The following is a 576,716-nucleotide window of genomic DNA, read 5'->3' on the forward strand; positions in this document are numbered from 1 at the left end:
GAATTTATCATCTAGTTATTGTCAGTCATTGGCTAAGGACTGTCCTGGAAGCATCTTCTCCCCAGCTTTTCCAACCATTGCCACAGGCAGAGTCAGATGCTTGCAGCAGGACTTCATCACCAGGTACTGGCAAGTGAGCTCTTGGGTGATCGGGACAAGGCATAAAGCCCCATACTAAAGAATCAGAATGAATGGCTGCTAAGAGAAAACATGGACAGAGGTTAAAGGCACTCTCTCTTTTTTTTTTTTTTTTTGCAATTTGTTTAAAGAGTCAGACATTTTTTTCCTAAACAAAAAGTAAATATTACATTGCTTTTAGGAAAGTTAAAAATGTACCCCCTAAGTTGAAAAAAATGGGCTTCCCTGGTGGCTCAGATGGTAAAGAATCTGCTTGCATTGCAGGAGACCCCAGTTCAATCCCTGGGGTGGGAAGATCCCCTGGAGGAGGGCATGGCAACCCACTCCAGTATTCTTGCCTGGAGAATCTCCATGGACAGACGATCCTCATGGGCTACCATCCATGGGGTCACAAGGAGTCTGTGACTAAGCACACATACACCCATAAGCTGAAAAAAGAAAGCAGTAATGTAACTGCCCTAAATCAAAAGACATGAGTGTAGGAGAGATGGGAGGTGGTAAAATTGTACTTTCCTCATCTTGCCTACCATGGAAAAAACAGCAGAAGATGATTTACCATGAAATATAAAGATGTTTATGATTTGCATTTGAGCTTTCTTTAAAGAAGAGTAGGTGGATGCCAGTAGATGGTTTTATGTTTCCTACCATCACTTGCAGCTCTGCTAAACTCAATCCTTCTTTCTTGTCCCTTAATTATATCTTGGGAGGATTCTGCAACTTTCTGGCCACTTCGAGTTACTAAAGTCTAATTTAATTTAAAGCAGCAATCCCAAACTCAATTTAAATCTTAGCTCTTCTTTTCCTATTCCATGTCCATTTTCTAAAACAGATTTGAGCTGCACATTCAGTTGCTCATCGTGATGGAGGAAAATGGAATCCTCTCAGACTTTTGTCTCTCCATTTTCTCTGTTTAGATCTTTTTAGAGGAAGACTTGCAGAAGCAGACAGTGTAGTGATGAAGCTCATCTAAGATAGTTAACTGAATGCTGATGGTGACCACCAGACTTAGCTTGAGTTCATTGTCCTTGCTTCAGGTGACCACCACTGTGGAAGCAGTCCACAAGGGGGTAGTATGAGTGTTTTTCATAAAGCAGGGTTCACCTGATACACAGTTCTCTGTGTCAGCGACACTGCATTCACAGATAGCAGTATGTCTCCTGTTAGCTATGACAGTGGTTCGTGCCCAGAATCAGTTCTCTGGAAGGGACAAAACCTTGCTAGGCTTATCAGTCACCTGAGCTCATACTCCCTCATCAGATCTCTATGCCACTCCCCATGGAGCCACAGAAATTGCACACATCCTGCTTTGTAGCCCTCCCAAGGTTACAGAGAACTGAGATGGTTTGGGGAACTGTTGCTCCCACCTTCTTCCCATAATTCACCACAATCTTGTCTCACACTATTATCACAGATTACTTGAAGAAGCCTCCCATAGTACAAAATCAGAAGGCCATAAATGGGCACAGTCTCTGTGTATTGCATATGTCCCTAAACTCTGGGGGGAAATTGACGAACTCATCCAAGAACTCACATGCTTCCTTGCACTCCAAGGGCAGGACCAGTGTGGCTGTGTAGAGCATGCAAATCAACAAATATCCAGCCTTGGATTGAGCTGAGGGTGTTCCTTTATTGTCAATATACATATCTATCACAGAGTCTCTTGGAGCCTCTCTTACTTCCTTAGAAAGGAGAAAGCCTCTCACTGTAAACACCACTTCTCAATGTCTCTCATGATGATCGATTTAGACCCACCCTCCTCTCTTGTTCTCTCTCTGTATGAGCTAAGGATAAGGGCACTGAATATAGTTAGACCATTTCAGCAGCTCTCTTGTGGAGTTGCAAGAGAAAGGACTTGCCCTTAGTAGTTCTATCTTTGGAATCTGGAGCAGAGTCTTTCAGACTTCACGGTGCACATATATCACTTGAGGATGTTGTTAAATTGCATATCTTGATCCATTAAGTCTGTGAGGAGACATGAGATTCTGCATTTCTAACAAGCTCCCAGGTGATGATGATGCAGCTAATTGACAGGCCACACAGTACACAGCAGAAATAGACCACTTAGTAACTTTTTGACCATGATTGTTCATGCTCTTAGCTATTAATTCTATGAAAAAATGGGAGAAGGATGTACACAGACAAGGCAGGAAAGGATACTTTTCCATTTAAAATCCTTTTTATATTGAGAAATAGAGTATTTCCTCCCATATCAGTAAACACTTGATGAAAGTGAAAGAGGAGAGTGAAAGTGAAAGAGGAGAGTGAAAAATTAGGTCTAAAACTCAATATTCAGAAAACTAAGATCATGGCATCTGGTCCCATCACTTCATGGCAAATAGGTGGAGAAGCAATGGAAACAATGGCTGACTTTATTTTGAGGGTCTCCAAAATTACTGCATATGGTGACTGTACCCATCAAATTAAAAGAAGCTTGCTCCTTGGAAGAAAAGCTATGACCAACCTAGACAGCATATTGAAAAGCAGAGACATTACTTTGCCATCAAAGGTCCGTCTAGTCAAGGCTATGGTTTTTCCAGTAGTCATGTATGGATATGAAAGTTGGACTATAAAGAAAGCTGAGGGCTGAAGATGCTTTTGAACTGTGGTGTTGGAGAAGACTCTTAAGAGTCCCTTGGACTGCAAGGAGATCCAACCAGTCCATCGTAAAGGAGATCAGTCCTGAGCGTTCATTGGTAGGACTGATTTTGAAGCTGAAACTCCAACACTTTGGCAGCCTGATGCGAAGAGGTGACTCACTGGAAAAGACCCTCATGCTGAGAAAGATTGAAGACAGGAAGAGAAGGGGATGATGGAGGATGAGATGGCTGGATGGCATCACTGACTCAATGGACATGAGTTTGAGCAAACTCCAGGAGTTGGTGATGGACAGGAAGCCTGGTGTGCTGCAGTTCATGTGGTCGCAAAGAGTCAGACATGACTGAATGACTGAACTGAACTGAACTGACCAGTAAACAAGGATGTCACAGTCATCAGTGATTCTGGCCCTCCAGTGTGAGCTGGTAAGTCCTAAGGACACTCAGGAAGGAGAGGAATACCTGTGATTGGCAGCATCAGGAGTGCAGCCACTCCCTATGGTGAGCTCCAGGGAAGTTCAGGATGGACAAAACATAGGATACTGGCACCAGATAGCCGAGATGAAAGGAATGATTTTAGTGAGTCCACAGTCTTGTATCTTCCCATACATAGAAAAGCACTAAATTCCTTAGCTTGAGAAAACTGCCTTCTTTAATTAACAATAATCTTTTGATGTTCTGACTACCAGCCCTTGTAAGAGTTTTATAATATACAACAGCAACATATTCCCTTGCTTTCTCAGAGAAGTTTTTTCAGGGCTATTGAGATGCTGCCTCTTGGACTTGAAGCCCTAAAAATTACCACCAAATAAAACATAACTCCCAACTTTTAGGTTGTGGATACTTTTTAAGTTGCTAGTATTAACTAAAAGCAATTTTTTTCACTCTCTTTAAAAAAATTTTTTTAGAAAGTACAGGGTTAAGCAATAGAAGGGCGAGTGCCAAAGAATTGATGCTTTTGAACTGTGGCACTGGAGAAGACTCTTGAGAGTCCCTTGGACTGCAAGGAGATCAAACCAATCAATCCTAAAGGAAATCAACCTTGAATATTCATTGGAAGGACTGATGCTGAAGCTGAAGCTCCAATGCTTTGGCCACCTAATGTAAAGAGCCAACTCATTAGAAAAGACCCTGATGCTGGGAAAGGTCGAGGGGAGGAGGAGAAGGAGGTGACAGAGAATGAGATGGTTGAATGGCATCATCGACTCAATGGACATGAGTTTGAACAAACTCTGGGAGATAGTGAAGGACAGGTAAGCCTGGTATGCTGCAGTCCATGGAGTCATAAAGAGTTGTCCATGATTTAGTGACTGAACAAGAACAAAGCAATACAAAAGCTTGAAAATACAAACAGTTTTAAAAGGTTGCTGCACTTATTGGTAGACCCCTGAGTAACTTTTTCTCTTCACTTTTATTTGGAATCTTCAATTCTATTTTTTCAAATACAAGTGAAGGGACATAAAGAGCAGTTCAACCTGGTGCTGAAAGGAAGTAGTTTAAGCCTTTCTCACTTAAGATGGATATCTTTGTTTACCAAACATTTGTTAACCAGAAGGAAATGTAAAATACATTAAGCTAGACTCTGGGGGGAGTACTCTATGACTACATCAAACTGCTTTTGAATTCCTTTTTAATAAAAACAGAAAAAGTACAACCTGTCCATATGTCTTTAGAATATAAAGGCGTGAACACTTCTATAGTCTTTCTGTTAAATAAAAATTTATTAAACTTTAGAAAAACTTATCTAACGGGTTATTCAACCCAAGAAAATGGAGCTCATATCTCAATTCTCTGAGTGTTTTGATCTGTATTCCGGCGTCAAATGGTTCATCCCACATTAAGCTGTCAGGATTTTCATTCCTAGCTCCTTTCTAAGATGTGACTCCTCTAACACAAGTTATTTGTTCTTCATACTTTTCAGTCCCTTGCTCCAGAGTCACTATCTTGGATGTGCTGTCGAGGTGAAATAAAGATTCCTGCTCACGGACTTCAGTCCCGTTTCCAATTTTCGATTGGGATTGGCCTTTCGTTCCCTGTACACTCAGCGCCATCTCTGGTCATGATCTGGAACTGCAAGCCAGAAAAAAATCAGATGTCATTCTTAAGCCCAGCAGTGCTCTCAAATGCGTTCTGGGCTGTATTTTTATCCCCATATCTGCTGAAGAACTTGGCAATGGCTTGCTGCCACACTGTCTAATCTTAGAGTATCCAAAGCCAAGCTAATTAATTTATAACCTAACAAAGTGCCAAGTTTTAACTAAGAACCAGTTCAATGAGTTGGGGGCTAGGCTGCATACAGTACAAGGTGAAACCCTGAAATAGGTTTTGTTTTTATACCCCCAGAAAATATCCTCAATTATTGGGATGTTTTAAGTATACTCACTTTGCAGGGCTTCAGTAAATATGCAGTTATGGAAATTGTTGCCTCAAGTTTTCATTTTGTGTGTTTCAGACATGCATTTTAATTTTATCTGACATCATGTTCAGTCTTTCTCGAGTTCTTTCTCCCCATCTTTCTATCTTTCCCCTTTCTCCACAGTCCTTTTTTCCTTCCTCTTGTGTGGGTAAACCATGACTACACATTTTAAAGACAGGTACTTCATTTTGATTCCTTTTCTGACTGATTATAACTTGTTTATCCCAATATCTTTATTTTCAGGGTCTGACTGCATAAGATAGCTTGATTTTCAAGCTAAGCTGTTATTATTCAATACAGTGAATCACTATATTTTGCCATTTAAAAGCTATGAAATTTTCACTAAGTCTTTTATGGTCTTATGTAAAGAAGTGTGTCTTCTGAAACCATTTACCACCATTTCAGGTGGTAAAGAAAATATTTGGGGGCTAGAAAAGATTGTAGAATTGTCACTCCATATTATAAAAGATCATCTTTTTGCATTGTTATTTTGGCTGCAAAAAAGTTTAGTCAATTGGATATAGCTATGATATTTAATTTTTCTGTAGCTATAAAATGCAAAGTCAGAGCTATGCTAACATAAGTTGAGTTGATATACAGACATTCCAAATAGTTATTAAATAATTTCTAAGTTAGGAAACATCAATTAGAACTGGACGTGGAACAACAGACTGGTTCCAAACAGGAAAAGGAGTACTTCAAGGCTGTATATTGTCACCCTGCTTATTTAACTTCTATGCAGAGTACATCATGAGAAACGCTGGTCTGGAAGAAGCACAAGCTGGAATCAAGATTGCTGGGAGAAATATCAATCACCTCAGATACGCAGATGACACCACCCTTATGGCAGAGAGTGAAGAGGATCTAAAAAGCCTCTTGATGAAAGTGAAAGAGGAGAGTGAAAAAGTTGGTTTAAAGCTCAACATTCAGGAAATGAAGATCATGGCAACTGGTCCTATCACTTCATGGCAAATAGATGGGGAAACAGTGGAAACTGTGTCAGACTTTATTTTGGGGGGCTCCAAAATCACTGCAGATGGTGATTGCAGCCATGAAATTAAAAGATGCTTACTCCTTGGAAGAAAAGTTATGACCAACCTAGATAGCATATTAAAAAGCAGAGACATTACTTTGCCAACAAAGGTCCATCTAGTCAAGGCTATGGTTTTCCAGTGGTCATGTACGGATGTGAGAGTTGGAGTGTGAAGAAAGCTGAGCGCCAAAGAATTGATGCGTTTGAACTGTGGTGTTGGAGAAGACTCTTGAGAGTCCCTTGGACTGCAAGGAGGTCCAACCAGTCCATTCTGAAGGAGATCAGGCCTGGGATTTCTTTGGAAGGAATGATGCTAAAGCTGAAACTCCAGTACTTTGGCCACCTCATGCGAAGAGTTGACTCATTGGAAAAGATTCTGATGCTTGGAGGGATTAGGGGCAGGAGGAGAAGGGGATGACAGAGGATGAAATGGCTGGATGGCATCACTGCCTCGATGGACATGAGTTTGAGTGAACTCTGGGAATTGGTGATGGACAGGGAGGCCTGGCGTGCTGCAATTCATGGGGTCTCAAAAGAGTTGGATACAACTTAGCAACTGAACTGACTGACTGACTGAAGTTAAAATAATCATCAAGGCTGTATAATGTCACCCTGCTTATTTAACTTATGTGCAGAGTACATCACGAGAAAGCCGGGCTGGATAAAGCCACAAGCTAGAATCAAGACTGCCAGGAGAAATATCAATAACCTCAAATATGCAGATGACACCATCCTTATGGCAGAAAGTGAAGAAGAACTAAAGGGTCTCTTGATGAAAGTGAGAGAGGAATGAAAAAGTAGGCTTAAAACTCAACATTCAAAAAACTAAGATCATGGTATCTCATCCCATCACTCCATAGTGAATCGATAGGGAAACAATGGAAACAGTGACAGACTTTATTTTCTTGGGCTCCAAAATCACTGCAGATGGTGATTTCAGCCATGAAATTAAAAGACACTTGCTCCTTGGAAGAAAAGCTATGACCAACCTAGACAGCATATTAAAAAGCAGAGAAATTACTTTGACAACAAAGGTCCACCTAGTCAAAGCTATGGTTTTTCCAGTAGTCATGTATGAATGTGGGAGTTGGACCATAAAGAAAGCTGAGCATCAAACAGTTGATGCTTTTGAACAGTGGTGTTGAAGAAGACTTTTGAGAGTCCCTTGGACTGCAAGGAGATTAAACCAGTCAATCCTAAAGGAAATTGGCCCTGAATATTCATTGGAACGACTGATGCTGAAGCTGAAGCTCCAATCCTTTGGTCACCTGATGGATGCAAAGAACTGACTTATTGGAAAAGATCCTGATGCTGAGAAAGACTGAAGGCAGGAGGAAAAGAGGATGACAGAGGATGAGAATGTTTAATGGCATCAGCAACTCTATGGACATGAATTTGAGCAGGTTCTGCGAGCTGGTGATAGACAAGACTGGCATGCTGCAGTCCATGGGGTCGCAGAGTCAGACACAACTGAGTGACTGAACTGAACTGAACAGATGGTAGAGATAATGTCTGCACAATCACTTTTGAAAATTTTAGGAATTTAATTTTTTAACACTTTCCTAATTATTTGTGCTTTTCCCGAATTTTTTTTTAATCCAGAGGGATACTGATTATCCAAATCATCTATCTGGAATATGGTCTGTCATTGTCTATTAAAGAACTTGATGACTACTTCCATGATATAACTGTAGGTTATATTTTATCAATCAAGGTTCTGACATCTAGAAAGCTGACCAAAAAAAAAAATTCTCATGCTAAGCAATGGCATAAATTCTAAGCAGAAATATGCTTGATCAGTATAAAAATGTATTAAGAACAAAAATAAATTGTAGATATGTTTTCATAACATAAAATGATGAAGCCTATTTCTCTGTACCAGGTTAAGGATCCAGGAAATAAGGAATTTGCAAGAATATGCCCTCTACTTCAATGGTCAATGAATGAAATTAGAAATTAGCAGAATTTTTGATTTACAAATTTATTTTTCAGAATTTAATTTAAAAATACAACAAAAAGACTCAGAATTTCGAGACAGATCAGCATTGTCATAGCTCCATGCTTAAAACTGGAAGAAAGTTAATAACTGACACCTGTCTAGCCAGTCAGGTTAAAGACACCCACCAGTGACTGTAAAACCTAAGACAATCCTGAAGAACTTAAGAAGAGGGAGGGAAAGAACTAACCTCACCAGATATTAAAATGATTCCATCTATAAAGCACCTATCTTAAAACTCTGTGTGATTCATGTGTTTTCAGACAGAACCATTACAAAAGATAAATACTCTGAAATATATACCTAAATAGAATGTGATAAAACAACTATTTTAGATTTTTGGTTGTGGCTTTTTTAATATGTGATGTTGGGATAGCTGGATAGTATATAAGTAAAAATTTCCATTACTCACACCATATAATAAGATGTTTCAAGTGGATTATATATTTAAATTAAGTGAAATCATACGAGTATTAGAAGAAAATTAGATGAAGTACTCAATAATTTGCAATGAAAATAACCTACCCATTTAAGATTCAAAGTATTAGAAAATGTTACTTATGATATTGTGTCCAACTGTTTGTGACCCTATGGACTGTAGCCTTCCAGGCTCTTCTGACTATGGGATTCTCCAGGCAAGAATACTGGAGTGGGTTGCCACTTCCTTCTCCAAGGGCTCTTCCCAACCCAGCAATCAAGCTTGGGTCTCCAGCTTGCAGGCAGTTTCTTCACCATCTGAGCCACCAAGGTGAGTTTTAAGATTCAAAATCCAGAGGTAAGAAAAAGTACACCAAAATTTGATTCAAAATTTTTGAATGGTTAAAAACACCATAAGCAAAGTAATGTTACTAGTTTTCAACTTAAACCATAGAGAAATAATTAATATCACTCATATATTATGTGCTTCTAAAAGAAAAGATGGACAATGAGCCTATAAAATGGGTTGTAAAATTACCAGTCAATTCACAAAAATAAGAAATTCAAATGGCTTCACCCATGTGAATAAGTATTCAATTTTGCTCAGAATAAGAAAATATGCACGTTAAAACTACACCAAAAGAGCCTTTTTCACTTATTCCTTTGGTTCAAAATCAAAATACATACTCTGTTAGCAAGACTGTAGAAAAAGAGGCACTTTCATTTCTCTCCAGAGAGAATGCAACATGGAACAATCTCTATGGAAAATGATGGGGAAATATTTGGCAAAATTACATAGTAATTATCTTTTGACCCAGCAATATCTCACTTGTTCACTTGCTTGAATCTGTCTTACAGATAGATATACTGCAAAAACAAAAAATGTCTTCTGCATTAGATGATGCATTGCAGGAGTATCTGTAGAGAAATCTAGATGTACATCACTGGGGATCTGACTGAATTACATGATACTGCCACTCAATGGATTACTATGAAGCTATAAAAATTAATGTGAAATGTATATTTTAAGAATAGATTTCAGGGAAATATTTTTCAATGAAAAAAGCCAGGGGAAAAAAAGTTGGTATAATATGCTACAATTTATCTTTAAAAAACCTAAGGTACTTATATATTCATGCACATGTTTAATAGTAAAAACTGAAAGAAAATGAACACATAGTGGTGGACAATAGATTTTTAAAATATATTTTGCTTTGATTATTAAATTGTGAAAACATTTTATAATTTTTAAAATTTAAATTCTCAAAATATTTTAAAGAAATTTAAGAAAATAAAATAAATAAACCTTAACTATATGTGCAGTTGGTGGTGATATATTCACACAGAAAGAAACTGAACTAAGAGGCTTTAACGTATATTAGGAATTTACTATCAATACATGTACCCTAAGGACAAAAATAAAAGAACTAGAAAAATAAGCTATTTCAAGAAATCACATTGTTGGTAGTAGTGTTTATACTGTAATTCTAATACAATTTTCATCTATGAGATAAATAAATAGCAGTTATTCTAACATAGTCATATCCTTTAGAACCAGGATTGTCAGTGCAGGAATAATAACATACAGAGAGAAGATGGAAGAACTAAGCACAATCTCTGTGGTCATAAATTTGATTTGGAAGTATAAACGTGGCAAATGATATTCCTTATCTTTTATTCAGAGAAGTAAAATAGCTCATTAAGCAGCTCTGGGTAGGAAATGAATGAAGCTGAGCCTGAAACATTTTGTTATACCAGATATAAAGAGAAAGACTTGTATGTTAATCAAAAGAGCTCATAACCCAACTTAAGGAAATGCCCATTGACCAATGTAAACATCAATAAGAAAAATAACTAAAGTGGATTGAAAAGCATAAACTATGTGTCCAGTCATTAGTTAATAAAGATTCCAAACAAAAATGTTTTTAAATTGTTGGTCAATTATTGCTTTGTGTTTGGTCACTTAGTCATGTCTGACTCTTTGCGACCCCATGGCTGTAGCCCAACAGGCTCCTCAGTCCATATATTTTTCAAGCAAGAGTACTGGAGTGGGTTGCCATTTCCTTCTCCAGGGGATCTTCCTGACTCAGGGATCAAAACTGTGTCTCCTGCACTGCAGGGGGATTCTTTAATCACTGAGCCATCAGGGAAGCTTAATTATTTTTTGAAAAATGGTAAATAATTGAAACTTGTCATAAAGGTCCATAAGCTGTATCTCACTGATAGCCAAATTGTAGATGAAGAGGCACTTCTATTTATCAAAGTAATCTATTAAATAAGGAAGCATTGATAAAGTTGTGGCAGCACCATTTGGCAGCCCCTAATGGATTAATGAATCAAGATTGTAAACAGGTCCTTGCATGATAAAAGAGGTAACCAAACAGTAAGTGCTACTATGAGCCCTAGAGATTTGGTTTTGTGACATGTAATGGATGGGGATATCATCAAATTAAAATAAAGTAGAACCAATTTTTCAGGGTTTTGGAGACTTCCAGTGTATCTTGAGCTAATCAGTTATCTGGGTATTACAAAGTAAGAGCTGCAAATCACAGCTAAGAGGCAATTCTGACACCTGTCCACTGAATATGAAAAATGACAGATACGTGACACGGTTCTTTGAATCATGCAAATGATCCTCTCAGTCAGTTCAGTTCAGTCGCTCAGTCGTGTCCGACTCTTAGCAACCCCATGAATCGCAGCACGCAAGGCCTCCCTGTCCATCACCAACTCCTGGAGTTCACTCAGATTCACATCCATCGAGTCAGTGATGCCATCTAGCCATCTCATCCTCGGTCGTCTCCTTCTAATGCCCCTAATCCCTCCCAGCATCAAAGTCTTTTCCAATGAGTCCACTCTTCACATGAGGTGGCCAAAGTACTGGAGTTTCAGCTTTAGCATCATTCCTTCCAAAGAAATCCCAGGCCTGATCTCCTTCAGAATGGACTGGTTGGATCTCCTTGCAGTCAAAGGGACTCTCAAGAGTCTTCTCCAGCATAACAGTTTAAAAGCATCAATTCTTCGGTGCTCGGCCTTCTTCACAGTCCAACTCTCACATCCACACATGACCACAGGAAAAACCATAGCCTTGACTAGACGGACCTTAGTCGGCAAAGTAATGTCTCTACTTTTGAATATGCTATCTAGGTTGGTCATAACTTTCCTTCCAAGGAGTAAGCGTCTTTTAATTTCATGGCTGCAGTCACCATCTGCAGTGATTTTGGAGCCCCCCAAAATAAAGTCTGACACAGTTTCCACTGTTTCCCCATCTATTTGCCATGAAGTGATGGGACCGAATGCCATGATCTTTGTTTTCTGAATGTTGAGCTTTAAGCCAAGTTTTTCACTCTCCTCTTTCACTTTCATCAAGAGGCTTTTTAGTTCCTCTTCACTTTCTGCCATAAGGGTGGTGTCATCTGCATATCTGAGGTGATTGATATTTCTCCCAGCAATCTTGATTCCAGCTTGTGCTTCTTCCAGCCCAGCGTTTCTCATGATGTCCTCTGCATATGATCCTCTACATGATGGCAAATAGACATTTAAGTGTTCTGAGCCACAGTTTGGCAATTTTCACAGTGCAGCTAAAGATTATTTGCTTCCATAGAGAGGCAGATGAAGGGAACGGACTTGTGGATACAGCAAAGGAAGAAGAGCGGGGAGGAATTTAGAGATTTGCACTGACATATATACACTTCCATGTGTAAAATAGATAGCTAGCAGGGAGCTTCTGTGTAACACAGGAAACACAGCTCAGTGCTCAGTGATGACCTAGAGGTGTGAGATGCGGTGGGAGGGAGGGAGACTCAACAGGGAGGGAATATATGTATACTTAGAGCTGATTCACATTGTCATACAGCAGAAATCAACAACATTGTAAAGCAATTATCCTCCAAAAATAAATTTTAAAAAATAATATATGCTTCCCAATCATCTAGCAAAGACATACAAAAAAAAGTTTAGGTTCTTTTGTATTAAAAATTTTTCACCCATTTACTATATTTTCTGAGTTGCTCTCTGTAAAAGATAGGTTTTAAATAGCTGTCCTCTGGTCTGTTCCTTTGAGATTAATATGAAAGTATATTTTAAATATTAAAATTATGACTCTGGAAGTTACAAGAGATAAGTGAGACAGTAAAACAGCATAAGTTTCTGCAAAAGGCGATAGCAATGGGGTTGATTCCCCAGGGCAGGGGCAGTGTTGGGGGGGGTGGTCTCTAACACTGATGGCCCCAGACACCAGAGAAGAGGAAGTCCAGAGGAGGACATACCTGGAAGTTACGGTCAGGTATAAAGTGTGATGCTTGTATTTGATGTTCATTTGCAGTTGTTTAGGAACTGGTGGTAACTGAGAGAACTTAAAACCCACTTCACATTTGCTTCTGTCACTGGTCACCAGGGAAGGTCTTCAAGTTCAAGGTGCCCATTTGCCTCAATTCACTAAAGCCAAGGAGGCAGAGAGCTGACACTCTTGCTAGGCAGTTTCCAACCAAGGTGTCATAGCTTGTGCGCAACCCCAGTGCGCATGACTGCAAGCCTGGGAGGCATGAGGCCCCCTGGTCAGAGTTAGCTGCATCCACCCCTGAAGGGTCAGTGCAGTTCAAAGTAGTGGATTAATCTGAAGCTTTAAAGTTAGTTTAGTGAATTGATTGATATTCTTTTTTTCCTTAGAGGCATATGTAATATAAACGCTGCAATAAACTCCTATTTCTCTCCATTGGTATCTATTACGTGGAAGAAAATTTTTGCAGAGGGCAAAAAGTATTTGACACCTTCTCCGGTTCCCTCTTACAGATAGTACAAAGAACAGAAAATATTCTTGATTAAATGACACAATGCAAATCAAAGACTTTCACAAACCTTCATGGCTCATGACCAGATACCTAAAATGACTCATGCTCCCAGTTATTTTACCCTTAATTAAGAGATCTTAAGAGCAATAAACGTATCTTAATGGGAAGGCCTCAAAGCTTCCTTTTTCTTACAGTTTATGTATAAACTATCTTTCTCCCACTCTTTTTGAGGTGTTGACTTTAGCAAGTGATTAATCCTAAGGGGATTCTTTGCTTTATAATTACGCTTGATGAGAATTTGACATAAGAATCTTTGAAAGTACAGTCCAACATCTAGGGAGGGAGGAAGTATTATATTTCCTTTGGAAAAGAAAAACTACAGCAGAAAGTGTTAGCTATGCACTAAACATGTTCACCACTCCCCTCCTGAGAATTGACTTCCTTCAGAATAAGAATTTGATCTACTCTAGGTGTAACTTGTGATCCAGGAAATTTGATAGTACAGCTTTAAAAGTCCCTTAATTAATGTTAACTTCATTACCTTTTACATCATGAGTCAAAGTTACACAAAAATATTCTCTATTTCCTAAAAACTATTAACTATAGACACATGCACATAGACAAACATACCACTTATACAAAGTGATATGAAATTATGATAAATATATTTGGTTATTTTCATTTTATACAAATAAAAATTTATTTAAACAGGTAAAATGAACAATTGAAGCACTTACCCAGATGCTTAAAGCATAAAAATCTATTGTGTTCACTAAAATAAGAGAGATACAATTATGTTTTTCAAGCTTTAATAAAACCCTAAGTTATTTTCTGAATTTTCTCCTTCTACAGAGGGAGGTTTCCAAATGTTTTACACTGATGATATTCTAAGAATTGTTGAGAACAAAGAATGCATACTAAAGTATGGTTGCATATTATCTTCCAAACTTACCAAAAGATGTTCAGTTAGTACCAGTTATCTGATAGGTGGCATTTTTGTCTTGCAATCAGGCTAATAGTATCTGTTACAATGTGTTAAGTAATATTCTGGATTCTATGATGGAAGGGAAGTAAAATTGGATTCTGTAACTTTATTTTTTGACATATTTATGTATGAATTTTCCACTATCCCTTTCAAACCTTTAAAAGCATAAATGCTATAGATACTAGAGATTTCTTCATGATTCATTTTGCTCTTGTTTAAGGGTTTAAGCTCTGCATGTCAGCTACGTACATAGCAGCTGTTGCTAGGATATTTCTGTTTCCATAGCAATAGATGACTCTTCAGAGGAATCTAGAATTCCTCCTCTTCTTCTTTGTTATCCTTGTCTCCCTTGTCATATGTAAATCAGTGTCCAGATCTCTGACTGAAACAGAATCACTTGAAATGGTAATATCCTACATATAATGCCCATGTATGTGGGACACAGTACTGTACAGTATCGACATCCCTTCTTTAAGCTCTGCATGCTTTTCCCAAGCTGTTCAGATGGAGAAATTGCTATGACATGGAGATTAACACTGTGCCCATTTAATGAAACTCAGAAAAACTTTCTGCTAACACACTTTTCAGGAACAGCAATTATTAGGAGAAAACAACTAGATGCAAATTGACTCCTTTCTTCTTCAGAGGAAAAAAAAATGTAACGTGGAACCAATAATGTATTACAAAAGTAACAAGCATTATTCCCCACGTGGATTTGAGCCAGTTCATTTTCGACTCTCTCAAATTGCACATAGCAGTTGAGGTCGACCCTTTAAAGGGTTTCCAAAGTTCTCAAGTTCTTGGCATGTGATGTCACCATAGTTTCTCTGGCTCTCCAGAAGACTGTCATGTGATAACTCTTGCTGGATCTAAAATTGTCACTACAGGTCATACTTTCTGATGTGTTGTACAGGAGCTTCAAAAATCAGCAGATGCAATACTTCACTCAACCAATTTATTCAGACAGGTTCCTGAATAAATAAGCAGTAGAGTTATCGCTAGAGACATTTCGTTAGGTGTTACAAGTGTGCCAAGTGCTTAACGGACTGAGAACTTTGCAATGTCTGAGAGAAATGGAAATAGTAAAAAAGATAGGAGAGATAGAAATTCCTGCAAATAATATTTGAGTGGACTCTGGAACAAAGCCTTGATCTGGGAACATAAACTTGACACCTGGTTCTTTACATAACTTCATATACTCAGAGGGTGAAAAATATTACTTTTTCTTTCATATTGCTGTTTAGACACAGACAGTCTCTTCTATGCAAGAAGCATTACTGCTTCTGTACCCATCTGTCCCCCTAGAGGGGAACACGATGTTCTTAACCAAACAGTGCACACTTGTGCTCCAATTGTCTATGACAAAAGAACATATATTGACTAAGTCATATTCATTGACATTTACTTATTTCATTATATTCTCCAATGAAAATACAGTGACTTTTGTAATAAAACAAATGTCTCTGGCATCACTATTACCTGAAGAGAAAAGAGATAGTAACTATGAAAATTATCTTCCTAATATATTATCTTTTATAAAATCCATTTAAAGATCAAAGTGATACTGTATCCCCTCTATGTAAATATCTTAGGAAAGAAGATGGAAACTTGAAGCAATATGTTATGTGATGTAATGTCTTCAATGTTAGTTTCATAAAAGGAAGTAAAAACCAAGTTGTATTAGAAAAAAAAAAAAAACTACTTAACTAGCTACTTTGTAATTCCCCAGAGTAATTTCCCCAGATTGGTATTAGGCATGTTAGAAACAGCATCCTCATCCAATTGTGGATTTGAATTTCTTTTAATTGAAGTATAGTTGCTATACAATATTATGTAAGTTTTTGCTGTTGTTCCATCACTAAGTCATATCTGACTCTTTGCAACCTCATGGACTGTAGCACACCAGACTCCTCTGTCCTCCACAATCTCCTAGAGTTTCCTCAAACTTATATCCATTGAATCAGTGATACTATCTAACCATCTCATCTTCTGTTGCCCCTTCACCTTTCACCTTCAGTCTTTCCCAGCATCAGGGTCTTTTCCAATGGGTCGGCTCTTCGCAGCAGGTGGCCAAAGTGTTGGAGCTACAGCTTCACATCAGTCCTTCCAATGAATATTCAGGTTTTATGTCTTTTAGGATTGACTGGTTTGATCTCCTTGCAGTCCAAGGAACTGTAGAGTCTTCTCCAGCCCCAGAATTCAAAAACATTAATCCTTTAGCACTTAGCCTTCTTTGTGGCGGTCCACAATTTTTAAATGTTATACCCCATTTGCAGTTATTATAAAATATTGACTATATTCCCCATGTTTGACTTTTGTGATGCGAATGGAGGAGAACTAGTAAGTGTCTCCTCAGAATGATAATGAGCTACAACTCTTAAAAACAGCTGGGGATTGTTTTTGCTAGCTTTTCAGCATCGTGATGATATCATGTGCCATGCCCATTTCTCTTCTGTCCTCATCATGAGAAAATAGCAGAAGATAATTTTCAACACTGATTACATTCCTCACTATGAAGTCAGTTAGGAAAAAAATGATCTCAAATAAATTCCACTTCAATAAATGCTACTGATAATTTTCCATTGTATAGTTTTTATGATATAGAATCAGTGATTTAGAAATTCTAATTTCAGCTTATTTTCCCAAATTTAAGCTTTCATTCATTCATGTTCAATCATTAAGCAAAAAAGTAGATCTGCCACTCTTCAGACTTTGGCTGAGCACTTAGGCCACAAAATTGAGTCATACATAGTTTCTGCCTTTGAGAAGTTTGTTTAGCATTTTTTTTTTTTGCAACAGTAATTATTAGTATGCTGCAATATCAAATAATAATTAACGACTATAATGAACATAAGCTTTTCAACGTTGTATTGTAATATGTTATATATATATAATGAAAAGGAAAAATATGAAAGAATTATATAGGTTATTTAGAATAAATTTCACAAAGTCTTAACAAGGTCTTATTTCTTGAAAATTGCTCTAATAAAACCATAAGAGTTTTATGCAAATATATATGTAAAATAGTGACAATTGGTTAAAATGCTGATGAAATATCCTTACAGTGGACATAATTCAGCCTTAATGCCATAATACAGAAGTGCATTTGGCAACTTATAAATATACTTAGAAAATATGTTAAGCAAATGAAAGGTGATTATACCACAATCGAACCACAATCCACTTTTTAGAATACATCAGAATGATAACTATAGATATCTCTGATGACGGTATTGTAAATAATTATTTATTTTATTTTTTAATATTTTTATAATGATTACATACAACATTTAAAAATTATATGAAAAATAAGTGCCTTATACCAGCACCAGATATTCTGGGAATAGAGCAAGAAGTAAAGACCTAACAATGTTTCAACTGATAAATTACAAAAAAAAAAATTGCACCTCAGTCTGATGAGCCAGATACCAAAGATTCCCATGTTTTCAAATCCACAAAACCATGTCTGAATCCTAAGTAAAGTAAAAATAATAGGAGTATTAACATGAGCTATCTTTTCAAACCAGTTACCATATAATCCTGCAATCCCACTCCTGGGCATATATCCAGAGAAAACCATAATTCAAAAAGATACATGTGCCTCAATGTTCACTGCAGCACTATTTACAATAGCCAACACCTAGAAGTAACCTAAATGTCCATTGACAGAGAATGGATAAAGAAGATTCAAGACACACACACACACACACACACACACACACACACACACACTCACACACAATGGAACACTGCTCAGCCATAAAAAGAATGAAATCATGCCATTTGTAGCAACATGGATGGACCTAGACATTATCATACTAAGTGAAGTAAGTCAGACACAGAAAGACAAATATTATATGATATCATTTATATGTGGAATCTAAAAATATGATACAAAGGAACTTATTTACAAAATAGAAACATTCTCACAGATATAGAAAACAAATTTTCTGAAGAGGAAAGATGGGGGAAGGGATAAATGAGGAATTTGAAAGTAATGTCGTCATACTGCTGCTACTGCTTCTAAGTCGCTTCAGTCGTGTCCGACTCTGTGCGACCCCATAGACGGCAGCCCACCAGGCTCCGCTGTCCCTGGGATTCTCGAGGCAAGAACACCGGAGTGGGTTGCCATTTCCTTCTCCAATGCATGAAAGTGAAAAGTGAAAGTGAAGTTGAAGAGTCGTGTCCGACTCTTCGCGACCCCATGGACTGCAGCCCTCCAGGCTCCTCCATCCATGGGATTTTCCAGGCAAGAGTGCTGGAGTGGGGTGCCATTGCCTTCTCCAGTAGTCATACTACTATATATAAAATAAAAAAACAAGGTCCTACTGTATAGCACAGGGACTATACTCAATATTTTGTGATAGCCTATATGGGAAAGAATCTGAAAAAGAATATATATACATGCAAAACTGAATCACTTTGTTATACGCTGAAACTGACACAACATTGTAAATGAACAATAATAATAAATAAAAATAAATAAATATCCATCAAAACCATAATACAAACTTTTCTACTATGAGTTTGATGAGAACTAGCCAACATGGAAGCTACTGATCAACATAAGTCATGCAGAGAAGTCAAGATAGAGTTGTATGAGTACAGATGTATTTGTAAAGACACTTTGCTATCTTACCTAATAGAAATGAAATTTATGAATGGTCATCCAGTTGAACATCAGAATTGCATTTCTTTTGGTGATTTGTCTTAAGAAGTACTCCATACGAACTGTTGTTACAAAACACCTTCATTATTGCATTTGAGAATGACATAGATCTCCATCCACTCCAAGACCAGGATTTTCTGCCTTTACGTCTTTTGTTCTTGCTGATCATTTTACCAGAAATAACCCTGCTCCAAGTTTTGCCTACAGATAATCTTTCTGTTCTTCAAACTCAAGTCCATTTTGTTCATTTCTGTTATTCTCTGGTGTATGACCAAGCCTGGTACATAGTAAAAGCTAGATAAATATTTGATGAATGAATGAGTAATTGAAATCTTAAATCTCTATGATTTTCACTTCACTGAAGTGGGCTTGGAATAAAGTATAAACAAAATATTTATTAAATATGTTGATGAAGAGAAATGACAGAAGTGTGAATCAGTTGAAGAAAATAATTCATATCAAAAAAGAAGTTATCAAGGCTGAAGTAATTGACAAATGTCTAACATGCTTGAATTTAACTGATGTAGTTATATAGGACTGTATTCATATCCAAATAGAACAACTATTTAAATTCTAGTTTTGACCTATCTTGACTTGGCAGTAGCTTACATGAAACCAATTCAGTTTATTTTTTCCTACATTAAAATGAATATGTGCCAAAAATATGAGAATAATCAAAAAACAAATATAATCCTATAATAAATGCATAAGATTTATGAAGAAGATATCACATTTACTATGTACTGATGGGACTAACCTGAATAATTATATTCCATCTTTAGAGCACGCTTACAAAAGCTACAGCAACCTGGAGAGCAAACAGATGGGTGGTGGGCCTGAAAATCAAGTCACACAGAATTCTTGAATGAGTTTAGAGCATTCACACTAGAGAAAAGAGTCAAGAGGACCTGATGGCTTCAGTTATTAAAGGAATTATTATGAAAGAGTGAAGGTCACAGAAATAGAAGTTAGGATCCAAGTTTAAGTGGGACCATAAATGGTCAGAGTTGGCAGGTGGTAGACTGATCCTCCAGTGATTAGGGTTTCCTGAGGCTGAATGTGCCCACATCTGTGATGAAAGAACATGTGGTGTACATTGCAGTAATAAGAACATGATATAAAAGATTTAAATAGACATTCTTAAAGTGATTTCCCTTACAAAGCTGCAATTCTAATTTAAGGTCTTAACCGTGACATTTGCAGTGAGCTGCTACAAAGACTGTCTTGTTTTGTTCTTTAGTTGCTCAATCGTGTCTGACTCTTTGCGACTCCATGGACTGTAGCCCGCCAGGCTCCTCTGTCCATGGGATTGCCCAGGCAAGAATGTTGGAGTGAGTTGCCATTTCCTTCTCCAATTATATGGATGAGATCCCTCCAAGATCAGGGACCTTTCTTCTTCAAGTTCTCTCTCTCCAAGTTCCCTTCTCATAACAGGAAGCCTTGCTGTGTGTGTTCAGTCACTTCGGTCATGTTCGACTCTGAGACCGAATGAACTGCAGCTCACCAGGCTCCTCTGTCTATGGGATTTCCAGGCAAGAATACTGGAGTCCGTTGTCATGCCCTCCTCCAAGGGATCCTACCAACCCAGGGACTGAACCCGTGTCTCTTACCTCTCCTGCATTGGCAGGTGGGTTCTTTACCACTAGCGCCACCTGGGAGGCCCACTCAGAAGAGCTAACATACTAGAAATACTGTTAAGATTTTCTTTGCAGTTTATCTTTGTGCTATAATGTGGTAGCAAATGAAAAAGCTTCCCACAATTCTTAGTTGACAGAAAGCCTCAAACAGTTAGTTAGGCTGACAGAAACAGACTTAAGAATTAGATATGTCATATAAAGAACGAAAAAAGATAGCAATACAGGACACCAAAATTTGATCGTTAAATCATGAAGAGCAATAAGCTTAGCAAAGCTGTGTACTGAAAACCAGGCACAAGTGAAAACTGAGTTGATGTTTATCAAATAAATGGGCAAGAAAAGATGAAATTCTGAATGAATAGTTCCCTTCTAGCTACTGGTACATGACATGACAATCTCATTCTTTCTGGACTTGGGATTCCTAGTAAATATTATTTCCTATCTATCTCTCAAGAACAAACTAGACAACTCATTGGCACCAGCTTTCCTGAAGCTAATTAATTAATTCCTCAATACAACTTTTAGCTGGAGCCTTCAGATGGATGGGAAAAAGCAGTGATAACACAGAAGATATGAAACATCAGGCTTTAATATGTTTAATAAACTCTTGAACACTAAGTTATCCCTGAATTTGAATCTTTTCTATCTCTTATTTATCATTCTATTATGAAAAAAAAAACTTAAGTTTTGAATTCAGATAAACTGAGACTGAGTCCTAGAAATTCTGTTAGCTAGATAGATGAATGACATTTCTCAAATTATGTGCTTATTTATAAGAGTAGGTTTGAAATGATCTTATAAGGGAACGTTTTGATTTTATTTTTTTAAGTTTATGTGTTTACACTCTAAGAGGGCAACTTGGAAGCAGACCAGTAAGCTCAAGTTTGTAATACTTAACTTTAATTACTACTTTAAAAAATTACAAGATATATAATCAGCAAAATTTGGTTACCATAAATCCTTAAATTGCATTTCAAAGCTCTCTTTTAAACGTTCTCTTAATGTGCCTAAAGAAATAACACAGTATAAAGCACCTTAATTAGCGGCTATACCTATTGACATGGCTGGATTCCATAGTATTTTCTATTTTCATCTGTTTTATGAAAATTTTTGCCTTTTATTGATTCTTGAATAACCTTTCTTCACAGACACCTAAGCAATAAAGTATACACCTCTAGCTTGAGATTAGTCCTTGAGAATCAATATTATTTTCAATAGTATTTGGGGTACTATTTTTTTTACCCTTCTATTTCATATATATTATGCGCACTGGAGAGGTCTTTCCATATTTTGTCAATGTACTGCAATTTATCATTTTTAATTTCACTTAATAACATGTATCAAACATTCATCATGTACCTGGAATCAGGTTTAACAATTTTGCTCTGGAGAAACCACTTTAATATTGGTATTGTGCACAGAGTTATCAGATTTAGCAAATCAAAATATAGGGGGCCTCATCAAACTTGAATTTCAGATGAACAACAAATAGTTTCTTCATATATGTATATTCCATGCAATATTTAGCATCCTGTATCTTATCTGACAGCCCCTAATTATATTTCAGATTGTATTATACAACATTCCTCATGAGTACATTGCTGGGTCAGGCCTAAAAGATATTCAGATCAATGTAATATTCAGATTAATATTACAATATTAATACTAACATAATATTGCCTTTCTCAGGTAAACTAGAAAATACAGCCATAGCATTAATTCATGATGTTTCCTGAATTTGTTCAAAGCCACTGTATATGTACAATTAAACCTAAAGCATTCTTAATTTTAACTATAGAACTTTATTATCGTGCACTCTGCATTATGTTCTAAAAACAATAAGTCAAATACAGACTAAACTAGATTATGGGTTTAAAGAAAGAATGCAGACCAACTCAAGAAAGTAAACTTTTTGAAAGCACCTAAACCTACATTAGCAAGATCCATGTGGCTAGAAATATTGAATTAGTTTTTCTTTGCTTATTCTATTTCTTTTTCATTTTTGTATTTATTTATCTCTGAGAGATTACCCAGCAAAAATAAATTCTGATATTATGTATAAGAAACTAGATAAAATTATACTTATTTTTATTATCATGTAATTCAAAGTTCTATAATTCCCAAATTTTATTTACCTTTAAAGAAGTTGCTCTATAATTTATTTCCAGGAATACTAGATGCTTTATATTTATATCAGGTAATTTCACCACTGGATTATCTGATGTTTTGCTGATGTAAAGTGCTTATGGATTACTGTTTTCCAAAACAAGAATGAATTACTCCTCAAATAATGGTTGGCAAATGAGTCAAAATAACCATATCCCATAAATTCACATAAAAATACTTGCTTGTCTGTCTTTAGAAATTGTCATATTACACGAGGAGGACTCAAAGAGGAAGTCAAGAGAGCTTTAAAAATAATTCACGATGAAATAATAATAACAATTAGCAACTGGAGAATGAACAGCGGAGTTTGTCTTATCCTTTATCATCTAATAGGAATGCATTCCAAACTCTTCATCACTTATATAGATAGATTGATACTAGAGAGAAAGGTAGATGATTAATAGATAGCTATCTGGAGCAAGCTATTTTGAAGCTCTAATTTAATCCATAAAACGAACCAGAGCAATGATTGGAAACTGCTAGAAATATTTCCTTGATCATGATTTTTTTCCCTTTTATTTCACTTTATTCATTTTCGTGGTTAACACTAAAAGAAACTGTGAATTAGAATTCTATGTATTCTTGGGAAATGTGACTCCTTTTCTCACGAGACTGTGTTTTTCAGTCTCTCACTCCTGTCTGACTCTGTCACCCCATGGACTGCAGCACACCAGCCTTCCCTGTCCTTCACCATCTCCCAGAGTTTGGTCAAACTCATGTCCGTTGAGTCAGTGATGCCATCCAACCATCTCATCCTCTGTCATCCACTTCTCCTCCTGCCTTCAATCTTTCCCAGCATCAGGATCTTTTCTCATGAGTCAGTTCTTCACATCAGGTGACCAAAGGATTGGAGCTTCAGCTTCAGCATCAGTCCTTCCAATGAATATTCAATGAATGCTCATGAACCTTGGCTTTCCTTAAATGGAAACTTCATTTCACTGTAAATCCTGAAGTGGTGTGAGTTTTCCTACTTTGGTAATTGGTTCATAAAATAAATCTCTTATATTCCCACGAAATTTAATTTTCTGTGTGTCAACTTTTGTCATAATCATGCTGAAACCTCTGATGTCACTTGTTTTGTGCGTTCATTCACTTCAGTCGTGTTCAACTCTTTGTGACCCCATGGACTGTAGCATACCAGGCTACTCTGTCCATGGGATTTTCCAGGCAAGAGTACTGGAGTGGGTTGCCATGCCCTCCTCCAGGGGATCTTCCTGACCCAGGGATTGAACTATTGTTCTCCTGCATTGGCAGGTGGGTCTTTAATACTAGTGCCACCGGGGAAGCCCCTCATTCAAGAAATCAAGGGCCCAGATGGAACTGGATATCAATATATCCTCTTTATGCTTGAGATTTTTATTGAATGTTTCATTAATCAAACTCAGGCAATAGATTTGAATATTAGGATATATATACCCAAAAGCAAATGAACATAAAAATTTCTATGATGAAAGAAAGCTACCCTAAATATGCATTAAGACTACCTGTTGAGAAGAGAAATTTCCAAATCCCCATCATAAAAAAATATCCAACTAGACATCTAGACTGAATGATAATTATTTGATAGCAATACAGTTCTATTCATAATTACCTTGTTTCCATAGCACATAATAATACATTAAAATAGTAATTGTAATAACTAAGCATTAGAATTATTATAGTTCTAAAAAGCAATGGGTGCCTTTTATTTTTAAGTATTTTTGTTAATTACAAAAAGCTTTCAGTCTAAAAATATACACATTCATGTATAACCTAGCACAAACACTCCCCAGGCTGGTTGTTCCTTCCCAACCTAACTGAAATGACAGATAAAGACTCACTTTTTCTAGCCCACTACTAAGGTAGAAACATTTGGAAACTCGACAATATAAATGAATATTATTAATATTTCTTCCAAAGAATTGAAAATTGTGAGTCTTACCTTACAAAAAAAAAGATGTAGTTTTACCAATGCAAAGATACTTTTTAAAGGTTTAAATAATAATGCAAGCAGGTAATGTTCTCTGTAAAGCAACAATCATAAGGAAAAAATGAATGTATTCAGTTCAGTTCAGTTCAGTCACTCAGTTATATCCAAACTTTGCCACCCTATGAATTGCAGCATGCCAGGCCTCCCTGTCCATCACCAACTCCCGGAGTTCACTCAAACTCATGTCCATCAAGGCGGTGATGTCATCCAGCCATCTCATCCTCTGTCATCCCATTCTCCTCCTGCCCCTAATCCCTCCCCAGCATCAGAGTCTTTTCCAATGAGTCAACTCTTCGCATGAGGTGGCCAAAGTACTGGAGTTTCAGCTTCAACATCAGTCCTTCCAATGAACACCCAGGACTGATCTCCGTTAGGATGGACTGGTTGGATCTCCTTGCAGTCCAAGGGACTCTCAAGAGTCTTCTCCAACACCACAGTCCAAAGGCATCAATTCTTCGGTGCTCAGTTTCCTTCACAGTGAAACTCTCACATCCATACATGACCATAGGAAAAACCATAGCCTTGACTAGACAAACCTTTGTTGGCAAAGTAATGTCTTCTTTTTAATATTCCGTCTAGGTTGGTCATAACTTAATTTCACGGCTGCAATCACCATCTGCAGTGATTTTGGAGCCCCCAAAAATAAAGTATGACACTGTTTCCACTCTTTCCCCATCTATCTGCCATGAAGTGATGGGACTGGATGCCATGATCTTAGTTTTCTGAATGTTGAGCTTTAAGCCAATTTTTTCACATTCCTCTTTCACTTTCATCAAAAGCCTTTTCAATTCCTCTTCACTTTCTGCCATAAGGGTGGTGCCATCTGCATATCTGAGGTTACTGATATTTCTCCCAGCAATCTTGATTCCAGCTTGTGCATCTTCCAGCCCAGCATTTCTCATGATGTACTCTGCAGAGAAATTAAATAAGCAGGGTGACAATATACAGCCTTGATATTCTCCTTTTCCTATTTGGAACCAGTCTGTTGTCCCATGTCCAGTTCTAACTGTTGCTTCCTGACCTGCAATATAGGTTTCTCAAGAGGCAGGTCAGGTTGTCTGGTATTCCCATCTCTTTCAGAATTTTCCACAGTTTATTGTGATCCACACAGTCAAAGGCTTTGGCATAGTCAAGAAAGCAGAAATAGATGTTTTTCTGGAACTCTCTTGCTTTTTCGATGATCCAGCTGATGTTGGCAATTTGATCTCTGGTTCCTCTGCCTTTTCTGAAACCAGCTTGAACATCTATCTGGAAGTTCACGGTTCACGTATTGCTGAAGCCTGGCTTGGAGAATTTTGAGCATTACTTTACTAGCATGTGAGATGAGTGCAATTGTGTGATAGTTTGAGCATTCTTTGACATTACCTTTCTTTGGAATTGGAATAAAAACTGACCTTTTCCAGTCCTGTGGCCACTACTGAGTTTTCCAAATTTGCTGTCATATTGAGTTCAGCACTTTCACAGCATCATCTTTCAAGACTTGAAATAGCTCAACTGGAATTCCATCACCTCCTCTAGCTTTGCTCTTAGTGATGCTTCTTAAGGCCCACTTGAATTCACATTACAGCATATCTGGCTCTAGGTGAGTGATCACACCATCATGATTACCATGGTCATGAAGATCTTTTTGGTACAGTTCTTCGGTGTATTCTTGCACCCTCTTCTTAATATCTTCTGCTTCTATTAGGTCCATACCATTTCTCTCCTTTATTGAGCCCATCTTTGCATGAAATGTTCTCTTGATATCTCTAATTTTCTTGAAGAAATCTCTAGTCTTTCCCATTGTGTTTTCTCTAGACAAGGGGTATCTCTGGACAAGGGACACCTTGGAGGAGGGGTATCTCTGCCCTGAGGAGATAACCCTCGTCCAAGGTAAGGAGCAGCAGCTGCGCTTTGCTGGAGCAGCCTTTTAGAGATATCCCATGTCCAAGATAAGAGAAACCCAAGTAAGACGGTAGGTTTTGTGAGAGGGCATCAGAGGGCAAACATACTGAAACCATAATCACAGAAAACTAGTGAATCTGATCACATGGACCACAGCTTTGTATAACTCAGTGAAACTAAGCCATGCCATGTGGGGCAACCCATGGTGGAGAGGTCTGACAGAATGTGGTCCACTGGAGAAGGGAATGGCAAAATACTTCAGTATTCTTGCCTTGAGAACCCTATGAACAGTATGAAAAGGCAAAATGATAGGATGCTGAAGGAGGAACTCCCTGGGTTGGTAGGTGCCCAATATGCTACTGGAGATCAGTGGAGAAATAACTCCAGAAAGAATGAAGGGATGCAGCCAAAGCAAAAACAATACCCAGTTGTGGATGTGACTGGTGATAGAAGCAAGGTCCGATGCTGTAAAGAGCAATATTGCATAGTAATCTGGAATGTCAGGTCCATGAATCAAGCAAATTGGAAGTGGTCAAACAGGAGATGGCAAGAGTGAATGTTGACATTCTAGGAATCAGCAAACTAAAATGGACTGGAATGGGTGAAATTAAGTCAGATGACCATATATCTACTACTGTGGGCAGGAAGCCCTTAGAAAAGATGGAGTAGCCATTATGGTCAACAAAAGAGTCCGAAATGCAGTACTTGGATGCAATCTCAAAAATGACAGAATAGTCTCTGTTCGTTTCCAAGGGAAATCATTCAATATCACAGTAATCCAAGCTTATGCCCCAACCAGTAACGATGACGAAGCTGAAGTGGAACAGTACTATGAAGGCCTACAAGACCTTTTAGAACTAACACCCAAAAAAGATGTCCTTTTCATTATAGGGGACTGGAACGCAAAAGTATGAAGTCAAGAAACACCTGGAGTAACAAGGCAAATTTGGCCTTGGAGTAGGGAATGAAGCAGGGTAAAGTCTAATAGAGTTTTGCCAAGAGAACGCACTGGTCATAAAAAACACTCTCTTCCAAAAACACAAAGGACTCTACACATGGACATCACCAGATGATCAACCCGAAATCAGATTGATTATAGTCTTTGCAGCCAAAGTTGGAGAAGCTCTATACAGTCGGCAAAAAAAAGACTGGGAGCTGACTGTGGCTCAGATCATGAACTCCTTATTGCTAAATTCAGACTTAAATTGAAGAAAGTAGGGAAAACTGCTAGACCATTCAGGCATGACCTAAATCAAATCCCTTATGATTATACAGTGGAAGTGAGAAATAGATTTAAGGGACTAGATCTGATAGACAGAGTGCCTGATGAACTATGGACAGAGGTTCATAACATTGTACAGAAGACAGGAATCAAGACCATCCCCATGGGAAAGAAATGCAAAAAAAGCAAAATGGCTGTCTGAGGAGACCTTACAAATAGCTGTGAAAAGAAGAGAATTGAAAAACAAAGGAGAAAAGGGAAAACATAAGCATCTGAATGCAGAGTTCCAAAGAATAGCAAGGAGAAATAAGAAAGCCTTTCTCAGCAATCAATGCAAAGAAATAGAGGAAAACAAAAGAATGAAAAAGACTAGAAATCTCATTATCAGAGAAATGCAAATCAAAACCACAATGAAGTACCATTTCACTTCATGGCTGCTATCCAAAAGTCTATAAGCAATAAGTGCTGGAGAGGGTGTGGAGGAAAGGGAACCCTCTTACACTGTTGGTGGGAATGCAAACTAGTATAGCCACTATGGAGAACAGTGTAGAGATTCCTTAAAAAGCTGGAAATAGAACTGCCTTATGACCCAGCAATCCCACTGCTGGGCATACACACCGAGGAAACCAGAATTGAAAGAGACACGTGTACCCCAATGTTCACTGCAGCACTGTTTATAATAGCCAGGACATGGAAAAAATCTAGATGTCCATCAGCAGATGAATGGCTAAGAAAGCTGTAGTACATATACACAATGGAGTATTACTCAGCCATTAAAAAGAATACATTTGAATCAGTTCTAATAAGGTGGATGAAACTGGAGCCTATTATACAGAGTGAAGTAAGTGAGAAAGAAAAACACCAATACAATATACTAACGCATATATATGAAATTTAGAAAGATGGTAATGATAACCCTGTGCGCGAGACAGCAAAAGAGACACAGATGTATAGAACAGTCTTTTGGACTCTGCGGGAGAGGGAGAGGGTGGGATGACTTGGGAGAATGGCATTGAAACATGTATAATATCATATATGAAATGAATCACTAGTCCAGGTTCAATGCATGATACAGGATGCTTGGGGCTGGTGTACTGGGATGACCCAGAGAGGGGCTCAGGATGGGGAACACATGTACACCTGTGGCAGATTCATGTTGATGTACGGCAAAACCAATACAATATTGTAAAGTAATTAGCCTCCAATTAAAATAAATAAATTTATATTTTAAAAAAGATTTTCAACTCAACTATTCCAAATGTCTGATGAAGGTCTAATTTGCAAAATACTCATGCATTGTTAGAGCAATATTCTATAGCTACATAAACATTGTAAAAGAGACACAACAGCCACAAAGGGATAAAAGTGGCCAATATAAGTAAAAACATAAATTCAGAGACTAGGCCAGTGAGAGTCAATCCATAAAGAAGTCTGAGCACTGAAAGACTGATGTTTTTGAATTGTGGTGCTGGAGAAGACTCTTGAGAGTCACTTGGACTGCAAGGAGATCAAACCAGTCAAACCTAAAGGAAATCAATCCTGAATATTCACTGGAAGGACCGATGCTGAAACAGAAGCTCCAATCCTTTGGCCACCTGATGCGTAGAGCCGACTCATTAGAAAAGACCCTGATGCTGGGAAAGATTGAGGACGGGAGGAGAAGGGAACGACAGAGGACAAGATGGTTGGATGGCATCACAGGTTCAATGGACTTGAGTTTGAGCAAACTCCAGGAGATGGTGAAGGACAGAGAAGCCTGTCTCAAAGAGTTGGACACAGCTTAATGACTACAAAACAACAAGAACCCACAACCCACCAAGAGCCCCTGGCTAGCTCGGTACAGCCCACCAACAGCATGCATTAACACTTGGACTCCCAATGCAACACTCCTGCTAGCAGTTCCTAGACCCCTGGATCCTGATGGGCAGCAGCATACTCTGCAGCTGGCCACTAATGAACCTGTCAAGGTGGTGGATGCTGGCAGTGTGTGGCGGTGAAGTCATTAGTGCCAGATGTTGCTCATCAACTGCAGAGAACTTGAGTGTCTCACCTGCCGGCTCCAAGGAGTTCTGCAGGAGCTTCATCCAAAGGCAGAGGCCACTGGCAGTAAGATATGTTTGGCTAAGCTCCATATGGTTGGAATCTACAACTCTTTTCAGCATGTCTTAGGCACCAGTTAACTAGACTGAAACAGGAGGTCACAATGACATTCACTCAGTTTAATCCACAAGAAATCTGAGGCACAGAAAGATGAAATGACTTATGCACAGTGACACAGATTGCTAAGTGAGGGGTTAGGATTTGAAACCAGTGCATCTGGCTCCATAGTTGGCACTCCACATTCTAGAGATACGCATTGATTTTTCTCAAGGCGAAACAAAAATGGCACAAATGAAAAGAATGGATGTGTTGTGTTGATAATAATGATCCTGTAGTTTATCTGCAGATGGTAAGCATCTGCAGTTTGCTGCAGTTTGCACTAAAAAAATTTTAAATCTCCTTTTGTAACACATCATTATTCTGGATCTTCCTTGATGAACAAAATGAACTGAGGAGACTAGATGCCTACTAGTTTAATATCTCAGAATGACACCATGAAAATGGTGATGGTTAAAGTTGTAGTTTGGAGGAAACTTTTAAATTTTCAGTGTTTGAATATGGCATTAATTATAACAATAAAACTGTGTTGGATAGCTTTTTTTTTTTTTTCAGGGTGAGGCAAGTAGAATTTTAGTTGCCAGAATTGGTCATTCATTAAATTGGAACTTGACTAGGTATGTTATTTTAGCAATACTATTTCCCTATTTTCTTGTAACAATAAAAAAACCACATCTATACTAAGGAAATCACAGATCACGTAAAGCAATGCCTTTCTAAGAACTATTATTCAAGCACATTCTCAAGTGTCTTATCAAGATTTGGCTAGTTAATATGATTACATAAACTCTGTTGAAAGGAGTATTACTGTTATTATTGCTGTTCAGTCACAAAGTCATGTCCAACTCCTTTCAACCCATGGATTGCATCATATCAGGCCCCTCTGTTTCTCACCATCACCCAGAGTTTGCCCAAGTTCACGTCCATTGTATTGGTGATGCCGTCCAGCCATCTCATCCTCTGACACCCTCTTCTACTTCTGCCCTCAATCTTTCCCAACCTCAGGGACTTTTCCAATGAGTCACCTGTTCACATCAGATGACCAAAATACTGGAACTTCAGCTTCAGCACCAGGACTTCCAATGAGTATTTGGGGTTGATTTCCATTATGATTGACTGATTTGATCTCCTTGCTGTCCAAGGGACTCTCAGAAGTCTTCCCTAGCACAGTTCGAAGGCATTAATTCTTCAGTGCTATGCCTTCTTTGTGGTTCAGCTCTCACAACTGCATGTGACCACTGGGAAGACCATAGCCTTGACTATACGACCTTTGTCAGCAGAGTAATGTCTCTGCTTTCCAACACACTGTCTAGGTTTGTCATAGCTTTCCTGCCAAAAAGCAAGCATCTGATTTCATGGGTAACTGTAGATTTCCTTAAAATCCATAATTACTCACTAGCAAATTTAGATTAGTAAAAATATATCTAGTAAACTTTTCTGACACCTACTGTTGTTGTTCAGCCACGAAATAATGTCTGATTCTTTGTGACTCTATGGACTACAGCACTCGAGGCTTCCCTGTCCTCCACCATCTCCTGGAGTTTGCTCAAACTCAGGTCCATCAAGTCGGTGATGCTTTCAAACCATCTCATCCTCTGTTGCCCCCTTCTCCTCCTGCCCTCAATCTTTCCCAGAATCAGGATCTTTCCTAATGAGTTGCCTCTTCTCAGGTGCCCATCAGCTTCAGCATCAGTCCTCCCAATGAATATTCGTTTCCTTTAGGTACTTTAGAAATCAGAGAATCCACATGGCATTATCTTTCTAACTGAAGCAGATGTAACATGTTAATTTCAGTCCAACACCCCAAAACTAAGAAAATATTACATAAGTTAAGCATAGATAGAGCTTCAACAAGATCCTGCAGGAAAATGTGTTACAAGCAATATTATTCTGATGTAATTCTTGCCTTGTCTAGTTTGTTCATTTTTGATATGATTTAGCTGCATAAATTGCAACTTAAAGGAAAGAGGAAATGGCTAATATTTTGTTGTGTTTTCTGGGAGGTTATTTTATTCTTTTGGACCTCAAGTGCATAGAGTGTGGGCAATCAGCTGTGGTTTATGGCACACTATCATACTTGCTTTTTAAATTATTTTTATATTTATTTACATCTGCCTAAATTTTCTTTACCATTATCCCCTTGTATCATCTCTAGTAGCACCTCATCTTCATCCTAACCCACCTTATCACCATAAATTATGTAAATACAATTTACCAAATGGCTTGGGTTTATTCAACAATTTTTTTAAACTTTTTTATATTTTGGCTGTGTGACATGGCATGTGGGATCTTAGTTCCCTGACCAGGGATTGAACCCCTGCCCCCTTCGGTGAGAGTATAGACTCTTAACCACTGGGCCACCAGGGAAGTACCTATTCAACTCTTCATGTTACTTCAAAATTTTCATTCAAAATACTCTTGTGAGTCTCTATCCTGTGCCCTGCAGACACAGTAGTTTCCTTTTCACTGCAGCTTAGTATTCCACCCTTGGCGATACCACAGTTCACCTATCCAATTCCTGTGAGTGGACATCTAGATTGTTTCCCACTCTTCAATTTTACCAGCAATGATGCAAATGCCTTTGTGTATGTATAGAATAATTTTTCTCAAGATCACTTCTCAAGAAATAGAGTTGATGAGTTATGACATTGTACATACACACATGCATGGAATGCAAATTGCCCTGGTGAGTAGTTGACCTAGAAGTGGGGAGAGTCAGTTCTCCAAGCTGACATCCCATCTTAATTTTGACAGTAACGGTTGACAGTTCACTGTTTTTTTTTTTAATATAAATTTATTTATTTTAATTGAAGGTTAATTACTTTACAATATTGTATTGGTTTTGCCATACATCACTGTTTTGTTTTGTTTTTTTTAACTTTGAAAATTATCCTCACTAGTGAGATTGAAAAATCTTCGCAATCTTTTAGCTTTTCATGTTTCTTTCTCCAAATGTAATTTATCTAGTACCTCCTTGTTTGGCTAATTAGCAGTTTTCCTGTTTTACTTTTTCTAAATTGAAATAATTTCTTGTATGCTTAAGATTTTAATCCTTTTTAGTGGTATATTGTGCCAAGATCATCTCCAAGTCTATGCATATCCTTTGTTTGTCCCCGATGCTATGTATAACAGAAATATTTGTGTTGTATTCAAAGACTGCAAATTTTCCCTTTATATTTATTCTTTCTGCACATTTTATTTTTAAAGGTTTTATTGAGATCAACTTCCCTGGTGGCTCAGAAGGTAAAGAATCTGCCTTCAATGCAGGAGATTCAGGATAGGTCAGGAAGATCCACCGGAAAAGGAAATGACAACCCCCTCCAGTATTCTTGCCTGGAGAATTTCATGGACAGACAGGATACAGTCCATGGGGTCTCAGAGTCCGATATGACTGAGTAAATAACACAACAAGCATTCAAATACCCTGAACTTTGCCTTTATATTTATTCACTTTGTACATGTTATTTTTTAAGGTTTTATTGAGATCAAATATACATAAAGAACACAAATTCTGAGTGTACAGTATGATGATGTTTATGAATGCTTATACATGTGTAAACCCATTGTTTCTTTTCCCAGACAAAACCTACTCCTCTACCTCATATACCATATAGGAAACGTTCCATAACCAGATATTAGTTTTGTTTGCTCAACTTCATACAAATAGAATCATACATTTCATACTCGTTTTGTCTAGTTTTGTTCATTCCTCATTATGACAGTGAGATTCATCCATGTTGTTGTGGGTGGCAGAAGTTATATTTAGCACATGTGATTATATATAAATATATCTTAATGTGTTTATACATTCTACTGCTAATAAGCATTTAGGTTGTTTCCAGTTTGGGACTATTATAAACAAACTGCTACATATTATGCAAAGAATTTTGTACACATCTTCAAGTGGACATATAAACTTATTTTTCTTGAATATCTTTATGCAACCTATATTGTGTGTGTGCTTAATTGCCTATATTACCTACATCCATAAGTATATATAAAATTTGTGGCTCAAGGGTTGTGTATATATTTAGTATTAGCAGATACTGCAAAACCAATTTCCAGAGTGGTTGTCCCAATTTACACTCCAAAGAGCAGTATTCTTGTTGTTTGGTCGCTAAGTCATGTTCAACTCTTTTGTGACCCCATGGACTGTAGCCCACCAGGCTCATCTGTCCATGGGATTTCCCAGGCAAGAATACTGGAGTAGGTTGCCAGTTCCTTCTGCAAGGAATCTTCCCAAACTGGTGGTTAAATCTATGTCTCCTACATTGCAGGTGAATTGTTTTACCACTGAGCCATGAGGAAAGCTCACAGAGCAATATATGAGAGTTCTAATTCCACCACATATCTACCCAGATTTTATATTGTTGGTTTGTTTAATTATAGGCATTTTTATGAGTGAGATGCAATCACATTGTATTCATTCTTTTTTTTCTGTAATATTTGACTTAATTTCTCTGACTTCTATATCAGTTCTTTTGAGGAGAACATTGCCTTGAGTATCACAACTAAGATTATTGCATATGGACTATTATTGCATACAGTATGGATAAATCAATTTCCTCATTGTTTAACAAGTAAAATGTCCAAACAAAGATAATAATATTACCTATATTATTTCAGCATTTCTGGATATGTAAAATTACTAATTCATGTATTCATTGGTGAATTATATCACTAGATTTCCTAGTGCTGAACCTTTGTTATGTAACTAGAATGCTGCTGCTGCTGCTAAGTCACTTCAGTCGTGTCCGACTCTGTGTGACCCCATAGGCGGCAGCCCATCAGGCTCCCCTGTCCCTGGGATTCTTCAGGCAAGAACACTGGAGTGGGTTGCCATTTCCTTCTCCAATGCATGAAAGTGGAAAGTGAAAGTGAAGTCGCTCAGTCGTGTCCGACTCTTCACGACCTCATGGACTGCAGCCTACCAGGCACCTCCATCCATGGGATTTTCCAGGCAAGAGCACTGGAGTGGGGTGCCATCACCTTCTCCGTGTAACTAGAATAAAAGGCAGTTTATTGCACCGTTAATGTTTCCCTAGAATCTGTTAACTTAAGAGTATTTTTATCAGTCTACATATGTGAGCTTGAGTTACTTTTTTGTGCTATATTTTGTGGGCATTAAGATCAAGGTTGGGCTTCCCAGGTGGTTAAGTGGTAAAGAAACTGCCTACCAATGGAGGAAACACAGGATTCGATCCTTTGGCTCAGAAGAGCCCCCAGAGAAGGTAATGACAACCCTCTTCTGTATTCTTGCTTGGGAAATCCCATGCACAGAGGAACCTGATAGGCTACAGTCCAAGAAGTCTCAAACAGTCAGGCACGACTGAGCACACACACACAACACACAAGATCAAGATTATGTTTGTTTCATATAATAAATTGGAAATACTTTGTTGCTCTTCTTTAGAACTGGTCAAATAATACTCATTAGATCATTCAAAGCAAAATAGAATTCTCTTTGCCTCTCTTTAGCCTGATGCTCTCTTCTGTAAGCAATATTTTGAAAGCAATTTCTGTTTCCTCTGTGGCATTTGGATTGCTCATGTTTTCTTAGAAGAGATGTAGTAAACGCTGAAATCATGAACTCTGATGCCAGAAGCCCACAGTTAGAATACTGGTTTCACTACTTCCCACCTGTGTGCCCTTAGGCAAAGCATTTATCCTTCTGTGCCTCTATTTCTTCATTGAAGAATAAGAATGATTAAAAAAATAGTGATAATTCTTACCTCATATGGTTGTTGTGAAAATTAAAAGAATTAAGGTATGTAAAGCTCTCAGAACAGTGCTTGGCGCAGGATAAACAACACTTAGTAGTATTATTTCCTCTCTTTTGGGGGCATTTGGTTAGTATACATTCTTGTAGAAAATGTATTTCATCAAATTAAACTGGACCATATTGGCATCTCTTTTGCATCTGTAAATTTCCTTTGTAGTTTTTGTTATTTCCTCATCATTTTTTTTTTATTCTTTACTGTCAAATTCTCCTCTCTTATCCTTTATTGGTTTTGCTAACAATTACAGCAATCTTACGTCTTGTTTCATTCCCTAAAAACCAACAACGAAATCTACTCAGTATTTTCAATGATTTTCATTTTCAATTCATTATTTTTTGCTTTTACTCATATTTGATTCTTCCTTGTTTTCTTTATATTTATTTTATTTTTTCTACATTTTTATGTTCCATTCTTAATTTTTTTCTTTTTACCTTTCTTGATTATCTACTTAAAGCTATTTTCTTCCATCTATATAACAGATATGTAGTCTTTTCTTTTTTTTTTTTTAGGTGTGTAAGTTCAGGTATGTATTCTTTTCACTATATTTATTTTTCAAATATAGACTTTCTCTTTTACCAAAAAATTATTTGAGAGATTTATTTGTTGATTCTGTTTATCTATTGTTTCAATTTTATTTTTGAATATTGTCATATTCTTTAATTCTCTATGAGTAAATTAATTTTTATTGAATTTTGATCAGAAAATGTTCAAATGTCTTCTCTGTCTCTATAACTTGTTTTTTACTAGAAGTGTCTTTTAATGAACAGAGTGCTTAAACTTAATTTGGGGAAATTTTTAAATTGTTTTGTTTATTATTTTTATTTTTATTTTACTTTACAATACTGTATTGGTTTTGCCATACATTGACATGAATCCGCCACAGGTATACATGAGTTCCCAATCCTGAACCCCCCTCCCACCTCTCTCCCCATATCATCTCTCTGGGTCATCCCAGTGCACCAGCCCCAAGCATCCTGTATCCTGTATCCTGTATCCAACATAGACTGGCGATTCGTTTCTTAGATGATAGTATACATCTTTCAATGCCATTAATATCATTTTTTAAAATTTTTGCTCAAAAGTCATACAGGTTCAGCCTTCATTTCTCTCTACTTTTATTTTGCTTTTTACACTTAATGTTTGAATATACCTAAAATCAATTCTTGTGTGTGATATGAGGTCCAATTTGAATTTTTCCCATTTCTAATCTATTTTCACAACATAGTCAATTAAATTTTTCCTATTCTACAATTCCATTTCTCATATCTCTGTTTATATGTTTATCATGTCTTTCCTAAGTACAATGCTACACAAATCTAACTATCATATCTATATAAAGGTTGGTAGGGCAATTTTCTAACTATCATCTTAAATACCTTGCTAAATTTCACACACACTCACACACAGACAAACACACACATAAACATTTAATCCCTACTGAAATTTGTATTTCAATTATATTCAACTGGCTGATCAATTTGGGGAGAATCAACATGTTATAGACTAATAGTATAATACTTTTCTCCATTTATTTTCTTGATAGTGTGCCAGAAAATGTTTACTTTTTTAATATAAGCTTTGTATATCCTTGTTAGACTTAAATGTAGGTAACTTTTATGTTAGTTTTAAATGGCATACTAATTTATTTGCTGATGCCTGGAAATGCAGTGATTTTTTTAATATATATTAGCATTACATTCAGCTATGTTAATGAATCCCTGTTTCTTCTAATGGTTTCTGAGTATAATCTTTAAGTTTTACATGGGAATAATAGAATATTTACAAAGAAGTACATTTTTATTTCTTCCTTTTAAATCTTCATACTTTAATTTTGTAATATTCTCTTGCCTTACAGTAGTAATAGTGATTTTGTCTTATTCCTGAAATAAAACAAGTTTTAAAAATGTTACATCATTAAAAATGTTTGCTTTTGGTTTATCTTAGAAATCATTTATCAAGTAAAGGAAGTTATATTTTCTATTTTGATAATTATAAGTAGATGTTGAATATCATCAAATGCTTTTCCTCTGTGTATGAGTATGACCATACATCTTTTCCTTTTTAATATGTTAATATCAGTTCAGTTCAGTCACTCAGTCAGCTTTCTTCACAGTCCAACTCTCACATCCATACATGACCACCAGAAAAACCATAGCCTGCCAGAACTTACACAGTACTGGGAAAGAGACTCTTGTAGGGCACAAAAGAAACTTGTGAGCACCAGGACCCAGGAGAAAGGAGCAGTGACCCCACAAGAGACTGACCGAGACTTGCCCAGGAGTGTCCAGGAATCTCCAGTGGAAGCATGGGTTGGTGGTGGCCTGCTGCAGTATTGGGGACACTGAAGGTAGCAGTGTTTCCATGGGATCTCTTGAAAGAGGTCACCGTTATCTTCATTATGTCCTCTATAGTTTGGTCCCAGGTAAATATGCAGATGACACCACCCTTATGGCAGAAACTGAAGAAGCACTAAAGAGTCTCTAGATGTAAGTGAAAGAGGAGAGTGAAAAAGCTGGCTTAAAGCTCAACATTCAGAAAACAAAGATCATGGCATCTGGTCCATCACTTCATGGCAAATAGATGGAGAAACAATGGAAACAGTGGCAGACTTTAATTCTTTCGGCTCCAAAATTATTGCACATGGTGACTACAGCCATGAAATAAAAAGACGTTTACTCCTTTGAAGAAAAGTTATGACCAACCTAGACAGCATATTAAAAGCAGAGACATTAATTTGCCAACAAAGGTCCGTCTAGTCAAGGCTATGGTTTTTCTAGTAGTCATGCATGGTTGTGAGAGTTGGACTATAAAGAAAGCTGAGCACCAAAGAATTGATGCTTTTGAACTGTGGCATTGGAGAAGATTTTTGAGAGTCCCTCGGACAGCAAGGAGATCCAACCAGTCCATCCGAAAGGAAATCAGTCCTGAATATTCATTGGAAGGACTGATGCTGAAGCTGAAACCCCAATACTATGGCCACCTGATGCAAAGAACTGACTCAATGGAAAAGACCCTGATGCTGGGAAAGACTGAAGACAGCAGGAGAAGGGGACGACAGAGGATGAGATGGTTGGATGGCATCACTGACTCAATGGAGATGAGTTTGAGTAAACTCTGGGAGTTGGTGATGGACAGGGAAGCCTGGCTTGCTGCTGTCCATATGGTTGCAAAGAGTTGGACACAACTGAGCAACTGAACTGAATTGAACTAACTGAAATAGCAGGGAGGGAACGCAGCTCCACCTATTAACATAAAATTGGACTAAGCATGGCCCCGCCCATTAGAACAAGACCCAGTTTCCCCCTCGGTCAGTCTCTCCCATCAGGAAGCTTCCATAATCCTCTTATCCTTCTCCATCAAACAGCAGACAGACTGAAAACTACAGTCACAGAAAACTAAACAATCTGATCACATGGACCACAGTCTTTTCTAACTCAATAAAAGTATAAGCCACGCACTGTAGGGCCATCCAAGACAGGCGGGGCATGATGGAGAGTTCTGACAAAATGCGGTCCACTAGAGAAGGGAATGGCAAACCACTTCAGTATTCTTGCTTTGAGAATCCCATGAATAGTATGAAAAGGCAAAAAGTTAAGACACTGAAAGATGAACTCCCCAGGTTGGTAGGTGCCCAGGCTACTGGAGATCAGTGGAGAAATAACTCCAGAAAGTATGAAGAAATGGAACCAAAGCAAAAACAACATCCAGTTTTGGATGTGACTGGTGATGGAAGCAAGGTCTGATGCCTGAAAGAGCAATATTGCATAGGAACCTGGAATGTTAGGTCCATGAATCAAGGCAAACTGGAAGTGGTCGAACGAGATGGCAAGAGTGAATGTCAACATTTTAGGAATCAAAGAACTAAAATGGTCTGGAATGGGTGAATGTAATTCAGTTCAGGTCAGTTCAGTTCAGTCCAGTTCAGTTCAGTCGCTCAGTCGTGTCCGACTCTGTGACCCCATGTATCACAGCACGCCAGGCCTCCCTGTCCATCACCATCTCCTAGAGTTCACTCAGACTCACGTCCATCAAGTCCGTGATGCCATCCAGCCTTCTCATCCTGGGTCATCCCCTTCTCCTCCTGCCGCCAATCTCTCCCAGCATCAGAGTCTTTTCCAATGAGTCAACTCTTCGCATGAGGTGGCCAAAGTACTGGAGTTTCAGCTTTAGCATCATTCCTTCCAAAGAAATCCCAGGCCTGATCTCCTTCAGAATGGACTGGTTGGATCTCCTTGCAGTCCAAGGGACCCTCAAGAGTCTTCTCCAACACCACAGTTCAAAAGCATCAATTCTTCGGTGCTCGGCCTTCTTCACAGTCCAACTCTCACATCCATACATGACCACAGGAAAAACCATAGCCTTGACTAGGCGGACCTTAGTCAGCAAAGTAATATCTCTGCTTTTGAATATGCTATCTAGGTTGGTCATAACTTTTCTTCCAAGGAGTAAGCGTCTTTTAATTTCATGGCTGCAGTCACCATCTGCAGTGATTTTGGAGCCCCCAAAAATAAAGTCTGACACTGTTTCCACTGTTTCCCTATCTATTTCCCATGAAGTGATGGGACCAGATGCCATGATCTTCGTTTTCTGAATGTTGAGCTTTAAGCCAACTTTTTCACATTCCTCTTTCACTTTCATCAAGAGGCTTTTTAGTTCCTCTTCACTTTCTGCCATAAGGGTGGTGTCATCTGCATATCTGAGGTTATTAATATTTCTCCCAGCAATCTTGATTCCAGCTTGTGTTTCTTCCAGCCCAGCATTTCTCATGATATACTCTGCATATAAGTTAAATAAGCAGAGTGACAATATACAGCCTTGATGTACTCCTTTTCCTATTTGGAACCAGTCTGTTGTTCCATGTCCAGTTCTAACTGTTGCTTCCTGACCTGCATACAGATTTCTCAAGAGGCAGGTCAGGTGGTCTGGTATTCCCATCTCTTTCAGAATTTTCCACAGTTTCTTGTGATCCACACAGGCAAAGGCTTTGGCATAGTCAAGAAAGCAGAAATAGATGTTTTTCTGGAACTCTCTTGCTTTTTCCATGATCAATGGATGTAGGCAATTTGATCTCTGGTTCCTCTGCCTTTTCTAAAACCAGCTTGAACATCAGGGAGTTCGTCTCCAAGGCAAATCATTCAATATCACAGTTATCCAAGTCTATGCCCCAACCAGTAATGCTGAAGAAACTGAAGTTGAACGGTTTTATGAAGACCTACAAGACCTTTTAGGACTAACACCCAAAAAAGATGTCCTTTTCCTTCTAGGGGACTGGAATGCAAAAGTAGGAAGTCAAGAAACACCTGGAGTAACAGGCAAATTTGGCCTTGGAATGCAGAATGAAGCAGGGGAAAGACTAATAGAGTTTTGCCAAGAAAATGCACTGGTCATAGCAAACACCCTCTTCCAACAACACAAGAGAAGACTCTACACATGGACATCACCAGATGGTCAACACTGAAATCAGATTGATTGTATTCTTTGCAGCCAAAGATGGAGAAGCTCTATACAGTCGGCAAAAAAAAAGACTGGGAGCTGACTGTGGCTCAGATCATGAACTCCTTATTACCAAATTCAGACTTAAATTGAAGAAAGTAGGGAAAACCGCTAGACCATTCAGGTATGACCTAAATCAAATCCCTTATGATTATACAGTGGAAGTGAGAAATAGATTTAAGGGCTTAGATCTGATAGACAGAGTGCCTGATGAACTATGGAATGAGGTTCGTGACATTGTACAGGAGACAGGGATCAAGACCATCCCCATGGAAAAGAAATGCAAAAAGCAAAATGGCTGTCTGGGGAGGCCTTACAAATAGCTGTGAAAAGAAGAGAGGGGAAAAGCAAAGGAGAAAAGGAAAGATATAAGCATCTGAATGCAGAGTTCCAAAGAATAGCAAGAAGAGATAAGAAAGCCTTCTTCAGCGATCAATGCAAAGAAATAGAGGGAAACAACAGAATGTGAAAGACTAGAGATCTCTTCAAGAAAATTAGAGATACCAAGGGAACATTTCATGCAAAGATGGGCTCGATAAAGGACAGAAATGGTATGGATGCAACAGAAGCAGAAGATATTAAGAAGAGGTGGCAAGAATACATGGAAGAATTGTACAAAAAAGATCTTCATGACCCAGATAATCATGATGATGTGATCACTAATCTAGAGCCAGACATCTTGGAATGTGAAGTCAAGTGGGCCTTAGAAAGCATCACTACAAACAAAGCTGGTGGAGGTGATGGAATTCCAGTTGAAATGTTTCAAATCCTGAAAGATGATGCTGTGAAAGTGCTGCACTCAGTATGCCAGCAAATTTGGAAAACTCAGCAGTGGCCACAGGACTGGAAAAGGTCAGTTTTCATTCCAATTCCAAAGAAAGGCAATGCCAAAGAATGTAATTCAGATGACCGTTCTATCTACTACTGTGGGCAAGAATCCTTTAGAAGAAATGGAGTAGCCATCATAGTCAACAGAAGATTCCAAAATGCAGTGCTTGGATGCAGTCTCAAAAATGACAGAATGATCTCTGTTCGATTCCAAGGCAAACCATTCAATATCACGGTAATCCAGGTCTATGCCCCAACCAGTAATTTGAAGAAGCTGAAGTTGAACGGTTCTATGAAGACCTACAAGACCTTTTAGAACTAACACTCAGCAAAGATGTCTTTTTCATTAGAGGGGTCTGGAACGCAAAAGTAGGAAGTCAAGAAACACCTGGAGTAACAGGCAAATTTGGCCTTGGAGTACAGAATGGAGCAAGGCAAAGGCTAATAGAGTTTTGCCAAGAGAATGCACTGGTCAGTGCAAACACCCTCTTCCAACAACACAAGAGAAGATTCTACACGTGGACATCACCAGATAGTCAACACTGAAATCAGATTGGTTATATTCTCTGCAGCCAAAAATGGAGAAGTCAGCAAAACAGTCAGCAAAAACAAGACTGGGAGCTGACTGTGGCTCAGATCATGAACTCCTTATTGCCAAATTCAGACTTAAATTGAAGAAGTGGGGAAACCCACTAGACCATTCAGGTATGACCTAAATCAAAAGAAAGTGAAGTTGCTCAGTCATGTCTGACTCTTTGCAATCTCATGGAATGCAGCCTACCAGGCTCCTCCATCCATGAATTTTCCAGGCAAGAGTACTGGGGTGGGTTGCCATTTCCTTCTCCAGGAGATCTTCCTGACTCAGGGATCAAACCCATGTCTCCCGCATTGCAGGTAGATGCTTTACCATCTGAGCCACCAGGGAAATCCATCAATTAAATCCCTTACAATTATGTTAATATAGTGAAATATATTTCTAGAGACTTATGTCTTCCTAGGATAAATTCAATTTGTTTTTGATTTTATTTGCTAATATTTCGCTGAGGAATTTGTATCTTGTTGAGTCATATAGGTCTGTAATTTTGTCTGATGTGAAAATCAAGTTTCTATTGGATTCAAATACTGAGTTAGTAGATATTTTCTCTTATTTTGCTCTTTAGAATAGTTTAAGATTACAATACTCTCTTCCTCAAGAATTTATTACAGTCAGCTTGTAAGGCCATCTGGTGCAAGTGTTTACCTTGGGAGAAAATTTTTAACTATAACATCAATTTTATGAAGGTTGTAGAAGTATTCATGTTATTTCTTTTCAATAAATTACAGTAAATTACATTTATGCCCGTTTTATCTCCCTTATTTTACTCTATTTTTCCTAGCAGTTTTCTTGCTAAAACTCTACAAAAATTTTCCTTTTTTTCCAAAAGAGCCAACTTTAGGTTTTGTTGAGACTATATCATCTTTGGTTTCTAGTTTTATTAAGTTCCTACCGTTACATTTTTATCCTACTTTCACTTTTTAAAATTTTCATTCTGTTGTGTGTGTGTGTGTGCATGTGTATGAAGTTCTATTCTGTTGACACATTTCATTTGTATAATACAGTGTCATCAACTATAGTCACTGTGTTATACTTTAAATCTTCAGCCTTATTTATCACACACCTGAGAGCAGTTCTGTTCTTTTTCTAATTTCTTAGGTTGACTGCTTAGTTCGTTCATTTTCAATCTTTCTTTTCTTCTAATACAAAATTTTTTAAACTGTCAATTTCCCTTTGAATAGTGCTTTTGTTACATTTAACTATTTTGCTAGGTAGAATTTTTATTCTTTTTAAATTTCTGCTTTATTTTCCTTTTGTTCTTTCACTCAAGTTTATAAATATATATAAATATGTATATAGAGAACAGACATTGATAGCTGTTCTGTTGTTGTTTTGTCACTAAGTCTTGTCAATTCTTTGCAACCCCATGGACTGTAGCCCACCAGGCTCCTCTGTCCATGGGATTTCCCAGGCAGGACTACCAGAGTAGGTTGCTATTTTCTTCTCCAGATGATCTTCCCAACCCAGGGACTGAACCCATGTTTAATGCAGGTGTCGCCTTCATTGGCAGGCAGATTCTTTACCACTAAGCTACAGAGAAAGACCCATAACATAACGTGTGTGTGTGTGTGTATGTGTGTGTGTACACATTTGATTGTGCTTTGTTGTGATTGTTCTTATTCTGTTTTAATATAATTACACTATTGTCAAGGAACATTGTATGTTTCAATGTCATTTACTGAGACAGACTTTAAGGTATGTATAGAATCAATTTCCGTAAAGGTCCTGTGTATATTTAGAAGACTGTGCATTCTCTAATAGCCAGGTCTAGTTTTATAACTGTACTTTTCAAATCTTAGACCTGTTTTCTAAATGTTTCATTTTCTTAGCTTCTCAAAAATTGAAAAAAATGCCAAAATCCAGTATGATAGTAAATTTGTATCCCCCAATAGGTCTTCAAATTCTTGCTTTCAAGACTATTTTATTTGACACATTCTGTATTAGAATTACTCTGTCATTTTAGTGCAGTGAGCTTTTTATCCTTAATTACTATTCCTTTTGTCTTCAATAATATGTTTTTTCTTAATGTGTATTTTTCTTTGATAGCAGCATAGCTATGTTAGCTTTCTTTTGGATAGCACTTGTACAAATTTTCTATATCTTTGAACTCCACCCATGTCCTTCCTGGAGACGAAGTGGCAACCCACTCCAGGATTCTTGCCTGGAGAATCCCATGGACAGAAGAGCCTGGCAGGGTCGCAAAGAGTCAGACATGACTGAAGCAGCTTAGCATACACATGTCCTTAAGTTTTAGAGTGTCTCTTGTAAACCACATATAGCTAATTTTTTAAACTTATTGTGTTTCATTTTATTCAAATTCACATTATTTTTAATCAACAAGCTAATTCATGGCTTATTAATATGATTACTAACTTACCTTAACTCACTACTGCCATAATATATTTAGCTATTTTTGCTATTTCTTCCTCTTCTTTTTTCTCTGTTTTATTGTATTTTCTTCCTTGTTTCTCATATACAATTTTACTTTCTCTTATATAATGAGGACATATATTCTTTCTTATATATTGATTATTGTAACTACTAAGCTTAACATTGTCTAAATTGTAGTTTTTTTAACCCTCAAAAATACAACAGGAACTTGGACTTCTTAAGTGTAGATCAATCTCCCCCACCTTACATGTGACTGTTGTTCCACATTCTAGGGCTCTCATATTGGTCCTAACAAGTTAGATATCATCATTGCTACTATTTTTTTTAATGTATTTCTTTGCACACTATTCTTTCTTACATCAGAAGTTCCTTCCAAAATCGTTTCTCTACTTCTGCATATTCAACCTTTGTAATTTAATTTAGTCTCTCTTGCTAGTAGATATTACTAATATTCAGCAATGTCATTCCTTTCTGTGATACCACAGGGTCCCTTTGCAATTTGGAAATTCCTTTAACACTTCTTTGCTAAGGAAATGAAAAGCTCTTTCTATCCCCTCACATGTGCAAGTTCTGTGCCAACATGGAGTCAGAAGATGTAGTATATAAATTCCTAAGTAAAACATTTGGAAAGAACTACCCTGGAAAACCCTTGAAGCACAGCAAAATTTGTGTGATCAAGAAATAAATTTTTAATGCTTTCAGCCACAAAGATTTAAGATGAATTTGAACTGGATCCTAACCTAGAGTTACTTTATCTGATGAAATGTATTTTGTGCTGAACCAAATTTTTGTTTATTTGAAAAATCCTTAAAATCAATTTTGTTGGGTTCGTAAAGCGAAGTTGTCAAATATTGTTTCTCTGAACTTCAGTATACTACTAATCTCTAGCTTAATTTTGTTTTCCTGTTGAGAAATCTACTAACTGTCCAAAGTTTATTATTTGTGGGTGATTTGCTTTTTCTCTAATGGCTTTTAAGATTTTTCTCTTTATCTTTTATCTTCTGCAGTTTCATCAAAAATTTATAGAAGTGTAAATTTCACTGGGTTTTTCCATACTGATGGGAGTTTTGCTTTCTTGGAAATCTGTGGGTTTGTTTCTTTAATCTATCAAATACTCAGAGATTATTTCATCAAGCAGTTCTTTTCACATATTTTTTTCTATGCTCTTTTTCTGGAAGTCCACTTAAATAGGTTAAATTTTCTCATTTCTTTTAAAACCCTATGTCTTAAACTTTCTCACATTTTCCATCTACTTATCTCCCTGGGATACAGTCTAGTTAATTACCTCAGTAATACCTTTGAGTTAATGGGCATTAATTTGAGCAAACTCCAGGAGATGGTGAAGGACAGGGAAGCTTGGTGATCTGCAGCCCACGGGGTGGCCAAGAGTCAAATGTGACTGAACGACTAAACGGTAACAACAACAGGCTTTGAGCACATTTATTCTGCGCTAATGTCTTTGAATTATTTCAGCATTTTCTATTTCCAGAAATTTTATTTGATTCTTTTTTTTAATTTTTATTTTTTATTTTATTTTGCTTTACAATACTGTATTGGTTTTGCCATACATTGACATGAATCCGCCGCAGGTATACGTGAGTTCCCAACCCTGAACCCCCCTCCCACCTCCCACCCCATATCGTCTCTCTGGATCATCCCCGTGCACCATCCCCAAGCATCCTGTATCCTGTATCGAACACAGACTGGCGATTCATTTCTTACGTGATAGTATACATGTTTTTTCATATCTTTCTATTTATTTTTCTGGTGTTTTTCGCTTGTTCATTTTTATGTCATTATCTATTTCTTTGAACATTCCATCCACAATTACATTGTCTTTTCTCTTCCAAGGATTTTTACTCTAAGAGAGCTTGTCTGAATTCTTCTATACTGACAGTTCTATAATTTCTGGAGTCACAATTCTTTTCTCTCAGGAGATGGTTTAAAACTGACTTAGTCCCTAGTGTTACAAATGAATAGTCAACTGTCAAACTATTTTTTTCCTTTGCAGAAAACTTTTTCTCTTTTGACTCGTATAAGATTTTTCTGTATCCTTAGAGTTAATAAATATCAGAATATGTTTGGAACAGTTCATTTTTCATCTTCCTACCAGGAATTCGATAAACTCTTTTCAGTCTACAAATGCAACTTTATCTTCAGCTAAGGTGTTTTTTTTTTAAGTAACGCATATTTTCATCTGTCTTTGTCTTTCCTTTCACAATTATTCCCATAATAGTTTCCTGGATCTTTCAAGCAAATATTTCATCTTTTCCATCATAATTATTATCTCCTTCTCTTTATTTTGACTTTGAGATAATTTATGCTCTCTGACTTCAAAGACTTTTAATTCTGGTCTCAACAGTGACAATATATTCTGTTAGTTCATCTACTGAATGGGTTTATTTAGATAAATGTAGTTTCTAACTCCAGAAAAATCTTATACATGCTAGGGCGGAGGGGTTGGTGGTGGTGGCTCCTAAAATTTTTTGTTGTTCTGTCACTAAGTCACGTCGGACTCTTTGCGACCCATGGACTGCAGCACACCAGGCTTCCCTGTCCTTCACTATCTCCCAGAGCTTGCTCAAACTCATGTCCATTGAGTCAGTGATGCCATCCAATCATCCCAACCTCCGTAGCCTTCTTCTCCACCTGCCCTCAATCTTCCCTAGCATCAGTGTCTTTTGCAATATACTCTCATATGCCAAATGCCCCATTTGTTTTCACTGATAGCCATTTTTCCAGTTGTTGGGTCCCCTTAGACGAGATATATTATCTTGGCCCAATCATCACAGAAGCTGAGCCGCAATGTGCCTGTAATGCAGAATGAGGCATGCTTCCTGCCAATGCAGCTGGAAGAGGCCTTCCTTCTCCATAGGCTCTTGAACTCTATGGCCTCAAGGACAGGAATGGCTGAGTCCTCTTGCTGTTCCTCTGACCCTGTTAGTCACGGAGAGACCAAGCTCTACAGTGGGAATTATGTCCATTCTGCTGCTGCCCAGGACACATCCCAGAACTCCAGGCAAAGCATTGAAAGCTATGTACAATTCTCTCTACAGAGACCCCCAAGAGAGCCCTATTGTTTGTACCTAATTGCCCATAGGCGCACTGTTTCTGTATTTTTGCTTTGTTTTCTACTATTTGTCCCTCATTTAGCTATTTTGGGGAGAGAGAGGAATATTTTAATTGCCAGACTTATTCAACCATCTAAAAATGATATTTTTTCCCCCTAGAAGCAGGTTTATTGTTCTGTTTTGTTTTGTTTTCCCTATAAAGATTTTTTTCCCCACGGCCCCCCAGATTGAAATTATTTTAGTGTCCAAATCCTCAGATATAGCTTCTCTAAGCACCTCAAGTGAGAGTTCTTAAAATTGCCAGCATCATCATTTAGTACTTGTGGCCCTTATTAAGTGTTATTCACTCAGTCATATCCCTGAGTAGCCCACAAGGCTACTCTTTCATAGCCCACATTCTTTCATAGCCCTGTGGCCCACAGGGCTCCTCTGTCCATGGAATTCTCCAGGCAAGAATACAGGAGTGGGTTGCCATTTTCTACTGCAGGGGATCTTCCCCCAGGGATCAAACTTGGGTCTCCTGCATTGCAGACAGATTCTTTACCATCTGAACCACCAGGGAAGCCCCTTATGGTTTTATGTATATAGACTGCTTTCCTTTTCCAACTCTTAGGAAGTCTTTGTTTATGTCCTGTGACAGACAAAATGGAATTAAAGCCAGATACCTCATGTCTTCTGAAGAGAAAGAGAAGAAATACTTTCTCCTTCATTACAAATACTGCCTTGACTCTGTATGAGGTTGTTCATTCTGAGTATCTTCTTCCTCTGTCTCCTGATCTCTAAACATCCTGGAAGAACTCTCCTCACAGTGAGAAGTCTATTGTTACTGTTATATGGTACACGAGGTCCTCATCCATGTGAAACATCAATAGATCAGAAAAATACCCCCAAAGTCCACCAATCCTATATTTCAGGAGAAAGGTGAAACATTCTAAGAAAATGGAAGGGCAAGTTAATATCATGTGGTTTTGTTTCACAGACAAGGAAATGCAAAGTAGGAGTCTTTACCATTGTTTAATTCAGCTATAATTATAATTCCAATCCCCAGTATTTATGTTGAGAACCCAGGATATTCCTCTCCTTTTCTATTTCATCTTAAAAAAGACAGGCATCCTCAGACACCCACTCGGGGCTTCCTTCTAGGGTAAGAACACATTCTTTCAGCTATCCTCCCAATAACTGGTGCCTGGCCAGGACCAGCCACACCGACTTATTACATACCTGAATAACATCTGGTCTAAGTTTAACCCCAGCCTGTGGACATCCACCAGTCCTATTTCCAAAAGTTCAATTAGTTGGACTAAGAACTTTCTCTAGAAACACAGGGCTGAGAATATTCTGGGTGTTCTCACCGTTATGTCAAACGCTTCATCCACAGAATGAAATATTTATCCCCCCAGGGGAACCCGAGAAGGAAAGAACATGTCGAAATCAGTCTGCCCATTATCACTTCTGAATGCTTTGGCTGCTCATTCCATTAGACAAACTAGTAACTCAAAGCCAGATGTTGTTTTATCCTCAAGTGATAAGTCCTACATTTGATCTAAAATTACAAATACATGGCAGTGCAGAAAACGACAATTGGAAATAGGACAGAGGATTTTATTTAACATCAGAGCACTTAGAGCATTTCTGAACTAGCCCCAGAAATCTATCTTCTATAAATATATTCTTTGTATCAGTATGTGTTTGATGACATACCAATACTTATATTCTGACTAATAAGACCGCTTTCATACAGCTCTGGCGTAATATAAAGGAAGTTATGGCTCAAAAATAAATTGTGACCATTTTTTTTTTTTTTTGGCTCTGGGGGAGACAAATCACATCACCCTGCTACTTCTCCATGGCTTTCATCACCAAGTCTTTTCTCTTTCTCCACTGGGTCTCAGGGTTTGTCTTTGTTGAGGCCCAGAGAAGGCTGCCCCAAAATGTGCCTCCATGGTGTATTGATTATTCTGAGCTATAGGTTTTTAAGAAATGGCCAATGCAAGAAGGACACTCTGACCCTCCTTTCTGCCTCTCTGAAAGCAGGAAATAAGTATCCTGTACCTAGAAGTAGAAGGACATCCTAAGCCAAAGATAGGAAATTCAGGCTAAAAAACCTATATAAACGAACCTTGTGTCTTCTTTATTTTACTACCCTAAGCCAAACTCTGTTAAGGTTCTTCACTAATTGGGCACCTAAAACCTAAGTTCTGTTGTCCTCTCAACCACTCCAGTACTCTTGCCTGGAAAATCCCATGGATGGAGGAGCCTGGTGGGCTGTGGTCCATGGGGTCACGAAGAGTCGGACATGACTGAGCGACTTCACTTTCACTTTTCACTTTCATGCATTGGAGAAGGAAATGGCAGCCCACTCCAGTGTTCTTGCCTGGAGAATCCCAGGGACTGGGGGGCCTGGTGGGCTGCAGTCTATGGGGTCGCACAGAGTCGGACACGACTGAAGTGACTTAGCGGCAGCAGCAATTCTTCAGAAAAATCTTCCTTCTTTGCCTAAAGAGTATAAAAACTACCTTCTTTGGCCACTTCCTAGGTTTCATTTCTATGGGGCATCCATGTGCATGAATTAAAATCTGTTTCTCTCTTATTCACCTGGTTTGTGTCAATGTTATTATTAGTCAAGCCACAAAAACTCAAGAGGGGTGGAGAGGGAGATTTCTCCCTGCCCAGCATCTTCTCAATGTGATCTCTTCAGTCTGGTAACCAAGCTAATCACATGGTAAGGAAAGCTCCCAGAGTAAGTGACAGTCCTCTTAAAACCATACCTGGAACTGTACAGCATCACTTCTGTACATTTTATTCAACATAAGTCAAAGGCCAGGCCATATTCATTATGGTGGGAGAGGACTACACAAGAGTGAAAATTCTGAGAAATGTGGCCCATTTTGAGCCATCTTTGGAGACTACCTTCCACATTCTCCAAAGTGACCCTTTTAAAAGATAAATCATATCCTGTATCTCTGCTCTCAATGCTGCAAAAATTCTCCATGACTCTCATAATAGATTTCAAAGTCCTTCACAGGGTCTACCCGATTCTCCATAACCTTGCTCCTGGGTACCTTTCTAATGTTGTTTACTTCCACTTTCTGGAAATGCCAAACACAAGTGGACCAGTGTTCTAAATTATCTGCACAATTGCTTCCACGTTTTCATTCATCGTATATTTTTAGTCTCTGAAATACACATCCAGACAGGTGAAAGACGAAGTGGAACAGAACTTAGCATTGTTCCTACAGAACCAAGATTCTCAAAGAACACCATTTCTGTTACCTTCTCGGGTTTTGCTGTTTCTAAAGGCCATCACATTTAGCACATTTCCTGCACACTGCACTACCAGGCAAAGGGAGAATTATTTTCCTCGTTTTCAATTTAAGAACCTGTAGTGACTTGTCTAATGTTAAAGACATAGTAAGTGGTAGGGCCAGAACACAAACTCAACTACTCTAATTACTTGCTCAGTATTCTGCTGACTTTCTCATAATAAAATTCAGTTAGGAGAAACTCTGAGATATCAGACTATCAGAAAAGAACAGATAAACTGCATTAATTTATACTTACAGTGCTATCTTATCTCTTCAATTCAGTTAGTGGATAAAAATTGTATTGCAAGGTTCTCCTTGGCATTTTATGTTTTTATTACAGACAATAACCAGAGACACATGGGCACAATTATAGTCTTCACTGAGCTACTCTTTTTGCCATGTGCTAGAGTGAGTTGCAGAGAAGGCAATGGCACCCCACTCCAGTGCTCTTGCCTGGAAAATCCCATGGACGGAGGAGCCTGGTAGGCTGCAGTCCATGGAGTCACTTTCACTTTTCACCTTCATGCATTGGAGAAAGAAATGGCAACCCACTCCAGTGTTCTTGCCTGGAGAATCCCAGGGATGGGGGAGCCTGGTGGGCTGCCGTCTATGGGGTTGCAGAGAGTCAGACACGACTGAAGTGACTTAGCAGCAGCAGCAGCAGCAGAGTGAGTTGAGGGCTTCCCTGGTGGCTCAGATGGTAAAGAATCTGTCTGCAATGCGGGAGACCTCGGTTCCATCCCTGGGTGAGTTGGAGTTCTCCTGATTTGGGTGTTCATTAATTTCTCCATACATTCCCACCAGCTCTCTTTCTTTTGCACATTCAGCAATATCCTTAAGTGCTAGGCAATCCCTGTTTATACAGTGCTTTTGTAACTGGCGCCAGCACTGTCAAATAAGCAAAAGATGAAAAGTAAAGGGAAAGTATTAGTCACTCAGCCCTGTCTGACTCTTTGCAACACTATGGACGGTAGCCCACCAGGTTCCTCTGTCCATGAGATTCTCCAGGCAAGAATACTTGAGTGGGTTACCATTTCTTACTCCAGGGAATCATTCCTCAGGATCAAACCTGGGTCTCCTGCATTGCAAGTAGATTTTTTACCATCTGAGCTGCCAGGGAAGCCCCAAATTAAAGATGAACTCTCCAAAAAGAATTTGAAGTCCAGCTTAAAGAATGAGAAATACATACATATAATAATGTAAGAACAAAACAGGAAATTTAGCCATAATGCAAAATATCAAAAATAAAAGTGGGTGTGTGAAAGACTTTAAAAGTTCATTACCTCCTATAGGAAGGTGTCAAATTATTACCAGTCCCAGGCATAGGCTACTTCTCACACTATACCCAGGAACTGATGCTTCTCGCCTATTGTTGGGAAAGCTGTTCCCTATGAAGATTAGAGGGACTTTGAATGTACGTACCTTGAAGTATATTTCAGAATATATACCTTTTGGATAATTTCTCAACAACTTACTTTATCTAAATATTTGCAGTATGTTATCAATCTGGCTCACACTGGTGAAGTCTAGTTACAAGATAAACTTCAAACCTTGCCTCATTCTGCAAGACAACATCATGCTCATGGTGTTCAACATTAAAGGTGAGTGAGAACAGTCCATGTATTTTTATTGTTAGCTTCAGAAATCTAACAAGCCATGCTGATTCACAGACAACCAGAGCAACCTCTCCCTAGAATTTCAACCTCAAAGCAGGTGGGGATGTGTCTAAATATAAATGGAAGTTTCAAGAACAGAGTGGAGCATATTTCCAAAGCAGTACACTCATAGATGTCTCGGTCCATGAAGAGTCATGTGAATTGTCTATCCATTTTATGAGAAACATCAGGGAAAAGTAGCCCTGGTCTCGGTAGCAGGAAGAATTGTGCTTCTACAGAAGAACTAGTTACTGAACTTTGTGAAACTCGTAGCAGCTTATGGTCCTTTTTTGCAAGTATATACATTTCATGATTGTAATGATGAATTTTGTGCCATCTGGGCTGGGATACCATGCACAGTTTTGTGGTCAAACCCTATTCTAATTCTGATTATTCTTTCACAGTTACGATTCAGAAGACTCTGAGTAAAGCAGATTGTCCTCAATAATGTGGTTTGGCCTCATTCAATCAGCTGAGGGACTAAGTAGAAGGAAAATCAGACCTCCCCTGAGCAAGAACGAATTCTGCCTGCACATGGTCTTCAGACTTGAGCAACAGCATTTCTTCTTCCTTGGTCTCCAGTTTTCCAAGACCCCACAACAGATTTTGGATTCACCAGCCTCCGTAAGTATCTTGGCCAATCTTTAAACTAAATATTAATTGCTTATTATAAATCTTTATTATATTTATTTACTGAGTATATACTACATGTCAGGCTCTGTACAAAGCAGTGAGCAAAATAGACAAGGTCTCTTCCTTCACAAAATGATAGTTTAGACCTGTTTTTGTGTCCTGTAGCTAACTAATAATACAGTAGCTGCTATACACATGTGGCTAGGGGCCACTTAAAATGTAGCGATTCCAAACTGAAATGTGATGTAACTACAAAATATTTCAGTTCAGTTCAGTCACTCAGTCATGTCCAGCTCTTTGCGACCTCATGAACCGCAGCATGCCAGGCCTCCATGTCCAACGCCTGGAGTCCACCCAAACCCTTGTCCATCGAGTCAATGATGCCATCCAACCATTTCATCCTCTGTCGTTCCCTTCTCCTCCCACCTTCAGTCTTTCCAAGCATCAGGGTCTTTCCATTGAGTCAATTCTTCACATCAGGTGGCCAAAGGATTTGAGTTTCAGCTTCTATATCAGTCCTTCCAATGAACACTCAGGACTGATCTCCTTTAGGATGGACTGGTTGGATCTCCTTGCAGTCTTCTTGCAGAACTTCTCCAACACCACAGTTCAAAAGCATCAATTCTTCGGCACTCAGCTTTCTCACATCCATACATGACCACTGGAAAAACCATAGCCTTGACTAGACGGAACTTTGTTGACAAAGTAATGTCTCTGCTTTTTAATATGCTGTCTAGGCGGTCATAACTTTTCTCCCAAGGAGCAAATGTCCTTTAATTTTATGGCTGCACTGATTTAATTTCATCTGCACTGATTTTGGAGCCCCCAAAAATAAGTCTGCCAATATTTCCATTGTCTCCCCATCTATTTGCCATGAAGTGATGGGACCAGATGCCAAGATCTTCGTTTTCTGAGTGTCGAGCTTTACCAATTTTTTCACTCTCCTCTTTCACTTTCATCAAGAGACTCTTTAGTTCTTCTTCACTTTCTGCTATGAGGGTGGTATCATCTGCATATCTGAGGTTATTGATATTTCTCCTGGCAATCTTGATTCCAGCTTGTGCTTCATTCTGCCCAGCATTTCTTATGATGTACTCTGCATATAAGTTAAATAGCAGGGTGACAATATACAGCCTTGACGTACTCCTTTTCCTATTTGGAACCAGTCTGTTGTTCCATGTCCAGTTCTCACTGTTGCTTCCTGACCTGCATACAGGTTTCTCAAGAGGCAGGTCAGGTGGTCTGGTATTCCCATCTCTTTCAGAATTTTCCACAGTTTATTGTGATCTACACAGTCAAAGGCTTTGGCACAGTCAATAAAGCAGAAATAGATGTTTTTCTGGAACTCTCTTGCTTTTTTGATGATGCAGTAGATATTGGCAAGTTGATCTCTAGTTCTCCGCCTTTTCTGAAACCAGCTTGAACATCTGGAAGTTCACAGTTCACATATTGTTGAAGCTTGGCTTGGAGAAATTTGAACATTACTTTGCTACCATGTGAGATGAGTGCAATTATGCGGTAGTTTGAGCATTCTTTGGCATTGCCTTTCTTTGGAATTGGAATGAAAACTGACCTTTTCCAGTCCTGTGGCCACTGCTGAATTTTCCAAATTTGCTGGCATATTGAGTGCAGCACTTTCACAGCATCATCTTTTAGGATTTGAAATAGCTCAACTGGAATTCTATCACCTCCACTAGCTTTGTTCGTAGTGATGCTTCCTAAGGCCCACTTGACTTCACATTCCAGGATGTCTGGCTCTAGGTGAGTGATTACACTGTCATGATTATCCAGATCATGAAGATCTTTTTTGTATAGTTCTTCTGTGTATTCTTGCCACCTGTTCCTAATATCTTCTGCTTCTGTTAGGTCCCTACCATTTCTGACCTTTATCGAGCCCATCTTTGCATGAAATGTTCCGTTGGTATCTCTAATTTTCTTGAAGACATCTCTAGTCTTTCCCATTATATTGTTTCCTCTATTTCTTTGCACTGATCTCTGAGGAAGGCTTTCTTATCTCTCCTTGCTATTCTTTGGAACTCTGCATTTAAATGGGTATATCTTTCCTTTTCTCCTTTGCTTTTCACTTCTCTTCTTTTCTCAGCTATTTTGATTTTTTGCATTTCTTTTTCTTGGGGATGGTCTTGATTCCTGTCTTCTGTACAATGTTACAAACCTCCAACCATAGTTCATCAGGCACTTTCTATCAGATCTAGTTCCTTAAATCTGTTTCTCACTTTCACTGTATAATCATGAGGGATTTGATTTAGGTCATGCCCGAATGGTCTAGTGGTTTTCCCTACTTTCTTCAATTTAAGTCTGAATTTGGCAATAAGGAGTTCATGATCTGAGCCACAGTCAGCTCCTGCTCTTGTTTTTGCTGACTGTATAGAGCTTCTCCATCTTTGGCTGCAAAGAATACAATCAATCTGATTTCGGTGTTGATCATCTGGTGATGTCCATGTGTAGTGTCTTCTCTTGTGTTGTTGGAAGAGGGTGTTTGTCATGACCAGTGCATTCTCTTGGCAAAACTCTATTAACCTTTGCCTTGCTTCATTCTGCATTCCAAGGCCAAATTTGCCTGTTACTCCAGGTGTTCCTTGACTTCGTACTTTTGCATTCCAGCCCCCTATAATGAAAAGGACATCTTTGGTGGGTGTTAGTTCTAAAAGGTCTTGTAGGTCTTCAAAGAACCGTTCAGTGTCAGCTTCTTCAGCATTACTGGTCAGGGCATAGACTTGGATTACCATGATATTGAATGGTTTGCCTTGGAAACAGAGATCATGCTGTCATTTTTGAGATAGCATCCAAGTACTGCATTTTGGACTCTTGTTGACTGTGAGTGCTACTCCATTTCTTCTAAGGGATTCTTGACCACAGTATTAGAAATAATGGTCATCATTCCAGTCCATTTTAGTTCTGATTCCTAAAATGTCACTGTTCATTCTTACCATACTTATTTGACCACTTCCAATTTGCTTTGATTCATGGACCTAACATTCCAGGTTCCTATACAATATTGCTCTTTACAGCATCAAACCTTGCTTCCATCACCACCCACATACACAACTGGATGTTGTTTTTGCTTTTCCTCTGTCTCTTCATACTTTCTGGAGTTAGTTCTCTACTGATCTCCAGTAGCATATTGGGCACCTACTGACCTGGGGAGTACCTCTTTCAGTGTCCTAACTTTTCGCCTTTTCCTACTGTTCCGGGGGTTCTCAAGGCAAGAATACTGAAGTGGTTTGCCATTCCCTTCTCCAGTGGACCCCGTTTTGTCAGAACTCTCCACCATGACCTAACTCAATGAAACTATGAGCCAGGCCAAGTAGGGCCACTCAAGATGGACAGATCACGGTGGAGAGTTCTGACAAAATACTTACTGAATTTCAAATACTTAGTATGAAAACAGGGAGAAGGCAATGGCACCCCACTCCAGTACTCTTGCCTGGAAAATCCCATGGACGGAGGAGCCTGGTAGGCTGCAGTCCATGGGGTCGCGAAGAGTTGGACACGACTGAATGACTTCACTTTCCCTTTTACTTTCATGCATTGGAGAAGGAAATGGCAACCCACTCCAGTGTTCTTGCCTGGAGAATCCCAGGGACGGGGGAGCCTGGTGGGCTGCCATCTATGGAGTCGCACAGAGTCGGACACGACTGAAGCGACTTAGCAGTAGCAGCAGTATGAAAACAAAGCTAAATATCTCAAAATGTTACATTGATTGTATGTTGAAATGATAATAGTTTGGAGGTATTGGAGGAAACAAAACATAGTTGAAATTTTAAATAAACCACCTTGTATAATCATTTATACGCAGCTACACAGAGAAGGGCAACCCTGGCAGAAAGAGAGCAAGCAAAGGAAGAGACAAACTATCCTGAGGTGTGGTCTCCACAAGTGAGACAGTAGATAAAAAAGAATCCTGGTACCAGTGCATGCTGGGAATTGTAACTTTATGTTCTATAATAATTGATAGCATAAAAAAAGTTAAGAACCCAAGAACAAGAAAATTATGATGAGCATTAAACCAGCTAAAACAGAACAACTTCTGAATAAAATATAATGTAAATATTAGCTTTCCTAAAGAGAATCTATACTTGGGAAATACATACATTCTGCTGCTACTGCTAAGTCGCTTCAGTCCTGTCCGACTCTGTGCGACCCCATAGACGGCAGCCCATCAGGCTCCCCCGTCCCAGGGATTCTCCAGGCAAGAACACTGGAGTGGGTTGTCATTTCCTTCTCTAATGCATGAAAGTAAAAGGGAAAGTGAAGTCGCTCATGTGTCCAACTCTTCGCAACCCCATGGACTGCAGCCTACCAGGCTCCTCCATCCATGGGATTTTCCAGGCAAGAGTACTAGAGTGGGGTGCCATTGCCTTCTATATGTGTGTATACATACATGCATATATACATGTATGTATGTATGTATATATATATTTATATTCATGTATATATTAATATTTTTATATTTATATTTATAAATATATAACATATTTATATTTATAAATACTAAATATTATATTAAATATAAATATGTATATATTAATATTTAATATTTATTAACATATTATTTGTTAATAAATATTTATAAGTATAATATATAAATATAAATTTTTGTATATAACTTTTATATATTTTATATAAAATATAAATTATGTATATTATTTATATAATATATAATATATTTTAATAATATATATAATTGTATATTACATAAATATAATATATAATATAATATATTTATATAATTTATAATATTACTTAAAATATAATATAATATATTCATAATATATTATAAAATATATGATATAATATATAACATATATAATTATATAATATATATAAATATATAACATATAATAATATTGTATAATAATATTATAATATATATAATTTATATACTAATATATATCACATATAATATATATAATATTATAATATATATAATATACATACAAATATATACCATTTATAATATATATATTATATAATATGTAATATAATAAATATGCTTATATAATGCATTTATATAATGCATTATTATATAATATATAATAGTAAGATATATATAATATATTTTAATATATAATTGATAAATATTATATATAATGTAATACAATATAATATATAATATATGAATATTATAAATTGCAATATATAATATTATATATTAAAATATATATAACATATAATCATAATTATATAATACTATATAATATAATAATTTTATATGATATTATATATATTATATATTATTGATATTATAAATATATTGCATACTATATATATACTATATATAATATACCTATACTATAATATTTAATATATAATATATTTACACTATTAATATTATGTAGTGTTTGATTATTAATTATTATATAATATATGATTATTACTGTTAATAATATTAATACTAATAATAGTTTTAATATTGCAGTTTCTATATTATACAATATATTACATTATATATATTTATATTTCATATTTTTATATGTTTATATTAAATATATATTTATTATATGCTAAAAATAAATATAATATATTATTATAAAATAATAAATATATTTTATTTACTTTATTATATATAACAAATATATTTATAATGTATATTTATATTTACAAATATAAATATTTATATCATAAATATATATTTATAATATATTATAATATAATATTATATATCATTGTATATATTATATATATATATACCCTCTATACATGTCTTATTTGTGCTGTTTCTCTGGAGACCCCTAATACGTACAACAGTGCACATTTTGTAGACTCTACATTCTTTCAGCTTTCACAGACTTTCCTATCATTTGATGTTTCTTTGACTGATTTCTCATACCAAGTCTCAGTTTATCTAGAGAGAGAAACAGTCCCTGACAGCCAGGAGCCCATCTGGCATTCATAGGTAGGCCTTGGTGCTCTCTTTTTTGTTGTTGTTCCGTCCTGTCCAACTCTATGACCCCATGGCCTGCAGCACACCAGACTTCCCTGTCCTTAACCCTCCTGGAGTTTGCTCAAATTCATATCCATTGAGTCAGTGATGTTATCCAACCATCTCATCCTCTGTCACCCCTTTCTCCTCTTGCCTTTAATCTTTCCCAGCATCAGAGTGTTTCCTAATGGTCTTCGCATCAGATGGCCAAACTTTTGGAGCCTCAGCTTTAACATCAGTCCCTTTAAAGAACATTCTGGGTTGATTTCCTTTAGGATTGGCTGGTGTGATCTACTTGCAGTCCAAGGGACTCTCAAGAGTCTTCTCCAGCACCATAATCCAGAGGATCATTTCTTCAGAGCTCAGTCTTCTTTATGGTCAAACTCTCGCATCTATACATGACTATTAGAAAAACCATAGCTTTGACTACATGGACCTTTATCAGCAAAGTGATGCCTCCACTTTTCAATACACTGTCTAGGTTTGTTTGGTGCTCTCTTATGAGATGTCATTTTCAGAGAACGTCAACATCTCGCAAGGTCAATTGTGGCTCTAATGGATCAAAACAAGGACAAGACCATAATCATGTCTGAATACAAACAAAGATATTAACATTATCCAAACCACAAAAATCTAAATATCCCCCTATCTTGGCTGATAGAAATGACTGCAATTTAGCCTCAGTGTAGTCTTTCCTCTTTTTAGATAAGATTTATTAGGATAGAATTACTCCCACACTCTAACAGCATCCAATTCAGAACAAAGTCTGCTTCCTTAGTCCTACTAAAACTGGTAGACCTAAGCCCTTTAAAAAACTATTTCTAAAACTCTTCTCCTGAGATGACTCAGAGTTCTTAATGGTATGCATTTTTTTTTTTTTTGCAGAAACAAACAATAAACTTAACTTTTTCAACCATATGTCCAGCCATCTTTGAATAGAGAGCACTGACAACTTATTATAGATCATTCGTTGCCTTATATTATTTCTGTATCAAATTTAGTTGGCTGCAATCTTTAAGAAACAGCAAATACAAATTGTGAAAATTTAAAAGACTGATAATATTCTATTCTGAACACTCTCCCAATGCTACCTTGGCTGATTTCAATGTTTGTTTTAGTATCTTCTGGTTATAATCTAATACTGAATATCTAAAGCACTCTACAAATTGTTGTCTCAGAGTATAAAATTAATCCAAAGTAACTACATTGTTTCTTTTTTCTGAAGAAAACTATGGATTTATAATGATTGTAATTCTAAGTCTTATGACTGTTCTGTTGCAAATACTTTTTTAACTGCCACTGTTAATGCAGTCACCAAAATTAAAAATGTAGATTTAAAAATTGCATTCCAATTTAGGAGATAGTGGAATGACACAGTTAAAAATTCAAATGATAAAAAAAAGACCAAACAAATTAGGGCACAGAAAAGAAGTGCAAAGAGAAAGCAGTAAATAATATGACAAACAAACCCAAGTGTGTATGTGTGTGTGTGTATTAAGGTTCTTCTACTACCCAAAACGGAGTTATGTGCATGCTCAGTCATGTCCGACTCTGGGATCCCAGGAACTGTAGTCACCAGGCTCCTCTGTCCATGGAATTTTCCAGGCAAGAAAACTGGAACGGGTGCACTTCCTTCTCCAGGGGATCTTCCCAAGCCAGGAATTGAACCTGCAGCTTTTGCATCTTGTGCATTGGCAGGTGGGTTCTTTACCAGCTGAGCCATAGGAGAAGCCCATAGAGACTTAAGGCTACTACTGAGGCCATCAAAAATAGAACGAAATATGTGAAACAAAAGTCTTCAAGTCACTGAACAATGGCAAGAAAGGACAGTCAAAAATGCAAATGAAGTGAGCCCTAACATTGCCCCAGAAAACTGCCTTAACAAGTTTCTAGGCCATTGACACAGAAAGGGGAACCTAGGCAGAGCATTTGAATCAAAAGAGATGGAGCTAAGAGGCCAGGTAAGGCAAGGCAACTAGAGTTTACTAAACAGAATTCTGAAGAAGAGAGGGACACACAAAGAAAGAACTCTTAAATCTGCTGAAGACCCCTCTTGAGTATGCAACATAGTGCTGAACATTGCATATATGGGAAGAAAATATCAGACATCAGGGAATAAAACCATCCAGAAGGATTACCTGACACACAGGGCTGAAAGCAATGCCCGTTCCTGCCAACCAAGTGAGAAAGCATTGCATTTTCTGGAGCATTGGGCAGAGTATCAAGAAAGTCCTTTATTCTAATATTCAAAAAACACACAAAAGTACATGGATGAGGAAGGGAAATGATGTTCCTGCAATTTTATTTATTTTCTTAAAAATCAGTCTTTATTTTTATTATTTTCTCTATTGATTTTCTGTTTTTCATTTCATTGATTTCTTCCCTAACCTGTATCATTTCCTTTTTTTTTTTTTTTTTGCTTACTTTGGGATTACTCTCCTGTCTCTAATGTCTTAAAGTTAGAAAATGAGGTCATCAGTTTGAGACTTTTTTTTCTAATGTAGAACTGTAGTGTTATAAATTTCCCTCCAAGGACTGTTTTAGCTGCATCAGTCAAATTTTCATATGTTGTATTCTCATTTTCATTCACTTCAAGGTACTTCCTAACTTCTTTTTTGAATTATCTGTCCTATGGGTTATTTAGAAGACCTTTAAAATTCCAGAGGTTCTTTATTCATTATTAAGGCTTCTAGTTTAATTCCATTTTGCTCAGAGAACATGCATTCTATGAATTGAATCTTTGAAACTTTATTGAGACTCATTTTATGTTCCAGAATATGATTCATCCTGTTTAATTTCAGTGTGCATTTTAAAAATTGTGTACTTTAGTCTTATTTGGGGAAATATTCTATAAATGTAATCTAGTTCAAATTGATTGAGAGTGTTAAACTTCTCTATGACCTTCCTGGTTTTCCATCTACTTGTGCTATTAATATTGAGAGCAGATGAGAAATATTCAAATATAGCTGTGGATTTATGGATTTCTTTATTTTTTCTCTGCAGTTCTTTTAGATTTTACTTGATGTATGTTGAGGTTCTATTATTAAATGCATAAATAATTAGGACTGCTAAGTCCTCTTAATAAATTTCTCCCCCTTATCATTCATTATGATTCTATTGCTGATACTCTGAATACTGAATACAGAATGTTGAAATCTACGGTGATATCAATATAGTCACAGATTTATTTTGATTATTATTACCATGGCATATTTTCTTTTTACTTTTAATCTACTTCTATAATTTAAAAAATACTTCTTTATACTATTTGTTTACTTCCTTCTCCTCTGGGGACTCCATTTTACAGGCACTAAGCTGAAGTTTTCTCACAGCTCTCTGATGTTCTTCATTTTATCATTCTCTTCATCTATTTCAGTTGGAAAATTCTCATTATTCTATCTGTAATTCTCTGCTGTCTAATTAACTGTTAATCTTATCCAGAGTATTTATCATCTTGGACATCATAATAGTTTTCATCTTAAGAAGTTTGATATGAGGATATATATTTGCTTCATGTCTCTACTTAATATGGTCAATCTTTCCCCAGCTTCTTGAACACATAGATTACAATCACAATAACTCTTTCAACATTGTCATTTACTAATTTTGCCATGTGTGTCGTTTTAGGGTTGTTTTAGTTGATTTTTAAGTTTTCCTCAATATTGATCATATTTTCTGCTTCTGTGGCATGCCTGGTAATTTTTTACTGTATGCCAATATTATAAATTTTACTTCATAATATTGTTGGATATTTTTGCTTTCTACAAATACTTTTTGCCTTTACTCTAGAACAGAGATAAGTTTCATTAAAACAATATGACTATTTTGGCTCTTGCTTTTAAACTTTGTCAGGCAGGACCAGAGCAGTATTCAATCCATGATGAATTTTCCCTACTACTGAGATGAAGGGGCTTCCCTGGTGGCTCAGATGGTAAAGAATCTGCCTTAAATGCAAGAGACCCACATTCAATCCCTGGGTCAGAGAGATTCCCTGGAGAAGGAAATGGCTACCCACTCCAGTATTCTTGCCTGGAGGATCCCATGGACAGAGGAGCCTGAAGGGCTACAGTTCATGGGGTCACAGAGAGTCCCACAGGACTCTTTGTCTGACTGAGCAAATAACACTTTCACTTTCACTGAGATGAAAGCCTTGTGAGTACTTTTCTTGATGTCCTATGAATTAAGAGGTTTACCACTCTGGCTGATGGAAGTAGAAATGATTCTCAGCCCTAGTTAAAGTATTGCTTTCTCTAATGCTTCAGGTTATTTTTCCTCTGGTTTCGGATAGTTCCTTCACATGCATATTCTTAATCATGCTAAGTCGCTTCAGTCGTATCCATCTCTGCAACCCCATGGACTGTACCCTCCTAGGCTCCTCTCTCCATGGAATTCTCCAGGCAAGAATACTAGAGTAAGTTGCCATGCCCTCCTCCAGGGGACCTTCTTGACCCAGAGGTTGAACCTGCGTCTCTTCATTCTCCTGCGTAGGCAGGTGGATTCTTCACCACTAGCACCAGCTGGGAAGCCCATGTACTTAATGTATACCTAAAGAAAGATTTGGGAAGTTCTGCGGCTCTCTCTATGGGCAGCTCTCTCTTTTCTGCTGCTTTTCTGTGTCAACTCAAGCCCCGCTGGCCTCCACAAACTCACAACATATTCTTCTCAGTTAAAGGAGACCACTGGATGCTGTCTGGGTTTTCTCTCTCTCAGCCTCAGAGCTTTCTCCAGGCATAATACCGGGGCAATGCTCAAGCTCATTTGGTTTGTTTATAATCTCCCAGATTTCATTGTCCCTTATTGCCTGATGTCCAGTATCTTTAAAACTACTTTTGTGTATTTTTAGTTATTTCAGAGACTATTTCAAACCCCTGGTATTCATCCCCACTGGAAACAGAACCCAGAATTGAGGCTTTAAATTTACAAAATACTGATATCAAATAGGAAAAGAATCCAAGTTTGACATAGTATACCGTGATTCTGCTCAAGTATGTAATTATTGGTCCAAGGTATGAGTGATTACTAAGAATGATAGGGATTGATATTTCCTTAATATGGTTTATTTCATACACAATAAAGAGAATAAGGAAGATGTCTCCCATTAAAGGCATCTGAGTCTACCCTCTACTTTTATTTTCTCAAGTGTTATGGTTTATTAATCTTCCCATCAGCTACATCAAAGGAGTGACTGGATAGCTCTCATTTGTTGTGGACACCTTTTTCTGCATTTAAAACAATACCAAGAATCATACTGGGAATCATTTGGGAAAGCAGAGACTATGAACAGTACTCATGGTATTTCCTCTTTTACTGCTGCTTTATGGACTTCATATTGTACTTGGGCTGAAGTTCATAGAAGTTTCAATAAATGTAAACCCAGGGAGTTCATAAGCCATGTCCCAAACTCTACAACTGTAGTTATTCTTTATTTTTCTCTGCTATAAGAAATGCTTATTCATATCCATATCTCAAAGCAATTTTCCATTCCATTTAGCTTATATATTTATTTAGAAAATGCTTATTGAGTGCCTGTCATATCAAGGCCCTCTGTGAGACCCCAAGTTTATAATATATGAAACAACAAATAATCTCCATACTAATGAAGTATATAATCTAGTGATGACATGGAGAATAAAAGTAACCAAACAAATAAATATTTAAATATAAATTATATTCATTGCTATGGAAGAAATTGATAAGTGGCTAAGCTAGAGAATTTTTAAAAGTCAATTCTAATAATACAGGGAAGTCCTATCTAATACAATAACATAAAAAGTGTCCCACTAAAGGAAAAGAACCAATCATAGCAATAGCTCAAAAGTAAGCTGACAGAGAGACATGTTTGTACTGAGATATTTGGAAAAGAAAGACAAAGTTAGTGTGTTCAAGGATATGAAATAAAGCTACAGTGACTGAAGTATAGTAGGGAGACAGCAGAACCAGATGAGGCTGGAGGATAAACAGATGCCACACCACAGAGGATCCTAAGTGCAATAGTCACTCAAGTGTTCAAACCATGAAATGTCAGAATCATCTTTATCTTCTTGAAATATTACTCAACCATAAAAAAAAGAACAAAATAATGCCATTTGAAGCAACATGGATGGACCTAGAGATTATCATAATAAGTAAAGTAAGTCAAACAAAGACAAATAACTTATCACTCAAATGTGAAATCTAATTTATAAAAATGATACAAATAAACTTATTTACAAAACAGAAGCAAATTTACAGATACAGAAAACAAACATGGATACCAAAGGGGAACTGTGGTGGGGGAGGAATAAATCAGGAGCTTGGGATTAACAAATGCACACTATTATATATAAGTTGATAACTCATATTATTATATTATACTTACATTTTGTTATATATAACTATTATATATAAGGTTGATAACCAACAAGGGCCTACTGTACAACACAAGGAACTCTACTCAATATTCTGTGATAACCTATATGAGAAAAGAATCTGAAACACAATGAATATATGTACATGTATAAGTGAATCACTTTGCTGTACACCTGAAACTAACACAACATTGTAAATCAGCTATACTCCAATAAAATTGTTTTAAAATTTAAAAAAAAATAATAATCTTTACATTCTTGAAAGATCACTCTAACTTGCATATGTATAATAGATTGGAGGAAGGCAAAATTAGAAGCAAAGATACCAAGTAGGGAACTAATGCAAGAGTCCGGATGAGAAAGGGAAATACCCTGAGGTGGTGGTGGTGGTGGAGATTCAGAGAGTGAGTGACTATATGTTAGGACAGAAATTTTGTTCATGGATGGATATTTTGGGATAGTGAAGTTCAGTTCAGTCGCTCATTCGTGTCTGACTCTTTGCAATCCCATGAACCTCAGCACACCAGCCCTCCCTGTCCATCACCAACTGCCGGAGTCTACCCAAAAGGGAAAGGAAAAATAAACTTCATCTTGTTTCTGATTTAACAATTAAGTTAACTTCATCTCAAGTTTCTGATTTAACAATTAAGTTCATGATGTCAATACCTGAGGCGGGAAAAGACTAACTGAGAAAAAGTACTGGAGGTAAAGTTAAGAGTTTATTTTCAGGCCATCAAGTTTAGAATACTGGGGAAGGGAATGGCAACCAACTCCAGCATTCTGACTGTGTGGGTCACAACAAACTGTGAAAAATTCGGAAAGAGGTGGGAATACCAGACCACCTGGCCTGCCTCTTGAGAAACCTGTATGCAGGTCAGGAAGCAACAGTTACTACTGGACATGGAACAACAGACTGGTTCCAAATCAGGAAAGAGTACATCAAGGCTGTATATTGTCACCCTGCTTATTTAACTTATATGCAGAGTATATCCTGAGAAACGCTTGGGCTGGATGAAGCACACGCTGGAATCAAGATTGCCAGGAGAAATACCAGTAACCTCATATATGCAGATGACATCGCCCTTATGGCAGAAAGTGAAGAAGAACTAAAGAGCCTATTGATGAAAGTGAAAGAGGAGAGCGGAAAACGTTGGCTTAAAACTCAACATTCAGAAAACGAAGATCATGGCATCTGGTCCCATCACTTCATGGGAAATAGACGGGGAAGCAATGGATAGAGTGACAGCCTTTATTTTGGGGGGCTTCAAAATCACTGCAGATGGTGACTGCAGCCATGAAATTAAAAGACACTTACTCTTTGGAAGGAAAGTTATGACCAACCTAGATAGCATATTAAAAAGCAGAGACATTATTTTGCCAACAAAGGTCCGTCTAGTCAAGGCTATGGTTTTTCCAGTAGTCATGTATGGTTGTGAGAGTTGGACTATAAAGAAAGCTGAGCAAAACCAATACAGTATTATAAAGTAAAATAAAATAAAAATAAAAATTAAAAAAATAAAGATGTAAAAAAAAACAAAAAAGAAAAATAAATTGAACACATTTTAAATTTTTATCTAAATTAAATTATACAAAATTAATGAAGCAATATAGAAATGTATTATCAAAACAAAATATACTGCACATAACTTGATAAATCTTTACTATGATTAATTGCATTGAGTTCAAAATAAATAAATATATACTTGAATAAATATAAAAAAAAAAAAAAGAAAGCTGAGCACCAAAGAATTGATGCTTTTGAACTGTGGTGTTGGAGAAGACTTTTGAGAGTCCCTTAGCCTGCAAGGAGATCCAACCAGTTCATTCTAAAGGAAATCAGTCCTGAATATTCATTGGAAGGACTGATGCTGAAGCTGAAACTCCAATATTTTGGCCACCTGATGAGAAGAACTGACTCATGTGAAAAAACCCTGATGCTGGGAAAGATTGAAGGCAGGAGAAGGGGACAACTGAGGATGAAATGGTTGGATGGCAACACTGACTCAACGGACATGAGTTTGAGTAAGCTCCAGGAGTTGGTGATGGACAGGGAGGCCTGGCATGCTTCAGTCCATTTGGCTCACAAAGAGTCGGACATGACTGAGGACTGAACTGAACTGAACTAATGTTTAGAATGTCCAGGTTTATCAAAATAGAGACATTAAGTAGCCAGTTGAAAAACCAATTCTGGGGAGGAGATTGAAATGAAGATATAAACTTGGTAGTTGTTAGAATTAGGTCATATGTAAAGGCATGAGATCAGATAAATTAGCTGAGGAGAAAATGTAATCAAGCAAATTAAGATTTATCTTCAAGTGTGATAGCTCATATTATAGGTCAACATGGTTGACTGAATCATGGGATGCTCAGATATCTGGTTAAACATTATTTCTGGATGTGATTGTGAGGCAGTTTCCAGAAGAGATTAGCATTTGAATTGGTAGACTAAGTACATTGTCCTTCCCCATCCACTGAGGGCCTGAACAGAACAAAATCAAGGAAGAAGGGTATATTTGCCTTCTCCCTCTGTCTGACTATTTAGCTGGAACATCTCCTGCCATTAACTCTTCTGAGGCCTTCTGACTCAGACTGGAATCTACACCACTGACTCTCTGGTTCTCAGGCCTCTCTGGTTCTCAGGCCACTGGTCTTCTTCGGTCTCCAGATTGTAGATGGTAGACCATGGGACTTTTCAGTTTCTCCATAATCACTTGAACCAATAACCTTGTATGTTTGTTTGTTTCATGCAAAAAATGTTTGATCTCACTAGTAATGAAAGGTAATTTTATAAAATTGTGCTAGATTTGTAAAGAATTTTTAAAATTGCAATTAAAAAATAATTATAAAGGATCTCAACAAAGGTTCAGAGATTGCACACTATAATGACCACACCTGGTCTGATGTGACTGTTACAACTTCCAATAACTTTTTGATAAATAGATGATAGATACAGAGATAGATTCAGAAATACATACTGTTTCTCTGGAGAAGGCTAATTCACCAATGGACTCTAACAACTCGATTTCAGACAGAAGAAGAGAATCATAGATGGGGAAGAAAAGAGAGTGGAATGATATCATGAAAGCCAAGAGAGGAAAATGTTTTAAGGATGATAATGGAAGTAGATTGAGGAAAGGCATGTGTCAATTAGATGTAACTGTCAATAGCAATCTTGTGAAGAACACTTCTCTATGAAACACTAGAAATGACAGTAAGATGAAGTAGGTTAAAATGAGAAAGTGTCACAAATAACTTGAAAAGAGTATTTCTGAAGGAAATCAATGAACTGGGTGGTAAATGGAGGTATGGTGTCAAGAAAGCAATTTATAAACATCTAGATGATAGATAGATATCTTTTCTCACTTTTCTTACTGAAGTAGATCCTGAATATTTGCCCTGATACAAATTTGAAGCACACAAATAATTTAGGGAAAGAAATCAAAGTTACCTACCATTATCAAGGGTGGTAGGGTTCATGGCAGTTCAGGTACGTGGAAAGTCAGTCTATCAATATTTGTGCAAGCCAATGTATTTCAGAAACTTATTAGTATCAACACAGTTTTACAATATAACTATCCAACCAAAAATATCTTTTCTATCTAACAAGAAGAAATGGTTTTGACACAGATTCTTGTAAAATTGAAGCAATTTATATGATACATGTAGCTATGGAAAGCTTTCCTTCTCTGACTGTAAAAACTAAGTACTACCAGGCCAAAAACAGAGTGTTTGTCCTTCAATGAAACGTCAAGATTTGCTGTTCCTGCAATTTTACTGCTAAACAGAGCCAAACTCACAGAATATTTCCAGCAAATATGAGAATGCTTCAGGTCTTTCCCCACAAATGAATGAGTTATGGATAGGTGAAGAGTAGGTAAATAAGCATAGATGATGAAATGAACAAAGCCCTGAGTTCCAAGAGAAATTTAGAGACAAGTCTATTTAATATAAAAAGATGTACAGTTTAGGGTAAGAGACTATTTTTTAATTTATCAGTTTCTATCCAGTAATATCAGGCATATTATATTCATTCTTACTGAACACAATGAATTTGACCTTATAATTTAAATTTACAGATGAAGAAACTATATTTTATGAAAGTTAAACATCTTACCAAAGCACATCCAACCAGTAAGTATCAGAGCTAGGGTTTAGGTCCAGCTTTTCCAAGGCCAAAGCTAATGTTTCCAAAGATACAGCATAATGATCAGCAGTAGAAGGAAGTGGTTAGGAATGCAGGATAGGAATCAGATGGCCTGATTCCAACATCTTGTTCCACTCCATATTAACCTGTGAATTTGGGCAAGTTATTTCTCCTGCTCTATCTCAGTTTTCTCATTGATAAAATGGGAATAACAGTAATATTTACCTCATAGGATTGTTATGAGAATTAAATGAGTTTAAACGGTGTTAGGACCATATACCTCAGTAAGCAACAAAAATTAGTACACTAATCTTAACAAGACCAGTTCTTCTCTATTTGGTAAGGTTACACTTTTGGGGGGCTTCCCTTGTAGCTCAGACAGTACAGAAGCTGCTTGCAGTGCAGGAGATCTGGGTTCGATCCCTGGGTTGGGAAGATCCCCTGGAGAAGGGAATGGCAACCTTCTCCAGTATTCTTGCCTAGGGAATTCCATGGACGTGAAGAAAGGAGACCAATGGGATCATAAGGAGTCGAACACAACTGAGCAACTAACACACTAGCCCTTTTGTTCAGAGTGTTCTTAGTAACTAGTGAGCAAAGATGCTACACAACCAAATCACCCTAAACTACTTTTAATCTTTTATCTGAACTCAGACCACCAGAATTTTTATTTCAAAATTCTGAAAAAACCATCTTTGGTCCATCATTTCTTTACTTATTTGCTCTTTGTTCAAGCTTTCCCTAACCCATCCTCCAATAAGCCTTTGTTTACCTTTCTGTATGTAAAAAGAAAGACAGTGGCTAAATCCAGCAGCACCAAAGCTGGGAAAGCTTCCAGGTTCATTTGCAGAGCACTCCACAGAGCGTGGAGAAGTGTAATCTTTCACGGTATTGTTAAGTCTGCACCAAGTCTGCATTCTAAAAACTCACTGGGAGAAGGGAACGCCAACAGGAGGAAGCAGCTGGGTCAGCACGCTTCTCCATTCATTGCACAGTAATGACTTTGCTCACACTAATTGCCCATTTCTCCTACAAATAAGAGAATTCAGATGAGTAGATGCCGGCAGAACTGGTTGCTCTAAGATGATAGAAAAGGACTCTTTTATTTTATATAATCATAACCCTTTGTCCTTGGGATTGTTACCTGCAATAAATGTCATTCTAGGAGCAGGACTAGCCCTTAACTCCCATCAAAATCTTTCCCGGAAAGTTGGAGCACAGAACTCTCGTATTCTTTCATATTGTGGCAGAACAGCAGCAGAACAAGGCACATTACTGAAAAAGCGTAGTCCTATGGAGGTAAAGCTGATCTGTTTTGTTGTGAAAAGCTTTTCCACTGAATTTGCTGGAAAGGCAGGAGGAAGGGCTACTTAACACTCATCTTTTGACTATTATGCATTCTGCCTTGTTTCTATAATGGAAGAGGAACTGCAAACACAAAAAAGTAATCAACAACATGAGGACAGAATGATGCTGGCATGTATGTGTGCATGTCCATGTTTCCCTGGAGTGGCTAGGGAAAATAAATGAGATCTATGCCAGAGTTAGCACTTTATAGAAATCATTTCAGAGTTCTTATAATTATTGTGGTTGTGGTTAAATTTTATACTATATTTGGAAGTTTGATAAATGGAGGGAAATCCAAAGCTCCTAGCTATGGGAATTAATTTGGAAAAATGAAATTAAAGCAAAGGAGATGAGAGAAAAACGTCAACAGATGAAAAGTTTGACAAAGTGTTGTTTTCAATATAATTATAAATTACCTCATAACGACCTGTGTGTTTACCCATGTGTGTGTGCATTCACACATGGTCACACACACACACACAAATTAAGGCAAAGCAATTTGAATTAAAATAATCCATGTTTCAATTATCTGCATGCTACAAGAAAAAGTAAAAATGATTGTGACCACAATAACTTTTACAATTGTTTTAGTTTCCATTTCCATCACATGTAGATTATTTTAGAACAGTTTTTCTTTTTAAGAAAAACCGTTGACATTGGAATGGAGAACAAAATAAGCCCATTTATTTTTTCACAGATGGACTACTATTACAGATGGTGCTATTAAAATTATGTCAAAACAATGTTCACAAAGAAGTAGGATTTAACTTCAAATATTTTTAAAAGTTCATCAAGAAAGAAAAATAGTAATACTCTGAGAATCAAGATAAGATAAACTTCCAAATAATTTATGCAATACTTCAACTACCAACAAAATAATTTAACTTATTGAACTTGTTTTTCAAAATGGAAAAACTTAAGTACCTCCTTCAATTCTTTTCATTATGCCATGGAATCTTCATCTCAAGAACACAGGTAAATGAGAGGAAAATTGTATCTTTAGAACTTATGGGATGGGAACTACTCAAAAATACCAATGGAACTGACTATTTATGATTATTGCTTCAGTAAATGGTTTAATATGGGATACATAATAAAAATATAAGAAGTTAAGACTTTTAAAGATGAGCTTGAATATTTGACAAACTTCTGAAATGATCTCAAGCAAGTAAAAGTCAACAGAAATAAACATTTGTCTTCTAACTGCTGTTATGATAAGAATTTTCCATAACTTATAAATTGTCAAATTATAGTACTCAAATGGACACAGTAGATAGATAACCAAACTTTGGTATAGTTCAGCAGTCCCAAAACTTTTTGGCATGCGTTTTATTTCTACTACTAACATTGTTACATCAGCTCCATCTCAGATCATCAGGTATTAAATCCTGGAGGTTGAGGACCCTTTGTTTAGATATCACAGGCTACATTGCTTTCCTTCCTCTGAGTTGCTGGATGGATTAAGACTGAAATACAATTTACAGAGTTTCCACTGTTGACAGAAAGGCATATGTGATGACATCTGTTCTCAGAGTGCTTCTTGGATATCATACTTCCAAACAGTTAAAGCAGCAAATAATGGCACATTCTAGCACCTACGAGCCAAGCTGGAAACTTATTAATACATTCAAAATCAGATGTTTAGTCATAGTGGGTCTATGTTTTTAATTTCATTTTAATCAACTAATTTTTTGCCCTTAAACTTACTCATCCTCAGCAATGTTTAAAAATAAAAATAGGTTCTTTGAAATATTTTCCAGAAATACCTGAAATGTGAGTAAATTTGTTTAGTAATATTTATTGCTCAATATCTTCAATTATTTAGACCTTCAAAAGAGGGGAGGAGAGTTTTCAAGTGGGCTTATCCTTGGACTCTAAACATTTACCCCATAGAAGCCTCATCGTGTCTGACTCTTTGCAACCCCATGGACTGTAGCCTACCAGGCTCCTCTGTCCATGGGATTTTCCAGGCAATAGTACTGGAGTGGACTGCCATTTCCTTCTCCAGGGGATCTTCCCGACCTAGGGATCAAATCCGGGTCTCCCACATTGTAGACAGACGCTTAACTGTCTGAGCCACCAGGGAAGTCCCCTAAACATTTTGATTCCTGCTATTTAAAGGCAGTCAAAAGTCCAGAGAAAATAAGAATAATGAAGAAAGTTATGTAACGAGTAACAACCAGTTGCAGTCAGAATACTTTCAAAGAATAGTGTATGAAATTCTAGGGAGAACTGAGAGATAGTTATGTAGATTTAATTTAAATCTCCAGTACAAGTATGTGAGAAAAAATAACTAGTTTGAAAAATTCTATTAGCAATGCCATTCAAGCACCTAAAACAATCAATGCATATTGGTAAAACATAAAAATAAGTTTTGTGAATTTATCCATATAACAAATGTTTATGGAGAACTTACTTTATGCCAGAAAAATTCATTTATGCCTTCATGGAATTAATATTAAATAGTGAAGGACAGGGAAGCCTGGCGTGCTACAGTCCATGGGGTTGCAAGGAGTCAGACATGACTTAGTGACTGAACAACAACAAAGTCAAAAACACTACCTGCCCAAGTAAAATACATACATTAGTGAGGATGGTGAGAAGTGCTAAATAAAGCTTGATGCTGTGCAGTAAGAAATGAAGTTGCAATGCTGTGTCTGTTAGTTAACTGCTGCTGCTGCTAAGTCACTTCAGTTGTGTCTGACTCTGGGCGACCCCATAGACGGCAGCCCACCAGGCTCTGCCATCCCTGGGATTCTCCAGGCAAGAACACTGGAGTGGGTTGCCATTGCCTTCTCCAATGCATGAAAGTGAAAAGTGAAAGTGAAGTCGCCCAATCGTGTCCGACTCTTCGTGACCTCATGGACTGCAGCCTACCAGGCATCTCCGTCCATGGGATTTTCCAGGCAAGAGTACTGGAGCGGGGTGCCATTGCCTTCTCCGGTTGGTTAGTTAACTATTACCACAATATTGCCACATTCAACAATAAGCGTTAGTTGCACATGTGTCAACTATGCCGATCTCTGCTTTGGTTGGCTGGCTGCAGGATGATCAAGGTTGACCTCAGCTGAGATGATTGAGCCAACTCAGCTCTAACCCATGTGTTTCTCAACCTACGGCAGACCAGTCCTAGCAGATTCTCAAGGCGTTGGAAGGCATGTGAGGAGCAAGTGCAGACAGCCAAGGTTTCCTGAAACCTAGACTCGAAACTGGCACATTGTCACTTCTAATTCATTCTACTGGCTAACGAGAGTCATATTACAGGGCCTGGACTCAAAGAACAGTGTAGGTGACCCCACCTACTGAGAGAGAGAGCTGGAGAGTCAAGAGTAATAGACACAGGGAGGGGTAAAAATGGGGCCAATGACGCATCAACAGGATGGAGGCTGCTTGAAAAGAGTGGTCAAGAACGGGGTTATTGATCTCTATGATCTAATTGATCAGATACCTTAAGGAGGTGAAGGGATGAGCCATTGGGACATTTATTAATAGAAAAAATATTTCAAGTGAAATGTCCATGAGGCAAGATGGAGAAATGGAGAGAAAGTGGTAGAGTGTGGAGTTACAGAGATGGTGGAGGGAGGTGATTGGGACACAGATCCTTCAGGGCTTTGTAGGCCCTTGAAAGAACTTTGATTTTGCTCTAAGTAAGATGAGAAGCCATTTAAGGATTATAAGAAAGGCAAAACATAACCTAATATTTAAAGAGTTTATTACAATTAACAAAATGCTGGGCAGGCTAGTGAATGTCAGGAAAATTGAAAGATTAATTGAAAGCCATATAAAAATATGCACTTACAGAAAATAAGATTTGATAAATGCTACATGTGGGATCCTATATACAAAACTGTGTGCATAATACTTTAAAGGAAATTTAATGGTTATTCAAGGTAAAGTGATTTACAACCTGCTTATGCTGAATTTAGAAAACAGCCCAGCTCAGCAGAGACTTCACTGTAAGGTATGACCTTGGATGTATTACTGATAGGCTCATTGAGCATAAAGGTCCTTTATGTACTGTGCATTTCTGAAAAGTTTTCTGGAGTTTTGAATTTTGAAAGTGAAGTAATTTTCCTATTACTATAACTTAAAATATGTAACCACATGCAAAAATGAGTTGAAATTACCCCCCCCCCAAAAAATTGTCATGAACAAGAAGAGAGTTTAACAAAGTTGCAGGTGAAAGAGTTAACATACAAATAGCAATATCATATGTATATATAAATATAATCAAACAGAAGATTTAATGAAAAAAGATCAAACTTATAGCACCCAAAATAATAATAACAATAATACCTAGCCTAAACTTTAAGAAGACTATCCACACCTTTCTGAGGAAATCTATAAAATATCCTTAAATGTTGCAAAAGTAAATGCAAACAAGTGAAAAGATATAACCTGTAATTAGATAGGAAAAATCAACATCATAAGTAGATCAGTTTTCCCTGAGGTAATTTAATAACTCAATACAATACCACCAATAAAAACCATCATGTTTTTCTTTTCTCAAACTTGACAAGTTAAGCTGTAAAGTTCATTTGAAAAGACAAACTGGAAAAAAATGGGGGACTGACTAGTTTTATCCTTTATTAAAATACACTATGAATTCCCATAACAGTGTCGCATAAAAAGACTGACAAATGGAATAGAATAAAACGTTCAGGAAAAAAACCCAATTACGTATATATACACATGTAAAATATAGAAAACAATAAAGGTGACATCTCAAGTCTGAGAAGAAAATAAACTTTTTAGTAAGTGGAATTATAATAACTGGATAGCCATATGGAAAAAAAGATTAAAATTACATCCATTCCTTATACTATAAATGAGAATAAATTTAAGAAGTAAATTATATAAATAAAACATGTTACACTAGAAATAAATATGGTTAAATTCCTCTGTACTCTGGGAATCAGAAACTTTGACTACCTGCTAGTCAAAGTCCAGAAGTAATCTAGGAAAATATGAATAAACTTGAATATGGAAGATAAAAGGTACTTTATGCATAGCAAAAGATACCATGAGCAAATAAAAAAGACAAATGACAAACAAGTGGAAATATTAACTAACCTGTTAATATTCTTAATATGTAAAGAGCTCCTAAAACAAACAAGGGAAAAGAGTAATGGTCCCATTTTTTTTTCATAAATAGAAACTGAACAGAAAACCCAAAGAAAACTAAAGGCAAATGTTCCAACTCTAAGGAAAGATGTTCAATCTCATTGAGAAGAGATATAAAAATTCAAACTACACGGGAATACTGTTTCTCCTCTGCTATACGGACAAAAGTCACAAAAGTTAAAACCATGTATTGTTAAATCAGTAAAGAATCAGGCACCCTTATATATTTCTATTAGAGCTAGAAAATGTAAAATAGCACACATTTACCTTTTGACCAAGCAATAACTCTAGGAATCTATCTAAGACACACTGGCAAAAAGTGTGAAAACCTCAGGAATATTTATTGCACCAATATTTGTGATAGCATAAGTCTTAAAGGGTGCCCACTTTCACCGCTACAATTCAACATAGTTCTGGAGAGCAGAAAAAGAAATAAAAGGAATCCAAACGGGAAAAGAAGAAGTAAAACTCTCACTGTTTGCCAATGACATGATCCTCTACATAGAAAACCCTAAAGACTCCACCAGAAAATTATGAGAGCTAATCAATGAATATAGTAAAGTTGCAGGATATAAAATCAACACGCAGAAATCCCTTGCATTCCTATACACTAATAATGAGAAGGTAGAAAAAGAAATTAAGGAAACAATTCCATTCATCATTGCAACGAAAAGAATAAAATACTTAGGAATATATCTACCTAAAGAAACAAAAGACCTATATATAGAAAACTATAAAACACTGGTGAAATAAATCAAAGAGGACACTAATAGATGGAGAAATATACCATGTTCAGGGATTGGAAGAATCAATATAGTGAAAATGAGTATACTACCCAAAGCAATCTATAGATTCAATGTACTCCCTATCAAGCTACCAGCGGTATTTTTCACAGAACTAGAACAAATAATTTCAAGATTTGTATGGAAATAAAAAAAACCTCGAATAGCCAAAGCAATCTTGAGAAAGAAGATTGGAACTGGAGGAGTCAACCTGCCTGACTTCAGGCTCTACTACAAATCCACAGTCATCAAGATAGTATGGTACTGGCACAAAGACAGAAATACAGATCAATGGAACAAAATAGAAAGCCCAGAAATAAATCCACACACATATGGACACCTTATCTTTGACAAAGAAGGCAAGAATATACAATGGAGTAAAGACAATCTCTTTAACAAGTGGTGCTGGGAAAACTGGTCAACCACTTGTAAAAGAATGAAACTAGATCACTTTCTAACAGCATACACAAAAATAAACTCAAAATGGATTAAAGATCTAAACATAAGACCAGAAACTATAAAACTCCTAGAGGAGAACGTAGGCAAAACGCTCTCAGACATAAATCACAGCAGGATCCTCTATAACCCACCTCCCAGAATACTGGAAATAAAAGCAAAAATAAACAAATGGGATCTAATTAAAATTAAAAGCTTCTGCACAACAAAGGAAAATATAAGCAAGGTAAAAAGACAGCCTTCTGAATGGGAGAAAATAATAGCAAATGAAGCAACTGACAAACAACTAATCTCAAAAATATACAAGCAACTTATGCAGCTCAATCCCAGAAAAATAAACGACCCAATCAAAAAATGGACCAAATAACTAAATAGACATTTCTCCAAAGAAGACATACAGATGGCTAACAAACACATGAAAATATGCTCAACATCACTCATTATCAGAGAAATGCAAATCAAGACCACAATGAGCTCCCATTTCACACCAGTCAGAATGGCTGCAATCCGAAAGTCTGCAAGCAATAAATGCTGGAGAGGGTGTGGAGAAAAGGGAACCCTCTTACACTGTTGGTGGGAATGCAAACTAGTACAGCCACTATGGAGAACAGTGTGGAGATTCCTTAAAAAATTGCAAATAGAACTGCCTTATGACTCAGCAATCCCACTACTGGGCATACACACCGAGGAAACCAGAATTGAAAGAGACACATGTACCCCAATGTTCATCACAGCACTGCTTATAATAGCCAGGTCATGGAAACAACCTAGATGTCCATCAGCAGATGAATGGATAAGAAAGCTGTGGTACATATACACAATGGAGTATTACTCAGCTATTAAAAAGAATACATTTGAATCAGTTCTAATGAGATGGATGAAACTGGAGCCGATTATACAGAGTGAAGTAAGCCAGAAAGAAAAACACCAATACAGTATACTAACACATATATATGGAATTTAGAAAGATGGTAATGATGACCCTGTATGCAAGACAGCAAAAGAGACACAGATGTGTAGAGCGGACTTTTGGACTCTGAGGGAGAGGGAGAGGGTGGGTTGATTTGGGAGAATGGCATTGAAACATGTATACTATCATGTAAGAAATGAATCGCCAGTCTATGTTCTATGCAGGATGCAGGATGCTTGGGGCTGGTGCATGGGGATGATCTGGAGGGATGATGTGGGGTGAGAGGTGGGAGGGGGGTTCATGTTTGGGAGTTCATGTACACCCGTAGTGGATTCATGTCAATGTATGCCACAACCAATACAGTATTCTAAAGTAAAATAAAGTAAAAATTAAAAATTAAATTAAAAAAAAAAACTCAATGGACTTAATGGACTCAAACGTTCAGTCAGTCAGTTCAGTCGCTCAATCGTGGCTGACTCTTTGCAACCCCATGGACTGCAGCACGCCAGGCGTCCCTGTCTATCACCAACTCCCGGAGTTCACTCAGACTCACATCCATTGAGTCCGTGATGCCATCCAGCCATCTCATCCTCTGTCATCCCCTTCTCCTCCTGCCCGCATTCCCTCCCAGCATCAGGGTCTTTTCCAATGAGTCAGCTCTTCGCATGAGGTAGCCAAAGTATTGGACTTTCAGTTTCAGCATCAGTCCTTCCAATAAACACCCAGGACTGATCTCCTTTAGGATGGACTGATTGGATCTCCTTGCAGTCCAAGGGACTCTCAAGAGTCTTCACCAGCACCACAGTTCAAAAGCATCGATTCTTCAGTGCTCAGCTTTCTTCACAGTCCAACTCTCACATCCGTATATGACAGCTTTATATATAAAACTGTTTATAATTTTTAAAATGTAAGGAAAAGAAAATTTTTAAAAATTTATGGAGAAAACATTTTTTAAGTGATTGTCTCTAAGTCAGGGAGGAAGAGAAAGGGGTGGTGGGTAGAAAGTAGTTAAACTTCTGTAGAAAGCATATGATTTTGTATACTTCACTTTAAAATTTTTAATTGTTAATAAAACATTTTTTTTTAATTTTTATTTTTACTTTATTTTACTTTACAATACTGTATTGTTTTTGCCATACATTGACATGAATCCACCATGGGTATACATGCAATCCCAAACATGAACCCCCCTCCCACCTCTCTCCCCACAACATCCCTCTGGGTCATCCCCGTGCACCAGCCCCAAGCATGCTGTATCCTGCATTGGACATAGGCTGGTGATTTGATTCTTACATGATAGTATACATGTTTCAATGCCATTCTCCAAAATCATCCCACCCTCTCCCTCTCCCTCTGAGTCCAAAAGTCTGCTATACATATCTGTGTCTCTTTTGCTGTCTTGCATACAGGGTCATCACTGCCATCTTTCTAAATTCCATATATATGTGTTAGTATACTGTATTGGTGTTTTTCTTTCTGGCTTACTTCACTCTGTATAATCGGCTCCAATTTTATCCATCTCATCAGAACTGATTCAAATGTATTCTTTTTAACGGCTGAGTAATACTCCATTGTGTATATGTACCACAGCTTTCTTATCCATTCATCTGCTGATGGACATCTAGGTTGTTTCCGTGTCCTGGCTATTACAAAGAATGCTGCGATGAACATTGGGGTACATGTGTCTCTTTCAATTCTGGTTTCCTTGGTGTGTATGCGCAGCAGTGGGATTGCATATTTTAATATTTTAGAACTGAACTGAAAGAATTTATACAGAAATTCATTCTCAAGTCTGTAGATTTAAACTCAACTTCTGTAACAGAACATTAAATTCTATTCTGCAGTCAATCATACCTAACAGATAATCAGGCATGTGTGAAAGCAAACTTCATGTGGACTGTACTGTCACTGTGAGAGGAACTCCATTGTACAGCAGGGAAGACTGAGTCTGGGGGAGAGTCTCTCCATTGGAAACCAGGTTACCAGATAAAATTTTAAAAATACCTAAGAAATAAAAGCCTCAATAGTTAATAACTGTATGAGAAAATAAAATTATTGCTGGAGTCTGTTCTCTTAGTGGCCATGATCTCAAGATTCAAATAGAATTGAAATTCCTTCATATTTTAAGAAAGATATTTAGGCTTATAGATCATTTAAACTAGATGCTTGGATGAATTGAAAGAGCATTGAGCTGGACCCACAGACACCCATCTTCAGTCTCTTAAAAGAATCAGATTTTTTATGGTTAATTCTATGATATTAAATATCACATAATAATTTCAATAACTCTTCTTGCTAGTCTCCAAGCCACATATAACAACATCTAAAAAGCCAAAAGGCAAACGACAAATTCATATGCAAGCAGTTCTGCAAAAAACCCTTTGGAGTTGATTCTTATATATAAATATATATATATATGATTCCCTGCTGGCTCAGACCATAAAGAATCTGCCTGCAATGCAGGAGACCTGAGTTCAACCCCTGGGTCAGGAAGGTCCCTTGAAGAAGGGAATGGTTATCCACTACAGTATTCTTGCCTGGAGAAATCAGTGCAGAGAAGACACTGACAGACTACAGTCCATGGGGTCACAAAGAGTCAGACGCAACTGAGGAATTTATATGTGTGTGTGTGTGTGTGTGTGTGTGTGTGTGTGTGTGTGTATAATTTACCAGAGGAGGAAATCCAGTATCAGGAAGCATGAGAAACTTTACTAAGTTTCTAAGTAAGTAACAAAGTCACTTCCTTAACTAAGGAAGTAAATACCAGACCCTAGATTTTGAGCTGTTTTCTGATTTATCCCAGATGTCTCTATCTCAGAGGTCTCTCTCAGGTTATCAAGTTAAGGTAGCTGTAAAATTTTTATTTGTTTTATTTTTGCCATGCAAGTAAGGATATCTGTTACATTTCTCTGGATGTTTATGCATCAATACAGAGATCAAAAATAATATTATGATAAAATGCTTTTAGAATATCATTAGTTTCAATACTAAATAACAAAAAAATCTGTAAGCAAATACATAAAATGTTCTTCTGATGTAACCTTGAATGTCCTTTTTCACTTGAACTTCAAACCACTGTAATAGCTTCATGTGTAGTATTTACACCTGTATTTCTCATTAATAGTTCTTAATCATGTGTTTCATTAACAACCATGCTCCAAAAAAATCAGGATCAAGATATTCAAATAAGTGTGGGATGATGGTAATTATATTAAAAACTAAAGTGAAAGTCGCTCAGTCATGTCCAACTCTTTGTGATCCCATGGATTACACAGCCCATGGAATTCTCCAGGCCAGAATACTGGAGAGGGTAGCCTTTCCATTCTCCAAGGCATCTTCCCAACCTAGGGATCTAACCCAGTTCTCCCGCATTGCAAATGGATTCTTTACCAGATGAGCTACAAGAGAAGCCTTAGAATACTGGAGTAGGTAGCCTATCCCTTCCGTAGGGGATCTTCCAGACCCAGGAATAGAACCAGAGTCTACTGCATTGCAGGCGGATTCTTTACCAATGGAGCTGTTAGGGAAGCCAATGAATAACTAAAACTGATATATATTTGAAATTCTAGGAAGAGGGGAAACATTTTATATTTGCCTATGATCTAACCTAGCTATTACTGAATGTGTTTCTTTGAAGCAAACATTTTTATGAAAAAAAATGTATGATATGAATTTTATAGCAATGGTAAATCTTGACTGATATGATAAATTTTTCTTTCTTTAAATAGAAAGTGTAGGCTAAGGAGAAATATCAACAAAATTATAAATATTCCTCATATACAAAAAACATGTGTGTGTACATATATATATGCATGTGTGTATATCTTTTGCACACAGACAAAGCAAAAGGGAGACATTCTACTATGCAGTGATTGAGCTTGTCTTGAGGAACCTATATTAAGCTGGGAGAGTAAATAAGGTATACAAAATAGGAAGCATGCATAAAAAAGATGATAGAATCATCACTTTAAAGGATCTTGCTGGATTTGAATTATGAACTAGCTCTAATTAAATGTAATTTTAAAATAAAACAATTTACAGTGTTGTACTTTGATCTTTCTATAACGTATTAATTTATACAATAGGAAAAATATGATTTACCAAGGATAAGAGGTAAACTTCTGTGGTCAAAAATAATCATATCTATCTTTTTCAGTTCCAACACCTGGTCCAAAGTAGATCATTAAATATTTGTTGAACTAAATTGGATTATGTTTAAGAAATTTTGCCTATACTAGACCTAGAAGGAGATGAGAGTAATGTAACTTCAAAAATAAAAAGTGAATGGAGCTCCAAAACCTGTGATGGTAGAAAAAGGAAGTTTATAATATTGTTCAGTGTTTATTGGGGAGGTTATCCTTAGAACACTGTTTTAAGAGCAGATCTACAAACTATAATGTAACTAGAAAAGGGGCCAATTTCCTGAAAGAACTCAAAGCTACATCTTTTAAAACCCAGTCTAAGGAAACTAAAGTTTAATTTGCAGAAGAGACTACTCAATTATTTTCAAATATATGAAGTATAATCACAATGACTTATTTATTAAATCACTCAATTGCATTATGTATTTCATTTAATCCTGGTAAAAGACATATGAAGTATTATACATTTTTTCCACTGATGAGAATGCTGTCACTCAGTCAGGTAAAGTAACGTATGCAAATTCCTACAGCTAAAAAGTTTAAGTTACAAATCTAAGGTTCACAAAGTGATCTGGGTTTAAGGCAAGGACTTTTTATACTGTGCTAATTTGTCTTTCACATAAGTAAGTTTAGACTGGTTCTGTGTGTCCTCAAGAGACTGAATAATGGCAGACAGATTTCAGCTGAATATGGGTGAATTAATACATTAGTTCATAGGAGAATAGGTGGTGAAGCATTTTTATTATTCTGTAGGAGATCTCTATAACATTTTATCGCTGAAATTATATCCTTCAACATAAAAAAAGATAAAAATACTGAACATTGGCAAAATTATCTATGATTAGTGGAGTTTACCAGTATTATGTTTTCCAGACAAGTGATAAAAATAATATTGGAATTAAATCTTCTTTCCAAGCTCTCTACCTCACCTTGATCCCTGTTCACCAAGGATATAGCTTTCTACAAACAACTGGAGATCTTTAATGATACTGTTAGTAGTTAAAAGATACATATGCAGACAAATATACCCATAAATAGAAATGAGAATTACTTCAGAATTTGTGTTAACATTACCAAAAAACAAAGACAAATAAAACAAAATTTATTAATAAAGTAGAAGCATTTGTGGATTTAAAAGTGAATTATCAAATTTTAAAGCATATCAATAATCCTTAACCTTGTATGAGCCATTCCAGTTCCAGATGTCTATGTAATTTTTCCTGGAATGTCTACACTAGAATACACTGAAATAATGTAAACACTTGGTTTTCACAGTCTTCTACTGAGAAGCATATGTAGGAAGGCTGGAGATAAAACCAATAATTAATAACTCCAAACCTATGAGATTTATATACGGAATGTCACCCTTGTCTTTCTTTGACTTTTCAGGATGCCACAACTCCCTGTGCCTCTTTGTCAGCAAGCTAGAAATTAGATGCAAATAAATCTTCTGCTCCAGGAGAAATAAGGGAATGTGAAGTAAAGGGAATAGATATCCTCTAAAAGTTTGTTTTTCATCTCTTTTCAGAGAAGGAATCACTCTTGTCTCAGGCAGGGTTGAAGGGTTGGAAATTCTCCATTAGTAAAGAGACACATGGTGACTTTTTCTACAGACAGAAAAAGTCTGAGGCAAGGAGGGCTACAGAAGAGGATTCTGTGTACCCTGCACCAAATCATTGCTTAGGCAGCAGAGACAGAAGAGCTCTGGGGTCTGGGATGTCAGGATGGCGTCAGACCAGTGTCTTTTCTGTCATGGTACACTGAGAAAACGGTGCTGGAAAATGTGAGGTCAGCCCCCTTCCTTAATGCTTTGCATCCGCCGAAAACTCTCCGTTTGTCTCACTCTCAACCCCTTCCCTCCAACTCCCTTCCTGGTTCTGCCTGTCCTTAGAGGTGTTTGCACAGAGGAGTGCCGAGTGGGGAAACAGAGTCGTTGGATCGCTTTGCGCAAAATCCCCTTCTCTCTCCTCCCTCGGCTCCAGCCTCCGGATCCCGCACAGCTCTCCCTCCTTCCCCACCGGCGGTGTGGGGCTGGAGCCCTGTCTGTGTACTTCTAAGGTGGGAGGGGGCTGCAAGCAGAGAATAATGTCAGATGCTTAGCTCTCTCCTGCCTGACGCTCCTCTCTGGCTCCGCCGGGGTTGGTCTCTGTAAGAAATAACAGGAGCTGTGGCAGCGGCGAGACGAAGCGGCTCACGCGTGGAACCCGAAAAGTCAGGGTGCTCGCGGTTACTCCCAACGTGGTCCCAGCCGGCGGTCAGCACCATGGACAGCGGCGCCGTCCCCACGAACGCCAGCAACTGCACTGACCCCTTCACACACCCTTCAAGTTGCTCCCCAGCACCTAGTCCCAGCTCCTGGGTCAACTTCTCCCACCTAGAAGGCAACCTGTCCGACCCATGCGGTCCGAACCGCACCGAGCTCGGCGGGAGCGACAGCCTGTGCCCTTCGGCCGGCAACCCTTCCATGATCACGGCCATCATCATCATGGCCCTCTACTCCATCGTGTGCGTGGTGGGGCTCTTCGGAAACTTCCTGGTCATGTATGTGATTGTCAGGTAAGGAAGGCCACAGGGCTCCGGATTTCGGTGGCTAATAGAGGCATAAAGGGTGTTGGGGGGGGGGGGGGGGGAGGATGAGAAAAAAGGAGGTAAAACAGGGGAGAATGTAGAGGTGAAATTAGACAGAGTGGTTGCAGCTTGAGTACAAAAACTTACTTTTCTATTCTTCCCTCCGTTAATAAAGACAGAATCCAAAATTTCAGAAACAGAGAAGTTGCTTTAGTAAAAGCTATAAAGCTCTGGCTGAAAAAAAAAAAAAAAAAAAAGCCTCTGTCTTACAGCTTGTTTATACTGAGCCAGAAGGGCTCTGGGCTCTTAATCACGGTGTCCCATAGCCCCTTCCAAAGGAGCTGTGGAAACAATAATTTATGGAAAATAGAAGATAAATTCTAGTTATTTTATCCTTAATTGGGGGCCGAAGGGGCAGATTTCCTTCTCTATTTTTTTCAGAGATGAACCTTGGCAACTTTCCTGCTCCTGCTGATTCCAGTGTATTTGCTGCACCATTGCTGCACTCACTTCCTCACTCCTAGAGGAAGTTTTTCTGGTGTCTTGCCACAGTAAATGGTGCTGTTTCGCTGTAACATGACAGCTGTGTTGCCGAGACCAGTTTGCAGTTGGCAGCTACAGATCTGCTAGGGGAGTCACAAACTGAATCAGGAATATGTCAGGTGGTTCGGAACTGCAGCACTGTTTTTCAGTGCCCCCAAAAGTTGAAACAAGTCAGAAGTGACCAAAAACAACATAATTCTGGATAATAAACTATTACATAGGAAGTTGTAATGGTTGCTCTAGAGAAATTAAAAAGTGTCTTCATCCAGTGAAATTATTTCAGAAGAGTTTGTGGCCCGGTTTCTATTTGTCCAGATGTTCCAGGTTTATCTGGCAGAAAATATACAAGTTCAATATTAGCTGAGATTGATGTAGATTGTGTTGGTGTTGATGTGCCTATTCAAATCCTACGTGTTAATGTGGAATACTATGTTTTAACTTTTGAGAAGTATATGATTATTTTAACACTTGAACACAGCTCTTGATTTAGGATTTTCTGCCTACTATGGCACTCCCATGTTTAGCTGCAATATTGGCTTCATCTATTCAGCAAGTAGTGTAGGTTTCACTGGAGCTCTTAAATCATCTAACAGTCATTTTCTCCATTATGCTTTCTTTATCGAGGTGGTGCAAGTTGTTTGTAATCGATTTTTTCTGCTTTTTATGTCTGATTTCTTTAATTAATGATTGTTAAAGAGTAAAACTAATTTTCTTGATCTTTTGATGAAGAATCATATAAGCAGTTTCTCTGAGTAAAGAGCACCATCTATTGCAAAGAAAGCTAACAACAGAAGGAAAAATGCAGGAAGAGAATCAATGGGAAAATTTATTTTTAAAACATTTACTTTATGTAATTCAATACAAAGCTTCCTCTCAAATACAAAAACTGTCTTAGTTTGCATTTATGATAATAAAAATAACAACTAAATCCCTGCCCATGAAGGGAAAATTTATTCTTTCTCCTAAGAAAATTCATGGACTCATAAGCTTATAGGGCCAGAAGGAAACCTAGAGGTTTTCTAGGCTAGGTGAGTAAAATGTGGCACAGAAAATATAAATTATTTCTCCAAGGACAGATAAGTTCATTAGTTCAATACCATGGAATTGCTCTTAGCCAATGTAATTTTCTGTTTTAGAGTGGCTCATGATTTGAGTTAATTCAACTACAACATTGACAGAGTAGGTTAGATAATAACTTGGAAATAATAAATTAATCCAAATTTATTTCTGTAATCCTGGAGAATGAAGGATGAAAAGAAATTATAAAACCATCTTGAAATTCTGTCATCTAAAACATAATCATTTATGCTTTTATTGCTTCTCTTGGTATTTTCCTTCCTAATTTTTCTCCTCTCTGGTTTATGCTTTTCTATAAAGCAGAGAGCCAATAGAGCAACAACTGGCTGTGGAATAAACAGATTGGTTTTATTCTAGTGCTAAAGATATTACTAGTTGGGTGATTTTGTTTTAAAGGTATTACCTCTGAACTTTTGATGACTTGGAAAAGGATGGTGACCTTGTCTCTTACTGAGAACATGATATTATGCTTTATTTTTCTGTGCTTAAAGTTCCAACCAAAATACAGTACTGTTTGAAAAGGCACCTCAAACACCCACCTGTGCAAGTCAGGTGTTTAATTCCAAGGTCAGGTAATCTTCTGGGAATATGACTGTGTAACAGAAAAATAGTTCAGTGACCAATGAAGTAATGAGAGAAGCCTCTGGGGAGTGAAGGAACTATATCTATTTAGCTGAGAATATTTAACTAGACTATCTCCATGCTATGGCTATTTCACTACAAAGTGATCAGTTCACAGATATTGCCTCTGTTAAAAAGATGAATATAATGCTGTATCTATTAAAGTATTGAGGTAAAATGCTTACTTCCTGCTATTATTCAAAATTCAACAAATACTTTTGAATTATTAAGTAGTTAGGGTTTTCTAACCAGATCAACGTAACATTTATTAGAATGTCTTAATACATTAACTAAAACATGAGGCGCCAATGACAATGGCAGGAAAATAACAACAAAGATACTATGGATGCCTTGATTAGTCATTTTCTATCCTGTGTCTGCACTTTATCATCATCATACCTTCATCAGCAACATTATTAAAGAATATAACTTAAGTATCATTCCTATAGTGTTGTTCTAAGAAACATGAGGGAGAAAAAGAGATAGTCATATATCTAAAGTTTTAAAATCCAGATATTAGATGATAGAATGTTATAACTGTTCATTATCTGAAAGGCTTTATGGTCTTGAGGAAAAAAATTACTTGTGGGATAACTATATTATGAAAATTACCACAAATATTCTGGAAAAGTTTGGTGATAAAATATTACAAGATATGGCAAACACTTTTTTTTTAAATAGAAAAGCATAGTTCTATTGTTTTGCCAGGCAAAGGGGGACAGAGTGGGCTTCTGCCTCAGAAACTATATGGCCCCACACAGGAGGATTTGATGAGAGTTTTATAGCAACAGTTCAAAGGTCAGATTGTTGATACGATTAGGGCGTGTATAGGGCCTATAATCCTCGAATCCGGTCTCCGGTGGCCTCCTGGTGTGCCTCTCTGGTTCCTTGAATCTGGGATCAGGTGGCCTTCTCTGGTGTGAAGAATGCTGACATTTTCCACTTGTTGGGATTTTTTTAATTTCTAATTTAATTTAAACTTTTTATTTTCTATTGGGATATAGCTGATTAATAATGTTGTGATAGGTGAACAGTGAAGGGATTCAGCCCATACATATATATATATGCATCCTTTCTTCCCTAAATTCCTCTCCCATCCAGGCTGAATGTGGCCATCATTTAAAATGGGATAGTAGTATATTATTGTCAAGAATGTTTTAAAGAAAAAAGTCAATCAAAATAATGCACAGTTCTGTACAGATCACGAAGCACGTTGAAAGGTCTGGTCCACATGTGACCATTTCAAGCCATGTGCTGGCTTTTCCTCATTGTCTGTTTCACTTTTCTTCTTTCCCACCTTTGCTGTTCTTTGTTCAGTTGCTAAGTCGTGTCTAATTCTTTGTGATCCCATGGACTGCATCATGCCAGGTTTTCTTGTCTTTCACTATCTCCTGGAGTTTATTCAAAGTCATGTCCACTGAATAGGTGATGCCATCCAACCATCCTCCATCACCCTCTTCCTCTCCTGCCCTCAGTCTTTCCCAGCATCAGGGTCTTTTCCAATGAGTTGGCTCTCTGCATCAGGTGGCCAAAGTAGTGGAGCTCCAGCATCAATCATTCCAATGAATATTCAGAGTTGATTTCCTTTAGGACTGACTGCTCTGATCTCCTTGCAGTCCAAGGGACTCTCAAGAGTCTTCTCCAGCACCACAGTTTGAAAGCATCAGTTCTTCAGTGCTCAGCCTTCCTCCCACCTCAGTTCCCTGAAATCCCTTTCCAAAATGGTTTACCTTCACCCAAGCTCTTGTCTCAGGCACTGCAAAGCTCATCATTTCTGTTATTTTATAACTGGCTACTATGTAATTTCTGATTAATAAATAGAGCTTTACAGACTCATTGAGTGTAGGTTGTTGTTAACAATTAGAAATTCTTAAGGAAAATTCTACATAGCCCCAGTCAGAACTACCATGACCATTTATAAACCAAGCTTTTCCTTTCACCTTTTTTCTGCCTCTGGATTCAGGAAAGGTTTTAGTATATTTTGCTTAATGGATAGGGAGTAGGCAACAGCCATGGATAGTATGCGGTATACTTCTTGAGGTCAGGGTGTTGGTAGCAGTAGGATATCTGATATGTAAAGAAAGTGAAGGCTCTCTGAAGAGACAAACTACCATCTCTTTCTGCACTGATCCCTTGTTGTGCAATAACTGTAAGACTACTCATAACAAGTAAGCTCAAGCAAATGTCAGGGTCCTTGAACTGAAACAACAGACACAAGAAGCATCATATACAAGAAACATCATTTAATGAGCTTGTCATAGCAACTCCTTTCTTTACCCATCCATTCTTGCTTCAGGCCACCTTATTTCCTTCCCCACCAGTACCTCAGTCTAAGAGTCCTTGAACCAAGAAATAAATCCAGAGTGGAAGAGTAGCATAGAAGAAAAGTGACAATAATGGTTCAACTTCAAACTCTTCAGTGCATAATAGTCCTCTTCTGTAAAATGGGTTACTTAGACGAACATCTAGTCTGGTTGGTAACTTGTAGTACTAACATTTTCTGCGGTAACTTCAAGGACTGTTTCTCCATAGTTTTTACACCTCTACTATCTGGAGATAAAAAAGCTAGTCATCTACAACAATAAACGATTTCGCATTCCATCTCACTTCCTTGGATTCTAAATGAGCTCAAACGGATTCTGTCAGAGAGAGAAAATGCTGAGCGGCCAGATGTTGTAGTGGTCAATTAAGACAATGAACGACACTGAAAGTCACCTTGAAGCCTTTCTTCACTTCCTGGGAGGGAATAAGCAAAAGGTTAAACAGGAAAGGTGCCATCCTCAGTGTTGCATTTTCCCCACAGAAAGACACCAGATCACATGTATGAGCACAGATGTGGAGAAGGGGAAAAGAGGCCATCATCTCATTACTCAAGGAGCCCCAAATCATAGGATACTCCCATTTTATGGACCGAGGGACCAGGACTAACAAGAAAGGATGGGGTAAAAGTGGGAAAGCACAGAGTCAGAGTAAGAAGAATTTCTAAAGGACCCCTGATACGAAGGTCTTCAGAGAGACCCCTGGGATGAGTCTCACCAAAAGCACCAAGGGCTCCCTGACCTCAAGAATTATGCTGAATACTATCCATGGCTGTTGCCTACTCCCTATCCATTAAGCAAAGTATCTTAAAGCCTTTCCTGAAGGTGTCCAAATGGAGGTTGTTGGGCTAAGGATGCATATACACCCAAGAGCATGGTTGGTAAAGGCGGGGGAGGGGCACATGTCCTTGCCCGCAACTCCCTGGAGACTGTATACTAAGTAGTGGTAGGAAGGATGCTTTCCCTCGTGAAGCCTGCCAGGTAGACCCTTGGTGATTGCCTGTGGTTGAGTCTCAAAGATCACACAGAAGATTCTGATCTGGACCCAGACTTCTCAGATTCAGCTTCAGTTCTGATCTCTCTCTCTCTCTTTTTCATTTTCTCTTTGATTTGTTCAGAAGTTATTTTAATATTGCCTTCAGGAATTAATCACCTTCTGGATGTTGTATTGTAAAACTTATCAGAGAGATTCTACCAAGTCTAATCAAGTAAATCTTTGTAAGCCAATGGGGAGGGTAGGTAGGGCTTTTACACAGGATGAAATATGCAATGGAGTATATGAAATGAGAAAGAGATCATTCTATTCTGGACATCAATTTCTGTCCAGGCAAGAATACTTTCAAGTGCAGTTTCATGTATTAGTTTATCAGTTGGTTATAAGTAGGTGCCCTGAAGTGGTTCAAATAGTAATCCTTAAGATGTACTAACAAGTATTAATATAATTTAATGTGGAATAAACTAAACCAAGCTGATCCACTCACTGTTTTCAAAAATGCTATGTATTAATTTCTTTTATACCTTTTCTTTACTTTTTCTATTTTCCCTCATGACCTCAATACTTCTTTCTTCTATAAAAATTCGTCTTCTTCAAGTCCCAACTTAAAACCATTCCTCTTTGAAGCCTCCTCAAACTACTCTTACCACCAATTTCCCTGAAGTGTAGTCCATAATAAATGCTACTATGTGAAAAATCTGCATTTTCTCATAAGTTTATCAAAATAACTGATACTAATCCTTGAAAACTTGATCTATGGTTGTAGATCTCTCTGTGTTAGCCAAAAAGTTCAGCATTTCAGACTTGAATAACAGGACTGCATATATTTAAAATACTCTGTAATCCAAAGTTTTCAGCACAGCAGATATTCCTCAGATTATTCAAATGTAAAGCTTAACTCAGAAAATTCCCTTAATTCATTGCCTTGTTCATGCATATTTAGCCTTTATGACTTGAGCTATGAAAACTGATCTGTACCAATGGATTGATATCAGCAAATAATAACTTCAAATAAAATGCATATATATCTACACATGAGCCCACAAACTTTGAATGGGAAATAGATTGTTAGTCTTATAATTTACCTACAGAAAGTCAAATTTTAAAGAGTGAAAAAATTAAAAGTTACTATAATCAATTCTCATTTTTCATGGTAGTTTTTTTTTTCCCCCTATGAATTCACTTTACCTACTGAATTAGAGAAGACTGAAGCTTTGCTTCTAGGGGAAATATAGGGGGAGGATCTTGTGAGCATACAGTTACATTTTCATCAACTAATCAATACATAATGTTCTGTTATGTGTGTTCCTGTTAAAAGGCATCTTATTTAATATGTATTGCTGACTCATGGGCTTTGAACATATGACCAACACTTCTATAACATCTGCATGAAACTTATCTAAGATGTCTACTCTCTCTGTCAGGCACCTCACAGTCCTCTTGTGTTTAGGACACGAATAGCACTTCAGCACTACATTTGGAGCCATTTTTTAAATTTTTATTTTATATTGGAGTATAGGTGATTAATAATGATATGCTACTTTCATGTGAACAGCCAAGTGATTTAGTTATACATATACTTATATCTGGACTTCCCTGGTGCCTCGCCTGCAACACGGGAGATCTGGATTCAATCCGTGGGTTAGGAAGATCCCCTGGAGGAAGGCATGGCAACCCACTCCAGTATTCTTGCCTGGAGAATCCCCATGGACAGAGGAGCCTAGTGGACTATAGTCCACAGGGACACAAAGAGTTGGACACGACTGAGCAACCAAGTACAGCAAACACATACCTACATCTGGGGCTTCCCAGGTGGCGCTAGCGGTAAAGAACTAGCCTGCCAGTGCAGGAGACGTGAGAGATGCGAGCTCAATCCTTGGGTTGGGAAGATCCCTTGGAGGAGGGCATGACGATCCACTCCAATATTCTTGCCTGGAGAATCCCATAGACAAGGAGTCTGGTGGGCTACAGTCCATGGGGTCACAAAGAGCCAGACACAACTGAAGCAACTTAGCACACAGCACACTTACCCATATCTATTATTTTTTCAGTTTCTTTTCCATATAGGTAATACAGAATATCGAGTTGAGTTCCCTATGTTATACAGTAGGTCCTTGTTCATTGTTTTCTATACAGTGTACTTGATATTTATATTCAACAAAGTTTAGAGTAATTTCTAAGCCACAAAATTCTTACCCTAGTTTTCAATAGAAAGCTAAACTGCCTATAATTTAATGGCTCCAGATGTGTGAATTAGCCTGGTCCCTCCACTCTGAGAAGGGTGAGAATGCACCAGTGAAGTAGGGAGACAATTCTGGAACCTAAAAAAATCTATTTTATACCAAGATGTTTTCATAAGCCAATGTAAAGCTTGGATTTAAGTGATCCCAAGGAAAGAATTCACCTTATTTTACTGCATTTAGATGTACCCACCACCCATCAGATAGAGGGATGACCTCGCAGTCTAGACCAGGTGTTAAAAAGGTTTACTGTAAAGGGCCAGAAAGTAAATATATTAGGCTTTGTTGCCGCATGGTATCTGTTACAATTATTCCACTCTGCCACAGTAGTCCAAAAGTATCCACAGGCAAAATGAAGATAGTCATGACTATGTTCCAATAAAACTGTATGTAGACACAGAAATGTGAATTTCCATATAATTTTTGCATGCCCCAAAATATTATTTTCTCAACCACTTAAAAATATAAAACTACCTATAAACTTATTTTTGGTTTTTGTTATTCTAACTAAAACAGATGTAGAAGGCAGACATGGAAAAATTTAGCTTCTAAAATATTAATCATTAATAACAAAAAAGAATTTATTTTCTAATAGCATATTTAATAATTTTACCTAATGTTTTATGAATATAATATTTTGAATTTTATGAAAATCCATACATTTGATTATCAGAAAATAATCATGCCATATGTTCTTTTGTTGACTCATTTTGCAAGAATAAAATGATTCTTCTTTCAGTACAAAATGATACAAACCTTTCTTTTGGTTTACTTGATTCTATAATGCAAATTTTTCCGTAATAAGTGTTACCAAACTACTTCCTTATAGCATCCTCAGATTAAAAATAACCAAGCTAATTATTATACATATAAAAAATTAAAATACAAGTTACAAATGTAAAACCATTCTGACAGAAAACCATTTTTAGCTGACAAATTTTGCCCACAAGCTGTCATTTGCCAAACTCTGGTACAGATGTACTGAGTAGAATTCATAGTCTTGCAGTGGTCATAAAAAAGAGCATATCTTCTTCTTTGGCAAATTTGATTGCATTTTGTTATTTATTAGATGGAAACAAAGCATTTGTTAAAATATCTAGTACCAACTTGCAGTGTTTTTCAAGAAGAAGAAATATCAATACAAAATGAGGTTTCATACAAATCAGCTGAGCCACAAGGGAAGCCCAAGAATACTGGAGCAGGTAGCCTATCCCTTCTCCAGTGGATCTTCCTGACCCAGGGTCTCCTGCATTGCAAGCAGATTCTTTACCAACTGAGCTATCAGGGAAGTCCCATACAAAACAGAAAAGCTCTCACTGATTTTTTGGAAAGAGAATACTGCTTTGTTATGACAGAGGATACTGTTTTTCTGAAACGAATATTGAAGTTGGGTCAAAGAAGCAATCACATAGGACCATCTCCATGTCACCCCAGTGGCCATCTTCAACTCCTAGTCTTCATCTAACCCAGACAGTTTACAATATCCATTACCACTCTTGGCCAGGGATTAAGGAGTAAGTGCTTAGAAAATAGTGGTTCTGAAAAATTACCATCTATTAAATATGCTTTGTGGTTATCTTCAGTTCAGTTCAGTTCAGTCGCTCAGTCGTGTCCAACTCTTTGCGACCCCATGAATCACAGCATGCCAGGCCTCCCTGTCCATCACCAACTCCCGGAGTTCACTCAGACTCACGTCCATCGAGTCAGTGATGCCATCCAGTCATCTCATCCTCTGTCATCCCCTTCTCCTCCTGCCCCCAATCCCTCCCAGCATCAAAGTCTTCTCCAATGAGTCAACTCTTCGCATGAGGTGGCCAAAGTACTGGAGTTTCAGCTTTAGCATCATTCCTTCCAAAGAAATCCCAGGGCTGATCTCCTTCAGAATGGACTGGTTGGATCTCCTTGCAGTCCAAGAGACTCTCAAGAGTCTTCTCCAACACCACAGTTCAAAAGCATCAGTTCTTCAGCACTCAGCCTTCTTCACAGTCCAACTCTCACATCCATACATGACCACAGGAAAAACCATAGCCTTGACTAGACGGACCTTAGTCAGCAAAATAATATCTCTGCTTTTGAATATGCTATCTAGGTTGGTCATAACTTTTCTTCCAAGGAGTAAGCGTCTTTTAATGTCATGGCTGCAGGTTATCTTAAATCGGTGTAATTTTCTAGGCCTTCTCACAGTATTTTCATCTTCAGTCATTTGAAGCTTTCAGGAAAAACTGGAACTGTCACCTGTAAATTCATATTAGCTTCTTAGCAAATATGAAATCTGTCCTCAAAGACGTCTGTACCTACACACACATCCACCCCCATGCACCCAGGTGGTGACTGGCAGCTTCATCTCCCTCCACCTCTATTTAGGCATTTTGAAGCACAAAAGCTCGTCACTTGGAATTTTTTCCTCTTCTTTCTGACTTACATAACTTGATCATTTTTTAAAATTTTGTTTTTAGCGGTTTTCAAAAGTCGCTTTGAAAAGGTTTATTGACTGTGTTTTAAAACTTAGACTGCCCAGCCGGATAAAGAGAACTAGGGGCAGCCTAGGTGTTCTGTGGTATTTGTAATACTCTGGCTTCCTGCCCTTGGTTTTGCTCAATCATTTCCTAAAATTCCCTGGAATCTCTTCCTTGTCTGATTTCGCATCTTTAATTCAGTCCCCATTTGTATTCCAATGACTGCTTCTTTGATTACTTGTGCTCAGAGAAAACTTTCTGGAATGTCCAGGAATTCTTTAGATCAGCAGGGTGGCCAGTAGGTTCAAGTCCACAAGGAGAGCCAAGTTAAAGAGGGTTCCAACTGGATGAGTAAAATAGTCTAGCTGAAGAATGCTACAGTTCCCAGAATTTAGGTGAGATTTTCGGAGCTAAATTCTAGTGAGAAACCCAGGCAGGATAAAATGGATAATCAAATTTGAATCTCCTTCGAGCTAACTCATGGAGCATCTGAGATATTGCAGGAACCCTTGCAACCCACTTAGACACCAAGAAGATCTCTCAATCTTCTATTCCAGTGGTTCTCAATACTGATCGCATGTTAGAATCAACTATGAAGGATTTTTTTTATGATTTTATTTATTTATTTATGGATTTATTTTGGCTGCATGTGGGCTTTCTCTAGTTATGGAGAGCTGGGGTTACTCTTCCTTGCTGTGCACAGGCTTCTCACTGTGGTGGTTGATTCCTTTCATCACAGAGCACGGTTTGAGGGTGCACAGGCTTCCGTAGCTGTGGCTCACAGGCTTAGTTGCCCCATGGCATGTGGGATCTTTGTTTCCTGACTGAAAACCGAACCATGTTCTCTGCTTTGGCAAGTGGATTCTCAACCACTGGACCAGCAGGGACATCTAGAATCGCTTGGGAAGGCTTTTAAAAAAGAAAGAAAACCCATTTCCACCTTGGACTAATTAAATTAGACAGTCCAGGCATAGCTCCTGGGCATAGATAGATCTAAAACTTTCCCTGATGAGTCTAATGAGTCTACTGTACAGTCAAGATTGAGGTGCACAGATCTGGATGTCTATTTCATGGAGGAGAAAACAGTCCTGCTGGGCAAGGAGGTTTAAGAGATCTGTCCATATGTTTGATTTCTCTGAATGTTAAGAAGCTGTTTATAGAATAAATCTTAAATTAAACTACCTCCCTGAAAAGCAAAAGCCCAGGATGTCTTAAAAAGCTCCCTGAAATTGACCAATCGGCTCCATTAATAATAGGCGTTCTAGCATGGACACAGTGCTAACCTTAGGACGAGGAGACTCACGTTTGAATCTCTGCCTCTCACTACTTATCAGAGCCACAGAGCTTCCCTGAGTCTCACTAGTTAACTTTACCAAAGGAATGGTAATCACATTCAACCTCACTTGGAGTTTAGGTCCAAATTAGATAAGATATACGGAAATGTGCGGTAAATTCTAAAAGTGCTATATAAGAGCAAGAAGTTTAGTTATTTGCTTCTGTGGTGGCTCAGTTAGTAAAAGAATCTGTCTGCAATGTGGGAGGCCTGGGTTTGATCCCTGGGTTGGGAAGATCCCCTGGAGGAGTGCATGGCAACCCACTCCAGTATTCTGGTCAGGAGAATTTCATGGACTGTATAGTCCATGCGGTCGCAAAGAGTCAGACAAGACTGAGTGACTTTCACTTTCACTTTCCCTCCCTCTGGGAATTTCTTCTCTTCCCTCCCACTGGGTTCACTCATCAGCATGCAAGATCTCAACATTCCCTCAGTATTCTTGCCTTCTCATAAATCAATCATATTATTACACTTTGAAACACAGCTTAGCCTTTTGGAATTACGATTTCTGCAGAGGTAAGGCAAGGCATTGCATGGGGTCCCTGTCGTCATTCTTTGATTCATTCCAATGCCCTGGATTACTCTAATTTCATTTTGTTCACACTAAGATGATGTGAACAGAATTCTAAGGACATTTAACCACAATTTACTCAGCTCCCTATTGATTAGCCTCTCTATGTTATATAAAAAGTTTGATAGAGAAAAAAGACACAAACCAATTTTTTCTGGAAAAAAAATCTATTTTTAACTTAGATGTTTCACATTTAAACTGGTATTATAGTCAAAGTGTCTAAGGCAGAATCTAAGTCTAAACACAGACTTCATATGATGAAACTCCTTTTTACTCAGCAGAATAGTTTACTTGAATTAGAAAAAATAACTTATAATAGTGGTGTCCTCTGAATACAAGCTTTGAAAATTTAGAAATTTAAAATAACATCTTTGCAAAAAGTCCTGGCTTCTGTTAGAGTCTGACTCACTAATCACAGTAAAATAGGTGAAAAAATGGAACTCTTCATGGAGGATGCATTAATGATGGTACAGTGAGTCCGTGTGAATGTCTATCCCTAACACCTTCATAATAAAATTTTCCAGGACTTGCAAGGCAATGCCTGTCAACTTTTAAAATCATAGCAGTAAACACTACAAATAAAGCAAGCACAAAGTAGAAAATAATATCTTTGAGATCTACAGTGTCCCTGAAAGCTGAGAGTATTCCAAGTACAGAAACTGTAGGGGAACAAGGAGATCAATGAAAGAAAAGGCCTTTGCTTCTGAGCAATTTTTCACTGAAACACTGGGTTCAGTGCCAGCGAAAGTTTGAGCATATTGTGAGGGAGTATTAAATGCTAATTGAAAAATGCTGCTGGCAGTATAACCTGAATATCAGACCCTGATTGTGCCTGCCAAAAAGAACTAGGGAAATTATTGTCAACATTATAATTTCATACTTACTCAGTCCCCATCAGTTCTAAAGAGGAAACCACATGGGTTGAATGAAATTGAATATGAGCATGCTTCTGGTGATGGTGATCCAAGGCCACTAAGAGGTGTTATTAAAAGCAGGCAATATTGATCCTTCAAACAGTCTTTTCTTCTAATGAGAAAAGAAAGCTTATTTAACTACACTGCAAAATAAAACATATAAAGAATATGCATATAGACAGGGAAAAACATTGTAAACCAAACTAATACTAAAGAAGGTGAATTTGAAGCTCATGTTTGTTGAACACTACTTCCAAAGCACCCTCTTTGAGGCTCCAAAATATACCATTGAGAAAAATAGGCTGAGTTCTCATGCTCTGTTGCTCAGTCATGTCTGACTCTTTATAACCCCATGGACTGTAGCCTGCTAGGCTCCTCTGTCCATGGGATTTTTCAGGCAAAAATACTGGAATGGTTGCCTCCTCCTGGGTATGGTCCCAACCTAGGGATTGAATCTATGTCTCCTGAATTGGCAGATGAATACTTTACTACTGAGCCACCTGGGAAGCCCAGATCAGGTTCTACTTATCTCTAAAAGTACAGTCTAGTGGAGAAGAAAATTTCACCAGCTGATAAATGTCAAAGGTAGGACTATGGTAACTAACCCAGGGTTCTTCAGTCATACTATCTGACAAACACTCTTCCCAAGGTTTACTGCAATGGGACACGTTTTGATTTAAGTCTTTATTTAATTTTCCAAATTTCATTAAACATATTATTTATGTTTCAGAGACAAGATAAAGAAAAGTGAGTGGAGTAGGGCTTGGTTAATTTTCATAGAACAGTGAAAGAGAACCCCATTGACTAGGATTTATAAATGTATCTCAAAGCAGATATTACAAATATTCCACAAGTATGAAAGATAATGCAATGAAAGTGGAGTTTGGAATGAATGGGATTCACAGGAAGAAAACCTCAAGAACCATTGCTGTAAGACATTCCTTAGTGTGTCCCTGCATTGAAACAATGTCAGTTTTATTTCTGAACACCCTGTCATTCAGAAACACAGGCAGCAGAGAGCTCAAGTTAGAAGTCAAGCTCAAATCTTATGTTATTCAAAATTTATCCATTTTGTGGAATTTACAGTACAACTATCAAAGGAGAAATTGATGTCATCTTTTGAAAAAGGATCATTACTCTGAAAATAAATAGAAGTTTTCAGTCTTTAAATAAATGTGTCACATTTCCATGAAAGACACTGGTACATGAGTCAATGCCACAAAGCATATATTAAGACGTATAAACCAAACCAATGATAATTTCCTCAAGAGTACTATTTTTTTCAACACTTTAGAAACTCAAAAATAAGAGCATATGAATGAAAGAATAAGCATGCCCTTTCACACACCCTTACTTTAATTGCTTTTTGAAACATATTTTACAAAAAGATATATGTCCTTTATCAGAAAATTTAGTCTCCTGGAACAATAATAGAATTCATGCTTTGATGTAGCTGAGATATTCTGCCCACCCAGTTGTTTGAAGTTATGTTGACATTTGAAAATAATATATTCTGGTCAACGTTCTAGTCAAGATAGATGAAGATGTAAAGTTAAATAAATCAAATCATTGGGGGGAAGCAGTCAAGGAAAATAGCTGTGATTTTAGAAAAATCTAGGTTTTGATGCATCAGTTACCTTTAGCACACAAGAGAAAACATTCTAAAAAATCAATACAAGCAGAGCAAAATTAACACTTTTATAAGTATAAACATTTAACCTCTGTCTTATCAGAGCACATAGTATCTGCTTCATTAAATCTGAAACCCATAAGAGGCATCATCATCATCATCACTTTAGCTAACGTTTGCTGAAAGTTACAGTATACACTAGCCTCCATATCAATAATCTTTAAACATACTACTGAAATGTTTTTCATCTTTACATTAACCATTTAAGGAAGATACTGATATCTTTCAAGTTTTACAAATGAAGAGAGCAGATCTCAGAAAATTTAAGTAATAAGCCCAAATTTGCCAGTTAATAAATGATAATACCAAGATCTGAAACAAGACCTACATGGCCCTGAAACTTAAGGTCTTTCAAAACTGTTATGTTTAGTTTCATCGAGCTAGTTTCTGAGGTCTCACTAGGATGACTGGCTAGTCTATTATCTTACCTTACCTATCATACTTCCCAGAACGTTCCCTAATTGATAACCTCTTCATGACTTTTTCTTTATTGATAGCCTGCACCCCCACTGAAATGGGAATAAAGAAAATAGGAAAGTTGGCTTTTGAGAGGTCAAAATCAGGAGTTTTTCCTTCATATTAAGCTGTGACATTTTGGACTGAACTTCTGTCTCTGGGATAACTGGATTCAGGTCTCTGATTGAGTCTGCCCTTCAACCTGAAAAAAAAATGAAATAAAATCCATTAATTATTTGTGGAACTTCTAACTACAAAAACTCAATTGTGGTATAAAGGTACTCTTTTTCTTGATCCCCAGAAGCATCATTTTATGCTGTGAACAGCATATGCCAACAATTTACATCAATAAACTGACCAGGAGACAGCCAGGGTGCCAGTGTCAGTACTGCAAGTGACAGATCAAACTAGGCTTTTTGGATCTATTATACAGCCAAACACCAGCCATTCTCAAGTTTCCCTTCATTTCAGGGATCCCTTTTTACATTTCTAAAAAAAAAAAATTCTGAAATTTACAAAATTGCTAAATTGTAAGCTCCCCGAGGATGAGACTATCTTAAAAAAAAAAAAAGAAAGAAAGAAATTCTCTTATCCCTGAATTTTACAGCATAACAAAGGGTAATAGGACATAATGGAGCTGAAATGTTTCAGTACACTGAATTATACTGATTATACTGTTATGTTAATGCCATGCTTATTTCAGCCCTCTGTGTTTCAGTGTCCCATTTCTAGTTCTAGTTTGCCAAAATAAGAACTTTTAGAACATTGTTTCTCTGAGCGTTAATAGCTGAAAGAAACTTGGAATTTTCCAAAGTGAAATTCTTATAACATGGGTAGTCTTTGTTTAATTGGGGAGCAAAATGTTTTCCATATTCAAGTAGAGATGAGAACCTAGGTCTGTGGAGTCCTTGCCTTTTCCTTCTCCAACTTCATTGTCCCCAGGAATCCAAATGGGAGAGGGGTTATTGAGAGATAAGAGAGACTGAGAAAAAATTGGATCTGGAAGCATTAACTCTGGAAGAATTTGAGGAGAATCAATCAGTAAGAAAAGATACACTTTGACTGAAAGATTCTGCTAAATCATCTGCCTAATTAAATTCAAAGAAAAGCATCTTAGTCTATTCCTCTGTCTCTCTACTGAGCAAAACATCAGACGGACAAGCTAGGGGCAAGTCGACTGGAGTTACTGCCAAGTGAAAGTAACCAGGCATGTCAGTATTAACTCCAGAGAGCCTAAATAAGGTAAGCAGATGTCTGAAGTACTGACAAGTCTCCCTTCTCACACATGGCTCTCGCCTTTAATTCTTTCTTTGCTTCTCATGTCCTTATGAAAAGATGTGGAAACCTATTTTATTCCATTTCTATGACCAAAGTCTTCCCAAAGACTCCACTCTACTTCACTTCACCTTCCACGCTTTAGAAGCAGATTGAAGAATGTGAATTATCCAGGGAGATGAGTAGGGCATGGAATTTTGCCTCTTGTATCAATAGGATAGACTAAACACTGACAAACATTGTAAGACGGATCCTCAATGGACAGATTTTTTTCCCCCTGAAAAACCAATGGATGTATGACTCCCTCGGAGAAGAAAGGAGATGACCGTAGCTATGATATTAGAACAACAGTAGTGAGGCTCCTCCCAGGACACGGAAGAAGAGAAATCTCAAGATAATGTGAGACTAAGAAATTCAGATCCATCTTAGTGTTGTGTCATGTGAGAGGTCACCCTAGGTGACTAAAGGGACTTTTCTGGCCTCTGCTATGGACTTACCATTTCACAGATATTTAAAAGCACAAAGTTTAGGCCAAGAAATGGAAGTCCCACTTCATAGAGCAGAAAATACACTGGTAAAAAAGGATAATTATCCACTATGAGTAAAATGAAATATGCCAGCAAATTTGGAAAACTCAGCGGTGGCCACAGGACTGGAATCCTATCCTTCCAATCCCAAAGAAGGGCACTGCCAAAGAATGTTCAAACTACTACACAATTGCGCTCATCTCACATACTAGCAAAGTAATGCTCAAAATTCTCCAAGCCAGGCTTCAACAGTACATGACCCATGAACTTCCAGATGTTCAAGCTGGATTTGGAAAAGGCAGAGGAAGCAGCAATCAAATTGGCAACATTCGTTGGATGATAGAAAAAGCAAGAGAATTCAAGGACATCTAGTTCTGCTCTGCTAAAGCCTTTGACGGTGTTGATCATAACAAACCGTGGAAAATTCTTAAAGAAATGGGAATACCAGACCACCTTATCCACCTCCTGAGAAATCTATATGCAGGACAAGAAGCAACAGTTAGAACCGGACATGGAAAAATGTTCTGGTTCCAAATTGGGAAAGGAGTACGTCAAGGTTATATATTGTCATCCTGCTTATTTAACTTATATGCAGAGTACACCATGTGGAGTGCCAGGCTGGATGAAGCACAAGCTGGAATCAAGATTGCTGGGAGAAATATCAATAACCTCAGACATTCAGATGATACCACCCTTATGGCAGAAAGTGAAGAGGAACTAAAGAGCCTCTTGATAAAGGTGAAGAGGAGAGTGGAAAAAAATGGCTTAAAACTGAACATTCAAAAAACGAAGATCATGGCATCCAGTTCCATTACTTCATGGCAAATAGATGGGGAAACAATGGAAACGATGACAGACAATTTTCTTGAATTCCAAACTCACTGTAGATGGTGACTATAGCCATGAAATTAAAAGACGCTTGCTCCTTGGAAGAAAAACTATGACAAACCTACTCAGCACACTAAAAAGCAGAGACACTACTTTGCCAACGAGGTCCGTCTATTCAAAGCTATGGTTTTTCCAGTAGTCATGTATGGATGTGAGAGTCTGAGCACCAAAGAACTGATGCTTTTGAACTGTGGTGTTGGAGAAGACTCTTGAGGGTCCCTTGGACTGCACGGAGATCAAACCAGTCAATTCTAAAGGAAATCAATCCTGAATATTCATTGGAACGGCTGATGCTGAAGCTGAAGCTCCAATACTTTGGCCACCTGTTGCGAAGAGCCGACTCATTAGGAAAGATCCTAATGCTGGGAAATATTGAAAGCAGGAGGAAAAGGGGATGGCAGAGGATGAGATGGTTAGATAGCATCACTGACTCAACGGACATGAGTTTGAGCAAGCTCTGGGAGATGGTGATGGACAGGAAAGCCTGGCACGCTGCAGTCCATGGGGTCCAAAGAGTTGGACACGACAGTAGCTGAACAGCTAAAACGATAATGCATATGTGCTAAGTCTCTTCAGTCATGTCAGATTCTGGACCCTGTGGACTGTAGCCCACCATGCTCCTCTGTCCATGGGATCCTCCAGGCCAGAATACTGGAGTGAGTTGCCATGCCCTTCCCGATGCCCTTCTGGATCTTCCCAACCCAGAGATTAGACCTGTGTCTCTTCTATCTGCTGCACTGGCAAGGAGGCTTTTAACCACTATCGCCACCTGGGAAGCCCAAAATGGTAGTAAAATTTCTAAATTAAATGCATTTAACATAGATTTGTAATTGTTTCTTGGAAACAGACCAACCGGAAAACAACTAGATTTACATTTATTTCTGAAAAACAAACAATAGAAAGACTTATTTATAGTCAGTCTTCTACTATCCCCTTCCTGTCACAATCAGAGACAAAATCCTGGACAGCCTGAGCCAGACAGGTGACTCGAGAAGCAAATTTAATACTTCCCTGGGCACTCTACATGTGATGAAACAAATGTTGAATAATTGTATCTTTCCTAAAGCCTGAACACAGGTGAGATACTTCTTTCAACATTGCCACATCACCAGCTACTGTGCCATAAAACCTCACATACTGCTTGGAAAACACTTGTTTCTGGTCTCTTACCATACTGAATGCCCCTCCAACATACGTTTCAGTCGAGAACCACTGCCCAGCACAGTACTTGGCAAAAATAAAAAGGGGTTAAATAAATGCATGTTTGACTCAGTGTTGACACTCAGAGGGTTTTATGATGACATAAGTTAATTTGAAAATATAAATGTAGCTATGAAAATTAAAAATATGCTATAATGCTTGATATTCTAGTTCATACATAAAATCCGATATAAGTATTTAAGCTAGAAGAAATGTGAAATATATAACTTTGATCATAGAGTGTTAAACATGAAATGTTATCAAAGTTTGTCTCTACCTGTTAAACTTACGGTGCATTTTACTTTTGTATTTTACTTTTTATATTCCTCAGATTCTAAAAAAAAAAGAATGTATAATGGTATAAGGAAAAATACAAAAAATAAAAATAAAAGAGGAGAAATTTTCAAAAGTGATAGATAATCCTGAAAAGTGGTAAAATATTGCATTAAAGAGCTTTTTCACCAAAAGATAATTCAAGATCATGTTTGCAGTTTCCCTATTTAAAATACTGTTACATACATTAATCTGTGACTAAAAATGTTGTTAGTGCCAAGTGATTTTAGTCCCAGTTGAAAGATAATTCTATATTGATTTAATAGCTCTTGTTGCACCAGAAGCCTAAAATTTCTAATTTTAAAAATTAATGGGACTTATCTGCTTTGCCAAATAACTAGTCTATTCATGAATTATGTTTTCTCCTAACAAGTGCTGTTGAATTCTCCACAGGGGAAGGAAAAATACCAAAAATCTTTCTGCCCAAAAATACTTTTTAAGAGATCTCAATACCTTATGTTTTGTTTCCAATAAAAATCCCAGGTCAACATGATAGTTGAATTATAAAGGATTATATACTTCTTGGGTGGCAAATAGTTTTTATAAATACATGATTTTACATAAGCCAAGATCTCCAGGCACTAATTAATTGCATTACCTTCATATTTCCTTCAATTGGTCCTAAAAGATTTTGGACAGCTACTGTTGCAGAAATTAATTGAATGCCAAAATATTTAGATATCAGCAGGTGCTACGACACATTAAAGGGGATAAACAGGGAATGCTCATCAACAGTTCTGACAAATGGAATTTTAAATTGAGTCTTCACAGATCTTAATTAAATCTCTGGTGCAAAACTCAGGAGCAATGAGAACTTTCTTATTTCAACTTCCTACACAGTATCCTAATGTATCATTCTCTCCAACATGTTGTGCTAATATTAAATGCAGTGAATGGTTCTATCTACAGGACACATACACACACTCCCAGTAAAAATATTCAAACTATCCAGGCATTTTACTTGCATAGCAACAAGCATCCAAATGTTTCAAGTGTAGGACATTAAGCTTTTTTTGTCCTTGACAACTGTTCTAAAGCTCAGTTCTCTTTAAAATAAGGATAAGTGCTTTCCTGGTGGTCCAATGGTTAGGACTCCACACATCCAATGCAGGGGCCCTGGGTTTGATCCCTGGTCAGGGAACTAGGATTCCACATGTCACATGGTGTGGCCAAAGTTTTTTTAAAAGATACAATATTAAAAATTAACATTTAAAAACAAGAAATTTCATTTAAAAATTAAAGATAATGATCATAGTTGTTTTAGATACTAGTAAGATTTCTGTGAGCATCAGTTTACACAAAGGTATATATAAGTGTTTGTACTCTGGCCACCTCATGCCAAGAGTTGACTCATTGGAAAAGACTCTGATGCTGGGAGAGATTGGGGGCAGGAGGAGAAGGGGACGACAGAGGATGAGATGGCTGGATGGCATCACCGACTCGATGGACATTAGTTTGGGTAAACTCCAGGAGTTGGTGATGGACAGGGAAGCCTGGTGTGCTGCAATTCATGGGGTCACAAAGAGTCGGACATGACTGAGCAACTGAACTGAACTGAACTGAACTGAAGCCTTACTGTACTTTATAAAAGTTATTATTTCTCACATAAAAAACTTACATCACATGGTACATACTGTGCAGTGTAATGTAACAAAGAGCATAAACTATAACAGATATGGATTTAAATTCTGCCTCTGCCACAGCTATTCTTGAGAGTTATTTAAGCTTCATAAAAGTTGGCTTATTCATGGACAAAAGAAGTGATAATGTGCAACTTATAAGTCTGTTGCAAAGATTAAGAAAATTCAAGTTAACTGCTTACAGCAATACCTAACCCAGAGTAACCATTCAGTAAATACCAGCTATAATTATAATACTTAAAAAATAACATGTCACCATCACAATTTAATTTGTTTTAATGGTTATTGTTAGTGGTAATATAATAACCTCTTTACAGCTATGAGAACTGAAGCTCAGCCACTTCCCCCAGGTCACAAGACATTGTGCTCAGACCTGTTTGCTCTGCTTTGTTTAGTCACTCAGTCGTGTCTGACTCTGTGATCCCATGGACTGCAGCCCTCCAGGCTCCTCTACCCATGGGATTCTCCAGGCAAGAATACTGGATTGGGTTGCCAAGCCCTCCTCCAGGAGATCTTCCCAACCCAGGGATCAAACCCAGGTCTCCTGCACTGCAGGCAGATTCTTTACCATCTGAGCCACAAGGAAAGCCCAAGAATACTGGAGTGACTAGCCTATCCTTTCTCCAGTGGACCTTGCCGATCCAGGGGTTGAACCAGGGTCTCCTGCATTGCAGGTGGATTCTTTACCAGCTGAGCTACCAGAGAAGACCCTCAGACCTGTGTATCCTATTTCCAAATCCAATATTCTTTCTACTATGCTATGCTGAAATGTCTTACTCCTAACATGATTAAGAAGTCAAATTTGGAGAAAGTGAACAAAATCAAGGTAGTTTTAGTTACTCACCTTGTGTAGATGCACAGTACTTAAACAGGGTTGGTCTTGCTCTTAAGATTAAGTAAACAACTGGTGTGACTAGAGAATTGCCACTAATGTATAGTCTTACCTTGAAAGGTAAAATTTTTGTTTCTTAAGCTCCTAACACATAAGATTTTAATTAAAAGAACATTAAATAGTCATTTTACATTTTTCCCCGTAAGTGGACCATTTTTAAAGTCTTCATTGAATTTTTTTTTGTATTGCTTCTGTTTTATGTTTTGATTTTTTGGCCTCAAGGAATGTGAGATCTTAAGTCCCCAGTTAGGGATCATGCATTGCAAGGCAAAGTCTTAACCACTTGTCCTCCAGGGAAGCCCCAGATAATCATTTTAAAGTTCAAAATATCTCTGAAAGATATTGAAAATAAACCTGATAAATATAAACCTGATGACTACAATTGGGCAAGTAGGTCTTTGCTTTGGGGACATCTAGACCTAAAGACGCACACTGAACAGTCCTTGTACGGATGGAATGCATCACAGAGGAGAGGAGTTAACCTCAGGCGCACTGAGGATGCAGCTGAGGAAGCAGTGCGTGATCGTAGGCTCTGAGAGAGGCGAGGAGCCCTGAAAAAAATGTGAGATAGTATCCAATGTGAGCTCTCAAAGCTCCCAGGTCCACCAAGAACAGATTCTGCCTGCTACAAATAGACACTGGATAAATGTATTTGCCAAGATTGCAAGGGTGCAGACAGCTGTTGTAGCTACCATGCCCTCCAAGTAGCCTGTAGCCCATCCATGGACATCGCTGGAAGATTCCTAAAGTGAAAGTGAAGTCGCTCAGTCGTGTGGCTTCCCCCAATTGCTGATTGCTGTTGGCCCGCTGCTGCTGATCCCTCCTGATGCGAGCTCACTCTACTATCAGTGCCTACCAGCCAAAAGCCACTGGGAATATACCTAGAGGCAAATGAAATGAGACATTAATTTTGCTGCAGCAAAATCACAGGGATTTTAATTTTTGTTTGGTGATTTAGAAGAGGATTCAAGAAAGCAGAGCTCTGTCTGGATAGGATGCTGTCTCAGAACAAGAGAAGTTTGACACATGGCATCAAAGATTTTTTTTAATATAGGAGGCAGAATTAACAGAGTAGAGCTAGAGTCATCACTGACTAATAAGTAGTTGTCACTTAATGTGAACCAGGAAAGGGAGATGTCTGCCTTTTTTATGGTTCTGAATGATTTTGGTTTTATCTCTAACCAGGCATGATTATAGAATCCACCTGTTTTTGTCTTATTGCATCACAACCAATCGTGAAGAGTTCTCCTCTGAGGCTGATATTCTATAGAATTGTGTTCCACAAAGAAATATCACAACCCAGTTGTCAGTAACTAGACTTGCTTGCTGAAGGCTTTCAGGGCTTCTTTTCTTTCTCTCTATTGTTCAGCCTCACTACTTTCACACGTCATCTGCTCTTTTCCTTTGGCAATAGGGGAGCGGAAAAAAATGGTGATCAATGAGGGAATGATAAGATGACATGGGATGGGGAGGTATAATTTATTTTTGATTTGTTCTTAAGGAGTAGGGAATACTTTAAAAACATGAGATGAATGGGAATTTCAAATTTAAAGAAATTATATAGATGTGGGCTTTGGGGTCAGGAGAATCGAGCCTGTCGACACATTGCAGACCACAGATTGCGTCTGTTCGCTATACTCCACAAATTTACAGAAAAACAACAAAACAGGTAATCCTAATACAATCCACACATATATTACATAGCAGGAAGATTTCATGTGCAAGCTTTGCTAAAGGTTGAAATTTATTCTCAAGTTCATAAATAGCACAAGATTTGCCTTTATTAAATACCCAAAGTGAATACAAAATAATCTTTTATTTTTAAAATGACTGAGAATAGGCACAAGATTTTACTTTTGGCCCCTTTAGTCCACCTTTCAGAAATCTTTTTTTTTTTTTTTAAAGAACACAAGTTAAAAATCAATAAATCAATGAAATAAATTTTTGAAAATTATAGATAAGTTCCCAGTAGGCAATATGAATGTTTAAACGGTCCTATTAAATGTCACTCCTGCTTTTTCTGCTGTTTGAACCAACTGTGAGAGAGCCCAAAACGAATCAGCAAAGAAAAAAGTCAACTTTATTACTGAAAAATACTTAGCTGATGTGACATAGTTATGCAATAATAATGGCTTCTTAATTATAAACCCAGAATGAAATATAGTATCCCACAGGCCTGGCCCACTGGCAACCTCCCCATGTGTGGACCAGCCCCTTTACAATTTGGAACTTGGATCAGTGGAATATACCGTGTTCCCTTTTAGCAGTTGAATTTCAGAGAGAGAGAGGAAAAGTGGCAGAGCTGTACATAACCAACTCTTTATCCTAAACACATAAACTGGATAAGTTACTCCTTTTGAAAAGAGTAAATGATGAAACAGCGAGATCAGTAGTGTTAAGGGTTGCTGATGATGTTATTCTCAAATTATAAATTCAGAAGCAAGTGACAAATGCTGAAGATGACCACATGAACAATAGAAATGTGATGGGAGGAGAGGAATTGTCATTTTTCATCCCAAGGATAAAGTTATGTTCAGCTGTTTTTTTGATACAGATCAAATACATTTTTTAGATAACCAAATAAAATAAGCATTTTTTTAGTGTCTCCTATGTGCTGGGCTTAGAAGAGCTGCAAGACTCAAATTCTACCTGAGGGGTTCTCTGTGTGTTTCAGGGAGGCAGCATGGATGAGTGAACAGACTCAGGGTAACTCCAGTTCTGTCGCTTACAGGCTTTATAACTTTGAGTAAAGTATCGGATCTCTGAGGCTTAGTGTGCTCATCTGTAAAATGGGGATGATAAAGTGCCTTTCCCCTCAATGTTATAAATTTGCTTAGTGCAATGTCAGGCCAGTAGCCACTATAAATGAATGTTACTCTTCTCATATATAAGAAAAAGTTTAGAAAGATGTTAGCCAAAATGCTATCTCTGGATTATAGTATTCCATTTTTTTCCTTTGTGCTTTCCTGTATTATTTATTTTTACAATAAGCAAGCACCGCATTTTTAAAAAAATCAAAAATACATTCTGAAGAATATCTATATTTTCAAATTATTAAAAGGAAATTTCAAAAATGTTTCAACAACCACATAATAAGAAAAGTCTTTATGAAAAATAGATGCAAAACATGTACATACACACACCATAAAGGAATTAAATTTGACAGTTTTAAGAAACAGAAAACCATGATGAATAAAATTAAACACTAGCAGCCTGAAAGAAATATTTATAGTATCCATTTTAATCTCTAACAAGTCAATAAGAAAAACATGATCCAAAAATGGGCAAAAAGTAGAAACAAATTAATACAGAAGGCAATATAACTCATCAAAGAATACATTAAATTATTTTCAACCTATAATCATTAAAATTTTAATTAAAATGATAATGACATGTTATATATCATTCATAGATTGGTAGATATTTTAAAGTTTTTGACAACAATTTTGCCTTATCATTTTCTATAGTAAAGTAGAAAATAAGTTTTTCTCCAGCTTCGTTGATCAAAATTTATTTCTGTTAAGACTATAGAACAATCTCTTCCCATTCTATAACGTTATATAGAAGTTGTAATGTATATTTTTAATATTGTTAAATTTGGGGAAATTTCTATCAAATTTCTTTCTTATATGAGCTATAAGATTTATAAGGAAATTAGGTATAAATGTGATTTAGTATATTAGAATATATAAAATATATGCATTCACATATAGACACACTTGTAGCTGTGGTACTGCTACAAACTTGTTCTTTCAGAAGCAAGAATTCTGATAAATTCTATTTATCAGAATTTAATAATATTATAAATATTTTAAAATATTGAAAATATTATAGTCTATGAATAAATGCATTTTATGTTGTATAACTAAATATAATAATAATGGAAAAGAGCCATTTTCTTGGATATTGATAAAAATCAAATCCCTCATTTACAAAAATGTGTCCTCTGATCAGAAGACTATTCCACAGACTAGCTTCTGGTTCTGACATTTTAAAACTTCATTTCTTTCTCGTTCACATCCTGAAGTATTGTATCCTTATATTTACATCTTCATATCCTTTCTCCTTCTCTCCCTTCCTCTCCCCCTCTCTTCTCTTCTGTCCCTTTATGAAACTTTGTTCTTCTCTGCCTTCAAGATTCTTCACATTTTTCATCATACAGAAAGGCGATTTCATCCACTTGCATGACTGGAAATACCATCTAGAGCTTGATGACTTATAAATAAATTGCCCAGCTGAACTGCAAACATATATTCACGTATAATGGTCATGCTTCCTTTGTTACACAACATAATACACTCAAAAATGAACTCTTTATCAAAATCAAATCTCCTTTTCTTCTCCTCCTTCTCTGCTAAATAATGACATTACTATCTATCCATTCTTGCATGCTAAAATTTATGAGTTCTATTTCACCCTTCCTCCTTTACTCCCTATTTCTAAAAATATAATTAGCTTTTGCCTTTCTAATTATCTCAACTCTCCATTCATTACATCTTCTTCAATGATGGTTAGTTTGCTATTACTGATTGTTATGATGGTGATGGTCGTGGTGTTTGTAGTGCATAAGAAAGAATAAGCACCCTTTGAGACATTGCTTCAGCAATACGTGAACCGTGAACTTCCAGATGTTCAAGCTGGTCTTAGAAAAAGCAGAGGAACCAGAGATCAAATTGCCAACATCTGCTGGATCATCGAAAAAGCAAGAGAGTTCCAGAGAAACATCTATTTCTGTTTTATCTATTATGCCAAAGTCTTTGACTGTGTGGATCACAAGAAACTGTGGAAAATTCTGAGAGAGATGGGAATACCAGACCACCTGACCTGCCTCTTGAGAAACCTATATGCAGGTCAGGAAGCAACAGTTAAAACTGGACATGGAACAACAGACTGGTTCCAAATAAGAAAAGGCATAGGTCAAGGCTGTATATTGTCACCCCACTTATTTAACTTATATGCAGAGTACATCATGAGAAACGCTGGACTTGAAGAAGCACAAGCTGGAATCAAGATTGCCAGGAGAAATATCAATCACCTCAGATGTGCAGATGACACCACCCTTATGGCAGAAAGTGAAGAGGAACTAAAAAGCCTCTTGATGAAAGTGAAAGAGGAGACTGAAAAAGTTGGCTTAAAGCTCAACATTCAGAAAACGAAGATCACGGCATCTGGTCCCATCACTTCATGAGAAATAGATGGGGAAACAGTGGAAACAATGTCAGTCTTTATTTTGGGGGGCTCCAAAATCACCGCACAGTGATTGCAGCTATGGAATTAAAAGACACTTACTCCTTGGAAGGAAAGATATGACCAACCTAGAGAGCATATTAAAAAGCAGAGACATTATTTTGCCAACAAAGGTCCATCTAGTCAAGGCTATGGTTTTTCCACTAGTCATGTATGGATGTGAGAGTTGGACTGTGAAGAAAGCTGAGTGCCAAAAAATTGATGCTTTTGGACTGTGGTGTTGGAGAAGACTCTTGAGGGTCCCTTGGACAGCAAGGAGATCCAACCAGTCCATTCTAAAGGAGATCAGTCCTGGGTTCTCTTTGGAAGGAATGATACTAAAGCTGAAACTCCAGTACTTTGGCCACCTCATGCCAAGAGTTGACTCATTGGAAAAGACTCTGATGCTGGGAGGGATTGGGGGCGGGAGGAAAAGGGGACGAAAGAGGATGAGCTGGCTGGATGGCATCACTGACTTGATGGACTTGAGTCTGAGTGAACTCCAGGAGTTGGTGATGGACAGGGAGGCCTGGCGTGCTGCGATTCATGGGGTCACAAAGTGTCAGACACGACTGAGTGACTGAAATGAACTGAACTGAACTGAGACATTGCACTTGAGAATCCTAGAGTAAATTACAGATGTCCCAAAAAAAACCTGGAAACATGGTGATTGAACTTGAGAGAGAAGTTGTAAGTCAACTGCATGGAACTGATAGGTTTAAATCATGGATTGTAAGAGAGTAAAACAAAGGAAAAAGAGCAAACTTGGTTCTCCTTAAAAAATATGGTTCTGTTACCACATTCAGTATAATGAGAAAATATCTCAAAATTCCCAGTACATTCCCAGCATGGGCATCTTTGAAAAGAAGATTAAAAACCTTTGCATACCTACCTCGATTAGCTACATAGTGGCTGAGTATATCAGCAATGCACATCCAGAAATACACATGGCACGCAATGCAGTTACTGCACAGAAGATCATTTCATTTTTAAATGGAGCCTAGGGAAGGGCAGAGAGAAGGTCTCCAATATTTGTACATCTCTCTATGCTTAGTTTCTTCCACCATAAAAGAAGGTGATCAAATGATGTGGTCCTCAGAGCCCCTTTCAGATCTCACTTCTCATCATTCTCTGACTTTCTATGGCCAAAGTTCTTCTCAATTTGACAACCGAATGACAAGGCAGAAAGGAATACTCGGTGTTCACTTTTACTTCAAAAGCCATTGGTTCCCGTAAAAAATTTGCTTCATTTTACCATAAAAAAATAAAATAACCCAAGCCCTTTTTCCTGTTTTCAGTTTGATTTACTGGTGCCCATCTTGTGCTGGATTCTATGCTGAATGGATAATCTATTATGGTTTTAAATTTTTCTGTTCATGCTGTCTTTCATATTATACTTACATTGAGTATATGCACCATATCATCACCAAAATTTTTATGTTTGTTGCACTCAGTGCAGTAGACAATAATTCTACTGATAGTCTATACTCTAAAAATGTATATTCTACAGCATATGCTTGAGCTTCTCAAAAAGCAATTTTCTAATATTGACATTGATAGAATTGTTTTATTATATTTTGAAGTTTTCCTTGTGTTCCTTCAATATTAAAGAAATGCCTAGGGATATATCATAACTTGATATTAGTGGTAACACATTTGATTATTTTTTATGTCCAAAACTTTCAGATTCTAAAATAAGAGAATTTCCTTTTCTCTTAGCACTCTCAAACTTGAAAGCTAAAATGTTTCTAAATTTTAAAAATCAGTCCTTTAGAATAAAAATAAAACATTGTTATCTATGAAGCAAAGGCTGAGGTAGATGTTCTAATAATGTTTTTCAAGTAATTTGGTCTAAAGAGATGAAAATCAATATTTCAGGAAATAAAAATCTAAAGTCACAGATAAGAATATTTCATTCAATGACAATGGTTTACATACATCAGAGGATTTAGCATCATATTTTTCTATAGTACATCAATGTTATCTATCACAGAATATGGGAATCAAGAAAAAACATGTTTTTTCATATAAACTTTTGAGGAGATAAATGTGCTGAAATAAAATTTTCAGAAATCAAAAACCAAAAAAAAAGCAGGAAATAAGCAGTTTCAAAAGCCATAATGCAAAAAATTATTAAACAGAGTCTCTTGGCCATAATGGAAGTCTCCGCTTTCTTTTTCTTTCCTCTGCACTGATGTGCCTCCCTGTTCTCTACCAATCCTCCACCTCAGTTTCCAATTCCAACAAGAGGATTTGAAGAACCTTTTAAAATGCATGCAATAAAATAAGAGAAATGAAAAAGAAAACAGGCAAATAGGAAGCCAAAAGAGAATGAAATGATGAGATCTGCCGGAGACCCAGTACAATAGAAGTATATTAGATTCTAGTGCCTTTAGAATTCTATGCAATTATTAAAAGGACCCACACATTTCACTCTGATTTTTTCTAGCACCAAATCCAAAAATAAAAACATGATCAGTCATTTGTTTCACATTTTCTATTTATAAAGTACATCCATTGCCTGAAGAAAGCAGATTTTTGTCCCTTTTCCATCTGAAGGCTATTTTTCCCTTGAATTGTCATTAATGTATCATGGAGTAAGAAGAAAGTAGGAATACAGAGAACAACAGCAAAAAAAAAAGTAGGTGTAGATGAAGAGAGAGCACCACTCAATCAAACAGACTCATGGTTGTTACACTCTGGTGATACAGGGGCAGAAAGAGGCAGTGTGTCTTTGTTTAATTTCCTGTAAACCTAGCTTGGTCTTCTCTTCTGAGGCAAATTAGCAAACAATAGTCATTTTTCTGCCTGCAGGGCTCAGAGATCTAAGAATACTCCTGTCTCATTTTGCTAACATAAACTCATTAGAAATTTGGTCACTGACCACGTAAGACCACTTGAAATAAAAGTAAATACAATGTTTTAGAATATTTTATAGTAAAGTGAGAAATCTCCTGTTTGCTTCACTAAGCTAGTGGAAAACTTAACAGAAAATAATAAACTAATATATAGTCTCTTTGTGTTAATGCCTGATGACAGTGTATCATAGGTTTTGGTTGTTTTCAATCTCTCTCTCTCTCTCTCTCTCTCTCTCTCTCTCTCTCTCTCTCACACACACACACACACACACACACACACACACACACATTTGCCTGAGACAACAGAATGGTCTAGATAATAGAAGAGAGATTCAGGTGGGTATTCATATATCTACTTTCTTCTTCTAAATAACAACCTGAAATGTAGGACAAGTGACTTTATTTCATCCAATTTATCCAATTAATCATGAATATCAAAAGATGACACTCTGAGGTTTTTTCTCTATTAAAACTGTGAATTTTTCTACGTGAGGGTAAGTGGATATAAAAATCATGACAGATATGAAAAAGTATCCAAGCACAATGCTGAACATAGAAAAGGGGCTCATTGAATCCTTGAAGAGTTAGATAGCTTTCTTCTTCACAGATAAACAGTAAAAGAGAAAAAAGAGAAACCTCATTTGTCAAAAACAACAAAGGGCAGAATATCAGCCCCCCAAGAGATAAAAACATCCTGTACATCCCAGATGGTTCTATTGTGAACTCCTTAAAAAATCAAGAATACACAGAAGAACTGTACAAAAAAGATCTTCATGACCCAGATAATCATGATGGTGTGATCACTCACACTCACCTAGAGCCAGACATCCTGGAATATGAAGTCAAGTGGGCCTTAGGAAGCATCACTACAAACAAAGCTGGTGGAGGTGATGGAATTCCAGTCGAGCTATTTCAAATCCTGAAAGATGATGCTGTGAAAGTGCTGCACTCAATATGCTAGCAAATTTGGAAAACTCAGCAGTGGCCACGGGACTGGAAAAGGTCAGTTTCATTTCAATCCCAAAGAAAACCTATGCCAAAGAATGCTCAAACTACCGCACAATTGCACTCATCTCACATGCTAGTCAAGTAATGCTCAAAATTCCCCAAGCCAGGCTTCAGCAATACATGAACCGTGAACTTCCAGATGTTCAAGCTGGTTTTAGAAAAGGCAGAGGAACCAGAGATCAAATTGCCAACATCCATTGGATCATCGAAAAAGCAAGAGAGTTCTAGAAACACATCTACTTCTGCTTTACTGACTAAGCCAAAGCCTTTGACTGTGTGGATCACAATAAACTGAAAAATTCTGAAAGAGATAAGAATACCAGACCACCTGACCTGCCTCTTAAGAAACCTGTATGCAGGTCAGGAAGCAACAGAACTGGACATGGAACAACAGACTGGTTCCAAATAGGAAAAGGAGTATGTCAAGGCTGTATATTGTCACCCTGCTTATTTAACTTCTATGCAGAGTACATCATGAGAAACGCTGGACTGGAAGAAACACAAGCTGAAATCAAGATTGCTGGGAGAAATATCAATAACCTCAGGTATGCAGATGACACCATCCTTATGGCAGAAAGTGAAGAACTGAAAAGCCTCTTGATGAAGGTGAAATAGGAGAGTGAAAAAGTTGGCCTAAAGCTCAACATTCAGAAAATGAAGATCATGGCATCCAGTCCCATCACTTCATAGGAAATAGATGGGGAAACAATTGAAACAGTGTCAGACTTTATTTTTCTGGGCTCCAAAATCACTGCAGATGGTGATTGCAGCCATAAAATTAAAAGACGCTTACTCCTTGGAAGGAAAATTATGACCAACGTAGAGAGCACATTAAAAAGCAAAGACATAACTTTATCACCAAAGGTCCATCTAGTCAAGGCTATGGTTTTTCCAGTGGTCATGTATGGATGTGAGAGTTGGGGTATAAAGAAAGCTGAGTGCCAAAGAATTGATGCTTTTGAACTGTGGTGTTGGAGAAGATTCTTGAGAGTCCCTTGGACTGCAAAGAGATCCAACCAGTCCATCCTAAAAGAGTATATACCAGTCCTGGGTATTCATTGGAAGGACTGATGTTGAAGCTGAAACTCCAATACTTTGGCCACCTGATGCAAAGAGCTGACTCATTTGAAAAGACCCTCATGCTGAGAAAGATTGAAGGCAGGAGGAGAAGGGGACGACAGAGGATGAGGTGGTTGGATGGCATCACCGACTCAATGGACGTGAGTTTGAGTGGACTCCAGGAGTTGGTGATGGACAGGGCGGCCTGGCGTGCTGTGGTTCATGGGGTTGCAAAGAGTCAGACACGACTGAGTGACTGAACTGAATTGAACTGAAAATAGGTGGAGAGCCATGTGAAGCTCACGATGGTATACGAAACTGGCAAGATGGATTCTGGAATGTGGGTGGAGTGGGTGTATGCTAAGTAGTGTGTGATTCTTTGCAACCCCTTGTGACCCCATGGACTATAGCCCAACAGGCTGTTCTGTCCATGATATTATAAAGGCAAGTATACTGGAATGGGTTGCCATTTCCTCCTTCAGGGGATTTTCCAAACCCAGAGACTGAACCTGCGTCTCTTCTGTCTCTTGCATTGGCAGATGGATTCTTGACCCTTGAGCCACCAGAGAAGTTCATCCTGTTTTCATGCATCCTTGATCTTTTTTGTTTCTGGACAAAGACAGGGTCATCACAACTCAAGAATTAACTCAAAAACACAATAGAATAACAAAAGGTTTACAAAGCCTATCTCATTGCAAAAGTAGTTAGCTCAGGGTGGCTTCATTTAGTACATGTGGGTCAAAATTCAATGAGGTTTTGGTAACTGGGGAAATAGCTTGAAGAACAGGTTTAAAAATAAATAGGAGTTATAGCCACAAACTAGGGAGGATATTTACAAACAAAAGATATATATGGAGCACAGAAGAATAGATGAGCTGCCCATGAAATGAGTTTTCTGACACCCTTTCCCTAGTATATCATCTGAAAGCTCCATAAAAATCACTCTACTGGATCAATCATTGAAGGTTCTGAGAATCTCTTTTTAAAATAGTTCTATGGCAATTTATTTGGAATTATATTGCAAATAAGCTACTAGATCACTTAGAACAAAATTTCAAAAATACATACTAGGAAAATTTCCATAGGATAACTAGGAAGGAGAAAAATAGCTTGGCCCACTACCTAGAGGAAAAGACCCAATTCAGTGACTACAGCAGGAATGATCAATGTCAGGAAAGCCCTATAGTCCAGGGGAGACACTCTGGGAATATGTCACCTATCCCTCCCAGTTTGTTTTGTCCATTTTGCCACCAAATTCATCTCTGACTCAGTAAGAAGTAAAAGGCCCAAAGGATGGGTGAAGGATTGTGTGTTGACATCCAGGAGTTCGACTCAGACCCACCCAGGTGAACTGAACAGCAAAGGTGACCCTTCCTTCGGCTCCCTTCTTTGGCATGCTTGCTCACTCTGGTGTATACACTCCTATAGCTTGTAGTGTGAGTCTAATCATTCATGTCACTTTCTGGGGGCAATGTTCATACTACCACATAGAACAGGACAAAATGAAAAGCTCATGTTTGCTGGACAGCATGACCCCTTTTCTGATCAGACTATTGTTTTAGATTGAAGCCTTTGAAGCTATACTGGAGGCAACTGGAATTCTCAGACCTTTAGTCTTGTATTATTCTTTCACGTATTTTGGAAACTGCTGAACCCCTTTTTATATGTTGCTGTGATTTAAAGTGTGAGTAACTGAGATAAGAATACTGCCTATCTGTAGAGGAAGGATCTTTGAATAAATGGAGAAAATTAAACATCATTGTTCCCATAAGATGCCAAGCGAAATAACTTTCATAGACAAATATTCACTTTTTCTTTTGTGATGTGAGACTCTAACCGAATTTTGTTTCACAAAACATCTCATTCTAAAGGAGGAAAGGCTTTTTTAACTGAAATAATCATACATTAATAAGCACATAGGGCTAAGATGAGCCTGAAGAAAAGGGTAGAAGTATAATGAGTCATAAACTTTACATAAATCAGTAAAGAAACTGATTATTTAACATAAAACATTGTACTAAATATAAGCTGTGGAATGTACGTCTACTGCCTGAGACGGTGACTAACGCAGTCTAGTGTGCTATGGTATAGCTAGCAAGGTTTGGGGAGGTTGGTTTATTTTTGTTTTCTTTCTGCTTTGAGGGAGAAATTTCAGCTAATAAACAACATCAAAAAGTTTAAAACTTCTTGAGCGTCAAGGTCAATTACTCAAGGGTCCTAAAAGTCATATCTTTTATTTCATTTTTGATTTTTTACTTCAGAAGATTTGGGTTGGGAAGATCCCCTGGAAAAGGAAATAGCAACCCCCTCCATTAATCTTGCCTGGAGAATCTCATAGACAGAGGAGCCTGGCATGCTACAGTCCACGGGGTCACAAAGAGTCAGACATGACTGAAGCGACTTAGCACACAAGCATGCTACAATCAAATTGGTTTACCTCTTCAGAGATCAAACCCATGTCTCCAGCAGTGGCAGGCAGATTCTTTAGCACTGAGCCACCTGGCAAGCACACACATATATATATATATATACTCTAGTACAATTACATTGTTCCATAGTTTTAGTTGTATATATGAAAAATTTCTCTTACTTATTTAGAATTAAATGCATTATTACTCACTGAGTAGATACTTTACTGAGAGCTCCCTGAGTCTATTACACTTATCACAGTGCCTGGCACATTTTTTAAAAAAAGCAAATAAACCAATCAATCAGTATGGCAGCTATTCTTATAACCATTTTACAGATAGCGAAACGGAAAAGTAGAGAAATAGGTACATGATTATAAATGGCCAACCTGGTACTCCGAAAGAGTTGCTTTATATCTAATCTCAGATGCTTTCCACTAATCCATGCTATTGCTTTTGCTTTGGTTTTGGGAGGGTTGTTTGGTTTTTGCCTTTTAGTCTTCAATTTTTTTTACTAAAAACTTCATTGCATTTCACACTGATGGGTTTTTTTTTTTTTTTTTGACTCTACCACTGCTTTTCCCTCATCTTCTAGGTACACCAAAATGAAGACTGCCACCAACATCTATATTTTCAACCTTGCTCTGGCAGATGCCCTAGCAACCAGTACCCTGCCTTTCCAGAGTGTCAATTACCTGATGGGAACATGGCCGTTTGGAACCATCCTGTGCAAGATTGTGATCTCCATAGACTACTACAATATGTTCACCAGCATATTCACCCTCTGCACCATGAGCGTGGATCGCTACATTGCAGTCTGCCATCCTGTCAAGGCCCTGGATTTCCGCACTCCCCGTAATGCCAAGGTCATCAACATCTGCAACTGGATCCTCTCTTCAGCCATTGGTCTGCCTGTGATGTTCATGGCAACAACAAAGTACCGGCAAGGTGACTGATGCTGTGGGCCTGGGTGGTGGAGAGTATACAGATAGATATGTTGGTGATGTCATGACCCAAGTAGAATTTACAGAGTGGTCCAGTGCTGTGCAAACTGCAGCTTTCATGATTCTTTCTCATAAAATACTTTTGACTATTTTGAAATAGGAATTTTCCCCTAAAATTTTAAGTCCAGTGAACATTTTAGAGAGAATATAAACCAAAATCTAGCCATTCCTGATTCCTCTGCACTGTAATCATTCCTGATTACTTCATCCAAATGATGGCAGCATAAGAACACAGATCTTTAAACAGTAATTAGAGCTTAGACCCAAAGAACATTAAGTGGAGGCTTGTTTGAAAATGTCAAGTGACTGCCTACATGACAAGTGTGTCTTTTTAGACCTCATTTCAGAATGAGAAACCACCCATCAAAAAGAGGAGTTTAGGGAATTTCCTGGTGGTCCATTGCTTAGGACTTGGCACTTTCACTGTGGTGCCCTGGGTAGGAAAACTAAGATCCCACAAGCTCTTCAGAAGCCAAAAAATGAGGAAAAAAAAGTGGAGTGAAGGCACCCAGTAGCTGGAAACTCCTAGAGTCTGGACAGCAATTATATTTTTATGTCAACTTAGACTCCATAGAGAATCTAGCTCGTGGCGAGAGATACATAACATCATCAAAGTGGACAACCAAATGACATATTTGGAAAAATCAACAGAGATCTGAGTGTTTTTTCCATGAATTCTTTAAATCCTCCTTCCAGGATTTGTGTACCAAGAGCCATAAGTTACCTCAGGTCAAGGCTATAAATTAGAAAGCGAAATGGCCATATTAACACCTGATGATAGCATTAAATGTTGCTGCTAATTCTTCCTTATACTTCTTTTTCTCTAGGTTCCATAGACTGTACACTAATATTCTCTCACCCAACGTGGTACTGGGAAAACCTGCTGAAAATCTGCGTTTTCATCTTTGCCTTCATCATGCCTATCCTCATCATTACAGTGTGTTATGGGCTGATGATCTTACGCCTCAAGAGTGTCCGCATGCTCTCTGGCTCCAAAGAAAAGGACAGGAACCTGCGAAGAATTACCAGGATGGTGCTGGTGGTTGTGGCTGTGTTCATTGTCTGCTGGACGCCCATTCACATCTACGTCATCATTAAAGCCTTGATCACAATCCCGGAAACTACTTTCCAGACCGTTTCCTGGCATTTCTGCATTGCTCTAGGTTATACCAACAGCTGCCTGAACCCGGTCCTTTATGCGTTTCTGGATGAAAACTTCAAACGATGCTTCAGAGAGTTCTGTATCCCAACTTCCTCCACCATTGAGCAGCAAAACTCCACTCGAATTCGTCAGAACACCAGAGACCACCCCTCCACAGCCAATACGGTGGATAGGACTAACCATCAGGTATGCAGCTTTTAGGACTGGGTGTACCTACCAGGGATGACATAAAAATTACAGAGCTTTTTAAAGTCCAACATTAGAATCCATTAGAAGTGGACCAGTAACTCAGGGGTTGAGGTCAGTACAAGGAGGGAGGGAGGAGAGGAGGAAATTATGATCACTGTGGCCGAGGAACACTTCATTATATAAACCGAGCTCTATGTATTTTGCACATAATCATTTAGATATAGAGACATTCCAATTAGAATTCCATAAATCTGCTAGAAGTCTGCGTTGCCGCAGCCTTTTCGTCTATGCAAGGTTAATGACTTCAGCACATTGAAGAAGAGATCCCCATCTAGAATTCTGATTTCCCCTAATGTTAGGTGTTTCGTGCATATCATTCCAACATCCCTGTCACTTCTTTTTTAGCTTAATATAATGGTTTTATTTCTTGTTCACTAGAATACAGAGCCCAGCAGAGGACACACTGCCTTTCTTCAGCTCATGGATATTCCACCAGGAATAGATGGCTTTTATAACTGGTGGGCTTCCCTGGCGGCTCAGATAGTAAAGAGTCTGTCTGCAATGCAGGAGACCCGGGTGGGATCCCTAGGTTGGAAAGATCCCCTATAGAAGGAAATGGCAACCACTCCAGTATGCTTGCCTGTAAAATCCAGACAGGAGAGTCTAGCGGGCTAGAGTCCATGGGGTCACAAAGAGTCAGACATGACTGAAGTGACTAACATGACGACGACGATCAGCAAGGGGATGAGTAGAGAGAGACAGGGGAAGGCGCACAGACTTTCAGCTGCCTTAACTTTGACACAACATATTTGACTTTCAACTACAGTCCTTTGGAACAAACTGGTCACAAAGCCCTAACCAAGGGCAAAGGAGGCTGGGAAATTTAGCAGGGGGTATAGATTAAGTGACCACTAGCTCTGCCACAGTGCTTCTGTGGCATCTGCCTCTATCCCCAAGTAAAGTCCCTGTCACTCCTCTAAAGCCAGTCCTGCTCTGGTTCTGTGGTTGCAAAGAAAGCATCAGCATTTTGCCCACTGTGGTAATGGAGGACGATGTTCCCAGTGTCCCAGAAAAGAAGAAAGAAAGTCAAATGGATACCTTTACTTTGTTGAGTCATTGACTTATAAATTTTCATACCTGAACTCAAACCTACTGCTTCTTAGAACTAAATTAGTTTTATAACAGTATTAGTTATAAACTAATATTAAAAATTAGTTATAAACTAAATTAGTTTTATAACTGACTGTAGCCCACCAAGTTCCTCTGTCCGTGGGATTTCCCAGTCTAGAATATTGGATTGGGTTTTCCATTTCCTCCTCCAGGGGATCCCTCTGACCTAGGGATCAAACCCGCATCTCCTCCATTGGCAGGTGGATTCTTTACCGCCAACTCACCTGGGAAGCCCAGTCAACATACCCCTTGAGGCTAATAGCATAAGGAGTAACTATTTCCTGGAAGATGTATCCCTACACATAAAGGAGTACAGATGGAAGCCTGCTTGGAAGAGGCCAGATTTACACACAGCAGTATAATCACACAAGAAATCAAAAAAAAAGAAAAGAGAAAAACATCTGTCTCTAGGCTACTGGCTACTGTTACCTGTTCAGCCTCTGGTTTGGAAAATTTGGCCTCTGACCTGTTAAATAACAGTCACTTACTTATCAATGTAAGCAAGTAAATTTCCAAATAATGGTACCGGCATCCCCCAAATCGTGGCGTATGTAATTTTATAACACAGAGCTCAAATGCAAACTCCCTGTGAAAGTAAATCCTCATGTCAGAAGCTTAGATAAAGTTTCTAGGTTCAGGGAGAAGCCATGGGAACAGATGGCTCCATGACAATCACCCAGAAGCCAAATCAAGGGGCCAGAAGGAGAGCCTGACTCCCTTAAGATGCAGCTGCTTCATCTCTGCTTTCTCTTGTCCCACTACCGCCACTGAACCGACCCCAACCCGGGCTCACCCTTCTAATTGACTGCAGGACTAATGCAATATGGCCCAGATGGATCTGTCATAGGTGCATTAATCCTCATACCCTCGATATTAAATCACACTCAAATGAACCCAGGAACTGGCAAGCCCTAGGGAGCATGAGGTAATGATGGCAGACCTACTTCCAACCAAAGGGAAATGATTAACTTATTATGTCTCATTTCTAATTCCATTTCCGAAAGGAAAGCCAGAAAGAAGTGTTTTCCTACTCTGCTCCTTTTTTTTTTTTCCCCTTCATCATCAAGACCTCTAAGCCTGTTCTTTTTGCTAAGCATAGCTCCTTCTCAGTGGCTATGGAAATCTTGTGAATAACTTAAAGAGGGTAGGCATTTAAATAGATTTTTCTCTAAGGCGAGGATAATACATTAACGAGTGCAACTTCAAACTCTCAGTCCTAAACTATGGTTCAAATATTTTACATTGGAGAAATATATTTCCTTGGGAACAAGACGATGGCCATTACAAAGGATTAGCTCTTTCTCCTTAAGCATCAGCTCATGCCTTCCCTCTCCTTTGGAGTGTGGGTATTGGTATTATACCCTGGACCACTGCCGGGGCTTCTCATCATATTTGATCCTCTCAGCATCCTTCATTTGCCTTTCTCTGCTGGCAAGACAGCTCCCAGCCTGTCTGCTGGAGCGTGTTTCCTGAGTTCACCATGAATGTCCTCTAGCTGTCCTGCCACTGCCCTTGAGTCCCCTCCAAATCCTGTGTTTCCACATCCGTGTGGTCCTTGCACAGCCAGACAGAGGAGAAAGGAAGCTAATTAGGGAAGCTCTGTTCTGAGTAACTAACAGGTTTGCCTTAAAAATACATCCAATTAAGGCTTATCTTCATTGCTGCCTCTATGAAGCAGCATCAGTGTCAGATAACAGCAGAAACACATTAGCCCTGGAGCTGGCTGCTTTCCCAAAATGCCCAGCTGGGAGAGTTGGACAAAGAAGAGCCGCTGCTGGGGAAAGAGGAAAAGACATACTGACATATCTGAAAATTAAGATAAATCAAAGATTTCTTTCACTAATCTCCACTGGTGTGTCATCATTAGAATCAAGGCAGTTACACATATACATCTGGAACAATATACGAGTCTTTGATGATCACTTCAGAAATATATCAAAATGGTAACATTATTTGAGGAAAAAACTGGAGACTTTATGGCTGCCTATGTGGGGTTAGTGGTACAGAATCTGCCTGCCAATGAAGGAGACACATGAAACATGGGTCTGATCCCTTGGTCGGGAAGATCCCCTGGAGGAGGAAATGGTAATCCACTCCACTATTGCCTGGAAAATCCCATGGACAGAGGAGCCTGAGAGGCTAGAGTCCATGAGGCCACAAAAAGTCAGCCACAACTGAGCAATTGAGCACACAGAATACATAGGAAGTAGTTGATTAGCTTACAAACTCAGTATCTGACAGGCAGGTTTTGTTCTTTCTCTTTTCTTTTAACTCATGAGCCATCATGTTATGAGATAGAGCCAATTGGATTCATAGTAGCTTTTTAACTGCTCGTCTTAAATTTATACCATTGTAGATATTGATGTCCTGACTTTGTCTTTGTATTTTCTCCAAGAAATGTGTTGTTCTATCTATGTCATATCTCAAGCACATTAGTCAACTTCATATTCTGCAGATCAGAGATCCAATATCAAACCTTCCCAGGGTGTCTGTATTCTGACAACTGTATACTGAGACCATGTTCATACAACGCAAAGTCAAGTGGAGAGGTGGCAGTTATCAAGGTAATTCAAGAAACCTTATAAGAGAGTTTTGTGCCCAGAATAAACTTTGAGTCACACAGAGAGGTAAGGGCTACTTAGTGAGTTCTGGCTGCACAACAAATCATTCCAAAATTTATTGGCTGAAAGAAGCCATTTACTTAGTTTACAATTCTATTGATCAGTGATTTGGGCTGGGCTAAGATAGACAGTTCTCCCCAGCTTTAGTTGGGCTGTCAGCCAGCTGATCTAGTGGCCATAGTGAGAATGGCTGGCTCTTCATGGATCCGCATCTTCTGTCATTCATGTTAGCCGAGGCATGTTTCCATGGTGATCACAGGCTCCAGATTCGAAGGATGGGAAAACAGACTCCACCTATGGATGTTCGGAGCTGCAGTCACATTGCAAAGGGATGTGGATGAAGGGAGGGAAGTCATTGTGGCCACATCTGATCACCATCTACAGTAACACATGCTGCCTGGGTCAGCAAGTCACAGCTTCCTGAGAGGACAAACCACATCTGCCTCAGTCTTCCTTGTACCTCCATATCTGAATACATGAAAGACCTCAGAGGGCTCTTGGTATTTCAGGAGATACGGAAGGGGCCAGAATGATCCTTTTCCTGGAACTGATTGACAGGCTAAAGGATCATGTGGCACCTTGACTTATTTCATACTTACCCTTCAATAAGAGGAAAATATTCACAGGAAGGATTCTTCATTTTTTTTCTCACCAGCCTTTAGTCCTCTAATCCAGTTACACCTTTCAAAAATTTTCTTGCATTTGTGCTTGTCTTCTAATTCTAAATAAATGCTAGTGATGAGGAAATCAAGAACGAGACTCAGTGCCCTAAAGAGGTCATGTCCTGGCTCATTATGGGGAAAAAAAAAAGATAGGCTCATATTCCTTTGTGCATTCCAGGGTCCAGCCTACTGCTCCAGAATAATGCGTGATTTATGTTCAACTTGTTGTCTTTAAGTCTTCTAGATCTTTGTTAGGTAGACTTAGGTAAAGGTATTCATTTTCCACTTGCTGTCAGTGAAGTTTAATTTCTTTGTATGTGTACCACCCTTTTGTTGTCCTCATTGAATTCTATTTGGCTTCAAAACACTTCCATCATTTGCTCAAATTGGTCCAGGTCCAGCTCAGACATGAGACCACTACTGACCACTACTGACCTGCCTTCCTGTGTGGTTTCCACTCTAATCATATTCTCAAATGCATTTTTGTTTTGACAAAAGATTGATTTTTAATGCAGAACATTATATTGGAAAAGAGAATTCTATTATATCTACTGGATTGTTGTTAATATTCTGTTTGTATCAACTATAACTATAATATTAATAATAATAGTATCTTACTCATATGATAGATAGTATGCTGATTAAAAAGTACTTTTATCATATCAGCTTCTAATAATAACCCTAATGGGTAAACATGAAAAAAATAAATGTTCAAGGAGGTTAATAATTATAAAATATCAAATCACCAGTAAGAGGTAAAACTCAGACAGACATGTAGAATTCTAATATTTTCTTAACTTTTTATTTTGTACTGGAGTATTAACAATGTTGTAATAGTTTCAGGTGGATAGCAAAGGGACTCAGCCATACATATACATGTATCCATTATCCCCCAAACTCCCCTCCCAACCAGCCTGCTACACAACACTGAGGAGAGTTCCCTGTGTTATACAGTATGTCCTTGTTGGTTATCTATTTTAAATATAGCAGTGTGTATATGTCTATCCCAAACTCCCTAACTATCCCTTCCCTTCAACCTTCCCCTCAGCAACCATAAATTCATTCTCTGCAAGTCTTTTCCTGTTTCATAAATAAATTTGTTTGTATCATTTCTTTTTAGGTAGAATTCTAATACAAATCCAAAACTTTCCTGTTATCCCACAAAACACCATTGTGCATTCAAATATTAGGGTGTGGCCTCAAGCAGAAGATTTCAAGCTTTACTATGAACTCCAGAATAATTTTGGGGGAACTCTAAGAAAGACTGGTTCACTGAGTCAGGGTAGGGTCCAAAAATCTGAATGTTGAATAAAGTACTAAACTGAAAACTCCAAATTAAAATATGACTTCATCCAAACATTATCACAGTTACTGGTGTGTCTAACTTGAGTGACCCATTCAGTCAAGATGACTGGCCCTATGTTTTTCACCAAATGAATCTTGTGTTTAGCAAAAAGATGTAGATATCCTTTGATAAAGCCTCATCAATCAGTGAGTCTTATAGGAGAAAGTAACACAACAGTGATAAAGCTAATGTTATGTTCAGTTCAGTTCAGTTCAGTTCAGTCGCTCAGTCATGTCCGACTCTGCGACACCATGAATCGCAGCACGCCAGGCCTCCCTGTCCATCACCAACTCCCGGAGTTCACTCAGATTCATGTCCATCGAGTCAGTGATGCCATCCAGCCATCTCATCCTCGGTCGTCCCCTTCTCCTCCTGCCCCCAACCCCTCCCGACATCAAAGTCTCTTCCAATGAGTCAACTCTTCGCATGAGGTGGCCAAAGTAAGAAGAGGTGGCAAGAATACACAGAAGAACTGTACAAAAAAGATCTTCACGACCCAGATAATCACGATGCTGTGATCACTCATCTAGAGCCCGACATCCTGGAATGTGAAGTCAAGTGGGCCTTAGAAAGCATCACTATGAACAAAGCTAGTGGAGGTGGTGGAATTCCAGTTGAGCTATTTCAAATCCTGAGAGATGATGCTGTGAAAGTGCTGCACTCAATATGCCAGCAAATTTGGAAACTCAGCAATGGCCACAGGACTGGAAAAGGTCAGTTTTCACTCCAATCCCAAAGAAAGGCAATGCCAAAGAATGCTCAAACTACCACACAATTGCACTCATCTCACATACTAGTAAGTAATGCTCAAAATTGTCCAAGCCAGGTTTCAGCAATACGTGAACCATGAACTTCCTGATGTTCAAGCTGGTTTTAGAAAAGGCAGAGGAGCCAGAGATCAAATTGCCAACATCCCCTGGATCATGGAAAAAGCAAGAGAGTTCCAGAAAAACGTCTATTTCTGCCTTATTGACTATGCCAAAGCCTTTGACTGTGTGGATCACAAGAAACTGTGGAAGATTCTGAGAGAGATGGGAATACCAGACCACCTGACCTGCCTCTTGAGAAATCTGTATGCAAGTCAGGAAGCAAAGTTAGAACTGGACGTGGAAGAACAGACTGGTTCCAAATAGGAAAAAGAGTACGTCAAAGCTGTATATTGTCACCCTGCTTATTTAACTTATATGCAGAGTACATCATGAGAAACGCTGGACTGGAAGAAACACAAGCTGGAGTCAAGATTGCTGGGAGAAATATCAATAAGCTCAGATATGCAGATGACACCACCCTTATGGCAGAAAGTGAAAAGGAACTAAAAAGCCTCTTGATGAAAGTGAAAGTGGAGAGTGAAAAAGTTGGCCTAAAGCTCAACATTCAGAAAACGAAGATCATGGCATCCGGTCCCATCACTTCATGGGAAATAGATGGGGAAACAGTGGAAACAGTGTCAGACTTTATTTCTTTGGGCTCCAAAATCACTGCAGATGGTGACTGCAGCCATGAAATTAAAAGACGCTTACTCCTTGGAAGAAAAGTTATGACCAACCTAGACAGTATATTCAAAAGAAGAGACATTACTTTGCCGACTAAGTTCCGTCTAGTCAAGGCTATGGTTTTTCCTGTGGTCATGTATGGATGTGAGAGTTGGACTCTGAAGAAAGCTGAGCGCCAAAGAATTGATGCTTTTGAACTGTGGTGTTGGAGAAGACTCTTGAGAGTCCCTTGGACTGCAAGGAGATCCAACCAGTCCATTCTGAAGGAGATCAACCCTGGGATTTCTTAGGAAGGAATGATGCTAAAGCTGAAACTCCAGTACTTTGGCCACCTCATGCGAAGAGTTGCCTCCTGCCAACTCCTCATCGATATGGCAAGCCCATTCCTAAATCCTTGGGTTATTATTTTTAAAGAAGTTTCTTGACATTTTAATCAAAGTAGCAGGTCAAGAAATGACATACTTTGTATTTGTATTAACTATAAAACTATATTATCCCTAACTAAACTAAAAGCGGAAGCCTAGTTTGTCAAATCAACTACATTATTCTCAAAATTCGGCTCTCAATTGTTTTTTAACAAGACATCTGTGGAGAGCCAATTTAAGATGGAAAAGTATTTCAATTCCGTGACAAAAGACCCAAAATGAGAATAGCTGGCAAAATTACCGCACTTGACTACATTAATACATATTTTATGAATGGGGTCAAAGTGGCTATGCTTGCAATTCTTTGACTTAAAAGGAAAACAGTCCCAGTGATGAGTGTGTGAGAGAGAGAGAGCATACCTGTGCATGATACAGGTGTGCCTCTATGCATGCGTAGTACTAAAGTATATCTAAGTTTAAAATGAATGCCACCATTCACAAGTAGCAGAAGAAATAGCATGTTTCTGTAAATTGACTACAGTCTGGGAAAAGAAAATGTTGTTTACTTGGAAATATGTTTATTCCCACAAAATATTTGGCTATAACTGACCTGAATAGACATTTCTCCAAAGAAGATATATGGATGGCCAACAGCCACATGGAAAGATGCTCAACATCACTAATTATTAGAAAACTGCAAAATAAAACTACAATGAGGTATCATTTCACATAAATCAAAATGATCATCAAAGTCTGCAAATAATAAATGCTGGGGAAGGCATGGAAAAAAAGGAACCCTCCTCCTACACTGTTGGTGAGACTGTAAATCGGTACAGCCACTATGGAGAAGAGTATGAGTTTCCTTTAACAAACTAAAAGTAGAGTTATCATACAATCCTACAATCTCACTCCTGGGCACATATCCAGACAAAACTCTAATTCAAAATATACATGCAAAATATACATGCACTCCAGTGTTTATTGCAGCACTATTTATAGTAACATAAAACATAGAAGTAATCTAAATGTACATTAAGAGATGAATGGATAAACATGTGGTGTGTGTGTATATATATATATATATATACACACAGTGAAATAACACTCAGCCACAAAAAAAAAAGAATTAAATTAACACCATTTGCAACAACATGATAAACCTAGAGATGATCATACTAAGTGAAATAAGTCAGTAAGAGAAAGACAAATAGCATATATATCACTTACATAAAAATGATACAAATGAAAGTGAAAGTCGCTCAGTTGTGTCCAACTCTTTGCGGCCCCATGGACTATACAGTCCATAGAAATCTTCAGGCCAGAAAACTGGGTGGGTAGCATTTCCCTTCTCCAGGAGATCTTTCCAACCCAGGGATCGAACTCAGGTTTCCTGCACTGCAGGCAGATTCTTTACCAGCTGAACCACAAGGGAATATATTTATAAAACTGGAACAGACTCACAGACAGGGAAAACAAATGTATGGTTATCAAAGGGGATAACAGGAGGCAGAAGACAAATTAGGATTATGGGAGTAACGTATACCCACTACTATATATAAAGTAGATAAATAACAAGATCTATTGTACATCACAGGGAACCATATTCAATATCCTGTAATAAGCTATAATGGAAAAGAATCTGGAAAAGAAATATGCATATGTACATATATAACTGAAACACTTTGCTGTACACTTGAGACTAACACAAAATTGTGAATTAACTATACTTCAGTTTAAAATGGCTAAAAAAAGAAAAGAAGAAAACAGAGTTACAATATTTGCATTTGGATAAATTTAGGCTTGTCTAAAATAAGACTGTTAGAAATAACATTTATTAACCAGTTTGTATCCACTGTATCTTATTTAATCATATAAGGTGTGGATTATCTCTACAGTTGAGGAAATCAATGTTTAAGGAATTAACATGGCCAAGGTCATAGGTAAAAAGTAGTGGCTGAGGAATGAATCCAGTTAAATTTTATATTATACACCTACCCTACTCTCCTCCCAGTCTGTTTTCCCCTTCACTCAGTGGTGGCTTTGAGAACTAGAGTATAGCATTTAAATACTGACAGTTTGAATGCCATAAGACCTTTATATAGGTTTGTTTAGATGTACTCAGTGTATTTTTGTATCTGTGTGTAAAAGTAAGCAGTCAAATGATGTTTAATGACTAGCATAGGGAATTAGAAATTCAGTAATGGGGATCTCATTTGACTCATTTGAAAAGGCCCTGATGCCAGGGAAGATTGAAGGTAGGAGGAGAAGGGAATGACAGAGGATGAGATGGTTGGATGGCATCACTGACTCAATAGACGTGAGTTTGAGTGAACTCCGGAAGTTGGTGATGGACAGGGAGGCCTGGCGTGCTGCAGTGCATGGGGTTGCAGAGTCGGACACAACTGAACGACTGAACTGAACTGAATGGGACTCTCTAATTTTCTAAGCCTAGAGACACAAGGATTCCCTTGCCACTGGCAGTCTTAAAAGTCCAAACATCACATTTTGCATGCATAAAATGGGACGCTACAAAAATTCAAGTGTTAAGATTTGATATTTAGGGAATCAGAACAAATGACTCTTTCATAAGTTTTTTAGTTTTTACAAGTTCCACTGAGTTCTTACAGAACTCTATTACAGTGAAATGCTAATATGTGGTCCATGAAAAAATAGGTGTTAAGTGAATATTCAGAAATGTTGCATATCTTATTTAGGTCATGGGGACTGATGCTGCGGATGAGCATTTTAAAGGCTCTGAAAAGCCCTATTGTGTGTTTATGTGTGTGTACGTGTATGTGTTGCATTTAGTTCCGTATATGTACTCACATCTTGTTTTTAAGCTAAACTGTTCAAACTTATCTGAACACAGTCTGGTCTTTTTGTTTTTGTTTTTGTTTTTTTTCATTGAGCTTCTCTGGTAGCTCAGCTGGTACAGACTCCTCCTGCAATGCAGGAGACCCTGGTTCAATTCCTGAGTCAGGAAGATCTGCTGGAGAAGGGACAGGCTACCCACTCTAGTATTCTTGGGCTTCCCTAGTGCTTCAACTGGTAAAGAGTCTGCCTACAATGCGGGAGACCTGGGTTCAATCCCTGGATTGGGAAGATCCCCTGGAGAAGGGATAGGCCACCCACTCCAGTATTCTGGCCTGGAGAATTTCATGGACTGTAGAGTCCATGGGGTACTTGATTTCTGGGACTTTCCTGTAGCTCAAATGGTAAAGAATCTGCATGCAATGCAGAAGACCAGGGTTCAACCCCTGGGTCAGGAAGATCCTCTGGAGAAGGGAATGGCAATCCACTCCAGTATTCTTGCCTGGAGAATCCCATGGACAGAGAAGCCTGGTGGGCTACAGTCCATGGAGTCTCAAAAGAGTTGGACATGACAGAGAGACTAACACAGACATAAAAGCATTACAATGTTGTGTTAATTTCAACATTAACAACAAAATGAATTAGTTATACATATACACAGGTCCCTTCCCTGTCGGACCTCCCTCCCACCTACTCCTCATCCCACCCATCTAGGTTGTCACAGATCACTGAGCTGAGTGCCTTGTGCTACACAGCAGATTCCCATTCAGTTCAGTTCAGTTCAGTTGCTCAGTTGTATACGACTCTTTGAGACCCCATGGACTGCAGCACACCAGGCTTCCCTGTCCATCACCAATTCCCGGAGTTTACTCAAATTCACATCCATCGAGTTGGTAATGCCATCCAACCATCTCATCCTCTGTCATCCCCTTCTCCCCCCGCCTTCAATACTTCCCACCATCAGGGTCTTTTCAAATGAGTCAATTCTTCACATCAGGTGACCAAAGTATTGGAGTTTCAGCTTCAGCATCAGTCCTTCCAATAAATATTCAGGACTAGTTTCCTTTAGGATGGACTAGTTGGATCTCCTTGCAGTCCAAGAGACTCTCAAGAGTCTTCTCCAACACCACAGTTTAAAAGCACCAATTCTTCGGTGCTCAGCTTTCTTAATAGTCCAATCCTCACATCCATATGTGACTACTGGAAAACCATAGCTTTGACTAGACAGACCTTTGCTGGCAAAGTAATGTCTCTGCTTTTTAATATACTATCTAGGTTGATCATAACTTTTCTTCCAAGCGTCTTTTAATTTCTTGGTTGCAGACACCATCTGCAATGATTTTGGAGCCCCAAAAAGTAAAGTCTGTCACTGTTTCCATTGTTTCCCCATCTATTTGCCATGAAGTGATGGGACCAGATGCCATGATCTTCAGTTCAGTTCAGTTCAGTCGCTCAGTCGTGTCCGATTCTTTACGACCCCTTGAATCGCAGCACGCCAGGCCTCCCTGTCCATCACCAACTCCCGGAGTTCACTCAGACTCACATCCATCAAGTCCATGATGCCATCCAGCCATCTCATCCTGGGTCATCCCCTTCTCCTTCTGCCCCCAATTCCTCCCAGCATCAGAGTCTTTTCCAATGAGTCAGCTCTTCGCATGAGGTGGCCAAAGTACTTTCAGCTTTAGCATCATTCCTTCCTAAGAAATCCCAGGGTTGATCTCCTTCAGAATGGACTGGTTGGATCTCCTTGCAGTCCAAGGGACTCTCAAGAGTCTTCTCCAACACCACAGTTCAAAAGCATCAATTCTTTGGCGTTCAGCCTTCTTCAGAGTCCAACTCTCACATCCATACATGACCACAAGAAAAACCATAGCCTTGATTAGACGGACCTTAGTCGGCAAAGTAATGTCTCTGCTTTTGAATATGCTATCTAGGTTGGTCATAACTTTTCTTCCAAGGAGTAAGCGTCTTTTAATTTCATGGCTGCAGTCACCATCTGCAGTGATTTTGGAGCCCCCCAAAATAAAGACTGACACTGTTTCCCCTGTTTCCCCATCTATTTCCCATGAAGTGATGGGACCGGATGCCATGATCTTCGTTTTCCAAATATTGACTTTTAAGCCAACTTTTTCACTCTCCTCTTTCACTTTCATCAAGAGGCTCTTTAGTTCCTCTTCACTTTCTCCCAAAAGGGTGGTTTCATCTGCACACCTGAGGTTATTGATATTTCTCCTGGCAATCTTGATTCCATCTTGTACTTCATGCAGCCCAGCATTTCTCATGAGGTACTCTGCATATAAGTTAAATAACCAGGGTAACAATATACAGCCTTGATGTACTCATTTCCCTATTTGGAACCAATCTGTTTCTAACTGTTGCTTCTTGACCTGCATACAGATTTCTCAAGAGGCAGGTCAGGTGGTCTGGTATTCCCATCTCTTTCAGAATTTTCCAGTTTGTTGTGATCCACACAGTTAAAGGCTTTGGTATAGTCAATAAAGCAGAAGTAGATGTTTTTCTGGAACTCTCTTGCTTTTTCGATGATCCAGTGGATGTTGGCAATTTGATCTCTGGCTCCTCTGCCTTTTCTAAAACCAGCTTGAACATCTGGAAGTTCATGGTTCAAGTACTGTTGAAGCCTGGCTTGGTGAATTTTTGAGCATAACTTTGCTAGCATGTAGCTCTCTATCTTACACACAGTAGCGTACATATCTCAGTCCTAAACTCCCAATTCGTCCCACCCTCCCCTTTCTTCCCTGTGTCCACACCTCTGTTTTCTATGTCTGCATCTCTATTGTTGCCCAGAAAATAGATCCATCTGTACCATGATTCTAGATTCCACATACATTAATTAATATATGATACTTGTTTTTCTCTTTAACAAATCACAGAATGGTTTGCTTAAGCACTTCAAAAAGCCCAACATAGAGCATTAGTTCCAGTTAGGCACAAATCTGTTTCAAATTCAATGTTTTACTAGAATGAATGACAAGGTCTTATAATTCTGGGCACTAACCAGGATTCTAAAATTGATTATCGATCTCTTATTCTCTCTCATTCAAAACATAAGGTCTAAATACAAACAAGATAATGAAACTTTATACCTCTGAAAATAGAACAGATTGTATTTTGTTTGGGTTCTCACTTTTGTTTTGTTTCATTTTGAAGTTTGTTGCTTTCTGGTTACCATCCTAAAGCGGGAAAAAATCTACATAGCTTTGGGATATGTTTTCAGTGCTTTAAACTACACGTTGCTAGTAAGAAGCCTTACAACAGACAGGTTCTTTTGTTTTGAATGAAACATCTTGGAGGAAAAAATGCGTTTCCTTTTTACTGAAGTATAATTGCTTTACAATGTTGTATTAGCTCCTGCTGACCAATGAACAGAATCAGCTACACCTCTGCATATATCCCCTCCTTGGACCTCCCTCCCACCCTGATCCCACTCCACCCATCTAGGTCTTCACAGAGAATTTAGCAGAGCTCCCCGTGCTGTGCAGCAAGGTCCCTCTAGAAAATAGGTTTCTTTTAAGAGTGATCTATATTTAACTGTGAAAATCATACCAAAGGTTAAATAATTACAGTCTTTCTTGTGAAACAATACAAGATCAGAAATCAAAAAACTTGGGTTCTGGTGCCAGCTGTGTGGGTTTGGCATCTCATGCTACTGGCTGCCTAGGGGCTCTCTTCTACCTGTAGGAAGGGACTTTCCTACCTGCTTTTGCTAGCCAATGAATCAGACTCATTTCTGGACTTGATTAATTACCCCCATTCAGGCTCTTGGGACTAACTACTCCTAGTGAACAACAAAAGAGGTAACCACCAAAGATTCCTTTTGCAAAAGAATTTATTATACTGAACAAAAATTCATATTAAAAGCAGAAAGAAGCATATGGCATATTTAAGTCCAGATTACTAGCTCAGTGGTAAAGAATCAGCCTGCCAATGCAAGAGATATGGGCTTGATCCTGGGTCAGGAAGATCCCCTGGAGAAGGAAATGGCAACACATTTCACTGTTCTTGCCTAAGAAAGCCCATGGACAGAAGAACCTGTTGGGTTACAGTCCAAGGGGTTGCGAAGAGTCAGACATGACTTAGCAGTTAAACAAAAACCTCTGAAATTCCACCTCTCCTTGAATTCTCCCTTACTAAAGTATGACCCCTTGTTATACTCTACATTCCAAAGTGTCTGGTTCTAGCAATGAAACATGGAAGAGAGGGTGAGTTCTCTACTGCTTACATAAATAGACATCTTTGCCAATGAGTAATCCACTCCCAAAGTTTTCTTGTGGGTGGGTGGCTCTGCTTTTATGGATTCTGTCATGAATGGGATTTTGAAGTCTATGACTGACTAAAACATTGATCAGCTTCAGAAATATCCCAAGCCTGGTACTGGCTTCACTTGCAACGTTGGGTGTCATCAAGGATGGGAAGGAGAAAATAAAAGTGGAAGAGAGCGCTACAAAGAGTGAAAATAAAAATATTAAAGGGGTCTTCCTCCAGCAGTACTCTTGGGCCTGTCACTTCACCACTCAAGACCTCTATTTCCTCCCAGAGATTAATAAAATGGGAAAAGGCAGGCTCTTAAATTCCTTCCAGTGATAGGAAGCACGTACTGATCTTTGTATCGCTAGAGATTAAAAGTGCCCCAAATAAGCTTCAGTTTGAACCTAAAAGCTTTTGGAAACTTTATTTTTCAATGTAGGCTAAAAAACAGCTCAGGGGTATTTGCTGGTTGACTTTCTGGAGAACATAACAGTTTAAGAAGTTCTTTTTAAAAATGGAAAGCTGATGGTAGATTAAAATATTGTATCTATGTCAAATGTTAAATTTACTGAATTTATAACAGCAACTGTGATTACAGTCAGGAAAGAAGCCTGGTCTTAGAAAATGTCAGGGAGTTGCAAGCTTTCAAGAGAGATATCTTAGCAACTAAGCAGGTCAGCTAGTTACAACTCTATGGCTGCATCTATCTGTGTGTGTTTGTACATGTACAAGATTTTCACATTTAAGAGCTGCCTTTAATAACATTAGGCATCGTAGAGTAACTCAAGACCAGCCAAACCCACACGAGTTCCTCTGATCTCACAGCACACAGTCTGGGGTGATACACCCTGCAGGAGGTCAGTTTAGCTATCAGAGCTGCTCCCTGACCAGTGGACCATGTGATTGCTTTGCCAGGCTGCAGCCTGGAATTTGGAAACAAAGAGAGCATTAATCATGTTCCCCTCCCAGTAGCTCCAAAGCCTGAGCTATTCCTTCCCCAGCTGAAGTAGATACTGATGGTCCCAGGAAGGTTCCAAGGAACACTGCTCACGGAGGCTGCCTCCTCTTACAGAAATCTGTAGTTCAGAAAAGCCCCAGGGTGTCACCTGCTGCTTAGGTCTTCAGCAAAATTTGACAGGTTATCTGATTAACTTGCAGACAACAAAATGGATGCATAGATAAGGCACATATTGTCTCCAATAGCTGGACAGTGCAATTAAGTGCTGGGCTACGTTTATGATAATAGAGAGTCATAGTGCAAAGAATATTTTCTTTACTGCCTCCAGAATCCACTTTTGAGTCATAGTCCATTCAAGATTTTGACAGCCTAGGTGCTTCATTCACCCTCTAAGAGCATAACTTTCCTCACTCCTTTGTCATCCATGGGTCTACAAGTTGCTCAGTCTGTTGATCAAAATGCTCCTGAGTGTGCTTCCTTTCCCTCTCATTAAGGGTCTATATGTTGGTGTTCAATATAGGGACTCACTGTCCTCTAAATGTTTCTACTTGTGACTTAAGACTGGATGTAGCTGGACTTTCCTCCCTCGTGGGGTCAGAGTGCTCTCCTAGCCCCCTAGCCCACAGGAGCCCAAGCGGCAACCATGGCACCACTTGGGCATCTGGTTAGAGTTTACCCCTCACCGCTCAGCCTCCATCCATCCACTCAACTCCTGTTTATCAACAGATGGGACAGAGTTGTTCTGGTGGTTCAGTGGTACAGAATCTGTCTGCCCTTACAGGAGACTCGAGTTCGATCTCTGCATTAGGAAAACCCCCTGCAGAAAGGAATAGCAACCCACTCCAGTATTCTTGCCTGGGAAATCCCATGGACAGAGGAGCCTGGAGGGCTACAGTCCATGGGGTCATGAAAGAGTTAGACACAACTCAGTGACTAAACAGCAACAACAACAAAGGACAGGGTGGAGTGTTCACACCTTCACTTCACCACGTGGGCCAGAACATGTGCCACCAGCTCCCAAGGAGTTTCTTCACATTCTCAGATCTCTTCCATGAGCTCTTGTCTTTTCTCTTTCAAACACTCATCATCCATCTTGACATACTGCTCGTTGTACCAGTTGGGGAAGAACTTCAGCCTCTTAGAAGAGGACAGGAGGTAACAAGACCCCAAAGTGGGAAATGACAGAGCAAGCAAGCAAGCAAGATACTTTTATCTGCCAAAAGTAGATAAAAATTACTTAGGTAGTCATAGCACAATAAACAGTAGAAACTTTAGCTGTTGTGAAGGGTGATGCGATGGGACCAGATGGTGGCTGTACACACAATGATTGTATCACAGTTGGGGAACCAGAGCTAATGTCTCAGTCCCTTTGGTAACAAGTAATAAACCAGCCTCTTAGGAGCAAGCAGTCACACAGTGATCAATGCTATGGTCAGCTCGACCTACTTAATCACCTATGCTACCACTGCAGAAATGGTTCTGGGTCAGAGATCGGTCAAGCCCTACCATCAGCAAGCATGAACAGGAGCATCCAGGGGTCATGGTGAACTCTGCCTCTCCCACAGAGATCCCATAGTGAGCTCTCTGTTCCTTACTCCTAAGGGATGCATCGTGAAATATTTAGGGATCAAATTTTAGCATCAAATGGTTCAATAAGACAAAGTGTGTGTGTCTGTGTATGTGTGTGTCTGTAAGTCTGTGTGTCTGTTGAAGGAGGAAAAAAACGAAGAGGAAGCAAGTGGTAAAGCAAATGGGGTACAATGTTAACAGTAGGTGAATCTGGGTAAAACGTGCGCAAGTGTTCTTTGTATTAATACCAGTCTAATTCTTGTACTTTTCCTGAAGTGTGAAAGTTACCAAAATAAAGTTAAAAGAAAAAAAAAAATCTCATCTCTTTCCACTTACTATACAAACAACTCCTTTTTTTAGCAACCAGTATGACAGCAACAACTATTTGTTTATTGTAAAACTCACTTCATGTCTGTGATCCTCCTCCCTTACTAGAAAATATCAAGCCACATTTTTGTGTGTGAACAAATGTCCAGTGAGTGCTCAGCAGATATGTTAGGTTTATGGTGGGGGTAGCGAGGGGAAAATATCTCTGAACTGCAAATCCATGGCTTCAGGAAAAAAAAATCCACTGATTTAGTGAGTTCGATGAAAAATAAAAGTTCTTCATCTAGAAAGAAAGAATGTAAAAAGTACTACAAAGAGAGGTGTTGCTTTTCTTTTGAAATTTTGACCAAATCGTGAATAATTTGAAGACAAGGAGGGAACAGGATCAAGCACAGAGGGAAACAGTTTGGGTTAAATTATTTTTTTTCAAGAGCCATCATATCATATCTCTTTTATGATTAGTATATAATTCTTATTCATCAGTGTATACAGGTGCAGTAACATATTCACAAAGACCCAAGAGATTAAATAACGTCTTGATATCTAGGAAAAACTCTGAGAGTTGCAGACGAAAGTATACATGAAGATTCTCAATGTATTTTCTGACACAGAAGATGTCCAATAACGGTGTACTGCAACCCAACCTGAAATATTCACTGTCTTTGCACTTTCTCTTCTTTCAGCTAGAAAATCTGGAAGCAGAAACCACTCCATTACCCTAACTGGGTCTCATACCATTCAGACCCTCACTGAGCTTAGACGCCACCGTCTATGTGGAAGCAGGTCACTGTGAGAATGCGTGGAAAGCTCTGGTTTCCTGGGAAAGTGCCTGTTCCTGCCCAAAGTCATCAAAACTCTTTCCTCTCTGGCCCCTCCACTCTGCACATGAGAGGGACATCCACACTAAATCAAGTATTGGGGAGGAAAGAACTAAACCACTCTGCGTTTGTGTGTACATAATCGCGAGGAAGATGCCCCACAGGGCCGAAACCTGCTGTGGTATGTGCGTTAAGGTCATCATGGAAGACGGCCCTACTGTATGTAATATTCTGTTTTCAAGCAAATATTTACAGCCTCATCGAAGGAAAACCATCACTTGTTAAATTCATTGTATAATGTAATTTAAATGCTACCTCTGATCAAAGCACCTTATGTGAACATCCAAGACTTTCCATGTCTGCAAGAGAATTAATTGTCCCATTTTTATCCTCTAATGTTAACCTCAAAATTATCTTCAGAGTTAAAATATAGTTTCCACCTTCATTTCATTGCTTTATCCCCACAGAAAGTCAAGCCCTAAAATGGATTCTTTATTTCTGATAATTTCTTCTTACTAAATGCTCTTTACATCATACTTTCTCTCTCTCTCTTTTTTTTTAACTCTTCTCAGAATATTTACACCTTTTGAATCAACACGACAAAATGACAGCTGTTTTTTGTTGATTTTCAGAAGTTTAAACTCTAAGAAAATATGGATCTAGTAAGCTTAATCTCAAACTTGAAAGACTCAAAAGACCGTGGAGAAAAATGGGTTATCTACTTTTCACTTCTATGTAGTTCCTTGGACATGATATATTAACAGTGACCCAAGAATATTTTCCTGAAGATTATGTTTCTATAATGTCATCACCAATATGTTGGTCTTTTTGATCTTTGCTAAATGTCAAGATTTCCTTTGTAAAATGTCAGTCTTCTAAGTAGCTTCTCTAAGACAATTCTTCTCTTTGACAGGTTTTCTTTGGCATGAAATACAGTTAGAGATTTGGCAATCCACCCATTTTATTTAATCTATACAGACAATCGAGTTAGATGGTCCATGCCAAAAAGCTCTCCACTTTGAACTGTTGACTGCACCGATTAAATGAATCAAATACATCATAGTTTTCTGTGAAGACATGGTAGCAAATGGGGTGCCAGCTTCCCTTGTAAGAATATTCCTGAGTCCATGGTCTGCCAAGAGTCTCAACCTTACAATCTGTCTTCATTATTGAATCTAACAAGGCACAAATATGCACCAGCTATCTAAGGGCAATGTTTCAGAAAGACAGCTATCACAGATTGGACTAAATGAATTTACTGTCTCAGATCCTATTGGCTGTAGTTACATGGCCATATGTGGATATCGCCCATGAATCTGTTGGATGAGGAAAAAAAAAAAAGGATGCAAGATGGGTGTTTTAGTGTTTCCTTCTATGAAGTCTTCTGTTTGCCTCTAATAATCTTCATTTCTCAAATATAATGTCCCAGTATGGATATGCATTATTTTTTTATTTTTTAGATTTTCAGATCAAAATAACTAAAATTGGGGCCTTGAAAAGTTTAAGAGTGGTGAATAAATGCATTTGTTTTATGTACATTATATACATATACACACTATTAGAGCTTCCACAAGTACAAGTGATAATTCAAATGAAACGCCACCAATAAGGGAAAATGAAATATTGGCGTACTGCGGAGGAAAGTTCTTGTTGTTAATGGGCCATAATAACAAGGGTTTTCTCAAGAGATGACAGGACACTACTTCCTGCTCATGAATGTTTCTCAGTATTCATTATTTCTGTCTAATGACCAGCTCTTAGTTAAGACACTCTAAACAGTACATTAGTGGGGTTTTATATGTTTCATTCAAAGCCATTTTTTTATTTTAAAAGAAACATTTCTCCTGTTCCTTTTTTTAAAAAAAATTTATTGGGGTTATAGTTGGTTTACAATGTTAGTTTCAGGTGTAGAGCAAAGTGAGTCAGTTGCACACGGGCATGTATCTGCTCTTTTTTTTTATCATAAATTTGCTAGCACTACCTTTGCAAATAGAGAAAGAACAGCCCAGACCCAGATGGATGAGCTAAAGCTTCTTATAAAATGTGAAGATAAAGAAAATGTAATGTTCTGCTCTGTTCCTCCTTTTATTTTTGTATTTCACTCTGTCCTTTTGGATGGAATGTCTTCCTAGTTTGGCTTTCTAGTAATGCAGACTCTAGATGTGAAGTGGAAGTTTGGCTTCTTTGTCTGATTTCTTGCTGTGGAATTTCTCATCACCAGTAGGTAGTGGTCTTTCCTCTTTGTTCTCTACCTTTGCGGATATTTTGCTCCTGATTCTCTCCGTGCCTGTCACTAGAAAGGAAAGAAGAAGCAGGTGAGGCTCGGCTGGAGCAAAAGTGAGTCATCAGGACTTTACTGCCGATCTCCCTGCTGGAGGGATGGGGTCCTCAGAAGGGGATTTGATCACACTTTCATTTTAAACTTTTCCTGTACTATTCTAGATCCACCCTAACAATCTGATGATATCAAACTTTTACTGAGTCTAGTAGAGAGGCTAAAAGTCTGGGCTCCTAGTTCATCTAGAGTCATGTCTGAAAACACACTGTGACATCTTTTGGCTTTGAGTAATACATTTCAGCTTTTTGACTTTAGCTTTAAAAGTAGGCTTATAATAGTACACTTATTGAGTCGCGTTCAGGATCAAGTCAGATAATGTTTATAAAAAACTTGACCTACCACATAGCAAATGCTTCTTATGTGTAGTGAACATTATACATGAAAATATCAATGTCAAAAAAAAAAAAAAAAAGAGCTAGAGTAAATAGGTGAATTTGTTGGAAATCACCTCTAATCACCCTTGGCACAAAACCCTGAGAGGGACCTCTATTGAGAAGGCAGGAAGTATCTCAAGCAGAATTTACTGTGATGGGATGGCATCCCAACTGCCATTGGTAGAATGGGATTCTTAACTTGGCCACTTGAAATACTCTCAACACTGAAATAGACAGTTGGCAGTTTTAAAATAAATTCATCTAAAAAAAACAGCTTTGAGTTGGTAAGAGGATATTAATTTCCTTAAATAATAAGACAGGTCTTGCTAAAACTGATATCCATTCATTTGCAAATTTCATTATTGAAAAAGCACAGTTAGCTTATTAAATATTACCCTCCCCCCAAAATGATGCTAACAGAGTTCAATTTCCAGCGTTATCATAGCCAACACTTTATGTCTCAGGATCCAGGCAAAGGCTGAAATTCAGAAGCACAGATTCAAAATCTATTAGGGAAATGTAACTAAGATACAAAGAAAGTACTTCTGAAAAGATTCTGTCTGATCATAGTTATCACAAAGATCCCCCAAAGCATTCAAAGTCCTTAAGTCAAGTATATTTATATGTTCAAAAGTTAAAAGAAAACCTTCTTGATAAACGTTGGACTGTTTCATTCAAGATGCATGGAAATGATAAGATATGTGGTGCATCTCCCATGTAATGGAGGTAATCCATTTATACAGACTTATGCTCTGTCTGCTGGTAATTACCAAGATGTGATGGCTCACAAGTGGCTCTTCCAGCTTCAGACATGAATACTGCAGAAGCTGATGCTGTCCCTTGGGGTTTTCCAAACTTTGGAGCATTCCAACCAGAGCAAACTGAGAACAGGACATAGCAGCCTCAGCGTCTTGACCTCTTTACATGTCACACACGCCCCTGTTCTGTGCAATTCCAGAGGCTGGTCATAATTAAAAACACTATCCTCTTCACAGAACATTCAACAGCAAGAAAGGAGTGTCTTGGAGAATCCTTACTGCCATTATAGAAGCAACAAAATTCTTGTCTAGGTTCTCAACATAAGTCTTTTCTCATGAACCATGTTGCTTGGGTTAGGGAAAGGGTGAGAACATGAACCTTCATCAATGCATAACAACTGTTTTTTTCCCTGGTGTGAGATGCTTTAGGATTCGTAGTCATGGAACACAGCCTCCAGATTATTTTTAAGACTATTGTCATTAGGACCTTGAGGCTAAATTGACAAGTTAATTAAAAGGCTTAACTTTGGGACATTCAGCCAGGAGCCGATAGAATTTAATTTAAAATAATTTCAACCTGCAGTCATTGTTTTCCAGTGAGATCAAAATATTAAAAATTTTAGGAAGTATATATATTACTCACTGTTCAAAATTAAGCAAAACCAAATGCCCAAAGTTTAGTGTGCTACAGTATGTGGCAAATATCCAAGCTCTGAAAGGAGTCAAGTTCAGCTTAATTCAACCAATATTATTGCATCATGGGTGCTTGGGTTATAAATATAAGGACCATCAACACTAAAATTTTAAGATTACAAAAAGTGGCTTGCAGGTGGATTGAAAATGAATCTTGTGACAACAAGGTACTTTTCAAGTAACATTGGATAGCTACATATGCGTTTTAAAGGAATTTTAGGAGTTCAGAAATCATTAAATTAAATCTATCAATCTTCAAAAGCATCTCTTGACTTATATGAAGATAATTCTAGACCCTGGGCACATATTCAGAGAAAAGAAAATTTTTATGGGGTTTTCCCCATCACACATTTAATAGAAATCTGATAAGGTACTTTTCAACTCACTTTGCATTATCTATCAGCTTATAGCAAATGAGAACTCCATTAAAGTCAGCACTTTGGATTTCACTTAAACTTTACAAAGTTAGAGAGAAATGGGAAGAGTTACTGTTTCTTCTGAACTTTGAGAGAAATTCAGGCTTGCATTTCATAGAAAAGTCATCTAGATGCTAATGCTTAGAGTTCTAAGATCCACCGTACTCCAGAACCCAAGCCTAGAAAAAATATTTCTACAATCTTATGCAGTACAAAGCATTATCTCCTTTCTTCTTTCCCAACCTCCAGAAACTTAGCAAGTCTCTTTCCATTCACATCCAAGAGCTTCTCAGATACTTAAAGACAAAGTAAAACTCTATAGCAGTAGATTAAGACATTCCTAAAATGTACTACTAGGTGTGAGACAATAGGAAAGCTTTATTATTTATTTGGAATAAGTGAGTTAAGAATCAAGAAGAATCAATATGGGATAAAGCAGGAAGGAGAGAGTTTATTCATTTTTACCATAATCACTAGAATGAATTAGCATAACACTTCACTGCCACTCAGAGAAAGTAGTTGGCATTACCATCCTTTTTTTCTTTTTTTAAAATGCTTTAGTTTCTACTGTACAGCAAAATGAATCAGCTGTATGTATACACACACCCCCTCTTTTTCAGAAAGAAGATGTGATCCATATGTACAATGGGATGTTACTCAGCCTTAAAAAGGAATGCAATGCATGTGAGTCAGTTCTAATGAGGTAGACGAACCTAGAGCTTATTATACAGAGTGAAGTAAGTCAGAAAGAGAAAAACAAATATCATATATTAATGCCTATATATGGAATCTAGAAAGATGGGACTGATGAACTTATTTGCAGGGCAGCGATGGAGACACAGACATAGAAAACATACTTGTGGACATGGAGGGGTGGAGAGGGTGGGATGGATGGAGAGAGTAGCGTGAAAACATGTATATTACCATATGCAAAATAGATAGCCAGAGGAAATTTGTTGTATCACTCAGAGAGCCCAAACCAGTGCTTTGTGACAACCTAGAGATGGGCTGGGGTGCGAGCTTGGTGGGAGGTTCACGAGGGAGGGGACATATGTATACCTATGGCTGATCCATGATGTATGGCAGAAAGCAACACACTATTGTAAAGCAATTATCCTTCAATTAAAACTTTAAAAAAGAAGATGTCGTACATATACACAATGGAATATTACTCAGCTATATAAAGGAAGGAAATTGGGTCACTTGTAGAGACATGGATGGACCTAGAGACTGTCATACAGAGTGAAGTAAGTCAGAAAGAGAAAAACAAATATCATATATTAACACATATATATGGAATCTAGAAAAATGATACATTTTTTTTCTTTTGGCCATGCTGCACAGCCTGCAGGATCTTAGTTAGAGATCTTGGGTTAGAGACCAAACCCAAGACCTTAGGAGTTAAAGCACTGAGTTCTAACCACAGGACCACCAGGGAATTCCCACAGTAGTACCCTTATGCAAAGAGATTATCTATAAAAAGTACTCAGATATTTTATAGAGCTGGTAGCAATCTATTCAAAATTGCAAAGGGTCTATGGGATCCATCAGACCAGAAGCAAGTCCTATTAAAACCACATTTGAGTGCAAGTAGTGTTTCTGGAAAAACTCTGTACTTGTGGCAATAGCACAAACAGCCCTATGTTAATGTAAAAATTACCCAATATGCATCAAAGCAGCCTCCAATTTTTCAATGGAAGTATAAATATTTTTATATTTTTCAAATGGTGTGTCCTCTTTAGTTTTGGTTTTGAACAATCATTCTTGACACTTCGGTTACAAGTATATAAGTACATCTCATAAAAGGGGATAGTTTTCTCAGTAGCTAAATTTGGCTCTTGTCTGTACATCTCAATGCTCACCCTTTTATTTTTATTATTTTTAATATAAATTTATTTATTTTAATTGGAGGCTAATTACAATATTGTATTGATTTTGCCATACATTAACATGAATCCACCACGGGTATACACGTGTTCCCCATCCTGAACCCCCCTCCCACCTCCCTCCCCATCCCATCCCTCTGGGTCATCCCAGTGCACCAGCCCCGAGCATCCGGTATCATGCATTGAACCTGGATGGGCGATTCGTTTCATATATGATATTATACATGTTTCAATGCCACTCCCCCAAATCATCCCACCCTTGCCCTCTCCCACAGAGTCCATAAGACTATTCTATACATCTGTGTCTCTTTTGCTGTCTCTCATACAGAGTTATCGTTACCATCTTTCTAAATTCCATATATATGCGTTAGTATACTGTATTGGTGTTTTTCTTTCTGGCTTACTTCACTCTGTATAATCGGCTCCAGTTTCATCCACCTCATTAGAACTGGTTCAAATGTATTCTTTTTAACGGCTGAGTAATACTCCATTGTGTATATGTACCACAGCTTTCTTATCCTTTCATCTGCTGATGGACATCTAGGTGGCTTTCATGTCCTGGCTATTATAAACAGTGCTACGATGAACACTGGGGTACATGTGTCTCTTTCAATTCTGGTTTCCTCGGTGCATATGCCCAGCAGTGGGATTGCTGGGTGATCACACTTTTAAATGATCTGCTATCATTCAAAGCTATGTCATGAATCAAATATACTTTGCCTTTCACCCTACTATCATGTGCAGGAAACCTAACATGTGTCTTTTGCTCTGATGCCTTGACCACACATATATTATTGTCTAAGCTTTCTGATAACTAAAGACTTCCAAAAGAAAAGAGTTCCCATTTATAACGTGATTTTGAAACAAAAGGGTCAGCTAGGTGTTTCAGAATGCCTATTCCTCATTTGTTGACCCTTGGAGATGTTTTTGTTGGCTGGCTGGTTGGCTAGATGAGGTGTGGGTTTTTGTTGCTGCTGTTCAAGATTTTTCAGGTCTCTTTGGAATGTTTGTCACCACACAAATTCATGTGCCTCTATTCTCCCTACTGAATGGATTTCCCTTTGTAATGACCAGTGTAGGAGGTTAGCATCCTCACTGGAATAAAGTGGAAAACCGAGGCACATCTCTGCGGATAGTTCGACACCCTGGTGGGGCCACCTACATTCTTTCGCCAAACAACGGCCCCCTCCTCCTACATCATCTGGATTTTAGAGCTGGTCAGAATTCAATCTCCTACATCCTGTCTAGCACAGGAAGCCCATCAGCTGATTCTGCAGCTGCATCTCTGCAAGTGGAAAGCCTGATTTCTGCTCCAGCCTCCACAGGGGTCCATTCAGAAAAATAACAAAGTCTTCCTGCTACTCTCTCTGGCTGAGACAATTTGTTCCCATCTGCTCCCAGGCTCACCTGGCCCTCTGACTCAGTGGAAAGCTGCTACTGATCACTGCTGCATTAATTCGAAACTCATTTGCTTTATGGAAATTCATGGCCCTTATTTCTCAAGGGAATGGAGAAAACCAATAGACCTCCTACCAGCCGGGTACTTTCCATGCGAGTGACTGGATCTATATAAATTAGGTTCAAATGACTTTATTTTCAAGATTTATAAACTCAATATTGCAAATAGTAGAACCTGGCACATGGATCCCCTTGCTTGTCTGCAAACCAATCATGTAACTTCTGTGTGAACTGGAGCAAAATAACAACAGTGAAAAAAACGGGTTAATGTGAAAAACTGACCAATGATTTTGTTTGTTTGAATAAACTCAATCCATTTACTAGCCAGGGTGGGGGGACTTTCATCCTGATTACATGGCTCCTTTTTCACTTTTATTATGAAATCCTTCTTTGTCCAGGAATACACTAAATCTGATCATAATCAAATACATACCAATCAGTAGGAAATTGGGAGACCAAATTGGTTACTTTTCTTATTGATCCTAAAGATCCGTTGAAGCAATCTTGCTAGTTGCTTTCTAACTGGCTGATTTCTTATTTAGAAAGGACTGAAAAACTGAGCAATTAAAGACAGCATGAGAAAAAAAAAAGTTGCCTTACACTTCCTGCAGGGCTGAGGGACAGGACGGGGGAAGGATGCCTAGTAACGGCCATGCTATCTCTGACATAAACTGAAAAACCAGAAGGACTTCCTCTAGCTCTGTTTTTGCCTAGCGTACAGATATCTTTGTAAATAATAGGAAATTAATGTTTGGTTGGATCTATAACCTAAGTCAATTTGACTCTGTCATGTTAAAAGAGCATCGTCTGGCCTGTGTCTGTACTTTATAACATTTGAAATCTAAGTTTCATCTCAACATAATATGATGCTGGAGACTCCCACATACAAATATCATTTTGACTTTGAGTGCCCTCTGTTTGAGAAAATTCATAATGGAAAAACTAAAACATCAATCATACTCTTAGATTGGAATTTCTTTCTGTTAAGAGCATCCACATTTTTTTGAAAGATAGTTCTATGACTATTCTCAAACAATATTTATTTAGTTCATGGCCTGATAAACATATGACTTCCAGACTCTTCGGAATAGTTCAGCAGCATCTTGAGGATCAGAGAACTCTGTGATTTTTAAAAATGGCTAGTTTGGATGAAGTTTCTATTTTCAGTCAGGTCTGCTACATCATATAGTATCTTTTAAAATAACTTTCACTGGCACACACATACACCAACACACACACACACACACACACACACACACACACACTCCATAGCAAAAAGAAGTCTTGGAAATTATATGGTAATTGTAATCAAAATAGAAAGCAATCAATAAAATCAAATTTATCAAAAATGTAGCTCTTTATTTGACACTCCAGAATCAAAAAAATTACTTGTAAACTCAAAATGAATTTAAAATGCTTTCAACTACACATTCTCTATTTAAATCTTAATTTGAACTTTAAATGATGCCATGATCTCCGTTCAGACCATAAAGTTTGAATGGTCATAAATCCTGAATCCATAAAATTCAAAGCTTCTGTTTATAATTTAATACTCCCACCATAAAATTTCTGGTCTATGAATATCAGAATATAAGTTCCCATTAATTTAATGAGAAACAAATTAAGAATATAGATAGATGAATATGTATTTCCATTGTATATCCCATTATAAATTTGAGTATATAAAGGGAATATATATATTGATATACATGTGTGCTATCGTATCCAACTCTTTGCAACCCCATGGACTGTAGCCCACCAGGCTCCTCTGTCCATGGGATTTCCCAGGCAAGAATATTGGACTGGGCTGCCATTTCCTCCTCCAGGGGATCTTCCTGATTTAGGAATCAAAACTGCATCTCTTATGTCTCCTGAATTGCAGGTGGATTCTTTACAACAGAGTCAACTGGGAAACCTATATATTGGTATAAATGTACCTATATATATTGCCATATAAGTTCTATTAACTTAATGGGAGTTAAAGAAGAAATGCCAGTTTCTACTAACTCATCCTTCCCTTGGTAAAACATTTTCTGAGCTTTTGATCTACTGACATATTTCTGAAAACTCAAGATGACAAGTTTTAATTTTGTTCTATTATGGAAAAAAGAAACCATTTTGCAAGCGGAGCTCTAAAAGAAAAAAGAAATAGAAAAAGATCTTTTTAAAAAGTGTAAATCTAAACAGTAGTTGCTCTGACTCTTGTTGAGAAATTTTTTGTAGCAGTATTGACACATTTTTGCTTTTTAAAGATAATTTCTATTAGACAAGAGAGAATTTCCATTAGACAAGAGAAGATGTACTGCATGCTTTCAATTATGTTGGAAATTCAGGTAACTAAAAACACTTAGTTTAAAAAGATGACCATCACGTTTCTGTGGGAAAAAAAATTTATAAGGGAATCTGTTTCATTAAATGAGATTGTCTATGGTTGATGCTTTTCTCCCCAGCAATAGAAATGGGAGTAGAATTGTTACTTCCTATTTCTATAGCTTCAAGTCAAATTCCATCCATCAATCTCACTCAAGTGGCTCCCATTCAGGGTCTGAGAGAAGAGCAGAATTGATAATTTTCCTTGGAGGTGAAAAAAAGAAACTGATCTGCTGCTCTGCCTATCGAATAAGCCTCCCTGCAGAATTAACTATTCAAAGAGCAAGCAGAGATGCCAACCAGTAACATAAACAGAAAGCCTAGAATAGTTCATGTTTTACAGATTTTGTATTCAAGTAAATGAAAGTCCAACCACGTCTTTCAAAACATGGTATGAAATCCATGGATTTAACAATGAATACAGCATGCTTCCTAAATTTATTTTTCAGATCTCCTCCTCCCCACAGACACATACACACATCTGTCTTCACCACAATGAGACAAAAGTATTGCCGGGTATCTGTACTTTGCCTATGTGCCCCTGCCAGGGAAATAGAGACAAATGAATGTATTGTTGGTTATGGTAACACACAAAGAGGAACATTTTAAAAATATATGGCATTCTTTTCCTTTTGATCATCTAGTAGTTTTTCTTTAGCTTTTTGTTTGATCCATCAGAATGTCTTCTTTGCTGTTGATAAACAAGTATTTTCACTTGAAGAAAAGACTAAACTATCATTTAATGAATATTTCCAAACAAGACAGGATGATCCACCATAGCTTCAAAAGAATGAACGGTCAAATCACAATGGTCTCACACGCAGATCAAAATGTTGATCCGTACATCAACCAACGAGCATATCACTAAATTCATTTCACTTTATTCTTATCTGACTGTTTGATGTAACTGTGTATAAAAACAGATGTTTGCATTGTATTACTCTTGTGCCAGAATACATATATGTTTTGGTCTATATTGTGATTTTCTTGCATGTAAAAATGATTATATATGTGACCAATAAAGAAAACCTGAGAATAAGAGAAGTCTAGACTTTCCTCTTGTCTTTCTCATTCACACAGCATCACTGACCTGTTTAAAAAGAATATTCTCCAGGTAAATGTTCCAACATACATAAGGAGCTTAAGAATCATACTGACAGATGACTTTGATACTGAATAAGCACTTCAAAATCAATGAAAGAAGTGGGCTTTTTCCTCTTCATGAATTATGTCTGTTTTTAGAACCAAAATGTCCCTAATTCTAACTTCATGACTCCTTCAGCTAGAACTAATCTGTGCAAAGAGGGAAAAAAATCCTCTGTTGTAAAGTCCATAGTTGAAAATAAGCATAACTATATTCATTGCTAGTCTGTTTTTTAATGAAGTCAATATCTGAAGCAACGAATTTCTTCACAAGAACTAGGCAGTCAACAGGGTGAAATTTAGAGGGTACTTTAATTTATTATGTATAATTTTTTAATGTGGAAGCAATCTTGACATGAAAACACCTAGTGGTGAGGAAAAAACTATTTCAAAATAACATTGGATCACTCTAGATTACATATTAAAAATAGTTTTAAACCTAGATCTTTTGAAAAGAAAAACCTTTGTCCAAACCCCAATATGTGCAAATATCTTCTTTGCATCATAGCAACTTCTTCATTCACAGCTCTGTTCTCTGCTCAGCACCTCTGAATGGTGTTCCATTACCTAACAATTAAAGTCCAGGCCCTTTGGCCCTCTGTACAGCACATGGAACTCTGTTCAATGTTATGTGGCCACCTGAATGGGAGGGTGGGGATTTGGGGAGTATGAATACATACATGTACATGTATGGCTGAGTCCCTTTGCTGTTCACTTGAAACTAGCACAACACTGTTAATCGGCTATACTCCAAAACAAAATAAAAAATTTATTTAAAAAATAAATTAACAAAGTCCAACCTCTTTGCATGATATCCAAGGGTCTTCATACTTTGTGTGAATATACCACAACATGGTATTCGTCCACTCAGCTATTGGTGGACAGTCAGGCTGTTTTCAGGCTCATAAACAAAAGTTAGTATATACACATCTTCTGGTACACATATATATGCATTTCTCCTGGGTAGGTACTGGATGTTATTTAAGAAGAGTATGCTTTATTCAGTAGCCAGTGGCAGTCATCAGAAATCTTTAAGCAAGGAAGTCAGATGATTAGATTTGTATTTTTTACATGACCAGGAAGCAGCATCCATACCCAACTCCATCCATTTAATTCTCAGACACCTGTGTTAAAGTAAGGTTATGTTCATACTCAGGTGCTGAGAAATGAGTTCTTCATTCAGGCACCTAAAAGCAGAGAGGTTGTTTCATGTGTAGGAGTAATGGATGAAAGTCCTCCCTATGTATTGAAGCAAACACAGCCAGCCACATGCTCCTTTCTGATGCACCAAAATTCAGTGCAAGTCTTAATCCAAGAGGTAGGAGAGACAGGCTCTCTGAACCACCACTTTATATCTGTAGGGGAGATGCAGAATTCTCTGGGATGTTGAGACAATAAGAGAAGAAACAATGGCTTCGAAGCTTCAGTTGTGCCCGAATTACACATCCTTGACTCCACATCATCCTTTCTCCTTCCTTAAAATCCCAGACTGAGACAGGAAAAATACTCAGTGCTGAAAGCCACATTCTGTACAAGAAAACATGCTTGAAACAGCAACTCATTAGAAGACATTCAACCATGACTTGGGCTCCTTCCACTCCAACTTTTTACCCAGATAGCAGGACCAGTCAGGCAGTCTTGCAAAAGTACAGACATCTCTCCCCCAGAAACTGGCTGAGCAGCTTGTTTAAAAATCCATAAGCATTTTCGGGTCAAGAGTCAAAGGAAAACATTCTCTGAGAAGAGGAAATGGGCATAGCAATTAACTCACTAATCAAAAATCGATGGCAGAAACAACCTATCTAAATTAGATTTCAGGGACTTCCTGGTGGTCCGATGGCTAAGACTCCACATTCCTCATGCCAGGGGTCCATGTTCGATCTCTGGTCAGGGAACTAAATCCCACATGACCCAACTAAAACTACCTACATGCTGCAATGAGGACCTGGAGCAGCCAAATAAATAATATTTCTTAAATAAATAAATTAGATTTCACTTTGAGAAGACCTCTTTACTTCCCACCGCCTCTGGGGTTATGGGACTTTTGGGGATAGTCTGGTGACCCACTGAACCCTAGATCATTTCTTTAGATCAAATCTACTTTTCAGCTCTTAATAAAACTTTGTTCACTGTGTGTATCATGGAATTGACTGCAGATGTCTTTTGCAAAACCAAAATAGACCAGACTGACTAGAAGTCTATGAGAACAGATATTTTCCCTTATTAATTCTGTGTATCCATTCATGGAGTTGCAAAGATTCAGCCATAACTTGGTGACTAAACAACAACAATCCATCCTAAGAGATATTGATAGAGTGTACCTTTGTCCAAATCCAAGGTGAACTGTAGTTTACTTTTCAATTCTTTCTCTACCCTAGTGACAGGGTCCATGTCCAGTATATGAAACACTCGGACCAGTCACACTGCCCAACATTTCTGAGCCACCCAGGCCTCATATCCAGGCCTCTGGTACCTTTCAGCCTTGATGGAGAGACACGGATGCTCCCTGACAATGAACCAGGGGTTGGAGCTCCATTCAAACTTTTCCTAGTGTGGCCTGATACTGGAGCAGTGCCCAAGCCTCCCCACTGAAACTAGACATGTCTTTTCTTAGCAGAAAATCAAAGCAGGCTTAGTAAAAACACCAAGAGAAAAAAATAGAAATATGATATTTAATATTCCCTATGATCAACCTAGATAGCATATTGAAAAGCAGAGACATTACTTTGCCGACTAAGGTCCATCTAGTCAAGGCTATGGTTTTTCCAGTAGTCATGTATGGATGTGAGAGTTGGACTGTGAAGAAGGCTGAGTGCCAAAGAACTGATGCTTTTGAACTGTGGTGTTGGAGAAGACTCTTGAGAGTCCCTTGGACTGCAAGGAGATCCAACCAGTCCATTCTAAAGGAGATCAGCCCTGGGATTTCTATGGAAGGAATGATGCTAAAGCTGAAACTCCAGTACTTTGGCCACCTCATGCGAAGAGTTGACTCATTGGAAAAGACTTTGATGCTGGGAGGGATTGATGCTAGGGGCAGGAGGAGAAGGGGACGACAGAGGATGAGATGGCTGGAAGGCATCACTGACTCGATGGATGTGAATCTGAGTGAACTCTGGGAGTTGGTGACGGACAGGGAGGCCTGGCGTGCTGCGATTCAAGGGGTCGCAAAGAGTCGGACACAACTGAGCGACTGAACTGAACTGAAGGAAGCACTAATACAATCATAATAGAAAGATTCAAGCTCGCTGGACTTTCTGTAGTGTAGAGTATTTTCACTATTTGAATTTACATATGGGAAGGGGAAAACCATTCTCTTTCGTATGCTTAGGACTTCTAAAGATATAATTCAGCTCTGCCCATCCAGAAAGCCTGAGTCCTTATACCCAGAGAGGCCCGGTTGGTCACATGGAAGTGACTGAATGAATTTGTTGGGACCTGGCTATCCTCAAAGAGTGAGAAGCCATTTCAAAGGGATCACGTGCACAATCTCACCTCTGTCACAGTCTGTGCCGTTTTCCTGAGATCCTGCTTCTCCTTCTCTCTATCACCAGTCCTCCCACCTCCTCCCATTCTCATCTGCACCAGAGTTCCATTCTGAGGCTCATATTTCACATGAAAAGTACTCTGCCCAAGGCAGAAGGACAGAAGTAGAAATGGGAGAAACCTTTATGGGAATCTATGATATGTGGCTATCCTTGACTCTTCTTGTAAAACAATGGCATCAACTTTTAGCTGAATAATGTAGAAAGAGATACGAGATGTAGCCAAGTGATCCTGCAGACTAAGCTCTGCTAAATCTCTATGCTCACTTTATGCTCCCTCTTAAGAATGGCTAGGGGACCCCATGTTCCACCTAAACCTTTACCCCTCAGCCCCTTCTGTGAGCCCTCTTGCCCCACTGGCCCAGCATCCCTAGAGACAGTGGCCAAACAGCATGTGGAATGGTGTCACAGACAATTAAAATTCTGAGATTTGACCCACACTGACCAGGTTTAATCCCTCACCCCTTCTACTCGCTAGCATATTCTTAAACTCTCTGAGCCTGTTTCTGCCACTGCAAAATCATTAAGAATTGACATTAGGATTAAATTAGACAATATACAGAAAGCTTTCAGTAAAATAATAAAAAGGGACCATTATGTGACTTGAGGTAGTGTTAATATTGTAAAGTGTCTTCATGTAGAAGTAATTCTCATGCCAATTATTCATTTAAATCATCTGACTATTTTCAAATAAAAAATACCAATGCCTGGGCTCTGCTCAAGATGAATTAGATCAGTTAAGTGTCTGGAAGTGGGGCCTGACCATCAGGATGTTTTAGAAGTTCCCCAGGTAATTCCTAATAGTCCAACTGTGAAGAAAGTTGAGCACTGAAGAATTGATGCTTTTTAACTGTGGTGTTTTCTGAATGTTGAGCTTTAAGCCAACATTTTCACTCTCTTCTTTCACTTTCATCAAGAGGCTTTTTAGTTCCTCTTCACTTTCTGCCATAAGGGTGGTGTTTTCTGCATATCTGAGGTTATTGATATTTCTCCCGGCAATCTTGATTTCAGCTTGTGCTTCCTCCAGCCCAGCATTTCTCATGATGTACTCTGCATAGAAGTTAAATAAGCAGGGTGACAATATACAGCCTTGACATACTCCTTTTCGTATTTGGAACCAGTCTCTTGTTCCATGTCCAGTTCTAACTGTTTCTTCCTGACCTGCATATAGGTTTCTCAAGAGGCAGGTCAAGTGGTCTGGTATTCCCAGCTCTTTCAGAATTTTCCACAGTTTATTGTGATCCACACAGTCAAAGGCTTTGGCATAGTCAAGAAAGCATAAATGGATGTTTTTCTGGAACTCTCTTGCTTTTTCGATGATCCAGCAATGTTGGCAATTTGATCTCTGGTTCCTCTGCCTTTTCTAAAACCAGCTTGAACATCTGGAAGTTCATGGTACATGTGAACTGAAGCCTGCTGAAGCCTGGCTTGGAGATTTTTAAGCATTATTTTACTAGCATGTGAGATAAGTGTAATTGTGTCATAGTTGGAGCATTCTTTGGCATTGCTTTTCTTTGGAATTGGAATGAAAACTGACCTTTTCCAGTCCTGTGGCCACTGCTGAGTTTTCCAAATTTGCTTTATTGAGTGCAGCACTTTCACAGAATCATCTTTCAGGATTTGAAATAGCTCAACTGGAATTCCATCACCTCCACTAGCTTTGTTTGTAGTGATGCTCTAAGACCCACTTGACCTCACATTCCAGGATGTCTGGCTCTAGGTGAGTGATCACACCATCATGATTATCTGGGTTGTGAAGATCTTTTTTGTACAGTTCTTCTGTGTATTCTTGCCACCTCTTCTTAATATCTTCTGCTTCTGTCAGGTCCATACTATTTCTGTCCTTTATCGAGCCTATCTTTACATGAAATGTTGCCTTGGTGTCTCTAATTTTCTTGAAGAGATCCTTAGTCTTTCTCATTCTTTTGTTTTCCTCTATTTCCTTGCATTGATCTCTGAGGAAGACTTTCTTATCTCTCCTTGCTATTCTTTGGAACTCTACATTCAGATGCTTATATCTTTCCTTTTCTCCTTTACTTTTTGCTTCTCTTCTTTTCACAGCTATTTGTAAGGCCTCCCCAGACAGCCATTTTGCTTTTTTGCATTTCTTTTCCATGGGGATGGTCTTGATCCCTGTCTCCTGTACAATGTCACGAACCTCTGTCCATAGTTCATCAGGTACTCTGTCTATCAGATCTAATCCCTTAAATCTATTTCTCACTTCCACTGTATAATCATAAGGGATTTGATTTAGGTCATACCTGAATGGTCTAGTGGCTTTCCCTACTTTCTTCAATTTAAGTCTGAATTTGGCAATAAGGAGTTCATGATCTGAGCCACAGTCAGCTCCCAGTCTTGTTTTTGCTAACTGTATAGAGCTTCTCCATCTTTGGCTGCAAAGAATATAATCAATCTGATTTTGGTGTTGACCATCTGGTGATGTCCATGTGTAGAGTCTTCTCTTGTGTTGTTGGAAGAGGGTGTTTGCTATGACCAGTGCATTTTCTTGGCAATACTCTATTAGCCCATGCCCTGCTTCATTCCATATTCCAAGGCCAAATTTGCCTTTTACTCCAGGTGTTTTTGACTTCCTACTTTTGCATTCCAGTCCCCTATAATGAAAAGGATGTCTTTGTTGGGAGTTAGTTCTAAAAGGTCTTGTAGGTCTTCATAGAATCGTTCAACTTCAGCTTCTTCAGTGTTACTGGTCGGGGCATAGACTTGGATTACCATAATATTGAATAGTTTGCTTGGAAACAAACAGAGATCATTCTGTTGTTTTTGAGATTGCATCCAAGTACTGCATTTCGGACTCTTTTGTTGACCATGATGGCTACTCCAATTCTTCTGAGGGATTCCTGCCCACAGTAGTAGATATAATGGTCATCTAGGTTAAATTCACCCTTTCCAGTCCATTTTAGTTTGCTGATTCCTAGAATGTCGACATTTACTTTTGCCATCTCCTGTTTGACTTCTTCCAATTTGCTTTGATTCATGGACCTGACATTCCAGGTTTCTATGCAATATTGCCCTTTACAGCAATGCCCTTGCTTCTATCACCAGTCACATCCACAACTGGGTATTGTTTTTGCTATTGTGTTTGGCTCCATCCCTTCATTCTTTCTGGAGTTATTTCTCCACTGATCTCCAGTAACATATTGGGCAACTACCAACCTGAGGAGTTCCTCTTTCAGTATCCTATCATTTCGCCTTTTCATACTGTTCATGGGGTTCTCAAGGCAAGAATACTGAAGCGGTTTGCCATTCCCTTCTCCAGTGGACCACGTTCTGTCAGACCTCTCCACCATGACCTGTCTGTCTTGGGAAATAGATGGGGAAACAGTGTCAGACTTTATTTTTGGGGCTCCAAAATCACTGCAGATGGTGAATGCAGCCATGAAATTAAAAGACTCTTACTCCTTGGAAGGAAAGTTATGACCAACCCAGATAGCGTATTCAAAAGCAGAGACATTACTTTGCCAACAAAGGTCCATCTACTCAAGGCTATGGTTTTTCCTGTGGTCATGTATGGATGTGAGAATTGGACTGTGAAGAAGGCTGAGTGCTGAAGAATTGATGCTTTTGAACTGTGGTGTTGGAGAAGACTCTTGAGAGTCCCTTTGACTGCAAGGAGATCCAACCAGTCCATCCTAAAGGAGATCAGTCCTGGGTGTTCATTGGAAGGACTGATGCTGAAGCTGCAACTCCAATTCTTTGTTCACTAGATGTGAAGAACTGGCTCACTGGTAAAGACCCTTATTCTGGGAAATATTGAAGGCAGGAGGAGAAGGGGACAACAGAGGGTGATAAGGTTGGATGGCATCACCGACTCGATAGACATGAGTTTGAGCAAGTTCTGGGTGTTGGTGGTGTACAGGGAAGCCTGGCGTGCTGCAGTCCATGGGGCTGCAAATAGTCAGACACAACTGAGCAACTGAACTGAACTGAACAGGTAAGTCTTACACATGTGCCTTCCTGGTTGAATACACAAAAGGGATGAGGAGCTCTGCCAGTGTGCTTGGAGGGCAGGGAGACAGCCAAGGTGGGCATCCTAGAATTGATGAGTCCTGCCTTGTTTAGCAGGTACCAGAGTCCTGCAGAAAAGATGGGAGGAAGATCAGATGCGCAACAGACACTGGAGAGGTTGAGAGCTGGGTTACATTTTTCCCTTAAAGTGTATAAAAAAAGAGTCCCCTTTATGATGTGTATCAAACTCATTGAGTTTTCCACTTTTACTTTAACTTACTTTCTCTTGCCTTTTACTTTTCTTCCAACCAGGAGCAAGCTACAAACCAGAAAATTCACAAAGAGCTGGACAGATGCAATGGGGAAGGACAGCAATCAAGACCAGTGGCCCCTCGAGTGTTCTCCTATCCATTGTCGACTAAAAAATGTAGTCATGACCTGAAAGTAAAGTTATTTTATTTGGTGGGGATGTTTAGGACTCTGAGTCCTGGAGACTGCATCTCAGAAGCTCTAAGAAAACTGCTCCAAGGTGGCAGGAGGGGAAGTCAGGCTCTATACAAATTTGCAACAAAGAGAGCTGACAGTCCAAACATCACAGGTCAGGTATTAAGTTAAGGAATTCAGCCTTCTATGCATGGGAAGATTTAAGCCTCTGGGCTCACTGAATTGATCCCTCTCATATACACCTTGGCTATTTGGCGCCAGTCCTATTTCCTTCTTCACTGTGCTTCTTGCATCCCGCAGCTCTTCAGCAATCACTGGATCAGTTTGGGGAGCCCTTATTCACATTTGGAGGCCAGAGATCACTAATGGCTGTGATATTTTTTCTTTACTGATACAGCAGGAGATGGCTTCCCTGGTGACCCAGACAGTAAAGAATCTGCCTGCAATGCAGGAGACCTGGGTTCAGTCCCTGCATCTGGAAGATCTCCTGGAGAAGAAAATGGCAACCCCCTCCAATATTCTTGCCTGGGGAATTCCATGGACAGAGGAGCCTGGCAGACTACAGTCCATGGTGTAGCAAAGAGTTGGACACGACTGATCTGGTCACTGTTAGAAAAAGAAAAGAGTTGGACACTCTGATCTGGTCACGGTTAGAAAAAGTCCCTAACAGACGTACCCTGGGAACACCCTTTCTAAGTTTAGAATTGTCCTGGAGGAAAGAAAAGATGTCACCATGCCTGTAACACCATGCATGCTCAGTTGCTTAATTTGTGTCCAACTCTGTGATCCTATGGACTGTAACCCACCAGGTTCCTCTGTGCATGGGATTCTCCAGGCAAGAATACTGGAGTGGGTAGCCATGCCCTCCTCCAGGCAGCTGGGTCTAACACAGCCATCAAACTGTGGTAGGCTAATACAGTTTCCGAGAAGTCAAAGACACTGATGGACCCAGCAAATGTGAGAAGCCACTTACATCAGCCCCTAATGCCTAGCTCACTGGAGATTTAAATCAAAAGCTTTTCATTTTCTCCACTATTTATGGAATGAAAAAACATGATCTGCAGACTGAAATGGCCAGAAACAATGAACATTAACCCCACTGCCTACATGTTAAATTTCCTGGTAATGATATCCCTGCAAAAAGTCACACTTGAACCAATCCTAACCCACAGGAAGTTGAAGAAATCAGTGTGCAGACTCTGATAACAAGACGTCAGCTCTCAAAGGAAAACCAGCACAAGGGGCCTGCAATGTTGATATGCAAGTCACTTGCAGGCTATGAGTCAGTTTCTTGAAGTAATTAGCAATTACCAGCATTTATTCAGTGAGCAGGACTCTGGCAGACAGACAGTGACAGTCTGTCATTATCCCAACAAAAGAACCATAGCATTTATCCTCCCCAGAGGAAGTCCGATTTTTAAGAACTCCAACTTTTAAGCTCACACTCTTCCCAGACCTATGATTTATTTCACCATCAACCTTAAAAATGATATAAAGTTCAGCTATTTATTTATGAGGAGCTGCTCACAGATGGGTCTCCCAAGAATCACATGCAGCCTCAGAAAGCTCTAAAAAACTACTGAACAGAGATTTCATAGGTCAGCTGCCAGGGGGGCGCCACTCTGCACTCTCCCCCAGTGACTACATTCTGGGAAAGGATGCCCTTTCTTCAAACTTCCTGCAGACTGCTCCCCCTGTGTCACACCCTCATAACTCAGTTGCTGCCCTGATGTGGGCAAAGCAGTTATTATTTGTTACATTCTGATTCCGTTCAGTTGCTCAATCGTGTCTGACTCTCTGCGACCTCATGGACTGCAGCATGCCAGGCCTCCCTGTCCATCACCAACTCCAGGAGCTTGCTCAAACTCGTGTCCATCGAGTCAGTGATGCCATCCAACTGTCTCATCCTCTGTCGTCCCCTTTTCCTCCTGCATTCAATATTTCCCAGCATCAGGGTCTTTTCTGATTATAGACCAATATTAGTCACTGTAGAAGCAAGAATGAGCAAATGAGCTCTTCAATGGTAGACTCTCTAGTTTGGTCAGAGCTTCAATAATGAAGCCAGAGTCAAATTGAAATCAATCAAATCCACCTCCGATTCTTACTGGACACATGATTTCAGGTAAAGATTTTAATCATTCTGAACTTAGTTTGCCCACTTATCAAATGAATGAAACCTACTTCACATAAAAGAGATAACATACTACTAATAATAGTATAATGCATGCTGCCTTACACACAATACATGGGCAATATGTATTAATGTCATTAAGTCACCAGCTTGTCCCTGTCTTGACCAGTGGATAAGTATAAATATTCCAGTAAGGAGGAAGGAAATTGAATCAGTAATCAAAAAACCTCTGAACACAGAAAATGCCAGGACCTACTGTCTTCACTGGTAAATTCTACCAAATATTTAAAGAATTAATGCCAAGCCATTTCAAACTCTTCCAAACAAAGAAGAGGAAAGAATACACTTAAACTCATTTTAAAGGGCCAGCATTATTCTGATACCAAAGCCAGACAACAATAACACAAAAAACATTTAGGCTAATATTCCTGATTAACATAGATGTAAATATTCTCAGTAAAGTACTAGTAAACCAAATTCAACATCACAGCATGTTAAGAGGATCATACACAACGGTCAAGTGGGATTTATCAATGGGATACAAGGATGGTTTAACATACACAAATCAGTAAATGTGATATACCACATTAATGGAATGAAGGATGAAAATCATATGATCATCTCAGTAGGTGCAGAAAAAGCATGTAACAAATTAAAACACCCTTGCATGATAAAATCTTTCAATAAATAAGAAGGAATGCACCTAAACATAATTAAGGCTATATATGGCAAATGGACAACTTATACTCAATGGTGAAAAGCTGAAAGCTTTTCCTCTAAGCTCAGGAACAAGACAACAATGCCCAGTCTCATCACTTCTATTCACTACAGTGCTGGAAGTACTAAACAGAGTAATTCAGTTCAGTTCAGTTCAATTGCTAACCCCATGGACTGCAGCACACCAGGCCTCCCTGTCTATCACCAACTCCCAGAGTTTATACAAACTCATGTCCATTGAGTCCCTGATGTCATCCGACCATCTCACCCTCTGTCATCCTCTTCTCTCCCTGCCTTCAATCTTTTCCAGCATCAGGGTCTTTTCCAATGAGTCAACTCTTCGCATGAGGTGGCCAAAGTATTGGAGTTTCAGCTTCAGCATCAGTCCTTGCAATGAACACCCAGGACTGATCTCCTTTAGGACAGACCGGTGGGATCTCCTTGCAGTCCAGGGGACTCTCAAGAGTCTTCTCCAACACCACAGTTCAAAAGCATCAATTTTTCAGTGCTCAGCTTTCTTTATAGCCCAACTCGCACATCCATACATGACTACTGGAAAAACCATGACCTTGACGAGTCGGACCCTTGTTGGCAAAGTAATGTCTCTGCTTTTTAATATGCTGTCTAGGTTGGTCATAAGTTTTTTTCCAAGGAGCATACATGTTAAGAAAAGCAAAAAGCATCCAAACTGGAGAGAAAAAGGTAAAATTGTCTCTGTTGGCAGTGACACAATTTTACAGACAAAAAAATCCTAAAGAAGAAAATTCCGCCATCAGTGGCAGCATAGATGAACTTGAAGGACACCAAGCTAAGTGAAAGAAGCCAGGCACAAACAGGCAAATGCTGCATGGTCTCAGTTATATTTGGACCTAAACAAGCCAGACTCATAGATGCAGAGGTTAGAATGGCAGTTGCCAGGGGCTAGGGAGTGGGGCAAATAGGGAAATGTCAGTCAAAGAACTCTAAAGTTCAGAATTTCTGGGCATCTAATAGACAAGATTGTAGTCAATTTGAGATTGTAGTCAATATAATACCGTAATATATAATTGAAATTTTCTGAGAGACCTTAAATGTTCTCACCACACAACACACAGAAAACGATGACTATATGAGAGGATGGATATGTTCATTAGCTTGAGCATGGTAATCATTTCACAACATATGCATGTATCAAAACTTCGCACTGTATACCATAAATATATACAATTTTTATTTGTTAATCACATCTCAATAAAACTGGCAAAAAATTCCAGCAAGTTTTTTTCATAGATATAGTCAAGATGAATCTAAAATTTAGATGAATACACAAAGAGCTAGAATAGCTAACTTATTTTGAAAAAGCAAAGAAAGTGGGAGGAAGCAGTCTGCCAGAATTCAATTTTTATGTATATAGCTGCAGTCATCAAGACAGTGGGATACAGGCAGCGGGAGATGCACAGAGAGCAAACGAACAGAACCAAGAACTTAGAAATAGATCCACACAAATACAACAAACTTTGACACAGGTGCAAAAACTCAATGAAAGAAAGACAGCATTTTAAACAAGTGGTTCTGGAGTCACTGGACATCCATAAGCAAACATTAACCTCAATTTAAAGGGTTTATAAGTATTACATCTTGTATAACAAGTATCACACTGTCCTTGATAAAATGGGCTAATGATAAGGTCATATTAGGACATTCCTGCAAGGCAGTATGTTTTTTTAACTTTTTACTTTATATATTAGAGTATCGCTCAGTCGCTTAGTCATGTCCAATTCTTTGTGAGCCCATGGACTGTAGCCCATGGACTCCTTTGTCCATGGGAATTCTCCAGGCAAGAATACTAGAGTGGGTTGCCGTTTCCTTCTCTAGGAGATTTTTCTTACCCAGGGATCGAACCCATGTCTCTTGCATCTCTTATCATGGCAGGCAGATTCTTTGTCACTGAGTATAGGTGATTAACAATGGTGTATTCGTTTTAGGTGCACAGCAAAGGGATTCAGTTATGCATATACAAGTATCTCTTCATTTTCAAACCCTTTTCCCATTTAGGTTGTTATATAATATTGAGCAGAGTTCAATACAGTACTATACAGTAGGTCCTTGTTGGTTATCCATTTAAAATATAGCAACATGTACGTGTCAATCCCAAATTCACTAATTATCCCTCTCCCCTACCCTTCCCCCAGTAACCATTTTTAGAGAGATATTTGCTTAACTTGGGTGTCTAGGGAAAGCAAGTGAGAAACAAAATCTCACAGTCTAACCCTGATCAATAATTTGTAAAGACAGGTGGTAACAAGAGTAAATACTTAAGTTCCAATCAATGTTTGAAAAGTATGAAATGGAGCATTTTGCGCATAATGTAGAAAATCAAGATGTGTTGTGAGGTTGCTAATGAATGATTCTGACGGTCACTCATGGATTAGATGATGCTTAAAGTATAAGGAAATGGCAACCCACTCCAGTGTTCTTGCCTGGAGAATCCCAGGGACGGCGGAGCCTCGTGGGCTCCCATCTATGGGGTCGCACAGAGTCGGACACGACTGAAGCGACTTAGCAGCAGCAGCAGCAAAGTATACTAAGGTGGTGGGTCAGGCGTGTGAAGTAAAGAGCAGTTGCATTCTGGACTCATTTCAGGGCTGATAAACTATTGAGCAAGAAGAAAAACAATATAGTCCTCACTATGCCATGCTTCCCAGGGTACCCTTACTCAGCACAGAACAAAAAGTGCCCCCCACGTGAAAAAGTCCGGCAGAGAGGTGGACAGCTGTCTTAGATCAGATTCCACAGAAGCATGAGCAGAGACAGAGATTATTGTGGAAGTGATGTGAAGAAGTCCTCCTTTTGAGCTCTTGCTTTTCACCATCATATTAAGCTTGCTACATATTGGCACAGTCAGAATTTCTGAATGAACTCCCAAGAGGCAAGTTAGTGTGTTGAACTATAGCCCAGCTGTGTCATGGTCCCCAAGGCCTCTGTGACACTCTATCTCCCTCCTCCAGCACACATCCTAGACTTCCTTCCTTTGCATATCTGCTACCTGATGCTCCAAACCTCATCTCTGAGTTCCTGGTCACCATACATTCCTCAGGCCTGTGACTGCTCTTGCCATTTTACTGGGCAAGTTATAACCAGCCATGGAGTACCAAGAGATGCCCCTGTAGATCATCTGAGTGCCAAATGTATTTTTCCCTCTTCCACTATGTACCCACAATCATATCTCCTTGTGGTTTCTATAGTCAATAATCCCTGCCAGCATGGTAGAGCCTTTCAGGGCCTGCTGGTCTCCCAGCCTGAGGGGTTCTAAGTAACTAGGTGGTGTAGTCTTTGGTTTCTGGGGAGTCTCATTGCCCACTCCCCACCCCCTTGCAGAAGTAGGACCTGTAGATGCACAGAGCCCGACCTTGGAAGGATGGAAAACACAAATTCCCCAGCTGAATCTCTTGGAGTGGTGCTGAGTCAGCCAGTTCTATTTCTTGCCTCTTGTTTCCTGACCTATGTAATTTAGGGTACCATACAATGGCCACTGGCTCTTAAAAGCACACTATATTCTGAAGGGTGGTGCTCCACTCTCATAATATATTCCTAACAGTGGGTGTCTCAGCTGCCCCTTCAGGAGACTTTTCCAAAGCTCTTTCAAGCCAGCAGCCTCTTGAACATATAGAATGTGATAGAACCACCAGGCCCCACAGTCATGTACCCACCCACTGCCTCAGTTCCTTGGCCGTACAGTGGGCTGCTCATTAAGGTCATGATCTCAGTCTACTCAGATTGCTATGACAAAATGCCATAAGCTAGGTGACTTATCAGCAACAGAAATTCACTTCTCACAGTTCTTAAGGCTGGAAGTCTGAGATCAGGGAGGCCAGCAGGACAGGGTTCTGGCCACAGCCCTCTTCTGGGGTGCAGACTCCTGATTGCACCCTGTATCATCACATGGTAGAAAGAGAGGAAACTTCTTATAAGGTCACAATGCCATTCATGAGGGTGCCATCCTCATGACCTTTGGCCTCCAAAAGGCCCCACTTCTAAATACCATCACATTAAGGATGTGATGTCAACATATGAATTTTGGAGGGACACAATCATTCAGTCCATAACAGGGATGATATGCGGGATCACCCACCAGACATTCTGTGAGCCTCAGATGAATCCATATGTGGATCCCTGTCAGTCCCAGTCGGGGTGAAGCACTGCTTTTTCCCAGATGGAAGGGGTCCAACCTAATCAACGTGCCAACACGTAGCTGCTTGGTCACCCCAGAGCACAGCACCTCTTGGGACTCAGCATTGGTTTTGTTCCTAGAGGGCAAGACATTCAGCAGGAGCAGTAGCTTTCACCCCTGGGGAGGAAGCACGTGATTTGGAGCCTGTGGTTAATCTCCATCTTTGGCACTGTGGTTTCTCTCTCCATGAACCCATGTGCAAGCCCTGGGGTGATTCAGGACAGAGGCTAGCACATCAGTTGGCTGACTCTTCCTGTCCGCTTGGTTGCTCAGTGCTTCTTCCGAAATGGGTGCTCTCTGCTGGGATTAACTCAATACAAAGATTAGATCCTCACATTTTGTGCCAAAACCCACTCCCCTAACCCAGGCCTCTTTGTCCTCAGTGTTACTGGGGCCGCCTCTCTCTCCACACAATGTGGACGACCAGTGACCTGGCCTGAAGCTCTGACTCCTGGGTGGTTTTCTGCTCACCACTGGCTTTCAGAATGAGACCGTAGGACCGTTGAAAAGTTCATTTCTTACTCAAATTCAGGTATAAAGTCAACCCACTAATGATCTAGGTTTGGGCAGTTTCCTCTTTGGTTTGACAATGAGAACTCCCCAGGAGGACAATGTGTGAACCCAGGAAGCGATGACTATGTAACCGTGGTAAGTGGTGTAGGTGTCTGATCCACTCGTTTACGCCATTGCCTGGAGCCCTCTAGAGCTGCGGAAGCCCAATCTTGGCCATGCCACTCCCATTTTACACTAAATTACTTCTGGACCACTTGAAAGATATGTCTAAGAGTACTCACCGCTTGGCGATTAGTTCTGGCTGCAAAACCAGCTGGTGTGCCTTGGTTAGACACTCTACCATAGTTAGTACTCACCAGGGCTAAATAGTTGCCAGAATATTTTTTCCATGGTAACTCATTCTCTGTTGCAGATGGCATGGCCTTGGTCCAGAATCCTAGGGGTCTGTGCCGTGACTCTCATGTTGGAGGCTGTCATAGACTCCAGATAGTTTCTTCTGGGTTGTATCTATCTCTACTACCGACTGTGGGATCTGCCAAGTCCTAGAGCCCAAGCACGAGAAGGATTGCTTGCACTATGGTTTATTCTTACTGTAGAGCCCATTCTTGTTCTGGGCTCTAGAAGATTCACATCTCAATGAATGAAGTCAGAACAATCTTCCCAAGTACAGGACATGTTCCCTTCAAAACTTGAACAGACCCACCAAGCATAATGCTTCTTTCTTACTGTAGACATCTAAGCTTCAGAGAAGGCAATGGCAACCCACTCCAGTACTCTTGCCTGGAAAATCCCATGGACGGGGGAGCCTGGTGGGCTGCTTTCTATGGGGTCACACAGAGTCGGACACGACTGAAGTGACTTAGCAGCAGTAGCAGCAAGCTTTCCAAGTGGCTCAGTGGTAAAGAATCCGCCTGCAATGCAGGAGATACAGGAGACAAGGGTTCAATCCCTGGGTCAGGAAGATCACCTGAAGAAGGAAATGGCAACCCACTCTAGTATTCTTGCCTGGAATATCCTGTGGACAGAGGAGCCTGGAGAGCTACAGTTCATGGGGTTGCAGAGAATCGTACATGACTGAGCACATCCACACACAAGGTACAATAATTCTGTCCTTTGCATGAGATGTCCTGGCTTTCCCCCAAGCAATTGGACCCCTAGACACTTCACATATTTAGCAAGACTTTGAGCCTTTGTTGAATCTATCTCTCACTATCCGCAGTTCCTGTGTCAAACCATAGCCTCCGAAGTACTTGCCCCTTCTTGCTCATCAAGTTCTTATTGCTTGCTACATGATGTCATCAATATGGTGAACTAATATGATTTTCTGTGGAATGTTTAAATGGTCTAGGTCCCTTTTAACTATATCATAACACACAGCAAGAGAATTAATATAGCCCCCATTTATGGTAAAACCATAAATGCATTTAGTCATCCATTCCATATAGATGTGAACTGAAGGATATTGAAGAGAATCCACTTCCCAGCCAAGGTTTATGTGCTTGTGGATGTAATCTGCTCTAGTAAAGAGACTGCAGCAAACACTGCAGTTACAGTGGGTAATAACTTGGTTCAGTTAACAGGAATCCATCATAATTTGCCATGATCCTTCTTGGTTTTTTAAGGAGAAAAACTTGGAAATTAAATAGGTATTAGTGGGCACCACTACTCCTATACCTTAAAGCCCTTTACTGGGGCCACTGACCTCTGCCATTTCCCTTGGATACAATGTTGGTTTTCATTTACTGTCTATTCTGAAAGAGGTAGATTCAAGGACTTATACAATACTTATTACTGGTTAAAAAAAAAAAAGTGACATGAGAATTCTTCCAGCTGCCAAGTATAGCATTTCCAATTGTACATTCAAAAATTAGCAGGACTTCTCTGCAGGTCCAGTGGTTAAGACTCCATACATTCACTGCAGAGGGTGCAGGTTCAATCCCTGTCAGGGAACTAAGATCCCACATGTCACACGATGCAGCCAAAAGTTTTAAAGAATAAAAAAGAAATTAGAGCACATGGGCCATTTATCATTCGGCCTGTATATTTCCCTTCCCTCCCCTAACCCAGCGGCCATATTATTTGGAAGGGAAAATATTCCTGGGAATCAGCAACATTTTGGGCCCTATCAAATTTCCCTTGAAGGTATTTCTGCATACAGCTGTCTTCCCATGTATTTTGTGTCTAGAGACTCGTTTTCTATTAGCCATCTCCAAAGATCCATATGGTCAGCACCAGCCCCAGGGTATCACTGTTGCCCATTGCACTAATTCTGACTACCTTGCTTGTGATTGCTAAGTGTTGCCATCTGGCTTTGGCATTTATTGGCCACAGCCACCCTGGTCGAGAATGAGGGGCATAAATAACATCCTGGCCAAAGTGGGTCTCATTTGGGCTGAGGACCATTTTCTGGAAAAGGGGGATGCTATTAACTGCAAATCCTGAGGCATGAAAACTCTGGACAAGTGAAGGGGTGTGGGCTGGCTTCCACAGCGTCCACAACAATAATATTTGGTGCCAGGACAACAACTAGTGAAGCATCCAGGCACCCCGCTGGCCTGGGAGTTCTGTCCCTTCCCCACACCACCTGCTCCGAACAGAACTGCCAACACACACTCATCAGAGACTTCAGGGCAGGCAGGGTGTTTATGAGTTCCTAAAGCATGAGGCTGGAAAAACAAGGAGACCAGCATCAAGGGGTTACCTGTAAAGACAGGCTCGTTTAGGTTGTTCAAAGAGAAAAGACAAATATAGTACTCAGATGGTGATTTACAAGGGCTGAAATCAATGGAAATTCTATGCCTCTTGGTACATTTGAACATCATCATGGATTCACTAGACTCACGGGGACTCTTTCCTGTGAGAGCAAGCTGGGACCTGGCATGGAGCAGCTCATAAACCTAAGATTTCGAGGCCTAAGTCACCCGCTGCTAAACAATATTCAATTCTCAAAAACAACTTTGTAATGCTTTGTCTTTAAATACAGGTGTCATTAAAACTTGATCGAATTGTGAAACTCCTGTACCTGTCACACCTGAGTATGTGTCAGTTTAAAAACTAGAAAATGTTCCCCCTTTCTCATAAAGATGGAATTATTAATACTTTTCCTATAGTGAATATATTTTGATGAAACCAAATTCATCACACGGTATGACAAAGGACTTCGTGCTTGTCATTAAAACTTAGACATTCCAAAATTTCTGGAAGATATCGATGGTTCAGGGGGACTAAATAGGATATTTGAAATGGAGGTTTACAGTCAGCAGATTTACATGGTAGAATGATGCCCATGAATCTCTGGACCTGCATATATGGTACAAGGAGGAGTTAAGGTTGGAGGCTGTATTCAGGTTGTTAAAACAGAGAAGGTTGCCTGCATTAACCCAGGTGGGCTGAACGTAATCACACCGCTCCTTAAAAGAGCCAGTCTGGAGAGGGTCTCTCACTAGGGAGACCAGGAGCAGAGAGATACAATGTTGCCACTTTGAAGATGGAGGGAGATAGCCAAGAAGCAAAGAATGTGGGTGACCTGGAGAGAGCAAGGGAACGCATTCTTCCCTGGAGGCTCCAGAAGGAACACAGTTCTCTCTCTCTCTCTCTCTCTCTCTCTCTCTCTCTCTCTCTCTCTCTCTCTTTTTTAAATTTATTTTTGGCTGTGCAAGGGCTTTCTCTAGTTGCAGTGTGTGGGCTTCTAATTGAGGTGCCTTCTTTTGTTGTGGCGCACAGGCTTAGTTGCCCCTTGGCTAGTAGGATCCTCCCAGGCCAGGGATAGAACCCGTGTTCCCTGCATTGGCAGATGGATCCTTAACCACTGAACCATCAGGGCAATCCCAGGAACACAATTCTGACAATACTTTGATTTTAGCTTGCGGAAAAATGGGTATCAAATTTCTGAATCCACAAGTGAAAGAAAACACATTTTTAAGCTGCTACATTTGCAGTGGTACAGCAGCAAGAGAAAACTAATGCAAGATTGTTCTGGAAATCAAGAACATGCTATATCAATGCTTTTGGATAATCCCTTTGGTCTAGAATAATTTTTTACTGCGTCCGTGTGGGAGCCTAGACAGACTTGCTGGTGGCAGATGGAGGAAAAAGAGGATGAGACTCGGCATGTAAAGTGAAATTTTGGAGGGAGAGAGGAAAAAAAATAAACACTCTGTGTATACAGTCGTCAAGGAGGTGTTAAGTTCGATGCAAACTAACCTCCTTCCATCAGTGGATCGGAATAAAGGCAATTTATGGTGCTGCTTCAGTATTGTCATTGTCCCTTTTTCACGGACATATCTTATGTGTTTTAAGGAGCTTATGTGCCACTGGTTGTAATTTTTGTAATCTGCAGATTTTTAAGATTCTCTAAACAAGATGTGGGTACATAACAATGATGAGGTAAATTGTGTGAGTCGACAATTTTGAAAAGTATAAATACCTCTGTATCGAGAAAACCTGTCAGCTGAGGACCACTGGAGAAGGCCACCTGAGTTATTGTTGAAATATATTTCTCAATAAAATTCTTCCATTTAAAAATCGGAGGGATGGTGTTGGGAGGGAGGTTCGGGATTGGGAACACGTGTACACCCGTGGCGGATTCCTGTTGATGTGTGGCAAAACCAATACACTATTGTAAAGTAAAAAAAAAAAAAAAAAAAAAAAGTAAGAAGGAGGAGAAGAAGAAAAGAAAAAGAAAAAAGAAAAACACCAAACGGGAAAAAAAATCGTCTAAAAGCTATTATTTTGAAGATGCCACCAGAGGGCGCCCTAATCTTTGTAGACGATAAAAGCCCAGCCACTCAATACTTCCCAGGGAACTTTTATTTTGACCAAACAACATTGCAGGGCAGAAAACGAACACAAGCAGAACATTTCCACTGTTTCCCATGTCATTTTACTAGACATATTTTCTCCTGTTTTTATTTTTATCTGACAAGTCATCCTCAAACACAGAAAGCAGGAGAAATGAGTCATGCCTCTTTTTTTTCCGTTCGTTCCAAGAGGGGAGATGACAGACTGCAATAAGATTGAAGGTACCGTTTCGACATTAACATCTTGCCCCCAACCATCATGCAGTGCAAAAAGTCACATCCGCATCATGCAAGGACGTTAAAAGACGTGGTGGAATAAAATCCTGGACTTTATGATGAGATGCTCATCATCCCCCTGGGACATGCGTCCCCTTTTGGATTCAAGGTAGAGAAATATCAAAACAGGGCAGCGAAGTCTTCTCACAGCACAAGAAACAGAAGTATTATTCAAAACGTAGAATCCATTTCTTCTTCGCTTTCTTTGTGGTCTGTGGTGATGTGTGCAAGGGTGAAGATGTAGAGAAGGCTTCCTGTCTCACAACACATAGAAACGAGTTCGTTATCTTGTTCACTGAGACAGCAGCTCTGGGTGCTGGAGGAATGACTGATCCACCTCAGTCCATTTCCTACAAGCTGTTAAAATCTAGTTTCGGGGGCTTCCATTTTGGGGACATATTACAAAACCCTAGGTAGGCAGTCACTCTACATTTCTAGGACTCTATTTCTCTTATATATAACTATACCCAAAAAAAAATTGGATGATGAAGCCAATTGGAAAACCCCAATCTAATATCAAATATTAGACCGAAGAGATCCATCCTCAAACTTCATTTAGACACGGCAGCTTTGGAACACAGAGTGACTATTGGGTGGCTCCCTTCTGCACCTAAATTAATCGCTCAATCTTCTGTGGACTTCATCAAAATATTATCTTTCAACTGGAATATACAAAGAGGTATATGTCCATAAATTTATATATGGCTGGAACTGGTACAGAGCCTCTCCCCAAAAGACTTGAAAGTGTCTGGTTCATCTCTGTGATACTGCTTGTGATTTAGAGGCTGTCTGAGGAAATTAGCATAATTACATAAAAAAGAACTCAGAGGAACTTAAGGTCCTAACCCTTAATCACTAAGCTCAGTGTCTGGCATCTCCTGACACGTTTTAAAAAGGAAAAATAAACAGATCTCTTTCATCCAAGGATCTCACAGCTCCTACCAAGCAGTGTAATTTACAGAAGGAAGGAAAGGAAGCAGGATGATAAGTTATGCCCCAATCCACAGCCAGCCCAGCTGCAGATCAGTACGGGAGGAAGAGTAAACTTTCAGGTCACGAGGAAGAGACTGTACTCAAGGAACAGGGGCCCTCGGGTTTCTGGTGGATGACCTCAGAGAAGCCACCATGGCCCTGTCCCCACAGCAGTGCAAGGGCACGTACAGTCAAGTTCACCTGCTGGGTCCCCACACCACTGCACAAGGCAGAGAAGGAGGGAGACTCAAGCTCACGTCCTGGCCACACCACGTGGGGGTCTCCCCAAGGCACCTCACTCCTTGGCCAGAAGAAGGAATAATCCACAGCCAGCCCCAACATTACAGAAACCCCTCCGGAGGGGGAGGGGGAACCTGAAACACATCCATTTGCAAACTACTACAAAGTGCTGCTTAAATCTAAGGCACCATCGCTTCACCTTGACCTCTGACTCCAGCACAACCGCTTTCCCAGGCTTGCTTCCTGGAGTCTTCACAACAGTGTGCTTTAGAGTCTTTGTCCAAGGCTGTAAGCCCAGGGTGTGATACAGAGACTGTGACACAACTAAGGATTGCTCAAAGCAACAGACAGCCGCCATGTGAGGGACACGACTCAGCAGATCCTGCAGTGGTCCAATCAGTGAGAGCATCAGTGGAGGGAGCAGTCCCCCGACCCACAACCACCCCAGAGAGGAGTCCAGGCCAGATCCTAGTCCACAGCAGGTGCCGCTGGTTCAGACCTGGTTATGCTCAGAGCTTCTCCACTTCCTGAGTGGTCATGGTGGTGTGCCGTTCCACAACCCTTGACAACAGATCTCTTTTATCCAAGGATCTCACAGCTCCTAACAAGCAGTGTACTTTACAGAAGGAAGGGAAGGAAGCAGAATGATAAGTTACACCCCAATCCACAGCCAGCCCACCAGCAGATCAGTATGGAAGGAACAGTAAACTTTGACAACAGCAATGGGTGTAGGAATCTCCCCTTAGACCCACATGAAATGGCCCCAAATCCATTTCAGAGATGGTCCAGTCCTCAGGAATAAATCAGAAGTAATCCAATTTTCTCAGTATCCCTCAGATCAGAAAAAAATGGCTTCAGGCCCAGAGAGACTAACTGGCATTACATCTGAAGAAAGTCACCCCCCTCTTCTCACTTCTTTTGCCCTCCTCTTCAACCACAGCTGAAGGTGGGAATTCAGAGTTGCAGCACCCCCTACTTCCTAGCACAAAAGAACACAGAGCGAACACATCCCCAGAAGGAAAGTCACAAGTGAGCAGGTGAGTCTGGTCTAGAAGAGCTGGGTGCAAAATCCTGCAACTCAATTTTAACTTTCATGGGGAGTTCTGCACAGTAACTGTTTCAACAAACAAAGCAAAAACGTGTCCACTGACTTCACCTTGAAAAGTAATTGAAAGACTGGATTAAGTCATCTCAGGGATCTGTTTTGCCTTTAAATTGGAGTGGTATCAGTGGACTTGAAAAGGTCAGTTACATGTATATTAACGAAAAATCACAGTAAAGCATTAGAATATATCTGCAAGCTGTTGAAGCACTTCCGCCTGGGGAAAACTGGTTTGACATTTATAAGGTGGTGCTGGAAACCAAAGGGAAATAAGGCAGAAGAACATATATCATAATATCCTTTCCTCCATGATTATTTCAGCTTTTCTCACCACTTTGTTTCCATTGCAAACGCTGAACAATCCACCTTCTGATTACAGGAAGAATTTGACCTGCATTCAGGTCAAGAAGCAACAGTTAGAACCAGACATGAAACAACGGGCTGGTTTCAAACTGGGAAAGAAGTACATCAAGGCTGTATATTGTCATCCTGCTTATTTAACTTATATGCAGAGTACATCATGCGACATGCCAGGCTGGATGAAGCACAAGCTGGAATCAAGATTGACAGGAGAAACATCAATAACCTCAGATACGCAGATGACACCACCCTTATGGCAGAAAGCGAAGAGGAACTAAAGAGCCTCTTGATGAAACAGATAAGGGAGAGTGAAAAAGCTGGCTTAAAACTCAACATCCAAAAAAACGAAGATCATGGTGTCTGGTCCCATCATTTCATGGCAAATAGATGGGGAAATGGGGAAACAATGGAAACAGGAAGAATTAGATGCTGCTAATTATAGGCGGAATCAATGATAATTTCTAGAGTAAAGAGGATGAAACACCAGCCTTCAAACCAGAAGCTTCAGGGTCCAGCCTGAGGACCTGAATGGTTCCTTCTCTCAGGGTCAACAGTTCCACCTGGGGCAACAGCACCTAAATGCTCACTGGGTCAAACTGACCAGCATGGCCTTTATCTCTCAGAAGCTTCTAGTATTACAGCATGCTTCTTGTTTGTTTGTTTCCCTTCTTAATGCTAAAGCTGTTTTTTGTTTACAAAGTATTAAGACTTCTTAGTAAAGCTTAGGGAAATTTTCAACAACTATTTCCATTTAGTTTGCAGATAAAATTCAGTGGGGGTTGGTGGTTATTTCCATTTGAATGTCAAGCCACACACTCTGACACTACAACGCCAATGAGGTTGTGCTGACAATTTGCTCGAGGTCAGGATGAAATGGGTCTCTGATGTGTTGCGATTATTCTTATGGAGAGAAGTATTCATGGTGATTAGTGAGTGGAGACTTGCCTCTCGTTTCTCTAATAAAATGAGATCCCTTTAAGGGTATTAGTCTAATAGTCTTCAGAAGACTGAATTAGTTGTGCTTCATTTGGTTTAGGATGTGTGGGCATAAATGGCATAAACCTTAAAGTGTATTTACTAGAAGGGATGATGTAAGAGGAAAGTCCTTTTCTGGTTAGGAGAATGGTTTACAACAGATAGAAACCTAAGCATTCTGGGGACAGAGACAGAAAGAGAGAGACAGAAGCAGAGAGAAAAGCCAGGAAATAAAGATTATTATTAGCAATGCATGCCCTACATTTATCCCACAAGGTTTCCTGAGCATTCCTCAGACATTATAGTGCAATATCATAACTCCAATGTAGCCATAGTATTTCGATTTTTCTCAAGCAAAAAGTATATACTTTGAAATATATACTGAACAAAACATACCATAGTATATAGCCTCTTTTAAGACATTAGTAATCTGAACTTCTATAAATATCTTTAAATAACAAACATATTATAGATAGCTATTCACATAGTACACAGTAACACGTAAACATACAAAAATAAAACAATCATGTTTTTACTCCTTTTTTTTTTTTTTTTGGAGTAAATTTCAGACACCAGAATCACCTTGTCAATATGGATCCTGGGGATCGTGGATACACATTTATTTAATGGCCATGTTGTGCTTTTTGTGGGATCTTAATTCCCCAACCAGGGATTGAACCTGGGCCCTCGGCACTGCGAGCATGGAGTCGTAACCACTGAACCACCAGGGACCTCCCTGGATGTACCTTTTATCCCATGCATAGCTACCACACCCAAGGGCAACGGCAGGAAGAATTCCTCCCTGGATGTATTACTACGTCCTGGTTCAGAAAAGCTTAGGTCGGAATAGAGGTGTCTGAGTGTGATGAGAGAGTTGTCTTTAGCTGTTCTGTGAAAAGGACACATGAGTCAGGTCCCCGACCCCAACCCGGATAAAGTGTGAAAATATTATGCTGGCCTTTGAATGAGTGGAATACAGAACATGTCTCTTTCTTGAGCGTTCCCATACACCATTTGCTATGAAGCATTTCTCAACACGTAGGAAAGGCACCACCATCCTGGACCAAAGGTAAGGAATTTGGGTTCCACAATACATCTGTCCTGCTGCGGGTGCTCTGTAGAAAGCATTCTTCCACTCAGGTGATCTGGGGAACTCAGCTATCCAACCAGATGGAATATGTACATTCTCCTTTTGGAAAACGGAATATTTCTATGAAGAAGTATCCCTGATCAAAAATGATCTTTTGCCCGTGGAATGCTGTCCTTCTCTTAAGAACAAGAAACAGACAATATGGTTCGCATATCCCACCTAGAACCCAGCATGGTCGGAGGTCCCAGAAGGACAGACACTGTTTTCTCAGCTGAACTCCATCCCTCCAGTCCGATGGGAGCAGTGGAATTGGTGGGGCACCGTCATCGTTTGTTTGCATCCCAACCGCATCCCTCCCGGAGGACCTGGTGTTTCCAGGATCTGGGTTTCAGTTTTCCCTTGCAAGGAAAAATGTTACGCTCTCGCAATGTCTTGAAGAGTTGCCTGAGGGGTAAGACAGGAGGGGAGAGCATCCTGGCTTGTTCTCAAATAGAATTTTCAAGGCGGGCAGAGGAAGGTGGTTTCTGGGGGGAGCCTTCGGAGGCAGACATGGGGGCTCGCCTCTGCTGATGTTGCTGATAGATGTCCTGGATCAGCAGGGTGTTCATGACCTTCCACTCCCTGTATTTTCTGGCTGTCAGCTTCGGATCATCCAGCAGCTGGTTAATCATGGCCAGGTCGTGTTCTTTACACTGTCCAAGTCGGAAAATAAAAAGAGACACAGAGAGAGAGGAGGGTGAGATGTGATAGCTATCTTAACTTCAATAAACCGTCTTCAGCCTTTTGCAAATAAAGGCACATACACCTTGACTGTAAAATTATCCAAGTGCTTTTACACACTAATATTCAAATTTCTACAACAATCCTAAGAGATATGGCAGGACACCTGCCCATTTACATAGGCTAAGCACAAAGAGGTAAGTATCCCACACAAGGCTTGGGGGAAGAACTGGACACAAAACCAAGGTCTCCTATGTCACTGTTTCCTGATTAATCCAGTATTCCACATCACAGTCATATTTCTATCTCAGTGTGAGCTTTATTCCTTCTGGAATGGATAACTGCATAACCAAGTTGTTGACCACACAGTACTTTTCCTAAGACATAAGACAGTACAAAATGTCTCTTTTTAATTTTCTATTAAATTGTATTAATTTTAAATAAATTTCACACATTTATTCAAGGTATACAGACTAAATAGTTAGGCTATCTTTTTATTCAAAAAAGATACCATTAAACTTCCATCCAAACAATGTGTATTTCAATGATGCCAATTGTCTATTCACATCATTTCACCCTGCCTCCTCTGCAACCACCGACACACATTTCTGAAATGTCTGCCTCAGGTTAGGGGACTTTTCTGTGGTCAAGGAATGGAATGAAACATAAGACGTATCAGTCTCCACATTCAAAAAAAAAGATTTCTCAGCCTAACACATTTATCGCAAATCTATTCCTGCTTCCTCCATCTCTGTGACCGTAATCCCAATTTGGGATATAAAGTCTCACCTATCACCCTTAATCTGCTGCTATAGCCTCCCAAGTGAGGTTCCTGGCCCCAGTCCCCACTTCGTATCCACCTTCTGTCCGACAGTCCAGGGAGTCCCCCTGAAATTCTGAGTCCTCTTAACGGTTCCCCTTCTTGCCCAAGTTTCCACGGACATGAGCCCATTTGTCAATTATCCACTTGCTTCTTCCTTTCCTCTCTAGGAGTATTGACATGGGTTTTCTCCCCCATACAATGCTGCTTCACCACCCCAGGACATGTCACACAGAGGACCTTCTTCATCCTTCTTCACCTGCTGCTGCTGCTGCTGCTAAGTCGCTTCAGTCGTGTCTGACTCTGTGCAACCCCATAGACGGCAGCCCACCACGTTCCTCCGTCCCTGGGATTCTCCAGGCAAGAACACTGGAGCAGGTTGCTATTTCTTTCTCCAATGCATGCATGCATGCTAAGTCGCTTCAGTCGTGTCCGACTCTGTGCGGCCCTATGGACAGCAGCCCACCAGGCTCCTCTGTCCACAGGATTTGATAGGCAAGAATACTGGAGTGGGTTGCCATTTCCTTCTCTACTTCTTCACCTAGTGGGCTCTAATTCCTAGAGTGATTTTCACATGGAATATTTCCCAGAGTCTCTCTCTCTCTCTCTCTTTTTTTTTTAATGGATTTTACTACAGCTCATGAATGTATATTCACTTTGGGCATCATGCTCTCCAAAAAACTGAACCCCCAGATTGAACTGAGAAGATTTCTTCATGCTTGCATGCCTTCCAATGCTTGGAACCCTCTTAGAACTATCACATCACACTTAGATGTTCACGGGTCTGTCACGTCATCTATTCTAAAGCTTCTGAAGGAAGGCGACAAGGAACATATTTTATTCATTCCTGTATTCCCCGTATCTCACACAGTGCTGAGGGCCAGGTAGACATTCGGTTATTAACTATCTCGGCTAGATCCGGGGCAGGATGTGCACAGGTGAACATTCACTACTGTGCTTACTGGTCAAAGTTCAAATGCATAACCACTGCCATTCAGCGGACTTGCACTACTATTCAGTAACTGTGTTTTCTCATCCCTTTTTTCTCCCACTCCCCTAAATGACTATTTCAGAGTTTCTCATTTCTGCTCAGATCTCCTCCCCAATCCTCCCCTGTAGCTGATGACCCTGCTCTTTATTTTTTTGAGGAAATGGAAACAATCAGCAGAGTAGTTCTCCCAAGCTCTTATTGCCTTCTATCTACATCAGCACAAACACATGCTTCCTTCCTGTTCACTTGGGTGAAATATCTGTGCTTCCAGCAAGACCCGTCTCTCTACTTGTAAAAGCATGTCCTCTCGTACATTCAAGAAATTTGCTCCAGCAATTCTCAGCCCTTTCCTGTAACGCATCAGTTTCCCATCTCCAGGTGATCATTCTCGCTGGCACACTCGTATGCTCTTACTTTTCCATCATAAAAGCCCTTCCTTGACACCTTTCCCTGTTCTATTCTTCTGCTTCCAATGTCCTTGTGCCTGCTCTTTTAGACCCACTGGCTCATGAATGTATTGTTTGTGCTCTACATGCAGCTTTAACTTGTGCTTTATTTGGAGTGTTGTATTATATTTTCTTGTCTTCTTCTTTTCCTGTTTCTAAATTAACCAGAATAACATGGATTTCAAGGGAAAAGGTTCACACACATAGTAATCTGAGTAGTGAGATTTATCATTTTGAATCACAAAAGCAAGGGTGTGGTGATAAACAGAGGTTAAAAGATATTTTTTGGTTTCAGGAAGGCGAGGAAAACTGTGCAGAAGGAAAGTAACCAAAGAGGAATAACAAGGAGGCTGGCCAAGACCAAGAAACAGAGAAAAGAAAGGTTAGTAAGTTAAGTGGGTAACCAGGAAGGATTGCTAGAAAGTCAAGCAGAGCCAAGACAGTTTTCTCTCTGAGTCGAACATCAACACTTCAAAAAACAATCTTTCCCACCCCAAAAAATTTTAAGGAGTTTTACTTCATTCTTAAGAAATCTTGACATCTGTCCAGAGAGTGATCCTAACATGCTATTGAAGAAATTATTAATTAAGATCTTGGCAAATCAACAAAATTTGAAAAACTGATTTTTTCAAGGCAAAAATGAATTCACCACCCCTCTAAAGGGGATAAAAGGTTTTAGGAAAGGATCTCTTCAACTTTGGGCTAACACTTCTCATATGGTTTCTAGCTCTAAATAATTCAAATTTCTTCCCATTCAGCTCAAGTCTGTATTAGTTCCTTTATGGATAAAAGAAAAAAACTGTAGATAAGAATAGAGAGGAAGGAAATTAACAAAACAATAAAACTCTCTGAGCTCCTTCCTAAACTTGGCAACCCAGGGTCAAGAGCTTCAGGCAAAAGCCTTGCTTCTCCCCTGTAGAATAAGAGCTCGCTGAATGCTTTGAATTACTTTTACGACATCCTTCTGGTTTTCTGGCAGACAGGGTCTGATAGAGTTCTGAAAGATACCATCCTTTCATTTTTTCACTCCAACTATTCAGTGCATGGTTTGTATCAAGACCTAAGCATTGGAAATGGATTCTACCAGAGCAGTTGGGCAAAGAAAGGTCTGTTCCCTTTCAGATACAAGTGAGGGTAGTTTTCCAAGAAAGTTTCAGTTGGACTCATCAACCATTTCATTAATCATTCATTTAAAAATAAAGACAGGCTTAGCCAAAAGTCAGGGGAAGTGGATCTCTTGGAGACTCTTAAAGATCTAAAGATCTCTAGTGTGTGACGCAATAGTTTGCTCAACTTCCTAAAAGCATTTCCATAAAGAGTATTCATTCCAATACAATCCCAGTGCAAGGATTTTTCTTTATTTCTGGAATGTGCCTACACTACTATAAACATTATTATTAAAATAGTTTGCTTGCTTCTACATGAAACTTTTTTTTTTGCTTGTCCACACTCCAGCTTTGAAGTATTTTTTTTAATAAACATTTATATTGCAATGTAATATACACAGAGCAAAATGTACACATAAAGTCTGTGCTTAATGAAATCATCACAAAAAGAACACATTTGTGTAACCACTGTCACCGTCAAGGAAAGACTCTTACCTGGCACTTCAAAAGCTTTAGTGTGGTCCTGCCCAGTTTATATCCTCACCTTTTCCTCAAAGGTGACCACTATCCTGACAGCTTGAGTTTTAAAGACAGAACTGCCCTGGTGGTGGAGTGGTTAAGAATCCCCCTGACAATGCAGGGGACACAGGTTCGATCTCGGGTCCAGGAAGATCCCGCATGGCCCAGGACGACTAAGCCCGTGGGCTGCAACCACTGAGCCCTGGAGCCTGAGAGCTACAACTACTGAACCTGTGTGCTGCAACTAATAAAGCCCACATGTCCAGAGCCCATGCTCACCGACAAGAAAAGCCACTATGATGAGAAGCCTGTGCACCGCAACTGAAAGTAGCCTACATGCAGCAATGGAGACCTAGTGTAGCCAATAAATAAATGGAAAAAAGGCAATTTAAGATAGTTAAAAGAAAATTATTCTGATAGCTTTCTGACATGAATAAGCATGCATGTACCAAATGATCACTCTCTAATGAAGAGGCTGACATGTTTTTTTTTTTTTCTTTTTATCAACAAGGTCAATTTCCATGTCATCCTGCCCTCCAACCTCATAGGAGGTTCACAGGAATACACAAGGTGGAATATATCTCATCAGCCCCAGCCTAAGGGATCTGTGGAAAGGCCTTCTTTCCAGTGATGTTCAGAGAGTGCAGCTGGCTGGGGCAGAGAGCCCCTGAAATGATCCAGCATTCCTTGCTCCCTGGTATTCATGCCCTTCTGTAATTCTCCATCTTGACTGTCGGGAGGCTGACCTAGCGAATTGCTTCTAATGAATAGAACACTGTAAATGCAATGTGATGTCTCTCCTGAGGCTGGGATATGACCCACCCTGCTTGCTCACTCTCCCCACCTCACTCACTCTGCAGGACACCAGCTTCTACTTTGGGAGCTGCTCTATGAAAAGACCCACAGGGGAAGGAACTGGGGGTGGCCTCCAGCCCATAGACAGTGAACAAATGAACAACTGAGACCGTCAGTCCAACAACCTGTAAGGAACTGAACTCTGCCGTGAAAGAGCTTAGAAGCACACCTTCCCCCAGTGGAGGAATGTGGATAGCCCCAGCTGGTGCCTGGATTATAGCCTCAGAGACCTGGAAGCAGAAACACTGGACCAGGCCACACCCAAATTCCTGACTCCCAGAAAGTGTGAGACAATAAATGTCTAGTGCCTGGAGCTGCTATGTTTGGGGGTATTTTTGTCGCCTAGTTAGTAGATTACTAAAACCTGGGAAGAAAAGAAAAATCTGTTGGATTCATCAATTCTGTGGCTATAGTGCATGAAGAACAAGAGGTCACAACTCTGCAAATACCGAGTTGGCAGAAAAAGTTCATTTGGGTTTTTCAGTAACATCCTAAGTAAAACCCGATGAACTTTTTGGCCAACCCATGATGACAAAATATAATACATTTGATTTTGAAAGGACTGCTAGTGATGTTTCTCATCATTAAATGTCAGGGAAATTTCTCTACATTTGTGCTTTCTTTCTATAAATAAAATGTACCTTTGCCTTTTATTTTTCAGCCTCATTCTAGCAAGGTTTTTAGGGTGCTTAGGTTTTCTATAGATGAACAGGGACATCTGACTAAGAGTCACTCAGTCGTCTTTTGCAGCCTTGTCTTTTTGCTTGCTGACATTTCTTCCCAGAAAGGGATTCACATTCATGAGATACAAGTGGACATGTACAAAACAGAATTAAATTTCAGGTCTGTCAAGGCTTTTCAGAATCTATAAATCTTCTGCTAATTCAGAACTATTTTACAAACTCTTCTGGCCTCCCCTTGTTTGTGCTGTCGTCTAAATGTGAAACCAGGATGCTCTTGCTACAAAGAACACTTTCAGTTACAGGAGGCCCTAGAAATAGCTCCAGTACATCCTGTACACTGCCCCTTATTCTCATGATGAAATCCCCTGCTACCAGGAAGTATCTCTTTCCCACTGCCCGGCTCTCATGGTGTTTTGTAGCTTCAAATCCAACAGCTTGAAGTCTCCTAAGTCTTTGCTGTCTCTAAAATGTAGACATTTTCTTCTGGATATAGTATAGAAGAATGGCCTCCTTTAATGAATCAGGTGAAATCCCAAGATCTTATTAAATATTACTGTGTACTCCTACCAGTTGACTATCTCAGACTCTCTAACATTTATTATTCCAGGTAGAAGGGTCCAAAAACAAATTACATATGATCCTTGCCATCTCAAAGCTTAATATTTGAGATTTTATGCCAGAGTGAATGCAATTATCAAGGCCTATTGTAAAAACCACATTCCCTAGGGTTTTAGGAATGTCAAGGGTCAACTCACCCTATGGAGACTGTATTGGCTTTACTGCCTTTCCTCACCTTCTATAGCCACATAAACACACCGTGGTTAGCACGGATTGTTCAAAAAAAGCAGCATTTTCTCACCCCACATCCACAGAGTTCATCCACAGTCTGGAATTTCTTACCTTTAATGTGCTATTCAAAGTTCGTATTTTGTGGAGTTTCTCATTTATGGATGGATTCTTGCACCTCTTGACAAAGGACTTTCTCAGCTCCTTTTTGGTTGAAGGTCGTCGGTCCCCAAGAGGAGACAGACTAGCTTGCTCTAACGATTTGTAGAGCTTCTCCATTTCATCATCTTCGGAGGCTTTTGTCTCTTCTATTAAAATAAAAAAATAAGAATATGCCCAGTTAATCAAGGACAGAACATTTGACACTGTGGTCCTAAAACAAGATCCTCCTGACACCGTCATCTCAGACTTCCAGGCTCCACAGTGGTGAGATGCACATTTGTGCTGTCTAAGTCACTCAGTTGGTGGCACTTTGTCACAACAGCCCATGTTCCCTGTGAAGGCTCTGGGGCAGGATCTGTCCCAAGCCTCTCTCCCAGCTTTTGATGGCTCCTTGGCTTGTGAAGGACTCCTGTCTTCACTTGGTGTCTTACAGTGTGCCTGTCTGTGTGTCCCAATATCCCCTTTTATAGATACCAGTCATATTGATTAGGGGGCCATCAATCTCTGATTTAGATATTTGGGCGAGGCTCAGAATTGACTTAGAGTTGATATTGGAATGGATTCAGACTTTTGGAGATGTTGAGATGAATTCAGTTAGGACTTCAACACAGGGATTTTGGGGAAGGACAAAACTGAACCCATAATAGTACACCCTCTGTGCTGTGTGCTCAGTTGCATCTGACTCGCAGTGGCCCTGTGAACTGTAGCTCACCAGGATCCTCTGTGCATGGAATTTTTCTGGCAAGAATACTAGATTGGGTTGCCATTTTCTTCTCTAGGGGATCTTCCCCACACAGGACTCGAACCTGTATCTCTTGCATCTCCTGCACTGGCAGGCAAGTTCTTTACCACTTGCACTACCTGAGAAGTATATACCCTGTAGCCTCCCAAAATTCATGTCCCTCTCACAGGCAAAATACATTCATTCATCCTAACATTGCCAAAAGTCTTTACCCATTCCAACATCAACTTTAAGTCTCAAACTCTAAGTCATTTCTAAGTCTCATCCAAATATCATCTAAATCAGAGACTAGTGGGCCTCAGGGGAAGACTCATCCTAGGGAAAAATTCCCCTCCACCTGTGAACATGTGAAACCAAACAAGTTCTCTGCTTCTCAAATACAATGGTGGGAGAGGAAAACCTTTGCAAACCAATATACACCCTAAATAATGAGAACCATTGTCCCGGATCTCTTTTAAATTTCCTTCCTAGAACCACCCTTTGAAAGAAGGAATCTGCCTGTGGTCTGTGGCTTTGAGCAGATAATAATCATTTCTCATGCCACACACCCCCATTCTCTTCCTTAACCACACCTCGCCAGCCTCAGCCCAAATGCTTCCAGTGAAGCGACTCTACCCGGTATCCAGGGGGACCCTATATGTTTAGGCAGTCCCATCGTGCTAGCCACAGTCTGATCTAGGGATGCACGTGGGTCTCAGATCAGGCCCACGGGGCCAAAGAGACTCAATTCTGAGACTTCGGCTTGGAGTATCAGGGAATTAATCTCCTTGTTTTCCTAAACTGAGTGATGTGATGATATGACCTGGAAGATTCCAGGAATCATGCCAAGAGTCATGAAAACGGAGCCAATCCATAGGATACCATGGAGACATGGATCTTGGTGATACTGTTAGTGTCATCTGAGCTCCTGGGAGCCAATCCATTACCTTTGTTAAGATATTCTGGATGTTGTTTTCAGTCATATGCAACTGAAAGAGTCTCAAATAATATAGAAATGTACTCAAAGAAAATCATCGCCTGCCGCTGCTTTAATTTCTTACTAAGAACTTCAGTCCTTTATTCACTTTGGTCTCTGAAAAGTCTTGGGAAAGATAGACAATAAGACTTTTTTCTACCATGCAGTCCTTAGTTTTTTCTACACATGCAGGAACCTATGCAATTTGGTTCCTGTCCTGAGAACAAGATTGACAGAGGCTCATATAGAAAGCGTGGCCTTAGGAGAACTAAAAAACAGTCTCTCCAAAGGGGATTAAAAATATCATACAATAGTAGTCTAGGAGCATCAAAATTAAGCACACTCACTTCCTTCACAGTTTACTCTTGTAAGATTAAGTGTCTTTAGGCAATGTTTTCCCCCCTTCTACTACCAGAAAGTCCATAAGCATGCATAGTACTCTTTCATGAAATGGAAAGAAAAGATGTTGGGTTAACTTTGTGATTAAATTATAGTAATGGTCAATAAACTTCTTTGTTTTCTATCAAAACAATATCAAAAAAAGGGGAAAATATTTAAAACTACATTTGAAAACAAACTTTTTGGCTCAGTTGGGGCAGATATCAAAAATAGGCTTTTGTCAATAAGCACATGAAAAGAGGCTCAGTATCATTGGTCATTTGGTTCAGTTCAGTTCAGTTCAGTCGCTCAGTCATGTCCAACTCTTTGCAACCCCATGAATTGCAGCACACCAGGCCTCCCTGTCCATCACCATCTCCCGGTTCACTCAGACTCACGTCCATCGAGTCCGTGATGCTATCCAGCCATCTCATCCTCTGTCGTCCCCTTCTCCTCCTGCCCCCAATCCCTCCCAGCATCAAAGTCTTTTCCAATGAGTCAACTCTTCGCATGAGGTGGCCAAAGTACTGGAGTTTCAGCTAAGAAATGCAAATCAAAACCACAATGAGATACTATTTCACACTCACCAGGATAGCTAAATCAAAAAGGACATAAGTGTGGAGAAACCAGAACATTAAAGTCCTTGATGGGAATGTAAAATGGACCCCACTTTAGGAAACAATCTGGTAGTTTCTCAAAATTCTAACTGTAGAGTTACCATGTGTGCCGTGTGCTAAATCGTTTCAGTCATGTCTGACTCTTTGCAACCCTATGGACTGTAGCCCACCAGGCTCTTCTGTCCACAGGATTCTCCAGGCAAGAATATCTGAATGGGTTGCCATGCCCTCCTCCAGGGGATCTTCCTGATCCAGGGATCAAACCCAAGTCTCCTGTGTCTCCTGTGTCTCCTGCATTGCAAATAGATTCCTTACTGTGAGCCACCATATGACCCATCATTCCATTTCTATGTATTCAAAAAATTAAAAACATACATTAACACAAAACTTGTGCATGAATGTCATGAAAGACACAAACAAAAGGTGCAACAGTGTAAATAAATGTTCATCAATTGCTGCAATATGGTATATGCATGGAATGGAGTATTAGTCATTAAAAGAAATGAAGTACTAACACACACTAAAACATGGATGAACTGCAAAAAATTCTTTGAAGTAAAAAGAGCCAGTCACAAAAGGCACATACCGTATTGTCCATTTATAATAAAATTTCCAGAATAAACAAATCCATAGAGACAGAAAGTAGATTAGTGGTTGCCTGGGGCTGAGGGGACAAGCAGGAATGACAGCTAATGTGTATGGGGTTTTCCTGTGTGTGGTGTGATCCACACTTCACAATGGATTGTGGAGTTGCACAACTCTATGAATATACTAAAAAACCACTGCACGGTTTTTTATGTGTGAATTTTATGGTATGCCTAAGAAGCCACCTGCCAATGAGAAGATGCAAGAGACACAGTTTCAGTCACAGGGTCAGGAAGATCCCCTGGAGAAGGAAATGGCAACCCACTTCAGTATTCTTGCCTGAAAATTTTCATGGACAGAGGAGCCTGGTGGGCTACAGTCCATGTGGTCACAAAGAGTCAGACACAACTGAGCAACTGAACAAGCATGCATACCTGAAATATATCTCAATAAAGCGTGGGTGGCTGCAACCAGCGCAGAGAGCGCGGCTGAGAGGAGCTGCCCCACGTCCGAGGAGCAGTAGCTGCGAGGGCGCAGGAGGGCCTAGAGGAGCTATTCCATGTTCAAGGTCAGGAGGGGCAGCGGTGAGGAGATACCCCTCGTCCAAGGTAAGGAGCAGCGGTTACAGTTTGCTGAACAACCGTGAAGAGATACCCCACGTCCAAGGTAAGAGAAACCCAAGTAAGACAGTAGGTGTTGCAAGAGGGCATCAGAGGGCAGACACACTGAAACCATAATCACAGAAAACTAGTCAATCACAATAAACTAGGACCACAGCCTTGTCTAACTCAGTGAAACTAAGCCATGCCGTGTGGAGCCACCCAAGATGGACAGGTCATGGGGGAGAGGTCTGACAGAATGTGGTCCACTGGAGAAGGGAATGGCAAACCACTTCAGTATTCTTGCCTTGAGAACCCCATGAACAGTATGAAAAGGAAAAATGATAGGATACTGAAAGAGGAACTCCCCAAGTCAGTAGGTGCCCAATATGCTATGGGAGAAGAGTGGAGAAATAACTCCAGAAAGAAGGAGGGGACGGAGCCAAAGGAAAAACAATACCCAGCTGTGGATGTGACTGGTGATAGAAGCAAGGTCCGATGCTGTAAAGAGCAATATTGCATAGGAACCTGGAATGTCAGGTCCATGAATCAAGGCAAATTGGAAGTGGTCAAACAAGAGATGGCAAGAGTGAACGTCGACATTCTAGGAATCAGCGAACTAAAATGGACTGGAATGGGTGAATTTAACTCAGATGACCATTATATATACTACTGCGGGCAAGAATCCCTTAAAAGAAATGGAGAAACCATCATGGTCAACAAAAGAGTCCAAAATGCAGTACTTGGATGCAATCTCAAAAACGAAAGAGTGATCTCTCTTCATTTCCAAGACAAACCATTCAGTATCACAGTAATCCAACTCTATGCCCCAACTAGTAATACTGAAGAAGCTGAACAGTTCTATGAAGACCTACAAGACCTTTTAGAACTAACACCCAACGAAGATATCCTTTTCATTATAGGGGACTAGAATGCAAAGTAGGAAGTCAAGAAACACCTGGAGTAACAGGCAAATTTGGCCTTGGAGTACGGAATGAAGCAGGGCAAAGGCTAATAGAGTTTTGCCAAGAGAACGCACTGGTAATAGCCAACACCCACTGCCCACAACACAAGAGAAGACTCTACACATGGACATCACCAGATGGTCAACACCAAGATCAGATTGATTATATTCTTTGCAGCCAAAGATGGAGAAACTCTATACAGTCAGCAAAAACAAGACCGGGAGCTGACGGTGGCTCAGATCATGAACCCCTTATTGCCAAATTCAGACTTAAATTGAAGAAAGTAGGGAAAACCACTAGACCATTCAGGTATGACCTAAATCAAATCCCTTATGATTATACAGTGGAAGTGAGAAATAGATTTAAGGGATTAGATCTGATAGACAGAGTACCTGATGAACTATGGACAGAGGTTCGTGACATTGTACAGGAGACAGGGATCAAGACCATCCCCATGGAAAAGAAATGCAAAAAAGCAAAATGGCTGTCTGGGGAGGCCTTACAAATAGCTGTGAAAAGAAGAGAAGCAAAAAGCAAAGGAGAAAAGGAAAGATATAAGCATCTGAATGCAGAGTTCCAAAGACTAGCAAGAAGAGATAAGAAAGCCTTCCTCAGAGATCAATGCAAAGAAATAGAGGCAAACAACAGAATGGGAAAGACTAGAGATCTCTTCAAGAAAATTAGAGATATCAAGGGAATATTTCATGCAAAGATGGGCTCAATAAAGGACAGAAATGTTATGGACCTAACAGAAGAAGAAGATATTAAGAGGTGGCAAGAATACACAGAAGAACTGTACAAAAAAGATCTTCACGACCCAGATAATCATGATGGTGTGATCACTCACCTAGAGCCAGACATCCTGGAATGTGAAGTCAAGTGAGCCTTAGAGCATCACTATGAACAAAGCTAGTGGAAGTGATGGAATTCCAGTGGAGCTATTTCAAATCCTGAAAGATGATGCTGTGAAAGTGCTGCACTCAATATGCCAGCAAATTTGGAAAACTCAGCAGTGGCCGCAGAACTGGAAAAAGTCAGTTTTCATTCCAATCCCAAAGAAAGGCAATGCTAAAGAATGCTCAAACTACCACACAATTGCACTCATCTCATATGCTAGTGAAGTAATGTTCAAAATTCTCCAAACCAGGCTTCAGCAATATGTGAACCGTGAACTCCCTGATGTTCAAGCTGGTTTTAGAAAAGGCAGAGGAACCAGAGATCAAATTGCCAACATCTGCTGGATCATCGAAAAAGTAAGAGAGTTCTAGAAAAACGTCTATTTCTGCTTTCTTGACTATACCAAAGCCTTTGACTGTGTGGATCACAATAAACTGTGGAAAATTCTTCAAGAGATGGGAATACCAGACCCTGACCTGCCTCTTGAGAAATCTGTATGCAGGTCAGGAAGCAACAGTTAGGACTGGACATGGAACAACAGACTGTTTCCAAATAGGAAAAGGAATACGTCAAGGCTGTATATTGTCACCCTGCTCATTTAACTTCTATGCAGAGTACATCATGAGAAACGCTGAGCTGGAAGAAGCATAAGCTGGAATCAAGATTGCCAGGAGAAATATCAATCACCTCAGATATGCAGATGACACCACACTTATGGCAGAAAGTGAAGAGGAACTAAAAAGCCTCTTGATGAAAGTGAAAGTGGAGAGTGAAAAAGTTGGCTTAAAGCTCAACGTTCAGAAAACTAAGATCATAGCATCTGGTCCCATCACTTCATGGGAAATAGATGGGGAAACAGTGGAAATAGTGTCAGATTTCATTTTGGGGGGCTCCAAAATCACAGCAGATGGTGCCTGCAGCCATGAAATTAAAAGACGCTTGCTCCTTGGAAGAAAAGTTATGACCAACCTAGATAGCATATTCAAAAGCAGAGACATTACTTTGCCAACAAAGGTCCGTCTTAAGGCTATGGTTTTTCCAGTGGTCATGTATGGATGTGAGAGTTGGACTGTGAAGAAGGCTGAGCACCGAAGAATTGATGCTTTTGAACTGTGGTGTTGGAGAAGACTCTTGAGAGTCCCTTGGACTGCAAGGAGATCCAAACAGTCCATTCTGAAGGAGATCAGCCCTGGGATTTCTTTGGAAGGACTGATGCTGAAGCTGAAACTCCAGTACTTTGGCCACCTGATGCGAAGAGTTGACTCACTGGAAAAGACTCTGATGCTGGGAGGGTTTGGGCGCAGGAGGAGAAGGGGATGACAGAGGATGAGATGGCTGGATGGCATCACTGACTTGATGGACTTGGGTCTGAGTGAACTCCGGGAGTTGGTGATGGACAGGGAGGCCTGGCGTGCTGCGATTCATGGAGGTGCAAAGAGTCGGACACGACTGAGCAACTGAACTGAACTGAACTGGCTTTAATAAGATTATCATGATACCTGATGATGTTTGCATAGGAAAAATTCTAAGCTTGGTAACAGTCCTGGAGTTAAGCTGGAGACATTCGAAAGTATTAAGAAATTGAAATTAAAAGACATATGACTCCTAGAGGGTAACGATAGCATTGAGGACTCCACGAGTTTTCAGTCCCACAAGATCACAATAATTTTATACATCTTTTTTTACAGATAGGCAGGCAGGACTCTACTTCAAACAAAGTCTGGATATATGGCTTCCCTGGTGACAGTAAAGAAGTTGCCTGCAATAAAGGAGACCCAGGTTCAATCATCCCTGGATCGGGAAGATGCCCTAAAGAAGGGAATGGCTACCCACTCCAGTATCCTTGCCTGGAGAATTCCATGGATAGAGGAGCCTGGTGGGCTACAGTCCATGGAGTTGCGAAGAGTCAGACACGACTGAGTGACTAACACTTTCACATAGCTTCTAATACCACAGTATTTTTAAAGTAATATATATTTAACAAACCTTAAGAAATCAGCAAAATAAGTACAGAACAAAAATAAACAGAATGATTACTTTCTCTGTGTGCACCAAGATGCTCAGTTGTGCTACTAAAGACTGTGATAGAAAATATAATTATTTTTGACTAGCACGTTAATTTGTAATTATGTCAGAGCAAAATGATTATAAGATCTTATATCTAATTTGACAGACAGTAAATCAGTAAGGATGAAAATAAGCTTTAGGAGCTTGGAATAGCATGGCATAAAGTACATTCCTTAAATGAAAAAGAAGATAATTTGGCTTATTTGGATAATCTTATTTTATTTAATATATTTTTATGAATATATATTACCTTCAAGTTAAAAAAAAATCACAGATTATCTCCCTCTCCCCCCAACATTTCCTTCTCTAAATTAAACTTCAGGGCACTCCCCATGAGGATGTGTGTGAGTGTCTATGTGTGTGTGACTTGCTCCTCCTAGAAACAGTGGAACTTTCAATTTAATACGCAGGTAAAGTGGACCTTTTGCCATTACAAAAAGTTAATGCAATTTACCTAAAATATGACCAAACGATATTCAAAAAACAAACACTTTTTCATTGGGGTTCATTTAGAAATTGGAGATGGTAGTAAGGAGTGAGTATATTCAAAGAAAGTTTTAAGCTTCTGGAAAAATGAATTCAAATTACCATTACATTCTACCTCGCATCTCCTCGTCCCTCCTCAAAAGAAACCTGAGACCTGGAGACTGTATGTCTGACCTCTAATTACCTGATTCCAGAATCACTCACAAAGGTAAAGATGAGAAAATAATACATGATGACGTTAAGAGTCAAGAAAACACCCTGATTGCTTAAAATAAGCATAATAATCTGTGGAATACACAACATATTACTAGATATTCAGGGGTAAGACCTGTGACCCAACCTTGTCCATGACCTAGATGGGGATTTTACACTATTTTACTGTTGCTAATGGCTGGAGCCTAGGTCTTCACAGGACCGTAAACAGAAAATCCAATAAAAATGGAAGCAGATGATAAGTAGGAGCATAGGACAAAAAAGGACCCAAAGGGTACAAGCATATCAAAGACAGCTTGCACCTGACCTCAAAGCAGAAATGAAAGTCCTTGCTAATCATTACATGAAAACTATCTCTTTAAATGCAGTGGTTGGCTAACCTTACAGGGCTACCTCCACACCTTTCAAAGCTTTTTCAATAAAGTGGCATTTTTTTAAAATCTCCTTTTCATCTTTTTTTTAATGCAAATACTTTTCTAAATTCTAATTTCATATTAGAAAACACTAGATTATTCCCTTATTTTACCAGATTATAAAAAGAGCAAAATAACAAAAAATGATTGGCAGGAAAGGCATTTGGTCTCTCTCCCACTGTAAACAGAAGCCAAGTTCATTATCTTCACCTCCTTTGTCTTCTGTGGCAAAATAAAATGAATTTTGTCTGACAATCAAGTGTTTCCCATGCAATTGCTGTCCTTCCTCTCAAGTGCATATTTTAGTCTTCTTACATAAAATAACAGGACTTTAATTTCCTTCTTCTCATATGGCACACTGTAGTCTATCTCATCAAGCCTCACAAGTTCCTTGCCGAGGAAGATGAAAACTATTTTTATATTACAGATGAGAAAAAATGTAGAGATTCTTGAAAAACAGCACGCAATCTTTCCAAAATGTAAATCGATGCAAAATTAGGAACAAGAGTTCAGTTCCACGCTGCGCAGGCCTCTGCAATTCTCGGTGAGTTTCCTCCAACTTTAATAAGCAATCACCTAGGGATCTTGTTAAAATGCGGCTTCTGATTCAGTCCAGGACAGCAGGCACTGAGATTTCAATTTTTAACGAGCTCCTCAGTGATGTCAGAATGGCTGGTCCCTGGACATCCTTTGAGTAGCAAGGCTGGGTTGCTTCCCAACAGCTAGTCACACAGAACCTGTCTCAGTTCATTGGAAGAGAAAGGGGCTGAAATTACAACCAGAAAGTTGAGACTCATCCAGAAAGCAGCATCTCTTTCTCTGCATCATAGCTTAATTTAAAAAAAAAGAAAAAAAAAAAATCTGGCTTGCTCAAAGGAGGATCCCAGAATCCTTGCTCTAAAGCATCAGTATCTCACACATTGAATTGGTAGGAATTTGAGGTCAATGTTAGTAACCTTTTACTTCTGTTAGACTCGCTCCGAATGTCTGAAGGGGTCAGACATAAAACAGTCTCCAAACTTAGGTTAATAATCTAATGATTTAGACTCAAGAAAGGGATGGTATTTTTTTTTAACAAGATCTTTGTTGACATGAGCAAAAGACAAAACAACACTTCTAACTAATGGTTACTAGTTTCTTCCTTTCCAAGATGATGCCAAATGCACGCACTCCTCTCTTGCTACCTCCCACGTACTCAGCCTATTCTGTGCTTCTGACGGGACACACACGCTCCAGTAAGTCTGGAATTTGGTTGTTGAGAACACTGTATGAAGATTATCTCTTTAAATGCTGTACTGTCAACTTGGCCTCCCCCACTATCTTATTTTTGGTGCTTCCTTGTGCTTTCTAGACTGTGGGCTTTTTATTTTCTGTTCAGAACATAAAAGCCGACTTTAGGAGACAAGAGGGAAATTCACACGCCATATTTCAAGTCAGAATTTGAAAGGAAAACTTTTTGAGGTTGGAAAAATCTAAATGCTCTCCCAAGGAAGATAGTCATTCCTAAATATGAAACATTTAAAAAAGTTTACGTAGAAAACAGTATTTCCTGTTTCAAATGCAGTGTTCTAAGTACTTGAGAAAAGAGAGACTATGGAAGTTACTTGTTACCAAGAGAAGATATAATTACACAGTCATTTGGACATTCAGACTTTAAGACTTTACAAATGTCATTCACTTTAGCACCTGACAAGCTTCCCTGGTGGCTCAGTGGTAAAGAATCCTGCTCCAAATGTAGATGTGGGTTCAATCCCTGGGTCAGGAAGATCCCCTGGAGAAGGAAATGGCAACCCACTCCAGTATTCTTGCCTGGAGAATCCCATGGACAGAGGAGCCTGGAAGGCTATATAGTCCACGGGGCTTCAAAGAATTGGACACGACAATAGCACCTGATGCAAAGAGATTAAAAGGATTTTATAGGCTTCCTCTAATTAATGATTCTGACAACTCTACATAATGACAGTCAAATTTAGAATCATAATGACACAAATTTACTTTATGCAACTAAGATAAATCTGGACAACTTATCTTACTCATAAGGATACTACTAACCAAGAATATTAGTATAGTATAATTTTAGAGACAGATTAACTATTTATCTCTGCTTCTGTTGATGCTGGTGGAAACAGCTTTCATGTACTGAACTTTTAACTGTGTAACAGGCACTGTGTTAACTACTATACCAACATTATCTTAATACCTTTGTAACAACCCTACAAGGAAGTCTTACTAATCCTAGTATAAAGGAGAGAATGTCAAGACACAGAAAGATTAAAAACTTGGACCAAATTCACAAAGAAACAAGTCTAAGTTCTGACCCGAAGCTCATTGCCTTAAACACTATGCTTTATGCTATAAAAATACTTGATACACTGTCTTTGAATGAAGTTCAAGGAAGAGGATTTCAAGTCAGATAATGCATAATCATCAAGACAGTAGCTGGCAAGGCCAAGGCTCAGATCCCTGGCCCCTCTACTCTGTCTTCCAAGGGAAAAGTCTCCACCCAAAGCCTCTGCTTCTGAGGTGCCCAGGTTTTATACCTTAAATTCTGTTCTCACAGGGCACTCAGTCCTAGGAGAGGAAATTCATAAGCTGGTCAGCAACTTAAGACACAGGCTGGAGAATCAGATTCTCTGCTTGGGCGTTTGAACCGGGCACCTAGGGATAATGAACCAGTTCACATCAGGAGCTATCAGGGTAGGCTGGACCCCAAAGACAACAAAGGTATAAAGGCACAGAAATGGAGAATGCAAAGTCAGGGTCTCAAAAAATGATGGCAGGTACAGGAAATTCTATAAGAGAAAAATCAAACAGATTGAGAGAAAGTCAGAGACAGCATTTGGGTGTAAACCAAGTATAATCTTGTGTTTCTGTAACTCTGAGACTAATTTTACTTTGGTTTCCCATATTTTCCTATATTTGATTTACCTTCTCTACCAGTCAGATATCTACTAATATTCTATCACGGATATTTGATGTTTCTATTAAGCAAGATAACTCAGTACCCCTGTACTGTATCATGGCTTTCATTGATAAGAATAAACTTAGTCCATTGGGAGACCCTTAGTGTTTGCTGTTCTTCTGTTTTATTATTATTGCCTGTGTGGCAGCGATTTTCAGAAATAACCTGAGGTTGAGCTCATTACCCAAGATTCTAATAACTAGCTTTTTACATTTTTAAAACAAAGATTCCATTTGTTTTTAAAATGTATTCTTCCAATCATAAGAGCACCTTGGATAGGTAAAATAGTTAATGCAGACAAAAAATTTCTACATCTGCTCATACTCTAAGCAGACAAAAAACATCAGCATGCACAAACTGGTATTTGGTCAGGTTTGGGGTAATTGCTAAATTCTAAATCTGGCTCATTTATGTTACTTTCCTGGGGTGTCATGCATCCTCTAGTTATGTGTATATCTTCATTAAAAATGCAATCTATTCAAAATGCTTCCCACATTCAATCTTGCTGTACTTCTACTTAACAATTTATTTGCATAAATTGGGTATTAGTCTTATTACTGATTGAGGAGGCCATGGCAACCCACTCAGTGTTCTTGCCTGGAGAATCCCATGAACAGAGGAGCCTGGCAGGCTACAGTTCATGGGGCCACAAAGAGTCAGACACAACTTAGCACACACACTTATTACTGATTATTCAGCTTGTCAGCATCCAGGGAATGGCCACTTCATTCATGGAGTAAGTATAACTGTCTCACACTGTCGACATAATATAAGTAGAAAAATACAATGTGAGTCATCATCACACAGGCATGAGTCACGGGCCAAATAACCTTTCATAAAAGAAAAGAAACAGGACAGAGTAAAACTGAGCTGACAGGAACATTCCATTAACCTCATCATCTCTTTCCCTGCTTTGCTTTGTGGAAAGACTCAGTGAAGAGTCTGAAGACCTCTGGATCTACCAACGTGGAAAGGCAACAGGATGCAATTAACACCATGTATTGTTTAACTAGCTTACTCTGTGGAAGAAGATGTCTAAAAGGGTTTAACTTCAGTATAAAATTCTAGCAACTACAGTTTTAATTGCATACCAACTGTAAAATATTTCTCTCATTGTCTAAATAAAAAGAAAGCTATAATATATGCTGTCTGCTTATTTCTGGGCTGTTATTAACCTTTAAGAATCTTTTCTAGGATAAAAGCCTCTTTCTCCAGCAAACACATCTTGAGACTGGGACTTAATCTAAAATCCTAACTTCTATCATAGACTTTGTTGAAACTTCAATCCCTGTCATGTTAATAAAAGCATCCTGAACCATATTTCAGACGCAGGACTTTTAGCACTTTTCTTTTTTAATTTGAAGATAAAAAATAATAATTTTTAGAAGTCAGAAAGATGAAAAGCTACCTCTTTTCCAACACACAAACACATATGTAAAACACACACACACACACACACACATACACAAATACGCAACCTGATTACTCAACATGTCATCGCAAACGCAAGCAAAAACTGGGTTGCTGTTTCCATAGCAATGACTTTCTGTGGTTTAACTCTGCTGGGAATTTGACCAAATCCCCAGCAGCAGGAGAAAAGCATCAGCAAACATTCTGTACCATATGGCAAATGCCAACAAATCAATGAGGGGAAAAATAGTTTTATTTTCTCTTCCTTTCTACCCAAAGGAATACCTTTGTGTGGAGCTGTGTGAAGAAGCATACGGATTTCAATTGTCACTCTGCACCTAACTCAAAATGTTAAAATACCTGGTTTCTTCCTTTGGAGATTAAAAGACCTGTTGGTACTCAGCCAGGCTCTGCAGCATACGCATGCCCAGAATGACATTAGACACGGACAAGAACTGCAGGCATCTTCCTGTGACTATCAAATCATTCATCCTAAAGGAAAACTCAATCTGCAGAGTTACCTCTTGAGAATGAACGAGAATGGAATTTTATTCTCATTTGCTTCTGAAGCCATCCTCATCCTAAATGCCGTGTGTGTGTGCATGTGTGCAAGCTTGTTTGTGCATGCATGAAACTTTTTAGTCCTACCAATGGTCCAATGATTAAAGTAAGAGTTGGTAACAGGAAAGAGTAAATATGGTCCTTTTCTTTTTTTTTTTTTTAGTTCCACCTATCCTGTATCTGGAAGGATCTTCTAAATATCACATTAGAGGCAATCTAGTTCAAGATCCTTAAATTCCCTCTTTAGTATATCTTCATAAGGCCAAAAATTGTAATCAACATACAATATGCAATTAATACCCAATGAAAATGGTTGTCTCAGAAAGAGTAAACACCTTCAGTGATGAGGAACACATTACTTTCCAAAGAGCCTGTTCAGTTTTGAACAATTCTCAGTGTTAAACAGTTTCTAATGTTGAACTGAAAATTATTTCCTTTTTACGTGAACCATTGGCCTCAAAATTTACATCAATTTTGAACTTTCAAATTAAGCCCAGTACCTTCATATGACAGCACCTCCCCAAGCTGAGGCCAGCCTGAGTCTCCTGCCTTCTATCCTGTACAGTCCAATAGTAACCCATCTCCCCTTACTCATCAGTGGTGCTATTTCCATTCTCCCCCTACCCAACCTCATTCACCTCTAGAGGCAGGTTATTTTGGCAATAACTTTATTTACTAATGTAAAGTAGATCATTAGCATTAATTAAGGGTATCCAACAAAAATGCCATCAGATGGGGACTTCCCAATGATTAAGACTCCAAACTTCCAATGGAGGGAGTATGGGTTCGATCCCTAAAAGTGAAAGTGTTAGTCACTCAGTCGTGTCTGACTCTTTGCGACCCCATGGACTGTAGCCCACCAGGCTCCTCTATCAGTGGAACTCTCCAGGCAAGAATACTGGAGTGGGTTGCCATTGTCTTCTCCAGGGGATCTTCCCAACTCAGGGATCAAATGCTGGTTTCCTGCACTGCACGCAGATTCTTTACCATCTGAGTCACAAGTGAAGTCAGGGAAATAAGATCCCACATGCCTCAGAAGTATGGCCAGAAACTAAATAAATTAACAAAATAAAATAGCCTATTCTCAAGCTCTCCTGAAAATATAATGTCATCAGGGGCCCAGCAGGTAATTTAACTGTGTGAAGCATCTTCAGATAAGGCCACAGGGCGTGGTGACAACTGTGGTGACTTGGAGAATGAGTTCCCGGTCTAAGAATCCAAATAGATGCTGTACACACACACACACACACACACACACACACACATACACACCAAGGTCTGTAGAGTTCTAATCCTTGGCCTAAATTATTCTGATGTGCTGTGCTACGTTAAGTTGCTTCAGTCATGTCCAATTTTTTGCAACCCCATGGACTGTAGCCCACCAGTCTCCTCTGTCCATGAAATTCTTCAGGGAGGAATACTGGAGTGGGGTGCCTCCTCTTTCTCCAAAATTACTCTGATACAAAATATCAAATTAATAGGGTACATATAAAAATTTGAGAACTTAAAGAATTGTCCCTGATGAACCTGGGAGAGAGGGCGAAGCAGTCATTTACACCATCAGACCACCGTGGCTGGCGACGCTGGAGATTTAGCCAGTCAACTCGTCATTTTCTCATTTTTAAGTATCTTTTATCAGGTAAGCTTGTCTGACAGTGGAAAGAATAAGGCACAGACTGTTAGGAACAAGCAGTCATGATTGAAAACTAATCATTTTTTTAAAGTTAGTCTGGATAAAAGATAAGGACCAATTACCATGGAGTATTAAGAAGTATCAGAGAGCATCACCAACTCAATGGACATGAACTTGAGGAAACTCTGGGAGACAGTGGAGGACAGTGACACCTGGCGCACTGTGGTCCAAGGGGTCGCAAAGAATCGGACACAACTTGGAGACTGAACAACAACATTAAGGCTCACACTCTTCATTTCTATACTCCAGTAACTCTTTCTTTTGCTAAGATTTAAAATGATTCTTTTTTCTTTTTTTAACACATAAGCTGTACTCTCTTTTGGTTTTAAAGTTCTAGTGATGCCCTCTGAAGTACACACAGATTGCCTCTTCCTGTTAACTACATGGGCAGGCACCTCAGGAGCCAACCAGCTTAGGACCCAGCCCTCGTCTGTGGTGATAGCTCAGGGAAGGTGGTTGCTCTGTGCATGTTTCGAACAAAGGAGGTGATGTCATCTACAAAATGTTGATCTAGTCACCATGAGCTCCAGAGCAGAGGGCATGGGACCAAACAAAAACAAAAACAACCTACGGCTGATTCATGTTGAGGTTTGACAGAAAATAACAAAAATCTGTAAAGCAATTATCCTTCAAAAAATAATTAATTAAAACAAAAAACAAAGAAAACTCAAACTTTATCTCAGATTGGTGAAAAGGTATCATTATTTTGTGAACACATGTCTCATAGTTGCAAGCATTTGGTTAGTGAGCTGGAGAAGGGAGTGGCAACCCACTCCAGTATCCTTGCCTAGAAAATTCCATGGACAGAGCAGCCTGGAAGGCTACAGTCTATGGGGTCCTAAAGAGTCGGACTGGAAGAGGAAATGGCAACCCACTCCAGAATTCTTGCCTAGAGAATCCCATGGACAGAGGAGCCTGGTGGGCTACAGTCTACGGGGTTGCAAGAATCAGACACGACTGCGCGACGAAGCACACACACAGTGGGCAATGAATGGCCTTGAAGCTGGAGTTTTCCACGTGCAACCCCCTCTACAGAAGTAACCTCCGGACTTCCCCTCACTTGACTGTAATTATCAAATCATTCATGACTTTCAGCATTGTTTCTATAATCCACATTAGCGTTCTACACCCACATACAAATACTCATTCTCTGAAAAGAGTAAATAAATTTTTAGGGCTTCCCTGGTGGCTCAGTGGCAAAGAATCTGCCCATCAGGACCTCGGCTCATTCCTGGGAACACAGCAGGGGGAGCCTGGGCAGAAGCCGGAGGCCTAGAACCCACTTGGCTAAGTTGCTGCTCCTATTCCATCTCCAGGACCTCCTTACAAGTGGTGAGGGAACCAGCCCAGTACACGGGCTCAATCCTTACTCCAGAAGGATCCCACATGCCACGGAGCAACTCAGCCCGTGTGCCACCGCTATTGAGTCTGTGCTCTGGAGCCCGGGAGCCACAAGTGCTGAGCCCACATGACCTAGACCCTGTGCTCTGCAACAAGAGAAGCCACCATATGGAGACGCCCACACACCACAGCTGGAGAGTGGCCTCAGCTCGCTGCAACTAGAGAAAGCAGCCTGCAGAGCAACAAAGACCCAGCACAGCCAAAAATAAATAAATAAAATGATGTTAAAAAAATAATAATTTCTTGCTTTTACCTCTGTCTGTCATCTTTGATCCAGTAGGCTTATCTGGGACGGTAAGATGGTTGACATTGCTATTCAAGGAAGAAGTATCATCACTTGACAGAGAGTTCAAAAATCCACTTTCTGATGCATCAGCGTTGTTTTCCAGGGCCCCGCGGCCGTTTGCCTCTGAGGGGGCAGGTGAGAGCAGCTGCACAGCACATGTCACAGGCTTTCCCATACCTTCAGCGGCAGATGAGCTGCTAACCATGTCAATCCAGGACTGTCTTTCTCTCGATATGGAGGAAGACAAACTGCTGGGAGTCTTTTTTATGTTTTCCATGGAAGAGAAAGAACGTGATGTTTCACTCAATTTGGGTGAAGATGAAGATGCCTGCTGTGCAGCCTATTTTTCACAAAGAAAACCAAAAGAGCATGAAATAAAGTATGATTAAGTCAGCATTCTCTACTTTTCACTTTCAATGAAGGTAGGCCAGTGTTTCAAAAAGGGACCAATAATAAAAGAGTTGAAAGAAAATTAGATGGTGTTCAAACCTGTGTGATAGGCATGATGATGCCGTTTTCCCAAATCAATTTGTATAACTTTGAATTCATGACTCTAGGATCTGAAAAAAATCTCTGTATCATGATTTACTCTGTCCTTCAATGCTCTCCAGATACTTAAAAGACCTCTTTGGGGAATTCTCTGGAACACTGAAGGACACTTTGAGCAAAAAGTATATTACAATCTATCACTGAATTTTCACTGATTGGGCAAAAACTCTTAAGAAAGGTGATTAAAAGAAAGAAAAAGCTGGAGCCAAACAGGAAGCATAATAATGCGAAGTGAATGGAAGACCAGTGATGTAGGCAAAACACATAGATTTATACTCTCAAATATTTTTCAGATATTCTTTAGCACATGACCAGTGTCAGCTCATAACTACATAATTAGGTGAACTAATGTTAACTCATTCACTCTTCAATAATTTTAAAATGTCGATAAGCTTTCTCCAAAAAAGACAAGAATACGTATGCAGGGTCCTAATTCATTAAAGGAAACCAAGAACTACGAGAAATGGGTTGAAGATGTAGGGTCTTCTGAAAGCAGTTGTTGACATAAAATTCAAGGGTGAATGACAACCTTGGAAAAATTTTCACCAGTCTTTCAATGCAACAACACCAATGTCCTCTCTTGGGAAGGACTTCATTTATTCTGACATTTTATCTTTATTATATATTGGCATTAAAACATATGCTTTCTTTTGGAAAATGGTAATGGTAGCTATTACCTTTTGTCTTTTCAGAGCTTTTTAAATGTTCTGCATAGCAAAATAAAGATTTGGCGATTAGATGCTGGTCCTCCACTTATAATTCTATCATTCAATAACAATCCAAAAGTCTAAATACCAGTGCTCTGGGGTTACCCTATATCTCCAGTGACAGATAAGACAGAGAAGTCTGTGTTATGGTTCTGTTTCATTACATCATTCTATGAGATACTGCTGTCAATTTCAAGCATTCAGAACTCCAAGGAAGTGGAGGAAGTGGTAGGGAGGAGACTGTTAGAGGGAAAAAGCCAAAAAGCAAAGTAGGATCCTCTCCCCAAAAACTCAGAATGATTGCAACTAATTCAGGATAGTTGACTTTGCTCTAAATTAATATGTCCCCAAGAATTTTGCAGCTTCTAAGCTTTATGTTCTCATGGAAAAATCAGTAAATATCCAATGAGTGCCTAGCTAGCTGCAAGCTAGACATGGGTTGTCAAATAAGCAATAAATAAATAAGAAGCATGCATTTTTAGTCACTCAGTCATGTCTAGCTCTTTGCAACTCTTTGTACTATAGCCCGCCAGGCTCCTCTGTCCATGGAATTTTCCAAGCAAGAATAGTGGAATGGATTTCCATTTCCTCCTCCAGGAGATCTTCCTGACGTAGGGATGGAACCTGTGTCTCCTGCATTACAGGCGGGTTCTTTACCCACTGAGCCATGGCACTAAGGCATCTAGTTAAGATACTAAGTGAAAAAACTGGCTTAAAACTCAACATTCAGAAAACGAAGATCATGGCATCTGGTCCCATCACTTCATGGCAAATAGATGGGGAAACAATGGAAACAGTGACAGACTTTATTTTCCTGGGCTCCAAAATCACTACAGATGGTGACTGCAGCCATGAAATTCAAAGACACTTGCTCCTTGGAAGAAAAGCTATGACCAGCCTAGACAGCATATTAAAAAAACAGAAACATTACTTTGCCATCAAAGGTCTGTCTAGTCACAGCTGTGGTTTTTCCAGTAGTCATGTATGGATGTGAGAATTGGACCATAAAGAAAGCGGAGCACTGAAGAATTGATACTTTTGAACTGTGGTGTTGGAGAAGACTCTTGAGAGTTCCTTGGACTTCAAGGAGATCCAACCAGTCAATTTTATAGGAAATCAATCCTCAATATTCATTGAAAAGACTGAGGCTGAAGCTAAAGCTTCAATACTTTGGCCACCTGATGTGAAGAACTGACTCATTGGAAAAGACCCTGATGCTGGGAAAGATTGATGGCAGAAGGAGATAACAGAAGAGGAGATGGTTGGATGGCATCACCAACTCGATGGATGTGAGTTTAAGCAAGGTCTAGGAGTGGTGATGGACTGGGAAGCCGGGTGTGCTACAGTCCATGGGGTCACAAAGAGTCAGACTGAGCGACTGAACTGAACTGCTTGAGGATACTAACTCATCACACACGTCTTCCTAATAACAACATGTTTGGCGTGACATGAAAACTTTCCTTTCAGGAATGTCAATGAGCTTTCAAACTGGCTGCCTTCAACCACCTAGATCACTTAGCTGGGAGAGCCAAGATCTGCAATTCACTAAAAAACAACTACAACAACAAAAGGGAACCCTAGCGATCTGAAGGAGTTACTACACCCCCTACCAAACTGCCCAAATAAATGCCAAGACTTGTTTACTCTTTAACATGATCTACAGAATAAATATTAACAAAAATACACATTCAGTCCCAGTCCTGACATGGTGCCCTATTGTGAGCTATTTTAGTCAAACTTGGCTTCAGTGTGATCAGTTTCCTTTTCTGAAAAGAGACCAAGCACAAGCTTTTCCTGTTGCTCCTGCTGATACTACTGTAATTTGATTATAGCAAAATAAGCTATCTGTGCAAAAAGCTGTTGCTGCAGCATTTTTCATAAGCCTTTTTTGAACCTAAAAACTCTGCTTAAAAGAATGAAGGACGTAGTCAATGAGCATCAGAAATTTCTAGGAAATGTACTCTGTTGTGGTACTCCTCAAACACACAGCAAATGCTTCCAATCCATTTTTTCCAGCATCATGTAGCATTTATAAAGTTGATTTTTGAACAGAGAAAAGAAGGGTGAGGGGCAAAAGAGAATAAGAAAAGAACTAGAAAGAAGGACAAACAAATGAGAAAAAAATGATATGTACCAAGTCAGAGGGAATTTTCATTCAAAGAAAGATTGACACAAATCTAAAGTTTCCTGGAGTGCTGCCGCAGAGAATCAATAAGGGAATGAGCTTTGCAAACCCTGCAGTGCTAAACTCGATTCATTATTTCTATGACTCTCTAGCTACCCATAACTACAAGTCAAACAGAGAACTTTTAGCTCATTGCCTTCTATGAACCATTCAAGCATCCATCCGAGAGCTAGCTCCTCCTGGAAGCCTTCACTGGTTGCCTCAGGGAGAGGCAGGCATCTTTACCTGGTTCTCCCATGCTTACTTCTATTATACCAGGTGGAATATAATTTTATTTGTCAACTATTACTGTAATTGTTGAACAACTTGTTCCTCTTTATTGGTGAGTTACTTGAGAGAAGGCTGTTTTTAATCATTTTTGCATCTCCATTTTTTTGCATTGGTGCCTGACATGAATAAATTAGTAGTTGGTAATAAACTAAAAGGGCTGCCCAGCTGGCTCAGCAGTAAAAAATTCACCTGTCAATGCAGGAGACTCAAAAGATGCGGTTCAATCCCTGGGTTGGGAAGACCGCTGGAGAAGGAAATGGCAACCACTCCAGTATTCTTGTCTGGGAAATCTCATGGACAAAAGAGCCTAGCAGGCTATAATCCATACTTTCACAAAAGAGTCAGACATGACTTAGCGACCAAACAACAGCAAATAAACTAACGCTACAAAGACTGGTCTAGACAGCCAGCTATGTGTAAGAGAAGTGCCCAGAGAAGTTCAGTCTCTTACTCAGGAGCACCCTGAAATTCTCTGTAAAGTGCCTAATCCCAGGATCCAGAATTACTGGTTGCAATGCCAATAGTCCCACAAATGTCTGCATCATCTCAAACAAAATTATTTTATTTATTATTGATTAATAATTGCATGCTGTTTCACTTATTAGAGAACAATTGGGTTTTAAAATGCTATTTTTTAATGAGAAAATACAGGACATTTTTAAATCTTAGTTTTCACGAGGAAACTACGTGCATTATTAAATAAAATAATCAATACTGGTTGTCCCCAGTTTCTGTATAGGACACTTTTAATCACTGAAGAAGCTTAGTTAAAAAGCTGATTAGCTCTAAAATTCTTTCCTTTGAATTGTTTTTAAAGCACAAGCATGACATGGCAAAAAAAGAGTTTAAAATGGCCACCCAAAGCCTGTAATTAGAAAGGAGTGAGTCAGCATATAAATCTTAAGCAACATTAGTCAAAGTACATGAAAATACAAAAGTAATGCACAAATAATTTTAAATCCACGTTTTTTTCATCCATACTATCTCCCTTACAAACATTTCTATTATTATATATAGTACACGTAATGAAAGATCGTGTCCTTTAGTAAACAATTGTGCAAGAGCTATCCTAGTAAGATTAAATTTGAATTTCTAGAACTGTTTTTACCCTTTTTGTGTTTAATCTCTGATCTCTTCCTCTGCCACTGGCCAATGAGCCACGATGTGCAGAGTTTGTTTCTACTTATTGCTTCTTTGATTTGTTTTAGTTGATTTTCCCCCCATCTTTTGGATATAAAGGAACTGTACTTCTGAAAAGTGTTAAAATATAAGGACTATGATGCTAAAATAATTTCCATGAGCTGTTTAAATCTGGGATGATAGTATCTTCTCAGTTTCTCTCATATCTGATCCACCAATTGGTTTTCGAACTATGTTCAAAATCCAACCATTCTATCTCTCAACTATACCCTGACCCCAATCCTCACTTCTCACACTAGATGACTGCACACTTTTCCTTAGATTCCTTTGCTTCTGGACTTTCTCCCTATCTCACAGGTCACTCCTACATGGCAGCCTGAGTGGTCCTTTCAAAATGGACATTGATCACATCACTTCTCTGCTCAAAATGCCCAAACGCTGAGGAACTCAAAACATCAAAGTCCTTAATGGTCAGCAAAGTAATGTCTGCACTTTTTAATGTGCTGTCTAGATTCATCATGGGTTTCCTTCCAAGGAGCAAGCACCTTTTAATTGCATGGCTGCAGTCACCATCTGCAGTGGTTTTGGAGCCCAAGAAAATAAACTCTGTCACTCCTTCCACTTTTTCCCCTTCTATCTGCCATGAAGTGATGGGATGGAATGCCATGATCTTAGTTTTCTTAATGCTGAGCTTATATGATCATAGTCTTACCTAATGTTATAGTAGGAGCCCAGGGAATGCTTGTTTCAATACAAATAGATAAAAGGATGGATGTGAGACCACTAAGTTAGGTCACTGAAATGGGAGCAGTGTTTAGAATGTTATTCCAAATGTCAATCACATGTTATTCCTTAAAGTTCTAAGTTAAGCATTGTCTGGAAGGCCACTAAGGCTAACATTATTTTTCTGAAGGAATGTATTAGAAATAGATAAATGTTCAACAGTTAGATTTTATGTTCCTTAGAAACAGAATGTGTTGCTGCTGCTCACATATATCCCAGGCAGATTTTGTTTTTGTTTTCTCTTGTTTCTGAAAAGCAGACATGCTAGACACTTGGTTAAAATAACACTTAGGCTTTTTATTTAAACAGATGAAATTTTTAAAATTATGGTAATGTTTGTACAGAGCAGGAGCAAATATTGTTTTGGCTGAATCTGGCATAGGCTAGCCATGACTGAACTATCTAAGCCTAGACAAGTAAAGAAGACAAAATAAAACCAAACTCCCAAACACCCAAATCTTTCCCAAGTTTTTTTTTTTTTTTTAAATTTTGGGGTAATGAACTTTTATTTTGGAATAATGAATTCATGAGTATAAAATAAATACTATTCTAGAAAATTATTTCAAAAATGATAAAATCTTGAATTAAAGTTTTAATTCTATGTTCAATCATTTTGATTTCTATAAACAGTAAGATTTCAGCACCAGACCAGTTTGGACCTATGCTTCTCATGGGTGAAACCACATTTCACAAAGAGCATAAGGAATATTACAGGGTCTTTGAGTAAGTAAGAGATTTCTATTCATGTTTATTCTTCTTGAGGAGGCCCCACAGGATGGATAATGGAAAAGACATCCATTTATTTACAGAGAAATTAAAAATGGAAAGCTTTATGGCAGGCTTAAGATAGATGGGACTCTGTAGGTTTCACTTTGGAAGATCCTTTGTGAAAATCACCACCCATGATTTTTTGAAACCCACAAAACAGCAAAAAAGGAACTGACCTCATTATATTTCAGACTCATTAATTTTATATGCTATAAAGTGATTTAAAAGCTCAAAGATCATTAAAAATTTGTTACAAATATTTCCCAAGTTTAATTTTTAAAAAGTGTTGTCTGGTAACTTGATCCTGCTTAAATGCTTATTCAGGATTCCCAGGTGGCTCAGTGGTAAAAAAAAACCCACCTGCCAATGCAGAAGTTGTCAGATACTAGAGTTTGGTCCCTGGGTTGGGAAGATTCCCTGCAGGAGGGCATGTCAGTCCACTCCAGTGTCTTTGCCTGGAGAATTGCATGAACAGAGAAACCTGGTGGGCTACAGTCCATAGGGTTGCAAAGAGTCGGACATGACTGAAGTGACTTTATCATGCGTATGCTTATTCATCCATTTAATATTTATTGAGAACCACTACCTAAATAGTATTTGGACAGCAAAGATGTCAAATCAGTCAATCTTAAAGGAAATCAACCCTGAATATTCACTGGAAGGACTGATGCTGAAGGTGAAGCTCCAATACTTTGGCCATCTGATGAGAAGAGCCAACTCAGTGGAAAAGACCCTGATGCTGGGAAAGACTGAGGGCAAAAGGAGAAGGGGGCAGCAGAGGATGAGACAGTCAGATAGCATCACCGACTGAATGGACATGAATTTGAGCAAAGTCTGGGAGATGGTGAAGGGCAGGGAAGCCTGACGTGCTGCAGTCCATGAGGTCGCAAAGGGTCGGGCACGACTGAGTGACTGAACAACAACAATAAATCACCATACAATGCAACCGACCCTTCATCTAAGATGGCAATGTGGTTGCTTTTACATTCACCACGTAGAGTTCTAGATCCCTTAAAAAGCTCTTTGTAAACGCCAATACTTTGGCCACCTGATGCAAAGAGCTGACTCATTTGAAAAGACCCTGATGCTGGGAAAGATCGAAGGCAGGAGAAGGGGATAGCAGAGGATGAAATGGTTGGATGGCATCACCGACTCCATGGACATGAGTTTAAGTAAACCCCAGGAGTTGGTGATGGACAGGGAGGCCTGGTGCACTGCAGTCCATGGGGTCACAAAGAGTCGGACACAACTGAGCGTCTGAACTGAACTGAATCTGTGATATAGTTTGCCATTTATAAAACTTAAAATCACAATATTTTAGAACTAAAATAATTCATAAGAGATATAGAAGGAGAGACACAGAGAGAAAGAGACAAAGACGAAAAAAAACTAAACAAAAATATAAGCTTCTCCATTAAGCCAACAAGGCTGACTTTAGAAGAGGATTCAGTCTACATGAAGGGAAAGCTAAGAATATATTAAGAAAGGCTATATTGTATGTCTAGTTCAAAAATTGGTCTACATTTCACCATAGTCAACATTTAATTTTATTTATATCTTGCTTAACTTTGGCTAATCCTATTTAATAGAAATTTTAAATAAACATTCATTCAACAAACTTATTTCTGGTCTTGACTGCTAGCCAAATACATTAGAAATGCGACCATAATTCTCCGCTGACAGCAGATAAAAGCAGTAGAGCTCATTATTTAAATGATATTAACACCTTTAACTCAGGAACTGGCAAAATGCAAATAAAGATTAAAAACCTTATCCCACAAAATATAAAATTCTGGCAGAAGAGTTTTGGTTGCCAAAGGAGATGCTGTAACCTATGAGAACTTCTACTTACTGGGGTCTATGGATGGACAAGTGTCATGGTACTATGGAAAAGGCATGTACTATAAAGCTATAGGCGGCTTCCCAGGTGGCGCTAGCGGTAAAGAATCCCCCTGCCAAGGCTGGAAACGTAAGAGATGTGGGTTCCATCCCTGGGTCAGAAGATCCCCTGGAGAAGGAAATGGCAACCCACTCCAGTATTCTTGCCTGGAGAATTCTATGGACAGAGGAGCCTGGTGGGCTACAGTCCATGGGGTCTCAAAGAGTCAGGCATGACTGAGTGACTAACACTTTCACGTTCATAGTCTTAATGTCCATCAATAACCTGAACTTACACTGGATGCTTCCAAAGTTTTGGACTGCTCTCTAGGGAACATACCGAATCATTCTATAGGCAGAGTTAATGTGCTAACCCCACTCTTGGCTTCCAGCTCTCTTTCTGATTCTAAATTTCTCTTCATGGTCTTGCCTTCACCCCCTTTACATTCATTTTATATCACTACAAGGCCTGCACCTAGAAAAGGCATTTTCAATTCTTCTGAGAACAAGTAGGGTATAAATAAATGTTATAAAATAAATCTTTGCAAGCATCGGCCTATTACCTAGAAGCCCTCTGCATTAGCGTGAATCCTCTGGGCACAATACATTTGTGGGTCACAAACAAATGCACCAAATTTGTCATACCAATGGGTTGCTATGGCACCCTGGGAATTGCACTTGCTTTTTGGCAATACCTTTATTTAGCCTGCTCTAAAAATGTATCAGTCAAGGTAGTTTCTACCCAGTTGGAAGGAATGACATTCACACGTTTGATCGATGAGCAACAGGCTAATTTGGTACCTACCGAAGGAGAGAGACTCTCTGCAGAGTGATGAAGGGGTGGCGTCTGGACCGCTATTTCAGGATCTTCCTGTTCACTCTCACTGTAGCATTCTAGAACAAAAAGGAAAATGCTGAATGTTTCAACCCTGTCATCACTCATTCCATATGCATGAGCAGAGGTTCTTCTCCATCTGGCTATTGCAATTCCAATCCAATTCAGAAAGTCCTCATCTAGTGGGCTACCTGATACATAAGAGTTTGTCTCTGTTAGGGTTTCTGCCCTCAAAGAGTGTCCACTCGGCAGGAAGAAGTCTAATCACAGCTCAGGGAAAATAACACTAATTCCTCAAAAGAGCCGTGAGTCATACACTAGGGGAGTATAAAATCAGCAGTGATTAACTTTGAGCATAGAAATCTTAATGAGCTGAAAATGGCAGGATAAGTAAACCATCAATGATGCACAGAGTAATGTGAGTCCCAGGCGCCAAGTATTCCGAGTTCCCTAAGGGACAGGATGGAAAACAAAGCTGAAAGGTTGCTTGATGCCGTATCACAGAAGGCCTTACATAACAGGATAAGGAGGAGGGTTTTGTGTAGTTATTTTTGTGCTCACAATCTATAAAATACTTTAAATATTCCATGAGAATTTATTTTGTGGAAAAGAGGACCAAGGAGATGGTTAGGACACTGATTTCACAGTATCATATTATACTTCTTTATTCTAAAACAAGCTGTCACTTTTCCATTTCTAAATTTAAGATTCTATGATTTTGCTCTCCAAAGAAAGAACTCCCTACTTCTAACTCCCGAGTTTTATGTGGTCTGAGCATTTCAGAAATAGTGTCAGCTCTGTGACCCAGACACATAAAGACATCTTTCTTCTCAATATTAAGGAGCAACTGCATCACTAAGAAGAATTAGACCCCTGGAGCTTTTGAACACTGAAAGCTATAGACTGAGCTTAAAAGATGGCCTTTGTCCCAGTCTGACATTGAGGCTCCTGGTGCAAACTTAGGGTAATTAGTCTTGGCACACACCTGGTAAAAATACTAAAATATCAGAGAGGAAACAGTGGGCTGAAAGTTATCTGCCTAGAGATCACGATGAGATCACACTGATGAGTAAGAATTCAGCAAGTGGGGCAATAAAACATTTGCATTGGCAATTGACTATGATCTCCATGAAGCCTACAGCTGCTAATGTGTGGGTGAAGTGTGAAAAGCATTCTTAGCCAGCCTGGGAGGTTCTATTCCATGTTGGTGAGCCAGTATCATTATGTCTGTCTCTATATATTTTCAGATAATTTTAAATAACAAAATATGTTTCATTAGAACAAGGCTCTACATAGAACTTGACACTGTATTTTCACCCTATTCTCAGATGCTTGCTAAAGTTTCAGAAATTGAAAATAGAACATACCTTCATCCTTTGAAGTGGATTCAGGATGGATTTCAGCTAATCCCAATTTGTTTAACCACCTAAAATTCAAATAGAAAGTAGACGTTTGACCAGGGAGATTGGTCCCTCACCTATTCACCCTGACCCTAGACCCTAGAGGAAGGTCTTGCATCAGACTTTATAACGAAATTAAGTCATAGTGCTATATCAGTATAAATGTTTTCAGAAACAGCCTAAACATGTGTTATGGAAACCTAAGACCACTGGTTTCACACTTCAGTCCATATCATAAGCAATATGATATGAAATGAGGATAAGAAATGAGGTGGCCCATTATACAGCTAGTTAAAGTGGGTAACTATAGTAGATATTCTAAATATACAAACAAATATACGTTTTGTAATTGCATATTTGAAATTCTTTCACAACCATCCAAATGAATTTCATAACTTGACCTTTAAAGTTCTATCTCTTTAATTCTTAAAATGTAAGCTTACTTCACAAAAAGTGATGATGATCTATTTTTAAACCATGATCTTTATATCAATAAGGAAAAAGATCTGGCCAGAGTTTCACAGTTATTCCTTAGCTGGGGAAAATTTCAATTTCTTGAAAAATTTTATATAAGGTAAAATTGACAATGTCTCATCTTCCATTGACTTACCATTTTATTGGCAATGAATTTCAACTACACATCCATGATAAAAATGGAACTAGACAAACCTGAGGGAATGCAAATGTGGCTTATGACTTCAGGCCAAGGGTTCAGTTAGAAATTTATTTTAATATACAAATTTTTAAAAGACATAAAATGCATCTATTTCATATGTTCCTAGCTATATAACCTATTTGGACTGCAAGGAGATCCAACCAGTCCATTCTAAAGGAGATCAGTCCTGGCTATTCATGGGAAGGACTGATGCTAAAGCTGAAACTCCAATACTTTGGCCACCTCATGTGAAGAACTGACTCATTGGAAAAGACTCTGATGCTGGGAGGGATTGGGGGCAGGAGGAGAAGGGGATGACAGAGGATGAGATGGCTGGATAGCATCACCGCCCCAATGGACATGAGTTTGAGTGAACTTCCGGAGTTGGTGATGGACAGGGAGGCCTGGCGTGCTGCGATCCATGGGGTCACAAAGAGTCGGACATGACTGAGTGACTGAACTGAACTGATATAACCTATTTAAGGGAAAAATATTATTTTGGGACAGTGATAATCTAAATGACCTATTTCCCATTTCTTTCTACTTTTCTCTATTTTAAAAACATATTCCATAATACATATTAATCTTTTTTTGAAACATAAGTAGCCTAAGTCAACTATCAACAAAATGATGATAATAATGCTATGAACTTATTGACTCACTTAATGTTTTATTTTTGCTAGTCCATTAATGCATCATAAACTATTCAGCTACACCCCCACCAAAGCATAAACACTGCATATTCCCAAATCTGCAATTGTCAACAAATTAGGAATCTTTACCCAGCCCTCAATCTGCCATGGTCTAGAAAATTTTTTTTTAATAGGAAATACAAAGTGCGTTTTATTTTTAAAATAAAATAGAACTTTCTATAAGAAGCAAGATGAGTTTCAGCCTCATTTAGGAAGTCCCCTTTTGTATCATGATAAACACGTGTCTCTAGCGGCCACTTAAAACTAGACCAAGACTCAAGCCCAGATCGTGCCAGAGGAACTGAAAAATGTTCATCAAGACTCTACCGCAAAATAAACAAAACAAAGAAATGGAAAATGACAAAAAGCTACAAATGGCTAATAAATATAAGGGAAAATTCTCAGCCTCAATAATATTTTAGAAAATGCATATTCAAGCACAAGCAAATATTGTTCACCATGAGACTGGCAAAATTTTAAAATATTGCTAATTTCTAGATTTCAAGATAAACAGTCTCATCCTTTGTTGAGTTGACCCTGAAAAACTGGTACAGTCAATATCAAGCAATTAATTTGATGATACTACCTGACCTGCCTCTTGAGAAACCTATATGCAGGTCAGGAAGCAACAGTTAGAACTGGACGTGGAACAACAGACTGGTTCCAAATAGGAAAAGGAGTACATCAAGGCTGTATATTATCACCCTGCTTATTTAACTTATACGCAGAGTACATCATGAGAAACGCTGGGCTGGAGGAAGCACAAGCTGGAATCAAGATTGCTGGGAGAAATATCAATCACCTCAGATATGCAGATGACACCACTCTTATGGCAGAAAGTGAAGAGGAGCTAAAAAGCCTCTTGATGAAAGTGAAAGAGGAGAGTGAAAAAGTTGGCTTAAAGCTCAACATTCAGAAAACGAAGATCATGGCATCTGGTCCCATCACTTCATGGGAAATAGATAGGGAAACAGTGGAAACAGGGTCAGACTTAATTTTGGGGGGCTCCAAAATCACTGCAGATGGTGACTGCAGCCATGAAATTAAAAGATGCTTACTCCTTGGAAGAAAAGTTATGACCAACCTAGATAGTATATTCAAAAGCAGAGACATTACTTTGCTAACAAAGGTCCATCTAGTCAAGGCTATGGTTTTTCCAGTGGTCATGTATGGATGTGAGAGTTGGACTGTGAAGAAAGCTGAGCACCAAAGAATTGATGCTTTTGGACTGTGGTGTTGGAGAAGACTCTTGAGGGTCCCTTGGACTGCAAGGAGATCCAACCAGTCCATTCTGAAGGAGATCAGTCCTGGCTGTTCATTGGAAGGACTGATGCTGAAGCTGAAACTCCAATACTTTGGCCACCTCATGGGAAGAGTTGACTCATTGAAAAAGACCCTGATGCTGGGAGGGACTGGGAAGAGAAGGGGATGACAGAGGATGAGATGGCTGGATGGCATCACCAACTCGATGGACATGAGTTTGAGTGAACTCCGGGAGTTGGTGGACAGGGATGCCTGGCGTGCTTGGGGTGGCAAAGAGTCGGACACGACTGATTGACTGAACTGAATTGAACTGAATTCAAAATATAAATATTCATTCCCCTTCACCAAACAATTCTAATTCTAAATATCTATCCTTCAAAACACATTTTCATGTACATAAGAAATGTGGAAAAATATTAATTCGATGGGCTTGCAATGACAAAAAAAATTGATACAATAGAATTGTCCATTAACAGAAAAATAGATGAAGAATGGTACCAATTCCATCAGTACCATGTTAGAAACTAATAAAAGACTGCGGTTGGGTGAGGGAGCCTTATCATGACCTGGAAAAATCCTAACACACTGTTAAGTAAAAAAGGCAAATACAAAACAAAGTGTTTATCCTGATTCAGTGTGCTTCCTTTTTGAATTAATTTTCATTGTAATTGCTTCACAATGTTGTGTTGGTTTCTGCTGTATAGCAAAGTGAATCAGCTATACAGACACATATCCCCTCTTTTTTGTATTTCCTTCCCATTTAGGTCACCAGAGATCACTGAATAGAGTTCCCTGTACTATACAATAGGTTCTCAATAGTTACCTACCTTATACATAGTAGTGTATTCATGTCATCAATGTGCTTCTAAAACTATGTGCATGCCTTGATTTGCAGGGCAAAGCATCAGAGAGGATATAGTCATATTGTGAAAAGTGGCTTAATTTTAGGGAGAGAAGTTAAATTGGGAAGTAAAGTTGGGGGAATGGGAGGTTTTTCAGTTTACATACTTCTATATTACAAGATTTTTTTTTACAAGAATGTATTTTACACATTACTCAAGTAAAATGCTTAAAAATACATTTTTAAAAACTGACCAGGCAAAGCACAATGAATTTAACGGCTAACTAATCCCTAGTTTATTCCTGATTTCATAATTTTATAATTGCATTTGACTCTCCCCCTCCAAAAAAAGCATCTCAGAATGAAATTGACAAAATTCTTTTTTTAACATATCAATGCAAAAAAAAAAAAAAAAGATGAATTGAGAATGCCTGAATCAAGAAAAGACATTCCTAAGTTCCTTTCCAGAAATGAGCAGAGTAGAAGAATACTGACAGTAAAGAAAAGATTCCTTTTAGGCCTCACTCAAAACTCTTCTCCCTTTAATTGACACTATCAGTTACTTGCTGGGAAAACTCGTGATTGTTCAGAATCTTGTTTGTTTTCTTTCTAGAACCCACAGGCTCAGAGTACCTTCTTTGCTAAGAACTTTTTTTAAAAAACATCTAGGCAGTAGAAAACTTTCTATTTGTAGCTAAAAGATGGATGTAGAAAGACTTATATTTATATAAAAGAAGACGACAGATGTTTCCTGGGAGTTTGTTGTATGTTAACTTGCTGTGAATGTGTGCGTTGAAGAAGCACAAGTGTTAAGAAATTGATGTACAAAATGAGAACATTCTTCCCACAAACACCGCCTGAGAAAGGCAGCTACCACCAGCCTTTGTTTAGAAACCAGCTTTTACATTACCCTAATTACTCACCCCTGCACTTGTAAATTGAGGGTCCTTGCAGAACACACAGTGTTTCTTAAACTTATTTACCTTTTCCTTCCTGAGAAATGTCACCACCCAAAAAGGCAGTTTCTCAAGGAGGGGAACTTCTAAAACAGGCCCCGTCTCTCCAAATACCACTCCCTTGTTCCCCAGCACCTCTGCGTCTCACTGATACCCAGAGGCATTATGTCCTGGCTCCAACACGCCTCATCAGTAAGAAAGGAAGTTCTTCGGTGGCTACTGAAAAGTAAATCTTTAAACATCCTCTGCCTAGTCTTGTGGGAGAAGGAGGAGGTTAACTAGCAATCCCAAAGGGATTCTGCATTGTTAGCTACTAGAAAAAATCATCTTCAGAATAATAAAGCTTGCTGCTGCTGCTAAGTCACTTCAGTCGTGTCTGACTCTGTGCGACCCCATAGACAGCAGCCCATCAGGCTCCCCCGTCCCTGGGATTCTCCAGGCAAGAACACTGGAGTGGGTTGCCGTTTCCTTCTCCAATGCGTGAAAGTGAAAAGTGAAAGTGAAGTCGCTTAGTCGTGTCTGACTCATAGTGAACCCAGGGACTGCAGTCTACCAGGCTCCTCCGTCCATGGGATTTTCCAGGCAAGAGTACCGGAGTGGGGTGCCATTGCCTTCTCCAAATAAAGCTTAATAATGATATTATAAATGAAAAATTATGATACATTCAGGTATAGACAAAATGAGCCATTTACTTATGAGTGGCCAGATAGACAATTTTTGTGTATAAAGGTCACCAAGAGATTCAAAAATATGAGGCCAGGACACCTCACACTCAAATTTCAATTTATAATCTTATTTGTAAGCTGGAAAGATAAATGCTAAAATAATCTCAAGTAACACAGATCTTCACACCATAGAAAGGCCCTAAGACTTTGACTTTGATAACTGTGAAAGGCTTAGACTTAATAGTCAAATAGGCAAAGTGTGTAGCTAATGCTCATATAACTGTATTCACCATTAGATAGATCACTGCAAAGGGAAGATGAATGGACCAGATATGTAAGCAAAACTGGAGTAGTGGGTCAGCAAGAGCTAAATAACTCTGATGTGTGATTGAGAGAGCAAATTTGCCTGAAATAGAGGAGTTTCAGATAATCTTGTAAGGGTCTCACACTTTTACTGGTTTAAACTGTGTTTCACAATGTAGCTAGATAAATTCCCTAGGTAACAAAAGACTTTGTAGTCATTGTTTTCCTGGTAGTCAGTCTTACTCTCCCCTTGTTGGACTGAACAGAACTACTTTGAAAGAACCAGCCCTGGGATGAACAGAAAGGATACAGACCGGAAGAAAGCTGGAGATACAGGAAGCTCGTGGGAGAAGCTAGGTACTGGCAGGAGCCTACGGGGCTGGGGAGAGGAGGCTGATGGGCAGCTCTATTTCACCACCAGTAAAGCTTAAAAGGGTTTCCCTCATAGCCCAGAAGGTAAGGAGTCCAACTGCAATGCAAGAGACCTGGGTTTGATCCCTGAGTCAGGAAGATTCACTGGAGAAGGGAATGGCTACCCACTTCAGTATTTTTGACTGGAGAATTCCGTGGGCAGAGAAGCCTGGCAGGTTACAGTCCATGGGGTCACAAAGAGTCAGACAAGACTGAGCAACACACACACACACACACACACACACACACACACACACACCTTAGAAAGGACCACTTGGGACTGATGTATGGTTCGGCTCCAGACTGACACTCTCTGGACAAGACATTAAAGTTTTCCACACATCTAAACCTTGCTACTCTCCCATCAGGAAGCTTCCATAAACCTCTTATCCTTCGCCACCAGAGGGCAGACAGACTGAAAACCACAGTCACAGAAAACTAACCAATCTGATCACATAGACCACAGCCTTATCCAATTCAATGAAACTATGAGCCATGCCATGTAGGTCCACCCAAGATGGACGGGTCATGGTGGAGAGGTCTGACAGAATGTGGTCCACTGGAGAAGGGAATGGCAAACTACTTCAGTATTCTTGCCTTGAGAACCCCATGAACTGTATGAAAAGGCAAAAAGATAGGACACTGAAAGATGAACTCCCCAGGTCGGTAGGTGCCCAATATGCTACTGGAGATCAGTGGAGAAATAACTCCAGAAAGAATGCAATCCATCCTAAAGGAAATCAGTCCTGAGTGTTCACAGGAAGGACTGATGCTGAAGCTGAAACTCTAATACTTTGGCCACCTGCTGTGAAGAACTGACTCATTTGAAAAGACCCTGATGCTAGGAAAGATTGAAGGCGAGAGGAGAAGGGGATGACAGAGGATGAGATGGTTGGATGGCATCACCGACTCAATGGACATGAGTTTCAGTAAACTCCGGGAGTTGGTGATGGACAGGGAGGCCTGCCATGTTGCAGTCCATGCGGTCGCAAAGAGCTGGACGTGACTGAGCAACTGAACTGAACTGAGACTTTGCTAATCAATAGGATTTAGAGTTACCAACGCAAATGAAAGGAGAAATAAAGAACTTTGACTGTCAAGTTTTTCATCTTCTCCTTCTGTGCTGTTGTTCAGTCTTCTGACTTCTATCTGACTTTTTGTGACCCCGGACTATAGCACGCCAGGTTTCCCTGTTCTGTGCTATCTCTCGGAGTTTGCTCAAACTCATGTCCATTGAGTCAGTGATGCTATCTAACCATCTCATCCTCCTTTTGTACATTGCTCCTGTTTTTCTCAGATGCTTGAGGAAGCCAGAGGGAAAAGCTAAAATCAAAAGAGGATAGAAACTATTTCTCCCTTTGTCCAAGGAAATAGAGACTTGTTTGGAAGACTCGATTGTCAATGCTTTGCTCTGTTATTTCTAACACAGGGTTTCCTAACTTTGTGCTAAAAAGCCATTCTGCCCTCATTTGAAGGTTTGTAATGGGAAGGTAAATGTAGGGAACAGATGAGAATGATTCTAGTGACAAAGGGCTTCTGTGAGGATACAGAGTAAGGTGCTGTGTGTGTGTGTGTGTGTGTGTGTGTGTGCATGCGTGTATGTTGCTCATGCATGCTTAGTGAAAAGTAGTTTTTTTCTGTAAGCTTCTTGAGCAACAAGCAAAAAAGAAATTACACAGAGCAAATGGATAAAGTCATTATGTCTAAATTAATAGATATAATTAGATACAAAAATATAAATAGGTTAAACAATAAGCGCTATGAATGGAGATATTAAACCTGTATTCTTCATTTTTAATGCCCAGGATCCATTACAAGGGAATACATCATAGATAATCCATACACATATTTTTAATTAATTAACTGAAAGCAAAGAAACATTGACAATTCTTAGAATAGGACTTAATTAAACAGAACACCCTCCAATGCCACAAGCACCTCAAATATATATAGTTTCATTCAAATAAGACCCATTGGGATCACATTGTAATCTAAACCAGCAGGGGATGTTGCAAGGCAGGCAATGCTCTATCAGGATATTCCACTTACTTAACCCGAGCAAACAGGAAATGAAGTTAGTGATATACATTTTTACATTAGAGGTACTCTGAACAAAGACGGGCTGCAAAATGTTCAGGATAGAACATGGAGAGATGATAAACATGAGTCACCAGGATAGTCACACAGCACATACGACGTCCTGCAGAGAGTTTCCATGTAGAATTCTGAAAGCTGTGGGACCTGGAACACAATTCTTTCAGGCTTTTCTCCCTGTGATGCTAATTCTCACTTTCACATTTTCTTACAGTGTCTTCAGTCTATTCCTTTCTCAGTCTAGTGTCTGAGTGCTTCCCTTAGAAGAACCTTACTACGTCTTCCTAAAACAGCCATTTTGATCTGTGTAGTGCTCCAAAATGCTTCCAAATACTAGGAAAGAAAGCAGAAAGACCTTATAACCGCTAAGGAGTTTGGGCTGTAAAGCAGCAGAAACAAATGAAACAATAATTGATATGCACATATGCTTAAAATTCAGACACTTAACCAAAATAATCTGTAAAGATTATATCGAGTGATTTTTCTCTACTTACAAGTTCATTTCCTGCACATTCTCAGCAGCGAAATAAAAGGTCTTGATCTGTGGATGACTGATCTTAAAAGCACTTGGAAGGGGAAAAGCACAGACACGTGAGAAGTTAGAAATTAGTACAGTCAACAATGCAGTCAACAGTGAAACAGTCAAATATATATATATATGGTAAGTTCATCTGATTTCTTTGTTAATTTATAAAAGCAGAATTTTTAATTACATTAAATATCTATTGTCTAATCTCGATTACATGTAGGGAGCAGAGGGTGAATTCATCACGTCAGGGCATTCAGACCAGAACTTGGTCTTGACTAATCAATAGTCTCTACTTAAAACATATGGACATATTCTTTTATTTTCAATTGCTGTTTGTTATAGAGAAAATACACTAAAATATAAAGTGGTAGATGTGCAACTTCAAAGTACCCAGATCAACTCCAACAAGCACAGTACTTAAATTTAGATATAATAACTGCATTTATAGAAAAATAATTAAGTATAAAATTTCTACACTGTGACAACACATCAAAAACATTAACCAAGCCATCCTCTATTGGTAAAGAAAAAATACAAGGCAGATTTTTGAGTTTAAAAGAAAAGTATAAAAACATTGATCATAACAAAGTATTTCCTCTTTACCATTTAGACAGGAAGTCCTGCAGTGTGGACCAGGGTTTTTGTACATGACCAGTTTCGTCAAAACCACAAGAATTGAGGCAACCTCATGTATCACCAGGTACTTTCTGATGCAGCTACATCACAATGGCACAGACTTAAAGCTCACAACAGGTTAATTTTTTTTTTTAATAATCAGTTGCTGCTACTAGAAACACAGGTCAATAGGGAACTGCCCTTTTCTAACAAAATAGGAAATGATGTCAAAAGCAGAACAAAGAATAAGTAAAAGATAAAAAAGACACCTATACAAAATGAAGATGGATCCTGTTATGGGAAGAGCACTTGACTGGGAGTCTGGAGAGCTGGTCTAGGCTGGAGACTCTGGCTCCTGTTGGTTATCAAATCTCTTAGACTTTAAGTATATCAAGGTGCAATCCCCAAGGCTAAGAAAACTCAGAGAATTCAATTTCAGAATGCTACTGACAATTTCATGAACTAAGAAAAAGAAACTGGTCTCATATCATATCTGCTGCTCTTGTGAGTCCTATTTAACTAGCCATTCTCTTTACAAAAACACATCCTTGACATCTGATCACCCTGCCAGTCCTGGATGGTGGCTCGTTTCTCATTGGATCATGGACATGGTCATTAGCAGCATGCCCTGCCAAGGCTCCGTGGGGTTTTAAAATCCATCTGCTTCACAAAGTGAAATTCCAGAAAACAAGAGGTTAAAAGCTTCTATTACTGTTTGCTGTGCCAAACCATAAAGTAAAAATTTTTCGACATTTGAATATCATCGTCATGAACTTCTAAACCACCATATCACCTGAGGAACTTATAAAAAGGCTGTTATCCTGGCCCCATTATTTTGTGGGAAATGATAGACAACTTACTGCTTTTTCTTGCATTCAGACGCTTTCTCTACAGTGAAATCAGGCAGGTTAACAAATCCATCAGCCTTTTCTGCCTGAAATAAACACACACCACAAATAGGAATAAATGCATCAATCCTAGCAGTTCGTTTATTGAGATCATATGTTGAACAGAGACAGAATAAGTGAAATGGAGAAGGATCAAAAGATACTTCTCTGAATCAGCATTGGACTTCTCCCAGACATACATTTTATAAGAGAAATTAATATTCTTCTGACAAAGCATCCAGAATCTTATCTGAGAAGTAACATGACACAGTTTTGGGACAGCCAACGTGTGGCACAAGCAGGACCTGCCCAACCCCTTCTCTTCTGTCTTCCTAGAAAACAGCAGAGCTAACTGATCAGAGCTCCACTTCCTCTTGAGCCCATGGCCACCTTCAGCATCTTTCTCATCCCACTTCTCTAGCGAGCCACAAGTATCTAAGATAGAACCTAATTAGCATCACAAGCACAGTCATTAACAGCATGCCCTATTACATGATGAACAGAGGCCTGATTGTGGAGTTAAGTAAAATTGAGGTTCATATCATGGATCCACCACTTACTGGTTGTTATAGGATTTAAATAAGCTCAGAAAAATAAAACACTTAACAGATACTCAACAAACATTATTTTCTCTCTCAAGTTTAGTAAGTTCCCAGAGGGTTAAATCACAGAGCCATCTCTTGGAAAATCTCAGTTCCATAATCAATGCCTTGAGTTCTTTCTATAAAGGAAAGAGTGCACAGAAAAATGATACTTTTAAGGAAATAAAATGAATGCCACTTTGAAACACCATTTAACAGAGAATGGATACAGGTATATGTATGGCTGAGTGGCTCTGCTGCGCACCTGAAACTATCACAACATTGTTAATCAGTTATACCCCAATGCAAAACAAATTGTTTTTTTAAAAAGTGCATGTCAGTGTTTCAAATATAAATATTAAAAATCTTCCCAACAAATAATAAAAGATGTTAGGCAGCTCAGCAACTTAACCTCATTTATTCCAACCATTATTCAAAATCTAGTGAGTTTTGTACTGTACCTGATTCATTATGAAAGTTTTATATAAAAACTATGAAACTTCAAGATAAAAGATTTAAAAATACCAAAAATTTTACAGGGAATGTAATCATTGCTCTGCCTCTAAAAAATTTCTTAGCCTTTATGAATAAAATTTAACTGAACCACAGGAGGCTAGATTGCTTGTCACAGATAGAACTCAAATCTTTCATCTACACTAGTGTCTCTGAATGAAGAAATACAGTTCACAACATTAAACGCAGGTGAGTCTAGGATATCCCTGGCAGTCCAGTGGTTAAGACTCCAAGTTCCCAACGCAGGGGGCATGGGTGGGAGAACTAAGATCCCACATGCTACACAGCATGGCCAGAAAAACAAAGCAAAACATAAATGAGTCAGCGGTTATTAGAGGATAAATAAAAATTGGTTTTGAAAACACAGTTAAAGGCAGCTAGCTGTTAGCTCAGCACCTTGGGTGCTCATAGTTCATGTTGTCACCTGTGCTTCTTTCCCTTATCACCAACTAGGGTGTAACTTGCACTCTTTCTTCAGAAAAATTAAACTGTGAAACTTCCAGTCTTAGGTCTGCTCCCTCTGTTCTCTCCTACGTGCACCAACTTAACCAGACTCTTCACTCGAAGATCTTTCTTCTTATAAAACTCAAAACTCAATTCAAAGGACACTTCCTTCTTTAAAAATTGTATGTTTTTCCAATTTGACTTATTTATTTGGGGATGGGCTATTTAATCACTGGATGATGGTTTCACTAACCCTATCTAAAGAGAATGTAAAGCATTTGAAGAGATTCAACTTTCTCTACAATGCACAATGCTTTTTGTGGCCTCTCAGCATTATATAAAACTATACTATTTTTCATTTATTTAATTGAAGTATAGTTGATTTATTTACAATATTGTGCTCATTTCTACTGTATAGCTAAGTGATTCAGATATATATATGTGTATATATATGTATATATATGTGTGTATATATATGTATATATATGTGTGTGTATATATATGTATATATATGTGTGTGTATATATATGTATATATATGTGTGTATATATGTATATATATGTGTGTGCATGTATATATATATATTCTTTTCTACTATGGTTCATCACAGAATATTGAATATAGTTCCCTGTGCTATACAGTAGGATCTCACCATTTATCCATCCCATATAATAAAAGTTTGCATCTGCTATCCCAAACTCCCAACCCATCCCTCCCTCACCCATACTAAAAATTAGAGTTTTTAAAAAATTACATTAGGCTCCAGAAATTCCACTCTTATATACCCCGAAAGAAGTGAAAACAGGTACTCAAATAAATACATGCGTGGTCACAGCAGCATTATTTCATGATAGTCAAAAAGTGCAAACAGTCTAAGTATCCTTCAACAGAGGAACAGATAGTGGCCTATCCATACAATGGAATATTATTCTGTCACAAAAAAAGAAGGAAGTATTGATAAATACTCTAATGTGGATGAACCTTGAGAACATTATACAAAGGAAAAGAAGTGACACAAAACACTATATATTGCATGATTTCATTTATATGAAATAGCCAAAATAGGTAAATCCATAGAAACAGAAGACAGATTAGTGGTTGTCAGGGACCATGGGCAGGAGGGGATAGGGAGCAACTGCTTAATGGGCATGAGTTTTCCTTTGGGTTGTTGACAATGTTTTAGAACTAGACAGAGGAAGTGGCTGCACCTTGTGAGGACACTAAATACCACTGAATTACTCATTAAAGAATGGATAATCTCATGTGAAGACTTCCTTGGTGGCTCAGAGATAAAGAATCCACCTGCCAATGCAGGAGATATGGGTTCAGTCCCTGGGTTGGAAAGATCCTCTGGAGAAGGAAATGGCAACCCACTCCAGCATTTTTGCCTGAAAAATTCCACAGACAGAGGAGACTGGTGGGCACCCATCCATGGGGTCGAAAAGAGTTGGATCTGACTTAGCAACTAAACAACAGTCTCATGTGAATTTTACCTCAATAAAAAAAATGCTATGTTGGGCTAGGGTATTTTAATGTAAATTCCTGCAATTACTTTGGAAAGAATAAAACAATTTATATTCACCATTTGTTTCTATTTCCTACCTTCATTGATTTCTACACCCACTAGTCCACAGAAAGAGTTGTTACCGAGAACCTCAATGATTTTCATGTTGCTAAATCCCTTGTACCCTTTTTAGCCCTCACTTAATTGAACTCTGGAAACTGACACTACAGCCCACTCCCTCCCTCAAGAAATGTCTCTTTTCTGACAGTGCATTTCTGCAGCCTCCCACTGTTCCCCATTTAACAGCTCCTTGCTTTCTTTCATAGGGTCTTCTTTCCCCCTCTGTTTCTTATGCCCCAGATTTCTAAGTACAAACTCACTCTCTTCTCATTCCAATACCCTCCACAGGGGATCATACTCACTTCCATGGCAGCACGTATAACCACATTTGTACACACATATCCAAAACCTATACCTGCAAACTCCTTTCAATCCTAGGGCACCCATCCCAAGATCCAACTGCCTAATGTATGTATTCGATGAGTATTCCACAGGCTCCCTATCATGGACCCAATATTTGTGTTCCCCCACATCTCAAATTCAAATTTTGAAGCCCTAAACCCTAACATGATGGTATTCGAAGCAGGATCTTGGGGAAGTAGTTTGGTTTAGATGAAGTAATAAGGGTGAAACCCCTCCGATGGAATTAGTGCCCTTATAAAAAGATGAAGATTCTAGTGCTTTCCCACTCCTCCCCACGCCTCCTCCATGTGAACATATGGCAAGAAAGCAACTCTCTTCCAACCAGAAAGAAACCTCTCATCTGATATGGAATCCACTAGAACTTGATCTTGGACTTCCTAGGCTCCAGAACTCTGACGAACAAATATGTGTTGTTTAAGCCACACAGACTATGGTATTTTGCTATGTGGTAGCACAAACTGACTAAGATTCTCCCCTTGAGAGTGACAAATCCAAGACCAAACTCATCGTCTCCCTCCATGAAAGGCCTGCTTCTCTTTCTCCTGTGTTCTCCTCTGAAGTGAATGATGTCCCTTTCTATCCAGTTGTCCAAAAACAGGAAATATGGGATGACATCTTTGACACTTCAATCTCCTTCTCAGCATCTGTGCAAGTAGCCACTAAGTTGTATCATTGCTGCGTCTGCCACAGCTCTTCAAAGCATCTATTACACACACCTCCTTCAGACCACCATTATTGCAGAAGTCCTCTAAACCAATAACCATTATCCTTCTCCATAGTTGTGTTTTTCCCTCTGATTTAGTGTCCAAATCACAATCACAGCAAATCTTCATTCCACAAACCTCTTCTTTCATTAAAATCCTGCATGGTTCCCAATTGCTCTTGGAGAAAGTCTAAGTGTTTAAAGTGAAGTCGCTCAGTTATGTCTGGCTCTTTGCGACCCCATGGACTGTAACCTATCAGGCTCCTCCGTCCATGGGATTTTCCAGGCAAGATTACTGGAGTGGGTTACCATTTCCTTAAGTGTTTAAGAAGAGTATAAAAGGCCTTTCATGATTATGCCATGATTAATTACACAGTTTTATCTTCTCTGGAGAAGGGAATGGCTACCCACTTCAGTATGTTTGCCCGGAGAATCCCATGGAGAATCCCTGGAGAGCTACAGTCCATGGTATCACAGAGTCAGACTTGACTGAGCAACTAACACTTTTACTTTTTCACTTTCATAATTATATAGCGTCATTTTCTCTAGTGCCCCTAACCCTTTACTGAACCAAAAGTAAATGAAAAAATTAAAACACAGAAAAAATACTTCTATTGAGCTGAATTAGAATTAATACCCAATTTATAGCATTATTACTCTCTAGATAATCTGCTATCAGTACAAGAAGGCCACCTTAAATGACAACAACACAAAAATCAATCAACAAAAAACTAAATACAGACATATGTAAGAGAAAAACTGTAAATCTTCATTTTGGTGGATTCCTTTCTGGCAAAACTGTAATGGCTGAGATTCCTTCAAAAAGAGCCTAAATAAAAATGAGTAAAAGATACCTTAATATTTCCCCAGTAAATTTTTCTTCTATGAGCAAAGGCATTTCTCACTTGATGTTCAAACTGTATTCAAAATCACAGATAACTGTGTCAAACATTGTCTTTGCTTATTTGACTTGCAAAAAATGCCTCAAAAATGACAATCACAGCGGGAAAATCCTAAGGAATGACAGTTTTCTCCTCCTTTCCCTCCTCCCACCCCCTCAGATCCCTTGTTCCTTATTGCAGTAACGGAACTAACTTTCTCAAATAGCATCCTTCCTCTTCAATCATTTCTAACTTTCTGAAAAGTTACTTGAAAGTTCTTCATTGGTACCTGCAATTTTCTCCCTGGATTCTAATGTAAAAAAAAAAAAAAATCTTGTTCTCTTACCAGAACTATCACACCATCTTTTGGTCACTGTGCAAACTTGTCTTATCAGATTTAGTCTTACATTCTGAAACAAGACACTGCTTTTCACTTTGTGATATGACGCTCTACAATCTTAAAACTCACATATTCATCCTTCCCCTTTTCTAGTGAAGTTTCATCTGCAGTTGGTATATTAGCAGCATTAAACACACATGTTTATTAAAACTGTTGATGTTATACATTCATTTATTCAATGAACATTCAATGAGTACCTTTTTTGTGTCAGGCACTGTGTCAAATATTTGGGCTTTATCAGTGAGCAAAACAGAGATATCTACTTTCAAGGAGAAAAGAGACAATAGCTCAATGTATGAGCACATAAATTACACAGCACACTCTGAGCAGTAATTACTACAGAGAAAAGTAAAACTGATCTGGGTAAAGGGGTTCTGACTGCAAGGAGGGCAGGGTGCCTTCTGTTCCTAGGCTTAAAAAGGCCCTTCCTCTCTCACTTTCCTAGATATGTCTCCATGAATCAACTTAGGTGTGACCTTCTCCAAAACTTTCCCTGGCTCCTCCAAGCTTGGAGCTACTGCCTTCCGCTTTGTGTCCCAACCCCCACAGTGGGCTTTGCTTACCATACTTCTCTTTCTGTATTTAGTTATCAAGGTATTCCTCTGTTTCTCCAACAGACTGAGCACCTTGAGGGAAATAATTTTGTTGTTTACAGTTATATCACCAATTATTGAATAAGCTAAGGTGTTCAACACAAGTGAAATTTTAAAAAAATGAGCTTTATGAATGAATGAAGGACAGAAACATGGTCTTTTCCCATGGTCAGTCAATAAAGTGCTAAAATGAGATGCAGAAGTCACTTGGGAAAACGTTTGGCAGTTTCTAAAAAATATAAATATATATTAATAATTACCATACAACTTAGAAATTCCATTCCTAGGTACCTACCCAAGAGAAATGAAAGCATATGCCCATGCAAAGATCTGCCTGCAAATATTTATAGCAGCACTATTCATAATAGCTCAAACCTGGAAACAATCTAAATATCCATCAACTGGTAAATAGTGTGGTATATTCATACAACAGAGTACTGTTTAGTGAACAACTGACATGAGCTCAAACATAGAAGAATCTTGAAAACATAATGCTAAGTAAAAGACAGACACAAGAAATCACCTAATACTGTATCATTCTTTTATATAAATTGTAGGAAAAAAGCAAATCTATCTATAAAGACAGAAAGTAGAATAGTGGTTGCCTGAAGGGGGAATGAAGATTGACTGTAAAGGTATAAAGGATTTTATTGATATGATGAAAATTATTTAAAGCTGATTTATTATGATGGCTCATCACTCAGTAAATTTACCAAAAATCATTCAGTTGTGAATCTGAATAGTGTAATTTTATGATATGTGAAATATATCTCAATAAAGCTGTTTTTAAAAACATGAGATGCAGGAAAAGTTGGGGGAGTAAAAAATAATGAATGAATTTTTCCTGTTTGTCTGTCAGTAAGACTTAAAAGAAGGCAAAATATGAGGTCTTTGACGACTCCGCTGATGACTCAATATGACTTGTTCAAACTTTAGACACAAAATTAGGTTAAAATTTCTTATTTGCTTCAATTTTGGATTACAGGAATTTTAGAGTGAAAAATATTTTACATAGAATTTGCCACACTCAGACATATTTTTAAAATTAATTAAAATAGGATGTTAAGTTTTAATACCTAAATGTAAAATAAGTGTTCATTGCCATCAATAAAGTTTGACTTTTTCATACTACAAAATAGACAAACTCAGTTCTTAAGGACCTGCATATGTCAGAAAGGTAGAAGAGCAGACCGAGAAAAATAAGAGCGTTATAAATATATCCCAGAGACTAAGTAGGTTAAAGAAGACCAAGCCAGAAACAAATGAATATAATATAGGAAACTATTATGTATTTCATGGTTAAAAATAAAGAGTATAATTATCTGTCTATTCTCAGTGGAACACTATTTCCTTGATTCTAAGAAGCCTGAATTTTTACATTTCAATAATTCTGAAATCAAGAGGCACCTTAGAAACTATGTGTATTTTCCTTGTACCATTTCCCTCAAAATCCTGTTATTCAATAAAGTATAGGTCTTTAAATGGATAGAATCTTCAATTCAAGGGGAAAATAGTTTAAAAAACAAAATACAGACCTCTTTGTAATATGCTTTTGCAGTTATGCATGAATATGAATTTGACACTCATGAAATTACTTTAAATAAACTTCAGTGAAGTTACCCAATGAATATCAAAGTCAGGAAATTTGCAAAACTTCAGTACTCCACATAAATCCGTGGTTTGCTCAGTTCTACCCTTGAAACTCCCAGTATGTTGGAAACAGTTTAGTTTAGTTGAGTCCAGTCGCTCAGTTGTGTCTGACTCTTTGTGACTCCATGAATTGCAGCATGTCAGGCCTCGCTGTCCATCACCAGTTCCCGGAGTCCACCCAAACCCATGTCCATTGAGTCAGTGATGCCATCCAACCATCTCATCCTCTGTCGTCCCCTTTTCCTCCTGCCCTCAATCTTTCCCAGCATCAGGGTCTTTTCCAATGAGTCAGCTCTTTGCATCAGGTGGCCAAAGTATTGGAGTTTCAGCTTCAACATCAGTCCTTCCAATGAACACCCAGGACTGATCTCCTTTGGATGGACTGGTTGGATCTCCTTTCTATCCAAGGGACTCTTAAGAGTCTTCTCCAACACCACAGTTCAAAAGCATCAATTCTTTGGCACTCAGCTTTCTTCACAGTCCAACTCTCACCTCCATACACGACCACTGGAAAAACCATAGCCTTGACTAGATTGACCTTTGTTGGCAAAGTAATGTCTCTGCTTTTTAATATGCTATCTAGGTTGGTCATAACTTTCCTTCCAAGGAAACAAGCAAAGCCTAAACTCTAAGCAGAGAAGTTCACTCTCATGTCACTTTGGAACAGTTGTTACTAAGTTCTAATGGCCTTCAATTTTCTTGTTTTGCAGTGTCTTTGTCTGATTTTGTTAACAGGGTAATGTTGACCTTGTAGAATGAGCTAGAAAGTATTTCCTCCTCTTTAATTTTTTGAAATACTTTAAGAAGGATTAACTCTTTTTTTAATGTTTGGCAGATTTCCCCTGTGAAGCCATCTGGTCCTGAAGTTTTATTTGTTGGGAGATTTTTGATTACTGATTCAATTTCAGTATCAAGAATTGGTCTATTTAGATTTTCTATTCCTTCCTAATTCAATCTTGTAAGATTGTACATTTCTAGAAATTAATCATTTCTTCTAGGTTACCCAATTTTTTGGCATAAAACTGTGGTATTCACTTGTGACTGTATTTCTGTGACATCGGTTGTAACTTCTCCTCTTTTATTTCTAATTTTGTTTATTTGGTCTCACTCTCTTTTTTTCTTAATGAGTCTGGCTAAAGGTTTACCAGTTTTAAAAATATCTTTCTAAAAAGCAACCCTTAGTTTCTTTCACTGATCTTTTTAACTATTTTTTTAGTCTCTGTTTCCTCTCTAATCTTTATTATTTCCTTCCTTTTGCTGACTTTGGGCTTTGTTCTTTTTCTAATTCCTTTAGATGGAAAGTTTAGGCTGTTTACTTGAGATTTTTCTTGTTTCTTAAGGTAGGCCTACATCACTAAAAACATCTCTTAGAACTGTTTTTGCTGCATCCCATAGACTTTGAAAAGTTGTATTTCTATTTGTCTCAAGATATTTGCTGATTTCCTCTTTGATTTTCTCATTAACTCATTAGGTTTTTTTGTAGCAAGTTTTCAGTTTCCATGTGTTTGTGGTTTTTCCATTTTTATTCCTGAAATTAATTCTAATTGCATACTGCTATGGTAAGAAAAAATATTTGAAATAATTTCAATCTTTTGAAATTTACTGAAACTTATTTTGTACCTTAGCATGTAATATATCTTGGACAAAGTTTCATGTGCACTTGAAAAGAATATGTATTCTGCTGATCTTGATGGAATGTTCTGTGGCTATCTATTAAGTCTATCTGATCTAATGTGTCTTTTAAAGCCACTATTTCCTTATTGATTTTCTGACTGGATTATCTGTCCATTGATATAAGTAGGCTACTAAAGTCCTCTTGTATTATTATATTACTGTCAATGTCTTCCTCTATGTCTGTTAATAGTTGCTTTATATATTTAGATGTTTCTATAGTAGATACATTTATGTTTACAAATGATATATCCTCTTCTTGGATTGAATTGCTTATCATTATATAATGCCCTTCTTTGTCTTTTGTTATAGATTTTTAAGTCTACTTTGCCTGATATGAGTATTGCTGCCCAGTTTTCTTGTCCACCATGACTGGATAAAGAGAATGTGGTATACATTTACATAATGGAATGGAATATTACTTAGCCATAAAAAAGAATTAAATTTTGACATTAGCAACAACATGGATGGACCTAGAGGGTATTATGCTTAGTGGATTAAGTCAGATGGGAAGAGACAAATACTGTGTGTTTTCACTTATATGTGAAATCTAAAAACTAAAATGAATGAACAAATACAGCAAGGCAGAAATAGACTCACATACACAGAGAACAGACTGGTGGCTCCAGTGGTGGGCGGGGGAGGAGACAAAAGGGTGAGCGGGATTAAGAGGCAGAAACTACCCAATATAAAATAGATAAATTATGGGGATATAGTGTACGGCACAGGGAATATAGCCAATATTTTATAACAACTTTATATGAACTCACACACTGTTGCTGGTAATGCAAAAATGGAAGCCACTGGAAGGAAACCGAGCAGTAACTAGCAAAAATGTATTTACTCTTTGACCCAGAAACCCTACTTCTGGAATCTGTCCTAAATATAAATATGTTGAATGCCATTTGAATTGCATCATTATTTGCAAGAACAAAAGATTGTAAAGAATCCAAATGTCTATTATCAGGGGACAATTGAATAAAGTATGTACAGCATCCACATACAATGAATAACTAAGAAAAATGACATATATACATACAGAGTAATCTCCAGGACAAGGTAAGAGAAAAAGTAAGGTATAGCACAATAGATACAGTGTGTTAATTTTATGTAAGAAAAAAGAGATAGGATATGTTCATGCCTACATACTCATCTTTATTTGTAAAAATAAATCATAGAAAAAAATTTTTAAAACAAACATAAAAGGAGGGAGGCAAAAGGGTAGAGGAACAGGGACAAAAGTAAGACTCACCTGGTTATAATTAGTTATATAGTTTTGACTTTGAAATTGGATAAATGATTTATATTTTTTAAAAAATGCAAACAAAAAAGCAGTTCCCCAAATTAAAAACAAACAGAAACAAATGAATTTAATTGAATATAATAAACATGGTGACAGAACCCCACACAAATAATAACAGAGCACAGAATTTTGACTACAAGATAGTTAGTGGAACACAGTCTAAAAACTTTTAGTAATGACATTGTCCTTACTTTTAGGTGATTTTAGTATTTTTTTCTTCCCCTCAAAAAATTCCTTGAAATATAAAGGAAGAGGGAGTGGAGTTGGCTTTTCGCTCTAGGTGACAGACTATGTGATGCTGCTTTGTTATGAAAAGTCAACTCAACTCCCTCTTCCTTTCAGGAAAGGAGCTAGAAAGATTATACACCACGGCTGTCTCCAGTCTGCTAGTATTATGTGGGCCTGCAGGCAGACAGCTGACATTAGCACTGGGTTTTGATAAGCACTGCAAAGGAAGAAGAAAGAATGATTTTCTCTCTTCTTTTAGCTATCAGAAGCAAGACTGGCAGTGAGAACACTTGAAATCCTTTTGAGAAGTATCAGTCAGTTCAGTTCAATCGCTCAGTTGTGTCCGACTCTTTGCCACCCCATGGACTGCAGCACGGCAGGCCTCCCTGTCCTTCACCAACTCCTGGAGTTTACTTGAACTCATGTCCATTGAGTCGGTGATGCCATCCAACCATCTCATCCTCTGTCGTCCCTTTCTTCTCCCGCCTTCAATCTTTCCCAGCATCAGGGTCATTTCAAATGAGTCAATTATTTGCATCAGGTGGCCAAAATATTGGAGTTTCAGCTTCAACATCAGTCCTTCCAATGAATATTCAGGGCTGATTTCCTTAGGATGGGATGGTTGGATCTCCTTGCAGTCCAAGGAAGTCTCAAGAGTCTTCTCCAACACCACAGTTCAGAAGCATCAATTCTTCGGTGCTCAGCTTTCTTCACAGTCCAACTCTCACATCCACACATGACTACTGGAAAAACCATAGCTTTGACTAGATGGACCTTTGTTGAGAAGTATAGTAATTATAATAATCTGAGTAAAATCTCTAGTAAAACCTAACTTTTGTTGAGTACTAAGCACATGACATCTAGGTACTAATATCTTAGTCTATAGAGAAAAATTAATCATATTCAAATGCCAGAATGTACAAAATTGATCACTACTTAGCCTAGACATGAAACTAGACTGGCAATTAGGATTTCCTTGGTGCTCTAGTGGCTGAGATCTGCACTCCTAATGCAGGGGATCTGTGTTCAATCCCTGATCAGGGAGCTAGATCCCACATGCCTGAACTAAGCATTCAAATGCCACAACCAAGACCCAGCACAACCAATAAATAGGTTGGCATTGTACAATAGAAAAGTTACATGGTTCATTAAAGTGACAAAACTCAGACCAGAACCCAGAAGTCAGTTAAATAATTCTAGACAACAATTTCTTCAGTCTCAACCATAGATGAAATATCATGAAAGAGAATCTGCAGTTGACAAACGTCATAGAAGAAAGAATCCTGGACTTGAATCAGAGTATCCTGAAGCAAGCCACTTACTGTGTAATCCTAGGCAGAGCATTTAACCTCCTGGGTCAGTGAGGCTAATTAGAATCAATATGAATCTATGTAATACTGTAAAGTTGTCAGAGCTGTATAATTTTATACAGTTAAAATAAAATTTAAGATTTTATTATTAATGAGAAGAATTGGGAAAGAAAATAGGAGAAATGACCCCAAAAAGACAAAGGTGAAGTAAAATAAGTTTTTCACTCTGCTCACTGTCAGCCGAGCCCTCCAAATAGCTCCTTCTTAGTCTAAACTCTCCTTATTTCCTCTGTCTCAGATTAATGTCTGTAGAAAAATATTTTAAATTCTTTGGAGAGCAATACTAGCAAGCTCTCTATATCCTTCATACAGTATCTGGGGTATGCTTTTATTTAAAGGATATTGCTTTTGGGTTTATCTAGCTCTGTATTTTGCATATAATGAGATTTTCATCCAAAGAGATTTTTCTTCTTATAAATGCTTAGAAATAGATGTCCTACATAGAAAACATTTGGCAAGTGTTCTTGACTAATCAACACAAAGGCCTGATTTCCTACCAAACCCACAGATTGTGGCCATTCATTATAAAAATGGACTGAAGGTGTTGGTGGTGATAATCAGGATGGTTCTGAAGAGGCTGGGGCTCTAACAAGCGGGAGAGAAAAGGGCTCAGAAGGAAGCCGACCACTTGCAGAGAATGCTGTGGGTGACCCAGCCACGTGGCCACATCCTGGTCATGCGGGGCACACTGGCTAGACTGCACTGCTGGCCCTTGCATCTCTTTGTGGGAGGCTTCTCTGGCTACGAGATTCCAGCTCCCCATCTGTGCAGGGGCGCACTGCCCCTAGGACAACCAACGACTGATGCGACTTGGTGTATAAATATTCCAGGGTCCCTGTCCCTTGGGAGGAAAACTCAGAGGTGTGTCTTTCTCACAGGCTCTCAGAGTTCCCCAGCAGAATTAAGCTTTAGTTACCCACAGTCATGATCTGCATGCTCGAGAGCTTTATCAGCTAACTTTCCACAGTTTCTCACTTCCTCATTTCCTTTCCAAATATTTCCGGTATCACTTCCCAAATAAAGTACTTGCACCTAAATCTTCTCTCAGGGTCTGCTTCTGGGAAATCTAAACCATGATGCTATTCCTTTCACAGAAAGTGTTCCTACTAGTGGTTCCTGCTCACGAACAGCCCATCTGCTCTGCACCTGAAGCTCTCTTCATGATTTCCTTTTAAAAATCGCCTAAGGATATGACTCTTTCATTATCATATTAGATCATATTTAAGTGGTTACCACGGGCTTCCCAGGTGGTGCTGTGGTAAAGACTCTGCCTGCAGTGCAGGAGATGCAAGAGACGTGGTTTGTTCCCTGGGTTGGGAAGATCCCCAGAAAAGGAAATGGCAACCCACTCCAGTATTCTTGCCTGGGAAATCCCATGGACAGAGGAGCTGGTGCGCTACAATCCATGGGGTCTCAAAGAGTCAGATATAATTTACTGACCAAGCACGCACACACACAAGTGGCTGGCGTCTCACTCTATGATCTATAAATCAGCAATCCTAGCTAGCCCTGCTTACTTAAACATTCTTCCATTCTCTCCCTATGAAATCATAGTTTTAATGAAATTAAGTTACCAGTGAATTTTCTGGCAGGCTGACATACAAAGGTAGTCATTATCTTCTGAAATGTCATTATCAGAGCAAGGTGGAAATTTTAGCATAAAAGAATCTTCTATTATTGTTCTCTATAATATAAAATCTTCCCCACAGGGCACAAGCCTTAGCACAGAAGGCCATTCGTGATCTTCCACATCCAGCACTCCCACCAGTGTTTTAGAAGCCTTAAAACCCTAGAGACGCTATTACTTCCACCTACTTAGAGTTGGTCTATTCGGCAGCATACTCAGGGGAAAAAAAAAAAAAAAGGGAAGAAAAAACACTAAACAGGAAGGAAAATTTTTAAATGAACAGGAAGACATTTGACTAAATGTCACTATTACAGAATAAGCTACGTGTCTTGTTTCCCAATAGAGTTCATCTTCCATCCATGGCTAGAGAAGAGTGAGGGAAGAATAAACATAGGAACATCATTTAAGAAAATCTGAAGTCTGCTGTGTTTGCTTTCAATGTTAGAAATTTTGGGGAAATAAGAAAAATAAGGCATATTGTTTCAAAATCACAGTTATTATAGCACATAATCGTGCCTTCACACCATGCATATTAAATCTTCCAATACTCCAGAAAATTTTAAATCTCTTCAAACTGCTTTCATGAGTTTCTTGAGTGCCATTAAGTTACTGCTCAGCCACAGCTAAACAGACTCCACTGGGAAGAGACAGTTGTCCAAAGAAGATATCCCAAAAGGCACATGAAAAGATATTCAAGGTGACAAACCATTAGGAAATTGCACATCAAAGCCACAATGAGACACTACCTCATATCTGCTAGTATGGCCACTATCCAAAAACAAGAACAAACAAAAAACCAGAAAATAGCAAATGGTGGTGAAGACGTGGAGAAAAGGGAACCCCTGTGCGTCACTGGTGGGAATGTAAAATGGCCACCATTAAAAAAAAGAAAAACAGTATGGCAGTTCCTCAAAGAATTAAAAATAGAATTATCATACGATCCAGCAATTTCACTTCTGGGTATGTAGCCGGAAGAATTGAAAGAAGGGTCTCAAAAAGACTTTTGTATACCCATATTCACAGCAGCATTATTCACTGTCTCCAAAAGGTGGGTACAATCTAAGTGGCCATCAGTAGATATGAACGGGTAAGTAAAATGTAGTCTACACATACAATGGGATATTATTCAGTCTTAAAAAGCAAGAAAATTCTAACACATGCCACATTATGATGCAATGAACCTTGAAGACATTAATGTTTAGTTAAATAAGCCAGTCACAAAAGGACAAATACTGCCTGATTCCAGTTGAATAGGGTACCAAGAATAGTCAAATTCATGAAGAAAGAAAGTAGAATGGTAGTTTCCAGGGGTGGAAATAAGAAGAAACAGGAGTTACTGTTCAGTGAAAATAGCATTGTGGTTTTATAAGACGGTAAGAGTTCTGGATATAGTTGCATAATAATGTGAATATACTTAATGCCACTGAACTGAACCCTTCAAAACGGTTAAGACAGGAGACTGCATGTAATGTTTGAGGTACCACAATTTTTGAAAAATAAATTCCAAAAAATGTGGTGATACTCCTCTGAAAATCATTATTTGTCAGTGAAGGATGAGAATGCATTTGCCACAGTAAGTTTCTTAAGATTCCAATAGGAAAATATCAGTGGTTAACACACTGTTCATGAGACTGCCTCTTTCCCAGGGAACAGCCAGAGAGTCACATTCCAGTCTAACAGATAAGAAAGAAGGCCCAGAGAAGGTCGGGGGTTGGCCTAGGTTGATGAGTGACTACAGCATCAGAGGAGCGCCCATCCCCCTGATTTTGAATCTAGGGCCAACTTCAACTCTAAGATGTCATTTCCTTGTGTCCTTTCCATTTATTTGGGAGGTGGGGAGAATGCTGTGCAGTATGTGGGATCTTAGTTCCCCTATCAGGGACCGAACCCACACTCCTCACCCCCTGCATTGGAAGCGTGGAGTTTTAACCACTGAATCACCATGGAAGTCCCATTTGTCCTTTTTGAAGACATTGTTTCCAACAAGTTCTAAATTCTGGCTCCTTTAAAAAATATTCTATATACATATATATATTTTTTTTTCACTTCCACTGCATAGCTTCCTTTCGAAATGTGCTTGAAACACGCTTTATGGAAAACCAGACACAGCAGCAGGATGACAGATGAGTTTATCAGCTAGCTTGTCAGTAGAAGCATCTGGTCCCTTGGACCTTAAAAGCTTGCTCTGCAGGGAACGATATATCTTCAAATAATGACTTCTCAGGAAAATCCTCAAATCTAACCAAAAGTTCAGCTCATCCCATGGGTCACTTCTCATTCTATTGTTTGGAAACTGTGCACACAGCCCTCATCACTAAATCACATATTACCTAAGCTCTTACTCCAGGTTAGGAACTACTGTGCTGAAGAATCCCCCCAGGGCCTCCTAGTTCACTTTCCTGTTTCATGGCTTAAAAATCACCCTTTACACAGGTTCAGTAGGAGTATTTTTAGAATCTCTAGCACATGACAGCAATTGCCGCCAAAACAAAAGCCAACATTTCCAGTGCTTGAAAATCCTCAGCACAACCCTTCTGCATCCTAAAATCACAATGCTGTACACACACATTTCATCTAAAGTGTACACAAATTTGCCATGATGTGTATTCCTTTGATCTTTTATATATTGCCTTAAAATGCGTTTAATCTTCTCACAACCACTCTGAATTACATAGGGACAGTATTCTTGGTCAAAATGTACTTATAAGAAAAATGAATGCATACTGAGTTACATCACTGACCTAGGATGAGACAGCTTAGTATGAAAGGGCAGGACTATGGACCCTGTGACATTTGTCCTTCATACCCATGCTGGCAAAACTCACTTTCCTGCCTGCTCATTTAAAAGAATAACCGAGATACACACACACACACTCACACTCACCTATCAATATATTTATATGCATACCAATGACTATATAAATGCACATATATTAAACACACTTGCATGCTAAATCGCTTCAGTCATGTCTGGTGCTTTGCGAGCCCCCTCCAGGCTCCTCTAGCCATGGAATTATCTAGGCAAAAATACTGGAGTGGGTTGCCATGCCCTTCTCCAGGAGAATCTTCCTGACCCAGGGATCGAACCCACATATTGTACGTCTCCTGCATTGGCAGGTGGGTTCTTTACCACTAGCACCACCCAGGAAGCCCATATTAAACACACACTATAAATTAAACACATGTTGCTTTACATTCAACTTAGTATATGCGTGTTTGTAAATACTATTTCGTGATAGCCATTTTAAAGAATTTTAAAAACCAAGATTTCTGATTTCAAATTCTATGCATTAATGAACTATAATATATCCATATGTAACACAGCCATGAGAAATGATGCTGTGGATATATATATAGAGTATATAGACATGAAAATATTTTTGTAATAATTGCTTAGTGAAAAAATCAAGTTATGATCTAATGTATGGTATAACTGTATTTTTGGGAAACACAGAAAAATGTTTGCCAACACATACACCAAAATGTTTGGAGTGCTTGCATCAAGGTCATGGGATCATAATTCATTTAAATAAATAAATGATCTTAATTCATTCATTTCTTTCTGTTTCTCTCCATATCTGTCTGACATTTTAAACCATCTTCTTAATTATTTGAGGCATTTAAAAAATTCTTTAAATTTCCGAGAAGCAAGAAGCTGGAGTCCACCCAAAAAAAGATGAAATAAAACAGAGAAAGGTTGTGGAAACACCAGCAGAAGCACTAGGCACTGCTCGCCAGAGGAGAGGAGAGGAGAGGAGAGGACGCTGTTCTCCCGAGGGCACTGCAGTCCCTGCCACGAGCTGAGGACTATCCTCAGACAGCCCAACCTACGTCATGAACCCTGGGGTCCTCCGTCAAAGCAACCGTGTCCAAATATAGTGGACCTGCCCTGAGGACAAGACGACAGGTGAAATATTTCACAGCCTCGGTATTTCACAACTTCTTTGGCAAAGTTTGGAAAGAATTGAAAGGAAAATAACATTGGCAATATCAGCAACTGTTCCCACACTGTGTGAATTTAGCAACAAGAAGTCATAAGGACAGCCTGCCTCGGTTACAGGCTGCCCTGGGAGCCACGGTGTACCCGTCTCTGCTTTTTTTTTGGATTTCCTTCCCATTGAGGTTACCACAGAGCATCGAGTAGAGTTCCCTGTGCTAAACAGTAAGTTCTCACTACTTATCTATTTTACCCTAGTATCAATACTGTATAGATGTCAATCCCAAGTATACCTTCTAGCTGCTTCACTTTGCTATACAATAGAAATTAGCATATTACAAAGCAACTGCACTCCAATATAATTTTTAATAAATAAAGCTATGGGTGGAGAGCTATTATTTTAGAAATGCATTCGGCGGCCTACCAAGGAAAATAAATGTTAAGACACGGTGATAGTATCACAGACAACAAATACATTAAATCAAAACCAAGCATCCATTTTAAAGATCTTTTCCACATACCTGAATTATAATGAGGGAAGGAAAAGAATTCAAAAAGTCTTCAGTCATTCCTAAATTCAGGCTTTCAAGTGGTACCTAAACTCATGTTTTTCTCCTTTCACTCAAGTCATCATCCGAGGGTAACCACTCACTTCCAGCTGCTAAAAATTCTTTTGCCCTATGTGGACCTGTCCACACATTTCACCTTCCCATTCTCCTTTCCCATACACACTCCAGGAACACGGGTTGGCAACAAGTGTATCCATTTTACTTAAGTGGTTTGAATTGCCTTCACTGAAGAAGCATTGTTAAATACTGGAATTTTGTATGGGATACTCTCAGAAGCTGGTTTTTGGCTAAAACAATGAATGCAGAGATCAAACAAATTAGAAGCCCATCATTCATAAAGGATCTTGTTTGGTAGAACTCCAGGAATAATCAGGTGTTCAATATGCTTTGATTAACTGATTTATATAAATAATTGACAATTACATAATGTGATAATTAAGTAATTGTACTTAAAAAAATGATTGGTGCCTATTCTATGCCTACTGGTTCTAGGCTCCAGGGACACAATTTTCTGGTTTGGGGCGCTTTTTTTCACTTTCTGGGTGTGCCATTTACTCCATACATTCAGTGATATCCCAAGACCAAGGTGGTCACCAGTATTCACAGAGGATAACTCTGAATGCTGAACACTGACTTCTTTTTTTTTTTTTTCGGTTGCTCCATGCAGCATTGCTGTTCAGTCATGTCTGATTCTTTGTGACCCCATGGACTGCAGAACGCCAGGCAGCATATGGGATCTTAGTTGCCTGACCAGGGATCGAACCCATGCCCCCTGCAGTGGAATCCCAGAGTCTTAACCACTGGACTGCCAGGGAAGTCTCTAGAAACAGTTTAAACCAGAGAGATTAAAAAAAAAAAAAATATGCCCTCAGGAGTTCCCATTATACTGGGGAAAAGGAAAAAAAGAATATAATAAGCTCTGATTGCAATATAAATTCTTACAGATTTTTTTTCAACCTATGCTAAACTTGTTCAGACATCTTCCCCAAAATCTATGTTAATAAGTGATTACTAAAAAAAGTTAAGAAAACATCAACAACTCTTTCAAAGGGAGAATTAACCCATTTCTTATTTTCTTATGGTGGGGGAAAAAAAAAAAGGTGCTCTATATTGAGTGAAACTTTCAGAGCAGTTTTCTCATAAAAAGAGAAATTCAGGCTTTCAAGTAACATTTTCTGCAAAAGTATGTTCAGTTTAATCTAAAAACCATATTAGTCTTTTCTGTAGAGATTCTCATAAAACCGATTCCAAGAAAAATCCCTTCCAAACCTAAGATCTTCCAAAATTCACATGACCTAAATAAACAGCTGAATACTGAAAACTCTGATATAGTCACGGTTACTTGAACCTGCAGACACGTGGCACCATTCAGGCAGTGAGGGGGAAAGTCAGTCACCTTCGGGCTGGCAGGTTGAATTCTCAAGGAACTGCAAGGTCTGTATAATAGGTATACTGGAGTGGAGGGTGACTCCCCTGGTGTCTCAGACAGTAAAGCGTCTGACTACAATGCGGGAGACCGGGGTTCAATCCCTGGGTTGGGAAGATCCTCTGGAGAAGGAAATGGCAACCCACTCCAGTATTCTTACCTGGGAAATCCTGTGGGTTGAGGAGCCTGGTAAGTTACAGTCCATGGGGTCACAAAGAGTCAGACACGACTGAGAGACTTCACTTGGAGTGGGTAGCCTATCCCTTCTCCATCACTTCTTCCCAACCCAGGAATCGAACCATGGTCTTCTGCATTGCAGGCAGACTCTTTACCAACTGAGCTATCAGGGAAGCCCCTTAAACCCTATATTAACACACAAACCTCACCAGTTTACCAAAAGTGTTTATGAAATAAAGAGTTGGCGATTCACCCTTTTCTGTATGAGGCCCAGGGTCCCTGGGCTCCCTTGAATCACTGATGCAATAGCACAAAAGGCATCAATAATTGGTTACTTTAATACTAAAGAACATGGGTTTCCTAGTAATTTTATGCAAAGAGTGTACAAAACTAAAATAAACCAGAAAAGTCACTGACAATGAGTCTAAGTGAAATTTCACGTTTTTACCAACAAACTTTTCCTTCCTCAATTTTCATATTATTTTCCTAGTCTCCCCAGGCTTTAAAACTTGGAGTCGTTTTAGCTTCAAATATTTTGTGTCCTATATCAAGCGCTCCACATACCTTTCCCTTGCTAACTGTGTGAGTGCATGCCAAGTCGCTTCAGCTGTGTCCTACTCTTTGTGACCCTATGGACTGTAGCCCTCCAGGCTCCTCTGTCCATGGGATTCTCCAGGCAAGAATACTGGAGTGGGTTGCCATGCCCTCCTCCAGGGCATCTTCCCAACCCAGGGATCAAACCCGCATCCCTTACACCTCCTACATTGGCAGGCTGGTTCTCTATGACTTCCCTTGGCTTCCCTTCTCTACGACTTCTGGGCTTCCCTTATGGCTCATCTGGTAAAGAATCTGCCTGCAATGCAGGAGACCTGGACTCGATCCCTGGGCTGGGAAGATCTCCTGGAGAAGGAAAAGGCTACCCACTCTAGTGAATCCGGCCTGGAGAATTCCATGGACTGTATAGCCCAGGGGGTCACAAAGAGTTGGACACAACTGAGCAACTTTCACTCACTTCTCTGTGACTCATGCCCCCTGGAAAGCCCCACTTATCGTGTAGTGTGTCCTAAATTTTTAGTTTCCCCTCCAGTTTAGGAGTTCACATTTCAACAACTGCATTTTGTCACCATCTCCTAACTGACCCTCTGAAAGCTCCTTTATTCTCCAATATAGCCCCTATATTGCCCCTATATCATCCTATAGGCTATATATATCATCCTCTATTGCCCCTATATCATCAGAGCCCCTATATTGCTCCAATATAGCCCCTATATCATCTTCCCCAGACTGAAGATGAAGCCCAGTCTGGGGAAGATTAAAAGTGATGATGGTTTGGGGAGAGATTTTATTTTTTAAAAAGAAAAAAAAAAAAGAGGGAAAACAAAGAAAACCTACTTAAAATAGAATATGGTTTTGGCTATGGCTTGACTCATGGGCTTTCAATGCTTTTTCCCCCTTTTGTTGAAAATAACATTTTCTTCTTCTTCTTTTTTAAAGAAAACCATTGTATGTTTAATTTACCTTTTTTGTCTATTGGTCTCCTCTTCATCATGACCCCTCTTTCCCCTCCCCCTTTTCCCAATGAAAGCCATGTTAAATCAATCACTGGATTCACTGCTTCATCTTTTTATTTTTAATGGAGGGTATGCCACAATTGTAAAGCAATAAGATTTGAAGTAAACAAGACGAAAATTTTGCTTTTTGCTAAACAGTAGCAAGTTGAACCTGGAGAATCCCAGGGACGGGGGAGCCTGGTGGGCTGCCGTCTATGGGGTGGCACAGAGTCGGACATGACTGAAGTGACTTAGCAGCAGCAGCAAGTTGAACAGTAATCAAAAAATGGAGAAGGTGTTAGTTAAAAGTTATTGCTTTGGGTTCTCTACCTGAATTTAAAAAAATCAGTTGTCATCTAATACAAGTTTATATTCTATATACAAAAATTTGGAAGTCTAAAAAAATCATGACTTTATACTTCCACTGATGGGGCAGATAGGCGATAAAGATGAATTCTGAACTGCTACTAAAGATACGCGTGTTTTTTATTGTGGGGCAGGGCAAGGAACTGAGGTGACTTGGTTTGGGGAGGTAGGTTTGTTTGTTTGTTTTTAGTTTCATCACTTGTTATCTCTAGCAGACTCGGAGCCAGCAATCCTTTTATTCTGCTGCAGTCTTTAAAGAACTTACAAAAAAAGCAAGGGCCGCCAAAACTTAAATCTTTCTTGATTTCCCCCAAAACTTAAATCTTTCTTGATTTCCTATTTCGTTCTCCAGTGGTTCATGTTTTAAAAGACGCTTACTCCTTGGAAGAAAAGTTATGACCAACCTAGATAGCATATTCAAAAGCAGAGACATTACTTTGCCAACAAAGGTCCGTCTAGTCAAGGCTATGGTTTTTCCTGTGGTCATGTATGGATGTGAGAGTTGGACTGTGAAGAAGGCTGAGCGCCGAAGAATTGATGCTTTTGAACTGTGGTGTTGGAGAAGACTCTTGAGAGTCCCTTGGACTGCAAGGAGATCCAACCAGTCCATTCTGAAGGAGATCAACCCTGGGATTTCTTTGGAAGGAATGATGCTAAAGCTGAAGCTCCAGTACTTTGGCCACCTCATGTGAAGAGTTGACTCATTGGAAAAGACTTTGATGCTGGGAGGGATTGGGGGCAGGAGGAGAAGGGGACGACTGAGGATGAGATGGCTGGATGGCATCATGGATTCGATGGACGGGAGTCTGAGTGAACTCTGGGAGATGGTGATGGACAGGGAGGCCTGGTGTGCTGCGATTCATGGGGTCACAAATACTCGGACATGACTGAGCGACTGAACTGAACTGAACTGAACATGTATCTATTCTGTTTCTTAGATAAAGAATATTTTACCAAGGATCAAAAGAAGAAACCCTAGAATTAAAATGGGGAGATCTATATATCACAGTGGATTTCTTCTCAAACTGATAATGTTTAGCTTTTAAGCAAAATAAAGTGCCAGTTAACGTAAAACTCAACCACAAAGACTTGAGATTTTTGCTTTATGAAGATAGAGAATTGAAACTCTTTTATGCCATAAATGTGCATTCAGAGTCCATGAACCAAGCTCTGCTTTTACTTAGGGACAGAATGTTTTCCTGTCAGACCCCATTCTTCCCATTTCTTGGTAGAAACATGGTATGGGGTGCATCTCTTGGCTTCCTGCTGGTGCACAGGACGCTCCTACACAGGCCACTTGCACTGCCTACCAGCCCTGCTCTGACATGATTTCTCCTGGTTCTGTTCTTCACTCCACATCCTATACTTGATGGGAGTATGTGACATGCTGCTCTGACAGTATTCCATTAGTGTTGTCTTTATACTGGTGCCCTTGCTTATTGCAAATGTCACTTACAGCAGCAGTTTAAGGGGCTCTGCTGGGCTGGAGAAACCGTGCATTCAGGAGGCCTGTGTGCAGCGGATAACAGACTATGCCTTATGAAGGCAGTCAGGAGACAGATCTGTAGGTTTGCTTCTCCGCCTTCTGATAGCATGAGCTAGTGGGAAAAAAGGTTTAGGAGGTCTTAGTGTGTTAATGGGCTTCCCAAGTAGCTAAGTGGGTAAAGAAAAGGCCTACAATGCAGGAGACACCAGAGATAATGGGCTCGATTCCTGGGTTGGGAAGCTCCCCTGGAGGAAGGCATGGCAACCCACTCCAGTATTCATGCCTGGAGAGTCCCATGGACAGAGGAGCCTGGCAAGCTATAGTTCATAAGTCACAAAGAGTCAGACACGACTGAAGCGACTGAGCACAGCACAGTACATAGCCCCTATATTACTGTGCGGTTGGTATTTTCACAAGCCAATTTCATGAGGTCACCTTCAGACTCAAGTATCTGCAGTGGCTCCCTACTGCCCACTGACCAAATCCACATTCCTACCATGTGCATTTAGGGCCACACTTGCTGATCCTGGCTCACCTCTAAACGGGGAGGTCATGTAGCCTGGCACTAGTATTGGTAGATCTTATTCCGAATTCCAGTCCTACCACTTATTCCTTAAGCAGGTTTGAGCAAGTTACTTAAATTCCCTGAGCTGCATTAAACGCCTTGAAAAATGGGAATAATAAACTCTATCTTGCCAGGGTGTATGAGAATTCAGTATAATGCCTAACACAATGGGTTGGCACAGTTCATTTATATTTTCATTTCTTTGTTCACATCAGTCCCCAGACTGGAATGCCCAACCTCCTACCCTCTGTCCTTAAAAAAAACAAAAATAATAAAAACTGTCTTCCAAGGCTGATCCTAAGAAAATCTTCTCCATGAAGACTTTCTAAATTTACTGCAATCCACAAGAATAATGTTTTTTTGTTGGTGAAAATTATGTTTATCCAGTAAAGAAGGCTGGCTTCTTTGACCAAGGAAATCACACAGCTTTGGAAAATGATGAGATAAGGGAAAACACACCTTCCTAGATAGAAAGGGAGAAGAATCTTCCAGGAATAAAAGTTGCTTGGCAGAACTCTCCCACATTCAACCCAAAATATTTCCCTTTACCCTGAATTTTATAGAATTCATCTGTATTGCTCACTCTCAGAGCCATTTTCTTCACCAATTTTTCTTTGGTCAGGTCATTTACACAGGTCTTTTTGTGTCCACCAGTCTCTAAGCTCGTAATAGAGTGAAGAATTGCAGTCTCTCAATTCATTTATTTGTAATTTATTTGTAATTCTACATTTATAACATCTATATCAACTAGTTAGTCTAAATTATTTTCAAGTCCTCAATAAATACTGATGGGACGATATATAAATGGGTGGGGAGGTGGATGAATGGAAGGATAGATGATAAACTTTTCATGTTTGGCTCATTTAGAAAGAGAATTTTAATATCTGTTATCTGTAATTAATATTAAACTGTGCTTTGTAATTAAAGCCTAAATTGTTTAGGCAATGCCTCCAAGTTTTATACTAGCCTGATGCATATGTTCCCTTGATGAATTTTGATAGCTCACATATGCTCTTAGATAAAGTAAGAAGATACGCCATCAAAATGATTACATTCTCTGTGAGTAGAAACGTTTAAGAACCTCACTGATTTTAAGTGGGTTATATAACAAAATAACATATATAATATTTACCATATGGTCAGTCTTGGGTATAAATAAAATCCACAACATATTAATGAAGAATTCTTAGAAAAGAAAAATAAGTTATAGCAGAAGGGAAAATTTAAAAGCTGAAAAAATATGATACTTTTCACCAATAAGTAATCACAACTTTAGGACCTATCCTGTCACTATTTCATAGCAACACGCCTGAAAGAAAACAATAATTCAAAACTTTGTCTGTCCTCCTCCAGAGGGAAAATGCTGATCCCAAACATCACTTTTCAGACGTGCCTGGAATCCAGGTGAAAAGCTCGAGTGGAGGGGATTCCCTGGGAAGTCTTCTTCTCTCTTTCAACATTTCTGCCCCAACCTGGTGATCTGGATCAATAAACCCTTGTTTTCAGCCAGAGGCCATGGTTAGAAAGAATCTAATAAAATAAACTGTAGTAAGACATTAACAAAATGGGAGCAAGCAGCTGTGTGGGACCTATTTGGGACCATGGAAACCTAGCAAGTCTCAAATTGGATCTTGTCCTGTATTTTTAAGAATAGACGTGACTAGGTGTGACTATTTTTTTTTTTTAATAGATGTTATTCTACTGGAAAATCATTTTCCATCAAAAGCCATCTTTACTCTCCAGCCCATTTCTCAAAACCCCCACAGGTAAGATAAATACTGGTGATTCCTAAATCTTGTTTATTTATAAAATCAACAAATACAACATGAGTGCCTAGTAAGTGTCAGACACTGCCTAAGGGGCTAAAGATATACTCAGTCTTGCTCTACAGAGATTATTATCAGTAGTGCAAAACAGCAAGACTAACGAGATGTACAGTCTTCCCTGGTGGCTCAGACTGTAAAGAATCTGCCTGTAATATGGGAGACCAGGCTTCAGTCCCTGAGTTGGGGAGATGCCCTGGAGGAGGGCATGGCAACCCACTCCAGTATTCTTGCCTGGAGAATTCCATGGACAGAGAAGCCTGGCAGGCTACAGTCCACGGGGTCACATGGAATCAGACATGACTGAGCGACTAAATACACACAACAAGATGTACAAAAGAGGAAGATAAGTGTAATAAGTATTAAGCATAGGCTTCCGTGGGCATAGAAGAGGTGGCCTAATCTGGGTCAGAGGAAAGGTAAGGACACTAAGTGAAAGTGAAAGTGAAGTCATGTCCGACTATTTGTGACCCCGTGGACTGTAGCCTACCAAGCACCTCTGTCCATGGGATTTTCCAGGCAATAGTACTGGAGTGGATTGCCATTTCCTACTCCAGGGGACCGAACCTGGGTCTCCTGCATTGTAGACAGACGCTTTACCGTCTGAGCCACCAGGGAATTCAAGGACACTAAGTGGATCAGCTACTCAACCTAAAATTTGATTTAGGAGAAGTAAGCTTGATGGGATTGAGTGGGAGAAAGACTTTACAGGATGAAGACAAAGAGTTATCTGAGCCAATAAACAGCATATGAAAAGGCTTACAGAGAGAGCTGGCATACATGCCATTAATAAAGAATTAAAATTAGTTCTGCAGTTGCAGCTTGGGTGGCAGTGTAGAGGGTGGGGAGAGTAAGACAGATACAGGCCAGGAGATTATCAGGAGCCAGGAAATGAACTGGCACTTTAGGGGTAAGGAAAAGCACTTGTGTGGATTTCAATCCAGGATTTGAAACAGCCTGGATTTTTAAGGCTGTTCAACTTGAATATGGTTTTGTGAAACATGGCATAAATTCTTGTGTGCAGCATGAGATTCTGTGCGAGTAAGATGGGGTGTGAAAAGCAATAGATGAGTGTCTGGACTTGACCTTTCTCAAGAAAATCTGCGTAGCATTTTCTAAAGCAGCAAAGAGCGGTGGAAGAAGGAAGTACACCATGTGTCGGTTTCTAGGTAACGACAATAACAAAACCCCGAGAGAGGTGAGGGTGCTGTCTCCTCAGGTTGTCAGGTAACAAGAGAGGCAAGCAGAGGGATGCCACAACAGCAGCATCTTGCCACAACTTGCGCATAAGCCCAGCCTCACGTTTCACTTCCAGAGTTGCTCCTTCTGAGCCCCCCTGAAGGCAGACAATAGCAGGGAACCACATGGGACCAAGCTTATCCTGGTCCCTGCATGGAATCAGGTTGGCATAGGACAAAACCTGGGGCTGAGAAGTCCAAGGGGCTTAAGGGGATCTGTTTTACCTCCGTTAGGACTCTGATCACCTGGAGAATGTGCGTGAGCTCCCTGAGTCTCGGCCTTCTCCCAACGTTCAAAATATGGTGACAACTGCTACTTCAGAGGGTATTTTGGAGGAGTTAAAAAAAACATGTAGGAAAGGTACCTCGACTCTCCCTTGGCATTTGGCAGGCATTTGATTTGATAAGAGGAGGCTCTGGCTATGAAACCATCAGCTTCATTACCGTATGAAAAAGAATGGGTAACAGGGAAGGTAGAAGAAAAAGAAGTTTCTTCATAAGGGATAGATGCCTTGGGAGCTACTTTATTGAGTCTGAATTCCTTGAGTGGCCTAAAGTAAATAAATATTCTCAGCCTGAGGGTATGTGTTTGGCTCTTTCTTCACAGTTGATATTCACATGGATGGCAGGACTATGACTCTTAAATTAAGCATTCACTGAGTAGACTTTTTTCCCCAAAACAAACATATAATTAAGATGTCAGGGTGTGTGTGTGTGTGTGTGTGTGTGTGTGTAGAGATGACTCCTCTATAATACAGCATAGAATTAGGGAGCTGAAAGGGTTGTTCTGTTACATACCACTAGCTGAATAGGATAACTCTCTGGCCAGATAACAATAAGTTTATCTCCATTCAATGTTGCTAATCTATTTCTACTCGAATTCATAATTTGCTCCCTGAGTATTGCTTTATGTGTTTGTATGACAGCAACCGAGGACAAGGGGCCTCGAGGGGGTCTGATGGTCCCTCCTTTTTCTCTTTCTCATCAAGTCTCCGTCAACAGTGCTGGTCCCTATGGAAGCATGAGATTCCTAATGCCTAAAATAGGTAATTCATTGCTCCCTTAAGAGAAACAAGCCAAATGAACTGATGAGGCCAAATAAGCCAACTCTGTAACCATGTGTGGTTCAGAGGGGATTCAATTCTATGAAGACAGGAACAGCACCAAGAACATACTGGAGGAAAAATGCGATTGAATGAGGAAATTAATGCCAGGCTTATATCTGAGCTTTTTTACTTCCCACAGATGTGCTATGCTCCATCAGCACCCAATCTTCCCAACAGTCTCAGAAAATTCCTAAAGAACTATTAAAAAGTAAATTAGTAAGCCGTCTCATTTCATAAAAGACGCAGACTGTAACTTGCCACAACTAGCCAAAAGCAAAAGCCTAAAACATTATAAATGAGAAGCAGAAAATTACATTAACCCTAATTTATTAACCTTCATTAAGAAGGAAGCTGTATCACTTACAATAGCCAAGATATGGAAACAATCCAAATGTTCATCGATGGATGAGTGGATCAAAACAATGTGAGCATGCTGCAGTCCATAGGGTGGCAGAGTCGGGCACAACTAAGCGACTGAACTGAACTGACTGAGATATGTAAATAATAGAATATTATTCAGCTATAACGGGCTTCCCTGGTGGCTCAGATGATAAAGAATCTGCCTGTAACGCAAGAGACTTGGGCTCAATCCCTGGGTCAGGAAGATCCCCTGGAGGAGGGATTGGATACCCACTCCAGTATTCTTACCTGGAGAATCCCATGGACAGAGGAGCCTGTTGGGCTACATTCCATGGGGTTGCAAAGAGTCAAACACGGCTGAGCCACTAACACACACACACATTCAGCTCTAAAAATAATGAAATTCTGCCACTCGTGAAAACGTGGATGGACCTTGAAGGCACTATGTTAAGTGAAATAAATTAGACAGAGAAAGACGAATACTGTATGCTCTCACTTTTATGTAGAATCTTTAAAAAAGAAATAAACCTAAGCTCAAAAATGCAGATAACAGATTAGTGGCTGTCCGAGGTGGAGATTGAGGGGTGAGCAAAAGGGGTGAAGATACTAAAAATACAAACTTTCAGTTATAAAATAAATAAATCATAGGGATGTAATGTACAATACTGTGACTATAGTAAATAATACTGTATTGCATATTTGAAAGTTTAAAGTAAATAAATCTTAAACTTTCTCATTAAAAAAAGAAGAAGAAGAAGAAGAAGAAGAAGGAAGCTGTATTTGTTTAGGAAAAATCCCTTAGGATAGAAGGTGAGAGCCCAGCCCAAAGTTGCCTTAATTTGGATAAAACCATTCCATGCTGGAGGAGACGATGAATGTACCCAGGAGAGGAGAACAAAAGAGAGACAAAGGAGACAGTGGAGGATTACGTATTCTGCAAGGTGGTTCTTACTTGTGAACCTCCCAAATCTTTAAGAAAATTGCTAAAACTCAAAAATATATACTTTTATAAAACTCAGGGAAGAATTTTGTACCAGGTTTTGGGTGAAACCAAAGCAATAAACTTGGGAGCAGGAGACAGAGGAGGGGGTGTACAGAGTCTAGAAGCACAAGAGAGGGAGCCGATTCCAGGGCACTGGAATTGGATTTGAGTGCAGTTTAACCAAACCCTTACAGGATAGGTCTTTGGGTCACGTGGATACACAAGTTTTCGATTAGTGGTCAGTGAATGTAAATTTCTTAGCTGAAAATCTCACCTTCTAACCACACAGGGCACTTATTTTACATTTATAAAGTTATTTGCCCTAAAGCTCTGTTGCTCAAGAGATGGGCATATACAAGACATTTTGAAAGAATGGTGTCAGATAAAAAGAACTGTTCTGGCTTATGGTCAATTTCTAAATGATTTCCCCTTAATAGATTAAAGAACATCCATTGCTGACCTTCACTCAACCAAAACGGGAAACAAGCTCTCCTGAGATCAGCAATTGGCTACTTGGGATTAGTGGAGAGAGTTCTTCTGTGAAAGGTCTCTGCTTAATATTCAACAACATCATTGTTTTCAGAATGCCTCAAGCCAGGAAGGATCAGCACACATTTTTTTTTTTAATTTTGATCATCACACATTTTAACAATAACTTTATTTTCAGCCCTTTCCTACAGAAAACTCGCCTGCAAAATAGATCTCAAAAGTCCACTGCCTATTACAGGATAAATTAGGCAACTTTCTTATCAAGACTTGTCCAAGGATCATTAGCTTAAAGCCATCGGTGTACACACCAAAGAACAAGAGAAGACACTCAGTGGCGCAATGTTGGCACACAGGTTAGAGGTTCCAAAACCAGCCCCTGCCCACCCCACCCATAGAGAAGGTCAGAAGAAAAGAAAATAATGAAGGAGGAGAAATGAAAACAGCTTCTGTGGACAGAACCAGTTTATACCCTCAACTTTTCTTAAAGTTGAGACCCTTTTTTTAGTAGAGATCTCAGCAATGTCAAGTGTCCATAGCAAGTGTTGTCCATGAAAATCCTGAAATGATTAGCATCTCTCATGGCAGAGTAACATTAACAGGCCCCGAAATCCTCCTTCAAGACGGGTATACATTGGGATGCTCCTCTCCAAGCAAAGATTAGTCAAGCCGGATGGTTTTCTCCTCCAAGTACAACAGAAAAACCTACATATCCACAGAAACAGTTTCTAGAGCTTTATTGGTTTATTTGCTCTATTCCAAGTCCCCAAAATTGAAATGATCTTTCCCATAGGGACCACCTGCTCCATCATGATCTCTGACCCACCCTTTGTTGAAGACGGAAGAGGAGGAAGAGAGTGGACTCACCAGCTGATTGCTGTACCAGTACAGCGACGACCCCTTCAGGACCACCCAGAACTTTTTCCATTTGTTGCCTAGGAAAGTTCCTTTCTCCTTTTTCTTATAGAGCCACCCTTGGCAGTCAGCATGCCCCAGGTCTTTACACGATATCCTCCTTCGACTCATGCTGAAAAAACCTGCAAACGAGTACATGAAAAAGTAGGTAATGTCGTATCCTGATTTATAAGACAGAGTGAAAGGGAACTGTACACTGTTTACCTTCAGGAAGTTGCATTTTTGTACCAAGATTTATGCAAAGTAAATGTGAAAAATAAAGTAATTTATCGATTTTATTTTTAAACATTCATTTGGTGCTTAGAAGGGACAAGATCAAAGAAACAGTGAGACACATGCAGGTGTAAGTCTAAGAACATCCTTCAGTCGAGTAAGTTGAAAACATGAAAATCATGATTCTGGCAGGCACATCACTGCACTAACCAGCTTGTTTCAACAATAATAGCAAGTTATGCAAGAGATGGAAAAGGGTTAATGCCCACCTAGAAATACAGCCACTTGCCGACTCAGTGCCAGTCTTTGTAAGCTCTATTGACATACCACGGGGGATTAATCCAAATGAACAGCAAGCCATCATTTCTTTAAATCGATCCAAAAACAAGAACCCCACGTTAATCTGCCATCCACGTCCTGGTATTAGCATTAAGACAGACAAAAATCGGATCCCAAAGAAGACATCCAGGAGAACACGACACTCACACACACAAATAGGGGATAAAGAAACAAAAGATCTAATTACCTTGAGTTCTCTTTCTCTGCTTCTGACGCAAGGGAACCTGCTGGAAATGCAGGAAGGAGAGAAAAGAGGAAATTTCTGATTGTGTTGTAACATTTGTAAAGAGAGAAGGAGGGAGGAGGTGGCAGTGTTTATGAGCAGGATGGAAGCTAAAAAAAAAAAAACTCTCCAAGCAGAGCTAAAGGGGCGCTTACTAGCTGAGGCACAAAATGTGCTAATTAGAATCAATAGACATTTAGCTGCACCTGAAAAAATACGTAACACAGCATTTATCACTAATGTTTCCTGTTTCCACCCACAACCACCTTTCTCACTACCACTTTAGTTATGACAGGATAGCGTTCACTCAAGTTCTTAAAAATAATACAAATATCTCCCCTTTTATTTTTTGTGAGAGAAGGAAAACTTATAGCCTGCTTTATTTTGCGCCATTTCTAAAGAGCAGCAACTATATAAATAAACCTGGAAGACAACCATTACAATCTCACAGGACTACAGGTTTACATCAGACTACTAAATTCATGGTCCTGCTACCTCCACCAGGTTGCATGTAAACCACATGAATTAAACATCCCAGAAAAAGAAGTTCCACAGCCTCTTTTGGTGAGGTGTAAGTACCTATCAACCCTCCTTATTGGGAAATTCTGATTTGCAGCCAGGTTTCATTCACATATTGTCTTATGGAAGATAAATTAATTACCAATTTCTATTTTATACTAGCTCTTCTAAGATTCAAATTAGAAAACAAGATACTATATCTGAAATACACATTTTTTTCACAGTACATTTTAAACAATTCATGTAAAATCATCAGACTATAAACAAAAATAGAAAAAAAAATCTTTCCACTGGCTGTGTGTGTGTGTGTGTGTGTGTGTGTGTGTGATTTTTTTTTCCTCCATGATATCTAAGCTGAATTCAGTCAGGGTTAAATGACATAATCTTCTGAGTGAATTTGGAAAAAAAAATGTACATAATGGAAGAGGAGTTCTAAAAATTGGTATGCAATCCTATTACAAGATCTTATAAAGTTATTCTAGATGCAACTGACTAATATCCTCTGTATCTAACTATTGCTCTAATAATTACAATGGTTCTATTATATGTTTGAAGAGGGAATATGACAGAGTGGAAGTAAGATGGGATTTTTAAATCCAGAGACCTGAAATCAACTTACAGTTGTTGTAATTAGTAGCTGTGTTACCCAAGGAAAAGTCAGTTTAGCACTCAAAACCAACTTGCTTCATTTGTAAAATCAAGATATTTATAAATTCAACCCCATAAGTCTCATAAGTATTTAATACGATTGTACACAAAAATGCACTAAAAATTAAAAATCCTTTATGTATGCACTGTAATATTATATGCTTATAGATATAAACAAATTTTTCATATATAATAAACAAAAATTTCCTATCAAGTTTTAGGATAGGCAAGATTTGTATTTCTCTCAGATGTATTTCTCTCATCATTTAACTTCAATGATGAAATTAAAGTGCCTTAAACTATATTTCCTGAGAAACTTCAAACTGACTTTTTATTTTACAAATATTAGAATAAAATTTTATCCTTGAAGACATAAATCATTCTTTTGAAAAATGGACATGACAAAGGCAATATTTGCCCTAAATTTGAGGCAAGAGAAGACATATTAGAGTCATGACAGGCAACTAAAATTTAGGCATTTTTGACCAAGTTCTAGTCATTCCCACTTCATAAGATATCTCCCACACTGACCTGCATCCTGATCTAAAATTCCCACTATTCTCTCCAACGTTCTTTCTCCTGGGGTTTTTTCTATATGCAGTTTTCTGAGTTCAGCAAAGCCCATTAACAAAATATTTTAACCCAAATATATTGTTCACATAATGTATTTTATTTCAATAGCTAGAACTTAGCTGACAGCCAGGACTGAAAAAGAAGAGGGTAAGTCAGTTTAGACAGTGGGAATAATTTAAGAGAATCTGGGGTCCAGGAGACCCCAAGAAGCTCTCAAGACAAATTAAGAACCACAGGGGAGTAGGAAGAAAAGAGAATTGTAGACAGAGACAGTCCTAGACCATTCTGGCGCATCTGAACAAGGTCAATCACATTAGCTTATACAAAAAGAACAGCTTAGAAAAGAAGAGAAAGTAGGAGAGGACGCTGTAGGATCCGTGAAGGGAGGCACCCCACGCTCCATCCCTCCTGACTGGGAGCAGGTGAATCTCCTCCATCCATCAATTATGGGCTAGCACTCTTGCCTGGAAAATCCCATGGATGGAGGAGCCTGGTGGGCTGCAATCCATGGAGTCACAAAGAGTCGGACACGACTGAGTGACTTCACTTTCATTTCACTTTCATGCATTGGAGAAGGAAATGGCAACCCACTCCAGTGTTCTTGCCTGGAGAATCCCAGGGACAGGGGAGCCTGGTGGGCTGCCGTCTATGGAGTCGCACAGAGTCGGACACGACTGAAGTGACTTAGCAGCAGCAGCAGGCTTCCCAGGTGATGCTAGGAGTAAAGGTATCTCCTGTTACCAATGTAGGAGATGAGACATAAAAGACATTGGTTCAATCCCCAGGTTGAGAAGATCCCCTGCAGGAGAAAATGGCAACTCGCTCCAGTATTCTTGCCTAGAAAATCTCACGGACAGAGGAGCCTAGTGGGCTACAGTCCATTGGGTTGCAAAGAGTCTAACACATCTCAAGCAACTCAGCACAGCACAGTTTGGCAAGGTCTTTCCAGTTCTACCTACAAGCTGATGGCTGGTTCTAGAGAAAACCCTCTATCAAACTGCACGCTCTGTCTCAACGTGGCCCCAAAACAGGCCTCAGTCTATGCTAGATTCTTGCACCTGGACTAATGAGAAGTAGGGCTCTAGGCTGGACGATACCTCAAGCAGGGTGAGCACCAAAAACCGAGAGGACTTTATTCAGACTCTTTTTTTTTAAAACGAGGGGAAGGAGTTTAGTCATTGAGTCAGCCCTACCCCTCAGACAGAACTTTTCCTAAGGCAAATGATCACAAAATCTGTGTAAGTGTTCAAACTGTTTCCCCCAACCAGAAGCTGAGCTTCATATTACAGGAACGATAAATTAGCGGGAATTGCATTTTCACTTGATCAACATGAACTTGAAACCTAAATTGGTTTAGATGAAAGAATGAAAACAATCTTGAGAACTTTAGTAAGTTTGAGATATGTCTAACTCCTCACAACAGGAAGTGGAACCCACGAACTCGTCAGTTTCAAAAAGATCTCACATGTGGTTTATTCCACTAGATGAGCAAGAAAAAGCCAAGCAAACAGTGAGCATCTTATGAAACTATTTTTTTTGATAGGGAATTATAACCATTATAACAAATGTATGTGTAAGTATGCGCAGCCATGTCCGACTCTTTATGACCCTATAGACTACAGCCCGCCAGGCTCCTCAGTCCATGGGATTTCCCCAGACAAGAAGACTGGAATGGCTTGCCATTTCCTGCTCCAGGTGATCTTCCTGACCCAGGGATTGAACCTGTGTCTCTTCATAACAAATATCTGAAGCCTAGTAAGGTATTTTTCTCACAAGATTTTCTTCCTATTGGGATATTGTAGGGAAAACGAAATTCTGAATTTGCCCTAATTCGGCTCTAAAATTTGAGGAAAGTTTTCTTTTAAATAAATATTTCCTTTTTATGGAAAAACACTATTTTTCTTTTACTTTTTAAGTTGGGGGGGGTAAAAAATTCCCTTGGTCATTAATCACTCAAAAACACATGCTGTATAAATATACAAAGGAACCAGTGTAAAATATACAAATGGACCTCCTCTGATATTGAATGATGGTGTTCACATCCAAGTTAAGGGTAATTATTATACTGATTTCTAATTTATAGAGCAATTAAATCTTAAAAAGTACAATTTACCCGTGACATATTAAAATTCACCACAAAATAGATTGTCATTACCTCAAATTTCACAATGGTCTCGTCTTAAAATTATACGGTGATATGCTATGATGGGTCCTGATTTGTGGCATTTTCCCAAGTTCCATGGTATAAACCCTCACAGCATTGTCAGTTTTCAGCTACCAATACTTTAGGTGGCCAGCAGCCTGAGCCAAAGGACACAAGCAGCCTCAAAGCTCTAGGGTAGTATTAGTCACTCAGTCAGTCCGACTGTTTGTGACCCCATGGACAATAGTCCACCAGGCTCCTCCATCCATTGGACTTCCAGGCAAGAATACTGGAGTGGGTTGCCATTTCCTTCTCCATTAAACAAGCCACAAAAATTCCTGAATTTTTTAGGGCCAAGCCAGCTCCAGCTGATAAAACCATTAGGGAGTTTCTCTACAAAACACCTTTCCCCCTACCCCCCAAAAAATCTCTCCTTTTTCCTGGCAAATTAAACTCAGTTTTGTAAAGAGAATTTTCAAGCTTTAAATATTAAAATTTCACCTGTAAAAATATATGAAAAACTTGCTACTTTTTTCCAGAAGACTAGCCACCTTAAATATTACAAGTTAATATGAAAAGAAACCCTCTGATAGTGAAAAATGAAGATAGATCAGAGACTTTATAATAACAATAGACAATAATTGAAAACAATGATAACCACAAAACATAAAGCTTATAGTGTTTGCCAGGGTGAGTCTTTTCATAAATACCTGGACTGAATTGTCACATTTACAGTTTAGATGTTATTATAACGCACATTTTACAGAGAAGAAAACTTTTTAATTAATTTTTATTGGAGTATAATTGCCTTACAGTGTTGCATGAGTCTCTTGCCATACAGCAAAGTGAATCAGTCATATGTAGACGCACATCCCCTCTTTTGTAGATTTCCTTCCCACCACTTAGGTCAGAGGAGAAAAGTGAAGTAAATCAAGATTCGGTGTTTTGCCCAAAGTCACAAAAGGAAACAGTAAAATACATACATTTATTTCAAGAATAAAATTCACAAAGTAGTAACCTTTAAGGTATTTGCTTTGTTTGTTGATGTTATATAAAGTAAGAGGACAGAAAAGCGGGAATTGGAGTTTGAGGAGAAGCTGGATGCAATGGCACTTTCTACACTGAGAAACTGGAGAAATAAAAGAAGAACTAGGGAGAAGAGAAAGGAGAAGAAAAAGAAGGAGGGACAAGGAGAGGAGGGTGAGGAGGAGGAAGCTAGAAGGTGGAAAGTGAGGGAGAGAAACATGTCAGGGAAAGAGTGTCTAGCTTAATCAGTGGATAAATGACAACAATATAGAGAACTGTGGTGCTGGAGAAGACTCTTGAGAGTCCCTTGGATGGCAAGGAGATCCAACCAATGCACCCTAAAGGAGATTAATCCTGAATGTTCATTGGAAGGACTGATGCTGAAGCTGAAACTCCAATACTTTGGCCACCTGATGCAGAGAGCTGACTCCTTTGAAAAGACCCTGACGCTGGGACAGATTGAAGGTGAGAGGAGAAGGGGATGACAGAAGATGAGGTGGTTGAATGGCATCATCGACTTAATGGACATGAGTTTGAGTAAACTCCAGTTGTTGGTGATGGACAGGGAGGCTTAGCATGCTGCAGTCCATGGGGTCACAGAGTCAGGCAAGACTGAGTGACTGAACTGAACTGATAGAGAACATGGCTTAAGCAGAGAAATGACAACCCACTCCAGCAGTATTCTTGCCTGGAGAATCCTATGAAGAGGGGAGCCTGGTGGGCTACAGTCCATAGAGTCACACAGAGTCAAACACGGCTGAAGCAACTTAACACAGCAGCATTTATAAATATATACATATATATCCAGAGTAAACGTATTGAGTTTGATGTATATAAGACACATGGGAAAATAGCATATATAGTATTTATGAGTCTAGAGATGTGGGAGAAGTCTGGAATAAAGGCATAAAATCAGGAATCATCAGCATATAGAGAGTGGAAATCTTGAGTTTGGGTAAGATCACTCAGATGTGTAGGATGTAAAAGGATTGAAGTCAGAATCCAAAGGAAGACCAATGCGTTTACACAGAACGAACAGGAATGGAGACTGCCAGGAGACGGAGCAGACAAGCAAAGGGAAACAAGAAAATCAGGAGAGGGACTGTTGTGGAAGTGAGGGAAAGACTGAAGGGAGAGGTGAGCCAAAACCATCAAACACTCACCAGTATAAAAGAGAAAGAAAAAAGTACTAGAGATCTTGGCAAAACAGTTTCATCGTTGTGTTGGCTAGAAAACAAATTTCAGTGGGTTGGGGAGGAATGGGTATTTAAGAAGTTAACAGAGCACTAAAGACTAGTCTCTCCAGGAGACATGATCGTAAGGGGAGTCCTAGAGCCAAAAGACAGAGGTTGTTACATGTGTTTCCAAAACTATGCTCCTGTGCTTATAATCTCTCCTGCAGTAAACTATAGACAAACACTTGTTCACTGATAGTGGCATGTTGAAATTGAAAACCATTTAACTACATGATATCAGAAGTCTCAGCTGTTCATATTCTAACTCCTTGAGTACACATTTCTTACTTTCTTCTTTTCTTTCTTCGTTTTTACTTTATTTTTAAGGGAATGAAATATGAATACATGATATACAACTTCCCTTTTCCATTTCCCTCTCATTCACCCCAGGTTACACTAAACTGAAGGTGATATTTATCATTCTCATGCAAATTTAGTATTTATAAGGAGCATTTAACAATACCATAAGCAATAGCATTAATGGTGGCAGTGGTTTAGTCGATAAGTCGTGTCCGACTCTTGTGACCCCATGGTCTGTAGCCCGTCAGGCTCCTCTGTCCATGGGATTCTCCAGGCAAGAATACTGGAGTGGGTTGCCATTTCCTTCTCCAGGGGATCTTCCTGACCCAGGAATCGAACCTGGGTCTCCTGCATTGCAGGCAGATTCTTTACCGATTGAGCTACGAGGGAAGCCCTAATAGCATTAATGGAGGTGTTTAATTTTCAGTATTGTATTTTTGAGATTTTTTTTTCCATGTTGAGATAAGCAGTTGCAGTTCTAAGACAGCACTACAGTCAATGAAAATACCATAGTTTATTTATCCGCTCACATATTAACCCATATTTAATATGTAATTGTGCACTGCCACAACATTGTTGCAATTATCAACTTTGTATAACTTCCATTGTACAATATAATACACATGGGCACATGTGTCCGTGGGCTAGAGTATTTACCTGAGAGTAGATTGCACGGTCATAGGATATATGCATCCTTAATTTTTTGGATATATCCTGATTGCTCTCAAAGTGTCCTACTTATCATCCTTCTTGCAATTAAGAAAGAGCTTCTCAGGTAGCACTAGTTGTAAAGATACTCATAGGGGAGCAAGCTTCACTTGGACCAGAGGAAAACTACTTTCTGCCTCCAGATGAGGCTCCTATCAAGCCGTAGCTTCAGTCTTGCTGCCCCTTTTCATTTCTGATCCACAGAGATGAGCACTGTGTTTTTGAGCCTACTGTGCTTTTCTTGTGTTCTACAGTTTTCTCTTTATCACTGAACTCTGTATTGACAGCAGAGTGGAGTGTCTACACGTGAACCTGCAGGACAGTGCTGAATGGAAACCAATCATTTCAGGTATGAGACCCCACCTTGAAATCACAATTTAAGTGACAAACGAGTCACTTTCCACAGTGGTTTCAATATACCACCAAGACATCTGTCCAGTTCCTCTCCTGGCACCCTAAACTTTTCTTTTATCCCACAGAAATGCCAGGCACTTTAACAATTTCATACATTTGAATGCTTTATTCTCTTCCCCTATTTTTCATCTGCTTAACACTTACCCTTCCTTTCAGACCCAGGTCAAATGCCACCTCCACCGTGAAGCCCTCTCTGACTTTAGAAGGCAGTGAGCTCTTATAATAATCTTATATTCACTCAGGGTTATTTACCTGTAGTCATTGTAAGAACTGATTTCTATTATTTCCCAAAGATCTTCACGGTAGGTACTGTTTTTACTATTTCACAAAGAAGGAACTTCCTCTTGGTGTGGTAAGTAACCTCCCCTCAGATCACACTGAGGTATCAATAGAGCCAATACTAGACCTAGCCATTCAGATTCCTAAGTCTGTTGTTTAACGCGAGGCTACTCTACTTCTGTCTTGTTCATTCCTCAAGGGTTTGCTGATACCTCTCCTCTCAAATGGGTTGATAACTTATCTGTTTACAAATCTGAGTGGTAACATGGTGGTGACAATCCATCCAGTGGTCCAAACCAGCAACTGTGGTTAATCTCATATAGGCTTTTCTTCCATCCCATATAATTACTTAATCAATTCCTCTGTTAATGCTGGTTCTTAAAGTTTATCAAATTCCTTTATCAGCTCTATAGTTAAATGACAGCTCTGCTTAGATCGACCACAACTTCAAAATAGAATTGACATTCTTGAACATGCCATGACTTCAAAATCTAGCACCTAGCCCAATGCCTAACACACAGCGAACACTTGATAAATATTTACCAAAAGGTTAACTGTGTCTTATGTCAACTTTTACTTCCTATAATGCCTTAATGATAGTGCCTGGTACAAGTGGAGATTTAACAAATATCTGGAAAGCCATCTAGTGTTTGATTACTCAGAGCTGAAAATACCTCCACAAACATCAGCAGAGAATAGCAACATCAAAATTGCTCTGCATTCTTCTCCCCACAGAAAGCCACATACATAGAGAAAAGCTCCTGGGATCAACTGACACTAAGTTTGAACCTACCTGGAGAGATGACCTTGGATGTTTCTTTAAAGGCAAAATGGACTTGTGCTGGACAAACCTCTTGTTGTTGTTCAGTTGTTAAATGATGTCCGACTCTTGCAGCCCCATGGACTGTAGCCCACCAAGCTCCTCTGTCCATGGGATTTCCTAGGCAAGAATACTGGGGTGGGTTGCTATTTCTTTCTCCAGGGGATCTTCCTGGCCCAGGGATCGAACCCTTATCTTCTGCATTGGCAGGCGGGTTCTTTGCCACTGAGCCATCAGGGACCAGAACAACAGGAGACTGAAGCAGACAAATCTCTCGCTCGCTCGCTCAGTTGCTCAGTTGCTCAGTAGTGTCCGACTCTTTGCGACCCATGGACTGTAGCCCACCAAGCTCCTCTGTCCATGGGATTCTCCAGGCAAGAATACTGGAGTGGGTCGCCATTTCCTTCTCCAGGGGACCTTCCTGACCCAGGGATCAAACCCAGGTCTCCCACATTGCAGGCAGATGCTTTAACCTCTGCACCACCAGGGAAGACAAATCTCTACTTCAAGCTAAAATACTACCGCCTGAAAAACCACAGTAGCTTTCTTTGGCATCCTGCTTTAACCATATCCTCCAAAGACTAAGAATCTGGAACCCAAGAAACAGGAACACATGGGGTGGAGAAGAGGTGCTGGGTGGAGGGACACAAGTCTTCCAGAGGTAGCCAACGAGCCCCCACCCTGTCATCTTTGCCCAGGCAGCTGTCGTGTACTTCTCCACTCCAAGTCCTACCTGGGACAGAAAATATGCACAGCAGCTTCCTGCCTTCCAAGCAGCGTTGGCACAGCCAATTCAACACAGAGTTCTGTTGATGGAGCCTAAAAAGCAAGCTGCCAACATTTCAGCTCTTTCCAGTTGATCGAAAAGGTGGAAAAGAGACTCCTCAGTTCATCCCTGAATATTTCCACATCCCTGAGACACACACCATGGGCACAGAGATGGAGTGGGGGGCGGGGCAGGGCAGGTTCCCAAGGGGGCTGGAATCACGTGGCAGCTGTTTCTGGCACACAGTGCACAGAAGGACCAGGCAATACACATTTTGTGAACGATGTATGCAGAGTTTTTTTTTTTTTGTAAAGCACACACATTAGATTGCTGCACAGATGCAGTCCCAGCAACAGGCAAAAAACCCAACAACCACAGTACCAGAAGTAAGCGTCCATTCACATTCGGTGAGCTTGTCCTCATCAGCAGAAAGACTGAGCCAAGCAACTGTGATTTCTATGCTGCTGCTGCGTCGCTTCAGTCACGTCCGACACTGTGTGACCCCATAGACGGCAGCCCACCAGGCTCCCCCGTCCCTGGGATTCTCCAGGCAAGAGTACTGGAGTGGGTTGCCATTTCCTTCTCCAATGCATGAAAGTGAAAAGTGAAAGTGAAGTTGCTCAGTCATGTCCGACTCTTCATGATCCCATGGACTGCAGCCTTCCAGGCTCCTCTGTCCATGGGATTTTCCAGGCAAGAGTACTGGAGTGGGTTACCATTGCCTTCTCCAGATTTCTATGCAGAGACTTTCATTTCAGGAAGTTTTCCCTTGGCATTTCTTTTTTCCAGGAAACATTTAGGGAAGGAAATTTATTTTAAACAATTTTTGAGAAAACACTGTCATAAAGTTTTGATCTCAGAGAACTGTGATATTTCTTCCCCACTTGAGCAATCCCTGAAAGCAATTCTTGAAAGCTTTAGGTAAAAGAATTGAGTACAACGGTAAATGAGATATTGTGTCACATTCTCTCTGAGCCTTGTCATCCTTAAATTAAGGCTGCTTTCCTTCCTTAGCTAAAATGCTGTTACTAAAATCTGAGACTTTAGTAATCAAGCCTTTAAGACTCATATGCTAGTCGTTATTATTTATTTATCTATTTATTTTAATGAGAAATGAATCACAAAAGAAAACTAAGCCTACTGATTTAGTGTATAATGCTGAATGATCACAGCATTGTGCTGCTTGCTGTTGTTTAGTTACTAAGTTGTGTCTGACCCTTCTGCGACCCCAGGGACTGTAGCCCACCAATCGCCCCTGTCTATGGGATTTTCCGGGCAAGAATACTAGGGTGGGCTACCATTTCCTTCTCCAGGTGATCTTCGTGACCCAGAGATCAAACTCCAGTCTCTTATGTCTCCTGCATTGGCAGGCGGATTCTTTACCACTGAGCCACATGAAGAAGCACAGTATAATGTACGGAAAGCCTCATAAGAACTACACAATGGATGTTTAATGATTGTACCAAATATAATCATAATGGGTGGAAATTTCCCTAAAATCCCTGACCCAGATCCTAAAGGTGTTATGCCAGTGCTTTCTTCCAGGTCACAAGTTGGTAAATTATGGTTTTTGTTTATTCAACCACCCCTTACTGCACAGTCACTCAGTGCCAAGGACCAGCAATTCAGTGGCAAGAAACTTTTAACACAGCTTCCAGGGAAACACAGAAGAAAGAGAACTGAGAAGGATAACAAGGTCTCACCCCATCACAGCGCTTACCTAAAACTGAGGAGTCAGGGCAGGCCCTCCAGATAAAGACCTATGCATAAGAGGATGCGGTACGGTAATACAGGTACAAGTCAGGAGGCATGGACCACAGAGGACGGCAGGTTTGGGGATGGAAACCATGTTCAGAGGGGCTGTCACATCACAAAGGGCCTTGTAAATTATGCTGGAAAGTACAAAGTTCATCTGAAAGCCAATGGAAGCCATTGAACAGACGGAAAAAGATGAGTAGAAAAATCACATCTACGTGTAGGCAAATTCACCCTGGCTGTTGTTGGGCAGGTAGAGGTTAGTTGAGAGGAGGAGACAAGTGCAGAGAAAGGCAAAGAGCCCAGTGAGCAGGGGGAGGGCAAGTGTTTTGAAGATGGGGAAATATTGGGCTGTTGTTACATCTTCTGGAAAAACCTGAATAGACTTTTTGGTCAACCCAACATTTAGGTGTTAAAATAGACAGAACTTAATGAGTTAATCCTTTGATTCTGTGTGAAGCTTTAGCTTTGAAAATCCTGCTGCTTCCCTTCAGAGGAGAGAAAATCAGAGGCAAGACAAAGATACTATCAGATAACAACAATTCAACAAAAAAAAAAAGAACAGTGTTTTTTTTACTGTGCACATAATAAAATTTCAAATGCGTAGAGTCTAGTTTCTTGAACTAGCACTATTTACATACCACTTCAATGATACCTATCACGTCGGGATCAATAAAAGTCCCTTAGAAGTATCACCCTGCCCCCACCAGGTGGTCGGCTCCTCCTCTAAGTACCCCAGCACCAAGCAGAGAGCTCAGCACACGCAGCTCAATACATGTTAGTTTAGTGGAAATGAAGGGTAATTTGGGATGTCATTAGGTCAAATGTGTCAGGCCTACCAAAACCACCTAGCATAAAAATAGGTCTCTGGTGCTACATATTATTTAGAGAACAAATGACAGCAGAAAATGGAACTAATTTTCTGAATGGAAAGATAGAGTAGAGTAACCACTGAAAAGCAGCTGGAAGAAACGTTTGAGAGAGATATTAAGCATTCCCAGCATTCCCAGCCAGACACTGAAGAAGGCAATGGCACCCCCCTCCAGGACTCTTGCCTGGAAAATCCCATGGATGGAGGAGCCTGGTAGGCTGCAGTCCATGGGGTCGCGAAGAGTCGGACATGACTGAGCGACTCCACTTTCACTTTTCACTGTCATGCATTGGAGAAGGAAATGGCAACCCACTCCAGTGTTCTTGCCTAGAGAATCCCAGGGATGGGGGAGCCTGGTGGGCTGCTGTCTATGGGGTCACACAGAGTCGGACATGACTGAAGTGATTTAGCAGCAGCAGCAGCAGCCAGACACTGATGGCTGTGAGATAAAAATAACAGGAAAACTGACACACAAGGAGAACTGAGCTGACTCAGTCTAGGGGCGGAGGATGATGGCTCATGAAATGAGAAAGACCCAAAAACAGTTCCCACCAAGAAGAGAATCCACTTGTGCCCAGAACCAAAGGGGAAGCAGGTTACATATTACAGCGGTAAAAGCCGTAGATTGGGAGTTCCATACTTTTTTTTTTAAGACATGGAGATTTTGACTTGTTTCAACTCACCATTAAATCTCAATTCCTACATAGTACAGTGGCTGACACATAATAAACTCAGGAGAGATAATCAGTGAACATTAAATGAATGTTTCAATGAATCAATTTATTCATTTGAAGTCCTTAGGTGCCCTCATTATCTTAATTTCCATTTCCTCTTAAACATATAAGATGAACTCCTTCCAGCTGGAAGATTACTTTTTTTTTTCATCAGAATTAAACACTGCATCATCTTTCTCAAGGATTCAACAGTCCTAATTCTTTCTTTTCATGCCATTTTCCCAAATAACATATACACATACTTATAATCACATGCATTTTTTCTTTTTAAATTTCTCATAAATTTTGGATACTCTAAACCTGAGACTCCCTGATTCTGTCTTTACAGATCTGTGACCTCTGTGTGCTTTTGCCCTTGATCATAAGACCCTCCTTTAATATCCTGTACACACAGCTTTGATCTCACACAGAATGATCACTGTTCGTTTCCAAGCAAACTATTCAATATTATGGTAATCCAAGTCTATGCCCCGACCAGTAACACTGAAGAAGCTGAAGTTGAACAGTTCTGTGAAGACCTACAAGACCTTCTAGAACTAACACTCAAAAGAGATATCTTTTTGATTATAGGGGACTGGAATGCAAAAGTAGGAAGTCAAGAAACACCTGTAGTAACAGGCAAATTTGGCCTTGGAGTACGGAATGAAACAGGGCAAAGGCTAATAGCATTCTGCCAAGAGAACATACTGGTCATAGCAAACACCCTCTTCCAACAACACAAGAGAAGACTCTACACATGGACATCACCAGATGGTCTACACCAAAATCAGATTGATTATATTCTTTGTAGCCAAAGATGGAGAAGCTCTATCAGTTCAGTTCAGTCGCTCAGTCGTGTCCGACTCTTTGTGACCCCATGAATCGCAGCATGCCAGGCCTCCCTGTCCATCACCAACTCCCGGAGTTCACTCAGATTCACGTTCATCGAGTCAGTGATACCATCCAGCCATCTCATCCTCTGTCATCCCCTTCTCCTCCTGCCCCCAATCCCTCCCAGCATCAAAGTCTTTCCATGAGTCAACTCTTCACATGAGGTGGCCAAAGTACTGGAGTTTCAGCTTTAGCATCATTCCTTCCAAAGAAATCCCAGGGCTGATCTCCTTCAGAATGGACTGGTTGGGTCTCCTTGCAGTCCAAGGGACTCTCAAGAGTCTTCTCCAACACCACCGTTCAAAAGCATTAATTCTTCAGTGCTCAGCCTTCTTCACAGTCCAACTCTCACAATCATACATGACCACAGGAAAAACCATAGCCTTGACTAGACGGACCTTAGTCGGCAAAGTAATATCTTTGCTTTTGAATATGCTATCTAGGTTGGTCATAACTTTTCTTCCAAGGAGTAAGCGTCTTTTAATTTCATGGCTGCAGTCACCATCTGCAGTGATTTTTGAGCCCCCAAAAATAAAGTCTGACACTGTTTCCACTGTTTCCCCATCTATTTCCCATGAAGTGATGGGACCGGATGCCATCAGCAAAAACAAGATCGGGAGCTGACTGTGGCTCAGATCATGAACTCCTTATTGCCAAATTCAGACTGAAACTGAAAAAAGTGGAGAAAACCACTAGAACATTTAGGTATGACCTAAATCAAATCCCTTATGACTATACAGTGGAAGTGAGAAATAGATTTAAGGGACTAGATCTGATAGACAGAGTGCCTGATGAACTATGGATGGAGGTTCATGACATTGTACAGGAGACAGGGATCAAGACCATCTACAAGAAAAAGAAATGCAAAAAAGCAAAATGGCTTTCTTAGGAGGCCTTACAAATAGCTGTGAAAAGCAAAGGAGAAAAGGAAAGATATACCCATTTGAATGCAGAGTTCCAAAGAATAGCAAGGAGAGATAAGAAAGCCTTCCTCAGCACTGAATGCAAAGAAATATAGGAGAACAGTAGAATGGGAAAGACTAGAGATCTCTTCAAGAAAATTAGAGATATCAAGGGAACATTTCATGCAAAGATGGGCTCAATAAAGGAGAGAAATGGTAGGGATCTAACAGAAGCAGAAGATATTAAGAAGAGGTGGCAAGAATACACAGAAGAACTGTACAAAAAAGATCTTCATGACCCAGATAATCATGATGGTGTGATCACTCACCTAGAGCCAGACATCCTGGAATGTGAAGTCAAGTGGGCCTTAGGAAGCATCACTACAAACAAAGCTAGTGGAGGTGATGGAATTCCAGTTGAGCTATTTCAAATCCTGAAGGATGATGCTGTGAAAGTGCTCCACTCAATATGCTAGCAAATTTGGAAAACTCAGCAGTGGCCACAGGACTAGAAAAGGTCAGTTTTCATTCCAATCCCAAAGAAAGGCAATGCCAAAGAATGCTCAAACTACTGCACAATTGCACTCATCTCACATGCTAGTAAAGGAATGCTCAAAATTCTCCAAGCCAGGCTTCAGCAATACATAAACCGTGAGCTCCCTGATGCTCAAGCTGGTTTTAGAAAAGGCAGAGGAACCAGAGATCAAATCGCCAACATTCACTGGATCATGGAAAAAGCAAGACAGTTCCAGAAAAACATCTATTTCTGCTTTATAGATTATGCCAAAGCCTTTGACTGTGTGGATCACAAGAAACTGTGTGGAAAATTCTGAAAGAGATGGGAATACCAGACCACCTGACCTGCCTCTTGAGAAATCTGTATGCAGGTCAGGAAGCAACAGTTAGAACTGGAATATGGAACAACAGACTGGTTCCAAATAGGAAAAGGAGTACGTCAAGGCTGTATATTGTCACCCTGCCTATTTAACTTATATGCAGAGTACATCACGAGGATCTCTGGGATAGAGGAACCACAAGCTAGAATCAAGATTGCCGGGAGAAATACTAAAACCTCAGATATGCAGATGACACCACCCTTATGTCAGAAAGTGAAGAAGAACTAAAGAGCCTCTTGATGAAAGTGAAAGAGGAGAGTGAAAAAGTTGGCTTAAAGCTAAACATTCCGAAAACTAAGATCATGGCATCTGGTCCCATCACTTCATGGGAAATAGATAGAGAAACAATGGAAACAATGGCTGACTTTATTTTTCTGGGCTCCAAAATCACTGCAGATGGTGATTGCAGCCATGAAATTAAAAGACACTTACTCCTTGGAAGGAAAGTTACGACCAACCTAGATAGCATATTAAAAACCAGAGAGGTTACTTTGCCGACTAAGGTCCATCTAGTCAAGGCTATGGTTTTTCCAGTGGTCGTGTATGGATGTGAGAGTTGGACTGTGAAGAAGGCTGAGTGCCAAAGAATTGATGCTTTTGAACTGTGGTGTTGGAGAAGACTCTTGAGAGTCCCTTGGATGGCAAGGAGATCCAACCAGTACATCCTAAAGGAGATCAGTCCTGGGTGTTCATTGGAAGGACTGATATTGAAGCTGAAACTCCAATACTTTGGCCACCTGATGTGAAGAGCTGACTCATTGGAAAAGACCCTGATGCTGGGAAAGATTGAGGGCAGGAGAAGAAGGGGACAACAGAGGATGAGATGGTTGGATGGCATCACCAACTCCATGGACATGGGTTTGGGTGGACTTCGGGAGTTGGTGATGGACAGGGAAGCCTGGTGTGCTGTGGTTCATGGGATTGCAAAGAGTCAAACATGACTGACTGACTGAACTGAACTGAACTCAACTGACACACAGCTTTATATCTAATCCTAGCAAAAATTTTCTATTGCAGCACATTTATTTTCTTAATTGTTCTTTCCTATCTTCACTGTGAATATTCATATTTCTATTATCAAACACACACCCATTCATGTGCAAAAAAAATCAGACTTCCTTCTTTCTGCAAGTTTTAGATAGTGAATTTCTAGGTTGCATAAGTGACTATAATTTTCATTTTTAGTTTTCTGCACGCTTGTCTCCCAAACTGTCCACCATTTTTCATCATTAGCAAAGATTTCCTCAATTAGAAGGAGCATCAAAACAAAAGTGCTCTTTGCCTTCTCTCTCTCTGGAATATGAAATTGTTATCAAGCAGAGAATTAATATGTTGTCCTGCTTTCTAGTAAATTATCTCTTCCAGGAGCTGTCTAGTTCACTCAATTTCTCTGTCATTATAATACAACTTGCCTTGACATCCATTTCTTAATATGCACCAGGAAACCACTATCCACGTTCCCTATTTGGTAGGAAGTCTATACTATATTTTCTCAACACCCCACTTCTGCTTCTGCTTTTGGTTCTACCCCCAAAACTCTGTCCTATGCATTCATCATGAAGTCATTAGATTTGCCAAAAGATGCTCACCATCCAATCCCACACTGCACTGCATCCTCTTCTATTTGAAGTGTCATGTTACTTATATTAACTTCTCTATTTTCCCTGCATAATCAACCACTAAAGGGGCTTCCCAGGTGGCACTAGTGGTAAAGAATCTGCCTGTGAATGCAGGAGACACAAGAGATGCAGATTCAATCCCTGGGTCAGGAAGGTCCTCTGGAGGAGGAAAAGGCAACCCACTCCAGTATTCTTGTCTGAAAAATTCCATGGGCAGAGGAGCCTGGTGGACTACAGTCTGAGCATCCCCTTCCATCTAAAGTATCATGTTATATCAACATCTCTATTTTCCTTGCTTGAATTTTCTCATCTAATAGAGGAAACTTGCTTAATTGACTTACCTAATTTAGGCAAATTTATGGCTATAAAATTATTTTGAAAGGAACCTATAATTTTGGCATAATAATTAGCAGAATTATTCCCATAGAAGTTGCATGAGAGGTTATACTATACCAGAATTAATTGAAAATAGAGACAAATTTATGTACATTATATCAAATTCGTGGTTATGTTTCATGATATTTAAGCAGCTAGGGGTCTTAAACAAATGCTTGGTGATCATAAGAAACTTTCGAACTCTAACAAAGGGATCATTTAATTCTATTGTGTGTGTTAGTCGCTTAGTCATGTGTGACTCTTTGCAACCCCATGGACTGTAGCATGCCAGGCTCCTGTGTCCATGGAATACTCCAGGCAAGAATACTAGAGTGGTTTGCCATTTCCTTCTCCAGGGGATCTTCCCAACCCCTGGATCGAACCCAGGTCTCCTGTATTGCAGGGAAATGCTTTACCATCTAAGCTACTAGGGAAGCTCTTTCATTCCATTATGACTAATGAAACGGACAATAAGTAGCTAGTCAAACTTAAAATCAACCTAATTTTTCACTCGTTCATCAAACTGATGATACTTGAAGTCTGAATATTCCAAAGAATACTTACAAGCTCATTGCCATCAGTAGCCATGTATGATGTCAGATTGGTAGAAACAAAAGCTAGAAGAGAAAAAGCATTTTCAATTAAATGTTGGAGGAAATCACTCTTAAAATTGTATACCTTCTTGACAGGAAGAAAAGCACTTGTATTTTGATTGATGAATTTCACAATAAAAGCAATTCATTACAAGGCCTTTTAATTCAGAATAAGCCAACCGTTACAAACTGAGTTCATAAAATAAGCCAGAATTTTAATTGCACATGTGTCAGTATTTCTTTCAAGTCTACAGCAAGATATATTGTATATATTTTTTATCTACTTAATATTGTAATATGGGCTTCCCTGGTGACTCAGCGATAAAGAATCAGCCTACAATGCAAGAGACACAGGTTCTATCCCTGGGTCAGGAAGTTCCCCGAGAGAAGGAAATGCAAACCTATTTCAGTATTCTTGCCTGGGAAATCCCAAGGACAGAGGAGCCTGGCTACAGTCCACGGGGTGGCAAAGAGTCAGACATGACTGAGCAACTAAACAACGATTATCATACATAGACATATATTTTTGAACAGTGAAAATATTTTCATCTTCAAGATGAACAACATAATGTAAGATGTGGACATATCTGATCCATTACTATTGTTCTGATGGTATTAACTGAACACTTTCAAAAATGTAACCAATCCCTCACCCTCAGAAATCTCAACTTTAATATGAAGATGAGCCCCCTTTGATGTATTGCACTTTGTAGTGGATTACCTGAGAAACTAGACACTCTGGTTTCAAGAAAAGAAGATGAAAACAAAAAGAAGAAAATTTCATATCCTCAGACTAAAAAAAAAATCTCACATCTTCAGACTTTGATAAGCAACAAACTTGTTAAACATCCACAAGCCGCTAAAACTCTCTGCAAAGGAAAGAGCCTTTCACCTCTTCCCAGTGACAGATCCATACCCCATGTGACTTTATTTCTTACACCAATGGTTCCCAAATTCTGAAAATGCATAGCCCTTCTTTATGTCAAAAATGTTATATTTATATTACATTGATATGAATAAAATATTTATTTGTAAAATGCCAAAGAAAAAAACCACAATAAAAAAAGACTGACCAATTTACTTAGTTTTTAACTCACTTGTCTAAAAAATACAGTAAAACATAAATGGAAAATCAAATCACAGGCTGGTGAAAACATTTGCAGTATTCATTTAATACATAAAAATCTTAACTTAGACAGTTCTCTTATTCACCAATAAGAAAATAATAAGTAGACTGGGAGACCAAGACGGTGTAATAGGAGGACATGGAGCTCACCTCCTCCCACAAATACATCAAAAATACATCTACATGTGGACCAGTTCTCACAGAATACCCACTGAACGCTGAGGATCTCATAGAACCAACACTGCAAGAAAGACCACCGCATAACTGGGTGGGATGAAAGGACAAAACAAAGAAGCTTGGGATGGACCTGAGCTATGAAATCTTCTCTCATTCTGGGACCCCTCAATCAGACATGGAGTTTCAGGGGCTCACAGGAGGACGCAGCAGCCAGCCTGCAGGAGCAGGACAGAGAGAAAGGTGCCCAGAAGGTCCTGGCCACCTCACTGAACACCCCAGCCTGAGATGCATCCCTGGTGGAGAGCATGGTGGCGGCTAGTTGCTGGTACACAGGACTTCAGCAGACAGACCCAGGGAGAAGATTTGGTTTGGATGCAGAGACAATCCCAAAGGCCTCAAGAATGGTTCAGGCCACTGGAGGTGTGTATAGGACCAATGGGAACCCAACTTGTCAATGCACGTGCGAAGGGAGTGGCATGGCCCCACCAGAGCAGCTTCATCCTCAGCTTGCTCACAGAGGGTGCAGCTCCACTCTACAAGCTCTGGGCACACACAAGCACGTGTGGGTGGCCCATACGCAGGGTGGGGCTGAAATCTGAACTGATTCCTGGTGGGTGCCTGACTTTCACAGAAGATTCACACCACTGGCAGCTTCCTGAGCACAGCACTGGAAGGACTTCCTAGCTGACTACCGACTTTTCCTTTGCTGAGGTGGGGCAGAGGGCAGTTTCGGCAACAGTGCACTTCATGAGCACACACAAGGGTGACAGAGAATATCACAGAGAGCACGTCCCAGTGGATAGCTCTGGCAGAAGAATACCCACGGGCTCCGTTACCAGCAAAAGTACACCAGTCCTGCCTGCCTCACACCGCAGCTTAGAACCAGATCTGAGAGCTTCTACTCCAACAGCTGGAGAACAGGCCCTGCCCTTGACAGAGCTATGACCACTGCAGAGCAAAGAGGAGACCCCTCCAAAAACCAGTGCAGCCTCTGATCACCACAATATAACCTTCACCCCTGAAAAGGGGGTACTGGCTAGCACACCACCCCTGAAGAACGATGTGGCAGGTATCCATACCAAAAGCAGCTGTGGCATCAGTGAGACTCATATAGAATGTTCCCACATAAAAACAGCCCTTCAGGACCACAACAGATAACTGTTTCTCCCAAATTGAGTCACAGAAATATAACTAAAATGAAGGAGCAGAGAAACTATTCACCAATAAAAGAACAAGAGAAGTCGCCTGAAAGACCAAATAATGAAACAGTCTTTTTCAGTTTACTAGAACCTGAGTTCAAAAAGGAACTAATACAAATTCTGAAGAAATTAAGAAAGATTATTGCTAGAAATAGGGATCACTGTATCAAGGAACTGGAAACTATAAAGAGGGGCCAATTAAAATTAGACAACTCAATTCCAAGATGAAAACTGAGCTAAAGGCAATAAATAGCAAATTAAACAATTCCAAACAAAAAAGTGACCTAGAAACTACCCAATCAGAAGAGAAAACAGATAGAAAAATGAAAAAAAAAAAAAGAAAGCAACATATGAGAACTATGAGACAATATAAAGCATGCCAATCTACACATAATAAGGGTGCCAGAAGGAAAAAAAAAGAGAAAAGGGGATCAAAAATGTATTTGAGGAAATTACAGCTGAAAACTTCCCAGACCTAAAGAAGGAAACATATCCAGATACAGGGAGAAAAGAAAAGAAAAGTCAGAAAGAGGAAGTAAAAAGGCAATCTCTTTGAAAATCATGTCAAAAAAATAAAATACCATGAAATAAACCTGATCAAGGAGATGAAAGACTTATACACTGAGAGCTATAAAACATTGATACAGGAAACTAAAGCCAATTCAAAGAAATGGAAAGATACCCCATGCTCTTGGATTGGAAGTATTAATATTATTAAAAATGACCATACTACCCAAAGCAATCACAGATTCAATGCAATCCCTATAAATAACCCATGAAATTTTTCACAGAATTAAACAATCCTAAAATTTATATGGAGCCACAAAATACACAGAATTGCCAAAGCAGTCCTGAAGAAAAAGAACAAGAAACAAGACTCTCCCAGACTTCAGACAATACTACACTAATCAAAATAGCATGGCAATGACATGAAAGCAGACATATGGGTCAATGAAACAGAATAAAGAGTCTAGAAACAGACCCACAGACCTGTGATTGATTCATCTTTGACAAGGGAAGCAAGAATATACAATGGAGAAAAGACAGCCTTTCCTTCAGCAGGGGTTGTTGGGACAGCTAAACAGCTGCATGTAAATCAATGAAGTCAGAACATTCCCTCACACCATACACAAAAATGAACTCAAAATGGATTAAAGACTTAAATGTAAGAAACTGTAAAGCTCTTAGAGGAAAAGATAGGCAGTACACACTTTGCCATAAATCACAATGAGATCCTCTTTGATCCACCTCCTAGAGGAATGGAAATAAAAACAAAAATAAACAAATGGGACCTAATTAAACTTAAAAGCTTCTGCAAAGGAAACTATAAACAGGATTAAAAGACAACCCTCAGAATGGGAGGATATAATTGCAAATGAAACAACCAACAAAAGATTAACCTCCGTAATATATAAACAGCTCATACAGTTCAATGTCAGGAAAACAAAAAGCCCAATTAAAAAAATGGACAGAAAATCTAAACAGACATTTCTCCAAAGAAGACATACAATAAACACATGAAAAGATGCTCAGCACCACTAATTATTAGAGAAATGCAAATCAAATTACAATGACGTATCACTTCACACCAGTCAAAATTGCCATCATCAAAAAATCTACAAACAATAAATGCTGGAGAGGATATAGATAAAAGGGAACCCTCCTACACTGTTGGTGGGAATGTAAACTGATACAGCCACTAAAAAAACTAGGAAAAAATCTACCATATGACCCAGCAACCCCACTACTGGGCACATACTTGGAAAAAAACAGTTCTGAAAGACACATGTACCCCAGTGTTCACTGCAGCACTATATACAACAGCTAGGACATGGAAGCAATCTAGATGTCCAGAGACAGATGAATGGATAGAGAATATGTAGTACATATTTATAGTGGCATATTACTTAGCCATTAAAAAAAAACAAATTTGAGTCAGTTCTAGTGAGGTGGATGAACCTAGAGCCTGTTACACAGAATGAAGTAAGCCAGAATGAGAAAAACAGATGTCATATATTAATGCATGTATATGGAATCCATAAAAATGGTATTGATGAACCTATTTGCAGGGAAGGAATGATGATGCACATGTAGGGAATGGACTTGTGGACACAGTTGGGGAGGGAGAGAGTGGGATGAATGGAGAACGTAGCACCAACAAATATGCTATCATGTGTAAAATGGATAGTTGTTGAGAAGTTGCTGTATAACAGGGATCCCAGTCTGGTGCTCTGTGATGACTTAGAAGGATAGAATGGGGGAGGGGAGGAAAGCTCAAGAGGGAAGGGATAGATGTATAACTATGGCTGATTTGCATTGTCATATGGCAGAAATCAACACAACACTATAAAAATTAAAAAATAAAAAGATTTAAATACAAGACATGACACGATAAAACTCCTAGAAGAGAACATAGAAGGAACGTTCTCTGTCATAAATTGCAGCAATGTCTTCTCAAGTCAATCTCCCAAGACAAAAGAAAAAAAAAATTTAAAAAACCAAACGGGCCTAATCAAACTTAAAAGTTTTTGCACAGCAAAGGAAATCATAAACAAAACAAAAAGACAACCTATGGAATGGGAGAAAATGTTTGCAAATGCTAGAACCGACAAGGGATTAATTTCCAAAATATGCGAACAGCTCATACAGCTCAATATAAAAAAAAAAAAAAGGAAGAAGAACCAACCCAACCAAAAACTGGGCAGAAGACCTATTCATAAATAGACATCTCTTCTAAGAAGACATACAAATTGCCAGCAGGCACATGAAAAGACACTTAACATTGCTAATTATTAGAGAAATGCAAATCAAAACTACAATGCTGTATCACCTCACACCAGTCAGAATAACTGTCATCAAAAATTCTACAAATAGTAAATGCTGGAGAGGATGTGGAGAAAAGGGAACCCTCCTACACTTTTGGTGGGAATGTAAATTGGTGCAGCCACTGTGGAGAATAGTACGGAGATTTCTTAAAAAACTAAAAATAGTTACCATATGATACAGCAATCCCACTCCTGCCTCTATATCCAGAAAAGATGAAAACTCTAACTTGAAAAGATACATGCACCCTACAGTAGCCAGACAAGAAAGCAAGCTAAGTGCCCACTGACATGTGAGTAAATAAAGAAATTGTGGTATGTATACAATGGAATATTATTCAGCAATACAAAAGAATGAAATAATGCCATTTGCAGTAACATGTATGAACCTAGAGATTATCATACTGAGTGAAATAAGTCAGAGAATGACAAATATCATATTATTTCAGTTACACATAAAATCTTTTAAAATGATATAAATGAACTTATTTACAAAACAGAAACAGACTCACAGATAGACAGAAAACAAAACTATGATTACCAAAGGGAAAAGAGGAGGGATAATTAAGAGCTTCATATTAATAGATACACACTACAGTATACAAAATGCCAAGCTGGATGAAGAACAAATGAAATGCAGGGCTGGATGAAGCACAAGCTGGAATCCAGATTGCCGGGAGAAATTAACAATAACCTCAGATATGCAGATGACACCACCCTTACGGCAGAAAGTAAAGAAGAACTAAAGAGTCTCTTGATGAAAGTGAAAGAGGAGAGTTAAAATTTTGACTTAAAACTCAACATTCAAAAAATGAAGATGCCAAATGGCATCTGGTCCCATCATTTCATGGCAAATAGATGGGAAAACAATGGAAACAGTGACAGACTTTATTTTGGGGGCCTCCAAAATCACTGCAGATGGTGATTGCAGCCATGAAATCCAAAGACACTTGGTCCTTGGAAGAAAAGTTATGACCAACCTAGACAGCTTATTAAAAAGCAGAGACATTACTTTGCCAACGAAGGTCAGTCTAGTCAAAGCAGTGGTTTTTCCAGTAGTCATGTATGGATGTGAGAGTTGGACTATAAAGAAAGCTGAGTGCCAAAGAATTGATGCTTTGAACTGTGGTGTTGGAGAAGACTCTTGAGAGCCCCTTGGACTGCAAGGAGATCAAACTAGTCAGTCCTAAAGGAAATCAGTCCTGTATATTCATTGGAAGGACTGATGCTGAAGCTGAAACTCCAATCCTTTGGCAACCTGATGCAAAGAACTGACTTACTGGAAAAGACTCTGATGCTGGGAATGATTAAAGGCAGGAGGAGAAGGGGACAACAGAGGATGAGACCATTGGATGGCATCACCAACTCGATGGACATGAGTTTGAGCAAGCTCTGACAGTTGGTGATGGACAGGGAAGCCTGGTGTGCTGAAGTCCGTGGGGTGGCAAAGAGTCAGACACGAATGAGCGACTGAACTTATACAAGACAGATAAATAACAAAGTTCTACTGTAGAGCACAGGGCACTATATTCAATACTTTATAATAACCTATAATGGAAAATAATCTGAAAAACTATATAAAATATATATATGCATATACATTTGTATTCATGTACATATTATACATATTCCCTTGTGGCTCAGCTGGCAAAGAATCTGCCTGCACTGCAGGAGACCTGGGTTTGATCCCTGGGTTGGGAAGATCCCCTGGAGAAGGGAAAGGCTACCCACTCCAGTATTCTGGCCTAGAGAATTCCATGGACTGTATAGTCCATGGGGTCACAAAGAGTCGGACACGACTAAGCGATTTTCATTTCACTCACATATTATATAAAACTGGATCACTTTGTTGTACACCAGAAACTAACACAATGTCACCTATGCTTCGATAAAAATATTAAAAATTTTATAAAACAAAATAATTATCAAACTAATAAGATAACAAGTTTAGGAAAATTCAAAACATAAAAATACAAATGACAAACATTGGCTACCCAATGCAAAGAGCCAACTCATTGGAAAAGACTTTGAGGCTGGGAAAGATTGAGAAGGAGAAGGAAGCAGCAGAGGATGAGATGGTTAGATAGCATCACTGACTCACTGGACATGAATTCAACAAATTCCAGGAGATAGTGGAGGACAGAGGAGCCTGGTGTGCTGCAGTCCATGGGGTCGCAAAGAGTCAGACACGACTTAGCGACTAAACAACCACAATATTCAGTCTCATTAGTAATGAAATAAGCTCAAAGTAAAACAACAGCCTAACTCCATTTTTAATCTTCATGACTGGCATACACACAAAAAAATGTTAGAAGCAAAGTTTGGTGGAGGGTGTTGAAAAGAAAAATTTGTTGTTGGGATGCCCAATTATTATAGCCTTGCTGGAGGACAATTGTTGATGTTGATGACAATGGTGATGTTGATGACAATGGTGACATTCACAGTGACTGCTGACATTTGCTGAATCTTTACTATCTGCCATCAACTATGGGCTTCCCAGGTGGCACGAGTGGTAAAGAACCCACCTGCCAATGCAGGAGACACAGGAGACTCAGGTTCAATCCTTGGTGTGAGAAAATCCTCTGGAGGAGGGCATGGCAACCCACTCCAGTATTTGTGCTTGAAGAATCCCATGGACAGAGGAACCTGGTGGGCTACAGTCCATTGGGTCACAAGAGTCAGACATGACTGAAGCAACTGAGCACCATACCAAACATAAGAAAGTTTACAGTATATTCTTAATGAAACAGTAGGGAAAGTGTGTGCAGTGGAACTTCATTCACTTTTTATTATAAAAAGATAGGTTTATATGATACAACTCACACATCAGTGCCTTGGAGGGAAAAGTCTGAAGAAATCTACAGCAAAATATGTATAGTGGGACTTTCTTGGTAGCCCAGTGGTTATGAATCAATGCCTTAAACATGTGTCTACCCATTGCAGAACCTTAGTGCATGCTCTTCAGCAGTCAGGTCAATTCTCACTTAGTCAAGGAAGCTTTCCACTATATTTATTGGAGATCAGTATCTTTTTGTATGTTCTCATTAGCCCCTTATCTTTTATTCATAGAAGGTCTCATAATTGTATAGAATTCTTAATTTTGCAATTACTTTGCTAACATCTGATTCCCACTATAGTAACTTACCTGAGGGCAGAAGGCATTCTGTCTTACCTTGTCTATCTATTTATTGCTCTGTACCCCATCTTTGTATACTGGTTGATTAAATAGACATTTGTTGAGTAAATGAATTTAAAATACAGAAAATAAAAGCTCTGAACTACAGATGAGTTTCCATAAAGAAAACCTATGAATTTCAATTTTTTATTTCATTTAGTGGAATAGTACTGTCATGAATAGCCCATGAGAAATCCCCTTCCCAATCTGCAGAAGATGGAAATGAGACTGTGTGATGTCAAACCTCCCCGAGTTAGAGAGCAAATGGGCAGAAATAATATGCAAACACTGGTGCCGGGAGGCATAGGTGAGGGGACGTGCCTTTATGGAGGCTACGTGAATGTTCACTTAAGTAGTTCATGTAGTGGCTTTGGAGTTTTGGTATTATATTTCCTGAGGTGGTCGACATATGTGAAATCTAAAATGTCACCAAGATGATTCAGAGTGCGGCAGAAGAATCGTCAGAACAACCTAAGCTTAATCTAATTTCTCTTCTTCCATACAAAGCACACAGCCATACTTTAGAAGAATTAGGAAGTGGGATGATATTTATGAAGACTCATGGAAATACACTTGCTTATGGTCTGGACAAAAAGAACCAGCTCAGCTAACGATGTTATAGGGTACATGGTATCTCTAAAAATTAGGCAGCACCAAGATTCGATAAAAATACTTATAATGCACACAATAAAATTAGCTTGTGGAAAATAATAATAATGCTGGCAAAAGTGCTTTGGAAGTAATACTTTTTCCATAGTCCCAACCTTTCTGAGAATATTAGTTTAAGGAAGGTGCCTATGAATGAAAGAGTTAAAGGAAGAAGTGTTAAGTTCTCTGATGTTTTGATAAAGAATTTTTGTATAATTCCCAGGAATTAAAAACATATAAGAGCCTAACAAGATATAACAAATAATATTCATAAATCAAGTTTCCAATTCTTTGCTTTCAACAAAATTGAAGAAAAATCTATTTTAAGTCTATTAATCATTAAAGTAGTTGTGATATCTGGCATATTCTTGGAAGAAGTTCAAAAAGTGCTCCATTCCCACCTATTTATTTATATGAAAAACAGTTTTAAGTGCTCACATACATAAAAAACAATAATAGGATTAAAACTGGTTCTGAACTCTAATACTAGAAATAAATAATACTCATGGGTATTGTTACATACCCAACAGTTTGGCCACCTGATGTGAAGAGCTGACTCATTAGAAAAGACCCTGATTCTGGGAAAGATTGAAGGCAGGAGGGGAAGGGGATGACAGAGGATGAGATGGTTGGATGGCATCACTGACTCAATGGACATGAGTTTAAGCAAATTGTGGGAGATGGTAATGGATGGGGAAGCCTGGCGTGCTGCAGTTCATGGGGCTGCACGGAATCGGACACAACTGAGAGACTGAACAACGAAATTAGGAAGAAAATCTCATCTGTGTCATTAAACACTGCATTTTCAATAAAAACATTTACCTCTTGTATTAATCATCATTTGTCAAGATGTGCAACATATTCATATTTTTTGTTAAGTTACAAACCAATAATAATTATAATGGCTCACTCCAAATGAAATCATTTATGGCTTAAAGGATTATGCCACTTCAAAATTTTTTAGTATATTTCATTTTAAATATATGCAATATATTGTTGAAATGTATTACAGGATTATTAATAAGTTTTAAGCATAAAAATATTTTATAATTGTACAAAAATCCATGGAGTATTGCAATAAAAATATGAGTTCTAGCGGGGAAAAAGTGCTATGTAAAATCTAAAACTCCAAAGATTACTTTAAAAAAATAAACATGCCAAATTTCTGTTTATATTTAATGTTATATTTAAAGAGGATATAACATTTTTCAGGCTTTCCCAGTGGCAAGAGCCGCAGGAGACGTGGGGTTTGATTCCGGGTCAGGAAGATCTTCTGGAGGGGGTTGTGGCAACCCACTCCCATATGCCTGCTTGGAAAATCCCATGGACAGAGGAGTCTGGCGGGCAATAGTGCATAGCATCGCAAAGAGTCAGACATGATTGACGTGACTTAGCATGCACATATAACCTTTCTTCACTATCAAGATTCATAATATGCCACAAATTACATCTTTTGCAACTATTTAAACATATGATAAAAACTCTGGGTGACAACTTAAAATTTGAGGAAGTATGTAGGGTTTCCATATTATTTTATAGATATACAACCAAAAAAAAATGTTTTAAAATCACTGCACACACATGGTTTAGGGCCAAACAGATCTCACTCCACCACTTAAATGTGGAAACTTAAAAAAAAAAATTCACCTAATTTCTCTAAATAGTAAGTGCTTCATCCATTAAACAGAAATGACAATAACCAGCTGATAGGATTTTGTTAGAATTAAGTGAAATATCATATGGGAGACACGCAGATGCTCAACAAGAGGTAGCAATTACCTAGAATGGGTGCAATTACCCAGAAATAGCTTTATTATAGAAAACTATTCTTCCTAATGGAGTTAGCACACAACTAAAGGGTTTGAACAAGTTAGATAACAGGTTTCATCAAATAAAATAGCTTTCCCACTTCAAGGTTGAATAAACTCCCTAACCTACTCTCCTAGAGACATTTTTGGTATCTTATTTCAGAGTTTAAGGAAATAGTTTTCTTAGTCATATCTGAGACAATTACCTTCTTTAAAGAACAATTCCTTAACACAATACCACATGCTGCTGCTCCTGCTGCTAAGTCGTTTCAGTCGTGTCCGACTCTGTGCGACCCCATAGACGGCAGCCCACCAGGCTCCCCCATCCCTGGGATTCTGCAGGCAAGAACACTGGAGAACACAATGCGTGAAAGTGAAAAGTGAAAGTGAAGTCACTCAGTCATGTCCAACTCAGCGACCCCATGGACTGCAGCCCGCCAGTCTCCTCCGTCCATGAGATTTCCCAGGCAAGAGTTCTGGAGTGGGTTGCCATTGCCTTCTCCCAATACCACATGACACTTAGCAAAAACACTAAGGTCATTACTATTTTTTTAAGTCAATGAGATGAAATCAAATAAAATATTTGTATTTCTGAAATGAAATTAAATAAAATATTTGTATTTCTGAAATGAAATCAAATAAAATATTTGTATTTCTGATAAGTCCTATAATTGAAAAGTGGAAATACATTTCATTACAATTCCAAAGGTGAGATTGTTCTTAAATTTATTACTGGTTTTCTGGACTGAATGTTTGTGTCCCTGCAAAATTCATATGTTGACATCTAATTCCAAGCGTGATAGTATTTGGAGGTGAGGACTTTGGAAGGTAATTAGGTCATGATGCAGTATGAGGGAGCCCTCATAAATGAAATTAGTGCCCTCATAAGAGGGGACCAGACTCACTCTCTCCCCATGTGTAGCTACAAGAAGAATCAGCAGTCTGCAACCCAGAAGAGAGATTGTACCTGAACCTGACCAAGCTGACATCATGTTCTTGGACTTCCAGCCTCCAGAACTGTGAGAAGTGAATTTCTGTTGATAAGCCCCCTTGTTTACAATATTTTGTTACAGCAGCCCAAGCTAGCTAAGATGCTGGTGAAGAATCATTCCTTTTTGTTTTATCCCAATAAACTTCATTCTAGCAATTTATTTTAGAAACTTTTTGGTAAACTAATTAAGTAGAAATACGTATTCTGGTCCCATATCATTTTAAAACCAGAAAATAAATTAAGACTATCAATACACAACAAATGGACTATTGATAAAGCAGACAGTTGATAATTAGAATTTTTAACTTAAAAAAATTTCACTAAAGGCAGTTATAGTTTCCATTGGTCCAAAAGTAACTGTCTTAATTGTAATCTTTGGGATGATGTAGTAAAACAAGTACCATGCCTACCCTTTTAAAGAAGACAGTTTATTATGATCTCAAGATAGTTTTCCGTTTGAAAGAAACTATGGGCTAGACTTATTCGCTTTCTCATGGAGCCTTAAGTGAAAACAACGTAATGAACAAATAGTTTAAAAGCCAACAGATTCATTCACAACAGGCTTATCCTTTAAAATTAGTGTTAGTGTTCAACAAGACACTCTCAGAACAGTAAATGGATTTATAGACAATCCAAGAGTATAGGCAAACAATGTGCATTATTCTTAATCCAAAAACTAGAGCTCTTCGGAAGGAGAAAATGCTGATCATCCTAAAAGCAGAACTCTCAATCACCAAAAAGCATGGAAAATGTGTGACAACGAAGTACACACTTAACCAGCAGTGACGCCAGCCTGTAAGCATCTTCTGTTAAGTGACTGTCCATCACGGCAACACCATGTGAGCAGCAGAGAAAATGCATCTTTGCTCAGATAAAAAAGTGAAGGACATGAAACAATCCACTGGCTTTGCTCCTTAGCAGGACGTCTCTTATTAAGGCAGAGTAGGACAGAAGGGAGCAAAATTCAAGATGCCCCCCTTCACCCCCGCCCCCCAGGAGCATGCATGCAGGGATGTATTGGGTGGGCTCGTCTGTGGTTATTATTTTGTCCGGGAAATTTACAAAAGGGAAAAATTTATTCAAATTATTGCAAACTTTTTCCTTTTAGCTTTATTGTCATTCTGTCCCAATCCATCTCTCCTACAAGTTTTAAAAGTGTTATTCTTCTTCTTTTATTTATTTTCTTTTTTGTCTTTAACTCTTCCACTTATTTCACTGCATTTCTTTTCTGCGGTCTCTCCACTTTGAGGATAATCCGACAGATGGTTTTAAGACTCGCAGCTTTTTTTAAACAGAAACTATAATTAAAATTACTTTATTTTCAACACCACTGAAATTCTGTGATCCATCATCTGGGGAGATTGGCAGCCCTCATCTTTTCTTCTCCCTCCTGCCTTCCCACATAAGCTTCCAGCCCTGACAATCACAATTTAGACACAAAAATCCACAAATCTAAGATGGAAAAGCCCTTCTTTCAGCCAATAATGTCAATCTCTATCCCCAAACAATCATTTTTACCATAGTAACAGGCAGGTGGAAAACTGTAAGCGATGACCAACAATCCCTCTTCTACCTCTTGGAGGAACCTGCACCAACCCAGAAGGCTGGTGGCCGCCCCCCCTTAGCGAGGCACGAAGCTCCCTTACATCTTTGACCTCAGACATATAGGTCCTTTTGCAGCTTCCAGAACCCGAAAGATTCACAGATTATGATCTGCAACCCAGCATGCCCTAGGGCTCTGGCAAGAGACTGGAACCCTGCCAATTTCCCTCCCGGTGTAGCCAGCGATGCCCACGTGTGCCCTGCACTCATTGCTCCCAAGAAGCACTTTCCCTTTAGCAGCTAGTGGGGTCAACCAGATGCCCAGAGACCAGTGGGACTCATACCTATGGGATTGATTCTGTTCCTGGGATTGTCTTAAATTCCACGATGCCAGCCCAGATTAACCCCACCAGCCCTCCAGAACTGAGCTAGCACACTGATTTTCAGCTCTTCAAATTATGTATAAAGGCAGGGGCCCTGCAAAATAACTTTCACCCACCCCCTCAACATACACATGCACAAAAACACACATCACAGTAGCAACTTCGTGCACCACGGCAGATAAAGCCTCCAAAGTACCTGCCTCCTCTCCTGCACCAGTGACAGATGGAAGGAACTTCTAGGAGTCAGTCATTCTAGCATTCAAACTAGCTGTGTGCTGAGGATGGATTTATAAGATTTCTGATGGAAACCCAAAGAACCTCCTCAAAGGTCTGTGTGGCCCCAGTATGCTCCATCAGGTAAGAACAGGGCTTCCAGGCCTATGACAAGGCAACAGGAACCACTGGTAGCTCTTCTCGCAAAGGATCAGTTTATTAGGTCCGCTACGGGGTGTCCCAAAGTACATACACCCTGTTTGTCCACAGTGGCCGCTCCTAGTAACAACACCTGATCCCTAAATTCACTTCACTCCAGCCTGTATGGGGCGAGAATAGACGCTGTGTGCTAAGATGGGCCAGACAAGAATGGCAAATGATCACCCTTCCCTTTCTGCAATCAGCAGCTCTAAATCTCTCCACGTGACTTGCAGGCATATTTTCTCTCTCTGGAAGAAGGTACATGTTTCTGACTGTAGTATCCAGACTGTGTTTACACTGCTCTGAGGCAGCCTGTCACCTTAATTAAGCTTTACCCAACAACCCTCTTTCCACAAAAGTAAGTAAGTATAACTCCATTGAACCCTCTTTCCACGAAAGTAAGTAAGTATAACTCCATGCAGCAGGGCCCTCTTCTATGGAACCATTGCAGGCTAAAAAGAAGCTAGAAAAACTATTACAAAACCTTCCTGCTGCTTGCACCCATTGCTCTGGAGTTGAACAAAAATTCCTCTTTTGTTTGGCTGATTCTTTCTTGGGAAATACTGCTTTGATGGGACTTAGGATTTTGCAAAATAGTGCCTGAGGCCCCATCCAAAAACAGAGGTCGTGACCATAAGGAGCTAACCTGCTGTGCATAAACACAGGAAAGGCTGCCTTAACCAAGGGGCTTCCAGGGTGGCACTAGTGGTAAGGAACCCACCTGCCAATGCAGGAGGAGGTGGTAAGAGATGCAGGTTCGATCCCTAGGTCAGAAAGATGCCCTGGATGAGGAAATGGCACCTTACTCCAGTATTCTTGCCTGGGAAATCCCACGCACAGAGGATTCTGGTGGGTTCATGGGGTCACAAAGAGTCGAACACAACTGAGCATATGAGCACAGGTACAGCCTTTATCAAAAAAAAAAAGGCGACTTCTCTTAGACACAGTGACCCTCAGCAAGATTCTCAAAAATTCTTTGCAGTCTTCACATCAACTCAGTAAAGTAACAATACCTACACTTTCACAAATAAAGAAACTGATATACAGAGCACGTAAACCAGCTACTTCACATGGCTAGTAAGTCATAAAGTCAAAATTTGAATTCAAGTCTTCAGACTCCCAGCTCGGGGTCCTTTGGATATTAGCAGTGCTGCCTCTTCTAATAAACTTTGCCTTTTCAACTTCTCCTTAACAGCATGCTTAACTTTTCTGCAAACAGTAAATCTCATCACATTCTTAGAGAATAAATTGAGTGCCATAATTCTTGTAGACACTCCAGGCCAGGCATACAGTAGGCACCTAATAAATATCTGTTGACTTATTCTGACCCTCCCTCTACTTTAGGACAAGTTAGAGTAAATTTAAACAATTTACCAAATTTGAACAATTCAGAGAAGCTGTATGTGACTCACCACAATTGACATCTTTTACTCAAAGGGCTGACCTTCCCAGGTGGCTCAGTGGTAAAGAATCTGCCTGCCAATGCAGGAGACGTAAGAGACATGGGTTCAGTCCTGGGGTTGCGAAGATCCTCTGAAGAAGGAAATGGCAACCCACTCCAGTATTCTTGCCTGGAGAATCCCATGGACAGAGGAGCCTGGCGGGCTACAGTCTATGGGGTTGCAAAGAGTCAGATACGACTGAGCGACTAAGCATGCACTCAAAGGGCTACAGATCAGCTGCCACGGGGTGATTTTGAAGGATCTGATCAGAAGGAATATAGTACCTAGAAAGAGACATCAGAGACTCAAATGCAGTTTGTGTTCGGATTAAGCACTCTTGCCAAGACTTCATTCATAAATAACGTAGGGCTCACTTCCTGGGTGCACTCCTAAATATCTGTGTCAGTCTCTCAACAACCTTGATGCAAGTACCTGATTTTTGTGTCTGCTGACAAATTCTTGGTTAATGTCTCCAAAATTTTTAAAGAAGTATTAGAGGTCTTGCCAAGATGTATATCTATTTACTATTTAAGAAGAGCTGTTAAATTATTAAACCCATTCTCGTGTGTGTGTGTGTGTGTGTGTGTGTGTGTGTGTGTGTGCACACGCGTGCTCAGTCGCTCAGTCATGTCTCTTTGTGACCCCATGGACTGTTGCCCAACAGGCTCCTCTGTCCATGGGATTTCCGAGGCAAGCATACTGGAATGGGTGGCCATTTCTTCCTCCAGAGGATTTTCCCCACCAGGACAAGGATTGAACCCGAATCTCCTGTGTCTCCTGCACTGCAGGCAGATTCTTTACCTGCTGAGCCAAAAGCCCCCAAATTGTAACATATGTTGACACAATCCATGTACTGTTGCCTTCAGAACTAGATTAGCTATCTCTGGAATCATAATATATATGCAAAGAGACACCTAGTGGACAAATATATATGTACACTATTGAGCTTGAGACCAGAGACAGACTCAAAGATCATTCTGACTCTCTAATTTAACATGCTTTAGACTTCAATTGAGCAGTTTTTTAAACTACTGGAATCATAAAGCTGGATATCTAAGTTTTACAAAAATTTTATGTTCATTTCTACAGGAAATTTTTGCTCTTTGTGTGTGTGTGTGTGTTTTTTTTTAATTAGACTATCATTGACATAAAGTCCTGAGAAATAACACAAAAATGAGAGTAGAATGTAATTGACCAGCCACTTGTATTTCTCTGAACACATGTGTGCTTATTTTTGGTTTCCACCTCTTCACAGACCTTATGTATGAGATTTTCCATTGCCTTTGGGTTGTTTTATTCTTGCTTTTAATTAAGAAAAGATTTTTTTTTTTTTTCCAGCCAGTTTCCTGTGGTCTGCCCAGCTTCCTGTGGCCTGCCCGCTCTCTTCATTTCATACTCCCTTCTCACCCACACCTCACCTACACAGTTTTATACCCATATTCTCACATTCAACTTATACATGCACCTGCCACCCTCCCACTGCCCTAGATAATTTTAACCTCAAAAGTAAAAGTCTTGTCATCACAAGAAAGCAAGGAATTGTTTACCTATTCCTGACACCATTTTACTGAAATTTGGTTATGTCCAATGTTTGGAAATGTTTTATTAATTAAATAGATAAGTTAAATTTAAATCTGTATGAATGCATGGACTCCAACTTGTAGAATTTTAGCTCTGAAAAAGAAACACTCGTTCTTGAGGAAACCAGACAACATTTACAAAGTCCACTCACTCTGAGACTGCAGTACCAGGAAAAGCCAAGTCATGTGGAGTCCCAGGAGAACAAAGTGCCAGGAGAAGCAAGAACACAGATGTGTGGTTGAAAAAGTGGTCTTGGAAGTGGGTCCTCCTGTCCCAACCACCCCAGCTGAAGCCACATGAAACAGAAGAACAGCCAAGCCAAGCAAGTTCAGTTCAGCTCAGTCATTCAGTCGTGTCTGACTCTTTGCGACCCCGTAGACTGCAGCATGCCAGGCTTCCCAAGCCAAGCCAAGCTGAGCCGAGCCCTTCCCAAATTCTGTCATGGGCAAACCAATGAGGTCCTCCATCGTTTTCAATAAGCTCTTTCCTCCACAGCGTATTTGATGGCAAAATCTTGAACCTTTTCTTGGATATTAGGACTATACTAACGATTCTCAACATTGTGTCAGAGGTGCTCATTTTAAAATAGTAAGAATTACAATAATTAAAAAATAAGAAATTAAGATCATCTATTTTCAGTAAATATGATTTTACATGTTGTTGTGGAACAACAATAATGATTTTACACGTGGAAAAGAATCAACACAAATTATTTAAACTAAAAGTGGATGTAGAAGGCTTGCTAGATACCAGCCCAGTACGTAAAAACTAATAACTTTCTACATTCCAGCAACAAAAAGCATGAAAATAAAATTTGTAAGAAGATATGCATATAGCAACATCATTAAATCCCAAATCTGTTGGAATGAATCTAACAAAAGACGGGTAATACTTCTATGAGGAAATCTATAAAACACTATTGGAAGAAATTTAAGAACATCTGAAGAAATGGAAGGCTAGGTCACATTCATTAATTAGAGGACTCAATTGCAAAGATGACTACAGTTAGTGCTTTTTCGTTGCTGTTATTTTTATTATCTTACAGCCATAGGATATTATTTTACCTTTTATTTTAAAATTTTTGTTGTTTTGTCTTTCATTTTAGATCTATAATCTACTTGCGATTGAATTTTGATTCTGGTTAGTTTTATTTTTCAAATTAATAACTAATCGTCTCAGCATCATTTATTGAAAATACTGTCATTTCCTTGTCTAATCATAAAGAAGAAACTTGGTAAGTTGGAACCCTAAAATTAAGAATTTACATTTTCCAAAAGACAACATTAGGGACAGTAAAAGCAAGAAAATGAATGAGAAAAGATATGTGCAGTATATATAACCTATACAAGGCTATATACCAAAATGCATAAAGAACTCCTATAAATCAGTCAGAAACACAGAAAAACCCAAAAGAAAAATGAAAAAGGTCTTAGGCATTTCACAAAGGAGGATATCAATTAGTAAATATATGTATGAGAAGGTGCTAAGCCTCATTAACAATCAGTGAAATGAAAGGCAAACCTGCAAAGAAACATCATTAAACAGCCATCAAAATCATGAAATTTTAGAAGACTGACAATAGCAAGTACACTGTAGAGCCAATGAAAACAATCAAACACTGCTGCTGGAAGTGTGAATTAAGACAACCATTTTGGAAAACTGGCAAAATCTGCTAAAGCTAACCAGTACAGCCTATGACCCATCAATTTTATTCTTAAGTATACGTGCATCAGATATGCATGCACACAAAAGTTGAAAACGTATATAAGAAGGTTTCTAGCAACTTTATTGATAATAGCAAAATGTTTTTAAAAATCCAAATGTCTATCAACAGGAAAGTGGATAAATAAATTGTGGATTGGTCACACATGGAATACTACTTAGCAATAAAAAGGAGGTAACTCATCTCACAGTCTTATAATGAGAGAAAGAAATTGAATATCGAAGAAGATAAATGGCATGATTCTTTTTATACAAAATATTAAAACTGGCAAAACTAGACCTCAGTGTTTAGCAGAGTACGCTTGGGTCATAAAATTATACAGAAATGCAAGGAAGCAAGGATCACAAATGGCAGGAAAATGGTTACCTTTAAAAGAAAGCAGGGATTATTTATTAAAAGGGGCACAAAAGGTGTCCTGGGGTCCCAAGAGTATCTTTTCTTGACTCAAGTAGTGGTTACAAGAGTTTTTTCTGTGTGATAAATCAAGCTATTCAAATTAGTTTTGCGCACTCTTCTCTATTAATGTTATATTTAATATGTTTTATTTCAAAATAAAATTTAAGAAGAATTAGCAATATGTTATCTAAAAAGGATATGAAATGTTAAATTAAAAGATAGAAACAGATATCCAGGCAAACATAAACTAAAAGAAAGCAGTGATGACAATTTTAATATCTGAAAATATAAAATTCATGATAAATGTATACATTTGTAACAAAAACTAAGACTGGAAAATATAACCAACATAAACAGATAAATACATTGTCTTAAGAAACCACAACTCAGAACTGGAAAGAGAAATATATAACTTAACAATTATATATATGTTATCGATAACACAAATAAAATGTCATAGTTTATTGACATTAAACTATATCAATAGCTTAAGCAGACAATAAATAAACAGAATGTAGATGATACAAATTAGCAAATTTATATACACAAAATTCTATACTTGAGAAACAAAGGATAAAAGCTCATTTTCAAAATACACCATATTTGTCAATAATTGATAAAAGTACTATATTACAAAGAAGTCTTGATAAATTTCACAAAGTCAATTTAACACAGACTATGTTCTCTGACTGCAATGAATTAATTATAGAAATTAATAGTGAAAACTTTAGCCCCTGGTGGCTCAGATGGTAAAGAATCTGCCTGCAATGTGGGAGACCTGGGTTCAATCCCTGGGTTGAGAAGATTCCTGAAGTAGGAAATGGCAACCCACTCCAGTATTCTTGCCTGGAGAATTCCCTGGACTGAGGAGCCTGGCAGGCTATAGTCCATAGGGTAGCAAAGAGTCAGACACGACTGAGTGACTACCACCACTAATAATGAAAACATAGCTTTAAAAAGTCTGTATGTCTGGAAACTAAATCTTGCATTACTTAAAAAAAAAAAACTGGATAATCAACAAGGACTTGTGTATAGCACAGGGAACTCCACTCAGTATTCTACGATACAATAACTGATATGGGAAAAGAATCTGAAAAAGAATGGATATGTGTATATGTATATAACTAAACCACTTTGCTGTATACCTGAAACTAACACAACACTGCAAATCAACTATACCCCAATATAAAGATAAAAATTAAACTTTAAAAATATTTGAAAATTTTAATGGGTTAAAAAGAAAATGGGAAATAATTAGAATTTATCACCACCAAAAACACTACATATCAAAAGTTTTAGGAAACACAACTAAAGCATTTTTCAAAGGAAAATTTATACCTTAAATTCATTTATCAAACCACAAGAGGAATAAAAACAGATTAAGAGCTTAACAAATAAACTAGAAAAATAGCAAAATAACAAACCCAAGGAGGAGATAGCAAAAATAAAGGCAGAAATCAATAAAATAGGAAAATATAGAGAAGATTAATAAAACACAAAGCTAATTCTTTAAACAAAAATTAGTAAAGTAGAAATTCAACAAGACTGATAAGGGGGGGAAATTAGATGCAAATAAAAGCTTCTGAGTTATAGCTCTTAACCTACCAATTATTCAGCCCGAAATTGTTAACATCAAAAAATGTCATTCAAATGCAGAAAAATAGTTAAGAAAAAAATCTAATATAGAGATATTACCCAATTATCCATCTTGGAATCTGCTCTCCTGAAAGAAATAAAATATTCTTTGCCAAAGTCTAACATTTTTTCATACATTGATCAGTGGGAGTAAAAATATAATTGAAAATGAAATAAATTATTCATAAAATCAGAGAAAATTATTTTCCCTATAATTTTTTGAGGCAAAATTGCCTAACATTTAAAAACTAATTATATCATATACAATTCAAAATCAAGCAAATTGGAAAGTTACCATCTGGTTTCAGATCTGCTGCTTTCTTCCACCTATTAATCTCAGGCCCTTTAAATACAGGCCCCCATTTTTCAAATCCTTCACTAGAAGGATCTTTTATTGACTATTTACTAATTTTTGTCTGACCGGCATCTTTCACTTCAAGAAATTGCCTCTTTCCCTTCAGTGTGACTCTGTTAATCATATGGCTCGACGTTCCCACACAGGAGCAAGTATATGGCTTAGGTTTGCCAACCATTCATTCATTCAGCAAATAGGTACTGGCTGATCATATGCCAGGCAGTCTAACAGACTGAGGATACAATATTGAACACAACAGATAAAACCTCCTGCCCTCAAGGGATCTATAAACGTGGGAGCAGACAAACAAGATAAGCAAGTAAAATAAATGGTATATCAGGTGGAGATAAACAGGGAAAAATAAAATAGTACAGAGTATCATAGAGGGTTGTGATTTTTAAATAGATGGGTAGAAATGGACTCACTAAATAGCTGACATTTGGGTAAAGACTTGAAAGACGTCAAGGAACAGCCAATGGCTACTCATGGGTGAAGCAGCCCAGGTTTAGGGAACGGTCAATGCAGTGGCCCCAGGTTGGGATTGGGTGTGTGTCTGGCCTGTTGAGGCATAACAAGGAGTCCAACAGTGTAGGCTGAGTAAGGAATGGAAAGAGCACAGCAGATGAGGTCAGAGGGGTCATGGGAGGTCACAGCATGCAGGTCTTGGTGGGTTTTTTGGGTTTTTTTTTGCATTAGGAATTATCATTTTTATTTTAAATTTAAAATGAAAATTGAATTGAGAATTATGTAAATTATATAAATTACATAAATCTAGTAGGTGTGAAAACTGGGTCTGAACTAAGGTCATATATAGTCACAAAGACCAATTGATTCTCCTTTGTTAGCATCACTGATAGAAATTGATCTCTTTTCCATTCTCATTACTTCAAAGTGTAGTTCAACCCATCATCACCTGGCCTGGACCACTTTAGTGGATTCCCCCTATCTTGATTCCTATGTTTCCATTTCATCTTCAATCCTGCTACAGATAAACCTTTCTAAGATCTGACCATGTTACTTATCAATTAAAAGCCCTTCCAAGGCCTCTCATCAGCTCTATGACAGGGTACAAATCTGTCCATGTGGCCCTCTGTGATCTGCATCCCTCATCTCTCTTGAATCATCTTTTAGATCTTGGTGGTCTTTTGAGTGATGGTTGAAGATTCTAGCTTTCCTTGAAATGAAACAGGCAGGTTTTGCAGGGTTTTGATCTGACAAACACATTAGCAGCTCTGGCTCTAACACTGAGAGAGACTGAAGGGAGGGAGAATATAAACTGAGAAACTAGTTAAAATTTGCCTGAGGTCATCCCAAGAAGATGCGAGAATGTCTTGAGCCCAAGCAAAAGCAGTAGAGGTGGTAAGAAGTAGATGGACCAAAATACTTAACTTTTTTGACACAATGACCCATTCAGAAAGGAGTACCAACTCAGGCTACTGAGGAAATTCTTCCGGGAGTATTAGGATAAGATTTGTCCTTTTATTCCTGGGATTTTAGTCATAACACAACACAAGCCTGGAGTTAACAGTGGCCATCTTGGTTACCTGGTAGAGAGACTAGAAAATGAAACCAAAACAGTGGGGAGCAGAACACAAAGAGGGAAAAAAATCTTCCACTGCCGCAAAATGCTGAATCAGATATGTTCCCAAAGATGTGGACTTGAATCTTGTTGTTTAGTTGCTAAGCTGTGTCTGACTCTTTGCAACCCTATGGACTGTAGACCATCAGGCTCCTCTGGCCACGGGCTTTCCCAGGCAGGAATACTGGAGTGGGCCGCATTTCCTTCATCAGGGGATCGTTCCAACCCAGGAATGAAACCTGCGTCCCCTGCACCGGCAGGCGGATTCTTTACCACTGAGCCACCAGGGACATGTCTTATGAAATTTCAGAATTCCTAAGAGATACAGAAAATTCTTAAAGTTTATAGACAAGATAAAAAGGTATTATCTACACAGAAACAAAATAAGAATGACATCAGTTTTCTCATATGCAACATGGGATGTCAAAGATATTGGAGCTTTGCCTTGAAAGTTCGAAACGAAAATAAATTTTCTCCATAAAATTCAATACCTAGTCAAACACACAATCAATCATGAGGTCAAAATACCTTTTCAGACATGTTTATTCCCCATGTACACTATATAAAAGTATTGCCTGGTAAAATACTCTAATAAAGTGAAAAGGAGAAAACCATGATATTAAGATTCAGGGAAAGCTGAATAATGGGAAAAAATTATGAAAGACAACCTATCAAAACTATTCTTAGTTTCAAATTCCTTGCTTGATATCCCATGAATTGATTTTGCAATCAAACCTCTGTGTTTAAAGTTACATTTAATTTCAAGTAATGGTTTTGTTTAGAAGAAATAATAGATATTATTAATAAAACAAATAGAGTCTATAGACATCTAAACATTCGAGGGCCATTTTTTCCCATTGTCTATTTTATCTGCTGCTGCTGCTAAGTCGCTTCAGTCATGTCCGACTCTGTGTGACCCCACAGACGGCAGCCCACCAGGCTCCCCCATCCCTGGGATTCTCCAGGCAAGAACACTGGAGCGGGTTGCCATTTCCTTCTCCAATGCATGACAGTGAAAAGTGAAAGTGAAAGTGAAGTCGTGTCCGACTCTTAGCGACCCCATGGACTGCAGCCTACCAGGCTCCTCTCTCTATGGGATTTTCCAGGCAAGAGTACTGGAGTGGGGTGCCATCGCCTTCTCTGGTCTATTATATCTATATCATCCTTAATTCCTTGTCAGTAATACTTGCTCTATTTTCCCCAACCTAAAGTCAGCAAGTAAAAAAACATGAAATTAATTTTAAAAGATTAAAATTGCTCACCAAAGGAAAGCATATTAAAATATAAAGAATTAGAAAGGTGACAGAATTAGAAAGTTGTTTCATATATGTGCCAAATACAAGGATTTCCAGCAGAATTCATCAAAGAAGAAATGACTGGTGCTCACTGTAACTGGTTTTCCTCTCCTCTCTGCCCCCCGAAGAAGACTTCCAGCCCCATGTGGTGAGGAGTGGCCATATGCCTAGTTCTGGCCAATAGTGGAGGTGATGTGCAACACCTCCCGTCTGGAGACGAGTGTGAGTCCTCCACGTGCTCTCGTCTGCTGTCACAGCAAACCCTGAGGCCACCTGCTGCCATGGTGATGCCACAAGGGGTGGAGCTTCATCAGCTTACATGCCTGAGTGACTGTGTGGAGTAGGGGAGCCCTCCCCTTCTCATGCCAACTAGTATTGAATATATAGTGTAAATAAGAAATTAAAGTTTCTTGTGTAAAGCCACTGAGCCTTCAGAGTTAATCTGCTACCATGGCACAGCCTAGCATGGCCTGATAAGGGTTATTTTGCCTTTCTAACCATTAACAAAAGACTTCTCTAATTTACTTAAGTTAGGTGTAAATTTTTCTCTTGTAAAGTAAACTGACGTATACCCAAGGTAGTTAATCCCTTTTTTGAACACGTTAGTAGAAGGTGTTTGATTAGCAAAGACATTGACATTTCTACTGAGGACCATAAACTCGGAGAAAAATGTCTGAAATAAGAACTGTTTTGCTTCCTGAGTAAGCTTATTTCTCTCCTCCCCCTTTTCCTCACTCTCCACAAACAATAAATGCAGAATGTTTTCTGGGAAAATGGTCCATTAACTTGTGCAAGTAATCTCAAATGATTTCAAAATATTCAGCGAATACCTATCAGTTTTAGAATCAGATTCTGTCCTTAGAAAACTACATTCATATTTTGAACCAAAATTTAAGAAAGCACAAATATCATTAACCAGTTAAAATAACAGCCCCAATGTTAACCTGCCGCCTCAATAATTTGAAGAGGTTGCAGATTCTGTTTCAAAGAATATGTAAGTAATTCCTCAGCTAGCCACTCTCTCTTTGAAATTTAGTCCCTACCCCTGTTCACACTGGTATGCATGCATGCACGCTATGTTGCTTCGGTTGTGCCCAACTCTTTGTGACCATATGGACTGTAACCCTCCAGGTTCCTCTGTCCATGGGATTCTCCAAGCAAGAATACTGGAGTGGATTGGCATGCCCTCCTCCAGGGTCAAAATGGTATATTTTGTGCAAAAGAATTACACATCTTCAAGAAGAAAGAAACATATATGGTAACTACTCCTTCACTGCCAGAACAGATTTTAACATAGAGTCTATTTTAAAATAAGTCAAGAAATCCTTGGAGTCTAAGTTGTTTTTCCATTAGAAATCTGAGACTTGGCCCTACATATTTCTGTTCTGGAAAAACTCTATTGACATTCTGAATCACCTGGAAACATAAATTAACATTGAGTAGGTCTTAGAACATAATATTCATAGGCACAGCAAAAAAAAAAAAAAAAAAGAAGAAGAACAAGAAAAAATACCTCTGTGTTCAAAATATATTCACACAAAACTTCACAATATTCACTGCCCAGCAGGAATATGTCAAAATAATTAGAAAAGCACTCTGTACTTAAAAACTCTGTGAAGACTACTGGTGGGAAAGTAAAATGACAACAATTGCTGTGGAAAACAATACAGAGGTGCCTTAAGAAATTAAAAATAGGATTACCATACGATTCATCAATTTGACTTCTGAGTATGTAGTCACAAGAATTGAAAGCAGAAGCTCAAAGAAATATTTGTACATCCATGTTTATAATAGCATTATCCACAATAGCTCAAAATATGGATGCAACCGATAAACAGATGAATGGATAAGCAAAATACACACAATGGAATATTATTTGGTCTTAAATAGGAAGGAAATTCTGCAAAATGCTGCAACATAAATGAGCCCTGAGGACATTATGTTATGAGAAATAAACCAGTTACAAAAAGACAAACACTGTATGATTCCACTTATATGAAATATTTAGAGTAATCAAAACCATGAGATAGGAAGTATAACGCTTGTTATACTGGTGGGAGGGGCTGGTGGGAGGAGGAAAGGGGAGAGTTATTGTCTAATGGGCAGAAAGTTTCAGCTCTACAAGATGAAAAGGGCTCTGAGAAATGGTGGTAATTTATATGTGGGCATCTAGTTTCTTATAAAATAGATTCTTCACATAATTATCGTTTTATGGTATTTGATAGTTATGGTATGTTCCTGACCACTAAAGGGATCAAACAAGATAATTCCATAAATAAACTATTTTGCTAAACAGCTCTCTTACTGAAAAGTAATCACTATCAAGAATCCATTTTCAGGTCCTCAAGAAAATCCAGAGGACCAAATACAACTGGTTATCTATTAATTCTATTAGCTTCTCTCTGCATTAATCCTACCATGGGAATAAATATACCTAGGCTATTACAACTTGGTTCACAAATTAGAATAACAAAGTGGAGCACAGGCTGTTCAAGTCACAGATATCACTAAGAGAAAGAATTAGTTCTGAAGAGTTCTCAATTACATACCAAAAAGCTATGAGGGTCCTTGTTCCAGGTCCGTTGCTTCAGATCTGTACAAGAAAAAGTCAAGAAAGTGGTCATCAGATTTCTGCCAGGACAACTGCATGGGAGGAGGTCAACGTCCTACCACATCAACCCCAAGAAAAGGCAACAAAATAGCAACTTTCTAACCGTAATGACAACAACCATAACTTCATCTTCTATGTCTGTGAGATTATTTCTGGTTTGTAAGTAAGTTTATTTGTATCATATTTTATATTCCACATACAAGTAATATCATATGATATTTGCCTTCCTCTGTCTGACTTCACTTAATATGACAGTATCTAGTCCATCACTACAGTAAAAAGTCCTCCATTTTCATATCAAACACAACCAGACATCCTTTTTTCCTCTTCCACAGGCTGCACTGCACTTTGCTCACACTTCGTGGCTTAAATTTCTAGTTTTGTTATTTTAAACTGCAAGGTAATGTGATGTTATGTTTTATCTAAATATTTTCCAAGTACAATGATTTGAAATTATAACAGCTCACCAGAAGCAATGTAAAAGTAGATGAATGTTAGCGGTACTGAATGCCAAGTCACCGGCTTCTGTTCATGTTTGTATTTGGTGCACCTAGCAGTAAGCCAGCCATCTTTCTCCCAACAACAAGACTCCATGTCACTTCCTTCTGCTTTTCAAAGCAGTGAAAACAGCACTGTTTCACTGCTGTGGTAATCAGCATTTGTACAAGAACTTCTTAGAATTGATATATTAAATCAGTTGTAAAAAAATTTTTTTTTACTCTTGGACCTCACAATCCTAGTATTGTTTGGTTGAAGGCCAACTCAAGAAAAGTTGGGGTATCAGTGCATGTAACTTGCTCAGAGCCAGGAGAATGGATCTCTAGGCAGACATTCCAGCCGGAAACAGCACAAACAGGTTTTCCCATCAAGAGCACTCATGGGCGTAAAAGCCAGACAAGTTTTATAGTAATACTGAAATTTAAAAAGTAATACCACCCATGTCTAGGTAAATGTGACTGCAGATGCTTATCTGGGTGATATTTGGACTCAGATGTACTGACGAAATCATTTTGAGTTTAGGAAGATCTTAAAGAAATTGGGTGCTATTTTCCACTGGTTAAAACCACTTCACCACCTCCAGAAAGCCTCACACTGAGAGGACAGATTAAGATCCATTTACTCTTCCACCCAGGCACAATTTCTCTGACACTCAATGCTTTGAATATCTCATTTCAAAAGAAAAGAGTAATTTCAAATGCCTGAATAATGAGTGCGATATTTCACCCTTATCCAGTGTTCAGTGTCATAAGGAAGCAGAGACAGAATCCTGAAAATACCCAAAGAAGGAACAAAATTCTCCTTTCAACTTCCACAGAATGCTGCAATTGTAACATCATTTTCTTTCTGAGTTGGCATATCATGCACCCCCTCCAAGAAAAATCTATATCTTAGCCTTAGGAAAAGCATTATTCTTATCCTTCATTTGAATTCATTATGTAGGTCAAATACAGTAAAGAAAGCTGCATTTGAAGACTATGCCTTGAATATATAAATTGCAGCCAGACAGAAAGAGTGGATGAAAAATGTTTCAGCAGTGAAGTCTTTAATAAAACACGTACCATCCATTTTCCCCCCACCAATTCTCAACAGACTTCCATTGTCTTCAAACAACAATAAGAGAAGCTGTCTGCAGTTAATTTAATCATTGTCATTTCCTAAGAAATAAGGACTGATGTCTATTGAAAATTATTCCAATTATGTCTTTGAAAATGAGTTCAAAACTGTTCAAATGACTGCTTTCAATACTATATTAACCTCCACCAAATGTTATTAGTTATTCTCACAATCTTCTTAGAGAAAAAAGAAAATGACATTAGTGCCTAGCTTTTTTATTCAGTAAAAATTCAAACTGGAGATTTCACAATCATTTTAAAAATTTTGCTCAAATCTGGTCTACTTTAGGATTAATCTAACCCTTTTCTATGACATCCCAAGAAGTAATTTCTCTGATTAAAAACGAAAACATGGCCAAAATCCATTTTATTGTACCAAATAAAACCAATGCTCTGCAATCACTTGAAAATAAGTAGAAGATAAGCAGAGAGAAGGCATCTCACAAAAAGAACGAAACAATAATGAAAATCACAGTGTCCATGTGTGCTGAGTCTCTTCAGTCATGTCTGACTCTTTGCAACCCTATAGGCTATAGCCAGTCAGGCTCCTCTGTCCATGGATTCTCCAGGCAAGATTACTAGAGTGGGTTGCCATGCCCTCCTCCAGGGGATCTTTCCGACCCAGGGATCAAACCCACACCTCTTACATCTCCTGCATAGGCAAGCAGGTTCTTTACCACTAGCACCACCTGAGAAGTCTCCCCATGGACTGCAGCCCACCAGGCTTCTCTGTCCATGGGACCTTCCAGGCAAGAGTACCAGAGTGGGTTGCCATTGCCTTCTCTGGAAAATCATAATAGCCAAAGTTTATTAAGCCCTGATTATTATTTCATTTTTGTTTAAGCTAGGTGCTATACATGCATTCATCATGTAGTTTTCACAACAAGTCTGTAAAGTTGATGCTATTTTTATTCCCATTGTACCGATGAAGACGAATGTCTTGAAATGTGCAGCTCTGGCCTGGCTGGCGTCCACTACTCTGTGGACAGTTGCCACCCCAATGCTCATAGGTGACTCCCTGTGCTACCCCGAACCCCTAACAAACCCCCCACATGTCTGTTTTTAATCAGTACTTTGATGAGGGCTCTCCATACAGGCGCACACTTTCAGTTGACTGTATTTCTCTCTCCAGAACCCAGATACCCTGGAAGAGGGATTGTGTGGGGAGGTGTAGAGAACAGGGAGGATCCAGGTCAGTGACCTCTGCATCCACAACCCAACCTCCTCTCATGAGGCCAAACTTCCCTCATCTCAGCTTTTTCCAGGTACCCAGGGCTCTCTCTCCCTAAAGCTCCATCACACTCCTTAGAAATGCCCATGAGTACAGATTCATTTAGGTCCACTTTCTGCACCTAGAAAAACTCGCCTTCTCTTCTTCTCCCTGACCAAAATATGTATTCCATATAAAATGCTGGCTTGTGAATATCAGCCTCAGTGGTTTAGAGTGAGGACAAAGGAACGTTAAAGTAGGAGAGGCTGTGGGCCCCCTCTAGCCCAGCTGCTTTTGGAAGCTTTCTCTCCATCACTCGAGTCTGCCATGTCTAAACCAAAACTGCAGATAAGTTCAGCCCCTCTTTCCCAGGGCTCTTGGACCCCATGCACTGCACCTGGACATGCCTCTGAGTCCTTTCTGAAGCTGCCCAGCTGTTCACCAGATGCTCTCTGCCAGCCAGGAGTGACCCTGCTATGACATGCACACGTACATTAGCGGTTGGTTGGTTGCAGCATAACTTTGCCAATTGTGTTGGCCAACTCTCATCCTGACGGGGTTCAAGAGACTGTGCTCCATGAAGGAAGTAAAGTTCATGACTTTCAGACTTTTCTGGGCTTTGATATGCTGTGAACTCTGGGTACACTTGATGAGAATGAAAGGAAGCACAGGGAGAAAGAAAAGAAAGGGGAGGAGAGTGATTTGGACAGTGAGTTATTATAGATCTTGGACCAGCCAGAAGGCAGCAGGGGGCCAGGCATGAGAGGTCAGGGAAAGAAGCTGCCACGGAAGAGGATCTGAAGACAGACAAACACACAACGCAGAAGTCACTTCTCAGCTTTACCATTCCCTATTCTGCTCCTCCCAGAGGCTGAAATTACACCTTTTACCTGTGTGCACCCTCCCTGAAGTTCCAACATGCATGCGTGCATGCTAAGTTGCTTCAGTCGGCTTTGAGTCTATATGACACTATGGACTGTAGCCCACCAGGTTCCTCTGTCCATGGGATTCTCCAGGCAAGAATGCTAGAGTAGATGGTCATGCCCTTCTCCAGGGGATCTTCCCAACCCAGGGATTGAACCACGTCTCTTACGTCTCCTGCATTGGCAGGCGGGGTCTTTACCACTGACGCCAAAGTTCCAACACACACCCTAGAAACTCACATGAGCACAAATTCGCTTATGTCAACTTCCTGACCTAGGAAGACTCCTCTTCTGTGCCTCTCTCTGAACACAGTGGGTATTCTGCATTAAATGCTGGTTCATGAATGTCAGCATCAGTGGTTTACAGGAAAGAAGGAACATTAAAGTAGGGGAGGCTATCGGGAGCTTCCCACCTACCCCCTCCCCTACTTACCTCCTGATGGTGGGACGGAGGGTGGATGAACGAGATGCAAATGCTAAATGCAGGTTATACAAGAAGCTTTCCCCTTCTCTTTCCTGTTCGTCTAAAGTCACTACATTTCTAATGGCTTGGCCCTGCTTGCAAGAGTAAGCTCCTGATTCACCACCCCTACCAACAGCATGGACTTCCCCAGTGGCTCAGCCCTAAAGAATCCACCTGCAAGGGTGGGTGGGGAAGATCCCCTGGAGGAGGGCATGATAACCCACTCCAGTATTCTCGCCTGGAGAATCCCATGGACAGAGAAACCTGGTGGGCTACAGTTCATACGGTCACACAGAGTTGTGTGACCGTGACTGAAATGACTGAGCATGCATGCCCACACCATCATGTGACTGAAATGACTGAGCATGCATGCCCACACCAAGAGCATGGGCTTCCCAGGTGGCTCAGTGGTGAAGAACCCACCTGCCAATGCAGTAGATGAGGATTCCATCCCTGGTCGGGAAGATCCCCTGGAGAAAGAAGTGGAAACCCACTCTAATATTTCTGCCTGGGAAATCCCATGGACAGAGGAGCCTGGTGGGCTACAGTCTACAGGGTAGCAAAAGAGTCGGACCACAACCTAGTGACTAAACAACAACAACAACAACCACGAGCAAATTTTTAAACCTGAAGTTGATGGGCAAGTCCGACATGATGCCTATTATTGAGTGTTCGAAGGAACAAAGTATCTTCAGGACCTTTGTCCACCATGTCCTTGTTCCAAGGTGGCTCTGCCCATAAGCACAGCATCAATTCCACTTTTTATGTTTTTGATAGTAAAACATATATATTTGCATAGTTTTAAATTTAAAATGCAAAAGAAAAACATTAACAAAAGAAAACAAAAATCATCCCTGAGCCCAACTCCAGAGATAACCCGCTCTTTACTTGTGTTTTCCTGCTTCATTTTCTTCTATTCATTCGGAAAATTTGGAATGTAACCAGGGATATTCTATACATACAGCTTTGTGTCTACAAAGCCTCAACTCAGAGCTCTGTGCAAATGGGGATTAGAGCTAATATTTGAGCTACTTGACAAGTCACATTTAGATCCTTTAATCACAGCAGAGGCCCTGACATTCCACTAACTTTATCAGGCATGTATGAGATTTTGGACAGCACCCTAATGAGCCGTAATGCTCTGAAGAGCATTCTTTTCTTATCTTGGTTTTTGAGCAGGAGGTCCTAGGGTGCAGAACAATGTAAAAGTCCACATGGACATTTTCAACATTTGAAACCAGCACATAAAGCACAGAAGTGCTTTTGAGAACAAGACCAATAACTTATGAGGTTCAATGATTGGTGCCATATCAAGTGTTCATTGTTTAACATTTCTGTGTTCTTTGAGGGGGAAAGCTACATAATGACAGAAAGCAAAGATTGTTTCTCTCAAAATTCACTGAAAAACATCAGATTCAGGATCAACGGGTTCCAGAGAACTATGGAAAATATAGAAAAACTTTTTTAGAAAAAACGTTGGGGATATATTAGAAAACATACTATGATGATATTTCACATACACACCACTTTAATTTAACAATTTCTTAAACTGTCCCCAAAATGTCTTTTTAGAATTGGTTTGTAAAGACCATCTTAATAACAAACTAAATTTAGGCCAACAGCTTAACTCTAACTTCCCAAACATTTCATGAGTTATTATTATCAATTATATCATCTCCAATCAAGAGAACATTTTAATTTGTTCATACAAGAAACTGATTGTACCCAGTTAATTCAACTGAAAAAAAAAAAAAATGATGCAAGCCCAAAGAAAGCAAAGGAAATGGAGAGCAACCTTTCTGTAAAGAGTGAAGAATATCTCTTCTCCTTTCAATAGAAAATGAATAATTCCTATTAAGGTTATCAGCATCATCAGGAGGAGAAAAATTTTCCTCATCTTTCTGTCTTGAGCCTGAACTCTCTAAGGACACTTACTAGAAGGTTCTATGGAGGTGTTACAAAAATGGCCACAGCCATATATACTGGCAGCCCTTGGAGTAGGCGGAGAGTTGTTCACTGTTTAGTTTAGAATCGTGTCTGACTCTTTGTGAGCCTATGGACTGTAGCCTGCCAGGTCCATGGGATTTCTCAGGCAAGAATACTGGAGCAGGTAGCCTTTCCTTCTCCAGAGGATCTTCCTGACCCAGAGATTGAACCTGCATTTCATGCATTGCAGGGCGGATTCTTTACCACTGAGCCGCCTGGGAGAGAGGAGAGCAAAAAACTCTCATGAGGTTGAGCTGCGACTTACGAGTTCAGAGAGCAGGCATACAGAGAGGGATATACTTGTTTTGTTGTTGCTGGGATATATATGTTGCTTGCACTCTCTTTGTACAATTAGGTTACCGCCAGCTGTTCAATGTGGTAATAACTTCCAGTAATACTCTGTTTTCCACTGGCCAACTCACCTGGCACAGTCATAGGATGGCTCAGGACCAGAGATCATATCATAGCGTAAATAGGTCTCTCTGTGTCTCTCTGTGTCTATGACGAGTGAAGGGAAACAGGGTTTCAAATAAACCTGAAGCAAGTTTGGGGAAAATCCTTCCAAATTTTAAAGCTCACGGTCGAATGAAACAGGAGAGAGAAACCCTAAAATTTGACATTATCAGCACTAAGCTGTGAAGCCCAAAGAAGGTTTTTTGAACAATCAGTAAAAATGAAAACAATTCCAATCAGCTTATGCCAGACAGACTGGATTATCTTTCTATGCTATCTAGAGAAAAATGACTCTAAGATCACTATCGTGTGACGAGGCCACCAAAGAACAGGCACCTAAACATGTAGGGGCAAAGTATTTCAGAGATCTGTCAGGCGGTTAGTTTTTAAATGACCTTAATTTTCTGACTAATGTGCTGTTTCTGGTATTTTGTCAGCTTTTTAAAATGTGAAATTTATTGTCATTTCTAACATGTTTTTCCAATACCGAGTTTCTTAGAACTTTTTTTCTGTAAGTCTGCATTATATTTGCACCTTGTTTGACTCCAGTTTCTCACATTACAGCCTGGTCTCAGTTGAGCAATGGTAATGATAGGGGGGAAGGGGTTGAAGAGGGAGTTGAGGCTTATGTCCATGTTTGGGTCGTCCTCTCCTGGGACCATGAAATGGTGGTAGCCAGAGATTTGTGCTGTTCTCCAAGGAACATGAGAATCTTGGGCACAAGACTAGGGTCTGTGTGAGCCAGACATCCCTCCAACCTTGAAATATTAGCACTGTATTTTGTTAAGTGTGCCTGCAGCTTTCCTTTTCTCCAAGTTATTGAAGCATTTGTTTAAACAATCTGCAGCATGGAATAGCTGCATTCCCATGCTTGCCAAGAGCATTAAATCCAACTGGCTGGTTCTCAGTCCATGTCAAATGCTCAGTTACAGTAAACAATATTTATATAATATGTCTAAAGGCCTATCTATTACTCTATATTGCAGAGTTATTTACTCTTAGAGTGCTGAGACTTCAGGAGGTCTGTGATTCCCTGAAATTGTATACAGAATTTAATGTGTGTCTGCATTTACAGCTTTCATCAGAGTCTCAAATTGGTCTATGACACATGAAAGCTAATAATCACTAATCTACATTTCAAGTGCCACCAAGGAGGTGATATTAAAAATAAAAAATATAAAAATAACAATACTTCATACCTTCAAAATGTTTTTAAAAAATTTATACTAGAAAGTTTAAAATCCATTACTAAAGTAAGCTGGGCCAGTAGAAACATGTCATTGGTTTACATGAGAAATTATAAAAGATACCCCAATAAAACAAAGGAAGTTTTCAAATGTACTGTTAATTTCATTCCCCAGTGTATCGTTGCTATGAACTGAATCATGGCCCCCTGCCCCCAAATTCAGATGTTGAAGTCTAACCTCCAGTGTGAAGGTTATTTGGAGATGGGCCTTTCAGAGCTCATAAGGATGAAAACCTCATGATGGGATTAGTGCCCTTAGAAAAGAACGTAAAAGAGAGCAATCACTCTCTTTCTACCCTGCGAGGACACATCAAGAAGGTGGCCGTCTGCAAGCCAGGAAGAGAGGCTGCACCGGAGCCTAGCCAAGCTGTCACCTTGACATGGAACTTGTGAGCCTTCAGAACTGTGAGGAATACGTGTCTGTCATTTAAGCCACCAGGTCTAGGGTATTTTGCTATAGCAGCTCAAGCTACGACAGCGAGTATGAGGCAAAGCTTACAGAAGAATTGTTCTCTAGTGTTAGTAGAAAGAGAGCTGGGCATCTCAGGAGACGTGATCATGAATCTGTAGCTAATTGCTTCTTACCCTTTACACTGAAGGTTAAACTTAGAATCAAATTTGCCACAGTACTCTCGTAAAGGTCTAGAACCTTCCCACATACACTTTGTATATTAATTTTACTTCAAAACACCATTTACATTTCATACCAATATTTTCCTTTTTCTCATCCACCAACTTGCCATTTTATTGTAGTTTGCTGTATGAATCTCTTCAAGTTGCCTCAAATGGTTTCAAAAACAAGTCAGATTATAAGCGAGAATATAAATGAGGGCTTCCCTGGTGATCCAGTGGTTGAGAATCCTCCTGCCAATGCAGAGGACACAGGCTGGATCAGGGAAGAATCTTTCCTGGTCAGGGAGGTTTCACATGCTGTGGGGCAACTGAGCCTGTGTGCCACAACTGCTGAAGCCTGCACACTCTAGGGCCCAAAAGCCACAACTACTGAGCCTGCACACTCTAGGACCTGTGCTCTACAACAAGAGAAACCTCCATAATAAGAAGCCCATGTAAGACAATTAGAGAGTAAACCCCCCACTCGCTGCAACTAGAGAAAGCCCTCATGCACCAACAAAGACCCAGCACAGCCAAAAATAAATAAATAAGATTAAAAATAAAATGAACCAAAAAAAGAATATAATTGAATAAATTAATGACATTTCCATTTTAAAATTAAAAATATAAATATTCATAACTGCTTTGGAAATTATATGCAAACATTTCTTTGAAGAAACTATCTCAACGATGCTCATAATTCCATGAGAATGATTTTCCTCTTCTAAGAGCCTTTAGTTTGAGACTCATGGACTGTCCAAGGGTCCTGTGAACACAACTCTGGGATTCTATATACTCAAATGGGGAAAACATACCTTCAGTTTCACTGAATTCTAACTGAAATTTAACAGTTCCTTCAAATATATACACTGACAACAAACCACAGAAGTATTATCAGTGTCTGTGATTTTGTTTCCCATAGAAACCACAGGTGTTCTTGTCTCCAGCTGGGTTATTGCAGCTCTCTCCAAATATCACTTATGCTTCTCACCACCATTCAAATGTCACCAAACTTGCTGCTGGATTGTTATTTAATGCATTAATATAGAAGCACACATATTACTATATCACACTTTTTATTATTATATTTTTACATATCTGGTTTCTTTGTAATCCTTTGCATTTTGTTTTATGCATTTAAAACCATTATTCTGAATAAGGGTCCGTGTGTGAAGTGTGAAAGTCACTCAGTTGTGTCTGACTCTTTGCAACTCCATGGACTGTAGCCTGCCAGGCTCCTCTGTCCATGGAATCTTCCAGGCCAGAATACTGGAGTGAGTAGCCCTTCCCTTCTCCAGGGGATCTTTCCAACCCAGGGATAGAACCCAGGTCTCCCACATTGCAGGAGGATTCTTTACCATCTGAGCCACTGGGGAAGCCCAAAATACTTTACCACTGTGCCACCCAGAATATCCTAGAATATCCATAGGCTTCTTCCAATTGCCAAGAGTGTCCAGGGCATATAAGAAGTCAAAACTCTGATACACACAAATTGTTTAGGCAGCATTTTACAAAGTGTTTGCAAATATTTTACTGAGAGCTACACTATGCCTAGGAAATAGTGGTTTCTCTTAACTGGAGAACTAAAGCATCTTCTTTTAAATAAAAAGGAATATTAGAAGCTGCACAAGTCTCATAGACACCTTGACATTAAAGGTCACCATCAGCCCTGACCTAATAAAGCCATTTCTTAAGGCTGTACTTTTAACTTCTGAAAAGACATTCAACAACTTTGTGAAACTTTGGGTCAGCATTTCTCTGACAGAAAGAGAAAAAAAACTGACATTTAAAACATCTCTTAAGAATCAGTACTGTGTGAAGACTCATTATACACTTGGCAAATTATATAAGCCCCTCCCTTTAATTTTTTTTTCCTTGTGAGTCAGCCTTCTTTTGAATTTTTATCAGATACTTTGGTACTTCTAGCACAACTAGAGTAGGACAAGAATAAGGAACTAAAACAAAAGGCTGTCGATATGATTACTCGATACACACTTGAAAATTAGTGACTGCTGTGACATTGTATGAGTGTGTTGGGGGGAATAGTATACATGTGGTGACACCACTCCATGAAGGCCATGGGCAAGGGGCTTTGTTCCTACTTTCCAGTTTCTTTGGTGGAAGATCAGGAGAGGGACTAAATACTGACTGGGGATATTTACTCTCACCCTCCGTGGACAGAGGAGCCTGGTGGATTGCTGTCCATGGGATCGCACAGACTTGGACACAACTAAAGCCACTTAGCACGCATGCATGCACTGGAGAAGGAAATGGCAACCCACTCCAGTATTCTTGCCTGGAGAACCCCGGGGACAGAGGAGCCTGGTGGGCTGCCATCTATGGGGTCGTACAGAGTTGGACACGACTGAAGCAACTTAACAGCAGCAGCAGCAGCCACTACTCCACGTGGTAACTACAGTGAGAAGCAGGAATTGAGGCAGCATGGTGTGTTCCTGCCAAGGTGGAGTTTATCCTCTCGGTCTCTTTCTCTCTCTTTCAGGCCAACAGGAGGTTATTAGCACTGGGCCACCTGCCCCTATGCCAGCAAAAGTTGTAGCTGGAAATCATAGTTCATAGTTAAATGATCAGGCACCAGCTCTGCTCAGTATACATTACTTTGCATAACTAGTAAGTTCTCAGATGGCTGATTTCTTACCTTTTAAGCAATGGCACTCTTTTTATGTTAGTTATTTTACACAACTGAATATATATTGTGAATGCACTATATACCTCTTATGTACTTCGAAGAGTAGCCTGTAGTTTAATCTTCTATTAATGACTCTGGGTTAACATTAGAAATATCCACTTTCTTTAGTCCTGAGAAAGAAGAATGGAGCTGGAGGAATCAACCTTTCTGACTTCAGATGATACTACAAAGCTACAGTCATCAAGACAGTATGGTACTAGACAAAAACAGAAATATAGACCAATGGAACAAGATAGAAAGCCCAGAGATAAACCCATGCACCTATGGGTACCTTATTTTTGACAAAGGAGGCAAGAATATATGATGGGGCAAAAACAGCACTTCAATAAGTGGTGCTGAGGAAACTGGACAGCTACATGTAAACTAATGAAATTATAACACTTCCTTAATGCCATACACTCATTATCGATTAAAGACCTAAATGTAAGACCAGAAACTATAAAACTCTTAGAGGAAAACATAGGCAGAACACTCAATGATATAAAGCAAAGCAAGATCCTCTATGACCCAGTTCCTAGAGTAATGGAAATAAAAACAAAAATAAGCAAGTGGGACCTAATTAAACTTAAAAGCTTTTGCACAGCAAAAGAAACTACAGACAAGGTGAAAAAACAACCCTCAGAATGGGAGAAAATAATAGCAAAGGAAACAACTGACAAAGAATTAAATTGCAAAATATACTAGCCATTCATACAACTCAATATCAGAAAAACAAACAACCCAGTCAAAAAGTGGGAAAAAGACCTAAACAAGCATTTCTCCAAAGAAGACATACATATGGCGAACAAATATGAAAAGATGCTCAACGTCGCTCATTATTGGAGAAATGCAAATGAAAACAATGAGATACCACCTCACACCAGTCACAGTGGCCATCATCAAAAAGTCTACAAACAATAAATGCTGGAGAAGGTGTGGAGAAAAGGGAACCCTTTTGCACTGCTGGCGGCAATGTAAATTGATACAGCTACTATAGAAGATAGTATGGAGATTCCTTAAAAAACTAGGAATAAAACCACCATATGACCCAATAATCCCACTACTAGGCATATATCCTGAGGAAGCCAAAATTAAAAAAGACAAATGTACCCCAGTGTTCATTGCAGCACTATTTACAATAGCTAGAACATGGAAGCAGCCTAGACGTCCATCAGCAGAGGAATGGATAAAGACGTTGTGGTACGTATATACAATGGAATGCTGCTCAGCCAGTAGTCAGTTCTAAAGAGGTGGATGAACCTAGAGCCTATTACCCAGAGTGCAGTAAGTCAGAAAGAGAAAGATAAATATCATATACTAATGCATGTATATGGAATCTAGAAAGATGGCACTGGTTAATTTATTTACAGGGCAGCAATGGAGAAACAGACATGAGGACAGACTTATGAACATGGGCAGAAGGGAGGAGAGGGTGAGGTGTATGGAGAGAGTGACATGGAAACTTACATTACCATATGTAAAACAGATAGCCAATGGGAATTTGCTGTATGACTCAGGAACTCAAACAGGGGCTCTGTATCAACCTAGAGAGGTGGGATGGTAAGGGAGATGGGAGGGAAGTTCAAGAGGGAGGGGACATATATACACCTGTGGCTGATACGGGTTGATGTTTAACAGAAAATAACAAAATTCTGTTAAACAATATCCATCAATTAAAAAATAAATTAAAATTTAAAAAAAATCTGCTTTCTTGCATGGGCATAGTACAAGGTGTGAATTAACAATGCCACCTGCCCTGTCAGTAAACAAAGGATGCTACAGCCATCAAGCCATCACATTGCTGCCTCCCCTACAGGGAGCTCTGAGGGAACTCAGCATGGAAACAGGATGCCTGAAGCTGCCCCCAGTGGTGCACCCTGAGGACACGCGGGATGAAAAAGCACAGGATACTGGCCCTAGATAGCTGAGGTGCACATCAAAGGAATATTTCAGTGATCCCAGACTCCTGCATCTCCCCATACATAGAAAAGCACTAAATTCATTAACTTGAGATACCTGGTTTTCTTTCATTAACAGTAATCTTTTGATGCCCCAATTACCTAGTCTTTGTTGTAAAAAACTCCTATATATCCTGGCTCCCCCTTTGCCTCTTAGGAGCAGTCCCTCAGAGTGATCTGAGAGTCTTGTCCCTTGGGCTTGAAGTCCTCAGAATGTCCACTGAATGAAACATAATTCTCAATTTTTGGGGGGTCCATTTTTTTTTCAGTCAACAAAGGGTAATTCCTAGGATCCTGAGAGTCTTTGACCATAATTTGAATTGATGCTGAGATCTCTGAACTCTTACAGCTGCTTTTTATATATTTTTGTATATTTTTGTCTAATTCTTTGATGTCTAACATTATTTCTCCCTGTTTTCAATAGTACTAATGAAAAATTTCTCCTATGTTCCAATAGATTTGGAAAGCAGATATGCAATAAGAAAAAAATTGAGGGCTTCAGTTCATTTTGAATGGAATAAAAACTATAGTGCATGGGATTTATTTGTTTACGATATCTATTTGACTATTCACAGTTTCACTGATTTGCTGATTTCTGCTATATCTGGACATATGAGTTTTTGGTATAGATAATTTCCAAATAAATGAGATTCACCTACATTTGGTTTTCAGTGTCAAACATTCAGAGAGGCCACCTTGCTCTCATAGGTATATCTATATACCAGCTCAAAGAAATGCTTATTACAGCTTTTGGATGATGGCAAGCCTCTGTCATTGAGTTAAAAAAAATCTCCTGCATCTAGTAACTGAAATATTTCCAGACCTTGACTGCACAAACTGTGGGTCCTGCTGTCAGAAATCTCTGAGTCACACACGTATTTTCACAGAGGCAGCAAAACTCCGTTTTCCCACTTCCTCTTTCACCCATGCTTAATTTGTCTCATTTAGTTGTAACCACACCATGTGGTAGAAGGACTGTGGACACACACTGAAATCCTGCTTCTGCTTCCAACTAGCTGTGTGGGACTTTGGGGAAACCATTGTTCTTACCAAGTCTCAATTTCTGCATTTCTTAAGTGATTATAATTTAGGACCTGGGGCATTTGTGAAGACAAAGAGACACAGTTCCCATGAATTTGCCCGGTTGGTCTCAGGCACTTAGTTGATGCTTAATAATGGTTTCCTCTCTTTTCCCACGTTCCTTTATGGTTCTATTTGTTGACTCTGCAATATGCAACTATATAGATTGCCTTCAAAACACACAGGTATCATCTGGAGTCAGCGTTGATCAACAGCCCAAGAGCTTTAGCCATTCTGCATAAGTCCCCATAAGGTTTAGAATGCAGCTGTATAGCAGTACTGTCACATTGCCTTAGGAACATATGCAAGTCCAAATCCAAGTCTGTCAGCCCTTAGCCCAGGCTTTTCTTGATGAAAGGGTTTGCACTGTATTTATCTTTTCCTTCCCAACTCTCAGCCCATCACCTAGGACTTTGTGTGTGCTAAGCTGCTCCAGACGTGTCCGACTCCTGGCGACCCTGTGAACCACAGCCCACCAGGCTTCTCTGTTGATGGGATTCTCCAGGCAAGAATACTGGAGTGGGTTGCCGTGCCCTCCTCCAAGGGATCTTCCCAACCCAGGAATCAAACCTACATCTCTTACGTCTACCTCCATTGGCAGGCAGGTTCACCACTAACACCACTGGGAGCAAACACTGAAAAAAATTTTTTTTAAAAGTGAAGAACCATTTTGATATCTTGAATGACGTACTTGTTACATCAGGTCTTCCTGGAAGAGTAAGTCATTGGAACAGAAGCCAGAAATCCTGGAAAACAAGAGGCCAGGATGATCAGATCCATAGACAGCCACCTACTGATGGCTCTCTGCTGACCTCCTAGTACCACAAATGGCTGTAACATTAACCTGGGAACTCTCCCACCTATCTTCTAATTGGAAAAGGAAAAAAAAAATCCTCATTTGCATTTCTAGACAGAGTCAGTCTGTCTATGCCTAAAATAGCCATTTAAGTCATGAGAAAATTAACGAGAACACTGGTACTTCCTGGCTGTCTACTCAGCCCTTTCCATCTCGACACTGATCCAGACAGGTGTCTTTCTTAGGAGAAAAAACCAGTTACCCCTCAAGAGCCTGGTTCACCACCCTTTCTTCTCATTTTCTTGGGCTCCCTTGTCCTTCACTTACTACACCTGCTCCTTAGTAATTTCTACCATACACTCTTCACCAAGCATTTTTCCGTCTCCACAACCATCACCAGGCCCATCTATCTTTATTCTTCTCCCTATATTTCTACCTTCTTCCTCTTTCTGCATCTATCGATCTTACACATACATATTAGAATGAGCTTTCACAAAAATTACATCTCACTAATTTTAAAAGAAATGAATAATGGTTCTCTATCACTAGCTTTTCCTTTCAACCAGTGAAACTACCCTCAACTTCCTTCTTCTCCGGTTCTACCTACTTGGGTATCTGATTCTAAGAAGCTCTCCATGACAGTCAAATTAACCTCATCAGTGCTTGTTTTCTCATTATTTAATAATGCTTCAGTATACATGGTGACTTTTATCTAGAATCCCCTTCCATGCCTTCTCATCCAAACTCATTTCCTTAAATTCCTTAAAAATGTAACATTTTAGAGTTTAAAGAAATGACCCTGGGTTAGAGCTCAACAGTGCAATGCAATCCCCTTATTTCTTTGCAGTCAAGAAACCAAGACCCAGAGATGATCTGTGACATCCTTCTGCAGAAAGGTCTCAGCATCCACACCCTCATCCTACAGCTGCTCTCAGGAAAGCAGGTACATGGCAATGAAGAGGCAGAAGAGCGATGAACACTCAGGAACACCTCCCAGTTCCAATTCTCAGCCCTGACCCTCACAATGAAAACATTTTATGAAGGACAAATCTGAAACTCAGGAAGGGCAAACATTGGGTTGGCCAAAAAGTTCATCTGAGTTTTCCAAAAAATGTTATGGGAAACCCCAAACTAACTTTTTGGCCAACCCAATAATTTATTTGCTCAAAGTCATGGAGAGAGTCAATGCCAGACTCAGTTCTCAGACCTCAGTGTGTTTACCCCCAAATCTCACTTTATTTCTCTCTCTCCTTGCTCCCTCCACCTGTACACACTATATACAACCCACATTTGTGTTTCTTCCCCTCTGTGTATGATCCATCATAGGGGTGGTTCTATTAGTTTACTAAGGATGACACAATAGAATACCACAGACTGGGAGGCTTCAGCTACAGAAGTTTATTTTCTCAGGGTTGTTGAGGCTGAAGTGTAAGATCAAGATGTCACAGTTAGTTTAGGATTGGCATTAACATTCCCACTTCAACTTAATTACCTCTTGAATGGCCCTATCTCTAAATACGGTCATATTCTGAGGCTCTAGGGGTTAGGTCTATAACATATGAATTTGGAGAGAACACAATTCTGTCCATAACAAGAGTCTAGAACTGTACCTTCTATTTCTGTTATCCTTAATCTCACTCCCCCACCAAGTAATCTTTTTCACCAAATTATGATAAGAATAACACAAATTAGTATTTAATAAGGTTTAGACTATTTTGCAGATCTAAATTTAAAGTGAGAAAAACCTAGAAAAGTATTCACCATGTCTTTATTGTTATCTACATCCTGCCTTTTGCTTCAAACACTCATTAAAAACAGTGAGTAATAATTAATGTCTTCTAACAGCATTAAGCCCATCCAATCCCAAAGAAAGGCAATGCCAAAAAATGTTCAAACTACCACACAATTGCACTCATCTCACACACTAGTAAAGTAAGGCTCGAAATTCTCCAAGCCAGGCTTCAGCAATACGTGAACCGTGAACTTCCAGATGTTCAAGCTGGTTTTAGAAAAGGCAGAGGAACCAGAGATCAAATTGCCAACATCTGCTGGATCATTGAAAAAGCAAAAGAGTTCCAGAAAAACATCTGTTTCTGCTTTATTGACTATGCCAAAGCCTTTGACTGTGTGGATCACAATAAACTGTGGAAAATTCTGAAAGAGATAGGAATACCAGACCACCTGACCTGCCTCTTGAGAAACCTATATGCAGGTCAGGAAGCAACAGTTAGAACTGGACATGGAACAACAGACTGGTTCCAAATAGGAAAAGGAGTACATCAAGGCTGTATATTGTCACCCTAATTATTTAACTTTTATGCAGAGTACATCATGAGAAACGCTGGGCTGGAAGAAGCAAGATTGCTGGGACAAATATCAATCACCTCAGATATGCAGATGACACCACCCTTATGGCAGAAAGTGAAGAGGAACTAAAAAGCCTCTTGATGAAAGTGAAAGAGGAGAGTGAAAAAGTTGGCTTAAAGCTCAACATTCAGAAAATGAAGATCATGGCATCTGGTCCCATTACTTCATGGGAAATAGATGGGGAAACAGTGAAAACAGTGTCAGACTTTATTTTGGGGGGCTCCAAAATCACTGCAGATGGTGACTGCAGCCATGAAATTAAGAAGCTTACTCCTTGGAAGGAAAGTTATGACCAACCTAGATAGCATATTCAAAAGCAGAGACATTACTTTGCTAACAAAGGTCCATCTAGCCAAGGCTATGGTTTTTCCAGTGGTCATGTATGGATGTGAGAGTTGGACTGTGAAGAAAGCTGAGCACCGAAGAATTGATGCTTTTGGACTGTGGTGTTGGAGAAGACTCTTGAGAGTCCCTTGTACTACAAGGAGATCCAACCAGTCCATTCTGAAGGAGATCAGTCCTGGGATTTCTTTGGAAGGAATGATGCTAAACCTGAAACTCCAGTACTTTGACCACCTCATGCGAAGAGTTGACTCATTGGAAAAGACCCTGATGCTGGGAGGGATTGGGGGCAGGAGGAGAAGGGGACGACAGAGGATGAGATGGCCGGATGGCATCATCAACTCAATGGACGTGAGTTAGAGTGAACTTTGGGAGTTGGTGATGGACAGGGAGGCCTGGCATGCTGCGATTCATGGGGTCGTGAAGAGTTGGACACGACTGAGTGACTGAACTGAACTGAACTGATGCGCTAAGTACTACACTCATAGTACATACACTCATCACATACCGAGTTACTCTTCCCAACTTGCCCCTCTCACATGCACCCACTGACAAATATTGCAACCAGCAAATAAAGAATTGCTCATAAGAATCCTACTGTTGAAAAGAAGAAAGGCACATAGTTTCTTTGAAAACTGCTACTTAACTGTAAAAAGTTCTCTAGAAGCTTCAGCAATTCTTACGGGGAGAGGGAGAAAAGTAAGACAGTGAACTGAGGAAAGAAATAAGAACAGGATGAGAAGGGGCCAAAATCTATGATGCACATGCTTATATTCCTGTCTAAAATATTTTAACAAGGACTTCAAATTTTTAATTTTACCACTTAATTCATCTTTTTTACCAAACCTATTCAGAAGTCAGCATTCCTTCCCAAAGCAGTTTTTACATACAACAAAGAATAAAGTATACTTCATATTAACTTCAGACCTCCTCAAAAAGACATTAGTGAAAGAACTATAAATATACTAGCCCCTACTGCAATACAATGGAACAGTAATATACACTTATAATTTCCATAAAGCAGCAATACTTTTGAAGGTTCTAATTTGTTGCTAGTTTTACAAGATAAGAATATGTTTCAACTTTAGATCAGTTACAATACTTGTAACTTAGGAACATGGGGCAGTCCATTAAAAATGAGTTATAGTCTTCATAGTTCCCATTTCTAAAGAGTAAACAAGAACAATTATTTTAAAAAAAAAAAAAAAACAAGGAACTCCTTAACAAGTATGACAAGTCATCTTAGATGAGGAAAGTTCTGCAATGGGACATATGGGGAAGAAGGTTAATGTATGCTAAAACATTACTGTCTCTTCCAAATAATATGATTTCCCCAAAAAAAGAAAACTTAACCTTTATTAAACCTTATGTATCTAGTGCTAGTTCCTTTCCATTTCCCCAAAATGTCTCTCAGATGGAGCTCTTCCCTGAACTCTCTGTGTTAAACTACTCAGGACTCCAAATACCTCACAAATTTGTATTTATTTTGTGTGATTGACATTAACGTCTGCTCTACAGAAACCAGTATGGAGGTCCCTCAGAAAACCGGGAATAGAACTACCATATGAACCAGCAATTCCACTCTGGGTATTTATCCAAAAGAAATGAAAACACTAACTTGAAAAATACCTGCACCCCCATGTTCACTGCAGTGTTATTTACAATAGCCAAGACATGGAAACAAACTTCATGTCTACTGATGGATGAATGGATAAAGAAAACGTAGTCTACAGCTGTCCATCAGTGTCCAAGGGGAACTGGTTCCAGGACCAGCCAATGGAGGATACCAAAATCCCAAGATGTTCAAGTCTCCTAGTTAACTCTCTGTATATTTGGGGGGGCTCCAAAATCACTGCTGATGGTGACTGCAGCCATGAAATTAAAAGACACTTACTCCTTGGAAGGAAATTTATGACCAACCTAGATAGCATATTCAAAAGCAGAGACATTACTTTGCCAACAAAGGCCCGTCTAGTCAAGGCTATGGTTTTTCCAGTGGTCATGTATGGATGTGAGAGTTGGACTGTGAAGAAAGCTGAGTGCCAAAGAACTGATGCTTTTGAACTGTGGTGTTGGAGAAGACTCTTGAGAGTCCCTTGAACTGCATGGAGATCCAACCAGTCCATCCTAAAGGAGATCAGTCCTGGGTGTTCATTGGAAGGACTGATGTTGAAGCTGAAACTCCAATACTTTGGCCACCTGATGTATAAAGCTGACTCATTTGAAAATACCCTGACGCTGGGAAAGATTGAAAATGGAAGGAGAAGGGGATGACAGAAGATGAGATGGCTGGATGGCATTACCGACTCAATAGACATAAGTTTGCATAAACTCTGGGAGTTGGTGATGGAGAGGGAGGCCTGGCGGTTCATGGGGTCGCAAAGAGTCAGACATGACTGAGAGACTGAACTGAACTGAACTGAACTGATACACCTCTCAGGTTCAGGTTGGTTCACGAACCAACCTTGGATCATGTAGTATTCCATGTACTTATGGGGGGAAATCTGCATATAAGTGGACTTGCACAGTTAAGCCCATGTTGTTTAAGGGTCAACTCTGTGTGTGTGTGTGTGTGTGTGTGTGTGTACACTCACACAATGGAATATTACTTGGCCATAAAAAAGAAAATTCTGCCATTTATGACAGCATGGATGGACTTAAAGGGCATTTTGCCAAGTGAAATAAGTTAGAGAAAGAAAAACATTACATGTTCTCACTTACATGTGGAATAGTAAAAGAAACTTAAAAAAAAGAAAACCCACAGATACAGAGAACATATTGGTGGTTGCCAGAGGTGAGGGAAGGAAGGGGAAGGGGGCAGCGAAGGCAGTGCCAGTGGGAAGAGGGGGGAATGGGTGAAGGTAGCCAAAAGGTATAAACCTCCATTTGTAACAAATTGGGATGTGCTCATATGATAGAACAGGGAGCAGCAAACGGAAATGAACTATTACCGATACATAAAACAGCAAAAATTAATCCACGCATCACATACTGTGATGAACAAAAGGAGCCAGATTCCTAAGGGAACATGTCATTCGATGCCATTGACAAGAAGTTCTGGAACAGACCAAAGTAATCTACAGGGAAAGAAATCAGAGCCATGGTTGTCGTTGTCTCTGGGGAGAGGAGAGGATGAGGGATTGATTGTCATGGGGCACAAGGGAAATACTCCGTATCTTGGTAATGGTGTAGGTTACGTGAAAACATGCATCTGTTAAAACTCACAGAACTCTAATCCTTCTGGACTGCACATTTCACTACACGGGGACGATACTTCCATCAAATAACCTAAAGCTCAGGAGATAATTAGACAATATTATTTTGATGAAATGAAAATTAAACCTGAAAACAAATAAAGTAATAAAATGGGGCAAAATCAGGGACTTTCCTGGTGGTCCAGTAGTTAAGACTTCCCTTTTCAATGAAGCGGGTTCAGGTTCAATTCCTGGTCAGGGAGCTAGTAATATCCCACAAGCCTCACAGCCAAGTAAAGTAACCAAAACAGAAAACAGAAACAAGATAGTAACAAATTCAATAAAGACTTTAAAATGGTCCACATCCAAAAAAAATCCTTAGGGCTTCCCTGGTGGTTCAGTGGTAAAAATCCGCCTGCCAATGCAAGAGACACGGGTTCAATCCCTGATCCAGAAGGACCCCACATGCCACAACTACTGAGCCTGTGCTCCAGAGTGGGAACCACAACTACTGAGGCCGTGTGCCGCAACTCCTGAAGCCCGTGTGCTTGACAACCTGTGCCCCACCACAACACAAGGTCACTGCAGTGAGAAGCCCGAACACCACAACGAGAGAAGTAACCCCTGCTCACTGCAACAAGAGAAGGTCCGAGCAGCAATGAAGACCCAGCACAGCCAAGACCAAAAATACATAAAATTATATTTTTTCATCTTAAAAAAATAAATAAACAAAATTGGGCAAATTCATTTCACTCTTCCACTCAAGGAGTGTAAACTCAAGATTATGGATGCAATGGAAGCTTCAATTCTGTTTTGATTTCTACTTTTCCATACAACATGCTTCTGAAATCAGTAATTACCTTCCCCTGCCCCATTCTGGCCCATGAACTAAAGCCAACTTCATCATCCAGAACCTACAGAAACATGGAGACCTGTCCCAACAGAGCTACTAGCTGTGTTAGCAGAACTCTCTGTCTGCAACAAAGTGCCTTCCAGGAAGACTGTCAGGGATAAGGCTGAATGTATGATTTTTGCCTTATACAATGACTTTAGAAACTAACAGAGGATAAGCTAAAAGTCCATAGTAATTTTTCCTATGTGAGTTGGTAAGTAATATACTCTAGATTCAAGTACATAACTGAATTCCAATCATATGATTCTTAGCACTCTGGTTATAATTAAATGTACTTGCCTATAGTTGAAGTATTTAAAAATTCTCCCTAATCCTTTCTCTTCCCTCCCCCTCCCCCCAAAACATGAACTATTTATAAAGCTTTCTGTCTCTTCATTTGGTTTTACTTATCTGGACTCCTAAGCCGTGCATGGTAAATTTCAGACCTATAATTTGCGGCTTCCTGCTTCCAAGACTTCTCCAGAGTCATTCTCATGTGACTGTTTTCCAGTTAAATATTTACACATATACACGGGGTACACAGGCAGTTCATATTTGACATGATTTAACAGCATCTACATCTGTTTCTCATCATAACATGAATGGAAAATGTGCCTGCTAAGCATTTTAAAAATATATTTGTGCAAAACATTGTTTCTAATCTCATCTTGAGACATTTCTTCATAAAGAAAATAGAAATAAGATGGCCTGTTTCTGATTCCTTAATTCCGTTCCTCTGGCTTCAGGGTCCTCTCTTGCTACCAATCATTACTTCCCAAGCTTAATCAAAGTATGCATCATGTCTTTTTTTTATCTGTGAGCGAGAAATACAAAATTAAGTTGAGATATGAAGGCAAAAAAGTTAAGAAGCCCCCCAAACAACAGCTGGCTTCAGTGCTAACCCCAAGATGAGCAAGACTTCATCTGAATAAAGCCGCTGATTATTCAAACATGTCTGAAGCCTGTTTCATGTTCCCAATACACAACTTCAAGCATGAGTTTTCCAAATTTAAAAAAAAAAAAAAGGCGAGAGAAAATTCTTGGCTTTCAAGAGGTAATCATTCCTAGGTCCCCCAATTTTCAAATCACAACACAAACATGTCTTCTAATTCTTCCCTGCTTTATTTTTAAAAGTCAAACATATTTTAAGTTCATACACTTTTCCAGAAATATAAGGCACAGTTAAATCATGAGAGCATACTCTTTAGAACACTAAGTTAGAATAAATTGAGCCTATCTGATTATCATCCTATTGTTTTGGGCTTTAACCCAGAAATATTTCTCACTTTCATTCATGTATTATCATAAGCAATAACAAAGCAAGATAATAAAGAATGAAAACAAAAACTCTAGAGTGCACTATGAATCCTGGAAGCAAACCTCAGTTCATATGTAGTCAAGAAGCAAAAATAAAAAGAATAACTGTTTTCAGAGATTTGGGACTTATATTCCAAATTGTGTCCAACTAAAGATCTTGACTTTTTTTTTCTTTTCTTTTCCATGATTATCTTTTGGCCATTTAATAGCTCATTTCACTCTGGAAAGAAAGTGATTGAATTAAAAAAAGGAGATTTTAAAAAAGAGAGAGATGAGACTGAAATGAGTATAATTGACCTCAACAGCCCTGAGGAAAAGCTTTATTTTCAAGAAGCCTGGAACATTCAGCTTAATAAAGCTTTTGGTGCATCTGAGAATTTAAATAATCCTTAATATTCTTAATTCTTGTCACACTGATTTAAAAATGTAACAGTAGACATACTATTTTTACACATTCTGTTAAGAAATAATATGAAAAGTTGCTCAAATCCAGAAACGACACTATATACTCAGAGAAGCATGTCTTGGGATATATTTCCTCAAACAAACAAATATACATATTTACATATTACATGTTAATAAAATAATACATGTAAAACACATATATGTACATGTTGGCTTTGGTTTGGCATTCCGACACTTTAACTATCTATGCTTTAGAAGAAGGTAAAGAATTACAATATGTGAATAAGTAAAACCTACAGATGATCCAGTATTCTTGCCTGGAGAATCCCATGGATAGAGGAACCTGGCAGGCTATAGTCTATGGGGTCGCAAGAGTCGGACACAACTGAGCAACTAAGCACACAGATGATCCAACTTTTTTATCCATGAACTTTCATTACATACTAGATAAATATTTCAGGAAAAAAGATACTACATACATTTAATTGTTTTTAACTTTTGGAGAATTAAAACATGATGAGGATCAAAATGACCAAAAAAGCCTTTTAAAACCTTCCAGGAAGCAAAAAAGGGAATATTTCCCAATTCTTTTAAAGAAGGCAGCTGAACTCAGATATGAAAAACTAACAGAGACATTATAAGAAAAGAAAATTGTAGACCAGTACCCCTCATGAACACAGATGTAAAAATTCTTAATAAAATACTGGCAAGTTGAATTCAGTTACATATGGAAAGTATATTATATTATGACTGTTGGAAGTTTATCCCAGGCTTAACAATTGAAAAGCAATCAATATATATCACCATATAAACAGAATAATAGAAGAAAATCTCACGATCATTTCAATAGATGCAGAAAGTGTATATACCAAAAACTCAGGCTCACATTGTGAAAAGATCAGGAACAAGCTGAGGGTAGAAACACTCTCACCACTTCTATTCACCATTGTACTCAAGAAGCTACCCAGTGCAATGGGGCAAGAAAAAATTTTAAACAAATTCTACAGAATAGAAGGAAAAAAGAAAAACTCATCATTTGCAGATGGCATGAATATTTTGAAAGGAAATCCTATGAAATTAAAACAAACAAAAAGCTCTTAGAACTAACTGAATTATCAAAAGGTGGGATAGAAGGTAAATATAAAGTATAAATTTTGTATCTATGTTCTAACAATAAAAACTGGAAATGGAAATAAATTATAAACTAATGCCATTTATAATAGCATCAAAAAATATAAAATGCGGGAGGAGATTTGTTCAGGATGACAGAATAGAAGGACGTGCACTCAAAATAGGGATAAATCTAACAAAAGATGTGAAAGACTTAACAATAAAATGCAAAAAATATTGTGAGAATTAAAGATCTAAAGAAATGGAAAGATATACCTTATCCAAGAGTCAGAAAAGTCAATATTGTTAAGATGTTAATTCTCTTTGAACTGATCTATCAATTCAGATCACACCCAATCAAAATTCCAGCAGAATTTTTTTAACTGATAAACTGACTCTATTATTTTTATTAAATGCAAAGGAGCTGAAAAAGACAAAACAACTATATAACAATGACAACGAGTTACACATCTAATTCTGGATTCATCATAAAGCTAAAGTAATCAAGACAGTATAGTCTGACATGAAGCATGGCAAATAGATCAATGGAAAAAAGCAGAAAGTCCAAAAATAAATCTACAAATATATGGTCAATTGATTTTTGATAAAACTGCATAAGCAGCTCAACAGAAAAAGCATAATCTTTTCAACAAATGGTGATGGAACAATTGAATATCTAGGTGCAAAAACGGAGAAGGCAATGGCACCCCACTCCAGTACTCTTGCCTGGAAAATCCCATGGACAGAGGAGCCTGGAAGGCTGAAGTCCATGGGGTCGCTGAGGGTTGGACACAACTGAGCGACTTCACTTTCACATTTCACTTTCATGCATTGGAGAAGGAAATGGCAACCCACTCCAGTGTTCTTGCCTGGAGAATCCCAGGGACAGGGGAGCCTGGTGGGCTGCCGTCTATGGGGTCGCACAGAGTCGGACACGACTGAAGTGACTTAGCAGTAGCAGCAGCAGGTACAAAAAAGAAAAAAAAAAAAACATTTTTGATTCATATCTTTCTCTGTATACAAAATTGACTCAAAGTGAATCATACACCTAAAGGTAAAACCTGAAAGTATAAAATCTGTAGAGGAAAAGATAGGAGCTTTTATTAAAATAACTTCTATTTCATGAAAGACATTTTTAAGGGAATAAAATGACAAACTATATGTGATGAAATGTTCATATTCAGAACATTTAAAGACATCTAAAAACTCAAGAAAACAATCCAATTTTAAAAATGGGCAAAAGATGTGAACAGAAGCCTCACAAAAGAAGACAGAGGTCAACTAAGCATTTGAAAAGATGTTCAGTGTTGTTACTCATTAGGGAAATGAAAATCAAAACCACAGTGTTACCCCTACATACCTAATAGAATGGCTAAATTTAAAAATATTGGTCTTACTAGGCCTCGATGTAGAAATGGAGCAAACAGAACTCTCATACATTACTGGTGGGAATATAAAATGGTCTAATCACTTTGGAAAACCAGTAGTTTCTTAAAAAGTTAAACATACACCAACTACAACCCAGCCATTCTACTCCTGGATACTTATCCAAGAGAAATGAAAGTATATGTATGTTCAAAGTTATGTACACAAATGTATATAGCGGCTTTATTTGAAATAGCCAAACACTGGAAACAACCTAAATATACATCAATAAGTAAATGGATAAATAAAATTGTGGTATACCCATTCAATGAAATATTGAAAGTGAAAACTGAAAGTGTTGGTTGCCCAGTTGTGTCTGACTCTTGGCAGCTTCATAGACTGTAGCCCACCAGGCTCCTCTGTCCATAGGATTCTCCAGTCAGGAATACTTGAGTGGGTAGCCATTCCCTTCTCCAGGGGATCTTCTTGACCCAGGGTTTGAACCCAGGTCTCCTGACTTGCTGGCAGATTCTTTACCACCTGAGCCACCAGGGAAGGTCACAATGGAATATTGAACCATTGTAAAAATAAATAAAACTGCATATCAATAAATGGTAATAAGAGCAATGTCTCAAAATAATTATGATGAGTGAAAAATAAGACAAAAAAGATAAAATTCTAGAAAATGCAAAATAATCTATAATATAAAGCAGATCAGTGGTTACCTGAGGATGTGGAAAATAAGGAAGGGCTGGTGAGAGGGATTACATTTCCTTGATTGTGATGATAGTTTCATTGGTGTAGAAGGTTTCATAGGTTTCATTGGTATATGTTAAAACTTATCAAACTGTACACTTTTAATTGTGCCGTTTATTAAACATCAATCACACCTCAGTAAAGGGCTTCCCAGGTAGAATAGTGGTAAGAATCTGAAGATCCCCTGGAGAAGGAAATAGCAACCCACTCCAGTATGCTTGCCTGGAGAATCCCATAGACAGAGGAGCCAGGCAGGCTACAGTCCAGAGGGCCTCCAGGAGTCAGACATGACTGAGCAACTGGGCACAACACAGTACACGTACCTCACCAAAGCTGGTTTTTTCCCTACCATCCGAGTATGAAATTAGTGTCCATGAATTTAAGAAACAGAAAGAAGGCCAGCGTAGCTGGGAACATAATGAATGAGAGGGAATTAAAAGGCAAAATCAGAGGTAAGCGGGGCCAGACCACATGTGTCTTTATAGGCTCAGTCAGTTGAGTGAAATACATTCAAATGGAGGATTATAAACAGAGCAGTAACATGATCTCATTTATATGAAATGCTCCTTGAGCCTTTTCCAGGATATAATATAGTTGGAATCATATAGCATGTAATCTCAGATTGGCTTTTTTCACTTAGTAAAATTCACTTAAGAATCCTCAATGTCTTTTCATGGCTTGATAGCTCATTTCTTTTCAGCATCAAATAATATTCCATTATCTGGATGAACCATAGTTTATGCACCCATTCCCCTGTTAAAGACATCTTAGTTGATTCCAAGTTTTGGCAACTGTGAATAAAGTTGTTATAAACACATATTCAGGTTTTATATGGATATAAGTTTTCAACTCCTTCGGGTAAAATCCAAGGAGTGCAACTGAAGGATAATATGGTAAGAATATTTTAGTTTAGAAAGAAACTGACAAACTGACTTCCAAAAATGGCTGTACATATTTTGTATTCTCATCAGCAATGTATGAGAATTCCTGTTGCTCGACATCCTCACAGGTATTTGGTGTTGGCAATGTTTTGGGATTTTGATCATTCAGACGGATGTGTAGACGTATCTCCTTGTTTTAATTTGCATTTCCCTAACAAGATAAGATGTTGAGTATCTTCATACACATTTGTCATCTTTATCTTTGGTAAGGTATATGTTCAGATATTTTGCTAATTTTTTAATCACATTGTTTGTTTTCTACTTGTTGAATTTTAAGAATATCCTCGTATATTTGGGGTAGCAGTACTTTATCAGATATGCCTTTTGCAAATATTTTCCCCAAGTCAATGGCTTGTGTTATTCTCTGACAATGACTATATTTTAATGTAACTCATTTGATACTGATTATGCCTTCAGTCCACTAAATCTAGCTAGGTGTATATAGAAAAATGAATAAGATAAAAATCAAAATATTACCAGAAACACAAAATAACAAAATATGCTAAGATGTACAGTTTTCTAAGAAATAGTTTCTATTCATATATATACTGAAGAAAGATCAGAAATCCAGTGAGACTCTTGGGAAATCAGTGCAATTTGTAAGTCAGACTTTTCAGGTAATTGTAGGCATCCCCAGAATCATGGAGCACAAAGTAACACAAAGATAGAAAGCATGGATACGGAATTATACAATACTGTTTGATATTTTGTTCCCTGCAATCATCCTATTTGGCATTTAAAAATTACAAAAAATTTTCCTAATGTCTTCCTAATTAAGACGATTGTTTTATTTTCTTTGGGAAAATGCAGGAAATCAGTTTAAATAAACATCTTTGTTAATTCTTATTTATGTAGCTGAAATTGTTAAAAAAAAAAAAGAAATAAACATTTCCAGTCTGAGATATGGTCAATAATATCAAAATCTTGCTTATCAGGTCATCTTCCTCACTGTTCACCATATATTTTTATATGTTGGGTATTTTCCATAATAAAAATGTTAATTTTTTTAATAAATGTTTGGGACTTCCCTGGTGACTCAGATGGTAAAGAATCTACCTACAATGCAGGAGACCTGGGTTTGATCCCTGGGTCATGAAGATTCCTGTAGAAAAGAATGACTACCCAGTCCAGTATTCTTGCCTGGAGAATTCCATGGACTGGGAGCCTGGAGGGCTAAAGTCCATGGGGTCACAAAGTCCATATGCTAAAATTTACCAATATGGCTTAGTCAACTGACTAGCTGTGTGGAAAACATCTTTAAAAGCTGTTTCACCAATGTAACTTTCAGGTAAATAAAAATTTTGAATGCATAAAATAAAATAACAAAACTATTAAAAGTAGGTATAGGAGAATTTGTTTCCTTCTGGAGATGAGAAAGCTTTTCTAAACAATACACAAAACCCAGATTCCAAAAAGATTAGTGAATGTGATGACATAAAAGTTTTTTCTGCACAGAAAAAAATAACATGCAAAGTCAAAAGACAAATGATCAACTGGGAAAAATATTTCAACACATATGACAATGAGCTCATTCTCTTAATGTAAAAAGACCTCTTACAAATCAGTTATAAAAGACCATTAAACCAAAAGAAAAATTAAAAAAGAACTCAAAGGCGGTTCATAGAAAACAAACACAAAAGCTTTGCAACAAATGAAAAGACAGTCAACCTCAATCATAAAGAAACAAAAAGCAAAATGGAAATGTTATATGAATGCTGTTATTGGAAAGCAATTCTTAAAATATACGTCATTAAGAGTATTTAAGAGAAAAAAATTTAAGATGTAGCATGATCTATATAGTACACCTCTACCCATGTTAAATAACTAAATATGTATCTATATGCGTATCTATATATACACATATATGCATTATGCTTAAATACATTCCATATGTATTGAAATATATCCATATGTTCTACATGAATAGAATATTCTAGAACATTGTATAAACTGGTGACAGTGGTTGCTTTTATAGTGGAAGCCTGGAAATCCAGTGTGAGTGGTAAATATAACTTTCCATCCTGTGTGCTTTATATAAAGTCTAAATTTTTAAATGGATGTCTGTATTACCTTTTCAATGAAAAACAACTAGTTGATTTTAAAAAGCTAAATTAATACATTCAACAGATATTTCTTTGTGTCAGTCACTGTTCAAATGCTAAGAATATAGGTGATGGAAAAGCAACATAAATCTCTGTCCCCAACTCTAACATGCTCCCGAGGGGAGAACCTTAAAAGTCTCTAATGAATTCTGTTCAGTCGTTATTTTTTGACAGCAACTTAACAAATGTTTTCTTTGGATATGTGCCCTTCTCATTGTAAGGGAATATACTGAGTCTTACATACAATAGTAACTATAGAAACGCATTCCATGGAACTGACATAATTGTCATCATCATAATTTGGATAGGCTTTGTCAAGTTAGAAGCAGCAAGAAGAGATACATGATTCATACCTCCATATGTATTTATACCATTTTAGAACTTCATCGTGGAGAAGGAAATGGCAACCCACTCCAGTATTCTTGCCTGGAGAATCCCAGGGACAGAGGAGCCATCTATGGGGTGCCGTCTATGGGGTTGCACAGAGTAGGACACAACTGAAGTGAGGAAAACTTCATTGTCCTTGCAGCAAAACATTTCTAACCTCTATGCCTTTGCTTTACAATTTACCTATTGAGAGTTTAGAAGCCTCTCACTCCCTTATTGCTTATTATTCATTATTTTAGAATTCAAACCTATACTATGTCACGAAGATTCAGGACTAAAAGCATCCCAAAGACTTTTACTGTCATTCATACACATAAAATTTTCACCAGTGGCCTAAGTTTTCATTTCCATTACATCCCTATGTCTTTTTCTCTAGATATAGAACAACTATGCCAACAAAATGCAAAATTATAGCTGTTAAGAATTTGCTTCACTTATTAAAAATGTATATTTTAGTTAAAGGATGGAGTAAGCTAAAGACCAATATTCTAAAATATAGTGGATGAGCACAAGGCTTGCACAGTGTTTGGTCATAAAGGGATTTCTTGGCCAATAAACTGGAAAAACCTGCTTATTAAGTTTCCCCACAATTAAAAAGTTTCCCCATGTTGGAGATTAACAGCACGTGTTAGCATATTAGTCCCCTAAAAAAATTCTTCAAGGAAGAAGTGTGCTTAACTCTGAGCCTCTGTTTCTTTCTTCCTTCTCTATGCTAATTAATAGATTTCTTGCCATCAGAGGAAATTATCATCTGTGCTCAAAGCAGGACATGTTTCCATTTTTATTCTTTGCTTTCCTCTCAGCAAACCCTAGGGTACTTCCTGGCCCTACTCTGAAAGTCATGTTATATTTCTTATTAGCTCACAGCTAACTTCCAGCTTCTATTGGTAAAAATTACAGCATAACATACCTCTGCCACAAGGAGCTCACTCTTGGTCCCCTAGTAAGAAGAAAGTGAAGACTGACCATGTGTGTGCTTAAAACAACTGAAATTCAATACTACCTACCAGATTATTTCCTCATAAGGATAATCCTCTTTGAGAGAAGACAGCAATAACCAATAACAACAAATGCAATATCCATTTTCTTTAAGCATGGAACAAAAGAGATCCAGTTCAAACCACTTCCTCAAAACAAAATAGGATGGGAAACAACCTTCCTGTTAACAGAATACCAATGGGACTTTAAAATTACAGCCTCTCTTTCAGCTAACACTCTGCCCAAGAAAGTTTTATTGGATTAAATGTTAAAACGAATCCAAGAATTTTCTCTTACAAGTATGTTCAGACATGGATCCAAGCCCTCCAAAGTTCTGTTAGCTCTGGACTTGTATTGTCACGCCTTGCTTTCAAAGCTTCCTGGACCAAAACCGTCTACCAGCTAAAGGTGAACCTTAATAAAAGAATTCTTTGTTTCCATTTTTTTTTAAAGGTGATGTTGTCACCAAGAAAATCCTGCTACAATTTCCTTAATTCACATGCAGGACAAACATGGGCTTTCCCAGGTGGTGCTAGTGGTAAAGAACCTGCCTCAAGTGCAGGAGACATAAGAGAAGTTGGTTTGATCCTTGGGTTGGGAAGATCCCCTGGAGGAGAAAATGGCAAGCCACTCCACTTGGAGAAGCCCATGGAGGGCTGCAGTCCATAGGGTGGCAAAGAGTTGGGCATGACTGAAGCGACTTAGCAAGCACACAGGACATACACGACTGAAAAATCAGGGACCATGACATGTTCATACTTTATGAGACAGACATTTGACCTAACATTTGATAACTTTTTATGAGGCAAATTCACCTTCTGGTGAAAGCCTGTGAGTGACAAATATTTATCTGGGAATCTAAGCTTATCAAGAAGCTAAAATTGGTCATTTTGTTTAAGGGTGTGCTTAAGAACTTTTTGATTTAAAAAAACACCTTGAAAACTTTGAAGAGATTTCTCTCCTTTGGCAAACAGAACTGGAGACTCAAGTATTTTGTCTCCAGTTCTGCTTGAACTGCCACGTCTTCTCTGCCAGCTGGGTGCCCTCCCGCAGCCCCATCTGTGCAGCTTGCTAAATCGCTGGGGAAACCACCAGGCACAAAGTCACCGCAAATACCCTCAGAGCCCAAAAGAAGCTGTCACTTAATGAGAGAGCCTGAGGAGAGAAAGGGAGATTGGGTAGGGGCTCTGTTAAAAAAAAAAAAGCTCATTACAAGGTAAAGAAAAATTATCAGTAAAGATCTGTGTAATCAGGAAGTTTCCTCCAAAACATTACAACATCTCCATGTTCAGCTGATCTTGAAGCAGGTCTGGTGGGGGGTACCCTGGAGGGGATCATGGTTGGAGAGACTTGAAAGCAATTTCTTCTAATGAAAAAGCCAGCATTAGCTGCTGCCTTGTGGAAATACAGGCTTGTCTCTCATCCAAAGTGCCCAAACCCAGATCAACTTTCTTTTCTGACGGCCTTTGAAGTGTTACTGAAACTCAAGTCATGGGTTGGCTCCTCAAATGAGCCAGTTTGTTTAGATGTCTTATCAGTCACAGACTCAACCTTAGTGCCTTGCACAGGCACAGCCTTGACAGAGATGAGTATTAGGAGACAGAAAAGATGAAATGAAGGAATCTACCATCTTCACACACACAGGACAATACTGCATTATACTGAAAAACATTTTAAATCAGAAAAAAAGCTGAACGAATCTTCAAGAATAAATGCTGCAGTCTTTGTTGCCGGGCAGTTGACATTTAGAGGGTCTGGACTAAGTATTTATCAGCTTGAAGCTGTGGGACAGATGAGCCAAGCGGTTTGGCAACCAAAACTAGCTCCCAGTCAGAACCGGCTAATTCACACAATGGCATTGTAACTCATAACGACTGAAAGACTTCTTTTCCAAGAATGTGTTCATGTTAACCCAGATTTAACAGTGGAGAGTCTGGGAGTCAGGAAATCTAGGCAGTGAACTGAGCATTACCTCTAACAAGCTGCTCACACTTGAGAAATCACAAAAGCTCTTTGGACCTCCGTTCCCTATCCATTAAGTGATAAATGGAGAACAAATGGAGTCCATGGTCCCTCTGAGCCAAAATAGGTTTGGTGTCTGATTCTGTGCAGCAGGCACTGACGTCAGGCCTCCAACACAGGTGGGGAGAGGCCTTCCGAAACATCCAATATAAGCTAAGAATACTTGCTCAGTGGGATGGCCCAGGCTAGGACACAGTGAGGAGCAGAAGATAATTAAGCTTGAATTCAAACTTTACCTAGATGATAAATCAGTAGAGACAACTGACTGATCAAAGGCAATAGGATGCTCCAGAGGCAGAAACCTCCTACAAGAAGCAGTAGACCAGATTAGAGCCTCAGTTCAGTTACTCACTAGTAAAAGGACCTTGGACAAGTCACTTCACCATTCTGAGCCTCAGTTTCCTCCATGGGTCCATTACTATCTGCCCTGCACACAGACAGCACAAAGTCGGTCCAAGAAAATGTGCACAAGCACCCTTGGGTGATTGTAAAGACATCATAGCTCAGAGGTTCCACACGAATAGGCCTTTAGGATTTAGAAGGAGGTCTCCTTCCGAAAAAATCAAACAAAAACAAACAAAAGAGTAGAAGAACATTTTTTGAGTAAACAGCTTCCAACTTTCCCACTTATAAAATATGGACACTGAAATGTCAATAGGTGAAACTTCAGTGACTCAGATGGTAAAGAATCTGCCTGCAATGCAGGAGACTCAGGTTTGAGCCCAGGGTTGAGAAGATCCCCTGGAGATGGGAATATGTCTACCCACTCCAGTACTCTTGCCTGGAGAATTCCATGGACAGAGGAGTCTGGTGGGCTATAGTCCATGGGGTCACAAAGAAGTCAGACAGAACTGAGTGACAATCTCACTTTCACTTCACTTCACTTTCACTTCACTTCACTTTCTCTAGCCTCTCCGAGAGAACAGGGAGCAGACTGTTCATTGGAAATGACGGCATGATAAAAAGATTGCTAAGCCCAAGTCTTTGTCATACTTACTCAAAGCCCCAGACCACGTAAGACATTCAAGGAAGCAAAAAAGTCAGAGAATCTCTGCTTTACACCAGGAAGCAGGACACATGCTGAGAGGCAAGGCAATCGATAGAGTTCAGCAGAGGGATTAGTCCAGTATGCCCAGCTAATCCTGAGAAAGAGGCCCAGAAACCTGGGAGTGAGGGTAAAGAAAAAAGAATAGGGCACAGCCAAGATTTCCTGGGGGGTACTGATTGGGTGAACAGGTTGAAGAAAAGAAGACAGTTTTTCTTGCATGAATAACTGGGAAGAGAAGTATTAGACAACAAAGCTACCTTGACCTAGAAAATATTAATACAAGTGTGATTCGACAAAGCAAAATTAACCCCTAAATGAGGGGGGAAGAGAGTTTAATGATTTTTAAAAATTATACCCAACCAAGTTTATTTGTTTTGATCAACTCTCCATGAACTCTGAAAAGAATATAAGAACAGCCAGAGAATATTGAGCATTCAATTCTAAACACATGTAATAGAAGTATGATTTTAATATGTCAGAGTACAGTTGTATCTCTTTTTTTTTTCAAATGCACACACATATAAAGACAAAGGACAAAGTACTGAAATTTTTGCACCAAAATGTTAACTGTGTTTAGTTCAATATGGTAGGAAAATGGGAAATATTTATCTTTTCCTCCTTTATTTGCATTTTGACAATCAAGATGCATTATATGTATGCTAAAAAAATAAGTATTTTTAAAAACAAGCAGTAAATAGCATGATAGTTAATAATATAAATTTAGCATGAGGTTGAATACAAAGTATTTGCCTAAAGAAATCTTTTTAATACTCTCCTTTTATCTAATTTGGTATTTACAAATCTTTTTTCTCAAGAACTTCTTCTGGTCTTAAATAGAAACCATGAAGGGAGACTATTTAAACACACCTCAAAATCCTGCCTGCCTAACTTTTAATGTCTATTTTGTTCCCCTTTTCAATCTGAATGAGGCTTTGTCCCAAGCCTCCTTGGCTGTGATCTGGAAATGTCTTTAGAAATGAGATATTCCACAGCACTTGGGCAAATCAGTGACAAGCACTCCTGACATTATATTCTTCACCCAAACAAGCATCCTCTGGCCTAAATGGAGTTAGATGACATATACTCCCAGCCCGGGGATGAGAGAAGAGGGCAAGAAGCACAAATCAGCCTTATCTAAAAATAAGAAATCTCATGGCATCCTTTTCCTTCTTCCCCCAAGGCAGCCATATGTTAAATTCTGGTGCCAGAATCAAAGGTTGGGCTTTGTTGGGGTTGAGCTCCTGACTACACTACTTTCCACGTGACACTGAGCCAAGTTCTTAACCTCCCTGAACCTGTTTCTTCATCAGGTGAGGGGGAGGTAGCACTTTCCAGAGTGATTTGATTGAGAAAATTAGACAATGATTATACTGCCTTTAACACCTTCCCTGGGAGGCAGCAAGTACACGTTAACTCTTAGTGATAACAGTAGCGCCAACTACACGTGACACCCAGCTGGGAATATGGAAATGTGCAGCCTGCGTGAGAAACTATAGCTGGAAACAAGGAGCCCTCACAAACCCTATTTTCTGGCTTCACTTGAAAGCTCACCTCAGTGGCGCTCACTGCCCAGGAAGTTCTAAACACTGTAGAGGAGACCTCACTGGCCAGGGGCTTCCATCCATTGGCAAAAGGCCCAGGTCCATGGTAAGAAACATGAGGCTGTGGGGAGCAGACGGCAGTGCTCAGTATCTGAACTCCATCCGGGACTGAGAGGAGAATCTTGCTAACCCACACCCAACATAGATCACAGAGGAGTAAGTGTTCAATGCAAAGTGGAAACGACCCCACGTCTAGGACTCTGCTGCTCCCAGGAACACCAAACTGAAAAGCAAGTCCCTTCCGAAGGAATAGCCAAGCCTTGCTTGCTCTGCTCACTTACTCCGCTAAGTGGTCTGGGGTCTCTCTCCTCTTGATGGCTTCTCAGGACAGGATAGCTGGGGGTCTGATGTTCTTGTCAAGGAAACTGATCTGTATATCACTCTGGAATGCAGATGAGCATCCACAAAATAAATTGTGCTCCAACCCTGCTCGACAATTCCCTCTGAGTCCCTGTTGCCTACGCAAAACGGCTCCAGTTGGTTAATCAAGTTGAAAATTCAAGTCCAGGGAGCTCAGCGGCTTGTGTTTCAGGGTGAAATGCAGCTCGAGCTGGAAAATCCTGGCCAAGTTTCACCAAGAGAGTTCAAGTTCAGAGCTTTCTCTTTGGCAGAATGGCTGTAGCTGACTCTAACCAGGAAAAGGTAATGTTAATTCACATGATGATAAGGGAACTTAAAAGGTGATCATGTCTGTTCTCTTGCAGTAAAACCCCTGGAAAACATGAGATATCCAAAAGGCTCTTGGTGAATGTTAAATATTCAAACATGGCCTTTTCATCATATTATATGATTAGTATTTACATTCACGAGTGAGAACAATTCTTTGCCTATTTTATCAGCATCATAAGAGAGGCTTGGAGTCATGGTTCAACAAGGAATCAGCAAATAAGGCCTTTGGCATAATTTGCCTTAGGCTTTTAATAGGTAGAAAGAACAAAGTTGTTATAACTGACCTGTACTTCAAGTGAATTAATAAAATGTTCCTGCCACAACCATTAGTTTGCTAAACTTGCAGAAGTTTCAAGAAGTTGATGAGGTAACATGTAGTCATCAGACCAGAAAAACTAGTGCAAACATCCCCCATATGGTTTTATACTCTGAGTCATCCAAACAGAATAATCATAAACAAGTAGCTTTGTAACCATAAAAAACATGGTTTTCATGTTCCCAGTCATTTTCTCAGTTTTTTAAAAGAATCAAAGGTTTCCTCCTTAAAACGTGACTTACTCTAAGTATAGCCAAGTGTCTTCTGGGTGAGAAGTGACACCTTACACTGAATTATATTCTGTGGGAGTGGATAATGTTAAATTGAGACTCCTGGGAAGAATTTTGAGTCAGCTCCATTTCTTTCCTTTTTTTGAGAGGTCTTGTATTTTCCTATTTTAGATATGTTTGGTATCAATATAAAAATTTGTCTATAAATGGTTAAATGTTCTATTCCTATGTAATATTAGAGATTAGTACACCAAACTCCTAAGGAAATATTTCCCTTCTTGAAAGTCAGGGGAAAAAAAGAAATTCTAATTTGTTCAATGTGAAAGAATCTAACCAGTCACAGATTTCCATTGAGCATTTTGAAAGAAATTACCTAAAATTAATAACAAGTCTAAAGAAAGTTGATTATTAATAAATTAAGAGGAGGAACAAAAAGATATTTCTAGTTTTGAATAGATTAAATGAACTAGCCAACCTACAGTAATGCTTTCCTGCTATAAGAATGTTGTTCTGCTAGGGATAATTATGGTAATAGGGATTAGGGTAATCTAAACTGGACTGACGGAAAAGAGGAAGTAAGAGATTCTTAAGTTGCAGAAAAACCCAAGAATATACTTAAAATCCTGGCTATTTATGCTGCCATTAAAACAGCTATGCAGATACCAAACTAATTTTATGTATCAAAGGGATCAACAATCATAGGTGAAACAACAAAAATGACCCAACATCGATGACTTGGGAAGTCTCTGTTAGCTATATGCTTAGATTGAAGTCTTGAGTTTTTATGTTTGGACCAAAACACTATCCCATCGCATCATTTTTCAGTTCAGAATACTTGAACTTTTCTTTCGCTGTACAGCTTGAGGAAGTAAACAGCCTCTCAAACGGACACTCATGTTCCATATCTAGTAGATGACCACAGCAGTGTGATAATCTGGAATCCCCAACTAGACTCAACTCATGAAAGGAGGCTCTTTCACAGATTTCACAATAGCCTAATTTCCATTTTGTTAATGTGTCCCATTGTTCAGTGTCTGCATTCATTCCCAATCACTGATGAAGTGGATCTACTGTTTGAGGCCCAGTGCCACCGGTTAGAGTCAGAGAAATGAGTCAGGCTGGATTTGGTCCCTAGAAGCACTTGCCAGCAATTAGATGAGTTTATGACTCTTACTCCTTACTGCCTTTAGTTTCCTAGGGCTGTAGTCACAAAAGACCACAAGCTGAGTGGCTTAAAACAATAGAAACTTACTCTCTCGTAAGCCTGGAGACCAGATGTCTGAAATCAAGGTGTCATCAGGACCACGCTCACCATAAAACCCACAGGGGAGAATTCCTCCTCACCTTCCCTGAGGCATCTGGAAGGCTGGCCATTCCTTGGCGACCACTGGCTGGCAGGTACATCACTCGGATCTCTGTCTCCCTCATCACATGGCTTTCTCCCTGGCTACCTCCAGCTTCACAAGGCTTTCTTCTTATAAGGACATCAGTCTTCTTGGATCAGAGCTCCTTTCATTATGACTTTAACTTAATCACATCCACAACTCCTCCTTTCCAAATATGACCACACTCTGAGGTACCGGAGGTTAAAACTTTAGCAGGTTTTTCCCCTTGGGGGAGAAGGCACAGTTTAACTCACAAGCCCCCTACTACCTTTCAGCCAATCCTCTTTTGCCTGTAAAACTCTTATATACCAACTGAGTCTCTACATGATAAGATAATAAAATCTGAGCCAAGACAGAAGGCCCCTTTGGTTTATAATGTTTTCACCTTCTTCAAAGCATTTCCACTTAATTGTATTTGGTCCACATAACAAAACAAACTGGATAGGTATTTTTATCTGCCTGATATTCTTATCAGGTTTTATGGATGAGAAAACTGAAGTATAGAGAAGTTAAAGGCCTTGCTTGGTAGTACACAACCTTTATACTACCACAGGCAGAATACGCAGGCCTCCTAACCTCTTCATCTGTGCTGTTCCCACTAACAAACAGGGCCATTTGGATGTAATATCATCACTATGGGTGCACTGACACTCAACAAAGAAACTGGATTTTTCAAATTAAATAGGACATTGTTACAAAAGAGCAACAGGAGGGACCCTTGTGATGGTCAAGGGTTATGTCTCTTGACGAAGGTCACAGACTATCCAAGGATGGTTCTGAAAGTCATGAAGCCCACTGGCTCTCCAGACTCCTTTGGTTCCATTTGGTTGAGAAGTACTCCCTACATAATCCTTTCAGTTCAGTTCAGTTCAGTTCAGTTCAGTTCAGTCGCTCAGTCGTATCCAGCTCTTTGTGACCCCATGAACCGCAGCACGCCAGGCCTCCCTGTCCATCACCAACTCCTGGAGTTTACCCAAACCCATGTCCATTGAATCAGTGATGCCATCCAACCATCTCATCCTCTGTCGTCCCCTTCTCCTCCTGCCCCCAATCCCTCCCAGCATCAGGGTCTTTTCCAATGAGTCAACTCTTCACATGAGGTGGCCAAGGTACTGGAGTTTCAGCTTCAGCATCAGTCCTTCCAATGAACACCCAGGACTGATCTCCTTTAGGATGGACTGGTTGGATCTCCTAGCTGTCCAAGGGACTCTCAAGAGTCTTCTCCAACACCACAGTTCATAAGCATCAATTCTTTGGCCCTCAGCTTTCTTCACAGTCCAACTCTCACATCCATACATGGCCACTGGAAAAACCACAGCCTTGCCTAGATGGACCTTTGTTGGCAAAGTAATCCTTTAGGTCAGCCTAATGGCAACCCACTGCAGTATTCTTGCCTGGAGAATCCCGTGGACAGAGGAGCCTGGTGGGCTACGGTCCATGGGGTTGCAAGAGTCAGGCGTGACTCAGCAACTAAACACCACCACTAAGGAGTAGCTACATTGACAACCACATACATGCAGTCAGGTCAGGACACAGGGAGTGCCCCCACCAAAAAGAAAAATTCCTTTCCATGAACTCTTCAACCAAGAAATAAAAAGGAATGTCAGTTAAGGAGATTTCAAAGTAGGAAGTGAATCTGTTCATACTCCCCCTTGGTCTCCCAATTCTTGGCCTCAGTTCACTATCTTATATAAGAAAATATGGAATGCAAATGAAATCAATGCAATGTCATGTACACTGGTAGTTAAGCCACAGGCTCAGAAATGCACAGAGATCTGGGCTTGAATCCTGTCTCTGTACCTGCCTAGCCAAGTGCTTTTGAAGTGAAGTCAAGTGAAGTGAAGTCGCTCAGTCGTGTCCGACTCTTTGCAACCCCATGGGCTGTGGCCTACCAGGCTCCTCTGTCCATGATGCTTTTAGGGTATTTTAACTCTTGAAGCTTCAACTTCACGGACATAACAGCAGTGCTATTAGTATTTCCCAGGACTGTTTTGAAAAGAGATTGCTTTGACAATTGTTCATGTGAAAATAAATGTGTTGATTACAGTGCCTTGTTCAACAATATCTTTGGTTTGTATTCAGTGGTCCACACATGAACATTCAGTAAATGCTACGGACCATCTGTTCCAAAGTCGACCACGTTGCTACTTCTAGTTCAATTTGCATTGCATACTGACTGGGTTACCTGGTTTTTACAACTAGGCAGAAGGTTCACTGTCTGTTTGGTTTAATTCTTTCATCCCTAATCTAAATTTCAGTTTTCACTGAAGAATTGGTCATTTTTTATTCAGAATTTTTTTAAGAGCTCTTCCATACTCTAGCAATTTGGGGATGAGTTTAAACTTGTTAACTTTTCACCTTTCAATGCCTTCTATTTCAACTCCCATGTCAGTTTAAGAAACCTGTTTTTTTGCTCACATTTGTTCATTTTTTGGCCTCTTTGTCTGCCAGTAATCTCTCACTTGATCATTTCTAACACAAGGACAGGAGACTTTTTCCAGTGCCTATAAGCCAAAATAAATGATTTTGGTTAAGTCTCTGATAAGGGCCTCCTCCACAGTGACCAGTCAGTACTGAGTGGGATGGCCAAGACCCTAAGAAGAAATATTTGCTACTCTACAAAAATATTTTTCTGATCTCTCCCCAGGTATACCAAGATGAAAAAGACAAGTCTGTATTCCCTTAACAACTAGTTACTCTTAGGACAGCAGAGATAAACTTAATTTAGAACTATCCAACTGACTGTTGAACTTGCTAGAATGTCACCCAATACAGCTTCAGAGGCGGTTATAAATCATCTAGGGAAAATAGCCTTTTTTCGTGTGTTTCTAGGAACCAAGTAGGCTAGTCAGCCCCAGAGGGGATCTGGTTCACTATTCTCACTTTAGAGCTGTCACACAATTCTGCACCAGACTTAATGTCAAAGGGGATTCCCCATGAAGATTAAATAATCTAGATCACGTCATTTCAACTGCAAGGAACCACAAAGTTTAGCACACTATAACTAAAAACTACTTAGTGGAAGATTAAGAGTTAAAATTATGTTTATTTTTTTAACTTTTATTTTGTTTTAACATTTATTTTGTTTTCAGATTATTAGGGTAGTCTCAATATGCTTCACTAATGAAAATTTTGGAAAAAAAAAAATAGAAAAGCTTGAAGACAAATAAAACTATCATCAGCTATAAACCAAATTGGTGGTGGTGGTGTAGTCACTAAGTATGTCTGACTCTTGTGACCCCATGGACTGTAGCCTGCCAGGCTTCTCTGACCATGGGATTCTCCAGGCAAGAATACTGGAGTGGGTTGCCATTTCCTTCTCCAGGCGATCTTCCCGACCCAGGAATCAAACATGGGTCTCCTGCATTGCAGGCAAGTTCTTTACCGACTGAGCTATGAGGGAAGCCCATAAACCAAATTAATTATATGTTAATGTATTAACATATTTACCTCAGTCTTGTTTCTCTGCAGTGTTTTACTTAGCTGAAAGTTGTTTCTTCTTTTTATTAATTTAATCTTAGTATATCACAATATTTCATAAACATCATTTTATTGATGGTCTTTTTAATACACTATCGTGTATTTAACAATCTTGAAAACTAGGCATATAACATTTATTTTTAATCAATAATTCATGAATCATGCTTATTTTATGAAATTTAGAAAACAGCAAAAAATAAAGAAAAGATAAATTGGTGATTAAATTTGTAAGTGTGACCATAGAGTTTTAAAAACTGAAGAAAATATGTTGTCAACTGCCATTTGGTAAAGATCTACGAGATGGCAGGCACCATGCCACTGAATTTCTGATCCTTACATGACAGCAGAAAAAGCTCATTTTATTACAATCATCACTTTGAAGGTTCAGAGGTCATAGAGCTAGTAAGTGGTGGATACAGACTTTGAACAGATGTGTCTAATCCCCAAACTGTTTCCTGACTACATCACACTACCCCCCATCATCACCTCCACTTCACGACTTCTTCCACCGCCACCTCCATCACCACCACTATCATCTCTACCGTCACATCTATGGATCTTTACCATCACCTTCACCAACACCTCTCTCCATTATCACCACTTTCAACACTATCTCCATCATCAGTTCTATCATGTCCCCTCCACCATCCCTCCACCACCACCTCCAGCATCTCCACCACCTCCAGTCGCCACCACCACCTCCAGCATCTCCACCACCACCTCCAGCATCTCCATCACCACCTCCAGGATCTCCACCACCACCTCCAGCATCTCCATCACCACCTCCAGCATCTCCACCACCACCTCCAGGATCTCCACCACCACCTCCAGCATCTCCATCACTACCTCCAGCATCTCCATCACCACCTCCAGGATCTCCACCACCACCTCCAGCATCTCCACCACCACCTCCAGGATCTCCACCACCACCTCCAGCATCTCCACCACCACCTCCAGGATCTCTACCACCACCTCCAGCATCTCCACCACCACCTCCAGCATCTCCATCACTACCTCCAGCATCTCCATCACCACCTCCAGGATCTCCACCACCACCTCCAGCATCTCCACCACCACCTCCAGCATCTCCACCACCACCTCCAGCATCTCCACCACCACCTCCAGGATCTCCACCACCACCTCCAGCATCTCCATCACCACCTCCAGGATCTCCACCACCACCTCCAGCATCTCCATCACCACCTCCAGCATCTCCACCACCACCTCCAGGATCTCCACCACCACCTCCAGCATCTCCATCACTACCTCCAGCATCTCCATCACCACCTCCAGGATCTCTACCACCACCTCCAGCATCTCCATCACCACCTCCAGCATCTCCACCACCACCTTCAGGATCTCTACCACCACCTCTAGCATCTCCACCACCACCTCCAGCATCTCCACCACTTCCATCATCACCATTTTCAGCACACATTTCCATCATCAGCTCCACCACCAACCATCAGCTCCACCACCACCTCCGCATCACCTTCATCATCACCGCTCTGCCACTACCTCGACCATCATCTCTACCAGCAGCTCAGACTCTACGTCACCACCACCTTCACCACCACCACTTCCATCCCCCCTACACCTCCCCACACAGGCCACCATAATGCTACTCCTGAGGTTCCTTATCATCTCTTTTCTATATACCCTTTCTTCTCTTCCCACCTTCATATTCTCCTCTCCTGCTTCACTCTGACCTTTTCCAACCTAGACTTCCTTATGTGCCTGAGTCATAGAGATAAGGCAAACACTGCCAGACCACACTCATTTTATGAACAATCCCATTCATTCATTGCACAAACACTGACTGAGAGCTTAGTATGGGACAGGCACTGTTCTGAGCACTGAAGAGTCCAGTAATTCTTCCATTTGTAGGATTTTCTTCAATTTCAAAGAGCTTATAGAATTTTCTTCACTCTCACACACCATTTACCCCATTAAACTTGTTTGAGTTCCCAACTCATTCTGCCTGGCCTCCACAGCAGATGGAAAGCAGAAGTGAACTGCTCAAAAAGGATACGCAAGTAAAAAGGAAAGTCTCAGGCAATAGTCATGAAGTAACTTTTTATCACTTATTGCCACAGCAAGCCACCACAGGAAAGAACTTCCTATTTCCATACTGCTTAATGCAGCTTGCCTATAAGAGTTCACACATGGACTGTCTTCAGAGAAGACACTTCAGAAATAAAGAGAGGAGAGGGACATTTTAAAATAAAGAATAAGTATACCAACAAATATACAAACTGAAGTCCTTTTTCTTCTCACTTGCATGACGTGCGCAGAAGGAAACCTATGTTCTTTCTGTTTCTATTTCCAAGTCAAATTTTAATTAGCTGTAGAGGAATCCGAGTCTGTGTATGACTATACGATGCCTAAGAACACACAGGCCCCTACATACTAATAAATTCCACTACTACAGTCAGTAATGCCTTAGTGACTTATAATCCTGTCTCTTACAATTAAGTTTCTTTCACATATTCACAAGCAAAGAAAACCAAATGTTCCAGACGTCCTGGGTAAAAACCTCTGAACCAACATTACCTAAGTTCCCATTTCATACAGAGATATCTTATCAAGCCTGTGACTTTTTATCTAAAAGTAAAATCCCCTCCAGCAGTCTGCATACAAAGGAGGATTCTCTACAAAGAACACACCTTCTCAAAACAGGCTGGCCCCAGAGTGTTTTCCCAGATGAATTCCTCAGGACCCACACACTTGAGGAACTGAGTTTTTCTAAATCAAACCCGTGGTCTGCAGTCCCAGCAGTTATCAATACAACATCTACTATAGAAATAGAAGAAAGGAGAGTTCACGGTTCTCTCCTTCAAAACTCTAACAGAGTCTGTAGCACTGGACTTCCCAACAGCAAGTTTATGAAGAGCTGAGCAAACATGATATCCCAAGAGTCACATCTTACTCACAGCTCACTATTTTAAAGAGAATGCCAGAATATCCATTGCTTCACCATCTCGAGATGCCAAGCAATGACTTTATACGTCAGCCAAGGAGTGGTTTTACTTACATGCAATAAAAAGAGAGCAAATCCAAGCACCAGCTCTTTATCCCTGATTTCAGAAAATTCATAATACCCTGAGGTCAAGGTTGAGGATTCCTCCATATGCAGCCACAGTTCGGGCAGCTCCACAAGACGACCATTAGAAGCTGGCCAGAGAATAGAGCTCTTTCAAAAGAAGAGGAAGTGTCATCTCTACTTCCCCAATCTCATTGTTCTTCCTTCTTATTGTTTATAAGCCTTCCTTGATTCCAAAACACACGACACAATTCATGTAAATTAGTTACGTCCCCTCTGTCAGACTCCATTGATCACTAAACACTATTCAGTATGTTCATTTCCAGGACACACGCGGGAAACAGTACATTGTTTTGCATTCTCATTTTGGAGGCAAAGATGTTTATTTGCAGGTGAGGGTGGGGTGGGGTGGGGTGAGGTCATTTGCAGAGCTGTTCCTGGTGGGTTTAGTTGAAATCCACTTTTTTATCATCAGCCTCTTTTAGGCTCAATGTTCTTTTGCATTTCCCTTCTTTCTCACCTCCTAGTGTTCGGATTACTCCTAAATAGATGACACAGAAAAATGTGCAAAAAGTATCTTATGTTAAAAATAAGTCAGCCTGCCTCTCTCCTGCAGGATAATTAATAGATTCTCTAACTTTAAAACTTTTATTTCACATGCTCAAAAAGGAAAATGACAGGGGAAAATTAGGGAGACCGGAACTCACCATCAATAAATGCCTGCCCTCCGACTTCTCGTTTTCAATACCAGCATCTTGTCTCCTTAAACCTTCTTGAGGAAAGAACATAATGTCACTGTACTTATGGTCCACTTTCAACGAAAAGGAATCAAGTCATTTGAAACAGGCTCATGACCATGCAGTTTCCCAAAATGTGGTCACTAGATCCTTAGCACATATATTAGTTATCCATCGCTGCGTAACGGACGACCCCAGCACTTAGAGGCTGAAAACAACAGACACCTATTACGTCTTAGTTTCTGAGTGCCGGGAATCTGGACCCAGCTTAGCTGGAGTTTCCACAAGGTTACAGCCAAGGAGTCAGCAGAGACTGTAATCATCTCAAGGAAAAGAAACGCCTCCAAACTCACCCATGTGATTGTTGGTACGATTCAGTTTCTCAAGGGCAATAGGATTGATGATCTTGATTCAGTGCCAGCTGTTATCCCGTGGGTCTCCCTTCAGTCAGTTCAGGACATGGCTGGCCTCATCAGAGCAAATAAGTGAGAGTGAAGGAGGATGAGAATGAGGAGTCCAGCTCCTCTTAAATCCTCATGTGTCACCTTTTAGACCTGATCACAGGCAATTATGAAGGCTCTCCCTGGAAGGCTTCACAGGGATACTGCCTTCCCCACACCAGACTTGGTGACAGCAGGACCCCACAGCATCTGAGGGGAGTGGTGGTCAAGGTTCCAGGCTCCCTGTCAGTCCTGCTCTGTGGCATATTTACATTCCAGAGTCATTTTACCTGAGGCCTGGGGGCAGGGTTCTCTTCTGGGGCCTCTGCTAGAGGCCTCCTTATGAAGGGAGGTAGGGAAATCCCCATTACTCAGTTAGGGCCAGTCTATTCCTGGCCCTCCTCCCACATACCTACATGCACCTCAGGGGCCATAAAACTCCCAAGTCTTTTCTTTGGGGATGGCAAACGGATGGGGAAACAATGGAAAGAGTGACAGACTTTATCTTCTTGGGCTCCAAGATCACTGTGGACAGTGACTCCAGCCGTGAAATTAAAAGACACTTGCTCCTTGGAAGAAAAGCTATGACAAACCTAGACAGCATATTCAAAAGCAGAGACATTACTTTGCCAACAAAGGTCCATCTAGTCAAGGCTATGGTTTTTCCAGTGGTCATGTATGGATGTGAGAGTTAGATTATAAAGAAAGCTGAGCACTGAAGAACAGAAGCTTTTGAACTGTGGTGTTGAAGAAGACTCTTGAGAGTCCCTTGGACTGCAAGGAAATCAAACTAGGTGATCCTAAAGGAAATCAGTCCTGAATATTCATTGGAAGGGCTGATGCTGAAGCTGAAGTTCCAATACTTTGGCCACCTGATGCAAAGAACTGACTCATTGGAAAAGACCCTGATGCTGGGAAAGATTGAAGTGGGGAGGAGAAGGGGACAACAGAGGGTGAGATGATTGGATGGCATCACCGACTCAGCAAACATGCATTGAGCAAACTCCTGGAAATGGTGAAGGACAAGGAAGCCTGGTGTGCTGCAGCCAATGGGGCTGCAAAGAATCGGACACAACTGAGCAAGTGAACCACAGCACATCAGCCGCAACCCTCCACCATGCTCCTTCCTAAACCTTCCTCCAGTTGTAGACTCGCCTGTGCCTTCACAGTGAGTGACATTTCCTTTGTGGCTTGTTACTCCAACCTGTGACAACTCAGCTCTCCCTTGGCCAGCTCAAGTGGACCTCCTGACAGAAAGTGACTGTGAGAAAGACAGAAGTCACAATCTTTTGTAAGCTTTTCTCAGAGTGATATCCTAATACTTTGTCACATTCTGCTTGTTAGAAGCTAAATTCTTGATCCAATCTACCCTCTAGAGGACAGAACTCTATAAAGCATGCATTCCAGGAGGTTGGGGCTCATACAGGTTTATTTAGATAAAGTATACAGAAATTGTATCCAAACTGAAGTTGTTCCTGTCCATCCAAATACTAACAAAAGGGAAGACTCACCTAAAGATATAATCCTCGGTATAGTCATACCAATAAGGGAAAATCTGAGACTTTCATCCAGGCTGTAAATCAGCCTGCAGCCCACTCCAGTCATTACCAAGATTACACTGCTCAGACCTGGACACCTAATGATCTCCATCATTCCACCTCCAAGAAACAAAGTACCACATAAGAAAATCCTAAATGACACTATAAAATTAGCCTAGAATCTGGAAGGTGGCTGAAGCAATTTCAGTAAAAAAAAAAAACAAAAAACTTTTTGCCTTACCACAGGCATGAGAACACCTCAACACAAGCCCAGAGTTGGACCTTTCTGTAAGTTTCTACAGGTTTATATCATCACCTTAATCATTTGTCCCATTAGCATCAGAACTCCCTGACACCTGGCTCTTCTCCTCTTAAGGGTCAATGAATCTGCTCCTTCCAAGGATGACAAGGCAGAGTTTTATTGCATAGAGCCCCGACCAACCCCACCAGACACAAAAGCAGGTCACTCCTTCCATCTTCCTTTGTGAACACGAACTACTTAGACCAGGACAAACAGAGGGTCCGTTTCCTAGTCCACAGCCACTGGGGATGAGGAGAGAAGGGTCATTCTGGGAGAAGTAAATAATTCTAAGACCTAAATTGACTTTGGATCTTCCTAATGTGAAGAGGTGCTGACAACAGCTGACAGAGACCAGTGTCACTGGATTTGCAGTTTAACTGTCAGTATATTAAGGGCAACATTCTCAAAAGCAGAGTGGAAATCCTCTGTAAGGCATGGTTGTGTCTCTGTTTTTTCAGAAGTTATTTAATTTATAGATTAAACATAGTCTGCATTCCAACACCTCCCATACCTCACCATCCAATGTCAATAAAAACTGCATTAAAAATAAATAAGTGTTGAAGGAATGAAGAAAGAGAATATATAACCAAGTTACTACTTCATTCAAAGCTTTGCCTTGGAGGAATAAATAAGGTTTGAAAACTAGTTCAGTTTCTGGTTTCAGACATCCTTTCATTTCTTTATATTAATTTCATGAGGTGATAAGAATTAAATCAAATCTGTGGAGGAGTGACAGGATTATAAGAAGATGTTGTACACTTTGACCAGGGATACAATGAAAGTTCTCCCGGTGGCTTCTTGCTTTAGAAACATCTGTTTCTAGGCAGTTCTGCCTCATCTTTTCCCTGTGCTGAGTTGTCCTCTAGTGCTCTGCATCAGGCAATAGCAGTGCAAAAGTAACAGATGATATGAAAAGTATTTAGTAGCATCAGTAGCAGGACCTTGTTTCTCATCAGGCTTTAAATGCCATCTTCAAAGACATCCTCAAAAGGCATGTAATTTACAACTGTGGGACCAAGATTGAAGCCACTTAAATCCTCCAAGCATAATCACCTGATTTATAGAAGTGGAATCCTCCTCTAGTCCTTCCAATTCAAAATAGGCTTATCACAGATTTCTTTTTTTTTTTTTTTTTTTTTTTTTTTGCCCCTTTCCCTCCTTCCCAAGACTCCATTAAAATGATAGGCAAAGTTGAAAAAAACATATAAGCCCATAATACTACTTCTGCAGAAGCAGAAATGGAGGAAGAGCATTAGAGCTTGAGAGATCTCAACAAATTTCTGGAAGATGGGATGACAGAGGAGGGGAAAGAGACAAAAGAGGGCAGGGGAGTCACAGAATTCCATCAGTGAGTAGGACACCATGGTGGAGAAATGGGCCATCTGTGATACAGAATGCCTGAGAGAATCAAAACTCAAAAAGCCAAGAGAAGGCAGAACATCTAAGTAAGCAAAGAGGATGAAAATTGGAAGATTTCGTTGAAAATCTCTAAGAACCTAGCCTTCTCCCATACCTTACTGCCAAATACCTCTATCGGCCCAGCCTTTACACGTTAAGCACACACAATCCTCCAGGCAGCATTTCACCCTACCCTGAGCAATATCATGAGGGATTCTTCTTTTAAAAAATTTAAAATTATACAAAGAATACAGACAATTATGTGCATATGGGTGCTTCAGAGGGAAAACACCACATTCTGGAATGACAGTGTCACTCAGGACATGCTGAGGCATAACATATCTCCTTTTTGGGTAGACAAGAAACAAAGTGAACAAGAAGGGAAAATGATCTTCTGATAGGTATTCTTACAGATATTTATGAAGATGGTATATCCATTAAAAAATAACAGGCTGTTAAGAAAGATAAATAATCTGAAAACAAGAAAGAACCCTTCAGTTCAATTCAGTTCAGTAGCTCAGTCGTGTTCGACTCTTTGCGACCCCATGAATTGCAGCACACCAGGACTCCCTGTCCATAACCAACTCCCGGAGTTTACCCAGACTCATGTCCATCGAGTCGGTGATGCCATCCAGCCATCTCATCCTCTGTCGTCTCCTTCTTCTCCTGCCCCCAATCCCTCCCAGCATCAGAGTTTTTTCCAATGAGTCAACTCTTCGCATGAGGTACCCAAAGTATTGGAGTTTCAGCTTTAGCATCAGTCCTTCCAAAGAAATCCCAGGACTGATCTCCTTTAGAATGGACTGGTTGGATTTCCTTGCAGTCCAAGAGACTCACAAGAATCTTCTCCAACACCACAATTCAAAAGCATCAATTCTTCAACACTCAGCTTTCTTCACAGACCAACTCTCACATCTACACATGACTACTGGAAAAACCATAGCCTTGACTAGATGGACCTTTGTTGGCAAAGTGTCTCTGCTTTTGAATATGCTATCTAGGTTGGTCATAACTTTCCTTACAAGGAGTAAGCGTCTTTTAATTTCATGGCTGCAATCACCATCTGCAGTGATTTTGGAGCACAAAAAAATTAAGTCTGACACTGTTTCCACTGTTTCCCCATCTATTTCCCATGAAGTGATGGGACCAGATGCCATGATCTTCGTTTTCTAAATGTTGAGTTTTAAGCCAACTTTTTCGCTCTCCTCTTTCACTTTCATCAAGAGGCTTTTTAGTTCCTCTTCACCTTCTGCCATAAGGGTGGTGTTATCTGCATATCTGAGGTGATTGATATTTCTCCCAGCAATCTATTATAAATATGACTGCAAAATAAAGGTTTTAATGAAAGGCTTGGATGATAAATTCAAGTAAATCTTTCAAGAAATGTTACTCAATGACTTCATCAAAGAAATAGCATGAAAGATTTCCCTTAAGTGAAGTTCAAGAGTATTTGGATTAAAAAGCCTCATTGAGGGCCCAGGAGAAAGAGTTTCAACTCACAGTCAAATTCCCAAGCATCAAAGAAAAGAGAGAAAATCCTAAAAATCTCCCAAATAGAAAAAAACAAGTCACTTCCACAGAAACTAGAAACAGAAGGGTTCCAGACTTCTCTGGAAGTAGAACTGAGGGTTAGAAGGCAAATGAGTAAAACCTCTGAAGTTCTGCAGGATCTTAATTTTACACTATTTTCATTCATTCATACAATCAGCAAACATCTTGGTGCACCATTCCAAGGGTTACAGCAGGGATTGAACAATAGGAGAACCCTGCCCTCAGGAGCCTTCCAATCAGGAAGGTTCTCTACGCAAAATAAGCCACATCCAGCCTGGATGGAAGGGGAGTTTGGGGGAGAATGGAGACATGTATATGTATGGCTGACTCCATTTGCTGCCTACCTAAAATGATCACAACATTGTTAACTGGCTATACTTCAACACAAAATAAAAAGTTAAAGTTAAAAAAATAAGCCACATCTAATGTGCTAGGTAGTAATAAGTGCTAAAAAGGAAAAAGAAAAAGCAGGTTAAGAAATAAAAAAAAAAAGAAAAAAAAAGCAGAGATATTACTTTACCGACAAAGGTCCATCTAGTCAAAGCTATAGTTCTTCTAGTAGTCATGTATGGATGTGAGAGTTGGACCATAAAGAAAACTGAGGACTGAAGAACTGATGCTTTTGAACTATGGTGTTGGAGAAGACCTTTGAGAGTCCCTTGGATTGCAAGGAGATCCAATCAGTCCATCCTAAAGGAAATCAGTCCTGAATATTCATTGGAAGGACTGATGCTGAAGCTGAAACTCCAATACTTTGGCCACCTGATGCGAAAAGCCAACTCATTGGAGAAGACCCTGATGATGGGAAAGATTGAAGGGAGGAGGAGAAGGGAACGACAGAGGATGAGATGGCTGGATGGCATCACTGACTCAATGAACATGAGTTTGAGCAAGCTCCAGGAGTTGGTGATGGACAGGGAAGCCTGGCATGCTGCAGTCCATGGGGTAGCAAAGAATCGGACATGACTGAGTGACTGAACTAAACTGAAGAAATACATAGAACACAGGGAGAGAATCAGGCTAAAAATTAGATGAGGTGTCCAGGGAAAGACTCACAAAGAAGATGACCTCTGGGTAAAGATCTGAAAGAAGTGGAGAGAACCAGGAGACATCTGAGGAAAGAGAATGACTGGAAGAAGGAAGGACAGATGCAGAAGTCCAGAGACCCTGAAGCCTGTGTGATGATGGGCGAGAGGAACAGCAAGGAGGTGAGTTCGACCAGAGTAGGGGAAAGTGAAGGAAGGCCATACAGAGTTATGGTTTGGTCGCATGGAGTCAAAGTGAGAACTTGGCTTCTGACTCTGACCACCTAAACCGGCAATCAGCAAGCTTTGTCTGTAAAGAGTTAAATAGTAAATATTTAAGTAATAAATGGTCACAGATCACTATTCACCTCTGCTGCAGCCTGAAGGCAGCCATAGACCATATATCAATGAATGAACAAGACCGTGTTACAATAAAACTTTATTTATGGTCACCAGAATTTGAATTGCATATCATTTTCATGTGTTACAAAATATTCTTCTTTTGATTTGTTTTTCATTCATTTAAGAATGTCAAACACTATCCTAACTTCTGAGCTGTACAAAAGCCAGACAGGAGCTATGTTTGGCCCATGGGCAGAAGCTTGTTGATCCTGAACTTAGCTATCAATTAAGCATGAAGGCAGAATGTGCCTATTTTCAGACCCAGAAAAGGTGACTCAGAAAGATGACCTCCCACAATCCTCTCCTAGGAAGTTCTTTGGTGAGGTAGCCTGGCAAATGGGGGAAGTAAACCAGACAATGAAGAGGTAGAATCCAGGAAAGAGAAGACCAAGCTTAGGAATGGAGTGAAAAGAAGTGATGAAGTGGCTGATGTCGACAGCAGTGCAGCAGACTGAGGCATGGGCAAAATGTCTTCAAAAGCAAACTTTCTGGGAGAAAAAAAATGGAATCACAGATTGTGGTGCTATCTTTAAAAATATGGAGTAAGCTAAACTGAAAATACAAATTGAAAAAGTAATTAGAATACATCAAAAATAAAAACAGTGAAAGAACTAAATATTGATTATATAATTTGGCTGTAAAGTAAGCAATACTTATATAGTTATGACAATGCAATACTCACAGCAGTTTTCCAACACTGAGAATAAAGCTATGGAGAAAACATAAAATTAGGAAAGATAGTAAATAAGCCTTGATAGTATAAAAGTTAAAACATGCTAGGCTATGCAAAACAACAGCCACTAACTGTTGAAATATAATTTCAGTTAACTAAGATGAAATGAAATTTAAGACTCCAGTTCCTCAGTCACACTAGCTGCATTTCAAGTGCTCAAGATGACTTGCCAGTCGCTACCACGCTGGACAGCACAGGTATGGAACATCTCCATTAATGCAGAAAGATCCACTGGAGAATTTGGGAAGTGGAAGGAGAGCTTTGAGGTGCTAACTATGTGAGGAGTCAGGAGATGCTACATAGGCATCTTTACAAAGTGTAAGCATATTGTTTAAAAAGGTCACCCAAGCTACAGCAGAAACTAACACAATATTATAAAACAATTAAGAAAAAGGGGGGGGGGGGGAGTGGGTGAACCTAGAGCCTATTATACAGAGTAAAGGAAGTCACAAAGAGAAAACCAAATATTGCATATTAATGCATATATATGGAATCTAGAAACATGGTACTGATGAATCTGTTTGCAGGCAGCAGTGGAGATGCAGACACAGAGAATGGACTTATGGACGAGTGTGGGGGAGGAAGAAGAGGGTAAGATGAATGGAAAGGGTATCGTGGAAGCTTCTACACCACCATATGTAAAACAGATAGCCAGTGGAAATTTGCTATATGACTCAGGGAACTCAAACTGGCCTCTGTAACAACCTACAGGGGTGGGAAAGCGTAGGAGGTAGGAGGGAGGCTCAAGAGGGAGGGGACACGTATACACCTACGGCTAATTCATGTTGATGTGTGGCAGAAAGCAAACCAATATTGTAAAACAATTAGCCTTTAATTAAAAATAAATATATTTTTTAAATGCATCTAAAATACACACACCAAAAAAAGGAGCGGGGGGATGTCACCCAAGTAACCAACACTAAAGCACTAAAAATGGAGATTGTATTGTCATGGGATGAGGAAGGTGTTCTCGAGTGAGCCAAACCCTCACCTCTTGTCCTCTGAGGTCAAAAGGTAACATCTGAAATTGACAGCAACAACAAAAAGACCATGAACATGGTGTAAAGAAATCACAAGAAGGATTAAAAACAGAAGAGCTAAGTGGGAAGCCTGTCATCAGGTTGGAGTGGAGAGGGCTGAAACAGAGGGCAAGAGCTTGTCCCTTAGCTCCCCTTGACTGATCACTCAGCCAGACCTAGCTACCATCCTTCAAGGTTCAGCCCACGAGTCATTTCCTCAGGGAAGCATTCCTCATCCTTCAGACTGAGCTATTCGCTCTTCATTGCTCTCACAGCATTCTGTACAAAATCTCGAATTATGTTTTATTATGTTTATAAGCACCCGTGACATGTGTCTTCTCAAGTCCTGGTCCTTAGAAAGGTCCCCGTTCTGGTTTAACGCTCACCCTTTCAAAATTCTCAATAATCCTCAGACAAGGGTTCCCCTGCTCTCACTTTGAACTAGGACCTGCAAACTATGCCCCTGCCCTGTTTGGAAGTTTTCTTCCTAACTGGACTGTCAGCTCTTTGAAAGCAGGATGGATTATTGTTTTTTAATTTGTATCCCCATAAACTAGCATAAGGCCTTCAGTAAATCACCATTCTCATAACTGATATTTATGCATATTTTACTTGTGAGGGCTATAATTTTAAACTCTAAGATCCAAGAACATAATCTATCTTTCAGGAAAGCTGTGATTTGTAGTATGCCAGGGGTCACCCTAACACCATCCATAAAACATCTTTGACTCTTTCTTGGGTGGTTGAGATGCCATAATTACAGTTTATTTCTGTCTTTTAAAAACGTTTCCTTCTCTTCACTATCAATCCCTCTGGGAGGGCAGCCTTTAAGCTCCACTAGTGAACCTGAATCAATATGAATTTGTTAGATCCTTTCAGTTCAGACAGAAACAATCCTATTCCAAAAGCAGGCAAATCATTTCAAGATCACATTTTGAACACAACCCTCAGCTGTGTTACTGATTTAGGACCATGTTGGTAAAACATATATACAAATAACTCAACTTTCTGAACCTCAGCCACTGCATATCAGTGAAATGAAAATGTCAGTGTGATACATGAAAATACATCATTATTCAAGATTCAAAAAAAAAAAAAAATACATCCATCCAAAACATATGACATCATCTCTAATTTCTGCCTGACCTGAAATATTTTTTCAACCTTTTCCACTAATCAATATAATAACCCTTAATTTATTTATTATTTATTATTATTATATACTATTCAAGGCACTTCCCTAGTGGCTCGGACAGTAAAGCGTCTGCCTGCAATGTGGGAGACTTGGGTTCCATCCCTGGGTCGGGAAGATCCCCTGGAGAAGGAAATGGCAACCCACTCCAGTACTCTTGCCTGGAAAATTCCATGGACAGAGGAGCCTTGTAGGCTCCAGTCCATGGGGTCACAAAGAGTTGGACATGACTGAGCGACTTCACTCACTCACTCATATACTATTCAAGATTGAAGACAGAAGGAGAAGGGGGCAGCAGAGGATAACATGGTTAGATAGCATCTCTGACTCAATGGAGATGAATTTGAGAAAACTCCAGAAGATGGTGGAGGACAGGGGAGCCTGGCGTGCAGCAGTCCATGGGGTCGCAAAGAGTCAGACACAACTTAGAGAATGAACCACAGCAGTGAACAGTGTCTGACTGTGACCCTAGCCCACGAGGCTCCTCTGTCCATGGAATTCTCCAGGCAGGAATACTGGAGTGTGCTGCCATTTCCTTCTCCAAGGGATCGTCCCAACCCAGGGATGGAACCCAAGTCTGCAGTGTCTCCCACATTGCTAGGTGGATTCCTTACCACTGGGCCACCTGGGAAGCCCAGTTTATGAGCAGATATTCATAGAGATGAATAGTATATTTTTACCTGAGTCTAGAAACAATGTATTTTTGGCATGTCTTTAATATACATTGAAGTATCATTACTTTCGAATGTATCCTATAAATCGCCTTTGTTTAGAAGTTTATAAAGAATAAGTTACCATTTCAGAAAATCACAATAGCACTGGAAGGCCTGATTATGGAATCAGTCTTTGGTACACTTGTATTAGTAGCCATCAGGTTACACTGATTGACATACGTATGAGGATACAATGAGTTAGGTATTCTTCAAAAGCCAAATATCCTTTCAAATATCAACAATACTCAGTTGAATATCTTACTTAAATAAAAACTTACTCCTTATAAATCGGAGTAAAGTTCTGACTATTTCATTTGTTTTCCTAATGTGATCATGTCTGAGCATTCATATATTAAAATATAAATTATTTTATTATAAACTACTTTTATTTCCTCCTTATATCTCACCAAGGACATTATGAGTTAACAGAGAGCTTATTGTGTGCCATACGTATTTTAAGAGCTGTACATATGACTCACTTGTGATCCTCACAATAACCCCTTGAGATGGGTATTCTTACCCCCATCTCATAGAGGAAAAACTAAGGCACAGAGAGGTCAGGTAACTTGCCCAAGGTCCCATGGCAGACACTGGATTTGAACCCGGGCAAGCTGGCTCTAGGCCTCCTGCCGTTAGTCAAATTACTGTACTGCATTGTATTGTTTGTTTGTTTAAGTTTAAAGGTAAATAAGGATTTCCTGGTGGCTCAGATGGTAAAGAATCTGCCTACAATGCAGGTGACCTGGGTTTGATCCCTGGGTCGGGAAGATCCCCTGGAGAAGGGAATGGCAACCCACTCTAGTATGCTTGCCTGGAGAATTCCATGCACAGAGGAGCCTGGCAGGCTACAGTCCATGGAGTCACAAAGAGTCGAACACAACTGAGCGACTAACACACACACAGGATGATTTTTTTTTAAGCTTATAAGTAAGCTGTATCATTTATGAATCTCATTCCAAGCTAGTAAAGAGGACATTTTCACATATCTTATCAAGAAAAGAAAAGCATTGAGCTGGGTAAGGAGGAGAATCAGTGGCACAGTTAATTGAAGCTGATGAGAAAGAAAAGTAACAAATAAAAGCAGAAGGACAGCTGTAACTGGGCACAGCTCACCTGCCAAGCCAAGGGGTGTGGGATAAGTTGTATAGAAGGATCCTAGCCTCCTTGAATAAAAAGCATCCTGAATATAATGTAATTTCTTAATATTCTATTATTTTTCTCTGCAGTAATCTTCTCCTTGTTAAAATAAGGAAGATTTTGAAAGGCATGGATTTTTTTTAACTATAAACCCCAATGTACAATGCCTGGTATCTGATGATCAAGTAATGTTGGTTGAATTATTTATGTTTTTCAGTATTAATGACTGAATATAAAAGCTCGGTGCTTGGCCTCTCTCTCTCTTTCTCTCCCTTCCAATCCACAGTCACTTGCTTAATAGGAGAATCAACAGCTCCAACCTGATTTCTTTGGAGTCTTCCTCCTAACCAGCAAAGATCCCCATATCAGTCTCACCTAATAGGTTGTTTTATCAGCTTTCAGAAACCCCTATGCTTTTATAAATTAAAAGTTTAAAATAAGCATTCCCTGTTTCAGTGAAGGAGTTGGTAAATGGGGCAATTTTAGCCTTTTAGCAAGCTGCTGACAAATCCCATGGAATCTGCAATGCTGTTGGTTGAGAACCTTATAAACCTCTTTGAATCAAGCAGTAATCAATAAGAAGACCATGCCCAGGTGGGGCACAACATCTCAGCCATACTTACCTTACTCAGTTTTGAGGACAGGACAAAGCCAACATTCTGTAGGTGAGGCCAGGGCCCACCCAAGGCACACGGTAGCTGGTTAGTGGAAGCAGGCCTTTGACAAGTGAGGGTCGTATCTCTCAGCCACAAATGCTTCTCCCTAAGGACTCCTTCTAACATTTCTGAGCACTCTTGACCCATCTCCTACACGTCCAGCCATGATTGTGGCTCAGAGGCTCAGCACCACTGGATCTTCCTTGCATGAGTGCCATCCATCAGCAGACAGTCTGGAGCCTGCAAGGATGGATGGTGGTGGAGGCAGGCTAAGAGACTCTCACAAAATAGATGATCAAAGAATTGGACATACAAGCAATGGGGTAGGTGCTAGAAATATTTTTAAACAGATATCTGCAGCAAGATTTCTAGTATACATTGTTTGTTGAATTTTCAAGATGTTACTAGCAACTAGGAACAGTATAGAATGAAAACAGAAGTGTTGAAGAACAAAGTTTCGTCTAGACGTAGGACTTACTGATAGTTTCTCCAAAACCTACAAGTCCAAAAATTCATGATACAGTAAATTGAAGTACTTCTATGATAATAATTCACTATACACTATAAATTCCTAGAAGCCAAGGCCAGTCTCTTCTTCACTGACATATCTCACAAAGCTCAGCACGTAGCAGACACTCCATAAATATTTGTTGAAAAAATGAAGGAAAGAAACAATGTAAGTGGATGCATTAGTTTCCCATTGCTCTTTTTAAATTTTTTTCATGTGTTCAATTTTTAAAGTCTTCATTGAATTTATTACACTATTGCTTCTGTTTTATGTTTTGGTTTTTTGACCCTGAGGCACATTGCAGCCCCATGGACTGTAGCCCACCAGGCTCCTCTGCCCATGGGATTTTCCAGGCAAGAATACTGGAGTGGTTTGCCATTTCCTACTGCAGGGGATCTTCCAGACTCAGGGATTGAAGACTCTTGCATCTCCTGCATTGGCCGGAGGATTCTTTACCACTAACACCACCAACATTTCATGCAAAGATGGGCTCGATAAAGGACAGAAATGGTATGGACCTAACAGAAGCAGAAGATATTAAGAAGAGGTGGCAAGAATACACAGAAGAACTGTACAAAAAAGATCTTCACGACCCAGATAATCATGATGATGTGATCACTAATCTAGAGCCAGACATCTTGGAATGTGAAGTCAAGAGGGCCTTAGAAAGCATCACTATGAACAAAGCTAGTGGAGGTGATGGAATTCCAGTTGAGCTATTTCAAATCCTGAAAGATGATGCTGTGAAAGTGCTGCACTCAATATGCCAGCAAATTTGGAAAACTCAGCAGTGGCCACAGGACTGGAAAAGGTCAGTTTTCATTCCAATCCCAAAGAAAGGCAATGCCAAAGAATGCTCAAACTACCGCACAATTGCACTCATCTCACATGTTAGTAAAGTAATGCTCAAAATGCTCCAAGCCAGGCTTCAGCAATACGTGAACCATGAACCTCCTGATGTTCAAGCTGGTTTTAGAAAAGGCAGAGGAACCAGAGATCAAATTGCCAACATCCGCTGGATCATGGAAAAAGCAAGAGAGTTCCAAAAAAACATCTATTTCTGCTTTCTTGACTATGCCAAAGCCTTTGACTGTGTGGATCACAATAAACTGTGGAAAATTCTGAGAGAGATGGGAATACCAGACCACCTGACCTGCCTCTTGAGAAATCTGTATGCAGGTCAGGAAGCAACAGTTAGAACTGGACATGGAACAACAGACTGGTTCCAAATAGGAAAAGGAGTGTGTCAAGGCTGTATATTGTCACTCTGCTTATTCAACTTCTATGCAGAGTACATCATGAGAAACGCTGAACTGGGAGAAGCACAAGCTGGAATCAAGATTGCTGGGAGAAATATCAATCACCTCAGCTATGCAGACGACACCACCCTATGGCAGAAAGTGAAGAGGAGCTAAAAATCCTCCTGATGAAAGTGAAAGAGGAGAGTGAAAAAGTTGGCTTAAAGCTCAACATTCAGAAAATGAAGATCATGGCATCTGGTCCCATCACTTCATGGGAAGTAGATGGGGAAACAGTAAAAACAGTGTCAGACTTTATTTTGGGGGGCTCCAAAATCACTGCAGATGGTGACTACACCCATGAAATTAAAAGACACTTACTCCTTGGAAGAAAAGTTATGACCACCCTAGATAGTATATTCAAAAGCAGAGACATTACTTTGCCAACTAAGGTCCACCTAGTCAAGGCTATGGTTTCTCCTGTGGTCATGTATGGATGTGAGAGTTGGACTGTAAAGAAGGCTGAGTGCCGAAGAATTGATGCTTTTGAACTGTGGTGTTGGAGAAGACTCTTGAGAGTCCCTTGGACTGCAAGGAGATCCAACCAGTCCATTCTGAAGGAGATCAGCCCTGGGATTTCTTTGGAAGGAATGATGCTAAAGCTGAAACTCCAGTACTTTGGCCACCTCATGCGAAGAGTTGACTCATTGGAAAAGACTCTGATGCTGGGAGGGATTGGGGGCAGGAGAAGGGGACGACTGAGGATGAGATGGCTGGATGGCATCACAGACTCGATGGACGTGAGTCTGAGTGAACTCCGGGAGATGGTGATGGACAGGGAGGCCTGGTGTGCTGCGATTCATGGGGTCGCAAAGAGTTGGACACGACTGAGCGACTGAACTAAACTGAACACCACCTGGGAAGCCCCTTTTAAAGTCTTTATTGAATTTATTGCAATACTACTGCTTTATGTTCTGATTTCTTGGCCCCAAGACATGTGGGATCTTACTTCCCTAACCTTCCCTAATCGGCCCCACACCCCCTGCATTAGAAAGTAAAGTCTTAACCACTGGACCACCAGGGAAGTCCCTCCCATTGCTTTTGTAACAAATCACCAGAAACTCAGGGACTTAAAGCATCACAGCCCTGTTACTGCCCTACAGCTGTGAAGGACAGAAGTTCCGGACGGTCTGTCAGGGCTGGACTCCTTCTGGAGGCTCTAAGGAGAGCCACTTCTTTGCTTTTTACACCTCTAAAGGCTGCCTTCACTTTTGGCCCACTGCCCCCATATCACTCCAACCTCCGCTTCTGTTGCCAAATCACCTCTTACTCTGACCTTTCAACCTCCCTCTTGTAAGGACCCTGTGATTGCACCAGGCCCACTTGGATAATCCAAAATAATCTTGCCATCTCAAGATCCTTAACTTAATCATGTCTGCAATGTCCCTTTGCCAGGTGAAATAACATATTCATAGACTGCTTCCCAGGTATGCTAGTGGTAAAGAACCTGCCTGCTAATGCAGGAGACATAAAATGATATGTTCACTGATCCCTGGGTCAGGGAGATCTCCTCCCTGGAGCAGGGAATGGCAACCCACTCCAGTAGTCTTGCCTGGAGAATCCCACGAACCTCTAGAGAAGCCTGGCGGGCTACAGTTCATAGTGTCTCAAAGAGTTGGAGCAACTTAGCACACACAAGGATTAGAACATGGACATCACTGGGTGACTCAGACAGTAAAGAATCCGCAGTTTCAACTCCTGAGTCAGGAAGGAAATGGCGACTGACTCCAGTATTTTCCAGCCTGGGAAATCCCATGGACAGAGGAGCCTGGCAGGCCACACTCCATGGGGTCGCAGAGTTGGATACCACTTAGTGACTAAACAACAACAACAACAAGCCAAAGTGAGAGAGACATTAGATTTTGTTTTCCAGATCCCTATCTATCTTCAGAAGTAAATCACCAAATTTATCATTTTAACCTCCTTCCAACTCTGCCAACCACCTCATTCCATGTGCAACTCTCGTCCTCGGCAGACCTGTGATACCTTTCCGACCAACCCCCTCACCTCCAGTGGGTCTCGCCAAGTCATCCTCCCTGATTCGAGTAACCCCTTAAAGACACACATCTGTCCCTCCCCAGGAGTTGCATATAACACCAAAGAAATATTTGCTGAAATAGTTGTTGAACATAACTGGTGATAATAGATACTGATTTGAAAAAAAAAAAAATTCTTTGTAACCAGATCCTATCATCAAGAATCTGCCACTTCTTTATTATTTTGATTATTTTAATTGGATTTCACATGTTTTGTTCTGTAAGGAAGCCTGTTACTGGTCTATTAGTTCGTATGTAATTCACATGAGTGGATACTGCATATTTATAACATTAGATTTCCACGATCCAGATGAATCACAGGAGTCTGTGATCAACTCCTCAGGCAGGTCTGATCACTGCCACCATGTGGCAAATGCTGTCATTGAATCAGCAAGCCAGACACTGCAGCCTCTCATTCTTCCCATTAAGCCTTTGAAGCATAAGGAAGGCTTTGAAATATGTCTGACTTTCATTGGTCCAGTGATGAGATGAGACTTAAAACATCAATTTGTGGGATTTTTATATCACAGCAGGCAAAAAGAAGTAAAAATTCTTGTGAGTGTCACCATAGAAATCAGTTTTTTCCTTCTATTTTCCACATTCAACCTTGCAAAACACAGTAATACCTTGTTTTCTTGATATTAAAGGGAATATGACAAACTAGAAGCTTATTTTCAAGATAACTCAAGTTTGTGTCTTCAAGAATTATTTTGACAACTTAACCATCTATAATGTTCTAATTTCGCTGTCATAGAAGTTAGAATAACATGATGTGTCTGTTTCCCTTGGTGCAGCCATGAAAAGCCAGTCACTGCCTTGAGGGCTGGCTCCTGCTATTATTGTTCAGTTGCCCAGTCGTGTCCGACTCTTTGTGATCTCACGGACTTCAGCATGTCAGGCTCCTCTCCCAGAGTTTGCTTCACCATCTCCCAGAATTTGCTCAAATTCATGTCCAGCGAGTCAGTGATGCCATCCATCTCATCCTCTGTCGCCCCCTTCTCCTGCCCTCAATCTTTCCCAGCATCAGGATCTTTTCCAGTGAGTCAGCTCTTTGAATCAAGTGGCCAAAATATTGCAGGTTCAGCTTCAGCAACAGTCCTTCTGATGAATATTCAGGGTTGATTTCCCTTAGGATTGACTGGTTGGATTTCCTTGCAGTCCAAAGGACTCTCAAGAGTCTTCTCCAGCACCACAGATCAAAAGTGTCAGCGCTTTGGGGCTCAGCCTTTTTTATGATCCAACTCTCACATCCATACATGACTATAGGAAAAACCATAGCTCTGACTATACGGACTTTTGTCGGCAGAGTGATGTCTCTGCTTTTTAATATACTGTCTAGGTTTGTTGTAGCTTTCCTTCCGAGAGGCAAGTATCTTTCAATTTCATGCCTGTAACATTGTAAATTCACCAACGTCCAGGATCAGGCCCATCCTTATGACAAAGAAACTCCACTTTGTGCTTGCCTTGGGGTTTTCCTGGACACAAGGATGCTGACTCATCTTAACCAGTTCAATTCAGTTCAGTCGCTCAGTCATGTCCGACTCTTTGCAACCCCATGAACCGCAGCACGCCAGGCCTCCCTGTCCATCACCAACTCCCGGAGTTCACTCAGACTCACGTCCATCGAGTCTGTGATGCATCCAGTCATCTCATCCTCGGTCATCCCCTTCTCCTCCTGCCCCCAATCCCTCCCAGCATCAGAGTCTTTTCCAATGAGTCAACTCTTCACATGAGGTGGCCAAAGTACTGGAGTTTCAGCTTTAGCATCTTAACCAAGTCACACACAAAAATGTGAAATCAGATTTATGCACTTGTTTGAGAAAAGAAATGAAACACATGACTTTAACCTAATTTTTCTTTTCTGTACCTGTAACAGGGGTTGGGGTTCAGGGTAGGAGGAAAGAAGAGGGGGACACATAGATGCCCCCTAACAGAGAGAAGCAGGGAGCTGGGTTCCAAAGGCATTTTTCCTCCTAGTTCCCATAGCTTAGCAATCTGTTCACCTATTCCTGAGATAAATTACAAGAATCTCTGATCCTTGAAAACAAAAGAATGAGCTAAAAATAATATCAATATTAAACCCAAAAGTCATTAGCGGTGATGTCTTGGTTTACTTTTTTAAGTTTGAAGCAGTGATCATTTTTTATCATTGTTTTGTTATATATCTCTAGATCTACCACAAAATAATAACTAAATTGTAAGATGTACAATTTATGCTATGTAAAATAGATTTGTATTATCCAAGTTTATGATTAATTACCATATATGTCCCATGAATGCTTTTTAAAAGGTCAGTTCTTCGTACTGTAAATAATTCACATCTATTAATTCAACTTTCAAATTATGTCATGCTTTTTAAAACTTTATCTACTTTGTCTGCTTGATCTGTCAAAGACTGAGGGACATTTGTTAACTTTGATGACTTTGGGTATTTGTCAATTTCTTCTTATATATCCAGTAAATGTTGTATAATATGTTTCAGGTTCATGTACTTGAGCTGACATAGGCTTTTGAGTATTAAGTCTTCCCTGTAGACTGTATCTTTCATCTAAAATGACATTCTGTCTTACCCAATGCTTTTGCCTTGAAATTTCTCTTATCTGAAATTAGTATCATCACTTCCCATTTTTGGGGTCTTTCTGTTTTCTAATCTTTGCCCACCTTTTTTTTTTTTTCCCTGCACCTCTAAATAATTTCATTTTTGGTGTTCTTTGTTGTTCATAGGATATTGCCTGATACTTTGCAGAAACATACTTTAAGACTTTATGTCTGCTTTTGTTTCTCAAAACTGCTGTATCTACTCTTCTGTCAGCTTGTTTTACGCTTTATGCTCCTTTGTGTTTCATTAATGGTCCAGAGCCCAGGGCTAGAGCACGTGACTAAGCCTAAGCCAATCAGAGACTTCTTGCGATCTGAGCAGGTCCAATCAGCCAGCTTCCAGCATTTGCACAGGAGTTCTTGGAAAGAGAATCTCTTTCATGCTGAACTTAAGTTTGTCAAGATGTGAGATTACAGTCACTATGGCCACCTTGCTGGAACAAGAACGGACCCAACACAATAGAAAAATAATTGAAAGGTAGAAAGAAATAAGTGCCAGAGGTTTTGTTCAAACACTCAAATTCAGTTATACTTGAGGAAAACTCTACCTCTAGGTTCTTCCTTCAACAGAATTTTCCTGCAAAGACAGAAATGTTTCATGATTTACAGTGTCCAGGATGGCAGCCACTAAGCTCACTGTGACTGTCCCACACCAGGAACTGAGATCCTACAGGCCGCAAGACCAAAAGTAACAAAGAAGAAGAAGCATCTTGACTACATTCACAGAATTAGTGGCAATGTCAAACTAGTGGCCAGGTGTCCTAGAGTCTATTATTGTGGTCTGAATATGTGAGCTGGGAGAGAAGGTGAAAGTTAGTCACTCAGTGGTGTCTGACTCTTTGTGACCCCATGGATTACATGTAGCCCGCCAGGCTCCTCTGTCCATGGATTCTCCAGGAAAGAATACTGGAGTGGGTGGCCATTCCCTTCTCCAGGGGATCATCACAACCCAGGGATTGAACTCTGGTCTCCTGCACTGCAGATTCTTTACCCATCTGAGTCACCAAGAACTTTGCGAGCTGAGATATGCAGTCATTAATTAACAAGGCAGCACTGAGGAACTAAAAATTAAGATTCTGTATTTGATCTGTGGACTTCTGACTTTTCTCTTCTGTTTCTTCCTTGGTTGTGGCGACTGGCATCAATCTAAACAACAGTCTTTGGAGGGAAATTATCTCTAATTATGACAAATATAAACAAATTGGTCTTATTATGTTTTCACCTATAAAGCTGATGTGCCAACTGTTTTTTAACATATGGTTAGGAATCCTGTTTAGAAAACTTTAAATGATTCTGATTCCTACTTTAGATCGAATATTTCTTCTGACATTAAAAATTACAGGATGGAAAATATGATTCTTGAAAAGAAGAGTTCTGGAATAGCCCCTCTAAGCTACTTAGAAGTATCTGATGCAAAGAACTGCTAATACATGCATACAGATGGGCCTAGTATCAGAATCACAACATGGTTCATTTTCCTTTTTATACAGGCACTGTCCATTTTTTTTGTCTTTGCCTTTCTCTTGCTTGGGTCTATTTAGAGATTTTTAAAAAATATTTATAATAATATTGTGGTATATTTAGATTACAATTCTTGGTAAAATGCCATCCCTCAATTATGTTTGAAACACAGCTATTAATTCAGGGAATTTCAGGAAATTTCTGAAGCCCAAAATATTCACCTACAACTTCTCAGTCATTATGCTGTTACTGCCTTCCCTCCCTTTCTCTCTCTGCTCTGTCGTGTCTGACTCTCTGTGACCCTTTGGATTGCAGTCCACCAGGCCCCTCTGTCCATGGGATTCTCCAGGCAAGAATACTGGAGTGGGTTGCCATGCCCTCCTCCAGAGGATCTTCCCGACGCAGGGATTGAACTGGTGTCTTCTGTGTCTCCTGCACTGTAGGCAGATTCTTTACCACAATATGTTCTGAACACGTTCTTCACAGCCAGGAAATCTAGGTAGCCACAAACACTGAAACAAGATAAAATATAGCTGTCTCTTTTTTTTTTTAACATGGCATTTCTGATTTAAATTTCTGCAGACCCAAGTAAAGTGGAGGAGATTTTCACATGTTGATTATAACTGGGGGGAAAAATTGAACGTCAGAGCCAAACCAGTTAGATTTAGGGCTCACACTATGACAGCCAGAGAGCAGAGAAGCCTGAGAAACCCCAGAGACTGGATATTGAAAAGACTATTCTCCCCTACAAGTTGGGCAAAAAAAACCACCCAGGGCTTAACATCATTCAACTCTCAAGTCGGCGATTTTCTACAATGAAAACTTCCATAGAAAAGTTTCACTGTTTATAATCAGCATCCTAGCTGTAGGGCAGATCTAACCTTGTTTTCCTACAGAGCTGACTGTGGCTCTAAACTCTGCTGGAGACAGAGGTGGCAGCTCACTCCAGTATTCTTGCCTGGAGAATCCCATGGACAGAGGAGCCCAGCAGGCTGTAATCCATAGGCTGCAAAGAGTTGGACATTGCTGAAGTGACTTAGCACGCAAGCACACTAAGCTCTGCATTTCAAGGAGAAAAGAATTCCAGGGCATCTTCCTGCAGGCTCACTGTTCTCAGCCTTGCATGACCCCCCGGGCTGTGCTGCTCTGATATCCTTCCAGACAGCAAGCAGGGACAGAGAAGGAACCAAACGCGTGACTAAGCTCACAAAACACACCCCAAGCACCACTGAGCCAAAGACAGAATTCCAGTTCCCATCAAAGGCTGCGCAAGCCCCCCGGATCTGAGCAGCCAACACCAGACGGCCCTCCTGCAGGGTGGTCCAAGCATCTCTCTCTCTGAAATCTGCACGTTTTGCTCCTGGCGGGAATTTACAGAAAAACTGTCACAGGCACTGGGAGAAAGAAAACAAAGCCAGAAAATGCTGGCTCTGTTTGAAAAACTGAGTCCAAACTAAGATTATAACTATAAGGCTGTGACTGGCAGCAAAGTGCATCTAAGAGTAAGTTAACATGAAGCTGAAGGTGGAATTCAGGGTCACGTCTGTAACAGGCACCTCAGTTTTTAAAATTATGAGCATGGGAAAAAATGCTCCTGGGATCATTTGCGACCCAGAGAAAGAAGCTTGAGGAGAAACGGGCCTACGGCCATACCTCCCTGAATGCGCTGGATCAGGTCTGACCCCAGAAGTTAAGCAGGGTAGGCCCTGGTTAGTATTTGAATGGAAGGAGAAATGGTGTCAGAGATTAATTTATCAGCAGTGAATAGCATTTTGTAAATAAACTTAAAATTTTATATTAAGATGATAACATGTGCTTGGGTGCTAAGTCACTTCTGTTGTGTCCACTCTTTGTGACCCTGTAGACTGTAGCCCACCAGATGCCTCTGTCCATGGGGATTCTCCAGGCAAGAATACTGGAGTGGGTTGCCATGTCCTCATCCAGGGGATCTTCCCGATCCAGGGGATCGAACCTGTGTCTCCTGCACTGCGGGTGGATTCTTTACTGCTGAGCCACCGGGGAAGCCCCAAGGTGATAATATAGGTGGTTTTATTGTATTAATATGATTTCTCTTATCAAAAAGTAAGAAATAAAACACTTCCAGATAAAGCAATCTTATATATACATGAAAGTATATAATGCAACAGTTCCAATATGCCTAAACTTCTGTTACTATGTTTTAATTAGATGACACCAGATGCACAATGCTGCTGCTGCTGCTAAGTCACTTCAGTCGTGTCCAACTCTGTGTGACCCCATAGATGGCAGCCCACCAAGCTCCCCTGTCCCTGGGATTCTCCAGGCAAGAACACTGGAGTGGGTTGCGATTTCCTTCTCCAATGCATGAAAATGAAAAGTGAAAGTGAAGTCGCCCCATCGTGTCCAACTCTTCTCGACCCCATATACCCCATCAGGCCCCTCCATCCATGGGATTTTCCAGGCAAGAGTACTGGAGTGGGGTGCCATCACCTTCTCCGAGAGTGCAAATGGCAGGTACCGAAGTGTATTAACTATGGGCAACTGCATAAGCTTCACTGCTAGGCTTTCAGTCCCCTAATCACTACGTAACTAGCAGGCACACACCAAGACCAGTGATCTGACTTCTACCACAGTCTATCAGTGAGGGTCACTGTGCATCTGTTATTCAGGTCACACAGAACCAGCAAAGTGTGTACCAAAATGGACAGTGAAATGTGCAAACGTTAAAGTGCAGCAAAGAAATAAGAAGGAATAAGGCTGGAAGTCAATTTCCAAGCAAATGCAGGAAAGAGTCAGTCATAGGAAGATGGATGTGGCCTTGGTTCCTGAGACTCCAGACATGCAGCAAGAAGATTAAGGAAGATGAACTTAGTCACGTAAGGACACAGTTGAGACGCAAAACAGGGAAGCAAAGTGATGTAGGCAGAAAACACTGGCAATTGAAAGAACTCTGAGAGCTATTCGTCATTAAAACACAAAGGATAAAATGTTGAGAGCTGATTCAAATTTTAAAAGGAGTATAACAATTCTTTAAGATGGAGAAAAGATCCAAAGAAGGTAAGATGTACAAACTATCCTTGACATAACTTTTACAAAGAAATAAAATATTTTCATTCTCAATCTTTCTAACACTTGAAATTACTGGGTACTAAATATACATACATATATATATATATGTATACATACATCCGTTTTACAATTTTTTTCATTTCCCTATAGTCCCAGGGAAGCCACAGGACTTCCCTGGTGGCCCAGACAATAAAGAATCTGTCTACAGTGCAGGAGACCCAGGTTCAATACCTGGGTTGGGAAGATCCCCCGGAGAAGGGAATGGCAACCCACTCCAGTATCCTTGCCTGGAGAATCCCATGGACAGAGGAACCTGGCGGGCTACAGTCCACGGGGTCCCAAAGAGTTGGACATGATTGAGCAACCGAACAACAACAACAATATATTCATGACTGACAGAAAGGGAGCATTTGATGTTCAGACAAGCAAATTTAAGAGTTCACAGAAGAATTATACCTTTGCCCCTTGATTATTAAGATCACTTTGCAAGGAGTCGGTCTGCAAGATCATACCTATGGTCCTGCACAAAGCAAGAACTGTCTACCCTATTTTAAATGGGAAAGTAAATTGCTCTTTTTGCCCAAGGCATTGATACATATGCTCTTGATGAGAATTCGAAAGAAACATCACCTCCTGCCTACCCTGCGTTGCCACATGTTCTCCCCAAAAAGAAAAAAATGAATGGTCAGCATCATCATCCTTCCTCCAGATCAACAAACACACTGCTAGAGTGAAAACTCAATGCCCTTTTTCAGGGATCATCATCCTCCAGTTCAGTTGCTCAGTCGTGTCCAACTCCTTGCGACCCCATGAATTGCAGCATGCCAGGCCTCCCTGTCCATCAACAACTCCCAGAGTTCACCCAAACTCATGTCCATTGAGTCGGTGATGCCATCCAGCCATCTCATCCTCTGTCGTCCCCTTCTCCTCCTGTCCCCAATCCCTCCAAGCATCAGAGTCTTTTCCAGTGAGTCAACTCTTTGCATGAGGTGGACAAAGTATTGGAGTTTCAGCTCCAGCATCAGTCCTTCCAAAGAATATCCAGGGCTGATCTCCTTTAGAATGGACTGGTTGGATCTCCTTGCAGTCCAAGGGACTCTCAAGAGTCTTCTCCAACACCACAGTTCAAAAGCATCAATTCTTCTGTGCTCAGCTTTCTTCACAGTCCAACTCTCACATCCATACAAGACCACAGGAAAAACCATAGCCTTGACTAGATGGACCTTTGTCAGCAAAGTAGTGTCTCTGATTTTCAATATGCTATCTAGGTTGGTCATAACTTTCCTTACAAGAAGTAAGCATCTTTTAATTTCATGGCTGCAGTCACCATCTGCAGTGATTTTGGAGCACAAAAAAATTAAGTCTGACACTGTTTCCACTGTTTCCCCATCTATTTCCCATGAAGTGATGGGACCAGATGCCATGATCTTAGTTTTCTAAATGTTGAGTTTTAAGCCAACTTTTTCACTCTCCTCTTTCACTCTCTTGAAGAGGCTCTTTATGTCTTCTTCACTTTCTACTATATGGGTGGTGTCATCTGCATATCTGAGGTTACTGATATTTCTCCCAGCAATCTTGATTCTAGCTTGAGCTTCATCCAATCTGGCATTTCGTATAATGTACTCTGCATATAAGTTAAATAAGCAGGATGACAATAGACAGCCTTGACACACTCCTTTCCCAATTTGGAACCAGTGTCCAGTTCTTTTTTTTTTTTCAGTTTATTCTTTTTTTAATATAAATTTATTTAATTGGAGGCTAATTACTTTACAATATTGTATTGGTTTTGCCATACATCAACATGAATCTGCCACAGGTGTACATGTGTTCCCCATCCTGAGCCCCCCTCCCACGTCCCTCCCCATACCATCCCTCTGGGTCATCCCAGTGCATCAGCCCCGAGCATCCTGTATCATGCATCAAACCTGGACTGGCATTTCATTTCACACATGATATTATACATGTTTCAATGCCATTCTCCCAAATCATGCCACCCTCGCCCTCTCCCAAAGAGTCCATAAGACTGTTCTCTACATCTGTGTCTTTTTTGCTATCTCACATACAGGGTTATCATTACCGTCTTTCTAAATTCCATATATATGCATTAGCATACTGTATTGGTGTTTTTCTTTCTGGCTTACTTCACTCTGTATAATAGGCTCCAGTTTCATCCACCTCATTAGAACTGATTCAAATGTATTCTTTTTAATGGTGAGTAATACTCCATTGTGTATATGTACCACAGCTTTCTTATCCATTAGTCTGCTGATGGACATCTAGGCAGCTTCCATGTCCTGGCTATTATAAACAGTGGTGTGATGAACATTGGGGTACACGTGTCCATTTCAATTCTGGTTTCCTCAGTGTGTATGCCCAGCAGTGGGATTGCTGGGTCATATGGCAGTTCTATTTCCCGTTTTTTAAGGAATCTCCACACTGTTCTCCATAGTGGCTGTGCTAGTTTGCATTCCTACCAACAGTGTAAGAGGGTTCCCTTTTCTCCACACCCTCTCCAGCATTTACTGCTTGTAGACTGAATAGCAGCCATTCTGACTGGCGTGAAATGGTACCTCATTGTGGATTTGATTTGCATTTCTCTGATAATGAGTGATGTTGAGCATCTTTTCATGTGTTTGTTAGCCATCTGTATGTCTTCTTTGGAGAAATGTCTATTTAGTTCTTTGGCCCATTTTTTGATTGGGTCGTTTATTTTTCTGGGACTGAGCTGCAGGAGTTGCTTGTATATTTTTGAGATTAGTTCTTTGTCAGTTGTTTCATTTGCTATTATTTTCTCCCATTCTGAAGGTTGTCTTTTGACCTTGCTTTTAGTTTCCTTTGTTGTGCAGAACTTTTAATTTTAATTAGGCCCCATTTGTTTATTTTTGCTTTTATTTCCAATATTCTGGGAGGTGGGTCATAGAGGATCCTTCTGTGGTTTATGTCGGAGAGTGTTTTGCCTATGTTCTCCTCTAGGAGTTTTATAGTTTCTGGTCTTATGTTTAGATCTTTAATCCATTTTGAGTTTATTTTTGTGTATGGTGTTAGAAAGTGTTCTAGTTTCATTCTTTTACAAGTGGTTGACCAGTTTTCCCAGCACCACTTGTTAAAGAGATTGTCTTTTCTCCGCTGTATATTCTTGCCTCCTTTGTCAAAGATAAGGTGTCCATAGGTGCGTGGATTTATCTCTGGGCTTTCTATTTTGTTCCATTGATATATATTTCTGTCTTTGTGCCAGTACCATACTGTCTTGATGACTGTGGCTTTGTAGTAGAGCCTGAAGTCGGGCAGGTTGATTCCTCTGATTCCATTCTTCTTTCTCAAGATTGCTTTGGCTATTCAAGATTTTTTGTACTTCCATACAAATTGTGGAATTATTTGTTCTAGCTCTGTGAAAAACACCATTAGTAGCTTGATAGGGATTGCATTGAATCTATGGATTGCTTTGAGTAGTATACTCATTTTCACTATATTGATTCTTCCAATCCATGACCACGGTATATTTCTCAACTATTGATTTCTTTCACCGTGGTGTTTTATAGTTTTCTATATATAGGTCTTTAGTTTCTTTAGGTAGATATATCCCTAAGTATTTTATTCTTTTCGTTGCAATGGTGAATGGAATTGTTTCCTTAATTTCTCTATTTTCTCATTATTAGTTTATAGGAATGCAAGGGATTTCTATGTGTTGATTTTATATCCTGCCACTTTACTATATTCATTTATTAGCTCTAGTAATTTTCTGGTGGAGTCTTTAGGGTTTTCCATGTAGAGGATCATGTCATCTGCAAACAGTGAGAGTTTTACTTCTTCTTTTCCAATTTGGATTCCTTTTATTTCTTTTTCTGCTCCAATTGCTGTGGCCAAAACTTCCAAAACTATCTTGAATAGTAGTGGTGAGAGTGGGCACCCTTGTCTTGTTCCTGACTTTAGGGGAAATGCATTCAATTTTTCACCATTGAGGATAATGTTCACTGTGGGTTTGTCATATATAGCTTTTATTATGTTGAGGTATGTTCCTTCTATTCCTGCTTTCTGGAGGGTTTTTATCATAAATGGATGTTGAATTTTGTCAAAGGCTTTCTCTGCATCTATTGAGATAATCATATGGCTTTTATTTTTCAATTTGTTAATGTGGTGTATTACATTGATTGATTTGCGGATATTGAAGAATCCTTGCATCGCTGGGATAAAGCCCACTTGGTCATGATGTATGATCTTTCTAATGTGTTGTTGAATTCTGATTGCTAGAATTTTGTTGAGGATTTTTGCATCAATGTTCATCAGTGATATTGGCCTGTGGTTTTCTTTTTTTTGTGGCATCTTTGTCAGGTTTTGGTATTAGGGTGATAGTGGCCTCACAGAATGAGTTTGGAAGTTTACCTTCCTCTGCAATTTTCTGGAAGAGTTTGAGTAGGATAGATGTGAGCTCTTCTCTAGATTTTTGGTAGAATTCAGCTGTGAAGCTGTCTGGACCTAGGCTTTTGTTTGCTGGAAGATTTCTGATTACAGTTTCAATTTCTGTACTTGTGATGGGTCTGTTAAGATTTTCTATTTCTTCCTGGTTCAGTTTTGGAAAGTTGTACTTTTCTAAGGATTTGTCCATTTCTTCCACATTGTCCATTTTATTGGCATATAATTGCTGTAGTAGTCTCTCATGATCCTTTGTATTTCTGTGTTGCCTGTTGTGATCTCTCCATTTTCATTTCTAATTTTATTGATTTGATATTTCTTCCTTTGTTTCTTGATGAGTCTGGCTAATGGTTTGTCAACGTTATTTATCCTCTCAAAGAACCATCTTTTGGCTTTGTTGATTTTTGCTATTGTCTCTTTTGTTTCTTTTGCATTTATTTCTGCCCTAATTTTTTAAGAATTTTTTCCTTCTACTAACCCTGGGGTTCTTCATTTCTTCCTTTTCTAGTTGCTTTAGGTGTAGAGTTGCTGCTGCTGCTGTTAAGTCGCTTCAGTTGTGTAGGTTATTTATTTGACTTTTTTCTTGTTTCTTGAGGTATGCCTGTATTGCTATGAACCTTCCCCTTAACACTGCTTTTACAGTGTCCCACAGGTTTGGGGTTGTTGTGTTTTCATTTCCATTCATTTCTATGCATATTTTTATTTCTTTTTTGATTTCTTCTGTGATTTGTTGCTTATTCAGCATCATGTTGTTCAGCCTCCATATGTTGGAATTTTTAATAGTTTTTCTCCTGTAATTGAGATCTAATCTTACTGCATTGTGGTCAGAAAAAATGCTTGGAATGATTTCATTTTTTTTGAATTTACCAAGGCTTGATTTATGGCCCAGGATGTGATCTATCCTGGAGAATGTTCCGTGTGTGCTTGAGAAAAAGGTGAAATTCATTGTTTTGGGGTGAAATGTCCTATAGATATCAATTAGGTCTAACTGGTCTATTGTATCATTTCCATGTCCAGTTCTAACTGTTGCTTCTTGGCCTGCAACACAGGTTTCTCAGGAGGCAGGTCAGGTGATCTGGTACTCCCATCTCTTTAAGAATTTTCCACAGTCTGTTATGATCCACACAGTCAAAGGCTTTGGCATAGTAAATAATGCAGAAGTAGATGTTTTTCTGGAACTTTCTTGCTTTTTTCAATGATCCAACGGATGTTGGCAATTTGATCTCAGGTTCCTCTGCCTTTTCTAAATCTTGCTTTAACATCTGGAAGTTCTCAGTTCATGTACTGTTGAAGCCTGGCTTGGAGAATTTTGAGCATTACTTTACTAGCAGGTGAGATGAGTGCAACTGTGTGGTAGTTTGAGCATTCTTTGCAATTGCCTTTCTTTGGAATCGGAATGACAACTGACCTTTTCCAGTCCTGTGGTTCTTGTTTGTGGGGACAGGTAAGGGAGGCATTTTATTTGGTTTAAAGAAAAATGATACACATATACATGTGCAAACTCTAGGTAACTAATGACGTAAATGCAAACACAATCCATGCTGCAATTTAAAAGCTAGACTGTCACAATATCCTTGAAGCTACCTGTGTGTTCTTACTTGATCCTCTCTCCTTTCTTTCCTTCAGGCCTCTGCCAAAGAGGGTGTGTGTTTGCATTTGCTAAGAGCTGAGTGATGACTTGGGGCCACCTTTGCCTCCTCAGTGTCCTACTGGGTGAGACTCTGTGTTATATAGACAAGGCTTAGGCTCCACATGTCAGGACTGATGTAAGAATTTGCCCTCAGGAACACTTCCCTGTCCATTCTCCTCATTCTGAGCTCATGCATCCTTACAAATATTCCAGAGCCTTATAAAATATCTTCACAGTGATGAATGCAAGATTTATTTGTCGTGTAGCAAGAGGGTTCTTCGTAGTAGCTAGGAGCCCAAACTGTTACGAGTGGAAGTCTGTGGTTTCATAATTCTAGCCTCTGGTCTTGCAATGGCATCTCCCTTCCTGGCTATATTCTAAGGAAGGATTACAACAAATCCTATTTCAAATGCTACTACCCCTTAAGAGCATTATTATCTATGACAGTTTTGAATAGTTGGTAGTAGTTACCAGAAATTCTGTCTTGAAGGAGTTTGGATTGTTTTCTCCTAGCCCCTCAGGAATGCATGTTCAATTTCTACTGTGAGTAGGCATGCAGTGAGTGACAGCCCACCAAGAATTTAGCCCTGACAGCCTCAGTTCCGACCTCTGCATTTTTTCAGATGAATGTATGTTGGTTGGTATTTCACTCTTCAAGGATTAGTTTTTGATTACCTAAATCTACCTTCAGAGCCCAAGTTACTAATGAGATTGTAAGAATTTGAAAACTAAACATCTTCTCTCCCTGTGCTGTGCTTAGTTGCTGCTCAGTCATGTCCGACTCTTTGTCACCCCGTGGACTGTAGCCTGCCAGGTTCCTCTGTCCATGGGGATTCTCCAGGCAAGAATACTGAAGTGAGTTGCTGTGCCCTCCTCTAGAGGATCCCAACTCAGGGATCGAACCTAGGTTTTCCACATTGCAGGTGGATTCTTTACCATCTGAGCCACCAGGGAAGCCCAAGAATACTGAAGTGTACTAAGGTGGGTAGGCTATCCCTTCTCTGGGGGATTTTACCAACCCAGGAATTGAAGCGGGGTCTCCTGCATAGCAGATGGAGTCTTTACTAGCTGAGCTACCAGGGAAGTCCCTTCTCTCCCTACCCCATTTCTTATCTCATCCTTCACTCATTCAAGCCCTGCTGTAACTCATGCACTGCTTACAAAGCAGGCTTCTCAAACTCAAGAGCCTTGCATTCCCTTGATTTTTAAAATCCTAGTAAAAATTATGCAGTGAAGAAACACTTTTTATCTGAACTTGTGCCTCATCTCAGGTCCTATTCTCATTTTTCTTAATGACTAACTCTAATTCCTAGCTAATAATCATCACTTGGTATCTGTTATCCATTGCTGTAGAACAAATCCTCTAAAATCTAACAGTTTGGGAAAGCCATAAACATTTATTTTCTCATCCCGATTATATGAGCAGTTGAGGGACTCCAGATCTTATGCGGGGTTACCGTCACAGTGTCAGCTGGGGCTGCGGTCATCTGAAGACTTGACTGACCAGAGAATCCACCTCCTTACTGGCCCACTCGTATGGCTGGTGAGTCAGTGCTGAGAGCTGCTGGGAACCTCAGTTTCTCAGCACGTGGTCCTCTCTGTAACAGGACTGCTTGAGTATCCTCACAACATGGCAGCTGGCTTCCCCCAGGTTGAGTGGTCCAAGAGAGAAGGTGGAAGCCTCCACATCTCCAGTGACCTACCTCAAAAACCACATGCTGTCCTTTCCACTATATCACTATTGCTATCACACATCCTCTCTTTTCAGGGTGGGAGGAAATTACACATAAGGTTCAACACTTGGTGATGGAGATCACTGGAGGTCTCCCTTAGGCTGCCTACCAAGCCTGGCAAATATTTTTCCTATGAAAGGGATTTAAAACCAAAGACCCACAAAACCTGAAGCTTGCTAATTTGTAAACTACTCCAGTATGCTGTGTAAAGAGCAGAAAGAAAGCTGTTACATTTTCTGTGCAAAAGATGATGACTTTACATTTTTGCAAAAAACCTCATAGCTTTGGGGCTTATCTTATCACCTACATCTTTCTGAGATTCCAGAAATGAAATTACATTTAATGACTAAGGACTGAGGAGCAGCCAAGTTGACAGAAACAATAGGATCATGGCAAAAAAGTTGTTATTGGAAGGTTCCAAAGTATGTCTCTTGAGAGTTTTGGGGGGTTAGTTATTTTTCCACAGAATAATAAGTTCCTTTCAATGAGGAAAAAAAATAGTCTTGCCCTTCTACTTCTGACAGTAACCGTAATTGTGGAATCATGGCTGACTCCATTTCTTTGTCTCGTTTCGCTTTCAGGAATTCTTGATAGGCTAGCACCTGCAGGGCTTTTGGAATTTCCTTGCCATCTTCTAAGGAGGTGGGAAGTCCTAAACCTAATTATAAAACAATGTTAGCCTTGTCACGGCTCGGTTAGCAAGCCAGAAATCTGCCAAAGTTCAACAAAGCAGTGGTTATAAAATATTTACATAAAACTTCAATTGCCAAACCCATAAAGAAGCAGTGGATCTTTCCACAAGGCACATCAACATTACTAATATCTTCTGAGCCCCTCCTCCTCCTCCTGAATAATCAAATTCAAGGGATATGTATGAAGCTACCACCAGAATGTGCCAGACAATTTTCTAGAATTCCAGGAGATAATAAGAAAGTTAAGACTTGCCTGCCCTTCAGGAGCCAACACATCACAGCTCAGTGTGGGAAACTCCTTTGACCTCGTGATGTGTTTTCAGATGTCCCCTCCCTTATAAACTTGTAAGAAGACATAAAATCTAGTGATGTGGGAATTCAAGGACACCTCTGCCTTACTCTTGTATTCTATGCACCACCCCCACCCCCCAACCATGCCCCTCACGTTTCCTGGGAATAGCACACCTGGAGAGGGCTGGCTCTAGGAATATTTTTCCCTCCAAATTTCAGATGTTTGGAATCTGATTTTGTTTAAATCTTCCCCAAATCTGCTCAACATCTATTGTGAGCCTGTTTGGGCATTACTTTCAGATTTTAGACTTTTCATCTTGCCAGTGTTGTGGTTTTATGATATAACAGCATCCAGAAGCAAGTCTCAGCCCCTGGTGATTTACACAGGAAGGTAAGTCCAGGGCCCCCCCACAGTCTTGTCTGCAAGGAACACTGTCCAAGTGACAGAATAACAACCTTCCAGGGAAAGGAGAGTATGAGTGGCAGGAACAATGTGTTTCCAAATAGACTCTTTAGGTGGCTCAGTGGTAAAGAATCTGCCTGCCAATGCAGGAGACACAGGAGACACAGGTTCGATCCCTGGGTTGGGAAGACCCTTTGGAGGATGAAAAATCAAATAAGCTCTTCTGGGTACATACATCCTAGGAACTTTCTTCTTTTCTTGAGGAAGGAAAACAATCCTACCCTGTCCAAACTAAAGACTCACTCAAATGCTTAATCTTGTTTATATGCATCTACTTCCTTCCATTTATCTAGCTCTCAGAATTCTTTGAAAGGAAAAATGCACAATGCAAAAGCAGCTAAGTTTATGGAACAGAGCTCTGCGTCTTTTCCATCTTGCAATATCTAAATTTCTTAAAAACAACATCTTCCTTCTTTGAAACATAATTGACATATACCCTTATATTAGTTTCAGGTGTATAACATGAGTCAGTATTTGTATGTATTTTGAAATCATCACCACAGTAAGTCTAGTTAACACTCATCACCAACATAAATACAACACTTTTTTTCTCGAGAACGTTTTTGGGGGGCTCCAGAATTTCCCTGGTGGCTCAGATGGTAAAGTATCTGCCCGCAATGCGGGAGACCAGGGTTCACTCACTGGGTCAGGAAGATTCCCTGGAGAAGAAAATGGCGACCCACTCCTGTATTCTTGCTTGGAAAATCCCATGGATGGAGAAGCCTAGTAGGCTAGAGTCCATGAGGTCACAAACAGTCTAACATGACAGAGTGACTTCACTCTCTCTCTCAAGAACTTTTAAGATCTACATTCTTAGCAACTTTTAAATATGCAGTATAAGATTACTAACTATAGCTGTCATTAAATCCCAAGACTTATTTATTTTATAACTGGAAACTTGTGCCTTTTGATTCTCTTCACCCATTTTGCTCGCCCCCAACTCTCCACCTCTGGGAACCACTGAATCTGTTCTCTACATTTATCATCTTAAGTTGTTTTTTGTTTTTTGGTTTGTGTTTTTTTAAGATTCTACATATAAGTGAGATCATATGGTATTTGCCAAATATACCTTGCTGCATTGCAGACTAGCAATCCCCAAACCTTCCATTTAAAACTAATTTTAAAGTACTTATCGTCACAGTTGTTAAGTCACTCAGTCATGTCCACTCTTTGTGGCCCCATGGACTGCAGCAAGCCAGGCTTCCCTGTCCATCACCATCTCCTGGAGCTTGCTCAAACTCATGTCCATCAAGTCGATGATGCCATCCAACCATCTCATCTTCAGATGCTTCCATCTTGCCTTTAATCTTTCCCAGTACCAGGGTCACAAAGATTCATATGAAATTATCAGCATCCCTGTGTCCCTCCTCCCTAACAAAGAGCACATGTTTCAGACATCATCCTTCCACCTGTTTGTCCCCAGGATCAAACATGGTAACAACTGTCCCCTAAAGCCCAAAGGCAAGATTCCCCTGGGGAGTGCTTCCCTTTTGAAACTGGACTAAGTCACTAAAACTTAAAATTTTAAAGGGGAAAAAAAAGTCTCCTAACAAATATGGCAATTATCAAAACATGGAGAGTAAGGTACTTCTTGAATGATTAAAAATGTGTTTAGCCCTGTAGAACTGCCCTGTGAGTGTGTCGGATGCTTTCTGCCTGTTCCCTCAGTTCTACCCTGCGCTCCTTTGAAACTCCCACCAATGCCAAGTGCCAAGGAAGCTGCTCTCCATGGACCACTCCATCACTAGGGCTCTTCAGCCCTCTGGCTTCAGTTTGGGTCCTGCCAATCAGGGGGAACTGACAGGAGAGAAAGGTCAGGATTCATATTCTTCTCTCTCTCTCTCTTTCTCTCTCTCTCTCTCTCTCTCTCTCTCTCTCTCTCTCTCTCTCTCTCTTTCTCTCTCTCTCTCTCTCCATCCACCTCCTCTGCACTGGCAGAGATCTTCTACCAAAGGTCATGGCTCCTGGTGGGTATCCCCAACTCCAGCTGCCACATTCTCCCTGGGTTCTGGGGACCTCCCCCTCCCCTAACCCTCCATCCTCTTGCTGAGTCTGGGATGCTTCACCACCCCTTCTGGAATCTCTGCATCTACTGGCATTTCTGCAAATAACCCGTTCATGAAACTCTCACCCATGACCCTTTCAAGGGTGCCATCTGTTTCCTGCATTGACCATGACCAGCACTGGGCATCAGTGACTTTTTTAGCCTTCGTATCAATACATCAAGCGGTCCACTCTCTTCCAAAGGAGAGTAAGTTAGAAAAGAGTAAGTCAACCGCAGGGTGCACAACTTTACATAACTCATGGAATAACGAAGGCATTGCTGCAAAGAAAATTAAAGAAAGCTGTTTCACTGTGTACATTACTAATCGAGGCAGTAGGAAAGGAATGTTAAGAAAAGTAGGAATGTTTGCCATGTTCCGGGTCTGTGATGACCATGGATTGTTGCCTGTTGAAGGCACGTGAGTAATTCACAACAGACTTGAATGTGCACATGCAACAATTCTTCCATTTTTAATGAAACATAAGAACCTGGCAAGCAGTGGAAATTAGAAACATATGTATTCAATTACCTTATTAGGCCTCATTTAATGAGAAATATTTTCTATAATCAAATGTACATTCTTTTTTTAACATTGGGTGGGAGGTTCAGGAAAGAATGGATAAACGTATATGTATGGCTGAGTCCCTTTGCTGTTCACCAGAAACTACCATAACATTGTCAACTGGCTACATCCCAATAATAAAAAATTTAAACTTTGGGAAACAATAAAATAATAAAATTAAATGAAAAAAAAAGAAATAATAGCTCATGAATAAAACTGGTCAGAGACATAATAGCTGAATTTTTACCAGATATTTGACCCCTTTTGTCCCCCAAATAGGTTTAAATTAGCTTTTTAAAATAATCAACTCATTTCCTGGATGTAAAGAAGAGTAAGGGATTCTCAGAATTGAAAAGCAGCTGCTATTCTCTTTCAAAGAAAAACATACATACTCAGAAACACAGGATTGAATTAAGCATCATTTAGCCTTTGATTCTTTGTACATCATCATTACCATCATTGGTACATGCTTGTCCTTTTACTTTTAAATTTTTATTTTAAAAATAATAAAATGAATACCTACAGACCCACTATCCTAACCAAGGACTAGAATATGACTGATGAGTCACAAAATCCAACCCAGCTGGGCTTCTGGAGTCCCCTGTCCATGGCCAGTCAGGGCAGGGTGTCTCCTTCATCATTGACCATGGTCAACCAGGCCAACCTCCTGCATATCCAGCTATTCTTTCCCTTTGTGGACTCAGGTGAAAGGCTACGCTGCATGGCATGGGTGCTGGCATTTTGAGCAGTTACTAAAGAGAAGTAGGTGACACAATAAAAAAGTACACAGACTTCCCACAGGCTGTCCTGACCCAGAAGATAAATCCTCCCTTCAGCCTCCCACTTTGGAGATTCCAGATGAGCCTCACTGAGTGGAACACAGTTGCCTGGAGACCTGCCGTGTGTCATCTGAGGTAATCTGAGAAGTGACTATGGGTATCTCTTTGTGTTTTAGTCTGATCAGGATGCCTTAACAAAGTCCCACAGACTGGGCAACTTACGCAGCAGGAATTTATTGTCTCACAGTTCTGGAGCCCAGGAGTCTGAGATCAGGGTGTCAGTAGGGTTGTTTTCTTACTGAGGTCTCACCCCTTGGCTTGTAGACGGCTGCCTTCTCCCTGTGTCTTCACATGGTCCTTTCTCTGTGCACATACATGTCTGTGTCCAAATTCCCTCTTATAAGGACACAACACTGATGGACCCAAGTAGGGTCCATCCTACTTGGACCCTAACTGAGTAAGACCTCATTATTTGTTTGAAGATCTGACCCCCAAATCTAGTTCTGTTCTAAGATACTGGGGTTAGGACTTCAATACATGAATTTGTGAGGGGAGACACAATTCAGCCCATAGCACTGTGTTGCTTCACATCTTCTGCCTCCCTTCCTTTACTTCTCACTCCAGTTGCCCTGAGCTTTAACTTGCAAATAAAACATCAATACTTTCATCCTTGACTCCAGAGAGAGCTGAGTTAATACAAGAATTCATTACGTACATCTGCCTGTGGGTTCCTTCATTTCCTATGCTCTTGCCATCCCACAAGAGATAATCAACAGCCCGAACTGACTATTTTCATCCCCTCTCTTTTCTCTCTTCACTTATACGTTATGTTTAAATAATATTTTCTTTGGTGTTGCCTGTTTTAGAATATGATAAGGAGTGTTAGACACTATATGCTGCATTCTGGTACTTACTTTTTCCACTCAACATTACATTGATAAAATTCATCTCTTTGATGTGAACAGCTATCACTCATTCATTTTCACTGGCTGCAGACTGTTCCATTTTAAGAATAAGCCACAGTATAAACGTTTTTTGCTGATGGACATCAGCTGGTGGTTCTGTAAACAAAGGCAGGTGGCCAACCAAGCACAAACAGGCCTTTTAGAGACCACGTGCTGAGGACCCTCAGGAAAAGCAGCAGAAGGAATGCGGATACTGCTGTCAGTTTCATGGAGAGCAGCAGACAGAGGTCTGACAGAGCCCACCCTCGGTCTCTGGAAGAGAGCCCTTAGATCTGTGGGCTTTCAAGCTTCATCTTTAAGGAAGCAGCAGGCCCTCCCCTGGCGTGATCAGGGTGCAGGATTGCAGCTGAGCCGCAGAGTTGCTCCCTTACCATCAGGGGACAGGAAACAACCCGCCCTTCATTCCCCTGGTAGACCCAGGTAAGTAGGTTCGAAGCCTTGCACATGATCAGATTTTACTGCCCTAAATGACAGGTCATAGTTAGCTTCTATGGAGCTCTGCAGGAGCCCACCTCCTTTCCTGGGATAAGAGCTTATAAGGAGTCAATCTTTGACCTGTTAGTATTTATGTCTCCTGTGTGCACGTTTAGTCACTCAGTCATGTCTCTTTTGCAATCTAACTCCATGGACTGTAGGCTCTCTGTCCATGAGATTCTCCAGATAAGAACACTGGAGTGGGTTGCCAATCCCTCCTCCAGGGATATTCCCAACTCAGGGATCAAACCCAGGTCTCTGGAGTTTCCTGCATTGGCAAGTGGATTCTTAACCACTGAGCCACCTGGGAAGTCCATTTACATCTCAGGTAGTTACTATTTTGTTATCCAGCATATATTCCCAGGAGTGAAACTGCTAGATCAGACAGTATGAACATTCACTGCTAATTCAACCTCATATCAGCAATGATCCTCTGAGTACATCCACGGATCCCCCTAGTATTTCTCAGTTACTTCATTTCTGATAATCAGTTAGATATGGAAGACTATCTCCCTGTGGTTTTGATTTAGACTTCCCTGATGACTAATGAATAGCTTTTCATGTGCATGTGGATGATTTGTGGGGTTTTGTGTAAAATGTTTTTTGCTCATTTTTAAAAAGCTGACACTCCAGTACTTTGGCCACCTCATGCGAAGAGTTGACTCATTGGAAAAGACTCTGATGCTGGGAGGGATTAGGGGCAGGAGGAGAAGGGGACGACAGAGGATGAGATAGCTCGATGGCATCAATGACTCAATGAACGTGAGTTTGAGTGAACTCCAGGAGTTGGTGATGGACAGGGAGGCCTGGCATGCTGCAATTGATGGGGTCGCAAAGAGTCGGACACGACTGAGTGACCGAACTGAACTGAACTGAACCAATTTGTAAGGATATTTATATACTCTAGACTAATCTTTAAGATTTGCTGTTATCCCTAAATTTTTTATTTATTTTTGGCCAAGTTGTGTGGCATGTGGAATCTTAGTCCCTCAACCAGGGATCAAATCTGTAGCCCCTGCTTTGGAAGCACAGAGTCTTAACCACTGGACCTCCAGGGAAATCTCAGTGTTGTCTTCTATAGTTGGCCTTTTTATTATCTTATATAAGAAATCCTTCCCTATCTCAATGTCATAAAAATATATAAACCTAAAACTGATGTGTGGACCAAAGAATAAATAATAACAGAAATTTTAAATTAATTGGAATTCAATGATAATGAAAACATTACACACCAAACTTTGCAAAATGTAGCAAAAGTAATGCTTCAAAGGAAATTTATAGCCTTGAGTGTTAACATTAGACAAGAAAAATCATATATTGATGAATTAAGTATCCAACTTAGGGAACATGGCAGAGAGCATTGGTTCTCACCAATATCCCTTTCTGAACCTCTCTTGTAGTAAGTTGGCCACGACTGTCATTTCTAGGCCAACACAGCTAACTACTCAGTTTCACTTTCTCATGTCTCATTCCCCAGTCTACCAGATGGATGATGCCGGGGAAAGCTTGAAGCCCCAAGTTGGAAAAACCAGAGACAGAAGTGTGGCCTGAGTCCCTGAGCCACTGGTTGGAGCGGGGCCATGGTAGAGTGTTTTCCATCCTGGAACACCCACCGTGGACTTTGCATGTGAGAAAATGTAAACTCTTCGTGTGTTAAGTCAGTGAGATATTGGGGGTGTTATGGTATGAATCTAAAACAAGAAATTAAAAAAAAAAAAAAAAAACAGCAAAACCCAAAGGAAATGGAAGGAGAAAATAAAAAAGCAAAGAGCAATGAAATGGAAAACAAAGAAATCAGCAGACTCAGCAGAGGGAGAACTGTTCTTTCCTGAGCCTTAGAAAAGCCATCGGGTAACTGATTGCCCAACCCTGGCCTTGGACCCCTTGTCAAGGTGTTTCCATCTCTCCACATTATTCAAAAGAACACACTGAGAGCCGACATATATGAAACATATATGTCTGACGTATATGAATGGGCCAGAGTACTTGTTTCTTGTTCCTCCAATTGGCAAATAAATGTGTTACGTTTTCTCAATGTGGGAAGAAAGTTGAGGTGGATTGAGCAGACAGAACAAATCCAAGGAACAGGGGTGGCCAGGGTTTGAACTGCATCAAGAAAACACAAAGGAAAAATAGCAGAAAAAGAGGCCAAAAGTAGAGAGTGAAGGTGAGAAAAAGAGCAAGAAGAAGAAAGGCAAGCCGAGCAGGAAGCAGGGTTTCCAGGGACACTCAGGGTACGGGCTCCCCAGGCAAGGAGAAGAGACACAGAGTAGGTTCTGTCATTTGAACGCACAAAGTATTTGCCACTGCCAAGAAGAGGATCCAATCCCACTTCCCATGTAATAAGCATAGTCCACATTTTCAGCTAATTTAACAAGAGCACTTGTGATCAAAGTGAAGAAAAGAAAAGTGAAAGTGAAAGTCTCTCAGTTGTGTCTGACTCTTTGCGACCCCGTGGATAGTTCACGGAATTCTCCAGGCCAGAATCTTCTCAATTCAAAGTACATAGCTGTATTCATTGGCGCAAGCAGCCCTCCAGTGGCCTAGGAATCAGCACCATCACTAATTTTGATCTGGGAAGGAGTTTATTTCATCATCTGATACTTCTTCCTTTTTAACTTTCTTGTTGACCTTTGAGCTACATCCTAGTGGAATGTCTCTTGCCACCTGTCATCCACTTGGAGAGTCAGATTGCGGAGGGGAGCAGATTTTCTGCTTGCCTTCATACCTCAACAGAGTAGATTTCCACAGGCTCAGGTGAGTCCCGTGTAGCCTCAAGCAGAGGACATCATTTTAAAGCTAGGCGTTCAGGTCTGAAGACGGTATGGACAGCATTTGCTGGTTGTCTCTAAAACACAGCAACAATATTCTCAGTAATTCTATCACTGAATCTCTTAGGATGAACTTCTGGAAAGAATTTCACTGTCTCATCAACAGCTTTAATATTTATACACTTGATTTTCTCAGGTCAAACTACTCTCCTTCGACCAAACCTCACACCACTGAAATTGTCCTCCATCTTGCCTGAATTTCTAAGAAGGTCCTTTTGTCCCAGCTCCCCACTACTAATTTTCCTATGGTTAATTTGAAACTGCCTGTACAATTCTTAAATGAGTCCTCTGTAGACTTCTGCAAGTGCTTACATTCTCAGCAGTTACTGTAATCCTGTAAGCAAAGGAGCTATTGTTGACAGCCTAGGTTTATTCTTCCTATAAATATGATGACGTTCTGACACCTGGTATAATGTTTTCCTTTGGAATGAGAGCTTATGTCATGAAATTCTATATGTAGTAGTATGCAAAAAAAATCTTAATATAAAATCTTTTTTCTCACCTAAAACCTTAATATTTTTTTAAATTTTTTCCCAACTGTACAGTCATTAATTTTACCATCTAGTTACTTCAATAATATTGACTCTACCTACCATGTGAGTTAAAGAGACCCTGCTTTAGAAAGGTTCATAATCCAAGCTGGAGAGCCAAACATTTAATAGGAAGAGTCAATGCTACAGAAAAACAGCAGAGACCAGTGAATTCTGTCCAGAGCAAGTTCAAGGAAGGCCTCATAGCAATGACCTTGGGAGTCACCTTGGGGGCTGGACCTAGAAGGACGAGTCCATCCTCAGGATGAAAACCCAGAAGTAAGTGCCAAGTCAGGGGTTTCAGGAATAGCATTAACTAAAATTAACTAGCTGTTAACTAACACACAAACAAAAGCTTACACCCTGATCAAAGACTTCCCCGGTGGCTCAGATGGTAAAGCGTCTGCCTACAAAGTGGGAGACCTGGGTTCGATCCCTGGGTTGGCTTCCTGGAGAAGGAAATGGCAATCCACTCCAATATTCTTGCCTGAAAAATCCCATGGACGGAGGAACCTGGTAGGCTACAGTCCATGTGGTCGCAAAGAGTCGGACACGACTGAGTGACATTTACTTACTTACTTACTTACTTACTTACTTAAAGAGTATAATTCAATTAACATCCATGAATGCCCTCTGGGTTCAATAGTGGGGTCAATGACGTTCCTTCCCTGAAAAGAAATCTGAAAAAAAGCAATAGCACTTTCAAGTAAAATACAGTATTCTAAACAAGATTGGCTTAAATATTTTTCCATTTATTAAACTGTCACAAGAGCTAAAAAGAGAAGTAACTATTGAAAGGTCTGGGTTAATTTCTTTTCTTCTCCAAAAATCAGGTTCCAGGATTTTTGTTCTGTTCTGTGTGCTTTTTTCTTTGTGTGTTAATTGCTCATCTGAGCTAAATACCCATGGCCAACCCTTGCTATCCTTGGCATTGCCATGAGCATTATAATATAAAAATGTCAGTTTAGTCATTCACCCATAATAGTCTCCCTTCTTCCTAGGAATTAAACAGATTATTTCCTAGGAAATAAACAGATGAGTAAAGTCAAATTTGAGGGTCATCTTTGGATGTTCAGGGTAATGGGGATGAGAGATCCACAGAGGCAGACAGTTATTACAAAATGTAACTGTAACACAGGACACAGAACAGAACTGAGTTTTGCTAGAAAGTAAGCATGGTAGGCTGCAGTCCATGGGGTCACTAAGAGTCAGACAGGACTGAGCGACTTCACTTTCACTTTTCACTTTCATGCATTGGAGAAGGAAATGGCAACCCACTCCAGTGTTCTTGCCTGGAGAATCCCAGGGATGGGGGAGCCTGGTGGGCTGCCATCTCTGGGGTCGCACAGAGTCAGACACGACTGAAGCGACTTAGCAGCAAAAAGAAGAAACAAACATGATCTCTGATCTTGGGGCATCTGTAATCTACTAGATCGAATCAAACTGACTGCTGGCTTTGTAGGTTTTTATTCTAACATGGCCAAATATTCACGATTCATATGATTCTGCTTAACAGATGAGTGAGATAAACACAAGGACGGGCAGGAATGGAGCTGTTATGTCTGGATTAGCTGAACATCTCTTGATCTGTGTGCTCACTGATACATTCCATGTGTCCAGATGGTTGAAAGACAAAATGCAAAAAAAAAAAAAAGAAAAGAAAGTCAAGCCTAACAACCATTTTCTAGTTCCCCTTGACCCTCTCAAGGAATCTCCTTCCCTATGTCTCCCTGGACCTACCAGTGCATTAGTTGGGAGTAGCACGTGAGGACAATCCTTTTCACCTCCTACAGAGGCAACACAATCTGTTAGTTTCATATGTATGAAGGAGTCCTTTTTCATGAGACTTTCCAACACAGAAACCATTGCACATGATTCCCTTTTTTTTTCTAATTATATGAGACACAGAAATAAATTTAGGGTGCCACTTCAAACCAGGGATGGGAGGCAAAAGTCATTCAGTCAACTAGGAGATGGGGAAACGCTCAGATTTCCTTTATTTTATACATTATTCTGTTGAAGAAAGTTGGGGGGGTGCAGTTAAAGAGAAAATATGCTGATAAATCAAGCCAATATTAAAATAATACTCTATTATTCAGAGTGCATCCAATCATAAACTTATCATTTTTTAGTTTTGACTCATCCAAAACTGCCGAATAATTGAGATCTGTACCAGTAAAAGCCACATTTCCAGGCTGCAGACTATACAGCAGCCTTCTAATAGTGTGGCCACAGCATAATTTTGCTGGTTATGGACAAAAGCCTACTGGCCAGCTCTGAATGCCTTATTTACTAGAGGTTAGGATAGAGCAAGGAGCTTCCCAGGTGGTTCAGTGGTAAAGATTCCACCTACCAATGCAGGAGACAGGTTCAATCCCTGGGTCTGGAAGATCCTCTGGAGAAGGAAATGGCATCCCACTCCAGTATTCTTGAATGGAAAATTGCATGGACAGAGGATCCTGGTGGGCTACAGTCCATAGGGTCGAAAAGAGTCAGACATAACTGAGCATGCATGCAAGATGGAGCAAACACTGCTACTTGTGTTCCAACAAGAGTCGACATCTCCTAAGTGCTGGGTGCTGGAGGATCCTACAGGCCTTACAAACACTATCTCATTTAATTCCCGTAAGCCTATGAATGAGATTCTATTTTTATCCCCACTTCACAGATAACTGAGGAGCAGAGAGATAAGTAACCTGTTTCATGTTGCAGAGCTCATAAAAGCTACAGTGAGACAGCTGGATTATCTAACTTCAAAAGCTGAACCCTCAACTGCTTCTAACTACTAGATGCCAGCTTCCAAAGGTCAGCGACTTCTAAATTAACACTTATCCCTGAAATTCCTCCATTCTTACCCTGGCATTACCTCAGCTGGAAGGACACAGAAGTGTAGAGGAGTAAGAAAACAGAACCCCACACTCACAAAATTAAAATGGACAATTTCTTACTTCAGACAAAATATTGCTTTATATTAAAAGTTCATTTTTAAAGTCCTTCCTGTTTTCTTAAGATAAATCAAAATGTTCACACAGAGATATGTCGAAATGTTGAAGGATCACCCTCAAATCCAGTCTTCGTCATCCAAAAAATAAAGTTAAATGGAAAATCCCTTTCAGTGGGTCTAGACAATGAAGGAACAAGGGAAAAACATGATTTTTTTCCTCTGATGTTTTCTCTCCTTTTAATCATTCCTTTGCAAACATCTGAGGATTTACAATGCTCCTGGCAAGAGGAGAGAAAATGATGAGACTATCAATATCCCTGGATTCAAGGGGGTGATGGAGTCCTTCTTCTTTTTAAAACACCTTTGAGGTTGATTTCTTAATTTTCTCCTACAGTTTCAGTTTCACAACTTTTCAGAGAAATAAGAAGCTTGGGAAAGGAGAGCATGTATAATATTCAGCTGCAAGCATGACATGAAGACCTCAGGTTGGGAACTGCCTTTCTCTGCACAGTGACTCCAGGGCCGTCGGATCCAGGAAAGAGTGAGGATTAACACCCTCTTCTTCAGTTGTTTCCTCACATGTTTTAACCCCTGTGAGCTGTTGGAAACTGGCATCCCATGAACAGTAAATGTTTGACCTAGAAGATGTGCTTCATAAACACTGCCATAGCATTTTACCACACTGAGGAATGACCAGGTTACATCCAGAATCTAGACCTTAAAAGCCCAACCCCAGGTGCATTTCTAAGTAAGGGGAGCCCCACGAAATACTGTCTATGACAGCCTGTTGACAGAGTGACATTATTTTGTTGCTTATAGACAACACTTACCACTTCTCTTTCCAAAATCAATAGGTCATAGGACACTGTTTCAGGACTTTTGTAGTAGGAAAAAATTCTCTTAGAAGAAACAAGAAAAAATTCTCTCTCTCTTTCTCTGTCTCTCTCTCTCTCACACACACACACACACACACACACATAAAGGGTTTGGGACAGGCCTCAAGTTCTTAAAACTAGAGAAATACATGACCCTCCAGTAAATTCAAATTTGATGTAATCACTTTTTCCTTTATTTCTGTTTGCCAAACCTCAGTCACACAGCAACACTTCTAGCAACAATTCTGGCCAAAAATTAATAAAATCCCTAAGTCAAAACTTAGCATTTGAGAAATATCCAGAGAATTATAATTTTTACAATAAGATTTATAATTTTTTTCCTAATCTCAAATTCTATAGTTTATAAAATCTACTTTATGAGTCCCTTTGTGAAATAAGTCGCTAAGTTGAGTCTGACTCTTGCAACCCCACAGACTGTAGCCGGCCAGAGTCCTCTGTTGATGGGATTCTCCAGGCAAGAAGCCTGGAGTGGCTTGCCATTTCCTTCTCAAGGGGATCTTCTCCACCCAGGAATCGAACCCAAGTCTCCTGCATTGCAGGCAGATTCTTTACCAACTGAGCTATGAGGGAAGCCCTATGAGTCCCTTTAGGTATCAGTAAACTTGCATTAAGGTCCTCCTGGGCTTGATTCATCACGCAAGGTCTTCCACATATGTGAAAAAACATCAGAAACCAGCTTTGTATGATCTTTACCGTCCGAGCCATCAGGGAAGCCCTGCTTTGCGTACTCTTTAAGCCAGTTTTTCATCAGCAGATTTTTAAATACTCACCTTTCGGGTGATTAGCACGAACATATTTTTTTAAATAACACAAGCAGGAGGGCCTTGGGTCCTGCAGGATACCAGCCGGCATCACTGTGCAGAAACTTAAGTGCCGCAAAGCAGAAGCTGCTGAAGGAGTTGGACTTCCCTGAACTGGGAGGTCAGAGATCACAACCTCCAAGAGCTGCGTGTGTTGCGAAGGTGTCGCTGCCCCTGCGAGAAAACTACAGGCTCGAAGCCGCGGGGCGGGGTGGGGCGCGAGCTTTGCACGGCACCTGCGCAATCCTCGGGAGCCTGACGCGTTTTGCGTGCTTCTGCTGCCGGCTTCGTGCCCGCGCGAGTCGCTGGAACCGTGCGATGTCCTCACGGCCTCGACCCTCTGCCCTGCCAGCGTGCTCCTCAAGCTGCGCGTGGCACAAGCACCTCCAGGCCGCCGTGGCATTCCTGGAGCAGGGCCACGTGTGCGTGGGCCGCCACGTGGCCGTGGGCCGCCACGTGGCCACCGACCCTTGTCACGCGCAGCCTGGGGGGACTTCACCTCCCCTGGGCTGTCTCGTGTGACACTTGCTGGAGTATAATGACGACCTCGATCCCGGAGCTTAGAGGGTCTTCCCTCTCCAGGCCTACCTGTTACAGATGGAAAAGCCAAGCTCCGAAGCCTCAGATTCCGTGACGGCGCTCTCCCCGAAAAATGGGGTATCTGCCAGTGGTCGGGTCTGAAGAACTTGGCTCCTCAGCTACAGATCACACACAGAGCCAAAGGGTATGCCCTTTTCCCACGAAATTTTCTTGCCTTTGGCGATTGGTAATTAAATGACTGCCTTAAGAGACAATGGGAAGCGGTTTTGTACTGCACTGGGGAATTGTTAACATTCTTACAGCAGAAACACTGAAGTGTGAAAGTGAGGACTTTGGAGGTGGCGGCGGGGAGGACATAAGCAGTCCCCTAGTTTTCATTTCCTTGTAGCAGGACAGTTTGGTTTAATTTATTTAACTCGACTTCTTGCTCTTGTTCATGATTAAGCTGTGTACAGACGCTGGAGAGTTTGGTCTCAAGTTTTCATAGACTGGGTGAGATTTTAGTGTTCAGAGTTCTTTCTTTTGTTTAAAGGAATGCTCTCCTAATGCTAGTAAATGGCCTAACTGCCTTTTTAGTGGAAAACACACACACACACACACACACACACACACACAAACACAAGCAGGGGAACTACAAAGGTGAATGAAATCAAATGTCAGTGAAAGTGAAAGTTGCTCAGTCCTGTCCAACTCTTTGGAACCCCATGGACTATACAGTCCATGGAATTCTCCAGGCCAGAATACTGGAGTGAATAGCCTTTCTGTTCTCCAGGGGATCTTCCCAACCCAAGGATCGAACCCATGTCTTGCATTGCAGGGAGATTCTTTACCATCAGGGAAGCCCTCAGATGTCATTGGCCAAACCCATACCAAGAGGAGGTTTTTCCTTTTCAAGGTGCCCACCTTCTGTATTACCTCCAAGGAAGAATTGGGCAGACGTCTCATCCCACAGAAAATCATGCAGCAATTCTATTCATAAGGGTGGAAGCAAAATGTGATCAACATCTAGTGGCTCAGACAGTAAAGAATCTGCCTGCAATGCAGGAGACCTGGGTTCAATCCCTGGTGGGGAAGCTCCCTTGTAGAAGGAATTGGCTACCCACTCCAATATTCTTGCCCAGAGAATTCCATGGACAGAGGAGTTTGGCGGGCTACAAAGAGTCAGACACAACTGAGTGACTTAACACTGTCTGCAAGTACTAAACACATATTCAACAGCTGGAAACAGCCTCATTAGGCCTGCATGGCCATTCCATTTATGCCTGTGGTGGCAAAAAAGCAATATGCTCAAGTGTCAGAGATTTACTTATACCAGCTCTTTAGTGAAGTCGCTCAGTCGTGTCCGACTCTTTGCGACCCCATGGACTGTAGCCTACCAGGCTCCTCTGTCCATGGGATTTTCCAGGCAATAGTCCTGGAGTGGGTTGCCATTTCCTTCTCCAGGGGATCTTCCCAACCCAGGGATTGAACCTGGGTCTCCGCACTGTAGACAGACGCTTTACCATCTGAACCACCAGGGAAGTCCTTACCAGCTCTTTAGACGGATAAAAAAGGTAAGTATAAATACCTCTAAGAGTTCTCTGAAATAAACTGAAAAGTGGGAATACTGATGGTCTGCAGGCCAGGAGGCAACTGCTTTACTTTCAGGGAGGAAAAACAAAATGATAATCACCCCCACAAAACAGATACATTCAGTTTGGCAGAGAGAGACGTAGAGATAGAAAGTCCCCATCTTAGGACTTCAGGGAAACACCAGTCTAGTATAGCTACTTGAGTTGGTCACTGAAAATTCACTTGAGGATGGTCATTTGATCATAAAGGGCATTTAGTCCACAGCAAAGGCGCAGACCTCCACAGCCATTGAACTCATAACTCAGGAGATCTAAAGCTCCCCTAAAGCTGAGGAGTGAGAGGAAGAGTTGTCCCAGGCCGCCACTGTCTCCGCTTAAAGCCAGCCAAGCCAACACAAAGGCAGGGCCTAGCGCTCCCCCTTTTCCATAGTCCTCCTAGTCACCCGTTCCCTGATTACCAGACCACCCCACCCCCACTCTGCCCTTATACTGTATTGTCAAGCACCCAGTGAATCACACATTCCAAGCCTCTTCTATTTCCCTCCATTTGCCAAACCCCATAACCCCCATGAAACAACTATATCTTCACTGCAGTTTCTTTGGGGGTTGGTTGACACCAAAACAGCCTGACTGAATTCATTCACACAAATATGCAAGTGGTTGCCAGTTCCCTGCAGCTCACCAACTCCCTCAATCGCACAGAGGCATTTTAAAAGGAAGGTGTTTGCTAACTCCAAGGAATCTCCGATTTCAGGCAGTTCAGCAAAGTAGACAATTCAAGACAAATACCAGCTCTGTCCAGGGGTACAGCTCAGAAAAGTCCCCAAATGTAAACTTCACACATGCCCCTCAGTGACCCCATTTCTAATCCATAAAATTCTAAAATTGCTTCAGAGGGTTTATTTTTTTCTTTTTTAACAATAATGCCCACGGTGGCAACAGCCATGGTGGTCACTGGTAAACCTGAAAACATCTTGAACACTTTGTCATTAGCTTCCTGTAGGACACAAAACAGAAATATACCAATTACATGTGACTAAGAGTAAGAAAAATATACAACTATATTTAAAACACTTAAATTAACAAGATAGTACTTTTCCATTCTAACAAAGTATCATACATTCAGTTTAAACAAGAGTTAATACACAGACACACTTTTCCAAAATACCATATGCTAGTTGAAAATGAGTGACCGTGAGATTTTTCCAAGAGGTTTCTAATTAGCAAAATGTGTACAGTTTAGAAGAACTGTCCATTCTTTTCTGGATGATAGTTGCTGACCAGGTTAAAATGCAAACTGATGTCTCTCTCACAAACCTAAGTATGCTTGCTTCATTTTTCTGAATGAGACTTTGGCTGTCAGCAAGTCTTATAGCTTCTTTTCCCCTAAAGACAATAATATACATCATCAACAATGACACCCCTTACAAATAACCATCAACTTTGTGTGTAGTAAGCCCTATCTAAATGTTTTCACGTGTTTCTGTATTAACTGACCTACACTGATTGTTATGCAAACGGCGTTAAACAAGTGTAACAGGCCTACATTTATACCTCTGCTTTGAAAGAGCATCAGATGCTGCCCACGTGTTATTTCAAGGTCAAGGCTGCTACATGTACACATGTGGTATATATAGCTTGAAAAATCAAAACAAAACTTTTCTCCACTGGCTTTTTCAGGTGAAGAGGTTGGACCAAAACCCAACACATCTGTGTGACAGCAGCCACCAATCGTAGTTCCACCCTCAAAACGAACAATGGCCCAGTTCTCTGTAATGATCATACCATTCCTGGCGAAGGCTCTGCTTTAGAGAGTGTGTCTCTGTGTTCTAACTCTTAAGGAACCAAAAGAAAAAAAAAATGGGGGGCAGGGGGGCAGACTCTCCCCATTTCTCTCCTTTGGCCGCCACAAGTCAGCATCTGATCTAAGATTCTCTGGATTTATTCCCATCCAATGACTTCAAAATTCCAAGAAGTGCAATATACAACTTGGCAAAAAAAAAAAAAAAGAAACCCATGAAATTGCAAAAGATCGCTACATAATACTGTGGATGAAAATCAGAACAAGATTGCCAACCGAAAACAAGGCACTTGGTAGCAGGAGTCCAGGAGGCCCCAGGGAGCATGGGGTTCAGTGAGTCAAGAGTTTCAGGCGAGTCAACCAGCTGACCAGCAGGGACGGTTCTGGAGACGAGGACTTGGCGGCCGAGGAGCCGGCTTTCTTTTTGGTCCCTTCTTCCGGGAACGGAATCGTGGCGCTGCTGTGGAGATCCGAACTGATGTAGCACCTGCTGCCTCGAATGTAGTCTGCGCCTCGGACCAGCTGCCTCTCGGTCGCTGGCCTTGAGAAGCGGTACGTGGGCGAGGAGCTTTCTTCGAGGATGGGAGGGATACGCTCGTTACTGAAATACCGGCAGAGGGCATCCTCACCTGTTATCGGATAAAGCCCACAAGCAGTCTATTAAAATACCCATCATCCGCACACCCGCTGCTCAGACTTGCCCTGCTCCTGAGACACCTCACCCTGCCTTCCACTCAAGGATGGGCTACCAGGTCCCCCAGGCGGCCGGGCCCACCCCGCAGGGCTTTGAGAAAGCAGAAATGGAAGACATCCACACTTCAGGCTGCTTTTCTGAGAGGTAACACAGGGGCAAGAGAAGAATCAGTAAGCCTGCCCTTTTTAATCAGTGTAGGATTTTCATAATTGCACTTGGGATCAGAAAACAAAGAAAATCTTGTAATGCTATCACTCCTTCCACATCTGTGCTTATTCAATACCTGCACCCTGGAGCACCGGCCCTTGGAACCACAGTTCTTACGCAGGAGCATCCCTCAGGGATATTCAGGAAGGTGGGGTGCCTTTGCTTGTCACCCTGACTGCAGGGCAGGCACTCTCCACTTTTAATAGGTGGGGTTCAAAGATTCTACTGCTCTGCAAGGCTTGCGACATTTTTGGAGAAGAAAGAATGATCCTACCCTAAAAGTCAGCCCCCCTGGGATGGGGAGCAGGGTGGGGGAGGTAAGAATCAAACAGAATCGTAAAATTCAGGGCACCCTGGCAGCATGCAGCCTTCTTTTGATCAAAAAGTTCCACTTCTAAAAATGTACGCAGATTGGGACTTCGCTGGTTAAGACTCTGCTCTTCCACTGCAGGGGTCACAGGTTCAATCCCTGGTTAGGGAACTAAGCTCCCACATGCTGTGAGCTTCAGCCAAAAAAAGAAAAAAAGCATAGGAAGGTCTATGTACAAGGTGTTTCTTGAAGCATTATTTACAATTGAGAGGAAAAAAACAGAAGTAACCTAAATGGTTCAGGTGGTAAAGAATCTGCCTGCAATGCAGGAGACGCAAGTTCAATCCCTGGGTCAGGAAGATCCCCTAGAAAGGGAATTGGTAACCCACTCCAGTATTCTTGCCTGGGAAATCCCATGGACAGAGGAGACTGGTGGGCTACAGTCCATGGGGTCAAGGAAGAGTTGCACAGGACTTCGCAAATAAACCACCACCATTGCCATAAGACAGATTACTAATGCAACTATTACAAAAAATGCACGTGTTCCTCTTCCATAGTATTTCTGAACATATTTTGCATATTTTTCCTAAGTGTCTAATATGTAAATATAGGAACAATTAGAAGATATACAAAACACGAAGAGTGATTATTTCTAGGCTGGGGAAGCAGATTACAGATAAGTTTTCTCATATTTTCTATTTGTTTTGCTTTTGTAATCAAAGGGGGGAAACGTTACTTTTAAAAAGTGCCCATAGGAGTCTATTCATATGAAATCCGTTAAGTAGGTAAATCAAGAGACAGAGGTAGATTTTTGGTTGCCAGGAGCTGAAGGAGGTGGGAATGAGGAATGACTGCTTACAGAGTTTTCTTGTTGAGGTATCAGAACATTCTGGAATTAGTACAACTCTATGAATATACTGAAACCCACTGAATTGTACATTTTAACAGGATGAGCTTTATGAGCTTTATGGTATGTGAGTTGTCGCTCCAAAAAAAGGTCATGTTTTGTTTTGTTTTCAAAACAAAGTATCCATTATTTTATGCAGATAACTTTCCTTCTAAAATGATAACACCAGGAAAATGTGGAAGGTGGGATAGAGGTCAGGTATCTTTCCATTTTCCTAACCTCACACTCCCCACCCCTACACCCCATATCTCAAATATTAAAAGACTACATCTGGGGCTTCAAAGGCTAAAAAAGACTGGCAACAAGGCTGTGGACATTTCAGATCTAAACAAAGGACTGCCCTGCCCCCTGCTGTCTGCTCCACAGATTTTTCATCAGCTAAGGGTGTCAGACCTTAGATGGCATCCTCTCCCTTTTTCCAATTTAGTATCATCCAGGTAATTCAGCTACTTAGGTGACAAACTTTACCAAGTCCTAGGGAAATGCCAGGGGTTGAGCACTTCGGCAGTTGAGGCACCAGAATTTATTTCTTCTTCCTTTTACTATCTCAGGCCTACCTGCTATCTCTTTTCAACAGCTCTTTGTTCCAGCACTGCAAAATCAATGTTAGGATGTCCTGACAATCAAATGTAATCTGGGTCCACATTTCCCTTAAGAGAAGCGTCATCATCAGTAACTTGGAATAGAGGGTAAATTAAACACAAGTTTCTTTTCCAATAGTAATTATTCTCTAATATAAGGACAGGATAGAAAAAAAGCTATGCCTGTCCATCAAAAATAAGACAGACTCCAATCACGAAAAGCTAAAAATTGAGGATGGGATTGTTTAATGAATAAGGCATTTCTACTTGTTTAGAAATTGGACCATCGATGTCTACAGCCAGTGTAAAGCACACGAAACTAGGAGATTTACAAGCACTAAACTAGGATTCACCGACTCAATGGCCAGGAGTTTGAGCAAACTCCCGGAGACTGTGAAGGACAGGGAAGCCTGGCATGCTGCCGTTCGTGGGGTTGCACAGAGTCAGACATAACTGAGCGGCTAAACGACAAAGACACAGGTAGAACCTTCGAGGCCTGCAGCAGCCCTGATGTTGTAGATGAGAAGATGACTTTTGTGGTCACTGAGCACACTTAGGAAGAGGCCCAAGATGAAGGCCTGGGCTTTACGTTTGGTGCTTTTCCGTTTGCTTAAACTTACTTTTCCTCCCATGACCTCGAGGTCTAGCGAAAGGGTCCACGATGCCCATCCAGCTCGCATCCGCAGGCATCGACAGAGGCCGGGGCTTGCCTTCAGAGGAAGGGGAAGAAAAAAGAGAAGTTGAGAGTTTCTGGACTTCAGAGAACCCTTTATTTAGAACTAGACCGTCCCACACCCCAATACCACACTCACTGCAGCTTAAGCAAAACCTAGTTTAAAATAAGGAAAAAGTGTTTTAAAGCGGTGGGTTTCCTCAGCACGCCATGAGGACAGAGGTGTGCTGAACTTGAGTCTGTGGGTTCCTGGAGCAAAGCAACTGCAAGTTGAAATGCAGGCACTGAAAGTTATAACCGTAACATGATCTCACCCCACTGTGCTTGGATGCCAGGCCGTGTGATGACTCAACCAGCCTTGGCTTTGGAGAGATGAATAAAGGTCTCATACTTAGAATTTCATTGAGGTTTATGTTTTCCTCAGATTACCCTTCAAGTCTGCCAAATTCATCCAACAGTTCCAAATAAGGAAGGGGGAGGGGAAGAGAATAAACACCCAGCTGCGTACCATAAGATGGCGTTTTCTCTCTCATTTTTGCGGGCAGAATATTGGTTTCCACGGAATAGCCAGGCAGCTGATCAGAATCCGCAATGGTGAATCTCCGTCTCCGGCTTTCCTGGTCCAGGAAGGAATTGGGGGACTCGGAACCCTTAGGACCAGGCTGTGGCTGTTTACATTTACTGAATCCGTAAACAGAACCCCCATTCTCTTCCCTGCAGGATGGAAGGCAATAATTAAGTTGCTTATGAAGATCCTCTTAAACAAAAGAATTATAAGAGGCATCCTATTGCCAGCACACGGAAGACATCTTAAATTCTCCTTTCCCTCTGGACGAAAGAGCAATACTTTTTCAAGCACAGCTGCTTCTCAAATACATAGAGATCCTATTAAATAAAAGTAAATATGATCCTACTAAATAAGGGGAAATGAGACTTTTTCATATATATAGTTTGAAGGATACAAATATACCTTTGAAAAGCTAGCTTTGGTTTCCCTGTACACCTATCCTATAGTAGAACTGAATCTCCTATTTACTACAGACACCACAAGTAAAGATAGGACCAAACCTTTTTTCTCATGCCAAGATTAGTATCTTTGCCAAGATCAAGCAAAGAAGACACTTGAAGTATAATGGCAGTTGTTAGATTTGAAAATGATGTCAAAAAATACAAAGGGGCCTTTATAGTGACCGATGGAAACTGTCTGTTTTCTGAACTAAGTACAGAAAATCAGCAAAAATTGGACCACCGCCTGCAACTTAATTCTTTCTGAATGCCAGCTTATACTAAGACTTATAAAATTAACTTTAGTTGAGTCCAAGTTACCAGCTGGTTAACTTTTTGTATTTAGTAAATTCCATTAGGGGATCATTGCAAAATGACTATATAAATACAGAGTCTACTAAGTCCAAATAGTCTAAAGATCAGCCTGGCCTACTGGTATTGCCAAGGAGTCCGCTACCTGTACCTCCCCCCGCCCCCCAATGCCACCACGAACCTGTCTCCTTCTATACTCTTAAACCTGGAATACAGCTTCCCCATTTGCAACGTTTTCCACACTCACCACTTGTTCTCTGCGACCATTTGCATGTTTCATTCCTAATAAAATATGCTTTTTAACGGTGTCTTTCAGTATGTATGTGTCCCCATATGTCTTCTCCCAAATACATTAAGAGCCCAGTTCCCTTTTGCCTTTACTATGTGCATACTCTTCTTCTTGCCATGGCTCTTGTGATCCCCTCACTGAGACTCAGGCAAGAATATTCAGGATTAGGGGTGTCGGGGTGATCCTCCCTACAGTTTCTGATAGAATAGCCCACATGCTGGTCATCAGTGAAACCCTCTGCTCTCTACAGGCAGAAGCAACAAACAGCTCCTTACAGTTTTAAACGCACTTAAAATCCCACAACCACAGGAACTCTGGTCTGTGGATACGGGGAAGTCTTATCCTCCAACCGTAATGCCCTGATCACTGAGGTCACTGCTGCACCTGCTGTAATAAGTTCTGGGCAAACCAAGACTCAAGGAAGAGGAAAACGATGTTACTTCTTTTTTGTGCCCAGGAAAAAAACACAGTGGATGCAAAGAGTTCAGCTTAAAACAAAAAACAAATTAAAAACTCCAATATAAAGTGAAACATCACTACAGGTTCAGTCCAAACTTTTATCTTATGAAATATTATAGCATGATTACGTATTTCTCAATTTATTCTTGAAAAGTTGACTAAGACACTGGCAGTTCTCTAGGGGCAAGAACTACATCTGTTTTGCATAAGATGGTAAATCAGGCCCAACTCTCAGGAAATATATGTTGAATAAATCAGCCAGATTCTCTAGTTTTACTAGCATATGTAAATATGTCAGATGGTATAAATAAGCCTGTATTTCATACCTCAATCACCCCCTATATAACATCTAGCGTGACCATCTTCACTTCACCATAAACATTTAAAATAGCCATTAAGAAAGCAATGATCTTTATGAATTCATAACAGATATATACACATAAACACATATGGATGCACAAAGACAGCCCATTCACACCTGTTTTCACATTTTTTAACTCCTATGAAGAACACATATCTCTCTCAACAAGATAAAACTAACTTTGATCTCTCAGAACTATTTATTATCTTCCTCCCCAGAGATAAGTTCACCATGTAGTTAATGAAACTTCAGCTTCGGGGAACCCCAAAACAGCCCATTCTGTTACCCAGTGAAGAATGAAAATGACATGGCCCCAAAGCACATGCTTTAAGGAGCACCCTTCTCCCCATCAAACTGTCTGGCTTCAAGGTCCATAAAACTGGATCTATCCCTACACTTGCAATTTAAGAATTACACTTCCTTCCCCCAGTTTCTCTGAGATATAATTGACATATAATGTCGTATTCGTTTCAGATGTGCAACACAATGATTTATGTATATATTGCGAAATGATCACCACAATAAGCTTAGATAACACCCATCACCCCACACAGTGACTAATTCCTTCTTTCTCCTGATGAGAACTTTTAAGATCTAGTCCCTTTGCAACTTTGAAAATACACAACATGATATCGTTAACAACAGTCACCATGCTGTTGACCCCAACAGTCCATTCCCAGGACTCAGCGTGTTAACTGGAAGTCTATACTTTTCTGAACCCTTCACCCATTCCTGACCCCTACACTCAGGTCGATGCTTTCTGACAGTGGATTCGAGCCTCAGCCTCCTCTTGAGATGCTCCTGGTCTTCCCACCACCAGCAGCATCTCCAGGCCCAGGAGACGAGCACACCACGAAAATGGGCACAGACTCACCGGGGCGAGTAGGGAACACTTGGTGGGGGAGGAATGTAAAGGTCCAGGATGGCTGGCTTCTCCTTCTTCAGTGAGGCATCCATCGTGCTGTCTGGGGACTGGGTGGTCGTAGTGGGAGGCGAGGTCTGAAAGGGCGCAAGTGTAAAAGCGTGGAGGTGAACTCAGAGATCGTTCTCCGCAAAACCAACCCCAGCCTCTGGGTAAACAGGGTCCTGGGTCATTTGCACATTTGCAGCTACTAGCAACATTCAACATATATTCTTCTTTGAGACACTCACAATATCTTTGTTTTTTAATATGGTTGATTTACAATGTTGTCTCACTTTCAGGTGTACAACAAAGTGATTCAGTTATACACATGTATATATATGTAACTGAATATATTTCTTTTCAGATGCTTTTCCACTGCAGGCTATTACAAGATATTGAATATCACTCCCTGTGCTACACAGTAGGTCCTTGTTGGTTATTTTATGTATATTAGTGTATATATGTTTAATCCCAAATTACTAATTTATCCCTCCTGCCCTTCCCCCTTTGGTGACCATAAATTCATTTTCTGCCTGTGAGTTTACGTTCTGTAAATGAGTTCATTTGTATCATTTTTCAGACTCCAGATTTAAGTGATATCGTATGATATGTGTCTGACTTACTTCACTTAGTATGATAATCCCTAGGTCCATCCATGTTGCTGCAGATGACATTAGTTTATTCTTTTCTATGACTAATATTCCACAGTATGTATAAACCATTTACCAAGAGTTTTGAAAGGCTAGATGCATTGTGAGAATCAGAGGCCTGGGAGTCAGGTGACCAGGAGGTTAGAATTCTAGCTCTGAGCAAAGCACCTAAACTCCCAATCCTCAGCTTCCTCCTCTGAAAAGCAATCATATTGACAGTACCTCTCACGTAGGACTGCGGTGAGGAGAGAATGAGTTAGTTCACACTAATCACTGACAGGGCTTCCCTGGTGGCTCAGAGGTTAAAGCGTCTGCCTCCAACGCGGGAGACTCGGGTTCGATCCCTGGGTCGGGAAGATCCCCTGGAGAAGGAAATGGTAACCCACTCCAGTATTCTTGCCTGGAGAATCCCATGGATGGAGAAGCCTGGTAGGCTACAGTCCATGGGGTCGCAAAGAGTCGGACACAACTGAGCGACTTCACTTTCTTTCTTTCACTTTCTAATCACTAACAACACTACCACTGACTAGGAGTGTGGCCTCGGAACTCAGACTCTCTGGGTGCAATCCTGGTTATACCTCTGATTCGCTGTGTGTCTCCAGGCAAATTACTCAACTTCTCTGTGCCTTATCTACAGAATGGGAATAAACGGGAACAAGCATAAAACTCCCATGGACAGAGGAGACTGGCAGGCTACAGTCCACAGGGTCACAAAGAGTCGGACATGACTCAGTGACTGAGTGTGCACACGCGTGTGCACACACACACACACACATACACACACGGTAGCAACAAAGGGCAGCTGTGTGAATTAAGTGTGGTAATACATGTAAAGGGCTTTAGCACAGGCTCATCACACAGTAAGTACACAACCTTATGCTGTCTGAGTATTCACGAGCTAAGTTTTTAAATTTAAAATTCACATGGCTTCATTTTAATCGTGTTATTGGTCTCAGGGGACTTATTTTTTTAAAATCTTGTGAGACCTTCAATCCTATCTCTCCTATAATCTAACAGCGACGATCAGCCCTTTCTGGTTGGTAAAAGAACAGTGAGAAGGACATGGCAACCCACTCCAAAATTTTTGCCTGGGAAATCCATGGACAGAGGAGACTGCTGAACTATAGTCCATGAAGTTGCAAAGAGTCAGACATGACTTAGCAACTATACAATAACAAACGGAACAACAGCAGGGAAATCTGAATCAAGGCACGAAGATATCTGGGGAAGGTCAGGGGGAAGCACCATGTGAGGACTGTGCTAGGCCCTGGGGAGACAGAGAGAGACACCGAAGCCCTGTCTGGCCCAGGTGATGATTGCTGGAGACCCTCCTGGAAGTGAGAGCGTGAAATGGAGTCTGAGGCTTGGCAGGATGGGAGTAGCGGTGCTCACAGAGCGACAGCCCCATTTGGGGGAGGACGTTGAGGCTCAGGGAAACAGACTCCCCAAGCATATATACGTCAGTGCCTAAGACACAGCCTGTGAGCTCTCTGCACCAAGGAACGGATCCACATCTCAGCCTGACCATCTTGGACAACGTCTGAAGACACGAGGCCCGGGATCCAGGCTCTCCACAAACAGAAGTAGAAGGAAACTGGGGCATTTCCCCAGAGCAGGTATTTCCCTAAACTCCAATGCTGATGGTTACTTCTAAACCAATAACCTTCGTTTACCAGGGTGGTGGCCTAAAAACAGAGCAATGAATATCTTTCTAGGAACAACATTAATGATACAGACAAGAACTAGAGATGCTCCCTCCCAGCAGAGGTGGGCACCCAGGCATACAGACCCCTGAAGAACAACACAGGGGGCAAAGCCCAGGATGGGGGCTGAGAAAGTGTACAGAGTACTGGTCTACCAGAGTTCTTGTTCTGAGAAAATCCTGGACTCAGCGCCAGGATACTAAGCTATTAAACGGCCTCTGAATTTTGTTTTTGGCTGCATCAAGTCTTAGCCGAGGCACAAGGGATCTTTGCTGCAGTGTGCGGGCTTCTATCTAATTGTGTTCACGGACACACAGGCTCCAGAGGGTGTGGGTTCTGTAGTTTGTGACACATAGGCTCTTGAGTTGGGAGAAGGAAATGGCAACCCACTCCAGTATTCTTGCCTGGGAAATCCCATGGACAGAGGGGCCCGGGGGGCTATGGTCCATGGGGTTCCAAAGAGTTAGACGTGACTTAGCAATAAAACTGGAGAAGGAAATGGCAACCCACTCCAGTATTCTTGCCTGGAGAATCCTGTGGACAGAGGAGCCTGGTAGGCTGCCGTCTATGGCGTCGCACAGAGTTGGACACAACTGAAGTGACTTAGCAGCAGAAGCAGCAGGCTCTTGAGTTGGGAGCTTTGGTTTCCCCATGGCATGTGGGATCTTAGTTCCCCAACCAGGGATCAAACCTGGGTCCCCTGGGTTGGAAGGCAGATTCTCAACCCCTGGACCACCAGGAAGTCCCCAGCCTCTGCATTTTGATGGTTGTTCTCTAGCTGGGTTGGAAGTGAAGCTACATGTTTCATTCCTTACCTTCATCTCTCCCCCCAAACTGCACAGTGAGTGGAACTTGACAGGAAGGTAGACAAAGAAAAAAGGGAGCATGTCCCTTTTTAAGTGAATTTCCAGAGGTCAAGGAACTAACTCTAGCCGATACTTAGAAATAATGTTTGCTTTCCTTCTGAACACATCCACCTGATTTTTCCTCTGTCATTTCAAACTCAGTGACGATCAGAAGACCTGCCATCTCTGCCTCCTAGATGGTTCTTTTCTGACTGTCTGATTTCTGTCACTGGTATCACCATGCAAGGTCACTGCCACATTTCACATCTGCTTCTCACTTTCCCTGCCTGCCTACCCCTAACCCAAAGACTTTTCTAAAGATCACTATGAATAATTAGAATTGAGATTTAGAAATACTAACTACTTGTCTGAGGTCTCACAGCTAAGATGAGGCAGAGATTGGATTTGAAGGCAAGGAGTTCAGTTCTGGACCCCCTTCCTCTGTTTTGTGAGTCCTCTTGATACTTCTTCCAAAAGATCTCTTGAGTTAGTGTTTCACAGAATTGCCCCTATCCCAGCCTCACCCAGAATCCAGGTGGCTCAGTGGTAAAGAGCCTCCTGCCCGCACAGGAGATGAAAGTTTGATTCCTGGGTCAGGGAGAAACCTGGAGAAGGAAATTCCAACACCCTCCCGTATTCTTGCTTGGGAAATCCATGGACAGAGGAGCCTGGTGGGCTACAGTCCATGGGGGTCACAAAAGAGTCAGACATGACTTAGCAACTAAAAATCAAAAACAGCAGACATGTAACACCTCCCACCTGCTGTTTCAAGTTCAGATAGTGTCATGGGCTAAACTGTGTCCCCTGAACCTCCAGTAGCTCAGAATCTGACTGTACTTATAGTCTTTAAAGATATGTTTAATTTAAAATAAGGTCACATGAGTGGGCCCCAATCCAGTCTGACTGGTATCCCTGTAAGAAGAAGTGATTAGGACACAGACATACAGAGCAAGCTCCAATACTCTGGCCCCTTAATGTGAAGAGCCAACTCATTGGAAATGATTCTGATGCTGGGAAAGACAGGGCAGGAGGAGAAGGGGGCAACAGAGGATGAGCTGGTGGGATGGCATCATCGACCCAATGAACATGAGTTTGAGCCAACTCTGGGAGATAGTAAAGGACAGGGAAGCCTGGAGTGCTGCAGTCCGTGGGGTCACAAAGAGTCAGGCACGACTTAGCGACTGAATGATAACAACATACAGAGCCAAGGCCACATGAAGACACAAGGAGAAAAGGGCCACCTGCAGCCAAGGAAAGAGACGTTGCAAGAAGCCAAGCTTGCTCTCAGATCACCAGCCCCCAGACTTCTGAAGGAATACACTTTCATTTCAGTGACCCAGTAGCTGATACTTTGTTATGGCAGCCGTAGCAAACCAACCCAGACATTGGTGTAAAAACCAACTATCAACCTGTTGACATTACCTGTGGGATGAGGTCCGTGCTCCCTAGCCTAGAACTCTGTACCCACCTGTCCAGCCCAGCCCACTGGTCCAGCTTTCTCTCCCACCCTCTGCCCGAGAGTCTGGATAACTTATTCATGCCGGAGAGCTGTGATGTTCACCCAGAGCCCCTCTGGTTAGCCAGTGAACCCAGCTGCTGCGAGTATCTATTGCTAAAAGCTCGCAGTCACCCTCTGCTCCATAGCATTGCCCTCAGCCGACAGCAGACACCCCTGAGTACAGCGGCCAGAGCCTTTGTTGTGTGGTTACACCTGAGTAACAGCCCAAGACTAGACTCTACCTGAGACATCACCTTGCGGGCTTCCCCTCCTTCTTCTGCCTCCCTCCCTCCCTGCCAAGTTTTATGGGAAGTACATGGCCTAAATCATTTCACAAGAACATCTGCCACACTCTCTGCCTCCAGGAAATCCTATCTGGGCACCACCTGCCCTGATGGCTGTGTATCCTCCCTTGGTGGCTGTGTGAACAGCGTTCACCTACTCCAAGAGCCTCCCATCTGCCTACGAAATCCCACCGAGTTTTCCAGGCTCCCACCTCCTCAGGAAGAGGCGCTTTCGCTCACCTGTCCATGCCTACCGCCCCTTCCTCAGAACCCAACATTCACCCCCCTGCACCAAGGAGCTGGCAGAGCTGGCTGGCAGGAAGCCCTCCATCAACTATAGATGGTAAAGTAAGACCTCTTCTGTGTTAAGTAACGCATTCTGAGAATTCCAGAAGTATTGAAAGAGGGTGCCCTGTATACTGAGTGATGCAAACAGAACAACAGGGAAGGCTGGCGTGCTGCAGTCCATGGGGTCGCAAAGAGTCGGACACGACTGAGCAACTGAACTGAACCTAAGCAAACAGAAGCTGCTAGAGTGTGATTGATACGTTCCCTTTTTATTTAAGAAGTGACTTTAATTATGTGCCCCTCCTGGCTCCACTGTCCACATCCTGTTCTTTATTTTTATGGGTCCCCTGCCCCTCTAAGGTACACATGCAGACAGATTTCCAGCCCTCTGTGCATCATGAAACATCCATTGATAGCGTGAGGTACTGCCATTTCTTCCATTTGAAGATGGACAGTAAAATCACAGAGAGTTACACATAAGTGGCAATCTCAATCTTATAAAAGAATTTTAAAGTGTGCTGCTTTTCTTTCATGGTTTAGAAATTAAACACAAAGAACCGATGACATAAGGAGAGGGTTGGTGGGATGCATGTCCACCCCAAGTGTAAGCAGTAAGGAGTGCATTGTCTGTAGAGAATTAAAATAATAAAACTAAAAGCCAGTCTGCTTTTTATTATCATCCAGGACTACTAAATCTAAACAAAGGAGTGACAGTCCCTGCCTGGTGGGTTGGTCTCACAGTCCCTACCCCTGTCTTGATAAACCGCTGTTGAGGACTCTACCCCAGGCAGTCTCTCTCAGGTCAGTGTTCAAACTGGATTCCTTTATGGGAGTAACTGTTTGAAACAAGAGAGGAGAAGGGCCGGAAGGAACCGTCTGCAGGGATGACAGACACTCGCCGCAAGTGGCTACCCAGCACCTGAAATGTGGCCGGTGAGACAGAGGAACTGAAGCTTTCATTTTAACTACTGAAACAGGTGGCTAGTGGCTGCCACGTAAGTCAGCGCAAATCCAGCAAGTCTGTTCTCATGGAAGTAGGATTATTGGATGGGCTTCCCAGGTGGCACAGTGGTAAAGAATCCACCTGCCAACGCAGGAGATGAGAGTTCGGTCCCTCGGTCGGGAAGATCCCCTGGAGGAGAAAATGGCAATCTGCTCCAGTATTCCTGCCTGGGAAATCCAACTGACAGAGAAGACTGGCTGGTTACAGTCTATGGAGTCGCAAAGAGCCAGACACGACTGAGCGACTGAGCACCTGAACATACGGGATTACAGAATAATTATCCGTACACAGATAATCCATACACTCCCAAAACCAAGCAAACTGTAATCTTTTTTTTTTTTTTTTTTTAGACAACTCAGATATTATGCATTGTTCCTGCACCAATGTCAAAGAAAGGCTTTCAACCAATAACAGTACCTGCACCAGGGGCGGCCTCCACCGTAGGTTTTTCAGGGGGGCAGGAGTGAAGTTGAAGGAACTCGTGGGGCGCTTCTTAAGCAGTAACACAACTCCAGTAGGATTCTCTCTCAACTTTCTCACCAGATTTTTTAGCTGCCATCCCACCTTCAAAGAAAGACAATGAGGAGAGGGGATTTACTCATGAATAATGAAAACTCAAGCCTATTTGAGTTCAAGGAATTCAAATTTCCTTGAATTCATCTAAAGGAAATCAGCTACGAGCAAATAGGCAGATACAAATCTGTTCATTCTAGCACTGCTTAAAATTATGGAAAGCTGGATATAAACTGCAAATTTTTTAAATGCAAGCAAAATGGTTTAGAAGTTCTAGAACGGGAAGATGAAGTCTGAAGCTTCAACGAACAAACTCACCACAGTTTGCTGATTAACCTGAATGACTTCATCACCAGCATGAATCTTCTGGGATCTGTCTGCAGGAGACTGTTAGAGACAGAGAGAGACCTGTCTTATTTTTTAAGCCTCTTATTTCTTTCTGCTTCTATTTCATCTCCTTTCTTCTACACAAAACAAGCAATGGGAATACAATTTTCTCAAGAGCGGTTACACAGTGTGCTTCAGTTTCCTGAAACTGCACAGCCTGTAGAACTTGGCATGTGAATACACGTGTTATCTCCAGTGGTTTGTTACAACAGATAATCTGTCAGTAGGAACAGCCAAGGTTCATCTAACCTACCATGAAGAGTGGGACGCGCTGTCCACATAACAGGCTGATCAAAGCCACTGATTCATCTAAAAAGTACCTTCCCTGTATTCCTGTCAAAATTAATCTTGTAAAAGCTGACCAACTGCTTAACATGTAAAGACGGTCACTGTAACTCTGTCATATAATTGCTTTTTATGTGATTATTAAAACTAAATCTTTCTTTTACTCAAACTTGTTTTACATGTTATCATCACATTACTAAAATAGAAAGATAGTGAAAACAGAAGATATTTAGAGAAAATTTAAATTTTTTTTTTGTCTTCAGGTTGAATTCTAAATGTATGCGTTTTCACAGAATCAAAACAAAGTCCAGACTTTGCATGCTTCAAATAATAGTTTGCTACAAATTTGCAAATATCTGTATAGATATATATATATCCACATATGTGTGTACAGGCAGATAAATAGATGTAATCTATTTGTCAAATATTTTCTCATGGTTCCTTGTTCATTTAATCAAATTGTAACTCAATGTTTAAGGTATTTCATATGATTTTAAAATATGTTTAAAAAATTCTGCCAACAAACTTTACAGATATCATTAGGCATATTTTATGGAGTTTTGAGGAAATTGACATTCAGTGGTAAATAACAGTTATGGACACACAGTAAGTGAAAGATGCAGAATATAACTTTATACTTATTAGGTGGTTTTTAACATGAAAGTAATACCTTAAGAATTTTCCCCTGATAAATTGTAACTATATGTTGAAGTATTATTTCATCTTAAAGGGAACCTGTGCCATAATTTCTTCTCAACTTTTCTCTCATTAATACATTTTACAGACTAAACATTTTGACAAAGAATTTGAAAAGTATTTTAGGATAAGTGTACTATCTAATCCTACCTAGAAGTATAGGTTTATTATCATTATTTAATTGCAAAAACAATAAATTCATGGAATAAAATAAAACAGAATTACACACAAAAAAGATACTTCATATGATCAAAAGAGAAGGAAAGGATGAAACTTTGATTTCAAATTCTAATCAACTGTTACCGAAGCCAGAATGTTTTATTTTGTGGCTTATATAACCGAATCTTCAAGCAATTTACAACCATCCTTTATAAACAGCACCTTCAAACACAGCAATGGGGGGAGTAACTAAACTCAACACACCCTTGCTGAACTTTCTCACTCAGCTTTTGTGATAGGCTCAACAAGAAATGAGCAAGGAAAAAAAAAAAGTGAGTGAGTAGCATTAAACTGTAGAAACAGTCTCTTGGATTCACCTGGGCCAACACAAGGCACAGGTAACTTTACCAGCTACTTTTGAAAACATTTAACTTGCCACCATAACTACCAGCTGTGCCTCACCTGTGAGACCAGCATCGTGGGTACCACAGGGAGATGGTCTGTCTCCAATCCCCTGCTCCTGAGGCACTTCTTAAACAAACAAATGCATCAATGCTCCTTTCTTGCCCCTGGTGTCAGATGCTGAAACCATGGTTACAGGTCAACTTTCGCAAGTCTGATCATAATCAGTCCAGTCCCAGTTGCCTGAGGATTCATCTAAGGTAAGCTTCACTTTCTAAAAGATAGCCTTGAAGCCAGAAAGTCCCTGTTTACAGATAAGCAATCTTGAAAAAACAAAAAATAAGTCCCAGTGTCCTGAACTGACTTCCATTCCTAAAGATCTTCACATATTCATTTCTCCAATGTCCTACCGAGTGATTAAGCATTTTGCTTGGCAGAACACTGGTAAAGAGAGAGCCTGATAGCAAAATTCTTCCAAGGGCAGTCGCTCTTGATGATTTTCACCACGTGCTGGACACTGAAAAATGATGCTTGATCTGGCTTTCTGCAGAAGAGTGATGCCCTGGAGGAGAATGCATCCGTTCTTCAGAGGCTCATTTCTTTCCCAGCTCATGTCAGGGGTGGGGAAGAGGAGTAGGGCTAAGATCCCATCAAGACTTCTGTGAAGGTCTTGTGCAACATCAAAAAAAGAAGATAGACAATCACCAGATCCTGTTTGTCTGATCTTGGAATGATCCTGACTTCTCAGGTAACCTCAAAAAAAAAAAAAAAAAGGACTAAAGGCCTGAGATGACCTGCTGCTATTGCATCAACCTGAGTCCAAGACAGAGGAGTGTGGAGACAATTCACATGAGAAAGAAGTTGGTGAATTCTGTCCACTCTAACCCTCCAACACTAGGCTTTTATAAAAACATTCTGACTCTAAAGTCATAGCAACCCTCAGTGATAGACAGAAAGCTGTCCTGGAGCTGGCATTTTCTACTGGCATTTCAGTGTAAAATATCCAGCACTAAGTATAAAATATTCAGATCAAGTCCTTGAGAAGTGGGCTCTTACCTAACTCCCCACTGTCATCGACAAGAATTAGAGTATGTAGGGTATTCCAGATGATGAACGTAAGGTGACTGCAAGAATGATGGACATTTTCCAGCAGATTACCAGATGGAATAAGACCAGTTCCCCTTCTTTGATCTTGAACAAGAAGGAAACCATTTCTCTCTAGGATGACTTAGGTACCAGGAGCAGGTAAATCCTGAATCTCTCACCCAGTCCTAAGAGTCTGGTAGGAATTCTACAGAATGTATCAGTAGACATTTGATTTGATTCAAAGCCGGTTTTCTTTAGCTTACAGTGCGTGGGGGGAAAGCAGGCCAGGGATGAGGTAGACAGTGAAAGGAAGTAACATTTTAGTATTCTATATGTTTATCCAAGACTGAAATTGGTTCAAAGACCTGATTGAGTCTGGAACTGCACAGGTCTGCATTGTTAATGCAATCACCAAATCACTAGATGCAAAACTTCAACTGTTTAAAAGCTAAAATAGGACTTTCCTGGTGGCGCAGTGAATAAAAATCTGCCTGCCAATACAAGGGATATGGGTTCGATTCTTGGTCCAAGAAGATTCCACAACTAAGCCCGAGTGCTGCAACTACCGAAGCCGGCATGCCTAGAGCCCCACTCTGCAACGAGGGAAGCCACCAAAATGAGAAGCTGGAGCAGCCAGCAAAGAGTAGCCCTGCTCACCACAACTAGAGAAAGCCCGTGCAAAGCAACAAAGACCCAGTGCGGCCAAAAATAATATAAATAAATGTAAAAACTGAAATGACATTCACCATCCCTCTGAATCTATCCAGCTTCAGAACAATGTACTGAGTGGTACATGAATATATTCATGTCATGGTTCAGCTAAATACACAAAGTCTCTGACAAGGATAAGGGAGGAACATTTGTTGTGATTTTCTTTTTTTTTTTTTTTTTTTGCACCGTCCCCAGCCTATAAGGAGAGGATCCTGTGTCATTTTTGCCTCTCAGGTGCCATGGTATAAAAATTCCCAGTGGTCTGAGTTCTCTCAGTGTAACTCAACAAACAATGCTTAAAGACACTACCAGCTTCCACTCATTTGTCTGCCAGAACCACACAACTTACTTGTAATCCACTGAATGCCTTAGGCAGTGTCACTTTCTTTCTTATTATAAAAATCAAATGTGTCACAAACCCTCATCAAAGATCACGCCGTTTTATTTTATCAACAGACCTAGCAGCTGAAGCTCAAACTTCGGCACATATTTCCACCAGATCAGAAAAGTATTTCCCTGGTGACTCAGTGGTAAAGAATCCACCTGCCAGTGGAGGAAACCCAGATTCGATCCCTAGGTCAGGAAGATCCCCTGGAGAAGGAAACGGCAACCCACTCCAATATTCTTGCCTGGAGAATACCATGGACAGAGGAGCCTCAGTTCAGTTCAGTTCAGTCGCTCAGTCATGTCCGACTCTTCGTGACCCCATGAATCGAAGCACACCAGGCCTCCCTGTCCATCACCATCTCCCAGAGTTCACCCAGACTCACGTCCATCGAGTCAGTGATGCCATATAGCCATCTCATCCTCCGTCATCGCCCCCTCCTCCTGCCCCCAATCCCTCCCAGCATCAGAGTCTTTTCCAATGAGTCAACTCTTTGCATGAGGTGCCCAAAGTACTTGAGTTTCAGCTTTAGCATCATTCCTTCCAAAGAAATCCCAGGACTGATCTCCTTCAGAATGGACTGGTTGGATCTCCTTGCAGTCCAAGGGACTCTCAAGAGTCTTATCCAACACCACAGTTCAAAAGCATCAATTCTTCAGCACTCAGCCTTCTTCACAGTCCAACTCTCACATCCATACATGACCACTGGAAAAACCATAGCCTTGACTAGATGGACCTTTGTTGGCAAAGTAATGCCTCAGCTTTTGAATATGCTATCTAGGTTGGTCATAACTTTTCTTTCCAAGGAGTAAGTGTCTTTTAATTTCATGGCTGCAGTCACCATCTGCAGTGATTTTGGAGCCCCCCCCAAAAAAGTATGACACTGTTTCCACTGTTTCCCCATCTATTTCCCATGAAGTGATGGGACCAGATGCTATGATCTTCGTTTTCTGAATGTTGAGCTTTAAGCCAACTTTTTCACTCTCCTCTTTCACTTTCATCAAGTTCCTCTTCACTTTCTGCCATTAGGGTGGTGTCATCTGCATATCTGTGGTTATTGATATTTCTTCTGGCAATCTTGATTCCAGCTTGTGTTTCTTCCAGTTCAGCGTTTCTCATGATGTACTCTGCATATAAGTTAAATAAGCAGGGTGACAGTATACAGCCTTGACACACTCCTTTTCCTATTTGGAACCAGTCTGTTGTTCCATGTCCAGTTCTAACTGTTGCTTCCTGACCTGCATACAGATTTCTCAAGAGGCAGGTCAGGTGGTCTGGTATTCCCATCTCCTTCAGAATTTTCCACAGTTTATTGTGATCCACACAGTCAGAGGCTTTGGCATAGTCAATAAGGCAGAAATAGATGTTTTTCTGGAATTCTCTTGCTTTTTTGATGATCCAGCGGATGTTGGCAATTTGATCTCTAGTTCCTCTGCCTTTTCTAAATCCAGCTTGAACATCAGGAAGTTCACGGTTCATGTACTGCTGAAGACTGGCTTGGAGAATTTTGAGCATTACTTTACTAGCATGTGAGATGAGTGCAATTGTGCAGTAGTTTGAGCATTCTTTGGCATTGCCTTTCTTTGGGATTGGAATGAAAACTGACCTTTTCCAGTCCTGTGGCCACTGCTGAGTTTTCCAAATTTGCTGGCATATTGAGTGCAGCACTTTCACAGCATTATCTTTTAGGATTTGAAATAGCTCAACTGGAATTCCATCACCTCCACTAGCTTTGTTCGTAGTGATGCTTTCCAAGGTCCACTTGACTTCACATTCCAGGATGTCTGGCTCTAGGTGAGTGATCACACCATTGTGATTATCTGGGTCATGAAGATCTTTTTGTACAGTTCTTCTGTGTATTCTTGCCACCTCTTCTTAATATCTTCTGCTTCTGTTAGGTCCATACCATTTCTGTCCTTTATCGAGCCCATCTTTGCATGAAATGTTCCCTTGGTATGAGGGCTACAATCCATGGGGTCCGAAAGAGTCCAACATGAATGACTCAGCGAGTAAAACAACAACAACGAAGATAAGTAGTCATCAAGTTTCTTGTATCTTGAATTACATCCTCTTGTCTTATTTGGTTAAATAGCAATTAATTCCATAGACACATGCTACTTTTACACAGATGCAGAGAAGTTTTTCAGACATTTCAAGCTCTGTATCAATGTCATTCAAAAGCTAGCCATATTGTAGGTTGCATAAAGAAAGCATTCAATTAGCTCTACTTTTCACAAATTCAAAATGTTTCAGAGACTAAGGAAAAACCTTTTATGTAGCAGAATTTTCTAAAGGATGATAACAGAGTACAAGTTCCTCACAACAGAAATGGCCCTGCTTTTTCTATTCAAATGATTAAGGGGGGGAAAAAAAACAAATTTTAGTATCATGCAAATATGAACTACAGCTCTATAAAAAGAAACTTTATCATGCAAAAACCCAAAAATAGTTGCTCTGGTGACACATATAAATTCCACGTTTTTAAGGAAACACTATATTTAACACATATGGTCACCAATTCCAGCTCTTATAAGAGTGATTCTCAACAACAAAGAGATCACTGCTTTTGTGTTTATGGGTTAACACTCCCAAGAGCGCAAAAAAAAAAAAAAAAACCCACAGGATGGCTGTGCAAGCTGGGCAAGGTGTGTGAATGAGAGCAATAAAGGACAATTTAAATAATACATTGATGACAGCTGGTGATGAGCAGCACACTAGCAACAGAAATAAACAAAACAGGCACCCACACTCCCTTACAGATATTAGAACAGCATACACATATTTAAATGAAAAGAATAGGGACACTGTCAAATCTGCTTGAAGGTACAATAGCTTTTACATTAAATGGATATGCACTTACATTTTCTGTGGTTCCCGTAATCACGTGCAATCCATCATAGGTTGATTTGATGTACATACCCTAGAGTGAGTCACAAACATATTAACTCATTACTCCAACATTTAGAGACAGAGCTGCAAGTGAGACTTAGACTTAACAAAAGATTAAAGGCAGTCATTTCTGAACACCCCTCATTCTTCAGCCTTCTGAAACACTGTAAAACAAGATCCAAAGAGCGGTGAAGGGGAACTAACCAAATACTAGTGGAAGAAATCAGAAACAAGATCTCTTTGATATTATAATTTGTGTACCAGGCACACAGAATTTTGTTCTATGTCTGAGGACTCAGAAGGAATGTTCTCAGACCTGCTGAATGAATGAGGCAGTTCAAACAAGGCCGGTCCTCTCCCGACCATCTCTCTGTGTAGTGACACAATATATTCACTTAATTTGGTCTCGGTAGTCACTGCACTGATGACTTATTCAAGCCACGAACAACCAAACCAGGATGTAAGAGCAGAGACTGCTCAGGAACACAATATAAGAAATAAATTAGAAACAGGCATTCCTGCATTTTAAGAGAGGCATAAATATTAATACACTCCATCCTCAAATGCCCAATGGGCAAACTCAGAGGTGAATGCATAGCCTGGAAGAAATGTCTCTGCAGTTTGAGGCACTATGTATTACTTTTTTTTAATGTTTATTAAACTTTTATAAGATGGGGAAAGAGCAAAAGGTAGAGAGAGCAAAGAGTAGTTGATCACCCTGGTACCAATGCTGTAATAGCACAGAACCTCCTCAGTAGTCGTTTTGACCGTGAACTTGCCCTGCTCAGCAATCTACAAGCCTCTGGGGATGAGTATCTCATCCACACTAACACCTTCATGTTTCTGCCTAGCCTCTCTGTTCCTGCTACTTTCACTATCAGAGTAATCAGCTTCTCCCTCTACATGGTATTCCTCTTCAGAGAGCTTTGCTTGGATAACTTCACCATTTGGAACGGCAACTCCATTTCTGCCCACTCTTGCCTGGAGAATCCCAGGGACGGGGGAGCCTGGTGGGCTGCCGGCTATGGGGTCGCACAGAGTTGGACAGGACTGAAGCGACAGCAGCAGCAGCAGCAGCAGCAGCAGCAGCAGCAGCGGGCACTTCTCCACTTCAATATGTGAATAAGCGCATCTCCAGGAAGTCTTACATGTTTACTTCAGTATAAGCGATCATTTACTTTGAACTGGAGCAGGCTCTATGTACATTTCTCCTTACCAAGAATGCAGACCTAGGTGCTGATCTAGGTATCTGCCTGTAGGTACTCGGGGCCTGTTATTACAGAGCTCATACATTACGTCTAAAACATTTCTGAACTTTTTTAAAAGCATCATTTCTCTCAACCTGTCTCTTCTCACATAAAGCCTAAGTGCTAATAGAGACTTCACGGCAGATGTTGTTTTCTACCCAGAGACCATCTTTCTTTCCTTTGTGGAAGTGTGCTCTATCTCCTTGTATTGCTAAGATCTAAAAATAAAACTGTTAAGACAATTCCTCAAGATATGAGTTTACAGTTTTAAAACTGTATTTATTTTTATACTTTCAAGACGCTTTGATGTAAAACATTATCAACAGTTCAAGACAGCAAATTCTTAACTACATAATGGAAATCAGTCTAATTCTATTCAGAATTCTAGTGAAAGCAATATGGAATTATTGTTTTTTTTTTTTAAAAAAAAACAACTTTAATAAAACAATGATGCTATCCAAAAATAAACAAATGCTGTTAGAAGCCTTACCAAACCTTCCCCAGGTTTAATGTTTGGTAGGTGAACTTCTTCCAGACATGCACACTGGCTCATTACAGGATCCGTGGTAGATCGGATGGTCTTGTCACAGATGCCATTTAAAACCTTGACCTAGAGTTGGAGAGGCGAATAGAGAAGGTCAATCATTAACTCCGACTGAATTTTTTTTTTTTTAAATGCACTTCACTGATCATCCTTAGCTCTGGTCATAACATTGTGATAAAACCACCCAGTGAATACCTAGCACGTGGCTTCCATATTTGCAACGTGTAGAATAGTACCATTATTCCAGCTTTGCTTTAAAAGTGCAGCTTTTAGATTAACTTATCTACAGCCACTGAAATGCACAGGCTGGGCGGAAACCCCCTTTCAGCAACTAAAGAGAACCACGTATTCCCAGCCATCTCTGGTTTTTTAAGAATGGCTCACATTCTCTGCATACCAAATACTGACAACATAAAAAAATAATCATTTTGTCCTGCACCTTTTTTGAAAAATGCATTTCATATTTTCAAATAGTTTTAGGGACTTCCCTGGTGGTCCACTGGTTAAGACTCTGCGCTTCCAATGCGGGGGATGTGGGTTTAATCCCTAGTCGGGAACTAAGATCCCACATGTCATTGGAGTACAGCCAAAATATTAAGTAGGTAAATAAATAAAATTAAAGCTGTTTTCATTTTAGAGAAAAAATAACAGAAATTACAGAGTTCCATCTATTTTCTTTTCCATCTCAACAGTTTCTAACACACCTATATTATTATAATGGTTAATAATAAGATACTATTAACATGAGGACTTCCCTGGTGGCTCAGACAGTAAAGCGTCTTGCTTACAATGCAGAAGACCTGGGTTCGATCCCTGGGTCGGGAAGATCCTCTGGAGAAGGAAATGGCACCCCACTCCAGTACTCTTGCCTGGAAAATCCCATGGACAGAGGAGCATGGTAGGCTACAGTCCATGGGGTCGCAAAGAGTCGGACACGACTTCACTTTCACTTTCACTTTCATTAACATCTTGCATTAGTATGGTACATTTGTTACAACTGATCAACCAATAGTGACACATTATTGTTAACTAAGTTCCATAGTTTACATTAGAATTCACTCTTTAGGGTGTACAGTTCCACAGGTTTTGATAAGTGCACAATCTCGTGTATTCACCATCACAGTGTCATACAGAATAGCTTCACTACCCTAAAACTTCCCTCAGTTCCACCCACCTGTCTGTTCCTCTCCCCCACTATGAACCCCTAGCAATCACTGATCTTTTTATTCTCTCCATTAGTTTTGCTTTTTCCAAAGCCTCATACGGTTAGAATCAGACAGTATATAGATCTTGGATTTTCAGATTGGCTTCTTTCACTTGGTCATATGCATTTAAGGGCCCTCCATATCTTTCCATGGCTTGAGAGCTCATTTCTTTTTATTGCTGAATAATATTCCATTGTCTGGATGTACCCCGTTGTTTATCCAGTCACATACTGAAGGACACCTTGGCTACTTCCTAGTTTGGGCAGTTATGATTGCCCAAAGTGGCTAGAATATCCCATGCAGCTTTTGGTGAATATAAGTTTCTTCCATCTGGGTAAACACCTAGGCTGATAACCGCTGGTTTGTAGGATAACAGTATGTTTAGTTTTGTAAGGAAAAAAAACTGCCACAACGTCTTCCAGTGTGGCTGCACCACTTTGCATTCCCACCAGCAATGAACAAGAGTTCCTCCTGCTCTACATTTGGTTTCATCATGTGGTAGAGTTTAGTTATCCTATTAAATGTGTAGTGGTACCTCATTGTTATTTTAATTTGAAATTCCTTAATGGAATGTGATGCTGAATATCTTTTCATATACTTACCTGCCAACTGTATATCTTTAGGTGTTTGTTCAGATCTTTCACCTGCTTTTTAATTAGGTTGTTTGCTTTCTTATTATTGAGTTTTGAAGAGTTCTTTGTGCATTTTGAATATAAGTTCTTTATCTGATGTGTGTTCTGAGAACAACTTCTTCCAGTCTGTGCCTTGTCTTTTCATTCTCTTAACAGTGCATTGATGGAGAAAAGATATTAATTTTAATGCAGTCTACTTTACCCATTTTTCTCTCCCAGATCACACTTTTTTATTTTTTCACTCCTGAGTTTCTCAGTGGACTCAAACATCCATATGTGCTCTCTAGCTGGGATTGGCTCCATCCTTCATTATTAAAAAGAGTCAACAAGTTGATCAATCCACAATCCAAGGCATTCTTTTTTTTCTTCTTTCAAGCAGACTATTCTAATCTTCTTATTTGTTTTTACTTATTTATTCATTTATTTATATTTTGGTTGTGCTGGGTCTTTGTTGCTGCATGAGCTGGACCCTTCTCTAATTGCAGTGAGGGGGGCTGCTCTCCAGTTGCATTGCGAAGGCTTCTAACTGTAGTGATTTCTCTTGTTGCAGAGCGCGGGCTCTGGGGTATGCAGGCTTCAGTACTTGCAGCGCATGGACTCAGTAGTTTCAGTGTCTGGACTCTAGAGCACAGGCTCAGTAGTGTGGTATGTGGGCTTACTTGCTCCTTGGCATGTGGGATCTTCTCGGATAAGTGATAGATCCCCAAGTCCCCTGTGCTGGCAAGCAGATTCTTATCCACTGCACCACCAGGGAAGCCCATGGATCACACTTTTCACGTCATATCTAAAAACTCATCGTCAAACCCAAGGTCAGCAAGATTTTCTCCTGTTATTTCTAGGCATTTTATAGTTTTGCATTTTACCTTTAGGTCTGTGAGCTTTACCGTGACGACTCACATTCTCTGAACACCAAACACTGACCAGATAAAATTACTGTAGAGACATGAGGATCCCTATTAACTGGTCTCCGTGTAGAAACTATAGTGGCTACGTGTGGTTATTTCTCCCAATCCCAGATTAATCTAACCTTTCAAAATTAAACAACCAAAGAAATCAGGATTTTCTAAAGAGCGGTTTTTTTCTTCTAAGGGGGAAGAATCCAAAAAGTGACACTTTTTGCATGCCTCCAGTGTGTTTAACCTCCCTATTTATGGAAAATATATTTATAGCGGTTTCATTGCTAAATTCCTCAACATCAGTAGGAGGAAGGCCTTATCAAAAGAGCACAGGCTGGCTTATGTCAAAAGGAGGAAGTGATGATGAATAGTTACAAAATGCTTTTTAAACAGTCACAGTACATCCCCCCTCCATCATAAGATTTTTGCCAAGATTTTTTTTAATTAAAAAAAAAAGTGAAATTTGCACATTAGTTTAACCCTGAGAGCTGAGAGTTAGCTATCTAAATATAATTATACCTTGAAGAAGTGTTGGGGGGAGCAAAGCAGAGACCCCAATATACCTAATATAGTTGGTCTTGTTGTTAAATAACTTGTATTCTTGCCTTTCTACCTAAATTAAGAGATTCACATCCCAAAAGTCAGTATTTCAAAGCATATCCTGAAATACATAGCCACAACACATATACTTTAATTAACGTGATTCCCACTGTTTTGGGATAAAGAATTTTACAGTAACTTTTAGAAGGTATACTTACTACAGCCAAAACTTTATCCTCCATTTCTGCTACAAGGCAATCCTAAAGGAAGAAAGAATAAAATTAAAGCTATAAGAGATAAAAAAAACTTTCAGATACAATTGACTTAGCTGGCTAGCTATTTCCTGGGACCCAAGGAGGTCCCTGACACACACACCCCCGACCCTGCAGCCTGCAGTCCTGAACTTCAGGAAAGAGAAGACTTCGAAACGAGGGCAGACATTAGATTCCTCCTAAGACTCTACTGTCTCCAGATCCAGGATGCTAATCATCCAAGGAACCCATCTGACCAACTATTTAATCAGAAAGCCTATAGAAATCACCTGAACTAAACTCTACCCACTGTCCAGACTGTACAGAGAGTAGGAAGCCAGAAATCAGAGTCCAAGAACGTTGATAATGGTTCTCAAACCTGACCCTAGGCTGAGTTAGCACTGGGCCAACAAGCCGGGAGTCTTTAGCTCCGGGCCTGCCCATAAGAATAGCTTTCAAATAAGGGTTTGAGTAAACTTAGCCACAAAGTTTATTTTAAGCACCACTGAGATTAAATCAGATATTTCAGTCCTTAACGGATGAAAGGGGTTCAACAAAACGTTCATTAACACGCTGCCAAAAAAGTGGTCTTGAAGTATGTTATTGATGACATTAAATAATAGGCCGGAATGCAAAGCATTGTTTACTCAGCTCAAGAACAAAAGACTCAGAACCCTATGAACCCAGTTAGCTGATTATAGGAATCACCATTGTCCCGACTGAAAGCAGCCAAAGTGAAACTGACAATGTGAAACTCTCAGCTAACCTTCTACAACAGTGTCTACAGCAGAAGAGTTCAAGCTGCACAGCACTGTGCATGCCGGAGAAGAGGGAGACCAGCGAGATTCCTGAGAGTCTACCTGGCACCACTGCCTGCCAGTGCAGGAGACGTGAGAGATGGCGGTTCGCTCCCTAGGTCCGGACGATCCCCTGGAGAAGGAAATGGCAACCCACTCCAGTATTCTTGCCCCATGGACAGAGGAGCCTGGCAGGTTACAGTCCATGGAGTTGCAAAGAGTCAGACACGACTGAAGCAGTTCAGCACCCAGCATGCACTAAGTATAATCCCAAACTGGGGCACCCTAAGGAAAATTCAAAGTATTTCATGTACAGGAAGGACAATCATCAACTCTGTTGGAATGATCAAAGATGTTTGCTTCAGTCAAAATGTCATTTTAGCTCATTTTTTTCTGCCACTGGGAATAGGGGTTAAAATGTATGGCATTCTACCCTCTGATTTTATAATCGGATTTCAGTGCTTTCTGAAAAAATTTTTAAATTTTCTCTGCTAGATAAAAATGTGGGAAATAATGGTCACTCTACTGCTCCCAAAATTTACACTGACTCTCAGGCAAAGAGCAGCCTGGTGAGAAAATACTTTAAAAAAGAAATTTAGGAGTATATTTTTGCACATGTGAGTCTAATGTAAATTCAAACTCCAGGAGCAACTTCTGTAAAATATGAGGGATGACAGCCCAAAAATGTGCTTTTCATCCTCCATCTTGTACATGAAACTGAACCATTAAATACCATGACGACCCCTCCCCTAATTCAAACCAGCTGAAGGACAGAAATATTAAGTAAATGGCAACTTGAGCAAAACAGAATATTTATAAGGTCTTGTTCCAGAAATGAAACTAATGGTTTGTGTCTATGATTTTTCATTTTGTATATGTGTGTGCGCAGTCGTGTCTGACTCTCTGAGCCTCTGCTGACTGTAGCCCTCCAGGCTACTCTGTCCCTGGGATTCTCCAGGCAAGAACACTGGAGTGGGTTGCCATGCCCACCTTGAGGGGATCTTCCCGACCCAGGGATCAAACCCACAAGTCTTACATCTCCTGCGTTGGCAGGCGGGTTCTTTACCACTAGCACCACCTGGGTAGCCCAGCATTACAAATTCCCAAATAACAGGAGGACTGTCATCCTGGTGAGGCAGAGAGCTCCTCTCCGTACACCGGGGCCCAGACGTCAAGGTGCATGTGTGACCTTGTGGTTCCTCACATTTGATTCTTTGATGGATCCAAGGAGCCACTAAGAAAGAAAACGGGCTTCTATGGTGATGGAGCCAAGTTGGGTGAGGGGTGCTCCTGCCTCCCCGAACCATCCAAGGCAGCGTGTGAAAGGGCGCGCTTTTTACCTTCTGCCCTCATGGACGTGGGTTCCCACACCCATTCCTACCGGGAGGAAGCAGCTGCAGGCCTGACTTCATGCTGTTTGGCATGAAGGCAACGGAATGGAAAAAAGAAGCGTTGGAAGCAAGTCAGGCCCTCAGGACTCCGACAGAAGGGCTGAGGTCTGTTACATCCCTTGGTCACATGGATGAGCCGAGCCCCAGTCAAGGACAGCATCCGCTCCCCTCCCTCCTTATTCTCCCTTCTTACTGACTGAGGAGCCTTGGAAGATGGGTTTAACCTCTCCACACCTGAGCCTCCTCCTCTGCAAAGCCAGGAGGATAACAGCTACCTCAGAGAATTGTTGAGGATTAAATGTGATAACACACGTCAAGCAGGTAGTCCACAGCTGAGACCCAACCAATAAATGGCCCCATAAATGGTCCCCTGGCTCTCCCTTCTCTGGGGATGGTCCTCTCTCCTTCTCTGTTTCCTGGGCTCTCTAGGACTTCCCTGGTGGCTCACATCTGCCTACAATGTGGGAGACCCGGATTCAATCCCTGGGTCGGGAAGATCTCCTGGAGAAGGAAATGGCAACCCACTCCAGTATTCTTGCCTGGAAAATCCCATGGATGGAGGAGCCTGGTGGGCTACAGTCCATGGGGTAGCAGAAAGTCAGACATGATTGAGCAACTTCACTTTCTAGGGCGCATTCCCCCCATTTCATTCTACACTGGGACCCAGCGACTGCCACGGCCATTTTGTCCCTCGCCAGCACAACACATGTTCATGTCCTCGCAAAGAGGAGAGAATGAAGACAGAGGTCAGAAGGCCTTCCCACCACAGGAGGCTTCCCCTGAAATACAGCGTGGAAACTGGATGGAAGGTCTATCCGTGGACTCAGGTGGGGCGGCTGGGGACTCCAGCCCAAGCAGGCTTAAAAGAAGTGTGCAATAGAACTGAATCACTTTGCTACACACGTAAAACTAACATGCATAAATCAACTGCACTTCAATTAAAAAAAGAAAAGAAAAAAATTAATGAATACACACACACAAAAGAAGTGTGCCGTTTCCTTGCAGGGGAAAAAAAACAACAACTCTCTAGCCTTCCAATCAGGAGAGACACACACTGTCATCAGAGGGAAGGATGCAGAGAAAGTTACACAAATGAGGACAGGAAGGGGGCAGCAAGTGGAACAGAGAAACAAGAAAAGGGACAAACAAATGCCTCTCTTCACAGACAGGAACACCGAAATAGAGGCTGCAGGAGAACGTGTTCCTTGTCACTAGAAATAATAGAGACCCAGCTTTTACTCCTTCAATTCCCCAGGAAAAAAAAAAAAAGCAATAAATGGAAAAGGCAGGCTTCTTCCTAAAGAGTCAAAAGATTCTCTGCCAAGAAGTTCTGAGTAAAACTGCACGTCCCCCAGTTGTGAGAGGGTGTGAAATCCCTGGCAAGGTGAGCCTTGCAGCTGCCATGACACCTCCCATGGAAAAAGACAGTCCACACATCCTTCAGCTGTGCACGCAAATTTTACCACTTGCCAAAGCACCTATGTGCTCTAATCTCTACAGAAAACACATGTTCCTCATGAGCTAAACATGCCTTTTCAACCCAAGTTCATAAAATGGCATTCCCATATATATTTTCTACATTTCCAGTCTTAATCTGTAACAATTGTTCAAATTTCAATAAGCTAGAAAATACCAGAAATACTAACATATGCATTAACTTTGTCTCCTTCTTAAGCCAACAAGTTTAGTTCCAGAAAACTGGTACCAGAAAAGACTTTTATATTTCCTACTATAGGTTATTATTTCTTAAGTAGGCACTGTGCTTTTCATATATCTTCTTTTAATCTTCATAATCTTTTTGAGATAGGTTTACTATGTTTTAAATATTTTATATTTCTCTTCTAGATCCATTCTTACATGAATAAATAAACGTGATCACATACATGCTTTTTTGTAAATGACAAAATGTTTTCTTTTCTTTAGCTTGACTCATACATTCTCTCCCCACTTTTCTCCTTGCCAAAGTAATCCCAACTTTCCTTCCAAATTTCCCACTGTATTTAGATATTTCTTTGTATATAGGTTTTCAGATGTATATGTGTATTACAAATACACATATATTTTAAAACATGTCTTCTTATTACACTTTCTTCCTCCTTTTTTCTTATTCCACAATAAATTGTAGAAATTGAAGCAAATCATCTGGTAAGGTAATTGTTAGTATTTCCAGTTAACAGATGGGAAAATTGAGGCTCATAAGTTTTGAGTGAATTGTCCAAAGTCCCAGAGCTAATTAATGGTAGAAGTAGAATTTGAACCCGTAGCTGTCTATCTCTGAAGCATATGCTCAATGAGTACCAATGGGAAAACAAAATAAACACAAAAACAGTACCTCTTGTGTCCCTTAAGTCTGGGTTAAATTTTTCGTGATAAGAAGTAAATTCTCATCAGCTTATTTGTCAAAAGCATTATCTCATTCATTTCAACACACATTTAGAAAGCACCAATAATCATGGACCAGGCATCACATGGCCCCAGTAAACAAGGGCAAACGCGATGAGTGGGTACCTTTCTGAACAGGATCTGTACCCCTGGGCATCTTCCACCAGAAATGCCAGGACATGATGGCTACATAATGAATACAGCATGACTGGTATCAGACTTTTTGTCAAAATTACTTTATACACCATCAAGAAAGATGCTGAGTTTCTCAGCATCTCTCTATTGCTCTGGGCACTTTTCTAAAAACATGGCCTCAAAAGCATATGATGAAGTCACACATGCCTCAAGTTCAAGGGCCGCTCAGAACTGGACCTGAAACAACAGCAAAACTTCACTCTTCATGTTCCAGGAACAGACAGAAAGCATATGGCTTTTCAGAACTGCATCTATTTTATGGCATGGTTAGAACTGAAGAAAGGATGTTCTTTACTCTGCCAAATCAGCAGTGGGAACAAACGTGCACTCTCAGAATACTTGAACCAAGTGGGACATGGAAAAAGAACACGCTCTTCCTTACATTTTTATGGCTTCAACTCAACTTAAGAATAATTTCACAAGAGTCTGCTACGTGCCAGTTAATATCTTCCTGGCCTTCACTAGGATTTGAAAGTCTGGCCAATGAGTGGTGCATGAAACTGGCATGTCACTTCCAAAACAGAACATCTGTCAGTGTGAAAATCACTCAGGTTCTCTGTCCCTCTGCCTTGGGGAAAAACAACATGAGATTCTGTCAGCCTACATCCTGAAGTGAGGAGAGCTGGAGCAGATCTCCCAGCTGATCCATCTACAGGTAGATAATCCAGGAATAAGTTGCTGAGGTTTGAGGGATGTTTGTTACTGCGTCATCACTGAGCTCATCCTGACTGGTAAATCCAACTTCCACAGGTCAAAACGAAAAGAAAATTAAGAAGCAGATACAATAACACACTCAGAACAAAGATTATGGTGAAATGTTGTTACTCCAAAATTTCTATTTTAAAAAAATGTAGTGTTCTAACATTTTAGAGAAAGCACAGGATTATTAGGTCAACTATTTTGAAACAAAAGAAAGCAATCTTTGATGTAAAGGCCACTAGTCATTCTTCACAGAAACTATCTGTATAACACATCTAATTTAAAGCCTTCCATCTCTCCCTAGCTCTGATGGGGGGGTGGGGGAGAAGAAGGAGAGAAAGACAGACTGGTACTTCATACCTGAATGTAAATCCTTTGAAGAAAAGGGAAAAGGAAAAAACTTTTAGAAAACAACAGTGATGCACTGACCTTCTGGACTGTAGTGGTCAGGTCCAAGCAAAGCTGAATAATTTTATTCTTTGTCACTGAGAAGTCAGTGATCCCTGTAAATGGAGCCCTAGAAAGCAAGCAATAAAAATTCCCTTTAAAAAAATAGTGAAGACGCTGAAGCCACCAGGATCCCACACCGTGTATTAACAAGCATAATATTCAACAAGCCAGTTTAAATTGTAAGTTTCCTCCTAAGTAACACACAAAATAGGAATCTGAATAGCAAAGAGACAGAGAAGTTCTAGATTAAAACACAACCAAAAATGAGCCAAGGGAATGAACATCCCTTCAAAAGTCAACTAATAGCCTTCATGTAGCCAGATAATTAGTAATGTTTAACCTCAGTAAAACTCAACTCTTCTCTAAGCTGAGGTTAATCTGTTCCTGCTATTCACCTTCTCTAGAACTTCCAAAGAGACCCTAAAATGGACCACTGACTCCAAACTCCTGAGGCAAAGTACAGACTTCTATGTGTCTCAGACCTCCTTTCATAGGACAGTAAAGCACACCCATCACTTACCTGTCTAGCCAAGCTAACAAGGCCTTGGCAGCACCTATGAGCTCCACTACAGAAGTCAGGAACTCATTGGGGGGCTTGTGGGAGGTGTTCCCATCATAAGCTTGACTTTTCCTCCTGCTGCTTATGTAATTCTGTAAATTATGGGAGGACGCTCGCAGTTTCAAAACCAAGTTCTTCATATTGTCAGTTTCAAGGCCATAATTCTGCAAAACAAAATCAAACGGAAAAATTCAAATCAACAATGTCCAAACTCTCATAATAACTCAAAACCCACTGAGTCACTTGAACAACTCCTATCTCAGCCACAAAACCCTGCGTGATTTACCCACAGTATTGATCTCACCCACATGAGCCACACCAGCCTTCCCTCCGTTCCTTCCATAGCCTACTCTTGCCTCAGGAACTTTATTCTTGATAGTTTTGCTTCCCAAAATGCTTCCCCCACAAATTTTGGCATAGACAGCTTTCTTATCACTTTCATCTTGTGTGTTCAGTTGCTTAGTCATATCCGACTGTTTGTAACCCCATGGACTGTAGCCCGCCAGGCTCCTCTATCCATGGGATTCCCAGGCAAGAATACTGGAGTGAATTGTCATTTCCTTCTCCAGGGAATCTTCCAAACCCAGGGATCAAACCTACATCTCCCAAGCATCTCCTGTACTGCTGGCAGATTCTTTACCACTGAGCTACCAGGGAAGGCCATTTACATCCTAATTAGCCCAAATATGCCCTCCTCTTCAAAGCTTCCAGGACCATCTAGAGCAGGTTCTCAACCTGGACCCTACTGACGTTTACAATCTAATCATTCTCTATTTGGTGGACTAAGGTGGGATTCCTATAGCCGTAGAATGTTTAGCTGGCCTCCACTTGTTAAAATCAGTAGTATCCCTTCCCCAGTTGTGACAAACAAAAATGTCTGCAGACATTGCCGAGTTTCTCCTGAGGTCACTCTCTAGCCCATCACCTCTCCGTCATCTCTGGACCACCTTGCTCACTGTCTTCCTCACTCGGATGCATGGTCCACCAGAGCTCAGCTCTGCATACATCCCTCAGAATTGCACTTCCAGGACAGCAGACGTAAAGCAGTCATTGAGTAGATAAATTTCCATCAAATGGAACTCACGTAAAATCAGAGCAGCACTGTCTAAAGAGCAGTTCACCTGAAAGGTCATTTCTGTCCCGTGAGCTTCTAATCTCTGTTCCCTCTGAGTAATGTTCAACCTACGTGGGTGCTTTTAAAAGATTCATTGCCTATGACAATATTGCCCTAGACTACTCCTTTCCCTGCAAGGAGATCAAACCAGTCCACCCTCAAGGAAATCAACCCTGACTATTCATTGGAAGGACTGTCGCTGAAGCTGAAGCTCCAATACTTTGGCCACATGATGCAAAGGGCTGACTCAGTGGAATCTGATGCTGGTAAAGACTGAAGGCAAAAGGAGAAGGGCACAGCAGAGGATGAGATGGTTGGATAGCCTCACCAACTCAATGGACATGAATCTGAGCAAACTCCTGGAGACAGTGATGGACAGGAAAGTCTGGCATGCTGTAGTCCATGGAGTCACAAAGAGCCAGATAAGACTGAGTGACTGAACAACTCCCTTCCAGATAAAGAACAAATCCCAAGAAACAACATGAAATTTGAGACAACCTTAGAGGGGAGAGATGAATTTCAGTATTCCATGTACATGTCCTAAATTGGTGTTTCATCACTTTTTAACAAAAATAAATAAATAAATATCTCTGAGGTATATTAAACTATGTCAATAGCATCCCAAAGCAAGAATGTGGTACCATGTAAAATTTGGTCATAATACATGGCCAACACTATTGAACATGTTATGCCAGAAACTGGGCTAAGTGCTGGGCAAACATTATCACAGGCAAACAGCTTATGAAGGTGGAAGTGGTATTATCTATATTCTGCAGGTAAGCAGACTGTGGCACAGGGACGTTAAATAAATTCTCTGAAGTTACACAGCTAATCCGTGGAGGCGGTAGGATCTAACCAAGGCGATCTGCACCAAGGGTACAAGCTTTGGATCCCAAAGCCATATAACCCCCCTTCCATACCCCCGTCCAAGAAAGGGCAAAGTGATGAGACAGAAAACAGGATGGATACGGAACAAGGGAAAAGAAGAGTGGCCAGTCACCCTGGATCCAGCCCAAACTTAACCCCTCTGACTTCTATCCTGACCCGCTCTATCCCTGTGATGCGTTAGAAGCTTCCTTGACAGGCTTCAGCCACCTGGAACCTCACCCTTCTGGAAGGCCAGCAGACTTTCTTTGGATCTGATTGCTGCTTTTGTCCCGCCTGCATCTAGCCTGTCTTTTAGCCCCTCCTCTGTTACCGCCTTCTCCTCTGTTACAGCCTTCATTTCTTTTTTTTTTCCGCTTTTTAATTTTTTAAATTATGAAAGCATGATAACATTTACAGGAGACTTGGAAAACACAGAACAAAGTTACATATGCTGCTAAGTCACTTCAGTTGTGTCCGACTCTGTGCGACCCCATAGACGGCAGCCCACCAGGCTCCCCAGTCCCTGGGATTCTCCAGGCCAGAACACTGGAGTGGGTTGCCATTTCCTTCTCCAATGCATGAAAGTGAAAAGTGAAAGTGAAGTCGCTTAGTCATGTCCGACTCTTAGCGACCCCATGGACTGCAGCCTTCCAGGCTCCTCCGTCCATTGGATTTTCCAGGCAAGAGTACTGGAGTGGGGTGCCATTGCCTTCTTCGAAAGTTACATACAGTTCCTTTATATATTATGATTATATTTTAAGTAGTAAAATAAGATTTTTTTTAGTTGGAGTTTCAATTTCAAACTCTCAAAAATTATTAGAATTAATATACAGAAAAGTAGAAGGATATAGTAGACCTGAAAAGCACCATGAACCAATTCAACATAATTAAGACTTGCACAATTTTCACACAACAGTAGGATACAAATTCCATTCTAGTTACCATAGACTATAAACTAGGAGACAGACACTGGAACATATCCAGGGACATTAAATAAGGTATAAAATTTTCATGGTCTAAAGGTATTGAAATTATAGTCTTTTTCTCTTACAGCCCCCATTTCTAATGTCTCAGGGAGGGGTGAGCAATGTCCCCAAGTAAAGATACATAAAGTATAACTATACCAGGGAGTCTGTGAGAACTTTTTCTTTTGGAAAGATGAACAATGGTAAATAGTAACAATAACAACAAAAGACAATACCCTGAATGAAAACATTTCTAACTTTAATTAGATTTTACGTGATGTTTACATTTATGTTTAGATAGAGGGAATTCCCTGGTGGTCCAGTAATGAGGACTCCATGCTCTCACTATGGGAGAAAGCAATGGCACCCCACTCCAGTACTCTTGCCTGGAAAATCCCATGGACAGAGAAGCCTGGTGGGCTGCAGTCCATGGGGTCGCTAAGAGTCGGACATGACTAAGCGACTTCACTTTCACTTTTCACTTTCATGCATTGGAGAAGGAAATGGCAACCCACTCCAGTGTTCTTGCTTGGAGAATCCCAGGGACGGAGGAGCCCGGTGGGCTGCCGTCTATGGGGTCGCACAGAGTCGGACACGACTGAAGCGACTTAGCAGCAGCACCAGCTCCCACTATAGGGAGCATGGGCTCAATCCCTGGCCAGGGAACCAAGATAAGATTCTGCATGCCACACAGCGCAGCCAAAAAAAATAAAAGAATTTAGATAGAAAACTAAGAACAAATATAAAGACAAGAACTCTCCAGCTGCATTAACTGAAAACTCTTTGCAAGTTTTTACAAAAATCTAAATTTCATAACAAAAATAAGTCTTCTGTATCAATAGGAACATTCCCTCTAAACCTTACATTCATCCATTCTTTTTTTCAACTGTCATTTTTCCAGAAACCAAAACATGGCATTGTCCTTTAACAGAGAAGATGGAAATAAAAAGATGGATTTTCACCATGGCTTTTGAAATTCAGAAAATCAGAGACTCACAACTGAATGGATAAATAGCCACCTGACACAGCCTGTTTGAAGGACTTGTGACTATGATTAAAAGGAACTGTTCCCTTACTCAGTTAATTACTCAGCCTGCCAACTTACGGCAGAAGTTCTGAACTAAGAGCAGGAAGCCCGGCTTTCTGCGGCCAGTGTCACCATGGATAACTTGGAACTTTTATTACTGTACAGCATTTATTTCTTTAATTCAAAGAGGATTAAATGCACTTTAGTGTTACAGGAAATTTTAAACCTCAATCTTCTATAAAGCAACCACTCTTAACATTAAAATAAAGGAGGAATGTAGCTTGCTAACCGGTTCTTTTCATTTCCACTGAGATGAAATTTTTTTTTCATTTCCCACAAATCATGGGACTAGAAGGATGAACAGATGTAGCTATGACAGATTATAATTCTATTTTTAAGGTACTTTAGAGATTTTAATAGGCTTTATTAAGGTATACTTTATGATCCATAATATTTACTAATCTTAAATGCACAACACAGTGACTTTTAAGAAATGTATGTTGTCACATAAGCACCATCCCAATGGCAATCACAGAACACTTGCATCACCCCCAAACACCCTTCACACCACTTCACAGTCACTTTCCCTAACCCCTCGTCCCCAACAACTTCTGATATTCTTCCTGTCACTATAGTTCTGCTTTTTTTACATAGATTATGATTTTAAGAAGCAGTAAAGAAAGGAACAAGGAAATGGCTACCCACTCCAGTGTTCTTGCCTGGAGAATCCCAGGGACAGCAGAGCCTGGTGGGCTGCAGTCTATGGGGTCGCACAGAGTCGGACACGACTGAAGCGACTTAGCAGTAGCAAAGAAGAAACAAGGGAAGAAAGGAAAATCCCTTTCCCTTCCACTCCATTCCACAATAAGAAAACAAGCAACTGATTATATTAGTTCTAAAGAACTACTGTAGAAACATAATCAGGAAAGGATTATTGACTTAAGTGCCCCACAATGAAAGAGAGTAAATGAATAATTTCCCAGACCAGATTTGATCATTTTCACTAACCTTTCCCTAACGTTTGTCTCCTTCAGAAACTGCTTAATTGAAGATAAGGTATCGAGAAGGTACAAACTAAGAAATGAAATGAATCTCCAAAAATTCAGGCATGTACTAAAAACTTTCCACCAAGATCCCACTTCATTAGAAGTTAGCCATCAGGGGTCATTTCATGGTCTGGCCAGAGAAACAATAGGGGGGAAAGAGGCAGTCCACTCTTCTGGTGTCATTAATTGCACACATTTTAGCTAAGGACAAATCTTACACATTTTCTCCACTCCCTTCTTTTCCCATTCATAAGCAAGACCCAAAACGGCCAGCAAAGATTCCTCTTCTTGAGTGATTTCTCCCACAAAAAGGATAATGTTTGGTGGGGGGCGGGCGGTAATTCTCTGGGGGCCCAGTGGTTAAGAATCCGCTTTGCAATGCAGGGGACGTGGGTTCAATCCCTGGTTGGGGAACTAGCCTCCCACATGTCTCAGAGCAATTAATTAAGCCCACTCGCCACAACTAGAGCCCACAGACCCCAGTGAAAGATCCCACATGACACGAGAATCTGCATGCCGCAACCAAGACCCCATGCACCAAATAAATGAATACATATTGAAACTTTAAAAGATTGTTTTAAACTGTTTTGCTGAATGGTAAATGATGAATAATGGGTCATCTGTGGGGTGCACAAGTGCACAGAAGCCCCCTGGGCAGGTAGACACACCACAGGTATTTTGTTTTAAGCACATATGTAGATGGCATCACTTGATACGTGTATGAATTCCAACTCTGTTCACTTTCCTCAGCCTACTCCAGCCTTAAAAATACATCTGTCCCTCTCTTGGTCTTCAGGAAACTAGGGTCTGGTTGATCTGGCACAGAAAATGGGTTTTACAGTTATATTAGAACATTTTTACTCTCCACCCAACCCTAGAGACGAATGCTGTCCAACAGAACCTTCTGCGATGATGAAAATGTTCTCCGGCTGTACTGTCCAAATATGGTAGCCACTGGCCACAAATACCTACTGAGCACTTGGAATGTAGCTGTGCAACTGAGCAACTGAATTTTACTCTTTCGTTTTAATTCATTTTCACTTAAACGGTCACATGTAGCAGCTCCTGGAAAAAAGCCGTTCTACAGCCTGTCCCAGTCACCCCCTGCCCCAGATGGAGAAAAACTGGATTCTGAACTCAGTTCTGAGAAGTGGTCTTGGTTCTGCCTCAGAAAACAAGTCTCTCTCCTAAGCCACTCTAGCCAGCCAAGGCCAGTGTTCACAAAAGGGAGTTCTCCTTGTTCTGTATCCAGAATCAGAACCAGTGGCCCATCTGCTCGTTCGTTTGGGGATCTTAATAGTGGTTCCTTACTTAGGTTCCTATAAATTCTATCTGCCCTTTTCGTTCCAAAACTTTCCAGTGTTTTTGTTTTTTCCTCCCTCTCTTGCTTCTAATTCTACTCATTTCCTGTCCATCATAAAATCAACATCCACTAAACTGTTTACATAGAAATATCTCTCATAATAATACCAGGGACAATTGCAAATACATATTAACTGTCCCGGGGACGGACTATTCGAGGCAAAGAAGTTATTTAAATATACACTTGTTTAGATATACAAAGATCTATATGGTGTAAATGGATTAAACATGGTATTAATATAATAAACAGATGTATTATAACAATACTTTAAAAGGAGATTATAGCCAGGCTAAAGATATTTTACTGAATGCTCGAAATCCATCCCCTACTCAAAAAAGGCACATTCATTTAAGACCCTTCCATGACCCTCCTGTCAAATGCATTCACTGGCACTCTGCTACACGAAACATGCCCAGAAAGAGTTTGAGGTCAAAACTTTGTCTACAAAGGAAATTAGAAGGAAATTGTAGGAGATAAAACACAGCTTTAGGTTCTGGCATTTCTCCAGCTTTGTTCACTTTAGTCTAATATTTTAAGAGGTAGAGAAGGGAGGGGAAGCAGAGAGGCAGCTGTTATGCTAATTATCCTGCTTGACGTCCACGACCTGCCTGCAGTCCATCCTGCCTCCTTCCCTTCCATCTTGTGAATTTCAAAGTAATTTACCTGCCCTCCCAGCCCTACCGCAAAGCCAAAGAGACGATCTGAAACAGCAGAAAAAGACCAAAAAGCAATGTTCCCAGAAAGCGCAACACGAGTGAACTCAAACATGTCTTACTGTATGAAACACGTAAGTTCTAATCATAAACAGGACTAGGATATCTTCTGGGCAGCACAAAACACTTACGTGTTAATACACAGCTAAATGCTGGTTCTGCTGCCTTACTCTGCGGAGCAAGGGAGGAAGTCTCCCCGACCCCGAACCCCTGCCCCCATCCCTTTGACCTCTCTTTGCCCAGATACACATGATCCTGTGTGACGGGCAGCTGTGTCTAAAAGCTCGCACCAGGCTCTAGAGAAGCAGACTGGCATGCTGGTAGGGAGAGGGGCACCCTGATCGAGCTGCTCAATGCTGTCCTGGAGCCTTGGCCGCTTCCAGAACCAAGCCAGAAGGCCATGTAGCAGCTGGACCCATCCAGGAAGAACCAGGCTACTTTCCCTGGGGACTGAAGTCAAAGACAATCTCCCTGACACAGCCCCACGCATGAAGCCCCAAAAGTGTGAGGACCACAGGGGGGCCCACCTTGGGGTGGATTGATGGATGCTGGACGGGTCACCGGCTGAAGGAGGGAGGCTGGGGCCCATCTCCTACTGAGGCTCCAAACGGGAAAGTGATCACCCCTGTCCCATATGCCCTCAGCAAAAACCCCCTCACTCTGCTGCTACAGAGTGTAGGCTTTCACATCTAGGGGAGTGTCACTGCACAAATGGGGAAAACAGACACCGCGGTCTCCCTGGAGGTCACAGAGCCAAGAGCGTGCAGCAGAGCCTGGATTAAAATGCAAAACCCTGCCTCCCAGGCCAGCGCTCACACCACTTAGCCACAGCGTGTCCCTAGTGGCAGCTCATTCATCAACCACAATTTCCCCCGTTACTTTTCTAAACAAGTGTAGGGCATCTCAGAGCAGAAGACAAGGCTCTGCCCATTTTAAGAAGAACACGCACAATGCAGCAAGTGTTATGTAATCAACGGGACGCAGACCGCCAATGGCAAGCAATCAGCAGCACATTTTTTCCCACCATTCTCAGTGATGTAATTGTATATGCCCTTGGCTCAGGTTCACAGCAGAGCAGTCTGAATGCTGCCGACTTTGTCCAAAGCAAGACAGTTAAGGAAATGGCATCCTTTGCATGGCACCACAATTGACGTGGATCCCACCCTATGCCAACCAGTTTATAAACACGATGCCCTTGGAGGTGGTGTTAGCCCACACCTAAAAGAGCTATCAATACTCCCCACATCACAGATGCAATGAAGAGTCAGAACCTGGCTGGATTTAACTCGCTCAGGTTCAAGCCAAAACTCAGTCAACTGCAAAATGTAGCTAAATTCACATTTTTTTTTTCCCTATCCAGCTGCCATTTCATAGGCTGAATATTTCAAGCACCAGCATCAGTTATTAAACTATCAAAAAAATCTGTAAAATATAAAAATGATTTTTATGTAACAAAAACAGACCAAAAAAATCAAAACCCATTTGTCATTTCAATAGAGAAGATGACACGTTCATTCAGGACCATCTTCATCTTTTTATCCTTTATAAAAGATGGGAAAATAAAATGAATACAGAGTTTTTTCCATAAAAGGAAAGCTTTTTCTGTAAAGGCCAAGAGAGCAAATATTTTCAGCTTTAAGGGGCTACACAGTCCCTGAAACAACTACCCAACTCTGCCACAGTAACATAAAAGCAGTCACAGATAACACTTAAATGAATAGGCATGGCTGTGTCCCAATAAAACTTTATTTACAAAAATAGACAGCAGGCCAGATTGAAGGTGCAGGCTATTGTTTGCCAGCTCTTCCTAGAAAATTATTTCTTTTCTTCCCTTCTGATATTATCTTCACTCATGCTCTACTTCAGTGGATCATTAAGAAAATGATGACAAGCAAGATAGCAAAACCAAGGAGATTTAAAAGGTGAGATTCTTAAAAAACCATCATTGCAGTACAGATCACCTTTTCCTGAACTAACCAGTGCACAGAGAAGGTCGACAGCCTCCAGCACAAGTTCCTGGTGTCCGATGCGTGTGACACCCAGCTCCTCAAGATCCTGGTGGGAAATCTGTAGCAGCTGCTCTCCGTTAATCTTCTCTCGTTCAAACTTGTGGACATACTGCTGCAGGCAATCATCTAACCCTACCAAGAAAGCAAAAGAGTCCATTATTGTCATTTTGTTCCCTTACTTCAAAAAATGCCCACATTTAAATCAACCTCAGGAATCACCAATTATGCTCCGCTATTTGATGCTCCATACAATCAAGTGTGTTCTCATCTTCTTAAACAAGTTTTAAATCTAAATTTTAAATTTAAATCACAACTTAAATTTTCAGATGGATCCCACAGTTTTGACAGTTATCTTTCCATTTCCTTTCAGCTAGAAGAATAAACACTAACACCTGGTGGTTTGAAATGCTAGTTATCTGTGCTACACATACATTCGTCTGTTGGCTAAGCAGTCTTTCTCTGGAACATCAGCCCTCTCCCAGCCCATGTGATTCTAGTGGACATGCCAATGAAGATGCTCTGCCACAGTGACTGGCCACACTATTCTACCCACCCACAAGGGATATCTCTGCCCCACTATTGTGAAAGTTTTGAAAGTGGCAAAAACTTTCACCATTTGCCTCCTGATAAGATGGAGAAAGAGAAACAGTCCCTAATAACCATTTGGGACTATCGGATACCTGAAGGAGAAACTAAGACAAAATTAATTTCATGGTAACAAGTTACTATGGTAACTAGTAGTAACTAGTAACTAGTTCCTATGGTAACTAGTCAGAACTAACCCACCCTCCCTGAAGAGACATCTGTCTAACAGAGGGGTTCTGTCACACAGCAGCGAGGTTGTGGCAACTATATAAACCCACCTCCACTGTGATGGCCTCGAGCCACAGGTGGCCTCCATCGCATGTAAGTCAAGCAGGCAGTGGAGGCCACACCAGCCAGCAGGTATGGAGGGTAACCATCCAGGTTACCCAGGGCAGTCTGCAAGGGGGCAGAGTCTATCTGCAGGGCACAACAGTGATAGTCCTAGAGACAAGGAGAGCCTCCTTACAACTCTATTCCCATTTCATAGATGACTAAATCAAGGCTCACAGAAATTCTGTACCTTGTCCACAGTTACATAGCTGGTACAATGCCAAGAGAACAATTTCGTTGGCCATTTTCTTCAGCCCAATATAGAAGAAAAGAGCACAAATTCAAATCAAGATTTGTTGACTCAAGCCCCGATCCTTTTGCATTCTACCCAAAAAACATGGGACTATAAAAATTCCTCTCCAAGCATGCTCCTAAATAAGGAGTAAGGTCTAATCACAGCTATTAAAACAGAAGCATGGAAACCTAGGGGTTCTGAGGAGGTACTTCACATTTCATTGACCCCCAAAACTGGGAGAGTATGAATAAAAGACTAATCACTGTGAGTTTTACCCTAAATGACTTAGCCAGTTTTAAGCCAGATTGATTCAATATCTTACACCCTCCCCTCCTTCAGAATGTTCTCTTTCCTTGCCTGCTCTTAAGCTTTAAAAGGAATTTTTGGTCTAATTTGTCATAAATGTTTAGGACAATTATATTAAACATTTAAACCCTGTTACAGCTGAATCAATCTTCCCAAGATACATATGTTGAAGTTCTAATCAGCAGTACCTCAGAACATTACTGAACTTGGAGGTAATGTTTTTAAAGAGTTCATTAAGTCAAATGAAAAGTTATGACCAACCTAGATAGCATATTGAAAAGCAGAGACATTACTTTGCCAAGAAAGGTCCATCTAATCCAGGCTATGGTTTTTCCACTGGTCATGTACGGATGTGAGAGTTGGACTGTGAAGAAAAGCTGAGCACCGAAGAATTGATGCTTTTGAAGTGTGGTGTTGGAGAAGACTCTCGCGAGTCCCTTGGACTGCAAGGAGATCCAACCAGTCCATTCTAAAGGAGATCAGCCCTGGGTGTTCTTTGGAAGGAATGATGCTAAAGCTGAAGCTCCAGTACTTTGGCCACCTCATGCAAAGAGTTAACTCATTGGAAAAGACTCTGATGCTGGGAGGGATTGGGGGCAGGAGAAGGGGACGACAGAGGGTGAGATGGCTGGATGGCATCACCGACTCGATGGACATGAGTTTGAGTGAACTCCGGGAGTTGGTGATGGACAGGGAGGCCTGGCGTGCTGCGATTCATGGGGTCGCAAAGAGTCAGATACGACTGAGCGACTAAACTGAACTGAACTGAAGTCAAACGAGGTCATATGGGTGAGCCCACACCCAATATGAAGGAGGAAATAGAAACTGACTCCAGTATTCTTGCCTGGAAAATCCCATGAACATAGGAGCCTGGTGGGCTACAGTTCATGAGGTCACAGAGAGTCGGACACGACTGAGCGACTAAGCACAGAAACCCAGTATGACTGGTGTTCTTATGAGAAAAGGAGACATACACACCCAGAGAAGGGCACGTGAAGATATAAAGGGGAAGGTCTCGACAAGCCAGGAAGAGAGGCCTCAGAAGAAACCATCTCTGCGAATACTATGATCTCAGACTTCTGGCCTCCAGAATTTGGAGAAATTAAATTCCTGTTGTTTCAGCCACCCAGTCTGTGGGGCTTTGTTATGACAGCTCTAACAAACCAACACAAACCTACTGATACTTTACTTCATGTTCATCCACACGTGATAAACTTTTTCCTAAAATAAACAAGGCCCAATGACCAACAGAATTACAATTCACGTTTACTGTGCCAAGCAAGTCCTTTGCTCAAAATATGAGAATAAGACCAGCTCACATTATTTCTCATGTGCAGAATAAACTAGTCCATTACACTTAAAGTGAAGGACCACATGCACCATAGGTGTTCATAAAACTCTATCCTTTAATAATAAGTAGAAATAAAGATGAGGCTGGATTTCCCTTTTAACTGTGAAAAGTTTCACTGAAGAAACAAGATTTCAGAAACAGCTTCAGAGCATTAAGGAAATATTTTGGACACAAAGAAGGCTGATATGGAAGATGTAAAGACGTTTCTGGATAGGACGAGAGAGAAGTGAAGAAAACAGCAGAACATTTGCCTGCAAAAGGTCCAGAATCTCCTTGAGGATTCAGAGGACTATAAATGATTTGACCTCAACTAATCAAAAGATCCTCAAGATGTAGTAGAATTCCCAAGTAGAAACACCATGTGGTTACCTGCCCAAATACAGAATCTAGAGCGACTTAAAGACTCCCCACGGTGGAAGCAATCTAAATGCCCATCAAAAGACAAATGGATAAAGATGTGATACACACACACACACACACACACACACACACAATGGAATATTCAGTTCAGTCGCTCAGTCATGTCCGACTCTTTGCGACCCCATGAATCGCAGCACACCAGGCCTCCCTGTCCATCACCAGCTCCCGGAGTTCACTCAGACTCACGTCCATCGAGTCCATGATGCCATCCAGCCATCTCATCCTTGGTCGTCCCCTTCTCCTCCTGCCCCCAATCCCTCCCAGCATCAGAGTCTTTTCCAATGAGTCAGCTCTTCGCATGAGGTGGCCAAAGTACTGGAGTTTAAGCTTTACCATCATTCCTTCCAAAGAACACCCAGGACTGATCTCCTTTAGAATGGACTGGTTGGATCTCCTTGCAGTCCAAGAGACTCTCAAGAGTCTTCTCCAACACCACAGTTCAAAAGCATCAGTTCTTCGGTGCTCAGCTTTCTTCACAGTCCAACTTTCACATCCATACACGACCACTAGAAAAACCATAGCTTTGACTAGACGAACCTTTGTCGGCAAAGTAATGTCTCTGCTTTTCAATATGCTATCTAGGTTGGTCATAACTTTCCTTCCAAGGAGTAAGCGTCTTTTAATTTCATGGCTGCAATCACCATTTGCAGTGATTTTGGAGCCCCCAAAAATAAAGTCTGACACTGTTTCCACTCTTTCCCCTTACTCAGCCATAAAAAAGAATGAAATAATGTCATCTGCAGCAACATGCATGAACTTAGAGATACTAAGTGAAGTAAGTCAGAGAAAAGCAAATAAATTATATCACTTATATGTAGAATTTTTTTAAAAGGTACAATGAACTTTGAAAGAGACTCATGAAAACAAAGTTACAGTTACCAAAGGGGAAGGGATAAATTAAGAATTTGGGATTAATAGACACAGTACTATAAATAAATAACCAAGAAAGACTTACTGTATAGCACAGGGAACTATATTCAACATCTTATAATAACCTACAATGGAAGACTCCGGATAGGAATAGAAATATACATGTATATATGTATAACTGAATCACTTTCCTGCACACCCGAGACTAACACACCATTGTAAATCAACTATACTTCAATAAAAAACTTTAAAAATAAAGAGACTTTCCCCTCAAGGGACACATATATTGAATATGCTATGTTTTAAATAGTATTGTCTCCAGTTTTATTATTCCAGTACATCATGGCCTATTGTTCAGTTATCCTATTGTTTAGAATACAATTAAACATTCACAAACAGCCAAATCAAACTATTATGCAGTCCCACAAAGCAGGGGAAAATCCCCAATTTAAAATGAACTGGTTTTAGAATTTGTAATACACCTTGCACTTTAATTTATTTGTCAAACGTATCTATTTACCAGTTCTTTGCTTCAAGGAACTTACAGAAAGTCTAGCAGGGCTGAGAGAAAGACATAATAACACAAAATTAGATTAAAGACATTTCATTTATACAAATTAAATTAAACACACAATTCAATGTGAAAAGAACCACCAAGGAAAAGGATAGGGTTCCCACAGAATGGAAGCCACAGGGAGAGACACCCAGACAACCCCTCATCCTTAAACCTGCAAATAATCCTACACTCTCAAAGAAATCCCAAAGGCAAAAAGGAAAAAAAACAAACACCTCATGATTTTTAAAAATACTATTCTCTGATTTATATCAGAAAAGCCGAGAGGGCAGCGGTTAAGAGCCCGAGTCCAATCTCAGTCCACTTCCTGCTAACTGGGTACCTGGAGCAAGTTTCCCAGTTGGCTCACTTGTAAAACAGAGATAATAACACTACCTACCACCCAACTCTATCCTTCTGGAATAACTGTTCTTTGTCACCCCGTTTTGTCAAGGTCTGTTGGCCTTAATTTTAAAGCTGGTTGATACAAGTGGTTTAGGTACAGCAGTCCGAGTTTCGGCAATAACACCATGTTTGTTTGAAACACAAGGTGTACTGAGTTTTAGCTCAGTTAAAGGACTGAGGAATACTTTTTGCTTTATCAGACAAGCCCTTGACCCACTGGCCCTTCTTAATGAGTCAAAAGAACAACCAGCATCTCTAGAAGGAGAAAAGGAGGTGATTCTGTTGCTGACCACCGTGTTTGGTCTCCCTAATCAATAGAAATTGATAAGAGATCAGACAAGAAATTCAGGAAAGGCTTTATTGGGGCCCCTGCTGCATCAAGGGGAGCAAAAACAGGTAACACATCCCCTTGCTCCCTCCCCGAGGCAGGCAAGCTGGTTACATGGAGGGAGGGTAGGGGCGGGTCCAGGGGTGGCTTGGAAGGGAGGCTTAGGCGGTTTGCCCACCACTTTGGTGCTGCTGTGTGCTGGAGGCAAGTGCAATACCCGTTTTGCTCCCAGCTCTTCAGAAGTGGCAGCTGGGAGTTTTTCATCTTTTTGTATCTTATTGTCCATAACTTGCCCCAATTGGGCATGCACATGGTTATTTTTGTCCCTTCTAGTTTCTTTGTATTTTGTTGCTCCAGGAGATGTTTATCCAAGCACTGCAGCAAAGGGTCCCTGGTCCCAGCCTGTCTCAGCCCCAGGGACAGCCTGAGACAAAAGGGCACAGTCAGCCTTTGCACCTGCCAAAGCCCCTGATGGAAGCACAGTTCCTCCCTCTTAACGTGGAAGAAGCCAGTTTCCTCCCAAGCCATTCTCTTTCTCCCCTATCAGAATATCCCGTATCCACTTTGAGGAGAGAAACTACAGCCATGACTTCCCTTTTTTGGCTCAAGATCCTCTGTCTTCCCCTACTGATCTGAAAAGGACGAAAAGCAGAATGAACTGCACGCTGAAGGTAACACAAGCACAAGCTAACTCTTACAAGGGGTGAACTGAGGCTTTTAATCTAATCATGACCAAATCTAAGAGAAATATAGTATCACATCTCATGTTAATGAACAATCACACATTGAACAGGTATTTGCTTTGTGATTTTTTAAAAAAACTATTTCTTACCCTTTTGCAAATGTCTATTTCTTATACTGGGGCTTCCCAGGTGGTACTAGTGGTAAAGAATCCACCTGCCAATGCGGGAGACGAGGGTTCCATCCCCGAGTCAGGAAGACCCCTGGAGGATGGCATGAGATTTCTAGCCTGGAGAAGCCCCATGGACAGAGGAGCCTGATGGGTTACAGTCCATAGGGTCACAAAGAATTGGATACGACTAAAGCAACTCAGCACATTTCTTATATTGAAGGCAAAAGGAGAAGGAGCCAGCAAAGGATGAGGTGGTTAGACAGCATCATTGACTCAATGGACATGAATCTGAGCAAACTCCAGGAGATAGTGGAGGACGGAGGGGCTGGCGTGCTGCAGTGCATGTGGTCCCAGAGAGTCAGGAACAACTTAGCAACTGAACAATAAATTTCTTATATTAGGTTTCATAATATGCACGCTAGTCCAGCAGAATGTGTACATTACTTACAGTTAAGTGTCCATGTATTGTTGATGTGTGCCCTGGGAAAGCACCATCAAAAATCTGAAATACAAGGGCTTTCCAGGAGGGCCAGTGGTGCTTCCACTGCAGGGGGCACAGGCCAGTTCCTGGCTGGGGAACCTAAGACCCCGCATGCTATCCATTGCAATAAAAAAGAAAAAACAAAAAGTCTGAAAGCCACAGATCTCTACAATGATGCCTTTTAACTAATGTAAAACTCAACACAATTCAAACCTGAACTCTCCTCATCTTTCTCATCAAGCCTGCTTCTCCCCCACTTTCATCATTTCGGTCAATGACTCCAAGACGTACAGAGTTGTCCAAGCTAGAAAGTGGGAACCACCCTCCTCCTCCTCCTCCTCCTCCTCCAGATTCTTCATCCCCAAGACTTCCAGTCTTCAGGCCTTTGAGTTCTCTCCATCTCAATGTTGAGTGCCCCTCCACTAGAGCCCCTCCATCTTATCTTATTGTCACAGCTGCCTGGGTTTCTACACTCATCTAGAAAAACTGGTTGCCACAGGCAGTCCCTTCTTCCCCTTAGTTCAGCCTCCACAATCCCACCTGAGTGAAAATCATCCTCTGCTTAACAGACCCAAATCCGTGAGCTTAGCAGGGCATTGCAAGACTTTTAGGAACTGACCTCTTCCAAACACCTCTACAATCCCACTTTTCTATAACATTCCTCCTACTGCTGATGATGGAGAAAACACCCTGAGTTTCTCTGAAAGGAACAAAGGTGTAACTCAGATACTGGCAAATACAACTGATGGGCCAAATCCAGCCCACTGCCCAGTTTGGGAGGCCAAGTTTCATGGGAACACAGCCACACTCTTTTGTTTACATATTGTCTCTGGCTGCTTTTGAGATACAATAACAGAACTGAGTAGTTGAGACAGAGACCAAATGCCTCCAAGGCCTAAAATATTTACTATCTGGCCCTTGACAGAAAAGGTGCGCCAAGCCTTGGTATAACCAACAGCAGCAGCAAGTAGTTCAGAGGGATGATAAATCTGCCACCTGGAAAAACAGACAAGACTGGGAACGGGGTGACTCTGATTCTTTTCTTTTTGTATTTTTAGAAGAATCACTTGATATAATTACACCGAATTAAAAAGCAGGGAAAAAAAATGTTATCTCCTTTCCTCTCACCCCAAAAAAGTCCTGAACATGTTTTAGGAGACACTTTACAATTTTTTTAATGATTTTATTTTGACTTATTTACCTGGCTGCACCAGATCTTAGCTGTGGCACAGAGAATCTTCAGTCTTCACCGCAGCGTGTGGGCTCTAGCTCCCTGACCTAGAGATCAGGAACCCTTGCATTGGGAGCGTGAAGTATTTACCACTGGACCACCAGGGAAGTCCAGACTTCTCACAATTTCTATCCCCTTTATATACAACAAAATTCATCCCTTTTCAGTTTACAAGTCAATGAATTTTGACAAATATATACAGCCATGTAATGACACCTCAATCATGATGTGAACATTTCTATCACCCCAAACAGTTGCGTTGGGTCCTTTTGCTGGGTCAGTTCTTTCTCCATGGCCCCTGGTCACGAATGCCTTGCTTTCTAATGAAGGGAACCTGATTTCTCAGCCTGGCTTTGGTCCCTGTCCGCCGTGCACAACACTAGCAAAATCACTTATCTCCAGTTCTTGGGCCCCTCGTGCGAACTAACAGACTTCCATTAAGACTGACACCTCCACACACTTTTTACTCACTTCTTTGATTTTCTCATTCATCCTACCAGGCCTCTGGTTAAATATAATTTGAAGAAAGAGGACCAGAACTAAACATAATGTCTGAAAAGAACTCTCAGGGGTGGGAGGGAGGTTCAAGCAGGAGGGGATATATGTATACACACGGCTGATTCACCGTGTTGCACAGCAGAAACTAATACAGCATTGTAAACCAGTTATCCAATTAAAAATAAACTAAAAAAATAATAAATTTTTTAAAAGCTCTCTCAGTACTTTTCAGATCTGAAAGTCTACACTTCTCCACTTAGTACTGATACCTGTACTCACAGTTGAAGAGTATAAAGAAGGAAATAAATTGCTCAGAAACTGAAATCCCAAACCTCCTTAGAGCCAAAGACAATCATCAAAATGAATGAATGAGAAAAACTCTATCAGGGTTTCTGCCCTCATTAGAGCTGTGAGTATACGAAGTCATGCCCAAGGCTGCCAGCGCACCTTGAAAGCAGAAGCTGCTTGAAATCCAAACACATCCAAAGATGCAGCCACAGGGATACTAGCAGCTCAACTGAGAACCAACAAAGCCTCTTCACTATGTTCATGGGATGGAGCAGCTTATTTTGAGGAGGAGGGACACTCTGCTAACTATCTAGGGTGGGGAGGAGGGGGGCGGGTACCAAGCTGAAAAAAATAGAAATACTGAAGACAAAACAAAAGTCTGTGCTTTTCTGTTTACAATAGCTAGGGCATGGAAGCAACCTAGATGTCCATCGGTAGACAAATGGATAAGAAAGTTGTGGTACATATACACGATGGAATATTACTCAGCTATTAAAAAGAACGCATTTGAGTCAGTTCTAATGAGGTGGATGAAACAGAGCCTTTTTTACAGAGTGAAGTAAGTCAGTAAGAAAAACACCAATACAGTACATTCATGCATATATATGGAATTTAGAAAGATGGTAATGATGACCCTATATGCAAGACAGCAAAAGAGACACAGATGTAAAGAACAGACTTTTGGACTCTGTTGGGACTCTTCTGGACTTCTCTGTGGAAGAAGGCGAGGGTGGGATGGTTTGAGAGAATAGCACTGAAACATGTATATTACCATATGTGAAATAGATGACCAGTCCAAGTTCAATGCATGAAATAGGACACTCAAAGCCAGTGCACTGGGACAACCCAGAGGGATGGGATGGGGAAGGAGGTGAGAGGAGGGGTTCAGGATGGGGGACACATGTACACCCATAGCTGATTCATGTCAATGTACGGCAAAAACCACCACAATACTGTAAAGTAATTAGCCTCCAATTAAAATAAATTAATTTTTTTTCAAGTCTGTGCTTTTAAACATTTAGGAGAGGCTGGTCCACACATCATGGAAGAGCTGCAAAAGAATGTAGCTTTGATGTCTTATGGAGAAGCACCCAAAATAAGTACTTTGTTTCTAAAGCAAACTAAATTTTCTTGCTAGTAACCAACCTCTTCTAAGACTTACATCACTCTGAGGACATCAGAAGATGGAACCAAATAGCCAGCCAACTCCTTGGGTTTTATGATATACATGGAAGATTTATGACTAAAACAAAACTTGGAAATAGCAAATATATCCATGCCAGGATAATTTAAGAAAGTGAACATAGGAGTTCAAGGATTCAAGTTACCCAGAAAACAGCAGTCAGATGAGCTGCCTTCATTTGGGGTTTATGAACCAGGAAGGAATGCAACTCAGCTGAAGATTTTCACCAGGAAACTCTGGCTTCCAAGATGCAGGTCTGGCAACTCCTCCCCTGCCCCCACCCCTACCCAGACACTGCACAACTTCTGATGCTGTGAAAGGGCAGCCTGCTCTGCCCCCAGCATCCTGAGTCCAGCCTCAAAGGGGAGACCAGAGTGGGGATAGGGGAAAGGATAGAAATTACGGTTGTCTGAAACCATCGTTTGGGGAAGATATTTATACTGCTCTAAATCACTGAAAAAGCACTGACATGCGAATCAGAATTAACCAAAGAACTGATGGTCTACAGGGATGATGAAAATTCAGAATATAATAACAGCTCTGATGGCTCACCATTGTATTCCCCTTCCCTTGCCCCCAACCCCCAAAAGTATGATAAACTTACCCGAGAGCAGGAAAGAAATTCAACAGTGATGTAGATGTCTGCAACTGTGTGTGTACGTACACATACATATAACCATTGTTATTAAACAAAGACAGCAAGGCAAGTTTTCAGATGCTAAAAACAAAAACAAAATTGTGAAGATGAACACAAAGCAAGCCACAATACTCTGGGGTAAAAGAAACGTGAACTTTCCAAGGCTGGTGTTGTAATTCAGTAACCAAACCACTGTATCCAATTCTGGAACCATGGACCAAGAGCAGAGGGAGGGGGGGCAACACGTGGAAGATGAGAAAAGAATTTACTGTCCTTTGCCCAGTAAATTATACTCTCCACCACCCCCAGCACAGTTTATTTTTCCAAAACTATAAATTAGATTTGGTCTAAAAACCAAACATTGGCTAAAGACTATTGTCACTGGCATGCTTACCCTGAACCCAGAGAAGAGTTAACCAGTTTCCTGGACACACAGCAAGTTTAAGTTCATGGTACTACAGACGAGCCACTCAAGAGTGTGGACCAGGTGGTGGCCACAGTAGCAACCTGGAAGCTTCACTCATCGCTTGAGTGTCAATACCACCCAGGAGCAAGTTCTACCTTGAGGAGATGAACACGCAACACAATCACCTCCAGTTTGCCTGAGTCCACTGAGATTTCCATGGAAAAACTACAGTCTGTCCAACCCTCTGGGCTTCCCAGGTGGTGCAGTGGTAACGTAATCTGCCTGCCAATGCAGGAGACACAGGAGATACGGGTTCGATCCCTGGTTCAGGAAGATCCCCTGGAGGAGGAAATGGCAACTCAATCCAGAATTCTTGCCTGGAGAGTCCCATGGATAGAGGAGTCTGGTGGGCTACAGTCCACACGGCCGCAAAGAATTGGACACGACTGAGCAACTGAGCACATGTACACACACACTCACACACACACGTGAGCCATGTGAAAGGACAGTACTGAAGCCTGTATGAGATTGGAAGACCTAAAGGTTTGGTTACCCTCCAGAGTTCTTGGCCTCCTTCAACAGAAATTGTTCAAAGGCCAGGCAAGGCTTTATCGGGCCCCCTGCTGCAGCAGGGGGAGTGAGAACAAGCAGCAGGGTGAGGATAGGGGTGTGTCCAGGCGTCGGGCTGGAAGGATGACAGGTGGCTTGACCACCCCTTAGGTGGTGTTGAGGGCAGGGGGCAGGTGCAGTATCTGCTTTTGTTCCTGACCGCTACTTTCACTCTGGGCTCTTCAAAAGGGGCAGTTGGGTTTCTTGGTCTCTTTGTATCTTCTCGTCCATAATTTGGCCCAGTTGCTCAAGCATGTAGTTATTTTTAGTCCCATACAGTTTCTTTGTATTTTGTTGCTGGAGGAGAGGTGTGTCCAGATGCAAACACTGCAGCAAGGGGTCCCAGGTCCCAGCCTGTCTCAGTTTGATGCAAGAAGCTGACAATAACAGCAGCTGATGAAAGGGATGTTTACATACAAGGAGAGTGGAGAAAGGCCCACACAGCTGCGAAGTTGGTGACAGATGCCTACGACCATGGAGCAGGTTCGTCAGGCAGCATTAATCTTTTTTAAATTTTTTTAATAACAGCTTTATTGTGAACTATGATGTACAGAACCTACAATTCACCTACAATTCGCCTATATAGAGTGTACAGTTCAATGAGTTCAGGTATATTCTGCAACCATAACCACAACCAAATTTACATTTTCAATCCTACCCCCCAAAAAACACCCTATGGACCCCTAAAGTAGTCACTGCCCATTTCACCACCCCACCCCCACCAGTAAGCCAAATGAACCTACTTTCTGTCTCTCTGGGTCTGCCTGGCTATTTCACATAATGGAGTCTAGATACTGCACATAAACTGGGTCATATATGTTTTTTGGTGCCTGACACCTTTCACGTAGACTAACGTTCCCAGGACTCATTAAAACCTTCTCAACACATGTTACTCCCTTGCTCCAAGTCCTGCTGGCTCCCATGGCACCTGGGATAAAATCCGTGGCCAGCAAAGTCCAGACTGGTCTGTGTGGGTCCTGCTTGCCTCTCCAACTTCATGTCCTGCCGCACCTTCCCCAGACCACCATGCTCGACACGGAGGGTATCTGGTCCGGTCTACCTCAACACCTGTCCCCATGATGCTCCTTGAACCTGGAATGCTGATTCCTCCTCATCCCTCATCTCAGCTCAGATATCACATTACAGGGAGACCCCAGGAGGGAAAGGAGCCCCATCACCACTGTTCGTCACTGTATGTCCTGTCTGCTTCCTTCCTAGGACTTAGTGAGCCTGTGAGCATCCCTTTGTTCATTAGTCTGCATTTGTCTCTCTCTAAAACATGGGGCCCAGGCATGCCTCTGTTGATGACCCACCTCAGATACTGGCTGGATAAGAGAGAAAAAATAAAAGAAATCCTGGCTGAAGTTGAAGACCCCAACTCCAAAGGGGTGAATGGTGAAGGCTGTAGGACCCCACCTCCCTCCATTTGCCATACTCCTCTGAGGGACCCCATCTGGCCCTCATCTCCTCATCTTTCTTTCTGGAACCCCCTCAGACCAGAGCTGTGGACATTCCTGATATTCCTGATGGGAAAACCCATACAGAAGGTCCTAGCCCTTGCAGCTGTGGTGTGGCAGAGGAAGACTCTTCTGGGTTCTTTCACACAAAATCCCCACAAGTTTTCCATAATCGTGGCTTGAGAAAATGTCCACTCTGGTTTCCTGAAGGATTAAAGTGACACTTTCTCCTCATTCTCCAGGAAAATCCCAATTTTTACTACTCTCTGGTAAAACACGAAATGTCCCACGTCCTGTGCTACTGAGTGACACTGATCTCATAAGTCGTCAGCTTGCAAAGTCATTTTTATGTCGTGCCAAGTGAAGAGCATGCAGGCCTGTGGCTCCAAGTCTTGGGAGCTGGGGGACCTCAAGTAGACCATGTCACCCATCCCTCAACATGCAAAGGCAGGGGCTGGAAAGCTGGCCCTATTTCTAAAAGCGCCGCGTTTCTACGATTCTCTAGTCTTTTGTTTTTGTCTTCAGTGCGTGGCTTATAGGATCTTAGCTCCCCAACCCGGGATCGAACCCAAGCCCACAGCAGTGTAAACGCCGGGTTCTAACCACTGAACTGCCTGAGAATCCCCATACAATTCTATAATCTTGGGGCTTTCCTGGTGGCTCAGACAGTGAGGAATCTGCCTGCAGTGCAGGGGACCCAGGTTTGATCCCTGGGTCAGGAAGATCCCCTGGAAAAGGTAATGGCAACCCATTCCAGTATTCTTGCCTGGAGAATCCCATGGACAGAGGAGCCTGGCAGGCTAAACTACATGGAGTCCCATGGATCTTAGGTCACCAGCTTCTTCTTCCCATCCTCAAATTAGTAAAACACCACCATCATCCAACCCCCTGTCAAAAGAAAGGGCAAGGGCTCAAATACCAAAGCTAGTCAGTCAGTTAGTTTGATCACTCAGTCATGTCTAACTCTTTGTGACCCCACGGACTGCAGCACACCAGGCCTCCCGGTCCCTCACCAGCTCCTGAAGTTCACCCAAACCCATGTCCATTGAGTCGGTGATGCCATCCAACCATCTCATCCTCTGTCGTCCCCTTCTCCTCCTGCCCTCAATCTTTCCCAGCATCAGGGTCTTTTCAAAGGAGTCAGCTCTTCACATCAGGTGGCCAAAGTATTGGAGTTTCAGCTTCAACATCAGTCCTTCCAATGAACATTCAGGACTGATCTCCTTTAGGATGGACTGGTTGGATCTCCTTGCAGTCCAAGCGACTCTGAAGAGTCTTCTCCAACAAAACAGCTCAAAAGCATCAATTCTTCGGCGCTCAGCTTTCTTCATAGTCCAACTCTCACATCCATACATGACTACAGCTCCCATCCAAAGGACAGGTAGTTAGCACTATCAATACACAGTAACTAACATGCGGAAAACTTTTTAATACCTTATAAGATCATATGGGCTTCCCTGATAGCTCAGTTGGTAAAGAATCCACCTGCAATCCAGGAGACCCCAGTTCGATTCCTGGGTTGGGAAGATCCCCTGGAGAAAGGAATAGCAACCCACTCCAGTATTCTTGCCTAGAGAATTCCATGGACTGTATGTATAGTCCATGGGGTTGCAAAGAGTCAGATACAACTGAGCAACCTTCACTTTCACAAGATCATAAGGACCAGAATAAAGGTGGAATTGCAAAGTGTATGCTCCTTGCTTTTGTATTGTATATAATTTAAGGACTGGCCCTGTGCTGGCTCAGTGAGGACTCGTTCAGGACGCAGTATAACCCACCTCCCTGGATCCACTCCCCGCTCGTGAAGCCGGGCCAGTGGCGCCCACTCTGTTGATGTCTCATTTCCTAACAACACTCTAATAAGACACAGGTGAGACAAATTGTACTTTTATCCTAAGAAATTTTAAGTCTTTCCTAGCTCTCCCATTTTTTAAAGTGACTCTGGAAACCAGCCTTTTAGGCCAGTGATGACTGTAAGAGGATAGCAATACACCAATAAAAACAACTGCCTTTAAAGAATTAAATATCTGTAGGATTCACCAAACTCTCTCTACACCTATATTTCCCAAATAACTTTTCAAAACCTTGAACTTAAGAAAAGGCAAGCTATCTCTTTTTGAGATCAAATAAAAATAGGGAGGATCAGGCAGTATACTTCAAGTTTTCTGCATGCCATTAGCATCCCAGTAAAAGACAAAGGCAAAGAGCGTAAATACAACAAAAACAAAGAGGAAGGGAGAGAAGGGGAAAATGAGAAGTAGCTGTCAGTGCAGGGTAACACTTAACTGTATATCCTAAGGGCGACAGAGGAAAAAAAAAGATATGCACCCCAGTGTTCATAGCAGCACTGTTTACAACAGCCAAGACATAGAAATAACCTAAACGTCCATCAACAGAGAACGGGTAAGGAAATACAGTATACATATACAACAGAATATTACTCAGCCATAAAAAAGAACAAAATAATGCCTTTTGCAGCAGCATGGATGGATGTAGAGACTGTCATACTAAGTGAAGTAAATCAGAGAGAGCAACACAAATATCGTATGATATCGCTTACATGTGGACTCTAAAAAGTGATACAGAGCACCGGGTGGAGCCCCCGTGCTATACAGCACTTGCCGTTAGCCATTTATTCTACGTGTGATAACGTGTCTGTTCAGCGCTACTCTCCCCTTCCCCTGCTGCGTCCAAAGTCCGCTGTCTATGTCTGTGTCTCTATCCCAGCCCTGCAAGAAGGTTCTCAGCACCGCTTTTCTCGAGTCCACCGTGACAATCTAGAGCAGTGGGATGCGGTGGGGGGTGGGGGGAAGGTTCAAGAGAAGGGGACATACATATACTTATGGCTAATTCACACTGTTGTACAGCAAAAGCCAACACAATATGATAAAGCAATTATTCTCCAATTAAAAATACTTTTTTTAAAAAAGTGATACAAATGAACTGATTTACAAAACAGAAATAGACTCATGAACATAAAAATCAAATTTACGGTTACTAAGGGGGAAAGGTGGGTGGGGAGGGATAAATTAGTTCAGGATTAACAGATACACACAACTATGTATTAAACAGATAAACAGCAAGGACCTACTGTATAGCATAAGGAACTATATTCAGTATCTTGCAATAACCAATAATGGAAAGGAATTTGAAAAAGAACAGAAATATATTTACATATGTATAACCAAATCACTTCTCTGCACACCTGAAACTAATGTAACACTGTAAATTGACTATACTCCAATTTAAAAAACCAGCCAAGTAAACCACAGGGACGGGGAGAGGGGGGAGCCTGTGTATGTTACGCTTTCTAAGCAGAGAATGGCTTAGTTCACTGGGCTCCTGTGTGGACTTGCATCTACCATGGAATCAAAAACAAAGAGAAGCACCTGCCCTCCAGAAGCATGGGCAAGCACGAGCAAGGATGGTGCAAAACCTGGGGAATGGCACAAAAGTGCAGGGCTCTACCGCAGCCTGGGACCCAGGCTCTGCTCTCGGGGCAAGCCTGGAGAACTTCCAGGAAGAGACCCTAGTGAGGGGAGAAGAGGAGGAGGGAGAAAGATGTGCTGAGCTGTTGCCTTGCACTTGTATTTTCTTACACCACCAAGAAAATGTAGGGGTGCTGCTCCATGAACAAGAGTTAACTGCAAAGAGAACAAGCAGGACAGGGAGGCAAGCAGGCAGGCTCAGTAAGTTCCCTCCATGCAAATGAGCTCCACTGCAAGAGCACATTCGTAAGCCCAACAGCGTTAGCCAAGGAATCCATCTTAACACAATCATGTCTATACAGTACCGCACTGTAACAGGTTTATAATACTTTTCACCTAAATAATACATAAAGAAAAACCAACCAGAAAAAAATAAAGAAGACATTTTTAATCTTACAGACCAGCACAACAGCTGGCATATAGGGGCTGGCATCGAGTGAACAGGCAAGAAGAGTTACTGCCTGGAGGAGAGACAGGAGGCGGGAGATGGTAGCGCGAAGGATCATCAGCGACGTAGAATAAGTTGCATTTCACTCATGCCTGACACTGATGGCACAGCTTCTGGTTCCTCACTGGGTTCAGTTCTATCTACCCCTTGAAAACACGATCAGGTGATGTCTGGGTAGCCCTGTACTCTATCCAGTCATTGTCGTCATTGTTGTAGTGTACAATAAAGTACACAAAAGCACAACCACCTGCAGAGGATGTACCCGTGACAGTGTTTGCCAGACACGTGACCTAACTTACATGATTGAACTTGCAAACGCACGTTCTCATCTTTGACAGTTTGCAACTTGAAGGTGCATATATAGGGGACTTGGGCTTTCCTGGTGGCTCAGACGGTAAAGACTCCGCCTGCAATGTGGGAGACCTAGATTGGATCCCTGGGTTGGGAAGATCTCCTGGAGGAAGGCATGGCAACCCACTCCAGTATTCAATATTCTTGCCTGGAGAATCCCCATGGACAAATGTACCTGGCAGGCTACAGTCCATGGGGTCGCAAAGAGTCAAACACAACTGGGAAACTAAGTGCACACACACACGCATACACACACACTTAGGGGACGTACTATACTGGAAAGTAAAGAGAGAGCTGAGGCTTTGAGAAAGAGGAACTGCGGATTCGATGGCTTCTCTGTTTCCACTGAGGGCCCCAAAAAGCCTTGACAATCATCATGGAGACCAGACCTTAAAGACAAATGGCTACTGAAATCTTTTTCAGGGGACCCTCCTGCCTCATCCTCCCCACATCCCACCACACCACCACCACCCGCTGCCCGGAAGCTCACAGTATTTGACTCCAATCACCTCTATCCTTTCATCAGCCTGTTTCTTATTTTAGAAAAGCATGGTACTACCAACAAAACACGGGCTTCCCTGGTGGCTTAGACGGTAAAGAATCTGCCTGCAATACAAGAGACTCGGATTTGATGCCTGGGTTGGGAAGATACCCTGGAGAAAGGAATGGCACCCCACTCCAGTATTCCTGCCTGGAGAATTTCATGAACAGAGGCACCTCGTGGGCTGAGATCACAAAGAGTGATCTAACACACATACGCACCAACAAAACACAAGCTTTCTGCTCGTAAGTCCTGAAACAGTGACATTTCCCTCAGAACAATGAGTTCATTCTATCTGAGCCAACTTCGATCTATTCATTTAGCATCAACTATTCACTGCCTGGGGCTTCCCTGGTGGCTCAGATGGTAAAGAATCTCCCTGAAATGAGGGAGACCTGGGTTCAATCCCTGGGTTGGGAAGATCCCCTGGAGGAGGGCATAGCAACCCACTCCAGTATTCTTGCTTGGAGAATCCCCATGGACAGAGGAGCCTGGAGGGCCACATTTCATGGGGTTGCAAAGAGCTGGACACAGTTGAGCGACTAAGCACAGCATAGCACATTCACTAGCACCCATGTGTGGAGGGTGTGCAAATGCCTGCAGCATGCAAGGGTTTCGGGGGTGGGGGTAGTCTCATGAAATATATGGTCAACAGGTGGTCCTAATGAGGGCCAGCAACTGGAGACACCACCTTCTTCCACAGTTGTCATGACAACTATTCAGTCACCCACGCAAAAACCACGGGTCAGATTCCTAAGAGGGAACCGCTTCAGATGATTTCGTAAAAGGCTAATGCCTGATGGGAAAATCACACCTCCAGATTATCTTTCTATTGAAAACCTATTTGATTTTAAATTGATTTTTATAATTGTTTATTATTTATTCACTTATACTATATAGCATACCATGTGTGTATATCTATAGCTACACATGTAGATACATACACATAAGTGACACTATATATACGGATATACACACATACACATACATATGTGTGCCTGCTCAGTCACTTCAGCCGTGTGCGACTCTTTACGAGTCTGTATGTATATGTATACTTCTGTCATTTTCTACTTTTTCGCAATATAGATATATACACAGTATATCTGGCAGTATAGATTTATCCAGAAGACCAGAACAGTGGTCTGTCTCAGAACAGTGGCCTAAGTCTCAGAATTTGGTTCCTAGAAGAGCACAGGAAACACTAAGGGTCTACACTACACCGGATGTTCTACAGTCTTCTGCCAGATCTTTACCCAGCTGACTTTCTCGGGTCCTTCTGGTCTCAACTTGATGTCACCTCTCAGAGAGGTCCTCCCTGACCACCTAATCTTTAAAAGTCCAGAGACATGTCCCAGTCACTTCTATCTTACCATCTTATTTTCTTCTGAAGACATCACTCTGAAAGTGCCTGCTTTACTACTAGCAAATGGCCTCCTGTCAGGCTCCTCTCTCTAAACCATCTAAAGCCTACGAGTTGGAGTCCTTATCTATCTTATCACCTGCATGACTCCACCTCCGAGAACATTTTTGCTCCTACGAGGCACTCAGTAACTGTCAAATGAATGAAGAATGCATGGATCCACATGCTCCAAACAAAATATGAGGAAAGAACGGAGAGACAAAACACAGCAGGCATAGAGTCAGACAACCCGGCTTAAAATCCAGCTTGACTCTGCTATGCATCCAGGGCCAATTATTTAACTCTTAGACTTCAGTTTCCTTAGCTTTGAACTAATACAACAAGAAGTATTGAGCTTGAGAGTACTTTGTAAATTATGAATTATTCTATCATTGTTATGAAAGACATCTTGAGTGAATATCTGTAGTGGCACCAATGAAAAGGTTCATGAGAATACATCTGTAAATGAGTTAATCTGGCAAGAGAGAAATTTTCTCATCTTCTGAATTAATCATATTTTAATTAAAATTTTTTAAAGTGTAAAATTCAGTGATATTTAGTCTGTTCAAAAGGTTGTGTGACCACCATCTAATTTGAGAACATTTCCAGCACCCAAAAAGAAAATCCCATACACACTGGCAACCACTCTTCACCCTCCCTCTACCCAAATCCTGCAGTCACTAATCTATACTCCACCTCTATGGATGTGCCTTTTCTGGACAGTTCTTATAAATAGAACCCTACAAGATGTAGCCTTCTGTGTCTGGCTTATTTCACATAGCACGTTTCCAAGGTTCATGCATGTTGCAGCATGCATCAATTCTTCATCCCTTTTTATGGTTGAATAATAACCCATAGTATGGATATACTATATATTATCTTTAATTGATTCAGCAGCTGATGGACAAATGGTTGTTTCTCCTTTTTGTCCATAATGAATAATGCTGTCGTGGGCAGTCATGCACAGGTGTCTACCTGAGCATATGCTTTCAAATCTCTTGAGTATATACCTAGGAGTGGAATTACTGAGTCATACCATGACTCTATATTTTAACTTTTTGAGAAACTGCCAAAATATGTCCCAAAGGAATTGCATCATTTTTCATTCTTATTCTGAATTTATGAGGGTTTTGGTTTCTCCATATCTTCACCAACACTTACTATTATCCATCTTGTTTTAGAGTCATACTAGTCAGTGTGGTGTAATATTTTATTGTGTTATCAGACTTTAACATCCAAATTATTAATAGGTCCTCCAAAATAGAATACAAATGCCAGATAGCAGGAAAAAGACTAGATGATACCAAGGCAATGTTCCCTAACTTCAGTCATTCAAGAACCACCTTAATGATTTTGTCAACCCTGGATGCCACTTCTACTATTACATACTTCATCTTTTAAAAGTCAGTTCACTTTTCACTTCATTTTTTAAAAAGTCTGTAAATCACTACTATAAATTAGTATCACTTGCCACAAGCAGAAAGTATCATAAACATTATAATGAAAACAAAAAGCAAAGTTAGCTAGCTATTAATCTCCGAGGGCTTGCTTCTTCATGTTAAAAGAGAATTTGCAAGGAATGGGTATTGAAGAGAGGCTAGCTACAAAGACAGTTTCCTTGACCTGTCAAACTCTAAAATCATCTCTAAGACTATCATGGGCTCCTCACTTTGAAAAAGTCTACTGCAACTTTTCAGGATATACCTTTCCTGAAAGAGGTCAGGAAATGAGTCCCATCACGACGATTAGATTGGAAGGGTGTTAAAGGACTGCTCCCTAACAGCTGTCATATTTCGGTAGCCTGTTACACTTGGTTGAGGGGTGTCCCTTCTCTGTGTTAACAAACTTCGTTCAAATTTCCAATAAGTTGGCCCATACTCCAGCTGCAAGCACCTGGCCCTCCAAGCTCCAACAAAAACAACTTTCCAAGCAAACAGACGTAATGCGAATTAGAACTAAAGAGCATCTGCCCCTGGGCAGACAAGTCCAGACAGCACGACCAGTAATGTGACAAAGTGCCTGGAAGAGCCTGACTGACGGCGCTGGCCCCGACTGCAATGAAAACACAGCGCCCGATTGTGCTCAGGTACACTCAACCTCCCTCTCCAGGCCCGACACGTGCACTATTTACACACAAGTGAGATAAAAACAGTCAGTGACAGCATATTCAGGCACCTCCAGGTTTGAAACCTAATTATCGTCCGTCATCATCCAAGCTTCCCAGAACACTAAATTGCATCTTACTTTAAGAGGAAAAGAAGGAGCACTCCATCTGAAGGTTTCCTTTGCCTCTTTGGGTACTCCGATCCACCCCTCAGATCTCAGTTCAAACATCTCTTCCAGTGGGAATATTTTCTTGGCCCTCAATACTGAATCCCCTTAGCACGCATCTCCCAGCACCTTCGCTTGCCCATCATGGCACATCTCGCTTTATCATTTAGTATTTGCATGCTGGTGTCTGTCTCCCCAGCAGGACGAGCTCCAGGAGGACAGGAAGCAGGTTGGTTTTGTCCATCATTATTCCCGCAACAGTTCAGCCAGTTCTTGGCACAAAGGAGGTGTTCAAGGATTATTTGTTCAATGAATGAGTTCAAACAATGTCAAAATTTTGTTATATAATATAAGGCTTGCCTATGTTTACAAATAGAAGGGGGAAAAGTAGAAGCAGTGATAGATTTTATTTTCTTCGGCTCCCAAATCACCGCAGACAGTGAATGCGGCCATGAAATTAAGACACTTGCTCCTTGGAAGGAAAGTTAGGACAAACTTTGACAGTGTATTAAAAACCAGAAACATCACTCTGCTGACAAAGGCACATAAAGTGAAAGCTGTGGTTTTCCATTAGTCATGTATGGATATAAGCGTTGGACTATAAAGAAAGCTGAGCACCAAAGAATTGATACTTTTGAACTGTGGTGCTGGTGAAGACTCTTGAGAATCCCTTGGACTGCAAGGAGATCCAACCAGTCAATCCTAAAGGAAATAAGTCCTGAACATTCATTAGAAAGATTGATGCTGAAGCTCAAGTTCCAATACTTTGGCCAACTGATGCGAAGAGTTGACTTACTGGAAAAGACACTGATGCTGGGAAAGACTGAAGGCAAAAGGATAAGAGGGTGGCAGAGGATGAGATGGTTAGATGGCATCACTGACTCAATGGACATGAGTTTGAGCAAACTCTAGGAGGTACCGACTGACAGGGAAGCCTGGTGGGCTGTAGTCCATGGGGTTGCAAAGAATTGGACACAACTTAGTGACTGAAAAACAACAATGTTTGCAATGACCATCAAAACCATGTTTCAAAAAGACAAAAAGGGCACAGGACAGATGTTCTTCAACTTCCTAGCATTTCCTGCTACTGGACTGCAATCCATTTCTTTCCATACAATAGAAGCCTCTCTTTCTTTCACATAACTTCCAAACAATGAAATTAGGACTGGAGTCTATCAGTGAGCCTTTATGGGGACCTGTTGGTCAGTGGTGGACGAGCTGGCAACCAGGGAGGGAAAAAAAGGCACAAAAACTAAAATTTACAGAATGTTTACAATGCGTCACATACTCTTTCTTTAATCTAAAAAAAAAATAAGTCTTTTTATCACAGGAGACAACTGAGACTTGTAAAATGTAGCAACTTGCTCAGTCACACAGCTAATCAAATGTCAAAAAGAAGCAAGCGTGTGGTTCTCTGTGAGCTGAAGAAGTTACGTGAGTGCCAGATAGGTGATGCAAGCTGTGAGCGTGCTCAGTCGCTCAGTTGTATCTGACTCTTTGAGACCCCATGGACTGTAGCCCACCGGACTCTTCTGTCCACGGGATTTTCCAGGCAACAATACTGGAGTGAGCTGCTATTTCCTCCAGGGGATCTTCCCGATCCAAGGACCGAACCCACGTCTTCTGTATCTCCTGCATGAGCAGGCAGATTCTTGACCACTGCACCACCTGGGAAGCCCAATGCAAGTTGGAAAAGGCCTTAAAGAACAGACAAAAATGAGCTGAAAGAGGCAGAGGAGGGCATTATAATACAACTGCTTTAAGAGCTAATAGATATGGACCTTTGCCATGTGCCAGGCACAGAACTAAAGTATCCGGCACACATTACTTCACTGGTTCATCATATCAGCTTTATGCACTGGCATTACCTTCTGTGGAGTACAACTGTGGCTTCAGAGAAGTGACCCGACCAAGGTGAGACAGCGGGTAAAATGTCTGAGAGCTGAATCCGGTTGTACGAGTTCATGTCAGAGCACTAACCCCTTCCTGAACCTCCTACCATGATACTGAGAGAGAACGGTGTGAACTAGGGCCCAGAGGAGGAAGGAGGAAGTTATGCAGTGAGTGCCTTCAGTGGTGTCTACTATTTGTCAGGACACAGCATGGAGCATAGCGAGCAGAGATGAATCGCATGGATCCTGCTCCCTAGGAGTTTATATGGAAGGAAGACAGTGAAGACAGGCAGGTCTCAAAAGTGTAGGGTCTGGAGCCAAGTTGCCTGGGTTCAAACACTGACTAAGTTGTGCAAAGTTGAGGGCTGAAATAAAGAAAATGGTCTAAGTCCTTAATACATACCTGGCTCACAAGCAGCATAAACCAGTGTGAGCTATTATTACTCTAAGAGCTAATGAAAAGCAAAATTAGATGGAAAAGGTATGGCTACACCAAAGGACTGTGGAAGGACGGAGGTGTTCAGTGGACTCCAAAGGATGCAAGCTGGACAGACTGACCAAAGTAGAAAGCTTCTGAGGAATCCATTCGTGACCCGATGTGAGCCCAGCGCAGATGGTAACATCGCAAGAGAAAGACATTAGCTTCGCTATAAATGTCATATGAGGGGGGTTCCCTGGTAGTCCAGTGGCTAAGATTCCATGCTCCCAATGCAGGGGGGCTGGGTTCTATCCCTAGGTGGGGGGCCTAGATCCCACATGCTGCAATTTAAAAAGTTCACAAGCTGCAACTAAGACCCAATGGAGCCGAATAAATAAACATTTTTTGAAAAGAAGAAGAAATGTCACATGAAAGGCAAAAAATTAACCAAAGATGACACCAAGGGTTTGAGCTGGGTTAACTTGTAAGAATTCAAACTCTAAGGAGAAGGGGATGACAGAGGCCAAGATGGTTGGCTGGCATCACCAACTCAATGGACATGAGCTTGAGCAAACTCTGGGAGATTGCAAAAGACAGGGAAGCCTGGCGTGCTACCATCCATGAGGTCACAAAGAGTTGACTATGACTGAGGACTGAACAAGCAGATTAAAAAAGAAAAAAAATCCCAGCCACAGAAAAGGGCAAATGGGAAAGATCTGATATGAGAGAGGAGACATTTAGAAGATGACGTAATGCATTTTGTCCCACACCGACTGAGTTGATTGCACCTACAAGGGAGTCAGCAAGTGGGCACAGCCTGTGGGCATCAGGAAGCCACAGTGCAGGGCCCCGAAGAAGGGCTAGCCCAAGGAAACGACCAATGACTAAGCACATACTGTGTTTCTGTGGTGCACGGTCAAATATAAGGCTCGTACTCTTCTGAAGAGTCCACAGATCAATCTTACTATCTCCCTTCCTCTTGCAGGGAGGCTGATATTACAGGGATGAAGAAAACTGCTGAAAGGGACATAGCTGGAGAGTGGTAGAACTGGTCTTGGGACCAGTTCATCCAACTCCAGAACCCATTGTCTTTCCACTGGGAGGCTCAAAGAGAGAAGCCTTCTTCTTGAGCAGAACAGAGTCATGACATACACCTGGCCCTTCGGCACCCTTCCCCTCCCCATCCTAGCCCTCTCCTCCTCTGGGCCAGCCCTCCCGCTCCTGTGACTCAGCAACAGCACTCAAATCATCAAGATCCAGCAGTAACCCTCCCGGGAGAACGGATACATGTATATGTGTACCTTCGCTGACCACCTCAAACTATCACAAGGTTGTAACCAGCAATGTTCAGTCGCTAAGTCGTGTCCGACTCTTTGTGACCCCATGGACTGCAGCACGCGAGGCCTCCCTGTCTTTCGCTATCTCCTGGAGTTTTCTATACTTCCATATAAAATAAAAAGTAAAACAAAAAAACCCTCCCACTCCATGCAGGTTTCGTGAACCACTCCCCACGCAACGTGGACATGATCACCTCCCTCTGACTCCCGTGGCCCTCGCTGTTAACGCCACCCTCCAGGCACGTGCAGACAAGCTTTAATTAGGTATGCTGACCTGGTCACTATGCACCACCCTGCTAATGGACACGGCCGATTGGCTGCCAAGTCTTATTCGGGGCTCTTCCTTCCCCTAGGCTCCATCTGAGTTGTCTTGTCAAGCTTCTGGAGACACGTCTCCTGTTCAGCCCTGGTCTTTCTAGGGGCACACCACACTGCTGCGTCCCCTCTCAATGTCCAAGCGCTGCCGTTGTTTCTTCTCTACTACTTGCTCTTCCAAACTAGGATTTAAATCCTAGAAGGCACTTCCTGTGTTGTTGTGTTGTTCGCAGTGCCTTCTGTATGGTAGATGCCCAGAAAGTTATCAGAGATGATGACAACCTTTAGTACGGAAACGCTTCCAGTGACCTCATCTCACACACCTTCGACCTAAAGGAAGCAATGGGTTCTCTGGACAAACACTATAAGAGGCTTGGGGATTTTTCTTTCCCTTTGCAAACCCAGTGTCAATACAGTGGAAGAGATAATATTATAATCTTTTTTTTTTTTCAGATACAGATTATTTGTTAGGAAAACTTGAAAAGCAAAAAATGAGTCCTCTTTCTTTAAAATGTTAAAGCTATGATAAAGTCAGGACTTCCTTGGCTGTCCAGTGGTTAAAACTCTGCGTTTTCAAAGCAAGGGGCACAGGTTCAATGCCCGGTCCGGGAACTAAGATTCCACATGCCTTGTGGCATGGCCAAAAAAATAAAAATAAATGAATAAAATAAAATAGATAGGCAACAAGGATTTAGTATATATCACAGCTATACTTTTTTTAAAGATATGAGAAAGTCTGTGCAATAAAATCCACTCACTGACCTATCCAGGTCTTCTCAGATGGAGCCCCACCCACAGCCTATTTACTCTCATTTTACAAAGCAAATAAGCTATCTTGTTTCCCAGGCTTCAAGAGGAAGGTTGAATTAATTCAAGAAAGGCACACGTGGGTATGCTGCTGGGAGCACCCACTACCTAAAATCCAAGGACTGTAACTTTGAAAACCTGGCATTCTGGAGTCATTTGTCAGGACAGTCACAAGTGGCCAATACATTGTTGTTGTTCAGTCACTAAGACATGTCTGACTCCTTGCAACCTCATGGATTGTGGTATGCCAGGCCTTTCTGTCCCTCACTATCTCCCAGAGTTTGCCCAAGTTCATGTCCATCAAGTCGGTGATGCCAACCATCTCATCCTCTGTCATCCCCTTCTCCTCCTGCCTTCAATCTTTCCCAGCAGCAGGGTCTTTTCCAATGAGTCAGTTCTTCACATTAGGTGGCCAAAGTATTAGAGCTTCAGCTCCAGCATCAGTCCTTCCAATGAATATTCAGCCAATTTACCATTACAGAAATCATGTGCCTCAATCATTGTGCAAAACTCTTTCTTTCCCAAGAAAGGAAAGTTGAATACACTCTGCTTATGAACACAAGAAAGTAAGTAATTTTAGGAAAATTTTCATCCAAAGTTGAAGAAAAAAATAGAAAATATCCAGGTCTTAAAGTGATGAAGTTCTGTTACCAGGAAAAGGTATATATGAGGAACTGTTCACTCCTTCCTCAAGTCCAGTCAACAGGATAATACATCATATTAATGCTCTCAGAAGAACTGCAGAATGTCCTCTTTCTTATCTTGTTTTCTAACTTTCCAGACAATCTAACTGCAAGACACAAATAGCTATGAGGTCAGCTGTCTTGAAACTATTAAACCTATTTTTACATAAAGAATCCATTTCATATTAAAGCATTCAAGGCATTTCAAACAAAGATAATTCATTAAGATTTCTCAAATCTATCATGGAAGTATAAATAAATGAAATAAATGATCACCATATTCTGACATCAATCTATGTTTATTTTTATTTATTTATTTGGCTGCCCCAGGGTCTTAGTTGTGGCATGCATGATCTAGTTCCTTGACCAGGGATCAAACCCAGGCCCCCTGCATTGGAAGCCTGGAGTCTTAGTCACTGGACCACCAGGGAAGCCCTCAAACCTATTTTTATATAAAGAATTCATTTCATATCAAAGCATTCAATGCATTTCAAAGAAAGATAATTCATTGAAGTATCAATAAAGAAAGAAAGTGATTACCATACTACTGTGATTATTATCATATTATTGTGATTAAAGTGATTATCATTATCATATTATGACATCAGGACATCTATTGGAATGTTCAGGCAGCTACTGGGTTGTAAAGGAGGGAAAAGAAAATTCTTGGAGCTTCTCTGTAACGTTTAGTAAAGTTTCAAAACACCTGCTATAGAATGAGATCAATACTGTGGGTGTTAAGTCGCTTCAGTTGCGTCCAACTCTTTGTGACCCCAGGGACTGTAGCCTGCCAGGCTCCTCTGTCCATGGGTTCTCCAGGCAAGAATACTGGAGTGGGTTGCCATTTCCTCCTTCAGAGGATCTTCCCGACTCAGGGATTGAACCCACGCCTCTTAAGTTTCCTGCACTGGCAGGCGAGTTCTTTTCCACTAGCACCACCAATTGATAATCAACCAGGGCAGCAAAGCTGGGCCCCATCCAAAGTAGCCGAGGAGCAGGATCACGGCTTCCTTCCCTTGCCCTCCATATGTACCAAGGCGCTTCCTTCCTCACCTGTCATCAGCTGGACGTGACATTCACACTGCTCTTCCCAACACCCCGGTCACTCATGTGACCCCATCCCACTCCTAGTCAGCATCTTCAATGGTTCTCCAGCACTCAGAGGATGAAGTCCAAACTCTGTATCATCACTGGTGTTGGCACTGGGGACACAGCCATCCACACAGGAGGAAGGCCCTGCTCTCCTGGGGTCTCCATTCAAACAATGGGGCACAGGCAACAAACGCACCAGCCTATGACAGGTCAGGGTTAAGAGCTGGGAAGAAGGCAGGGAAAGGAAATCAGAACGGTACTAATCAGAGAAGGCCTCTCACATGAGGGGAGCAAAGTCCAGAAGGCAACTGCACGACCCTGTGACCTACAAAGGCCTCTGGAACTAAGCCCCCAGGCTGCCTGACCAGGCCCCACCCCTGCCTGCTGCCTCCCACATCCAGCAGCTCAGGCCTCCCAGAGCTGGGGTTCCTTCTCCTAACACACCCTGCTGCTCCATACGTTCACGCCTTCACATTTGCTCTCCTTCAGCCTGCAATGCCTCCCACACTCCTATCTGATCTGGCAAATTCTTCCCGATCTTCTGAGATTCACCTGAAGCTTCCCTTCCTTTATAAGGTCGTCTCTGGACACCAGCCACCCACCACCTCCCACCCCAGTAGAGATCATCACTCCTAACTTCCTGCCATCTGGACGAAGTATTCTGACTCATGCCTCTGACTCCTGAGTAAAAGGTGCTTCCCCGATGGCTCAGATGGTAAAGAATCCACCTGCAACTCAGGAGGCGTGGGTTCGATCCCGGGGTGGGGAAGATCCCCTGGAGAAGGGAATGTCAACCCGCTCCAATATTCTTGCCTGGAGAATCCCACGGACAGAGGACCCTGGCGGGCTACAGTCCATGGGGTTGCAAGAGTCAGATGCAAACTTAGCAACGAAACTGCCACCACCACCACTTAAAGGGCAAAATGACACTCATCCTTACACTCCCAGCACCCGGCCCTTCGAGACAGCAGTACCTTAGGGACTCAGTGAATGAATGAATGAAATGTTTGTCCTCCTTTTACACTGTCATCTTTCAAAAGGTCTGCCTGTGAGCAAAGCATAAACCCACCAATACCATCTTTGTAAAACTGACTTATTTTTTCCCCTGAAAGCTGCATGCTTTAAAAGTCTTTGGGGGGTTTTCCTCCCATAAAATGATCTTGACACCTCGCCATGCATCATGGCACATGAAGCAGTTATAAATCTGCAGTTGGAAAAACAGTCTGTTGTGAAGGAAGCGCCCCTATTTGCCAAGACACTTTACAAGGATTGCTAACGATGCAATGAGAATGTGGTGTTGGACCCAATGAAAGCAGCTAATCCTTTCTTTCATAGCCTGGAATCCCTTCTCAGAAAACCTTCTTTTTCAGGAGGATCAAAACACACTCTTATTCTGATTTTTTCTCTTTGTACAACTCAACTCTGGACCCGTAACAACTCAGCCTACACCTTCCCCATCCTCATGGTACCCAAGCAGTTGAAGAAGAAGGCAAAAAAAAAAAAAAAGAACAGGAGAGACCGAGACACAAGATATATGGGTCTTGATAAAGAAGACAGATTTTAGGGTAAAAAAACTTCTTCCATCAGTGCAGATTTCTCTACCACTATTTTAGCTTCCACTTTGTTTTCAGGGTTGGGCACATCAGAGTTTTAGAAAGTAGGGCCTCCTGTTTTGGGGTAAGGATGCTGGATCCAAAGCCAGATCGCACGAAGACCAGCCTAAGCCCCACTGCCAGCTGTCCTGCTCAAGCCCAGACTGGAATTCTGAAACTGAAGACCCTTTAAAAATAACAATGGAAAACAACTCAGCGGCACTATCCCAACTCAAGCACAGAAGAAAGAGGGAGGAGAAATCGTTTCCATATTTCACATAAACACAGATCTTACTGTGGCCGTGAGGAATGCATGAGTCAAACCAGGGCTGACAGTGATCACCACACAAATCGAGCCCCCTGCGGAAGATTAATGGGAAGATGTGCAATTCAGAGCTGTGACGGCTTTGTGCAACAGTCGTGTTCACATATTGCAAAATGGCTTTTTAAATAACCAAGTGTCTTTTTTCTGTGGAATTCTATCGTCTTTGGTCTAGAGGAAGCACCTGGAAGAGGCAAATGTAAAATCTGTGCCAAAGTCATAATTTGAGATCGTGTGCTTGCAACTTACTGTAACTCTATATGGTAGGCTCCCCCAGCCCCCACATGCCTTCACACTGTGGTTAAAATTAGTTCTTCCCTTGAACAGACCTGGGGTTTACTGCACTGCAGTGGTCAGGCTGGGGGAGGGACAGAGGGAGACAGATGGCAGGATGGCTGCAACTCCAGGAGGGTGATTTTTAAAGAAGCGAACTTTCATTTTGTTGACTGTAAATCACAGAGAGTTATCCCTGATGAATGAGAACCAAGCACCAGAATGTCCAGGGCCGGGGCCATCTCATTTAAGGACTGGGGAGTATGAAAGACAAAGAAAGAAATCACAAGTTCCATTTCTGGATCTTTCTGTATTCGGTAACATGAGCTGGGCACTCACTCCCAGGATCTGATTAATCCTCAGAAGAACCCTATGATGTATTATTATCTCCATTTTCTTTCTTCTCTCTCTTTTTTTAATTGGAGGAAAGTTGCTTTACAATGTTGTGTTGGTTTCTGCCATACTAGAAATTAGTCACAGTCATAATTATACATATAATCAGTTATAAATATATACATATATCTCCTCTCCCTTTTGAGCCTCCTCTGCTCCCCCATCCCACCCCTCTAGGTCATCACAGAGCAACCAAGATGTCCATCGGCAGGTGAATGGATAGAGAAGAGTGGTACATATATGCAATGGAACGTTGCAGGTGTGCATGCTCAGTTGCTGCAGTCGTGTCCAGCTCTTTGGGACCCTATGGACCATAGCCTGCCAGGCTCCTCTGTCCATGAGGTTCTCCAGGCAAGAATGCTGGAGTGGGTTGCCATGCCCTCCTCCAGAGGAATCTTCCCGACCCAGGGATCGAAACTGCATCTCCTGCGGCTCCTGCATTGCAAGCAGATTCTTTACTGCTGAGCCACCACGGAAACCCCACAATGGAATGCTACTCAGCCACAAAAAGGAATGAATCTGAGGCAGTTGTAGTGAGGTGGATGAACCTAGAGCCTCTACTACAGAGGGAAGTAAGTCAGAAAGAGAAAAACAAATATATATTGAATGCATATATAAGGAATCTAGAAAAATGGTACTGATGAACCTAGTTTCAGGGAAGCAATGGAGATACAGATGAAGAGAACGGACTTATTATTCCCACAAAAAATATATGTATTTATTTATTTAATTTTTGCTGCATCAGATGTTAGTTGCAGTATGCAGGCTCCTCTCTGGTTGAGGCTCCCAGGCTCAGTAGCTTAGTCATTCCGAGACATCTGGGATCCTAGCTCCCTGACCAGGGATCGAACCTGTGTCCCTGGCAGTGGAGGGTGGATTTTTAACCACTGCACCACCAAGGAAGTCCTATTAGCCCTACTGGCAGATGAGGAAGCACGCTCTGAAGGGCTCCATGTGTAAGGTTAGCCCCCCAGGAAGCACTGGAGTGGGAACTCCACACAGGGTTTTCCGTTCCGCCCAACGCTGGCTCTGCCTTCTCCCTCCCTCCCTGCGGTGTGACCTCCCTGGGCAAGCACTGCCCTCAAGTGTGGGAGGATCACAAGAGCAGGATGGATCCAGGCAAACAGAGCTGTCTCCCTGATTGGTCCTTCATGTGATCAAACTGGCTGATGCTTCATTAAGCAAAGGAAGGCAATGGGTGACAAAGAACAACATGCAAGCCTGTCCCTCTCATCCATTGTGACATGACACCACAGAGCTGCAAAGGGCAATTTCACAGCTGACGGAATGCCATGCTCCTAACCTCTTTATCTCCCACCAACCCCAATTTCCTTGAAAGCCAGAGTAAAAAGCACTGCACATGTGCCTTTACAGCTAGAAATTAGGATTTCTTTATAAAGCCACCAAATGGCCCCACATGGTCAAGAAATGTGAAGGTCACTGCAGTGCTTATTTGATAATAGCTAATCCCAGTAAAAGATAAAGTCCATCTCTCCTCTAGAATGTCCCCTTTAAGGCAGCAACTGGCCACATGAAATATGAGCGACTGGTGCATCAAGAAAACAGATGAGGAAAATCGGCACCCATTGCCATGTGTCCTCTGTAATACATCAGTGTCTTGGACTTTGTGATTTTACGCGTGCCCGTGTTGTTATTTTTACAAGAGGCCTGATGACCATGTTCTGGTCACTTTCAAAGCACTGAAGAAAAAGAATGACAGCAGGTGGCTGGCAAATTGTCAAGCCGAGAAGGCGTCTTCCCCCTTTGTCTAAACAACATGCACAGAGGTTATAACGACAGCATTCCAACAGCTCCTGGGACAATTGCTGCTGTACTTTGGGGAACAGCCACAAATGCCCACAGTCTGTTTGGGTTTGGCAAGCTCAAATGAACAATTTTAGCAAGAGGTCATCAACTGCTTCCCATGATGTCAGCAGCCCATGAATGTATCACAACAATGACTGGTCCCATTTCCCCTTCCAAAGGTTTCCCTCTCATCATTTCTGGGTCCCAGTTCACTGGGTTATAATTCAAAGTTCCCTTGTCCCTTGGGTCAACTTCTCCTAAATAAGCTCTGCAAAATTATGAAGCATGCTTTGAAGAAAGAGTCAAGTCCCACATTCTCTCGATGAAGTCAGGGATCTCAAAGACTGTGTATCAGCCATCTCTCACTTCAATATGATTCTGGCAAGAAAAGACTAACTGTGTGCTTGAAACGAAGCTGGTGTCACAGTAATAAACTCTCACAGCAGGAGATCAGTTCTCCCGTCAGGCTGACCCAAGATATTTTGCCAGGTGCCAGCCCGTCTGCCATAAAACATCCTGAATCCTTGTTAGGCATCAACACATAAGCCACCACAACCTCCTGTTCCTAAGAGACACCCAGATCTCTATACCGCCATTCCCAAATCCCTGACAAAGTTAATTGAGTTTGATTGTATAAAAAAATTACTTCTAAAATGGATTATCTAAATAGAATGACAGACCTTTAAGACAGTATGAAATGTGAAAAAAAAAACAAAACATGGATCAGATTCAAACTATATGTAAATCCATTTATATAAATGAAAATAATTATACATGAACCTGTATAAACATGTATGTAAACATCTAGGAAGGATTCTAGAAGGTGCTCACACTCAACTCTGACAAAGGAAAAGGGTTTCACACAAAGGTGGAAATTAATATACTTTTTAATTATCTAGTGTGTGAGCTCAGTCGCTCAGTCGAGTCCGACTCTTTGCAAATGCCAGCACTGTAGCCCGCCAGGCTCCTCTGTCCAAGGGATTTCCCAGGCAAGAATACTGGAGTGGGTAGCCATTCCCTTCTCCAGGGGATGTTCCCAACCCAGGGGTGGAACCCAGGTCTCCTGCATTGCAGATGGATCCTTTACCATCTGAGCCACCAGACAAACCCTAATCATCGAGTTAGCTTGTTTAAATTTTTTTGCAAGGAAACATTTCTGTGTTATTGGATGAATAAAAATAAAAGCTGCAAGCAACAGAAAGACAATGGGGGGAGGGGGGTAAATAGACGAAAACAAGCCACATTCCATAGCTCCCACTGTTTAATCAGAGAGGACTTTGCATGAATATTCTCGTGATGACCACGCTGCTCCATGAGGTTGCATTTCTGGCTGCCACGTTAGGAGCAGCTGTTTCCTATCATTCGTTATCTGTTTCCTCCAAAGCCATGAAAACTGAAAGGCAATGGTGTCTGGTTCCAGAAGCTGAACATGTAAACCTGCATCCACACCTTGACCCAACGGCATCCTGGAGGAAGGGCAGGAAGGCTCCGGACAGAACCTGCTGCCTTTCTGAGTCCAAAGCCAAGCACTATTCCTGAACCTTCTTCCCTGATGACACCGGAGCCACAGAGCCCCCAGGGACCTGGCAGTCCACACTGGTCACCGCCTCTCCCGGTCACAATCTCCCGGTCACACCAATCGTCCTATTCAAAGACACTTCATGTTCTTTAGCCCAAAAGGAAACTGAGAGTCACTGATGAACTTTCCATATCTCTCTCCATTCTGAAACAGACTGGAGTAAGTGAACAATGTGAGTACCACCAAGAGACGTCTGCAGGCAGCCGTGATCCTGCCCCCCAGTTCATCCTCCAGCGCCGCCAATGGACTGCTGTTTAGTTTCCCAAAATCTTCACCTAGAAGACTCCATCCTCAACCTCCATCTGGCCGGCAAACTCCCCTTTATCTTTAAAAACCTTCACAAACAACTGTCCGCTAAACACACACGTGCACACACACACACACAATGCATTCTCTGCTCCTCTGTACAGCTTCTGGACCTGTAAACACGTCCATTACTGAATGCACTGCCCCATATGGTATAATAATCAGTATTGCCACCTCCCTGCTAGATGGAAAGCTCCTCCCCACTGGACCCCCCGTAAGTCCACACTCAGTCTGCATCACAGATGGTTAACCAGGCTCACTGCCCTCGACTGCAATACAGACAGGCAAGTGATGTTCCACACCACTGCTGGTGGGTGGCACCTACAAGGTTATCAGTTTTATAGGATTTGTGGGTAGAGGGCAATTAGGATAAGGTTTCGGAAATACTATAATCAGAAACATCCAGAACTGGGAATCCGGAGAATTCCCTTTCTAGTCTAGGTCCTGCCATTACATCTTAGCCATGGGACTCTCTGGCCACAGTTTCTCTAGCTTTAAAATGAAATAACTTATTTATTCAAAAGAACATGTATTTGGACTGCATGACCTATGGTTATTGCCAACCCTCAAGATTAGGCAGCAGTGGGGGAAAAAAAAAAAAACATGAAAATCAGATTGCTAGAACCACGGTAGTATATGTACATGCTGGTGGCTCAGAGGTTAAAGTGTCTGCCTCCAATGCGGGAGACCTGGGTTCGATCCCTGGGTCAGGAAGATCCCCTGGAGAAGGAAATGGTAACCCACTCCAATATTCTTGCCTGGAAAATCCCATGGACGGAGACGCCTGGTAGGCTACATACAGTCCATGGGGTCACAAAGAGTCGGATACGACTGAGCGACTTCACTATTAACTAAGTCACTTCAGTTGGGTCCAGCTCTTTGTGATTCTATGGACTGTAGCCCTCCAGCCTCCTCTGTTCATGGGATTTCCCAGGCAAAAATACTGGAGTGGGTTGCCATGCCCTCCTCCAGGGGATCTTCCTGACGCAGGGATCAAACCTGCATCTTCTGTGACTCCAGCACAGCAGGCGGATTCTTTACCGCTGAGCCACCAGGGAAGCCCACTGGAACCATAACCCTAGGGAAAAAAATACCCTTTTCTTTATACTCCCAGCTTTCCTGGTGGTTCAGGAGTAAAGAATCCACCTGCCGATGCAGGAGACGCAGGAGACGCAGGAGATGTGAGTTCAGTCCCTGGGTTGGAAAGATACCCTAGAGAAGGAAATGGCAACCCACTCCAGTATTCTTGGACAGAGGAGAAATTCCATGGACAGAAGAGCCTCAAGAGCTACAGTCCATGGGGTCGAAAAATCAGACACGACTGAGCGACTGAACACACACGTTCTCAAGGGGGAAAGGGCCTGATATAGATTTATCCGGTTTTAAGAGAACTTGTCTCCATTCATCACTGCTGAAACCCTGTTCTGGAAGCAGGTACACATGGAGTAAAATAAAAAACACCCCCTCCACTCAAAGATGCCTTACAGAAAGTACTCTACCCATAGACAGGCAAGGCAGGTCAATGCCAAGCTTTCTCTTTAGCCCCCCTGTGCCTTCCTAAGAAACATCAGGGAAGGGTCTTGCCTGTAAGTCCAGGTCTGCCCCAGCATGGCTCACCTCACTCCAAGTACCTACCTGCAGAGATGCCTCTTTGAGATCCATGGGGACCATTCTTTCTCCCTCTGCATGGGGTAACCCTAAAAATCCTTTGAAAAGTTTGCCACTTTCTGTGGTTCTCAAACTGAGGGAATCAACCCTGGGGACTAAAGAACCCAAGTAATCACCATGCTGACAGCTATTCCCACAGTGCTTACAGGAGCACATCTTACGAAATAACTCCTTGGCTCCCAAGAAGAAACCGGGCTGGTTTCCTTAATTGGGGCTTGGCGAGACGGAGCACCTTCCATGTGGGGCTAATGGACGGTAGTTGATGACAGAGACGATTAGTCAGTGGAATACACACTCCAGCAGGGACACACCCAGGGATTACTATCACACCCACCGGTTATCAAATGCCACGGCAGAGCAGGAAATGGAGTAAGTCGTGGACTTTAATTGTGATAAAACAGAAAATACAAACTGAAAGGGCCCGTTGCTGGCGACAGCCTTTCTTCTGACTTTTGTGAATGTATCCTACAGATTGCTATTGGAAGCTCTTAAGCCTCCCAACCCACCGTTAATGGAATAACTAGGGAGAAAGATTCAGAAATCGCCCTATCTTAAAGTTTCAGAGGCAGAACTGGCATCTCCCATTTTCGGTGCCACCTGATATCAACACACACCCCAAAGGGTGTGTGGGCCAGTCTCTCTTCACCATTCTCCTCTCTGAGTTGCAATTTACCATTTGTTAAAGGCAGAGTATGTGTTCATGCACGCATGCTAAGTCGCTTCAGTCGTGTCCGACTCTTTGCGACCCCCTGCACTGCAGCCCGCCAGGCTCCTCTGTCCGTGGAATTCTCCAGTCAAGAACACTGGAGTGGGTTGCCATTTCCTCCTCCAGAGGATCTTCCCAATCCAGGGATTGAACCTGAGTCTCCTGTAGCTCCTGCATTGCAGGCAGATTCTTTATCACTGAGCCACGGGGAAATTCTCTCAGAAATGTGAATAATGTTTTCTCCAGGATATCCCTGTCATGTATGTAACAAAACAAGGGCTAGAGTTTTTTAAAGCACTGACTATATACCTATAGTTTATTTTATCATTTATTGTGGGAAATACTTTATCAGCATTATCTCACTGAATCCTCAACATAAACCCTAAGAGTTTACTAACAGTGTGATCCCAAATTAAAAAATAAGTTAGTTGAAGGACCTCTCAGGCGGTCTTAGCGGTGAAAATTCTGAGCTCCCAATGCAGGGGACATGGGTTCAATGCTTGGTCTGGGAACTAAGATTCCACATGCCACGTGGTGTGGCCATGAAAACTAAAACCAACTAAAAACTTAAAAAAAATAAAAATAAGCTAGTTGACTAAACTAGGCAAAGAAACTGGTGCACATCACACATCTAGTAAGTGACTGGTAGAGGATCCAGACGTAAGCAGCCCTCCCTGGTCTTAACCACTATGTACTACTGGAGCAGCCACAAGTGTTTTTAGGATGAGAAATGGCCCGAACACAAACACACAAATTTAGACAATCATAACAGACAGAAAAGAGAGAGGCTATGAATGGATACACGAATACATTTTCTCTCCAGGCAAACTCCTTAAAACAGTTATTCCTCTACCACAGGCAATTAACTACAGAGTAAACACATTCCATCGACAGCCATGATTTTTAAAAGCTGACTCCAACTTTGCTAGGTTTTACCTTCTCCCCCATCAAGTGCTGACCAAAGAGCTTTATTGCACAGGCAGGCCCTCATTTGAGTAGAAAAAACACCACGCCTGACCACCTCAAGTGCAAATGTTAATCCTGTCATGGGGCTTTGGAATGAAACTGTGTTGTTATTTTTTAAAAGAGAAAAAGAATATTAACCGCATGTAACAACAACAACAAAAAAAACTCTACTCTTTACATCTCACTGCAACAATGTCACTTTCATTATACTTTTGGATCTATAAAAAGCAAACAAAACCAACAATTATAATAACAAGATCTATGAATGAAGTCTGCTTTTACAAGAAAAATAGCCTAGCAACGTTTTTATAACATTATAGTTATCACCTATCCCTTCTCCATGGGATCTTCCCAATCCAGGAATCAAACTGAGGTCTCCTGCACTGCAGATTTTTTTACCAACTGAGCTATCAGGGAAGCATAGTTATCAGCAAGGATGATAATTACCTTCATGGTGATGGTTTAGTTGCTAAGTCATGTCCAACTCTTTGCCACCCAATGGAGCCCACCAGGCTCCTCTGTCCATGGGATTTCCCAGGCAAGAATACTGGAGTGGATTGCCATTTCCTTCTCCAGAGGATCTTCCAGACCCAGGGGTTGAACTCGCATCTCCTGCACCTCAGGCAGATTCTTTATGGCTGAGCCACCTGGGAAGCCCAATTACCTTCTTTAACCCATAAAACTGTTTTTAGATGTTCTGATGACAATTATGTCATTACAAAAGATTGATTTCACTGCATTTACCACTTCCAGGAAGTCTACCACAGCTACTTTTAATAAGACAGCTTTTTCTTAGTTCCTTTGCGTTCTCCCTGAATTTCTATGGTTGCGTCTAGGCATTTGTACTTTTCTTTTGTCATTAGTTAATCATAAAGTCATACTTTTCTCCTTGATTCATTATAACATGATTTTAGAAGCTGGAATTTCTATAGCAGAAGTGGAACATTACATACTATCTCAAGGTAACTAGTTTTAAAACAGAAAATAGGAAAAAGGTATCAATATACATGCTACCTTAATAAAATACTTTAATTTTTATTTTATATTGAAGTGTAAGGGATTAACAATGTTTTGTTAGTTTCAGGTGTTTAACAAAGTGATTCAGTTATGCATATACAAGTATCTGTTCGTTTTCAAATTCTTTTCCCATTTAGGTTATTACAAAATATTGAGCAGAGTTCCAGTGCTATACAGTAGCTAATAAAATACTTTTGCAATATCCATTCTAAGGCTTTTTTTTAAAGATGAAGGAGAAACAGGAACACCTTCAGTGATGCAAAAAGAACTGATATTACAGAACTTCCAACTGTTAAAACATACAGAGGACAATGTAAAATTGATTACAGTAAAAGCTATAAAGATCTTCCAAGAGATCCCATACTCAGAAATCACAGGGAAGCAGGCAGGGGGGATAGAAGCAGAAAAACTGGCTGGGATTTTCAAGTGGTAACTATTAAAACTAGAATTTTACCTTGTTAAATTATTTTTAAAACCACATTCCCTGAATGATCACTGTGGACTGTTGAAGATGGAAGCTTTCCCAGAACTGGGTATATGTTTAACCCTGGGAATGATGTGGCCACGTCCACCACCCAGAACAATGCAGAGCAGGAGGAAGGGCAGCCACGCCCTGCAGAGGTGGGTCCCTATTTGTTGTTTTTCATCCTACCATAATCAAGTCCCATTAGTTTTAAGTATAATCTGCGTGTCCTTCCAGAGTTCAGGACCTCAGAAATGAATACCCAGGCAGCCACTTCTGGTAGAGCCAGTGTGATTCATCTGGGCTTGCATCTGAAATGTTCTTAGTATGTACTGTTAAGATTTCAGTGATTAACTGCACCAAACTAAAACTGGAATCAGGAGTAGGGGACAGTATTTCTTACATGCTCCAGCATACTTTTGGGTTGCAGAGATGGGGAGACTTTCAAACCCTTGGATATTTATGACCACTTCTTTTTTTCAAGGTTTTCCTAAAAAGAAAAAAACTTTTTACTTCATATTGGACTATAATCGAAAAACTGTGTAATAGTTTCAGGTGTGTGTGTGCATGCTAAGTCACTTAAGTCGTATCCAACTCTTTCCAACCCCATGGACTGTAGCCAGCCAGGCTCCTCTGTCCATGGGATTCTCCAGGCAAGAATATTGGAGTGGGTTGCCATGCCCTCCTCCAGGGGATCCTCCTGACCCAGGGACTGAACCCACGTCTCTTGCATCTTCTGCACTGGCAGGCAGGTTTTTTACTACTAGTGCCACCTGGGAAGCCCCAAGTTTCAGGTGCACAGCACAGCAAGTCATCCATACATACACAAGTATCCATTTTCCCCCAAACTCCCCTCCCATCCAGGCGGTCACATTATGACCACTTCTAGAGCGTAAATTCCTACAAATAACTCCGCTATTGCTTTAGCTCACCCACTAGAGTGAAAACTCTGAGTCACATAAAGACTGCATTATACTCAGAGCTAGGACGGATCATTAATCAGCCATGGGCAGCAGACTGCAGGTGATAACACACTGAACACCCACAGCTCAAGGTGTGACCTCCAGGCCACACCCCCTTAGCCTCACTTCCTGCAGCTCCCTGGCCCCCTCCTCCTCAGACGCCTTTCCCCGCCAATCCTCACCACCTCCTCCCCTCTCCCACTGCCTAGCAGCCCAACTCCTATCTCGTTTTTCAATCAAGTCAATGTTTTAATAACTTCTTTTTTTTTAATGAAGAGTTATGTTCCCTTATGCTATAAAAGTCTGGTCAATTTCACATTTACAGATCAAAGGAAATAAATACCCAGGAAGTCAAGTTAATTTTTGCACAAAGGCTTTAACCCTTGAGATTCAAGGGTTTCCCATACATTTCGTGTGTGCTCAGTCATGTCCAACTCTTTGCGAACCCACGGACTGCAGCATGCCAGGCTTCCCTGTCCTTCCATCATCTCCCAGAACTGACTCAAACTCATGTCCATTGAGTCAGTGATGCCACCCAACTATCTCATCCTCTGTCATCCCCTTCTCCTGCCTTCAATCTTTCCCAGTACCAGGTCTTTTCCAATGAGTTGGCTCTTCGCACCAGGTGGCCAAAGGATTGGAGCTTCAGCTTCAGCACCAGTCCTTCCAAAGAATATTCAGGATTGATTTCCTTTAGGATTGACTGGTTTGATCCCCATGCAATCCAAGGGACTCTCAAGAGTCTTCTCCAACAGCACAGTTTGAAAGCATCAGTTCTTTGGCGCTCAGCTTTCTTTATGGTCCAACTCTCATATCCATACATGACTACTGGAAAAAACCATAGCTTTGACTAGACAGACCTTTGTTGGCAAAGTAACCTCTCTGCTCTCTAATATGCTGTCTAGGTTTGCCATAGCTATTCTTTCAAGGAGCAAGAATCATTTAATTTCATGGCTGCAGTCACCATCTGCAGTGATTTGGACCCCAAGAAAATAAACTCTGTCACAGTTTCCATTGTTTCCCCATCTACTTGACACACTTCTTCCCAAAGGAAAGCCACTCCAAGACATAAAGTCCTCCGTTGACTTCCACCTGCTCAGAAGCATAAACAGGTCCCTGGGGACGTAGCCCACTCCACACACATCACTCCTCCAGGCTCATCTCTCTCCACAGCACCTCTGGACAGACCCAGCGCAATCAAGTTCTTTCAGTTGCAAGTAAATGCCATGTCTCTCTGGTCACCCAGTTTTCTCCCAAACCTCTCTTTCCCCTCCTTTCTTTCCCCTCCTCCCTCCTCTAGGCCTGGCTACCTTCTGCTCACCCTACAGGTCTGGACTTGGATGTGGCTTCCTCCAAGAGCCTTCCATGCTGTGCCCGTTCAAACACTCGATTACTCCTCTGCACTCCTAGGATGCCCTGGAGCTGAAGTGCCTATGGGCTTGCCTGTAAACTCCACTCAACAGAAGGTGCCAAAGACACAGGGACCCCATCACTGCACCTACTAGAGACAGGATAGGTGCTTAATGAATGTTTGATGCTTTACATTTAAAGTTGACTGGTTTATCTCTATTTGCACCAGTTTTCCTGCTAACAAATGGCTTCCACCTCTGGGCTGTAATAAACATCATTTATACATGATTTCAGGACTTCCCTGGTGGCTCAGACAGTAAAGCATCTGCCTACAACACGGGAGACTCGGGTTCAATCCCTGGTTCAGGAAGATCTCCTGGAGGAGGAATTGGCAACCCACTCCAATACTCTTGCTTGAAACATCCCATGGATGGAGGAGCCTGTTCGGCTGCAGTCCATAGGGTCACAAAGAGTCGGACACAACTGAGTGACTTCACTTTCACTTTCATACATGATTTCACTGCATTCAAACATTTCATATAAATATTATATGAAGGTGAGTATCAGCAACAAGGGATTCTTCCGAGGTTTGGGGTCCATCCATAATAAATATTTTCTACCTAAGTGGGTAAACTATGGAATAACATAAAACCCATATATATATATATGGAAAAACATGGAGCAGAGAGGGATTCCCAGGAGGTACAGTGGTAAAGAATGCACCTCCCAATGCAGGTGATGCAAGAGACACAGGTTCCATCCCCAGGGAGGAGATCCCCTGGAGGAGGAAATGGCTACCCACTCCAGTCTTCTTGTCTGGAAAATTCCATAGACAGAGAAGCCTGGCAGGCTACAGTCCATGGGGCCACAAAAAAGTCAGACACAACTGAACATGCACGCATGAAGCAGAGAGAGAGCTTCTGTGGAATAACTCGTCTCTATAGAAGCCACTGGTCCACAGTCATTCAGTGAATGAATAGCTTTGTTAGTATTAAAAGTTAAGAGACTCCATAATCTACGGTGTTCTGTTACCCAGTTCAGGGAGGGCGAAACACGTCTTAATTCATCACATATCTAGTTACCAAGCAGTCGTCTATTCCAAAAGATTGTTACAGATTTTAAACGATTAAAATGCATTCAGCCCTTAAGTCATACTGAGACTAAAACAGTGCTGCATTCATTTGGGAAGTCGCTTTAACATTGCGTGGTCTCTCGGGACATCAATGTCTCCTCTCCCATTTGTTCTTGAGCTTATTCAGACTTTTGCATCCATCAACCCCCCAAAACTGTCAAGTTCACCAATATCTTCCACACACTAATACTCTGGTCAATTTTCAGTCTCCCCTTATTGGCCCACTAGCAGTACTGGGCCCAGCTGATCACTCTTTCCTGTATATCATCCCTCCACACACACACAAATGTCCTTCTATTTACCAGCAGCGACTTGCTGGTTGCTCAACTCCTCCAGACTTATAAAGGTGAGGATACCCTAGATTTCTTCTCTTCTCTTGTCTCCCTCTGCCCACTTACTGGGTGATAACATCCAGCCTCACAGATTTTAACACCACATCATATACCCCTGCTGCTGCTGCTAAGTCACTTCAGTTGTGTCCGACTCTGTGCGACCCCATAGACAGCAGCCCACCAGGCTCCTCTGTCCCTGGGATTCTCCAGGCAAGAACACTGGAGTGGGTTGTCATTTCCTTCTCCGACAACCGACGTATACCCCAGCAGCCACCAAATGTCTTTCTAGTCCCAAGCTCCCCCACTAATGCACACACTCATCCAACCACTGGCTTCATTCAGCAAACCAGTAAGCACTGGATATTTCAAATCCAGATACTCCCTTAACCACCTCCTCCCACACTCTCCCACCTCTCCATGGACAGCAACTCTGTCCTTCCAACTCCCCAGACCAAAAGCATCATGGGTATTCTCTCATACCACCGCTCGATTTCTTGGTAAACCCACTGGCCTTTCAGAATATCCAGGACATGGCCACCTCTTGCAGAGGGGCCACAGCTCCCACCAGCTCCCAGCATCATCTCTCAGATGATTACGGCCCCAGTGTCTCTTTTCAGTATTACTATTTGGGGGCCATGCTAGGTCTTTGTTGCTGCACAGGCCTTTCTCTAGTTGCAGAGAGCAGGGGCTACTCTCTGGTTGCAGTGAGAGGGCCCCTCATTGCAGTGGCATCTCTTGTTGCAAAGCACAGGCTCCAGGGTGCACGGCCTTCAGGAGTTGTGGCTCCCGGGCTCTAGGGCACAGGCTCAACAGTTGTGGTGCCCAGGCTTAGTTTCTCCACGGCAGGTGGGATCTTCCTAGACCAGGGATGGAACCCGTGTCTCCTGTAATGGCAGGTGGATTCTTTATCACTGATCCACCAGGGAAGCCCACCCCAGTGTTTCAGCTAGCTCCCTGATCCCCGCCGCTTGCTCACTGCTGTCGACTCAACACAGCAACCACTGTAACCTTAAAACGTATGTCTGATATCACTCTTTGGCTCTAAACCCTCCAAAGGCTCCTCAAACGCCAAATTAAAGCCAAAGCATACACAACGATCCCTAAGGCTCTGCACGATGTGGGGCCCCCTCTCCTCTGACCTCATCTCTTGCTGCTTTCCTCCTGGCTCCCTCTGCTTGAGACACCCTGGCCTCCCTGCTCCCTCCACATGCCAGGACCTGGCCTGTCTCAGAGCATCTTCCCTCTGCCAAGAACATTCTTTCACCTATTTAACCGAGGTGCCCACCAAAAGCTTTCCCCTGGTCATCCCAGCAAACGCTGTATCCACGACTTCCCTCTGCATCCACCTATGGGCCTGGCCAGCAGCATGTACCACACCCAGGTGCTACAAGTTTTACTTACTGTCTGTCTGCCCCATTAGAACATCTGTTCCGGGAAAACAGGAAATACACTCTCTTCTTTCCACTGCTGGACCCTCAGCTCTCAGAATAGCGCCTGTACAGAGTAGGCACTCGATACATATCTGCTGAATGACTGCCTGGTGGCTAGCTACCCTCACCAGGCCTGGTGCAAGTGCTGGCTAACAGGGCACTCGAGTTAACAGATGGAAAAGTTAAATGCAAAAAAGTTAGGGTTATATTTCTCTTAACATGGCCTAGTGACCCTACTTCACCCAAAACTTCATTTCCAGAGCTATACTTAATGTGAAAGACATGTGGCATCATTTCAGAATACCAGGTAGGGCAGTTAGCATTTAAAAGTCACAGCTGAGAAATGAGTAGATTTTAAAAGAAATGCCAGGCGTGCAGAATACCAGGCAAGAAAGATGTTGTAAGAAAGATCGCCTATCATTTTATGGTGATGCTAGTCGCTCAGTCATGTTCCACTCTTTGTGATCCCACGGACTATAACCCGCTAGGCTTCTCTGTCCAGAAGGATTCTCCAGGCAAGAATACTGGAGTGGGTTGCCATTCCCTTCTCTGGGAGATCTTCCCAACCCAGGTATCAAACCTGGGTCTCCCACACTGCATGCAGATTCTTTACCGTCTGAGCCACCAGGGAAGCCCCATCGTATTACAGTGGTTCCTGTTAAGTAAAGAATCTATTAGCTTTACCTGAAACTCACAGAAAAGATCATATCTACTTCTGAGGTCTGGTAAAGCCAATGACGAATAAGAAAACAGGTCATGTCACGCCTGTGGAGGACAGACCTGTCATCCCCTTGAGTGCCAGGCCCTGGTCAAGACCTACACACCCTTGGTGCTCTTCCAGCCGCTGTAATGCAAAGGGGCCACTAATCTCAGGGAACCGGCTCCTCAACCCACACAGGAATGGCAGCCAGAAACGCTGATCTCACTAGGCGTTGAACAAGACTGAAGGGATTACTCTAAGATGCATTTTTTGCACTGAGCGCTGCCTGTGTATCTCCATGACATGCTGTCCTGTAGGGCTCTAATCTTCTCTACTTCACTTCGTGTGCCATGTCTTAGACTGCGCCGTACCGAAATAATTCAGGGTGTCAAATTCATGTGTATTGCATCATTTCACACTCAAGGTGGAGGACCTAAATTTCCACTAACACTCTCCTATTTTAACACATTCCGTGTGCCAATCTGCATGGTATTTACACCTCATTAAAACATGAGATGATCAGAATGCCGCCGTGAGAGAGGGCACTCTGTTTTCCGGAGTGTTTGAATCATGCGAGATGCTGGTCCCGTGCAAAAGATGTCTCCTCTACAAACCAGAACGTCTTCTGAAGGTGGTCCCTGTAAGGTGTGCTCACTCCCAAACCCGCAAAGCAGCTCTTCCCAGAATTCCACAGACTCCAGGGTGGCACTGCCATGCTAAGGCAGGGAGACACAAATGGTCCCCTCCTCTCCACCCCCACGAGCAACCCTGCCAAGGCTTCAGGACCGCCCATGGGCCATGCCTCTCTCAGCAGCCCTTCCTCCCACCCCCCTCAAGACCCCTGCTCTTACACAGGCCTCTTCAACTCTCCCCAAGAGGCCAGATCAAATGCCTCCTGGAGCTGGTCTCAGACTCCAACCACTCCTCCGTCCAAAGCCCACCCCCACCCCCCAACATCCCACAATTCTGCCAGCAATATGCCTCCTTTCAAACCCCTGTATTACTTCTCCATTATCCACTGAACTAAGGACAAAATTCCTAAAGGCCAGTGGCTCTCAAACTGTCGTTTATAACTGGTCTTTCTGTTCCTTGCATGAAGCAGAGGAACCGGTACCAAAAAGGAAATCTATATATTTTTTTCATTTTAAATTTTCAAAACGAATAAATAGTAGAAATTAACATGTAATGAAAGTTTAACAAAAGATGATCCATAATGCATATGTGTATGTATTTATATAAATACAGCCTGTATACTCACATTTATGTGTGTGTTTATACACACATACATACACTGTTCCTTTACAAATGAACTGTTTCTTTACAAAGCAAGCTGGAACGCTGAAATACCCTGAAATCTTTGTCATGAAGTTTTGTGGATTGCATTTTGGGGTGAGTACTACCCCAGTGTGACCACTGACACTACTGCTTTTCCTGTTTGTCTCCCAACTCAGCACACCAGGAAGACAGGAAGACCTTGAGTAGACTGGTGCCTTTTCAAACACGACCACAAAAGCCAGCAGAGAAGTTAGGAGCAAATGCCTTATTCCAGGGCATTTGTTTTATTTGATACATAAAATCTTACTGTACAAACAGAAACACTTCCTATCGGGCACCAATACCACAAACCCAGTGGCAAAGTAAACTCAATCAAGAGAAGCCAAATTCCTGTTTTCACACTGAAGAGTAACTACTCAGTGGTCTGCTGAGTTCATCAAGGCATTGGTATTTCTGGCTTAATAATACTTGTAGGGAATTACATATTATAATACTAGGAATAAGAGAACTCGTTAAGTAGCAAAATGAAATTAAAGATAACAGATTTGCTAAATAATGAATGGACTGCTATGTAGCTAAGTGTATCCACATCTTATGTCTTTTTCTCACTAAGATAATTAACATCTGACCACAACTGTCCACAGGCTTCCCAGATGGCTCAGTGGTAAAGAATCTAACTGCCAATGGAGGAGACGTGGGTTCAATCCCTGGGTAGGGAAGATCTTCTGGAGTAGGAAAAGGCAACCCACTTCGGTATTCTTGTGTGGAAAGTTCCATAGACAGAGGAGCCTGGAGGGCTATAGTCTATGGGATCACGAAGAGTCAGACACAACTGAGTGACTGAGTATGCACACACAGCTATCTGCAGGAGAATCAACACACTAGCCCATAGCCCATACCAAAAAAAAAAAAAAAAACTGTTGACAGATTCCTAAAAGCTAGAAAACGACACAAATAAGCCAGACAGCCAGCTTCATTCGAAAACAAAAAGAACAACAAAAACTCAGAAGATTCTGGGAACTGTGGGTTCGTGGTCAGCACAGACTGTGTAGCACACGTATCTTGGGGTTTGCCACAGTCTCCACCACTCCCTGTTGCTCACTTGCCCCCACATTTCAACCTCTGACATTGCCTCCAGGCCCCTGTCAGCATCTAAGTCTGCAGCTCTTGTTGCAAACCTCAGCACCACCCCTGGTCCTCAGGGTTCACCTCTGTAGCAGCTTTTCACTTCTGGATTCTCTCGGCCTTTGTCAACTGCAGGAGGGGGCTCTCAAACTCCACCTGCACTGACTCCAGTCCATGGACTGAAACAAAAGAGCTTTTCACCTTGGACTGCAGCATGTTTGCCAGTGGTTTCTGCTTTTTCTTTCCCTCCCTGCCCTTTACAACTACATGGCTTGTTCAAAGCCAGAGTGCTCAATGAAACAGAAAACCTATCCTCTCTCCCACAAAGTGCAATGGGGGGGGAGGTGTCACATTCTGCTCCTGCCTGAGTACCAGGCCTGGAAATCCCACACAAAAACCTAAACAGGTGCTGCCTGACCGTAAAACATTCCACTCATTCTGTGTTTACCTGGGGCTGAACACTCACCTGGGTGAGGTATGCAACCAAAGGATCCCCTGGGCCTGGGGTGGTGCAACTGGCTAGGAGCCCAGAGGTGCAAAGGCTTTAACCCTTCCCTGCCCACTCTGTGGAAAGGATGCTTACAGACCTCGTTGCATTGATGCACCTACCAAAATACGTAACAACGGTCCCTACTAGAAAAGTTCTCTTTCCTAATCAACTGTTTTGTGCTAGCTGAAAACCAACTGGAGACAAGAATTATGGAGGATGGTCTGACAAACATCATTTATGGTTCCACACAAGTGGTACACATCGGTGGTTCTCAGATTTTAGCCGGCACCAGAATCACTGACAGATTGGTTAAAACAGAGCTTCCCACATTCCACACCCAGAGTCTCTGAATCTGTGAGTCTCAGATAGGGCCTGAGAATTTACATGTCTAAGCTCTGATGTTGAAAAGGGAAGGCGAATGGATAAGCAACCACTGGAAATTATACTCAATATCCTGTGATAAACCTGAATGGAAAAGAATATGAAAAAATTGTATATATACATATACCTGAATCACTCTGCTGTACAGTAGAAATTTGCAAATCAACTATACTTCACTAAATTTTTTTTAAAACTTACACTTAATTAAATTAAAACAGGATCCAGCTTTGATTTATATTTATATTTAGATACACTTGTTTAAAACAAAAAGTAGATTGCAGTTTGGAAACACTAAAAAAGAAAAAAAAAAAAAGAAAGTTCAAGAGCAGTGGTGACAAGACATTGAGCCACATTATGCTTACTTCTTGCAAATGTCAGGAACCAGGGACAATTGTCACAGATTTACAGGTGCTCATTAAGTATCCCAACTAAGTGGCCCAGTGGTAAAGACACTGCCGGCCAAGCAGGAGACCCAGGTTCAATCCCTGGGTTGGGAAAATGCCCTGGAATAGTAAATGGAAACCCATTCCAGTACTCTTGCCTGGGAAATCCCATAGACAGAGAAGCCTGGTGGGCAACAGTCCATGGGGTCCCAAAGAGTCGAACAAGACTGAGTGAGTAAGCACAAGTAAGAATTAGTGTTTCTCCACCTCCAAAAAGAGTCTTTCTTTGCATATCAGCTTTAGATGAGATTCTTAAACCTGGCTGAGGGGTTCAGCTCAGTCATTCAGTCAAGTCTGACTCTTTGTGACCCCATGGACCACAGCACTCCAGGCCTCCTTGTCCATCACCATCTCCCGGAGTTTATTCAAACTCATGTCCATTGAGTCGGTGATGCCATCTAACCATCTCATCCTCTGTCATCCCCCTCTCCTCCAGCCTTCAATCTTTCCCAGCCTCAGGGTCTTTTCCAATGAGTCAACTCTTCGCATCAGGTGGCCAAAGTATTGGAGTTGCAGCTTCAACATCAGTCCTTCCAATGAATATTCAGGACTGATTTCCTTTAGGATGGACTGGTTAGATCTCCTTGCAGTCCAAGGGACTCTCAAGAGTCTTCTCCAACACCACAGTTCAAAAGCATCAATTTTTCAGTGCTCAGCTTTCTTTATAGTCCAACTCTCACATCCATACATGACCACTGGAAAAATCATAGCTTTGACTAGACGATCTTTGTTGGCGAAGTAATGTCTCTGCTTTTTAATATGCTGTCTAGGTTGGTCATAACTTTCCTTCCAAGGAGTAAGCATCTTTTAATTTCATGGCTGCAGTCACCATCTGCAGTGATTTTGGAGCCCAAAAAAAATAAAGTCTCTCACTGTTTCCACTGTTTCCTCCTCTATTTGCAATGAAATGATGAGACCAGATGCCATGATCTTCATTTTCTGAACGTTGAGTTTTAAGCCAACTTTTTCACTCTCCACTTTCACTTTCATCAAGAGGCTCTTTAGTTCTTCTTCACTCTCTGCCATAAGGGTGGTGTCATCTGCATAACTGAGCTTATGGATATTTCTCCCGGCAATCTTGATTCCAGCTTGTGCTTCTTCCAGCCCAGTGTTTCTCATGATGTACTCTGCATAGAAGTTAAATAAGCAGGGTGACAGTATACAGCCTTGACGTACTCCTTTCCCTATCTGGAACCAGTCTGTTGTTACATGTCCAGGTTGCTTCCTGACCTGCATACAGATTTCTCAAGAGGCAGGTCAGGTGGTCTGGTATTCCCATCTCTTTCAGAATTTTCCACTGTTTGTTGTGATCCACACCGTCAAAGGCTTTGGCATAGTCAATAAAGCAGAAATAGATGTTTTTCTGGAACTCTCTTGCTTTTTCGATGATCCAGCAGATGTTGGCAATTTGATCTCTGGTTCCTCTGCCTTTTCTAAATCCAGCTTGAACATCTGGAAGTTCACAGTTCACGTACTGTTGAAGTCTGGCTTGGAGAATTTTGAGCATTACTTTACTAGCATGTGAGATGAGTGCAATTGTGTGGTAGATTGAGCAACAGTACAAAAATGCCTAGCGTGCTTGTAACCAAATCACTTCATACCATCAACACTTCATGTCTAACTAGCAAGGAGTATTTGTGTTTTTTATTTAATTCTTATTACCAACAATTTTAGCTTCTGGTGTAGACAGTCATTTTCATAAACTCTACTCACAGCTGTGTCATCTGCTTACAGTGAGTTTAAGACTCCAGTTGAAATCCATGCTAAGATGGTGCTGACGGTATCAATGATGCTTCGTGAAGTCTGGTCCCACTCTACACAGTGAGCTAGTTTTCCTGTTTCAAAGGTCATATTCCAGGTAGACTTTTGACTTGATTCTCTCCAAGACATGGTAATATAAAACTATTCTGAGAACACAAAAGTCTGTTCAATTAACATAGGTTAAAGTTAGAAACACATAAACACACACTCACTCACGTACACACATATCCACTCCTAAACCCCAAACTTCTGAATTTCCCGTCTACTGCAAATCTCTGAAAATAGGAAATAGAATATTTCCTTTCACTAAAAGGTCTTCCTCAGGAAGGCATGATTCATATGGTCATGCTCGCCGCCTTTTCTGACTGATGACACAGAGGGGGGTTTCCTCTAAAAGCCTGAGAGATACCCTCCTTAAAGGTGTGGGGCTGACTTAAAGGTGTGCGAGGTAAAGCTTCTAGGTTATTCTAATGTCAGCCTGTGCTGCTGTGCTAAGTCGCTTCAGTTGGGCCCAACTCATTGCAACGCTACGGACCACAGCCCGCCAGGCTCTTCTGTCCATGGGATTCTCCAGGCAAGAATACTGGAGTGGGTTGCCATTCCCTTCTCCAGGGGATCTCCCCAACACAGAGAGCAAACCCACGTCTCTTATGTCTCCTGCACTGGCAGGTGGATTCTTTACCGTTAGTGCCAACTGGGAAGCCCCAAAATAAACTTATGTTGTGCTGTGCTTAGTTGCTCAGTCGTGTCCAATTCTGTGTGACCCACATGGACTGTAGCCCTCCAGGCTCCTCTGCCCATGGGATTCTCCAGGCAAGAATACTGGAGTGGGTTGCTGTGCCCTTCTCCAGAGGATCTTCCCAACCCAGGGATCAAACCTGCGTCTCCTGCATTACAGGAGGATTCTTTACCATCTAAGCCACCAGGGAAGCCCAAGAACACTAGAGTAGGTAGCCTATCCCTTGTCCAGGAAATCTTCCTGACCCAGGGATCAAACTGGGGTCTCCTGCATTGCAGGTGGATTCTTTACCAGCTGAGCTACTAGGGAAGCCTCAGTATAAACCTACTGACCTTCAGTTCTCTCCCACTCACTCCTTCCCTGTTGATAAGTGATGCACTGTGGTTTGAAAAAAAAAAAAAATGTGTTCAACCCATAGCCCATAGAAGGCTCAGTCGTGTCCGACTCTTTGCGACCCCATGGACTGTAGCCTACCAGGCTCCTCTGTCCATGGGATTTTGTAGGCAATAGTACTGGAGTGGATTGCCATTTCCTTCTGCAGTGTCCAACTCTCACCTGTTGAAAATTTCTCAAAATACCCACTGCTCAATCAAAACTATGGTGACTCAATTTTCTAAAGTAAAATTATGATAGTCTTTTAGTGGAGCAAAATATTTTCCATGAGATCCATTGACCAGCTCCTTTAACTCAACTATCTTCAAGTTTTCATACAAAAAGCTTTCTGATTTTTACAACCTACTGAATCCTAAGGAACTGTTTTGCTCTAGTAAACACAACTGCCTCTGCCCTCCTGATCCCAGGTTAAAAACTGTTCAGTCATTTGATGTCAAAGAAAACAAACTAGGCTAAGTCCACTTTCACAAAAACCCTATTCATAGATGGATAAACAGCCTCAGAAACTGTAGCTCCCAGCAAAATGTGCCAGAAGAAAACAATGACGTGAACGAAGCATGTGAACGCAGAGAGGAGGGCTGCACCTCCCTTTTAAATGACAAGAGAGTAATCAGGATGCGGGGAGCAGAGGGGAGCTCCTAACCCTGGCAGAGAAAGGAAAAAAAAAAAGAATCTACATCCCAACTTCAAAGATAATTTTTATATTATCCGATGTGATGTTACCAGTGAACCAACAGTACCTAGACCTTGGCTTCTCAGATGCTGGAGTCAGCAATACCTTCACCCAATATAGTAATAATATTATCTCCAGAATATCGCAGTACCTTCCAGCAGGGCTCCCTAAACTCACTTCTGCCTCGAGAATCCAGATCAGATCATGTCACTCCCCTGCCCTCCATAGTAACTAGAAGATATTGCAAATGCCTAAGACCTGTAAGACCCGCCATGATCTGACCATTGTGTCTCTCTCTCACCCCAACCCCATCCAGCACAGCCCCACTGTCTTTGCTCTTCATGACTCTACCGTGCTTCCATTCTTCAAAGGCTCCAAGTTCATTTGCACCTCAGGGCCTTTGCACTGACTGTCCCTTGGCCTACAATGGTGCTCCCCCTCATTTTCCAGTGACTGGTTCCTTCTTGCCTTTCATACCCAAGTATCATCTTCTCAGAGGGAGACACCATCCAAAGAAGCCCACCAATCAGTCATGCTCCTTCACCTCTCTGATCATGACTGGATATTTTCTTGTTCATCTGCTTTGTTAGGAGAAGGCAATGGCACCCCACTCCACTACTCTTGCCTGGAAAATCCCCTGGATAGAGGAGCCTGGTGGGCTGCTCTCCATGGGGTCACACAGAGTTGGGCACGACTGAAGCAACTCAGCAGCAGCAGCAGCAGCATCTGCTTGTTTGGGTGGTGGTTTTATTACTGTTGCTTGTCATCCCTACTTCTGCCCCATTAAAGCAGGCACTCAGCTGGACCCCTGCACCTAAAATACAGATGGATCTCCAGCACCTGGACCTGGAGGTGCTAAGTTCCACAATGCCTGGAACTTAGTAGGTCCTCAGCAATCAGCTGCTGAATGAAAAAAATTCTCTCTTTACTCGGCATGGAATTTGACATCAAGGAAAGTGTTCTTCCTGAGCTCTCTCCAAGGCAGCCACGACTAAGCCTTTCCATGGCACCACCTTCCCACAGGACATGTGCTCAATTGCTCAGTCACGACCAACTCTTTGCAACCCCTTGGACTGCAGCTCACCAGGCTCATCTGTCCACAGGATTTTCCAGACAAGAATCCTGGAGTGGGCCGCCACTTCCTCCTCCAAGGGATCTTCCCAACCCAGGGATCGAACCCGCGCCTCCTGTGCCCCTGCATTGGCACGTAGATTCTTTACCACTAAGCCACCTGGGAAGCCCCCTACAGGACACACAAGGTCCCCAAAGGAAGTGAGAGAAAAGTGCCCAAGGAAATAATGAGGAGAAGGCAGAGAGTGAAGTTAACTTACCACCTACCTATCAACACAGAGGAGGATGGAACTGTCATAAATTATTAATAAGCGTGAAAGATGACGATCAGGCACAACAGAATAAAATATTTAAGTGATAATAACTCAATTATAGTACATATTAACTTGGAGTTATTATGAATTAATCAATAACGAGTTTGTGAACACATATATGCCATACATTACGCAAAATGCTTTCTTTACGTTACCTCTTTTAATTCTAACAAAAACACTGAGTTAATTAGCAGTCCCATTTCACAGATAAGAAAACTCAGGCAAGTTTAGGAAAGACAAGATACGTACCCAAGTTTTCAAATCAGTTACTGTCAAATACAGAATCTGAATCCAGCTCTATTTTATTCCAAACCATGCATATTATTCACCAGGCCTAATCTCTCCCATAGCAGTTACAATGAAAAAGCTGTGAAGAATCAAAGGCAAGCAGGAAATGAAGCCATAAAAATCACAGGTGCTGTTGAAGAAAGTTAAATGTATGGACGGATGGATGGATGTGGTTCCATCAAATAGAAATGTTAACTGTAGCAGACAAAAACAAAACTATCATATGACACTCAAAATAAAATGAAAAACAGATTAAGAGAATCAAAAAGTGAAATGATTCATTCTATTACAGAGCTGCGTTCGGAAACAATACAACACAGTCAACAAACTACAATAAAAATAAGTAACTGGCAAGAAGAGTCTCAAATGCTAAAAGGTCAGGTCCAAAATACGTAGAGTTCTGCTCAAGCTGTGAAATTAAAAAAGAAAGAAGGAAAGAGAAAGAAAAGGAATGTATCCCAAGAGTAGAAACCCTGAAGGGATCCTCAGGAAATACAAAAGTCCAAAGTTCTTTGAAGTTGCCCCTCCCATCACTTGTTGATGGAGAGAGAACGGAAAGCACCATCTTGGCCAGCGGAGGCACAGGGACTGCCCAAAACAAGAAAACCAGAAGTCTGTGGGGTCTGGCCTTCTGACCTGGGACAACTCATGTCACGTCTGAAGCCTCTCTCCTCATCTATGGTAGAGCGATACCTTCACTGTGCCCACTCTGGGGCTTGTGAAAATGTCAGATGAGCACAAATATGGACGAGCTCGGGTAAATAAAACCTGATTGAAAGCCCAGCTAATGGCTAAACCACGGGTGAAAACCCCAGAAACCTCACGAAACGAGAGCAAAGAGGAAAAAGAGGTGAGAACACGGATGTCCCGGAGCTGGAACACAACAAGCTAGGAACGGACAAACAGCAAGATGGTGATGACACAGAAGCAGCGAGACAGAACAGAGAAGTGCCCGCAGCTTTCCGCAATGATGTGAACGCAAAAGGGAGGCGTGCAGGTGCCGTGTGAACAATCTCCACCGTCACAGAGCTCAGACACCCGGTCCCGACGTGCTTCCGAATTTTGAGACCTGCCCTGAAATGACATTCAGTGTCATTTTCCAGCAACGAAGAAGTCTCCCTTCAAAATCATCTAAGCTTGGTGAGCCTGGTGCAGTAGCAGACGGTACGGCCAGTGATTGGCTAAAAGGCCATCTCACCCTCCTGAGTCCACCTGAGGATCTTAAGAGCACACTTCAACCATACACACCCACGGCCACCCCCTGACGCCCTTCCTACTGCTTATCTTTGAAAAAAAAAAAAAAAACTAGGAAAAAATGTTGTTATGAGAACACTTCACGTCCCAAGAAATATGGAAGAAAGCTCAAGAGAAATGTCTCATTCAGTTTGCGGAGAAGCACCTGATGCTGTTGCTAGGTGGTGCTTATAAACATAAACACACACCCTAAGATTGCTTTTCTGCTTTAATTAGTGGCCAAGTCAAGCACCCTGAAGTTAAGTGTCATCCCTGGGGACCTTAAATGAAACAGATGGAGCCCAAGTCCGATCAGACCAGCAGAACCTACCAGCGAAGGGAGAAAACCCGTTTGCAGCGGCTGCTAGAACAGAGCTCTCCAGCTGCATTGAGCACACAGATCACCAGGGCCTCTTGTTAAAATGCAGATTCTGAGTCAGCAGGCTTGTAGCTTCTGCATCTCTAACAAGCTCCCGGGTGATGCGGGTGCCACGAGTCTTGGACTAGGCGCCAGACAGGGGTCCACAGTCCAAAGCAAGGGCCAGTCCTAACGCCATGGTCATTGGAAGTCCAGTTACTGCAAGAAAACAGTTGAGAAAATACAATTGGAACTTATTTACCCAAAGAAAGTGCATGACATTGGCGAGAAGCACCTATTATCACATGGCAAACTAAGATTCTTCCCCTGATTAGTGATGTTGGGCATCTTTTCATATACTTGCTGGGCATCTGTGTGTGTCTTGTCACTTTTTATTATTTCTGCATTTTAGTATTTTTAAAAGAAATTTGCCTAAGATGAATTAATAGTCTTTCATATGCTTTTTTCTAATATTTTTACTCTTCTTAATTAAGCTCTACACCTAGAATTTACTTTGCAGATAGGATGCAACACTATTGTTATGAGTATAAAATGTAGAGAATTTAATAAAATATCAACTTAGAAAAAGCCAGAGGAGGAGGGGCCAGGAAACAAGAACCTTCTTAACCAGCTACAAGTCCCACCCCGGGTCCTCTGCGTGCCTGGCAGAGAAATCTCCACAACACCGACTGGTGTCCCTAAATGGTAAGAATCAACCTTTTGACAGACAAGGCCACTCAGAGAGAACAATTTATGACCTGGAGCTATAGGATAAAAAAGGAGAGGAAGCAATAAAAACAAGGAGTAGTAATATAAGAGCTTACATAAGCTCATACAGGCAGGGGAGATACCAGGATACACACTCAGAGTCTGATTTCACAGCCCCTGCTCTCTAAGTTCCAATACCTGGTATAAGCCACAGAAGTAATGAAATAATGGAGCAGAGAAAGGCATTTAGAGCATCATCGCCTATCAGCATGGGACCAAACACTCCCTCTCTCTGCTTTAGTTTCTTTGTCTTTACTATGGGTTAATAATGGTTCATACACCTCTCTGAGTTTTCTGAGGATGAAATGAAAAAGCCTAAATGAAGTATGTGGCCCACTGTCTGATACATAATAAATGCTTCAATGAATGTTTTTCTATTATTATGATTAAGAAAACTCTATGGCTGGAGTCCAGGAGATAGAACTGGCAAGAAATTGGAATAAAGCAGAGTTCTTGACCCATGGCCAAATGGTAGATCTACGGCTGCCAAAAGAAAAGGACCTTCCTTTTTCAGCAACCCTAGAGGCTAAAGGAAGAAGAACCAGCTAACTGGAACCAGGATGACGAAGAGCCTGAGATCCTGACGGCACCACGAAGCCCCCATGAAGTCCTAAATTCTCTATCCCCAGACTTCTTTTACAAGGAAAAAACAAAACTCATTTGGTTAGTCCACCAAAAACTGGGTTTTCTGTTACACAGAGCTGACCTTTTTCTTGCCTGATACATGTTGTAAAAGTTCATTTGCTTTGCAAAATCCTTTACCAAATCATCTGGCAGGCATGGTGCCATGAAACGATGAATTGATATGACTTACAAATAACTTTCCTGACACATACAGAATAGGGAGAATAGGACACACACAGCAGATGAGGCTCCTGCATTAATACATGATAGAGGGCTTCTGATGGTCTCCTTATCAGTGTGGTAAAGATGCTGCCAGTCCTCTGCGGGTGACCCTGGGAAGAACCTCCTGAGAAGACGGAAGGAAACAAAGCCCACCCGTCTGTGGCCAAACACTTCTCAGCTGTGTGCCAACGGTCAGGGTGCTTAACTTGCCTGTGCCTCGGTGTTCTCAAGTGCAAAATGGAAATGACAGCTCCTGCTTCAAAGGGTGCTTGCGTATTTAAGTGAGCTAACATATGTACAATGCTTAGACCTGCGCTAACACTCACTGAGGATCTACTAATATCATGGTACAGTTCCCCTGGTGGCTTAGAAGGTCAAGAATCTGCCTGCAGTGCGGAAGACCCAGGTTCGATCCCTGGCTTGGGAAGATCCCCTGGACAATGGACTGGTAACCCACGTCAATACTCTTGCCTGGAGAATTCCATGGACAGAGGAGCCTGGGGGACTACAGTCCATGGGTGTGCAAAGAGTCAGACACGACTGAGCGACTAACACTTCCATTTTGTTTCACTTCACTACTAATATTGCAACACTGGTGGTGGTAGTGCTGCTGCTGCTGCTGCTGCTGAGTCGCTTCAGTTGTGTCCGACTCTGTGCGACCCCATAGAAGGCAGCCCACCAGGCTCCCCCGTCCCTGGGATTCTCCAGGCAAGAACACAGGAGTGGCTTGCCATTTCCTTCTCCAATGCATGAAAGTGAAAAGTGAAAGTGAAGTCGCTCAGTCCTGTCCGACTCTTAGCGACTCCATGGACTGCAGCCCACCAGGCTCCTCCATCCATGGATTTTCCAGGCAAGAGTACTGGAGTGGGGTGCCATTGCCTTCTCCGGTAGTGCTAGCGATTAACAAATAAAAATAGTAACAATAATAAAAACCAGATGAATTACTTCATTCTGTAGACATCAACCTTTTTCCTAATGTATGCATCTGCCTAATAACATCAGCATGAAAGCAAGCTATAGATTCTGGTTGGATTTAGACAGTTTTAAATCTAAGGCTTTCACCAGTGTTCACCATCACCGCTACCACAGTCATAAGATGCCAAGAGTGGTAAAGTCTACACGAAGAGCTGCTTATCAGTAGGATGTATTTATAAAATGGGGGTTGGGTAGAAAGGTTAACAAAGACAGCTAAAAATAGTCCTATAAGCAAACAAGTTTGCATAAGCCAACAGTTCATTAAAAAGTCAATACTTTCACATCATGACTCTTGAGAAATATTCAAGTAATGTGTCACGCAATTTGGGAGAATGTAGCCTCTTGTCTAAGAGTTGGCTACACACTTGCTCTTTTTATCTTTTCTAGATTCTAACACAGAAAGTATCCAGGTCACTCTATGGGGCTGCACCTAAGGGTCTAAAGGGCATAAGCATTTTGTATAAAGTTGCCACGTGGTAGCCACAGGTATGTACCCTAATCAGCACCCAATGCTCCAGACATCAAGACACTGAAAACTGAACCACCCATAACTGCTCTTGCGGGCCAATAGGAAACCTTCCCTCAGTGAGAGCGGTCTACACTAAGTCACAACGTCAAGGCAGGAGGAGCCCAAAAGCAGTTTAATCTGCTCTCTCTTTTAAATGCTAAACAAGCATAACAGATTGTAAACTTACACTTCTCTCCTAATCTCAAGGGGGATCAAAAAAAAAAGGCAAAAATCTTGAGGGTGTGAAGACCTCACTCCAAAATACCCCTATGTGCCTGTTACCACTTTTCTGGTTGTACATTATCAGGTAGGCTGGCAACTGCTCAGGAAAGCCAAAGAGTGGTAAGTTTAACCCTTTCTTTCACTCCGGCGCAACACTATCCACAGAAATATAATGGAAGCTGCACAAGTCAGCTGCTTGTGTAAACTTTACATTTTTCAGGAGCCACCTTTCAGAGGGTAAAAATACACAGGTGAAATTAACTTTAGTAATAAACTTTATTTACCCCCAATGTCAAAATACTATCAACATGTAATGACTATTAAAAAAAACTAGTAATGAGATAGCTTATATGCTGTTTTCACCCTAGGGTGTATTCCACACTTAGAGCAGAGGGCAATTCGGACCAGCCATATGTCAAGAGCCCAAGGCCCATGAGTGACTACTGGCTACCATATTAGACAGAGGAGCTCTCCAGATCAAAAACTGATGTCATCAATTTTCTAGGTTGCTTCTCTGATGGACACAATGGTAAAATAGATCAACCAACTCAGACCAGACAAGTTGCTAGACAAGGGACCTAGTAGTATCTTGGATAGGGGAACACATCCCATTTCAAAATAGCATCTGGGTCTCCACAGATTTTATGTTTTATATCAAGCGCGGACATTGTTAGTTACACATTACTCCACATAGAAGTATTTGGTGTTTTCATCTGCGCTTTAAGTAAGAGCCCCCGAAACTTTGGTCCCTGGACAAACCTCTTTTCAGGAGAGAGTGTATCCTGTCCCTTCTCCCAGAATGAATGGTCAGAGATGCCCCCCACTGACACCCCACATCTCCCACACGTCTGGGACAACCCATTGCACATGGTCTGTGTGTATTCGGCAGGCGGGAGAAATGAGATGCAGAGATGACCAGTGTTGGAGATGCTGCAGCCATGGGTGAGACAGTTAGAAAGATGACCTGATCTTACCCGCGTTACCTACCTCTCGGGCTTACGGATGACCAAGGGCAATAACAGAGACAGAGCTCTTAGCCAACTGTAAAGCGCTACACAATTCTAGTTATTATTATTGAGAAAGGACACCATTCCTCACCTGAAAGAGCAGATAGAAGAAAGAAAACAAAATAGTAACTTGACACAGACAGATGCTGAGCTGGGCGGGGGGTGTGGAACCCACGAAAACACGGGTTGTTCTTGGCGGACCCATTCTCTTGAAAGGATTCGTAGAGGCTTGAAGAACCTCTATCACTTTTGCTTCGAAATCGTGGGAGGTACTTAACAGCAAGAGTGACAGCTCAGAGTCCAAGCCCCCAGCCTCGGTCCAGCACCCGCGGCCTCTTCAACCCACGGCCTCTCCTCGTCCCCAAAGACGGCGTAACTCAGGATAATGGTTCCAGGCAGACTTCTTCCCAGGGTTTAGATGTGGCCTAAGACTGCGGCGCCAGCGGGGGGTACTGGCGCCTTCCCGGAGCAAAAGTCACCGAGTCCCGGGGAGTCTGGCTCCAGGCTTCTCGCCGGCGCGAATGCCTCAGTGTTGGCTCCGGTGCTGCCCCGGCTCCTTCTCCAACAAAAACAGAGAGGCTCGCCGGGCCGCCGGAGTCTCCCCGTACCTGTCCAACCGCCTCTTCACGCTGCGAACTGCTCTGGGCAGGCGGCGTTTTTACGAGGTCCGAGGGGAGTCACCCACACAAAGGCGCCTTGTGCTTCTGCGCTCCCGGGTGGGCAGCCGGGCCTCGGGGCACCGCACCCCGGTAGGGCAGGGCGGGCGCCCCGGCCCGACATCCGCGCCCCCAACCCTCATCCTCAGAGGCCACCCGTACTCCCCGGGTTTAAAGATGAGGCTCCCCTCGGCTGGCCACAACCCGCACCCCCGAAAGCGGGCACCAGAACGACAGGCGCAGAGAAGTTTGCAGGCTCACCGCGCTGCGCTCTCAAAGCTTCTCGCCTGCAGAAGGGGCTGAGCGCCACCCCCCCACCCCCGATCCCAGCTGCCGCCGGCCCGATCCCCCGGGCTGGAGACGCCGGGGGACCCCCAGGCTCGCTTACCTCTAGTCCAGTCCACCACTTGCTTGGGGCTCCACTTGGTCACCGGTTCCATCGTGGAGGGCCGGGCACCCAGCGGGGCTGGAGTCGGCGGTGAAGTCCTGCTGCCCTCCCGGGACGGCGCGCCCCGCGGCCGGTCCCCGCGCCCGAGCGCCCTGTCAAGGCTGCATGGCCGCCGCCGTCAGCGGGGCATCCCAGCGCGGCGCGGCCCGGGCGGCGCGGCCCGCTCCCCGGCGCACGGGACAGCGGCGCGGCTCCTCCTCCGGCTGCCACCGTCCAGCTGCAGCTCCCCCTCCTCGTCCCCCGCGGCCGCCGCCGCCGCCGGGACTCCAGACACAGCTGCCGCTCCTAGGCTACGGGCGCTGCGGGAACGCGGGGCAGGGAGTCCAGATTCCCCGGGCCTCCGTTCCGAGCGCGGGACCTTTCCGCCGCCCCTCTGCGCCCCCGGGCCGGGACCGCTGCCTCCGGTTCTCGGGCCGCGCGCTCGGCTCCCAGTCCAGCTCCTCCTCTGGGCGGCTGAGCTCTCCGGGGTCCCCGATCCTCGTGCGCCGGCGTCCTGAGCCTTCCCGCCCGCAGGTCCCACCTCCTGCTCCTCCCGGGAGGGCCGCACCGGGGCGGGGAGGAGCGCAGAGCCCGCGCGCTCGGGTTACAAAGTTCCAGCTCCCGGTGGCGAGCGCGGAATAAAAGAGGGGGCGGGGCCGGACACCCGGCGAAACTCGTGGGAGGGGGCGGGGCCGCCCGGGTCGGCCGACTCCGGTTACTTTCGCCCTGGAAACCTGCTTTCGCTCACCCGGAGTGGTCCCAGCCGACTTTCCTTTTCAGGGGGCGCACTGTAGATGCGCGTGCATCCTGGAGAGCCCGTTGGGCTTGGGGGAGGCCAAGGTCCTATTTAGTACCGGTTCAGTTTGTCTGGCTGTGAGCAGCAAGACAATGAAAAATAATAAAGTCAAAAACTATAAAGTTCAGATCTCCGTGTTTAAGTGCTTTGCGTCAATATTGCTCTGTGATCCAGACCTCCTCCTTTTACATTTCTTTAGGGAAAATTGTTTTATTTCTATCTTGGATGACATTGTGGCAATTTAAGCCACTGCTCTTCTGTAAATTTATTGAAGTATGGTTGATCTACCATGTGTTAATTTCTGCTGTGTGGTGCCATGGTAAAGAACGTGCCTACCAATACAGGAGACACAGGAGACTCTGGTTCGATTCCTGGGTGGGGTAGATTCTCTGGAGGAGTAAATGGCAACCCACTCCAGTATTCTTGCCTGAAAAATTCCATGGACGGAGGAGCCTCGCTGGGTACAGTCCATGGGGTGGCAAAGAGTCGGACATTACTGAGGCCGCACATGTACGCAGTTTCTACTGTACAGCGAAGTGATTCAGTTGTGCATGTGTGTACATTCTTTTTCATATTCTTTTCTACTATAGTTAATCCCAGGACGTTGAATATAGTTCCCTGTGCTGTGCAGTAGACTCTCGCTTACCCATTCTATGTGTAATAGCTTGCATCTGCTAATCCCAAACTCCCGATCTATCCCTCTTCCACCTCCTCACACCTGGGCAACCACAAGTCTATGTCTGTAACTCACTTCTCTTTTAACGCTGTGGCAATATTTCAACTTCTCAACGAAAATGAATCATAAAAAACTGGTAGCGTTTAGCGTTCTATATTGCTGTATTGTAATACTCATCTTTGCGAAGAGAGCTAATGCTCATTTGAATTAGTCATCAATCGTGAAGGGAAAGTTGTTAGCCAGCTCTTTAAAAAAAAAAAAAAAAAAGGCCTGTGCACAGTTTCGGCGACTGACAGAGGGCCCTTTTACTTTCACGGACTCCGTCTGAGGCCAGAGTTAACCCGGAACTGGGAGGAAGTCCTAAATTCGAATGTCTACCTCTCCTCCCTCAAGCCCCACTGCACCGCCCCCCCCCCCACCCCAGTTCCTGTGCTCTCCGCCTCCCACTCACAGAGATTCTCTGGCACTTAGAGATTCTTACCTTCAACTGCATTATTCATTTACGTCTTCCCCTTGGAGACTGGTAACTTCGAGGGGCGGGTCGGGGGCGGGCAGAACTTACCTGATATTACATAGTGCTTTTCTCCTCTCCCTCTTCCTATCACTTGGCTGGTGGCACCTAGCAGGAGTCCAAGGTGTGGCTGGTGTTTATCCATTCGCTTAATATGTATCTGTGGATGCCTCCTGAGTGCCAACCAGCCACTGCATTCATGAACTATATCTGTTGAATTGGTGATATGGGTGGCTCAGACTGTAAAGCGTCTGCCTGCAATGCGGGAGACTCGGATTCGATTCCTGGGTCGGGAAGGTCCCCTAGGGAAGGAAATGGCAATCCACTCCAGCACTCTTGCCTGGAAAATCCCATGGATGGAGGAGCCTGATAGGCTACAGTCCATGGGGTCGCAAAGAGTCGGACACGACTGAGCGACTTCACTTTCACTATTTATAGAGGTCTGCTTGAATGCACATGTTGGAAGGATGGCTAACAGAAGGCCTACGCTTCTGTTGTATGGTATGATGAGCTGGAGTGCCCAAGAAGAATAAATATATTTGGAAAAGTGAAACATCAGACCCACCTTCCATGCAACTTACCTATAGGACAGAGAAGCCATAACAACACCGATATGCAGTCATCAAATATAGCGATTTTTGTTGTTGTTGTTTGAGCAAGAGTTACCGGTAGACCAGGAAACTTGGTGAAGGCAATGACAAAATTCCAGATGGAGTAGTTGTCTTTCAAAAAAAAAAAAAAAAAAGCCTTTTTAAAATTAATGACATCAATTGTTAACCATCTTTTCTTTATGGCAACAGATAGGGAGGCTCTCAACGTTTGTCACTGAATTCACTGGAAAATGTAACCAATCTTATTCACAGCTTTATTTACAGTAATCACTGAATTTTGTGACTTCTTTTAGTCATGATTAGCATGACCACACAATTTATCTCCAAGCCAAGATATTCCTGAATCTGAAAGGGGCTTTATCAGTACTTAAGATGGAATAACATGAATTAACTGAGCCATATGGTCCCTGTAATTATGAAGAAAACGTCAAATGATTTTACCATAGTGTTCTACAATTCTGAGAGTCAAACAAGAGTTTGCAAAATTTCATCCCACTGAGAGTTAAAATTTCATCCCACTGAGAGTTAAAAGTTAAAATTCTGAGAGTCAAACAAGAGTTTGCAGAATTTCATCCCATACATTATCTGTGTGTTGATGATAAATACATCATTGCTAAAAAGGAAGGCCATGTGAAGATCTCTCTAACCCGGAAGACCAATTAACTACCTAAATGAATTAGCATTCTGTTTACACTTCAAGTCCTGAAGGCTAATTACTATTTAAATAAGGCCTTCTTTCTTAATTACAGCTGTTAGCATGTGAAAGTTTGAGGGAGGCCTGCCTTCCTATCTGAAATACAGACTTGAAGATGTCCAGTCACTAATGGCAGATAATAAAGGCAGAATCTTAGGTAAATAACTTTGGAAATTAAAGTGGATACAAAATGATCATTTATAAATGTGCCAGTTTTCCTTCTCTGCCTCCTATAATCTTCACCATTCTGTTACACTGCACTTGCGTGCACATTACCGAACAGCAGCCAGGCTAGATTTCTTGAAAAGTAGAATTTCTTACAGGCAGCTTGATATTCACCACAATCCCTGACACAGAACAAAAAGCTAAATAAATCCTTTTTTTAACTGAATTTGTAGAACTGATACTAGAGCCCAGGCTCCCTAGATTTCTCTTTTCAGCACCTTTATTTTTCTGCTGTGGGGTCTCCTTACACACATAGGTCGTTTATTCAGTCAATGAGATATTTACTCTGTATTAGTAAAGCCCGAAACTAGGCACAGAAACAAATGCCAAGTAGCCTTTGTCAGTCCAGTTCAGTCGCTCAGTCATATCTGACTCTGTGACCCCATGGACTGCAGCACGCCAGGCTTCCCTGTCCATCACCCACTCCCAGACCTTACTCAAACTCATGTCCACTGAGTCAGTAATGCCATCCAACCATCTCATGCTCTGTTGTCCCCTTCTCCTCCTACCTTCAATGTTTCCCAGGATCAGGGTCTTTTCCAATCAGTCAATTCTTCACAGCCTTTGTAGAATAAAGGTATCATGTGATTTTCAGAGGGGGGAGTTTCTTCTCTAATCTGTAATCAGAGGAAAGTACCCTGCTTGACCCAAAGAATTCTAAGGGTCAATATGATATGAATATTTTTGAGCCAGTCCATACTTTATTAATTTTTTGAGAACTAAAGATAAAACAATTTGTGTTAGTAGTTCTTACCATAATTTAGTTGATAAACACAAGCCAAGCAAAATAAGCAAACCTGTAAGCAAATTAATCTGTAAAGACCCAGGCCCCTCCCCCAATCCAAAGCAATGCTTTCCAGAATGAGAGAAAAAAAGTAATAAAGTGAGCTTCTCCAGTCTACTTTATCTCACAATTTATGATCCTTCTTTTGATTATCATTTTTTCCTATCACATTGGTTTTTTTATTCTTTTCAGAACATTCAAAATTACTTAATATTCTCTGCACATATAATTGCCTCATGTATATCTCTTATGTTATCTTTCATCTTGAGAGATACCAAACCATTCTTCTAAACGCTGCCTGGGAAGTATTCTACTTGGTTTGCATTAAGCATTCTTATCTGTGGCATGACCTCACTTCAAAGTCATTGGTTAAGCAAATTATCCAAGCTGTTGATGATCTTGTCTGTCAGTCAATTCCATTTGGTCTGAACTTCACACCACAATCATGCAGTTACCCTCCTAAATATTCTGAGTTTCCTATCCGATATTTTAAGTAGGAAAGTCCTCCAACTTTTTTTGTTTTGTCTCTTTAGTTCTCACAAGAGCTGCCCTACTCATCCATATTCTTCTGATCAGTTACATTAACTCCTCCTACAATAGGAAAGTTGATATTTGGCTGTCTTTTTCTGAGCCCTATTTGTAACTCAAATCAATTTTGATTGGATAAATGTTCAGAAACCTCATCTTTTGAAATCAGAGTTGCAGAAATTGGTGACACTTTTCTAACACAAAAGAGAAGTGTTGACACTGCTAAATCCTCTTTTCCACGACTTAGAGCTGTATTTTGAAAGAATTGTTACATGAGGCCATACGCAGAAAAAAACTTCTTTATGTGCAACTATTAAATTAGCCATTAGGGGAGCTTGCTATAGACCAAGAAGAAACACTCAATCCTACACATTCCCCCACGAAATTTCTGCTACTTTTCCTTCCAGCTCTCAAGCTGCCAAGAGTCCAGAAGGGAACCAAATGCCATTTGTACTAGTTGCTCTTATAGTTTCCAGGTAACTTTGTGAGACTCATCATCTCTGAACATGAAAATACAATGCCAAGAGTTTCAGATCCAGTGATTTCTGTTTCAAACATAAGTTCCATTTTGATGATAACAGGCAAAAGCTTAGGCTGAAAAAATACTTTCGTTTGTCATAATAAAACTTAAAAATGAAACTATAATTAAACAAACCAAGTAAAAATCATTTCTTTGTATTTTTTAAATTGAGGTATAATTGATTTACAATGTTTCAGGTATACAGCAGAGTGATTCAACTGTATGCACATATCTATGCATCTATGTATTCTTTTCCAGATCCTTTTCCATTTTAGCTTACTATAAGATATTGAATATAATCCCCTGTGCTATACAGTCGGTCCTTATTGTTTTACATACAGTAATGTGTATCCTAGTATGTATACTGTATACAGTGTGTAAACTATATGCTATATATGTATAGTAGACCCATTTCGTATATAGTAGTGTGTATCTATTTATCCCTCTGCCCACCCCTCTTTCCCTTTGGATAACCATAGTTTGTTTTCTATGTCTCTGAGTCTCTTCTGCTTTGTAAGTAAGTTAATTTGTGTCATTCTTTTAGATTCCGCATATCAGTGATATCATGTGGTATGTTTCTTTCTCTGTCTGATTTATTTCACTTAGTAAGATAATCTCTAGGTCTGTCCATCTTGCTATAAATGGCATTATTTCATTCTTTTCCATGGCTGTGCAATATTTATTGTACGTATATACCACATCTTCTTTGTCCATTCATCTGTCAATGGACATCTATGTGGCTTCCTTGTCTTGGCTACCATAAATACTGCTTCTAAGAACATTGGGGTGCATATATCTTTCCTATTAATGTTTTTGTCTTTTCCGGATATATGCCCAGGAATGGGATTGCTGGATCCCACTGGTAACTCTATTTTACTTTTTCAGGGACCCTCCGTATTGTTCTCCCTAGCAAACCAAGTAAACTTTTAACATTAGAAATAAAACACAGATTTGAGAATCATAAACACACTACACCAGAATTTCACAAAAATCTCTAAAGTGTTAACAGGAAGGACATAAAAGTAATTGTTTACCTACTATTTTATGTTTTCCTAATTTGACTTTGGCATAACAGAGATATTTTATAATGTCATTTTACATCAAATAAAAATATAAATCCAAGTGCTCAGACTATAATTAAGCAACTTTGATGAACTTTGAGTTCATTAAAGAAGTTTGGTCTTTCATTACATAGCTACAATTGCACACCAAAGAGGAAAATTTCTTCTAGTTGTAACCTATCAGAATATTTAAATTCTTCAGCCTCTGCTATTCAACACACCCAGATTTTCACTAAACGCACGTTTATGCCTTCCATTCGGGATCCTTTTTGAGGATCTGTAACAGGACCTTATTCCTTCATTTTCCACAACCAGGCCTTGTATTCAGAAATACTGTAGTCATTGGGGATGGAGGAAAGGTAGAAAGAAAAGGAACATATTAGAAAAGCAGGAGTGTTTCCATCTACTTCAGCATCAAAAGGGAAGGGATGAAAATTAATACCAATCAGTGTTTTCCTGGAGGGAATCACATGATTCCATAGGATTTTAAGAGCACTCCCAAAGGTCTAATTGAACAGGAGAACTCACACTTGCTGCCAAAAAGTCAGCAAAATGGTTGTTAAACCCACAACCAGCTCGCAAATGCCAGCAACAATAATTGTTTTACAGTAATCATTTTACAGTACGCATGCAACTCGGGGGGGAAAAAAGAACCTCCCAGATCAAATCTCTTTTTCCATTTGAGTTCCATATAAGTTTTGCTTTGAGTTACAAAGGAATGGGGTTGTATTTGTTCATTTTTCATTCCCTTCTCCTGGGTTTAGTCCCAGTGAAAGAGCTGTGGGGTGGGGGTGGGGGCTGATTCCAGAAGCTTAAGGAACCTCAGTTTAAGGGCCAAAAGAAAGCCCTTTGCTGGTCGAGCTTGTGATGCCTGGCTCCTAGAAAATCCTTGGTGCTGGCAGGAAAGAAACAAAGGGAGGACCCGCATAGAAAGGCCTCACCTCTGTCCTGCTTCAAATGTCCACTGTGGACGCCAGCCAGGTGGAGCAAGAGATAAGAACAGGAGAAATACGATGCTGGCCTCATCTGCAAGGACCCAGGCAACGTGGTCAGGAGGCCGGGTTTGCCGTCTGCATCACTTCTGCTTCCAAGGCCACCTCCTCCCGCTGTGTGCTCATGTCCTATGGTTAAAATAAACTCATCTCTACTAAGGTGCTGGCCCAGGATGGTCTTATTCTTAGAGAATCCATATCTTGAAGGGAAATTCTTTGAGATCCTAATTGACTTGATCACCCCAGTCCTGAAGCAGTCTATAAGCCACCCTGTCACCTTGAGCAAGCCAGCTTCTCTGGGCTTATGTATTGAAGATTTAGGTCTAAAGGAACTTTGGGAATCCTTCTAGCTTCTAAATTCTCTTTTCTCGGACTTCCCTATGGCCCAGTGGTGAAAATTCCACCTTCCCATGCAGGGAACCCAGCTTTGATCCCTGGTCTGGGAACTAAGATCCCACTTGCCGTGGGGCAACTAAACCCATGCACCACAACAGAGATGCTTCCACAGTGAAGAGCCAACACAGCAGAAGAAGAGGTGAGAGGGACCCCTGGACCGACCAATGCCCGCGTGCCCCTGCATGCCCGGGCGCAGCGTCTACGTCCCGCCCCCGTCACCGCCATGCCCAAGAGAAAGGTTGAAAGTAATGCTACAGGCGATTAAAGCCAAGGTGAAAGACGAACCACAGAGAAGATCTGCAAGGTTATCTGCTAAACCTGTTCCTCCAAAGCCAGAACCCAAGCCTGCAAAGGCCCCTGCAAAAAGGGAGAGAAGGGACCCAAAGGGAAAAAGAGGAAAGCTGATGCTCGCAGGGATGAGAATAACCCTGCAGAAGAGGAGTTGATAAAACAGACCAGGCACAGAAAGCTGAAGGTGCTGGAAATGCCAAGTGGAGTGTGTGCATTTTTGTTAACTGTGTACTTCCGGTGACTGAACAGCTGGAAATACTATTTTTTATGAAGTTTTATAAAAATGCAGAATTTTTTAAGCTATGTTGTTAGCACAAAGAATACTTCATTGTTGTTATGGGGGTTGGTGGGGAGGTAAGGATACATGTCACTAACGGAGCATCTCCAAAGCTGGGTTGACATAGAGGGAGAAACATCTTTCCCATCTAGCTTTGAGAGACTTCTTCTTGATTCCCAGGAAGAAGAGATTCCCTGATGTTGACACACGTTAGCCACCTCGGCACCAACGCCTTGTGATATGGAAAAGCTAAAGTTAGCTTTTATGTCCCCTTCTCCCTCTCTGCTTCAGCATAGACTTGACTCCCCTAACCCCAGAGACCTGTCAGAACCTGACCCCCCCCCCCCCGCCCCAAAATTGGTTGCCAGTATGTCAGGCAATTTGGACTTTCCAGTGTCAGCATTGAGATGGCATTCCTCGAAAGAGCAGCGGTTCCTTTTTTTAGACTGTGGCTCCTCGGATTGATACCTCCCCCATTTGCATTCCTGTTTCCTGAAAGGCAGGGTCAGCTTGTGAAAAGCTGTTAAACAACATGCAAAATGTAAACTGTCAGCCCTCACTCTAAACTTTTCCTGTTCAGAGCACCGCACAAAGGCTTCACTGGGTTTTATAGTGGCTTTCTGATTTTGGTGATCCATTGAAAAAGGGAGTTTGAAAGTTGTATACTGTTAATGATTGCCCATGTCCTGCCTGAAATACCATGATTGTTTATGAAAAGTATCTTTAATAGAGCTAGATACAGTTTGGCTTGGGGAAAAAAAGGCCCAGTGCAGACAAATTTTTTTTTTTAATTTTGTTTAAATCATCAAAATTCTCTTTCCTAATACTGCAATATCAATTAGCTGGGCAGATGAGAGGGAGGGCAGTTTGGCATGAGGAACCTGACACCCTGTTTCCTGGTTTCTATAAATCTGGACAACTCATCGTGATTGTGTAAGCTGACTTGCTGACACTGAGTTTCAAAATAAGATACGGAGTACTGATAAGAGGAGAAACAGAGGAGATTCAGTACTCTGTACATTGTTTATAGATTTTAACTCGGAGTGGAGATAGAAAAGTGAAAGACGAGAGAGAAAAAGTTGGCTTAAAACTCAACATTCAGAAAACTAAGATCATGGCATCTGGTCACATCACTTCATGGCAAATAGATGGGGAAAAGTGGAAACAGTGAGAGACTATCTTTGGGGCTCCAGAATCACTGCAGATGGTGACTGCAGTCATGAAATTAAAAGAGGCTTGCTCCTTGGAAGAAAAGCTATGACCAGCCTAGACAGCATATTAAAAAGCAGAGACATTATTTTGACAACAAAGGTCCGTCTAGTCAAGGCTATGGTTTTTCCAGTAGTCATGCATGGATGTGAGAGTTGGACTATAAAAGCTGAGCGCCAAAGAATTGATGCTTTTCTGTGGTGTTGGAGAAGACTCTTGAGAGTCCCTTGGATTGCTAGGAGATCCAACCAGTCCATCCTAAAGGAAATCAGTCCTGTATATTTATTGGAAGGACTGATGCTGAAGCTGAAACTCCAATACTTTAGCAACCTGATGCGAAGAACTGACTTGCTAGAAAAGACCCCGATGCTGGGAAATATTGAAGGCAGGAGGACAAGGGGATGACAGAGGGGGAGATGGTTGGATGGCATCACTGACTCAATGGACATGAGTTTGAGTAAGCTCCGGGAATTGGTAATGGACAGGGAAGCCTGGGGTGCTGCAGTCCATGGGGTCACAGAGTCAGATATAACTGAGCAACTGAACTGACTGACTGGAGATATGCCATTTGTCAGGATGAAGTTTGTGAGAAGCTATCAATAATGTAATGATACAAATCATGCTTTTCTTGTTAAACCTAGGGTCTCACTTGTGCCAGTATTAAAATAAAATAAATATTAAATGCACAGAAAAGTACTTACTACTATCAGATGCCCACTCTGGCCTCAACTTGAGGGTCTGGCTCCCCATGAAATAAATGTCACCTGGTGTGAAGGGAGGTACCCCAGTTTCATTTAGGACCCAAACTACTGACTTACTTCTTGCCCATTCACCCTATCTTCTTCCCAGCCCAGGAGGTCCCACAGGCAAACACTGTTTGAATTATGATTTCAATGGGTTGTTGCTTTTTTTTTTTTACAATTCCTATTCTATTTAATTCTGTGGCTCTTGTTTCTTTGTCTTTCTCCCTCTCAGATGAAAACATATTCACACAATAACCTCTAATTAAATTACTGTTTTATAAAATGTAAAAATCCAAAAATCAGTGGTTTGGTTTTTTCAGAAAAAAAGTGATGTACTGGAAGTTTCTAGAACTAGCTCTGACCACATCTCTTCACCAAGTAATGATTCATGAAATCATTCCATCTCTCTGGGGTCAGAATCAAACCCTCTACAAAGTCTCTCCCAGCTCTGGGTCATCATGAATTTAACCATTGCAACACTGTATAACAAACCTAAGTACTACATCTGAGGATTGCTTCATCTCATTCAAAGGAACCCTGGATCCAACTATGGCTTTATTCAGCACTTGTTTTTTTTTTCTCCCCTCAAGGAACCATCTGACCTGAGTGAGAAGTCAGGGATTTTTTGGGGGGAGGCGGGGAGCTATGCCAAGTCTTGGTTACTCTGCCTGGGTTTTCTCTAGCTGCGGTGCATGGGATTTTCGTTGTGATGGCTTCTCTTGCTGTGGAGCATGGGCTCTAGGCATGCACACTTCAGTAGTTGTGGCTCATGGGCTCTAGAGCTCAAGCTCAGCAGTTGTGGCACACAGGATTGGGGCTCCGTGGCATGTGGGATCTCAGTTCCCTGACCAGGATTCCAACTGGTGTCCCCTGCATTGCGAGGCAGATTCTTAACTACTGGACCACCCGGGGAGCCCCCCACCCTTAATATTGTTCTTCATTTTGCTCTCAGAGCTTCCCAGGTGACAAAAGTGGTAAGGAACCCGCCTGCCAATGCAGGAGAGGTCAGAGGTGCAGTTTCGATTCCTGGATCAGGAAGACCCCCTGCAAGAGGGCACGGCCACACACTCCAGAATTCTTGTCTGAAAAATCCCACGGACAGAGGCGCCTGGAGGGCTACAGTCCATAGGGTTGCAAAGAGTTGGACACAACTGAAGTGACTTAGCATGCATGCATATGTAAACTAGTATGCTTTTCTGAAACAACTAGCTTCCATCCTTCTCTACAATTAGAAATGTCTCAGATTTTCAAGACAGTAAACTCCCACCAATACAGGGGGAGAAAAACTGCTTCTTTTGTTCCCCTTCTCCTCAGCACCTATCAGTAGCTTCTTCTACCTGGGGCAAGACCTAGGAGTAGGGATGAAATCTTCACATAAATGATAAGGTCTGAAATTTGATCATCTTTTATTTGTTTTTCTCCTTCTGATGGCACTTGTTTCTGCCATTATTTGTTGTAAAAGTGGGAAGAATTCAAAGAATGGTGCTATTTTCAGTTACTAATTAATCCACTAAGAAACTTAAGAGCATTCTTCCCTTCTGAGAAAAGGAGGCCTTATACAGCTGACAAGGGTCTTTTATCTTTAAAGGTCCAAAGGCTAAATCATTGTCCATCTCCAATAGAGCTGCTATACTTTTAAAGACTCACTAAAGGCTTCCCATGGAAGACTGCCCAAAGGGGAAGTCCAGTCACAGAGAAAAGTTAAGCTTGATGAATTCCAAATTTATCATTTCAAGTCATTAAGAGATAAGCCCTGGAACTGTCGCCACACATGGGCCACAAAGGGGTGCCTCTCATCTGTTCCAATCAAATATACAAATATTATAGCCACATAGCCAGAGAATCACCCACGTTTCTCTATGTGTTATTTACATCCTCTGAGCAACCGTACACAATCTCTCACCAGGTTTCTAAGCTAAAGTGTAGCTGACCACAATTTTAAATTGTCATCTCATGGGACAGCATTTATGGTTAGACAAGTTTATGTGGGTTCCATGTAGGAGTTATGTTTCCATAGACTTTATTTTTTTAATTAATTTATTTTGGGCTGTACTGGGTTTTTGCAGCCTTTCTCTAGTTGTGGCAATCAGGGGCTACTCTCTTGTTGTAGAGCACAACCTCTTGACATTCGGATTTCAGTAGTTGGGGCGCACAGGTTTAGTTCCTCCAAGGCATGGCATATGTGATCTTCCCAGACCAGGGATCGAACCTGTGTCCCCTGCACTGACAGGCGGATTCTTATCCACCTGTTTAATACAAATATGGAGTAATATAAACAACCTTAAATTCATCAACTAATTCCAGAAATGAAAAAAAAAAAAATCTCGGGTATTTTCATCTGTGGAACCCTAGACAGTGTTGACAGCATAGTAACAAAACAGCCAAAACAGCAAGAAAAAGGTAAAGTTCAGAAAACCTAAATTTTCAATGATTTTTTTTGTCTAAAAATGATAGTAATAAACAATTTTTAAAAACCAACAGCTGCAAAATAAGGCATAACAAGGCATAACAAGGCATTATATACTGACAATGTATACTTTAAATGGCATAATTCATTGTGGAATAGCTCTGTAACATTTAATTTGCTTAATTTGCTTTTCAATGTACCTAAGTAATTATGGTGGTTTTTAAAAAATGTACAAATTCTTAATATTACCCCTTTAGATGGTAGACCCTAATTCCCCCTCCTTGAGTGAGTGACTCTCTTCTAACAGAATAAGGCAGAGGTGACGATGTGTTATTTTAAGACCATGGCACTTTAAGGACAGGTGGCTTCTGCTTCTTCCTCTTGAATCAGCCTCACTGGGGGAAGTCAGCCTCCGTTTTGCAATGACCCCCAAGCCCTGCAGAGGGTCCACGTGGTCAGGAATTGAGGCGGCCTGCAGTCAAAGACCAGCACCAATTTGCGAGCCCTGGGAGCTTCCTTGGAAGGAGTTCTTCATGTCCAGTTCACCTTCAGATAACTCCAGCCTTGGTCCACATCTTTATCATGACCTCATGAGAGACCCTGGGCTGAACCATTACCTAAGCTAGTCCTGGATCCTGACTCATGGAAAGTGGGTAAGATAACCTCTAAATTAAGCAGCTAAATTTAGGGTTAAGCTCTGTAGCAATAGATAACTAATACAGAATATTTGAACCATTTCTACATAGACTTCTTTCACATATACGGTATGTTACTATCTCAAACATTATTAATTTGCCCGTTGTCAAACCCCTCTCAACAGAATATAAGCTGCATGAAAGCAGAAATTTTCTATTTTGTGCTGTGCATTTACCGTGAAAAACAGTGCATGGCACAGAGTGGGTCCTCAATAGATATTTCTTGAGTGCACAGTTCATTTGATGAATTTGTCATAATCTCTATCCGATGAAGAGTGCAGGATTAAAAAAAAAAAACGTTTTCAACTGCTGTTTCATCAGTAGTAAACTTAACTGTGGGCTTCCCAATTTAGTTTGGGAAAGTGGTGCAGTGGTAAAGAATCTGCTTGCCAATGAAGCAGACGCAGGAGACGTGGGTTCGATCCCTGGGTCAGGAAGATCCCCTGGAGGAGGGCATGGCAACCCACTCCAGCATTCTTGTCTGGAAAATTACATGGACAGAAGAGCCTGGTGAGGTACAGCCCATGGGGTCTCAAAGAGTCAGACACAACTGAGAGACAGAACACACACACAAACACACACACACAAACTAAATAAATATCAGCAAAGGTGCTAAATGGTAACAATATTTATACTAAATATGGAATAACTTTTCTAATGTTCAGATAATTTTTATTTTATAGGCATAATATCTGTGAAGTCTATCTGTTGACAAAAGGAACAGGCTCAACTGGAGATAAATTCTATAATCTTTCCACATAATGTTAACCAACAAATAAGTATGAGAAGAGAGTTTAATAAAGAAATAAACGAAAACCAAAATAGTAACACACATGCACACCACACCCTAGAATCCAGTGTGGGAGAATGGGCTAGAAGTTCTCTAAGTCATGTGATTAACTCTATTGATAATTTGAAAAGGCTGAGAGGCTGTAACATGAGTACAATGTGGTAAGTCTTCTCAGAACCAAAATAAATAGTACAGTGTTCATTTTCAACAATTACAAAGCAGCTGCTTTCCTGAGTTTACTACAGACTCAGATAGGTCCATTGGTTTTCTCCATTTCAACAGCTTTCCTATTTGCATCTAAAGACCCATCTAGTCAATCTAATTATTTTCCACTTGTGTCCAGCTAAATCTTTCTCTATTAAATTAACTCTTTATTAAAGTTGTACAATTTCTCTGTGCTCTTCCATGGCACTCATTGTGCCATTTTACTTTTTTTTATACTCGGTAGACATAAAAGAGATGCTTAGTAAATGACTATGCTATATTTTTACCCTTCAGGTCTAAGACAGCTTTAAAAAGTCTGTGCTTTATCTTGTCATTAACTCATGAAGGAGGTGAGTATCTACCACCAGCCCCTACTGCTCCAAGTAATTTATTAAATGAAATAAGATTTTTTTTAATTAAATAATCTTTTCTAAGAGGAAATAAGATCCATTCCCTGAAATGTTACTGTAATAGACAGGATTATCACACTAGTCTTCTGTTAGAGAAATTGTATATTGATTAATTCAATTTCCTGACTGAATTATGTAACAGAAATGGAAATTATGGAAGCTTGGCAATATCAAAAATACATAAACACCACTCCAGTATTCTTACCTGGTAAATCCCATGGACAGAGGAGCCTGGTGGGCTACAGTCCATAGGGTTGCAAAGAGTCAGACATGACTAAAGCGACTTAGCAAGCAGCAAAATGCAAATATAAGTATCTAGAAATCCTCTTTAAGATAAATAAGTAACATATGGTCATTGGTTTTTAGGTAATCTGGTATTGGCAAAAAGACATGGATTAGCAGTCTGAGGACTGGTATGTTCAAGTACACGAGTGACTGGGCTCTGTCACTAATTAGCTGTGGAACCTCTCTGCCTTTATTGACAAATAGGAATCTATCATAAGAGAACCACCCTGATGATTAAATGCTAAAGGTGCTTCATAAACCATAAAGCAGTGCACAAACATCAGTCTCTTGCTCCAGAGCCTGCCATGAGACCTGACACAGAGCTGGAATTCAAAATTCACAGAGCTAAATGAGTAACTGATGAGCTGTGTGATCTCAGACAACAAAAATCTCTTCTCTGTTTCCTCCTCCTCCTCCTTTGATATCACTGTCACCCTTGTTCACTGAACTACAGTCATACTGTCCTTTTTCCTGTCTTCCTAAACAGCAACCTGACTGCTGCCTCAGGGCCTTTGCACCTGATGTTTCCTCTGCCTGGATCACTCTTCCCCAGCTCTTTGCGTGGCCATCCCATTCTCATCAGTCAGGTCTTAAGCCAAATGTCGTTTCTTCAGAAACTTTCTCTTACCACCCTGACTCATGTTCCTCTCCTATCATTCACCCAATATATATTTCTGCTTTATTTTCTCTACCTGTTGACTTATTACACTCTCCTTCATAGAATAAAAGACACTCTATTAGAGAGGAAAAAAAAAATACATAAACATTTCAGGAGAAAACTTTAATGCCGGGTCTTGTATGAGTTGTTTGAGCTAAAACCAAATTGTCTTACACATCTTGAAATAAACAATCTTAGAAAATAAAGAGAAAGAGAACAAACAGAGAAAAATGGTAGCACACAAGTCAATTAGTTACATAAAAAGTAACTAAATAATGAGATTTCTCCTTTAATAGAAAAATAACAGTTGATTCTCTATTAATTATTGGTGCCAGAGGAAATAACTAAAATCATTTTATGATCTTGTGTTGGGAAGAAGAGGGGGTGAGCTGAGGGGTGTGTAGGTAACCAGAGTGGTTCCTGGACGGGTCTGGTCAGGAGACAACCACATCTCTCTGTTGGTCAATTAGTTTGGAAATGCAGACACCAATAAACATCATGAGCCAGGTGGAAACAGCTCTCAAATAATCATAATATTAGGGGGAAGGAAAATAATGGTAAAGACAGAATAAGATGATAAAATACAACATCACAAGTAATCTGATGTATGAACACTACTATCTATACATAGCTCATGGACAGAGGAACCTGGTGGGTTAGTGTCCATGGGGTCGCAAAAAGCTGGACACAACTGAACGGGCACACACACACACACACACACACACACACACACACACACACACAGAGCCATAAAATAGATAACTAACAAGGACCCATTGCATAGCACAGGGAACTCTACTCAATACTCTGTAATGACCTACATGGAAAAATACTCTTAAAAAAAGTGGATGTATGTATATGTATAGCTGATTCACTTTGCTTTACAGTAGAAACTAACACATTGTAAACCAACTATACTCCAATAATATATTTTTTTAAAGTAACCCGAACTTGGCCTCCTCGCTTTCCTCCCCCACCCCATGAGTGCTGTCTTTCTCCCTCATCATCCACATTCCCAGATGGTACCGCTCAGCCTCCCGTGTGCCAGGCCCTGTGTTGGCTTGGGCACCCAGCAGTCAACCAAACAAACAAAAATCTCTGTATTCTTGGGGCTTGCTCTTTAATGTGGAGGAAACAAACTAGATAAAATACATAGGAAAAAATATGTCTATATAGGATAATTCAATGTTATTTTTTCACATTAAACAAATACCTTTCAATGAAATTTTTAAATGGGGTGCAGGGGAAATCTGTGATATTGACCTACGTAATTATCCTTGCCACAGAATTATCCTTCCCAAAGAACTAAGAACTTCAGTATCTGTGTCCCAGCCATCCTCGTCATGGAGTGAGGGCTGCTCCCCGAGGAATGTTAGTTCCCTGGCACAGAGCAGGCTCCTTTAGCCAGAGAGAACCTGCCAGCCGAGGGAGGTAGATGCTGGCGGGAGCTCATAGACCCAGCTTGTGCTGGAATGGCAAAGGCCGGAGGAAAAGGTGGGGCAGAGTTTGGTACAGTTTATAATTACATATTGGAGAAGGAAATGGCAACCCACTCCAGTACTCTTGCCTGGAAAATCCCATGGACAGAGAAGCCTAGCAGGCTACAGTTTGTGGGGTCACAAGAGTCGGACGTGACTGAGTGACTTCGCTTTATAATTACATATGCTACATTACAGAGTGCATTGCTCACGGGCACATTACCCACTGGGCCCCTGTGGTCTTCCTCTATATAGGTCCGGAACCTTCCTCTGCTAAGAGGACCTGGCCACATGGAACCTATAGACCCTTCTGGGCCATGCTCCATGGAATCCCAGGATTTCTGTCTGGTAAGGGTAAATCATGTCCTTCAAACAAAAAGCAAGATGGAAGTCCTAATCCCCAGTACCACAGAATGTGCCCTCATTCGGAGACTGAGTCTCTACAAAGATGAGTTAAAATGATGTCATTAGATATTTGCATGTTTGTTTTATTTGTTTGGCTGTGCTGTGTGGCATGCAGGATCTTAGTTCCCTTACCAGGGACTGAGCCCATGCCCTTGCAATGGAAGCACCAAGTCTTAGCTACCAGGGAAATACCAAAATGACATCCTTAGACTGGACTCTACACTAATATGACTGGTGCTCTTATTTAAAAAAAAAAAAAAAAAAAAAACAGGAAATTTGAGTACAGAAGCAAACCCAAGTAGAGCAGAGATGATGCAAAGACACCCAGGGACAAGACAGCCATCTACAAGCCAGGAGGAGGGGCCTCCTAACCCTTTGAAGGAACCAATTTTGCCAACATCTTGACTCAGACTCCCAGCCTCCAGAACTACGAGGCAATAAGTTTGTGTTGTTTAAGCCACCCAGTACCCAACGTACCCAAATGGTACTTTGTTATACAGCCTTTTAGTTTAGGGAAATGTGTGAAAGTCGCTCAGTTGTGTCCGACTCTTTGCGACCCCATGGGCTATATATTCCATGGAATTCTCCAAGCCAGAATACTGGAGTGGGTAGCCTTTCCCTTCTCCAGGGGATCTTCCCAACCCAGAGATTAAACCCAGGTCTCCCACATTGCAGGCAGATTCTTTACCAGCTGAGCCACAAGGGAAGCCCTTAGGAAAATAATACCGCCCCAATAGACCCAAGTCTGTGGCCAGCGCCTGTGCAAAGCTCTTCCTCAAGTCCATCTTCCCAAGTGTGGAGAGGTTGCCAGCACGCTCCATTAAGTTCTAAGGTGGGCTATGTGCAGAGGGTAGAGATAAAGTTTGGGTATCCACACGCTCACAGCATTAGCCTGTAGATGACAGTGAAACAAAGCCAACCCTCAGAGATTCCCCGAGCAATTAGATTTCAGCTCTTTCTTTTTCTTTTCAAGGGATCTAATCACAAAACTAGATTCAAATAATTCTGTTCTCAATATTAATTATTATATATAATTTAAGAGCAATGGACAAGGGCAGAAACCATAATAGAAGCACTTAGGCTAAATAGGATCTGTTATGGGTTGAAACATGTCTGCCTAAAAGATACATTGAAGTCCTAACCCCTGGCACCTTGAATGTGACTTTACTTGGGAACTGGGTCTTTGCAGATGTCATCAAGTTAAGATGAGGTCATTAGGGTGGGCTCTAATTCAATATGACTGTTGTCCTTTTAAGGTAAGAAGACACAGAGAGACGGAGACACACACCAGGAAGATCATGTAACAATGGAGCTAGAGGTTGGAGTGACACAGACAGAAGCCAAGGGACTTAAGGGCTGCTGGCAAACGTCAGAAGCTAGAAGAAGCAAGGAAGGATTCTCCCCTGCAGGTTTCAGAGAGAGCATGGCCCTGCCAGCACGTTGATTTCAGACTTCTAGCTTAAGAGTAAAGTAAGGCAATAACTTTCTATTTTAAGCCACTCAACGGTTGTAGTGGTTTAGTCATTAAGTCGTATCTGACTTTTTGCAACCCTATGGACTGTAGCCTGCCAGGCTCCTCTGTCCATGGCATTTCCCAGGCAGGAATGCTGGAGTGGGCTGCCATTTCCTTCCCCAGGGGATCTTCCCAACCCAGAAATTGAACCCAGTCTCCTACATTGCAGGCAGATTCTTTACCCATTGAGCTAGTACTTCGTACTTTTGTTTCAGCAGCCCTGTAAACTAACAGAAGAATCTTTTGTGGGTCATCATTTTACCTAATAGGAAATGGCCAGCCAGCAAAATGAAAAGATTTGCCAGAGCTCCCACAGCACAAGCAAGACTAGAACCCAGAGTTTCTGACTCTTTTTCTAGTCTTGTATGAACTTCTTGCCTCCAATTCAAGCATAAGAATTCATTCATTCACTCACTTCACAAATATTTATTAAGCACCTACCAAGTGACAGCCATTAATATAGATAAGGACATACACTGGTCCAGAAAAAAAAATTCTTTTCCCATGCCATGTTTAGAAGCCCTCTGGAAAATAGCTGATGATTAACATGGATAATCAGTTCACTTCAGTTCAGTTGCTCAGTCATGTTCGACTCTTTGCGACCCCATGAATCGCAGCACGCCAGGCCTCCCTGTCCATCACCAGCTCCCGGAGTTCACTCAGACTCACGTCCATCGAGTCAGTGATGCCATCCGGCCATCTCATACTCTGTCATCCCCTTCTCCTCCTGCCCCCAATCCCTCCCAGCATCAGAGTCTTTTCCAATGAGTCAACTCTTCGCATGAGGTGGCCAAAGTACTGGAGCTTCAGCTTTAGCATCATTCCTTCCAAAGAAATCCCAGGCCTGATCTCCTTCAGAATGGGCTGGTTGGATCTCCTTGCAGTCCAAGGGACTCTCAAGAGTCTTCTCCAACACCACAGTTCAAAAGCATCAATTCTTCAGTACTCAGCTTTCTCCACAGTCCAACTCTCACATCCATACATGACCACTGGAAAAACCTAGCCTTGACTAGACAGAACTTTGTTGGCAAAGTAATGTCTCTGATTTTGAATATGCTATCTAGGTTGGTCATAACTTTTCTTCCAAGGAGTAAGCGTCTTTTAATTTCATGGCTGCAGTCACCATCTGCAGTGATTTTGGAGCCCAAAAAAATAAAGTCTGACACTGTTTCTACTGTTTCCCCATCTATTTCCCATGAAGTGATGGGATCAGATGTCATGATCTTCATTTTCTGAATGTTGAGCTTTAAGCCAACTTTTTCACTCTCCTCTTTCACTTTCATCAAGAGGCTTTTTAGCTCCTCTTCACTTTCTGCCATAAGGGTGGTGTCATCTGCATATCTGAGGTGATTGATATTTCTCCCGTCAATCTTGATTCCAGCTTGTGCTTCTTCCAGCCCAGCATTTCTCATGATGTACTCTGCATATAAGTTAAAGAAGCAGGGTGACAATATACAGCCTGACGTACTCCTTTTCCTATTTGGAACCAGTCTGTTGTTCCATGTCCAGTTCTAACTGTTTCTTCTTGACTTGCATATAGGTTTCTCAAGAGCCAGGTCAGGTGGTCTAATATTCCCATCTCTTTCAGAATTTTCCACAGTTTCTTGTGATCCACACAGTCAAAGGCTCTGGCATAGTCAAGAAAGCAGAAATAGATGTTTTTCTGGAACTCTCTTGCTTTTTCGATGATCCAGCTGATGTTGGAAATTTGATCTTTGGTTCCTCTGCCTTTTCTAAAACCAGCTTGAACATCTGGAAATTCACAGTTCACATACTGCTGAAGCCTGGCTTGGAGAATTTTGAGCATTACTTTACTAGCATGTGAGAGGAGTGCAATTGTGTGGTAGTTTGAGCATTCTTTGGCATTGCCTTTCTTTGGGATTGGAATGAAGACTGACCTTTTCCAGTCCTGCAGCCACTGCTGAGTTTTCCAAATTTGCTGGCATATTGAGTGCAGCACTTTTTTTTTTAACGTCCTAAATTGTTTATTAGGTAAGACCTTTACAAACATCACCTACATTAGCCGTAGTGGCGGAGCTGGAGAGTATTGCGCCTTCTCCACGCTGCACGACGAGAGCCACCCACAGTGTGGTGGCACTTGTGGCCCTTGCCCAGGCCGCAGCTCTTTGTGCCTGCAGATGCCAGCCCCCGCCTCTCCCTGCGCTTGTGGGCTGGTTTGGTGATCCACTGGGTGTCAGGGTTTCTTCGGATAGTTTTATGGAATGGATCAATCAGGATAACCTCAAAGAATTTGTACACAGAATCTTCACCAACCCAGTAGGAATTTAGGACCCTCAGGGCCCCACAGTGGTGGCCAGCGCGCTCTTCTGCAACCGACTGCAGGCTTCGAGCAAACTTGAGCTGATTGACACCATGGTGGACAGGTTTGCCGTAGGTGGCACCCTTAGGAAGTGGGCGTTTGCGGCCCCCGCGGCGCACACGGATCCGGCATATGACAGAGCCTTGTTTGGCCTTGTAACCCAGTCTGCGCGCCTTGTCGGGGCCGGGTGGGGCGCGGGGCGCGGTGCAGTGCGGAGAGCTGGCGGTACTATCAGCAGCGCACCCGCAGCAGGAAGCGCATCACATCCGACTGCTTCTTCCTCCACAGCTCCTGGATGTACTTGTGGGCGCCCTTGTCGGCTCACCCTGATGGCTGCCGCCTGACGGAAAGGAATGAATCTTTTGAGTGCAGCACTTTCACAGCATCATCTTTCAGGATTTGAAATAGCTCAACTGGAATTCCATCACCTTCACTAGCTTTGTTCGTAGTGATGCTTTCTAAGGCCCACTTGACTTCACATTCCGGGAATGCAAAATTAGAAAGTCAAGAAACACCTGGAGTAACAGGCAAATTTGGCCTTGGAATGCGGAATGAAGCAGGGCAAAGACTAATCGAGTTTTGCCAAGAACATGCACTGCTCATAGCAAACCCCCTCTGCCCACAACACAAGAGAAGACTCTACACATGGACATCACCAGATGGTCAACACCAAAATCAGATTGATTATATTCTTTGCAGCCAAAGATGGAGAAGCTCTATACAGTCAACAAAACCAAGACCGGGAGCTGACTGTGGCTCAGATCATGAACTCCTTATTGCCAAATTCAGACTCAAATTGAAGAAAGTACGGAAAACCACTAGACCATTCAGGTATGACCTAAATAAAATCCCTTATGATTATACAGTGGAAGTGAGAAATAGATTTAAGGGACTAGATTTAAGGGGCCTGATGAACTATGGACTGAGGTTTGTGACGTTGTACAGGAGACAGGGATCAAGACCATCCCCACGGAAAAGAAATGCAAAAAAGCAAAATGGCTGTCTGAGGAGGCCTTACAAATAGCTGTGAAAAGAAGAGAAGCGAAAAGCAAAGGAGAAAAGAAAAGATATAAGCATCTGAATGCAGAGTTCCAAAGAACAGCAAGAAAGCCTTACTCAACGATCAATGCAAAGAAATAGAAGAGAAGAACAGAATGGGAAAGACTAGAGATCTCTTCAAGAAAATTAGAGATACCAAGGGAACATTTCATGCAAAGATGGGCTCAATAAAGGACAGAAATGGTATGGACCTAACAGAAGCAGGAGATATTAAGAAGAGGTGGCAAGAATACACAGAAGAACTGTACAAAAAAGATCTTCAAGACCAAGATAATCACAACGGTGAGATCACTCAACACGGATAATAATCATAATAAAAAACAATTACAAGAAAATGTAGCAAATATATATATAAATTCAGTATTCTGGTAAGAGAAACAAAAATGAAAGAATGAAAACAAAAAATTAACAATAATAAAATATTTTCACAAAATGAAAAAATTGAAGGATATTAAATCCAATATTCTTGCACCCATTTTGCTGAAAATTAAGTTAGACTAAACTGTTATAAATTTACAATGACCAGACCAGCAGTCTTCAACAGGAGGTGATTTTCACCCCCAGAGGACATTTGGTAAAACCTGGAGATATTTGTGATCATCGTGGCTAAGGGGGTGCTGTGGCACCCAGCAGGTTGGACCAAGGGAGCTGCTGAACACCTGACAATGCACAGAACAGCCCTTGGCAACATTGAATTAGTTATCCACTCAAAATGTCAGTGGTGCTCAGGCTGAGAAACTGAACTACACTAAAATGAAGACTATATTTCTCATTTCATACTTAATAAATCCTTCTGTCTTCCCAATAATTTCATAGCTATTATTTTATACATGTATCTGGACTGGGTGAACCAACAACAGTTGCTACCAAGATTCTGGCAAACTCTAATAAGCAGCACCCTTTATAGGGTGCTGTCTCAACCAAAGCCATCTCTGCTAGGGAACACCATGTATTTCACTTGTATCATGAATCTGCTTCTCACATAAATCTGTGCATTATTCAGATAGGCACGGTCAGATTTGTTAGGCACCAAGAACTAGCAGATGAAGCTTAGACACTTGTGAAGTGACCATCAAGGAGCCAACCCAAAAACATGGGATGTGAAGAATGCAGAAAATAATCATATAGATATTAGGTTAAGTAAGAATGCATTAATACAGTACAGGAATGAACATACATGGAGGGACTTCCCTGGTGGTCCATTGGTTAAGAATCCACCTTGCAATGCAAGAAGGCAAGTTCGACCCCTGGTTAGGGAACTAAGATCCCACATGCTGCGGACCAACTAAGCTTGGGCACTGCAACTACTGAGCCTGCTCGCCACAACTAGAGAGTTTGTGCATCACAACAAAGATTCTGCATGCTGCAACTAAGACCCAATGCAGCCGAATAAATATATAAATTAAAAATATATATATATATGTATATATATACACCAAATCAAAATCAGAGGAGCAGGAACTTACAAATTTAGCCTAGTTGAGCAGAATAATCAGGAAATTAAAAGTTTACTAAAAATAGATGTCTCCAAATCCCATACAGGAATGACAGGGCAGAATGAAGCACAATCAAGCAGAGCACAGGCAAAAGGCAAGTTCAGACTGCTTGCCTGAGAGCTAGAGATTCTGCCTCAGAGTTAAGCAACCCTGGACTGAAAAGCCAGGCCCAGCTTAAGTGTGACCAAGGACAGGAGTGAAACATAAGGTGTATGGTTATGCATGAACAATATTAAGCATAAAGATAAGAAGATGTAGTCAAAACTGATAGAATAATCTAGAATTTTTTAAGCAATTATTTATTTATTTATTTTTGTTTTTGTCTGTGCTGGGTCTTTGTTGCTGGGTAGGCTTTTCTCTAGTTGCAGTGAGTGGGGGCTACTTTCTAGTTGTGGCGTGAGGGCTTCTCTTATTGTGGAGCATGGGATCCAGGGCTCATGGGCTCAGTAGTTGCAGTTCAAGAGCTCCAGAGCACAGATTCAATAGCTGTTACACCCAGGCTTGGCCGCTCTGCAGCACGCGGGGTTTTCTTGGACCTGGGATCGAACCCTAGCTTCCCACATTGACAGATAGATTCTTTACCACTGAGCCACCAGAGAAGCCCAATCTAGACTTTTTAACAGGTCTTCAATGAGCTGATCATGATTGCAATTAAATTATCATATTGTCTAATGAAACTTCAGAATCACCCAATAAAAGGAAAATTAAATAATGCTTAGCAACTTTCCCAAAATAAGCCTTTGATTCATAAAGTGATGATGATGATGATTAGCAATATGTAAAACATATGCTTCGATGGGCCAAGAATAAGATATTATTTTTACTTTCTCATTTAATACTCACAGTAGTCTTATGATGTGGATACTATCAGTAACTTCAACTTGCAGGTTAAAAAGCTTGGTAAGAAACAGGCCAAGTAATTAGGTCTAAGTTGTGTGGGCTTCCTGGTAGCTCAGACGGTTAAGAATCTGCCTATAATACAGGAGATCAAGGTTTGATCCCTGGGTTAGGAAGATCCCCTGGAGAAGGAGATGATGGCAACCCACTCCAGTATTCTTGCTTGGAAAATCCCAGAGACAGAGGAGCCTGGTGAGCTACTGTCCATGGGGTCGCAAAGAGTCGGATGTGGCTGAGCAACTAACACTTTCACTTTCATACTCTGTGTGGGTAATAAATGGCAGACTAAGGTTCTAAGTTGAAGGAGATCAAAACAGTCAATCCTAAAGGAAATCAGTGCTGAATATTCATTGCAAGGACTGATGCTGAAGCTGAAACTCCAATATTTTGGCCACCTGTTGCAAAGAACTGACTCATTGGAAAAGACCATGATTCTGGGAGAGATTGAAGGCAGGAGGAGAAGGGGATGACAGAGGATAAGATGGTTGGGTGGCATCATTGACTCTATGAACATGAGTTTGGGCAATCTCGGGGAGTTGGTGAAGGACAGGGAAGCCTGGCGTGCTGCAGTCCACGGGGTTGCAAATAGTGGGACATGACTGAGTGACTGAACTGAACTGAACTGAAGGTTCTAAATTAAATCTTTCTGATTCTAAAGGTTTTGTTGTTTTTTCCTTTTGTTATTAGTTACATCTTTTAATTGAGAAACTATTACATGCAACTGGTTAAAAAATGGTGGGAACTTCCCTGGTGGGCCAGTGGTAAAAAGTCTCTGCTTCCACTGCAGGGGGCACAGATTCAATCCCTGGTCAGGGAACAAAGATCCGCCCCACCCCCCCCACCATGCTTCATGGCATGGACAAAAAAAAAATTTTAATAAAAAATAAATCATGAACCATAAATGGGAGGATTGTGTGTGTGTGTGTGTGTGTGTGTGTGTGTGTGTGCATGTGCACGCACGTGCACGCACACACACACTCAGTCATATTCAACTCTTTGAAACCTCATGGACTGTAGCCGGCCAGGCTGCTCTGCCCATGGAATTTCCCTAGCAAGAGTACTGGAGCATGTCACCATTTCCTACTGCAGGGGATTTTCCTGACCTAGGGATTGAACTTGTGTCTCCGTGGATTCTTCACCACTGTGCCACCTGGGAAGTCCATAAATGGGAGGTAATCATTCTTTTCTACTCCAAGATTCTGTTCCCTAGTCATCACACCAAAAATAAGCACTATTCCTAGCTTTTTATATATTCTTCTAGAAAGTCTATAAAAGTATCTCTTCCTCACTCTTTATTTTTAACACAAAGGGAAGCACACAGTGCTCTGCACCTTATAAAGCAATTTTTCTTAACCATTGTATTATGTTGTTTACTGCCAAGCATTAGGATCTTCTGATAGCATGTAAATGATGAGATTCACCAAAAAAAAAAAAAGGAAATCTCAAATGCAGTCATGGAAAGGCACCCTACAAGCACACCTGTGGATAGCTAACATTTTGGAGGGGTTTTTTATGGAAACTGTACCTATTAGAAATAGCCTCTTAGGTTCTTCTAAGCCTTATCATGGTGGTTGAGTGTAGCTGTTATCAGAGTGTGGTTTGGAGGCTATCATGGTCCCAAGACTCTCCTGGTGTTCTATAAAGTCAAACCATTTTCATAATAAAACAAAGTTATTTGGGCTTTTTGCAGTAGAATTTTCCAGAGGCTACATGATGTGTGATATTGCAACAAATCAAAGCAGAAGCAGATATGAGAATTCAACTGTCTTCTTTCTTTATTTATTTTTAATTGAAGGATAATTGCTTTACACTATCAACTGCCTTCTATTAAAACAGATAGTGAAGTCATTTGCCAGAATGTAAAACAATGCCATTCTCACAAATTCTTTTGGTCTGGTATATTTTTTTATTAAAAAATAATGTTGCTTCACTTAACATTATCATCACTACTTTAAATGAATTATAAACAAATATATCACAATTTTCTCAGTTTTAATTTCCATTATGGGTAAACACTGGTGATCTTCCTGACTTCCCTGGTGGTCCAGTGGCTAAAATTCCTTGCTCCCAATGCAGGGAGTCTGGGTTCAATCACTGGTTGGGAAAATAGATTCCATATGCCACAACAAAGATTGAAGATTCTGTGTGCTGCAACTAAGACATAGCATAACCGAATAAATAAATAAAAATATTAATAAACTTATTTTTTAATTAGTAATTCTGTTCAGTCACTCAGTCGTGTCCAACTCTTTGCGACCCCATGAATCGCAGCATGCCAGGCCTCCCTGTCCATCACCAACTCCCGGAGTTCACTCAAACTCACATCCATCAGGTCGGTGATGCCATCCAGCCATCTCATTCTCTGTCGTCCCCTCTTCCTCCTGCCCCCAATCCCTCCCAGCATCAGAGTCTTTTCCAATGAGTCAACTCTTCGCATGAGGTGGCCAAAGTACTGGAGTTTCAGCTTTAGCATCAGTCCTTCTGAAGAAATCCCAGGGCTAATCTCCTTCAGAGTGGACTGATTGGATCTCCTTGCAGTCGAAGGGACTCTCAAGAGTCTTCTCCAACACCACAGTTCAAAAGTATCAATTCTTCGGTGTTCAGCTTTCTTCACAGTCCAACTCTCACATCCATACATGACCACAGGAAAAACCATAGCCTTGACTAGACAGACCTTTGTTGGCAAAGTAATGTCTCTGCTTTTCAGTATGCTATCTAGGTTGGTCATAACTTTTCTTCCAAGGAGTAAGCGTCTTTTAATTTCATGGCTGCAATCACCATCTGCAGTGATTTTGGAGCCCCCCAAAATAAAATCTGACACTGTTTCCACTGTTTCCCCATCTATTTCCCATGAAGTGATGGGACCAGATGCCATGATCTTCGTTTTCTGAATGTTGAGCTTTAAGCCAACTACTCTCTTCTTTGACTTTCATCAAGAGGCTTTTTAGTTCCTCTTCACTTTCTGCCATAAGGGTGGTGTCATCTGCATATCTGAGGTGATTGATATTTCTCCCAGCAATCTTGATTCCAGCTTGTGATTCATCCAGCCCAGCATTTCTCACGATGTACTCTGCATATAAGTTAAATAAGCAGGGTGACAATATACAGCCTTGAAGGACTCCTTTTCCTATTTGGAACCAGTCTGTTGTTCCATGTCCAGTTCTAACTGTTGCTTCCTGACCTGTATACAGATTTCTCAAGAGGCAGGTCAGGTGGTCTGGTATTCCCATCTCTTTCAGAATTTTCCACAGTTTCTTGTGATCCACACAGTCAAAGGCTTTGGCATAGTCAAGAAAGCAGAAATAGATGTTTTTCTGGAACTCTCTTGCTTTTTCGATGATCCAGCTGATGTTGGAAATTTGATCTTTGGTTCCTCTGCCTTTTGTAAAACCAGCTTGAACATCAGGAAGTTCACGGTTCACATATTGCTGAAGCCTGGCTCGGAGAATTTTGAACACTACTTTACTAGCATGTGAGATGAGTGCAATTGTGCGGTAGTTTGAGCATTCTTTGGCATTGCCTTTCTTTGGGATTGGAATGAAAACTGACCTTTTCCAGTCCTGTGGCCACTGCTGAGTTTTCCAAATGTGCTGGCATATTGAGTGCAGCACTTTCACAGCATCGTCTTTCAGGATTTGAAATAGCTCAACTGGAATTCCGTCAGTTCCACTAGCTTTGTTCATAGTGATGCTTTCTAAGGCCCACTTGACTTCACATTCCAGATGTCTGGCTCTAGGTGAATCCCATAAAAAACCACATAAAAAGATCCCAAGACCAAAGAGTTTGAGAACCACTGATTTGGTCATTTAGAGACCTGCTAGTACCTTATAAGTAACATAAACCTCTCTCAACTTATAGAAAAATGATCTGAACATGAAATTCAGAAGGCAAGCATAAAAAGCAAGAGAAAAGTCCATAAGAGTAACTATTCCCCAGCTGCGAAGAGTGGACTGAGAATATTTTGCTATCTAAAAACAACAGATTTTTAAAATCTCATTTAAAAATTAAATGAACTTTTTTTCTTATTTTAGAATTAGAAAAGAGTAGGATTAGCAAGGAAGCAGTTTAGTATTTAACAAGCTATGGTAGAATGTTTCATACATGGAAGAAGGCTTCCTAAGATGACTCATAGATACAACAGGCCAGATGTCAGCACAGTTGAGCATTTTTATGGTTCCTTCAAATTCAGAAGGATAAACAGAATGTGATAACATGATTCAAATGAAAACTGTAGGAAACAATCTCCAAAAATAGGGTAGTCTTTTTTTCATGTTTTCAAAATTGCAGTTAATAATCCTTGCTGAGATGAAAAAGTGGGCCCGCCTTCCAAGGGCCCAGTTTCCCTTTGTGACGGTTCTTCGCTGACTGCACAGAGATGAAATTGAACTGAGGCCAGGACAACAAAAGGGGAGGGGGGAAGACAGGAATTTCCTTCTCAGGTCTCCACCTTCCCTTTTCTTTCCCTGCACCCCACAGCATCTCTTCTAAGCCCCCCACTTCATGAGCCAGGGTTCTGGCTCAACCACCAGCTAGCTACAGGATGGCTCCTCTCTGAGTCTCAAATGAATTGTTTAAAAATAGGTATAATTGAAATTTCTTAAGAGAGTAGACTTTATTTTCTTGGGCTCCAAAATCACTGCAGACAGTGATTGCAGCCATGAAATTAAAGACGCTTGGCTCCTTGGAAGAAAAGCTATGACAAGCCTTCAGTTCAGTTCAGTCACTCAGTCATGACCGACTCTTTGTGACCCCATGGACTGCAGCACACCAAGCTTTCCTGTCCATCATCAACTCCCAGAGCTTGCTCATACAAAAGCAGAGACATCGCTTTGCTGACAAAGGTACATCTCTTCAAAGCTATGGTTTTTCCAGGAGTCATATACGGATGTGAGAGTTGGATCATAGAGAAGGCTGAATGCCAAAGAACTAATGCTTTCAAACTGTGGTGCTGGAGAAGACTATTGAGAGTCCCTTGGACAGCAAAGAGATCAAACCAGTCAATCCTAAAGGAAATCAATCCTGAATGTTCATTGGAAGGACTGATGCTGAAGCTGAAGCTCCAACACTTTGGCTACATCTTTGGCGATGAGCTGGCTCATTGGAAAAGACCATGATGCTGGGAAAGATTGAGGACAGGAGGAGAAGAGGGCAACAGAGGATGAGATGATTGGATGGCATCGCTGACTCAATGGACATGAATTTGACCAAACCCTGGGTGACAGTGGACAGGGAAGCCTGGCCTGCTGCAGTCCACAGGGTCTACCAAACAACAACAACCAAGACAGTAGAACTTAAATGTTCTCATGGAGGAAAAAGAAAGATAAATATGTGAAGTGATAAACTTGTTAATTAACCAAATGGGAGAATCCTTTCACAATATTATGTTGCTGTTTAATCACTAAGTCGTATCTGACTCTTTGCAACTCCATGGACCATAGCCCACCAGGTTTCTCTGTCCATGGGATTTCCCAGGCAAGAATACTGGAGTGAGCTGACGTTTCCTTCTCCAGGGGCTCTTTCCAACTCGGGGATTCACTCTGCATCTCCTGCACTGGTAGGCAGATTCTTTACCACTGAGCCACCTGGGAAGCCCTCACAATATATAAAAGTATATCAAATTATTGAGATGCATGGTTTAAATATCTTACAATTTTATATGTCTGTTATACCTCAATGAAGTTGACATTTGTTAAATTATTTTTAAATGGGAACAACAGTTATGCTTATCTGAAAACACTGTTTTTATAATTCCAGACCCAACTGGCATGTTATTACTGCATTGGCCCAAAAAGGTTTTTGGGTTTTTCCATAACATTCTAGGGGGAAATGGACAAACGTTTTGGCCAACCCACTGTCATTAACCTCCTTATATTCAATCCATGTAGAATATTCACAGGAGGCATGCAATGTGGGGGTGTCAGAGATACTCTGTCAGTCCTGATGAGAGCTGGGTGAGAAGTCTGTGGCTTTGGGTCTGGGTGGGGGATGGTGTTGAGCAGAGGGTTAATAAGGTGCTTGTGAGGATTCTGGGGATTCAAGGATTCTGGGAAGCCAGGCTTCAATCTCAGTGGGCCCTCTTATTCCTATATGACTGTCCTTGAACTTCGGCTTCCTTCCCTATTATATCAGATTGTTACTTTCTTACTCACCCTTTTATGATGGATTATTATCTTCTGGCTCACCCACCATAGAGTCCACAGGGCTCGTACTCACCCCTTGGTTTCGGGGTCAGGAGGAGTGGTGTAAGGGCCCCCCTAATAATGGGTAGTGCAGCAGGATGGAGGAGGCTGGGGGAGGGTCCGAGTGTGCAGGCAGGATGTTGGCTGGGGGAGACAGAAGGGATGCTGTAGAAGGCAAGGCGTCCCAAGTACTCTGTGAGTAAATGCTGTTGGAGTTGGTGCTGATGATGACAAAAAGGAATGGCAGGTTTTACGGAGAACATTCTGGACTGATTACAATTACACCAAAGAAGCAATTAAAAACCTCTGCTTTTTTAATTAAAAAAATTATTATTATAGTAATTTATACAAGATGCTAACCATCGCTGCTTGCTTACCATCTGTCTCTGCGGTGATTGTGTCTCTTGCTGGGCATATGCAAGCTCACCTGTGTTGTTTTCTTTGACAATAGAGCTCAGCTGCATCTGGGTGTTCACAGGTCACCATGCGGTGTGGTCATCAGTTCCCGGTCCTGAGCAAGACAATGAAGGCCATAAAACACCAAATGAGCCTGCAGGGTGGTCACAGAGGCAGCCATGTGTGTTTGTGTGTGTGTGTGTGCCCCTTATTCTCTGTGTCTTCCATCTCTCCCTTTTATTGACCTGCTTTAGTTTGAAGAAGAGAAAAGGTTGGCAAGTCCTGAAGACTTGCCCGCAATAACTGTGTCTCGGGTAGTGATTTAAGAGTTCTTTTAATGGTAGCAGCAAACTAAAACATTCAGACAAAAGGTCCTTGTGTGATTTTTCAGCTATAAAAGAATTTGGAGAGACTGTCCTGATTTTATGTTCCTTATTTGTTTTGCAATTTTTCATGCTATTGAAATAAATGACTAATTGGCACAAAATAAATTTTATCTCTTTTAGGAGGTATATACTTACAATGACCTTACTATTTTTTGTAAATCATCTTCCAGGAAGAAAAAAAAAACAGTGATGAGAAATATTCTCCCCCTAATAACGTATTAAACATGTTAAAAGCCAAGGAGAGATGCAAAAATAAATAAAATCTAGCCCTGATTTCAGAATTTATTACAACATAGTACCAGGGTCAAACAGCCGCGGATACTGTAATTATGATATCAGGAGACACTGTGGCCTTTTCCCATTTAGCAATGCACTAGGAAGCTGCAGAACAAAAAGCTTATGTTTTCATTAAAGCTTTAGGTTAAAAAAAAAAGAAGAGGAGGGCAAACAATGCTTAATTACAATATGTGATCAAAATCTGCTGAACAGATTTAGCAATAATCATGATAATTTTTTAAGCACTAAATCCTGTATTAAGAAGCTCATCAGTGAAATGAGAGGGTTTTGATTTGGTTTATAGTGTCTATTTGTCAGTTTGTTTTTAGTTTTTAAATACTAAATTCCTTCCCCAGCCACACATTCCCTGATGCCATTATCAAGTACGGTGGAGTCACTTTACTAACTACAGCATTTAGATCACAGCAAAGATTGCAAGAGACACAGGTTTGATCCCTAGGTCTGGAATGTCCCCTGGAGTAGGAAATGGCAACCTGCTCCAGTATTCTGACCTAGAGAACCCCGTGGACCGAGGAGCCTTTTGGGCTACAGTCCATGCGGTCGCAAAGAGTCGGGCACACCTGAGACACACACAAGCAAAGCAGAAGCTGAGATTTTCGTGATCGAGTCAGGTACAAACCTTGAACATAATGTGAGAGTTTATGGGAAAGCAAACCTGAGACTCAGAATGCTTACAGGGGCCAGAGAGATTCAGGCACACTGGCAAGAAGTGATCATGAGCGGAGCTAGGCCTGTACAACCTGCATCCTGGTAGCAGTGAGGATAGGGGTTTGGGAAACTGAGAAATGACTAACTATATACCAAACAGCTTTAGTAAAAGTTTCTCCAATTTTTTCCCATTGCAGCTATTCAGGCCTGCACCTCCTGGGATCATACAAGGACCCCAGAGACCAGCATTCATAGCTCTCGAGTATGAAGCCTCTTCTGGCTCTTAACGTGTGACTGGAGAACCAGAAAGGGGGAAAACTACTAGGATCTATTTTGTTATAGAGTAAATTGAATTTATTTAAAATCTTAGAAAAGAAGAAGAGAAAGAAAGCTCCTAGCTACAGTATATGACAAGAAATAGTCCCTTGAAAGTGACTCAGTCGTGTCTCTTTGTGACCCCATGGACTATACAGTCCATGGAATTCTCCAGGCCAGAATACTGGAGTGGGTAGCCTTGCCCTTCTCTAGGGGCTCTTCCCAACCCAGAGATCGAACCCAGGTCTCCTGCATTGCAAGTGGATTCTTTACCAGCTGAGCCACAAGGGAAGCCCAAGGATACTGGAATGGGTAACCTATCCCTTCTCCAGGGGATCTTCCCAACCCAGGAACTGAACTGAGGTCTCCTGCATTGCAGGCGGATTCTTTATCAACTGAGCCATCAGGGAAGCCCCTGTATTCATTATTATTAATTTAACATGTATAAGATACTACCAAAAACATTTTAACTTAGTGTATTCTTTTCTTTAATTAAATGTAAAAATAGGCACAAGCGACTGCACAGACTACGTGAATTTTCATCACACAAAGATTGTTACTAATCAGATCTTTGTCTGCTCTGTAAAGAATTAGTTTTGCTTGATACAGAGAAGCCACACTGAGCCTCTGCTATAGAGACGGCAAACACTAGCATTCCAGTATTAACCGAACAGTGGTAGAAATGCCTCCACTATTTAAACAGAAAGCAGATTGTTGATACTTGGTGCCTTCACCAAAAATTAGGACTAGAAAAAGAGATTCACATCCCGTACATACATATAATATTTTTTAGGTATGATAGTGACAACCGTAAACCATTAGGTAGACATTGTATGCTTGTAGTAATGTTCTTAACAATAACGACTTTTACTTTAGCTATTTCCAACAATGCACTCTTGAAAACTGTGTTGATTAAAAACTCAGCCATGATTCTTTTACGAAAAGTTCCTAATGTCAGTCTGCTAAGAATAAGAATGTGCCGCCTTGCAGCTGCCACTCTCTTCTCCCCAGGATTCTCTTCTCTCTTAAGGATGTCATCGAGACAGCTCCTGGTTTAAACAGCCAGGTGGAGAGCACCCAAACCAGCAGACCTGGCAATGATTCCATTTGCCTCCATGTTTTGGAAGTGTCTGCAGAGCATCTCAATCTTCTGAGAAAGTTTGCAAAATGTGCCAACTCTAGCTCTCCAACTACAGGGGATCTGTTTAAAAATGTGCATATATTTATCTACTTGGCTGCGCCAGGTCCTCCTGGTTGTGGCACACAGGATCTTCGATCTTCATCGCAGCACGTAGAATTTCCTTTTTCTTTGTTTCGGCTTGTAGGATCTAGTTCCCTGACCAGGGATCAAACCTGGGCCTCCTGCATTGGGAATGCGGAGTCTTAGCCCCTGGACCACCAGGGAAGTCCCCAACTATAAGTGATCTTACAACAGCTGCAGAAGTTTTGGGGTGCTTTGTGCTGATTAATGTTCCAAGTTTGATTGTTATTAGCGAGAGTCGGTAAATCTGAGGAAAGAATCGATTGGCTTATGGCCTGGTCTCCTATCTCTATTTTGTTTTCCCATAAGGTATCACATTTCTGAAATGTGAATTCTTTCATATCTTCTGGAACTCTGGAATAAGGGGAACTTTAGATCAAGAAAGGCACAACCTGCTACTATGATCACAACTAACAGAACTAAAAGGATCTACAGAGTCCCAGAGTCAAAGCACCTGCCCAAGCTATCATCAGGGGCAGGGGAAAACACTCCCACTGAACACACTTTAAAGAAGAGGAAAACAAAGCCCTATTTTGGAATTTATGCTGTGCTCAGTGTACTCATTTTCATTGTTCTTTTCTCTTTTTTTTTTTTTTGGCCTTACTGTGAGGCTTGTGGGATCTTAATTCCCTGACCAGTGACTGAACCTCAGCCCTCGGCAGTCAAAGTACTGAGTCCTAACCACTGGACCACCAGGGAATTCCCTTCATTGTTTTTAATAGAAGCAAATAGGCCAGGCATAAAATTAAATTTTCTCATGATGGCCAAATTGTGTCCACTTGAAATACATAGGAATTAATGTCTCCATACACAATATTTTGGAGAAATAAATTCAATTCAAAACGACTCTCCTTAATGCCAAAGCCTGGGAACGAAGTTAGGCTAAACTAAAGTGTTTGGCTAAGGTTGTGCATTCTCTTTACATATTCTCCTCAGGCTTAGGTCTCTTTCTTGGTTTTTAGGGATCTCTTTTTAACTAGGGTGACGCTTCCTCATGATCTTGAAGCCAGAGACCACATCTTATTCATCTATGGAGATGACGCTCGTTTTATATGGCACAAAGTGTTATGCAATCAATTCTTACTAACTTTTTATTAAATAAATTTCTTTAGTCAGTTTTAACATGAATTTATTTATTTTTAATATGTTTTCTTGAGGGCTTGTCAGTCAAAAATCGTATGTGCTGTTATTATCCCATTTCACAGCTGAGGAAACTGAGGCTCAAAGAGGCTGAATAATAAAAGCAAGGTCCCACACGAAGAGTTAGGCCTGAATTCACAGTGATGCAGGGTAACTCCAGAGGCTGTGCTCTTAATAACTTTACTGTATGCCTATTTTCTACGGGTTTGCTCTATTAAAAATACATTGAGTTCCTGCCATGTGCCAAACTCTGTCGCAGATGTTAGAGACAGAGCAGGCCTGGACTGTTACGGAGCTTACCCTCCAGGGTGGAGAGTTCAAAAGAATACGGGAAGAAGGGGGAGGGAGAGAGAGGAGTGGAGCTCCCCAGTCACACAGGAACTCTGTGTTTAAGCACTTACGGAAGTGCCAGACTGTTTTCCAAAGTGGCTGCATCACTTTGCATCCCTTCAACAAACTATGGGGGTTCCAATTTCTTTACATCCTCGCCAGCATTTGTTATTATCTGACTTCCAAAAAATAACCATAATGAACCTCATTTTTAAACTGATATATTTACTTATGAAACAAAATCATAGATAGTGTCACAAATCACCCAGATTGTGGGGTGGGGTGGGGGTGGGGGAGGGAACTTCTCTGGTGGTCCAGTGGCTGGGACTCCAGGCTTCCACTATAAGGGGCACAGGTTCAATTCCTAGTCGGGAAACAAAGATCCCACATGCTTCGCAGTGCAGCCAAAAAATAGAGAAAAGAAAGGAAGGAAGGAAGAAAGAAATTCTTGAATTCTGGAGCCCTGGTTAAGCCGGTCACCGTTGCAGAGCTTCTCTGTGCTATGTGGGGCTACTCTGCCCAGCACTTGGTGTTCAGGAGGCCCACCATCTTCTGCGGGCAGGTTTCCCAGATGGTCTCTAAAGGATCAATCAGGCTACTTTTCAACACAAGACCCTTTCTCACACAACTTCCTCCCTGCTGAGTCTGTGAAAAACCAAGTAAAACACTGCCTGTTATACAGCCAACAGAAAGCCAACTGAGAAGTATGGGTTCGTTTTCTTTCTTTCCTTTGCATTTGTATTTTATAAGGGTCATATCTCATTAGGACAAAAGCAGATCAAGAGTGTATTCGACCTTTACCAGAAAAAGCAAGTCACCTCTTTTTAAGTGGCTTACATCAGACTTGAGGTTGTTTTTAAAGACATAAAAAATAAATTATTTTATACTGGGGGTGTATTTTTTTACACCTACAAGTGTAACTTTTACCTTTTAAAAGACATGTTCCAACTCTTGGGAATATTTTAAAAGCTAGCCTAAGACAGTGTTTAAACAGTGTGTCCGTTTAGCAATTACATTACATATGGTACAAAATGTGATATCTAAAACCTCAGCATAGCAACCTCAGCCAACATATATTCCTGCAAGAAGATGCTGCAATTTGTAATAGGCACAAAAACTTAATACACATTTGGACTTCCCCATTTCTTTTTGTTATGATTAAAGAACTGCCAAACTCAGTAGAACAACCAACTGTATTTGTACTAAAAGTTGAGAAAGAAGTGAAGTGGGATTGAAACCATGACTTCATGCTCTTTTAACTCTGAAAAAAACATCAATAAAATGTAACTGAAAATTCTTACCCTCAGAATTCTTTAGATAGAAGTTACATAAAATTCTTATTTCCTGGTTTTTCACTTCATGCTTTGATCTTATAACTGTTTTTTCTTGTCGGGAACTCCCACTGACTCCAATTTAAATAAATAGGGTTTGTTATGAGCTCGGCTTCCTTGGCCAGGCACCACTGGGAAGCGTGTGCTCGGTACCTATAGTACAATCAGTCCTTCCACAATTTTCTTTTGCTAGTTACATAAAACATCTCACACTCCTTTTCCTACAACATTTATGACTTTCAAAATAATACTATATTCAAATCATACTGAATATAACTTGTATCTTTCATTTGAAGACCTCACCAAACTTTATTTTATTCTCATACGAATAAAATCTCTCCCTGCCCTTGTTTTCCAAGTGCCATGAATGTATAAACTTTTGTTTGTTGAGAAAGTTAAGGTAAGAAGGTTAAGAATTTTTCATGCAGCATCTATAATGGAAAAGATCCCAAAAAAGAATATATATGTATATATAAAACTGAATCACTTTGCTGTACACTTGAAAGCAATACAACACTATAAACTAACTATACTTCAATGTAAAAACTGGTTAAAAAGAAGAAAAAAAATGACACTGACTTCAGCAGGGCATTGGGGAGCTTTTTGCCTTGACGGAAAAATCTTAACACCTTGCCTTTGGTGGTGATTACATGCATGAATACATTTGTCACAGCTCACTATTTCCTTAAGATTCATGCATTCCACTGCATATAAATTATACCTTAATAAAGTTGATTTTTTTAAAAAGAATGCTTTTGTGCAGGAAAGGACCTTTAAAATTATCTCTAAGCCACTAGTTTTCAAAATGTGGTTCTCAGACAACCTGCAAACCTATCAGAAAGGCAAATCCTTGTGCCTCACCTGGACCTATACAATCAGAAGCTTAGGAACTGAGCCTACACAACTACTTTTGAACATATCCTCCAGCTGATATATGGTAAAGCTTCAAATCACTGATTTAGGCTAGCCTTTTTTTTTTTTTAAACAATTGAGGCATCTAAGTCTAAAATCATTAATGTCAAAATTGGGATTCAATTCCAAATCTCTTGCAGGCTTCAAGGTGTGAAACATAGCAAGGCAAATATCTGCATTTCCCCCTGATAACTGCTTAGTTAGCTCCCTTTGGTTCAGAGTTGTGAGTTCCAAAAAGGCTGGACTCAGCAAAGAGAATTCAGTGGTAATTGCTTTCAAAATCCTGCCCAGCCCTCCTTATTCCCCCTACCTCTACTTACATGATGTGTTGGCTAATAAGCAGAACATTGAATCTGGAGGCCTGAGTTCAAACCTGGCTCCATCTCTACCACTAAAAGCTGAACACCTTCAGACAAATCACCTCCTTCTTCTGCTTCCATCTTTATAAAAATAGGAGCATTGTATTAGATCATATTAGAATTGAAGATTCTCCATACCTCAGAAATTTCATGATTCTCTGATCTGGACTTCCAAATTTTCTCCCCATCATCATGCTTGATGGGGGAAAAAATATCTATTTCCTGGTGACCAGAGAATCTAAATCCCCAATGCTTTTATTTCATACTTACCCTCCATCCTGACAGAATGTGGTCCACTGGAGAAGGGAATGGCAAGCCACTTCAGTATTCTTGCCTTGAGAATCCCATGAACAGTAGGAAAAGGCAAAATGATAGGATACTGAAAGAGGAACTCCCCAGGTCATTAGGTGCCCAATGTGCTACTGGAGATCAGTGGAGAAATAACTCCAGAAAGAATGAAGGGATGGAGCCAAAGCAAAAACAACACCCAGTTGTGGATGTGACTGGTGATAGAAGCAAGATCCAATGCTGTAAAGAGCAATATTGCATAGGAACTTGGAATGTCAGGTCCAAGAATCAAGGCAAATTGGAAGGGGTCAAACAAGAGATGGCAAAGGTGAACGTCGACATTCTAGGAATGACCGAAATAGAACGGACTGGAATGGGTGAATTTAACTCAGATGACCATTATATCTACTACTGTGGGCAAGAATCCCTCAGAAGAAGTGGAGTAGCCATCATGGTCAACAAAAGAGTCCGAAATGCTGTACTTGGATGCAGTTTCAAAAACGACAGAATGATCTCTGTTCGTCTCCAAGGCAAACGATTCAATATCACAGTTATCCAAGTCTATGCCCCAACCAGTAACGCTGAAGAAGCTGAAGTTGAACAGTTTTATGAAGACCTACAAGACTTTTTAGAACTAACACCCAAAAAAGATGTCCTTTTCATTATAGGGGACTGGAATGCAAAAGTAGGAAGTCAAGAAACACCTGGAGTAACAGGCAAATTTGGCCTTGGAATGCGGAATGAAGCAGGGCAAAGACTAAATAAAGTTTTGCCAAGAAATGCACTGCTCATAGCAAACACCCTCTGCCCACAACACAAGAGAAGACTCTACACATGGACATCACCAGATGGTCAACACCGAAATCAGATTGATTATATTCTTTGCAGCCAAAGATGGAGAAGCTCTATACAGTCAACAAAACCAAGACCAGGAGCTGACTGTGGCTCAGATCATGAACTCCTTATTGCCAAATTCAGACTCAAATTGAAGAAAGTACGGAAAACCACTAGACCATTCAGGTATGACCTAAATCAAATCCCTTATGATTATACAGTGGAAGTGAGAAATAGATTTAAGGGCCTAGATCTGATAGATAGAGTGCCTGATGAACTATGAAATGAGGTTCATGACATTGTACAGGAGACAGGGATCAAGACCATCCCCATGGAAAAGAAATGCAAAAAAGCAAAATGGCTGTCTGGGGAGGCCTTACAAATAGCTGTGAAAAGAAGAGAAGCAAAAAGCAAAGGAGAAAAGCAAAGATATAAGCATCTGAATGCAGAGTTCCAAAGAATAGCAAGAAGAGATAAGAAAGCCTTCTTCAGTGATCAATGCAAAGAAATAGAGGAAAACAACAGAATGGGAAAGACTGGAGATCTCTTCAAGAAAATTAGAGATATCAAGGGAACATTTCATGCAAAGATGGGCTCGATAAAGGACAGAAATGGTATGGACCTAATAGAAGCAGAAGATATTAAGAAGAGGTGGCAAGAATACACAGAAGAACTGTACAAAAAAGATCTTCACAACCCAGATAATCATGATGATGTGATCATTCATCTAGAGCCAGACATCTTGGAATGTGAAGTCAAGTGGGTCTTAGGAAGCATCACTACGAACAAAGCTAGTGGAGGTGATGGCATTCCAGTTGAGCTATTTCAAATCCTGAAAGATGATGCTGTGAAAGTGCTGCACTCAATATGCCAGCACATTTGGAAAACTCAGCAGTGGCCACAGGACTGGAAAAGGTCCGTTTTCATTCCAATCCCAAAGAAAGGCAATGCCAAAAAATGCTCAAACTACCGCACAATTGCACTCATCTCACATGCTAGTAAAGTCATGCTCAAGATTCTCCAAGCCAGGCTTCAGCAATACGTGATCCGTGAACTTCCTTATGTTCAAGCTGGTTTTAGAAAAGGCAGAGGAACCAGAGATCAAACTGCCAACATCAGCTGAATCATTGAAAAAGCAAGAGATTTCCAGAACGTCTATTTCTGCTTTCTCGACTATGCCAAAGCCTTTGACTGTGTGGATCACAAGAAACTGTGGAAAATTCTGAAGGAGATGGAAATACCAGACCACCTGACCTGCCTCTTGAGAAATCTGTATACAGGTCAGGAAGCAACAGTTAGAACTGGACATGGAACAACAGACTGGTTCCAAATAGGAAAAGCAGTACGTCAAGGCTGTATACTGTCACCCTCCTTATTTAACTTATATGCAGAGTACATCGTGAGAAACGCTGGACTGGGAGAAACACAAGCTGGAATCAAGATTGCCGGGAGAAATATCAATCACCTCAGATATGCGGATGACGCCACCCTTATGGCAGAAAGTGAAGAGGAACTTAAAAGCCTCTTGATGAAAGTGAAAGAGGAGAGTGAAAAAGTTGGCTTAAAGCTCAACATTCAGATAACGAAGATCATGGCATCCGGTCCCATCACTTCATGGGAAATAGATGGGGAAACGGTGGAAACAGTGTCATACTTTTTTTTGGGGGGGGGCTCCAAAATCACTGCAGATGGTGACTGCAGCCATGAAATTAAAAGACGCTTACTCCTTGGAAGAAAAGTTATGACCAACCTAGATAGCATATTGAAAAGCAGAGACATTACTTTGCCAACAGAGGTCCATCTTAAGGCTATGGTTTTTCCAGTGGTCATGTATGGATGTGAGAGTTGGACTGTGAAGAAGGGTGAGCACCGAAGAATTGATGCTTTTGAACTGTGGTGTTGGAGAAGACTCTTGAGAGTCCCTTGGACTGCAAGGAGATCCAACCAGTCCATTCTGAAGGAGATCAGTCCTGGGATTTCTTTGGAAGGAATGATGCTAAAGCTGAAACTCCAGTACTTTGGCCACCTCATGAGAAAAGTTGACTCATTGGAAAAGACTCTGATGCTGGGAGGGATTGGGGGCAGCAGGAGAAGGAGAAAACCAAGGATGAGATGGCTGGATGGCATCACGGACTCGATGGACATGAGTCTGAGTGAACTCTGGGAGATGGTGATGGACAGGGAGGCCTGGCGTGCTGTGATTCATAGGGTCGCAAAGAGTCAGACAAGACTGAGTGACTGAACTGAACTGAACTGAACTGAACTCCATCCTTAGCCTATGTTCTCTAAAATAACAAATATACTGGGGAATTCCCTGGCGGTTCAGTGGTTAGAACTCCATACCCTGATGGCCGGGACATGGGTTTGATCTCTGCTCTGGTAATTCCCACAAGCTGTGTGGTGCAGCCAAAAAAATAAAAAAACTAATATGCTGTCATTGTTCAAATGTCAAAGTACATTTTGTTGTGATCACTAAAGCAGAATTTAAAGCCTAAATTATAAAACCATCAAGAGAAAATGATTGCCCAAAAGCAATGGCTATTTTAACTTTTCCAAGAGTGGAAATTTAACTTGCATAGAAATTCAGTACAATATAATATTTGCATCATTTCCACTGAGAATTTGACTACAGTCCAAAGACCGCAAGAAAAAATTTTAAAAATACTTAAAGCAAATAGTGTTATAATATAAATTAAAGCATTGGTAATTGGCAAAGTCAACTGCTTTTCAGTTTGCTCATGTGGTGGCATATGTTTACAGACATGATATTCAGTGCATAGATGCTGTTTATTATATGTGTTTAGCTGCTCAGTCATGTTTGACTCTTCATGACACTTTGGACTGTAGCCCACCAGGCTGCTTTATCCAAGCAATTTTCCAGGCAAGAATACTGGAGTGGCTTGCTGTTCCCATCCCCAAGGGATCTTCCCATCCCACGGATCGAACCTGTGCTTCTGTGTCTCTTGCACTGCAGGAGGATTCTTCATCCACTGAGCCACTGAGGAAGCCCGATGCTATTCTATTCCTACAGAAGACAACATGCAACTTCAGATAAAACTGAAGAGGAATAGTCCAGAAAGTGGAGCCACCTGGCCTGCCAGGAGTCACAGCACCAGTGGAGGGGTCTGGATGGTGCAAGGATTGCAATTACATTGACCTCTGATCAGATTTTCAAACCAACATCTGAAATATTGATGTAAATTTCTTAGACTTAATATCAGCAAGCCTCATTAATAAACCCCATGCAGTGTCTTTCCATCTCTACTCAAGACTCTCCTAATAATAGCCATTTAACAGGAAAAGGTCACTTTCTAAGAAAAGTCAAAGACAGCTACTTGTGTGAAGATCGTCCTCTACTGATCAGCAATAGATATGTGTGTGTGTGTTAGTCACTCAGTCAAGTCAAACTCTTTGAGACCCCATAAACCATAGCCCTCCAGGCCCCTCTATCCACAGAATTCTCCAGACAAGTATACTGGAGTATGTTGCCTTTTCCTTCACTAAGGGATCTTCCCAGGGACTGAACCCAGGGATTGAATCCAGGTTATCTGCATTGTGGGCAGATTCTTTACTGTCTGAGCCACCAGGTAAGTCCCAGCAATAGATACTGCTTCCTAACTTAAATGCAAGTCTAAAGCCATAATTATATTCTGGATTTTTAATTTCTGTGTAAGAAAACTTTTTTAAGGATAAGAACCTTAACAGTTAGCTACCAAAATAAAGATGCTGCTAACTTCCAAACTAAATTTGAAAGTACGTGAGAAAAAGGAAGAGAAAGAAAAATAACAGTACTTCAGGAAATTTCACAGGTTATTTCATTAAAACAAGCAACAGCAGTTTATAGAAAAGAAACATTGTGAAATCAGTATCACAAAGGATTAAATTAACTTCTTTTATTAACAGCTACATGAAAATACTTGTATATTTTATTTTTTATATAAAGAAAACAAGACATGCAAAAGAAGTTTAATTCACCTAATGACTTCAGAGACAGTGGACATTAGGAAAATAAAAGCATAGTATTTTAATGGTGAAATTACCTATTTTTGTTGAGCAAGGAAAACTAGTTACAAAGAAAAATAGCACAAAGTTTAAGTAATTTTTTAGGATAGGAGTATTATAGACATATTCTATGCTTTCAAATTATGTTTTTAAATGGCAAAAAGGAAAAAAGAATGAACTGGGTATTTAGATCCATCAAAAAATATTATAAGTGGATCTTGCACCATATAAACTGTATAGCAAAACATTACATATCAATGGCTATTCCTCAGGTTCTTACTGGATGTAACCAAATCCCATAGCTCTTCCCAGGTAGCTCAGCGGTAAAGAATCTGCCTCCAATGCAGGAGACTTGGGTTGGACCCCTGGGTAGGGAATATGCCCTGGAAGACGAAATGGCAAGCCACTCCAATATTCTTGCTTGGGAAATTCCATGAACAGAGGAGCCTGGCAGGCTACAGTTCAAAGGGTAGAAAAGAGTCAGACACAATTGAGCGACTGATCAGGCATGACACACATATGGATGAGACGGAGAAGTAAACAGGCATGGCCACCGTCAGCATCACCAAGGCCATCCTTTCCAAGGTAAGGTCCTGTTTCCAGGTAAGAGTCTTCAGGTTGGACCAGACTCGGGTCGGCTTGGGGGATGAGCAGGGAGCCCCTCCCAAACACATCCCCGGCCAGCTCTCTTGGGTACTGCTTTCCTGTCAAGTCATGATTGTAATATGACTTCTGTTGTTCTTGGAATCAGCACAGAGAGACTTCACTTTTGGATACAACTGTTGGCTTAAAAAAATACTTCCAGGGAAAAAATATCACTGAACCACAGAGCAACAAGAACCTTAGCAACTTTAGCAGTTCCTGACCCCCGCCCTTGACCTCCTCCCCAGCAGCTTTCTAAATGTTATCATTCTCCTCCTGACCCCATCCTGCTCCTCCCTCCAGGTCCTCACTCTCAGAGAAGTCCCTCAAGTGGTTCTCCAGGACAATACTGTTCCTAGGGGAAGAAGCCCTTCAGCTTCCTCTGCGCTGTTTCAGCATCTTTCTCCCCATGTGTACAATCTACTGGCTACTTGTCTGCTCTGGTGCCAGGCATTGTGCCAAGCCCTTAGCACTTGAAAGCGATTTAATCCCAAGGGTAATTCTCTGATCTACAAAAAAAAGACTCAGAGAAGTTCAGGAATTCACCAGAGTTTCTTCATTCATGTATCCCTCCTCTAAGTTTAAAAAGAAGCATCCCATTGTTGATAGCCCTGTGTTGCGTAATTGCAATTTGCTAGAGCTTCCCTGGTGGCTCAGATGGTAAAGCATCTGCCTGCAATGCAGGAGACCTGGGTTCGAGCCCTGGGTTGGGAAGATCTCCTGGAGAAATGGCAACCCACTCTAGTATTCTTGCCTGGAGAATCCCAGGGACGGAGAAGCCTGGTAGGCTACAGTCCATGGAGTCACAAAGAGTCGGACACAACAGAGCAACTTCAGTTCACTTCACTTCTTCAAGAGAGTAGATTAGAAATGTTCTCATCAGAACCCGCACCCCCGCAATAAGTAAATAAGTGAGGTGATGGCTATGTTAACTCCATGGGGGGGATATCTTTCACCATATATACACCTATCGAATCATCACATTGTACACTTGAAGAACCTTACTTATATTTGTTCATTATATACCTCAACAAAGCTAGTGGTCGGGGGGGAAGTTTTTTAAATAAAATAAAACAGGACTTCCCTGATTAAGAAACTCAGGGGACATGGATTCGATCCCTGCTCCGGGGAGAGTCCGAGGAGCAACTAACCCCAGGTGCCACAACTCCTGCATGCTGCAAGCGTCCACATGCTGCATCTGCTGAAGCCAGCCTGCCTAGAGCCTGTGCTCCGCAACAAAGAAGCCATGGCAACAAGCCCAGACACCAAAACCAGAGAGTAGCCCCTGCTCACTGCAACTAGAGAAAACCTGTGCTCAGCATCAAAGACCCAGATGGCCGAAAATAAATAAAATTATAGGAAAAAAATAAATAAACCAAAGCATCTCTATTACACACACACACACACACACACACACACCTGTGAATGCACACCCATGCCTCCCACCTCCTCTGAGGGCTTTAGCAATTATTCCATCCTCCTGTGAGGATAAATTTTAATGTGTCAACTTGACTATGCTGAGGGATGCCCACATAGCTGGGAAAACGTTATTTCTGGGTGTCTGTGTGTGAGGCTGATTCTTCAACAGTACTTGCTGCTGCTAAGTCACTTCAGTCATGTTCAACTCTGTGCAACCCCGTGCGACCCCATAGAGGGCAGCCCACCAGGCTCCCCCGTCCCTGGGATTCTCCAGGCAAGAACACTGGAGTGGCTTGCCATTTCCTTCTCCAATGTGTGAAAGCGAAAAGTGAAAGTGAAGTCGCTCAGTCATGTCCAATTCTTTGCAACCCTATGGGCTGCAGCCTACCAGGCTCCTCCATCTATGGGATTTTCCAGGAAAGAGTACTGGAGTGGCTTGCCATTGCCTTCTCCGAACAGTACTTGAATCTGTGTAAAGAGGAAAGGCACGCACATCCGTGTGAGGACGACACCCTCAGCCTCCCAGGGGCCCCTAGAGAACAGAAGCGGAAGGAAGGGTGAATCGGCTCACTGCCACCCTCAGCACATCAGCTCTGCTGGTTCTCCAGCCTTCCAGCTCCAGGCCTTAAACCAGCCCTTGGGCTGGGACAGAACCCCACCTCTGACTTCCCCCGGTCTCCTGATGGCCTTCCATCCCAAAATGTCCTAAATGCCACCACTTGGCAACATCCTGGTGCCCAAAACCTGGGCCTGGTCCAGGCCGGGCACTCAGGCCTCACCCACCATGCCCACCTTCTGAGGGTTCTCACTGCTGCGTCTCCTGTCCCAATATTGGGGGAAACACACTGACTGAAACCACCCACCCTGGCCGGGCACCACAGTAACCGTTCATGTGAGTTATTTTACGACAGGAGGATCTAGTAAGGAGCATGGAACTAAAAAGCCAGCACCACCCCAAAGAGTTCAGGAAAGGTCAAAAGGAGACACCACGTGTCCTACCACCTCCTAGAATCCTCTGGCTGGAATCTATTTTGTCTGAGCAAGGCGTGTGCCACCAGGAAGGACCCTGAGTCAGAGTGATCAGTCAGAAACAGCAACCCGGAAACTAATCCTGTGTGTGCATGCTAAGTCGCTTCACTGATGTCCGATTCTGTGTGACCCTATGGACTGAAGCCTGGCAGGCTCCTCTGTCAGTGGGATTCTCCAGGCAAGAACGCTGGAGTGGGTTGCCATGCCCTCCTCCAGGAGACCTTCCTGACCTAAAGATCAAACCCACGTCTCTGACATCTCCTGCATAGGTAGGCAGGTTCTTTACCACTGGCACCACTTAGGAAACCCAAGAATGCAAGCCACATGGCTGAGCAGTACCCCTGGGTTCCCTTACCGTGTTACTCTCTGCCCAGGTCTTCCTTCCCAGTGAAGTCCGTTGATTTGGCAGCACCCGTGTCTCCTCAGATAATTCATTTTCAAGTTAGACAAGAGCCCCCTCTTGGGCCCTGCGAGGGGTCCCCCTACCTGCAATACCAACAGACTCTTTCCATTAACAGCCAACAAGGGGAAACAATCCATCTTCTATTTCAAACCTCCAGTCATTTCCCACTGAAATTAAAACAAAAGCCAAACACTTTGTTTTGACTAGCCAAGGGTGAGCTGACCCTGCCTGTGTTTTCACCTCCCCTCCTGCAGCCCTGCTCCTGCTTGTCCTTCCTTCTCTTCCACCCACCTCCCCGTCACCCCCAACCCCCTCCCCCCACTCCCTGGCTGCTCACCTGGGTGCCTGGGAGCTGCTCCTCCCCCTCATCCCGGCCTCGGCATCCACAGGGGTCCTGGCCTCTGGACAAAGGGCTCCTCTCCCACATCACCAGCCTTGTAGGCTGTTTATAACCTTCCCCAAATCTGAAAATGTTTTCACATGTTCAGAGCATGTGTCTGTCTCCCCCACTAGAATGGGGCCCCTAAGGACAGGGTTTTGCTGTTCTGCTCCATGTCCCCTCACCCAGTAACAGTCTCTGACACAGAAAAGCTAGTCCATAAATATTTATTGGAAAAATCGTATTCGATCCATTGCCTTATCCTCTCAGTTTACACACATGCTCTTGTTTCTTTTCCGAAGACATTCTGCCTCCCAATATGCATTCCACAGGTCCCCACTTCTTTCCTGCATGTATGCTAAGTCACTTCAGTCGTGTCCAACTCTTTGTGACCCCATGAACTGTAGCTTGCCAGGCTCCTCTGTCCATGGGATTCTCCAGGCAAGAATACTGGCATGGGCTGCCACTCCCTTCTCCAGGGGATCGTCCCAACCCCAGGATCAATCACGCGTCTCTTTATGTCTGCTGCAGTGGTAAGCGGGCTCTCTGCAACTAGCGCCACCTAAGAAGCCCAGTGCTTTCCTGCATCTCACCCAAAATTGTGTTAAAGGAAGTTCTTCCCTTCCAGCCAGGCCTCAGCTGCTGTGGCTTTATCCCGATCCCATCACTTTGTTAAAACTGCATGAAGGAGAAGAGGGTGTCAGAGGATGAGGTGGCTGGGTGGAATCACCAATGCAATGCACGTGAAGTTGGGCAAATTCCAGGACATGGTGAGGGACAGGGAGGCCTGGCGTGCTGCAGGATCGCAAAGGGTCAGACACGGCTGGACGACTGAACAACAACAAAACTTTCTGGGGGCAAAATCCAGTGACCTCTCCCAAACTGGCAAGCTGCCAACGACTTTGCAGCTTTTGTCTTTTCACCTTTATATCCCCGGAGCCTAATTCCCCGCCAGGCACAGGAAGAGCACTTAATTGTTGTTGCATGAATTAATAACTAATTAGCTAACTTGACCCAGGTTGTCACAGACCAATTCCTGAAGCTGTCTCTTCCTCACCTTCCACAACTTTGTCTTGCTTTCTCTCAACTGAACACTTTACGAGCAACATTCTTGTTTCTCAGTCTTTTTTACTGGTTGTCTGCTCCACCGTCAATGTATATTCTTCTTACTTGTCCGAAATGGAGTTTTAATCATGGTTCCAGTTTCAAATCCATTCTAATCTCGAGTGTGTTAGCAGCAGCCTCACCTAGTCAATCGCACAGATTTGGAGCCTCAGAACATTGCCCTCGGTTCTCTCCAGACTTTGTAAAACATTCGAAGCACAAGAAAGTGGGGGGGGAATGAGAAAGGGGAACTGAGAATTGTACATCCTACTTTATACCATACTCTTCTTTCTGCTTTACAAATACCAACAGTGAGTGGACTATTTCACACGTTCCAATGGGGATGTGCAGAAAGAAATGTAATTTCTTTACATTGGTCTTTTTCATAAGTCTGGTTAATAAAAAAATAAATTCAGTTAATGTTCACGTCTGTTAAAAGCATAGCTCAGTGCAGTAATTGAAATAGCACGTGTAGGGAATGCCAAGTCTCTCTTTGGAAAAGATACTTAAGATGCCATCTCCCGCTTCTTTCTTGAAGTGTTTCTAGGTGAACAGAAGCAGAGGTATGGGATGGAGGTGTCTCTGAGATTTGGGGAGATGCTGGGATTCCCCGATCCACACAGCATCATCCAGAGTTCCTCCGCATCCCAGGTGTTGGTGGGACCCGTGGTTGGGTCCTCTGGGCCTGGCCAGAACCAGACGTGGCAACCCTCACCTCGTTCTGGGCTCCTGCCGGCCGCCTTCTCTGAACGAGTGCCCTGGGGTCCCAGCCCCACAGCAGGTTGCCCTGTTGCGCCTCAGCACCGCAGGCTGACTTAGCTTCATCCTCACACAAAAAGGAGGCTGAACCTCAAAAAGTACCCACCCTGATGTATTTTTTCGAGGCCATACACTACCATGGCTGTGGCAATAGCTCCCCAACTTGCCCTCAATGTAACCCACTAATTTTATGGGTCCCCACACTCTCAGAGGAGCTTCCTTGGTGGCTCAGATGGTAAAGAATCCTCCTGCAATGCAGGAGACCTGGGTTTGATCCCTGGGTTGGGAAGATCCCCTGCAGAAGGGAATGGCTACCCACTCCAGGATTCTTGCCTGGAGAGTTCCATGGACAGAGGAGCCTGGCGGGCTACAGTCCATGGGGTTGCAAAGAGCTGGACATGACTGAGCAACTAACATTTCTGCTTTCACCCTCTCAGAGGCTTGGGACTGACATCTGTCTCTCCTCCTTCTCCTTACCCTTCACACAAACACTCTCGGGCTCCCTTCTCCTCCCCATGCTCCCCGGGGCCAGAAAACAGCTGGACTTTCCTCGTACTTTGCCCCCATCCTGTCCTCCTCTTTCTGACTCCATCTACAGTTGAGGAAGGAATCTCTCCTCTACACTGTGGGAGAAGTCTGTAAGCTCATTTCTCCAAGCTTAGTTAGTTGTTGGTATGCTAAAAAAATAAAGGCATTAAAAGAATTTGGAAAATATTTTCTCAAGATAGCCTGGCAAGTCTGATATAAATTAAAGCTGATGAAGCAAACTTAATCTGGCCAGCTAAAGGAATTTTGATTGATCCTAAAGGCAATATGAAGAGCCACTGATTGTTATAAACATGATTATATTTTCTTTCAAAGGTCACTTTGACTGCAATGCAGAAAGCAGATTAGATGCTAGTGCTTTCCAGATTTTGTACCCATGACACTCATGGAAAATAGTAATACTATAAGGCACAATGAGGGAACAGAAAGAGGTCACTCCAGGCCCTCCCATGAGAGCTGAAGGGATGAACACACCTGGAGTCCATTCATGGTTACACATTGATAAAGCAGGAAGTACAAGTTTGGAAGGTTGAAAGCCAGTTAAAAGACAATTACCATATGATCCGGCAGTCCCATTCCTGGGCATATATTCTGAGAAAACTCAAATTTGCAAAGATACAGGTACCCCTATGTTCATAGCAGCACTATTTGCAATAGCCAAGACATGGAAACAAACTAAATATCCATTGACAGATGAATGGATAAAGAGGATATGGTACATATATACAATGGAATATTACACAGCCATAAAAAAGAATGAAATAATGCCATTTGCAGCAACATGGATAGAGCTCGACATGATCATACTAAGTGAAGGAAGTCAAACAGAGAAAGACAAATACCATATAATACCAAATACATGGGAACCTAAAAAGTGATGCAATTGAACCTCTTTATAAAATTAAAACAGACTCACAGCCATAGAAAACAAACTTATGGTTACCAAAGGGGAAAGGACAGGAGGGATAAATTAGGAGTTTGGGATTAGCAGATGCAAACAACTATATATAAGCTAAATAAACAACAAGGTCCCACTGTATGGCATAAAGAGTTACATTCAATATCTTGTAATAAAATATGATGAAAAAGAATCTGAAAAAAATATATATCATATATGTATGAATAAATATATGTGTGTTAGTCGCTCAGTCGTGCCCGACTCTTTGCAACCCCATGGACTGCAATCCACCAGGTTCCTGTGTCCATGAGATTTTCCAGGCAAGGATACTGGGGTGGGTTGCCATTTCCTTCTCCAGAGGATCTTTATATTATTGTTGTTATTCAGTAGTTAAGTCATGTCTAATTCTTTGCAACCCCATGAACTGTAGCCTGCCAGGCTCCTCTGTCCATGGGGATTTCCCAGGCAAAAATACGAGAGTGGATTGCCATTTCCTTCTCCAGAGGATCTTCCTGGATCAAGGGTCAAAATTGTGTCTCCTGCATTGGCAGGTGTCAACCATATGGCTTCCCTCAGTGGTAAAGAATTATACATATATATGGGCTTCCCTGGAGGCTCAGATGGTAAAGAATCTGTCAGCAATGTGGGAGACCTGGGTTTGATCCCGGGTTGGAAAGATACCCTGGAGGAAGGCATAGCAACCGACCCCAGTATTCCTGCCTGGAGAATCCCCATGGACAGAGGAGTCTGGCGGGCTGCAGTCCATGGGGTCACAAAGAGTCAGACAGGACTGAGCCACTAAGCAAAGCACATATGTATATGCTGAATATATATATATACTCGGCGTATATATATGTGCTGTACTTATACATATATATATGTATATATGCTGAGTCACTATGTTGCACACCTGAAACTAACACATTATAAATCAACTACACTTCAATTTTTTAAAAAAAGGCAATTGGAACAATTCATGCAAGAGATAATCATTTGAGTTTTAGACAGTTCTCAAAGTAAAACAAACAAGAAATTCAGTACTTTCATAAGTGGATGCAAGAGTTGGAAGAGAAACTTAGATTTCTAAATGAAATTTAACAGTTCATACACCAAAATGGCTTGTAACAGCATATAATCCTAGGCTATTAGACAGCAATGGACAGGATTAGTGGAGACGATGAGGAAAGGGGGGAAAAAGAGAGAGAAATAATGATATAAACAGTAGCTATTTATGGCAGTGATGATATGGGATAAAATGAATGGATTTGAAGGATACTATTAATACTATTAGTACTATTAGTACTAATTAGTACTATTAATACCATTAGTACTATTAATTATTAGATGGAGGGCCTCCCTGGTGGCTCAGAGGTAGAGCTTGCCTGCATTGCAGGAGAGGCAGGTTCAATTCTCGGGTAGGGAAGATCCTCTGGAGGAGAAAATGGCAACCCATTCCAATATTCTCGCCTGGAAAATCCCATGGATAGAGAAGCCTGGTGGGTCATAATCCATGGGCGTTGAAAGAGCTAGACACGACTTAGCTACTAAACCACCACCACCAATTAGATTATAAAAAGACATTGTGTCTGATTGAACAGCTAAATAAAAATGGCACCAATTAATGCAGGTCAGGAGTTTCCAAAACAATGGGGAGCATGTTGCTGTTCTCGCAAAGTCTTAAGTAAAGAAGGTATTAATTACTATGGAGCAAAGGAGTTGCTGCTAACAAAGACCGTAGAGGTCATGTTACCCAACTTGTCCATATTGTAAATAATAAGATTTCTTATTGTTTACTGAGGACCTCCTACTTTTTAGGCAATGACTTGGTTGCACACAGGTATCATGGCATTAATTCACAGGAAACTCTATGAGGTAGTTGTTTTTATTTAAGAGGGAGTGGAATCCCTGAGAGATTCCAAGGGTAACTTGCCTGGACGACTCAGAAATTTATTCCCAGAGCCAAGGTTCAGACCTGACCTCTCTGCCACCCAAACCACTCATTGGTCCCCTTATCCTACATGAGTTATTTTTAGAAGTTGCAAATCTACATACGTTTTATCGCTTCTAAAATGCTCACATTTTCTGCATAAAGTCATAGAGACAGTTCAAAGTGAGCCAGGATAAGACCCAGAGTTCTGCCTGCCCTTCAAGTTTCTGTCCCAGCCCTGTGCCTTTTCCTTCCTGAGCAAAAAGGAACGTTGGAAAAATTGAGATAGTTTTGTTTGTGACACATGGAGACTCAACATTTAACCCACAGCCACACAGTTATCTCTAGACCCTCCCCACAGCCATCGTGTTACCATGCCAAGGCTCTCTGCAGAGACTTAGGAGTTCTAGGCATCAGCCACCCCCTTTTGTCACAGAATCCTGTTTAGTGGTGTTGAGTGTCAGAGGTAAAGAATGGGGAAAGGTGGGCCACTTCAAATTTTCCCCCAATCCAGTTCACATATAGACAACTGCTTCTTTGAGTCCAGTTCTAGAAGTCCTAGAATCTGACTAGGTAAAGAATCTGCCTGCAGTGCAGGAGACCTGGGTTTGATCCCTGGGTTGGGAAGATCCCCTGGAGAAGGAAATGGCAACCCACTCCAGTATCTTTCCTGGAAAATCTCATGGACACAGGAACCTGGTGGGCTGCAGTCCATGGGGTCGCAAAGAGTCGGGCACAACTGAGTGACTAAAACACACTAGGAAGTCCAGTCTGGGGAAGGAGAGGGTTGGCTGCACCACGTGGCAGGCATGCCAGATCCTAGTTCCCCGACCAGGGAACCAATCTGTGCCTCTGCAGTGGAAGCTCAGAGTCTTAACCACTAGATTACCTGGGAAATCCAGGAAGCCTAGTTTGAAGACTTTGAAAATGATCTGCATTTAATTTGATTTAAACCTGACATCTTTCCCTCTCATGGTGAAAGACACAAGATAATGCTCCCCTTTATAAAGATGCAAGGTGTACTACACATGTGGCCAAATGTCCAAAGTAGAATAATGTCACTTCTCTGTTCAACCTAACCATGCCCTAGCCCAAGGGAATGACTCCTTCTACTCATGATAAAGTCAGAGTTTTGCACCTGAGTTAAGCTATGCTCATCTGATATGATTTCACTTTTGAACCATGACATTTCCTAATGCCTTACATTCATGCCAACTTAAGGGGCTTAATGATGTATGTTGTTGGTGTAAACAAATGCCAAGCTTAGCACCAGCACTGTCGAATTCCTTAGATACCTCAGCACAATTAAGAGAACTAAATTGCAAGGTAATTACATAGCCTGGATTAATGCGTAATCTTGGAGCCCAGTAATACCCACCGCAGGCAAGCAGGAAAACTCCGTTTTGTTACTGTGGTGGGGTGAGAAGTCAGAGGGGTCAGAGGTCGCTGATCTGAACAGGCTGCAGTGAGGAGTTGGTGTTTTGGTAACAGGACATCTAACACTCCTGAATTCTTCAGCTGCAGCTGGAACGCCCTGGGAAACCCATTCCATTCAAGGCCTGGCACAATACAGAAAGGGTTTTTCCAACAGAAGAGAAGAGACAAGCATCCATATAAAACTTCTAGGGTTTAAACTGGCAACTGTTCCTGTAACTCTCACTACTTATTTTCTGGGGAAGAGAAAGGATTTTTTGTATTTGTCTTTCTTTCATATGGACAAAAAAAAAAAAAAGCCCTGACCAGGTACAAGGATAGCAAATCAGAGTAAAAATTTGGTTACAATGTTCTGATGGAAGTGTTTTCCATTTTGCTACATGTAATGACTCTATAGAGGACAGGTTAAAATAAACCACATTCCCCACATTTAAAAGCAGAGTTAAGGGACTTCCCTGGTGGCCCAGTGTCTACAAGGCAGGGGACCCAGGTTCGATCCCTGGTCAGGGAACTAGATCCCATATGCTGCAACTAAAGATCCTACATGATGCAAGTAAGACCCAGTGCAGCCAAATAAATTAATTAAAAAAAAAAAAAAAGCAGGGTTGATGTGAGGGAGAAAACAATTACCAGCTTGTCAGCTATCCAGAATAACTGTCTGGAAATTTGCCTTTTTATGCCCAATTAGAACTTTTAGGAGCCTGGGGAAGAAAGTGTCCACAGACTGGTAGGTTACGAGTGGACAGGCCCACGGGTGACCTGCAGTGAGTGTGTTCCAGAGGCTGACCAGCTTTCGTGAGCTTGCCCTCTGTGTGGCACTCTGTGTGGTCACCCTGACCACACCTGGCATGGCCAAATGGGGTAATCTTGGAAAGTGCTGCCTCCTTCTGGATGCTTCAGGGGACTGGGTGTGGGGGGGCAGGTGTCTCCCTCAATTCACCCAAGCATCCTCCTGTGCTCAGGGTCTAGCTACAACCCAGGATGAGCAGTCATGGAAATGACCCGAGAACTCAGACTTTCAGACGTGGAGAAAAGGCATTTTGAAATCCTGGGACAAGTTTAAAGCCAAACATGTGCTGTGCTCAGCCACTTCAGTAGTGTCTGAATCTTTGCGACCCCACGGACTGCAGCCCACCAGGCTCCTCTGTCCATGGGATTTTCCAGGCAAGAACACTGGAGAGGGTTGCCATTTCCTTCTCCTGGGGATCTTCCCAACCCAGGGATCGAACTTGCAGCCCCTGTGGCTCCTGTATTGCAGGCAGAATCTTTAGCACTGAGCCACCAGGGAAGGTCAAAAGTCAGACCCAGTTCACATATTCACCACCACAAGCTGCAGGCAAGAACCAAGGAAACATGTCAGGAGACTGGTTTTGTCCTTTTCCGATTTCCTTATTTACCAGCTTCACTGCACTGATGTTTATAGTTATTTATTCCTTCGTGACTGCTAGGTAGCTCCTGCTTATCTCCCCAAGTTCACCTCTTGCTCTGGCACACTGCTCTTGTTCAGTCACTAAGTCGACTCTTTGCGACCCCATAGACTGCAGCACACCAGGCTTCCCTGTCCATCACCATCTCCCAGAGTTTGCTCAAACTCATGTCCATTGAGTCAGTGATGCTTTTCCCAGCATCAAGGTCTTTTCCAATGAGTCGGTTCTTCATATCAGGTGGCCAAAGGATTGGAGCTTCAGCTTCAGCATCGGTCCTTTCAGTCAGGGTTGACTTCCTCGGGGACTGACTAGTTCGATCTCCTCGCAAGGGCATATGGAACTGCTTGCAAATTCCCAAGCACTCTCCTCTTCCCCTTCCTGTCCCCAGGGCGTCCTCACTTGTTCAGCTCTGAAATTAGCGGTCACTCTCTGCTACCAAGACGGGGGCACATCACTCCTACGTCTTCCTTCAGTGCTCTGTGCTTCATGGATCAACCACGTTCAATTACACGTCTTTCTGTCGTTAGACGAAAAGCTCCATGAATAACAGGGACAGACGAAAAAGATGTCCTTTTCATTATAGGGGACTGGAATGCAAAAGTAGGAAGTCAAGAAACACCTGGAGTAACGGGCAAATTTGGCCTGAGAGTACAGAATGAAGCAGGGCAAAGGCTAATAGAGTTTTGCCAAGAACATGCACTGGTCATAGCAAACACCCTCTTCCAACAACATAAGAGAAGACTCTAATCATGGACATCACTAGATGGTCAATAGCAAAATCAGACTGATTATATTCTTTGTAGCCAAAGATGGAGAAGCTCTATACAGTCAGCAAAACCAAGACCAGGAGCTGACTGTGGCTCAAATCATGAACTCCTTATTGCCAAACTCAAACTTAAATTGAAGAAAGTATGGAAAACCACTAGACCATTCAGGTATGACCTAAATTAAATCCCTTTCTATTATACAGTGGAAGTGAGAAATAGATTAAAGGGATTAGATCTGATAGACAGAGTACCTGAAGAACTATGGACAGAGGTTGGTGACATGGTACAGGAGACAGGGATCAAGACCGTCCCCAAGAAAAAGAAATGCAAAAAGCAAAATGGCTGTCTGAGAAGGCCTTACAAATAGCTGTGAAAAGAAGAGAAATGAAAAGCAAAGGAGAAAAGGAAAGATATACCCATTTGAATGCAGAGTTCCAAAGAATAGCAAGGAGAGATAAGATCAGTGCAAAGAAATAAAGGAAAACAATAGAATGAGAAAAACTAGAGATCTCTTCAAGAAAATTAGAGATACCAAGGGAACATTTCATGCAAAGATGAGCACAATAAAGGACAGAAATGGTATGGGCCTAACAGAAGCAGAAGATATTAAGAAGAGGTGGCAAAAATACACAGAAGAACTATACAAAAAAGATCTTCACAACCCAGATAATCACGATGGTATGATCACTCACTTAGAGCCAGACATCCTGGAATGCGAAGTCAAGTAGGCCTTAGGAAGCATCACTATGAACAAAGCTAGGGGAGGTGATGGAATTCCAGTTGAGATATTTCAAGTCCTGAAAGATGATGCTGTGAAAGTGCTGCACTCAATATGCCAGCAAATTTGGAAAACTCAGCAGTGGCCACAGGACTGGAAAAGGTCAGTTTTCATTCCAATCCCAAAGAAAGGCAATGCCAAAGAATGCTCAAACTACTGCACAATTGCACTCATCTCACACGTTAGTAAAGTAATGCTCAAAATTCTCCAAGTCAGATTTCAACCATATGTGAACTGTGAACTTCCAGGTGTTCCAGCTGGTTTTAGAAAAGGCAGAGGAACCAGATATCAAATTGCCAACAACCCTTGGATCATATAAAAAGCAAGGGAGTTCCTGAAAAACATCTACTTCTGCTTTATTGACTATGTCAAACCCTTTGAGTGTGTGGATCACAACAAAATGTGGAAAATTCTGAAAGAGATGGGAGTACCAGACCACCTGACCTGCCTCTTGAGAAATCTGTATACAGGTCAGGAAGCAACAGTTAGAACTGGACATGGAACAACAGACTAGTTCCAAATTGGGAAAGGAGAACGTCAGGGCTGAATATTGTCACCCTGCTTATTTAACTTATATGCAGAGTACCAGATGAGAAATGCAGGGCTGGATGAAGCACAAGCTGGAATCAAGATTGCTCGGAGAAATATCAATAGCCTCAGATATGCAGATGACACCACCCTTATGGCAGAAAGTGAAGAAGAACTAAAGAGTCTCTTGATGAAAGTGAAAGACGAGAGTGAAAAAGTTGGCCTAAAGCTCAACATTTAGAAAACCAAGATCATGGCATCAGTCCCATCACTTCATGGCAAATAGACGGGGAAACAGTAGAAACAGTGACAGACTTTATTTTGGGGGCGGGTGGGGGGGGTGGCTCCAAGATCACTGCAGCCATGAAATTAAAAGACGCTTATTCCTTGGAAGGAAAACTATGACCAACCTAGACAGCATATTAAAAAGCAGAGACATTACTTTACCAACAAAGGTCCATCCAGTCAAAGCTATGGTTTTTCCAGTAGTCATGTATGGATGTGCTGAGCACGGAAGAATTGATGCTTTTGAACTGTGGTATTGGAGAAGATTCTTGAGAGTCCCATAGACCGCAAGATCAAACCAGTCAATCATAAAAGGAAATCATTGAAAGAACAGATGCAGAAGCTGAAACTCCAATTCTTTGGCCATCTGATGCAAAGAACTGACTCATTTGAAAAGTCCTTGATGCTGGGAAAGGTTGAAGGTGGGAAGAGAAGGGGAGGACAGAGGATGAGATGGTTGGATAGCATCACTGACTCAATGGACATGAGTTTGGGTAGGCTCCGGGAGTTGGTGACGGACATGGAAGCCTGGCATGCCGCAGTCTATGGGGTCACAAAGAGTTGGACATGACTGAGCAACTGAACTGAACTGGATTGATACATATATATATATAAAGAGTATTTGCCTTTGTACGTGATCAGATGAAGTTCTTCCTTGTCATCTGCAGTTTGCAGATGACATGAGCATGGCCTGTGGGTCAAGACCACCAATGTCCCCTGTGCTGAAAGTGGTGAAAACAAAATTCTCAAGATCTTCTCTGGAAAAGAAGGTATCACTCCCCATTGTTCTAGAGGAGGAAGACTGGAAGGTGCATCTGATCTCACAAATAGCTACAAGAGTTTCCAACCCAGAATTCTCTCCCCTCCTCCTCACCTCTCTCTCTCTGTCTCTTCCCATACCTTATCTCTTCCCTGGATAAAGTAGGCAGCTTTCTCCAAAGATTAAGAGAAACAGGAACAACCACCAGAAACAATGAGCTTGCATCCTGCCAACTTCCCAGGGAAAGCCATCTTCTTGTCTTGGTCCTGGTTTGTGTCCCGCGTAGAGCCTCTTGCGGCTTGGGTCACGTGCTTCCCTGCATTTACTGCTGAGTTCTCAGTTTTCTAAATAGTTCACCCCCTCCTTCCATTCCCACCCCATCCCTTGCGTTCCCTGTTCTCTCAATAGTTAGTATAACTATTGATTGTTGCTCTAATTTCCTTTCCTCTTTCCTTTCTTTATTTCTTCCTTTTTTTTTTTTTTTCTTTCCTTCTTTTTTCTATCCCAGTGTCTTTTTTACTTTGGGGAAGTTTTCTCAACCTCATTTTTCTTACCTTCTATTTAATTTTTTAGGGATGCCATCTTTGTTTTAATACCCAGGAGTCTCTTTCTTATTCTCTGAATGATACTTTTTTTAAAAGTTCTCTTTTTGATAAGAACTTTGTCTCTCATCCTCTCTTAGTATATTAACTAATAGTGATTTGTTTATTTCTTTGCTTGTTTTCATGTTTCCTTATGCTCTTTTTCCAAGTTGCCTTTATTTTAGATCACTCCTGCATCTTAAAGACTGTCCTCAGATGCCTGGCCATCCCTGGCTTTCTGTTTATATTTGGGCATAAAACACTCAAATGCCTCTGAAAGGTTCTGAACGTTGCTGGACTTACAAAAAGGGCGATTGCGATAGTTAATTTTATATGTCAACTTGGCTGGGCCATGGGGTGCCCCAATATTTGGTCGGTTATTATTCTGTGTATTTCTTAAAGGTGTCTTGGCATGTGATTAACATTTAAATGGGTAAAATGAGTAAAGCAGACTGCCCTCCTTCATGTGGGTGGGCATCACTGAATCAGCTGAAAGGCCTGCTTAGAACAAAAAGCTGACCTTACTCAGAATAAGATTTCTCCTGCCTGACTACTTTCAAGGGGGTACATTGTTTTCTTCGAACTTCATGGAGTCTACAGCCTCAAACTGAAGCAGTACTTCTTCTTTTAAAAGTGTTTCAACCAGTTTCCCAACCATCAGAGTCTAACCGCAGCCCCATCCAGCACCTCTGCGTTCAGGTTGCTGATGCCTCAAATTTCTGAGACTTTCTGGGGTCCTGCCATGACAGTTGGCTTGTTGCTGATTGGCTGCCACCTACCACCCCTGGCAGGTACTTAGAGTTCAGCGTTCTCTGGTCTGAGTCATTTACAACTTGTCCATTCGCAGTTCAGTTTCCAAAATCAGTTAGAATCATTTACTGTTACCTCTTTTCGTCTTTCTATTTGGTTTTACACTTTAAATTTTTTTTTCTGTACTATTATTTTAGTGGGGTTTTGAAAAAAAGCAGAGATGAAAACATGTATTAATCTTCTATGTTGAAGCAGAATTCACAGGGTTATAATCACATACAGAAGATTGTCCATGCACTGCTAAATGAGTATGGGGTTTCTTTTGGGAGGGATGAAATATTCTCAGATTGATTGTGGTTATGGTTGCACAACTCTGTAAACATACTAAAAACCACTGAATTTTATACTGTAAACAAGTGAATTGTATGGTATTTAAATTATATATCTATAAAGTCATTACAGTTAAAAAAAAAAAAACAAGAAGGAAAGACTTCCTGTGTAGCTAAAGTCCTCAATAATGACAAGAAGCAAAGCTGCATACACCACATTCAAACATGGATCATGGACGAGCGAACGGATTAGTGAATCTGTAAGAAAAGTTTAATGCAAAACCTTTTCTAAAATCCATTGTAATTCCTAAGGAAAGCACAATAAGGCATCTCTATATTTTGTGACTGTAATACAAGACGAAAACCTGGGTTTGAAAATACGAGCTCAAACAACAAATGAAATCAGGTGATTCAACAATAAATTCAATTCATCGATTTAAAAAATATAAAACTGAGGGTGCTTGAGTGGGTTCACTTTAGCTGCCTGTGTCTTAAACAGCTGTCAAAATAGCATTTGGGGGTGGGTACTTTTTCTGATAAACGTTATTGAATGATATTTTTAGAACTTTCTATATATGCCAGCGGTTAGGTTTATGAGGGGAAGCATCTTGTAATCTGAGGACATGTCAAAACCAGAAGGCAAGTTCATTTCATATTTCTGCATCAGTTAAATTGTTGCCAGGAAGTAGATGAGCATCCAGGAAAATTTCAATCAGGTACCAAAAACCTACAGGGATAGCTTTGGGTTTCAGTAACCATTTTGTGGATACAGTGAGGGGAAATGGCCCAATAGAAGAATAACATCTGGAGTGGTCCGAATGCATGACTGTAGACCTGGTCAGTTTAAATGTCACCAGAAGGATGATAGTATCATTTTAAAATACGTTTCTATTGAAGTGCCAAATGGGGTTGGACACAGTATTATTCTATGTGGCATGGAACATTTGCTCTCCTAACATCCTGGAAAGTGATATTTACTCTTTGGTTTGTGTTTTTATGACTGGCTGATACTGTGTTCTTTGTGGGCCAAAACCTCATCTCCCAAGAAACAAAACAGGATCCCCCAAACCCAGCACTAAACAGGCCAGCTGGCCCTGAGTCTAGTGGAAATGAACTGAGAGAGGCTCACAAGACCTGGCTTCCAGCTGGTGGCATATTCACCACAGATGTGAGCTTACCGTGGTCATAAGGTCTCTGACCTTGAGTCTCCTCCTTTGTTAAACATGCGGAACCCAGGGTAAGGTCAAGGAGCCACAGAATAAGATCTGCACATGTGATCTGTCAAGAACACAGTGTTAGAAGTGTGAGTTATCATTTTAGGTGGACAGGAATATGGTATGTAGGAGAAAAAAGACGGGGCTAGAAACAGTGGGACCTGCCCAATAAAAAAAATCTCACCTCTAATCCAAACAATTTTAAGGTAAAAGGGATACTTAGACGTATTTCTTGGGAAAATTCTTGATGCCTGATTGCTTTTAAATGTCTATTGGCCCTGATTCTCTCACACCACTTCAGACACACACATACAGAGGTTCCCCAAATGCAGGGGCCTCATGTTGTTGTTCAGCTGCCAAGTCTTATCCAACTCATTGCGACCCATGGACTGCAGCACACCAGGCTTCCCTGTCCATCACCAGCTCCCGGAGTCTGCCCAAGTTCATGTCCATTGAATCAGTGATACCATCCAACCATCTCATCCTCTGTAGCCCCCTTCTCCTGCCCTCAATCTTTCCCAGCATCAGGGTCTTTTCCAATGAGTCATCTCTTCGCATCAGGTGGCCAAAGTATTGGAGCTTCAGCTTCAGCATCAGTCCTTCCAATGAGTATTCAAGGTTGATTTCCTTTAAGATTGACTGGTTTGATCTCCTTGCTGAGAGAAGGTTCTCAAGATTCTTCTTTAAAAGATGGTAACGATGACCCTATATGCGAGACAGCAAAAGAGACACAGATGTAAAAAACAGACTTTTGGACTCCATGGGAGAAGGCAAGGGTGGGATGATTTGAGAGAATAGCATTGAAACATGTATATTATCATATGTGAAATAGATCACCAGTCCAAGTTCAATGCATGAGACAGGGTGCTCAGGGCTGGTGCACTGGGATGACCCTAAGGGATGGGATAGGGAGGGAGGTGGGAGGGGGGTTCAGAATGGGGAACATATGTACACCCATGGCTGATTCATGTGAATGTATGGCAAAAACCACCACAATATTGTAAAGTAATTAGCCTCCAGTTAAAATAAATTTTTTTAAAAAGAGTCTTCTTTAGCACCACAGTTTGAAGTTTGCCAGATAGTCCACACAAAACCCCTAATCTTTACAGATGTTTTGATGATGGCTGCAACAAGCAAGTCAACTTACAGAAAATGCTGTAGGATGTTATTTTATTTGCCAAGTTCTGAACAGCCTGACACTATGCACACTGCATATCCTCTGAGGAACTAAGGGGATTCTTGTTTGCTGAGAGTTTAGGTACCTCAGCCATGTGAGAAAGGGCTGCTTGAGTCAACAGGTGTGGTGGGCAGGATATCAAGGGAGGGGGCTTCCCAAGCCTAGGGCTCATGGCTACTGAGTTTTGGATTAGGCTCAAGGTGACTGATTTTGAAGTCTGCAGAAACACAGAAAATGTTTGCTCTATTGATTATAATCATAGTCAACCAAGAACTATATTTAATTTGTATTTAATAACTAAAACCTAATACCTTCAACAGTAGGAGAACTGTTTCATTGATTGAACTGGCCCTTTGATAATATCCATTAAGAAATAGGAGAAATAATGGCATCATTATATTCTGTATTTGGTGCAGGAGTCATGGATGAGTCAGTCACACTATAGATGGTTCATGGAATACAGGTGATCAGGGGGACCCCCCCCCCCCAGAGGCCCCTTGATTTAGAGCACTGGTGCCCTCCTGGGAGAATCAGGCAGCCTGAGTGCAATGTTGGTGCAGGGGGGATGGGAGAGAAGGAGATCAGAAGAAGGTGACAAAATCGCATCATAAAGTATTAATAATAATATTAGAGATATTAATAATTTTATTGATAAATGATGTCATAATAATATTAATAACATATACTGATTTGTTATCAATAACAAGTAGAAGTTGACTTAGTGGCTAAGACTCCACACTCCCAGTGCAGGGAGCCTGGGTTCAATCCCTGGTCGGGGAACAAGATCCCATAGGCTGCAACTGAGACCCAGAGCAGCCAAATAAATAAACACGTGTGTGTTCTTCAAAGAGTTTAGAAAGGAATTGCATTTTTAAAAAATTAAAGATAACAAATGAGCTGTCTGGATACTGACTCTAGTCCTTCACTATTAAAGCTCAGTCTCCCACTGCCTTCTTTGCCACCTTCCCACGATTGCTACCTTTGACTTGAACAAGACTTCTACAAGATAAAAATGTCAGGAACAGGGACATGGGATTTCTCACCCGGTATTATTTGGGAGGTTCCTTTAACCCTCTTTGGAATATTATAGGACTGTCTAGAAAAAGACCGTGTGGACTCACATCCCATCTTCCTCATTTCCACTTATTATTCAGATACTCATGAGCAAGTCACTTAACTCACTCAAGCTTCATTTTCTTCATCTATAAACAGGAGTCTGCACATTATAATGCTCATCTTAGAGGGGTGTGTGTGTGTGTGTGTACATTAAATGACATATAACCCATTAGACAAGTACTCAGTACATGTTAAGAGCTATTATTGTCCTTTTTTTTTTGAGTTATTATTGTTCTTGCCTTTACTAATGGGCTTTGTATTAAGGGATTATTTTTTCAGGAAAAAAAAATCAGAGTGTTCAGGGAGAGTTACGGTTTTCAAATTTAAAGACAAGTATCTTAATTGAGGGCTTATTAGCCTATTTAGAGCTTCCCCGGTGGCTCAGATGGTAAAGAATCTGCCTGCAATACTGGAAACTCAGGTTCGATCCCTGTGTCAGGAAGAAACCCTGGGGGAAGACATGGCAACCCACTCCAGTATTTTTGCACGGAGAATCCCATGGACAGAGGAGTCTGGTGGGCTACAGTCCATGGGGTCGAAAAGAGTTGGACATGACTGAGAGAGACTAATACTTTCACTTTCATCCTATTTAAAAAGGCGGGGAATTCAACATGAGCTTTGTCAAGAGAGCTCTGTATCTCAGACAATCAGCTTCTTGTTCACTGTTAAGTTCAGTAAAAGTACACAAAGTCCTTAGAGACCTGATAATAATTAAGAATTTTCACAGGCTTCTTCCTAAAGCTCCTTTTAATGACTGACTCAATATTTGGGTGGTCTTTCAACTGGCTGCTTTTGTTGTTTTAAATCTTCTCTAGTTCTCAGTCTGGAATAAATGGGGGAAATTTCTAAATCAGAACATTCCTTACACCAGTTGTCCTTCTTTCCTATTCTGATTTCAATAGTGAGATGTTATTAATCTAGACAAACCTTCTAGCAACTGAATATTTTTCCTGGAACTTTCTGCAGCACGCTGCGTTTCGTAGGAAACATCTGTCTTCAGGGCTTTTATCACCAAGAGGCAGTTTAGCACAGGGCATGGCGGACCTGGGTGCAGGCAGATAACTCCCCCGCAGGGACCAGCCTGCACACGTGTCCAGGGGCATCCACAGCCGTACCCTCAAGGCAGCACTGGTGCTCATGGGCTGAGAACACACCAGGGTGTGGTCCAAGGGGAAATGACCCCAGAGACTCCAGAAAAGTGTCTCTTAGTGATAAGAGACCAGCCTGTTGCTAGGAAGGAGTCCTCAGTATTTCCACGATGTGGTAACATTGGGTACTCTTCTTAAAATGAGCTTGGGTCCTTTGAGGGATGTGTGCTTTGGAAAATTCTGACTAATCAGACTATTGACTTTCCACTGAGATTTCTCATTTTGGTGGGACTCCTGTGTAAGAAATATGATTAAAATCTTGTCTTGTTCTGGGCTTTGTTTGCTTAGACCTGACCTTCACATATTGGACTAACAAATGAAATCCACAATTTTTTAAGACCTTTAGTACCTTACAGAGGCCAAGGACTCAAGAGAAAAGGAAGAGTACAAAGACTACTCTTCCTATATTCAGAAGGCTGCTGCTGCTGCTAAGTCACTTCAGTCGTGTCTGACTCTGTGTGACCCCATAGACAGCAGCCCACCAGGCTCCCCAGTCCCTGAGATTCTCCAGGCAAGAACACTGGAGTGGGTTGCCATTTCCTTCTCCAGTGCATGAAAGTGAAAAGTGAAAGTGAAGTCACTCCGTCATCTCTGACTCTTCGGGACCCCATGGACTGCAGCCTACCAGGCTCCTCCGTCCATGGGATTTTCCAGGCAAGAGTACTGGAGTGGGGTGCCATCACCTTCTCTGTATTCAGAAGGCAAACCTTCCCAAATGGAGACCAATACTCATCAGATATTTTTTTATGTCTATAGATGTTGTTCGTTTTTAATTGAATTGACTGATTAAAATTTCGCACTGTGATTGCCCTACATCCCTGAGAATCTGGAGCAGTATTTGATAAAATAAAAAAATTAAATGAGCCTCTGCAGTTCTTTTTTTTGTTTTTTGGACGCACCACGTGGTACACGGTACCTTAGTCCCCTGACTCGAACCCGCAGTGCCTGCAGCGGAAGCAGCGTCTAAACCAATGAACCTCCAGGGAAGTCCTCGAGCCTCTTCACTTCCAAAATGCTGTTACCAGCAGCGGCCTGTTGGAGCTGGCCCCACCACCGTCTCTTCCCCACGCCACATTCTATGCATCCCTTCAGAAGCTTGAAATCAACCTTGGCGGAAGTAGTTCCGCCATGGAAATATGCGTTATGCTCCAAATCAAGGCTTCCTGTTTCTCCAGACAGCTGGCTATTAACATTTAGAGGCACAACCCTGGTTGTAGGCCTTCTTTGTAAAGCTGATGCCATGGGAAGCATGTCAACCGCAGTGAGGCTGTGGAAACAGCTGAAACAAACTTGTGTAAGATGTCAAGGATCACTTAGGACGTGGGAATCACCCTCTGCAATATCCAAGCTGCCTACTGAACAACAACCACCAGAGTGAGGGTTGGGTTATTTCTTCCCGTTCTATGTATGTGTGTATAAGGGTTTGTTTTGTTTTGTTTTTAAAAGCCTAAGCCTTGTCTTTTTTTTTTTTTTTTAAATGCAGAGAATCTGGCTAGTATTTTATTTTTTTATTTATTTACTTATTCATTTGGCTGCATCAGGTCTTAGCTGCGGCACCTGGGATCTTTCCTTGCTGTGCTGATATTCTCTAGTTGCAGCCCACAGGCCCAGAGCATGCAGGCTTAATTAGTTGTAGCACACGGGCTTAGTTGCTCTGTGACATGTGGATCTTAGTTCCCTGAGCAAGGATTAAACCCACCTCCCGTGCATTGCAGGGCAGATTCTTAACCACTGGACCACTGGAGAAGTCCCAATCCTTGTCCTTTTACAGTTTTTCTTATTTGATTTCACATCTTGAATTTAGCTGATTTTTCAAGACACTTCAGTATTTTATTTGGCTCGTTATTCTGTGAGGCAACTTGTTAATCAGCCTAAGTTGAAGCATTTGGTACCTATAAAACCCAGTGTAAACAAACAAGATTGCTAATATTCATGCAAATTTGACAGAGTCACTTCTGAATCACTGACACTAGTATTGAAGAGGACCGTGCCTTGGTTTGGGTTTTCCTGATGCAAAGATTTGAGGGCAAATAGTTTAAAAGATGACCCAAGGATGCCCCATGGGGTCACAAAGCATCGGACATGATTGAGAGACTGAACAACAAGGACGCCAGAATAAGGAAGGCGGAGGGAACGCCGTGAAGAGGGCTTCCTGAGCTCCTCCCCGCTGTGGACGCAGCCCTGCTGGAGACTCGGAGCAGCTCTCGAGAAGGTATTCGCTGTCCCTCTGAAGAAGGGCACCCTGGCACTTACCCCTGACTCCCTTCCTGGGGCTGGAGGGTTGCCTCTGGGCCGTAACTCTCCGGTACTTCCAGGCTGTGAGGCAAGTCCCCACACAGTTTCTGAGAAAGCCTGATGCAAAGAAACAGGGGACTCAGCCTGCAGGTGACGTGAACCAAAGTCCACGTGCACAGGAATTCCGCTCCCTCCACCCCACCCCCACCACAGTTATAGGCGGAGCTGGGCAGAAGGGTTGTGGCACAGCGTACCAGCAGTGTCTGCTGCTGATGGGATTGAAGGAGGCGTTGGTGAATTCAGTAAATCTTAATTAAATAATTAATTCAATAAATCTTAATTTAATAAATTTGATTAAATTATTTATTCATTGATTAGTGATGGTTTTGTCACTCAGCTGTATCCAACTCTCTGTCACCCCATAGACTGTAGCCTGCCAGACTCCTCTGTCCATGGGATTTCCTAGGCAAGAATACTGGAGTGTGTTGCCGTTTCTTTTCCAGTCTTTCTTTCCCAACCCAGGGATTGAACCCAGGCCTTCTGCATTGCAGTTGTATTAATTGATTAGATCATAAAATATTTACTCAGCACCTACTATCTCCAGCACAGTTTTAAGGACTACAGATGCAGCAGGAACTAAAATAAGTCCCTTCCCGTGGTAAGCTTAGCAATCGAGTGAAGGAAGACAGACTTTTTTTGTAAGCAATAATATAACATTATATCAGTCAGTGATTTGTGCTAGGAAAAACAATTTTTAATTTAAAAAAAGCAAAGGATTCAGAGCTGATGGACTTGGGGTAGGGGCAGGGAGTGTCATTTTAGAAAGAGTGGTCAGGGAGGGCTCTTGAATAAGGGACATTTGAGCCAAATCTTGCATGAGATGAGAGAGGGGCATGCAGGCACAGTGTGGTGCAAGGTGGCTTTCCAGGCAGAAGGAACAGTCGGCACAGATGCCTGGAGTCAGGACCAAGGCTGGTGTGTTAAAGAACTAGGGACCATTAAGTACAAGATTCAGGGCCAAACAAAAGAAAGATGCTCCCTGCTCATATAGAGCCTAGAGTCTACTGGGGGAAAGTGAAAGTCACTCAGTCCTGCCCAACTCTTTGTGACCCCCATGGACTATACAGTCCGTGGAATTCTCCAGGCCAGAATATTGAAGTGGGTAGCTGTTTCCTTCTCTGGGGGATCTTCCCAACCCAGGGATCGAACCCAGGTCTCCCACATTGCAGGTGAATTTTTTACCAGCTAAGCCATATTGGGGGAGGCTGCCATTAACTTAAGAACAATGACACAGATGAAATCAAATTTATACATTGTGGTCAAGACATAATCAGACTTGTGTTTTTGAATGATTACTCTGGCTACTGAAAGGAGGTCTGAAGGGAGTCAGAACATGGAGTCCATCTACCATTTGATACTGTTCATGGTATTTGTGTTTCCTTCTCACTATCAATATTATCTGGACTAACTCTGGGTGTTTAGTGAAATTCATGACAATTTGCTTCATAGTATGCTTTCTAGAAACAAGTTGGTTTGGAAAATTTGAAACCACCTGTATCCTATCGTCCAGCCCTGCACAGAGAAACTAAAAGGAATCTGAGCTTAAACTCAAAGATAGTAATGATTTCCAATTCCATGCCAAAGAGTAACTAAAGATTCAAGATCCAGGATGATATAGTGAAAAGAATGTACTCTTGGATTTAAACCTACCTAGATTTCAATTCCAGGTCTAATAATTACTATGTAGATTTAAACAAATTGTTGTACCCTCTAAGCCTCATGGGTAAAAGGGAGATAATAATGCCTACTCTGGAACATTATGGGCATTAAATCAGATCATGTGTATAAAACATCTGATTGACAATAGAGTCTGCAAATGGATTATTATTATTTTATTATTATTGTATTGATGGAAGCATTGCAATTTGTATACTTTTTTTAATCTAAGCCAAAAAAAAGTATTAACATAGCACACACAGAATTGAAGTTTAGCAAACAAATAAACTAAAAGGAGCTTGTAAGTAGATCTGACAAACCAGTTTAGTCCAATTAGCCTAAGACACATATTTACTATTCATGGGAAACTGCTGGGGGGTAGTGAGGAAAGGCTAACAGTAGGAAGTAAAAGTCAATAGCATGTTTATGACTTCTGGAAAAGCGCTTCTTTCCAGATCTCTTGTTTGAGGACAGGTCGACTGATGATGAAACCCAGATGTTGAAGCCCCAGACCTAGGAGTAAGATTCTACAAGGTCCAGTCCCCAAAAGGGAAATAAATGCCTTTTGATGATCCAGCAAGAAATTCTTGTTAGCACAGGAACACATGCCTGCCATCTGTTAAGGGAGGCTGTCATCACGTCCCTGCCTCCCACACAGCGAGCAGGGCCATAATCATCTTTTACTGGCCAGCTGAGATCACAGGAGTAAGCATGCCCTCTTAGCCCCAGGACTGGCACCACCCTGCAAGGTAAGGAATTCACAGGGGTGTCTGGATCTCCTTTAGGTTGACCAGTTTGCGGTAGCTACAAGGGACTGCCTCCAACCCAGAGATGGAGGTCAGTCCTGGGCAGAAGCTCCCACAGTAATGAAGGAAGCTGGGTACCACATGCACCTACTTCTCTGTCTCTTGGGCATTGCTTAATCACATTTAGATTAGACCATAAGCAATGACTATAGATCCAAAAGGGACATGAAAACTGTGTTTTTCCAGTTTCAATACTCTGAAAATATTGAGAGCAAAAGTTTATAGTTGTTTGATCAGGAACAGCAGCAAAACATTACATTCAGATGTACTGGCCAGCAGGCTACAGATTCTTTCAGACCCTGGAGTCTTTCAAGAGGCCCCCTACCCTACTCATCATCACTGACCACAACAGCAATGCATAAATGTATGGTGTGTGTAGGCACATGTGCTTACACACACTGTAGCTTACAACTCATTCTGACATACATTTCATTATAATCCTTATATCAACTCATGAGCAAAGTTGTTATTGTCCTCATTTTAGGGTTGGAGTCATTGAGTCTCAGAAAACGATTAATTGGTTTTCCCCCAGGACCCATATGAAATAGATCTTGGGTCAGGCATTTGAACCTTGGGCTTCTAACAACAAGTTTTCTTTTTGTGGCTATACATTCCATAGAGTTGCAGATCCCATACTTCCCATCAACAGCCCTGTGGTGGTATTGCAGCTACTTCACTGCCTGGAACATTAGATCTATAATCATTGCTTACGGTCTAGTCTAAGTGTGATTAAGTACAATGCCCAGGAGACAGTGAACTAGGTGCGTGTGGTACCCAGCTTTCCTTGGGGTGGGGGAGGGGAACAAGGTGCATTTTACATGAGACCACATCAGAGAGTAAACCAGAGAATCAGTTCAAACAAGCCAAGCAGTCATCAATCCACAATTCAAGTTTGCCAGATCTAAGAAATTGTGTTCTGAAAGTGGGATCCCAGCCAAACCAGTAATTCTTCAAAAACCAAGGTGATCCGGGGCAGCTGGGTTCTGTGAGAGAGGAGGTTTCTTCCTCTTTCAGGAAAGCATCGTGTGGGTTGAGCAAGATTATTTGATAATCTCTTTGAATCTATTAATATATTTGAAGCAAACATCAAAACTGGATTGGACGCTCTGGTCTTCGGCTTTGGTTATGCACTTCTTCGGAGCCGTGATTTTTTAAACATGGAATCTTTTTCAAAGATTTGGAAAGAAGCTTTTACTTCCATTTTGTAAACTCTAAAATCCTCATAACCTGTTTTACTAGTTAATAGGAAGTATGTGATGTGGAAATTCTGTCTTTAAATTTGAGGAATATGTGGGACTTCTTTGGGGGTCCATTGGTTAAGAATTTACCTTGCAATGCAGGAGATTCAGGTTTGATCCCTGGTTGGGGAACTAAGATCCCACATGCCACAGGGCAACTAAGCCTGCACAGTGCAACTAGAGAAGAAACCGGCGTGCCACAATGAAGAGCTCTTGAGCTGCAATGAAGACCCAGCACAGGCAAAAAACAAAAACAAAAAAAGACACAGATTGTTGATTAAAAATAGCAAGACCTAACTACAGTGCTGTCTATGAGAAAAGCACTTTAAATGTTTAAAAAAAAAAAAAAACCTGCCAATGCAGGGGACACTGGTTTGATTCCTGGCCTGATAAGATCCCACACACCCAGGAGCAACTAAACGCATGTGACACAGGTGGCTCAGTGGTAAAGAATCTGCCTGCTAATGCAGGAGACATAAGAGACACCAGTGCAATCCCTGGCCAGGTCAGGAGGATCCCCTGGAGAAGAAAACGGCAACACTTTCCGGTATTCTTGCCTGGGAAATCTCTTGGACAGAGGAGCCTGGTGGGCTACAGTCCATGGAGTGACAGAGTTGGACATGACTTAGCGACTGAACAACACAAAGGTGGAATTATACAGTATTTGTGACTGGTTTATTTCACTTAGCATAATGTTCTCCAGGTTGATCTTTGCTGTCTCATATGTCAGAATTTCTTCCTTCTTTCCTTTTAGATTTTCTTGCAGTGACTTATAAATCATAGTTCCGGTCTACTGTGGAATTGTTGCTGAGTTGCCAACTCAACACTGTTTCAACTCCCTTGTTTTCTACACTTGTTCTAATGTGAACTCATTGAAAGTTTTCTTGAAGTTCATTAGAAAACTTACTAAGATATATTCATTTGTACTCATGTCCACATCATTGGGAGAGCTTTCTTTCTATAAAGAAAGATTTCTATTTATCCTAGCAAAATGTCCCATATTTGTACAGTAAGTTCAGTGTTTCTAGATTGTATCTATTATAGGTGCTAGACAAATTAATGATGAAACTTTTAACAATCATAGCCTGCAATTTGTCATCTGATATTTATTTGAATGGGATGATTTTAGTATGGGTACATTTGAAGATGAAGAATAGACATTTTCTTTTGCTGCTTACAAAACTCAAAGATTAAGAAACAATTGAAAGTGTAACGGGATAAAAGAAGCATTATTTGAACTACAGTACTTTTTAAAATGAGGAAGATTTTTCATCAGGTTATAAATTCTCTAAAGGCAGGAACCCCATTCATTCAACAGAGATTTCTTGAGAGCCATTTCATGACAGACCCATTTAATTGCTTGGAGTAAAATAATTTAATTCTAGAACCATAACTTTCATTGTTATCTAGTCTAATGGTTTGCCTTTTTTTTTTTTTTAATGACCTTACACCTCTTTCCTCAAAGGAAAGCTCACATAGAACTCCAATAAATCCAGGAGGTGTAAGTAAAACTGCTTCATTTGAGCAGGTACTATAGGATCCCAGAGCCCCAGATCCTTGTGCCTACTGCCCCCATCCCATGCAGAGGTCTCTAATAAGAGTACCCACAGTCACATCAAGGCTTTATAGTGCACAATTTGAAAACCATTGATCTACTTATCCGCTACTTTACAGATAAGGAACTGAGAACTAAAGAGACAGAGGCCAAGAGGTTCAGCTATCCAAGGCCAAACAGCAGATGAGTAATGAACACACCTGGAAAACAGTCTCTGATGACAGAGACTCATGGGATCACAGATGTAGCAGATCCTGGGTCTAAAGGGTTTCCAACTTCAAACCTGGCCAAAAGGAATCTAAGTTATATATAAGAAAGCAAGCATTTTTTTAATTAAAAAAATGAGCTATTTTATATTTTGTATGGCATATCTGGTTACTCACTCTCATTTACAGATTTTTGTCATATTCATCAATTAGAACATCTAATAAAAATGTGTCCAGCAAAGAGGTTTGTAAGAACTGAGTTTTAAAAAAACAAAGCTGGTATTTCATCTTGATATATGACTTATTGGTAGTTAAGTGTAACATTTCTGTTTGGTTTCAGAGAAAATATACCAGATTTGTGGATTATAAGGATAGTTGGACATGTTTCCTATTTGGAGGTGTGTAAAATTCTATCAAAATGTGAAAGTAATTAAAAAAATTTTTCGTATGATATAATTAGAAATTTACTTTAAAATCATTACCATGTGCTGAAACTTGCTCTGTGTAGTAAACTTTTAGTAAAATTTATATTATGCAGGAACGTGAGCTAGAATTGCAATTATATGTAATCGACTTTGCCAATGTAACTGAAATGCGTAGCCTTACTGTATAATTTACAAATCTGTACACAATTAGTTCTGTGTGATCTTTTTGATCTCTTTTTACAATGCTATACTACTCTAAGTTATGTGAAATCCAAGTGCCTATTACTAAGGTCATTTGTAGCTTAGTACATGTCTCTGCCACCCTTAATAAATCCATCTCTTTGCCATTCTGGCTCTTGGTTCGACTGATTACACAATAGCTCTAAGAGAGCCAAACTGGCTCTCTGTTTAGAAGAAATTATGTTCATCATAATTATCTGCACTTTTATGTAATCCTCAACAACCACCACTATCACACAAAGCATTGATTAAATATTTCTCTGTATGTTTCCTAAAGAAAAGCTTTACAAGTGCATATTTCCTGCCTTCCAGAAAGTAATACCTTAAATGGGATATATGTTAATAATCTGCCTGAACTTGTCAATACTAGCCAAAACTTTAATGCCTCTAATTTACACTCAGACTACTTGAAATTTTAAACAACAATTCCAGAAAACCAAAAGCTTTTTGGCCATGTGTGTATATCAGAGGGAAGGGACTTCCAACTCTCCTGTAAAAGTTGATGTTATAACAATGTAAAAGGATTAAATAATTAGAACTTCAATTTCTTTACCTTAGCCGTACCCTGTTCAGTGGTTTCAGTTCCTCTTAGTATGGTCATTTTTGCATGGAGCCATCTAGGACTGGCCGGTTTATTGTTCTTGTTCAGTCACTAGGTCACGTCCTACTGTTTTTGACCCCATGGACTATAGCATGCCAGACTTCCCTGTCCTTCACTATCTCCTGAAGTTTACTCAAACTCATGTCCATTGAGCCAGTGATGCCATCCAACCATCTCATCCTCTGTCGCCCCCTTTTCCTCCTACCCTCAATTTTCCCCAGGATCAGGGGCTTTTCCAATGAGTTGGCTCTTTGGATCAGATGGCCAAAGTATTGGAACTTCAGTTTTAGCATCAGTCTTTCCAATGAATATTCAGGACTAATTTCCATTAGGATTGACTGATTTTATCTCCTTGAAGTCCAAGGGACTCTCAAGAGTCTTCTCCAGCACCACAATTTGAAAGCATCAGTTCTTCAAAACTCAGTCTTCTTTATGGTCCAACTCTCACATCCATACACAACTACTGGAAAAACCATAACTTTAACTAGACAGAACTTTGTTGGCAAAGTGATGTCTCTGCTTTTTAATATGCTGTCATAGCTTTTCTTCCAAGGAGCAAGCGTCTTTTAATTTCATGACTGCAGTCACTGTTCACAGTGATTTTAGAGTGCAAGAAAATAGTCTGTCACTGTTTCCATTTTTTCCGCATCTATTTGCCATGAGGTGATGGGACTGGATGTCATGACCTTAGTTTTTTGAATGTTGAGCTTTAAGCCAGCTTTTTCACTCTTGTCTTTCACCTTCATCAAGAGGCTCTTTAGTCCCTCTTTGCTTTCTGCCATTAGGATGGCCCTGCAATAAACCTTTCCCTGCTTCAAACTCCCATGTTTCAGTGTGTCCTCACTGTATGTCAGGCACATGAACTTGGGTTTGGTAACAATCAGACTGCTTAACCTTGTCCTCTGCAATCAGAAGTCAGGTTAGACTACCCTGCTGCTGCTGCTGCTGCTAAGTCGCTTCAGTCGTCTCCAACTCTGTGAGACCGCATAGATGGCAGCCCACCAGGCTCCCCCATCCATGGGATTTTTCAGGCAAGAGTACTGGAGTGGGGTGTCATTGCCTGCTTTCTGCTAACCTTCTAGTATCATTAATTTAGGAAACATATTATACAAACTTCAAGTCCTGATTCTCACCTTTTGGAATAATTTTTTTTTAAGCTTACCATTTGAACACATAATAACCACTAAGATTTCGGAAAGTTTAAAAACTAAATATATTTGAACTAATGATTAGTTTCTAATCATTTCTCCTCCAGTCTTTTCAAACCCCTGCTACTTGGGGTAACGTACTTCTTCAAAAATAAAGATGCTGTCCAACAATGTTCAGTGGTTTCTCAGTCAAAAAGCATACTGGAAAAATAAACCTTGCATTCTCATTAATAGCAGTTTGGAAGTAACACTTCCTATTCATTATATTACCACCATGTTCCTTTAAAATGTGCAGTTAAATATGTGTTATTTCTCAGTTCCAAGAAAAAATGGAAACTGACATGAAATAAACTAATAGCTAAAAATGAATCCAATATTGTGGGGTCAACAAAGCCTGTGTTATTTTGATCTGATGATAGCACCACTGCACTTAAATTCTATGCATCTGCTTCTATCAAATATGTTCACATATTTACTCGGAGGAAATGAGAAAGCAAAGCTGGCTCAAGAGCAGTTAAAGTAAACAGCATTGCACCTACTCTCGGCGGGAATCGTTTGCACACCTGTCTTTCCTGGAAATGTTTCAACTGGTTGTTTTCTCAGGTTCATGTACAATTTTATTAGGTTTCGGAAACACCTACTCGGGGTCAACTGTGCCAGCCATTAGAGAGACAGACAGACAGAAAACATTCTATACTAGATTCAGTTTTCTAGAGGCTTGTTCAGTATACATCAGACACAAATATAAAACCTTATAACTGTTACTGAATCCAAGCTCATACTGCTCCCCACATGATCAACACACCAGTAGATCAAGAGACAAGTTGTTGGGGCAAGAAACAGTCACTTTATTCTGAAAGCCAGCAGACAGAGAAGATGATGAACTAGTGTCCCAAAGAACCATATTCCCTGAGTTAGAATTTAGGCTTCTTTTTCACTAAAAGGGTAGGAGGTGTGGACAGATGCTGCAAGCATTTTGGTGCTGGTATTCTTTGCTCTTGCAGCTGTCCGCATTGGTCTGGTCACAATGTTCCTATAAACCTCCAGCAAGATGGAGTCATTCCCTGTTCTGCAACTTAATCTCTGTATAAATGGGAAAGTGCTATACCTTTAAAAGTCAGAACCTTGAGAATGGGCTTTCCTGGATATTTCAGGCTATAGACCACATTCTTAACCTGTAGGGAAAACAATAGAATATAAAGGTCAGAGTAAAAAGAAACAGATTCAATATGGAGTCAGATTTGTTTTTCTCTATATAGAACTATGAGATAAGACAACACATAGGAATAGAGAGTTGCATGCATGTTAAGGAAGCAGAGAAAAGGAATCCTAAAGTAACTAAGGGAGAATTAAGGAAAAGAATTAGGAAGGGCTTCCTGGAAACAGTGACCACTGAATGTTTAAAGAGGAGGAATGAAGTAGAAGAAAAGACATTCTCTAAAAAAGAACATAGCAACAGAAAGGACTGAAAGATAAAGAGCTGTTCAAAGTCTCTGAAATCTTCTATGTGGGACACAGGGTACTACAAGATGTTTAATATTGCTAGAATTAGAAGTGTGAGTCAAGCAAGGATTGAGAGATGAAGCTAGTGAGATAAGCAAGACTAAAGTCATACACAGACTTGCACACCACCTTGTTTGGAAAAGGCTACATATTAGGAAAAGCTGTTCAATACAATGTAATAAAAACTAATTATCATGGACTCATGAAAGCTTATCCAAGACACAGCCTGTCATTTTAATACCCAGGCAGGATATTAAATATATTTTCATATTGAAAATCTTTGTAACTCTCATCTCTGTGATGTTGCCATCTACTCTTTCATTTCCAAATTCTAGCTACTTAGAGCAGCTGGCATTAGGCAATGGCAACTTTAAGAGAGTCCACTTAAATTTTGCTTTCTGAATTGCAAAGATCATGGTAGATTTAGGAAGCTTAATTGAAGAAAAGTCCTATTTGTCCTAACCAATTTTTTCTTCAAATATGGGAGGCTGCATATGTTGCCTTTTTGCAAGGATTTGCTTATATATAGCTGTGATGTTTCTCAGGTCAAAGGAATAAGGCAAGATTCACCCTAAGCTCTTACAAGGAGTAATCAATCCCTGTCACCAGTAGCTGACTTGGTCCTTGAAATCTCTGAGTAATCCCTGCCTTCCTTTCCTCACCTCCACTGCCACTTCTCTCTCCAGCTCCAAGTAAAGCAAGTCCACCAGATGGACTGAGATCTAGCCGCCTTGGTCTGTATGCACATTGCTTTACTACCCAGCACACAGAAAGGGTGACCTGGGCTCATCAATTTCTACTTTTAGAAAGTCAAAGAGTCTTCTAGGAGGGTGACCAGGAAGAGTCCTAGTTTATTTCTCTGCTGTCAACATAGATACCAATCAATAGTGGCTTTTTTAACTCTCAATATTGTCTCTGGATAATAAATTACATGTTTACCCTGCTTCAATCAATTTCTGTAGGCGCTCAGCCTCTGCTTCTGAGCTTCTCTCTCATTTATTCCATACAACAGCTGATAGGATGAAATTCCACGAATTCTTGTGAAACATAATTTGAGCAGTGCCTTTTCTGGAGAAGGAAATGGCAACCCACTCCAGTACTCTTGCCTAGAAAATCCCATGTACGGAGAAGCCTGGTGTCTATGGGGTCGCAAAGAGTCAGACACGACTGAGCGACTTCACTTTCACTTTAGATTTATGGTCAAAAGCTTGATCTATAATTCACACATTCCAAGAACCTTCAGATCAATTATAGGATTATGTTTAATAAACATAAATCCTTGCTGCAGTCCTCTGAAAAATAAATGGGTAATTTTTTTCAAACATAAGGAAGGCCTATCTCCTATGTTAGGCAGAGATGATCAAGAAAGCCTAAGCAAAGAGTTTAGAGAAAGCAGACCCAAGAGGAGGCCTTGGAAGTGCCGCTTATAAGCAAATGGCATTTGGTCGTGGTGTAGGTCTTCCGATCTGGTGATCACCTGTGAGCTGAGTGGGCAGCTTTTTCAAAATAATGTTTTCCATATGCTCTCTGGTCATTTGGAAGAGCTTCGTCAGCAGAGTTTCTGATCCTTTGGCTTCCTCTCCCTAACTTTTTACACAATCTTTTCATAAACTGGTGTTTCATTCATTTCATTTTTTATAAACAACCTTGTTGAGCTATAATTGAGATAGAACAGACTGCATATGCTTAAATCATATGATTTAATTAGTTTTGAGGTATGTTTGCTCCTATCAGGATGATGAACATCCTCATTGACCCCCAAAGTATCCTCCCACTCCTCGGTAATTCCTCCCACCACCCCTCCCACACCGCAACTTGCATCCCCAGGCATCACTTAAAAACTAAAAGCAATAAGCCAGACTTCACCATTTTTCCTGTAACTATGGGAGCCTGGGAGCCCTTTCAATTTGGCTTCTTAGGACTGAAATACAAGAATCTTCAAAGTCTTCTTAAGAGACTTTGGCTTAAAAACAAAACAAAAGAAACAAACAAAAAATTTTTAAAAAGTGATTCTTTGCAAATACTCTTTTAATTGCTTTATCTAAACCTTCTGACGTTCTAAGGCTTTTTGCTAATCCATGTTCAATTTACACAACAATCTGCTTAGTTGTCTGGCATGCTTCACCTTCAAAAACAAATAAAATACAAGAAAATTCCAAGGAAGCGAAAAACGAAAAACGTATCTGGCCCGTTTAGCAAGCGTCGGGGGGGCGGGGGGGAAAGTATTTGCTTTAGCTTAAAGCCATTAAAAGCATTCTTTCCTATGGAAAAGGGAATGCCAGGAACAGCTAGACACTCAAATGGTCCAAGTTTTTGTTAAAAAGTGAGAGATGGCATTGCTAAAGGAAATACCCACTCAGACAATAGCAATAAGCCAGACTTCACCATTTTTCCAGTAACTATGGGAGCCTGGGAGCCCTTTCACTTTGGCTTATTAGGACTGAACTACAACTATCTTCAAAGTCTCCTCAAGCTCCAAATTTTAGTGTGTTGTGACCTATTCAGGAATATTTTTGTCCCAAAAGGGCTCAGTTGGCTCAGATTTACCCTGAATGGGAAGAAGTATTCAGTGCTCTCCTACCTGGTTCCCCCTCATAGAGTCTCTCTCTTCTGTTACAGTACAGCTCTTCCAGAATGCTGACTGATTGAAACAGAAAATGAATCTATTAAAATTTTTCAAGTATTAGCTGAAGGGATGGAGAACTATGTTATAGAAGTGATCCCAGGAGAAAACATTCCGGCCAGGGCAACCCGTGACACCGTCTCTTGCAGCAACCACTGAGTTACAGAGAGAACCTCGGATCCCAAGGTCTCCTTAACTGTGCCACCAGATCCCGGTTCAGTTTCCTAGTCCGGTGTCTCACAGCTTTTTCATGCCACAGCCCTACAGAAAATTGTATTTTTACGGTGCCTGGGGTACAACAAGGATGCTGTAGCCAGAGGTGACATGTCCAGGAGCTTTGACACTTCCAAGGACTGAGGAACTACCTCAGGCTTCCTATGACCTCTTCACAATCTATCGCTTTGCCACAGCATGGTGGTTGAGAAGCTCTGCTCTAGGTAGATGCGTCTGCTTGGATGAGCATAGGTCATATTCCCTAGGTGCAAAGGAGTCTGGGAAAGTGAGTGTCAACTGTCGTCTTTTACTTCTATAATAGGGGCAGGTTCTCACAAACTGAGGAATTCCTCTAATAGATGCAAGCGGTGAAGGGGTGGGCAGGGATGGGACATGTTGCCCAAAACCTATTCGTGTACACATAGCTATTTCAGTGGACCCTGCCTTGACCAATGGTGCCATTTGACAGGGGGCACCCTACTTGGGCTTAGAGACATGACTTTAAGAGGGTTTAATACCTCATGATCACGAGATCTGGCTGCCTCCCTGGAGCTACTCAAAATAGCCACCCTGGATCTAGTGAGCCCTTTCCTTCAAGGTTATAATGCCAAGCGGCAGACTATAAAGGAAATGCCCCCATGGACCCAGGTTCTGGAGCCCTTGCTTTAGAGAGTCCTGTTCTGGCCTGTCTCTAGCCACACCCCTTCTGTTCAGACACAGGGGTGCACACACACACACAAGACAAAGACAAACAAAAACATTTGATTTCACCTGAGCACCCTTGAATATGTCCAACACGAAGCCCAGAGAAACTTCACTGGAAGTCTCTGCGGTTCAAAGTTGCCTTTCAAGATTCCATTCATACAAAGCAATGTTCCCAATGTCTGCCATTCAAGTTCCACATTCATTCCACATGGAATGCACCCTGAGGACATTTGGCCCAGTGACCTCCGCTCATAGGATGATGGGTCACCACCTTCCAACCCTGACTTTCCTTGAAACACCGTCTATTTCCTCTACACTGAGATTC

General features: G+C 40.7%; 2 protein-coding genes and 1 pseudogene across 2 annotated transcripts; 1 reads left to right on the forward strand and 2 right to left on the reverse strand.

Moving 5' to 3' along the window:
- Positions 1 to 85,102: 85,102 nt before the first annotated feature.
- Positions 85,103 to 126,137, forward strand: OPRM1 (opioid receptor mu 1). The gene is given in 7 exon segments (XM_052646105.1): positions 85,103 to 85,124; positions 85,127 to 85,214; positions 85,216 to 85,251; positions 85,253 to 85,573; positions 120,708 to 121,060; positions 121,944 to 122,464; positions 126,093 to 126,137. Coding segments are annotated over 7 exon segments (1,386 nt in total).
- Positions 126,138 to 178,130: 51,993 nt separating this feature from the next.
- LOC128053175 (CNK3/IPCEF1 fusion protein) lies at positions 178,131 to 435,307 on the reverse strand. Its single transcript, XM_052645626.1, has 22 exons — positions 435,119 to 435,307; positions 426,008 to 426,210; positions 425,467 to 425,554; positions 419,541 to 419,582; positions 415,996 to 416,115; positions 414,230 to 414,289; positions 407,577 to 407,645; positions 407,163 to 407,309; positions 400,445 to 400,569; positions 397,653 to 397,858; positions 397,092 to 397,181; positions 272,119 to 272,171; positions 254,066 to 254,102; positions 253,279 to 253,448; positions 222,363 to 222,436; positions 220,853 to 220,924; positions 212,446 to 212,504; positions 211,063 to 211,137; positions 210,618 to 210,628; positions 201,931 to 202,303; positions 184,686 to 184,879; positions 178,131 to 178,337 (listed from the first exon to the last, which is right to left on the reverse strand). The coding sequence occupies exons 1-22, from the start codon at positions 435,305 to 435,307 to the stop codon at positions 178,131 to 178,133; spliced, it is 2,664 nt and encodes an 887-aa protein (XP_052501586.1).
- An 82,034-nt stretch (positions 435,308 to 517,341) lies between these two features.
- On the reverse strand, positions 517,342 to 545,578 carry LOC128053176 (60S ribosomal protein L15-like; annotated as a pseudogene).
- Positions 545,579 to 576,716: the final 31,138 nt, after the last annotated feature.

The sequence above is a fragment of the Budorcas taxicolor genome, chromosome 9 (genome assembly GCF_023091745.1).
Source record: "Budorcas taxicolor isolate Tak-1 chromosome 9, Takin1.1, whole genome shotgun sequence".
Taxonomy (NCBI): Eukaryota; Metazoa; Chordata; class Mammalia; order Artiodactyla; family Bovidae; genus Budorcas; species Budorcas taxicolor.

Bases quoted from the DNA above. Each gene is read 5' to 3' on its own strand.
- LOC128053175 (XM_052645626.1), bottom strand. From the start codon at position 435,307: ATGGACTCTTTTGCTTTCTTGGTAGGGTTAGATGATTGCCTGCAGCAG. The intron at 419,583-425,466 runs GTCAGTGCATCA...TTCTTCCTTTAG, and splicing joins TGACCACTACAGTCCAGAAG to GATTGCCTTGTAGCAGAAAT. The intron at 397,859-400,444 runs GTGAGTCTGTGC...TCCATCCTGCAG, and splicing joins AGTGTTCCCTACTCGCCCCG to GGAAGAGAATGGGGGTTCTG.